At 50.2% G+C, this 525791-nt stretch overlaps 24 protein-coding genes and 1 long non-coding RNA gene across 38 annotated transcripts; 13 read left to right on the top strand and 12 right to left on the bottom strand.

Moving 5' to 3' along the window:
• Positions 1–37919: 37919 nt before the first annotated feature.
• Positions 37920–42459, bottom strand: C26H3orf18 (chromosome 26 C3orf18 homolog). Its single transcript, XM_048334618.1, has 5 exons — positions 42307–42459; positions 40754–41132; positions 39771–39796; positions 38715–38844; positions 37920–38303 (listed from the first exon to the last, which is right to left on the bottom strand). Exons 2-5 carry the CDS (start codon positions 40985–40987, stop codon positions 38223–38225), a joined length of 471 nt encoding a protein of 156 aa, XP_048190575.1. The 5' UTR covers positions 40988–41132; positions 42307–42459; the 3' UTR covers positions 37920–38222.
• Positions 42460–43454: 995 nt separating this feature from the next.
• Positions 43455–53041, top strand: Hemk1 (HemK methyltransferase family member 1). 3 transcript variants are annotated; one of them, XM_048334568.1, is made up of 12 exons: positions 43455–43560; positions 44298–44683; positions 45302–45393; positions 45690–45783; positions 48838–48972; positions 49535–49599; positions 50006–50011; positions 50062–50111; positions 51116–51224; positions 52218–52313; positions 52467–52580; positions 52703–53041. In XM_048334568.1, exons 2-12 carry the CDS (start codon positions 44453–44455, stop codon positions 52743–52745), a joined length of 1035 nt encoding a protein of 344 aa, XP_048190525.1. In that variant the 5' UTR covers positions 43455–43560; positions 44298–44452; the 3' UTR covers positions 52746–53041. The 3 variants fall into 3 exon arrangements, with proteins under 3 accessions (XP_048190525.1, XP_048190526.1, XP_048190527.1); XM_048334569.1 differs by lacking the exon at positions 50006–50011 and having other exon boundaries at positions 43482–43547; XM_048334570.1 differs by lacking the exon at positions 43455–43560 and having other exon boundaries at positions 44507–44645.
• Positions 53042–65792: 12751 nt separating this feature from the next.
• Positions 65793–72105, bottom strand: Cish (cytokine inducible SH2 containing protein). The gene is made up of 3 exons (XM_048334571.1): positions 71994–72105; positions 68151–68371; positions 65793–67470 (listed from the first exon to the last, which is right to left on the bottom strand). Exons 1-3 carry the CDS (start codon positions 72011–72013, stop codon positions 66932–66934), a joined length of 780 nt encoding a protein of 259 aa, XP_048190528.1. The 5' UTR covers positions 72014–72105; the 3' UTR covers positions 65793–66931.
• A 5725-nt stretch (positions 72106–77830) lies between these two features.
• Mapkapk3 (MAPK activated protein kinase 3) lies at positions 77831–104266 on the top strand. The gene is made up of 11 exons (XM_048334567.1): positions 77831–77957; positions 78275–78554; positions 94416–94555; positions 96210–96274; positions 96849–96928; positions 98616–98739; positions 99925–100000; positions 100547–100671; positions 101358–101443; positions 101978–102058; positions 103346–104266. Exons 2-11 carry the CDS (start codon positions 78327–78329, stop codon positions 103496–103498), a joined length of 1158 nt encoding a protein of 385 aa, XP_048190524.1. The 5' UTR covers positions 77831–77957; positions 78275–78326; the 3' UTR covers positions 103499–104266.
• Positions 104267–140254: 35988 nt separating this feature from the next.
• Dock3 (dedicator of cytokinesis 3) lies at positions 140255–276570 on the top strand. Its single transcript, XM_048334474.1, has 53 exons — positions 140255–140360; positions 149436–149476; positions 156184–156239; positions 158360–158456; positions 172111–172259; positions 179495–179579; positions 182812–182853; positions 183641–183795; positions 188954–189035; positions 196250–196310; positions 197666–197813; positions 206489–206577; positions 209051–209176; positions 217431–217555; positions 218881–219043; positions 219528–219634; positions 220137–220308; positions 220656–220753; positions 223372–223455; positions 224514–224614; positions 226508–226589; positions 227350–227520; positions 228609–228801; positions 232228–232355; positions 235307–235411; positions 237204–237302; positions 239451–239545; positions 241279–241354; positions 241747–241847; positions 242100–242158; positions 244523–244671; positions 246920–247005; positions 249378–249404; positions 249525–249620; positions 251212–251272; positions 251986–252079; positions 252493–252641; positions 254646–254732; positions 255238–255342; positions 257408–257549; positions 258233–258399; positions 258536–258622; positions 259014–259193; positions 259788–259871; positions 259993–260109; positions 262664–262785; positions 264007–264145; positions 264653–264800; positions 268226–268344; positions 269400–269487; positions 272881–273003; positions 273538–273620; positions 274369–276570. Exons 1-53 carry the CDS (start codon positions 140255–140257, stop codon positions 274876–274878), a joined length of 6159 nt encoding a protein of 2052 aa, XP_048190431.1. The 3' UTR covers positions 274879–276570.
• Positions 276571–278247: 1677 nt separating this feature from the next.
• Positions 278248–281436, top strand: Manf (mesencephalic astrocyte derived neurotrophic factor). Its single transcript, XM_048334919.1, has 4 exons — positions 278248–278390; positions 279031–279158; positions 280108–280249; positions 281008–281436. Exons 1-4 carry the CDS (start codon positions 278306–278308, stop codon positions 281190–281192), a joined length of 540 nt encoding a protein of 179 aa, XP_048190876.1. The 5' UTR covers positions 278248–278305; the 3' UTR covers positions 281193–281436.
• A 1361-nt stretch (positions 281437–282797) lies between these two features.
• Positions 282798–286257, top strand: Rbm15b (RNA binding motif protein 15B). Its single transcript, XM_048334918.1, has one exon. The coding sequence runs from the start codon at positions 283013–283015 to the stop codon at positions 285827–285829; it is 2817 nt and encodes a 938-aa protein (XP_048190875.1). The 5' UTR covers positions 282798–283012; the 3' UTR covers positions 285830–286257.
• Positions 286258–286387: 130 nt separating this feature from the next.
• Positions 286388–327028, bottom strand: Dcaf1 (DDB1 and CUL4 associated factor 1). Of its 3 annotated transcripts, none has more exons than XM_048334917.1 (24): positions 326956–327028; positions 321367–321484; positions 317788–317864; positions 316063–316136; positions 315462–315575; positions 314252–314389; positions 311658–312170; positions 311265–311366; positions 309352–309510; positions 308777–308956; positions 307775–307984; positions 306278–306447; positions 304502–304626; positions 302227–303490; positions 301504–301702; positions 300493–300575; positions 299231–299315; positions 295504–295737; positions 293993–294086; positions 293449–293553; positions 293162–293235; positions 292422–292523; positions 288034–288286; positions 286388–287267 (listed from the first exon to the last, which is right to left on the bottom strand). In XM_048334917.1, exons 2-24 carry the CDS (start codon positions 321474–321476, stop codon positions 287209–287211), a joined length of 4524 nt encoding a protein of 1507 aa, XP_048190874.1. In that variant the 5' UTR covers positions 321477–321484; positions 326956–327028; the 3' UTR covers positions 286388–287208. The 3 variants fall into 3 exon arrangements, with proteins under 3 accessions (XP_048190874.1, XP_048190873.1, XP_048190872.1); XM_048334916.1 differs by lacking the exon at positions 326956–327028 and adding an exon at positions 326856–326952; XM_048334915.1 differs by lacking the exon at positions 326956–327028 and adding an exon at positions 326788–326907.
• Positions 327029–338122: 11094 nt separating this feature from the next.
• Rad54l2 (RAD54 like 2) lies at positions 338123–384516 on the top strand. Of its 2 annotated transcripts, none has more exons than XM_048334501.1 (22): positions 338123–338322; positions 351953–352201; positions 365983–366184; positions 367777–367916; positions 368647–368763; positions 369193–369419; positions 370086–370268; positions 370403–370536; positions 371140–371336; positions 372322–372664; positions 373422–373599; positions 374082–374333; positions 374506–374624; positions 376074–376192; positions 376831–376930; positions 377945–378150; positions 378514–378686; positions 379422–379618; positions 379963–380162; positions 380722–380811; positions 381781–381873; positions 383078–384516. In XM_048334501.1, the coding sequence occupies exons 2-22, from the start codon at positions 352063–352065 to the stop codon at positions 384070–384072; spliced, it is 4404 nt and encodes a 1467-aa protein (XP_048190458.1). In that variant the 5' UTR covers positions 338123–338322; positions 351953–352062; the 3' UTR covers positions 384073–384516. The 2 variants fall into 2 exon arrangements, with proteins under 2 accessions (XP_048190458.1, XP_048190459.1); XM_048334502.1 differs by lacking the exon at positions 338123–338322 and adding an exon at positions 351324–351612 and having other exon boundaries at positions 351823–352201.
• LOC125342390 lies at positions 338752–347451 on the bottom strand. Its single transcript, XR_007209217.1, has 3 exons — positions 347441–347451; positions 345359–345373; positions 338752–338912 (listed from the first exon to the last, which is right to left on the bottom strand). It is a non-coding gene; the product is annotated as an uncharacterized LOC125342390 (long non-coding RNA).
• A 5929-nt stretch (positions 384517–390445) lies between the features above and the next one.
• Tex264 (testis expressed 264, ER-phagy receptor) lies at positions 390446–433883 on the top strand. Of its 2 annotated transcripts, none has more exons than XM_048334504.1 (8): positions 390446–390560; positions 391405–391494; positions 394342–394638; positions 398461–398682; positions 409345–409513; positions 412617–412961; positions 418105–418108; positions 433871–433883. In XM_048334504.1, the coding sequence occupies exons 3-6, from the start codon at positions 394381–394383 to the stop codon at positions 412898–412900; spliced, it is 933 nt and encodes a 310-aa protein (XP_048190461.1). In that variant the 5' UTR covers positions 390446–390560; positions 391405–391494; positions 394342–394380; the 3' UTR covers positions 412901–412961; positions 418105–418108; positions 433871–433883. The 2 variants fall into 2 exon arrangements, with proteins under 2 accessions (XP_048190461.1, XP_048190462.1); XM_048334505.1 differs by having other exon boundaries at positions 390452–390560; positions 391405–391491; positions 394339–394638.
• Grm2 (glutamate metabotropic receptor 2) lies at positions 417602–426356 on the top strand. The gene is made up of 5 exons (XM_048334503.1): positions 417602–418051; positions 419483–420320; positions 422906–423981; positions 425902–426082; positions 426283–426356. Exons 1-5 carry the CDS (start codon positions 417602–417604, stop codon positions 426354–426356), a joined length of 2619 nt encoding a protein of 872 aa, XP_048190460.1.
• Iqcf6 (IQ motif containing F6) lies at positions 431107–431927 on the bottom strand. Its single transcript, XM_048334473.1, is given in 3 exon segments — positions 431107–431436; positions 431438–431479; positions 431856–431927. Coding segments are annotated over 3 exon segments (444 nt in total).
• Positions 433884–437633: 3750 nt separating the features above from the next.
• Iqcf3 (IQ motif containing F3) lies at positions 437634–439409 on the top strand. The gene is made up of 3 exons (XM_048334472.1): positions 437634–437651; positions 438125–438169; positions 439017–439409. The coding sequence occupies exons 1-3, from the start codon at positions 437634–437636 to the stop codon at positions 439407–439409; spliced, it is 456 nt and encodes a 151-aa protein (XP_048190429.1).
• A 733-nt stretch (positions 439410–440142) lies between these two features.
• Iqcf2 (IQ motif containing F2) lies at positions 440143–442548 on the top strand. The gene is given in 3 exon segments (XM_048334471.1): positions 440143–440232; positions 442172–442294; positions 442297–442548. Coding segments are annotated over 3 exon segments (465 nt in total).
• Positions 442549–443290: 742 nt separating this feature from the next.
• LOC125342348 (IQ domain-containing protein F5-like) lies at positions 443291–445216 on the bottom strand. Its single transcript, XM_048334470.1, has 2 exons — positions 445213–445216; positions 443291–443739 (listed from the first exon to the last, which is right to left on the bottom strand). Exons 1-2 carry the CDS (start codon positions 445214–445216, stop codon positions 443291–443293), a joined length of 453 nt encoding a protein of 150 aa, XP_048190427.1.
• A 1839-nt stretch (positions 445217–447055) lies between these two features.
• On the bottom strand, positions 447056–449111 carry LOC125342347 (IQ domain-containing protein F1-like). The gene is made up of 3 exons (XM_048334469.1): positions 449091–449111; positions 447845–447955; positions 447056–447490 (listed from the first exon to the last, which is right to left on the bottom strand). Exons 1-3 carry the CDS (start codon positions 449109–449111, stop codon positions 447056–447058), a joined length of 567 nt encoding a protein of 188 aa, XP_048190426.1.
• Positions 449112–451706: 2595 nt separating this feature from the next.
• Rrp9 (ribosomal RNA processing 9, U3 small nucleolar RNA binding protein) lies at positions 451707–456509 on the bottom strand. Its single transcript, XM_048335022.1, has 15 exons — positions 456388–456509; positions 456075–456166; positions 455480–455592; positions 454985–455052; positions 454851–454892; positions 454351–454477; positions 453945–454069; positions 453771–453863; positions 453208–453308; positions 452974–453108; positions 452753–452815; positions 452462–452607; positions 452275–452354; positions 452056–452129; positions 451707–451877 (listed from the first exon to the last, which is right to left on the bottom strand). Exons 1-15 carry the CDS (start codon positions 456478–456480, stop codon positions 451775–451777), a joined length of 1455 nt encoding a protein of 484 aa, XP_048190979.1. The 5' UTR covers positions 456481–456509; the 3' UTR covers positions 451707–451774.
• Positions 456510–457118: 609 nt separating this feature from the next.
• On the top strand, positions 457119–462713 carry Parp3 (poly(ADP-ribose) polymerase family member 3). Of its 6 annotated transcripts, none has more exons than XM_048335016.1 (11): positions 457119–457365; positions 457989–458171; positions 458706–458831; positions 459279–459467; positions 459641–459770; positions 459882–460108; positions 460509–460658; positions 460725–460811; positions 460964–461141; positions 461771–461926; positions 462362–462713. In XM_048335016.1, the coding sequence occupies exons 2-11, from the start codon at positions 458004–458006 to the stop codon at positions 462529–462531; spliced, it is 1581 nt and encodes a 526-aa protein (XP_048190973.1). In that variant the 5' UTR covers positions 457119–457365; positions 457989–458003; the 3' UTR covers positions 462532–462713. The 6 variants fall into 6 exon arrangements, with proteins under 6 accessions (XP_048190973.1, XP_048190978.1, XP_048190977.1 ...); XM_048335021.1 differs by having other exon boundaries at positions 457119–457372; positions 457996–458171; positions 460725–460793; XM_048335020.1 differs by having other exon boundaries at positions 457119–457372; positions 457996–458171; positions 460967–461141.
• A 3479-nt stretch (positions 462714–466192) lies between these two features.
• Positions 466193–476992, bottom strand: Pcbp4 (poly(rC) binding protein 4). Of its 3 annotated transcripts, none has more exons than XM_048335026.1 (13): positions 476860–476992; positions 470720–470882; positions 470116–470139; positions 469972–470004; positions 469670–469786; positions 469270–469401; positions 468787–468915; positions 468490–468564; positions 468346–468390; positions 468201–468264; positions 467844–467896; positions 467563–467732; positions 466193–466637 (listed from the first exon to the last, which is right to left on the bottom strand). In XM_048335026.1, the coding sequence occupies exons 2-13, from the start codon at positions 470798–470800 to the stop codon at positions 466358–466360; spliced, it is 1203 nt and encodes a 400-aa protein (XP_048190983.1). In that variant the 5' UTR covers positions 470801–470882; positions 476860–476992; the 3' UTR covers positions 466193–466357. The 3 variants fall into 3 exon arrangements, with proteins under 3 accessions (XP_048190983.1, XP_048190982.1, XP_048190984.1); XM_048335025.1 differs by having other exon boundaries at positions 466494–466834; XM_048335027.1 differs by lacking the exons at positions 470720–470882; positions 476860–476992 and adding an exon at positions 470494–470528 and having other exon boundaries at positions 466494–466834.
• A 2033-nt stretch (positions 476993–479025) lies between these two features.
• Positions 479026–481728, bottom strand: Abhd14b (abhydrolase domain containing 14B). Its single transcript, XM_048335031.1, is given in 4 exon segments — positions 479026–479401; positions 479630–479871; positions 481443–481563; positions 481565–481728. Coding segments are annotated over 4 exon segments (633 nt in total). The 5' UTR covers positions 481655–481728; the 3' UTR covers positions 479026–479221.
• Positions 481729–482877: 1149 nt separating this feature from the next.
• On the top strand, positions 482878–486229 carry Abhd14a (abhydrolase domain containing 14A). Its single transcript, XM_048335028.1, has 5 exons — positions 482878–483016; positions 483862–484061; positions 484453–484568; positions 485265–485500; positions 485940–486229. The coding sequence occupies exons 2-5, from the start codon at positions 483868–483870 to the stop codon at positions 486120–486122; spliced, it is 729 nt and encodes a 242-aa protein (XP_048190985.1). The 5' UTR covers positions 482878–483016; positions 483862–483867; the 3' UTR covers positions 486123–486229.
• Positions 486230–488257: 2028 nt separating this feature from the next.
• Acy1 (aminoacylase 1) lies at positions 488258–493712 on the top strand. Its single transcript, XM_048335024.1, has 14 exons — positions 488258–488435; positions 489253–489317; positions 489402–489506; positions 489716–489810; positions 490201–490277; positions 490370–490459; positions 490558–490614; positions 491055–491128; positions 491236–491285; positions 491426–491570; positions 491699–491767; positions 492469–492548; positions 492672–492732; positions 493404–493712. Exons 1-14 carry the CDS (start codon positions 488348–488350, stop codon positions 493566–493568), a joined length of 1221 nt encoding a protein of 406 aa, XP_048190981.1. The 5' UTR covers positions 488258–488347; the 3' UTR covers positions 493569–493712.
• A 933-nt stretch (positions 493713–494645) lies between these two features.
• Positions 494646–497640, bottom strand: Rpl29 (ribosomal protein L29). The gene is given in 6 exon segments (XM_048335029.1): positions 494646–495072; positions 495075–495146; positions 495148–495354; positions 496501–496565; positions 497095–497139; positions 497507–497640. Coding segments are annotated over 5 exon segments (681 nt in total). The 5' UTR covers positions 497132–497139; positions 497507–497640; the 3' UTR covers positions 494646–494772.
• A 16503-nt stretch (positions 497641–514143) lies between these two features.
• On the bottom strand, positions 514144–519654 carry Dusp7 (dual specificity phosphatase 7). Its single transcript, XM_048335023.1, has 3 exons — positions 519085–519654; positions 517198–517632; positions 514144–515109 (listed from the first exon to the last, which is right to left on the bottom strand). The coding sequence occupies exons 1-3, from the start codon at positions 519635–519637 to the stop codon at positions 514802–514804; spliced, it is 1296 nt and encodes a 431-aa protein (XP_048190980.1). The 5' UTR covers positions 519638–519654; the 3' UTR covers positions 514144–514801.
• Positions 519655–525791: the final 6137 nt, after the last annotated feature.

Below are 525791 nucleotides of genomic sequence, written 5' to 3'. Positions count from 1 at the left end.
TGTTCAGGCCCTGAGTGGAAGCCCTAGGATTGGCAAAAAACAAAACAAGCAAATAATAATAATAATAGAATAATAATAAAGAAAGAAAGAAAAAGGAAAGTGGGAAATGGAGCTGTGGCTCAAGTGATAGAGCACTAGCCTTGAGCAAAACAAACAACAGCTCAGGGATAGCACCCAATACCCCAGTTCAAACCCCAGGACCGACACACACACACACACACACACACACACACACACACACACACACACACACACACCCTATCCTCATCAACAGCTTCTATCTCAGCAGCAACCCACATTCCTACCAGTTCCTATTCTGGACAGGTGGGGGTTTTCCACAGCAAAGTCTGGAGCCACCTGCTTTGTTTTACAGATGAGGAAACTGAGACCCAACCAAAGACAGAGTTTGGCCCAAGGTCAGAGCACTAAGGGAGACTCCAATGCTAGACTAAGATCTGTTTTCTGTACCCCTTTCCCAGCTATTAGGGTGTTTAGAGTCCTTAAAAGGACCCTTCCCTAAATGTCTGCCTGGTATGGGGTGTGGGGGGGTGGGAAGATCCATTGGTACCACCTCTATGTCCCACTTCCGTGGTACCTGGCACAAAGGCCCCAATGCCAGGCTTGTGCCCTCCCTCCAGCCCTTTATCCCACTCTGGGAAGAGAAAATGAGAACAAATAAAAGAGAGAAATTCTCCCTTAGAAAAGCATTAGGTGTCTGAACAGCTTTCAAATAAATAAAAGCTCCCTCCAGCCCCCCGGGCCAGCGATGACAGCGGCTCTAACTCTCCCCAAGACATGTTTTTCTGCCTCTAGGTGGAAGTGAAGGGTGTTAGCAGAGGGCTAAGTCAGGCTCTGACGGAGACAGCCTTCCATCACTGCCTAACGCCCAATCAGCGTCTCCGCGGGATGGCTCTAGCAAATTGCCTCCTCTGGTAGCCACCCCTCGGAGGGAGCCAGACAGCCGAGGGTGAGGGGCAGGCACTGGGCTCTATCACAAAGAACTTCCCAGACAGGTCCCGGCCCTGCCTGCTCTGCCATCCAGGTATGAATTCTCAACATGACTTGTCAAATGCAAATGTGAAAACCGAGGCAGAGAGAACCTTGGCAAATTAGTTAATGAAATCAGCCAACGGGGGTGGGGAGGGTTGGGGAGGGGGGAAATCTCCTGAATGAGCCAACTCTGCCCAGTGTGTCAGGATTGAAGGTCTGTTTCCTGAGATGAGGTTCTCCAAGGGCAGGACCGCAGTTTATGCCATGTTCTCCCTGGCAACAGGAAAAGGTATTTGATGGTACCGATGGACAGAAAATGGCAGGAAAGCTGGGTGCCAGTGGCTCATGCCTGTCACCCTAGCTACTCAGGAGGCTGAGATCTGAGGATTGTGGGGTGAAGCTAGACCAGGCAGGAAAGTTTGTGAGACTCTTATCTCCAACTAACTAGCAAAAAGAGCCCGAAGTGGAACTGTGGCTCAAGTCATAGAGTGTTAGCTTTGACGGCAAATACTTGAGAACAGGACCCAGGCCCTGAGTTCAAGCTCAAGGACTGCCACAAAACAAATAAAAAAGGCAGGAAGACCAGGGCTAGATTCAAGGAACTAAGTTATCCATTCTTGAGTGGGGGGGAGTGGGCAGGGAAACTCTAATAAAAGTCCTCACAACTTCTGAGCATGGTACTGTGGCTCACATCTGTAAGCCTAGCTACTTGGGAGGCTATTGGGAGGATTGCTATCCAAGACTAACTTAGGCAAAAAGTTCCTGAGACTCCATCTCAGCCAGTGAAAGCTGGGTATGTTCGAGCTACCTCATCTGTCATTTCAGCTACACAGGAATTGGATGATAGTCCAGACTGGCCAGAACATAAACATAAAACATCACCAAAAACAACAACAACAAAGCAAGCCAGGTCCCCATGGCTTGGTCCTCCTGTAATTGTAGCTACTCAGAAGGTTGAAACCTAGAGGGTCGTGGTTCAAAGCCAGCCTAGGCAAAATAGTCTATGAGACTCAATCTCCAATGAACCAGCAAAAAGGCAGGCTGGAGGCTGGATATCAATGGCTCACGCCTGTCATCCTAGCTACTCAGGAGGCTGAGATCAGAGGATAATGGCACAAAAACCAGCCCGGGCAGAAAAGTCTGTGAAACTCTTACCTCTAATCACCACAAAACCAGAAATGGTGCTGTGGCTCAAGTGGTAGAGCACTAGCCTGAAACAAAATGCTAGGACAGCACCCCAGGCCCTGAGTGAGCTTAAACCCCACCACTGGAACGAAAAAGGCAGGTTGGCGCCATGGCTCAAGTGTCAGAGTACCAGTTGTGAGCAGGCAAGCGGAGGGAATAGGAGAGCCCATGAGTTCAAGCCCTGATACCAGAAACTGAATCAACAAATCACCAAGGCCCCAAATTCGGCGGGGGGGGGGGGGCAGAGTCATGTGATAATATGCATGCCTCTCAAGCTCAAAGCTCTGAGTTCGAACCCCGACGCCGTCAAAACAAACCAAAAACCCTGCATCTCTTGGCTTCTCTTAGTGTCTTAGCCTCTGCCAGGCAGTTGAGGGGAGGGCAGGACCTGGCTCGATCATCATTTAGTTTAACTGATGGCTGCTGTTCCTTTGAGGGGAAGTTAGCTCTTCATCTGTGGGGCCTGGGGGATGGATGAGGCTGGGGGAGGGGCTCTAGTTTGACTACTGAGAGGCGATGGAGGCTGTGGGAGGTGGTAAGAACAGTGTGTTGTAAGAATCTGGAACCTTCCAAAGAGCCAGCCCCTGTCTCATTTCATGAGGCCCCTGCCTGGGGGGGGGGGGGGGGCGGGGATGGGCGTGGCCCCGAGGATTCTCCCTCTGAGTTCCTGGACACTGAGCAAAGAGCCAGCCCCTGTCTCATTTCATGAGGCCCCTGCCTGGGGGGGGGGGGGGGGCGGGGATGGGCGTGGCCCCGAGGATTCTCCCTCTGAGTTCCTGGACACTGAGCAAGAGAGAAGAAGAGATACGCTTAGCCAATAACCACTCCAGCTTTCCTACTGCTTTAGATTGCTCCACTTCTGGGATCATGGCCTCCACTGGCAGCCCCGCTCTGCTCTCTTGCTCTCTCTCTCTCTCTCTCTTTCGCTCTCTCTCTCTGGGGGTGGGGTGGGGGGATGGCTGGGTTTCTGCCTATTTCCAGGCTGAGGCAAGGTAGGGTAGAGAACAAGGAGAAAGGAAACACGAGGCTCCTTCCTAGATGGTTAGAAAAGCCTAAAGACATAGTTCCCCAAGTGGAAGATGCAGACTGAGAGGTGTGGCAGGAAATAAGGGATGAATTGGAGTTGGGGAGTTTAGTCAGGGTAAAGCCTAGCCCGCGGCCATTGTCCCTGTGTGAGGGGCAGGGGCCTAGCTGGTAGAAGGATATCACTGAACAGAAAAAAAGAAGACTGTCTAGAGTATGAGTTCACTTATGGCCATGATTTGCAAAGAGTCTTGGTTCCATCCCAATCTGGTCAGGCTGTAGGCTGAAATATACCCCCAAAATAGAGCCAGAACTTCTCCCCTGCAGATTATGGTTTTCAGGTATACTTCTGGGGTTCAGGCAAGAGGAAGAGATGTTTGGAAGGCTGTATGGTAGGAAGATGAACATTGGAGGATGAGGAAGGGCTTGCCTATCCATGTTCCCACTAGCTAGAAGGACTCCCTCCCCCCATACCTCATGGTCTCCCTTAGCCCTGTCTAGTAGCATCATCTTACTGAGGTCTTGATTTGTAAATAAGCAAGGAGGAGCTTTAGGGAAGCAGAGACAGAGGAAGAGACTTGCTAAGAGACAGAAACTTCAAAGGGCTATAGACTATAGACTCAGCAGTCTGCAACCAAGTCACTGACATCGTGTGTGTGTGTGTTTTGTTGGTACTAGGGCTTGAACTCAGGGCTTGAATGCTGTCCCTTAGCTTTTTCACTCAAGGCTGGTGCTCTACCACCTAAGCCACAGCTGCAGTTCGAGCTTTTTGGTGGTAATTGAAGATAAGAGTGTCACAGGGCTGGGTGCTGGTAGCTCATGCCTGTAATCTTAGCTACTTAGGAGGCTGAGATCTGGGGATGATGGTTCAAAGTCAGGCTGGGAGGGAAAGTCCATGAGACTCTTATCTCCTATGAACCACCAAAAACTGGAAGTGGTGCTGTGGCTCAAAGTGGTAGAGCACTAGACTTGAGTGAGAAAGTTCAAGGACAGTGCTTAAACCCTGAGTTCAAGACCCACGACCAAAAAAGAAGAGTCTCACAGTTTCCTGACAGAGCTGAGTTTGAACTTCAAGCCTCAGATCTCAGCCTCCTCAGTGGCTAGAATTATAGGTGTGAGCCACCAGTGCCTAGTTTGACCTGAAACACTTTAATTCTCTTGGCTCAGCCTCCTGAGAGCTGGAATTACAGATGTGTACTCTTATACTTGGCATACAAGCAAGACTTCTTGGTGTTTCTTCCTGGAAGTAAATAATACATATCACTACCCACAAAACAGCCTTCCAGGGGCTGGGGATATGGCCTAGTGGTAGAGTGCTTGCCTTGTATGCATTGAGGCCCTGGGTTCAATTCCCCAGCACCACATATATAGAAAATGGCCAGAAGTGGCGCTGTGGCTCAAGTGGCAGAGTGCTAGCCTTGACCAAAAAAAGAAGCCAGGAACAGTGCTCAGGCCCTGAGTCCAAGGCCCAGGACTGGCCAAAAAACAACAACAACAAAAAAAAAAAACAGCCTTCCAAGAGCTCCAGCATTAACCTCATTGAGCAGATGAGTAAACTGAGACTCTTCTAGTCTTAAGTGATTTGTTTAAGGCTGGCTTAGAAATAGCAGAGATGGGCTTTCTGACTCCTAATCCAGCTCCTCCTGGTTTTGATGCAAAAGGAGCACATTACGATATTTTTTTAAAAAAAAGCTCATCTTATCTCAATATGCAAAACTATGCATGTGGCATGCAAATGAGCATTTTCCTGCCCGCTTCTTGGATGGCAGTGCAGCCTTTGGGTTTTTACAAATGATCCGACAATCAATGTCTCTCTTGCTTCTCCTAAGCCTCTCTGCTCTACCAAGTTCCTCCGGGCAGAGCTTTGTAGGAGGGAATTGGGGATTTGTTTCTCTGGGGTCGGTAGGCAGGGTTTGGACCCAGAGATGTAGCAACATGGCCCTTGATGGAACCCAGCACCGTGGAGTTGAAACATCTGCCTGATGGAAAACACAGGGACAGAATGTTTTCTGTGTCTGGAATAGGGGAAGGTGAAAGCCTTCTAGAGGTGGAGGAGAAAAGGAGGAGAAAAGAAGGGAATCTTGGAGAACTAGTAAAAGGTGTCAAGGTAGGGAAAGCCAGTGAAGCCTTTAAAGTCTGCTCTGTTGGGAGGAGAGAGGGTTTTCTTTCCATGATGAAGGAGCCCATTGCTTGGGGAGGCTGGAAGGCAGGTGTCAGGGCTACATCCAAGCTGCGGTTGCAAATCATGGGAGAGCTGTCCCATGAGCTCCGGGTGGAAAGGACAGTCATCCTAGCTAGGACTATGGTCTGATTCACTGGCTAGGAAAGCACAGCAGACACAGTCCCAATAGAGGTGACCTTGAGCTTATTGCCTAACATCACTGCACCTTAGTTCCCTTGGAGGTAAAATGGGTTTGATCAGCCTCATCTCAGAGTGTTGGAGGGAGGGCAAGGGACACTAGACACTTGACCCATTACTGAATCATAAAGTGCTCGTGGCCCACCAAAGGAGGTGAGCACACAGGCCTCCCAAGATGATAAACCAGGCCTGGCATATCCAGACGGTATGAAGCCAAGCCCCAGGCCAGGAGCAGAACCAGGAGTGCAGAATGGCTGGCGAGCAGGGGTGAAGCCATAGGCAGAGGCCCAGGGACACAGAGACAGTGGGATGGCCGCGTCCCAGAGAGAAATGTGTGAGACACAGCGACAGGAGGTAGGGCCCAGGTCAGGGTGGTTCTGAGGGCCCTAGGAGTGTCTCAGGGTCTCTGATTTGCCAGATCAGCCAGGTAGAGCAATTGCCAAGCACAATTAGGATCCATGGAAATTGAGTCTGTCTTCTCCAGAACCCTGGGTTTTAGATACGTGTGTGTGTGTGTGTGTGTGTGTGTGTGTGTGTGTGTGTGTGTGTGTGTGTGTTTGGAGATGAGTGTCTCAGAGCCCGGCACCTTTGGCTCACACCTGGAACCCTAGCTACTTAGGAGGCTGAGATCTGAGGATCGCAGTTTGAAGCCAGCCAGGACAGGAAAGTCCGTGAGACTTTTATCTCTAAGAAACCACTCAGAGAAAGCCAGAAGTGGCGCTGTGGCTCAAGTGGTAGTGGCGCTAGCCTTGAGCACAAAGAGGCTCAGGGACAGAGCCCAGGCCCTGAGTTCAAACCCCAGGACGGGCAAAAAAAAAAAAAAAACTCATGTACTTTTCTGCCCAGGCTGGCTTTGAACTGTGATCTTCAGCTCTCAACCTCCTAAATAGCTAGGATTCTTAATAATACTTGACACTAAACACATATTTAAGCCACAGAGAGTTCTTTTTAAACTACATTTCGTGTGGATTCCCCAATCCATGGTAGGTTGAAATGAGGCTGTTCTGATGGACTGTGGTAAAGCCGGGGGGGAGGGGGGAGGCCCCCAAACTCCCAGAACAAAGTCAGGATGCCTACCCTATCCCAAAAGTCACACACAGGACAGAAGGAGTCTGAACGATCACTTGCATTCACCCTTCCCGGGTGACCTTGAAATAAACCCGAGGGCTTCACAATGCTCTCTGCAGAATGGGGAGCTCCTGGCACGCTAGTTGGGCTTGCCACTCCACTGCTAGGACAGATAATAGGGCAAGAGACCCCTGTCTCCCAGGCTACCCCCATTATGTAGGGGGGGGGCTATTCATTCTGGTAAGGCTCATCTACTTCCTGGCTCTGCTAATTGGAATCCCACCCACCCCTCCTTCTCCTCTGCCTCTCAGTAAATTATGCGAATTCCCCCAGTCAGAGGCCTGGGTGATGGACAGCCCTGTCACAGCAGACTAAGTGTTTAGAGAGCAATTGTTCTGCGGAAGGCTGCCATTCCTCAAGCTTGGGCTATGCAAGGGACCATGGGGAGAGAGGGCCAGAACCCCAGTGCTTACCCCATCCCCTGCCCCCTGCTCCCCCCTGCTCCAACCCAGCCCCGACTCCCAGAGCTTGCTCCGCCCAGCCCGCCAAGCACGGGGGCTTCCGGTATGTTATCCTTGTCATAACAATCAGAGCAGCCGAGAGGTATTGCTCTTAAACCCTCAACACACATTTTTATAACCTTTCTGTTTAATAAGAAAGAGACAGCTCCAATTAGCCAGGAATATTCTGCAGAAAATGGGATTATTTTAAAAGCTCTGGCAATATTATAAAATAGCTTCAGCAAGTGAACAGCTGTTGCGGGCCCCGCCCGCCCTGTGTGATGCGTCACCCGCACCCTCCCACCCGGGGTGGAGGCCCCCCTCATTCCTCCCCACCCCCCAGCACCCCAGCACCCCTGAGAACTGTGCTGGCCAGGTGTGAGGACCATCTCAGAGAGGAGGAAGGAAGTCATAAGGTGTGGGAGAAGAGAGTCCCCTCGTCCCACACTGATGGGGGGTGGGGGCGGAGGCTTACAAGGTTGAACCTCAGCCTTGCTAGAGTCTTGTCTTCCCCCTCCCCACCACCAAAAAAAGCCCATGGAGGAATCAGAACATTACCTCTAAAGGGTCTCCAGCGCACTTTATTGCCCCTGTGACGTGCACATATTCCTCTCGGTTGACAGAACTCCTAGCTGATGCCCAGGCCTTCCTGGTAGCAGAACAAGGCCAGACTACCTGTCAAGCCCAGTTCCAACAACCTAGCATTTTTTATTTTTTCCTCACTGGTCCTGGGCATTGAACTCAAGGCCTGGGCACTGTCCCTGAACTTCTTTTGCTCAAGGCTGCCACTGTACCATTTGAGCCACAGCGCCACTTCTGGCAAACCCGGGGCTTCATGCATGCGAGGCAAGCACTCTATCACTAAGCCACCTTCCCAGCCCCAACCTAGCATTCTTAGAGCTTACTCTGCCCGGACCTCCTCCTGCTGGGGACAAGTGCCATTCCCGTGGCCATTGCATCGCTGTTCTCCAGAGAGGGAGTTGTGTCTGGGGCCTTGCCCACAGCGGCTGGGAGATTTAGCAGTAGCTGTGTCCAAGCTCCAAGAGCTGAGGGGCAGGGGACCTAATCGTCCTGGCCTTGCCTACTTTCTATATAGATAGGGGGCCTCCGTTCCCACCTCCAAAAGCCCTTCGAAAGCCCATGAGGCTCTTATCCCCAATGAAACAGCCAAAAGCTGGAAGTGAAGCTGTGGCTCAAGTGGTAGAGTGCTAGCCTTGAGCAAAAGAGAGGCTCAGGGACAGCACCCAAGCTGTAGGAGTGGCAAATACACACACACACACACACACACACACACACGCACACACACCTAGATTAAATCGTATCCACAGATTCAGCATCAGCTGCTAGCCTCACCTGGACCACTTCGGGCAATAGCTTCTTCCTGAAGCTGCACAGAGCCATTGTGGGAAGGAGATAGGGGTAGGAGCTTCAGAGAAGCCCCGGGTCTTCTTTGGCCTGCCGGGCAAAGGGACAGAGGGCTCCTCTTTCCTGTACCCCCCCCCCCCGCACTGTCTACCTGTCCCTTGTCCTGTAGTCATGATTTCTCATCATACTGAGTCTTTCTCAGGGTTCAGGCTAAAGAGTTGATGGTGGAAGTATTGCCGGGGATGGATACAGATGGAAAGCATATCAGAGTCTTCCTATTGCTAGATAGTGGGGAAAACTTAAGACCAAATGGGGAGAAGCTCCAAGGTTATTTTATAAGACAGAAAAGAAGCCCAGGACCTAAGCTCTCAGCCGCAATCCAGGCACTCCACCTTTCTGGCTCCCATTATAGGGGATGATGAGACTTGAACTCCTAGCCCCAGGGTGGTAAGACTTAATGAGCTCTACCTCAGTGGCTTAGAGGACCACAGGCAAGCACCGGTCTCAGCAGGCTCAGATCTTAGGTTCCCCCTGCCTGGGGAACCATTTCGGAACATCCTTGGGAGGAGACCGCAGCCCAGGAACTGCAGCATGATGCAAATGCACCATGTGCTAAATGGGGAAAAATGAATTTTACACCCAGACAAAGTGACTTTTATCATGTTAACGACCATGGTTTAGCTCATCGTGTCTGGCGCAGTGAAATGGGGCCTGTGGATGTTTTTCTTTTTAGTTCTGCTTTTAAATGGAGGCACCCGCCCCCCCACCTCCCTTCTCCAGAACAGACAAGCCAAGCCCCTTAGATTGAGATGACAGAAGTGCCAAGTCAGCAAAAATAAAATGAAAGATATTTTTTTCTCTCTCTCTCTCTCTCTTAGTTTTCATCTGTGCCTTCCAACAAAAATAGAGTTGAAAAGCCCTGGCTGGAAGGCAGGAATGTAGTTCTGGCCCCGATCTCTCTTGTGTCACCTGTGGCCTGTCCCACTCATTCCTGATCTCAGTTTACCCATGAGGCAAGGAGTACTGGAGATGACTATCTGTGTGTGTGTGTGTGTGTGTGTGTGTGTGTGTGTGTGTGAGTGTGTGTGTGTGTGTTTGTACTAGGGCTTGAACTCAGGGCTGGGGTACTATCTTTGCTCAAGGCTGGCACCCTACCATTCGAGCCACGCTTCCAGCTTTTTAGGGGTTAACTGGAGATAAGAGTCTCAAGGCCTTTCCTGCCCAGGCTGGCTTTGAACTTACCATCCTCAGATCTCTCAGCCTCCTGAATAGCTAGGATGACGGGTGTGAGCTACTAGAGCCCGGCAAGGGATGGAGGTTCTTGTAGACAGAGCGTTGTTCTGCTTTGGCTCTCACCCAAATACCTGTGACAAACAGATCAAACCTGGGTGTCTTGGTCTACAACTGTTTCTGCTCTTAGACTGGCATTCCCAGAGGGCAAGCCAGGGCAGCCATTGCTGTATCTATGGTGCCCCCAGTGGCCAGTTCCTGGTTCTGCACAGAAGGGACAAGAGATGTTTGTATGTTTGCTAATCGAGCCACAACTGCTTCCTTGACCTCTATAGAGTGTGTTCAAGGGTAGGCTCTTGCTTTTTTGGGTTGCTTCGGGTTTTTTGTTGTTGTTGTTGTTGTTTGTTTGTTTTGCCAGTCATGGGGCTTGAACTCAAGGCCTGAGCACTGTCTCTGTGCTTTTTCATTCAAAGCCAGTGCAGTGCCACTTCCGGTTTTCTGGCGGTTCATTTGAGACAAGTGTCTCATGGACTTTCCTGCCCGGGCTGGCTTCAAACCACAGTCCTCAGTCCTAGCCTCCTGAGTAGTTAGGATGACGGGCATGAGCCACCAGCACCGGGCTTAGGCTCTGTTTTTTTTTTTTCCAAATCCTGACCACCCTCCTCCCCCTCCTCAACCAGCCTACACCACTGGCACAATCGGCAACTCCATACTGTACACATCGAGTTTCAGGAAAACACCATCTGATGCCTTGTACAGATGCCCAGTAGAGCACCCAGCTTCCATTTCCCCAAGAGCAGCCTGAGCTAGACCCAGCGTGTGTGTGTGTGTGTGTGTGTGTGTGTGTGTGTGTGTGTGTGTGTGTGTAGGAGGGGGGTCACTTAAAGCAAATGAAGAGGCCTTGGGGCTGGCATATCTGGGAACCCCTGCCCTGACACCGTGCAATCCTGCTCCGGAAGGCTCGCCCCAGTCAGACAAGCAGGGCATTTGAGGAGCAGAGATCAGTAGACAATTAGCCAGCCTCCGCGGACATAATTAATCAATGTTCCAAGACTTCCATCCAGGGCTGTAGTGATCACTGCCGAGCCTCTGCCCTAGTGCAAGTCAAGGCCTGGGCCAGGCTGACGGGAATAGACTCAATCGCTGTCAGTATCCTCATTGCAAGCACCACACACTGTCACTAACAGCGTCTGGTCCGACTGACTGTTAAGGTCACCACAATTGCCACTGTTGTCACCTCACAACGGCACCAACACCCTGTCATCCTACTCTGCTCACTCTTCCCTGGCTTCAAGACTTTCCCACTGTCCTCTTGCTTCTTCTCACAGTCCTCAAAGACACACAAGCAGCTCAAGGGAAGGGAGACCAAGGCCCAGAGAAGGGAAAGATGGGGTGACCATTGCAGAACCTGCTATATCTACCATCTCTTTCCTCCTCTGCCCAACTCTGTACTCAGTCAAGGACCTACCCACCTTTCTCAGTCACGCTGTAATAACAACCACCTAAATCACAGTGACTTCAGATAATGAAGGTTTACCTTTCCCTGCTGCACGCTAACCTTCATGGGTCTGCTCAGTGTCATTCTCATGGTGAACCAGGGCTAACCAAAGCCCCCCCTCCCCCCACCAAATTGATCATTGTGTGTCAGAGAGAGAAAAAGACCAGAAAGGTCTTACACCAGTGACTGGATGCCCTGGCCTGCCAGGAAGTACTGTTTTGGTTTCACCCTCTTTGGCCAGAACCAGACGTGCATCCCTACCTGGCCACTGGGAGAAGAAGCAAAGGTGATAGGGCTATTATGGCAAGTGACATCAGAGGTCTTCCAGTTCCCTTTCCTACCCTCCTTCCTCTGCTTCTAGGCTCCCTAGTCTGGTGGGATTGGGAGTGTTAAGATAGATCACCAGATTCCTAGGATCACAGCTCATGTCTCTCCTGCTCCCAGGCCTTTTGCCTGCCACCAAAGGGCATGTCCTCAAGGAAACAGAGAGGAGAACACACCCTGAGCTAAGCCAACCATGCTTGACCTGTTCCTAGGGAGCTTTGTAGGATAGGAGCAAAGACATGAGCTCACGTCAGCCCCCAAATATGGTGGGGGGGTACAATGGAAGGAAGAAGCTGGGGCAGAGAACAACTCGAGGAGTCTAGAGAGTTCCAGAAGAGAGAAGACGGGCCATCCAAGGACAAGAGCCTCAGAGGGGAGGCCAAGAGAGAAGAGGAAAAGGAATGAAGCAGCCATTGAGTGATCCGCTGGGGGTTGTAGGCCTCTCAGTCTGTGCTTGTACGGGGGCTTGAACTCAAGGCCCGGGTACTGTCCTTTAGCTATTTCACTCAAGGATAGTGCTCTACCACTTGAGCCACCCCTCCACTTCCAGCTTTTTGGTAGTCAATAAGAGATAAGAATCTTACAGATGTTCCCCACCCCCACCCCCACCTCCACCCTGAGTTGGCTTCAATGTGGATGGGAGTTCCCTACCACCTGATTTTCCAGAGATTGAGCTGTAGGAGTCAGATCTGGTGGGGGGAGGGGCGCGGGTGGAGATTAGAGGGAGGGAGAGAAGAACTTTGGAACCCTGGAGGGTTCCATGTTCATGTTTCTCCATCACCATCCATAGGGCCAGGAGAAGAGCAACAAGGTATAGGGGCTGCGTTTGCTAGAGAGGGTATAGCTCTTCCCACATCATCCATCACTGAGCCCACAGAGGGCTGGCCGTGATCAATACAACAAACAATTATCCTGTCATTACTGATTTCAGGCCTGTGGCCAGCCAGCAGTGCAGGGGGTTTGGGGGGAAGCAGCCAGGGTGAGAGAGAATCTCTGACGAGAGGAGTCCACATCTGAGATGTTGGCTCAGGCTTGGAGCGCCAGGGATGAAGATTGTAGAGGCTTCCTGGTAGGGCTGTCCCAGAGCCGTCGGAGAAAGACTGGGGCAAACCACCCCCACTGGTGCCAGGAAATAGGGGACATACCAGTCCCCGTCTACCTCAGGAGGAGTTGACCCTTCGTGGACTGTGCCTTTCCCCTCGCTACTCCCTTCTATTCCTTCTCCCCTCGACATCCTTGACTAGAGGAGGGGGCACGTACAGTTAGAAAGTGTGAGCAATCCCGGGGACAAAGTAAAAACCTCTGCACCCGCTGAGCACAAGAAGGGGAGGCCTGCAGTTCAAGCCTCAGGACTGGCACACAAAACAACATCAGAAAAGAACCCTCCTTGCTGGGCATCATGCCTGTTATCCTAGCTATGCAAGGGGGCTAAGATCTGAGGATAGTGGCTCCAAGCCAACCTGGGCATGAAAGCTGATAACTCCAATTAACTACCAGAAAATAAGTCCTAAGCGGAAGTGTGCCTCAACTGGTAGAGGGCTAGCCTTGAGAGAAAAAAAAAGGCTCAGGGACGTCGCCCAGGCCCTGAGTTCAAGCCCCAGGACCAGCACACACACACACACACACACACACACACACACACACACACACACACATACGGGAGCCCTCCTCTGCCCACCTATTACACCTCCCTCATCTACGGATTCCCTATACATATACACTCGGCCCAAATAATAATTTGTCCCTATCGTTCCTTGAAAGCACTTCATCTGGCCTGCTCAGTTAGGGCAGGTGCTAAAGGCAATGGGAGTGGGTCTGGACAGTAAAGGAGATAGGAGTAACCGCTACCCTGCCCCAGCTCCTGGAAGGTGCTGAGGGGGTCTGGCCTAGAAAAGGCAGGCCCCAAGGTCAGTTGAGTCAACTGAGGGGGACCCAAGGCCACCCAGCCATGACCACTCCACTCTCCCCACTTCCACTCCCTGTCCTGTTCCCAACAGAAGGGAAATCTCTCTCTATCAGAGGGAAGGGACGAAAGGAGAAGTGATTTATTATTCCATTCCATTATGCCTGTTTCCAGAGAAACTAATTATGGTGCATTGTTGTATTAGATACTTTCAGAAAGATTACATTTTCTTACTTTGGCCGATAAAAAAATTAAATCCATCAGTTTTCCTAAACACATTACAGTAAAGACAGACTTGCTCCTTGTAATTATTAATCAGTCGGATTTGGGGACGCAAAGCATTTGACTTAAGCTCAATACGGTCGCGAACAATGTCCCGGGATCGCATTTGGTATTGAAACAATTTTTCAATTTATTAAAAAGTCATTAAGGGCCTTGCAGTGGGAGTGGGGAGGGGAGCGGCTCTAAGACACGGAGTCCGTGTTGTACACGGGGGCAGGAGAAAGAGCCGGGGAAGCAGGAGGAAACCCCAGATCTATCTCATCCCTAAGCCTGGCTCTGCGCCAGCTGCCTGTCCAAGTTGAAATGAGATGTCCGCCCTGCCCCCACCCAGCTGCCCCACCTGGGGTCTCTATTTGTTCCAGGTATGCCCTTCTAGGCTCCTTGGACAGCCTGCTGGTAGAAACAGGCAAATGGTAGGGAGAAATTTCTTTCACTGAGCCTCGAGCCAATGGTCTTGTACAAAGGGCTAAACAAGCCAGTCTCCCAGACTGTCAGGGGGCGGGGGGACAGAGTCCTCCTGCTAGCTCAGGCCCTTGGAGCCCCCCCAAGTGGGGACATGTGGATATTTAGAAGGACACCTGGTGTGGCCGGGTGCCTCGTTCCAGTCATTGGCTTTGCTCACTCAATCATTTAATTACTCCTCTGACACTTCCCACTCTCAGGAGGGATTTGCAGAGGTTTAGAAGGCTGGCAAGCTACAAGCCCCGTCCTGGCTTAGCCTGAGTTCTGGCTCCAGCCAGAGCTGAGAGGTAGCAAGAGAATCTGGGTGTAAGGCATAGATTAGCTACTTGCACACAGTGAACCCGGTATGAGTTGGTTATCCTTACTGGGCCTCAGTTTCTACTCGTGGAAGGAGGGGGTACTTCTGCTTGTGTCTTCACACGGGCTAAGGGAGATCATGAGGCCCGCACCTGCTTCTCCTGAGCTGGAGTTCTGTCATGTCCACCTCCCACCCCCACCACCCCCAAAAAACATCAGGGTCAAAATCTAGCTCCTCCTTCAGGGGCTTCTCTATCTGTGCTGTTCCCTCTGACAGAAACACCCAGCCCCTGCTATAGGTCCTCCTTCTGGAGAATTCCACTCGTATTTCCTTCAGGCCTCTGCTTTAATGATCTCCCCCCCCCCAAAAAAAATCTGTTAGGAGCCCCTATTTATCCATCTCTGAGAGAGTGTCCGTAACAATTGAACTGCCCACCTTTGCCCCTATGCCCAGCCCAGGGTTTTTTTCTCTGAATTGTTGCCAGGGAGGAAAAAAAAAAACAAACAGGAAGGGAAGCCATCCCTACTCTCAAGGTGCCCTTGGTAACATTAGTGAGTTGAGCTCCAATGTGCCTTAGTTTCCCCATATGTTGAGTGCACCCCCCATTCCCACTTTGAATCCACCAGCTGAACAAGACAGACAGAGCTGGGGTCACCTATCTGCATGGAAGGAGGAAGACTCTAGAAGAAGAAGGGGGACACGGTTGAGCCTCACTGTAATTGAAGGGTGACCGGTGGGGTTGGTTGGGGTTGGGTCTGAACACAGCCGAGTTCCGGGCCTGTTCTGCTCCTTGCGATGGAGGACCACAGCTGCAGAGCTGTACCGTTGGGTGCCCAGCTCTCTGCCCCCTCCCCGTGCCTCTTCACCTGCGGGCAGGTGGAATTGAGCGAGCTCCAGACACTCTATTTCTCTGGAATTTATGGAGGGTTTTATCTTCCCTCCTTGATCACTGGTGAGGGAAAGGAGAGGGCAAGCTTGGGCCCCCTCCTCTCCTGAGGGGCAAGGGAAACAAAAAGCACCCTCAAGCTTGGAAAATGATGTCAAAACCCCACCTCAGCACACACACACACACACACACACACACACACACACACACACACACACACACCCATGGGGCCTCGGCGGGGATGGGGAGGGGATGGCAGCCATTTAAGCTGTCACCAGCTCCATCAGACGATTTAAATCACTGACACGGTAACAGCGGCTGTAGATTACAGCTCGGGAGCCACGCGGGGAACAGCACGGCAGAGGCAGAGGAGAGGTGGGAGAGGAGAAAAGAGGTCCCTGGTTGAGGCATCATCCTGGAACCACAGTGGGGTATCTCTTTGCAGCTGAAGCTACTCCAGCAGGGAGTCCTGAGCACCCCCCCTCCCTCCATCCCTTCACCCACAAAAACCCCTACCTTTATGAGATGCTTCCCGGCTGGGGACCAATTCTTTGTGTTCTCCAGATAAGTTGCTGAGATGTTGCTTTCCGTGCTCCCCTTGCCTGCCCGTGGATCTTGCACCCAGAGGCCTCAGTGCCATGGGTACCCCTGAGAGGAGGGCGGGGGGCACCGGCAGGGAGCCCGCCTGTCTCCTGCTCACAGGCACCCAAGCCATTGTCTCTGATTGCATGGTATTAGCCGTAAATTACAGCCTTTGGGAGGCCGCATGTAAAAATAAAATAAAATAAGTGTCAAAAGACAGAGAAAATATTGATTCTTCAGGGAGAAGAAAGGATGGCTTGGTTAAATTAAAACTTTGAAAGGAAGTGAGAGTGCAGGAAGATGGTCTCTAGCACTCAAGTGCGTTCTAGAGCGGGTTGTGAAGTTGCCTGGGGCCTTCTCATGGGTCAACAAACACCTTGGCCGTGAGATTCTGCCCTGTCTAGGAAGCCCAGGTAAAGTGGGGCCCTACCTATCTGAGAGACAGCATGACCCTGGCCAAGAAGGGCCCACATTAACCCAGAGCCAGGATGACCCCTTGGGGTGTGATCCAGCCAGCCCTTTAAGGGAGTGGGCGCTCTCCATGGTGCTGAAAGCCATCTTGCCCACTACCTCCAATCTCTCTATCTCTGTCTCTGTCTCCCTCCTTCCGTCCCTCCCCCTCCCTGTGTCCGGGACCCAAAGGGAGGCTCAAATTAGAATCCAGCTTGCCTCACCCACCGAGACACCCCTCCACAACCACTCCTCTTCTGGATCTTTCTTCACCTTTGTCTCCTCTCCCTCTAAAAGAGGGAGGGATCTGCTCAGGCAATTCAGAGGTTGCAGCTGTTTTTCCAGAACTTCCTGGACATCAGATGAGGACCCTTATTTGTTTATTCAATGGGGAAAAATATACTCAAAGTACACCAGATATCTTGGTGCTGGTGACTCATGCCTGTAATCCTAACTACTCAGTAGGAAGCTGAAATATGAGGATTGAAGTTTGAAGCCAGCCCTGGGCAGGAAAGTCCCTGAGACTCTTACATCCAATCAATCATCTCCAAACAGGAGGTAAATCGGTGGCTCAAATTGGTAGAGCGCTAGCCTTGAGCACAAAGTTCAGGGACAGCACCCCCCAAGCCCTGAGTTCAAGCCCTATGTCCACCACCAACAACAACAACAAAAAATATGTGCATACACCACATTGCTTTCAGCAAGAGACACTGGATCCTTCACTCACCCATCACAGCTATAGGGAAAAGTCAAGACCAGCCCTGCCGGCGTTCCCTCCTGTTCGGATGGGGATGGCCAGGGGCATCTGCAAAGTGCTTGCCATGGAGAACAGAAGAACTGGGCACTGCAGCGTCTGGGTAGCTGGAGAAAGATTGAGCCCTCATCAAAGCCCAAGGTCACCAACCTCAAACTCTCCCCTCTTCCCAGCCCATAGCTCCTGGCCCCAGTCCTGCCTTTGCTCTCCTCTCTCAAGCCCTCTGTCCAGTCCTGCTAGACCTTCAGCCATGGCAGCATGGAGAACCTAGAAGGCTGGTTGGATGGACTCTGGTGTGGCCCACACTCTACCACCTGTTCCCCTTTAGCAAGTGGCCCCAGGTATGCTGTGGCATCTCCTAGTGAGGAAGCACATATGGCACCAGGTTTCTGGGCTGAAAGATCCTTGTCTTCTTGTGTAGAGAGCGAAGCAGTCTCTCGGGTGAAGGGTGCTCTACCCACAATCCTCTGCAGCAGCCCCGAGGATGTTTAATTCTTTACAATCCAACGCCTCTCCCTTGGCCTCCTCTCAACACTTGGGATTTTCTGAGTGGCCTATGTGCCACTGATTCCAGGACTCAGAAGTTTCCAGGAGTCACCCCCACTATTCCCTACCCTTTGCCCAGCCCTGGAGCCACCTGGCCAGGTTTCCTGTGGTTCCTACATTTCACCTCTCCATCAAAGCATAGAATTCCAGAAAATCACAGCCCAAGAGAAACCTACAAATCCATCACTACACCCCCAGACTTCAGCTCCACGGAGAAGCAGAGGACCAGAGGGGTGAGAAGTGGGCCGCAAAGCTCCAGAGGAAGTAGAGAATTGCAGCTTTGAAGGGCACACTCTTGCTCCAGTCTCCTTTTCTGCTCAAGGCAAATGAGATCTCAGCACTGGGACTTGAGGGGCCCCAGATCTCCAGGTCCACCAGCTCCAGGCTTCCACCCTTTACCTCCCTGCTCACCCCTCAGCTCACTCGCTCTCTCAGGGGATTTCCCGCTAGGAAAATCATTTCAGATTCCAGGCATGCCCTAAAGGCCCAGCTCCAATCTTCTGCCGTGTGACCTAAGACAGATCACCTAACTTCTCCGAGTCACCGTTTTCTCAATAAACAGGATAATAACAAAGCTGACTCCGCAGGCTGCTGTGAGCCTAAAGGTCTCACCTGGAAGGAAATTAGTTCAGGGAACAAAGTCTTGTGCCAATATAATAATAACAACAACTATAATAAAGCTATAGTTCTCTCCTCAGTTCCCCATCCCTAAGGACCTTTACTTGTCGCAAGAGCTACCTTCATCCTGCCATTTTCTCTTTCTTTTTCTTTCTTCTTTCCTTCCTTCCCTCTCTCTCCCTCCCTTTCTTCCTCTTCCTTTCTTTCTGCCAGTCCTAGGGCTTGAGCTCAGGGCCCTGTCCTTTAGCTTTTTCACTCGATCACTTGAGCCACAGCTCCACTTCTACCTTTGTGTGTGTGTGTGTGTGTGTGCGCGCGCGCACGCTTAACTGAAAATAAAAGAGTCTTATAGACTCCTTTCCAGGCTGGCTTTGAACCATGATCCTCAGATCTCAGCCTCCTGAATAGCTAGGATGACAGGCGTGAGCCACCAGTGCCCGGTACTGCTGCTTCCTAAGCTCATCTTCCCTCCTGAAATAGACCACAAACACAAACCCCACTTAGCATGTACACACACACACGTGCGCGTGCACGCATGCACACACAAATGGTAAACAGAATATAATTCATTTGTAAAGGAGACTCTAGTCATACCATCCATCTTCAACTAAAATTCAATACTTCCCAGGACGGCCCACTGGGCCTTGATGAATGGAGAGAAAAAAAAGAAAAAGGCTCTGTCCCAAGCGCTTGATGCCAATCCCACTCTCTGGAACACGGGGACACCAGCCATGGGGAAGCAGAGAGGCTGAGACCCACCCTCCTAGGACATGCCCACCATCCTGGGTGAAGAGGATCCTATAAGATTCTCTCTGGCTTTGGTCCTTCCATTTGCAAGCAGCCTCCCAGAGGTTCAGATAGCCGTTCTCTAACGTTGCTTCCCTATACTGAGATTTGAACTCAGGACCCCCGTGGTGGCCAGTTAGATGCTCTACCATTTGAGCCATGAACCAACCCCTTTTTCTGCTTTAGTTTTTTTTTTTTTTTTTCCTGGTCCTGGAGCTTGAACTCATGGCCTGAGAGCTACCCCCCAGCTTCTTTTGCTCAAGGCTAGCACTCTACCACTTGAGCCACAGCCACATGTTGAGCGTTTTCGTGCTTCATCGACGACAAGTGTCTCACTTTCCTGTCCCGGCTGGCTTCAAACCCTGATCCTCAGATCTCAGCCTCCTGAGTAGCTAGGATGACAGGTACCCGGCCAGGGTATGTCCTTTTAAAGCCACACCTCCCTACCACCATGAACCCTGCTGCCGGCCCCTTGCTTCCCTAACCTTGGTTTACCATTACTCCAGTTGTGGAGAATCCCCTGCTGGGCCTTTGAAGGAGGGGAAGAAACAGGGGGTGGAGAAAGAGAACTGGAATGAGACTGGGGTGAGGTCTTAATGGCCTCAAAGGGCCGAGAAGAACAAAACTGGCAACAGAGGCCAGGTCTGGGGGGGTGGGGAGGGAGGGAGGGAGGAAGGGAGGGAGGGAGGGAGCACTCAGGGACAACTCCCAGGCCCCGAGTTCGAGCCCCAGGGCTGGCACAAAGGACAAGAGGAGGCCTGTCCGGTGCCCGGTGCCCGGTGCGCGCGCGGGACACCCCGCACCCCGGCCGCCTCCCCGGCTCTCCGGGACTCTGGGGGGGGCGGGGGGGAGGCGGTGTCTCCCCCGCCCCGGTTCTCCTTCCGCAATGGCCTGTGCTGTTTACCAACCCCTCTCGGCGGCTTGGAAATAGACTGTCTCTCCCGAACGATTTCCTCTTTTTCCCATTTACTGAACATTGATTTCCCCCCTCCTGCGCCTCTAATAGAGCAGAAACCAATACGTCTTTGTTTGCTTTTCACGCGCGGCCCGGGGCGCGCGGGCGGGCGGCGGCGGCACTGCGCACGCGCAGCCGTCCAGCGGGCCTGGCCCTCCCCGGCCGCGGGCGGCACTGCGCACGCGCGGCCGTCCAGCGGGCCTTTCCCCCGGCACTGCGCACGCGCGGCCGTCCAGCGGGCGGCGGCGGCGGCCCGCTCGGTAGCAGGAGCGGCAGGGAGGCGGTCGCTTTCCAACTCTTGGCCTGCATTGCTCTCCGGGCAGGTGCTTGTGGATGGGGTGGGAGCCGTCCGTGAGCAATGGGGGAGACATTCGGTGGCAGCCGAGCCGGGCCGGGGACAGCCACACACTCTCCTTCCTCCCTCTCCTCCCCCTCCTCCTCTTCCTCCTCCTCCTCCCCCTCCTCCTCCTCCCCCTCCCCCCTCCTCCCCTCCCACTCCTCCTTCCTTCCCCCTCCTCCTCTTCCTCTTCCTCCCCTCCTCCTCCCCCTTCCCTCCTCCCAACCCCCTCCCCCTCTTCCTCCCCCTCCTCCTCTTCCTCCTCCTCCCCCTCTTCCCCCTCCTCCCCTCCCCCCTCCTCTTCCTCCCTCTCCTCTTCCTCCCCCCTCCTCCTCCTCCCTTCCCCCTCCTCTTCCTACACCTCCCCTCCTCCCCCTCCTCTTCCTCCCCCTCCTCCTCCTCCCTTCCCCCTCCTCCCCTCCTCTTCCTCCTCCTCCCCTTCCTTTTCCTCCCTCTCCTCCTCCCCCCTTTTCCTCCCTCTCCTTCTCCCCCTCCTCCTCCCCTCCCCTCCTCCTCCTCCCCCCTCCTCCCCCTCCCCTTCCTCCTCCTCCCCCTCCTCCTCTTCTTCCCCCTCCTCCTCCCCTTCCTCTTCTTCCTCCTCTTCCTTCTTCTTCTCCTTCTCCTCCTTTCACTTGAACTCAAGGCCTGGTTCTGTCCCTGACCTTTTTTATTTTTATTTTTTCCTAAGGCTAGCGCTCTACCCCTTTGGCCACAGTTCCACTTCCAGCTTCTTTGCTCCTTTATTGGAGATCCGAGTCTCACAGACTTCCCTGCCCAGGCTGGCTTTGAACAGCAAGCCTCAGATCTCAGCCTCCTGGGTAGCTAGGATGACAGGCGTGAACCACCAACTCCTGCCACTTCTGTGGTGTTACTTATTCAGTCACCATGTTTGTCAGACCACCTGCTCCAAGCTGTCAGACCCTGCCGCAGAGGCTCTAAAGGACAAGAAGGGGTTTGGGGTGGGGCTTATTCTCAGGCTGGAACATCTAGTTCCGGTAGGGGTAGGATCTCAGCTGGTCCTAAGCCCCCAGTTGTTCATTTGCAAAGCAGACCCTCTGATAAATGGAGTGAGTTCAGGTATTGCATGTGGCCTAGCCCAGCCCTGTGCCTGTTGCAGCTCGGGTGCCCATTAAAAGCTGCTTTCCAATGAACGCTGCTGGTGGCTCACACCTGTCATTCTAGCTAGCGAGTCAAGAGGCTGAGATCTGAGGATCTCAGTTCAAAGCCAGCCTAGGCAGGAAAGTCTGGGAGAGTTTTATTTCCAACTAGCCACCAAAAAGCCCGAAGTAGAGCTGTGGCTCAAAAAGTAGAGCAGAAAAAGCCCCAGTACTTGAATGCATGCACACACACACACACACACACACACACACACTTTCTTTTCATTCTGACCCAAAGGACACTGGTGTGAAAGAAGACCTCGGCCACCTATGACCACAGCCTGATTTCCCCCATTACCCAGATGGCCAGCCGTGACTCCTCCTCTAGCAGGATGGGGCGCCCATTTCCCCAACCACCCAGCAAGCCCCACAAAGGAGGCCCCATCCGGCACATGGCCCCAGTGCCCAGGTGAACCAACACTGCTGACCAAAGCCCTTCCCAACACCTCAACTTACCATCACCCAATCAGCTGACCCACCCCAGCAAAAGCCACCATGGCCCTGGGTTCAAACTCAACTCTGTCCTTCTTAGCAATCATCATATATATGTGTGTGTGTGTGTGTGTGTGTATGTATATATATACATACATATATACACATATGTATACATATATACGTATATACATGTATATATACATACATATACATATATATATATATATATATCCTTTCCCTTTCTGGGGCTGAACAGAGAGGACCAGCGTCCCTCTGTGAACAGAGGCTCCAAGTGAGGTGGACACCGATTTCTGTGTTAGAGGCGGTGGGGAGATGGTAGAGGCCCCGTGACAGTAAATCTCAGAGGGGCATTACTGTGTCCCACCCCTTAACAGTGTTTCACCACTCACATTGCCCCAAGAATCATCTCACCCTGTGCGCAGAGACACACATGGGTGACATACAGGGTGTTTGGGGGACACAGATAGGGGACAGGGGGTAGGGAAGCCTCAGGGGACTGGCCACAAATCCAGGACCTAGGAGCCTCGCTCAGGTCCCGCCTGAGCCGATTAGGAAGGAAGGGGAGGTGGTAGCCGGTCGCCTTAATTAAAAATTAAAAGCCAACAAGTCGGCAGCTTCACAACGGCAACAGGAAACGTGGAAGGAGCGAGTGAAAACGATTAGCAGAGACGAGACGACAGGGTAGATGCAGATACAAATGAAGGCGATCACAAAGCATTAATGACATGAGGAAAACCTCATTGTTACAGTGTCAGGCGTGTGTGATTGAAGTACTAGTCTGGCTTCGCTGAACCAGTCACCGCGTGCCCATCTGAGAGCAGGGAGACTATTTCTCTCAGGGGGGTGTGAAAGGAGAGGTCAAGGGGCAGGGGGTGGAGTCTGCTGGAAAAGTCTAGGTAGGCCCAGGGAGGGGCAGAGAACTGGCAGGTTGGGAAACTGAGCCAGGGGCCACGGGGGTAGAGGACGCCATTCCCCCCCCCAACCCCCGCCGCCACTCCACAGTGTCCCCCTCATCCAGGCAGCCTGGTGGTGTGAGCTCACACTCAGGCACACTCATCCAGTCACGGGCACCCGGTTGCCGCAGAGACGGGCGGCCCTCCCGACAGAGGGGAGGCTGAGTCAGTTTGAGTAATGGCGGAGAATGCCGTCGCTGATGGGGAAAAATACATCTTCATAACAGGGTGAACCTTTTGGAAAATGGAATAAGTAAAATAATTGAGAGAAAGAAAATTGAGTTTTTATTGCTTTTTAAGTGTTTAAGTGGAGGTTTCATTTAGGGAAATTATCGTGGCTTTTATTTTCAGCCAGCCGGTGGGGTAGGGAAGGGCTGGGAGAAGCATTGATTTAGGGTGGGGCGCCCGTTGACCGCCCCACCTTCTGGGAGCCCACCTCGGGGCTCCCCCATTTCCCAGAGAGGAGAAGGGGGCCCGGGCTTCAGGGAGGAATCGGAAACAGAGGCCGCAGGGAGGCCTCCTGGCACCTCTTGTGTCCTGCATCAGACCCAACGTCACTTCTCTCAGGCCCATAGAAAGTCTCGTTCTGACTGAACCCCAGTGCTTTTGCACGCGCGCGCGCACACACACACACACACACCAGCTCTTGTGACTGCACACAGAGCCTCGCTGCCTGTCTGGGATGCACCCGATCCCTTCAACTCCCATACTCCTCTGTGCCACCCCACCCCACCCCCGTCCTGACTGGCCCTGTGTTTCCAGCCCCCCAGTCACTCGTGCAAGTGGAGGGAGGCTCAGGAAAGCCCTGGTTGGCTGATCTCCCCCATGACGTCAGAGGGAGCGCCTTGGACAGTTCATGGATCGGGTAAGTTTGCTGAGCATGCTGTGCACATGCACACACGTGTGTGTGTGTGTGTGTGTGTGTGTGCATGTCAGTCCTGGACTTGAACACAGCTCAAGGCTGGTGCTGTACCACAGCTCCACTTCCAGCTTTCTGGTGGTTTGTGGGAGCTCAGAGTCTCACTGACTTTCCTGCCTGGGCTGGCTTTGAACCTCGGTCCTCAGATCTCAGCCTCCTGAGGAGCTAGGATGATAGGCGTGAGCCAGTGGCACAAGGTCGAGATTCACTCATCTTTCCTGCCTCACTTCTGAGATACACCTCCGGTCTCTCCAGGATCTCCCAGACTCCCCGGAGCCCCGGAAAGGGTCCTGCACTAGCTCGTTCTCTGCACTCTCCATGGTGCCATGTTACTCCTCCTTCTGCCCACCCACCAGATGACCCTGAATGTTGGGACACAGTAGGTCATGACCCAGCAGCTCGGAGCCTGTTTCTAGACATGCATTTGTGGCGACAGACATAGACAGACAGACAGACAGACACACACACACACACACACACACACACATTGTGTTTCCAAATGCATAGCACACTAATGTAGTCAGGTCCTACATCCTACATAACCAGCCATGCATGTACACCACACACACACACACACACACACACACACACACACACACGCTCGGTCTCCCACACATAAGCTCCACCCACATCCACGCAGGCTGATGTGCTTTCAGCTGCAGCCAACAGATAAGCAAGCACCCCGGCTTCTGGGCCCGACATTCAGGGCCTCCAAGACCAAATCTGTAGCTGTAGGACTGACCAGAGGTGGGGGGGGGCTCTCATCTCGTGTGTGTATGTGTGTGTGTGTGTGTGTGTGTGTGTGCATGTGCAGAAGTGCCAACTCTCCCGTAAAGTCCCTTCTCTCTGAGCGTGAGAGGGAGTCGGGGGCTGAGCAGGTCGTCTGCTGGCTCACATACCGTCTCTCCTCTGTCGCCCTGTTCGAGGCAGACACCAAGACTCTGGAGTTGCACTGGGGAGGGGTGGGGCACAGAAAGGGGTGTCCCGGAACAGGCAGGACTCAGAGGAAAACGAGCTCTCCCTGAGCACCTACTGTGTGTGGAAGCCCCCACTGTTATACTTGGTCCTTATCCCAAGATCGCTCTCTCTTAATTTCCTTCCTTCCTTCTTGTTTGGCCAGTCCTGGGGCTTGGACTCAGGGCCTGAGCACTGTCCCTGGCTTCTTTTCACTCAAGGCCAGAGCCACAACAGCATTTCTGGCCTTTTCTATGTATGTGGTACTGGCTGGGAATATGGCCTAGTGGCAAGAGTGCTTGCCTCGTACGTATGTGGTACTGAGGAATCGAACCCAGGGCACCATGCATGTCAGGCAAGCACCCTACCACCAAGCCACCTTCCCAGCTCCCAGGATTTTTCATCACATTGTTCCTATCCTTACATCTCCCATTTCCTTACTTTCAGAGACAAGGAGGGAGCCCTTCAAAAGGTGTCAACCTACCACGTGACTGATGGACCCCCTATTTTCTTTGGCTTTTTATTTTTATTTATTTATTTATTTATTGCCAGTCCTGGGGCTTGAACTCAGGGCCTGAGCACTGTCCCTGGCTTCTCTTTGCTCAAGGCTAGCACTCTGCCACCTGAGCCACAGCGCCACTTCTGGCCGTTTTCTACATATGTGGTGCTGGGGAATCGAACCCAGGGCTTCATGTATACGAGGCAAGCGCTCTTGCCACTAGGCCATATTCCCAGCCCTCTTTGGATTTAAAAAAAAAAAAACAAAAAAATTTTTTTTGGCAAGGTCATGGGCAAATCTGAGCTTACCTCCATTTGGGGGTGGGTAAGTAGGATGTTACTGTCCCTTTTGCTCACCACTAACATAGGGTCGTGAGGTCACATGCAGCCATGATGCCCTTGGGTCCTGATTCCTATGGGGACACTCGCGTGGCCTGTGGCAGAGGCATGGCCCTGTTACCTTGTGGTTGAGCGTTGTCCAGGCTCACGCCTGTAATCTTCCCTACTCAGGAAGCTGAGATTTGAGGACTGTGGTTCTCAGCCAGCCCAGTCAGGAGAGTCTGTGAGAGTCTTATCTCCAGTGAATCACCAAAAGGCCAGACTTGGAGCCGTGGCTCAAGTGGTAGAGTGCTAGCCCAGAGCACAAAAGGCCCTGAGTTCAAGACCCCTGACGAGCAAATAAGAAGTCCTCTCTGTGACCTTCTTCCCTCAAGAAACTCATGTGACAGACATGTTCCTTTTAATTGGAGGGGGGTGGGGAATGTCACACAGAAACACAGGAAAGAAATTGGGATGCTGCCCCCCCCAAATTGATTACCAGATCGCACCTATTTCTGTCCAGTCACATTTCTCCATAACTCTGCACGTCTTTTTATCAGACTGTGCATTAAAAAAAAAAAAGTAGTATTTTGCTGGGTCTTTGAGCCTTTCCCAAGGCTCCCATGTCATGTAAAACTTTGGTTAAATAAATTCCTTATGTGATGTTCTCTTGTTAATCCATCTTTTGTTGTAGGGCTACCTTGCACAATCCTTGCAATAGGTGAAGGAAAAAGATAGCACGTTTTCTCCCTTCGGTATTCTTTCTGGAAACGTAGGACAAAGCCTCCCACAAGAAGATTTCCTGAAGATTGCACTGGATTGCAGGCGGCTGGAGGAGGGAGGGGGTTGGAGGGGGGGAAAGGCAAACTCTTCCAGGCCAGCTCACAATTTGCATCGTGTAAATGTGCGCACACACACACACACACACACACACACAGCGCCATCCTCTTATCGCTACAATAAAACAGCCCTGCAGCCCTCTCTTTTGTCGGCTGACATTAGCTGTTCCTCTCACTTGACCAGATTAGATGGGAGCTTGTAAGGAAATGGCCCAGGGGTCTTTGTCCAGTGGTTGCTCTGAGGCTGACCTTGGACGGACTGAAGGCAATGGATGCTGCCCACAGTCTCCCCCCACCCTCCCACCCAACCCCACACCTCAAATTCTCTCTCTCCCCAAGGGAGGGGGTGGAAGAAGGAGGGAAAGGGAGAAAAGAAAAGGAGAAAAAGGAGGCTGATGGAGGGAGGGCTGCAGAAGAGAAAGGAAGGTGAAGAGAGAAGGAGAAAAGGAAGGAAGGGGGGGGGAGGCTCCACCAGCCTGACCTGTGGGAGCTGGAGGGAGGGGGAGCCTAGGCCGCAGGGGAAGTCATTCATGGCTGCAAGCAGCAGATAAGGTTGGGGAGAAAGCAGCGAGCAGCTGATGAGAGCGTGGGGGATTAGGGGGCTCCAAGGGCCTGTGAGTGGAAACCCAGGAAGAAAGGAGGCTGGAGGAAAGAAGAGCAAGCTTCAACTTCAGGAGACTCCCGGCCCCCCACCACCTAAACAGATCGTCAATCATCGTCCAGGCCACCGGACCAGGACAGGGCCTGGAGGACCCAGGCCGCATAGAAGATCCCAGAGCACTGATCTGTCCTCTGACCAAAGACAAGTCTTGGTCCCTGGAAGCAACAAGAGCTCATCCCCCTCCCCTCCGCCATGGATATGTGTATCTGCTATGGATAGTGTGGGCGACATTGCCAGTTCCCTTACTGTAGGCCAGCAGTGGCTAGGAAAGGAATTAGGACCCAGATCTCTTATTATTCTTCTAGGACGGGGGGCGGGGGGGGGGCGGCTGGGGAGACTCAACTCTCTTTCCTTTTGGAAGCACTGGAGTTTGAACTCAGGATCTTTTTTTGGACCTCACTACTGACACCTGGTGGCCCCAAGTGGCAACTCACACAAAGCACTTGCTGCTCAATCCCGTGTGTGTGTGTGTGTGTGTGTGTGTGTGTGTGTGTGTGTGACACCCCTTAGGGACCAGGAACAAAGCAACTGAAAAAAACTCTCACTCCCCTTTCCACGATAGCCCCCAGGCCTAGACCCTGGGAACTTCATTTTGCTCAGCTCAGAGATACCCCAAGTTCTGACCGTTGTGTGCCTATCCGAAGCTCCCAAAGCCGAAGTAGCTCGGAGATGGCTCGTCTGGCCTTTATTAAGGTGTAGTGATACAAAGGGCTACACCTAATGGGTCTTAATGGCAGGGAAGAGGAGGAGGAGGAGTAGAAACAGGGAGAGAGGCAGGAAGAAGATGGTACTGGGGATTAAGTGCTGGCCTAGCTGGGCCCTGTTGTCTGACATCACTCAACAATGCCACACTGGTTCTTTCTTTACAGAACCTGAAGTGAGTCCCCCAGGGCTCTCCTCAACATCTTCTGTCATTTGTTTATGTCATAACCACACTGTCCCCTAGCTTTAGAGTTGGGGGGGGTATGAGGAGAGGTCAGGGAAAGAGAAGAAACTTAGGGGGACCCTTGGGTCTTGACCAACTGGCACTCACAGAAAGTCTTCAGGAAAGCATGTATTTCCCTTCCTGCCTATGCTTCCGTTCCACACGGCCTATATCAAGGTTATGTCAAGGTCAACTAAACCAAAGGAATTGTGGAGTGGCAGGCAAAATCTGGGTGCTCAAGCAAGCACCAAAATTGAATGTGGCTGGGAGGGAGAAAGAGAGAGAGAGTAAAGGAAGAAGTGACATTGTCCAAAAGAAGAAATGTACTCATTGCCTGATTTATGTACAACACCTTAATAATAATAAAATTAGTGGTGGTGGTGTTTTTTAAAAAACATGGCTGTTCCTGAAGTCTAAAGAAAAATGTCAGACACAATCTTTCATGAGATCTTTTCCTCCCTTTTCTCCACTCGAGACATCGCTCAGCCTTCCCTAATATTACTAGGGCTGGTGTGTTTATGGAGCAAGTTGCAATCCTCAGCTCTCAGCCTTCTGAGTCGCTAGGACTACAGGTGTGAGCCATCAATCAGTGTTCAGCCTGGTCTTCCCTAAGTATACCAGAACCTACACTGCCACAGCTACATAAAGATCAACTATTTCCTCCATGGGAAAATAAATCAAAACCTAGAGATGAACGATGAGTTGAGGAAACAGCTGTGAGTTTCATAATACAAAGAGGGATCCAGTGAATGGATAAGAGAAATACTCACAATCCCATTGAAAAATGGATAAAGGTTATGCACATACAGTTCATCACAAAGAGTCACTAGCTGCGTACACAACCACGATCGAAGAGAAACACAAGGTAAATAAGCAAAGCTGGGAAAGATTAGCTATTAAGTGGTGACCATGAAGGAAACCAGAACTTACAGTTACTTGTTGCAAAGTAAATCGAATGACTTTGTTGAAAGCTATGTGGCAGAATCTATCAACATTTAAAATGTACAGGCCCGCTCTCCTACCGCTGCCCATCTCCAAGAATTTGACCAACAGATAAACTCACACAAGTGTGAAATTATGCCCAAAGATGTTCACCTGATGATGTTTCTAAGTGTAATTGATTGGAAACCCCAAGGAGCCCGGCTGGGTAAATGGAGAGAGTTCTCTTCATTTATAAACTCAGTAGCTGTTAGAAGGGATAAAGGCCAGGCAATGCTACATGCAAGAATAGAAGAAAAAGAATTTTTCGAAAACAGAGATCGGGTCACATTTCTCCCTGCTCAGGACACTTTGTGAGATGAATGCAGTGGTTCAGGTCTATTGGGGTTCAGCTTTGGCCTTGAGGGGGAAGGGCATTGGAGAGCACTCCCGAGACGCCGCCCTTCCCCCAGCCCTGGGGGAATGTGGAAGCAGGCCACAATTCTCTGGGTCCGGAACCAGAAGAACTGGCTTTGCCACCAGCCCCCCAACTTTCTCGCCAGCCCATGTGCTCCCCATTCTCGGGGGCTTTGCCCCTGGGGTGGTGCTATCCAGGTGACGTTAGCTCATGAGGGAGTCTTATGACAAGCTCGCCAGCCTATTGCCAGCTCTTGGTCAATCACCCCTTTTCTCGACACCCCTACTATATCAACTGTTAGCCACTCCCTTATTAAATCAGATTTGCTCATGAAGCGTCTCCGAGATCCGTGTACGCCTGGCTTTCTTCAAGGGTAAGGAGGGAGGATAAGTGATCTCATACGGCCGCGTGCACCTGAGGTCTTTCCTGAGCCCCCCACTCCACTCTGGCCTTACCTGCGGGTCGGGTGACCAGGGGAGAGGGTGAGAAAGGGAGCGATTAGAGTACAGTAGAGCCTGAACCCCCGCGCCAGGGGAGGCGACCCGAGCCCGGCACAGGTCTATCATCCTAGCTACTCAGGAGGCTGAGATCTGAGGATGGAAGTTCAAAGCCAGCTAGGGCAGGAAAGTCCATAAGAGTCTTATCTCTGATTAACCACCAAAAAGCTGGAAGTGGAGCTGTGGTTCAAGTGGTAGAGCGCTAGCCTTGAGCATAAAAGCTCAGTGGGACAGTGCTCAGGCTCTGAGTTCAACACACAAACACACAAAGTAATCAGAAGGAAGAGTCTTTGGCTGACGCAGGATATTGCATATATATATGCAACCGGCAAGAAGCCATTTTTAAAAACATAACTCTACTGTCAGGGGTGGTGAAACAATATAATAAATATGAGAAATAAATCTTGTTACCATGTAATGAGCCGCCTTATTAATGTGTTAAACTTGTAAGAAATACTTAAGTGTTTAATTGGCACCTAATGAGGGTGCCAATTAGGGATCATTATACATTTCTTTTAAAAACCCTAATTGGCCAGGAAGGGCATTTCAATCAATGCCATGGGACTGGCTCCCCAGGGACCCCATCCTGGCACCACATTTGGGGGTGGTGGTGCTGTGAGCCGCACGTTGGGGGGGGGCTAGCCCTCATGGGCTCACAAGGACCACCTGGGATGGACCGGACCCCAAACTCTACGAGGCATCAGGACTCGGTGTCTCATTTGCCACCAGATCCTGCTATAGATCAAAGAAAGGTTGCTTCAGTGATGCCCCTGTCTCATAGATGGGAGTCCTGGGGCCTGGGCTTTGCTAAGGTTGTCCGCCTGTGTCTGCTTCTCCCAGGGTCTTGAAGAGGAGTCTTCAGGAGGCCGAGTGAAGGCTGGACAGGGGTATCAGACTGTGGTGGGGGGGTAAGAAGTTCCTGCCGTTGGACACAGGCTGAGGAACAGTATTAACATACATCTTGCACCCAGTGTCAGAAGCTCACGCTTGTCATTCTAGCTACTGAACAGGATGAGATCTGAGGATCATGGTTTGAAGCCAGCCTGGGCAGGAAAGTCTGTAAGACTCTTACCTCCAATTAACTAGCAAAAAGCTACAAGTGGAGCGGTGGCTCAAGTGGTAGAGCACTAGCTTTGAGTGAATAAAAAAAGCTAAGGGGGGGCTGGGGATATAGCCTAGTGGCAAGAGTGCCTGCCTCATATACATGAGACCCTGGGTTCGATTCCCCAGCACCACATAAACATAAAATGGCCAGAAGTGGCGCTGTGGCTCAAGTGGCAGAGTGCTAGCCTTGAGCAAAAAGAAGCCAGGGACAGTGCTTAGGCCCTGAGTCCAAGCCCCAGGACTGGCCAAAAAAAAAAAAAAAAAAGCTAAGGGATAGCACCCAGGTCCTGAGTTCAAAAAAAGAAAAATACTGGGGCTGGGAATATGACCTAGTGGTAGAGTGCTTGCCTAGCATGCATGAAACCCTGGGTTCGATTCCTCAGCAGCACATATATAGAAAAAGCCAGAAGTGGCGCTGTGGCTCAAGTGGTAGAGTGCTAGCCTTGAGCAAAAGAAGCCAGGGACAGTGCCCAGGCCCTGAGTTCAAGCCCTAAGATTGGCAAGAGAAATTTAAAAAAAAAATACATTTTGGGATATTCTTGAGGCCTTACAGTCCCGAAGTGGAATCTGTGGGTCTCTCTTTCAGCTCAAGAGGATCCTCCCCACCTTTACAGCAACCCCTGTGTGCCTAGAAGTGCCCCCCCAGTGGGTGGGGGGGGGTGGCATGGCCACACAGTGAGATTCAGAACAAACTCGGTCCTTCCTGTCTCCAGAGCTCCGCCTCCCTTCCCAGAGAAAGCAGAGCCAAGCAGATCTATATTCCAGACCAGGCTAAGCAAGAGAGGAGCCTTGTGAGCAGTCAGAGCATGATATATTATCAAATTAATTGCCAAATTAATCACCTGGGTAATTGCCAGAGAGCTGGGCGGGGGGCAGGAGAGGAATTGCTGTCCAGCAGGAGCCGGTCTCCGTGAGGGGCAGGGTAGGGAGCAGCCAAGGCCCAGGCAGGGGCTTGAGAGGGGAGAGGCTGGGTCTGGGCACAATGGAAGGCAGCCCCTAGTCAGCCTCAGAGGTCAGACTGGAGCTTTCCTGTGTTCAGTGGTAGGGCATGGCCTTGGGCTTGTGGTCTGAGGCTGCTGCTCTGACCCGTGGGCTTGAGCTCTCGGGCCTTCCGGAGGCTGGCTGGCAGGCAGATCCCGTGCCCTGAATGTACCTGCGGAGACACCGTGTCAAGTTAGGCCCGGGGCACATGGTTCTTCCCTGCTGGGTGTAAAGGATTTGGTGGGCCCGTAGGCTCTGCTGAGCAGGGGCCAGGATGGAACCCAGGGCCTGGTGTTTGTTTATGCTAGAGAAGCGCTTTTCCGCTGAGCCACATCTTCAGTCCTTTGTTAAGACGGGTTGTCCCTAGGTGGTTCAGGAACTCCATCAGTGGCCCCAACTGACCTCAAACTCAGAGCCTCCTACCTCAGACTCCAGGATTCTGGGGTTCTAAGTGTGTGCCCCCCCCCCCCCCGCCTCAGCTTGATGGATGAGGGAGAGTTAGGTCAGAGGCTGAGTCAGAATGTACAACCTGGAACAAGTTAGACACCAAAAGATACCAGGTCCCTGAATAATACAACAACTGTACCTACGTATTGAAGGCGTTCAGCATGCTGTGACTATAATCAGTCCTTTAAGTCCCATGTCGAAGGATCGACTCGATCCTCCCTTTCATCAATAGCCTTAAACACCTCCTATGCACGAGGCTCCATTCGGGACGCTTAAGGCCACCTGGAAAGACTCCATTTGTCCCAGCACTGCCCCCTTGCCAATTAATTGGGCCTGACCCGCCACCTAGGGGTCCCAATGGGAATTGCTCCCAGCAGTGTCACCTATGGGCTTGGGGAGATCCCTCCCCTCTTAGGGGTGATCTCAGACCTCCTGGGCCTCCTGGAAGGGAGTAGATAAAAGTGTATGCTCTTTCACTTGATGATTCTCACAGATCCATGTCCAACAGACACCCCACTAGCGCCCAAGGCAAAGGGAATTGGTAAAGGAAGAAGAATGGGTTTGGGCGGAAATGCTTTACATCAGAGAAGCAATGGGGTCCCCCTCTAAATGCTTGTGTCACCTGACCTGTGACCTGTGCCGTGCCTTCTTGTTGTCGATGACAGCTTCCCTGTCCTGACGCCACCAGGTGACAAGCGCATCCTTTCCTCCTTTGGGAATCTTAGCAGCGAGCGCTGGAGTGAACCCCTCTGAGGTCAAATCCAGGCCCTGCTGGGTGGTAAGCAGTGCTACTGTTCTGTGACTCAGTTTCCCCATTGGGGAACTCCCTCTGGGTGAGTCCGTTACTCGATGGGCTCCACTTCTGCCTCTGGGTGCCCCTGCCCTCAAGAGATGCACACACTCTGACTCAGCCCAATCTATCCATCCTCGGGGATTTGCTCTCCTTCACCTAGCGCCATTTTATTGACCTAGTATCGAGCCGTAGATAAATCCCTTAAATCTCTCCTAATCTGATGTGCGCAGCTCCCTCTGGGTAAAGAGTCTTTTCAGGGAGCTCTGGCAAGATTGGGCTCACACTCCCATTACTTGGGCCTCTGGGACCTCCAACCTAGGGAGTGAGGGGCTCCTGTCCTGGCCCCACCAGGAGAACCTCAGGTCAAGCCGAGGTCTGAGAGTTCGACTCCAGGCCAACTGGGACAGAGGCTCTGGGTGGGGAGGTAAGAGCAGGAGGATGGGACCAGAGAACGGCTAGGAGGGAGAGTGACAATGCCTAGCACTGCCAGCAGATGGCAGCACAGGACAGCATCAGAGGCTAGAAGGCCAACTGGGGAAACTGAGGAGGCTTTATTTGCTGGGTACCCATCAGGCCCCCCTGCCTCCCCGGGTCCCCTATCTTTGAAGCTTGCCTGAGACCCCTGTCTGAGAGTGCGTAGAAGAGACTCCAGCTCAGCTCTGAGCCGGATGACCTCCTTTTTCTAGGTGCTGGATCAACTTCTGCCGTTACCCTTCAAAAGGAACCAGAGTCAAGTTGGGATCGTGTGGGATGGTTCCAACCAAAGGTGGCTCTTACCAGAACCAGATTCAGGCCCTCGAGGGCCAGCTCCCAGCCCATTTCTAAGGCCCCTGTGGTAGGTTTCCAGCTGCCATCGCCTCTAGGGTCGGGCAGACTGTATCCGTGATATCCGTCAGAAAACATGAACTCAACCAATCACACACCTCACCATTATGCCTATTAACAGTATCATTGTTATTACCCAGCCTCCCCCAGGATGGAGCTGACCCCTCCCACCCCTAAGGACTAGATAAATGTCCAGGAAGCGCCATTGTGGACACATCTATCACCTCCTCTTTGACCCAGTGGCCTGGGACATCGGCGGTCCTTTCTGATGAAATGACTGTGAGACAGCCCATCTCCCTGTAGTTACCAAAGGCATCGGAGACAACGGATGCTGAACCCTGACATGGAGTTTGGCTCTGGGGTCTCACCACACATAGAGGCCCATCGTGTGAGACTCCTGTGTGAGGGACTTAGGAAGGACTGGGGACTCCAAGAAGGAGCTCCAAGATAGGGCCAAGCTGCTAGCCACACCCTAGTGTCTGACCTGGAAGTAGTCATTGACACAGCCACAGGCTTCCTCCCGCCCCTCTCTGCGCCTATGTACCTGATGCTCACCTACTTCTTGGTCATTTCCCAGCATCCCTGTCTTTCTAAGAGTGTTCTCTGAGGCTGGAAGCATGGCTCAGTGGTAGAACACCTGTTCAGCAAATGTGAGTCCCCGTGTTCAAACCCCAGTACACGGTGGGGCGGGGGGAATCACGAGTGTTCTTTGGTCAGGAGGTTGAGGTCTGATGATGGGAAGTCCGAAGCTAGCCCCAGGGCAGGAAAGTCAGTGAGACTATAATCTCCAATGAACTACCCCCAAACACCAGAGGTGGAACAGTGCCTCAAGTGATAAAGCACTGGCCTTGAGCAAACACACACACACACACACACACCACCTCAGGAACAGTACCCAGGCCCAGAGTGGAAGCCCCAGGGCCAGCATTAAAAATAATAATAATGTGGGGCTGGGAATATGGCCTAGTGGCAAGAGTGCTTGCCTCGTATACATGAAGCCCTGGGTTCAATTCCCCAGCACCACATATACAGAAAATGGCCAGAAGTGGCGCTGTGGCTCAAGTGGCAGAGTGCTAGCCTTGAGCAAAAAGAAGCCAGGGACAGTGCTCAGGCCCTGAGTCCAAGCCCCAGGACTGGCAAAACAAATAATAATATTAATAATAATAATAATAATAATAATAATAATAATGTGTTCTTTGGGTGATTATAGAAGTTCCCTTCCCCTGTCCGGGCTCTCAGAGGCCAAAATGGATAAGGATTGGAGAGCAACCAAGACCCGTCACCAAGAGCTAGTAAGGGATATGGCTGCTGGGGGGGGGGGGGTAACTTCCCCAGCTCTAAACATCCGATATTCCCTCACCCCACTCCTGTCTCCGTTTTCATACAGCTGTAGTTACAACGCAGCAACCCCACACTGCACCCCCACAACTCTTTTCTTCCTTACCATCTTTCTCTCCCCTTCTAGAAGGGACTGAGTGTGGGGGTTGCTGGCAGAACTGTCTCTGGAAGTTGTCTGCAAGGTCACCTTGCAGCTAGAGTTTCTGGGCTCTTTTCCCCACAGGAATTTTCCTCTTACCATTCATTCTGCAGGCGTTCCTGCTGCCGGCCTGCATCCAGACGACGGGATTACAGGATTCACTCGGGCCCCAAGGGGACACTTGACTATATTCAACAAGAAGGTGGCTCCCTGGGGCTGGGAATATGGCCTAGTGGCAAGAGTGCTTACCTCGTATACATGAAGCCCTCGGTTCGATTCCCCAGCACCACATATACAGAAAATGGCCAGAAGTGGCGCTGCGGCTCAAGTGGCAGAGTGCTAGCCTTGAGCAAAAAGAAGCCAGGGACAGTGCTCAGGCCCTGAGTCCAAGCCCAGGACTGGCAAAAAAAAAAAAAAGAAGGTGGCTCCCTTTGAAGGCGTCCACCCACGTCTACCCTGGTACCATTTGCCACAGCTGCCTCTCATCTGCTTGCTCCTCCTGAGACATGTCACTCGTGGAAGTGTGGCAGGGTGAGGGGTCAGGCCAGAGGACATTTCCCAGCTCGGGACCTGGGTGTTTTCCCTTAGCCACAGCTTCACTTTGGGCTTTTTGGGGGGGAGGTTCATTGGAGAGAAGACTTTGAGGCCTGGGTTGGCTTTGAATCACTCTCCTCAGACCTCTGCCTCCTGGGTGGCTAGGACTCCAAGTGTGGGCCACTAGTGCCCGGCTTTGCTTGGCTCATTGATTGTTTGCTTGGCACTTGAGCCATACATCCAGTTTGGGTTTTTTGCTATTTCATTGGACATACGAAGGTTAAGAGTCTCTGGGATTTATCTGCCTGGGCTGGCTTTGAACCTTGATCCTCATCTCTCAGCCTCCCGAGTAGAATGAGGGTTACAGATGGGAACCACCAGCACCCTACACCCCATTTGTGTTTTGGATCTGAGAGGCTACTCATCTGCCTGCCTTTGTGGCTCAAGCCTTCTCCATCCCCTTAGCTCATGAAGTCCCGTCCACTTGGCCCCTCCACCCCCGGAGGTAGCAGCCGTTGTGACCCCATTCGTAGTCAAGACCCAAGAGCTCAGAGAAGCCCGACGGGGGGGGGGGGGGCGCTGCAGTTCCTCCTACAGATCAAGGGAAACTGACAGGGCTGCCCCCTCACAGCTGGGAGTTGGGCAGCTAACTCCAGGCCTCCCTTATCCCTTCGCCCATCCTTATTTTTTTTTCCCCTCCTGAGGTTTTTTTTTTTTTTGCACCCCAAGTATCACAGTCTCCATTCTCTTCATGTAAACATCTTAATTACATCTTTAATGCACTCACACATAGAGATGCTGCGAGTTAAATTACAGCTTTGTGCATCCTAAATTACCCACAACCCTCCAGTTGCTCAAGTGCTAACGTATTTATAGCAGCTAGAGGAGGGAATAAATCCAGAGCCTTCCCCATAGGGACTTCCTAGGCCCTTACCTCCTGACGTGTGGCATTTGCGGATGGAAGATCCGTCTGGACACGACATCCTTGCATCCCCCCAACACCAGGCTGAGGGTGTGTCTGTGCCCAGCCCGTGCCCCCCCCAGCCTTGCCCAGATGCCAAAGGCTTGAGCCCCACCCCCCACCCCCGGCCTTCCCATAGACGGGGGGCGGGGGTTAAAAAACGGACCCGATTTCTTAAACCTTTTCCTCGTGGGCATCTCTTCAGAAGTCTACACCACCGTCCTCAGACCGACGGCTACTCTCCACAGCCCTGATCCCCAATACAGAGAGAGCGCTGGCTTTCAGAGTCCGCAGGAGAAATGCACTGAGCAGTGGAATGGGGCCTGGAATATTCCCTGTGATCCCTGAACAATGGAGGCAGAGGCGGTGGTGCCATCCACGCGCTTCCTACGTACCCGCAAGTGAGACGGTGGGCTTGGAAGGGAAAGCCAGGGCTGAGGGTCTGCAGGTGCACACGGGGGGGGGGGGATGAGGCCTTCTAGGTCTAGGAGAAGTTGCCTTCCTCCACCCCCCCCACCCCCCGCTCCTTCTCCCTCCACATCGGCTCCTTTGGGCCCAGCAAATGGCGGGCGTCCAGGGCTGTGTGGCCTAAGAGGCCCCAGAGGACCCCCCCCCACCCTCACCCCCACCCCATAGCATCCTGTCTATCTTGAGGCCTTGCAGCAGAGCTGTCGCCCAATTCTGTGGTCCAGGTAAATTTTCTCCACCACCTCCATGTCCTCCCCGCCGCCGGTCTCAGGGGGAGCTCCAGATTGAAAACCAAACCCAACAGGTCTCTTTCAGACGGAAGGGAACCTCTCTCTCCTTGCTTTCCTCTTCCCACCCCCCCACCCCAAGCCAAGGCTCCTTCCCGCCGCCCCCCCCCCCCCGCCACCATTTCCTCTACATTAGAGAAGCAGACCTTAGCCATGAATACAGCCAGGAGACCAGGAAGCCATTTGTGGTGCTCTCTCTCTCTCTCTCTCTCCCCCCACCTTCCTGCATGAGGGATACCCTCGATCCGAGGCCAGGACTGTCAGGTCAGGAGAGGCCAAGGGCCAGCCGGCTGGCTGGGCTAGGGCACGGCTCCTCCAGTATGGAGAGAGTCAGCAGGTGGCAGCATAGGTCCTGAGAAGAGATCTTGACAGTCAAGACGCGGGCAGCTCCGCGGGCACAGGGGGCGGGTGGTTCTCTGTCCTCGGGCCGCTCATGCCTGGATGGCGTTGGCTACGTCGGTAAATACCAGCCGACTGGGCCTCTGCACAGGGCCCTGAGAGGGGAGGGTGGTCTGCAGAGAAATGGGGGGGGGGATATGCATCAGAGACCTTGACCAAGGCCGTGCGCGCTCACTCCACTTCCACCCTCACTTCCTGGCACGTGGTACTACTACCAAGTACCTGGGATTTGGCGCTGGCAATCCTGCCAGGCCCAGACGACTCCACCCCCACGCCACCTCCAAGCCATCCCTAACTTCCTCCGGACCCCTGGCAGTACTAACTGCGGGCTCCAGGGCTGAACTGCCCAGCCCCCAATGGCGGCCGGCGGAAGGATGGGTGGACCCCAGTTCTGGGCGTGGCTTTCTGAGCCTCCCAAGGATGCACTGCACCCACAGAAGCCAGGCAGTGGGCTCCCAGGGGGTGGGCGGGGGAGGGAGGCCTGCCCACGCGGCCCCATGGGGTGGGGAGCCCTCGGCACCCACCTTGCCCTGTGCGGCCTGTAGGGAGGCGGCGTCTCGCCCGTGTTCCAGCAGCTCCTGCTCCAGCTCATCTTGCTCTTCCGTGGGGTCGAAGTTGTACATGGGCATGAGCTGGTGGCGCAGTTTCTCCAGCCTGGGGGTGAGGCAGAGGCTACTGTAGGCCCGGAAGGCCTTGCCCACAGCTAGCCCTCCTGGCACTTCCTGCTAGACCGGAGAGTGGGAAGGGGGGGGGGGCACAGTCCACAGCTCACAACCATGTTGGGGGGCTGAGCTTTCCCCTGGGATCCAATGACAGAGCGAGATGGTTCTTTCTCAACCCCTCAGCTAGGTGGAGCAGTCAGCCACTCCCAGATGGAGCCTGGGACGTCAGTCACTGTCATCTATGGGGCCAGCATCCTGTGACAATCTACTGACTCTGGGGGCTCAGGGAAAGAAGGGGAGCAAGCGTCAGTCAGCTGAGGGTAGCAGGTGAGGGTGGCTAAGCTGTTGGGTGGAGCTGATCCCCATCTTTTTTTTTCCATCCCACACCTCTAATACTAGGGCTATCCCTGGTTATTCAGAATCCTCCCACCCGCTGGCCTATGTGTAAAGATCTCAAACATTCCTTTTCTGGTGCCAGTCCCGGGGCTGCTTGAACTCAGGGTGCAGGCACTGTCCCTGAGGTTTCTGGCTCAAGGACAGTGTTTTACCACCTGAATCACACAGCTCCACGTTTCGCTTGTGTGTGTGTGTGTGTGTGTGTGTGTGTGTGTGTGTGTGTGATTAATTGGAGATAAAGAGTCTCACAGACTTTCCTGCCTAGGCTGGCTTTGAACTATGATCCTCAGATCTCCTGAGTAGCTAGGATGATAGGTGTGAGCCACAGACAGCCGGCTCTCTCAAATCTTCCTGAGGGGAAGTGACTCAAGAGTGGTCAGAAGAGGCTCTGACTCTGATCAGGAAGGAAAGGGCCCCGATGGGGGAGAGGGGGACTTTGTCTCCATTCCCACTCATGTCCCCTGGACTCCGGCTCCGTTTTTGCCTAAGAACTCTTGTTTCAGATGGTGGCCGAGGTTTTACCTCTTCTTCTTCCTGATGTACAAAACCTGCAAGAGAAGGAGCAGCGTCAGGTGGTGAGGAAGGACTCCCTGGCAGCCAGCAGGGCCTCAAGAAGGGGGACACGAAGCCAGGCGCCGGTGGCTCACACCTGCTATCCTAGCTCCTCAGGAGGCTGAGGTCTGAGGATCCCGGTGAGAGGCCAGCCTGAGCAGAAGAGTCTCCATGAGACTCTCATCGCCAATAAACTACGACATGGTGGATTCTAGGCCATTGTGTCGGTTGAGCCACTCTGTGGGCACAGCTAGAGGACACTCGTGTCTGCCTCACTCCTGCCTCTGGCTGCGCTCAGGCCTGGCTTTGCTCCATATCCCAGCTAGCGCTGACTCCCCAGCGGTGACCTGGGGCCTGCAGGGCCGATAGGACGACTGTGGTTTAACAGCACCCCCACCCAGGCCCTGGCTCGTTAACTGGAGGACTGAGCCCAGGAACTACCGGCGATCCTCAGATCTCAGCCTCCTGGATAGCTAGGATTACAGGCATGAGCCACTGGTGCCCGGCAAAACATTAAAAAAATAATAATATGCCAGTCCTGGGGCTTGAACTCAGGGTCTGGGCGCCGTCCCTGAGCTTTTCTGCTCAAGGCTAGTGCTCTACCACTTTGAGCCATGGCACTGCTTCCAGTTTTCTGGTGGTTCATTGGTGATAAAAGTCTCACACACTTCCTTGTCCAGGCTGGCTTTGAACCACAATCCTCTAGATCTCAGCCTCCTGAGTAGCTAAGATGACAGGCTTGAGCCACCAGTGCCTGGATCCTGGTCCTTCTCATCAGAATTGCCTTTCTGGTCTCTTGCCCCAGTGGAGAAATCTCAGCAGGGCTGAGGAGGGGAGGGGGAACTATGTCATCATTAATGGCCAGTTGAATCTCTATGGATCTAGATACTGGCACCCCACCTCCACCCCAATGGAGGGCCTTGCTGGCCAGTCCTGTTTGCCCCGGCACTCACCATGGCTACAGCCAAGCCAATCACGGTGATGATCCCAAATGAGAGAAGCACGGTGCCCACGCCGGATGTGCCCCCAGGCACGTCATGGATTCTGGTGTCATTGAAGCTGGTGGCTTCCGGGCTGAGGGTGCCGGTCTTGGAAGTGGGTGCATTGGTGGCAGGCTCCAAGTCAGACTCAGTAGTGGGTGGCTGGCTGTTGAGCCAGTCACGAGCAGTTGGCATCCTGGAGTTCATGCCAACACTGGGAGAGACTGCCTGTGGTCAGTCAACCTGTCCACTGCCTTCTGACATCAGTACTGGCCCTGCAGGTGGCGCTCACCATCTGTGGCCACTTGCACGGCCACCTCCTTGATCAAGAGAGTCCTCCCCTGACTGGATTCTAGAAAAGAAAGAATAAAAATATGGGGTTAGGGCTGGGAAGGTGGCTTAGTGGTAGAGTGCTTGCCTAGCATGCATGAAGCCCTGGGTTCCATTCCTCAGCACCACATACACAGAAAAAGCCAGAAGTGGAGCTGTGGCTCAAGTGGTAGAGTGCTAGCCTTCAGCAAAAGGAGCTAAGGGCAGTCAGTGCTCAGGGCCTGAGTTCAAACCCCATGATGACAAAAAAAAAAAAGAGCAAGAAGGACTGGAGGTGTGGCCCAAGTGGTAGAGTGTCTGCCTTGCAAGCACAATGCTGAGTTCAAACTCCAGTAATGCAAATTAATTAGTTAATTTAATTAAAATGTCCTGCAGTGTAGGCAAGCTACTGAAATGTCAGAATAAATAGGTCCCTAGAACAGATAAGTAGCTCTTTCCACAGCACCAAGTAAATGCCCTCTCTCCCCACCACCCGCCCCCTGGCCAATCTAGTCAGAAGGTGAGAGGATGGGGCACAGGAGCCCCTGAACCTAGTCTTCTGTGAGATTCAGACTGTGCTTGGAGTGGAGGTAGGGGCTGAGGGGGCGAGGGGAGACAGGAGGAAAAGGCTAAGCCGAATTATTTTGTAGGGGTTCTCTATCCTTCTGGGACATAGGGTGAGAGATTTGCTCATGACCGAGAACTCTGGGCAAAGCAGGATGGGAAAGTCGGGGGGGGGGGAGCCCCCAGCCACACTGCAGACTGGCAGGGCTAGGGAGAGGGGCTGGGTCCCTGGGTGTACCAGGAGGGTGTACCTCATGCGTGCGGGGGGGGGGGGGTTTGCACATACTCCCAGTGGCTTTTAGGAAAGGCAGGGCTGGCAGTGAGACAGGCTTAGGGTGGATGCATATCTCCCTGCCCTCGGTCCTCCAGCTAGGCTAGGCAAGGAGCCTCGGGTTCTGCACCACCAACCCCAGACATGACCTTGGGGGCACACCACTGACCCCAGACATGACCTTGGGGGCACACCTTTCACTTGCTCCGGGGCTCTGCTTACTCCTTGGAGGGCTGATGGCTTTCTGGGGCCTGGGTCGGGGGCTGGGGGAGATCAGCAGCACCGCAGCCTCCCGGGGCTCGGCCCCCACGCTCGCCATCCCCCCCCCCGACCTTCACCCCCACCCCTGCCCTTCCCTCCCCTGGCTCTCCACAGCACTCACTTAATCCTCTCCCGGGGCGCCGAGGCCAGCCGCAGCGGCGGCCGGGGTGATGGTGGCCGGGTGGGAGGACCCGGGCGAGGGGACACCATCCCCGGCCTGGCGGCTCCTCCGGAGCGGGAGCGGGAGCCGGGCGCGCAGCTAGCTGTCCGCCGGAGTCCGGGTGGGCTGGGCGAGCGCCGCGGCGGGGGTGGGGCCGGGCGCAGCGGTCGCCAGGGAGACCGGCGCCGAAGTCCCGCCCCCGGGTCCTGATTGGTTCCCTGCCCCAGCGCCCCGCTCGGCATTGGCCCGCTGGTCTGCCGCTCGGGCGCGGCTCCGCCCCCCAGCGGGAACCGGGCGCGCGGAGCTGGGGGGGAGGGGGAGTGGATCGGCTTCTCGAGGCCGCTCCTTGACCCCCACGGCCCATCGGGCAGGGGGCGGGGGCCGCCACGCGGTTCCCGCGCCCGAGCATGGGGGCTCCCGGGCAGCTCCACCATTCCACGACGAGCTCGCGCCCCCAAGGCGTTGTTGTTGTTGTTGTTGTTTTTGGGGGGGGAAGCACTGGTCCCTGGGTATCCGCTCCGTTGCACTCCGACGGGAGCCCCGACGGGAGGGGCCGTGAGCCACAGGCGCCACAAATAGGTGTAAAAATGGGGTGCGGAGGAGTTGGGAGCCGGATGGGATGCCCCGGGCGGGATCATCGCGGGGTCTCGGGGTGACCCGGCGTCCGGGGAGCCGCCCCCTCCTGAGCTTAACCGTCTAGATCGAGCAATCAGTGCTGCCGTGCGCATCTCCCCGCCGTGACCCCGGGAAAGGCCCGCCGGAAGCCGGGCGCTGTGGCCCACGCCCGGCAGCCTAGCGACTCGGGAGGCTGCGATCCGAGGACCGCGGTTCGAAGCCAGGGAAAAGGAAAAAGGAAGGACCAGCTAGTTGGGGCCCTAGGAGCACCCCTACATATTTCCCTCCCTTTCCGGCTTGCAGAGCTGCAGATGTGAGGGACGTTGGCGTTCACAGCCTCCCCCTCCTCCCACGGGGTCTCCCGGGGGCTGCGGGTAAGCGAAGGGGGGGGGGGCGGGGGGCACTGCGCGGCACCGGAACGCTAATGCTGAGTCACGGGATCCGCCCGGGCCCTTTTTCCTGGATGCACCGAACCGGAAGTGCAGCATCGGGAGTGTGTTATCGGTGACACACATCCGGGAATGGCTCCTAGGGCTGGTTTCCCTGACCTGTGTGTGGATGGAAGCGTGGAAGGCAGCCTCTACAAGGTGTGCACTGGAGGTGGGGATAGGGTCTCTGGGTCGGTGCGTGGGGTGAGGGCAGTTCCTCCTGGGCACCCCCTGAACTGCCACACTCTGAAGACCAGACCTAGCCGGCCTCACTACAGGGGGACCAAGGGGGAGCGGGGAATCTCACCCACATCATTGACTGTGTCCCTGAGGATCTGGAGGGGAGGCTCCTGGTCCCCACTTGTGGCGTTGATCCCTCCCAGGGCATAGGTGGACAGCCCTCCTTGGAGTCTAGCAGACTCAAACTTGTGCCCTGCCTGGGGCAGCTTCTAGATGGGCTGTGGTTAGACAAGTCACTTGGTTAGACAAGTCACTTCCCCGTCCGGGACCCTGCTTGTTCTCAGGATGTGGCTGTTAGCTAGGGCTCACTGGATGCCAGTTTGTAACTTCATTTATACCGTTTTTTAAAACCAGTTAAGTTTATTTAATGCCACATTTTCAGGTGTGTTTTTTTTTTAAGCTGGCAATTTATGCTAACACCTGGGATTATGGCTTAAATGAGAGGGAACATTTCAGCCGCCAAACAATGATCGTACATGCAAAACGGCACGAGCAAAGTTCCCAAGCCAGGTCGTCTCCTGCCCTTAATTTTGTGCCTTGGCTGTTTTGGAGCAGGGCCAAAACAAGAATCAAAGAGATGGGGTAGGGCCTACAGGGAGCCAAAGAAATGACACAGTAAGAACATGGCCTTCCTCAGGCAGCTTCTGATTCTCCCTTGGCTCTCTCTAGGGTAACAACCACAGTTGAGGACATTGTGGGGAGCAGAGATTGTGATCTCTCTGTCTCTAGCCTGCCAGTTGCCACCAGGAAACATTATCAGCACCTGCCTAGGAATCTGGAAGATTCAGAAACCTGGGATCCTCCATTGATCCTTTCTCTGAAACATGAAACTTTGGGGCCGAATGTTGTGGACCCTCCTGTCTAGCCCCAGGGGGAGGAGAGGAGGCACCTGGAGCTGGGCCTTCAGCTCATGGCAACCTCCTTCACCACTGGCTGGGGAACTGAGTGCCACAGCGCTGGTCAGCCACTGGACAAAGATCTTTGAGAAGAGAGGTATCCCAGAGGCCCAGGAATCCAGTGAGTACATCGTGGCTCATGTCCTTGGAGCCAAAACAGTTAAGTGCAGCGTTAACCAGGAGTGTGGGAAGAGGGAGAAGGGAGAACTGTGGGAAAGCTACATCAGGCTTTTTTTCTTTTTCTTTTGCCTCACCGAGGATACTGAGCTGAATTGGATGGGACTTTTCCGAAGTATTGTCTTAGACAGATACTTATTTATTTATCCAACAGACTGTTATACAGTGTGTGCCAGGCTCTGGGGGGTTCATAGTGCTTAAAGGTTCCAGTGCTGGAACCTTTTAAGAAACCTTTAAGGAACATTAAGAAACCTTGGTTTGAGCCAGTAGTTCATGCCTGTAATCCTAGCTACTTAGCAGGCTGAGATCTGAGGATTGAATCTTAAGGCCTGGGCGGGAAAGCCTGTAAGACTCTTATCTCCAATTAACTACCAAAAATAAAAAAGCCAGAAGTGGCGCTGTGGCTCAAGTGGTAGAGCACTAGCCCTGAGCAAAAAAAGCTCAGGGACAGTGCCTAGGCTCTGAGTTCAAGGCCCAGGCCTGGCACAAAGAAAGGAAAGAAAGAGAGAGGGAAGGAGGGAGGGAGGAAGGAGCAAGCCAGCTTTGGTTTGAAGTCCCTGGACCAAGGGAACCAACCGTTCACAATCTATATGGGGACAGTTTCAGAGCCTAAAGCCAGTGTTTTGGAACAAGCCTCTGACTCCTCAGCAAGTTCACTGCATCCAGGAGCTGTGTAGCCGCCGACTGCAGAGGTGAGCAGCCACAGGTAGACCCAAGGGTTCTGTGTAGATCACAATGTTTCAGTCTCCCCCAACCCCACCAAGCTTAGGGTCAGATAAGAAGAAAATGTCCCAAGGGGCTAGGGAGGTATTGGGGTGAGGGAGTGTCAAGAGGAGAGCCAAGGGAGTAAGCAGGAAGATTAGAGGGAGGACGAGCCCAAGTTAGGTGCCATGACCGCCCCCGACAGTCTAGACCACCAGGCAGGCTGCCACGACAAGTCCTGGCCCCAGGGGTTCACCGAGGACCGCCCGGCTGTCACCCGCTGCAGGATGCCTGTGCAGTACATCCTTGGGGAGTGGGACTTTCGGGGGCTTAATCTGAAGATGACACCCCCCGTGTTCATTCCTCGCCCAGAGACGGAGGTAAGGGAGCCACTGGCACAGGTGCGCGTGGAAGTGAGGGCGGGATTCAGGGTACCCGTCATGCCCCCGGACTTCCTCTAGGGGGTGCTAGGGCCCCGTGACTGCCATTCACAAACCTCTCTGCGGGATTCCGAGAGGGCGGGCAGGGCTGGGTAGAGGCTGGCGGGAAAGTTGGAGGGTACTAGGCTCTGGGCAGGGTTGGAAAGATACTCAAAACACACGGACATTTCTGGGATGGGTCAACCCTTTTCACCTTCCCGAGAGAGAGAGGGGCCTAGAGCCCTCCTTCACTCTTCCAGTCTCTGTCTCTTGGCCAAGAAATTCAGAGCAGGATATGGTCTGTTCTGGGATTCTGAGTATTACGTATGAGCTTTGGGCTCCTGTGTACCCGCATACTTCCCTTTCTTGGGTAGATCTATGCTAGAAAAGCTTCCTTCCTTCCTTCCTTCCTTCCTTTCCTCTCTCCCTCCCTCCCTCCCTCCCTCCCTCTCTTCCTCTCTCTCTCTTTCTTTTGTACTGGAGCTTGAACGTAGGGCCTGGGTGCTGTCCCTTATCTTTTATGCTCAAAACTAGCACTCTTCCCATTTGAGCCACAACTCCACTTCCAGCTTTTTGGCTATTTAATTGGAGATAAGAGTCTCATGGACTTTCCTGCCAGGGGCTGGCATCAAACTGCACTCCTCAGATCTCAGCCTCCTTGAGAAGCTAGGATAACAGGCCTAGCACTGCATCTTTGTCTGCAGGAGAGGGTTAAGGGGTGGGGATTGCTGTGGCGGGGAGACCGGGTCTTTGCCTCACTGTGCAGACATTTCTAAGAACTCACCAGGTTTGCCCCAGTGTGAAGCCATGCCGGGGCGGGTGGTGCCTTACCAAGAACTCAAGAGGACGTGGCCTGTGGCAGTTAGCGAGTGGGCGAATGGGTGCAGGGGTGGGATTGCTGTTCTGTATTCTCTCCACCCGTTGAAGGCTCTTTTTTTTTTTTTTTTTGATGGTGGGTGCGAAAATCTTAAGTGAGGGTTTGCAGGTGGTCTGTGGCCCGACGAGTCAGGTTTTCCCCGAGTATAAAAAGGTGGCTGAGTCTTCTGCATTCGCAGTATGTACGGTAGGAAATGCCATGCTGAGCTGTGAGTCATTCCAGATGTGTGAGAGGCTCGGTGTTTTGTCTGCAGTTTGTCTGAGGACGGTAGTGCCACCTTCTTGGGGGTGGGATGTGATCCGAATGCAGGGTGTTCGAAGTGCTCAGGTACTGCTGAGACTTTGGGCTATCCTTGTGTGTGTATGTTTGGGGGAAAGGACTGGCCTTGAACTCAGGGCTTGGACGCTGCCTCTGAGCTTTTCTGTTCAAGGCTGGTGCTCTTAATACTTGAGCCACAGCTTCACCTCTGGCTTTTTGGTGGCTCATTGGAGAGAAGAGTCTCACAGACTTTTCTGCTTGGGCCAGCTTCGAACCCTGATCCTCAGATCTCATCCTGCTGAGTAGCTAGGATGACAAGCATGAGCCACCGGGGGTCCTTATTTAGGCAGTTGCTCCAAGGTGAGTCAACTATTGCCTACTCCCTGCCTCCTTCCTGCGTGCTCCTGGCCCGCCATCCACATTCACATCGAGGAGATGCCCCAGGCCTGTGAACAACTCGGCCGTGAGCACCCCTAAAGAGCCCAGGTTATCGCGCACACAAGTCGGTGTGAGTCTGAGGTCAGGGTCATCTCCACAAGGTGTCTAGGCTACGACAGTGGCTGGGTGAAGGGGTCACTTTCTAGCCAGAGCGGGCTGTTTGTGGCCAGGAAACCCACAGACTCCCACTCCCGGTAGGTTTCTATCAGTCTGCCTTCCCCACAGGCTCTCAGCCATGGCCCTAGACTGCAGCTCTCCCCCCACCCCCCCACACACACACCTGGGGCCCCCTGGCTTGCTTTCCCTGGGCCCATTGGTAACTTCTGCCTGCTGTCTTTGGGGGAGCAACTTCGCCGCTGAAGCTTGGGGGCCAGGAAGGGCGAGACATTTGGAGGGACTCAGTCAGTGGGTCTGAGTGGCTTGGAGCCGTCCACTCCGTTGGGCCTGGCTTGATGGCATTGGGAGATTGGGAGGGCCTGGGGGAGGGCCAGGAGGGTGTCGCCCTCAAGAGAGTACCTTCCCAGGGGTTCAGAGAGAGCTAGGCCAGCACTTAGAATGCACAGGAGCCCTGCTCATGTGGGACATAGGAAGACAGGTCAGACTCCAGTTCCTCTCATCATGAAGTCTGATGGGTGGGGCAAACCCTACTTTAAGTCTTGAACTCTGATCCTCAGATCTCAGCCTCCCGAGTCGCTAGGATTATAGCCTCTGGCACCGGCCTCTGGTTCTTTCTTGAGGGGGGGAGGAGGCATATTAGGGTTTGAACTCATAGCCTTATGCTTGCTAGTCAGGTATTCTACCATGTTTCTTGGTTCTTTTTGAGATAGGGACTCAATGTATGCTCCGATTGGTCTGAACCACGGTGCTTCTGTTTGTGACAGGTACATGCCACCACGCCCAGCCGTGGGCTTCCCCCTGTAGTTGGTGGATTCTCACCAACTTTCATTCCACCGCATCTGATTCTTGACCGCGGGCCAGGCTCCTGGTAGGGCCTTGACCATTGGACCTCAGTCTCTTCATGGGTTAGTTGTGGGGGAACAGCAGATGAATACAGAGAAACCTCTGGAGTAGGGCCAGGCACAGCTGGAGTGGCCATCAGATATGGTTCTCAGCAGCTGTGTGAGCATATAACAGGAAGATGCCTGGAAAGGGATGGGGTGTGCTATTTACTTACCACGCGGCAGGTATGGGATTATGAAACAAGGCTCTCTTTCATCCTTATCTCCATGAGCAAGGGGATCCTTAATCGCATTCAGCCTTGCAGCTGGGGAAACTGAGGCACGGAGAAGCCGACAGGACGCTCGGCCTGGCTTCATCCATCCCTGTCTCCATTCTCACAGGGACTAACACTGCTTAGACATCTTTGCCAGACTTCCTAGGACACAGGGGTGCCATTGAGTCCAATGAAGACTCTTTCTCTCCCCCCCACCCCCCTTTCTCAGGAGCTGGTGGAATGGGTGCTGGAGGAGGTGGCCCAGAGGCCCCCGGTGGCTGGAACCCAAGGCCGCCCCCTCATTCTGGAGGTGGGCTGTGGGTCAGGAGCTATCTCGCTCAGCCTGTTGAACCAGCTCCCCGAGGTAAGCCTCTCCCCCCACCCCCAGGTAAGCCTCTCCTCCCCCCCTCCCTGAGGTAAACCTCTCCTCCCCCCTCCCTGAGGTAAGCCTCTCCCCCCTCCCTGAGGTAAGCCTCCCCTCCCCCCTCCCTGAGGTAAGCCTCTCCCCCCTCCCTGAGGTAAGCCTCCCCTCCCCCCTCCCTGAGGTAAGCCTCTCCCCCCTCCCTGAGGTAAGCCTCCCCTCCCCCCACCCCTGAAGTAAGCCTCTCCCCCACCCTGGCTAGACTATGACTGTCGTTCATTGTCCCTACCATAAGCCCTTCCCCGCATCCTTCTGCTAGACACTTGAAGGAAAGAGGATCAGGAAGGATTGTGTTGCCGCCGCACTCCCCCCCCCCCCCCCCCCAGTCTGATCACAGGCCTCTAATCTGGCTAGACCCTGATTATTTAAAAAAAAAAAAAAAAAAAAAACTCTCGTGTCTCCTTCTCTTTGCTGGCATGTGTGGTTGGGGGAGGAGGGCTCCCCCCCCCCCCCCGCAAACCTGACTCCTCCAGGACTCTGCTCCCTCTGTTTGTCCTTGGGACAGAGCCAAGTCATTGCTGTGGATAAGGAGGAAGCCGCCATCCATCTGACCCGTGACAACGCTCAAAGGTGAGGAGGCTGTTCAAGTATCAAACCCACCCATGTCTGCTTTCCACCCCCAACAAAGGGGGATGCAACGAGGAGGGTCTGGTCCTACAGGATTATGAATGGATAGTGGGGTCAGGCGCCGGTGGCTCACTCCCGTCATCCTAGCTACTCAGGAGGTTGAGATCTGAGGATCGTCGTGATTCAAAGCCAGCCGGGGCAGGAAAGTCTGTGAGACTCTTATCTCCATTAAACTAATCCCCAAAAAGCTAGAAGTAGAGCTGTGACACTCAATTGGTAGAGCTCTGGCCTTCAGCAAAAAGAAGCTCAGGGACTGGCCAAAGAAAAAAACTAAAAATAAATGGATGGTGGGCACGAGGTAGCTTACTACCAAGAAGGATGGGTGCACTGTTCTTTCTGGCACTTGTAGCCAAAGGTAAGGGGCTTCCGTTGATGTTCCCCTCCACCTCTCCATCATCTCTCCAGGCTTCAGTTGCAGGACAGAATCCGGATCATCTCCCTCGACGTGACCTCAGGTACCTTCCCCCCTCCTGTCTTGCGGGGGAGGGGGGGAATCCTGGATACACTCACTGCTGGGAGGATGAGGTACTGCAGAGATGGGGGGAGGGTTCCCCATCTCTCTCACACACACCACGAGCCTCTTCTGAGGACACTTTGTCTCCTTGGCTTACCTGCCCTATGAGAGGGTCTGGATCCCCTGGAACTAATGAATTTAACGAGGGCTTGCTTGTTGACAAGAGATAAACAGAAGCTCAAAAGAAAGTCTTTAGTGCCAGTCACCCATGGCTCACGCCTGTCATCCTAGCTACTCAGGAGGCGGAGATCTGAGGATCATGGTTCGAAGCCAGCCCAGACAGGGAAGTCCATGGAGACTCCTTATCTCCAATGAGTCACCAAAAAGCCAGAAGTGGAGCTGTGGCTCAAAGTGGTAGAGTGCCAGCCTTGAGCACAAAAGCTCAGAGACAGCTCCCAGATCCTGAGTTCAAGCACACACACAAAAATGTCTTTAGTATTATATACATATACACACACACACACACACATATATATATATACACACACACACACATATATATAGCACTGGCAATACAGCACTGGCTTAGGGCAGAACCAAGAATCAGAGTCATCAGGAGCCAGATGATTAAGGCCTTCCCCTCCGCGAACGTTTAGCACCCATGGCACGACAAGGCCAGCAGGACTGCAGAAGTGAGAGGCTCTTGCCTTGCCCAGGCAAGCGCAGCAGGCTTCTCCGAGGCAGCACTTGAAAAGGAGCCCTGCTAGCCAAGGAGGATTTGACAGGAAGGAGAGGGCAGCATGTTGTAGATAAAGGGCTGCCTGTCGGAGCACGCGCGCACCCAGCCAAGCCAGGCCGCTGGTGAGAAACTCTGGGTACGAATCCGCAAGCCTGAAGCCCGAGGTGTCGCTTCACAACAGCTACCCGAGGGACCTGGGGAGAGGTGGGGAGCTAGGCCCCGTGGCTCTTAGTGGATCCATCCGTGCTTTGTGTCTTCCTTGACAGAGGGGAGCTGGACACACCTTCTGCCCTGGGCCCCCCTAGACCTGGTTATTAGCAACCCTCCCTACGTCTTCCACCAGGACATGGAGCAGCTGGCCCCAGAGATCTTCAGGTGCTGGGGCGGAGGGGGGCGGGGATACAGGGCAGGCTCCAGGAGGAGGGTGTGCTCTGCCCTGGAGGCGGCAGGGGCGAGCTTAGAGAGGGGTAGTGATGTTGAGAGGGGCACTTTTAACACCCATGGCCCTAAGCTGGATTCTGATCCTCACCTTGCTGTCCCTGAGGGAGGTGGAGGAGTGTTGTCTCCTGGGCCCTAAGGAGGACGAAATGGAAATTCTGAAGAATTAGACACCATAAGCCGGGCACCAGTGGCTCAGGCCTGTCATCCTACCTACTCAGGAGGCTGAGATCTGAGGATCGCGGTTCAAAGCCAGCCTGGGCAGGAAAGTCTGTGAGACTCCATCTCCAATCTCCAACCGGAAATGGAGCTATGGCTCGGGTGGTAGAGCAGGAAAGAGGTCAGGACAATGCCCAGGCTCTGTGCTCAAGCCCCACAACCGCCAACAAAAGAACTAGACACAGGGGCTGGGGATATGGCCTAGTGGCAAGAGTGCCTGCCTCATATACATGAGGCCCTGGGTTCGATTCCCCAGCACCACATATACAGAAAATGGCCAGAGGGGGCGCTGTGGCTCAAGTGGCAGAGTGCTAGCCTTGAGCAAAATAAGAAGCCAGGGACAGTGCTCAGGCCCTGAGTCCAAGCCCCAGGACTGGCCAAAAAAACAAAACAAAACAAAAAAACAAAACAAAACAAAAAGAACTAGACACAGTGAAGTCTTCCGAGAAAATGCGTGGTGGGGAGCTGCGACATTGTACACAAGTCTGAGGCCCGGGAGGGAAGGCGCCTTGTCTGAGGTTCCAGAAGGACTTAGCTGGGCTATGCCCACAGGAGGAGACAGGTCAGCAGGCGGTGTCACCGTTCTGACCTCTTCAGTTCCGGGGGGCCCCTTTGTGGAGGCCCTGGCCATTCCCCCCCCCCCTCACGCCCCCCGCCTTTCAGGTCCCGTTCTTTCCACGGATCCTCACTGCCCACTGTTGTCCCATTCAGCTATGAAGACCCAGGGGCTCTGGATGGCGGGGAAGAAGGCATGGACGTCATCACCAGCATCCTCACCCTGGCACCCCGGCTCCTGAAGGACTCTGGGTATGGGTAGAACGGCCTCCTCCCCTCCCCGTGGGCACAGGGCACACACCCTTGGCAGCCTTTCTGCCCCCACCTTTCCCAGCCCAGGCAAGCCAGAAGTTCAAGCCCTGCCTCTGCCCACTGGCGCTGACCTACTTCTCCTCCTCCGTGCAGAAGCATCTTCTTGGAAGTGGATCCAAGACATCCAGCACTAGTCAGCAACTGGCTCCAGAGCCGGCCTGACCTGAGCCTCCACCTGGTCACTGTGCGCAGGGACTTGTGTGGGAGGTAAGGTCTGCCTCGGCCTCCATTCCCGCCGCCGCCCTGGGGTGACTCTCCGGCTGTTTCTGCCCCCCTGCACAGCCCCCTGGAGCCCAGACGCTAGCCAGCCTTCATTCCTGTTTCTCCAGGCCCCGCTTCCTGCACGTCCAGAAGTCCAGGCCCCAGGTGTAGCTGCCCCGCGCGCACGGCTGCCAGCCAGGGCCTCCCCGGCCCAGGTGCCTGACCGACCCTTCTTGGAATGCAGCTCACAGTGGTGGCATGGTGCTTTCCAGAACTCCAGGCGCTCCCAGCCGTCTCATTTCACGTTCTGTCGCTCCTCGTGTTCCACATTTCTAGGAGCGCCCTTCTGGGGAAAGCTGGGTCTTCTCGTCCAGCTCCGTCACATGGAGCTGGCCGAAAGCAGAGCTCAGGGCTCCTGCTGTGTGAACGTCCTGGGAAATACCAGTAAAGCAGTGGAGAGTGACAAATGTGAACCAGCGTGGGTGCTAGGATTTGTAGGTCTTGGACGCCCTACCCCTGCGTGTGGGTGGCGGGGATTGGAGCTTCTCCTGCCCGGCATGGCTGGTGTCAGCGCCCACTGGTGGGCGTGAACGCAGCGTGAAGAAGGCTCACGGGCGCTCCCACCAGCCCTGGAGATCGTCAGGGTTCTGCAGAGAGCAGCTCACACTCCTCGGGTCACTTAGCTCTCCTCCAACGCTTACAACACACTTCCCTGACCGGGCCTAGACCCTGAACTTTGGTTCTGGGATGTGTTTGGTTCCTTGCTTCCTGGAAAGGTTGAGGTGAGGGTCATTGACCAACAATTCTGGGTTTGTACATTGCATTCATTTAAGGAAGACTTGAGCCAGCGAAGGCGGGGGGGCAAGGCTTTTGTTTACAATAAGTCTCCCCCGTCTGCAGACTTATTACATGGTTTTGATCCAGTTCAGTCCAAAAAAAAAGAAATGACAGTAAAATGTTTGTAAGTCAAAAGGAATGTCAAAAAACGACCATCCTAAATTCCCATGCATGCACGACACGGATCAGTTCATGCGAGGAAGCTCTCGGTAATTCTGGGGTATGCTTAAGACTTTGTGTGATCTTGTTTTCCTCCCCTTAATTATTTTTATTTTTGTGCCAGTCCTGGGGCTTAAACTCTGGGCCTGGCCCTGGCCCTGAGCTTTTTTTAATTTTTTTTGCTCAACACTAGCATTCTGCTCCTTGAGCCACACCTCCCTTAATGCCTTTTGGTGGTTCATTGGCAATAAAGAGTCTCATGGACTTTCTCTGTTAGCTTTGAACCTCCAGCCTCAGGTCTCAGCCAGGATTATAAACCATGAGCCACCCGTGCTTGGCTCCTCCCCTTAATTCTGTGAAAATCTGCCTCCTTAAAAGCAAACAGTGCTGAAAGGAAGAAAGCAAGGTAAAAGCGAAAGTGCTTAAGGAAGTGATAACATTGACCTTCTTGGGTCTGTTGGAAGGCGGGGTGTCTTTAGCAGAAACGGGGAGGTGTGATGGGAAGCAGCCAGTCTGGCGGCAGCAGTACAGCACCCGCTGAGCTCTGCGCCCTGGGCAAGCGTGGCTTTTCCTCAGTGGCCATCTCCTCGGAACTCTAGATCCACCGAGAGCCAGGAGTCCACTGTACTTGATTTCCCGGAGGCTTTCCGTTAAATGTCCCGCCTTCCACGTTCACCTTGGGATTCCAAATGGTCATCTTCTTGCTACCCCAGCTCTGATTGGTGCAGATTCATAGCCATCAGGAGGCCCAGATACTGAGCCCTCCCCCTCACTAGTGAGTGCTGCTATCAGGCTGTATGGGGGGGAGATCCTGAGAAACCTGGGAGAGCAGGCCAGGCCCCCAGCCCACCAGGTTCCCTCCCCCTCCCCCAGGGCCTGTGGAACACGGCCAGCTCCAGAGCCCCCCTGTCAGTGCTCAGCTGTGTGGACTCGATGCTGCGTCTGGCTGGACTTTCCCAATGGCTTCAGATGGAACCTGAGGAGGGTGCGGCCACTTCCTGAACCCCCACAGGCTCTTAGACCGATTGCCTACCAGACCCCTGGTGAAGATTGCCTTTCTCTCTCTCTGCCTGCCTGTGCCCTGCGGCGCTTGCTGTCCTCAGTGGGCTCTCAGGGCAGCTCACCCCGACCCCGTTGTCCTAACAGCCTGAGCTCTATTCCTCAGCCTCGTCCCTGACCACCTCACCCTCCTGGCCTCGGGCCCACCACTGAGGAAAGGCCTTGGCAAGCCTGTGGCTATGGCACCTAAGGGCGTGCAGTGATGGAGGGTGACAGGGTAGGGGGCAGCCAGGGTCATTGGAGCAGCAGCCACCCTTGGGAACAGCTTCTTTTCCCAGAAAAAAATGTGAGGCAGATGAGGACCCAAGCCAAGGGGACCGGCCAGGCAGGGCCTCCGTGGGGCCTCCGCGCCGCCCGCTCCAGCTGCCTTGCTGGGGCTCCACACAGGAAGCGGCCATCAGCAATACTTGAGCTGCCCTGGGGCCGCCTCGGCCTGAAGGCTGCCCCTCACTCCGCGTCTAAACCCTGAGACATGGGGTGCTAGTGCTTCCTGTGTAGAATGATTGTGAGGACGGCTGGGATTGTAGCTTAGGGGTGCAGTGCTCACCTAGCACGCATGAAGCCCTGGGTTCGATTTCTCAGCACCACAGACATGGAACAAGCCGGAAGTGGCGCCGTGGCTCAAGGGGTAGAGCCCTAGCCCAGGGACAGTGTGCTCAGGCCCCGAGTTCAAACCCCAGGCCTGGCAGAGAGGGTGGCAACCTGCTGGCTCATGTCATCCCTCAGCGCCTTCTCACTGGGATCTGAACACCCCAGAGCCCAGGCCAGGCCATCTGGGGAGTCCTGCTTAGAGAAAGCCGAGTCCACCTGCACCACCCCCTCCTTTACTCCTGAAGCCACAGCCAGAAACCCAGGGAGCTCTTGGTGACTGAGCAGGACAAGGACATGGGGACAATAGTGCAGGCCAGGCTCTGAAGGCCTCCGGACCATCATGCAGGAAGGCCTTGACGAGCCATATGTCAACACCCCATTCCCCGCCACCTCCTTTATCTAGGGTCTAGAACCTGGGCAGGGAGGGCGTCCCTGTTGCGGGTACTCCAGGAGATTCGCTCCCCTAGCAGATGGGTAAACTGTGGCCTTAACATGACTGAATACTTTCCCCAGTTGTTATGGGTGTCTCTGGGGGAGCTTATTCAACTGCTTATTAAAATGTGCCCCCAAACCTGAAACGGCACACATGCCAGTCCTAGTGGAACTCAGGGCTAGCGCTCTACCACTTGGAGCCACAGCACCACTTCCGGTTTTTTGGTGGTTCGTTGGAGATAAGAGTCTCACAGACTTAACTGTCCAGGCTGGCATTGAACTACAATCCTCAGATCTCAGCCTCCTCAGTAACTAGGATGACAAGCGTGAGCCACCGGCACCGGGTAAAATAGAACTTTTTGTGCCTTTTCACTGCCATGTGGATTCTAAGCCGGTCCTTGCCCTAAATCCTGTCCCCCCTCCAACTCCTGCCCTACAGCCTTGGCCAGCTCCCTGTGACATAAGTGTGATCTGTGTCCTGAAGAGGGGGTAGCCAGTCCTGTAGACACTCCCTGGCTCTACTGGGGCTCTGGACTTGGCTACCATCAGAACCAAGGGTTCCACCGCTGATCTTTGAGAGCCACTGGCTTTGGGGGAACCTTTTCCCCTCAGCATGTCGGCATGTCTTATCCCAACTACCTTCAGATTGTTTTCTCTGCTTCCCTGCGTGGCAGCCATTCCAAAGTGAATACACCCTTCCCCACTCACTCACACTCACACACACACACACACACACACACACCTCAGCCCTGTGCCCTGCTCACCTCCAAGCTCCAACACAAAACGCTGCTTCCTTTGGGACACCTGCCCCAACTTCTGCCCTCCCCTGACCTTCCCCGTGGCTGTACCTCTGCCAGTATCCATGGCATCCCGTCCCATGCATTTGGAAATCCTGTCTCGCTCATCTCCCCATGAATCCGATACACTCGCTCACCAATCAGGTGAAACCTTGTGAACGTTTTCTAGAATAAGGATGGAAATTCCCACACGGCCCATCTCCAACCCTGACGGCAAGCCTTGCCTATTCCCCTCAGCCAGAGAACGGAAGCTCTGAGTCGCTGGCAGCTGTTCAAATTGAGCTGCTTCAAGAGCACCTGATCTCTCCACCACAGGCACGCCAGGAGAACAGGCCGTTCCTGGCGGCCACAGGGCCGGGTGCCAGGTTTCCTGGAGTTCACACCCAAGCAGCCCCCAGCCAGAGTGGTGGCTATGACCCCTCTGTCTTACACAAGACCCTCAGGCTGGCCTTGGGACTGGCAAAGCAACTCTTCCTCAAGAGTCCCCAAGCCCATGACAATTACAGATGTGATTAGAGGGCCTGGATTACTCGGATACGCTTCATAAGCAGGAGGCAGGTGTGTCAGAGTGAGAAAAGAGACAATGGAAACAGAGGTCAAAGTATTGCAATTCAGGGTGGGAGGAAGAAGTTGTGGGCCAAAGAATGCAAAACCCAGAGACCCGGGAAAGAGTGCTGCCCCAGTGAGACTGAGCTTACATGTGTGGCCTCTGAGAACTGTAAAGGGACAACTTTGTTTTAAGTCACTAGACTTCCGGTCGTTGGTTCCAACAGCCATCAGGAACTACAAAGGACGGTGGCCAAAGTTGAGTGCTTGTGTTTAATGTCGCTTGACTTTGTGGTGACACAAACAACTCAGAAGGAGGAAAAGATTTATTTTGGCTCATAGGTTCAGAGACCTTAGTTCATGACTGAGTGGTTCCATTGTTCTCCGAGCTGTGCTAAGTCAGAAACATCTAGGAAGGAGAAAGGAGAGGGTCCATCGACATGGTAATACCTTCAGAGGCTCACCTGTCCCCCACTTCTTCCAACTACACTCTTATCTCCTCAAGTTCTCATCACCTCCCAAAAGTGCCACCAGCCAGAGACCAAGATATCAGCAAATGAGCCGAGCCTTCCAAAGACAATGGAGATCCTAGCTCGTAACAGTGCTGTAACCAATACGTAAGGGTTATAAGTGGCTTTGGAACTGGAATGCAGAAATAGGCAGAGGCAGGAACCGTTGTGAACCGCTGGACACGTGTGTGTGTGTGTGAGTGTGTGTGTGTGTGTGTGTGTGTGTGTGTGTGTCCTGGGGCTTCAACTCAAGGCCCAGGCCCTGTCCCTGAGCTTTTGTGTTCAAAGCACAGCTCCACTTCTGGCTTTTGAGTGGATAATTAGAGATAAGCCCAGGCTAGCTTTGAACTGAAATCCTCAGATCTCAAGTCTCCTGAGTAGCTAGGGTTACAGGCGTGAGCCTACCCCCACCCCTGGTGCCCGGCTAAGCATTTGTTTGAGTTAGGGATGTGTGGGGAGGGGAAATATGAACCCTCCTTTATTTTTAGTTAAAAGTATGAAAGAACAAGAAAAGAGGGAAAGAAAAAGAAGAGGAGGAAGGAGAGAGAGGGAGAGATCAGGAAAGGGGAAGAGAGGATAGAAAGGAAAAGAGGAAGGATTCAGGTGCCGATGGCTCAGGCCTGTCATCCTAACTACTCAGGAGGCTGAAGTCTAAGGATATCAGTTCAAAGCCAGCCCAGGCAGGAAAATCCCTGAGACTCCTATCTCCAAGGAACCACCAGAAAACCGGAAGTGGTGCTGTGGCTCAAAGTGGTAGAGCGCTAGCCTTGAGCAAAAAGAGCTCAGGGGCAGCAGTGTCCGGGCCCTGAGTTCAAACCCCACAACCAACACAGGGCGGGAGGGAGAGAAGAAACGGAAGGAAGAGGAGGAAGAAGGAGGAAGAGGAAGAAGACAATGACAGATGGCTATAGGAAGGATCACTGTTATACCCACGTGACCACTTCCTCCCGAAAGCCTGCCCTGACGGCTCCTATGTCCTGACGGCTGGAGGCACGTCCTCCTCTCATCTAGCATATGTCACAGCACGTGAATCTGGGCCACGTGCTCCTGAAAATCCTGGGGAGTCCTCAGCACTCACATGATGCATGCACTGAGGCCTTGAGCGGCAGGCAGACTCGGGGCGGGGCGAGGGGCTTCCCTGGGGCGGGGCCCTGCATGGCAACTCCCAAGCTGGGTTGCCTCTGTGGTGGGGGGTGGGGGTCGGGGTGGGGGGGAGGGCAGGGTGGAGATCTGGTACCCTGTGAAACTCAAGAGGTTCTCTAGTTCTGGGTGCCTTCATTGCTGGGAAGTGGATGTGCTTTGGTAAGAGAAAAATGAGAAGCAAAACCCCATAATACACACACACACACACACACACACACACACACACACACACCTACCTTTCCTGTCTGCCTTCCGCTGAGTCACAGCTAAGAGCCTCCCTTGGGGCCACCTCAGTGGGGCAGAATTCAAGGTCAGGTGAGGACACAGCATCAGAGACAAGTCCTTCTTTCCTGCCAGCATCCTTTGGTCCTTTATGAGATGTCCTGGGGTTACAAAGGGCTGAGATCACCACGAGTCAGGCTTCGGGAAGCGAGGTGGAGGGGGCCATCACAAAGCCCTGATTATCTCCTTTCATCCTCAAGCCTGTAGTTGATCCACCATGGTTTATTAAGTGCTGACTGTATGTAAGCCAGACTCAGGGAATTCATAGACTAAAGAGTGAATTTTTTTTTTCTTTACTAGTCCAGGGACCATGAACTCAGGGCCTGAGCTTTTTTGTTGTTGTTCTTGTTCAAGGATAGCACTGTACCAGTTGAGCCACAGATCCACTTCCAGCTTTTTGTTGGTTAATTGAAGACTCATAGATTGTCCTGCCTAGGCTGGCTTCGAACCACCACCCCCACATCTTAGCCTCCTGAGCAGCTAGGATTACCAGGTGTGAGCCACTAGCGCCTAGCTATGATTGATTCTTTAGGATTATTCTGATCAGCAATGGGAAGGCAGGGGCAGCATTCAGCCCGAGGAGGTCAGGCCACATTTACACATTATAGAGACCTATATACCAGCATAGCTACACACACAAGTGTGTGCGTAGTTGTGGGACCTGAACACGTGGCTTGTTTCATGACCACTGTGGCCATAAAACACAGAGCCTCCAAATGGGAGCTCTAGGTTCTAGAAAACCAGGTCAGAGCTGGGAGGCAGGGAGATAGTGTATCACCCCCTTCTTAGAGGCCTAACCACTACCTCTGAGTCATGTCATGAGAGTCCACACAGGCCATACCCCTATATCATAGAAAAAGAGACAGAAGCTGGGCACCAAAGGCTCACGCCTGTCATCCTAGCTCATTTTCCTCTTAAACCCATTCATTGTGTGACTTTGAGCAAGTCCCGGGGCCCCTCTCTAGGTTTCATTTGATGTGTGTGTGTGTGTGTGTGTGTGTGTGTGTGTGTGTGTGTGTGTGCCTGGCCTGGGGCTTGAACTCAGAGCCTGGGCACTATCCCTTAGCATTTTTGCTCAAGGCTGGATGGAGCTCTGCCTCTTTTTTTTTTTTTTTTTTTTTTTTTGGCCAGTCCTGGGGCTTGGACTCAGGGCCTGAGCACTGTCCCTGGCTTCTTTTTGCTCAAGGCTAGCACTCTGCCACTTGAGCCACAGCGCCACTTCTGGCCGTTTTCTGTATATGTGGTGCTGGGGAATTGAACCCAGGGCTTCATTTGTATGAGTCAAGCACTCTTGCCACTAGGCCATATTCCCAGCCCCGGAGCTCTCTGCCTCTTGAGCCAGAGCTCCACTTACAGCTTTTTGTGGTTCATTGGAGAGGAGAGTCTCCAGGACTTTCCTGCCTGGGCTGGTTTTGAACCGCAATCTGATCTCGGCCCCCCTCAGTAGCTAAGATTAGAGGTGTGAGCCACCAGCGTGCCTGGCAAGGACTTGTGCTGATAGTGCTAGCCCCGATGGCCACCCAGCCCAGTCCACCAGGGAGCGTCTCTCCTCCTCTCCAGGTGGGAAAGCCACAGCTCTGCAAAGGCAGGTGCCCAGGTTCAAGGGCAGTTAGCTGGGTGAGGGCCAGGAGTTCTCTGGGAGGCCTGATACAGAAGCTGGGCCTCTGCGGTGGGCTCTGCCGTCTCCCACTTTGCCTTGACTCCCCTTTGGCTGCTCATCGACACGGGGGGGCAGGGCACACAGAGGAGCAGATCTCATCGTCTTACCTGCGGACACTGGGTACCGCCAAGGTCAGGCCGGACCTGGGCCTTTCTTTCCTGGAAGAGCTCTTAGGGTAGCCTCTGCAGTGGGGCAGAAAAGTCTGCGCAACTCTCACCCTCCCACGAACTCCCCAAAACTGTCAACCGTGGACGTTGTGATTCAAGTGGCAGGGTGCTAGCCTTGAACCTGGAAAGCTCAGGGCACAGTACCTGGGACCTGAGTTCAAACCAACGCTGGGAGGGACACCTGCGATTGGTGTGGGGGAGGGGGCGTTCCTGGAGGTGGGAACCAGCAACAGGGCGGGGCTTCAGTCCTGGATCCCCCTCCCCGCCCCCCCCCTTTCAGGTCACTGACTGTCCTCAGAGCCTCTCTCACTGGAATGGACAAACAGATTCCAGGAAGTGCCCCCTCACCCTGCAGTGCTAATTCCAAGAACTGCAGCTCCTGGCAGCGTTGGCTTTGGGATTCTTTCCTAGAACCTAGGACGTACGCACCCTGCCAGGGTGCCGCGGTCTCCCCTAGGGCAGCCGGAGGGGCCTCTGGAGGGAGGGTACCAGAGATCTGGGGACAGACACGAGCTTACAGAAAGGAAGCTCGCTGCCTGAGCACAGAATTTCCAGCAGCCAGCATTCCACACCCCACCTCCTCACCCCATTAAGCCTGGGGTCCCCACACCCATATCATATAGAGTATTGTCCCCCGGCTTTGAGTAACAGGCCAAGGGGAACAATTGAGTCTGATTAGAGAAGAGGGATGAGTCAGTTGTAGGGGCTTGAAAGGGCCTGATTCCCCGCCCCCCCCGCCCTCCCCCCCCCCTCGCCTGCTGTCAATCCTGTTACCAAGTCACCTCGGCAAGGTGCTTATGGCTCACACCTGTCATCCTAGCTACTCAGGGGACTGAGATCTAAGAATCAATCGCAGTTCAAAGCCAGGCTGGGCAGGTGGGTCTTTGAGACTCTTATCTCCAATAAACTACTGAGAAAAAGCCAGAAGTGGCGCTGTGGCTCCAGTGGTAGAGCGCTAGCCTTGAGCAAAAAGAAGCTCAGGGACAGTGCTCAGGCCCTGAGTTCAAGCCCCAGGACCAGCACCAAAAAGTCACGTTGCCGGCTTAGAACTGCACACACACACACACACACACACACACACACACACACACACACCCCTCCCTCTCACCTAGCCAGTGCAACTGGGCTTCATGGGGTCAGGGAGAGAGAAAGAGAGAGGTACTAGTGAGTGAGGAGTGGGCAAGGAAGGTCCCCCCCCCAAATCCCTTCAAGGTCATTGGGCTTCTCCTCTGGGTGTGGCTTCCACCCCCACTGCCTCTGACTCTGAGCTGGCACCAGGCCTGCCCACTTGCCTGCGACCTGCCAGGGCGCGTTGAGCAACCAGTTCCTGAGAAGCGTGGAAAGCTGTTTGGTTTAAAATTAACTCCCCTCCACCTCCCTCCCCCCTCCCGCCACCCTCCTCCGAGTTCTTGGAAGAGGAGCTTGACTCTTCCTGGGAAGAGGCCTTTAGCAGCAGCTGCTGTGATTCTGACAAAAACACCTCACCCAAGGGGGGGGTGGGGGGAGCCCCACATCAAGCCCTCTCGCCCTGACCTTCAGGTTGACTCGCAGAGATCCAGAAAGGAGATGATGATTGTCGATTGTCAAGTTGCTGGGGGGGGGGCGGGGGGGGGTCCTGAATCCTGCCTCCCCCCATCCTCAAGTCAGAACTTGAGGACTCTGGGTAGAAAGGGATAGACCTACAGGAAGCCGTTGGGCACTCCAGGCCGGGACAGGGAGAAAATGGCTGTATATACCACATAGAACAAGATTCCAGGGTACACCTCACAGGCACCAACCAGCATGCCAGGGTTAACAGTGTATTCTTCTGAGGAAGCGCCTCCTGGTCACCCCAACCCCTCCCTCTCTCCCATTCCCCCCAGGAAACCCATCTCCTCAGGATAAGCCGCCATTCTCCTGTATCTCCTTGAGCTCTCACTTCCATGTATGAGAACTTTTTTTTTTTTTTTGCTGGTCCTGGGGCTTGAACTCAGGGCCTGGCCAGTGTCCCTGGTTGTACTCAAGGCTAGCGTTCTACCACTGTAGACACAGCACCACTTGGGGCTTTTTTGAGTAGTTTCTTGGAGATAAGAATCCCCCCGGGGACTTTTCTGCCATCCTCAGATCTCTGCTTCCTGAGTAGCTAGGATGACAGGCGTGAGCCGCAGGCTCCCAGCTTGAGAATGGCTTTTCCCCAGAATTTTTCTGTCTGTGTAACTCCTCCTTGCACACACACAGTCATCTATTGGAAAGAGCTGAGAAAAACAAAGGAATTTTGGCCAAGTGCAAAGGTCAACACACACACACACACACACACACACACACACACACACACACAGAGGCTCAGAGTTGGGGTGGTTTAGGGGGGCAGGGAGGATGAAGTTCTTCCTGGGAGGAGGCTAAGAAGGCATTTTTAAAAACACAGCCGGGGCCCAACCCAGATGGGAGTGAAACCCATACTTGTGGGCGGAGCCATTTTGGTCTGGTTTATTGGTGCTAGATACAGGGAGAGTCCCTGGAGCCAGGTTCTGCCTGTGGAAAGCATTTTCAACCACGTTATCAGGGCATCTTTGGGGCCAGTGAATTTGCTGGCAACTGGGACCAGCAGGGTGGAGTCATGGTAATCTCAAGTTTCCTCAGCCGTCAGTGGGTTACCTCCTACACTGTGGGCCCTGCCTGCTTCAACTAAGCCTTGGATCGTGGAAACACTGTCTTTCCACTGAGCAAACAGTTTTGGCTTCCTGCTACCCCGGGTGCTTTCTGTATCTCTCTACTCAGAGATAAATATAGTTCCCATTTACCAGAGAGTTCCTCCAGTATTTTCTACCCACTGTCTGACCTGCAGTCTGGCCAGAATCAAGCCACCAGGGACCTCCCCCCACCCCTTCCATCTTGTCTCAAACATGAGAGCCCTAGCCTGATGCCCAGAGTGACATTGAGGCCACCAGTGATTGGCCAGCCGTACGGGCCCCATTGAGCCATTCTGGCTTCTGTGTGCTCACTTCCTGCTTGCTGTAGATTAAAACTGGTCTGACAGGTTGCGGTGAGAGGGCTGCCCAGGTTCCACTTCTCCTGAAAGAAGGGGGGCCCTGGTGCCTTCTTCAGGGCAGCTGCCCCACATCCTCTGCCTTCTTGAGTCTGCCTCTTCAGCTGTGTGTGATCCTGTATGGGCCGCTACCTTCTCCGTGTCTTCTCTCTTCAGCTGTCTCTGCTGGTGCGTTGGACTCCAGGGAGAACACTCCCATCCCCTCCCCATCTTGATCAATATGCACCTCGAACCCCAGCTTCATGGGGGGGCACAAGACAGGTGAATCACAGTCTAAGGTTGGTCCAAGGCAAGAATACAAGACCCTCCCTAGGAAAGAAGTCAAATTGGCTACTCCTTCTGCCCTTGTCACCCAGCCAGATTTGCTTCGTCCCCTCAGCCGCTGCAGGGTCTACAGGATCAGCTCCTGCTCTTTGCTCAGATCTTCAGACTCACCACCACTCTGTTTAGGGTTTTCCCTGGGCCCTCTCAACAGCAGTAATATGCCCACACCCAAAGCCTCTCTCTGCCATACACCCTTGCTTCCCTTCTTTCCCTGTCCTTTCTTCCTTCCTTCCCTCCAGGGACAATGCCTTTCCCTGTTAGGCCCCCTGGGCCTCAATGGAGTCTGGCCCAGTTGGTGCCCAGGGAGCATGCGTGCTGGTGAGGGACTTAATCGGTAAAGGGTTACCCTCAGTTACTATGAGTTTGCTGTAACCCTGCCAGATGGCTCGCCCTCCCTCTCCAGCTAGTGCCAGCTGAGGCGCCCCTTTTACTAGCCCAGATGTCCCCAGGGGTGGTAACACTGGCCAGAAGGTATTCAGCATCTTCTAGGTTGGGTGTCTGACTTGGGTCCAGAGCCCAGTGTCATGGCCTCCCTCTCCCAAAGCAGGCACCTCTCACTCCCTGTGGGAGCCAGAGAAATGATGAGCTCCAAGACACGGGCAGTCCCGTCCCGAGGCAAGAGCTGGACTTGGGCATAAACTGAGGCAGGGATGAAAGAGACAGGGTCCCTATTGGCCAGGTTAGTGGTTCCAAAGCTCCTAGCAGGCAGACAAGGATAGAAAACAGGATTCGAGAGCGACTTGTCACCACCCATCCTTCCAGGGGTAATCAGAGGGAGCTTTAACTCAGGGTCCTGTCATTGAGATGACGTCAGCACTCCCCCCCCCCCAATCTTAAGGTGTCTGTGCCTTTGTGGTGTGCAAGATCCTAGGTGAGGGGAAGAGGGTCCCCTAGCTTCCAACCAGCCTGGGTTAGAAAGCTGCCATCTCTATCCCTCACCAGCCCATCTCCAACTCATCTTTTCCAAAAGGAGTCCTTCCTGGCCTCTCCATTAGGGATCTGAGCTGAGCTTCCTAGTTATACCTCAGTACTTGCATTTGCTGGACCTCTCTCCTGCAAGGATGGGTCCAAGTTCTACCCGTTCCTCCCTCCTCTCAAAGTTGCTACCCTGGGAAACGGGCTACAGCAACCACCCTTCTCCACTTGGGTGTTTCCAATAGGCATTTTCTGGCTGGGCATCAGCGGCTCACGCCTGTCATCCCAGCTCCTCAGGAGGCTGAGATCCGAGGACTGCAGTTCAAAGCCAGCTCAGGCAGAAGACTCTTGAGATTCTTAACTCCAATTAACAAGCAAAAAAAAAGAAGAAGAAGAAGAAGAAGAAGAAAGCAGAAGTGGAACTGTGGCTCAAGTGGCAGGGCACCAGCCTTGAGTGAAAAAGGTCAGGGGACAGCATCCAGGCCCCGAGTTCAAGCCCTAGGACCTTCCCACAAAAAGACATTTCCTGTTTACACACGATGCTGCCCTGGTACGTTCCTGCCACCTCCCCGCCTCCAGTCACTTAAACAGTCACCCTACAGGCTGGCCCATGCGTCCTTCCCTTCAGACTCCCATTTCCCAAAGAGAACAAGGGATCACGTGTCCTTCAATGGATTTAAGGGACTGCTGCTCAGCCATAGGTCTCTGAGCTTCAGCTCGCCCAGAGAGTAGCCAAGGAAATGACACTTACTCCAGAAGCAAAGGCGCCAAACTGTGCACAGAATTCTAACGAGGCCCCACTGAAGGGGCTTCATCAGTGGAAGGCATCATTTTATTGCCATTACAGAAAAAAAAAAAAAATCCATGGAAGAAAAGACTATCAAGCTGACTTTGGGATCGTAATTGGTTTATAAAGTCTTATCAGATATGTATTTCTCCCGCTGTCCCAATGCCAGGAGCAGAGTGGCAGCGATGGTGGCTCTGGAACCCGCCAGCCCCTTCCTGGCGTGGTACATGTACACACTCACACTCACACACACTCTGTGGGCCTGGTCCACGTGGAGGCCGGCTCTGTGTAGCTAGGGCACTGCCCTGGCCACAGGCTCTGCTTGGGGACTGAGGCTCTGGCTCCCTTCTTTCGCCTGTTCACCCACCATCTCAAACCAGGGCTGGGGACAGAAGAAACCGGATTCATCGTTCACAGCAGACAGGCAGGGCTGGGACAATGACAACTGCCTTAGATCCAAGAGTATGTCTGGGGGGGGGGGGGGGAGGGACACTCTCCACAGGAAAGGACCGGAGCTGGGCTCAAGGCAGAGAGGTGGGTGGCTCCCCCTGAGACCAACCCCCGAGGAGAATAAATAAATAAATACTATATAACTGTGCAGTCCCTGTCCCTTCCATCTTGGCCTGTCTCTCTTGTCCCCACCCCTGGCTCCCCCAAGGAGCCTCGTCAAGGTGAACCTCAGTTCCTCTGGTGTCTATCCTCCAGAAACAGAGGCCGGCTGGAGGTAGGGGGGCCTGCCCCCACCCGCAGCTTAAGAAATCAGGCCTGGGAAAGTCTTCATCGTCTACAAGTGGCTGGGGTGGGCAAGCTGAGCAGAGAGGCCTGGGCCCAGCCTGCGAGGTGAGACCAGGTCCTGCCTCGTCTCTCTCCCTCTCCTCTGATCCCAACGAAGCTCACCCCAAGGGAGCCACACGGAACCTGGGTGGGGGTGGGCCCTGACTTCCAACTTGTGTGCACCCCTATCTCCGTCTACTCCAACCTTCCTGCTTGGCTCTGGCTGGCCAATGGCCAGTGGCCACGTGCGTGCAGACACGTGGATGGCGGAAGGAAGGAAGGACGGACGGACAGGGGCCCAAGGCCAGCTGGGGTCCTTGTCCATCCCGTCCAGCGTGTGGCTCCGTGAGTCAGAGCTGGAAGGGGTACTGCCGGAGGTAGTCCGTCATGCGCCGGGGCAGCGGCAGGCTGTCCACATTGGTCACCAGACGGTTAATGACCAGGCGGCACAGGTGCTGGAGGCTGCGGGCACTGCTCCTGCGCATGAACGGCTGCACCAGTCTGAGGTGGACAGCGGTGGCCGCGGGGGTGGGCGGGGCCGGGTCACCGAGGGGCAACTCCTGCTTCGGGGTCGGCAGAGCTGGGGTGGGAGCCGGGTCTAGGGTGTCGCTTCGGGTGGTGTCGGCTGCACAGGAAGCCACGTAGTGCTGCACCAGGCTGACCACATCTGGGAAGGCCAGGATGCGAGGCCGGGACAAGCAGTTGGAGTCCAGGCGGAAGCTCGAGTCGGTGTACTCAATGCGTACGTTAGTGGGGCCGCGGGTGGTTTTGACCGACAGCGTGAATAGGTAGCTGGGGTGAGTACTGTCTCGAACGAGGAATGTACCTTCTGGCATCTTCTGTAGGTGCTGCCGAGCCTCGCTGGCGGTAATGGAACCCCAGTACCAGCCTAGAGAAGTAAAGAGGGGGCAAGAGAATGGTCACAATGGACACTGGCAGAGGGCACCAACCTAGGGCAGGCGGATACTGAGCTTTCCCTCTATACTTCCCCGGAGAAGGCCATCAGACTCTCCCATCAGACTTTGGGGCAGGGTCATACCCCGAAGGAGCCAGGCACCAATGGCTCACGCCTATAATCCTAGCTCCTCAGGAGGCTGAAATGTGAGCATTGAAGTCTGAAGCCAACCTGGTCAGGGCAGTCTTGAGATTTTTTTTATTGATTAACTAGCAAAAAGCCAGAAGTGGAGCTGTGGCTCAAGTCGTAGCCTTGAGCAACAGAACACAACAACAACAAAACACTCAGGGACAGTACCTAGGTCAAGGATCAGCGCGCGCGCGCACACACACACACACACACACACACACACACACACACACACACAAACAAAAGAATCATCTGTCATCCTAGCTACTCAGGAAGCTGAGATCTGGGGATTGTGGTTCAAAGTCAGTCTGGGCAGGAAAGTCTGTGAGACTCTCCCTCCAACGAAAGCCAGAAGTCGAGCTGTGGCTCAAAGTGGTAGAGCACTAGCCTTGAGCGAAAGAGCTTAGGGGCACAGGCCCTGAGTTCTACCAAGCAAACAAAGAACCAACCTCCCCCCATCAAACTTCCCAAGGCAGGGCACTCACCAGATTCCCGGAGGTAGGAGAAGGTCTTGGCTATGCACAGCAGATCCTCTTCAGGATCTAGCACCTTTGGCTCACTCTCTGGCTTGATGGAGGTCTCTTCTGCCACTTCCTCTGGGAAGGCCCCAGCTGGCAAGGGCTGCATGGCTGGCTCAGGCAGTTCCACGGACTGGGCCCCCAGGGCCCGCTGCCCAATCTGCTCCACAGCCAGTAGAGGACAAGATCTAGAAGAGGGAAGGTGGACAGTGGGGAGACGTTTCATACTTCCCTCATTCCTAGAGAAGACCCCCAGCCCTGCTTTAGAAAGATTCTTTTCTGACCAGGCTCCAGTGGATCATGCCTGTCTTCCCAGATGTTCAGGAGACATAAGTAGGAAGATCAAGATTTAGACTAGGGCTGGGAAGGTAGCTCCGTGGTACAGTGCTTGCCTAGCTTGTATGAAGCCCTGGGTTCGATTCCTCAGCACCACATACACAGAAAAGCTGGAAGTGGTGTTGTGGCTCGCATGGTAGAGTGCCAGCCTTGAGCAAAAGAAGCTCAGGGACAGTGCCCAGGTCAAACCCTCGGACTGGCAAAAAAAAAAAAAAAGATTATTTTCCAATTGTCTGCCTTTATTAAATTTGAATTCGTCTACTTTGTAGCTACCCCTAAACAAAGATCATTCTCTTCAAGCATCTGCAGTGTCCTTATTTACTACAAGCACAGGGGCAGTCGGTGACAAGTGTCCTGACGTTTGTGCCCAGATGAGACGGGCTGATTAGGTGGCACTGATCCTGCTTGCACCCCACGATGGGTGTGTAGGAGGTCCTCCAGGGAGACCCCACGATTACAGGGGGAAGTCTGACCTCACATGCTCAGAGGCACGTTTGCCAGCGGGGATCCAGGAACACCCGTGGGCTAGGACTTCAGGTTCCAACAACACCCGGCTAGTACAGGCCAGACTCCCATCCTAGTCTCTGTCCCTCCCAGCTGAGGGACTGAGGGAGACAATAACCTCTATGGCCATCATAAATAGGAGCTCCAGACCACCCCTCCCCCCACAAGCCAACATTGCCAGGCTGCATGATCTTGTACACAGCTTCCTCCTCTTCGTTCCACCCCCCCCCCCACCACACACACACACAAGAGGTTTGGGTGGGAGTAGGGGAACTGAGCTGGCCCAAATCGGAGCATTAACTTCCTTCTAGAGGAAGCCCACCTTGAGCCTCCTCCTTGGGAGGAGGGCAGGGGAGGGCTGTCCTCGCTTCCTGAGGAAGAGGGTCCTGATCTTCTCTCATTCACAAACTATGTCCCAGGTTCAGTTCTCTGGCCCTGGCAGGGGCCCTGGAGTGCTAAGTTAATGAAACCACAGGCCCTGCCCACTGTTGGTTGGGAAAGGCAGTACTCAAGAGTAATTACAGGGCTGGGATGTAGCTCAGCGGCAAAGCACTTGCCTAGCAAGTGCAATGTCCTGGGTTCCATCCCCAGTACCAAACAACAACAACAACAAAAAGAGTAATTACAATCATAAGGCAAAGAAATCAGGGTGCCGTGGAGGAGTCAGGGTCAGACTGTTCCTGAGCAGAGTCTGCCAGGCCAAAGGAAGAAATGACAACACAAACACTAGTGCCAGGTATTGCCTGTGAGGCAATAAGAGGCAATAAGAGGAGCTGGTGGCAGGGGCAGGCAGAGAAGCCAGTTCGGAGAGCATAGGTGACGTCCAGGTCACCGCCTATCAATACTTCTGAGAAAAAAGAGCCACGCAATACTAGCAATAGTGTCGCTTGCCAAGTACGTTTCCACACCTACCCTGGCGACACTGGTGGAGCTGTGGGATCTCAAGTGGAATCTTGAAGTGATCTGCCTGGCTAGGGCCCCCAGCGTGACCCCAGACACCTTTAGGGAGTATGGTGTGAGTGGCCAGCCAGTCAAGCCAGCGATTCTGGGGCGGCCATAACCGCATGGCGCATGGGACGTCTGCACAGGTCCCATGTGTGGGCATGGGTCCCCCGGGGGGGCTGATGTGGTGTCTGGGCGTGAAATGGCTGGGTTGATCTTCACAGGTGGAGTGACTGTGTATCTGGGTAGGGCTGTGCCATTAGGTGAGGGAATCTGTACGCGCCCAGCCGCTGGGTCCTGCCTGGGCCGCAAGCCAGTGCAGTCAGCTCAGGCTGTGGGAGAGGGCACGGGACCCCCTCAGCAAAGCTACCATAGGGAATCACTGCTCTCTACTCTGGGAGGGCACCAGCTATTCTGTGGCTATGTGGGTGGGGTGTGGAGGTCTGTGAAAGACCTTGCTCCCAGGCGGCACAGCTACTTCACAAAGCGGGTGACAGAAGATGGACATGGTCAAAGCAGATGCTTCACAGGTATGAAAATACAACTATGAAATGCGCTGCAATGGTTTTAGGAAAAGGGGAAGGAGGTAAGAGGGTGGTAGAAGGGGTGAAACTGACAGGAATACATCATAGGCGTGGGTGGAAATGTCATAACGAACCCCTCCCTGTATAACTATGTATGCTAATTTAAAACATCTTCAGCCAGGCACCCGTGGCTTATATCTTTAATATGAGCTCCTCAGGAGGCTGAGATCTGAGGATCACAGTTCAAAGCCAGCCTGGGCAGGAAAGTGTGTGAAACTCTTATCTCCAACTAACTACCAAAAAGCCAGAAGTGGAGGTGTAAGCTCGTTTTATAGCACTGACCTTGAGCGGGCAAAGCTCAACAGGCCCTGAATTCAAGCCATCATATGGCACGTGTGCCACACACACACACACACCCCTGAAAAAGCTTTGCTTCCCAATACCAAACACTGAGTGTGAGGTTACAAGGGTCCTTCAGTTAAGGCAAAGTGGAAGAGGCTTTGGGAAACAGAATGGCAGGTGGAAGAACTCTTAAAGAAGACAGCAGCGTCGAGTATATTCAGACGCCCCAAAGTTCAGTAGAGGAAAGAACATGCAGAGACAATCAGAGAGAAGAGGTCTTCTCAGCACCTCCACATCCTTTTCCCCCGGACTAAAAAAGGACTGCTCGGGATCAGATCAAGGAGTACTTGAACCTGGTCCTACCTTCAACTCTCCCTCAGTTGGCCTCCTGCCCTGAACAATTCTGATAACCACTACCACTGGGCCACCCGGCTCTTCTTGGGTTGAGAATAACCACTTACACCCCTCTCCCATCTCTCTGGAGTCTTCTGAACTCCTAGCTGATCAGTGGAGAGCACAGGGTGAACAAGTGAACCAGAACGTCAGCCGAGGCCAAGACTTTGTCTTCACAGTACACGACTCCCACCACTGTCCCCCATTCCAAGCTATTGGGAAACTTGGAGAAAGGAGGCAGGGGCCAAGGTCCTGAATCACACTAGGACCCCAGATAGGGGAGAATCCCCTGGGTGGAAGTGAGGCCAGTGCTAAGGGGTACTGCTCCAAGAACCGCTGAGTACCAGGTGCCAGCCAGCCTGGGGGAAAGAGTCAAACGATTTCAAGCTGGCTTCTGAAGGAGAGCCGGGGCTGGAGGAGCGGACACGTGGAGGGACCGAGAGAGAGGGCAAGGGGGCAGCCCCAAGGTCAGGCCTATAGGGTAGGGGCGCGCTCTGGAAGTCTGTTGCCCGCGGGGCCCCAGCTCTGATGCGCTCTAGGGGTGGGGATGGAGAGGGGGCCCACCTGCCAGCCCTCAGTTTCCCTCGCCACAGTTAACGTTGGCAGGGAGCCGGGAGAGGGGTGGACGGAGCCCACCAAGTCCCTGCCAAAGAGCCCGGCAAGCTCAGCCCCAGTCCCAGGCCTGTGTTCTTTTGCAGGGGGACGGGTGGGGGGCGGGTGGGGATCGGGGATCGGAAGTTGGATCAGGGGGCGCAGAGGGCGCACTCACCCCGGTACGCAGAGAACCATGTCCTGAGCGGCAGCTCCGGAGCCTGGGCTTGGCTGAGCGGGGCCGGTGGGGCCGGGGCCGGCGGAGGAGCCGCGGGGTTGGCGGAGCGCGGGGCCGGTGGGGCCGGGGCCGGCGGAGGAGCCGCGGGGCGGAGGAGCGCGGGGCCGGGGCCGGGGTCGGCGGAGCGCGGGGCCGGCGGAGCAAGCCGGGGCTGGCGGAGCGCGCGGTGGCGGAGCCGGACTGCGGCCCGGGCGGGCGGGCGCGGAGGCCCCGGGCGGCCCGGGAGGAGGCGCGGCCCGGCGGAGGGCGGGGCCAGCACCGCCTAATCTTGTGGGTCCGCCGCGTCCCAGCCCTTCCCGGAAGCGGCGTCTTCCTAGAACCGAGAGAGGAGGGGAGGGCGGGGGCCACGCACCGGGCCCCGCACAGGGGAAGGAGGGCGGACCCCGCCGGGGCGCCGCCGCCGAGCGCCGGGAGCTCCGCGCTCGCGGAGGAAACCACGTTGACCGAGTTCCAAGAACTTTCCAGGAAAAGTGGGAGGGGCGCCGCCAACTGACCAATAGCGACACAGGGGGCGGGGCCTGGACGGCCCAGGCGAGCCAATGGCAGCGCGCGGGCTCGGGACTGACGTACTCCGCCCCCCCCTCCCCGTGAGGGGGTGGGCCTAAGGGACCGACTGGGAAGACCAGATTTGGGGGGGAAGTCGAGGCTGGCTCTACCTCTCTATCTCTTCCCTCCTCCTCCCTCCCCCTCTCTCTCTCCCCCCCTCCCCTCTCCCCCTCTCCCTCCAAACACTTTACCACTGAACTACAGCCCAGCCCAATTTTTGCTCCAACTTCAGCAACTTCAGCAGACAAGAGGATAGGCTCGCCAGAGTCCTCTGGCCCACACCTGTAACCCTATCCAGGAGTTTGAGATCTGAGGATCATGGTTCAAACCTAGCTGAGACAGAAAAGTCCAGGAGACTTTTTTGTTTTGTTTTGCCAGTCCTGGGGCTTGAACTCGGGGCCTGAGCACTGCCCCTGGCTTCTTTTTCCTCAAGGCTAGCACTCTACCACTTGAGCCACAGCGCCACTTCTGACTTTTTCTATGTATGTGGTGCTGAGGAATGGAACCCAGGGCTTCGTGCATGTTAGGCAAGCGCTGTATGGCTAAGCCATATCCCCAGCCCTTCCATGAGACTCTTATCGCCAATGAACTAGCAAAAAGCCAGAAATGGAGGTACAGCTCAAGCCTTGAGTTCAAAAGCTAAGGAACAGTGCCTAGACCTTGAGTACAAGCCCCAGTACTGGCACAGAGGAGGAGGAAAGACCCCAGGGAATGAATTAACTTGGTAGGAAATGAGCTTAATCCTAGCCCTGAATTAGGAGTGTACATTCCAACCCTAACCCCGTCTACCTTCCTCTAACTCACTAGTCTCACCAGGGTGTATTTTTGAAGGACTGTAGGACTAATGGGAGCCTCCTCCAAACTTGTGGGCTGGAAGAACAGAAGAAGATGACATCTAGAGTCATCAGAGTCCCTCCCTTCCCTACCTCCATACCCACCCATGGTATGTTCCCAGGTTTAACAAACAAACAAACGCAGATTGCAAAATCTAGAACAAGGATGACAAACCCCTGGGAATGTCCAGAGGCCTGAACAATGTAGTGTCTGGGGTTTTCCTAGGGCAGACAAAGCTCAGCATGCCCGACCCCAGCATGGAGCAGAAGACTAAGGAGACCTGAAAGGAAAACCCCATGAAACAGGAAAGAAAAAAAAATTGGGGGTTAAGATGAGAAATTCTTTCAGGGGAAGATTGACTTCTCTGGAACTGCCCTGAAGGGAAGCCAGGCTTCAGGGTTGGGCCTGCCAGCTGCTTCTGAGTAAGGCAGAGGCTAGGTACTTGCTTTGAGGCCTCGGGTACCTGCAGAGTCTTGCATGGGACCGACATTTTGGGGTGCTAGTTCAGCAGTAGCAATGGCCTGTGCCCTATTACTACAAAGACACAGGAACTACACAGTTTCCCATGGCAGAGCTACAATTTTGAGGGGTTTTATGGCATCAAATCCCAGGATGTCAACCCCAATATTATACCACTTCCTGCTCACCATGACTCCTCTACTAAACACATACTATGGGGTAGACGCTCTCAGCAATTTCTAGCTTGCACGTTACTTTTTAGGCTTGAAATTCAGGGTCTGGGCCCTGTCCCTAAGCTTTTTCGCTACCGCTCTACCACTTTGAGCCTCATAGCCACTTCTGGTTTTCTGGTGGTTTCATTGGAGGTAAGAGTCACACACACTTTCCTACCCAGCTGTCTTTGAACCATAATCCTCAGATCTCAGCCTCCCGGGTAGCTAAGATGACAGGCGTGAGCCACCGGTGCCCAGAGCCACCAGCGACCACCTCCAGCTTTATCTTATAATTATAAATACAACTTATTAACACCCTGTCTTTCAGATAAGTAAACTGAGACGTTACAATGTACCCTAGTCCTCACTGCTGAGTAAGTAATGGTTTGGAATCAAGGCCCTATCTATATACCCTTTCCCCACTTCCTCTCTAGGTGTGGGTGACCTGCCAACTTGTTAGCAACCTTCAGCCTTTAGGTGCTCCATCATGGTTTTCTACCCCCATGCCGGTCCATATTAGAGCATTGTTTGTGACCTCTTAAAGCATTCCCTACAGGGTTCAGTGACTAGGGAGTTCTGTGTTAAACCAAAACGTCCCATCCAAAGATCCAACCATCTTTTGTGAGTCTGATAAGTTTGTATTTCTCGCTTGCATGCTGCAAACACTGGTGTATGCTCCTGTTTCCCCTGCTTCAGACCCTGTGGGTCCCTCTAGTCCTATCTCCTTATTCTGTCTCCTGCCTGGTCAGCTCCTGCTCGCTCTTCAATGTCCTCTTCAGTCGGCTGCGTTCATACTGCCACCCAGTGGTGCTCCTTCTCATGACCTTGCTAGCCCAAATAAATTGTCCCTTCTAGGAGATGACTTCCTTTGAACACCATAATTTCAGGTGTTTCAAGATTTCTTCTGCCATTCCCCACTCAGAAACACCAAAAGATGGCTCACAAGAATGTGCATTAGAGGCCTGTCATCCTAGCTACTTAGGAGGCTGAGAGCCCCAGCAGAGAAGTCCATGAGACTCTTATCTCCAATAAATTAGAGAAAAAGTTGAAGGTGCATTATGACTCTCAAGTGGTAGAATGCTAGCCTTGAGCAAAAGGAGCTCAGGAACAGTGCCCAGGCCCTGAGTTCAAGCCACAGGACTGACAAAAAAGAAAAAGAAAAGAAAGAGGACAACTGCACAGATCATGAGATGCCAGCCCCAGCTGCCTAGCTCCCTGCTCCTTTGAGATCCCACTCATTCAGGATGAGGCCTTGCTGAGCCTTGAGTGTACCAGGCTCAGTCCAGCTGATGCCAGAGCCCAGCTTCTTTCCCACTCTCCATCCAAATTCTAAGATCTTGGATCTGATTCTCAGATGAGACTAAGAAACATTGGTCCATCTGGGTATAAATGTGTGCAATGTGTGCATGTGTACATGCTTGCATGTGCTGTGTGCAGGTCTTTCTATGCAAATGTATGCCCATGTATGTGGGTATATATGTGTGTGCTCATGTAGATGCATGTAGGGTAAAGGAAGGAACACAAGAAGAGGCCATATTTTAAAGGTAAAAGCCCAGCCAGGAGATGGTGGGATGGAATACAGGCTCTATGTGGATAGTTGCTGACTTTAAGCAAGTCACAGAGCCTCTCTGAGCTTGTCACCCCTGTGTGTCTAAAGTATGCTTTCTCTCCCCTGGTCTTGGTGACATCATGAGTATCCTGGTCTGGGCTGTGTGTGGAACTGTTTGGTATGGGTCAGCTGAAGCTACTCTCTGAGGAGCTCTGCTCCAGTGAATGTCACTAGCTTAAAGGTTGCCTGGAAGGAAACGAGGGTAGATTTCCCCAAATCCCTCTCTTCACTTAACACCCGATACAAAGGGTACCCGCCAGTAATTGTAGCATCGTTTTACTCACTCCTCACAAGGGTAGTCTGTCTGAAGTTGCATGATCAAGCGGGTACCAATTTCCCACCGTCCAGAAAAGACTGGACCTGCAGTCCCAAGTATCCAGGTTGTGGCTTGAGGTTGTAGAGAAAGCCTAAACCAGGTAAGTAAGGCTTAGAGAGCCTTTGGGTGTGACTATAAAGTCGAGGTGCCTGCAGCTCCCAGGAATGATCTGTAGATGGCAGAAGAGCCCTGCACAGAATTCCTGCCACAAGTTTCACCCTTTTTTCTTGTTGTGTTTTGGTTGGCCATGGAGTTTGAACTCGGCCTGAGCACTGTTCCTGAGCTCTTTTGCTCAAAGCTAGCACTCAACCACTTTGAGCCACAGTGCCACTTCCGGTAAATTGGAGATGAGCGTCTCACGGGGGTTTCCTGCTCAGGCTGGCTTTGAATCGACGTCTTCAGATCTCAGCCTCTTGAGTAGGTAGCATTACAGGTGTGAGACACTAGCACCTTTTATCTCAAAAGAGAGTCACTCACTGGTGTGGGTTCCTCTGCTTTTGGGTAGGAGATGAAGATAGGGAAGATGTGCTGGAGGAGTCAGCCACAGCCACACTGCTATATAGCCTTACACAAACTTCCTCTCTGATTGCCTCAGTTTCCTCTTTAAAATAAGTGGTGGGCAGTTGGGGAAACTGGCTCAAAAAATATATAAAGTAAGCTAAGTGTGTTCAGAATGAAGTAAATGTCAAACACGAAAAAGAAAACTACAGAACTATTAGAGAAAATGCCACTGAGTCATGGGACGTAAATTATTATTATTATTATTTTTAAAGAGAGATCTCACTGTATAGAGGATGTTCTGGAACTGGCCATGTGTCTGCCTCAACAGTGCTGAGATTTCAGACTTGCATCACCACAACCGTTGGAGACTTTAAAAACACAACATTGAGTCCTGTGGCTCACACCTGTCATTCTAGCTACTCTGGAGACAGATTTGAGAATAATGGTTAGAAGCGAGCCCCCTACAGGGAAGTCCATACAATTCTTATTTCCAATTAAACACCACAAAGCGGAGCGGTGGCCTGGGGAAGGGGGTGGGAGAGGGAGAGAAAAAGAAAGCCCAAGGATGGAATCCAGGCCCTGAATTCAAGCCCCAGGACTCGTACAACAAAACAAACAAAAAACCCACAACCTCATATGCCCAAACTATAGGAGAAAAGCCGTCTGTTATGACCAAGGAGGGAATATATATATATATCCTGACTCATGAACACCAAACAAATAAAAGATCACAGAAGAAGAGACACAGCCAGAACGTTGGGACTAGCGAGGGAGGCTCAAATTAAGCAACACCGATATGCCATTTCCTTTTGCATGCTTGCAAAATCTAAGGACTGGTTTTGTTTTTTGGGGGGGTGGTGGAGAAGGGAGGTGTTGGGTGGGGTGGTTGGTTAGCCACCAACCAGGCCAGTCGGAAGTTTACCGAGCCATACGAGAGGGCTAGTCTGGTAGCAGGCGGAGACGACAGACAGTCGACTAAAGTGGAAGGTTCAAGAGAAACAAGATCAGGGGAAGGTCAGGGGAAAGATTCTCCCCGGGTAGACGGAGCAGGTGCAGGGAGTGTCTAGGGCTGGAGTCCCAAGGCGCCAGGGAGGTTACCGCCCCCTTCGAGACGCCACGCCCCCGAGACGCCACGCCCTCCGGGAAAGCCACGCCCCCACGCCCTCCTAGCCCAGGGGCGGGGCCTGAGCCGGGCTGGCGCCCTGTGTGAACGCCGTCCCTGCCCTGCCTGGCCCTTTAAGGCTGACCCAGCCGGGCCTCAAGTTGGGGGGGGATGACGTGCGGGCGGGGGTGGGGGGAGGAGGGGTCACGTGGGCCGGGGCCCGGCGCTACTCTCGGGGCCCCGGTGCGCCCCTTGGCTGCCGGCTTGGGTGCTGGGTCGCGACCCCGGTCACCCGGTCGTGGCGCGCCCGGTGCGCTCTGGCCAGGTAACGCCTTTCCCGGGGTGGGGTATGTGTGTGTGGAGGGGGGCAGCTTTCGGGGTCTGGCGGCCACTTGGGGGTGACCGGGTCCCCGCTGCTCTCCACACGTGCCCGGGGTGGGGTGGGACTCGCTTTGGCCCAGGCTATGCGAGCCCCCCCCTCCTCCCCCGTCCCCTGCCTCGGGTCCCCAGCGCGTCCCCGAGCTTCATGGTTAGTCTGGGGGTTCCGAGTTTGGGGGGTGGGGTGCGGCTATGTTGGAAAAGTCTGAATGGGTTCTTTTTTCTTTCCTCCCCTCCCCTCCCCACCCCCATCCCGGCTCCCAGGTTCCCCCGGACGCGCCAGGCTGGGGCCGCCCCTGAGCGCCCCGTGGGGGCCATGGATGGTCAGACCGAGCAGGGGCAGGGGACCCCTGGACCCCCACCGCCAGGTGCCCTCGGGGGACCCGGCTTGGGCCACGGGCCGGCCCTCGGAGGGCGGCGAGAGCCCAAGAAGTACGCGGTGACCGATGACTATCAGTTGTCCAAGCAGGTGCTGGGCCTGGGTGTGAACGGCAAAGTGCTGGAGTGTTTCCACCGGCGCACTGGGCAGAAGTGTGCCCTGAAGGTTAGTGGCACCCCCCCACCACCCCCTTTCTCTCTGAGGCCTGGGGGTGACCTGGAGGGGTTCAACAGTACATAGATAACCAGTGTCCCCAGGGCCCCTGCTCAGCTTCGTCTTGTCTCATCTTCATGCTCTCCTGTAAGGTCAGACTCGTGATCTTCCCTGCTTCACACATGGGGAAACTGAGGCTTAGCCTACCTACCTCAGCCACCTCGGATCCCAGGGAGCCAGGGGTGGAGTCAGAATGGGTTGAGCTGTTGTACCCGGAAGGAGGGAGTGGCTGCACCTTCTGGTTCTGGCTGGGCCTGCAAGAGGAACTCACACAGCTTGGCTGCTTCCCATAGGAAGCTCCTGTAATTGAGAGGGGTCTGAATTCCTTTCTGCCTGAGACTGAGCCCTCTCCACCAGAACTTTCCGTGGGCCTGGCTTCTTCCCTGTGGCCCCATACCCTGGCTCACTAAATCTAGATTGGGTGACCCAGAATCCTTTGAATCTCTAGTCACCAGAGAACTTGATTCATTTTTTAGTTCCTGCCAGTGATACCTGCATGGGTGTAGCCACAGGTCTTCCTGTTCTACAAGTTGCGATTGTGAATTGTGGGCCTGGGTACAGAGTCCCAAAGATGTGACTCTAATCTCTGCCCTGAGTTTGCCACCTATCTTGGACTCTTGAAACAAAGTTCTTGCCTTTGTTTAGGGAGAGAGAACAAAGGTTGATGTGAACTTGAAATGAGGCAACACTATGGGGCTGGGAGAGGTGTGAAGAACTTACGGGACTTAATATTATGATGATGAGTAAGGACAGGTATGAAGATGCGCTAGCTCAGCCTAGGTCAAGGCTCTGTGCCTTTCTACCTTCCCCGAACCAGACACCGAAGATTACCAGGCAGGCCTGTGTTCATCGTATAGCCTGAACTATCAGACTATTTTTACCCCTCTTTTCTCTGTGTTCATCCTCTGGCCCCATTGCCCAGAATGGGAGATAGTGCTTAGCAGGAAGCCTGGAATGCATGAAACACATGAAACAGGAAGAATGTGGTCGCTGTCTCTATAGTTATTGCTATTCAGTGTTGCCCTAAAGGAGCTAGCTAGGCCTCTTCCCCTTTCCCTCAGCCCCTAACCACCTGCTTGCTTTGCCCACAGCCAAGTGTCCTTGATCAAGTCAACATTCACTGCTTTGTTGCAGCCTTTCTGCTCTTCCTGCTATCCTAAGCATTCATGACTGTCCTGTTAGCAGGACTGGAAGGGCTGGCCATCACCTCCAGGGAACACATGATGGGGCAGGCTGTCCCCCTGCTCCTCTTCTCTCTGATCTTTTGCTTGTGTCTCTTTCCAGGCCTCATGGTTAACTGGCACCCTTTAGTTTTTGCCCCTAACTAGCCCAAAGCCTGCAGATTTATCACCCACCAATCCCCTGACCAGCCCTTGAAAACATATTGCAATCTAGGATAAGTGGTCCAAAGTCACATGGTTTGATAGGGAGAGAGAAGTGAAGTGAGCCAGGCTACTTTGCATACTGTATGTGGGATTAAAGCAGTTCGCGGAAGCACAATGTCAGAGATAGCACCAAATTTCCCTGACAGGTGGGAAAGGAAGGTCTCACCTGAGACCACTCAGAGATGGGGAGAGTACGCACACTTTGAACCTCTAAATATGGCATTCAAGGCTTGTGCGGTCCAATCTAGCCCTCTTGCCTTGCCTTCCCTAGGTGAAATCTCTTCCATCCCCATGTAGTAGAGAATCCCATCCCATCTGTCAAGATTCCCTGCCAGCTTTTCTCAGGAAGCTTTCTAGAGTCCAGAGTGCCAGTGGGGGCAATGGAATCTTCTTTGGCCCCTAAAGCCATAATACTCATCTTTGACTCAAAACTCCCATGTAGCACCTGGGAATCACACCTGTATTTGTATCAGAATTGCAGTAGAGGCTCATAAATGCTTATTAAAATAGCTAGACTAAGCAGAGTGCCGGTGGATCACACCTGTCAGGAGGCTGATATCTGAGGATCACAGTTCAAAACAAGCCTTGGCAGGAAAGTCCACAAGACTTACCTTCCAATGAACTACCAAAACAAAACAAAACAAAAAGCTGTAAGTAGAGCTGTGATTTGAGTGTTAGAACACTAACCTTGAGCACAAAAGCTCAAGGACAGCACCCAGACCCTGAGTTCAAGCCCCAGGACTAGCACCAAAAATGAAAATAAAATTTAAAAACAAACAGACCAGACTTGGTCCCCCTTGAAAGAACACGTGTGTGTGTGTGTGTGTGTGTGTGTGTGTGTGTGTGTGATATTCCTCAGTCATGATCCACCAACTTTAGGCTTTTTGTTGGGATCACAATTGCTTGCCACTGTATCCAGCTGGGATCACAATTGCTTGCCACTGTATCCAGCTTTCCTTGTGGCCTGGAATGGCAGTCCTCCCATCCTCAGCCTCCATGGGGCTTAGGATGGCAGACATACACCACTGGGCCCAGCTCCTGGTTGAGAAAGGGTCTCTTCAACTTCTCTGCCTAAGTTGTCCTTGACCTGTGGGTCCTTAACAAGTAGCTAGGATTACAGATGTAAGCCCTTGGTTGACCGTGGAGAAGTATTTCCCTGCCTAAGGCTGGAGACTTTACAAAGGAATCCGACTGCTTTGCTGCCCCCCCTCCCCCCCTACAGAGCCCTTGGGGAAGGCCTGAGGAGAGAGGACATTCTCTGCCTGGAAGTCAGCAGCTGGGCCTCTTCCAACCCGGAATGCCAGGAGAAAGGCCGAAAGGGAATCCAGGTGGAGGGCGAGCCACCATGGACTCTGGGTGCCCCACCCAGGGAGGACCTGTGCATTGCGCTATGGGTGAGGCTGGCCTGTTGGGGCTGGTGCTGCCGAGCTGGATTTGAGGCCTAGGTGTGGCTACCCAGCAGGCCAGGCCCTTTCTCACTTGGTAGCTACCACCCACCCCCTCCCTCACCAGTCTCCAGACTGGTCAGATCAGCTTGTGGAGTGGAGCTGCTTGGTACTAAGTCAACAAGTCAGGTGCTTGTGTCAGGCACTGGTGTCCCTGCGGATGGAATCATTTCACTTCACCCGAGGTTCTCCCAGACTTGAGGGAAAGAGCTGAGAGCTTGAGCTGGTAGCTTTCTGAACTGCGGGGAGTAGGCAGATTGCTTAATGAGCTTTGATGAGAGTATAGAACATCTTACCAAATGAGATTGTTTAAGATTTTTTTTTTGTTTTCCTTTTTGGCAGCATTGGGGATTGAATCTAGGACGTTGCACATACTAGGCAAGGGCTACCACTTGTGCCACTCCTGCAGCTTTTGCTCATGGGCTGGTGCTCTATCACCTGAGCCATGCCTCCAACCCCCCAGAATTTAGGCTTTTTTTGTTGTTGTTTTGGTTGGTCTTGGGGCTTGAACTCAGGACCTAGGCACTGTCCCTTAACTTTTTCCTGCTCAAGGCTGACAGCTTCACTTGTGGCTTCTTTTCCTTGGTTATTTGGAAAGAAAGAGTTTCACAGACTTTCCTGCCTAGGCTGGCTTTGAACCGCGGCCCTCAGATCCCAGCTAGCTTCCTGAGTGGCTAGGATTACAGGCGTGAGCCACTGGTGCCTGGTTTAGGATTCAGACTTGATGGCAGTTACCTTGTATTCATGCTGGCAGACAGACAGACCCTTATGGAAGAGAGCTGTAGTTCCTGGGGTTCCCTCCCCCCCCCTTTTGTCCCTTTGGAACTAAGTGGATTAGGCCCTGTGCCACTGTGATCGAAACCCTGCTGTGTGGGAACCTCGGAGGCTTTGCCTTGAGCAGCAGTGAAGGCATCTATTTTGGGGAACCATGAGCCACCAGAAAAGCCTGTTGAACCCTATATCAACAGACATGTTGAGAATATTGATTTTTTTTCTAATGTGGGTTGGTATTCTAGTTGCCTTTGTTTTTTCTTTAGACCGGAGCTTTGTCCTTGCTTTCTGTACATGGCACTGTCTTCCTGTCAGTTTCTGCTTCCCTGTCTCCCTCATTTCTCCTTCCCTGCCTGTTTCTCCTGCTGTGGCTCAGTTTCTACTTTCTCAGGACTGGACACAGCCTGTCTCAAGTGTTTCAGTCTGGGCTAGACTTCTTCCTTGCAACCCACAGGCAGAGGACGGGGCAAGGGCAGGACAGGCACTGCGGGCTCCTTCCGGGCAGCTTGCAACTCCCTCCCCTCGCTAGGGGGGAGGGCAGGGGTGGGACAGGAACAAGAAACACTGCTCTGCCCATGCCACTCGCAGTGCCTCTTCTTGCTGTCAGCCCTGACCAGGTGCAGGTAGACTTGGCAGTCAAGAGAGTGAATTCAGATGCGCTTGGGTAGAGTTGTAACCCGAGGTGTCCCCTGCGGAGTGTGAGAAGGTAACTTTAGCTGCCGTCTCTGCTCTTGGCTCTCCTTTTATGGTCCAGTGGGCTATGGCGTGGGACAACAGTGTGTGATTAGATACATTATGACCCCTAAGGCTCCCTGGCCACTGTGGGGAAAGGAAGGGCCTGGATTGATCTAATCCAGAGCCTCAGAGCCAGCAGAGGAGGTAGAAGGAATGGGACTCAAGATGTGTTCTTCCAGCCATGAGCCAGTGGCTCATGACTATACTCACAGCTCCTCAGGAGGCTGAGAACGGATGATCACAGTTCAAAGTCAACCCAGGCAGGAAAATCTCCCATTAACTACCAAACAAACCAGAAGTGAAGCTATAGCTCAAGTGGTAAAGTGTTAGCTTTGAGCAAAAAAGCTCAGGGACATTGCCCAGGTCCTGAGTTCAAGCCCCAGGACTGGCACACACACACACACACACACACACACACACACACACACACACGTGTGCTTTTATTTTCCAGAGGGTAGAATGGAGTGTGAGCTTCTCCCTTCACTATCTGGGATGAGCTCCAAGGCTCTAGATGACCCCTGACCCCTGTACCTAGCCAAGGTCAGGATATAAATGGCCCGGGCCTTGACTTGCTGCGTCCATTGCTGCAGCATTCACAAGGGATCCAAGCTTGTTTCACAAATGCTCCCCTGATATGAACAACCCCCTTTTTTAGGACCTAGCAGGTGTTCTCCCCACCCTCTGGCAGGGCTGGGGGGCTGGAGACCAGAGTCCCATTTGCTAACTATTCCCTAAATGCAAGCAGCAGAATCCAAGAATGAGTTACTTCTTCCTGTGAGGGATGCAGAGACCCAGGTTCAGAAAGGCTGAGTAACTCACCCCGGGTCACATAGCAGGGATGTGTCCAGGCTGGGCTGGAACCCAGGCCTGGCTAGCAGCCAGTCCTGGCCCTCAGCCATTCATCCCTCTCTCGTTTGCCAGCTCAGCTGGGACTGGGAGTCACAAGCCTGCCCATTTGTCAAATGAAGGGCTGGGGTGCTTTGCTCAGCAAGGGCTCCCTTCTGGCTTGGAAGACACTCTGGGTGAGCAGTGACCACAAGTCGTATCAGGGAAGTGGATGGGGGGTGAGGGTGGGAGATTCCTTGTCCGCTTCCAGGGCTGTTCTTACAGTCTGGAGACTGGCCAGAGGCTACTTGGCCACTCCGTGAATGGTGTTGCCATGGAAACAGTCAGCCGAGGTGATAAACTCTACCAGCGGTAGGGTTTGTGGTCAGCTAGGGACACAAACTCTGGGGCTATGACTCAGATTTGAGGACCCATCTCTCTCTCTCTCTCTCTCTCTCTCTCTCTCTCTCTCTCTCTCTCTCTCTCTCTCTCATGGCCTCACTAGACACCATGTTGCTACTGAACTGTATAACTTGTGGGTGGGGGTGGGAGGGAAAAACTGGGAGAAAGCAAGCAAGGGAAGGGGTGACATTGTCCAAAAAGAAATGTACTCTTTACCTGACTTATGGAACTGTAACCCTTCTTTACATCACCTTTATAATAACAATTTAAAATTAAAAAGTAAAAAGAATAGAGGGAGAGAGGAGCCAGACACCCTGATAAGCTGGAAGTCTGGATAAGTCACCTGTGCTTGCACTGGCCTGTGTGTGGAGCTGCAGGGACGTGGATAAAATGGAGGGAAAAGGGAGACATAAGCAGAGCTGATGCAGGCTTTAAGAATAGCAGGACCAGCCGGGTACCTGGGGCTCAGGCCTGTAATTATTGTAGCTTAGGAGACTGAGATCTGAGGATCACAGTTCAAAGCCAGCCCAGGCAAGAAAGGCCAATTAATTACACACACACACACACACACACACACACACACACACACACACACACACTAGGTTCCAGGCAGCCTGTCAGTTACCTCCATCAGGATGGATGTTCTAGCCAGTGGCTAGAAGGAGAGCAGTTGTTGGGGAGCCCTCTGTGTTGCTGGGTTCTCTCAGAAGGGGCTGGCCTTCTCTCATCTTGTCTTCTCTGCAAAGCTGTAGCTGTGAAAAGAAGGCAGAAAGGAAGAGAAGGAGCCAGGACCAGTTTCCCTGAGCCAACATCTTCATGAAGCATCCCAGTTGGCAGGAACTTATCCACAGATCCCCAAGTTCTTGAGAACAGGGAGTGCTTGTAGGCAGTAGTCCCAGCCCCAGCTTTACAACCTGGCCTCAGGCAGAGCCAATAAGTGTCTGCAGCATCCATAAATGGACAGGTGAGGGACAGGGAGCTCAGGATTCAGTGCTGGTTCTCAGGGAAACTCCCAAACTCAGCAAGTGGCCATAGGCAAACCATGTACTTGGGGAAGCCAGTTGCAGGGGCTTCAGCTACACGTGGAGATTGATGATGTCACTGTGGAAGGACAGGAGCTAATAGGTAGAATGTGCATGGTACAAGGCATCTACCACTGCTACCTTAGCCACCCAGTAGCGGAGCTTGATTTCCACCTAGGGAGTGAGGCTCTGCTTCAGGGAAGAGGTGGCTAGGCCATTTTAGTATCGTTGTTGTGTGTGTGCTAGTCCAGGGGTTTGGATTCAAGCTCAGGGCCCTGCCCTTAAGCTTTTGTTGTTGTTATTGTTCAAGGCTAGTACTTTTTTTTTTTTTTTAAGTAGTTTATTGGAGATGAGAGTCTCACTGACTTTCTTGCCTGGTATGGCTTTGAACCACAATCCTCAGATCTCAACCTCTTGAATAGCTAGGATTACAGGTGTGAGCTATCAGCACTCAGCTTATTGTGTGTGTGTGTGTGTGTGTATACACATATACATATTTAAAATAAAGATGATAGAAAAATGTAAGACAAGAGCAATATGATAGAAAAAGAAAGCACATGGAAGAGACACACCCCGGGGAAGGTGGCAGTCTGTCTCTACCATCCTGAGCTGTCTGTCTCTCAATGCTTTCTTCGTTATTGGTCTTGGGTAAAACAGTGAGGCTTGGATGGCTTTCTGGTCCGTAGGTCTCCTGTCTGTTTCCTGTAAGGCTATGATGCCAAAGATGTATCCTGTTCCATCCTTATTTCTCATTTTTTCCTCCTTCCTCCTTCCTCATTCATTTCGTGGTCAGGTGGGTTTGGGGTTATCAGCTTCTTCTTGGGCCTTCCTGTTTTGTTTTCTCCAGGCTGGTATTAGGACTCTTGGGTCCCTCTAACCCTCACAGGGACGGGGGTGGGGGTGATGCAACCAGGTGCATCATTTCCACTTTCTAGAAGCCTATAGCAGATCTGGGTTCAGGCCCTGACTTCCGACATTGCTGTGTGACTTTGGGCAAGTCAGCTAACCTCTCAGAGTGGATTTCTCCATGGGGAAAAGGGTGAAGTTGGTTCTTTTCTAGATATGGTGAGTTCTGTATGAGACCCTCGGAACAGGTGCTAGCTGAACACCAAGGAGGGTGTGGTTGCTGTAATGGGGGCTCTCACACTGACCCACAGGGAACTTGGCATTTGGGGGTCATCGGTACCTTGTGAGCCGACCCTCCTAGAACTTGGCATCTGAGGGGGAAGGTGGATAGACAGGGTAGAATGGAGGACAGGCTGTGGTCAGAGCTTAATGAAGCCTGGTTTGACCTGGCCCGAGGCCAACTAATCCGTGGCTGCAAATTGGTTCCATTAGCTCTCTTAATGAGCTACAAAAGCTGGGGAAATGAATGTGCGCAAGAATAATGGCACATGTCAGAGGCCCTCATTTGAAACAGTGGCTAAAAAGTTAGATTTGACATGACTGCCAGCTTACCAACTGGTGCGGGTACTCTTGCAGGTGGGGGGTGGGGGGGTGGAGGGCTAGGTCCATGCTGAAGCCTTGAGAAATCCCTGATCTGAACCCCGAACTTGAGGCTAGTCATTCCATTCCTGATATCTATCCCCAGAGCAGAGTTTAAAGGCTATGGCCCATCCTCTCAGTGGGCAAAGCTGCCAGTAAGGCCAAGGGTATTATTAACCCTCTAGGCTCTCACAGGCCAAGAAAAGGGGTGGTCTTAAGACCTGGCTGAAAAATACATTCCACTATTCCAACTGTCTTTTACAAGTCCTTGTGGGAAAAGGATTCTAAATGTAGAATTAGGAGACCGAAGAGCTATTCAGAGAAGGTTAAGTTAAAAAATCTTGTCAGGAAGGGAGCTTGTCCTATCCATACCTCCGTGGACGTACAATATAAGCAGCATGAATTATAAAAAACATATTTTTCCCCCTGGCTCCAGTGGCTCATACCTGTAATCCTATCTATTCAGGAGGCTGAGATACTGAAGATTGAGGTTCAAAGCCAAGCCAATTAGAAAAGTCTCTGAGACTTTTTTTTTTGGCCAGTCCTGGGCCTTGGACTCAGGGCCTGAGCACTGTCCCTGGCTTCTTTTTGCTCAAGGCTAGCACTCTACCACTTGAGCCACAGCGCCACCTCTGGCCATTTTCTGTATATGTGGTGCTGGGGAATTGAACCCAGGGCCTCTTGTATACGAGGCAAGCACTCTTGCCACTAGGCCATATCTCCAGCCCTCTCTGAGACTCTTATTCTTTATTTAACCAGAAAGAGCCAGAAGTGGAGGTGTGGTTCAAGTGGTAGAGTTCCAGCCTTGCGTGAAAAAGAGAGGCCCTGAGTTCGAGCATCGGTATAATGGGTTCTCTCTCTCTCTCTCATTCATTCGTAGATAGAGAGTTAGACAGACATAAAGGCATCTCTAGGAATAGGTTTCTTATTTTTCACGAGCAGTTCTGCTGTTTGAGTGTTTGGAGTTAAGCATGCGCAGTGGGTTTTAATCAACAGCTGAGAATGCAGCATTTCTGGCCTGCCCAGTCCTTAGGTAAAGATCAGACCCCGGATGGGAGAGAAAGTGTTGGAGAGACAAACCAGTCCTGGCCACTTTTCTCCTCTCTCTGTCCTCTGGCGGAGAACAGAGTTGGGATCCTATGAAAGTAAAAGGCTTGGCCACGTTATTCTGTTACTCGTGGCTAGTGCTACATGCTCACTGGGGCTTTAAGGGGGAATCAATATTAGCTATTTTCCTTTGGAGATCCAAGATCTCCCCTGTATCTTTTACAAAATGGCTCTTGAAGATATCGTGAGAATGTTAGATTTTTCTCTTTCATTTATGGCTTGGTACTAAATCCTTTTTAGAATTTGATCTGTGTAATAAAAGCATCAGCTTTTATGGGGGAAAAGCTTATCTGCTTTCCCCTTTTGCCAAGGATTCCAGAAAGCTCAGAATTAAAAATTCATCTTTGAAGCTGGATATAGTGGCTCACTTTTTTTTTCTTTATTTTTTTTAATTGAACATAAATTTTTTTACAAGGTGTTGTGCAAAAAGGGTGCAGTTACATAGTAGGGCAGTGTGTACATTTCTTGTGATATCTTACGTCCTGTTTTTCTATCCCTTGTCTAGGTCAGGTAGACATATATACAATATACTATGTGTCAAGAACATATACAGTATTCACAGACTTGGTCTCTACTGTCTCTCCGTCTCCCTTTGTTAACAGTCATATATCAGGGAGATCATGCCCCTTTGTTTTCTGTGTTCTAGGCTTGTCTCACTCAACATTATTTGTTCGAGTTCTGACCATTTCCCTGCGAATAACAATATTTCATCATTCCTAATCGCTATGTAGTATTCCATTGTGTATAGGTACCATATTTTTTGGATCCATTCGTCTGTGGAGGGGCATCTGGGTTGTTTCCATATTTTGGCTAATGTGAATTGTGTATAGTGGCTCACTCTTATAGTTCCAGTATTTGCTAGGCGGGGGGCAGGAGGAGACTAGGCCTAGGCTATGTAGTGGTGAAACCCTGTCTTGGAAAAAAAAAAAAAGTCTTTGTTTTTAGTTAAGAACTTAAATGGGTTTCTGGTAGTTTTATATTTGCATGTTGAAGAGGCTCAAAATGTTTTTGTTTTATTTGGTTTCGCTCTTGCTTTGGAATTACAAAATGCCTGAAATCCTGGTTCTAGGAAGCAAGGCATAATGGGACTCAAAATGCCTTAAGAGGGCAGAGAGAAGAAGTAGAACATTAGAGATTTCCTTTGCTGTAGAACTGGAGTCCTTGGGGTTGTGAGCTGGTATACCATCTAGAGCTTTATCTTCTTAATTTGTTTGCCTCACCGATGGGAGAGATTACATGATTACACGTCAGTTCTCTACCCCTGGAAAGAGTGGGTGTTCCGGCCCCAGCCACAGAGCAGACGGGCTGGGGTGGCAGGTAGACTAGCCTGGGGTGTAGGGGTTGGAGTTTTGGCTGTAGGGGTAGCAGAGGAGGCTGCTTGTCCAGGCTGGCAGTGTCTACACCTCCTGTGGGTGAGACCTGGGGAAGACGCTGTGGATGAACACTTTTGATTGAGAAGAGTCCAGCCTGCACATGAATGAATGGGGGTACCAGCTTGTAGGGATGGCTGTGTGGAACCTGGGTGGGTGATCTTTCCTGGGCTGGGAGGAGGCTGGAGTTCATGAGATACCAATAAGTTACAAAAAAAAAAAAGCCAGAAGTGGAGCCGTGGCTCAACGGGTAGAGCACTAGGTTTGAGCCAAAGAGTTCAAGCTCTTTCTTGTCCAAAACTGGCAAGAAAAAAAATTTACCAGGGCTGGGGATATAGCCTAGTGGCAAGAATGCTTGCCTCTTATCCATGAAGCCCTGGGTTCAATTCCCCAGCACCACATATACAGAAAATAGCCAGAAGTGGCGCTGTGGCTCAAGTGGCAGAGTGCTAGCCTTGAGTAAAAAAAAGCCAGGGACAGTGCCCAGGCCCTGAGTTCAAGCCCCAGGACTGGCAAAACAAAGAAAGCAAGAAACAAACAAAAATCACCAGTCTTTTTTTTTTTTTTTTTGCCAGTCCTGGGGCTTGAACTGAGAGCCCGGGCACTATCCTTGAGCTTTCTATACTCAAGGCTAGCGCTCTACCACGTGAGCCACAGCTCCATTGCTGGCTTTTTAGTGGTTCATTGCAGATGAGCGTTTCATGGACTTTCCTGCCTAGGCTGGCTTTGAACTGTGATCTTCAGATCTCAACCACCTGAGTAGCTAGGGTGACAGGCGTGAGCCACCAGCACCCCGCCCACCAGTCTTTCTTGAGCACCTCCTTGTGGCCAGCTACCTGCCGTATACTGCAGAGGAATAGAAAATATTGGGAGAACAAATGGATAGATGGGTAAACTCCTATTCTCTCGGAGTTTATAAAGTCCACCTCACAGAGGCCAGAGACATGACCAAGAACCACCCTCTACCCTCCCCAGTACTTCCTACCCACCATGCGTGCACCTCTGTGCATGGACAGAGGTGTTACACCTACTCCCATGTTTTTGTGCTCACACACGGACCCCCCTTCCATCCCATCTCCTATCTATTCATATGTCTATTCACACACTGGTTCAAGAACAAGTTTCACAAGTCTTGTGCAAGCTGTGGTGTGGCCCAGCGTCGCCCCTTCCTCCTCTCCTCCCTCAGGGAGGGGTTGTCTCTGAAAAGTCCTGTCCGCCCTCTTGCCAGCCTCCCCACACAGTGGCCGGGGATCTGCAGGGAGATGACTTCATCTTCCCCGGGCCTCCGTTTCCTCAATCTGCAAACTGGGGACTAATGGTTCCCCACCCAGCTTGCCTCACTGGGCGGCACCCAACATTCCCAGGAGATAAAAGGACTACAGAGTGTTTTGTAAACTGCAAATTGTTTTCCAAATAGGTAAATGCTGCCAGTTGTGATTCCCAACGTTGGGTCTTAAGGATTCCATCGTAAGCCACTCCCTCCATCTTTGTTTTTCTTCCCTCTCAGCTTTTACTGGACACCAAGGCACTATTTCCCCTTCTAAGTAAGTAACCCCCAGTGGGTTTAGGTGTGTGGCTATCGGGGTTCCCATGGGGGCAGAGATATGGAAATGGAAGATATATACAGTGGATCCATCACAAGGAGACCCTGCCCCCAGGTCTCTTTAGTTGCCTTGCTGCTTCTCCGCCATCTACTGCAAGCCCCGAAGCTTCTCACTGGAGAAACAGAGGCCCAGAGACGGAAAGAGACTGGCGCAAGGGCATCCTGAGAATAGGAGCAGAGTCTGGTGTCCCTTCGATCTTGTGCATGCTCCATGGGCATTTTGCCATGTGAGAACTTACTCCCCCAGCTGGTGAAAGAGCGTGTGGGTGGAGTCACGGATCTGTGTGAATGGGACCCGTGGAGCAGTCCTGATGGGCTTCCTGGAAGAGGGGTTCAAGCCTGCTTCATGGGGAGTGGGGAATGAGACGGCCTGAGGCCACAGGGCCTGAGGTTGCCCGGGGTGTGGTGTGTCCATTTACTGAGCTGGTTGTGGAGTCTTCTGGATTTAATCGTATTCTGAGGATGCACTGAGGGAGTTTTTTTCCCCCTCTACCTTATAGGTATGTTCATAAAATCTACAAATATTATCTGAGTCAGTGCTGGTGTCAGGCCCTGTGCTCAGGAGGTGAACCCAGACGGCCAGACAGAATAGCCATGCTTTATGGGAGATGGCAGAGTGCTAGCTTGGGGGAGGGGAGAAACCCTGTGAATAAGGACCAGTTAATTATTATTTTTTCCTCTTTCTGTGCCCCAATGTCTCCTCCAAAATAATGATAATAAGTCTTCTAATATTTATATAAGTGTATAGATAAATAAATAATATACATATATTTGTTGGTTGTGGGGCTTGAACACGGGGCCTGGACACTGTCCCTCAGCCCCTTTGTGCTCAACACTAGTGATCTACCACTTGCTATAGCTCCACTTCCTTCTCCTAGTATTTATCACATACCCTGAACAGAGCCTGGGACATTGAAAGTACAATTGTGTGTGTGTGTGTGTGTGTGTGTGTGTGTGTGTGTGTATGTTTAAAGAGTTATCAAGGGAACAAGCTAATTGTAGGTTGTGAGCAAGTGCTGCATGCGAGGTAAAAAAAGGGCAATGACGTGGGAGCCTTCTGCGGAGCCGATAATGTTTCCCGTCTTTATGGGGGTGTGGGTCCCCAGAGAGTTCGCATTTGTCACAGCTCACTCAGCCAGACCCATGAGACCTGTGCATTTGGCTGGATGTAAATTATACTTCAGTTTATGCAAATAAATAAAATAGAGAGAGAGCCAGGAAAACAAACAATGGAGGGAGAGAGTGAGGGGCCCTCCGTGTCCTTTTCAGTTAGTGGTCAAGAAGGGCTTCACGGGTGGAGATGATGGGAAGAGTCCTGGAGAAGAAAGCGGCTCTGGCTATAGAAAAGCAAGATAAGGAAGCGCTGAGAAATGTGAGGCTATGTTCTGGATCAACTGGGGGAGGGGGAGGGGTTAGGAGTGAAAGTGGGGGGGGGTTTCTTGAAGGGCTACTCTCCTCATCGTCCTCCCCTCCTTCTCACACACTCTGACCCTCTCCAGTCCCCTGCCCATCCTCCCAGCTTTTGTTTGCCCAGGAACCCACTGTTTCCACTCAGCTTCAGCCACCCCCCCCCCATGCCACGCCCCAGCCTGGCATAAAGAACCAAGGCAAAAACCATAGAGGACTTTCCAGAGGCAGAGATGACTCCTCAAAAACAGGGTGTGTCCTCCCGGCTACTCAGGAGGCTGAGATCTGAGGATCGCTGTTCAAAGCCAGCCTAGGCAGGAAAGTCCATGAGACTCTTATCTCCAATGAGCCACCAGAAAATCAGAAGTGGCGCTGTGGCTTAAAGTGGTAGAGCGCCAGCCTAAAGAGACAGAATTCCAGCTATAGACTTTATTTACTTAACGCAGGGCCTCCAGGGCCCTGCAGAAAGGGGTCCACTTGTTGTACAGAGGAGAAAACTGAGGTTGGCGTGGCCCATGGTCCTAGGCGTGCTGAGCGGAGACAGGGCTGATCTGAGCTCTGATTCTCTGCCATCTGCACTTACGACATCAAATATGACCTGGATGGCTAGTCCCTGCTGTTCCCCCCCCCAACCCCCCGCTGACTTCTCCCCTTAGAGTTCCTCCAGGGCTATTCAAGGGACTTCTCTCCTTTCTAGTCATCAGCCCCAGCCCTGGGCTGAGCTCACCTGAGCCTGGATCCTGACACCCACCCGCCCACCCCATGCCTGCCTCGCTGTGAAGATGACTCTGTTATGACTCCTGCTTTACAGGGTTGTGGGCTGTGGTTTAGAGCTGTGCGTGCTTGCCTGAGGTCACACTGAAGCATGGTGGGGGGGAGGGGGCGGGGAACCAATCCCAAACCCATTCTTCCTCTACCCGGGCTGTCATCTCCTTTCGCTAGGACCCCTGTCTGCCTCAGCTTCTACCTCTGGGTTCTCCAGGCACGAGATGAGGGCGGAGCAAAGGCCGGGGTCACGCCCTTTAGGTGGTTCCCCTGGTTAAGTATGCATTTCCCAGCCTGCCCTGCCCAGAGCAGCTAGGGAAAGCTGTAGAGTTACCTCAGAAGCAGGAGACTGGGAGGGGCAGGCTCAAGCAACTCATTTTAGAAGCACTTTCTTTTTCTTTTGGTAGTGACAGTTTTCCTCCTGCACCCACTCGTGGGGAATGTCAAATCTTCATTAGCTCCACTCTTGTGGGATTGTGGCCTTGTCTCCTTCCCCTTAGGGTGGGTTTTAGATAGATGGATGGCCCTGGGCCTCCTCAGTCCCTCCTCAGGAAGCCTTCCTGGGGTTCCGGCAGCCTCTTGGACTGGGGGCAGAGTTGTTTCTCTGTATCCCGTTCCCCCTAACCTTCCTTCAGCACCTCTACTTTCACACACAGGGGAGCTGGGGGTGGAGTAGAAGGATTGTGTGGGGGGGAGGGGGGGAAAGGGGGTGGAGGTGGTGGTGGTGGTAAGGTGTACCAGGTACCATTCTATCCACTCTGCACACATTTCCCAGTCCTGGCTTGGGAAATGGGGCAATTTTGTTTCTCTCTCTGTGTTGGTCCTAAGCTTGAACTCAGGGCCTAGGTGCTGTCCCTGAGCATTTTTTTGGGGGGTGGGGTGGGTGGGTTAAGGATAGCATTCAATCACTTTGAGCCACAGCTCCACTTCTGGCTTTTTTTGGTGGTTCACTGGAGATCAGAGTCTCATGGACTTCCCTGCCCAGGCTGGCTCCACACTGTGATCCTCAGATCTCAGCCTCCTGAGCAGCTAGCAGCACAGGTGTGAGGCACAAGAGGCCTGGCATGCTTTGGCCTAGGCTATGGCGGTGGCCGAGGTGATTGAATTACAAAACCCACGCATTTTCCATTTGATTTATCGCCCCTGAGAAGGGAAAGAGGGACTCCATGGCCTCCCAGTCCCTCCCCGCAGCTTGGCAGCTACCTTCCAAGACCCTGTAGAAGTAACGGCAAGCCCACTTGTACCTAGGGCTGACTTTCAAGAACACAAAGGGAAACCTGGAATTTCCATCCTTATTTTGTCCCCCTCAAAAGCTGTGCAGGCTCAGGGGCTGGGAATGTGGCTTAGTGGTTAGACTGTTTGCCTCGCACGCATGAGGCCCTGGGTTCAATTCCTTAGTCCCACATTAAAAAAAAAAAAAAGGTAATAAAATAAGTGCAACTTTGGCAAGAAGGCTGTGAGCCTGACCTTCTTGGTGCCCACTGCCTACAGCTCCTGTATGACAGCCCCAAAGCCCGGCAGGAAGTAGAACACCACTGGCAGGCCTCAGGCGGTCCACACATCGTGCCCATCCTGGACGTGTATGAGAACATGCATCACAGCAAGCGTTGTCTCCTCATCGTCATGGAATGGTATATACAGCATGCCCTGCATGCAGGTGTCCCCCCGTTCCCCGCCCCCCCCCCCCAGCTCCCTGACACCCTCCCTGGGGCTCTTTCTCTCCTTCACAGAGCAGCTGTCCTCATAACCCCTGAGGGGTGGTGGACGGGGCAGTCACAGGTCCGGCTCATGGAGCTGTGCCACTCTGAGGCTCTGTGACAGACGGGAAAGGGCTGGTGTGGTTTCCTTGTGTGGGATATCCACTCTGGGAGAAGTTGTCAGGGAAGGCTGCCCAGCCCTGTCTGGGTATGGAAATCGAGAGAAAAGTGGGACACACACAGTCTCTTCAGCTTTCTCCTTCCAGTGGGGTTTGATGGTTGTATGATGGGGTCTGGGGCCCTGGGCATCTGCTGTTCATACTGTTGTGGCCTCAGCCCACTTCAGACCCTGGGCCTCAGTTTCTCCTGTCTGCCTTTGAAGTCCCTCCTCCCTCGAGAGGTTAACCAGCTCTTCAGATCCTGGCTCTGCCACCCACTAGCTTTGGAACTGAGCTTCTCACCTAGCTTTTCTGGGTCTCTGCAACTCCTCTGTCTAACATGGAGGAAAACCCCTCTGTACATCACTTTGACAATAAACAATTATTATTAAAAAAAGGAACATAGAGGAAGATCTTCATGTACTGCCTACCTTGAGATTGACTCTGTTTGAAGTGTGCCATATGCATTACATAGTCGATCCTTAATGACTCTTGTGAGATCGGTGCTATTCTTTTACAAAACAGATAGCTGGGTGCTGGTGGTTTCTTTTTTTCTTTTTTTTTTGGCCAGTCCTGGGGCTTGGACTCAGGGCCTGAGAACTGTCCCTGGCTTCTTCTTGCTCAAGGCTAGCACTCTGCCACTTGAGCCACAGCGCCACTTCTGGCCATTTTCTGTATATGTGGTGCTGGGGAATCGAACCCAGGGCCTCATGTATACAAGGCAAGCACTCTTGCCACTAGGCCATATCCCCAGCCCTGTGCTGGGTGCTGGTGGCTCACGGCTGTCATCCTAGCTACTCAGGAGGCTGAGATCTGAGGACTGTAGTTTGAAGCCAGCCTAGTCAGGAAAGTCTGTGAGACTCTGATCTCCAATGAACCACTCGAAAACCAGAAGTGGAGCTGTGGTTCAAAGTGACAGAGCACTATCCTTGAGCAAAAAAGCTCAGGGACAGTTCCCAGACCCTGAGTTCAAGCCCCAAGACTGAAAAAATAAAAAAAAGGGGGGGGGGGATAAAACCACTCATCTGAGACACAGAGAGGTGAAGGGGCCAGCCCAAGGTCACAGAGCAATGCACATAAAAAGTAGAGCCCAGAGCTCAGCACACAGTAGGCCCTCTCGACACAGGGTCACGAAGATGATGACTGACCTCTACCTCATTTTGCACTTGGAGAAACTGAGGCTTGGATGGGTTTGGGACTGCCTGAGCTGTCACAGTCCACTAGGAGTAGCACCACTGGGAACATAGGCAGTTCCTGGCAAGGATCTCAGTCTGTTAACCTCTCTGAGTGCTGACACTTTAGAGCAACCCACCACGTACCACAGCTGACAGTGGCTGTTCCCTGGGGGAAGAGCTTGAACCTCCGATCGGGGTAGGGAAGGGTCATGTCTGATTCACCCCCTCTTCAGTTACAGTCATCTTCTCTTGCAGCATGGAAGGTGGTGAGTTGTTCAGCAGGATCCAAGAGCGTGGAGACCAGGCTTTCACCGAGAGAGGTATATGCACAGAGCTGGACCTGCGGGGCAGTCTGGGCAGGAGGGTTGCAGTGTGCAGTTGAACAAGGACTCCTCTCTGGGCCTCAGTCTTTCCATCAGAATAAGAGAGGGTGGGTTGGGTGCTGGTGGCTCATGCCTAGCTACTCAGGAGACTGAGATCTGAGGATCAAGGTTCAAAGCCAGCCTGTGCAGGAGAACTCCATGAGACACTGATCTCCAATGAACCACCAAAAAAAGCTGGCAGTAGAGTTGTGGGCCCAGGTGGTAAAGCAATAAAACAAAGGGACAGTGCCCAGGCTCTGAGTTCAAGCCCTAGTACACACACACACACACACACACACACACACACACACACGAGTAAGAGAGAGTAGACTCTCTATAGTTCTGGCCTGGAGGTCCTTGGAAAGAGGCAGTCTAGGCCCAAGGAACGAAGCTCAGATGTGTTGGGAGCATCCTTAGGGGGAAAAAATGGGTTACTTGGGATAGGGGGCCATAGGTCATAGGACTACGTTACCATCTTGTGCTGGCCTGCTCCATCTGGCATTCATGACACCCTCCTCTGCTGTGTCTACAGAGGCTGCGGAGATAATGCGGGATATTGGCACTGCCATCCAGTTTCTACATGGCCAGAATATTGCTCACCGAGATGTCAAAGTGAGTCGCCAGGACCTAGTCTCGGAGACAGAGAAGGGGGTCCATCCCATTCCAGAGCCTTTGAGGGCACCCACCCACCCAGACTGCTCTTTCTCAGCCTTTCCTCCCATGCTTCAGCATGCTAATTCTGGTTTTGTCAGATGACCTTGTTTCCTTCAAACATGGTGTAATGCCAATAGTAACAAGAGTAACTAACTGCCAACTCTAGCCACTCCTACTAACAAGCATCTCATTTAATCCTCACCAGCCCTAGAAGATAGAGGCTATGGCCACCATTTTACAGACAAGCAAAGCGAGGCTAAGACAGGCACATTAAGTGGCTTGCCTAAGTGTGCATTTTACTGCACTGACATTCACTGGATTTGCTCACTTGCTCGGCGGGAGATTCTGTGACCATACAATGTGCCAAACCTCAGGTTGGGTCCCCTGATGCTGTTAGATTTTTCTACAAAGGCATAGCTATAATTTCAACAGAGCGGGCCTTCAAATGCCAGCATTTCAACAGAAAGCAGCTGTTTCCTTGGGCCTACGTAGTCCCAGGGCTGGCTTGAGAGATATTCTAGAAGCATAGTGCTCCAAAATTCTTCTCTGGGGGAGCACTGGGTCTTTCAGGCAGCCCTCCAGGGACACACCCATGGGCACGTGCATCAGATTAGAATCTGTCCCTCTTTGGCCCTCTGCCCCAAATCTAGAATATTCTCCCCTTGGCTTACACCCTCTTAAGTCTGGGCGGAGGAAGACTGAGGGGCTAGCTTCTGTATCAGGTCCTGCGGGCATTGCCAGCCCATGGTTCCCCATTGAGTCAGGATGCATGTAGAGCCACTACAGAGCCACCTGCTAAGTCCTTGTTATGATTTGGCCCTGGCTTCTCTCTCTCTCTCTCTTTTCTTTTCCTAAGGGGAGAAATGCCTTCTGCAGACCAGATGCCTTTGTGTACTCTGAAGCTGCTTCTCTGTTTTTTATCTCAATCCAAGGTCAGATTATCTCCAAGAGAACTGGAGAAATGGTTCCCACTGGCTCCAAATGCCCAACTCCATCCAGTACCCTGCCTTTCTTCCTAAGCTGTGCTTGGGGAGGCCTTCTGCTTTCTCGCCATGGGCCTGGGCCCTACACATTCATTCAGAGCCCGCTTCAGGGATGCAGCTTCCACAGAGCCCTCCCCGCCGCCCCTGCTAGCTCTGCCTGTGCTTTGTACCCGGGAAGGATGAACCTCTGTGCAGCTCCTGAGGTCTGAGCTTTCGGGAGTGGGGGGCCGCCTTCTCCCCTGAGTAATCCCAGGTGGGCCTGGCCTTGGCAGGTTTCCTTCCCGGCTGGGGGTGGGACATATGCCTGGTAACAATGACTCATGAGCATCCTAATGATTTTACAGCAATCTTACCAACCTAGGATTAAAAAATCAATCAATCAATCATATCCTGCCCCTTAGGCTTTCTATGAATGTGAAATGACCATGTACAACCTTGGCTGAATGCCTGCCTCGTTTTCCCCCTGAGAATGAAGGTTACCTTGGCTTCTGTTTCGTCCGTGCGTGTGATAGATGGTCCAGGCTCAGGGCTGTGGATGAGCTGAATATGGCTCTTCTTGCACTGGCGTGGAGGAGAGGAACCTGGCTCTCAAGGGCACTAGGAGGCCCTGCTCCCCCATCTGATATCGAACTCCACACCCATGCTTTTTCTTCCTGCCTCAGCCTGAAAACCTGCTCTACACCTCCAAGGAGAAAGACGCCGTGCTTAAGCTCACTGACTTTGGCTTTGCCAAGGAGACCACTCAAAATGCCCTTCAGACACCCTGCTACACTCCCTATTATGTGGGTGAGTCTTTAGGATGTGGGGCAGGGTGTGGGGGGGAAGCTGGAAAGCTGTGGAAAGCAAAGAGTTAAAGCCCAGAGAGCAAGGGAGGGGGCAGAACGCTCTGCATGGAGGCGGGTGATGTGAGGTGGGGAGGGTGAGGGCCCCCCCCCCCCCCACTCCCCGGAGGCTGCAAAAATATTCTCCCAAACTTCAGCTTCTGCTTTTGAAAATAGATCCAGGAAAATTCTGGCGGTGGCCTGTGAGCTAAATGACATCACAGTAGCTCTAAATATATACGTGATAAAAGGCTGCCATCGGGCTCGGGATGGAGCCCAACGGGGGTTGTTTTTCTCTTCCTGGGTGGGATTCATATTCAGAAAGTGGGCAGGCCTTTTCCTTTACATTAGGAGGACACACAGGGGACTAGCCACCTGCCTGGGCCGAGAAGGGTCTTTTGAGTCAGGATTCCTCGGTGGAGACTGGGCCTGTGTCCATATTCCTGCTTCTTGAAAAAGCTACAAGCAGCCCCCAGATCAGGAAAGGCCCCGATCGCAACTACCCTTTACCAGAGAATGGGGCAACAACAGGCTTCTTCTCTCCCAGAGGGTGCTCAGGGGGTAGGAAGTCCCTAGAGATAGCTGAAATGGAACCTTGTTTACTAGGACGTGTGGTCCACAGTGTTTTGACTTAGAAATCTTCTGTCCTGCTGACCTCATTGCATAGATGAAAAGGCAGAGGCCTGTGGGTGGTAGCTGAGCTGACAGTGGAATATAGCATACACACACACACACACACACACACACACACACACACACACACACACTTACCTGTGACCTAAGCTGTACATTCAGCTTAGGGAAGAGGGCTACCAGGCAGCTAGTTGGCGGAGGCCCCTCTTGGCAGGAACTCACCCAACTCTAGAGACTGGCCATTTTCCTTTCCCTACCCTCACCAAGTTGAGACTGGCAGAAGGGCCTATAGGGAGCCAGAGGGCTGTCTGAAAGCAGTTTATTTTTTCTCCCTCTGGGAGCTGTCGCTCCTCTTCCAATTTCACATACATACTGCCTTCTCAGAAGGTGCCAGACACCCGTCTATTCTGCCCTACCTCCCTGCCTGCTCCTCACCTTGTCCCAGCTTTCAGGCATTCCGCCTGGGTTCCCAAGAAGCTTGGGGCTCAGAACCTGCCTGTGTCCTCTGTCCTGACAGCTCCTGAAGTCTTGGGTCCAGAGAAGTATGACAAGTCATGTGACATGTGGTCTTTGGGTGTCATCATGTACATCCTGTAAGTACCATGCCTACTCTTGCCTTTGACCTCTCGGCCCAATCCCACCATATGCTTTTTTTTTGGGGGGGGGGGGTTGGTTGTGGGGCTTGAACTCAAGGCCTGGGCATGCTGTCCCTGGGCTCGTTCACTCAAGGCTAGTGTTCTACCACTTTGAGCCACAGTGCCACTTCCAGTTTTCTGGTTGGTTCACTGGAGATGAGAGTTCTCATGGACTTTCCTGCCCAGAACCAGAATCCTCCGATCTCAGCCTTCCAAGTAGCTAGGATGACAGGGGGTGAGCCACCAGTGCCCTGCTTCCCATCATCAACTTTTAGATCTATTTCTGCTTCTACCTCTGTGTCCTCAGTAAAGGGCTTGTGTCATGGGGTCACCGTCCCTCTAGGTTGCTTGAGGGTCTCCCCATGCTGAGGGCTGATGAGGTCCCAGATGGCCAAGAGAGCTGGTGTTACAGCTGTAGTACCTTCTGATCTCCTCGGCTTAGGGTATGCCCCAGCACTGACCCCCAACCCTTGTGCCAAAATGACTTCCTCCTTCCTCCCCCAGCCTGTGTGGCTTCCCACCCTTCTATTCCAACACGGGCCAGGCCATCTCCCCAGGGATGAAGAGGAGGATCCGCCTGGGCCAGTATGGCTTCCCCAATCCCGAGTGGTCAGAGGTATCGGAGGACGGTGAGTCAATCTCTCTAGCTGGTCCCCTTGCCTGTTAGTTACTCTGAGACATCCCTTTGGTGTCAAATGGACCTGCCATCAAATCCTGGCTCCCCAGCTGCCCAACTGTATGACTCTTAGGCAAATCATCTAAACCTTGGGGTATTTTTCGTTGAGCCTCAGTTTTACATCTGCCAAATGGGCTCAAAACTTACCTCCTTAAAAATCCCCTTTAGAGCTGGGAAGGTGGCTTAGCAGTAGAGTGCTTGCCTAGCATGCATGGAGCCCTGGGTTCGATTCCTCAGCACCACATATATAGAAAAAGCCGGAAGTGGCGCTGTGGCTCAAGTGGTAGAGTGCTAGCCTTGAGCAAAAAAGAAGCCAGGGACAGTGCTCAGGCCTTGAGTTCAAGCCCCAGGACTGGCAAAAAAAAAAAAAAAATCCCCTTTAATTTTTTTTTAATTCCTCATTGATATTTATTTTTCTCTCCTCTGGAGATGACGGGCAATTCTATCCTGTGTGTTAGCTAACAAAGTGATCCTAAAGGCTCAGTACCTTGGAACAAGAAAGCAGCTGTGTTAGCTCATTATTCCTGTGCCTTGGGATTGTGGGAGTATCTGCAGCCTGGGCCTCATGGAGCTTGTAGTCTCTGGGGAGAAGAGGGGGACTATAACCTCACTACTCTCCTCTTCCCTGGGATCCTCTAGCCAAACAGCTGATCCGCCTGCTGCTCAAGACGGACCCTACAGAGCGGCTGACCATCGCACAGTTCATGAACCACCCTTGGATCAATGTAAGTGCCTTTTCCCCTACAGCATGGAGGTATCATTCTGGAGTGTAGATGTAGGGTAGGAAGGTAGTGGCTGTGGAGGTCTAGGTGCTGAGCTAGAATGGGCTCTTGTGCAGCAATGGACAGTAGCACCCCTCCTTAAGCCTGGCTTTTCTCTGCTCAGGCTCTCTTACCTCTCTGAGCTTTGGTTTTCTCATCTAAGTCTGGGAGAAGGGCTGGGCGCTGGTGGCTCACGCCTGTCATCCTAGTTACTCAGGGGCTGAGATCTGAGGATCACAATTCAAAGCCAGCCTGGGTCTGTGAGACTCTTATCTCCAATGAACCACCGGAAAACTGGAAGTGGCGCTGTGGCTCAAGTGGCAGAGCGCTAGCCTTGAGTGAAAGAGCTTAGGGACAGCGCCCAGGCCCTCAGTTCAAGCCCCATAACTGACCAAAAAAAAAAAAAAAAATCTGGGGAGAAGAGGGTAAGTTAGAGAGTAGCCACTACTGTTCGACATGGCCCCAGGCGCTAACTCATGGGCTTGGGTTTCCTTCTAGCAATCCATGGTGGTCCCTCAGACCCCGCTCCACACTGCCCGAGTGCTACAAGAAGACAAAGACCACTGGGATGAAGTAAAGGTGGGTAGACCCTACCTCTGTCTTCCTGCTGCTTCCACATCCTGGGTATTTGATTCCTTCCCCATACCTGGAGGACAGAGTATCAGTGACTGCCACAGTGGTCCAACTGAGGCACTCTGAGCATTCGGCTCCCCTCCCCGATTCTATGTGGTGCTCTTGGCTCACTCAGTGTAGGAGGGGCTTTGGGACAGGAAATCTGTAGAAATGTCTTGGGCTCAAGTATTGGCTGTCTCAGAGAAGTCATGTGCTTTTATTTTTGGACAGGTCCTGTGGCTTGAACTCGGGGCCTGGGCACTGTCCTTAAGCTTCAGCTAGTGCTCTACCACTTGAGCCATAGCTCCACTTCCAACTTTTGTGGTTGACTGAAGATAAAAGTCTCATGGACTTTCCTGCCCAGGCTGGCTTTGAACCTTGATCTTCAGATCTCAGCCTCCTGAGTAGCTCGGATGACAGGCCTGAGCCACTGGTGCCCAGTGTCACCAGTTTTCTTACGGTGCTGGAGATCAAACCCAGGTTCTTGGAATTCTAGAGAAGTACTCTACCGCTGAACTATATCCCCAACCCTGGCTATAATCTCACTTATGACCAATAACTTTTAGGAGAACGGTCAGCCTTGCTTTAGACTCAGAAGAGACCAAGTCTGACTGTATGGGACATCAGCACAAAGCTTTCGGGCAACCCCAGTCTCCTATATCCCCAATGAGATGGCATTTTCTACAGACTTTATAGTTCTGATCAAGTGACACTGGTTCATTTCTCTGTCCCCCTTATGCTTTCTGAGGTCCCAGGCAGTCAATACTTGCCCATGCCCTGGCATATAAGTTCAGCGTCTACCATAAACCACTGTAGCGAAGGCTGCGCTCCAGTGGCCCATACCTAGCCACACAGGAGGCTGCAACCTGAGGATCGTGGGTGGAAGCCAGCCGGGACAGCAAAGTGCATAAAACTCTTACATCCAATTAACCATCCAAAAGCCAGAAGCGGCTCAAGTGGTAGAGTGATAGCCCTGAGCAAAAACAGCTCAGGGACAGCAGTACCCCCCAGGCCCTGAGTTCAAGCCCCAGGACCAGTGAACACACAGAGAAAAAAAGAACTGTAACAAGGACTATGTGACCTAAAAGGTTTGGTCCAGTCCTGGGCACAAAAATGAATGCTAGGACAGCACAATCTGTCACTGTCTTATTAAAGACTGGCATGATTAAAGGGGCTGTCCAGGCGGGAGGGTAGTGGCTTATAAAAGTCAGTACGAGTCTGACCTCTCCATCTCCCCATGCTGTTTGTCCTTAGGAGGAAATGACCAGTGCCTTAGCCACCATGCGGGTAGACTACGACCAGGTGAAGATCAAAGACCTGAAGACTTCTAACAATCGGCTCCTCAACAAGCGGAGAAAAAAACAGGCAGGCAGCTCCTCAGCCTCCCAGGGCTGCAACAATCAGTAGCTTGTGGGGCCCCTGGAGGAGCGCTGATGGCTCAGCCTGATGACCGATGACAGACAGGGTGCTGAGGCACTGACCAGGATGGCCACAGGTCATTCTTTTAGCAAATGGATTTAAAAAAAAATGTTTTAATTTGTCACTTGGAACTTCAGGATGAAGACTGCTTTGACCCAGAAACCTCCTTCAGAGTCCCAGCCCAGGCACAGGTCCCGGAGAGAGGCTTGCTCCCTCTGGGCCTAGGGAAGGGCGGATGCAGAGAATAAATACACCCTGGGCCAAGCAGGGCCCGAGTGAGGCCCTGCCCTGCCCTGGTGCCTCGTCTTCAGCCTTCTTGGCCGCTGGCCTGGTGGTTGGGGCTCTCCTCTTCAATGGAGACCTCCCCCCACTCCGGTGTGGGCAGATGGGCCTGGCCTTGGGAAAGGCATCCCATCCGGCCACTGGTCGCCATGGTGACCAGGGACCCGTGGTGGCTGTCTGTGAATGCTGAGTGAGTGAACAAGAGAAGGAGCTGCCACCAAGAGTGTACCTCTCCCTTCTTGGGGAGGCTGATTTCTCTCACACTGGCTTCCCCTCTGAGTGTGACTCACCCTTCTTTGGGCTCCATGAGGTTGTGGGGTGCAGCCCCGTCTCCTGAGTGGTCCAGCCCCCAGGCCAGATGATACTCAGTACTGTATTCCCCTCAGGGAGTCCTAACCAATCCTTTTACCTCCCAGTCCTCAAAGGGTAGTAGTTTTTGCATCTCAACCAAAGGTAGGGGAATATCTTTTTTTTTTTTTTAATTAACTCTCTTCCACTTTGGAAAAATGTCACTGTGACAAAAAACAGAAACAAACAAACAACCCCCACCCCCCAAGCCCCTGCCCCGACATGCTCACCAGAAGTTTGTGGATAGCAAGGGCTGCCTGGTGGTGCGGTTTTTGTGAGAGGGGATGATTGGCTCTGGAGCAAGGGCTTTTCTTTTCGATACTCTGGGTCAGATCTGTGGTGGTGGAGACCCGCTGAGCGATGCTCAGGTCTGGTCCTGGCTTTGGCCTGAGTGCAAGCAGAGAGGGACCTGCCTGGCTAATCCAGGCTTTCCCAGCCCCACCCAGGGCAGCCTCAGGGTGCCACGGGTTTGGTTACAGGGCCTGACAAGTGCCTGACACCCAGCCTAGTTCCCAGTTCCTGGCCTTTCTCTCTCTCTTTCTGGCTGGGAAACTGACCGTGCGTGTCAGCTAGGACAATGCTGCTGGCTTTTCTATACAGATATTAATAAACACATTTTTAACATGTTCACCCCTCACCCCTATTCCTGGGCTTCTCTTTGTCTTCATTGGTGGACAAAAGGGGCAGCTGCTCCTCCCCACTCGTGAGTGATTTCACCCCGGGGAAAGAGGGTCCCCCTGGCCTGGTGAATGTGTCAGAACCCTTGTGGCCTTACTTGACACAAAGCAAGGTCGGAGGAGCTGAGGGATGGTCGCTGCCACATGCCCCCCCTCCCCCACCCCCGGCTCTGTGCTGCCCCTGTGTACTGTGTGTGTGTGTGTGTGACACCCACCCCGGCTCCGCGTGCGCCAGTGTCTGCCCACAGTGGCCACCCCCAGCTGCGTGCCAGCCTGCTGAAGGGCGGGCAGAGTGCCTACTGCAGCGCTGAGCTATTTTCAGAAGCTGCCAGATTTCATTTGGCAGCAAGAAAACCGGGGAGGGGAGGGGTAGGGAGGGGGGCAGGATGCTGGAAGACTGTCTTTTCACTACTCCAGCAAGAGCACCCCTCACCCCTTGGGGGCCCTTGCGGGCAGCCTCAAGGGGACCCTCAGTCTGGCTTCTCTCCCCACCCCACCCTCTTCTTCCTGCCCCAAATTTCAATCTTGAAAACCTCCTCAGTTTTCCAAGAGCTCATCTGGCAGCAGGCAGGCAACTCTACTCCTCCGCCCCTCTTCCTTCAGGTCGCAGGGGAGGGTGCAGAGATGGGAGAAGGGAGGGCATTTGCAAGCAGGCTCCACGCTGCTGCTTCCCATCCCTGTGACCTTGGGCAAGTCCCTCGGCTTCCCCAATCTCAGTTTCCTCAGCTGTATACTGGGCACTAGAGTGGCGTCATCTTGGACCTTCAAGCAGATGACATGTAAGAAGTGGTTTTTAGGGTGTGGGGGTGCACAGCCCCCATTATACTCCAGTATCTGTGTGCGTGTGTGTCCTGGGGCTTGAACTCAGGGCCTCGGTGCTGTCCCTGAGCTTTTATGCTCAAGGCTAGCGCTCTACCACTTGTCAGCTTTTTGGTGATTAGTTAGAGATGAGAATCACAAGGGACTTTCTTGCTCAGGCTGGCTTCAAACCTGGATCCCCAGATCTCAAGTCTTCTGAATAGCTAGGATTATAGGCATGAGCCACCAGTGCCAGCTAAACTCCAGTGTCTATATGGCTGAAAGGAAAGAAGGATCTTGAGTTGTATGAGGGGAAAAAAAAAAAAACCTCTGGAACTTTCCATCCAGAAAATTCATGTCTTCTGCACCATGGGGTTTCTTTTACTTGCTCAAGGGCTTTTTGTTTTGTTTGTTTAGCCAGTCGTGGGCCTTGGACTCAGGGCCTGAGCACTGTCCCTGGCCTCTTTTTGCTCAAGGCTAGCACTCTGCCACTTGAGCCACAGCGCCACTTCTGGCCATTTTCTGTATATGTGGTGCTGGGGAATTGAACCCAGGGCCTCATGTATACGAGGCAAGCACTCTTGCCACTAGGCCATATTCCCAGCCCTCAAGGGCTTGTTTTCCAAGACAGCAACCCAGAGGCCTTCTAAGGCCTCCATTCCAGTCCTGGGCTTTGCCTGAGGGAGGCCAGATGAATGTAAGGGTCCTTGTGGAGCCTCACGGTTGGTCCTAGCATGCTCTGGCTAGATGTGCTGGTGTATAGACAGAAAGCATATGGATGGAGTGGCAACGCTTTCATGGGCACAAATGGACTCCTTCATTTGGAGTCCACAGTGAAGCCTTCAGACCTCTCGAGGAGTTTACATTCACGAGGGAGGAAGACAGAACACCATCCCAATGCGCGCCGCACCATGGCCTTGATGGGGGTCGAGGAAGGAAGGAAGAATGAGGCTCTAGGAGGAAAAGGTATCACAGGGCAGTTTAAGCCCAGGAGAGCTGGCCCACACCAGAATCCAAGAAGAGTGCTACAGAGTTGGAGGTAGAACAACTGGGGCCAGGGCTCCAGGGAGACTGCTATAAGCCTCTGACTGTCCCTCAGTTAGGCCAGTGTGTATTCTTCCCTAGGATGACTTTGAGGTTTCCATCTTCTCCACAAGGCAAGATCATAGCTGCAGGTTGGGTGCTGGTAGCTCAAGCCTGTAATCCTACCTACTTCAGAGGCTGATATCCAGATCACACAGTTCAAAGAAAGCCTGAGCAGAGAAAAAAAATCTGCTAGGCTCCATCTCTAAAATAATCAGCAAACTATGAACATGAGGGTAAGGGTGGGATGGGGGAAGATAAGGTGGAACGATGGAAGGGGTGACATTAATCAAGATGAAAGTATTGCCCCTTTACCTCCTGTGTTTTCTTGATCTCCTTCAAGAAGTTCTGAAGAGTCTAGTTCGGTAAGAAGTCTAGCCCAGGTCCAGGCCCTCTGATCTGGCCCTAGGTAAAATTCTGAAGCCAGAACTGGACGTTAAGCTCCTCATTGGGCCTCAGAGTGACTTGCTCTGCAATGGGAGCAAATCCTAGACAGCCCAATGGTACCAGGTGAGCTAAGAAGCCAAGTGGCCACATATTTACATCAGGAATGCAGATGTTCAGGTTTTTTGTTTTTGTTTTTTCCCAGTCCTGCAGCTTGAACTCAGGGCCCTGAACACTCTTCCTGGCTTCTTTTGGCTCAAGGCTAGCTAGCACTCTACGACTTGAGGCACAGCACCACTTCTGGCTTTTTCTATATATGTGGTGCTGAGGAATCGAACCCAAGGCTTCATGTATATGAGACAGCACTCTACCACTAGGCCATATTCCCAGCCCAGATGTTCAGGAATTTACACGGGCTCTGTCCTAGTTTCCTTGGGAGCTTTCAATAGGGAGTTCAACGAAGGGTGTAAACATGATATGTGTATGTCTTTGTGTGTGTGTGTGTGTGTGTGTGAGAGAGAGAGACAGAGAGACAGAGACAGATGTAGCTCCCAACTCTGCCTCAGAACCTGAGGCTGGCTGGCTTCCAGCAGTCCGGCTCATTGCTATTCTATCCCAGCCCCTCTCCACCCTCACCCTCCACTGCAGCAGCAGAATTGAGCCTCCAAATGCAGCCTGCTGCAGCCTCTGCGGCCTGCTTGAAACTCTCTCCCAGCAGGCAAGTCAGGAAGAAGGGGAGCAGATCCCGGGGCTGGCTCCAGGCCCGGCTGCCTTGGGCTGAGCCCCTGCAGCCCTCAGGGGGTCCACCTGCCTTTAAACCCAGCAGCATCAATCTCTTCTTTCATTATCCTGAGAAAACCTGCCTATTTGCCACTTGGGATGGAAAGTCCGCATGCTGGAAGTCCACTCCCCACCCTGTGCATGGGCGGGGGCGGGGGGGGTATGGGATCACTTAGACTGAGAAGACCTGAACTTCTCGGTTTATCACAACCTTGGTCAAGAGTGCTCTGATTTTGTTTTTCTTCTGCTAGAGATTGAACCCAGGGCCTCACATATGCTAGGCGATCATTTCACCCGCCGAGCCATGCCTCCAGTCTTTGTGTGTGTGTGTGTTTTGTTCTTTTGAGATAGGGTCTCACTTTTCCTAGGTTGACCTCATACTGCTGATTCTCCTACCTCTGCCTCCTGAGTGGCTAGGATCACAGGCACGCACCACCAGGCCCAGCCTAGAGAATCTCATTTTTGAGGTTTCCATCTGTCAAATAAGAGAAATTATCCCAGCACCTTTGTTATTATCAGGTGATCCGGACTGTATTGAATGCTTTGTGGTCTGTAGCAGATCAGATACTTTGTTACGCCTTAGTGGTTGTTTTTGTTGGTTTTTTTTTTTTTTTTTGGCCAGTCCTGGGCCTTGGACTCAGGGCCTGAGCACTGTCCCTGGCTTCTTCCCGCTCAAGGCTAGCACTCTGCCACTTGAGCCACAGCGCCGCTTCTGGCCGTTTTCTGTATATGTGGTGCTGGGGAATCAAACCTAGGGCCTCGTGTATCCGAGGCAGGCACTCTTGCCACTAGGCCATATCCCCAGCCCTTTGTTGGTTTTTTTTAACCTCTTAAATAGAAGTATGGCTAAGCCCAAAGCTTGATCACTAGTACCTTCTAGGTAATGCCAACTACCGAGCACATTGCCAGTTCTCTCTCTCTCTCTCTCTCTCTCTCTCTTTTCCTGCCTAGAAGAATGTGCCTGGTGACTCAAGGGAATATTTCTTGGGACTCAAGAGTAGTTGACAAGCTGGGTGCTGGTAGCTCACGCTTGTAAGCCTAGCTACTCAGGAGGCTGAGATCTGAGGATCACAGTTCAAAGCCAGCCCATGCAGAAAAAAAGTCCCTATGAGACTCTTATCTCCAATTAACTACTCAAAAAAACAAAACAAAACAAAAACAGAAGTGGGAGCTCAAAGTAGCAGAATGCTAGCCTTGAGCAAAAGAGCTCAGGGACAGCTCCCGCACTGAGTCCAAGCCCTATGATCAACCAAAATAAGAAGAAAAAAAAGAATAGTTGGCAAGACAGGTTAATTGGGGTGTGGGGCCACCTGCTGGTCACCAGGATTAGCAGTCGATGGACACCTACTGTGTGTCAGAACTGAACTGTGGGGTGGGGGAGAGTTCACCACCGGATAACGCATAGCTCCTGTATACTGATTGCCTACTGTGTGCCAGGACTGTGCTGGTCCGTCCCTCTTAGTCTTTACATTCCCAGTTTTACAGACAAGGAAACCAAGCCCCCATCTGTTAGTCACTGCCCTGTGTGCTATAGGAGAAGGAAATGCTACTACTGACAGCTGGGGCTAACTAATCACAGAAGGCTTCCCAGAGGTAGTGACCACAGGAACTCAAAGGGCCAGCCAGATTTGGATAGATAAGATTTAGGGAAAGGGCAAGGCAGCTGGCAGGTGGGAAGGCATTCTTCTTTTGGTTGTTATGCTGAGACTAGGGCTTGAACTCAGGGCCTTGTGCTCTCACCTTTACCCCCCACCCCCCCACCCCCCAGATTGGCACTCTACTACTTGAGTCAACCTCTACTTTTGGCTTTTATTGCAGGTTAATGGAGTCCTGTAGACTTTTCTGCCTAGGCTGGCTTTGAATCATGAGCTTCAGCTCTCAGCCTCCTGAGTAGCTAGGATGGCAGGCTTGATTCTTCTTCTGTGTGAAGAACAGCGAGTAAGTCTGATGAGCAAATATGAGGCATCTACAACAAGAGGTCTCTCATCCCCCATCCATCTGTCCACGGGAAATAGAGTGCTGTGCTCAGGGTGACAAAGTGACTGCCTAGACGCAGCCACTTCCTCGTAGAGCCCCCAAATGTGTGTGGCATATTCGCTACTCCTAGCCTCACTCCCCAACTCCTGCCATTTGCCTCTACCTTTGATGCCAGTTTGTCAAACAATCGCATCCACCTCCTCTTGCTACTACGGTATTTCCAGATAGCTCCAGAGCTGGCTGTCAGAGGCTGGGGCTTCTTTCTCTTTCTTTCTTTCTTTCTTTCTTTCTTTCTTTCTTTCTTTCTTTCTTTCTTTCTTTCTTCCTTTTGATTCTACAGTCTCCACCATTTGGTGGAAGAATTCTAATCTCTACCCCACCCCCCATCCCCCAGTCTGCTTCAACAAAGCTATTTTACGTATTGGAATTTTTCCTGAGATTTCACTTGAGCAAGAATTTATGTGCTTAAAAAAGTTTATGGATCACCAAAATAGACGTTAGCAAAAAATCCCTATCTCAAATTGTGTGTGAGGCAGGCATTATGACTCCCCAGTTTATAGCTGGGAAACCAAGGCACATTATTTATCGATCCTGAAAAAATTGACTTCACAGAAAGCAGTTTGCTTGTGGGGCACAATGACAATCAGGGAAATGTTGAATCAATGGCCTAAAGCCCTCCGAAAAGAGGCTGACTTCCTGGGAGAAGCCTGGGTTAGGGCTCTGATCTGACAGAGCTATCCACCTCACTTCTGTCTGTGAAGGTCCTCACGAAGCCTGGACATGGACTGTGTAATGGGGCTGCTGAGATGCAAGGTAAGGCACAGGAAGTTAGGCAATGGTAGCTAGGCAGGTCCAGAGAACCCTACCTCACAGGTCCTGAAGGGAGCCAGAGGCTGAGGGGCACGGGGCTGGACACTGCATAAGGCAGATGAGTGGAGGGACTGGGCCCAGAAGGCCCACGGTGGGCACTTTCTGCTGTTGGCTAGACAAAGCCAAGACCATGTTGGAGCTCACAGCCAAAGTGTGTGGGTGGGGGGGTGGTGGTGACAGAAGGATCAGGAAAGTCTCTGAGTAAGGGGCACCCAAATGAGGTCAAATAACAAGACGTTGCCAAAAGGAACAGCAAGTGCAAAAGTCCTGTAGCTTAAAAGATCTTTGAGTATCTGGGGAGCAAAACCAAGCACACTGATCCTGAGAGTGTTGGTCTCTACCACCCTCTCAGAAACAGCAATGAATGTCTTGGCAGCCTTCTGGGAGTCCGGGAAACTGACCTTTTTGGACGTGCCATTCTCTAGGCTCTGCCCTGACCACCAGAACAGACTCTGGCCCAGGACTCAGGATAGCTTGGCCAGATGTGAATCAGCCCTTACCCGGCCTTTAATTCTACACAGGGACCATCAGCTCCTCAATGGCTTTAATATCTTAGGGTTGGCAATAAATTGAGCCCACTAAACTATATACAAAGCTCACTGGGGCTGTTAATATTAACAAAGCCAACGACCGTGTCTGTTTCCACAGTATGAGGCAATAAGACATAACTCTCCTCTGGAGATAGATTCTACAGAGATAGGGCATGCCCTCTGGGCTAGGTAATTCCTCTCAGTGAGCTCCTAAAAGTAAAATTCAATCTCCCAGGTGTTACAGAAAGGTTCGGGGGAGCAGATTCTCAGCAGCAATATGCATGCACAGGAATCTCAGCAGCAAGAGTCCATGGGCTGTTCTCTACCTGCCATTCTGCATGCACCAAAGATGTCACCTCAGAACTAGGGTCCTGGGAGGAAAATGGCAGCTTTCCATGGCCTGAGGACTAAAAGATGGATTGGATGGAAGATGTGACTTTGGGAAAGTGAGAGCAAAGAGGGTACAGCTGAGCTTTGGCAAGAAAGTGTCTTGCTACATCAGGGAGTGGTGGGGTCAGAGAAGAGTGCAGGGGCAGAGGGCAGGAACGCTCTTAAGTTTTAAGTGTCCAGCCTAGAATGGAAAGAACATATACATATATATAAGATTGAGTATGGATATGGCTCTGGAAGTGACAGGAAGTCATGAGAGACCCATGCCCTGAAATGAAGTGGTGAATTAAGACAGTGATTTGAGGCAACTTCACCTGGGGTTGGCAGTGATGAGTTAGGAGACTTGGAACTCATGGAACAATCTTTTCCAACCTCAGGACATGTGTCCCCCAGAAGTGACTAGCTAGGACTTTGGGACAGCCCAGGGCAATTCTCATGTAAGTCAACTCTAAACCCTGGCTTAAGGGCTACCTTTGGTTAAGAGTCTTCCCAGTTGAGCCCTCCCTAGAACATTCTTAAACTAGGGGTAGGTGTGTTTTTAGGGCAGCTGGGCTAGTCTCAAGCTGGTCTGAAACCTCCTGTCGAGGAGGAGGGAGGAAACTTCACATTATTGATAGATGGATGCTAAACTTTTTAGCTCAGATAACCTGGGCAGCAATCTTAGGGGTAGATGCTGCCTTTTTTTTTTTTAAACCCACTTCACACCTTATACCCCTTGATGGACCTGGTCTGCTCAGGATCCTCAATCCCTGCTGGTCCCGTGACCTTGTCAGAACCTTCCTGGGGCCTCTACTTTGGGGGAGGTGCCTGCATTGACTACAGGCTTCCTGTGTGATGCTGCTTCTGTGTGAGCTGGGCTTAGGGACCTTGGGCCCAGGTGCCATCCCTGGGTCTCTTTCTGGCTATTGGCTGCCAGTGCTATGAGCCATATTAAACTTTGCCCACTGATGAAGATGGCCTTGGGGGCTTGACCTGGTGGCTCCCATTTTAGTTTTGGAAGTCAATCCTCGGGCCTTAGCAGGACAGAATACACAGACAGGAAAAGAGGTTGGGATGGCTTAGCTCGCAGCCAGTGTTAATCACTTCCTTTGGGCCTTTGTTGGATTGATTCATCAATGATCAATCATCCAAGACATAGAGGGTTAAAGGTTTTGGTCTGGACAGAGGAATTCAGGGGCAGAGATGGTTTCTAAACTCCACTATTTGGCTTAACTGCTGCTTTCTAGAGGAATCTGAGCCCTCCAACGGGTAATGCCCAGATTCCAGAACTGTGGGCGCGCGCGCACACATCATTGCACCATGTAGAGTTAGAAAAAGATCTCTCTAAAAATAACCACCGAGGAATATTTAATTTGATAGCAAGACTGTGACTAATCCATGAAACAGAGAGTCTGTGTGACAAGACACAGTACAATAATGGGGAGAAATTCATGTTTGACCTTTAAGCAAGTGCAGAATGAAACAGATCTATGCTTCAGCGGCTGAGGACCTGGTGGCTTGAGAGAGAGAGTCTAGGAACAGGAGAGTTGATGGTCCTGGAGGAGAACGGATGGGATGTGTAGTTCCCTAGGGTGTTGTAGCATGGAAATAGCATGGAAATCAATACTTTTTGGTGCTAAATGGAGAGAAGAGGCTGTTGCTGAGCCAAGCGCTGATGGGTGAGAGGCGGATGTGGTCAGCTCAGCTCTCTCAGGCAAGCTTGGAGAAGAAACAGGCCCACAAGGGCCACAAGGAAACCCAACATTTGGGAAACGGTGTGAGGTGGTTGGGGGAAGAGCAAGGTTCCAATGTTTAATGAACATTTACCCTGTGCTAGGTTTTCTGTTGAAACTTTTACAGGTTCCCCTGCCTTTAAAGGCATCTTTGATCTAGACGCTACTATGGTTTGTACTTGATAGAGGAAGACACTGGGTTCATGGAAGTTAAGATTATTTACCTGGTGTCATCCAGGTGCTTAGAGCTGGATGTGAGTCAGTTCTGATTCTAGAGCCCTTCAACTCGATTTCTTTTTTTTTTTTTTTGCCAGTCCTGGGCCTTGGACTCAGGGCCTGAGCACTGTCCCTGGCTTCTTCCCGCTCAAGGCTAGCACTCTGCCACTTGAGCCACAGCGCCGCTTCTGGCCGTTTTCTGTATATGTGGTGCTGGGGAATCGAACCTAGGGCCTCGTGTATCCGAGGCAGGCACCCTTGCCACTAGGCTATATCCCCAGCCCACTCGATTTCTTTTTGCTACTTGAAGCGTTAAGAAGCCCAATGCTGGCAGTGACAGAATGGGGGTGGGGGTGGGGTCAAGGGTGGGAGGCTGAGTGTAGGTGTGGTTTTAGCAGGGGCTGGAAGGTGATGAGTTCTTGTAAACAAAACTGCCAAGGCTCCTGGCACAGCAGATTTCTACATCAGAATTATTACTTCTCTGAGTGTTTCATAATTCCTGACTGTACATAATACATTCTGATCCGTCACCCTCAGTGCTAATTGGAGAATAATTTTCATTTCTTCGACTCATTCTTTCTCAGTGGTGACAGGGTGAATACCGTTTTTGCTGCTCTCTGGGTCAGGACCTGTATGTTCTAAAATGTGCTCTTGGGAGAGAGGTTTTTATTTTATTTTATTTCCTTTCATACTCTCAATTAAATATTCCTCAAGGAAGAGATCCTAGATTAGATTCAGGGTGAGTTACGTTGTGGCATTCTTGGCAAGTATTTTCCCTACACCTTTATCATGCACAAGATTGTTGTAACTGACAAGCAAGTGTTGAACATGCAGCTAAAGCAGTGGGACCCAGAACTCTTCCCAGATCCTGGAGCACAGGCCTGTGCAGAGAGCTGAGCCTCTCTTCCCCCTCTGAGCCTGTGCCCAGGTGTGCCATCTTTTTCTCTTTTGTACTAGACTTGGGGCTTGAACTCAGGACCTGGGCACTGTCATGGGCTGTTTTGCTCGAGGCTAGTATTCTACCACTTGAACCATAGCTCCACTTCCAGCCACTCATGCTGGCTTCGAGCGTGAGAAATAAAGAACTGGAGAATAAAGGACAGACTCATTCAATGAGGAGAGAGACACTTGAGTGGTCCAAGTTAGCAGTGGTTCTGGATGCTTTTACAGTCTTTGTTGGGCACTCAGAGAATTGAGAAATAATTACTGGTACCTCTAAGTGCAGTAGCCAAGATGACAGAAGAACTGTTTCTAGGCTCTTCTCTTAAAGGAGATATCCTTGAGGGACCTGGACTTAGGGCCTGATTTTACTCATGTCTCTTTTCTCTGCTTCTTAGGACCTGGCAATGATTAGTTCCTGGGGTCATTGATCTACCTAGGCTCCAAGACTTGGCCCTGGCTCCCATTCTAGAAGTACCTCTCCCCATTCTTCACCTGACTCACTCACTTGTATATCCCATCCCGATCACAAAGGCCTTTCCATTTCTTAGAAACACAAAACTCCTTCTTCCTCCTAAAATGCCACTTTCTCCGTCTAGAACACTTTATTTTCCTCTTTTTGTGCTAGTACTGGGGCTTGAACTCAGAGCCTGGGTGCTATCCCTTATCTTTTCCTCTCAAGGCTGATGCTTTACCACTTGAAGTATAACTCTACTTCTGGCTTTTTTTTGGTGGTTTATTGGAGATAAGAATCTCATAGACAGGGCTGGGAACAAGGCCTAGTGGTAGAGTGCTTGCCTTACATGCATGAAGCCCTGGGTTTGATTCCTCAGCACCACATATATGGAAAAAGCCAGAAGTGGTGCTGTGGCTCAAGTGGTAGAGTGCCAGTCTTGAGCAAAAAGAAGCCAGGGACAGTGCTCAGGCCTTGAGTTCAAGCCCCAGGACTGGCAAAATAAAACCAAAAACCAAAAAACAAAACACCCAAAACTCACAGACTTTTGCCTAGTTGGCTTCAAACCATGACCCTCAGATCTCAGCTTCCTGGGTAGCTAGGATTACAGGCATGAGCCACAGGTGCCTGGATATCCTACTAAAGAAGAATAACAACAATAACAACAACAACAATAATAATAGATAAGATCGTCCTCTTCTTAAGGAGCCTGATTTGTCTGCATTATCAGGTCCCAGTTTAAATGTCATTTCCTCCAGGAAGCCTTCCCTGACTTGCAAACTAGGTCAGGCCTTCTGGCTGACACTGCCTTTGTACACTGTTCTTGTGTCTCTAATTAGTTTCATTTGTAGTATAATTAGCTCAGTTTCTCTTCCCCCGTAAATAGATGGTAAACTCTATGATGGAAAAGACCATGAATGTCTATTCTGTACTTCATATATTTTTTGGTGAAAAAAATGATTCAAAATTATCATACTTCAAGATGAAAACTATTAAAAAAAACAAAACTGGAAACGAAACAATACAAAACTTTCCATTTCCTTCCCAGCCCTAGTCCCATACCAATTCAGTCACAGGGTAGGTAGGTGGTGCTGTACCAAATAGGCTTTGTTTTGCACTTAATTCCAGTGAATTGGTGAAGGCATTGCAATTGGTTGCTTTTTATGTGTAGAGAAATTAGCTCTGTCCTGATTTGCAATATCTATGCTATTTTGGGCTGTTTTTCTCTTTTGAGCCTATTTGTATTGGAGCAATAATTTCACCATTTGGCTATGTAGAGACTCAATTAATATTACAAATATGGTCCCATAAAATTTACTTCTTGACATTAGAACGTTTTGTTGCTAATTACTCTCCAAGGTTTTTAATTTCAATCCCTCCTTGGTGACTTAGTGCAGAAATTCAAGGGCACAATTATGCCCCCCAAAGGGAAAGGAGAACTAAGTAATGCCAAGTTTTTATTACTTACCCTTCTTTGGAGGATGGCATATCTCTTGTTCTCTCTTTTAAATCCTATTTTCTCCTTTTTTAACCTGGCCAGAAAACAATAAGCAGATGAAAACTTTATTGAAACAAAGATATAGATGTCTGAGGATAAAAGCCCTCTTTTAGTAACGTATTGATTCAAATACTGTTTATTTGAATACCTGCTTTGTGTCACATCCTGTGTGTGAGACATTGAGTATTTGAGAGAGAGAGAGAGAGAGAGAGAGAGGATGGAAACTGGTGGCTCAAGTGTGTAATTCTAGCTACTCAAGAGGCTGACATCTAAGGATCGTGGTTCTAAGCCAGCCTAGGCAGGAAAGTCTGCATAACTCTTATCTCCAGTTGACTAAGTAAGGGACAGCACCTAAGCTCTGAGTTCAAACCCTAGATAGCTCAGTTTTAGGTGGGCAAAAAGTACTAAGGACTCTCAGATCTGGGGAGGTCCTTCTCATGGTATGTGGGGTTGATAGCTATAGCTCAGAAGTATCATATTGCTCCTCAGAGATTGAAATCAGAAAACTTTGGTCATTTCTCATTTGAAGACATTGGCTAACTGCATGAAATCTGCATTTTAATAATATTTTGAATGGGTTGATTAAATAGGAACAGATGGCTAAAGTTTGTCATTTTAGGGAAAAAATAATGAAATATTGCACTGCTTAATCTGTTTCTCTTTCACACTCTTCCCGATTCCCTCCCCACGGCATAAATCCTCAGATGCAATAAAATTTAAAGCCAGATACTAATAATATCATTTAGTCATTTTGGGCCTCTTCACCTAAAAAGACCCTAAGTTTGTCAGCCCCCTCAGGGGGTCTGAGTTAACTCTTTATTCCAATGTGGCCTTACAAGGTGTTGGTTGGGATGAAGGGAGGGAATATAAAAGGTAGGTAGGGAAATGAGAGTAATTTGGGTGTTTCCCTGCCATGAGACAAAAAAAGAGTAGTTTCTGCAAATGTTAAACAGATGCAACCCACTTCTTGGGTATTTTGTGCTATTCAACTGCCCCAGGGCAGCTATGGTAACTAGCTCTTCTAGCATATGAGAAGGCAGAGAGGGTGTGTGTGTGTGTGTGTGTGTGGCCAATACTAGGGTTTGAACTCAGTACCTGTCCCTTAGCTTTTATGTGTACATGGCACTCTACCACTTGAGTCACACCTCCACTTCTGGCTTTTTTGGTGATTAATTGGAGATAATTTCATGGACTTTACTTCCTCAGGCTAGCTTTGAACCATGATTCTCAGATCTCTGCCTTCTCTCTCTTTTTTTTTTTTTTGCTTGTTATGTTTTTTGCCAGTCCTGGGGCTTGGACTCAGGGCCTGAGCACTATCCCTGGCTTCTTTTTGCTCAAGGCTAGCACTCTACCACTTAAGCCATGGCGCCACTTCCAGCTTTTTCTGTATATGTGGTGCCGAGGAATCAAACCCAAGGCTTTGTATATATGAGGTGAGCACTCTACCACTAGGCCATATTCCCAGCCCCTCAGATCTCTGCCTTCTAAGTAGGTTGTGACACCAGCGCCAGCGGAGGCTGAGTATTAAATGCTACCAGTACCTATACTATTATTCGTCTCTCTATCAAATACATTTTTCTGAGGTTTTCTTACCCTTCTGCTTGGACTGAGCATCATGTTGGATCAATTGCTAGGGAAGGGAAGTGAGTGCCATTTTAACGTTGCTCCCTGGGAGAATGAGCATTGCATGCTACTAACCCACTGCTTGCCGACTTCAGTAGCAAGAGCCTCCAGAATGCTCCATGGATAAACATCATCTTTGTGGCCACACATTGTCTTATGAGCTGAGTCATCAGCCAAGCTGGCTCCTTAAATGCTGCTATCTGATTCTCCAGCCTTTAGAAAACAAGGAGAAGGGATGAAGAAAGGAAACTCATCAAGTTTTGTAGAGGACCAATCTCACTTGCCAAAGGTGATGAAGGAGTTTGTTCATGACAAAAGAGCTATTAAGCCACTGAATTTTTATTTTACATGGAAAGATGATGCTGTCTGTATTTCTAATACATTATTTACAAAATCTGTTTGGCTTTCAATGACTTTTTTTTGTTGATGGTGTGGCTTGAAATCTGGGGCTGGCCACTGTCCCTGAGCTCTTCAGCTCAAGGCTAGTGCTCTACCACTAGAGCCACGGTGCTACTTTTGGTTTTCTGGTTAACTGGAGATAAGAGTCTCGCAGACCTTCTGCCTGGGTTGGCTTTTAACTATGGCCTCAGCCCTCAGCCATCTGAGTAAGTTAGCAGTACCTGACTTCAAGAAAATTTTAATTAAAACCAATGTATTCATATCAAGAAAATTTGTCCTCATCACTGAAGTCTCTGAACTTGGATATTTGTGATTTGCTGTAGTATATATCACAATTTTGCATTCTAGCCTGTTTTATTATGGTTTAGTACACATATAAATGGATCATTCACCAGAGTATATGTTAAATTCTTGTCAAATGGAAGGTCTTTTTTTTTTTTTGTGGGTCATGGAGTTTGAACTCAAGGCCTGGGCACTGTCCCAGAGCTCCTTTGCTCAGTGTCACTTCTGGTTTTCTGGTGGTTAATTGAAGAGTTTCAGAAACTTTCCTACCTGGCCTGGCTTTGAGTCACGATTGTCATATCTCAGCCTCCTGGGTAGCTAGGTTTATAGGTATGAGCCACCAGCTCCTGGCTTTAATGGCAGGTATTTTTATTAGCCTCTGTGTGGGATAAAACAAGACAATCTTGCTACTAAAGAAGGAAATAAATATTCATTAGTGCATATGGCAGACACACACACTTGATCTCCCAGAGGAAGGTAGAGAAAGTGAGGGCTATAAGGAAAAGCCTTGATGAGAGAGAAAAATCCCCTCTAACTGATGTTAGCTGGGGTGAGAGGCTCTGAAGAAACTGTTGGATGGTGAAGATGATCTGTAAATTTCAAGGGAGGAGAGGTTGTGGACTGAGAGATATTGTTCACACAGAGTCCTGAGAGCCAGGAAATGGATGCTTGTGTCTGGAGTTGAGAAGACCCCGGAGAATTCTGGGAGAGCAGTTTTTAGGAGGTGACAAGTTCAGAAATGAATTGCACTGACATAAAAAGACCCAGAGAGGCCAGGTGCCAGTGGCTCATGCCTGAAATGAGAAGGACCCTATTAAACAGGCCAGGTCAGAGCAATCATGTTGCTATGGCTTCCTGGGGATCTGAGAAGGATCTGGGTTGTGACATGAAAAAAAAAAGTGGATGTCCAGATAACTTGAAGGGACAGGGGAGGTTGGCAGAGATGGAGGAAAAATAATGGAAAGGCTGACATTGATCAAGATACATTGTCCTCACAAACTGGTATGCTGTTGCCAGGTGCAAGCTGAAGTCAGCTTACGGCTGGGAGGGATGTGTGTAGTGTCAAATGAACTGAGAGCCTGAGAAAGGAAAGGCTCAGACCAGATGTTAAGAGGACAGAAGAGCAGGTGCATGGTCTTGCTGAAAGCCAGTTTGCCACAATGTATGCTTGCCCTTTTGCTTCACTCTAACAACTAAATTTAGTACAAACAGCAAGAGTCTAGGAGACTAGGATGTAACTGCCCTTGTGTCTCACCTTGGCCCCCTTTCTTTTCCTTTCACCAGTTGGATTAAATGCCTTCTCACCTCAGAGTTTAGGTGTGTAGTTTTAAGTAGGACTTTCTTTGCCTGGGAAGCTATCACTTAGGATGGTTTCAGCCTGGACACAAGAGAGTTAAACTTTGGGAAATCTGGTCCTTAGGCTCTACAATTATCTTTAGGTACATCAGACAAAGGTCTAGCACACTAGAGGATGAAAAAAAGAGTTTCATGATTTTTCAAAAGGTCTATGTTGCCCCCTGGCTGGTCAGGACTCCCTGGAGAGAGCTGCATCCTTTCAGGAAACTTGTCAGTCCTGGGCCTTGAACTCAGGGCCTGAGCACTGTCCCTGGCTTCATTCTTCTCAAAACTAGCACTCTGTCACTTAAGCCACAGCAGATTATTTCTGGTTTATTTCTATTATTTATTCTGGCTTATTTCTATATATGTGGTGCTGAGGAATCGAACCCAGGGCTTCACGTATGCGATGCAAGCACTTTACCACCAGGCCATATTCCCAGCACCCCCTATCAGGAAACTTTTTTTTTTTAAGTGAGACAGGGTGTCTCTGTGTAGCCGAGGCTTGAACTCACTGCTAAGATGGTGTGTGCGCCCAGGCGGCCCTCACAAGCTACTCTCTAGTACTTGTCCTCCTTCAACAGTCACACACACCAGATGCTGGGGGTGGCCGGATGCCGAGAAGCCAGGAAGCTCACGTTAGCCTCAAGTTTGCCTAGAAGCTAATAAGCTGCCGGTCCGACAGGGAAAGAAAGCACAAAGGAGCACAGTTGGACCCCTAGGCAACTCAGGAGGGAAGGGGTTCAAGTGTGCTGAGTGCGTGCAGGCTCCGGGCCGATCGTCTTGGAAGCGAGGTGCTGCGCTGGGCTTTGCAGAACGGGGTGTGTGTGTGCAAGCACGATGGCAGCATCGGTGATGCGGGCCTCTGGGGGGGGGGCCTCACGTGCCACTTCCCGCCCTCCTTCCCTGGGTGTCCCACCTCCGAGCGGCGGTTCTGTGTGGCAGGAGGCAGCTGCAGGTGGGAAGCCGCGGTCCCGGTGGTGGTGGTGGTGGTGGTGGCGGCTGGGGAGGATGTCCCCATCTAGTCCCTCCTTCGCCATCAGATGGGAGTTAACCTGTCCTCTTTGCTTCAGTCCAATCGTCTGTCGCAGATTTCCCTCCGCTCCGAGCGGGCGCGTGTGCGCGCGCATGCGCAGCGCGCGCGCGCGAGGGGGCTGCAGCGCGTGGCCGGGCGCGCGCCGGATGGCGAGCCCGGGCAGCGCGAGCTCCCCGCTGCTCCTCTCCAACCAGCGCCCCCCCCCCACCCCCACCCCCGCCCCATCCCCACCATCACCATCACCACCGCCACTGCCGCCGCCGTCGCCGCCGCGCGCCGGAGAGCGGCGCATGCGCGGGCGTCCTGCGAGCCCGCTGTGGCGAGCCGCGCGCCAGAGAGCGGCGCATGCGCGGGCGTCCTTCGCGAGCCCGCTGAGGCGAGCCGAGGCGCGGCGGCGGCGGCGGCGGCGGCGGCGGCGGCGGCGGGCGGCGGCGGCGGCGGCGGCGGCGGCGGCGCGGGGGAAACCCAGCGAGCCCGCAGCGGTGAGGAACGCAACCGCGGCGCCGGTGGAGCGGTGGCGACGGACAAGTGGCGAACCGTCGTCCAGCGTCACCTACCCCCCTCCCCCCCAAAACCAACCCATACCGACACTCCCCCCCCCCACCACCCCGAAGGTGGCGGGGCCGTTATCTGCGGGGCGCCGCTGGGTCCGGACGTGACCGTGGCCTCCCGGACGGCCTGCGAGGGATGCGCCGCCCGCGGCCCCGCGCCGCCTGAGCGCCCCCGCCTCGCCTCGCGGGGCGCCCCCGCCGGGCCCGCGGCCGCCCCCGCCGCGCTGTCGCCGGGCCGCCGCGCCCGCGGGGCCGTGCCCGGCCCGGCCATGTGGACCCCCACCGAGGAGGAGAAATACGGCGTCGGTAGGTGAGGGGACGCGGGGCTCGGGGCGTGTGCTTAGGGGGCGCGGGGTGGGGGGGGGGCCGCCCACCACGGAGGCCCCGCCCTGCGCGGGGCTGTGCGGTCCCTGTCCCCTGCCCGCAGGCGGGGCGGGTGCGGGGTGCCGGTGCGGGTTGCGGGTGAGGGCGGGTGGGCGGCGGGTCCCTCGGTACTGGGAAGGCGGCAGGGGGCGCTGGCGGCGCGGCCTCGGCAGGTGCAGGGCCCTGCGGGAGGGGGGAGTAGGGGGAAGGGGGAGGGGGAGGGCAGGTAAGGCCTTCCTTCCCCCCCACCTCCACCCCAAGTAGTTGCTGGAGAGAGATCTCTGATGCGGGGTGATGATGCGATGCTGGGGAAGAGGGGGGGAGGGGAAGGGGGAGGGGAAATAAACAGTCTATTTCCCCCCCCATGCTAAATCTTGATAATTTGCATTTCTCTAGCATCTAATCTTCCATTTGATAAAGAAAACAACAACAACAAGAGTTTCTGCACCTGAGCTGGTGGATCCCAATAGTTAGCTGTTTTATTTGTCTACTGGAATCTTACCAGAAAAACAAAAACAAAAAAAAAAACCACGTTGACATTATTTATTCCCCCCCCCCAGTTCAAAATTTTGCAGACAGCAGAATGCAGACGTTTGGATCAGTTTTGATTTTGTTTTGCCTTCCCATATTTGAAATGATTATCTTAGAATGGGAAGGAAGCCTTGCTGGATGGGGGTGGGGGGGGTGGGTTGGTCAGTGGTTTGGTGTATCCTGTAGACATGGTTTGGTTTTTGCTGGAAACAAAACAACCTTGTTTTGGTATGAGAACCTTATTCCTCTTGGAATCTTCTATTGGTGGTGAATGTGGAAACTCCAGAAGCCAAATCATTCTTTTAATAATGCTGTTTCTCTAAAAAGAATATTCAGCAATTTCAAGGGAGTGTTTTACAATATTAGCATCATGTGGCAATTACATGATAGGAGAATTTGGCTGGGCTGCATTATTGTAAATTGCCTATCATGTTCAATTAGAAACATTTAAAATGTTGAGCCTATAGGTTTTCTTTCTAAGCTTGTAATGGAAAATTTTAGGTAGAAATTCTGTCTAAACATAGATTTTTGTTGCCATTTTTACTACAGTTGAGTCAAGATTTAGTTCACAGTTCATGAAAGAACTTTTTTTTACTGCAGTGCTAACAATTGTTTTGGAAGTTATGCAAATTATCTGGTAAAATTTGAATTTATTGAAATTAAAGGACACAGAGAGGTCTTTTATGCTAGGAGAAAAACCTTGTTTTGAAAGGTAACTTTTTGAAGTTTAAAATTAGCCATTCTAAAATGCCTAGTGATAAATGGAGAGTCTTTAAGAATCTCTCAAAAGGAATTCAGAAATGATGTAAACAGCTGAGATTCACCTCTAGGGACCTTTTTTTTTTTTTTTTTTAAAGAGCGTTCCTTGAATACTAAATTGATAATATGAAATGAGGAATTGATGAGTTATGTTCTCCCTAACTTGCTGTCAACTAGAATAATGGATGTGATGTCAGCTGTCCAGTGGTACCTAATTGATTTCTTTCCTTAGGGCTGGGGAGCAACGACTGTAGGTGAGTAGAGTTCAGAGTTACAGCTTTTCTTTACTGGTGCTGTGGGCAAGTTACTTAGCATCATTTTCTTAATGTGTAAGTAGGGGATGATGCTTTTCTATCTTACACAGTTGTAACAATCAAACGAGAGCACAGCAAGTACTTAATAAATGTTAATTTCTTCTTTCCCTCCTAGTACTTAGAGTACTAAGAACAAATTAGGTGTGTTAATTCTGAGATGGAGGTAAGGCAAAGCAATCAATGTAGGTATATGTGAGTCCCAAAGCCCTAGGACTTGGTGTGTGATTCACTAAGGCACAATGGAAGTATTCCTAGGGCTGTGTGCTTAGCTTCAGAAAAGTTTCCCGTTGAGGGGCACAGTATTGGGCACAGGATAGGACTTAAAGCTTTTTAAATGAATTCTGAGAATTATTTTTTAAAGAGTTTACTTCATTGTTATTATAGAGGTGATACACAAGAGGACATTACATGCGTCAGGCAATGAGTACTTTTCCTTTCTTACAGTGTCATCTGTTCCCTCCTTGAGAATTATTCTTATTGCAGTTGTGGTTTGGAATAATTTAGGTACTTTTTCTGTTAAGGCAACTCTCTCACAGCTTCTGTTGACTGTTACTTCCCCAGTTATGCTTTAAAAGTTTTTGTGTGAATCTCAGGACATAGTCTTTTCTTTTTCTTCTTTTTTGTTCCCATAGGCTTTTTTCTCAAAATTCAGATCGATCTATAAAGTTGCTTCCATATTGTACTTAGAATGAGAAAAAATAGCAGTTGAGAATGGTATTTAGTTGCATTGTTTAATTGCTGTGAGGGCTAGCTTGAAAATTTAACTGTTATCATTGCTCCTGTGAGAAAATGTTTTGAGATCGGTTTTATTTTTATGACTAATTTGGAGCACAGATTTTTTTGGTGAAGATTTTTTATTAGCATATATTAGTTGTACAAGGGGTGGAGCACAGATAATCTTTTTGTGCTTGCCAACCTACAATCCCACAGTAAGGAGGGAAAACATACTTTCTAGCAATTTGGAGAAATGTGGGACCTTCCTTTTGCTCTGATGTTGGTGAGGGAAGGAGTCCCTGTTGTAGCATTGCAAGGGTCTCTTTTTCTTCCACTGCAGTTACTCAACTAACTGTATTTGATATTGGTAAGGCTTTGAATATAATGATATCTTGCTGCCTTTTATTTTATTTTTTGGTTTGAGTCTAGGACTGGAAATTGCTGATACTTGTTTTCACTCATTAGCTGACACTCTAAACACCTGAGCCATGCTTCCAACTTGGAATTTTGTTTTTGTCAGTTGTGGTGTTTGAACTCAGGGCCTGGTACTGTCTTTGAGCTCTTTTTTTTTTTTTTTTTTTTTTTTTTGGCCTCTAACACTTTGAGCTACAGTGCCACTTCCAGTTTGCAAGTGGTTAATTGGAGATAAGTCTCACAGGGACTTTTCTGCCTGAGCTGGCTTCAAACCACGATCCTCAGATCTCAGCCTTCTGAGCAGCTAGGATTACAAGTGTGAGCCACCAACACCCAGCTCCAACCTGTAATTAAAAAATAATGTAGGGGTTCTGTACAGTTAACGTTTCTAAATTATTTACTTTAGATGATCTGGAGCTTTCCTCCTCTTCATTGTAATATTCTGTGATTAACTTTAGGAGGTGGGGAGAGCCATTGATTTTTTTTTTCCCCCCCTCAGGATCAGTGATGGGCCAGTAAGTTGGAGCCTCTCACTTTTGTTACCCTCTGTAGAGTCCCAGTGTAGTCCTAATGTTATTTCTGTGATACAGATGAAGAAATCAGATCTCAAGAGGTTGCTGATTCTTTTTTTTTTGTCATTCAAGAATTATATATTCCTCCTAATGTTTTTTCTTGGCATTGGGCTGTATTTTGTGTTATGCTGAACTGTCTTGTTCTTTTTCTCTTAACACTGTATGGAGCAGTTCTTTTTTTTTTTTTTTGGCCAGTCGTGGGCCTTGGACTCAGGGCCTGAGCACTGTCCCTGGCTTCTTCCCGCTCAAGGCTAGCACTCTGCCACTTGAGCCACAGCGCCGCTTCTGGCCGTTTTCTGTATATGTGGTGCTGGGGAATCGAACCTAGGGCCTCGTGTATCCGAGGCAGGCACTCTTGCCACTAGGCTATATCCCCAGCCCCGAGTATGGAGCAGTTCTTGACTGACCCCATTAGTTCAGGTTTATGCTCATGTATCTTCCCCTGTTAGGGAATCTCTGTTGCCACGATTGCTTGGAAAGTTCTGCATTCTATTTTTTTTCAAACTTTCCAAGTTTTTCTTTACACTGATTGTTCCAGAACTACCACAGAAACTCAAAACCAAAAAGATAAACTCTCTAACATCAATAGCAGAAACTAGCCACAACAAATAAAACCATTAAATTCCTAGAAGAGATAAGCAGCCAAAATTTGTGTGTATGCTTTTCTTTAATGTGGAAACTGCCTCAGAAGACCATCTTGTTTTTTTCCACTGTTGTCATGATGCAAATATTTTAATGGTTCAGTACACTTATTATTAGGATTTGCTCTCATAGCCTTGGACTTGCTAGGCAAACACTGTACTGCTTGAGCCACACCCCAAGCCTTTTATTGTTTTAGTTACTTTTCAGTTGGGTCTTATCCGAGGCCTACCTTCCTGCATATTCCTTGTTGAGTTGCATCTTGCATACTTTTTGCCCAGGCTGGTCTTGAACTGTAATCCTCCTAATTTCTACCTCCCAAATTACTGGGATTATAGCCATGGACTGCCATGCTCCATCAGTTACTCTTCCTTTTTGCTGGTACTAGAATTTAAACTCAGTGTCTAGCCTGACTTATTTGCTGATTAATTGGAGACAGACTCTCCAATTTTTTGCTCAGGCTTGCTTTGAACTTGTATCCTACAGCTCTTGGCCTCCTGAGTAGCTTGAATTATGGACATGAGCCACTTTTTTTTTTTTTTTTTTTTTGTTAGTCATGGGGCTTAAACTCAAGGCCTGGCTGCTATCCCTATCCTTTTGGCTAAGGCTAGTATTCTACCATGTTGAGCACTGGGCCACTTCTGGTTTTCTGGTGGTTAATTGGAGATGAGTCTCACTTTCTTTCCCCGGCTGACTTTGAACCACCATCTTCAGATCTTAGCCTCCTGAGTAGCTAGGATTACAGGCATGAGCCACTGGTACCTAGCTAGTGAACTACTATTTCTTATAATTCTTGTTCTTGTTCTTTCCTAATCTCAAATTAGCAGGCAAGGAAAAAAGTTACCTATTTTCTTTTCAGAATACCTTACATTTTAGTTTTATAATGTTATATTAATTTTTTTCCAATTTAAATAGCAAGGTATAGTTTTTTCTTTACTTTCACTTATTTTCCTTTTGTTTGGTTTTCCCCAAATTGGCAGTGTGTAAACATTAAAAAAAAAAAAACACCTAGAATGTTATAAAGATCTTGCAGTGCAGAAGAGTCTAAAGGTGGGGAGGAAATAGGTTCATAGAACCAGATGTGAAAGAACTAGTGTTCACAAAATTTGAATAAGACCTTTGGTAAACAGACTATAACTTACTGTTAGAACCTTAGGTCAGTGGGCAGTCTCTTTGAGGTTAAGACATTCACTTGTAGTAGAAAAGATACGATAGGTAGAGGACTTTATTTTGTTCTGAAAACCAAGGATATACTAAATATTTTATGATCATGGGTTTAGTATTTACAGGGATTGAGCACATTCATAATTCTACTTGAATATTACACCAGAAATGAAGTTGAATGATCTAAGGTACCTAGTAACTGCTGAGTTGAAATTTGAGTAGGATTTAGAAGTTTAGAATAGGATTCTAAAGCATTGATTGTGTTATGACGCTCTGTCACCTCTGAATGGAATTTATCAGTATTGTATGTCTGGCTTGAAAATTGATGCCTACTGTCCAGATTTTCAGTTTTAGCCAGCTAGGCATATTTAAGGAATTTTATTTCTATATTGGACTTTTACTAAGATGGCTGGGTATTTCCACTTCTAAATGTTATTATTTACATAGATAATGAGTAGGATATGACAAATTGAGAAGGTAGGTTTTTTTTTTTTTTTTGCCAGTCCTGGGCCTTGGACTCAGGGCCTGAGCACTGTCCCTGGCTTCTTTTTGCTCAAGGCTAGCACTCTACCACTTGAGCCGCAGCGCCACTTCTGGCCATTTTCTGTATATGTGGTGCTGGGGAATCGAACCGAGGGCTTCATGTATACGAGGCAAGCGCTCTTGCCACTAGGCCATATCCCCAGCCCCAGAGAAGGTAGATTTTTTATAATGCTCTGAGGGGTATGTTGGGTGCTATTGCCTTTTTAAAAAATAGTCATTGTTTAATTGAGGAAAGAAGTTGAATTTAGCAAACATTGTTTTCTCAAACTAAATGGATTTGTCTTGATAACTCTTGCTATATAAAGCAAACAGAAAATAATCAGGAAATTGTCAACTTTTTTTTTTTTTAAATGGGGTCTGTCTGTGTTACTCAGGCTAGTCTTGAACTCCTGGGCTTAAGCAATAATCCTGACCTAGCCTCTTGAGTAGCTGGGACTGCAAGAATGTGTCAGCTACCATATCTAGTTTCACATTTTAATTGAAAATTTATTTGGTAGCAATATTTAAGGGGCAAGTTTGACATAAGCCTGTAATGGCAGTTATATTGGAAGAGTAGGTAGCAGGAGGATCATGGTCTAGTGCAAGCAAAACATGAGATCCTATCTGAAAAAATAACTGATTCTGAAAGGCCTGAGGAAATGGCTCACATGTAGAATATTTGCCTAGCAAGTGCAAAGCCCTGAGTTCAAATCCCAATATTGCCAAAAAAGTCAAAGCAATACAGTAAACCTGCCTTATTCATCTAGCATATTCTTTTGACTAAGTTCAATGACACAATTAAAAAAAACTAAAATTACAAGGACAAAACCCTACAAATTCTCATGCACACATTTCCCAGAGCAGTTGATAAACACAAGCTCACAGTTCCATTTATTATTGGTTTAAAAATCACTATGTGAGGGGCTGGGGATATGGCCTAGTGGCAAGAGAGCTTGCCTCCCATACATGAAGTCCTAGGTTTGATTCCCCAGCACCATGTATACAGAAAACGACAAGAAGGGCTCTGTGGCTCAAGTGGCAGAGTGCTAGCCTTGAGCAAAAAGAAGCGAGGGACAGTGCTCAGGCCCTGAGTCCAAGGCCCAGGACTGGCAAAAAGAAAAAAAATACAAAAACAAAAAACACTGTGATCTTCGTAGTGTTTTTTCTGCCCCTAATTTTTAAAAGTATGCCTCACCAAAAGCATGCTAAGCATGCATATGTTTAATTTAATAGTAAAATGAAAAAAAATAGGTTTATTACAAGGTTTATTACTTGTTTTTAGTGGAAGTTGGGTAGTGTCATGGGAAAAATGAATCAAGCATCCACAATTTAATACTTGAGCTATATGCATCTTTAGCATTTGCAGGTCTTTCTTTCCCTCCCTCCCTCCCTCCCTCCCTCCCTTCCTCCCTCCCTCCCTCCCTTCCTTCCTTCCTCCCTTCTTTCTGCCAGTCCTGGGTCTTGAACACAAGGCCTTGGCACTATCCTTGAGCGTTTATTTGCAGTTTTTACTCAGTAGTAGTCTCTTTGGGACCATGTACTTGAATACAGTAAATAGACTTTAGATTAAGTAGACTTTAGATTGACAGACCACTTTGCCATTCAGTGTAAGAGTATGTTTTAGAGTCATTACAGTAAATTGTAAACATCATACAATTTTCTGTTGAGCATGTTTAGACACATTCAAAAGCACAGTGGTTTGAAAAGGGTGGTCATTGAAGTTGCATATACCTTATATTCATACCTTGTTCTTACGTTGGTGCCAAATGTAATTTAATTTTTTACAGTGCTGGGGATCAAACCCTAGGCCTTATGTGTACTAGACCAGCACTCTACTACATCTCAGCCCTGAATTTTAGTTTCTCATAGTTTGCAATTTGGATCTTTCTATTGAATTTTTGTGTCTTAATACTTGATTATAAAAATGATCTGAAATTATTCTCCATGTGTGAGCATCAGTGAGTATGTTATGTTATGGTTTAACTTTTATGCTTTCATTTAATGAGCAAACCTGTTTGATTATGATTGTGCTCTCAAGTGTTTTGTATACCCCCTCTTGACAAATTTTGTATGTATGAGTAAAATTTTTTAAACATTTTGCACATAGAGTAGGATCTGGAAGCCTTTTTACTTATTTATTTTGCTCAAGGCTAGCACTCTACCACTTGAGCCACAGTGCCACTTCTGGCCGTTTTCTGTAGATGTGGTGCTAAGGAATTGAACCTAGGGCCTCAGGTATATGAGGCAAGCACTCTTGCCACTAGGCCATATTCCCAGCCCCACATTTTTAATTTTTAAAATTCACATGCACCACCACATTATTTTACCTGTGGCCCAGGTACTTGCCTTTGATTTGTTGATGTCACACATTAGGATGCTTTAGTAAAAATAATGACTGTTGGGAAATGTCATTCAGAAGCTTCCTGTTTTTCTGTTTATCTAGAGTGGGATAAATTCTCAACCTCCTGGTTCCATCTGTTTCTCCCTATTCCTTCAAAACACAATCATGAGTTCTCACTGGTGAGTGGGAACCAATATTGAAGGAAAAATTAAATCATGGTAAATACAGAACTTTAAAGATTTAGTAGCATACTTCCAATAAATACAAATTTGATCTTTTTCCAGACATATCTAGGGATAGTACTCTCACCACTTTTTGAGGTAGCCCACTTGCTTGTTAGATAAATGAATTAGGACATTATTCTTTTTATTAATGAATAGAATTAGTCTCCTTGTACATTCTTATAAGTTATATTCTTTGTTTACATGCAAAAAACTTGGATCTTAGCCCTTCACTAATTCATGAAATTTCAGAGCTGTAAGGGCTCTTAGAGATAATGTAGTTTAATACTCCAGAGTTCTGACTAGTTGGAATGGCTAGCATTCATCATTCCTTTTTGTTAGACCTCTATACCACACACAAGAGAAGGAACATGAAGTGTTTCCCTTTTTCAGTCTGGCTTTTTTTACTTAACGTGATGATTTCTAGTTTATTTTTATGCAAACATCATAATTTCATTCTTTCTGTGGCTGAAAAATAGTTCATTGTATATTTGCCACATTTTGTTTATCCAGTCATCTGTTGATTCAGTCGTAGGTTGATTCTATAGTTTAGCTATTATAAAAAGTGTTGCCATAAACATGAATGTATCTATTGTATGCTGACTTGTGTTCCTTTAGATATATGCCCAGAAATGATATATAGTAGGATCATATGGTGTTTCTACTTTCATTGTAAGTTGTTTCAGGTCTTACACTTAGATCTTTTATCTTTTTGAGTTGTTTGTACTGGGTGAGAGATCAGGGTCCAGTTTCAGTCTTCTATATGTGGATATTAGTTTCCCCAGTACCACTTGTTGAAGATAATTTTTTCCAATATATGTTTTTGGCACCTTTGTCAAAAATCAGATGGCTATAGCTTTGTAGATTTAGTTCTGCATCTGATATTGTATTCCATTGATTTTTGTGACTGTTTTTGTGCTAAGATTTCTTTGGCTATTAAGAGTATTTTGTGCTTTCATGTTCAATTTAGGATTGATTTTTCTATATCTGTGAAAAATGACATTGAAATTTTTGTGAGGATTGTATTAAGTCTAGCTTGCTTTCACTAGTATAGCCATTTTTACAATATGAATTCTCCTGATCCATAAACATGGGAGATTCATGTCTGCAATCCCAGCTACCAAGGAGGCAGAGATCAGGAGGATTGCAGTTTGACCCCAACCTGGACATAAAGTTAGTTGAGGCCTCATCTCAATTTATAAGTAGAGCATGGTGATGTATGCCTACTGTCCCAGCTATGAAGGAGGCACAGGCAGCGAGATCCTGGTCTGAGGCTAGCCCCAAGTAAAAATGCAAGACCTTGTCTTAAAAGTAACGAAAACAATAAATGCTAGGAAACATGGCTCCATTGGTTGAACATTTGCCTAGCTAGTGTGAGGCCCTGAGTTCCATTTTAAAAAAAGAAAACGCCAAACTGCTTTTGCTTTGTACCATATGTTTTCGTGTATTGAATTTCCAATTTTGTTTATCCTGAGTGTTTGTGAAGAATGTTTCCTTGCTTTTCGGATGGTTTGTGTGTGTCTGTTCAGTCAATTCGGTCTATAGTATTGTTCCTGTCCTATGTTTTTCTCTTGATTTTGTCTTTATGGACTATGCATTATTATAAGTGGTGCATTGAGGCCCTGTATTGTTATTGTATTACCATCTGTTTCTCCCTTTAGATCATTAATATTTTCTCTTAAGTATCAAGGTGCTCTGATGTTGGATCTAAGCATTTGCTCTGTTACAATCTTGATGAATTCACCCCCTTTTCAGTATGCATTTTTCTCTTCTGTGACAGTTTTTGACTGAAGTCTATTTTGTCTGATATAAATTTAACTACCCCTGCTCTCTTTCCATTCCCATTTCAATGGAATATCTTTAACCATCTGTTCACATACCAAGTTATGTGTATCTTTCAAATCTAAACTGAGTCTCTTGTAGGCAGTGTGTAGTTGGCTTTTGACTTTTGTTTATTTTTTGTGTATTTCATGCAGCTTTTTTCTATGTTTATATCATTTATTCAAAACATCTTATAGCTGGGTGCCAGTGGCTCATGCCTGTAATTCTAACAATTCAGGAAACTAAGATCTCAGGATTGTGGTTCAAAGCTATCTAGGCAGGAAGTCCAGTTAACCACAAAAAGCTAGAAGTGGAGTTGTGTCTCAAGTGATAGAGTGATAACCTTGAGCAGAAAAAGCTAAGGGACAGCACCCAGATCCTGAGTTCAAACCTCAGGACTGGCGCGCAGAAACAAAAACCGGCACAAAAAACAACAAAAACCGGCACAATAAACAACAAAAACCAGACTAGCTATAATCTGTTGGCTGTTTCATGTTGGTCATTTCACTCCTTTCCTCTATAAGGAAGATTTCTTTTTTCTTTACATGGATTTGGAAGACAAATGATGTTAGTGATGTGAAACTCTCCTTCTATACTCTTTGGTTTGCCTTGTCATATTCTGCATTGCATGTAGGTACTATAACCTCTTGTCTGGTTATTCTGTTGCTCCTGTGAAGATATTTTTGTGATCCGGGAGTTGTTCAACTTGATGTTTTTGAGGAGGGGAACCCTAGAAACTCCTGTGCCACCATCTTTCTGACATACTCCTCCTCCTATCTGTGGTTTTGGTTAGGCTTTTAGGAGGGAGTAAATTACATGCTTGTTTTCAGTTAGATGTGTCTGGAATTTAAGTTTGTAAACTTTATGGCCCAACTATATGTTGGAGCAGAATGAGTGTGACTTGAACACTCTCAACCTCACAAACCTAGTAATTCATCATGAATTTCCATTGTGAGTTCTAGAAGGCTTCTTTCTAATTTTAGTAGATTGTAAGATCTGAATAGGTTTTCTCTGTAAAGGACCACGGAGCCCTGTTTTTTTGAGTGCTTTACCCAGGAATTTAAGACTGTTTTGAAATTGTTGTTCGTTTTTCATGGACTTGAAGAATTCATCTACTTGTTTCTTAAAAATGGCCTCATTGTTCATCAAATTCTAAGGCAGGTCTCTGTGCTAGAAGTATGAAGTTAGGCTATTAAGGGAAAAGGCTACTGATTTAGAGGCCTTATGCTTTTTCCTTAATAAGTGGAGATTAAATTCCCATTTTGGCATCTAGCATTTTGAATGTTGATGTTTTATAGTCAGTTACAGTAAGTGACTTTGCAAATCACAACAGAAAATTGCAGGGTTTTTTTTTTCTGCCTTAAATAAAGTATCACTTTATTTTTATTACTTGCTTTCAGCTTATCTGTTGGGCCTCATGAGCCCAGATCATGTTACTTTTCCAGGTTTATGACTTAACATCCATAATCCTAAACTGTCAAATTTCAGATCTCAGTGTGTGATTGCTACTGTTTTTTGGGTCATAGTTTTTGTATTTCTAAGCAGAAAGAATTCTCTATGCTATTGCATGATGGCAATTTTCTAACTAAGTAAACAGCAGGTTAATACTGTGTGCCATGATTATCATACCAACCTTTTGAGTTGTCTTTTTGCACTTGAATTTTTTTGGGGGGGCCGTACGGGAGGTCTGCAGCCTCAGATTGTAACTCAAGACGGCTGCCAGGTTTATTCTTTTTTTAAAAAATTTATTTATTAATTGAACACAAATTTTTTTTGACAAGGTGTTGTGCAAAAAGGGTACAGTTACATAGTAGGGCAGTGTGTACATTTCTTGTGATATCTTACGCCCTGTTTTTCTTTCCCTTCTCTAGGTCAGGTAGACATGTATACAATATACAATGTATCAAGAACATACACAGTAGCCACGTGGCCAAGCCCAAGAAAATTCGCCTAGGGCTTTAAATGTAATGTCGATATTAGACAATATGTTGACAGTAGTCTTATATGAACGTACATACATAGCTTTTGAGCTATTGTATTCCACTGAGAGGTCGACTTTTGACCTTTATATATTGAGTAGTTGTTTGGTTTTAGTTACGTACTGTTGGGTTGCTGCCCCAATCCTGTGGGAAATACCATTTGACAAGCAGTTTTTGGTTTCACAGACCTTGTCTCTACTGTCTCTCCGTCTCCCTTTCTTTTTTTCTTTTTTTTTTTGCCAGTCCTGGGCTTTGGACTCAGGGCCTGAGTGCTGTCCCTGGCTTCCTTTTGTTCAGGGCTAGCACTCTGCCACTTGAGCCACAGCGCCACTTCTGGTCGTTTTCTATATATGTGGTGCTGAGGAATCGAACCCAGGGCTTCATGTATACGAGGCAAGCACTCTTGCCACTAGGCCATATTCCCAGCCCTCTGTCTCCCTTTCTTAACAGTCATATATCAGGGAGATCATGCCCCTTTGTTTTCTGTGTTCTAGGCTTGTCTCGCTCAACATTATTTGTTCGAGTTCTGACCATTTCCCTGCGAATAACAATATTTCGCCTTTCCTAATCGCTATGTAGTATTCCATTGTGTATAGGTACCATATTTTTTGGATCCATTCATCTGTGGAGGAGCATCTGGGTTGTTTCCATATTTTGGCTATTGTGAATTGTGCCGCGATAAACATGGAAGTACAAATGTCTTTTTGATATCTTGCGACTTGCTGTTTAGGATAGATGCCTAGGAGTGGTATGGCTGGGTCATAGGGTAGGTCTATATTGAGCTTTTTGAGAAACCTCCATACTGTTCTCCAAAGTGGTTGTACTAATTTGCACTCCCACCAACAATGGAGAAGGGTTCCTCTTTCCCCACACCCCCTCCAGCATTTGTTATTGCCTGAGTTCAGAGTATAGGCCATTCTAACTGGGGTGAGGTGGTATCTCAGGGTTGTTTTTATTTGCATTTCCTTTACTACCAGGGATGTTGAACATTTCCTCATCTGTTTCTTTGCCATTTTTATTTCTTCTCGTGAAGTCTCTCTTTAGCTCCTTTGCCCATTTCCTAATTGGTTTATTGGGCTTGGAGGGGCTCAGTTTTTTAAGTTCTCTGTAGATGACAGATATTAGGCCTTTGTTTGTTGCTGTGCTGGTAAAGATCCTTTCCCATATGGTTGGCTGTCTTTCTGTTTTGGTGGCTATGTCCTTAGCTGTGCAGAAACTTTTAATTTGTAGTAGTCCCATTTGTCGAGTCTCTCCCCTATTTGTTGTGCCCCTGGGACTATATTCAGGAAGTTCCTTCCTGTGCCTATAAGTTTTAGCATCTTTCCTACTCTGTCCTTCAGTAGTTTCAAGGATTCAGGTCTGATATTGAGGTCCTTGATCCATTTTGTGTTGATCTTGTGCACTTGAATTTTTTGAGGGTATTGTTTACATTTTGGCATAATTGTATTTTTTGTTCTTAATATAAACATTTTCTCTAAATTATATCTTATATTTTTTTCACCATCTTGTGTTAATGTCCTATTGGTGTTTTATGGGGACTTTATGCTGCATAGATATATGCCCCAGAATTGCACTGAATTATTATATTTTGAGTGAACAGTGCAGCAGTAAACATGGGTGTAACATGTATCTCTGTTATATACTGACCTTGATTTCTCTTGGAATGCACTCAGGAATCATAGCAGGATTATATGGTAGTTCTATTTTCAGTTCGCTGAGGAATTTCTATATTTATTTACATAGTGGTGTAATTAATTTACAGTCTTGACTGTGTAAAGGTTCCCTTTCCTCTAGATCTACACTAGCATTTTTTTTTCTCTTGATGATAGCTATTCTTAAGATGGACTTAAGATGCAATCTTAGTGTAGTTTGGATTTGCCTTTCCTTGATCGTTAAGGGTGTCAAACATTTTTCTTTGAACTACATCTGTAACACCCTATGTGTGAATGTCTCTATGCTGAACACAGGGAGACACTTTCCTACAAGTCTATGGGAAAAGTCCCCCTGGGTAAATTCTCTTAACATACTTATACATCCATTCATTCACTTTAAATTAACTATTTTTAAGCCTTCTTGAGGTGAGTTTTCACTACTGTGAGTCAGCCCAGGCTGATTTTGAACTTCCTGTGTAGCTCAGGAATAGACTATAGCTCAGCTATAGTCCTGATAGAAATTAATGAAACAGTACAGAATACTTTTACAAAAGTAAAAGACAAAAAAATAGTGGAAGGGGCTGGGGATATGGCCTAGTGGCGAGACAGCTTGCCTCATATACATGAGTCCCTGGGTTCGATTCCCCAGCACCACATATATAGAAAACGGCCAGAAGTGGCGCTGTGGCTCAAGTGGCAGAGTGCTAGCCTTGAGCAAAAAGGAAGCCAGGGACAGTGCTCAGGCCCTGAGTCCAAGGCCCAGGACTGGCAAAAAAAAAAAAAAAAAAATAGTGGAAGAAAAGAGAAAAGTGAATAAAATAAAGGAAGATTTAAAAAGTAGTGGGAAATTAGAAGAAGCCAGTCTTTTGCAAAATAAGATCTAATTAGAGGGAAAAATAGGGCATGGTGGCACATGCCTGTGATCTTAGTACTTGGGAGAAGGAGGTAAGAGGATTGTGAGGTCAAGGACAGCTTGGGCTACTTTAGTAAGTTCCAGGTGAGCCTGAGACACATAGACCCTATCTCACACACAAAAATGGGGGCTGGGGAAAATGGGAAAAAATTAAAAGTGTCTTCGAGGTATGGAAAAGTAAAGAGAAATGAAAAAGAGAGATAGAGTAGATAGATAAAATTAGAATCATTGGAAGAAAAGAGAATGGAAAAACATCCAATAAAAACAGAGCAACAAAAACTGGTTAAAAATTTCTTCAAGCTTGGGAATTCAGATAGGAGAATGTTACATTAAAGCTTACCTGTTCTCTGTTGGGAAATGTACAGCCGGTGGTCTGTTTTGAATGTCTCTGATGAAAATCTAGGAGTCAGAACTGGTTAGGGCCATATACAGGTTTCACCACAGTTTCTCATTGGGTCAGTTAAGAGAATGAATGGTGGTCAGGTTCTTGTTTTCTTGGGGAATGCTTTTGGATGTACACTTGGGGGTGAGGTGAATGACTATGCTGTCATTCTGAGCTCTTTTTGCCTGTCTCATTTGGGTGATGTTTGGACTGTACTGGGCGGGTATTTACTGTCTACTGAAGCTCTTGGTCTGTTTGGCCAGCTGTGCAGTGAAAATATGTAGTACAGCAATTCCTTTTTTTCTGATGGTGTTTTGGGGCTGTGTGGGCAGCATTGTTTGGGCATAATTTTGAGCAGGATGAGTCTAGACTGAACATATCTTTGAGAAGCTCAGAGAGTGGGGGGGCTTTTCAACCACTGAGTTCTACTGGGAGAACCTGCTATGAGGACCATGTAATCTGTCAGTGTCCAACCTGGCACACTCATATATGGCTATTTCTTGATGTTACATTGGTTCCTATTTACAGAGAGCTGGACTACCCACCACTACACTTTGTACTCTATTTCTGTCATAGTCTCTGCTCTCTACAGCCCACATATCTTGGTGAGTTTGGGTCAGATCATCCTTTCAGCCAAGTAGTCCTCTCTTACCTAGTCAACTCAGCACAATTTCTGTAGGGATGCTGAATTGAGATCATTTGATGCCTTCTGGTCTTTAGAGGGGTTTAGTCTTTAATAATAGGATTCATCTGGAGAAGGCTATAGTTTTCTGAGCAGTGTAATGGATTTTATTTTAATTATTTTTAAACCTTATGTAAATTTTATTATCATTAAAGTGTTATACAGTGGGAGGGATTACAATCCTGTAAGTTAGGTAATGAGTACAATTCTTGGACAAGGTCACCTAGATTTTGTTTTTTAATCTCTAGTGTTAGCTTGTGTAGATGAGTCATTGTCAAACCAAATCCTTTAGACGGAACCTAAAACGGTTATGAAACATCATGGTAGGACTGCTGGTCAGTGCCAATATAGAGGGTGGATTGTTCTCTTGGGGTACCAAAAAGTACATAAGATATATCTTTTGCTAAGCTCCTTGGCCCCAACTGGGGTAGCTTATATTGAAGTTACCAAATGCTCTACATCTTTCTCTGCTTTGTCTTTCTAATTCTCCATGTGGTTTAGGCTTGTAGTCACTTCTGAATTAATTACTAGAATTCTCCCTTCATTGGTGGGCCATTTTTGTTTGATTTTGATGGTACTTTTTTTTTCTTCTGTGCTAGTACTGGGTCTTCAACTCAGGGCCTAGGCACTGTCCCTGAACTTCTTTGGTCAAGGCTGGCACTCTACCACTTAGAGCAATAACTCTACTTCCAGCTTTTTGATAGTTAATTAAAGGGAAGAATCCCATGGGCTTTCTTGCCCAGGCTTTGACCCTCGATCCTATGATCTCAGGCTCCTGGGTTTACAGGTGTGAGCCATTGCCACCCAGCTTGGTACTAGGGATTGAACTCAGGGCCTTATGATTGCCTAGGAGGTATTCTACCACTTGAGACACACCCCCAGCTCTTTTTTGCCTAACTTATTTTTTCATACTATAATCTTCCTACCTATGACCTCCTGTGTAGTTGGGATCCTACCATGCACCAGTACACCTGTCAGCGGAAATAGGGTCTCAATAATTTTTTTTTACTGAGTGTGCCTTTAAACCAGTCTCTGCTCCCAAGTAGCAAAGATTGCTGTCAGAAACACTAGACCCCAACAGATTTGACTTTTTTTCAGTTTCAAAGTTTAACAAAGGCTACTGTGTTAGTCAGCTCTTATTGCTATGACAGATACCTGAAAGAAACAATTTAAAAGGACAAAGGATTTATTTTGGCGTTTCAGTCAAGGTCAGCTGGGTCTATTCTTTTGGGCCTGAAGTGAGGCAGAATATTATGGCAGTAGAAGCATGTGGCATAGGAGGCTGCTTTATACCATGACTGCCAGGAAGTAGAAAGTGAGATTGAGAGGAAGGGGTGTAAAAAAGATACATTCTTTTTTTTTTTTCTTTTTTTTTTTTTGGCCAGTCCTGGGGCTTGGACTCAGGGCCTGAGCACTGTCCCTGGCTTCTTTTTGCTCAAGGCTAGCACTCTGCCACTTGAGCCACAGCGCCACTTCTGGCCATTTTCTGTATTATGTGGTGCTGGGGAATTGAGCCCAGGGCCTCATGTATAGGAGGCAAGCACTCTTGCCACTAGGCCATATCCCCAGCCAAAAAGATATATTCTTAAAAAAGGATGTGCTTTCTCCAACCAAGCCCCACTTCCTAATGTTTCCATCACCTTCCAAAATGTCCAATTACAAATCCATCCATTAATCCATTGATGAAGTCAGAATCTTGAAGATTTAGTCAGCTTTCTAAAAAAGCATTGGGAACCAAACCTTTAATACATGAGCCTTTTGGGATGTGGAATGCTTTATAGTTAAACCAAAGGAACTTTCTAGTCCACCATTTTAGCTCCTCACTCAAATGTCTGATTTTGAATGTCTATAGAAGGCAAGATGCGCTCCCATTCTAATATCTATCTATCTATCTATCTATCTATCTATCTATCTATCTATCTATCTATCTATCTATCTATATTTTTCCAGTCCTTGGGCTTGGACTCAGGGCCTGAGCACTGTCCCTGGCTTCTTTTTGCTCAAGGCTAGCACTCTACCCCTTGAGCCACAGTGCCACTTCTGGCCGTTTTCTATATATGTGGTGCTGAGGAATTGAACCTAGGGCTTCATGTATATGAGGCAAGCACTCTTGCCACTAGGCCACCATATTCCCAGCCTCCACTCTAATATTTGTAAAGTAATAGATATATACATACTTGACAATATATTAACTATTTTGAAAGAGACTGATATATCACAAAGGAAGATAAGGAGATACTGGGTTCTGGTAACTCATGTTTGTAATACTAGTTAGCTGCTCAAGAGTCTGAGATCTGAGGACTTTGATTCCAAGCCAGACCAGATAGAATTATTCATGAGACTCTCATCTCCAGTTAACTGCTAAAAAGCTGGAAATGGAGGTGTGGTTCAAGTGGTAGAGCATCAGCCTTCAGTGTAAAAGCTAAGGGAAAGAGCCCTGAGTTCATGTTCTAGTACTAGCACAAAAAAAAAATAGTCCTAGTACCAGCACTCCCAAAAATTAATTAAAACGATAAACAAGGAAAGGATAACGTGTATTGAAAATTTAGTGTTTAATTGACTCTGAGCCTGAATATTTATTTAACAATGCTAATTGTATGTCTATCCTTACTTTTCTAGTGATATGCAGCTTTCGAGGATCTGTCCCTCAAGGATTGGTTTTAGAAATAGGAGAAACAGTCCAGATTCTTGAAAAATGTGAAGGTAAGTGTGGATCTACTCAACACATAAATTGTGATCAATTCCGAAAGTACTATGTGTTCATTTGTGCTCATAGATACCCTTTTTTTTTTTTTTTTGCCAGTCCTGGGCCTTGGACTCAGGGCCTGAGCACCATCCCTGGCTTCTTCCCGCTCAAGGCTAGCACTCTGCTACCTGAACCACAGCGTCCCTTCTGGCCATTTTCCATATATGTGGTGCTGGGGAATCGAACCGAGAGCTTCATGTGTAGGAGGCAAGCACTCTTGCCACTAGGCCATATTCCCAGCCCCGCATAGATACAATTTTGAAGCCATCCATAATGACATTATTAAATACTGTTATAAAATCCTTCTTGATTATGTTGAGCATTGAAGATATGAGGTTGTCAAACGATTATTTTTTTTTTATTTCCTGCAAATAGATGATGCTTATTTACATTCAAATGAATTATAACCAATTCATTTTTGTTTTTCTGTCAGATTGGCAAGATATCTGTAGCTATAATTTTAAGGCAAAAATTATGCTCCAGTGATATTTGGCTGGACTATCCTCTTCTGCAACATATATGAACATTTTTCACTCTTTTTTTTTTTTTTTTTTGCCAGTCCTGGGCCTTGGACTCAGGGCCTGAGCACTGTCCCTGGCTTCTTCCCGCTCAAGGCTAGCACTCTGCCGCTTGAGCCACAGCACCGCTTCTGGCGGTTTTCTGTATATGTGGTGCTGGGGAATCGAACCTAGGGCCTCGTGTATCCGAGGCAGGCACTCTTGCCACTAGGCCATATCCCCAGCCCACATTTTTCACTCTTAACATTTATGCTTTCTTGAAAAATAGTATGATGTTCAAAATTATGTAGTAAGACTTATGGTAAAATAAAGTTAGAAATTATATGGAATTAGGGCTGGGAATATGGCCTAGTGGCAAGAGTGTTTGCCTCATATACATGAAGCCCTAGGTTCGATTCCTCAGCAGCACATGTATAGAAAAGTCCAGAAGTGGCGCTGTGGCTCAAGTGGCAGAGTGCTAGCCTTGAGCAAAAAGAAGCCAGGGACAGTGCCCAGGCCCTGAGTCCAAGCCCCAGGACTGGCAAAAAACAAACAAACAACAACCATAAAACAAAACAATATGGAATTAGAGCTTTCAAAGGATTGGTACTATGGGATATAACTTTAGTAGCCTAGTCTGGTAGTTCAGCATGACTAGATGCCACCTCATATTATGTAATAGAGAAAAACTGTTGTAATGTGGGTGTGGAGATGATGTATGTGGAAGTGGAGCTCTAATACATTTGGACTATTGTTAAAATAATGTGACAGAGGGGCTGCGGATATAGCCTAGTGGCAAGAGTGCCTGCCTCGGATACACGAGGCCCTAGGTTCGATTCCCCAGCACCACATATACAGAAAATGGCCAGAAGCGGCGCTGTGGCTCAAGTGGCAGAGTGCTAGCCTTGAGCGGGAAGAAGCCAGGGACAGTGCTCAGGCCCTGAGTCCAAGGCCCAGGACTGGCCAAAAAAAAAAAAATGTGACAGAAAGTACTTGAAAAGTACATGATCCATGATACCATGATCCAAGATGTTTGTGATTGTACTTTTCTGGAAAGGGTTCTCTGATACAGTGCCTTTTCTTAAAACAGTAGTGTAAATCAACATTCCTTCATGATAAAAACTCTTATGAAAATAAGAGTAGAGCCTGACTCCAGGAATTGAAACCTCTTTGTACAACTACTTAATTAAAAATAAGGGGCTGGGGATATAGCCTAGTGGCAAGAGTGCTTGCCTCATATACATGAAGCCCTGGGTTCGATTCCCCAGCACCACATATACAGAAAATGGCCAGAAGTGGTGCTGTGACTCAAGTGGCAGAGTGCTAGCCTTAAGCAAAAAGAAGCCAGGGACAGTGCTTAGGCCCTGAGTCCAAGGCCCAGGACTGGCAAAAAAAAAAAAAAAAAAAAAAAAGTAAAAGAAGGTGTTTTTTATCTTTTTCAGACTTTATTTTGTATTATAATTTTTAACTCAATGATTATACTCATGAATGGGTTTCTCCGTGACATTTTTATACATACATGTATCATGTTTTGTTTAAATCAATCCTTTTTTTTAAAAAAACCATTTATGGAGCTTGATCTTGGCCTGAGTGCTGTCCCTGAGTTTTTTTGCTTTGAGCAACAGCTGTATTTCTGGTTTTCTGGTGATGAATTGGAGACTTTTAGCCAGGTTAGCTTTGAACCATGTTCCTCAGATCTCAGCCTCCTGAGTAGCTAGGATTACAGGTATGAGCCACCAGCGCCTGCCTGCCTTTTCTGGTTTTGAGAATTATGTCATTTGTATTTTGATAATGATTGCAATGAATATGCTTATCATAAAACTATTAATTTTCCTTTTGCATCTTCTAATATCATTTTCAGCTCTTTGTTTTAGTTTTCATTGTAGAAGTCTTTCATCTTTATGGTTAGGTAAATATTTTTATTGTATGAAAATGCAGAGGGTTACTAAGCAAGAGAAATGCAGTGAATATAATCAGTGCTAGTGGATCAGGCCAGGTTTGGTGGTGTGTGCTATTATTCCTAGCACTTGTGAAACTGAGGCAAAATTGTGAGCACCAGATGCCTAGGATGCACGATGAGTTAATGAGTTCAAGGTTAATCTGGGCTATTAGGTGAGACCTTGTGTCAACCAAAGGAAAAATCAAAGCAAAAGAAGAAAAAGCTGGATTTATGCTACTAGATATCAAGGTTTATTGTATATAAGACATCATGATTTGGAGGCAAAGAGATAATTTAGACAATCCAATTAAAAACTGATAAAAGGTTTTAATAGACTCCTTACAAAGCAGGTTTATTAGTGGTTCATAAATATGGATAGATGCTTTTTTTTCATACTGGGATTTGAACTCAAGGCTTGCTAGGAAATTGCTAGATAGCTGAACCATGTCTTTGGCCATTTATTCCCCGTTGGTTATTTGAAGTTGTTTGTTTGTTGTTGTTTTTCTTTTTCCCTCAGCTTGTACCTGGACTAGGATTTGCCTATTTTAGGCTTCCTGTTGTAGCTGGGATGACAGATTTATACTACCATACCTAGTTTCTTTCTTTTTTTTTTTTGCCAGTCCTGGGGCTTGGACTCAGGGCCTGAGCACTGTCCCTGGCTTCTTCCCGCTCAAGGCTAGCACTCTGCCACTTGAGCCACAGTGCCACTTCTGGCCATTTTCTGTATATGTGGTGCTGGGGAATCGAACTCAGGGCCTATGTGTATACGAGGCAAGCACTCTTGCCACGAGGCCATATCCCCAGCCCACCTAGTTTCTTTCTTGAGATGGAGTTTTGTAAACTTCTTTTGCTTGGACTTGCCTGTAACTATGGTCCTTTCAATCTCAACTAGCCATGTAGCTGGAATTTCAGGTGGGCACCACTATGCCCAGCTGTTGGTTGAGAAAGATTTGTTTGCCTGCCCACGCTGGCCTCAGACCATGATCCTCTTGATCTCAGCTTTTCAAGTAGCCAAGATTACAGGTATGAGCTATCAGCATCTGGCTTACTTTTTCTTTTGTAAGTAGTGTTACAATCTAATTATTTCAAGAGCCAATTTACATTGGCCCTATTTTCATTACATCACCTCAAATCCAGGAATGTACTTATGCAGTTCCAGGCCTCATGCTTCTAAATGGAAGTATATAAGAAATTCTCTGGCTTCAATAATGAAATACTGTTTTCTATAGCATATGCTTTGTGCCAGAAGATTTGTGTCAATTATATAAATTGCATCATTTTGTTGATTTGTCATCTGTACAGCTCTGTAGCCATCTTTTATTTTAATGTCCTGCCTTACTCTAGTTTCATAATTCATTGAGTACTTTCACTTTGTGCCTCTCATGAACTTCTGCTATAGATTTTTCACTTGATTCTAGTTTCTGCAGCCTTGTGTATTTCTACCTCTGTTCCTTTTCTTTAGGAACATATCCACTGTCATAAGCCCAGAGTAAAATCTTTTTTTTTCTGGGTTATAGTGTAGATAAGGATTTACATGTATTTAGTAGGACTATCTTTTAAAGTGATGTTGAACAAATGATTCTTTAAATTAGTCAAAGTTTAAAACATTAGCTCAGAGTTAAAATCCTAGTTATGTAAAAAAATGTATTTGGAGTTCTCTCAGTCATCCCTCAAACCGTGAAAGTGGTAAAGATATGCTACCAGGTGAAAAGAATGTTTGGAAGCTCTTGGGTTACAATGGAGTACTGAATATCTACATCTAATTGGCTCCCTTCTAAGGCATTGAAAAGTGGAAATGCAGGAATTGAAAATACAGTTTACACACCAGGTAGGCAAAGTTGGTAAAGAAATTGTGGAAACTATTAATTAGGAGACTCCAGATAGCTCAATAACAAGGTGCTGATGTGGATAGCTGAGAACTAACATTGTTTATGCAGTATATCCTTAATACTCATAGCCAACGATAACCCTCAAAACCTTTTGACACTGTAGGTGTTTTCATTTACTTTATTCATATTGTGGCTGTCTTTACATCTTGATAAGAGTTTTTAGGTTTTATTTTGTTTTCTATTTTGTATTATCTTAAATTAGGGGATTTCATTTATTGTATTTCCTCACATGTTTACAATGTATTTCAGTCATTCTTATCCCCTGTATCACTCTGCCCATGCCTTTCCTCTTTTCCAAAACAACTTCAACAAGTTTTATTGCTACATTTTCATAGTTGCACATTTTGACAATACTCAACTTCTTTCATCCTCCTTGTGAGGTTTTTTTTTTTTTTTTTAATTTTTTTGGTTGGTTTTGTTTTTGTTGCCAGTCCTGGGGATTGAACTCAGGGCCTAAGCACTGTCCCTGGCTTCTTTCTGCTCAAGGCTAGCACTCTGCCACTTGAGCCACAGCACCACTCCCAGCTTTTTCTATATATATGTGGTGCTGAGGAATTGAACCAGGGCTTCATGTATACAAGGCGAGCACTTTACCACTAGGCCATATTCCCAGCCCCGGTTTGTTATTTTTTTAATAGAGATTAAAAAGAGCATCTATAGAGTGGGAGATTTCATGCATACTTGAGGAAATGGATTCCATATCAAAAACTGGATTAAGGGCTGGGGATATGGCCTAGTGGCAAGAGTGCTTGCCTTGTATATATGAAGCCCTGGGTTCGATTCCCCAGCACCACATATGTAGAAAACGGCCAGAAGTGGCGCTGTGGCTCAAGTGGCAGAGTGCTAGCCTTGAGCAAAAAGAAGCCAGGGACAGTGCTCAGGCCCTGAGTCCAAGGCCCGGGACTGGCAAAAAACAAAAACAAAAAAAACTGGATTAATAATCATGTTATGCCTACTGAATATTTAATATGGAAATTTCTAGTCTTCATTCTTCACTTGGCTCTTGAAATTCTGGCAGCCTGATCATAACCTTTTAAATAGGAGTAGCCTGACCAGATCAAAACAGTCTTAATGATGCTGTGCCAGCTTTTGATATTTTGCCTCTAAGGTCCAAACTTACTCATTTTCTTATGTTTCTGGAGCTAGTGTCTGCAAAGCATATTTCTTCTTTGTCAGTTGGATCTTTGTTAGGCTCTGCCAATAGGTGTACTAGGTGTACTAGGCCACTGGAAGAGGAAGGGATATGTTTCTTCTTGTTTTATCCTAGAGGCAGACTCTTAAGAGTTGGTGTTTGTGGAGTTATCCATGGCAGGCAGTCATAATTTTGGTGAGCGGCATCCAGCAGTATTCTTTCTAACTGAGAAGTTACTAGACAGCATGTTTTTATAGTAATCATTTCCTCACAGATTTGTAGCTTAGTGTTTTGTTACTACTTAATCTAATTGCTAACTTGTTTACTTTTTCCTTAAGAGTGGCAATTGTTATCTGCTGTTTTTTTTTATTGTCAAACTGATATACAGAGAGGTTACAGTTTCATACTTTAGGCATTGGATACATTTCTTGTACTGTTTGTTACCTCTTCCCTCATTCCCCCCTTCCCACTCCCCCTATTCCTTTCCCCCCATGAGTTGTTCAGTAGATTTACACTAAACAATTTTGCAAGTATTGCTTTTGTAATCATTTGTCTTTTTTACCCTGTGTCTCTCGATTTTGGTATTCCCGTACAGTTTCCTAGTTTTAATACCTGTATACATGGTTTCCAATGTACTCAAATAAGATACAGAGATAGTGAAGGTATGACCACTCTGGAAAGCGGTGTGGAGATTCCTCAGAAGGCTAAACATAGAGCTCCCCTATGACTCAGCAGCCCCACTTTTGGGCATCTACCCAAAAGACCACAAACAAGAACACACTAAAGCCACCAGCACTACAATGTTCATTGCAGCACAATTTGTTATAGCTAGAATTTGGAACCAACCCAGATGCCCTTCCTGTTTGTTTTTTGCCAGTCTTGAGGCTTGAACTCAGGACCTGAGTGCTGTCCCTGCCTTCTTTTTGCTCAAGGCTAGCATTCTGCCATTTGAGCCACAGCACCACTTCCAGCTTTTTCTACATATGTGGTGCTCAGGAATCAAACCCAGGAATTGCATGCTAGGCAAGCACTCTACCACTAAGCCACATTCCCAGCCCCTTGTACAGTTTTTTTTGTTAAAATAATTTTAAAAGGTGAGATAGTGATGGTAACACACTGATATTGGTAGTGTCTGTGAGGAATAAACTGGCAATATTTAGAGAGCACCTCTCTTCTGAGGTGGAGGACTATGGAAAGGCTATGAAGTTTCAGTAGCAGACAGTACCATACCAAAACCAAAATACAAACCCAAACAGCAACAACATCAAAAAGAATATTTGGAAAGCAGAACAGAAGGAGAGAAAGTCTACTCCAGCTGGCAGTGTGCCCACTGTGGTGTGTGAAGCTGCAGGGGACAGGAACTAGGGTAAAAGAGCAAAAGCCTCAGAAAACATACACTGTGGCACAGAATTAAAATAACCGAGATATTTGGAGGCATGGAGTAGGAGGTAGGGAGAGGGAGAGACAGAGACCCAGACCTTGAGAGTACCCATGAATTGCTTCCGTAAGTGGACTAGGCAGAAAGAGTGTGATACAGGGTGGTGGTGTGGCAAGAATGAAAGAATGAGAAACTCATACTTAACACTGGATTTAAGGCCAGAGGCTTAGAGTCTACATCGCACATAGGCATGGGGAAAGTTCTCTCTTTTTCCTGGCATTTGGTTGTGGCATAGTAGTGGTAAGTCATTTGGAAAGGATCCTTGTGAATCTGTGGTTTTAGGAATCTGAAGTGAGGCCCAGATACTTAATCCACCATTGGGCCTTGGGAGTTGGTCTAGCTACAGGAAATATGAGTCAGAACCATGGAGAGCTCCTAGCATAGCAAACTGGCCAGAGTCCCATGGGACTCTCCTTTTCATCCTAGCCAGCCATCAAGCTAGCTACTAAGAGCTTCAGGGATGAGGAAGGATCTGGGACACTTTATTATGAGAAGGGATTGGTTTGGAAAGTTGGAGATGTGGAGGGCAGAGCACATGGGGCAGAGTTCTGCCAGCATGCACTAAAGAAAGTAGGAACAGAAAGATCATATTTGAACATAAGGTAATTCTAGCTACTCAGGAGACTGAGATCGAAGGAGCAAGATTTGAAGCCAGCCTGGACAGAAAAATTTGTGAGACTCTTATCTCCAATTAACCAGCAAAAAGCCAGATGTGGAGGTGTGACTCAAGCAGTAGAGTGCTGGCCTTGAGAGAAAAAGCCAATAAGAGAGCAAGAGGACTTGAGTTCAAGTCCCAGTACTGGCATACACACACACAAAAAAATTGCAAAATAAATTTACAGAAATTTCCTAGAAAACTTTTAAGTCATATTATAGTGTAGAAGAGAAATTGTGCTCTGTCTTGACCTCTGCCTTTTAAAATTGTGTTTGCCTACTACCTGTCTACTCTCTCTGCTGCTATTAGGTGAGGTTGAGGGTCAATAAGTCTGCATTTTTTTTCTTTTTGTGAACGAGAAATACATATACACTATTGAAATAAAAACCTTGAAACTTCTTGTCAAAGCGCACTTTTTGTTGAACTGCATTTGATACTTCTGATCTTGAATGCTTTGCATCTGGAATCTTTGTAAAGGGTTACTGATGGTTGATTGTTGTGTGGCCTGGTATACACAGAGGCTTCATTCTTTGGGTTAATACTGCTTACGTTGTTCTTTAGTCTCTGTTAGTACAATTGTAGTACTTTGATTCTTTGAGCTAGTATAATTTCACTTGCTTTGGTTCATAATCAAAAGGATGATGCATATTTACTGAAGTGATATTTAGCAGTGATTGAAATTACAGGTTTGGTATCATCTAGCACAGAACGTGGTAAAAGGGTAGGTCATTACCATTTACAAATTTTGTGGTTTGAGGATTGAACCCAGGGCTTCAAGCATGTGAGGCACTCCATCACTTGAGCCATGGTCTCAGCCTTGTTTTTTGTTTTTTTAAATTAGCTTTGCCAGCACTGTCTCTAAACTCTTGATCCTCTGGGCTACACCTCCCAGGTAGCTGGATTACAAGAAATGTTAGCCAGAGATATTAGGTCAGAGAAAGAAATAAAAAACACATACAAATACGAAGGTATGAATCAAAGCATTCTTGTTTACAAAAAGTATAATCTATACTTAAAAAGTTCTAAAGAGTCCACATAATGACATTATATATCTGGTTTTTAAAATTCAGTCAGGTATCAGGATACTAAATCAACTGTTCCTTTTGGAACAGTTGGCCTAATAAGGCCACGGTTTGTATGTTAAGGAAAGGTTCATATTCACTTACTTATTTTTTTATTTTTAATACTCCTGTTAAGCTGAGTACTGGTGGCTCATGCCTGTATTCCTAGCTACTCAGGATGTGGAGACCTGAAGTATGGCAGTTCACAGAAGAGTCTATGAGACTCTTTCCAATTAACCAGCAACATGTTGGACTGGATGTATGGCTCAAGTAATAGAGCACCAGCTGTGAGAAAAAAAAAAGCTAAGATTGCAGGATCCTGAGTACAAACCCTGGTGTTGGCATCTAAAAAAAGCACTATTGTCATTTGTAGAAAATGACAACAACTTGATTTAAATACTCTTTCTATGCTTTGTTTTAGGTTGGTACAGAGGAGTTTCAACAAAAAAGCCAAATGTAAAGGTAAGGAAATGTTAATCATGACTTTTTTATTTAATGTAGGAACTGTCTAGTTTGTTGGATGTAATAGCAGTTGTTACTGGCCCATATTTTAATATTTTATATTACTATAGTTTTTTTTCTTCAAAACTGAATCAGATTCTTCTGTGTCTCATAATGGTTTCTCTAGAAGGACAAAGTGCAAATGCACATTTTCTTTTTTTTTTTTTTTTTATTTTTATTTTTTTTTTTATTATCAATTGAACATAATTTTTTTTTTTTACAAGGTGCTGTGCAAAGAGGGTGCAGTTACATAGTAGGGCATTGTGTACATTTCTTGTGATATCTTACAACCTGTTTTCCCATCCCTTGTCTAGGTCAGGTAGACCCATATGCAGTATACAATGTATCAAGCACATATACAGTGTTCACAGACTTGGTCTCTACTGTCTCTCCATCTCCCTTTGTTAACAGTCATATATCAGGGAGATCATGCCCCTTTGTTTTCTGTGTTCTAGGCTTGTCTCACTCAACATTATTTGTTCGAGTTCTGACCATTTCCCTGCAAATAACAATATTTCACCATTCCTAATCGCTATGTAGTATTCCATTGTGTATAAGTACCATATTTTTTGGATCCATTCATCTGTGGAGGGGCATCTGGGTTGTTTCCAAATTTTGGCTATTGTGAATTGTGCTGCGATAAACATGGAAGTACAAATGTCCTTTTGATATCTTGGGTTTTGCTGTTTAGGATAGATGCCTAGGAGTGGTATGGCTGGGTCATAGGGTAGGTCTATATTGAGCTTTTTGAGAAACCTCCATACTGTTCTCCAAAGTGGCTGTACTAATTTGCACTCCCACCAACAATGGAGAAGGGTTCCTCTTTCCCCACAGCCCCTCCAGCATTTGTTGTTTCCTGAGTTCAGAGTATAGGCCATTCTAACTGGGGTGAGGTGGTATCTCAGGGTTGTTTTTATTTGCATTTCCTTTACTAGCAGGGATGTTGAGCATTTCCTCATGTGTTTCTTTGCCATTTTTATATCTTCTCTTGTGAAGTCTCTCTTTAGCTCTTTTGCCCATTTCCTAATAGGTTTATTGGGCTTGGAGGGGCTTAGTTTTTTGAGTTCTCTGTAGATGACAGATATCAGGCCTTTGTCTGTTGCTGTGCTGGTAAATATCCTTTCCCATATCGTTGGCTGTCTTTCTATTTTGGTGGCTATGACCTTAGCTGTGCAGAAACTTTTTAATTTGTAGTAGTCCCATTTGTTGAGTCTTTCCCCTATTTGTTGTGCGCCTGGGACTCTATTCAGGAAGTTCCTTCCTGTGCCTATAAGTTCTAGTGTCTTTCCTACTCTGTCCTTCAGTAGTTTCAAGGATTCAGGTCTGATGTTGAGGTCCTTGATCCATTTTGAGTTGATCTTGGTGCATGGTGATAGGCTTGGGTCTACTTTGAGTTTTCTGCATATGGCTGCCCAGTTCTCCCAGCACCAGTAGTTGAAGAGGCTATGTTTATTCCATTGTATGTCTTTAGCTCCTTTGTCGAATATCAGTTGGCTGTAAGAGTGCGGTTTTATTTCTGGGTCTTCAATTCTAATCCACTGGTCTTCCGATCTGTTTTTATACCAATACCATGCTGTTTTTGTTATGATGGCCTTGTAGTAGAGCTTGAAGTCTGGTATGGTGATACCTCCTGCACTATGTTTTTTGCCTAGAATTGCTTTGGCTATTCTAGGTTTTTTGCTGTTCCATATGAACTTATGGATTGGTTTCTCTATTTCAGTGAAGAATGTGGCTGGGATTTTGATAGGTATTGCATTGAATTTGTATAACAATTTGGGCAGTATGGCCATTTTCACTATATTGATTCTGCCTACCCATGAGCATGGGAGGTCTTTCCATCTCCTTGTGTCTTCTTTGATTTCCCTTATTAGATTTTTGTAGTTTTCATTGAATAGGTCCGTCACGTCCTTGGTTAAGTTGATCCCTAGGTACTTTATTCTTTTTTTGGCTACTGTAAATGGAATCGTTTCCATAATTTCCTTTTCTGTTTGTCTATTGCTGGTGTACAGAAAAGCTGCTGACTTTTGTGGATTGATTTTGTATCCTGCTACTTTGCCAAATTGGTTTATTAGATGTAGGAGTTTGGGTACTGAGTTTTTTGGGTCCTTGAGATATAAGATCATGTCGTCTGCGAATAGGGATAACTTGATTTCTTCCTTGCCGATGTGGATCCCTTTGATGTCCTCCTCTTGCCTTATTGCTATGGCTAGGGATTCCAGTACTATGTTGAACAGAAGTGGGGAGAGTGGGCATCCTTGTCTTGTTCCTGTGTTTAGGGGGAATGATTTAAGTTTCTCTCCATTTAATATGATATTAGCAGTTGGTCTGTTGTATATGGCTTTTATTGTTTTGAGGAATGTTCCATCTATTCCTGTTCTCTCCAAAGCTTTTAATAGGTATGGATGTTGTATTTTGTCAAAGGCTTTTTGGGCATCGACTGAGATAACAATGTGATTCTTGATTTTAGTTCTGTTTATGTGGTGAATTACATTGATTGATTTACGGATGTTGAACCATCCTTGTGACTGAGGGATGAAGCCTACTTGGTCATGATGTATGATATTCTTGATCACTTTCTGGATCCTGTTAGCTAATATTTTATTGAGGAGCTTTGCATCTGTGTTCATTAGTGATATTGGTCTGTAGTTCTCTTTTTTTGTTGGATCTTTGCCTGGTTTGGGGATGAGTATGATATTAGCTTCGTAGAATGAGTTCGGGATTTTTCCCTCCGTTTCTATTTCGCGGAAGAGTTTGAGGAGTATTGGAATTAGCTCCTCACTAAAGGTTTTGTAGAATTCATTGGTGAATCCATCTGGGCCTGGGCTTTTCTTAGTAGGGAGGTTCTTGATTACCTCCTGTATCTCACCGTAAGTTATTGGTTTATTTAGTTGATTTATTTCTTCTTGGTTCAGTTTGGGCAGTTTGTACTTCTCTAAGAATTGATCCATTTCTGTAAAATTATTGTTTTTTGTTGAGTAGAGGTTTTGGAAATAGCTCCTTATGATTGTTTGAATATCGTGTGTATTTGTTGTAATTTTTCCTGTGGAGTCCCTGATTTTACGTATATGAGTCTCTTCTCTTCTTTTTTTTGTGAGTCTTGCAAGGGGTCTGTCAATTTTGTTTATTTTCTCAAAGAACCAGCTTTTAGTCTTATTTATTTGTTGAATGGTCTTTCTATTTTCAATCAGATTTATCTCTTCTTTAATCTTTGTAATCTCTCCCCTCCTAGTTGTTTTAGATTCTGTCATTTCTTGTTTCTCCAGTTGTTTTAGTTTCATCGTGAGGGTATTCACCTGCTCTGCTTCCATTCTTTTAATGTGGGTACTGAGTGCAATGATCTTGCCCCTCAGTACTGCCTTAGCTGTGTCCCATAGGTTTCTTTGTGATGTGTTTTCTTTGTCATTGTGGCTTATGAATTCGTTGATTTCATAAAGGTAAGGAAAGGTAAAGGTAAAGGTAAAGGTAAGGAAATGTTAATCATGACTTTTTTATTTAATGTAGGAACTGTCTAGTTTGTTGGATGTAATAGCAGTTGTTACTGGCCCATATTTTAATATTTTATATTACTATAGTTTTTTTTCTTCAAAACTGAATCAGATTCTTCTGTGTCTCATAATGGTTTCTCTAGAAGGACAAAGTGCAAATGTACATTTTCTGAAAGGACAAAATTTATCTTGCAGTAGCTTATTCAAGCTTTAAAAAAACTTTATTGTTTTTACAAAGGATGATGCACAGAGGGATTACAGTTTTATAAATCAGGTACTGAGTATGTTTCTTTTTGGAATGTATTTCTTTCAAGTGTTTTATAGAAAGTAATTTGACTCATTCTTAAGCTGAATTCTGTGGAATTACATGAATAGATTACTTTGTTTTTAAAATACAAAAATGGAAAAAAATCTAATGTTCACTTGAATATTTCTTGGTTTTTTTTTCTCTATGTGCTGATACCGACGCTTCTTTTTACTGAGCCACACCTCCCCTTCTAACCTTTTATTAATTAATTGGAAATAATAGTCTCTCTTGGATTTGTCTGTCTGACCTGGCATGAACTATGATCCTCAGACCTCAGCTTTCTGAGTGGGTAGGATTCAAAACATGAGCCATCAGTGTATGGCTCTGTTGATCTTAACATTCTTTTTTAAAAAAATTTACTTTATTATTATTATAGAAGTGATATACAGTGGGATTTCATTTACATGTATCAGGTAATAACATTTCCTTTCACATAGTGTCATATGTTCCCTCTTTCTCTCCCATTTCCTCCCTCCCATCTCCACCCATGTGTTGCATAGTTCATTTTCATAAATGTCCAGTGCACTCCACTGCTGTACTTTTTCAGGTGTTAATCAGTAGTGTGTTATCCAGCCTGCATGTGTTTGAGTGATTTCTCTAGTGTGTTTGGTTGTTGAGAACTAGTTTGATGCCATTGTGGTCAGCTAGGATGCATGGAATTATGTCAGTTGTCTTGCACTTGCTTTTTGTGTACTGTGATAAGATGTTTTGGAGAATGTTCCATGGGCTGCTGAGAAGAATGTGAATTGTATCGTTGGGTGGAATACTCTGTAGCTGTCTGTCTGTTAAGTCCATTTCAGTTATGGTGTCATTTTGTTCAGAAACTCCTTTGTTTAGTCTTTGTTTGCTTGACCTGTCCTTTAGTGAGAGGGAGTATTAAAATCTCCCATTTTATTGTGTTTGGGTCTCCTGTGTAACATATTTAGGTGCTCCATTATTTGATGTATAGATATTGGCCACTGTGAGTTCCTCTTCATGGATCATTTCCTTTATTACTATGTAATGACCTCCCTTGTCTATTTGTACTGACTTTAATGAAAAATATATTTTATCAGATATCAATATTCCTAGTCCTGCCTTCTTGCAGTGTGCATTTACATGAAAGATCTTTTCCCATTTCTTCACTCAAGAGTTTGTTTTTATCTTTGACCATAAGATGGGTCGCTTGGAGACAACAAATGGGTAGATCTTGTTTCTGATCCAGTGTGCTGTTCTTTTTTTTTTTTTTTTTGATTGTTGAATTAAATCCTTTAATGTTCAAAGTTATTATAGGGAGAAGTGTCATGTTTCCTGTCATTTTTTTCTTTCCTATATTTTGCTTCTTTATTCTTCCTGTGTGTACTGAATTGATCTTCTAGTGATTTTTATCTAACGTTTTTCCTTGATTTTGATTATTTTTTTCAGATTGTATACTTCCCTTTAGTACTCTTTGTAATGACGGTTTAGTGTTCATGAATTCTTGTTATTCATGTAAGGTTTTAGTTTCTCCATCAAATGTAAATAAATGATAGCTTTGCTGGGTATACCAGTTTGGGTTGGCAGTTGCTCATCTTCAGGGCTTGGGTTATACCATTCCAGGCTCTCCTTGTGATGACAGTTTGTGTGGAGAGATAAGTAGTGATTCTGATTTTCTTTCCGTCTTTGATTTTGCAGCATTTAAAATCAATTCCTTGCTTTTCAAGTCTACTGTTTTTACCAAGATGTGTCTATCAGTTTTGCCAGTGAAACATTCATTTAATTAGTTTTTAAAGTAGTAATTATTACTTTAAGGAAATAATGTCTTCACATTTTCAGTTAAACATTCTCATTGACAGGCTTTTTTTGTTCTTGACATGATTGACATTATGAGCTAGACAATTTTTTGGTAGTAGGAGCAGTTAGCAGCATATATAGGGTCTCTACTGGTAACTAGCTATCCCATCCCATGTTGTTACAAAGAACAAAGACTCTGGGTATTGCCAGATATGTTATGGGGACAAAACTGTCCCTAGCTGAAAACTTTTACCCATTGATTATTTTCCTTTTGTTTTCTAATTTTGAAACATGCTTCAGGTGTTGCTTTTCTCTCAAACTGCTTTTATGGAAATAGTTTCTCTTTGCATTTTATTTTTAAAATCCTTATTCACTTTCTAGAAAGATAGAGCTTAAATAAAATATGTCCTATAAATGAGTTGAAAGCTCTATTTTGGGGTATTATACATTATTTATCTTAGCAGTATTTGTGATCTGTGCCACCTCTACGGTGCTCCCAATACTAGTATTTGAGTATCACTATGAGACTGAGAATGATAATTATTTAAAAATTTTTAAACACAGTTGTTTTAATTTTATATTGCCAAATATCAAACTACCCCAACATATAATGGATTAACCTAAACTAACAAATCACAGGCATAGCATTCATATGAATCAAAGATTGGTTTGTACCACAGGCTGTCTGCTGGCTAGGCCACCCCTGCCTACTGAGTAGGCCATTACTCCCCTAGTGGCCTGGGCATAAATGGCTGACAGGCCATACAGAGTTTCCTGAGGCCTGTTTTACCTAAGAGTACTGAAGCCAGTTCAGGCTATCTGCTGTGGTTATAACTGAAGCATATCTTCAGCTGTGGTATACTTCTCCTCTGTAGCTACTGGAAAGTCCTCAGAGTGATTGTAAACTCTCCCAAAGATCTGAGTTCTACCATGAGAGCTGTTGAGCTAGTTGTATATAAAGGAACTGCCTGATTGACAGTTCCTTGCTAAAGCCTGTCAGACATAAGGGGAAGGGCCTGTCAAATACTCTGTGATATTTACTATGATTCCACTGATCTTTTGTTATCTATGAGATATTTATCACAATTTACCTTTTCTAACTGGAAATCTTTTCTCTTTTACAGGGGATATTTCCTGCAAATTATATTCACTTGAAAAAGGCTATTGTCAGTAATAGGGGGTAAGTAATTGGCCTTACTAAAATTTATTTATAATTATTATAGGTTGCAGAAGAATTCTATGTGTGTCTTTTTGGCTCATGGTATGAAACATACCATTGACAAGCTTTTATATAGAAAATATCTTTATCATAATCTTGAGGTCATAATTAAAAAATACAGTATCTGGTGAAGTTAACCCCTAGTTGGGACTTTTAAGTTATATGTACAGTATACTAAAATATGTATATGTATACTATTTTGAGACTAGTCATTGATAGAATAGCAACCTAGAGATGATTTTGTAATATTTCTATATATCATAGTGAAGGAAACTTAAGGTCTTCTGCTTGCAAGCAGAAATTGGCTGATTTAGAAAACAATTATGAGTATGGGGATTGAGCCCAAAGCTTTGGGCATGCTAGACAAGCAGTCTACTGATGAGTTATATCCAAGCTTTATTTTGTGTTTTTGATTCCAAAATTTGTCTTTCTTATTGAATATCTATTACCAAAGTATTTTAACTACCACTGTTTTCAATATTTTTATCTTTTAATTTTTTTTCAAATTTTTATTATCAAACTGATGTACAGAGAGGTTACCATTTCATACGTTAGGCATTGGATACATTTCTTGTACTGTTTGTTACCTCGTCCCTCATATCTTTTAATTTTTTATATTAGTGTTATGCTTTATACACCATCAGTATAGTGTTATAGATTTTTCTGAATTAGTGTAAGTTTGAACATTAATATTTTCACATCTTTTTTTGTTACTAATTAGCATTCTTTCAGTTTGACTTAAAGTACCTTCTTTCTGTAAGGCAGATTTACTAATAATGAAGTTGCTTCATTTTTGCTTGCCTGAGAAAGTTGTCATTTTATACTTTCATGTTTATGTCCTTATATTTTTAGCTTTAAGAATTTACTATAGCTTTTTTATTTTTATTTATTTATTTATTTATTTTTGCCATTCTTGGGGGTTGAACTCAGGGCCTGGGCACTGTCCCTAAGATTCTTTTGCTCGGGCTGGGGATATGGCCTAGTGGCAAGAGTGCTTGCCTCGTATACATGAGGCCCTGGGTTCAATTCCCCAGCACCACATATACAGAAAATGGCCAGAAGTGGCACTGTGGCTCAAGTGGCAGAGTGCTAGCCTTGAGCAAAAAGAAGCCAGGGACAGTGCTCAGGCCCTGAGTCCAAGCCCCAGGACTGGCCAAAAAAAAAAAAAGAACACAAGGGCTGGGGATATGGCCTAGTGGCAAGAGCACTTGCCTTGTATACATGAGGCCCTGGGTTCAATTCCCCAGCACCACATATACAGAAAATGGCCAGAAGTGTCACTGTGGCTCAAGTGGCAGAGTGCTAGCCTTGAGCAAAAAGAAGCCAGGGACTGTGCTCAGACCCTGAGTCCAAGCCCCAGGACTGGCCAAAAAAAAAAAAAAGATTCTTTTGCTCAAGGCTAGCAATCTACCACTTGAGCCACAGTGTCACTGCGGCTTTTTCTGTGTATGTGGTACTGAGGAATCGAACCCAGGGCTTCATGCGTGCTAGGTAAGCACGCTACTACTGAGCTACATTCCTAGCCCTATAGCTCTTTTTTTTTTCTTTCAAATTTTTATTATCAAACTGATGTACAGAGAGGTTACAGTTTCATATGTTAGGCATTGGATACATTTCTTGTACTGTTTTGTTACCTTGTCCCTCAAACCCCCTCTCTCCTCCCCCTCTATAGCTCATTTTATCATGCAGAACTTTTGGTTTTCTAAGAAAGACTTTATCTCACTTTGGTGAAAGACAACTTTCTTGGGCTGGGAATATGGCCTAGTGGCAAGAGTGCTTGCCTCGTATACGTGAGGCCCTGGGTTCGATTCCTCAGCACCACATATACAGAAAATGGCCAGAAGTGGCGCTGTGGCTCAAGTGGCAGAGTGCTAGCCTTGAGCAAAAAAGAAGCCAGGGACAGTGCTCAGGCCCTGAGTTCACGGCCTAGGACTGGCCCCCCCCCCAAAAAAAAAAAAAAAAAAGAAAGACAACTTTCTTCTGCAACATTTTCTTACTTTAAAATTTCAATTAAACACTGAAAAGTGAAATGTTAGGTTTTATCAAAGATAATTTGGCTATTTGTGTGGCTCTGGTTCTAGGCAATATGAAACTGTGGTTCCACTTGAAGATTCTATTGTGACCGAGGTTACAGCAACTTTACAAGAATGGGCCAGTCTGTGGAAACAATTATATGTTGTAAGTAATTGATCATAGCTTAATAGATCAGCAAAGTTGTGCCAAGTTAAGAAAGTTATTTATGCTGTGTCTGTTTTATAGTTGGAAATTTATGAATATTTTTAGTTTTCCAAATGCATGTCCTTAGTATTAGCTGAAATGTAATAGACTGAATTCCACAGTACTACAAAGAAGCAAAAGAAAAGAATGATTAATACTTGCAGCTACTTGCATTTTTATCTCAAGGGTATCATGCATGCTGCATAGCAGTTCAATTTCATAGAGTTGCATATATGATTTTGTTTATATAACATTCTCAAATGACAAAATTTATAGTGTTAGGGTCTGTGTTTACCTCATACATTATACTTTTTGCTGAGAAGCAATCCTGAGATTGCTTTCCAATCTTTGGTGCTACCATATTAATTTTAATTCTAGTATTTTTCTTCTACCAAAGTCATACTAACAAAACATTGACATAAAAGCAAACATATAAATCAGTAGAATAGAAGATCCAGAAATTGGCCCACACAGCTACAGTCATCTAATATTTCTTGGTAGTACTGAGGTTTAAACTCAGCACCTTGTACTTGTGAAGCAGGCACTCTACCACTTAAGCTTTGCCTTCCCAACCCTTTTTTTTTTTTTTTTGGCCAGTCTTGGGACTTGAACTCTGGGCCTGAGCACTGTCCTTGACCTCCTTTTGCTCAAGGCTAGCACTCTGCACTTGAGCCACAGCACCACTTCTGGCCATTTTCTACATATGTGATGCTGGGGAATCGAACCCAGGGCTTCATGTATATGAGGCAAGCACTCTTGCCACTAGGCCATATTCCCAGCCCCATTCCCAACCCTTTTTGTTTTAATTATTTTCCAGGTAGGACTGCACATTTTTTGGCCCAAGCCAGCCTGGACTGCAGTCTTTCCTACTTACATTTCCTATGTTGATAGAATTACAGTCGTGTTCCACTGCATCTAGCTTATTGACTGACGTGAGGTTTTCCCAGTCTTTAGCCAAACTGCTTTGAATTGTGATCCTTCTGACTGATAATTCCCAAGTAGCTGGGATTACAAACATGAGCCATAGTGCCTGGCTAGTTATTTGAGTTTTAACAAAAGCACCAAAAACGTTTATTGGAAAAAAGGCAGCCTCTTCAACTAGTAGTACTGGGAAAAATTGTTATCCATTTATGGAAGACTGAATTCATACTGAATGGGGAAAAGCTGAAAATTATTTTCTCTAAGAATATTATAACCAGGCACCCGTGGCTCAGGCCTGTAATCCTAGCTATTCAGGTGGCTGAGATCTGAGGATCATGGTTATAAGCCAGCTCAGACAGGAAACTCTCTGAGACTCTTAGCTCCAATTAAGCACCACCCCCTCCCCCCCCAAAAAAAAGGCAGAAAGGGAAGCCGTCCATCCTGGGCAGAAAAATCCATGTGAGACTCTTATCTCTAGTTAACCACTGAAAAATAAGAAGTGGATCTGTGGCTCCAAGTGGTGGAGCATAATCCTTGAGCAAAAGAGCTCAGAGACAACACCCAGGCCCTGAGTTCCAGCACCATGCACAATCAGAAAAAAAATAGTATATTATTCTTTTTGTTCAATATACTACTGAAAGTTAGAGCCAGGTTAGGGAAAAGAAACAAATGAAAGGCATTCAAATAGACAAGAGAAAAGATAAACTATCCCTTATTACAGATGATAAAATTCTATATTTAGGAAAAGCTAGACATGATATCAAAGATTATTAGAATTGATACATGAATAAGTGTGCAAGATAGAAAATCAGTAGCAGTTCTTACACCAATGAGATTGCTGAAGTAAAAACAATAGAAGTAACTTCACAATAGCTATGGAATAACATGAAAAACAAGAAAATACCCAGGAACAGTTTTATTCAAGGAAAAACTTGAATAATAAAAATTGTGAAACACTGAAGAGAGAAATACACGTAAAAGAGGAAACGTTTTCATGGGTTAGAAAAATCAATACAGCTAAAATTTTCTTACTTCCCAATGTGATTGACAGATGCAGTGTGTTCCTAATCAAATACCAAATTGCATTCTTCATAGAATTAGGACAAAACTTTCCTTAAACCCAGTGAAAGTAAAAGGACCCCCAAAAGGCAGAGCTGTTCTTTCTTAAGCAGAAAGAACAAAGCTAGATGCATTATAATACCTGATTTCAAGATATATTATGGAGGGCTGGGGATGTAGCCTAGTGGCAAGAGTGCCTGCCTCGGATACACGAGGCCCTAGGTTCGATTCCCCAGCACCACATATACAGAAAAAATGGCCAGAAGCGGGCGCTGTGGCTCAAGTGGCAGAGTGCTAGCCTTGAGCGGGAAGAAGCCAGGGACAGTGCTCAGGCCCTGAGTCCAAGGCCCAGGACTGGCCCCCCAAAAAAAAAAAAAAAAAAAAAAAGATATATTATGGAGACAGCATAATAGTGCTTTACAAAAAACAGATGCATAGAATAGTGAGTTACAATAGAGATCCTACAATTAAATCCATTTACTTCTAACCAATTGATTCTTAATAAAGATGCCAAAAGTGTACATTCACCAAGAGACTAAACTGGTGCCTTAAGTAACTATATTATCTTTGTTCTCAGAAAAGAGTAGTTCCAAGAAAGCAGATGTCTGCTTTTCTTAAAATTCTAAGACGTGTCCAATTTTTGTTTTTAGAAACTACATATGTTTTCTTTCTTAATAAGTCTGTACTTACTAATTTATTCTACATGAAAAATTTGATAGTGCTTCTCATATTCTAATTCCTACCCAGGCGAATCAGCCCCACTTGCTTTCATTTTAGATAGATACAGTAGTTGGGAGGATTGGAAATACTTGGACTTTAACATTATACAACTGGGCTTGAATTTCACATGCCTACATTTATATCTTTGTGGTTTAGTACAAAATAGTTAAACACTTTCCCTGAAAGTTTTCTCAACTGTAAAATGGAAACAAGAGCCAGGATATTGGGTTATTATGAAGATAAGTAACAAGAAAAAAAATAGTACCTAAAGCCCTTTTTAGATTACTCATTATATGGAAGTGCTGAAGGTTAATTAAACTTAAATGATATTCTTAAGATTGAGTCAGATGCTTATGTGAAACTTTTCTCAGTAGATGTGACAGTTCTTAAAGCTATCCTCTGACTTAGCTGAAATTCTGTTTTGTCAGATTGATGCATTGCCCTTGAAAGTTAATCTTTTCTTCACCAATCTTAAGAAAAACAATCATTTGAAATTAAGCAGAATCAATTATTGGATAAAGAAAGATTCCACTTTTAAAAGACTGAATTTACAAATTCAGTCTTTGTTTTTTTTTCCCCGGCCAGTCCTGGGCCTTGGACTCAGGGCCTGAGCACTGTCCCTGGCTTCTTTTTGCTCAAGGCTAGCACTCTGCCAGTTGAGCCACAGCACCACTTCTGGCCATTTTCTGTATATGTGGTGCTGGGGAATTGAACCCAGGGCCTCATGTATACGAGGCAAGCACTCTTGCCACTAGGCCATATCCCCAGCCCCAAGCAGAATCAATTATTGGATAAAGAAATATTCCACTTTTAAAAGACTGAATTTACAAATTCAGTCTTTCTTTCTTTTTTTTTTTTTTCGGCCAGTCCTGGAGCTTGAACTCAGGGCCTGAGTACTGTCCCTGGCTTCTTTTTTCTCAAGGCTAGCACTCTGCCACTTGAGCCATAGTGCCACTTCTGGCCATTTACTATATATGTGGTGCTGAGGAATCGAACCTAGGGCTTCATGTATAAGAGGCAAGCACTCTAGCCACTAGGCCATATTCCCAGCCCCTCAGTCTTTCTTTTTTAATTTAGAAATTGGCATTTGATTTCCAGGAAAATAAATGTTTGATAGATGTAGCAAATTTCCAATAACATTGCAAGTGGAGAAAATAAAGTTTCAATATGACTCATGCCTGATTTCTGAGAGAACCATAGGAAGCTATTATGAATGGGTCTGTTACCACTGTCTATATCTACTTATGAAGCCTAATACATTATGACATTGGCCTGCCAAATGGAGAGCTCCTTTCATAGGAGCAGAAAGTAACCATTTGCAGAATGACTAGAAACTTCCTCTTCTTGAAGGAATTAAAAATCTTGACAAATTCAGAACATAATATAAAATTCATTTGGATGATTCTCAACCTAAGAATTTCCTAAACATAGTAAAGATCATTGTAAATTTATAGATGTCAATATACACACACACGGACACACACACGTAGTTAGGTTCTTCCTAAAACCTTTTTGGTGGGATAAAAGAGATTATGTGTTAAAATTAATTTGACGACCATGTTATGTGTTAGTTCTCAGCTTAAATTCCATCTACCTTATATTAATTTCTGCAGAGTAAGCAGAAAAAAAGGGAGAATTTGGATTTTGGAGACAATAAATTGGTAAATGGGGTAGTTCAAGCCTTTGATAACATTTTGCTGTACTGAATCTTTTTTAAAGTATTTTGTGGTAAAAATATATATAACATAAAATTTACCATTTAAATGTGTACTTTTGTGCATTTTTCATTAACATTCATCTCCAAAGTTTCTTTCATATTATCAAACTCATACACATTAAACATTAACTCCCCATTTCTCACTAGAAACCATCATTTTACTCTGTTTCTATGAATTTAACTTAGCACTTCATAGTAGAACCTTACAGTCCTTTTGTGACTGGCTTATTTCAACTTAGGATAATGTGGAAGGCATAAGTAGAATGATTGAAGACTGAGCCTGCCCTGGAGCAAAAATGGAGTTATTATCCTAAAGATAACTAAATCAAAAAAGGGATAAGGATGTGACTGAATTGATAGAGTGCTGCCTAGTAAGTACAAGGCCCTGAGTTCAAACCCCAGTACTTCCAAAAAGAGCCACAAAATAACAAGACAAAAAATTTGGTTCATAATTTTAAAACAAATAGCTATTATTTAAAAGTAGAAATAAAACCTTTCATATTGACATTGAAGGTAACTTAAAAAAAAAAAAAAGCAAACTACTTCACTGTTAAGCCAGGCGCTGGTGGCTCATGCCTGAACCCTAGTTACTCAGGAGGCAGAGGTGTAAGGATCAAGGTTCAAAGCCAGATTGGGCAGGAAAAGCCTTGATACTCTTTATCTCCAATTAACTACCAAAAAAGCCAGAAGTGGTACTGTCATTCTAGCCTTGAGCCAAAACAAAACAAAACACCACAATCAAGGACAGTGCACAGGCCCTGAGCTCAAGCCCCAAGATCGGCATCAAAACAACAAAATCCTGACAGTGAACATTAGGTTTTATTTCTGATTACTGTCTTAGTTTCCACAGTCTAGAATTACATAGTTGGTGGCCTAAATCTTGAATGTTCTTGGGCTTGCCTTATTCTGATAATTATTCTACTACTAGAAACTATCAAAATCACACATGGAGAAACTTTTCTACTGGTATTATTACCATTAAACAAACTTCCAGCTCCTATTTTGTATTTGTGTTCTGTAATTTACATAGCAATACATTGCTAAAGTAAAAGCAAACATTTCAGGGAGGGATTCTTTTTAGACAAATAGTATTTGTTTACTAAATTATAACACTCAGGTAAGTATTTTAAGAAATGCTTTCCCCGTTGAATACCAGCCAAAATACCCAGACACCTTCTGGTATGTGGCAGATTGTTTGTATTATTCTTTAACAAGTATTAGAATAATCCCAAGTCTCTTCATTTGTTCATTGACTTCACTTGTTTGTTTAGGGTGGGTTGTTAAATTGTTTATATTACCTAACACTAAAATTTGCCACTTTATCATTTCCCATTTTATCATTTTTTTTACCTATTTGAAGGCCTTTTACAATTTAATATTTTTTTTATTTTTGTTGGCCTCCAAGTTGATTTTTCTTCCAGAGATTCCTTTTTCTTTTTTTTTTTTTAAATTAAATTTTATTGACGAGGTGTTGTACAAATGGGGTACAGTTACATAGTACATAGTACATAGTACATAGTTACATAGTTACATAGTAAGGCAGTGAATACATTTCTTGTGATATCTTACACCCCAGATACTCCTTTTTCATTCCTACCTTGTTGGTAATAAATTTTTCCACTTAAGTTTTCCAGCTTCTCTACTCTGTATTTCTTGAAACTCATCCCCTCTGATAGGATTTAAGTTGTTTCTTACACAAAATTGTTAATTTCACAGTTTTTTATGTTATTGCTCTGCCAATAAAGCCATCTTTGACTTGATTGTCTTCTTGGAGAATAACTTTACCTTCTTTTTTTTTTTTTTACATCATCTATGTTCACTCACTCTGTGGTTTCACAAAAATGGTAATTCCCAAAGTCTAGTGAGCCATATCACTTGACTTAAAGCAGCATGCTCCTATATCTAAAAGCTTATTGTCTTGTTAGTCCTATCTGCCACAAATAGCTTAGTTGACTCAACTAGCATCTGTGCTGTCATGTGCCAGGCTTTGATAAGAATTGATGACAATAATACTGCAAACATAATTCTTTAAATTTTTTTTTTTGGTCCTGGGGCTTGGACTCAGGGCCTGAGTACTGTCCCTGGCTTCTTCTTGCTCAAGGCTAGCACTTTGCCACTTGAGCCACAGCACCACTTCTGGCCGTTTTCTACATATGTGGTGCTGGGGAATCGAACCCAGGGCTTCGTGTATTTGAGGCAAGCACTCTTGCCATTAGGCCATATTCCCAGCCACTGCAAACATAATTCTTGAATAATCATTACTTGGATACACTTGTAGAGGGTATGTAATTAGTGATAGATGGGGCTGACCATAGCATATATGAAGTTTGTATTTTCATCAGAGGAAAATGACAGATCCTCACTCGTACAATAGATATTGATTCCTTGCAGTATTCATTCAGTATATTACAGCATGCCCCACATTGTTTCTGGGAATATAGCAGTAAATAACAAAGGTAAAATCTATGCCTTGGAGTTGACTTTCTAATGCATGACAATTGATAATAAATGCATTTAATATATTTTTGAGACATATAGTGTTTCATATTTAGGATTTGTATCCAACATTGGGAGGGGTGTGTGTGTGTGTGTGTGTGTGTGTGTGTGTGTGTGTGTGTGTGTGTTGGTCAGTCAGCCCTAGGGCTTGAACTCACTGTCTTTGAGATTTTGCGCTCAAGGCTAGTGCTCTACCACTTGACCCATAGCTCCACATCCGGCTTTTTGCTGTTTAATTGGAGACAAGAGAGAGACTCAGGTGAACTTTCCTACCAAATCTAGCTTCAAGCTGTGATCCTTAGACCTTAACCTGGTGAGTAGCTAGGATTATGCACATGAATCATCCAGGCCTGGAGGAAGAAGCTTCTCTTTAAAAACAATTTTATAATTAACACAGTTTGTTTATTGAGATTTGAGGATTCTTACAATATTTTGTGTATTGTGTAAGGCCCAACCCCGGGAAGGCTCCACGCAGGTGCCACCCACCTGTTTAAGTCTGTGCCCAGTACCTGTGTTAGCTAGGTAACTGGCACACCTGGAGGCAGTTACCTCCTTCTTCTCTGAAGTCACATCCAATCCACCTGGCCGTATCTTCCACCTTTTCCTATATAATCTGGCTCAACACAGTCTCCACTCTCTTTCCTTTTCTCTTTTACTCTCTCTTGCTCTTTTTCCCTTCTTCCTTCCCCTCTGTCTCCCCACACTTCCATCTTGTGTGGGCTGGCAGCTTGCTTTCCCCTAATAAACTCCTTTCTGCCTGAACCATGTGGTGGGTTTTCTTTCTGACAAGACTTACATATTGTAAAAGAAAAACTAACTTTAAAAAATTCAGAATAGTCTATTCTTTAAAGGTAAAGATTCAATTCATCAAGAATATAGAAAATTTCTTCATATAAAGTTATTTGAAGACAGATAAACCTAAGCCATATTATTTAAGGAATACATCCATACATACATACATAATAGCTAAACTATAAGGAGGGAATAGTAGGGTATGAATGAAATATTGTTCATTTGACAGATTTGCTTATGGTAAGAAATAAGAACAGAGAACAAAGACGTAATGTCCTAGTGAGATTCTTGGCAGTCATTGTTTGAGGAATATCTAGAAGACTAGGTGATGTTTTAGAACCAAGTCCAGAGCAGAGTATTACCTGCTGGAGGGAGGGCAACGATAGTGGTATGGTAATAGCCACAGTTATGATCCTTACCAGATGAAGTTAACCAGTATAATAGTCCTAGATTCATTCTTATTATCCCCATACACACTCCCATTTTCTTTCTCTTTTTTCTTTCCTCTAGTTCTCCTTCCTTCTTTCTCTTCCTACCCTCCAGCCACTAAGGTAGATTATCTGCACATTAAAGAATTATGAGATATCAGAGCAAGGATCAGTAGGAGAAAGGCAGGAATGTTTTCACATTTTTTTGATAGCGATAAACCTGAGGTGCACTTGGAAGGTGAAGGGGGTGAGTTGTTTGCCCTTTTACTTAAAAATTCCCCAGCTCTTCCCCCCAGTAGGTGAACAGAGAAGTAAAGTAAACTAAGCCAGATGTAGGGTTTAATAAGATGCCCTTGGAATTATGGCCCTGTGTGAAAGGACCGCTTCCCGCTGTGTTTCCAGACAACCTGCACATCAGTGTGTACTTTCTGTCTGTCTGCTTTGCTTTGCTGCAGCAGGATGACTCACATCCTGAAGGAGCTTGGTTGGCAGGGTAGCTGCTGTCACTGCCTCCTTGTATGTATTGTCACCAGTGTGTGAAAGCTATCAATGGACAGATGCTATGCTGTAGTCAAGAGAAAAAGCCTTCTCCAGGGCTGCCTTTTACTGTGGAATGTTTCATTTCCCATCCGCTCTAAAATGAGACTTATAAATGGCCTGGCTTTTGTGTTGATTCTGACAGGGGATCATTATACTCAAGCAGGGTTTACTAGCCCCATTTATTAATATTTAAATTAGTAAACAGCAGTGAAGGCTGCATTCAGATTCTTCTTACCTTTGTGACTTGTAACAACCCCATTTGTGGGATGGGTGGAGGAAAGCCTTTCACAGTAGTGATCACTGAAATTGAACTTTTGAAAAAATCAAAAGATACATGTAGGGCTGGGAATGTGGCTTAGTTGTAGAGTGCTTGCCTAGCATGCATGAAGCCCTGGGTTCCATTCCTCAGTACCACATATACAGAAAAAGCCAGAAGTGGCGCTGTGGCTCAAGAGGTAGAGTGCTAGCCTTGAGCAAAAAGAAGCCAGGACAGTGCTCAGGCCTGAGGACTGGCAAAAAAATTTAAATTAAATTAAATTAAAAAGTGTGTGTATGTATAAACCTATTTTTTGTTTTTAATTTTTAAAATTATCTTTATAAGTAGTCATTTAGAGGTTTCAACCACCATGTTAGTGTATGATTACCAAGTTAGTTATGATTATCCTGATCAATGTCACCCCTTCCATTGTTTTCCCCTAAATTAAATAGACTAGACTATTGGGCATTTAATGAAAAATATCAGGTCCAATCCCCATCTTCCATATTTCCTTATTCCCAATCTACACTCATTTTTATAGTTCTGTTAGCTGGTTCTTTAATATTCCTAAATGATACTTTCTTAATGGATTTTTTTTTTCTAGTTTTGGTCATGCTTAATTATCATGTTTTAGAAGACAAGCATTGAACTCTGAATGTATATCCATGTACACTCTTCTCCTTCCATGCTTCCAAAATACTTGCATCAACATTTTTAAAAAATGCATGCCTGCATAACTACTGTCACATGTAGTTGCATTTCCTTTAAAGTATAAGTTTTCTCATAATGATTATTTCTCTTTTTAAATTTACCTTGTTTTACCCATTCTCTATGTTCCAACTCTGTGGCAAAAACAAAAACCTTTGAATGTGTTCAAACATTCTAAAGTATTTTATCAGTTTAAGTTTCCAGTTATACCTCTATGGAGCCCTGTCACCTTCTTTGTTAAGATGCCTGAGAATAATTGTTTTTTGCTTCTCTGATAGGTCCCATCCTCTCTCTTGGTTTGATCATTGTCACCTTAATTTTGATTCATTTCCTATTCTTTCCCTGTTTCTTCTTGCAGAAAATGTGTGATAAAAATATTGTTAAAGATTTTGCATGCTTTAAATGCATTTAGTTTACCTTTACCTTTGATTGGTAGTTTGATTGGATATAAAATTATTTGTTATAAGTAAGATACAGAATTTGGCTAAGTATGTTGATACACTCAGGAGGCTGGAGCAAAAGGATTGAGGGTTTGAGCCCAGCGTGGGCTACAGTAGCAAATTTTAGGTCATCCTGACACTTCCACAAATTCACCAACCAACACACCTACCCACCCCAGAATTTTGAAAGTATTGCTTCATAATTTCCCAGCTTCTGCTGTTGTTAAGATATTTCTGTCATATTCCTAGAACGTCATTCTGTTGTGACTTATGTATAATTTATTTTCCATGAAAAATTTTAGGATCACCTCTTTGTTGTCAATATTCTAAATTTTTGCAAAGATGTGCCTTTACTGTTTTTTCCCCCCATTGGCTAGCACACTTAGGACCAATTAACAGAGTGCCTTTATGTGGCTTCAACATGTTGTTTGGGCTTTTTGACAGCATGTTTGTTGGTTCTAAGAGACAAACTCCATTCCTTCATGTGTCCCAAGAGGCACCAAGCAGAAATAGCCTGACTAGTTAAGGGCTGAGAAGTGACCTTGCTCAATGCTGTCACGTTATTTTGGGCAGAGGCATCTCAAGGTTTGCCCATATTTGAAGTACATGGATAAATAGACTATTTCATGCTAAAGGACTATCAGTGTCATATTATTGGGAAATTGGTATAGGAGATATTGTAGTTACCTTTGGAAAGCAGAATTTGAATTTCTAATTTTAAAAACGTTTATAAGCTGGGTGCCAGTGGCTGACACCTATAATCCTAGCTACTTCGAGTGAATTTTGAAGATCATACTTTGAAGCTAGCCCAGGCAGGAAAGTCTTTGAGACTCCTGTATGTGTTGCTTCAGTATCAGTACACTTGGCTATCAGTATACTTAGAAAAAGCCAACAACCTTTCCTTTAATTAGTGTTCACAAATCTCAAAAGCTATCTAGCAATTAAACTACTGTTCCCCTGTCAATTTAAGTTACTATTATCAGAGGGCGGAACCATATTACATATTTTCCTCAAGTCTCAAACCTCAGAACACCCTTTCCCATTCTGCTCACTTGGCATTGTTGATCTTGTTTTTTAATTCTCTGAGAATGAAGCAGAGGAAAACATTTAGTCCTTTCATCAAGTCTTAGAACTTTCTATGTCACTGCTCATATCCTGTGACTTTCCCATCCTGTGATAGTACAGTTGACCCTTTGTTTCCATGAATACAAGCAACTTAAATATTCTAAAGATTTATAAAGTAAGTAGGAGGATATAGGTAGGTATATATGCAAATGTGATACGTTTTTACATCAATTCTAGAGCATGCTAGGATTTTGATATCTGTGAGGATCCTGGAGCAAGTCCTCGGCAAATAACAAAGAAAAACTGTATATCTAAGCCAAATCTTTTCCTTTTGTCCTAGGGGCCATTTCTTCTACTCAAGTTCTACTCAAGAACTTAACACTTGAATTATCAAATTTTACCTCTTATTTGATCATTTACTTCATTGGACAAATAGTTTGAGTTTAGTCTCATTAAAAAAATCCTCCTTGGATCTTCTTTTTTTTTTGGCCAGTCCTGGGGCTTGGACTCAGGGCCTGAGCACTGTCCCTGGCTTCTTCTTGCTCAAGGCTAGCACTCTGCCACTTGAGCTACAGCACCACTTCTGGCCGTTTTCTATATATGTGGTGCTCGGGAATCGAACCCAGGGCCTCATGTATACGAGGCAAGCACTCTTGCCACTAGGCCATATCCCCAGCCCCACCTTGGATCTTCTTTCTCTGCTTCCTTCTCTCACATTCTCTCCCAAACTCCAACTATTTTATGAGAAGTATTTTTGTAGAGTCATTGATGGCTATTACAATACCAAATTTCCTGGTCAGTTTTCATTCTCTATTTAACCTACATTTGACAAAGTCCTTCTTAAATTCTAGTTTTCATTTGACTTTCATGATATATTTCTCTACTGCTTTCTTTCCCCCCACACCTCACTGCTTACTCTTCATTAGTTTCCTCTATTTAGATACCCTTAGTTTTCCTGACCTCTAAATGTTGGAATGAACCTAAGTCAGACTTAGCATGTCCAAAGTTGAACGTATTTTTCCTTTTATATACATGTTTCCCAGGCCATAAAACAAAAGTGATCCTTGAGTCTATTCCTGTCCTACATCTAATCCATGAGTAGATTCTGGTACCCCTATGTATAGAACATAGTAAAACTCCAAGCCCTTCTAAACTGAATGTGGTGGTATATATCTGTCATTCAACCATTCAGGAGGCTGAGTGAGAAAGATTTCAAGTTTGAGGGTAGCATCAGTTACATGAGAACCCATTTTACTTAAAAAAGAAAAAAAAAACATCAATTAACACCATCATTAGGACATTTTAGTTACTCCTGCATAGATGTTTTGCTTACACTGTAGTGCATGGGTTTGGGGGCTGTTTTTTTTGTTTGTTTGTTTTGTTTTTTGCCAGTCCTGGGCCTTGAACTCAGGGCCTGGATACTGTCCCTAAGCTTCTTTTGCTCAAGGCTAGTACTCTACCACTTGAGCCACAGAGCCACTTGCTGCTTTTTCTGTGTATGTGGTACTGAGGAATAGAACCCCAGACTTTATGCATGCAAGGCAAGCAACTCTACACTAAGCCAGATTCCTAGCCTGTAGTGCATGTTTTATCTGTCCTCAAAAAAATCTTATAGGTTGGTTACTGACCAAGATTTTTTTCCAAGAATACTAATTATACAAAATTATACTTATAAGAGAAACAAAATCCTAAATATTCAAAAGTCAAAATTTTGCTTATGAGAAAATAGACTTTGGTTTATAAATCTTTATTCTTACATGTACATTTTTTTCTGAGGCCTTTGCTCTTAGGGCACTATAATGTCTGTAATTATGTTCAGTATGAGGTTTCTACTTAACTCTTCTAAAGGTGACACTTTTTATTAAACTGAGAAGACTAGAAATCTCTGGCTCTAGGGATACAGACTGTTTAGAAAGGCTAATTAAAAAGCTAAGATGAGGCCTAGAAACCAAGAAATTAGTCTTACTCCAGAGACTGGCTTTATTTTGAAAACTCAGTTACTTCAAAATAGGGCAGATGATTCTCCCTCTCCCTCTTTCAACTTGCTTGCTGTGTGGTTGAAGTCTTAGCTCTTGAGTGCATTATAGCTTCTACCAGAGAAAACACTTTTTGTCTCCTGTGTAAGTTATTCTGATTAAGCTTAGTAACTTTGATTTACTGTGAAATGAGTGGTAGTGATCATACTTTTGCATGATTCAGATCCATTCTGTTAATTTGTTAGATGTCATGGTGTACAAAGTTTAGATAGTAGGAACTGAGGAGTTTTAAGACTTTCTGTAGCTATAGATATTACAGATTTATTCTTGTGCTTAATTTCCTATAGACTAAGATTTTTAAATTAGCTCCTCTTTACATTGCCTTTATGGTTCGGAGAAATGAACACTTTTCATAGTTTAACTATTTTTCTTTCTCTTTTCATTCTCTTTCCATATCCCTTATTATATTTCACTCAACAACAAAAATGCCCTTTCAGAAACACAAAGTAGATCTTTTCTACAAGCTACGTCATGTGATGAATGAACTTATTGACCTGCGAAGGCAGCTACTGTCTGGTCATTTGACTCAGGATCAGGTGCGGGAGGTTAAACGGCATATCACAGTGCGCCTGGACTGGGGTAATGAGTAAGTATAAATATTGCTTGGGCATCTCTCAGTTTTACTTACGATAATTCAGATTTCAGGGAATTTAAACTTGATCAATGCTCTGCTTTAATGATTAAAAGATAATGTTAGATTCTCCACTGAGGGTTTTATATTTTTTCAGTTTGCTCTAGGTATAGTGGTTGGTTCACTCACTGTTTCTAGCCATAAACTATCTCAGCTTCTGTTTTCACTTCTAGAACAAAGAATGTATTGGGGCTGGTGCCAAAGAGTCACACCTGTAATCCTAGTTATTCAGGACACTGAGATCTTAAGGACTCAGATTCGAAGCCATTTGGGGCAGAAAGCTTTGCAAGAAACTGTCTCCGGTTAACTAGCAAACAAGCTGGACTGAAAGCATGGCTTAAGTGGTAGTATGCCAGCTTTGAGCAGAAAAAGCCAAGGTGCAAGGCTTAGAGGAAATGACCTATCCCCAGAGAATAGAAATTTGTAAAGAACTTTAAAAAATTAAACAGAATCCTCAAATATCCACAAAGAAAATCCAGAAGGTCCACTTTGAGAATAAGATTCTAAGAAAAAGAAATAAAGTATGTCACTTTCAAAATACAACATTCAGAACGTGAAGATAAATTTTATGTAATTACTGAAAATAAAACAAGTGAGCAGTAATTGAGGAAGTTTAATATAAAGATTGACAAAGCAAGGTTCTGTACCAAATATTGTAATTTCTATTATTAAAAACAAAGGCAATAAAGAGAAAAAATGTCTCTCACTCCCTCTGTTCCTGGGGCTTGAATTCTACCTGGGTTCTGTCCCTGAGCTTCTTTTGCTCAAAGTAAGCACTCTTGAGCCACAGCACCACTTCTGGCTTTTTCTGAGTAGTTTATTGGAGATAAGAATCTCATGGACTTTCTTGCCTAGGTTGGCTTTGAATCATGAGCTTTAGATCTCAGCCTCCTTGAATAGCTAGGATTACCGGCCTGGCTAAAGAGAAAATTATATATATATATATATATATATATATATATATATATATATATATATATATGAATGAGGAGAATTTACTAGAACCAGAAAATACAGGATTAAAAGACCCTAATACACATTTACTTTAATGAATGGAGGAGGAAACAAACCAAGACTTCTATAGAGAGGCACATGAAGATATTTTAGTATTCTGGGGATGAAAGGATGTCTCCTTTCTATAGAAGGAACTTGAGGGTGTGCTCTTGAATAGTGGAGGACTGTATCAGGAAAAAGGAAAGAAATTAAAAGTGGATATTTGCTTCTTTTTGTTCAAGGCTAGCACTCTGCCACTTGGAGTCACAGCACCACTTCTGGCCTTTTTGTATATATGTGGTGCTGAGGAATCGAACCCAGGGCTTCAAGTATATGAGGCAAGCGCTCTCGCCACTAGGGCATATTCCCAGCCCAATTTGTAAACTTTTTGACTGGAAGCTTCTAATCCTTGTTACTTTTGTTTAATTATATCCTTTCTAGATTCCGAACAGAGTTGCTTGGTACAGTCTACAGAGTGACTTAGCACCCTTCAGTTATTCCAATAATTCAAGAATAAATATTTATTAGAGCCTACAACATGTACTAGGATCATTCTGAGCTTAGAAAAATAGCAGTGACTAAAGAGTGACTCAAAATTCTTTCTGATTCAGGCTTTGAATTCAGGCTCTAAGGCTTTGAATTTCTTTGTGAAATTCTTTGAGTTTTACACTTCTTTATAAGGTTCTGTATTTTATTCTGTTTTTTTGTGTTACCTTTTTCTTATAGGGTTTCTTGTCTGAATCACAGGTATAGTGATTACAGAAAATAGTTTTAAATTAGCTAATAACAAAAGAAATAATCTATTAATTAAATATATTCATATATTGGCTACCAAGGAAAGGTATTGTGCTAAGTCCAAGGTATAGTGATCATATAAAATAATTTTAAGTTAGTTAATTGCACACAATGTGTGCTTTAGGGCATTAGCCTTTAGTTCTCTCCCAGAACTGGTTCAGAAATGATGGAATATTAAGATGTCTTCCGGACAATGCCTTTTTCTAATGCCTATAGTAAAGAGAATATATAGATAATAACCATATGAATGATATATCAGCATATTTATAAAACAGAATAGAAATATATAACTAATAATAGCTACATTTTCCTGAAAATTTACTTAGGCTGTATGTATCACCTCTAAGCAGTATGAGAAGTAAAATTAAACCTGTTTTATAATTTTTTTGTTATTTTGCTAGTCCTGGGCCTTGGACTCAGGGCCTGAGCACTGTCCCTGGCTTCTTTTTTTGCTTAAGGCTAGCACTCTGCCACTTGAGCCACTTGAGCCACAGCGCCACTTCTGGCCGTTTCTGTATATGTGGTGCTGAGGAATTGAACCCAGGGCTTCATGTATATGAGGCAAGCACTCTTGCCACTAGGCCATATTCCAAGCCCCCTGTTTTATAATTGAAGGGACTGAACCTCAGAGAGATTAATCAAGTGCAGTTGAGAGAGCAAAGCCGAGCTTTTCTCAAGCCAAGTCTGAACCTCAGGTATTTCAGTTATACCCGCTGACTTCTAGTAATAACTATAAAAATTAAGCATTATAGCTACAAGTGATTTCAATTAATTGAGTCATAATAGTCTGAGAGATGAGTATGCATATCAGTACATCAATCCAGAAGAAAATAAATAGCAACTGAATATAAGTGTCCACCATGCATGACAAAAGAACTAATTTATTAATTAAATATATTCACATAGTGGCTACCAAGAAAAGATATTGTGCTAAAAGGTATAGTGATCATAGACAAGAAAAGAGAGGGAAAGTGGGTAGAGAAAAGAAAAGAGAGAGAGAGATGGAGGGTGGGAGAAGAAGGATGAGGGAGGGAGACAGAGGGTGGTGGTGGGGAACAACGAAACTTGAAGGATTTGGGCCACATGCACCTAGACTTCTTGAATGAGCAAGGACTGGTGAGTACAATATCAGATATTGAGAAAACTCAGATAAATCACTGGAAATTTATGCAAATTTCAAATACCCTGAAAGGGAAAATGTTGAATCAGAAGCCTTTCTGGCACTACCTAAACATCTATTTGGAGAAAACTTGTTGAGAAATATTTTCTGCAGATTACAAACCAAAGTTCTATTGCTTAGTTCAGCAACAGTTACCTTAATGAGGGATGTAATTGAAAAGAAAGAGGTAGTATGGATGAGTTGTTAGAAGAAAAGGAAGAAGGAGAAAAATTATAGAGGAAAGTAGGGAAAGGAAGAACAAAATGCAAGGCATGATGGTGCATAACTTACAGCCTCAGCAGTTCAGAGGCTGAAGCAGAAAGCATCAGCACTTTGAAGCAAGCTTGGACCACATAGTGGATTCAGACTTTAAGCTCTATTTTAGCTAATGATATAATACATAGTAGTAATGATTGTAATTGCAGCAGCAGTCACACTTCCAGACAAGATACTAAGTGCTTCACATGGATTAATCCTGAGAATAGCCTGTGATAGTGGATCAAACAATGAGACTTGGTGGAAGAGCCAACAAAAGCAATCTGACATAAGAGCCATGCTCCTGATTACTCTTCTGCACTGCCTTCCTTTATTGTGATAAAAGAGGAGACCATGTTGACCATTCGCTGCGTGTACCAGTTTCTGTTCTTGAAGTTACCCATGGGAAGAAACAGATAGGAACCATTTTTTTCAGGGTGATATTTGTAGCGAATATTATATTGCCTCCTCCCAATAAGAATAGTCACCAGTTTAACTTTCACTAACTATTCTTCATTGAAGATAGTCTGATTGAAGATAGTAGATGTAATTTAGTTTTAGTTTTTGCCATCTCATCCATTATCATTATCTTATTTCCCAAGGTAACAAAAGGTACTGTGTTCAAGCTATTTATAGGAACAGGAAAGTACTCTGTTATTAGGAGAGAAATCATGATGAGTAAGAGCGCTTGCTTGACTAAACCTTATCCCCTGTATCCAACACTGTTGGTTTGGTACATTCCAAGACCTTAGAGAGTATCTGTGGGATGTGTGGGTTGGCATTTGACTGGACAAGCAAGTTAAGGGTGCCACAATGCTAAGGTGAGAATTTGCATAGATTCCAGATGTCACTGTGTGTGTTAACAGCACATACACTCACTTGTAGCCCTACCAACTTAGATGCCATATGAAGCTTTCTTAAGTTGTTTTATCTAAAACAGCTATTTTGATTGGGTTATTTGTTCAATCCTCTTTTTGTATGGGTCCTAATAATAAGTTATACAGTTGACCTGTGTTTGCAAGTTCTGTATCTGTGGTTTCTGCATGAAGGGATTCAACCAACTATGATTGTAAAGCTTTTTTTTAAGTTGCCACTGTTTCCCCCTCCCCCAAACCGTGCAGTATAACATCTGTTTACATAGCATTGTATTAGGTATTACAAATAATATACAGATAATGTAAAGTATCAGAAAGATGATGTAGATTACATACAAATACTATGCAATATTATGTAAGGGACTTGAGCTTCTTTGGACTTAAAGAGTTTATTGTGTGTGTGTGTGTGTGTGTGTGTGTGTGTGTATGTATGTGCGCGCGTGTATAGCAGGTGGATCCTAGAACTAATCCCTCAGTTGTCAGAGGGTCAACTATATATTTTTGGACCTCTAATAATTAAAGAATATGAGTGAAATGCTGTCTTATTATTTCCCTTCTCTTCTCTCCCCTGTTCCTTCTTCCCTCTTTGCTGTTCCTTCTCCCCTCTCCCCTTACACCTCTCATTACTTTTTGCATGGGCTCACTGTCTAGCCCAGGGTAGCCTTGAATTTGCTAAGTAGTTCAGCTTGGACTCAAACTAATAATACTTTTGCCTGTTTGGGATTACAGTTTCTTTGTTCCTGTTTTTGAAAAGTTAAAATGATAATGATATAGAGGAGGTTCAGGATATATATATATATATATATATTTTTTTTTTTGGCCAGTCCTGGGCCTTGGACTCAGGGCCTGAGTACTGTCCCTGGCTTCTTCTCGCTCAAGGCTAGCACTCTGCCACTTGAGCCACAGCGCCGCTTCTGGCCGTTTTCTGTATATGTGGTGCTGGGGAATCGAACCTAGGGCCTCATGAATCCGAGGCAGGCACTCTTGCCACTAGGCTATATCCCCAGCCCCCAGGATATATTTTAAAAGGCTAAATTTATAATTCTAGTTTCTAATACAAAAATGAATAGTTTTTTTATATTTCTGCTGTTTTCTACATGCATGTGATATATTTTATATACTTGAGACCATACCTGCAATTTTTTGGGCTTTTTAATGTAATTTTTTTTTTATAAGAAGAGGGATAAAAGTGATGCGGTTTCACTTTTTTTTGCTCTCTGCGGACTACTGAGGCATGTCTGTGTTAGAAGCTAGAGGTCTGAAATTGAGAGAAATTAAGACTAATAAAAGGTAATGGAATTGAGTCTTTTTCATATAAGAAGGCAGAATACCAGTAGAGCAAAATAAAATCTCTTATAAATTGAAATATGGTAGCTTCAGTTGTCATTCATTAGCATAGTTTTTTTTTTTTTGGCCAGTCCTGGGCCTTGGACTCAGGGTCTGAGCACTGTCCCTGGCTTCTTCCCGCTCAAGGCTAGCACTCTGCCACTTGAGCCACAGCGCCGCTTCTGGCTGTTTTCTGTATATGTGGTGCTGGGGAATCGAACCTAGGGCCTCGTGTATCCGAGGCAGGCACTCTTGCCACTAGGCTATATCCCCAGCCCCTCATTAGCATAGTTTTAACTTAAACCAGAAACTGAAAAGGTTAAGGCAAATATTTATACCACTTATCTCCTTAGATCGTGAACTTAAAAAAATTATTTAGTATCAAAATGTTTTTCTCTTTAAAAACTCAAGTTTTTTAAAGGATAATGCAGATTATAATATAGATATGATAGGTTTGTTCACAAAGAATAATGTGAGTTATCTTTTAATAGAAAAATATGCTTAGTCTCTAAATAGAAAAACGTTTTTTCTTTTTTCTTGCATGTTTAAAAATATACATACAGTTTTAAATTCTTAATTACAGTCATTTTAGTATAGGCTAATATATTTTACCACTATGTTGTTCATACATAGATTTTCTATTCTTATTTTGCCATCTTGTTGCACTATGTTTAACCTCAGATATTTTTCTGTATAAACAGTTTGTAGGTTACAAGTAAAATAAATCTGTATTTTGGATGTGCATCAGACTTTGTTTGAAATGAATGGGAATTTTATGTATAGGGTTATTTTTTCTAACAAGTCACAAAACTAGTTTATAATCTAGTTGCAAGGGAAAATATTTTCCTTCTGAAGTCCCATGTAATACTTTTGCCAGACACAATAAAACCCTTGTTTTGGAGTTAAGTATCTCAAGATGATAAAGAAGTATAGATCTTCTCAGATAAAAATTGAGAAACAAACACAGACATACACACATCTAGTGCCATATTGCAGTTGTACAGATCTACAATCCTGTAGCTCCACTGAGATCCAAGTTTTGAGTTATTAGAGTTTGAACGTTATTGAATATAAATTATGTATGGTTTTTAAACTCAAAAGTTCTGGCTATATCCAGAGTTATTTTCATTGATTAGTACTACCACCTAATCAACCACTAATTACAAGTACTTTTTTTCATGTTCAAAATTATGCTACATCTTCTAAATACTACTGTATTTAAGTAGTGATATTATTTGATTAAAGTTCTACTCTAATGTTCCTTAAGATAGTAGGGCTAACATCTAGTTAAACATTTACCAATATCAGTAATAATTGATTTGAAAGTAAGATAAAACTCAACCAAAGTAGACATGTCTTCAAGTTTAGTAGCGTCAAGGAGTGATTTTTTATGTTGACTGAATTGAGACCTAAGTAATTTTTTATCTTAATTAAAAAGTAAGTAATGCATAACTGAACTTTGGATACACTAATAGGTTAGGGAGAAATAGAAAAACAAGCATGACTTATTAGTAATCTGAAGAAACACATCCTTAGTGAAATCAAGTACGATATTATAAATGTGATACTGAATGAAACCCTTTTATTGCTGATAACTGGAGTTATGTCGGTCTTTAAATCTAGCCTCATTTATTCGAAAGAGAACACAATTAGATGTTGCTGAATAAAGGCATATCCCTGCAGGGGCATTGTCTGAACCTCTGTCCACATCATTATTACATGTACAAAAAGAGAGAAATGAGTAATCTGAGGAAATGCATGCTGATTGTAGTCTTTGTCTTTACTAGACATTTAGGTCTGGACCTGGTTCCCCGGAAGGACTTTGAAGTAGTGGATTCAGACCAGATTAGTGTCTCCGACCTCTATAAGATGGTAAGAAATCAAATGTGGAGTGGCTTGTTCCTGTATACTTCCTTTTTTCCTTGATAATGTTATAGCTTAGGATTATATGATTATGTTTTAGAAACTATTTTTAAAGTGGATCATTTGCCTCTGTCTCAGTAGATTTTTCCCTATTCTGATGGTACATTTCTGCTTGCTTTCTAGCTAGAAATACAATGTAGAGATGTTGGGCTTACTATACTGTCTAGGGGACAAATCTATTTTACTCTGTTGGTTTTCCTTCAGCCTACAGTTACTAACATCATTTCTCTTTCCACCCACCTATTATGAAGCTACAAAGAGCCAGCTGTTAATGTGGTCATTGAACCTGGAAGTAATGTACCAGATTTTCTAAAGACATACCATTTTTACAAGACATCCTCCATATGATGCTCAAAAGGGGTCTATATGCACCATTGTAACAAAGCTCTCAAGAGCGATTTGGAAACAAAGGAAAGCAGAATACTCCTAACATTAAGAACAGGAAAAAACATTGTGGATGACAAAACTTTTAAGTATCTGATAATAGATGTCCATTGGTTATTATAAAGATATGTTGGATTGACTGATGACTAAGATTACATTTTGCAGGCTGGTTAAAAAGTAAACAGAAGGGGCTGGGGATATAGCCTAGTGGCAAGAGTTCCTGCCTCGGATACACGAGGCCCTAGGTTCGATTCCCCAGCACCACATATACAGAAAACGGCCAGAAGCGGCGCTGTGGCTCAAGTGGCAGAGTGCTAGCCTTGAGCGGGAAGAAGCCAGGGACAGTGCTCAGGCCCTGAGTCCAAGGCCCAGGACTGGCCCCCCCCCCCCCAAAAAAAAAAAAAAAAGTAAACAGAAGAAATGTACACGATTTTAAAGTAAAGCAAATAGAATATGGAAACCTAAGAGAGTTAAGCTTCAACTAAGGGACTAGATATGCTTTGCTTTGGAGAAGCATATATTCAGTGAATATGTACTGAATTGCAAGTTTTAGAAGGTATTTTTTTAAAATTTATTTTATTGTCAAGGTGATGTACAGAGGGGTTACAGTTACATATATAAGGTAGTGAGTACATTTCTTGTCAAACTCAGAATGTCTTTAAGCAAATTGTGACAGACCATGCTTAGAAGGCTGAGGAAGGAAGATTGTAGTTCAAGGCCAGCCTGAGCCACATAGTGAGATCCTGTCTTAAGACAAAAATACATCTTAAAAAAAATTGAATGCTTTTAGGTGCCACACAGGATACCAAGTATGCTACCTGGTTGAGGACCTAAGGAAATTTTCCTAAATAATATACAGACACTGTCTGTTTCTGTGTATTTCCTTGTTTATATTTACTGATGTGCACAGCATTTGCTTTACCCATGATCTGTGAAGTTTTAGGTGTGTGAGATACAGAGGTTAAAGATGAGGAAAACCTCTCCCTCAAATATGTAACCATCTAGAAAGCTGAGTTCTAACCCTTCCTGAGTCATAGAGGGTCAGTTGAAAGTTCTTCCCCTAACAATGCAAGTATGAATTGCATACAAAATTTTTACAGTTTTAGGGAAATTATAGTATTCCTAGTGCTTGTTTCTGTTCATGGATCCCATGTTAGAAACTGTGCTTTATGGACTGGAGGCATGGCTCAACGGGTAGAGGGTCAGCTGGGAGTGAAAAAGCCAAGCCAGTGGAACTGAGTTCAAGCCCAGTAATGACACATACATAAAAAATACAGCTTTGAAAACCAATTTTATATAAGAAGTTTTCTTTTATGTGTATACATTCTATGCAACAGTATGCCCAGATGTTGGGGACTTTTATTTTATATTTAGTGTGTCTTTTAGGTACATATAGTTCCATGAATGAACATTAACACTCAATAATTATTGTTAATAATACACACGTATGATTACTAATATTGCTAATAGTAAACATAGGTATTTAGTACTAAACATAGCTAGTAAGACACATTTCAATTAATATTTTTCATTTTATTTAGGATTAAATGTTGTGTGAACTTGGAAATGAAATGAAACCATTCTACTGCAGCAGTCATTCTTTTCACCCAGGTGATGTGAAGCAATTCACCAAATGAGTTGTTCTACATCTCTAGGGTCCAAAAGAACACAGGGTAGAAATGGTGACTGTTGAGTTTGCCAGCACTAGGCACTCAATATTTGTGAACCTACCAGCCTTCATGGCCACGATTTACTCCCAAATAGGAATGACTTTTCTATAATAACTAATTATGAAAAAGGATATCAATTGTAGTGGTATTAAGAATACTAGTCATATAGAACAGCTTATAACATGATAGATGAGGTTAAATTAGGCACAACATTTTATGCTTTAAAGAGGAAAAATTCTCAGCTAGTAAATGTGAGTCAGAATTCAAAACCAGGTAAGTCTCTAATTAAGTTCCTAACTATTGTATCACACTAATTCCCACTATATAATTTGAATTCACAATGACCTCCTGGAAAAGACAAACAGGCTCTTACCTCAGTTTCACCATTGAGGAAAAAATCTCTTGGCGAGGTTCAATGACTTGTCTAAAGTCTCATAGCCTATGAGTGATATAGCTGGAATTGGAATCTACTTCTAATGTTAGTCAGCAGTAAAGAAATATCATGGAGAAATGTTTGAGAGGGAACCCTTTCTTTAAGAAAACTTGAAGAAGCTGTATCACAGCTCAGAAAATGGTACAGTGTGAGAAGACATTGCCAAATCAATATGCAGTAACAAATACCCACCTATGACTTGGCTAATATCCAGAAATACAGAGCAGGATTTTGAATTCAAACTTCATCTCCTCCTTATTGTGTGACCTTCAATAGATCGCTCCTTTACTCTCAGCTTTAGTTGTCTCCATCAAGTACGAATAAAGTTGTGTAACAAAATTATCAGAATTAGGGCTGGGAATGTGGCCTAGTGGTAAAGTGCTTACCTCATATACATGAAGCCTTGGGTTTGATTCCTCAGCACCACATATATAGAAAAAAGCCGGAAGTGGCACTGTGGCTCAAGAGGTAGAGTGCTAGCCTTGAGCAAAAAGAAGCCAGGGACAGTGCTCAGGCCCTGAGTCCACACCTCAGGACTGGCAACAAAAACAAAACAAATAAACAAAATTATCAGAATTAAATGAGCTCCTAAATATAAAAGCCATAGTAAGCTGCCTAGCATAAAGGTTTTCAAATAAATGTTAGTTTTCTTCCCAATGGAGTGAGTCTTTTCTTTCTTTTTTTCTTTTCATAGCATTTGTCTAGCCGGCAGAGTGTACAACAAAGCACATCCCAGGTAAGCAGCTGACCCAGGCCTCCAAGTCATTTCCCTTCTTTCTTCTAAAAGATCATAATATATTAAAGCACCAAGAAACAATACATACCACTGACTTCTTGGCTGTGTGTTGCTTTTCTTCTAAGCAGAAGAAGTTTTTGAGTCTCCATTCCTCTGTGTAAATTTACATAAACACAGTTAAAAGGAAGTTGACTGACCGACTGAAATAAATCTACTTGGGAAAAATTAAAATGTTACGAATGGTAATAACCTCCTAACAGTGTAAATCAAGTGTGCCACATCTTGAAGAAATGGCTTTGAGCCAGGAATGGTGACCCATGCGTATAAGCCAAGCTACCTGAGAGATGGAGAGGGGAAGGATTAGAGTTTGAGTTAGCAATTCAGCCAGTAAGCTGGGCATAGTGACACCTATTGTCCCAGCTATGCAAGGGTAAATAAGGGAGGGATAAGTAAGAGCATTGAGGCTAGCCTGGGCAAGAACATGAGACCCTGTTTTTTAAATAACTAGAGCAAAAAGTGATCCCTGGAGAATTGAGATTTGTGACCTGGTAGAGATTTGTTCACTTGCAAGTTGAAATTTCAGTTCCCAGATTTCCTTAACTGTATTGTCTCCTCCCAGCCACTTGCTTGCCTACCTCACTTTAGGTCTATTGACCGAAAAGTGGCAGAGATTGAATACTTTAGTCTCTTTTACATAATGCCCTTTTTCTTAACTGTATATGAGACTTAGTTACTATTTTTTTTAATTTTAATAGAATGAATCGCTGCTTTTTACTTAACTCCTTAGGTGGATACAATGCGCCCACGCCATGGTGAAACCTGTCGGATGCCAGTGCCACATCACTTCTTCCTCAGCCTGAAGAGTTTTACCTATAACACCATTGGGGAAGATACTGATGTTTTCTTTTCTCTATATGACATGAGAGAAGGCAAGCAGATCAGGTAAGAATCAGTAGTAAGTTTCAATGAGGTTGAGTGTGTATATAAGAATGACATCTGTAGCTTTCAGAGAAGATGGGTGCACAGAGTGATAAACTAACTTTATCTTATTAGCTGAGAGTTTGGCTTCAGTTCCTAGTGTATCCAAAGTCGTCTAAACCATCCTCTGTTGTGTTAGCTTTCCATCTCTGTGATAGAATACTTGAGCAACTTATAAAGAAGACAGCTCACTTTGACTCATCCTTTCATTCCATAGTCAGAGTATTTGTTGCTTTAATATCTGTGGAAAGATAAAACACATGACCTGGAGCATGTGATGGGGCAAAGCTACTCACTTGATGGTAGCCAGGAAACAGAGAGAGAGAGACAAACAAGGGGCCGGGATCCCAATATACCCTTCAATAGTATGACCCAGTAACCTACTTCCTCCAACTAGACCTCACTTCCCAAAGGCACCAGTAACTGAGGACCATGACTTCAACACATAAGCCTCTGAGAGAAATTCCAGATCCAAATTATAGTACACACACACTCAGAGAGAGAGAGAGAGAGAGAGAGAGAGAGAGAGAGAGAGAGAGAGAGAGAGAGAGTCCCCCCTTTAAAATATTGGCCTATTTCTACAAGGAAGTTCAAAATTATGCCCCAGGGAGAGAAAAATATCTTTTGTTCAGAACCAGAGAAAAAGCAGAAGAGAAACAGAGACAAACAAATTTATCAGAGACACATAGACCCCAAAATACAGAAAACTTTGGGCCCTGACTAGATGTTATGAGTGAGAGCATCCAGAGAGAAAAGGGCTTTAGTTTTCAATCTGAAGACAGCCACAGCTTTCAGTGCTATTCCATCCCTGTGATGAGGAGAGACTCTTCTTGGCAGAAGAGAAGAAAGATCTACTGTCTTTCCTTTTGGCCATCAAAGTATGGGTGATTGCATACCTGTAATTCCAGCTATACAGGAGGACAAAGGAAGGAGGATCATGATCTGAGGCCAGGCCTAGGCAAAAACAGAAGACCCTATCTGAAAAATTACAAGGGAGGTCTGGAGATACGGTTCAAGTTAGGAGTCTGCCTGCCTAGCAAATACAAAGCCTTGAGTTCAACTCCAGTACCAGAGAAGGGAAGTAATATAGGCCCCACATAGAGAAAATATTTTAAAATCATATATGAATGTATGTATACACATATATATGATAAGTATCTATTACACATAAAGAACTCTCACTACTCAATAAGACAATTAAAAATGGAGAAGGAAAACGGGATGTGGAGGCTCAAACTTAGAAATCCTAGCTACTTGGGAGGCAGAGATCTAGAGATTTCAATTCAAGGCCAGCCTGGGCATAAGAGTTTTAAAAGTTTATTTTGCAAGTACTGTTTTCTAAGGAGCTGGGACAGTATGTGACCTACCAAATAAAGGGAATAAGTAAAGGAAGAGGATAACTTAGGACCTAAGGAAAGAGGACATAGAACACACAAGAAAGTTTCTGCTATGCCCCTGATTCTGTTAGGTTTCGTTTTTTTTTTTTTTTTTTTAAGATTGGATACTGAGCCTTTGCCTTGGTTGTTCTTTGACCAGCCTTCCTGTCTGTCTCCCAAGTAGCTAGGACTATAGGCATGCACCTTAGTGTGCAGCTTACTCTTTGCAATAATATCTGTTTTGCTTAGACTGTCCTCCAACTCCAGTCTTTTCCTCAGCCTTCTAAGTAGCTAATATTTTTAGGTGTAAGCTACCACTCGATCCTGGCCCCTGTGTTTTCTGTTGTATGAATTTCCTTATTCACAGAAGTGTCATTGTTTAACTTACTTTCTGTATACCACTGGGAGGCAGTATTAATATGCCTGAGTCTCTCACTGGACCTCTGCAAAGTTAGCAGTCTTCTAAAGCCTCAGAGTGTCAAGTGTTTTATGTTATCACTCACCTGACTTTCCCTATACAGTCTCTTTGAGTTATGCATTTCTCCTAGGCTTGCCTTCAAAAACTTTCTTTTTTTTTTTTGGCCAGTCTGGGGCTTGGACTCAGGGTCTGAGCACTGTCCCTGGCTTCTTTTTGCTCAAGGCTAGCACTCTGCCACTTGAGCCACAGCGCCACTTCTGGCCATTTTCTGTATATGTGGTGCTGGGGAATCGAACCCAGGGTCTCATGTATATGAGGCAGGTAATCTTGCCACTAGGCCATATCCCCAGCCCAGAAACTTTCTTCTTTTGATTATAACATATATGCATAAACACTTGACTAGCCTCTCTTGTGTGGATGCTATGCAAAGCAAGCTACAAAGTCCTTATATTCTCCTCCTGGAATTTACTCAGCATTCAGAATACCCTTGTGTAGAGTAAACTTTTTCTTGAAAATCAGCTGCTTCTATAATTGAAATAGAGTACCCTGCTTGATAGTTAAGCATTCTACCTAAATGAGATAATTTGACTCTGAAGATCTCAGGAGCCTCTGGGGAGAAATTTTCATTTAAAATGATCAGTGAGCACTCTGTTTATTAAAGTTAACAGTTTTGTTTCCCTCTGCAAATGAGGTCATATCTTGTAATGCAACTAGAGCTTACCTGCAGGAACTCAGGCTGTGAATTACAGACCTGCAGTTAAGTATTGGTATAGTCTGACCTGTTTTAATTTGATCTGAGATGTAGACTCTTGCAGACTACTCCACATCCCCCCAAGGATTTCTTGTAAGGCTTAACTGAAATAGAGACAAACTGGTACCCTGCTGACTGTCACCATCACTTTTTTTTTCTCTGCCCTGATCTCTGGTATGACAATGTCAATATGTGCATCTTTCTTAAAAATTACAAGGGTTTAGAGAAACTAATATTTCTCTCTTTCCTTCCCTTTCTTCGTCTCTCTTTTTCTCCTTCCCCACTTCTCTATATAGAGGCACACCATAAAGTAGAGATTTGTGCCTTGTCTATAAGGAAGCCAACGAATAGATATTTATATGAAATTATTTATAATGCTATCGTCTTGATAAGTTTAATTTCTAACATAACTCAAAGTTTAGAGAGAATGAATGCAAATTAAGGTTTAAAGCTAATGTATCTTGGAGCTGGGAATATGGCCTAGTGGTAAAGTGCTTGCCTCGTATACATGAAGCCCTGGGTTTGATTCCTCAGCACCACATATATAGAAATAGAAAAAGCCAGAAGTGGTGCTGTGGCTCAAGTGGCAGAGTGCTTAGCCTTGAGCAAAAAGAAGTCAGGGACAGTGCTCAGGTCCTGAGTTCAAGCCCCAGGACTGGCAATGAAGGAAGAAAGGAAGGAAGGAAGGAAGGGGAAGGGGAAGGGGAAGGGGAAAAGAAGGAAAGCAAGCAAGCTAATGTATCTCAAACCAGTGGCTATGCTACCCAAATGTGCTTCTGCTTATATATCCAAGTAGATCAACTCTCTCTCAGAAGCATTAAAATGAAAGTCTTCCAAGAAACAGGCAGAGTCTCGAACTTTTGCTTTCACTTTGGCTTTGGTTAAAGCAGTATCTTACTTCATCTGAGAATAAGGTCAGAAATTACTATCCTGTGTTTCCCTCTGTGTTTTGAGTCTTAGCTGTCAGGTTGGAGGAAAACAATATGCCATCGTACAGAATCTGGATGAAAACTATTATAAAAATTGAGTTCTGAAAAAGCTTTGTATTCTTCTTTGTTTATAATATTTTTTACTTTTATGCCCACAAATATAAAAAAGTTTAAAAAATCCTCTTCTAGGAGAGGATTACCAATATGTAATGGAGATCAGAGAGAGAGAGAGAGAGTCATTTATGGTAGCCATTTATTTATTAGTCAAATGTTTTTCTTTATTGCTACCATATGTTTGCACTGTTACAGGTTCAAGTACTATGTCAGTGGAAAAAAAGTAAACACCTAAGTTCCTGCCCTCATGAAGCTTATATGCTAGTAGAAAAAAGCAGTCAAATTTATACTTACTGAATACTTAACTAGGTATATAGTAACTAAGTTATTGCTCTACCACTTGAGCCACAGTGCCACTTCTAGCTTTTTCTGAGCAGTTTGTTGGAGTTGAGAGTCTCATTGTACATTCCTGCCCAGGCTGGCTTTGAACTGCGATCCTCAGGTCTCAGCCTCCTGAATAGCTAGGATGGATGACAGGCATGAGCCACCAGTGCCCAGATGATTCATGCTAGTTAGTGTTCATATTCTTTCTCATCCTTTTCTCATTTTTACCTTTGCAAGTGGGCAGTCACATCCCTTATTTCTAGTGTCAACTTGACAAAAATCTCAAAGTTACAAATAATACCTATTCCAGAGTAGTGAATGAAGAAAAGTACCAGGAGACCAAGAAAAATTCAGAATAAAAATTTTCAAAAAGGTTTTGTTATTTAAAGTATGTTTTGCTAGGAGAATAATACAGCCTTGGGACCCTGGCAAATTATCGAAAGAGAAATGCTAAGTAGTTGATGTCATCTTCGGGAAAGACCAAATGAGAAGCAGAAAACTAAATAGAAAGAGTTGGAGGAATTCTTCTAATTTTGAGAAAATGGTTTTTATTTCCAAAACACTGATGTTACAAAAGACTGTCTTTGAGGAAGAGACTTTGCATCTTCCAGTGCATGTCAGACACCAAACATACTCAAAGGTCACACAAATTGCCCTCAGTGAACTATGTAGAAATATACAATACAGGGATTATAATGCTTATAAAAGCAAGTGATCTTAGAATTGGGCTTTTCACAAATTCAAATTGTGGGGAGGAAGTTGGGGTAAAGAGAAGGTGGGAGAAAAATGAAGGAGGAGGTAACAAAATTGACAAGAAATGTACTCACTGCTTTATGTATGTAACTGTCACCCCTCTGTACATCACCTTGACGATTAAAAAAAAAACAAATTCAAATTATGGAATTAATTTTTAAGTCTCTGCTTACTGTATGTCCATAGTTCATCATTATAAAGACAACTAAATGCAGAGTACTTGTCTTATAACTTATTAAAGAGGAATGCCTGTCAATCATCTTTCTCTTTAGAGAAGATCAAACAGTTCATTAGACACAGTTTCTCCTCAAATGACTTAAGAGAAAGAATGGATTGTTGCTCTCATGAAGAGATGTATTATTATAGGCTGTTTTGTAAGTGTTTAGGGTTTTTCTGCTTGTGCCCTTTTTAGTTTGAACGTGCAGTTCCTTACATTTCTCTCTTTCCTACATTTCAGTGAGCGGTTTCTGGTGAGACTGAACAAGAATGGTGGACCACGGAACCCAGAGAAGATAGAACGAATGTGTGCCCTTTTTACAGTATGTGCAAATTCTCTTTCCCTTTTATGTTATTGACTGTAACCAGGGGCCTGTTTTGTGGATATTGTCACCTTGGCAATGAGCATTTATTCTTATTTTCCAAACATTGATGTGAATGGGACTTGATTTATGTTTCTGTCAGGTTTTAGTGAACTATTTATAGACAAATTAGCTATGATTTTTAGCTGAGTTTTTGTTAAATGTGATCAAATGACTTTTACTGAAATAGATTTCTTATCAACTATTTTACAGAGAGCCTCCGATATATATAACTGCTTTTAAAGGCATTCACCCCAATCTGCAGCTTAGTCTGTAAGTTCATATGAGAAAGACAAACTAAATAGTTTTTTTCCCAAATACAAGAGGGTCTTTTTCTGCTCTGATCTTAATAGCCATACAGTTGTCTGTGGTCTCTGTAATCATGAAGCTATCAACTCAGAACAGGCTTGGTAGTCCGCTTATTGAAAACTACTAAACCTTACACATTGCCTTTTGTATTGTGTACTCCAGATTAATTGAGCTTTATTAGCTTTTTCACCTAACTGAGATACTTAATTTTTTTACTCTAATAATCAATATATTTGCTAACGAAGGAAATAAAACTTAGTCACAATTAGAAACCATTTTTAAATTTTGTGTTTTTTTTTAAACAACAACTTTGAGACAGTTTTATTTATTTTTATTTTTCTGCCAGTCTTGAACTCAGGGCCTGAGCACTGTCCCTGGCTTCTTTTTGCTCAAGGCTTGCACTCTGCCTCTTGAGCCACAGTGCCACCTTCTGACTTTTTCTGTGTATGTGGAGCTGAGGACTCGAACCCAGGGCTTCGTGCATGCTAGGCAAGCACTCTACCGCTAAGCCACATTTCCAGCCCTGTATTGTTATTATAAAGGTCATGTATAGAGAGGTTACAGTTACATTAGTCAGGTAAAGAGTACTTTTCTTTTTGGACAGTGTCACCCCATTTGGATTGTGGATTCTTTGATCTCTTTCATTGATAACAGAGATACATCAAATTAATTGGTCAGATGTGGAATGTCCTGTTCAAGGCCAACCAGAGCAACTTAACCAGATCTTATGTCAACAAACTATTTCAAGCAAAACTAACAGAAACCATACTGAGTTTAGGAATATATGACAGTCTCACATTATCATTGATCCATCTGTGGATCTGATATGTGACTTTCTTTGAAAGCTAAAAATGGATGTGTTTACTTGACTTTATTTACAACTGCACTTCTCAAAATGTTGTTACTGTACTGTCAGAAACCACTTTTGTAAGTATAAGTTTCATTGAAAATACTCCAGGTATCCATGAAGCTTAATAAGTCTGGATGAGCTAAATATTTTGTTCGACTTTGAACTTAGCATGCAAGTCTTAGGAAAAAAAAAAAGTCAAGGAAAAAAAAAAGAACAAGAAAAGTGAACTCCACGCAGGAAAAACAGAAGATGGTAAAGGGAGTTAAGGTGGTTTAGTTTGGGAATATCAGTGCTCTCTCTTCTCTTCCATAGAAAAAACAAAGGAAAGAATCTAGCCTAGAGTTAAGTGATTTAGGTTAAACTACTGGCTGAGAGCTCTGGATTGAGCGCATCTGACTGCTAAAGGTCTCAGACCTCCTTTCTGAGAAAGATCTAGAAAGAGATGAGACTTACCTAGAATGAGTAACCTTAGGAATTTTTTAAAGATCCTGATCCCCTAGTATTATCTAGTGAACGAGCAAGAATAATTGTTTATGTCTTGTTTGGATTTTGTGGGGACAGAGTTTTTGTGTGTGTTATATGTCTGTGTGTATGTGTGTTAGCCTTGAATTCTTAAATATGATGAGTTTAGTCCTTGTCTCTTGAAAAATGAACTTAATTATGATGATATTTGAATGTAATTACAGTGAGTCAAGATTTTCATTTCACATTTTAATTATCTACACGGGCCCAGGAGCCAAGACTAACTGTAAAGATGCACATAACATTCATGATGTGCACCTATTCTTCCACAATAGAAAGGCACAAGGCTGCTAAATATATCCCTTTGTAGTACAGCCCTGACTTTTTGTTTTAAAGTCTAAAACTGGGCTGGGCATGGTGGTGAATGTCTAAAATTGCAGCCACACAGGAGGCAGACACAGGAGGACTGGTGGTCACACCTGATTTGGGTAGAAGCTAACAAGACCCTGTCTCAAAACCGTGCTGGGCATGGGCAACAAATCCCAGTTTGGAGGGAGGCAGTGGTAGGAAGGTTGTATTCTAAAACTGGCCCTGTACATAAAAGAGACATTACCTGAAAAATAAACTAAAGCCAAAGGGACTGGAGGACCTTTTTGGCTCAAGTGGTAGAATACTCACTTAGTGGGGACAAGGTCCTAAGTTCAGACTCCAGTACCACCAAAAAATATTTTAAAAGTTAAAACTTTTAACGTCCCAAACATAAGTTGAGGAATTTTTACAAAGCGCATGAGATTTCTGAGCAAAATTATCTTAACCAGTACTTCCATGCTTTCTTTCAGCTATATGAAATAATTTGGGTGGGAACTGTTTTTTCATCACCTAAGACTTGAGTTACTCCTGTGAACTAAAGGAGTTTTTTAGTCTCCAAGGAAATGCAGCCACAGCTGTGGTTGATGCTTGCTACCTTGTTGACTTACCTTAGGGTCAGGAAAGGGGAACCCATACAGAACCAAGCTGTTTACAGGCTTACTCTGTAGACTTGGGACTCATAATTGCTGTCACATCCACGACATAACCTGTTTTCTCTGAAGCCTTTTTTTTTATGACCTTGTTAAATTTTAGAGTTTCCTTTGAAGGAAAAATTTTAACAAGGAGGTATTTCATGAGACATGATATCCACCACAAAGAGCATTTTGCTGACTTTCATGATAAACAGTGGCTGTGTGAGGATAAGTCTACGTGTGCTTATTTATTACTGGATATCCAGAACTCACATATAGTATTTATAAATTCTAAGGTCTTAGTAATGATTTATTGCCTACCTACATAAATATATACCTGCTTGCTATTATGGTTAAGTGAGTAATTCAGAGAATGAACTTGTGCTATTTTCCATGTCTTAATTGGCATTATTTTGTGTACATACATCTATTTATATTTTTCCACATTATAACATAGAATTTTAAGAAGTAATTTCTTCTGGGCACTGGTGGCTTATTCCTCTAATTCTAGCCACTTAAAGAGGATTATAATTTGAAGCCAGACAGCAAAAAGCTAAGTTTGAAGTGTGGCTCCGTGGTATTTTACCATCTCTGAGTTTAAACTTCCAAATAACAACAGCATAAAAGTGATTTCTTGGGGCTCAGAGCTTATTTCTGTAATAACTACATATAAAATATTTCTCCTTTTCTATGGTTTAAGTATAATAAATTAGTTTTATTTTATTTGTAATTCCTATTATCAGTATAGAAAAGGATTAGCCCAGGCACAGGGAAGTAAGTTAACTTCTGTCTTTCAAACTCACTGCCATCTCTGGTCTCTCTACTTATGTAGGATTGGAAGGTACAGTTCAGTGACCAAATCAGTTTGTGCTTTCTAGATTGCTGAGTATTTCACCGCTCTTCCCATTTTGATTTTACAGGTCTTGTATGTTAACATGAATAGCCATCCTTGGTATTCAGAGAGTATATGTTAAAAAACCTGATGGTAAATGGGTTTAACCATGCATTTACATTTAATAAGATGTCTTTCATATTGAAATATGTGTAACTCACAAATAATAGCTTTACTTAAAATATATTCTTACAATAATTACTTTCTTATTTTTTTAAATTGATTTCAAATGAATACTACTGAGAGTTCTGGGTACCATATATGAAGATAGAAAGAGCCCCTATGAAACCACAGGGAAATAAACATGAACTATACTACAGGCTTCTCTCTTTCGTTCATTCACCTAGAGTCAAGGAAGAAGTCCAGTGTTCTCTGTTAATGTTGGCTAATCCTTGGGAGCGCCTATAGTTAATGTAGGTCTATTGGAGTTGATATAATGCTGGTGCTTTCAAAGTTTGGTTTAACACAATCTAGAGGGAACCATTTCATTTTAAATGTGTATAGTCTTTCTACACTATTAATGGACATTTTAATCCTAGAAAGTACATAAAAATCTTTTTAAAAAATTTCTGTTTATAATTTAGTATCTGAATAAGTGTCAAAGTATAGTGCTGTCTTGAAAATACCATTTTAAGTTCCATTTTTAATTAAAAGTTAGAGCCTGAAACATCTTTTTCATATTAAGAAACCACTTTCAAAAAAAAAAAAAGAAACCACTTTCACATAAAAATAAATATGGTTTCAGAGATGCTAGTTAAATCATTTGCAGCCTACTTCAATGTAAACATTTTATTACTTTAAGAAGTTGCTAAGGGCTGGGAATGTGGTTTAGTGCTAGAGTGCTTGCCTTTGCATTCATGAAGCCCTGGGTTTGATTCCTCAGCACCATATAAACAGAAAAAGCCAAAGTGGCTCTGTGGCTCAAGTGGTAGAGTGCTAGCCTTGAGCAAAAAGAAGCCAGGGACAGTGCTCAGGCCCTGAGTTCAAGCCCCAGGACTGGCAAGGAAAAGAAAGTTGCTATACTGGATGTATAGTCTCATGCCTGTAATTCTAGCTACTCAGAGTATAAAAAGGCTTACCCAAATAAAAAACTAGTAAGACTGCATCTCAACAAACAAGCCAGGCAGTAAAGGTCCATTTTTATAATCACACATGTGCAAGAAGTATTAGAAAGGAGGATCATAGTCCCAGCCAGCTCAGAGAGAAAGCAAAACCCCCATATGAAAAAAAAAATAACCTAGCCAGGTGCTGGTGGTTCATGCCTATACTCCTAGCTACTCAACAGGCTGAGACATGAGGATCGTCGTTCAGAGCCAGCCTGGGGAGGAAAATCTGTGAGACTCCTAACTCCAGATAACCACCAGAAAACCAGAAGTGCCCTGTGGCTCAAACGGTAAAGCGTTAGCCTTTAGGGAAAGAGCTCAGGGACAGTGTCCAGGCCCAGAGTTCAAGCCCCATGACCACCACCAACAAAAATATAACCTAAAAAAAGAAGGGTTGGATGCATGCATGGTTCAAATAGTAGAGCAAATGCCTAGCAATATTTGCAGTTTTGAGTTCAAAATCAGTACACTCTCCCCCCCCAAATACCCTTGGCAAAGACTATAACCATCCAGAATCAAAAAGCTTCAGTTTCACCACAGTACTTTACTTTTTAATGTCTCCTTTTTTTTTTCATTTGTTCCGAGTCATTCAACAGGGCAGGGATGGGATGAGGGAAGGCAAGCAAATACCAGATGCCAAAAGTGAGTGGGTCTTTAAGTTTTGTATGTTAGACGCCTTTCTTGCCTCAGCTTAATATTAATCCTGTGTCAGGGTAGAAACACCAAGGCTCTGGATCTCTTAAGTTTACTTCTAATCATGACATCTCCTGTTTCCTGGTTTATTGACAAACAAACAAACATGTGGGACCAATTAAAAGATGGAAAGGAAATGGAACTAAAGAATCTCTCCTGAAAGCAAAAGGGCAATGGGAACCTGCCTTTTGAGGCTCTATCAGTCATCACCACAGTCATAGTTGTGATTTAGCTTCAAGAAGATTACTTGGTGAAACACATCTGAAATAGGATTATTATAATACACTAATTAAAACATAAGTAAACATTGTATTTTAAAATGTGTTCTGAACTTAAATACTTAATATATAAGCCTGAGTTAGGTAGATCTTTGCTTTGAAAATGCCTCTGAAGCTGGATCAGATGTCTGTAAAGGAAGTCCTTAGTTGGATGCAGTGGCTCATACCTGTAACCTTAGATACACAGTAGGCTGCAATTCAGAGGGCCACAGTTTGAAGTTAGCCCTGCAGAAAAATCCAGTAGACTCCATCTCCAAAATTAAACCAGTGTGGAGTTGTGACTCAAATGGTAGAGTACCAGCTGAACAAGCTTTATTGCCACCCTGAGCCCAAACCCTCAGTACTGTAAAAAAATGAAATAAAAATAGAACTCTGAATTTTCCAATAGAGCGCTGGGATGTAGCTCAGTGGCAAAGTGCTTGCCTAGCAAGTGCAACATCCTGGGTTCGATCCCCAGTACTAAAAAAGAAAAGACAAAAAAATAAATAAGTTTTCCAATAGAATTATTTTCAACTTTATAATTGAGTTTGAGTAATAAATATCCTAATTTAGAACTATAGATCAAATTATTGGGACTCTACAAAGACCAACCTAATCTCCTTTAAAGGGAACATAGTGGGCTGGGAATGTGGCCTACTGGTAGAGTGCTCGCCTCCTACATGAAGCCCTGGGTTCGATTCCTCAGCAGCACATATACAGACAAAGCCGGAAGTGGCACTGTGGCTCAAGTGGTAGAGCACTAGCCTTGAGTAAAAAGAAGCCAGGGACAGTGCTCAGGCCCTGAGTTCAAGCCCCAGGACTGACCAAAAAAACCCAAAACACCAAAACAAAAAACAAAGAAAGGGAACATAGCCAGTGTATAATATCATTTGTGGATAGTAGAATAAAAGTAAAACTACATACAAACACACAGATAAAGCACTTTAGTGGAATAAAAGCATTTTAGTCATTAATGAGCTTTTGATGTTTTGTAATATTCTGCATTTAACATTGATTCCTTTTGTTAAAAATGTTTTTGCATAATAGTAGAGTAAGTTAATGGGTTAATGAGAAAAATTCTTGTAGGGACTTGATTCATTAGGTGCTATAAATTAGGACTGGAGAAATACTGCCAATAAAATATTCTTCCATCTTGGCACCTAGCTAGTAAAGCCTCTAGGACTCCATTTCCAACTAACCAGAAAAATGCTGGGCTGGAGTGCACCAGCCACGAGCAAGCAAGAGGAGCAAGAGTGAGAGGCCTTGAATACCCCCTACCCTCACACATACAAGAATAATAATAAATTAAAAAAACAGTGGAGACAGGGTATATTGACTGCCTAGCAAGCTTGAGGCCTTGAGTTCAAACGCCAGTGTTACAAAATGCACATACTCATACACACACACACACACACACACACACACACAGATATTAAATATCTGAACTCTTACTGCATAAATCTTAGAACACTAAGTAAATCATTGTGTAATGCAGTCTCTATTCTCCTACATATAAAATATATTAAAAGCAAGCTACTTTGAGATTCAAAATTAAACTTTGTGATTCTGTATATTCCTTTCCTGAATGTACTTTTTTTCTTGTCTTAGGATCTGAGCAGCAAAGACATGAAGAGAGACTTATATATTGTTGCCCATGTGATCCGAATAGGTACTGTTCACCTAATCTATTCACATATTTAAGATTAGCCCAACTTTTTGGGATAAGTATGTCCTATGCATGAGCTTTGTTTTCTCCCCTGCTCTTTTAAAACTTAGAATCCAGCTCTTTCTTTCTTTCTTTTTTTTTTTTTTACTCTCCCTTAAGATCAGCTGCTGCAATAGTTGGATTTGATATAAATGAATGAATTTTTCTCATTTTTATTTTAAATGGTCTGATTTTTTTTTTAACTTCTCTAAGCCACAATGCCTTTCCTCTCAGAGATCCTAAAGAAGGTATGGATGGGAATGTGGCTTAGCAGTAGAGTGCTCACTTAGCGTGCATAAAGCCCTGAGTTCGATTCCTCAGCACCGCATATATAGAAAAGGCCAGAAGTGGTGCTGTGGCTGAAGAGGTAGAGTGCTAGCTTTGAGCAAAAGAAGCCAGGGACAGTGCTCAGGCTCTGAGTCCCATGCCCCAGGACTGGCAAAAAAAAAAAAAAAAAGAAAAGAAAGAAAAAGAAAGTTACCAGATTGCTGATATACTAGATGGTAATGCCCCTTGCTGTAGTTTGTGTCCAAAATTATGCATCTGTGCCTTTTTCACTAAATTGGAGCTGTTGTCATCATTCCAGAAAACAGGTAGCATCTCGTTTCTACACAAATGGAAATAGAAAAAGTAACTTTCACTATTTATTATTGGCTAGCTCATCTTTATTTCAAATTTCAGACATAACTTTTGGGTATATGCCTAATCCACATTTTCCTTTATAGGTGGGGTTTGTGCCTATTGTGTACATTTTTATCAAAAATACTTTTAATCCTTTGCCAATGAAACAACTATTTTGCTGTACCTGATAAAGCATTTATTGGGGTCCTAACATTTGCAAGACCTCTTGCCATTGTTGGCACAGCCTTGGTAAACAGGAAAAGTAAGCAAACATCCACCTTTCAGTGTACCCTCACTCCCACAGTGGTCTGGAGCACCTTTGGCAGTAGGTTTTGGAACCTAATGCTGAACCTATTCCTAATATGCCTGTCAGGTTTAAATCTGTTAATGATTTTCCTAAAAAATGTAGAAAGCCACTCTTTTTTTTATTATTCTCGTTTGACTAATAAATGGACTATTTCTGTTGAGTTAGAGATAGATGGTAAGACTGATCGGCTGAATGTAATATAGAAGAGGCTTGGCTAGAGGCCTGTTTGATGTTCCTCCACATAAATATCATTGGATGACTCACTTTAGCTCTATACTTCCAACTTAAAGGATCTCTTAGGTACCTGTCACTCTGGCATCTTTGCATGATAATCAGGAGATACTGTGACTATGGAGTTCTCTGCTGACTAGTGTTTTCTGTTTTGCTCAAGGCCGGATGCTCCTGAATGACTCCAAGAAGGGCCCTGCCCACCTGCACTACAGGCGACCATATGGCTGTGCAGTGCTTAGCATCTTGGATGTCCTACAGTCACTCACAGAATTAAAAGAAGAAAAGGATTTTGTTCTCAAGGTTTACACGTGAGTAATGAGCATCAGTTATCGTAATAATTTGCAGCATCAGACATTCCAGCACTGCCCTGACAGCAGCAGTTCTGAAGTCTTGTGATTACTGAGTCATCAGATGTACAATAGAGAGTTTTTTGAAAAGGTATAAAATTTGATCTAAGATTTAGGGTGGGGCTCAGGCATCCTTATTTTTAATAAGCTTTGCAGATGATTCTGAAACATCTGAATTTAGAACCTTCTCTACTAGGGGCTGGGGATCTGGCTCAGTGGAAGAGCGCCTGCCTGGCGAGCGCAAGGCCCCGGGTTTGGTCCCCAGCTCCGGAAAAAACCCCCACAAAACTACAAAAAAACAAAAAAACAACAAAACAAGGCAATAGAACCTTCTCTACTAAAGTGGAAGTCTACTTATATGTCTTTCTTGTTTTCTCCAAAATACTCATTTCTTCTCCAAAATGAGCTGACCTTATATATTTTCAGAAATGCTAACAATATAGTTTCTCACATGTCTTGGACATAAAAGTCTTCTGTGCCTAATACTTACCCAATAATTATTACAACTGATGTAGCTACTAACGCAGATTGCTTCAAAAAAATGACTGGTAGTAATGTTTTCCTGTCTTTGAAGAAAACCAGTTTTTCTGAGATCATCTTACTCTTTACTTCTGCTGTCATAGCTCCCTAAGTCATACCCAAACAGGCAGGACATTATTTTTAGTGTTATTCAGTCAAGAGATTTGGCATATAGAAGCAATCCCATCTCATCATGACTCTTATTAAGCAATAGAGAAACATAGTTAAGAAAGGAAAAAAATTGGGCATATAATCTGTCTTGGCTTATAGACATTTAGAAACAAATAGCAATACTAAAATTATCAATGATGAGGTAGGTATTTTTTTAATTTAGGATTTTTGTATTAGCATATATTAGTTGGAAAAGGGGGAGGTACCTTGTGACATTTCCATACATGCATATGTGCAGTATACCCCAGTAAAACTCATCTCTATCTTATCAACCTTCTGTAACAATTTTAATAGGATTTATTATTGTTTTCTTATATGTAAATAAAGTACTTTGACTATATTCATCTTGATTCACACTCTCTATTTGCCCTCCCATCTCTGGCTAATAACCATCTCTCCATAGGCTGAAGTATATTTCAAAGATTAAAAAAAAAGAATTTCGATGAAAGCTATTGGATAAAAGAGGTAGAATTAAAAAAAAAAACCTCCTTTATGACTCTTAAAACAAGAGGACAATTTCATCTGTCTGCAGTCAACAATTTTATTTTTGTCATAATAAATAATTTTCCAGTAAAAAACAAAACAAAACAAGAGGACAGGGCTGGGAATGTGGCGTCATGGTAGCATGCTTTCTTAGCATGCTTGAAGCCCTGGCTTCGATTCCTCAGTACCACATACACAGAAAAAGCTAGATGTGGCACTGTGGCTCAAGGGGTGGAGTGCTAGCCTTGAGCAAAAAGAAGCCAGGGACAATACCTAAGCCCTGAGTTGAAGCTCCAGGACTGGCAACAAAAACAAAACCCAAAGGGACAACACAGTATTTTTCAGAATTGTATATAGTGCATATGCACACTTAAAAAAGCAAGTGTAGCATGTATTTGCATAATTTTTAGTTACAAAAAGCATTCTTCAAAAGTCTTAAGATTAAAAAAAGAAAGGTAGAGGGAGTAGGGAAAATGAGACTATGCAAAGAGGTCAGCCTGATTAAAGTATGTGCAAAATGCCAGGGTGAGCAATTAACGTGCATTAAAAAATGAATGTCAGGAGCCAGGTGCTGGTGGCTCACACCTGTAATCCTAGCTAATCAGGAAGCTGAGACCTAAGGGTTGAGTTTCAACAGCAGGATGTCTGTGAGATTCTTACCTCCCATTAATCACCACAAAACAAGAAATGGTGCTAGCCTTGAGTTTTTTGAAAAAGCTCCGGGACAGCACCTGGGCCCTGAGTTCAAACCCCATGACTGACAAAAAAAAATTTTTTTTAAAGAACAACAGAAATATAAACAAGTTCTATCCGTGGAGGGAGGTGAGTACTTTTGTCCATGTGTGCAGGGGATAAAACAAATGAAGTGAATAAGGATGAATGTGGTCAAAACAATAGTTTATGTTGGATGGGTGCGAATGGAATAATGAAACTTGTTGAGATTGATTTGGGAAGGAGGAGAGGCTGAAAGGGGACCATGGTACATTGTAGGTAGACATGGCTATGTCAAGCTGAAACCCTCTTGTAAAATTACTTGGTAATAGTAAAAATGTGGGAAAAAAGAAATTATAATGTTTCATATGATGGGAAAGATAGTCCTTTTTTAACCCCTCCCTCCCTCCCTCCCTCCCTCCCTCCCTCCCTCCCTCCCTCCCTCCCTCCCTCCCTCTCTCCCTCTTTTCTTTCCTTCCTTTTTTGCTGTTCCTGGAGCTTGAACTCAGCCTGAGCTCTGTTCCTGAGCTTTTGTAATCAAGGATAGTACTCTACCACTTGATCTGCAGCTCCATTTTGGCTTTCTGTAGTTAAGTGGAGAGAAGAGTCTTATGAACTTTTCTGCCCAGGCTGGCTTCAAAGCAGGTCCTCAGATCTCAGCCTCCTAAATAGCTAGGATTATAGGCATGAACCACCAGCACCTAGCCCAATAACATTTTTTTTACAATGTAAGTTAAATACTCTTAATTGCTTTGTTAATTTATTGTTACCATATTATATGGACATTTTCCTGCATTAAGTATTGTCCTATCCATTTTTCTCAGACATGAACTTAATTTACAATTACACTTATTTTGGGGTTCTTACAGTCCAGTCACATTTGATTAATTTCTAATAAAAGCCCATCTATTTTATTACATGATTTATATTAAGCATGTTCTGTTAAAAGTTATATGTTTCATGAGGTGAAGATCTTGCTTTAAAGCAGTAACTAAAGTAGTAACTTGCAAAGAAAACTTGGCCAGTTTTCTCTTCCTTCAGGGCCTCATTTACAGATTTTTCTCCCTATATCGAGTTTCTTTTTTGATGGCTGGTAGAATCTGCTTTTTCATATGTTTTCTTCCCTTTGAAAAGGACCAAATGGAAATCCAAAATCATCTTTATTATCCTCACCTCACTCCATTGTATCCTTTTTCAAGAGACTTAGGACAATACTCTGAAATTCTATCTCTTTGCATGTATCAGCTACCTTGTTCAGTGCAAATTATTATTGCAGTTAGAGACTTGCACAGCATCCCTTCTAAAATCATGCTGTCAGGCTTAATTTGCCTAATTGCCTCTAAAACAACAGCTTTTAGTACCAGTGTGCCACTTTGCAAGAAGTGGGATTCATGTATGGTATTTTCTTAGCTCCTTCCTACAGTCTTTGCCAATTCTAAAAAGCCAAAGATATGCTTATAGAAAAGATAGCTTTTGATTTTTTTCTTTTGAAATACTAATAGAGTTAAAACGTAGGACAATTTTTGTACTTAAAATTTTAGCAGACCTTCAAAACAGATGTACAGATACAATACATAAAGCCCTGATTTTGACACTAGTACCACGAAAAAAGGTAAGAATAGTAGGAAAGCAACTGATATAATGGGCTGTCATACATGAAAATAGTACTTGAACTGTGTTGAACAGATCCTGCATTCAGCCTTCAGAAAGCTGTGGCAGGAGGATCTGGAGTTCCAACTGCTCTGATGCCTCTGAGTACTTAGTTTTGTTTTGTTTTTTGCCAGTCCTGGGCCTTGGACTCAGGGCCTGAGCACTGTCCCTGGCTTCTCTTTGCTTAAGGCTAGCACTCTGCCACTTGAGCCACAGCACCACCTCTGGCCGTTTTCTAGATTCCATATGGTCCACTCTTTGTGTTAAGGTTTCAATTGCGGAGTTTATGGATGTCAGAGAGCTATTTATAGTTGTCAGATCAGCTCTGATGGTGGAAATTTCTTCCTTCAAAGAGTTGTATTTTAAATCTATTTTTTCATGCATTTCAATTCTCAGGATGTTAAGATTTTCTTTAAAGCAGGCTTGCATTGTATCCATTTTTGCTTCCATTTCTTTAAAGGAGGCTTGCATTGTATCCATTTTTGCTTCCATTTCTTTCTTGGCTTCTTGGGTGTCCTTCAAGATTTCCGCTCTAAACTCCTGGAATTGTTTTCTGATTTCATTTCTGACGCTTTCCATCATTCCTGTTAACATGGCCTCATTTGCTTTTTTAATCTCCATCTCCTCTTCAGTCGTGCTGCTTTTTGGAGCTGGCGAGTTGGCTTGCTCTTTGATGAACTGTGTTATGTTTCTTTGTGATTTGCGCATCTGGAGATCTGTGGATGGCTTCTCAGGTTTGGTTTGTAGCTCTGCCCTCCCTCCTGTGTAGGCGCGTCTAGCGGAGCAGGTGCTGCCGCTGTGGCCCTGAACACCAGTGCGGGGTACGCCTACCACAGCTGGCGCTATGGGGGGGGGTCCCGCCCACCTGTGCGCTGTGTGCCTGCTACAACAGGCGCTGGTGCTGTGGCCCCATCCACTTTAGCGGGGCACGCCTCCCAGAGCGAGCCCCAGGTTGTTGGGTTGTGTTTGTGCCCTCCCGCGAGTCCGTTGTGGGGGGGCGGTATGTGTGGGGCCCAGTGGGATCAACTGTCCGGGCGTGGGTTAGCCCCCTCAGACCTTGCCTCCGCTGCGAGGGGGGGACGTGATCAGGCCCAGGTGTCCCTGCTGTGCTGGTATTGCCCACCAGCGCCTGTGATTTTAGTTGTAAGAGTCCGCGAGGTCCAGGCGCCTCAGGTGGGGCTTGCACTGCTGGCCATCCCCCGGCCCCTGTTGGGAAGGGGGCAGGGCCGATTCGGCCAGATCTGGATCCTGTGTGGCCTTGGGGCTGCTCTGCCCTTCCCCTGCTAAACTGACTTCCCAGCGCCTGATGAGAGCGCCTGATTTGGGGGTTCTTTGTTCCCTCGGGGTGGAGAGGGGGAGGGAGGGAGATCTGGCTTCTTTGTAGGGCTTGGGTCTCTGATAGCTGGTCTCCCGTTGGGTGAGGGGGTAATGGGGGACTCACTGATCCTGGATTGTGTGTGTGTCCCGCACAGGCGTTGGTCCTTCAGGGGGTGGTGAAGTGTCGTGGTGGCTTCCCCAGTTCCCTCCTTCTGCCGCGCTGGGTTCCCCAGCTGCAGTCTGTCTGAACCCGGTGTGGACCTGAACTTCTAGTCGCTGCCGTTGTATGTCTTGGTCCGCACCCTCCCTAGTGACCGTGGGGTCTCCCGCTGTCTGAATTCTGCGCTCCTGGTAGCCTGTCTGCCCATCGCCGGGTTCCCCTTTCCCAGCCTGGCCCTGTTTGGGCCAGGTCAGCTGGTGGGGGGAGGGTGCCCCGGAGATTCTCCGGCTCCGTGTAGGTTTTCAGCTCTTCTTTTTTACTTCTTTGTGTTTTTCTGCGTATCTCCACTGCTTCTGGCTGCTGGATTTGCTGGGTTCTTGATGGGGTGTTGGGTGTTGGAGTTCCCAGCTCGCTATTCAGTTGGAGTGAGTCGGGGTGCCTCCCTACTATGTCGGCGCCATCTTTCTCTCCCCGTTTTCTACATATGTGGTGCTGGGGAATCGAACCCAGGGCTTCATGTATACGAAGCAAGCACTCTTGCCACTAGGCCATATTCCCAGCCCTTAAGTACTTAGTTTTAAAATTAAAACCCAATGTCTCTCTGTTGTACTCCTTGAGTAAATCCCTGGACATATAGTGATGGAGATGCCTTCACTGCCTATGCTTTAATCTCTTCCTCCTCCATGGGGAAAGTGGGCTGCCACAGAGGTACACATATCTCATTGAAATCCCTCATGCATCTTATGACTAATGACAGACTATCAACATCGGTAATCACATTCTACATGTTAATTTGATTGGAGATAACATATTCATGACTCATTTGATTATTTAATAAATGTTCACATTTATAATTTTTTCTACAAAATATACAAGTGATTGGATAAAATATGCTGATGAAGCCACATCTGTCTAATTTCAGATTATTTGAGTAGCTTTTCTTTAGACTTGGCCTAAGCTCATTGTTTCTCAGATATTCCTACTCACATTTACAATGAGGATATTATTATCACTCTTTTTCTCTTTAGTCCTTTCTCATCCAGCTGGCCTCTGGTCTTTGAGTCTAGGCAATCATAAATACCTCCAGACATTACAGATGTCTGGGCAAGATCTCTCCAGTGAAGAATCACTACTATCAGTATGTTCAAATGGAAGTAATTTTTTTTTTTTTTTGGTGGTAGTCTTAGGGCTTAAACTCAGGGCCTGGATGCCATCCCTGGGCTTTTGCTCAAGGCTAGGCCTCTACCACTTGAGTGAGCTACAGCTACACTTTCTGCTTTTTTTTCTTTTGGATAATTAATTGGAGATAAGAATTTCACAAACTTTCCTACCTGGGCTGGCTTTGGACTATGATCTTCAGATCTTGGCCTCCTGAGTAGTTAGGATTGTAAGTGTGAGCCACCAACACCCAGCTAATCCAGTCATTTTTTATTTCATATTATGCTAAACCTATGTCTTTATTATATATATTTCTAATCACAGCAATATTTTAAGTCTGTTCTTGGTTCTTTGTCCTTTGTTTGGGTCTTCAGGTGACTTGTTACCTTCTCATCTTGAGTACAATTCATAGTCCTACCTGATACTCCTTACATCTATTCTCATATCCTGAACTTTGAAATGGCCAATATTTCTTGATGCTCTTTTCCTTCCTTTTATTTTAAAACCATATTCTTTTTCAGAACTCTGAGCCAGATGTGGTGGCACACATCTGTGATCTCAGCACTCAGGAAACTGAAGCATGAGAATCTTGGGTTCCAAGAAAGACTAGTTAGGTTCTCTCCTGAAAATAAAAGGTTAGGATGATCCACGTCGAGATAGACATGAGTCTAGGTTAATTTAGCTTAATACAGATGCAGGAGGTTGCGTTTATAAGTATAAATATGAATTCATAGATTAATACACATATATGTTCTTATTCTGTCAGTCAAAGAGAACTAGAACTAACAACACCCCAATAGCAATATCCACATACTGGTTTCTAATATTATTCTGTAATAAAAAGAACCAAGGCCTCAGTCCAGAACTGGAACCAGAAGAGTGTGTGTGTGTAAAATGTAAGGGTGGATATATGCCAAGGAAATACAGGAGGAACAAATTGAATATGCTCCTAGTGGCCAAAGTTACAACTATTAATTTGGTAACAGTAGTGCTAGGTGGCATAGTGGCCATGTACCCAGTGGCTGACTGGGTACATCTGAGGAATCAGTTAAAGATCCTGTACTCCTTTCTTTACACATAGGTCCTGTTTTCTGTAGTTGGAGTAGATCCATATCTCTTTATTCTTGAGTGTCAAATGGAATTTTAAAGAAATTACCTTATTCACATTCCCAGTGTTGCCTCAAAATGTCTGCATCAAGATAAAGAATTTCTAGGCTTTGTTTTAAGCTCTGTTCCAATTGACTAGCTGGTTAGACTTCTCTTTGAGTTCTTCTCTACAGAGTAAGATACTGAAACATCAAAACATAACAGAATTGTTTTTCCTGTAGGGCCAGTGCAATGCCAATTAGATGACAACATAAAGCCAATATCATGGCAGTTTCTTTTCTTTTCTTCTTCTTTTTTTTTTTTTTTTGCCAGTCCTGGGCCTTGGACTCAGGGCCTGAGTACTGTCCCTGGCTTCTCTTTGCTCAAGGCTAGCACTCTGCCACTTGAGCCACAGCGCCACTTCTGGCCGTTTTCTATATATGTGGTGCTGGGGAATCGAACCCAGGGCTTCATCTATATGAGTCAAGCACTCTTGCCACTAGGCCATATTCCCAGCCTCTCATAGCAGTTTCTAAACAGTATTACTTGTTGAGAGAAATAATGGATTTTTTAAATTATGAATTTCGTGTGTGTGTGTGTGTGTGTGTGTGTGTGTGTGTGTGTGTGTGTGTAGCATTGCTAGCAAAGAACTTGTCACTTGAGCAGTGCTACTTCAGAAAGTGGATATTTTGCCACTTAAAAGGATGTGTAGCTGCTTGGTGTTGGTGGCTCACACCTGTAATCTGAGCTACTCAGGAGGCTGAGATCTGAGATTGCTGATTGAAGCCAGCCTGGGCTGAAAAGTCGCCAAGCAGCTCTTATCTCCAATTAACCACTCAAAAAACTGAAAGTGGCCTTGTGGCTTAAGTGGTAGCCTTCAGTACAAAGAGGCTCAGGGACAGCACCCAGGTCCTGAGTTCAAGCCCTACAACTGACTGAAAAAAAAGTGTAGCTGGGAATGTAGCTTGGTGGTAAAGCATGTTTTAGCATACACAAGGTCCAAGGTTTAATCCTTAGTATAACCAAAACAATCATATGTATGTGTATATGTATATGTGTATATATGTATATATTGTTGATACTCATTTTGTTTCTAGCTCACATATTATCTTTATTTGTGTACATATACTTATCTGTTATATATATGTATAAACAGTATATATATATATATATATATATATATAAAGATTTACTTTAGAATACCATTTCCCCAAACGTGAATCTTCCACACACAACCGAAAAAGAGCTTGTCTAATTTAGCAAAACATATACTCATTTGTTTAGGAAAGTACAAATCATTTTTCTTTCACATTTTTTGTCACCCATTAAGACATCAGGCCAGATGTTTTAGGGAGCCATAAAGCCTGTCCTTCTGTTGTAGGTGCAACAACGAGAGTGAGTGGGCCCAGATCCACGAGAACATCATCCGAAAGTCCAGTGCCAAGTACTCTGCCCCCAGCGCCAGCCATGGTGATGTATTTCTTGAGCTAGATTTCATGTTGCATTTGTACTTGCTGATCATGTAACACCTCAGTTGGTTGGTGTTGATTGGCTACTGTATACAAAGCTTAATTTCCTTGCATATGTCTATTCTCTTCCTAGGATCATTCTTTTTCCCAAGTATCTGGGACTACAGGCATGAATACCACTCCCAGATACTTTGTAATCATGAACAGTTAATTTTGGGTGGTTGTTCTATCTCAGAAATCATAGTGCTTTCCTTCTAGTCAAATTGTCAATTCCTTTTATAGTAATTTGAGGTCTTTCCTGACCAAAATACATTTTTGTTCTTTTTATGATAGATCCCATAAATTTTCTTTTTTGATGTCGGTCCTGAAGCTTGAATTCATGTCCCTGAGCTTCTTTTGCTCAAGACTAGCATTCTACCACTGGAGCCACAGCTTCATTTCCAGCTTTTTTGGTAGGTTAGTGAAGATAAGAATCTCACAGACTTTCCTACTTGGGCTGGCTTTGAACTGTGATCCTCAGATCTCAGCTTCCTGAGTAACTAGGATTACAGGCATGTGCCACTTGGATGAGCGTCCATAACTTTTATGGGAGATTCCCTAACTTCAATTCCAGTTTAAGTTCAGTAAGCAAATGTTCAGGGTTTGTCACACTGTGAAGTCTGTATTGTTCAAACAGAAATCACACACCCAGACAAAACCAAAAATGCAAAAGACAAGTATTAATGTAAATTGTCTTTCTATTACTGTTCAGTGTTAATATCATCACAAGAACTTCACATTATTGCTAATCAATGATTAGTCTGCCAAAATGAATCATTCTGAAACTAGAATACAAAATATTTATTTCAAAGAAGCTTTTCTTATTTCCTCTTTAAATAATTTCTATTTAAATCTCTGTCATTCTACATATCTGATACATTTTCTAAGTTAGACATTGATTAAACTAGAAGCACCATTTAAATGCCTAGGCATTTTTATTTATCCTTATAAATAGCGCTATAATATACATAGAAATATGTTTGTCCTGATTTTTAATATTATTTCATAACCACTTTGATATAACTTTTTTAACTTTCACAGACCTTGTTGAATATTAAATATGAACCTTAAATGACAATATGAAGCCACTGAAAGGCATGGAAGCTCTTGATGATGAGAGCTTTTATTTCTCTATCAGCACCAATTATTCATGATTCTCACTCTACAGTCAGTCTTGTTACTGTAAGACAGTAATGTGGGACACTCTGACCCAGGTTCTTATTGGTCACACTTGTTTCTAGTCTATGGATTTTTGTGAGTTTGTGAATGTACAATTTAGATAGTCCAACCTTCTCATCCAGTATTCTCTAGGGGCAAGAGAGGGGGCCTGGTGCTGGAGAACAGAGGGAGGCAACCCTGTCTCTAAGATATCTCTATCCCACACTAATTCTGTGGGATATTGATGTCACCTTGACTTAAATTCCTTCTTCAAAATGACTCATACTTTGTGTACCAAAATTTTTTCTTGGGGCTGGGAATGTGGCTTAGTGGTGGTAGAGTGCTTGCCTAGCAGGCATGAAGCCCTGGGTTTGATTCTTCAGTACCACATAAACAAATAGCTGGAAATGGTGCTGTGACTCAAGTGATAGAGTGCTAACCTTGAGCAAAAAGAAGCTCAGGGACAGTGCCCAGATGCTGAGTTGAAGCCTCAAGACTCTTGCTATGTGTTGGTAGCTTTTACCTGTAATCCTAGCTACATAGGAGACTGAACCCAGGAAGATCACAGTTTAAGGCAAGAACATACATATGAAACCCCTTCTTAATAGCTGTGCACAATGGCATGTACCTGTCATCTAGCTATATGTGAGGCTGAGGTCAAGAGAATCATGGTTGCAGGCCAACTCAGGCAGAAAAGTCCACAAAACTATCTCAGTAGAAAAAAGCTGGTTGTGGTCATGCATCTCAGCTATGATAAGAAACATATAATAGGCTGATTGTGGTCCAGACACAGACCTGCGACACTAACTCAAGATAACTACTACATTAAAGGGCTGGAAGTGTGTTTCTGTGGTCAATTGCTTGCCTAGGATGCCCAGGGAGTTTAAACCTCAGTATCATCAAAAAATTTTTTTTTCCTCAAGAAAAAATAGTAATGAGGAAGAGGGGGAGAATGCAGTCATAATATTCAATGCATAGTCTGTGAAACTAGGAAAATTGAGAGGAAGGGTTGGGTTAGGAGGGATGGGAGAAAATAATGAATGAAGTGACATTATTCAAGGTGCATTGTATTTATAAGGTGAATTGTTGAGTGGTAATTCCTTTGTACAACTAAAGTTAGTAAAAGAAAAGAAAAATAGTGGATTACAGATCAATGGTAGATCACTTCCCTAGCATGTTTATGACACTGGAAAAAAAAAAAGGAAAAAAATACAAAACTTGCTATCTTTTCTAGTCTTATATAACAATGATTCTGAATAAGAAAATTTTTTTTGTAGGTCTTATTATCTCTTTGCAGCTTCTTCGTGGAGACATGGAACAGATTCGGAGAGAAAATCCCATGATATTTAATAGGGGATTGGCTTTTACAAGAAAATTGGGATTTCCTGATGTCATAATGCCAGGTATGCAGAACTTCTTGGGGACAGGAAGGAGATGGGTTTGAATCTAGTGCACCTCTCCTGAGCAGGTTGTGAGCTGTGGTGTAGAAGAGCCCTGCAACCATGGTTAGGCAGGAAAGTCCATAAGACTCTTAGCTCCAATGAACCAGCAAAAAGCTGGGAGTAGAGGTGTGGCTCAAGTGGTAGAGTCCTAGCATTGAGTAAAATATCTCAGAGGCAGTGCCCAGTCCCTAAGTTTAAGCCCCAGACACACAAAAAGATGTTTATTTGCTTTTGTTTTAAAAAGCCAGGCCAATATAGACTGAAGGGATTATGATCATTTTAGGTATCACCTATTAGGTAGTACTCCACTAAATCCTCTTGTTGGAAACAATTCCATTACATCCCCAAAGAGGAACATGGCTTGTGTATAGAGAACCTCATGCAGTATGTTCCAAATGCTTTCCAGCTACTCTGAGTGTGCCCAGATTTATTTCCCATCACTCTCATTTTCTCTCCATGGACACTGAATGCAGAGCAAGCTGCTGCACACTGCTTTCATTTCCTACTCATAAACACAGGAGAGTCTTTTAAGCGGGAAATTCAGGCCACTAGATCAATTATGTTTATTTCTAAATGCCAAGGAGAATTCATGCTTATGAAAGACCCCATCTGGCTGTTGTAGAGGTGAGTGTTCCATTTCTTTCATGCTGTCCTAAAACCACCCTTCAGCTCTCTTTGGACTTGGTAAATAAAAAAGAGAGGAGCCCAAGCAGTCCCTCCTTTCTTGTCAACATTGCTTTGATAAAAATAATAGTTAACAAAATTGATTTAGTTATCTTTTCTGAATAAGATATACAAGCTCACATAATGGAATGATACATTCTAAGACACAGCCAGGCACTATTGGCTCAGGACTATATTCCTAGGTACGCAGGACTGTAAGAGCTGGAGGATTGCAGTTTGAAACCAGCTGGGGAATATTCTACAATATTCCATTTTCAATTAACCAGCAAAATGTTGAGGACATGGCTCAAGTGGTAGAGCACCAGCCATGAGCAAGAAAAGCTGAGAGAGCGAACACAAGTACTATGCTACACTATATGGAGGGCCCCAAACCCACACACATACACACACTTTCTCAGACATACTTTAAGTCCCTCTTTCCTTTTAAGAATTTATTTATCATTACTTGGATATTACTTTCCTAATAGCTCACTAGGTTAAAACCTATTAAAAATTAAAAAGAGGGCTGGGGATATAGCCTAGTGGCAAGAGTGCCTGCCTCGGATACACGAGGCCCTAGGTTCGATTCCCCAGCACCACATATACAGAAAACGGCCAGAAGCGGCGCTGTGGCTCAAGTGGCAGAGTGCTAACCTTGAGCCGGAAGAAGCCAGGGACGGTGCTCGGGCCCTGAGTCCAAGGCCCAGGACTGGCCAAAAAAAAATTAAAAAGAAGCAAATTTTACTCAAAAATGTACTCAGTATAACTAATAACTAATATATAAGCTAAATAATAACCCCCGATTTTAAAAATTAGATAAAAATATATATAAATATATTTGATTCCAAGATACATGGAAAACGATCTTATTTATAGAAAATACTCCTTTCATGGAGTACTCTATCTTTTTGTATCTTTGGCATCAGACTTACAAAAGATTTCTGCCTGTGCTGAACGTACTGTAAATAAGATTACCAAGGGGCTGGGAATATGGCCTAGTGGCAAAGAGTGCTTGCCTTGTATACATGAAGCCCTGGGTTCGATTCCCCAACACCACATTTATAGAAAATGGCCAGAAGTGGCGCTGTGGCTCACTGTGGGTCACAGAGTGCTAGCCTTGAGCAAAAAGAAGCCAAGGACAGTGCTCAGGCTCCCTGAGTCCAAAGCCCCAGGACTGGCAAAAAAAAAAAAAAAAAAAAAAAAAGATTACGAAGCATTGGTGAGCCAAGCTGTAGTTAAGGGAATTTCCCCTATTGTGTCCAGGCGCTGGTGGCTCATGCCTGTAATCCTAGCTGCTCAACTAGTCCATGAGACTCTTATCTCCAAATAACCATCAGAAAACCAGAAGTGGAATTAAGGTTCAAAGTGGTAGAGCAGAAAAGCTCATGGACAGCACTCAGCTCTATGATCAACCAAAAGAAAAAAAAATCATGTGATTTATCCTACAAGGAAGAGAAGATGAGCAGTTCTGGGGCGTCTCAACCAGGGAAAGGAGGACTTATTAAATATACTACGTCCTGCATTTGACTTTTAAGTATTGAGTATTTACTATAGCTGAAAGTTAACAGTTATTTTTACATACTTGTCCCCTTCTCTAACCTTTTTCCCTGCTTAAGAAAGAGCTGTTTAGGGCTGGGAATATGGTCTAGTGGTAAAGTGCTCACCTCATACATGAAGCCCTGGGTTCAGTTCCTCAGCACCACATATATAGAAAAAGCTGGAAGTGGTGTTGTGGCTCAAGTGGCAGAGTGCTAGCCTTGAGCAAGAGAAGCCAGGGACAGTGCTCAGGCCCTGAGTTCAAGCCTCAGGACTGGCAAAAACAAACAACAACAACAAAAAAACAAAAACAAAGAGCTGTTTGCCTAGAAGGCACTCTGGGGCTTAGGGGCTGTTGACCACTGCTCTTAATGTGTCCCCCTCCCCCCCCCCCCCAGTATATTGTTAGAACAAGTTTGCCATCTTTGGGCAAGGTGGTGGGGCTTCACTTGCTGGACCTTTTAGGGCAACGGAATGTGTGTTTTATACTGTGATAAGCTTGTGTTAGGAAGCAATGACCGTAGCAAGTGAATTCCAAACCCGGGCCATCCCCTGATCCTGCAGAAGATTGTGTCTAGGCTGTAAAAGTCCCTCAGTTTCACAGTGCTGGTTTGGCCAAGTTACAAAAACTTACAACTTCATCTTCTCAATACATGGACACATGGAGGACAAGAAAAGAAACCATGTCAGTAACTGTGAGCATTTCAACATTTAAATCTAAGAAATTATAGTAAATGAAAAATTAGAATTACTTATAAACTGTGATCTTCATTTCAAAACTACCCAGCATTTGGCAGAAATTCCCAAAAACTCATATGGAAAGGTCTTTTTTTGTCAGACTGGCCCAGATCTGTCCTTATCAAAATATACTGACAGAACTATATAGCTACCCTAGTATCTAGCATACCATTTACACAAAGATCTTTCTGGCATTCCAGTATTGCTGTCCATTGGAGTGTACACACATACCAGGTAGACGCTGTGAGGAGATGATATTTTTCCCCTATCCCATAACTGAATTCTTGACAGTCCAGCCATCCAACTCTGCTTTTGGCTCATAGTAACAGGGAAGAGGCAATAGTGATTTTCGGAGCCATCACCCTCATCAAAAAAAGGCATGCTAACCCAGAAATTTATCATCTTAAAGGATTATAAAAGAAAAAAAGAAATACTGAAATTTAACCTTTTGTTGGTTGATCACTGTATTTTCTAGATACTTCCTTTTCATCCAGACTCATTTTAGTCCAATACAAAGTAACTCTACAGAACACTTTCAGTCCTTTCTTAGATTTTTTAAATCATGATTAGAGAAACTGAAATAGTAACATACCTGTGACTCACATGACAGAGTTAGCCATAATACTTCAAAAACAGTCCTGTCCATCCCCACTTTCGCAGCTCAGTGCACTTTATCCGAAAATACTGTAGCTGGACTGCAATACAGCCAAAATACCTAACATCTAAAAAGAATGATCTGAAATCTCTTGTTCAAGAAGCAACTGTCCTGTTTTCCAGACCATGTCTTAAGTCAGCAGAGATGTGCCAACATCTTCTGCATCCTTCTGTTACTTCTTATCTTGAAAATTCTGTGCCATGGCATTGGAATTACAGAGCTTTATAATGGCTCCTAGGAGATAAATTTCTAGTCTTAAATTTCTAAGGTTATTAATTGACTGTTGTGATTTGGTCAAGTTTCACGTTAAATAGTCTTCTGTTTTGTCATAAGCAGTCCACCTCTAATTTAGTGTGTTGGTCTAAAGACTAAGTTTGCCCCAGACCAGTGGTTCTTTAACTTTAGTGGGAAAACCCCATATTTCTGAGCTCATCTCAAGAGTTTCTGATTTTGTAGCATTGAGCAGGGCCCAACACAAGTTCCCAAGTAAGGGTAATGCTGCTGGTCCGGGAGGCCATTTGAGAGCTGTATCCTAAAAAGGACTCTGCTTGTGGGATGTTTTGCCTCTCTGGAGCCAGATCTGGGGCAAATACTGCTCCTTTCTAGATGGCCCTAGACTTGCCCATTAGAAAGCAGCAGTGCAGATACGGCATCCCTCAAGAGCACCCTTTGATTTAGCTCAGAAATACACTTTTTCTTTGATATCTGTTTTTAAAAGTGCATGCTTCATCACTGACCTGCAAGTGATGTTTCTTTCTTTCCCTGTTTGTCTTAAATTGTTCTTGTTTCTCTCTGTGCTGTCCGCTCATTCTCGCCCCTTTATTTCTGATGCAGAGATGAAGATAGTTGGGTGTAAGTTCCTGGTTTTTTGTGTCCTGTCTGCTTATGGCCTGCTTTGTTCCCATCTCCATTTGTTTCATGGAATGTTACAATATGGGGGGGGGGATCATGTGCATTATTATTAATCCTTCATCAGCCTCACCTTCCTGGGTAACTGACAAGACCTTAAAAAAACAACCCATCTTCAAACACTTTTCATTGGAATATATTTAGTAAGCCATAACAATCTGTGGTGTATAGATAGTTTCTGTGAGATAGATGAGTTACTCTAGTTGAAAAGAAAATGAGTATTGTTTGTCCCAAGCTACAAAGTATCATAAAGGTGCAAAAGTTTCTCTTTTCAGCTGATAGGACATGCTTGATAAGAAGGGCAAACACAGACATATCCTTTGGAAGAAAGCTCTTATGAAATTATTTGCTACAACTGGGTGGATGGGACTGTGGTTAGTCTGAAACTTTGGTTGCTTCAGACTTTGGACTGCTGATTTCATGCCATTTTTCTTTTTAATGAGGCTTTGGCATTATTGCTAAGAGATAGTTTGGGAATGATCACTACTAGTCTCACAAGAAGTTGGAATGTCATCACATTCCTGACCCCCCCCCAAAAAAAAGATTAACTATATACAGCGATGTCACCCTTTGCCTCTCCTGTCATCCTTGAGGGTTGGAGCAGAGGGTATCACTAGCTTTGCAGTGATAGAATCCAGCAACTGGACACATTGTGAGAGAAATAGAGCCCATCTTTTCTGAGTACTTTAATGTCCCCCCAAGAACCCCCGCCCCAAAGAGCTACTGCAAAGCAGTTCCTCAAGAAAGCAATATCTACTACAAAATAAAGCACATCTGAAATTCCATGTATGGTGGCAGCTACTATCCCCATATCTGAGGTACTGAGACCTCTAAATGGACTGCTCTCAGAATAAACATACAAAATATCTCATGAGCTTTGGTTCTCTGGAGTCATACTAGGATAGCATGCATACCTTTGGAAGGCCAGCCCTATCTTCTGGAGGTCAACAACGATCCAGTGCCTAAGATTTCTTCTTAGACCTTTTTCTCCATAAGGGCCTCTAGAGCATTTCAGGCCAATCACTGATGTGATGAGGTGGCTTCAGACTAATTTTTTTGGTCCCCAGCAGCTGTTGGTGTAGGAGCACAGAAATATGGATTTTTTTATGTATAGTTGAAGTATACTGTAGCTATTTTATATACAAATGTTTCAAGCAAGGAATTGGCAAATGATTCCTAGTCAACAGTCTGCTTTTGTGCTGCTTACCTCTGTGTGTGTGTGTGTGTGTTTGTATATGTGCGCACGCATGTGTGCGTTATAACTCATGCTACTTATGATTATTATCCTGCTAGTTAAAGTTCCAGAACATTTTATGCAAAGAGGTGTATTTATGTAGCATGGTCAGTCTATATCCAGAGACATAGAAATAAATAGTGCCTTATAAGTTAGAAGAATAGTGATAATAGCCAGCAGATAATTGCTTTTTTTTTTTTTTTTGGCCAGTCCTGGGCCTTGGACTTAGGGCCTGAGCACTGTCCCTGGCTTCTTCTTGCTCAAGGCTAGCACTCTGCCACTTGAGCCACAGCGCCACTTCTGGCCATTTTCTGTATATGTGGTGCTGGGGAATCGAACCCAGGGCCTCATGTATACGAGGCAAGCACTCTTGCCACTAGGCCATATCCCCAGCCCGATAATTGCTTTTTAAAGCAACAGGTGGCTCACACCTGTAATCCTAGCTACTTAGAAGGCTGATACCTGAAAATCAGGGTTTAAAGGCAGTTTGAGCAGAAAAGTCCTTGAAACTCTTATCTCCAGTTAACAACTAAAAAAATCCAGAAGTAGAACTGTGGCTTATGGGGCTGGGAATATGGCCTAGTGGCAAGAGCGCTTGCCTCCTACACATGAAGCTCTCGGTTCGATTCCCCAGCACCACATATATGGAAAACGGCCAGAAGGGGCACTGTGGCTCAGGTGGCAGAGTGCTAGCCTTGAGCGGGAAGAAGCCAGGGACAGTGCTCAGGCCCTGAGTCCAAGGCCCAGGACTGGCCAAAAAAAAAAAAAAAAGAACTGTGGCTTAAATGGTAGTGCCTTGAGCAAGAAAAGCTCAGAGACAGCACACAGGCCTTAGTTCAAGCTCAGGACTCACATAAAGCCACAGCTATTATCTTTAGAATAAAGGTTCTCCTGGAAGTGATAACCACGGTAATATTTAGACCAAGCATCTAGTCTCTAGACCTTAAAATCTCTAGGTCATTTTTCTAGATTGAATAGTTAATTTCCATAGGGAAGCTAATGTACAACTAGTAGACTTTTTTTTAAATCAGAAGATGGCTGTGTTAAAGTTAAAATTTTCAGGTGTATAGCTTGGAGGCATGGCTCAAATGGTAGAGCACCTGCCTAGCAAGTGGGAGGCCTGAGTTCAAACCCCAGAATCATCTAAAAAATACAGATGTACCAACTCTAATTCATCTCATTATAAAAGCCCATGCATGATGAGGTTTCCAGTTAATTTTGAATTTTGGACTTTGAGGATTTTCAGTACTTTTAGAACTGTTTTTGTTCAGCCTATATTCTCACAATAACAAACATAAATTTGTGTTTTTCTCCTCTTTCTACCTGCTTTTCCACCCATATATACACCTGAGTGTTGCTAATGGTACACTAGAAGGAGTCCAAGAAAGGATGGCCTAAGAAAGCTCATTAATGTTTCAAATGTTTCATCAACATTCCAAATATAGGCTCTACCCAACCTAGGAAGAAACTCTAAACAGACTATAAGGATGGACAACCTCAGTGCTGCCCTACATATACAGCAGTTGAATTTTCAGAACTCATCCCCCTCTTCCCTTCATGGTAGCCTTGGGAGTATTTGTTTGGAAAGCAGGATGGTGTTCACAGATTAGAGAAATTTCCTAGGGCTCTCACAGAATAATTGTCTTGGACTACTCTTCTCCACTTGAGCCCAAGTATTTTGAAAACCTTGATTATGTGTCCATTTAACTGTGATAAGATTACCCTCCAAGAATAGAGAGGTGACCTGAAGGATGAAAGGGCTAATCATAAAGACTCCAAAAGAAAGCCAGTTTTCTGTCAGGCCTGTTCTGTTCTTGTTTCATGCATGGGAGACATTCATTTGCTTCCACAGTTAAGACATCGGTACAGAAAAAGGCATTATCATCTTCCTCTGAACAAACCAGGAAACTCACTTGCCAACCAAAACCAAAGCTTGCTTCTCTCATTGTGATTCTAGATAGTGAACGTATTTCAGTCTGCCAGTTTTTCTTAGAACTGAAGTAGAAAGAATATCTGGCTTCTGAATTGGCTTGCTTTGTAACTGAATTATGTGGTCACTTTTCAGTTGGTTTCTTTAGGCTCTTTGGTTTTACCTTTTTTCTTTGCCATTTTCTATCTTTGCACATTTCCCCCCACAGCTTCTACTATTTTTTTTGAAAGTCAAAAACATCCATTGTAAAAACATCCATCGATAAGGGACTTAGATATTTACAGCCTTTGTTTTAGAGAGGAAAGAGACTGAGAAGTCTGAATAACCTACTGTTTAAGAGAAGACTAACTACCCTGGATAAGCTGTGGTGAACTCTAACACTTAGACACATGACTAACCTTCCAAGTACTGCTACACTGAGATTGATAGAATGTCCATTGTTATTAACCAAGCTTGGAATGATCACCCACCTGAGCCCATGAAGATCCAGATGCTAATGGGGCAGTGTGAATTCTGTGGTCATAAGAACATGGCATTTCTTTCCTCACAGGTGATATCCGCAATGACCTGTACCTCACCCTAGAGAAGGGCGATTTTGAGAGAGGGGGAAAGAGTGTACAAAAGAATATTGAAGTGACCATGTATGTGCTTTATGCGGATGGAGAAATCTTGAAGGTAAGGCTTACAAGTCATTTGTAATGGAGGATAATGTAGCAATTCTAATGTTTTTGTGGACTTTGTCCAGAGACTCAGTCCCTTCAATCAGGACTGAATCCATCTTAATTTTTTTTTCCTGCCTATTCCTTTCTTCAAGGAAACCTTACAATGTGTTTTAATAAAGATTTTCAATATCGGATAACCTTTGCAGAAATTCTTACTAATGTCTGACCTGAATGCCTTCTGCTCCAGTTTAGACCTATTCCCTCTAGTTCTGTCCTACATGTTACCTTCTGCCATTCTACCTAAGGTAGAGCTGCCTACTTTTGGTAATGAGTATGAGATCTCACTTCATCTTTTTATTCTTTGAGCTAACTAAGAAAATTACATCCATATTTTGATCAAGGTGGGACTTAGACACATACTTGATGGTACCAATTTATGGGACAAAGAACATCAGACTTAGTTCTGGAACATTATTTCAAGCCATTGTAATACAATGACCCTCTGCCACTCTTCACTGAAAATGGAGACTTGAAAGTGCTCTTTTTCTGTTGTCACTGTGTTCGTTTTTCCCTCTAGTGTGTCATGGTGATGAACCGGGGAATAATAAGTCAATACTTGCAGAAAGCAAACCTCACCTCTTTGTACTGGCAGCAGCCAATTATCCCCAAAGCAAGACAGGAATGACGAGAATGTTGCAATAGCAATAGAAACAGTGATTGCTTTTAATACTTTAAAAGCCCAACTCAGAGTCATAGACATCCCCAGTGTTAAGACTAGCAGCACGGTCAGACATTTATGTCACCCATGTTTGGACACTAAATGCTCCTGATTGTCCAAAGCTTTCTGTCCTCCAAGGAAGGATCACTCACCCAAGGCTGCATCTTTGTGGCAACATTCAGGAGCTGGGTTAAATCTGGCTTGTTTTGGTTATCTCCAATGAAAATTAGTAAAGAGTGAACTAAAATGCCACTCCCACATTGCACTGAAGAAAATGAGAAGACAGGGTCTCCTCTCTTTAGAATTTAGTACCTCTTGATCTACTGAAAGATTACTAGAATTTAGTATTTCTTTCTGATATAGTAAAATGTTATGTACAATTGACTCTGTCATAAACCTTATTATTTCATTTTTCAATGATGATGAAGAGCCTACCTTAGTTAATAATCTATACAACTGCTTTCCAAAGTATCAACTTTAAGTCAAATGCCTTCTCATCTCAGATTTGGCCTGGTGCAAAATAAGATATTCACATTGGAGAAAGTGAAGTGTTGGCAACACAGAGAAATTGAGGTGTTCCTTTTAAGAAGATAACATGATATTTTGCTTCTCTCTTCCAGGATTGCATCAGCTTGGGTTCAGGAGAGCCAAATAGGAGTTCTTATCACTCTTTTGTCCTCTACCACAGTAATAGTCCTCGTTGGGGAGAAATTATCAAATTGCCTATCCCCATTGACAGATTCCGGGGCTCCCACCTGCGCTTCGAGTTCAGACATTGTTCCAGTGAGTGAAACTTCCTTTCACATTCCCTTGAGGACATGAATGCAACACTCCCCTCTGGAATGAAATTTAAAGGATTCTTATCAGAAAAAGAGTTGAGAATAAATGGATCCTCAGAGATAAGATGTCATCAGATGTTGTGCTGTGGACCATAAAAGCAATGTTTCAAAGCCATAAGATATAGTATTGACTCCCTTACTGTCTGAAATAGCCAGCAGCATTCTCCTTTGAGTGTTACCTTTGTACCTATTAAACTGCTTCTTAAAAGAACCTTTCTTCAAGGGCAGTTTTGTTTGGATTCTGGTAGTCTGTTTACCTTATTAGAGTATAAATAGTAGCTCATTCCAGCATACTTTTCATTATTCCTGCAGTTAGCTTGTTATCTAGCTAATGAAAGAAATGAGAGACAAAAGAATGTGACAGGTGCAAGGGGAATTTCTATTAAGATTGGAGAGCAAAAGCAGATAACACTTGTCTCTGATTGCAGCAAAGGACAAAGGAGAAAAGAAACTCTTTGGCTTTGCATTCTCACCCTTGATGCGTGATGATGGCACCACCCTCTCCGATGATATTCATGAGCTTTATGTATACAAGGTATGGGATTTGGCTGTCTTCATCCCCACCTTTTCTCTCTGTGGCCACTCTTGTAGGTGATTGTCAGGTGGTTTTCATCGGATAGAATTCTAGGTAGTGTGTTGGTGGTGGCAACAGGACAGCTGTGAACAGGCTTTTGTTTTCTAAGTGCATTGGGCTTCCTCCATAACTAATACCAATAGACCCTTTGTGTCCCACCTCCCACTTACCAGGATGGAAAGCCACTACTAACTCCTCTATTCTTTTATGGTCTTAGCTGGTACCTGATGAGCCCTGCTATATGAAGTTATGCTACTGTCAGCTGTCTCCCAAGGTTTTGTGCACACCAGCTGGAGACCACGTCTTCTATTTAAAAGACACATCAATTATGCTGGAAAGTGTCTAAACAGAAAGCACTCATCCAAGAGGACCTGAGGCCCAGGGTCCAGCAAACAGTAGCTCAGATAATCCCTCGAACATGGTTTTTGTGCTTTCTCAGTTCTCTACTTTTTATTCTCTACAGTGTGATGAGAATAGCACATTTAACAACCATGCTCTGTACCTGGGCCTGCCCTGCTGCAAAGAGGATTACAACGGCTGCCCTAATATCCCCTCCAGCCTCATCTTCCAGCGCAGCACAAAAGAGTCTTTCTTCATTTCTACTCAACTCTCTTCTACCAAACTCACCCAGAATGGTAGGTAATGGTGCCTGAAGGTAGTGTCCTCCACTGACTCCATCCATTGGTTCCCTGTTGCTAGTGCATGTTAAGGGAAACAAATTCTTACTTCAGGCCTGAGTAAGGGTCTTCTTTCCATTTCAAGTTGAAGGAATGCTCAATAATAGCAACCTACAAAGTTTCCCATGGTTTTAGTAGACCACCATGCACATTTAAGGTATACAGATGTGCCTTTCTTTGACCTTGATCTCAGCACTAAAGAGTCTGTTGTGATGCTCACAGCTAGTTCTGTTCATTTAGATCCTTTGTGTCCTTGTCTAAGAGAACCTGGGCCTGGTTCACCATCTTTTGGGCTTGCTTTCTAGTGGACCTACTTGCTCTACTGAAATGGAAGGCCTTTCCAGATCGGATCATGGACATCCTAGGGCGGCTGCGGCATGTCAGTGGGGAGGAAATTGTTAAGGTACGTCTTTCATAGTTTCAAACATTTCCTGAGAGAGTATCTTGGCAGAAGACTTGGCTTCCTTATGATTTCTCCCAGTAAGCCCCTTAAGACCATTTCTCCAGATACATAATAGTAAACAGGAGGTTTCTCTTGGTAGTTGTTTTGTTAGCTCCTTTATTTAAAATTATGTATATATTTTTTCTGTTAGGCTTATTATATTGTAAAAACTATATTTAAAGTTCTGATGGTTCACAGGTATAATACCAGCTCTTGTGATGCAGAAACAGGAGGATCCCAAGTTCAAGGTTGGGATATTTAGTGAAACCCTGTGTCAAAATAACCAAACAACAGCAAAAACCATTTTAAAGTTATAAACCCTATTTTCTTTCCAGCAAGAAAAATGATAACTAAAGGATAGTAGGAAAGTATCTTCAAGAACTAACCCCAGCGTTCTGGGCTACATGCATTCATTCCTTTGATTCTCCTTTCTCTTCTTTAGGTCTCTTCCTTATTTTCCTTATTTTGTAATCATTTTGCCACAAACCTAGCATAATGTCTTTCTGGCTCTGTTTTCCTAATTATAATAACTCTGAATGCTGTCCACTAACTTGAATCTGCTAGTTGCCCTATCTCTCCACTTTTAACACATGACAAGTAAACTTTTTTTTTTTTTTTTTTGCCAGTCCTGGGGCTTGGACTCAGGGCCTGAGCACTGTCCCTGGCTTCTTTTTGCTCAAGGCTAGCACTCTGCCACTTGAGCCACAGCGCCACTTCTGGCCGTTTTCTGTATATGTGGTGCTGGGGAATCGAACCCAGGGCCTCATGTATATGAGGCAGGCACTCTTGCCACTAGGCCATATCCCCAGCCCACAAGTAAACTTTTTTACCCCTACCTCTACAGATTCCTTTGTGATACTTTCTATCTGTTACTCTTATGTAGGCTTCCAGAAACACTTTCAGTCCTCAGTTATCTTCATAGGGTTTCTCTGGGCAGATTGCTTGCCCACTGCTTTTATCTGAAGAATACCCCAGGTACTTCTTAGTGGTAAAAGACCAACAGATAAATCCTACATGATGATCTGAACTCTACTGATGAAAGTTGAGGAGCTTTCAAATCATCAGGAAGAAAAAGTAGAATATTAGCTACAGATTAAATCTCAAGAAATCACCCTGTCCATAATGAGCATTTTTAGCTCTGCCTCACAAGTACAGATTACGTGACATGGCTGCACTGTCTCTACTGTCATTTTGTTGCTCCATTGGCTTGATAATATACAATAAAGTATCTTAAAATAAGGAACAAGTTTAAAGTATATGTATCCTTATTGAGTTACTGTATTATGTTTTAATCAAATTATAATTTTAATGATTATTTACAGATACGACAATACTAATTTTGAATTTTAAGATAAAAACCATTTGTATTTTTAGCATATTTAAAATAACAGTCTCTTCACAGACAAGGAGTCTGTAGTTTTTGTCAAAGGTACTTTGTCATATTCCTGACAGGAGAACATCTGCCAAAGTATCTAGTTTAGCATCTGTGTCGTTTAGTCAGAAGATAACATGCTAGCATTTTGTTGTTGTTGGTTTAGTAATTTCTCTGAAAGATTTTAAGTATACCTATAGTAGCAGCAATAAGGAAAAGACTACGTATATCCCTCACCTGATTTCAACAACCTTTAAACCAGTCTTGATCTATCAGTACTTTAATCTACACTTTACCTCGTGTTGTTTTGAAATAATTGTGTCATTAAATGTGATTTGACTAGTAAGATGTTAGATTTGAGTTTTCAAGACTCAGAATTAATTAGTACTTATTTGCTCCTTTTGTTTTTGCAAAAGCAGTAGTGAAAAATGCTGCCCACATATCTTACCCATGTTAACAGCCATCTTTTGTTGCATTCTCCCTTGTCCTGCAATACTAATTCCTAGGCCAAAAAAAGTTTCTCTAGGTAAATCCTAGCTGGCCATATAATTAATAAAGAGAAAAAGACCACTGAACTGGATGTGAGGGCTATCTGGCTGCAATATCTGTCACCCCATTGATTGCCAGGGTTGATTCGGCTGATCTGGCTAGCTAGGTGGTGTCCCCTTCCTCCCTCACCACTCCATGTGCATCCCTCCTGAAGCTGCGGCGCTCAGTTGAAGAGGACGACCATCCCCGATAGAGGAGGACCGGTCTTCGGTCAAGGGTATACGAGTAGCTGCGCTCCCTTGCTAGAACATCCAAACAAGCTCTCAAGACCACTGAACTCTTTGAGTTCCCAGGAAAGATAATCTTTTTCTCAAAATGATTTTGGCATCCGAATAACTGGTTCTTTTTATGTCAAAATTCATATTATGTCCTGATATCCTACTTTTTAAAAAGGTAATTGCTCTTTTCTTAGTAATTCAGCACCTCTTCCAAAAGGAAGAGCCTTTCCGTGTCTCTCTCAGGGACCCTTTGGTCATAAGAAAGCATCCCAAGTCTCTTTAGTTATCCCTTAGCTTGGTAGAAACAGAGTATTAGATGATTTTGTTATGGTTTAAGGTTCTATGAGGTCTACCACTGTGTTTACTGGGAGCTAAATTGATTGGTGAACATGTCTTCAAGGTCCTGAAACCTGAATCCTTTTCTTCTTACATTGTTTCAGTTTCTGCAGGATATCTTAGATACACTCTTTGTGATTTTGGATGACAATACAGAGAAATATGGCCTGTTGGTTTTTCAATCTCTGGTAAGTCAGTTCCTGACAATTTTTATTAAATATTCCTATAGCATGCTTCAAAAGAACTTAAGGGATGCAGTTCATTAGAATGAATCTGCAAAAGATGCAGAAAGAGACTGAAGAGTGTCACCAAAGAAGACTGCAAATCCCCTACCAGGCAGGTCTCTCTAAGATGGTTTGTGGAATTCAGCTTAGTCACATCAAGACTTAGGCTTTATTGTTCTGGATCATCAATCTCAGTGCTATTATAAAATTGCCTGGCCCCTGAAATAGTGACTTATACTAACAAGCAGTTCAGAGACTAATAGGGGAAACGAGATGGCCCATTTCTTCTATCTGACAAAGTAGGATATAGCTACTGGGAAAAGAAGAAACTCACTCAGGCTAGTCTTCAGAGACCTGTGCAGTTCCAGAAGTCTCTAGAGACTTTCTCCCTCTATGTAGTTTCAGAGCCAGAGTTTCAGAATGATTATCTTAGACTGAACATTGAATAAATGTTTAGTACATTTTGCTTTATATCCTGTCTCACAAGAGGGCTGTATTTTCAAGAAGAGTCAGATATTCCCGTCTACCTGGTAGAGAACTGAGGCCAGTGTTGGAATAGGCCTTATCCTTCTGGCTTTTCTTCTTGTTTCCTTGACTACCAACCTTGTTCATGAAGTGCACAGTCTTTCATAGCCTGGTTTATCTCAAAGAAAACCTTTTTCCATAGCTTTTCTAAGTTTCTGGAGACACGTGGGTGTTTATGCACTTATGTATGTACTTTTTTGCCTATCCTTGGTCCATATTATACCACTCAACATTATTTTGAACTAAGGGGTTCAGATTAACATGGGTATGAACCCTTGAGTTTCAGTTCTGGATTGAGAGGCTGAGGGGTGTGAGAAAGAGAAGAAGGGAACAAAAGTGCAGACACAATGAAAGTCTTATATTTACTGCCCATGGAGAACATTTAGAGGAAACACTGATAGTTTTCCTTTCCTAGAAGATGTAAAAATCTCTTTACTGCCAGGGACAGGTCTGAGGCCTCCTGTGAATCCCAGTGGCTTACTCTCCATTTCTCTCAGGTTTTTATCATCAACCTGCTTCGAGACATCAAATATTTCCATTTCCGACCTGTGATGGACACATACATCCAGAAGCACTTTGCTGGAGCCCTGGCATACAAGTAAGTTGCATTTTGTGATCATTATTTGGACTTATATTTAAGCAAAAGGACAATTTTTAAAAGTTAAGCTGCATGCAGCATTCCTTTAGCCCTCAACTGTGGCAAAATATCTGTACATAAAATTTACCCTCTGAACCATTTTCTAAGTTTATAGTTCAGTGAAATTAAGTTCATTCACTTATATTGTAAATATGCTGTTGTGCAGCCATGACCTTTAGAACTCTGTTCACATCTAGAAATATTTTCATCTTATAAAGCTTATAAATCTATAGTAATTAATAATAAAATCTCATTCTCCCTTTCTCCCAACCACTAGAAACCATGACCCTACTTTCTGTCTCTTGACTTTTGACTACTCTAGGTTACCTCATGTAAGAGGAATTGTAGAGTATTTGACCTTTTGTGAGTAGCTTATTTCACTTAGCTTTATTTCACTGAAGTTCATCCATGTCATAGCTTATGTTAGAATTGTTCTTCATTGAAAAAGTTGTGAAAAGCAACCCTTTTTAATACTGAAAAATGTTTAGCCTTCTGCATGTACATATGGCTATTCTGGTCTTCTCAAGATGTTTCCGCTTTTGAAAAGAAATACTGGCATTTTGATAGAGATCACATTGAATCTGTCTATTACTTTGGATAGTATTGCCATGTTACTATCCAATTCATGAACATAGACTGTCTTTCTATTTATTAGTATCCTTAATTTCTTTCACCAACATTGTAGTTTCCAAATAAGTTATGTCTTATTCTAAAAAAATTTATTTTATTATTTATATTTTGGTGCTGGTCCTGGAATTTGAACTCAAGACTTGAGCTCTGTCTCTGAGCTTCTTTTTGCTCAAGGCTAGCACTCTACCACTTGAGCCACAGCGCCACTTCCAGCTTTTTCTGAGTAATTTATTGGAGGTAAGATTCTCATGGACCTTCATGCCTTGGGCTGGCTTCGAATTGCGATCCTCATATCTCAGCCTCTTAAGTAACTAGGATTATAGATGTGAGCCACCAGCACCTGGTGCAAGTATTTTATTTTTGATACTATCTAAATGGAATTTTTCCTCCTAATTTTCTTTTGAGATTGTTTATTGTTAGGGTATGTAAGTATGACTGGTTTTTGTGTTAATTTTATGTCCTGCAACTTTATTGAGTTTATTAGTTTTAAGTTTTTATAAGATCTTTAGTGTGTATATACATATATACACACATATGCACACACATATACGTACACACATATGTGTATACACACACACAATCATGTCACCTGAGAGCAGAGGTAACTTAACTTCTTCCCTTTCGGGTTTGGATGCTTTTTATTTCTTTTTCCTCCCTACTTGGTCTGGATGGAACTTCTAAGATGTGTTGAAAAATGGCAGAAATGAATATTCTCTTCTTATTCCTAGTCTTAGAAGAAAAGCTTTCAGTCTTTTGCTGAATATGATATTAGCTATGGGCTTTCAGCTGAAATTTAAAACAACAGTTCATTGCATAATCGCTGTACTTTCTCCTTCCTGAGAAATGATGGTAGCCAAGCATAATGGCCTACTCGGGAGGTAGAAATGGAGAGGATTGTGATTTGGGGAAAGCTCAGGCAACAAATGCTCCACACTTCATCTCAGTCAATAAAAATATAGGTGTATCAGTTTGATAATAAAAATTTGAAAAAAATATATAGGTGTGATGGTTCTCACCTGCCATCTCAATTATTCAGATGATATGAAAATTCCACAGCTATAATGGATTTATCACTCCGTTCTAATTTATCACTCCACTCTAGCTCATCAGCAGAACATTATTTCCTATTTGATTGTTTCTGAACTTCTTACTTGACCAAACATTTTGCACTGAATGCCTTAAAAGGAGGTTTAAAGGAGGATTTCTTTAACTTCTCTTTCCCAGGGAGCTCATCCGCTGTTTGAAGTGGTATATGGACTGCTCAGCAGAACTGATTCGGCAGGACCACATTCAGGAAGCCATGCGGGTAATGTCCTAAGCTCATTGTACATATGGGGGCTGGCCACCCTTACAGTTATTTGTGAGTAATCTCAATGGTATTGTGCTCAAGACAAGTACAGATAATCCAGTATATTATCATGCTTTCAAGAATGACTACTTTGGGCTGGGAATATGGCCAGAAGTGGCGCTGTGGCTCAAGTGTCAAGAGTGCTAGCCTTGAGGGGAAAAAAAAAAGCCAGGGGTAGTGTTCAGCCCCTGTGTCTAAGGCCCAGGACTGCCCCCCACCCCACCCCACCCCTAAAAAAAAGAATGACTACCTTTAATCTTCAGTGTTCATTCATGTCTCTTCATAACAACCTATGACTGTTTAATTTCTAAACTTCAGAAAACAGTTGTAAAATTATTTTTATTATTCTCTCTCAGTAAAGACAGTGGTTCCTTAGTTGGATTTTTGAGAAAAAGGTTTTTTGGTGTTTTTTTGTTTTGTTTTGTTTTGCCAGTCCTGGCATTTGAATTTAGGGTCAGGGCTCTGTCCCTGAGACTCTGGCTCTACCACTTGAGCCACAGTGCCACTTCTGGCTTTTTCTGTATATGTGGTGCTCAGGAATCGAACCTAGGGATTCATGAATGCTAGGCAAGCACTCTACCACTAAGCCACATTCCCAGCCCCAGGAAAACGTTTTTTAAAAAATAAAACTTTCTATCCAATTGGAATTGCCTGTCACCTGATTTTTGTTCCTGTACATCATCAACACTTCTTTGTTACTTTCCTTTCACATTTTTAGGCCTTGGAGTACCTTTTCAAGTTCATTGTACAGTCTCGGATCCTGTACTCACGAGCCACATGTGGGATGGAAGAAGAGCAATTTCGGTCTAGCATTCAAGAACTTTTCCAGTCTATCCGGTTTGTGCTCAGTCTGGACAGCAGAAACTCAGAAACACTCCTTTTCACCCAGGTACACTTGAGCTGCAGAGTTTGGCTGCTGAACTCCTTGCCTGTCTTAGCAAGTGGTTTCTTTGTCCTCTGACTTGTAGAGCTAGAGAAGCCTTACTAGGATCTTATATGTTGGGTAAGAGGTAATTTACAAGGAAACATCTGATAGAACAAAATGCCACTTTTGTTTTGAAGTCAACTTTACCTCAGCTACCAGGTATGAAACAGTTGGAGAAGCAACACAAATTCGTTGTTGTGAAGCCTCTTTAGACACAAATCAGCAACCATTCTCTAGGTTGTTTTTTTTTTTTTTAAATGACTATCTTAGAGAGGATATTCCTAATTTCCTATTTATGAGAATTTGATTTCCTGGTTAACCAGTGTTAATGTTTTGTTCATTTTTATTATTTTCGTTAGTCATGGGCATTTGAACTCAGGGCCTGGGTGCAGTCCCTGAGTTTTTTCAAGGCTAGCGCTCTACCACGTTGAGCCGTAGCTCTACTCCAGTGTTAATTTTTTATAGTACTTTTCCATTCTCAATTCAGAGTGAAATAATCGAAAACTGGAAAACACTGGATAAGAATTAGGATTAGATTCTGTTAGAATATCAGTATTGAATAGGCCAGACAGCTGGAAGGTGGAGGTCAGGAGGATCAAGAAGTTACTGAGGCTGATTCCAGTTGCTCACACCTATAATCTTAGCTCCTCAGGAGGCTGAGATCTAAGAATGTTTGTTCAAAGCCAGCCAGGGAAGACAAAAACCAAGCAACTCTTACCCCCAGTTAACCATAAAAAAATGCACTTATTTTTTTCTTTATACCAATCAGAATATGGATAATAGCATAATTTGAATTCCTTCTCTAACCAGAAAATGGCTTGGCAAGTTATGAAAACTTCAAGTAACCTGAGCCTCCAATGAATTCTATTGTTTTGGTTTCCTTTCTAGTTCTTCTTGCTTCAAGCCCACGTTGAATCAAGAACTTGGAAAGAGCCTGCTCAAGGGAAGGATACTGCAGTGCCTTCTCAGCCTCTTTTCACTCGTACCATTGAGCTTGCAAGACAGATGCTGACTTTACTCTGAGCTAATAACAGCTTCACTTGCTTCTGCAGGCTGCACTCCTGAATTCTTTCCCAACTATATTTGATGAACTGTTGCAAATGTTCACTGTGCAAGAGGTGGCAGAGTTTGTGAGAGGGACTCTGGGGAGCATGCCCAGCACTGTGCACATCGGGCAGTCAATGGATGTGGTGAAGCTGCAGTCTATCGCCAGGACAGTGGACAGTCGCCTTTTTTCATTTTCAGGTAAATCAAGTTGGGCTGAGAGTCAAGTTCTCATTTCTCCCCTTCCACGGTGATAGGCAAGTGGTGCTCAAAGGATTGGTTATTATCAACCATCAAGCAGTAAACTAGTGACCCTTAAAATGTAGCTCTTTGTAAACTATGTTAAGGAAAGCATCTAAGACCCTCAAAATTTATTCTTAAGGATCCATTTTCTGGGGCATGCCCATGGGGTATTAGTCTGGTCTGACTTTAATTGTAGAATATCATAAACTAGGTAATAAGACAAAAACTTAGTTTTCACAGTTCTAGCATCTGAAAAGTTCAAGATCCAGGTGCCAGTATTTGGTATCTGGTGCACACTGTCCTGTTCTGTAGATAAGCTATCTTCTCTCTGTGCTGAAAGGAACAAAGGGGTTATCTGGAGTCTCTTTTTAAAGGGCACTAATCCCATTCATAAAGGCCCTGTCCTTATGACCTAATCACTAGCAAAGGCCTCACTTCCCAATACTACCACACAGGGGTTTAGGTTTCAGTATTTAAATTTGGAGAGGGCACAATGGATGTTCAGTGTATAGCAGGTGGGATCCTTGTCCTAATGTTGGCCACAAGTCTAGCCATTTGTGAGTAATGGAGCCTGCCTGCTATACTCCATACTTCCAAGAGGATGAGAAGACAAAGGTAGAGGAGAGAGAATAAAAGGAAAGGGTCCAACCAGGCACTGGTGCCTCACACCTGTAATCCTAGCTACTCAGGAGGCTGAGATCTGAGAATTGTGGTTCAAAGCCAGCCCAAGCAGGAAAGTCCCTGTGACTCTTATCTCCAATTAAGCACCAAAAAGCCAGAAGTGGAGCTGTGGCTTAAATGGTAGAGCACTAGCCTTGAGCAAAAAATCTCACAGACAGCTGCCAGGCCCTGAATTCAAGCTCCAGAACCTGCACCAAAAGAAAGGATGGGGAGAGGGGAAAGAGAGTCCAGTCCAAGAAATGAGTATAAGTCAAAGAAAGGGGGCCCTGAGAACTCTGTGCTTGCTTATTTTCTTGCCTTGCCAGCCAGACTCCTTTTCCTCTCTTTGGAAGAACCACTAAGGATTAGAGAAAGAAATAGACAAGGATCCTTTTGTTCTCTCTTAAGTGGTCAGGACAGCCTAATAAATCAGCAGCCCCAGCTACCTTTCAGAATGGATATTTTGGCTAATTTCTGAAACACAATGCTTGTGAACCAAGTTCAGCCTTGCAGGGGCATCAGATACTCAGTGTTCAAATGTTAAGTTCAATATGAGAATAATTCATTAAGTACTATTCTAGAATAAACTCGAGCACAGAAATAAAGTTGGAACATTAGCCAAGCAATGACTATTTAAATTTTATAATAAGAATTTTGTGGTTAATTTGTAAAGTTTGACTGTAAGACATAAGAACAATTTCTTATTTCAATGCTACATATACTTGCAATACTGAATAGATGTAGATGTTCCCTTTGATTTAGCTCTGCCAGTGTAGAGTATTGCTAATAGTAAAGCTGTCACCAAGAAAGTTGGCCCTTCTTCCACCAGTAAGTGTTTATGATAAACACTTCTCTCTGTTCCACCTCTTGGAATGAAAATTTTATCAGTGGTTTAAACACTGTCACTAAACCCACTCGAGTTTTATGCACTGCCTCAAGAAGGTGCTTACAGAATGTATAGGAAGCCCTCACTGTGATACTTCATTTCTAGTATTCTTACATGTGTTCAACAGTTGTACACAATGGCTTAAGAATTTTTTTTTCTTAAAACTGATATGGCACTGGACCATGGAATTGGATTTTATGGCAAATCACCACCAACTTTTCATTAGCATTCCACTCTCACTGAATGTCCAAGTCATAGTATCTTTCTCAAAGCAAGAGGCTCCTTACTAGTGATGTTATTTAATCAAACTGCTGTCTTCTCCAGCAGGTTCTAATAACTATCACTTCATCTAGAAGCAGCTATTGGTTGTTACAAATCCTACTCTGTTGGTATTTTGATCTGGTACAAAATAGAGTAATAACGTTTCCTTTACCTAAGCAGCCTTTTAAACAGAATGTCTTTTACTCTGTTCTGTTTGGACATATTTTTAGTGTTTGACAGTACAGTGTCAAAGCCCTCTAATTTCATGTAATTTATGTTTGGCTAAAAAAAATCTTGGCCGGGTTCCAGTGGCTCATGTTTGTAATCTAGCTACCCAGGAGGCTGATATCTGTAGACTGTGGTTTGAAGCCAGCCTAGGCAGAAAAGTCCATGAGATGCTTATCTATCTCCAATATACTACTCAGAAAAGGCTAGAATGGAGCTGTGGCTCAAGTGGTAGAGCACTAGACTTGAGCACAAAGAGGCTTTGGGATAGTGCCCAGGAACTGAATTCAAGCCCCAGGACCAGCAAAAAAAAAAGAGAAAAAAATGCTTCCTGGAATTCATGCAGAACATTTCATTATGATCAAATATAAATAATAAATTCAAATGTCATGGTTTATGTTATCAGTAATCTCACTGAAGTTTGCTGGCCAGGTATGATGGGATCTGCAGGGTTACTAGGAGTACAGCATGCTAGAAACATATTCACACTTGCATTTCATTTTGTCTTCTTAACCACCTCTGTGAAGTTCCCTAGAAAAAGCCATAATACCCCTCCTGCAGCTAACGAAAATCAAGCCGGTAGGAGAACGAAACAACCTGCCTCAGTCTTCCAAATGATTTAGTAAGGGTGTTTAAAGTGTAGAGTTCAGTCTTCCTCAGTTCAGTGTTTTAAATATAATCCTTTCCTGATGAAAATGTTATTCTGGTAACATAAGGGAGAAGAGAGAAAAATATTCAAATACCTTCAAGTATGCAGTAGGCTTAGCAATAAGCACTGTGTAGTTATCAAAGGCTATGACCTAGCAAAGGTTATATTTCTGTTGTACCCGATGCTGTGTGTACACCAAACAGCAGCCTAACAAGCCTGTGGGGAAAGGACATGGCTATAGTGGTTTGCCAAGGTAAGTGCTTCCCAGAATGCCAGATTGCTTAGCCACAGTGTGAATAGGGGCAGTTAGGAATACAAATCAAGCCTTCAAATCTAGTCATGTAGTTCATGCTTGATGAGACATTTACATTGAGTTTTCAATGTGAACTGTTCTTTTTCTTTTTTTCTTTTTTTAAACTGTGCTTTTTACTTGGAGTTTAATCATTAGATTTCATTTAAAAGTAGGCTCCAATCATTCAGCCTGTATAAAATGTCATGAATACAGAGGCTCTTAATTGAGAAGGAAGGAAAAGATGAAAGACAATGTATAATTTCCAGGCACCAAGCTTTTAGATTCTTTTTAAGGGAGAAGGGTGACCTCCAACTTTGCTCCAGTTCCAACCCCACCTGCTTTGAAACCACTAGCTTCTGGTAGTTACTAATTCTCTAAAGGGCTTCCTCATCTTTGTGTTTTCTCTCCCAGAATCCCGCCGCATCCTGCTTCCTGTGGTTCTCCATCATATTCACCTTCACCTGAGGCAACAGAAAGAGCTGCTAATCTGCTCAGGGATTCTCGGCAGCATCTTCTCCATCATCAAGACCAGCTCTCTGGTAGTAGCCCAACACCCACTCCACACTGCTCAGTTCTACCGTACTCTTGTTTTGTTTTGTTTTTTTGGCCAGTCCTGGGCCTTGGACTCAGGGCCTGAGCACTGTCCCTGGCTTCATTTTTGCTCAAGGCTAGTACTCTGCCACTTGAGCCACAGCGCCACTTCTGGCCGTTTTCTGTATATGTGGTGCTGGGGAATCGAACCCAGAGCCTCATGTATACGAGGCGAGCTCTCTCGCCACTAGGCCATATCCCCAGCCCCTACCGTACTCTTGTATTAACTGTAACCAGAAACAGACCAACAAAGGTTGCTTTGTATACTTCTCAGTCAGACATGCTGATAGAGACAGGAGGTATCTGAGTGAATGAAGGTTAGTGTGGACTCAGCAGGTTTCAGCCTTGCTATTTTAAAAATGTTTGACTATCATAAAACTACCTCTAATACAGTTATCTCTAATACTAAAAGCACATAGTTTTTGTCAAAATCTATTCTGGATTTCTAGAAGTTTTCTTAGAATGCCAAGCATGAACACAGACTAAGGGATAGCTCTCTCATTCAGACTGTTTCTTTGAACTTTCCAACAGCTTGATCTTACCCATAAGGTATTCCTATACCATGCCAGATGAGATCAGAATATGTAAGAAGTAATGTTGCCCACAAATGCTCTGAGCCCTGTTAGATGATAGAAATCAGGTTTCAACCAACAATGCTGTTGCCTATTTTCTTTTGTTTTAAAAGAAATGTTTGGTAGGAGAAGAGGGATTAAAGTAGGGAAACAGAATTAAAGGCACAGATGAGTAGAAACTTACCTTGTATTATCTATTTCATATAATTATGATAACAAAAGAAATATACACTTATAAAAAAATTGGAACGTTGGGGCTGGGGATATGGCCTAGTGGCAAGAGTGCCTGCCTCATATACATGAGGCCCTGGGTTCGATTCCCCAGCACCACATATACAGAAAATGGCCAGAAGTGACGCTGTGGCTCAAGTGGCAGAGTGCTAGCCTTGAGCAAAAAGAAGCCAGGGACAGTGCTCAGGCCCTGAGTCCAAGCCCCAGGACTGGCCAAAAAAAATTGGAACGCAAAAAGAACAGGATGGGTTTTATTATACTATTTTTAAAATTAAGGTTCCAAGAGAATAAACTTGAGAGCATTTAAAATGAAGGCCAGGGATCAGGTGGTATACAAGCATGTCAAGCTAGGTTATCAGGTGGACCAAGAAAGGTGCTAAAAGAAAGAATGTTTATATCAGATGCCACTGGCTGATGCCTGTAATCCTAGCTACTCAGCAGGCTGAGATCTGAGGATCATCGTGGTTCATAGTCAGCCTGGGCAGTAAAGTCTGTGAGACTCTTACCTCCAATTAACCATCAGAAAACCAAAAGTGGTGCTGTGGCTCAAAGTGGTAGAGCAATAGCCTTGAGCTGAAAACCTCAGGGACAGCACCCAGGCCCAGAGTTCAAGCCCAACAACAGAGAGAGAGAGAGAGAGAGAGAGAGAGAGAGAGAGAGAGAGAGAGAGAGAGAGAGAGAGAGAACGCACAAGAGACAGAAATCCAATAGGGATTTATGAGGTTTGAACTTAAAGTACTATCTATCACAAGTGCTTATTTTCTCAGAGAATGACTGGTGGTCATAGTAACCCTGTTGTTTGGTCTTGGCTACAGAAAAGACTTCTCACTAAGCTTCAGAGAAGTCAACCAAGTAGGTTTACTTGTAGCCCAAGGCTCTCTCTCTCAAGGAAGCTTATTCCTAAAAGAGGGGCATAAATTGAAGCAAAAAAAAAAGTGAGAGCAAGAGAAAATAAAAATGGAACCAATGAAAACTTGAAGGATATGGTATTTTTAGTCATATGTTAAGAGGACAAAAGAGTTAAATATAATTAATTACCAACAACAGGAAAGGTTACTACAATGATTTTGACAGGAAAAATGACTTAAGCCCCAAGCGTCATTCAAATTCCTCATGTGGAATGAGGAAGAATTTAGTTATATTGGGTGGATGGATGGATGGATAAAAGATGAAATTTAAGCTACATGAGAGCAGAAGTGTTATATCCCTTGTTCATTTCTCTATATTCAGGTTCTCCGTGACTGGCTCATGGTAAATGTGTAATGACTGGTAGTTGGATGGACATTGGGACCAGTAGTAGTATAAAAATCTTAGAGAAGAGGCAGTGGGAACTCTTTGGGAGATATTTAAAATCAAGACGAGTGTCTGATACGAATGTGAGAAGTCTATAAAAGGAGAACAGATTCTTCCAAAATTTTGGTGGCCAGGAGACAGACGGTAGTGAGAAAATATGTTCTGTTACTTCTGTGAGGCTGCCAGGAGCTGATGGATTGAGACTAGAGTCCCTCACTCAGATGGACCAGGAGCAAGAGCAAGAGAACTGAGGAGGTAGAAATGGGACCAAAGTATAACTAGACAGCAGTCAGGGCTTGCAAGATTGAGAGCAGCCAAAGAGGAAACCTCAGAAGAAAGAAGTGTTCATTATTATGTGCATTACTAACAAAGGAGCTGCTGCTACACTCTAGCCTTCACTTTATCATTTGTCATACTGTCAGTTCTCAAAGTGTTAGTCAGCAGAGTTATACTTTCTCCTGACTATACTGAGAAAATCAGAGAGAATCTTTTAAAGGGCATTCGCTTCTGTCTTATGTGTTAAATTTAATGTGTCTGTCTAAGATTCAAGAGTTTTGGCTGGTGTGGTGAGGGCAGTGCCTCACCACCAGGCCAGGGCAACAGTGGCAGGTGCGCGGTGCACCTGACCTCCTCTCAGAGCCTCTCTCCTGAGTTCCTTTCATGCGCATTGGTGAAGCTGAAAGTTCAGTATTGAAGTCCAGCCCGAAGACTTGCTCCTGACATGGCTGATTTAGTCAGTGCTGCAGGCAAAACATGAGTTTGGCTGGGTGCTTAACAGTGTACTCTCTCACTGCTCACTCCAGGAAGCAGATGTCATAGAAGAGGTAGAGATGATGGTGGAGAGCCTCCTGGACGTGCTCTTGCAGACTCTACTCACCATCATGAGTAAATCGCACGCTCAGGAGGCGGTAAGAGGGCAGCGGTGCCCGCAGTGCACAGCCGAGATCACTGTTAGTAACTAACATTCAGGTTTTCTTTTTTTTCTTTTCTAACCTGGGGCTCCTCCATATTACCCACCTCTCGCCATCCCACCACCTTTATCTCAGCCTGTCTCCTGCATGGCGGTCAGCATGCTACCCTCTTCCTGAATCTCACTCCCCTCTTTAAAAGCTCTAATTTCATGCTGCAAAATTACTTGTAGGGAAAAGTACTGTAGGGAAGATTCAGAGAATACTTCTTATCTTGTTTTTCTTCTCTGTTTCAGTTGGCTTTCGCCATTAAGCCAAACCATTTCCTATAAATTGCAATGAAGCAACGAAATAGTAATGTAAGAGGTTGAAGGTGACAAGTAGCTATTCCTTCTAGGAATCCCCTTATACAGACTCTATTAAATGATGTGAAGGCTAGAATAGTTTTCTTTCTTGTACCTACAAACTAGTTGTTTTTGCCCATAATTGTTTGCATCTGAATTTATTGTATCAGGAAAAATGTAATGAAATGGAATTGCTCAGGCATTGCAGTTGAAGCCATGATTATTGCATGAATGATGGTTTTGTATGATCTAATCAGGAAAGAAATAGGTGAAAAAGCATTTCAGAAGGGATAGAGATAACACCTTGGATCCCTGCCCTCACTCCATACCGAGAGTGGATTTTTCAACCCTGATATGGTAATGAGATAAACAGTTTGTGTGAAATCTTTCAGGTGGCAGATGAGATAGGAGAGCTCTCTTTGAAGAACACCCTCTGTGGGAAGCAGCCAAGCCATAATAGGGAGAGCAAATAGAGTGCCTTGGAGCAAGCATGTGATCTGGAGCATTGGGCTTAGAAAGAGTGCTCCTTTAAGGAGTCCCACTTGGCAGCACGCTTGCTCTACGTAAAAAACATATGTCCTGGTAACCCAGCCTAACCAACACTTAATGTAGTGCTTACTCAGTACCTGGCTTAGGTACTTGAACAATCACTAATGAATCACTTTACATATTATAATGAGGCTAAAATAATTTATTGGTTATCTTTTTTTAACTGGACTGTGTGTTACAATGCTTTGTATATATTAACCCATCTGTTAATCACAAATGAATTATGTCTTCGTAGGCCCAATTAGCAGATCTAACTGAAGTTCATATACATATAGATATTCTGCATACATATATATGTAGTGATCTAAGAAGGTTTGAGAGACTAGGAAAAAAATTGTCTAATTCTCATGAATCTGGGAGGATTTAAAAATCACCCAGATGAAGTAATTTTTCTCCCTTCCTCCTGAGGAGGCAACCTGCTAGGAGAAAGCCACACTTTGACCATTTAAAAATTACCATAACATCACCTTCCATGTACCCCAAATTAGCAGCTTGAAGAATTTTAAAGTACACAGATATCCTTAAGATTCTATTTGCCTTAAAGATCATAACTTGTTCCCCCTAAAAGGTGATCTGCTGTGGTGATCTTCTGTGTTCCATTTGTCAACTGCAGTTTCCCATGTAAACTCTGGGAGACAACCTAGGAGGTCCTTGCAGAAGGTCTAAAACTGCTTTGTTGTTGGTTAAGGCTTTTCAATAGCCCTAGGCTGCAGAAGACCTTATTAAAACTCTGAAACTCTCCAGAAAAGAAAGCTCATTTCAGGGCCAGAGTTGTCACCTTTCTTCCATGATCATTGGGGGCCATTTCAGACCCTACCTTCTCTCCTTACCCTCTGTGTACTGTGGGAACAGAACCCTTAATGACTAGCTACACTGTCTTTTTTTGGGTTGTTCCCCAGGGCGAGTATGTATCCTGCCTTCTCTCATTGCTTCGTCAGATGTGTGATACTCATTACCAACACCTTCTGGACAACTTCCAGAGCAAAGATGAACTCAAGGTAGGAACAGAGTATTAGCTTTTTCTCCGAGGAAAGGAAGTGTACAGCCATTGCCACAGGCCCTTCTCTGTCAGGGAATGAGTTCATGTGACCTTCAACTGCCAAGAATGTAAGATTCACCAGCTCCAATTTATAGCTGAATGAGTATATGGCCTCCAGAAGCTAAAAGCCAGCAGTTTCCCTACACAACCAGACCCCAGAAAATTGGCACATTTTCTCTAGGATAGATAGCAACCCTGCAACAGTATGCCTCTATTGGGGGCTACTCTAGTTTGATTAACCTCTCTTTCTTGGGAATTTGGCAGTTTCCCTTACATCTTGGCCCAGAAAACCAGGGTCTCATTATTTAAATAACTATAATAATGATTCTGACAACTTTTCATTTAATTATATTTCTGAAGCTGGGCACTGATCTCTCACACCTGTAATCCTAGCTACTCTGGAGCCTTGAGATCTGAGAATGCAGTTTGAAGCTAGCCCAAGCAAGAAAGTCCATGAGACTCTTATTTCCAATTAACTCCATAAAATGGGAAGTGTAACTGTGGCCCAAAGTGGTAGGTAGAGCATTAGCTTGAGCACAGGCCCTGGGTTCAAGCCCCAGGACTGGCACCAAAACAAAACAACAAAAATCACACCTAAATCTAAAACTATTTGGTTTGGATTACTTCAAGTTCAAATGGAACCGTTTACATAAACTTTGCTCAAATATAATTCTTTAGCATTTCCCTTTCCTTTGTGTTATGATTGTCATACAAATTACAGTTTCCTCAAAACACTTTTGTGTGTATTTTTTCTTGTGTGGATTCAAGTTATTGTTCTTTTATTACAATTTAAGGAACAATTGAAGTCTTTCTTACAGGATTTTGTTTATCTGAGAAGGTGTTAATTTCTTCTTCTTTTTGGAATAACAGTTTTAATAGATACAGCATTCTTGATTGACAGTCTTCTTTTAGCACTTTGAATATATCCGCCTTCTGGCCACCAGTATGTCTGCTGATAATGAGACAAGATAGCTAGGGAAAGATGATAAAGAAGTTAGAAAATATATCAAAAATTAAACTAGGTTCAGAAGCTGAGGTAGAAGCAAGAAATAAGGCTGAAAAATCACTAGAACCAATCGACTGTTCAAGAATGTACAGACCTGCACATTCTTTTCATTACCCTCACTTCTTTTTATAGATGTTAAATGAGAAACATCACCCCAGAGGAGTAATTAGGTCCGGGAATAGAAAAATGCCTGTTTGTTTTTTTTTAAATTTGTTTTTGTAAGTTTGTTACCTAGGAAGAATGCCTTAAAAAGGGAGGGACCATAGAGCTGGGGATGTGGATTAGTGGTAGAGTGTTTGTTCGGCTTGCATGCAGGAAGTCCTGGGTATGAATCCTCAGTACCACATAAACAGAAAAGGCCAGAAGTGGCCTTGTGGCTCAAGTGGTAGAGTGCTAGCCTTGAGCAAAAAGAAGCTCAAGGACAGTGCCCAGGCCTTGGGTTCAAGACCCTGGACTTGCAAAAAAAAAAAAAAAAAAAAAAAAGAACATAAGATCTTTTAATTATAAGACCAAGCCAAACCCTGTGTTTCTAGGCTTGAGTGATAATGTTAAAACAAAATAATTGTGTGGTTGCTAGGTAACCGTACATCCAGTTCTGAATTAGAACCCTTGCCCAATTTGGGGATGTAAATACCCTGGATGAATACCTCCCATTGAGCCTTAAGTTCCCATCTTTCAACATCCCTGCCAGCTTATTTGCCCTCTTCCCTTGAATCCTGCTTTGTCTTCTGTCTTCAGTAAATCTTTATATGGCCTGCTACTTGTATCTTCTTTCATAGATTACTTAAAAATTCATTTCATCTATATTCATAGTTTCTGGGAAAGTCAGTGGGCTTGGAAACTTCCCCTCTTCTAATAGAGCAATCTCTTTTCCAAGTATACTTTCAGTGACATTATCTGTTAATCTTATTGAAAACATTTGGTTTATTTATTTTTGACCTGGTTTGCTCTGGCAGAATTTGGGTGTGAGTTTTTTTGTTTGTTTTCATTTTTGACAGTCCTGGAGATTAAGCCCAAAGGCCTCACATAATGCTAGGCAAGCTGTCTACCATGATGAAATTTATCATGTTGATTTAAAGATCCTCTTTCCCTTGTGGTCAGGAATTCTTGCTGAAGATTTTCTGTGTGTTCCGAAACCTGATGAAGATGAGTGTTTTCCCTCGGGATTGGATGGTAATGCGGCTGCTTACAAGCAAGTGAGTAAGGAAGGGCCCTATAATGGCAGAGCTCTTCTCAGATTGAGAGAGAGAGAAAAAGAAAAAAAAAACAGATTGAGAGAGAGAGAAAGGGAGAGAGAGACCAAGAAAAGGATAAAGGCCAAACTAGAGAGAAAGAAGATCTGGCAAAAGGAAAACAGTAGAGATTGTATTAAGACTTGACCATTGGCCCATTGACTCTAAAGACAAAGGAAAAAGAAAAGTTTTTTGTTGTTTTACAAATGGAGCCTAAGTTCATGGCAGATAATTTGTGTAGTGGAAATAGAACATTTAAATGTTAACTGTACAAAATATACCCAAGGGAAGGGTTGTTAGGAAAAGGCCTCTCCAGGAGCTAGTGGCCTTTGTTCTTCTATAACTTTAGGCAGTCTACTAAGCTCTCAATTTGAGTTGTTTTATCTGCCAGACAGTGCTTGTTTCCAGTGACTAATGCTAATAATTACTCACCTGAGACCGGGCTGTAGAGATCTGGACACTGAATTCATTCTAAGTCTATCCTTAATGTATCTATACCCATTCATATTTCTAGCCTGTGCCTCCTCTTGACAAACCAGATGAGTGATGTATGTGGTAAGGAGCTGGCTTTTTTTATTTCTCACCTCAAGGCTACTTAGCCTCCACTCTTTAGATTACTGCCTGCTCCCACTGACCCTCATTTTATGTTGGAATTGTACAGATTGTAGTAAAGTGGCTTAGATTAGATATATTAGCAAACCAGCATGATTTTTCCACTTTATACATTTTGTACAGCACTTTACCCTCAAAAAACTGCAGTGTGTTTTGTCCAGAACATAGCAAAAGAATGGCTATAAAGTTGCACGGATATTTGCTCAAATACTAGGTCTTCCATCTGAATTAGCACTTTAGGCCTCACACAGTCTGTCCTTCAGGAACAGCCTCTTTCAAAGCTTTTACCTTTCAATTTTATCACCCCTCTGCTGCTGATCTAGTCTCTCTAATGCATTGTATCCCTTTTCTGCACTAAAGCTCAAGTGGCCCCTTTTTAGACTGCATAGCCAAGGACCTCTGCAGTCAAGCTCTCACTGTCCATACCACACTTTCTTTTCTACTTCAACCCATGATCTCAGTCACAGCAGAGTAGTCTTCCATCGCCTTTTTTTCTTATTAAACTTTTTTCTTTATTGTCAAAGTGTGGTACAGAGGGGTTACAGATTCATATGTAAGGCAGTAGTGAGTATATTTCTTGTTCAACTTGTTGCCTTTTATATATGTCCAGGCTAAGATTAAGAGTAACAGTCTAGACCATAGGCTAAATTCAAATGACTCATAGATAAAAATACTAGTTTTATGCCAGAGGGAAGCATAGTAATTAATAATTAGTAACTATAAGCTCCTATTAAGTAAAATAATAAAATTATGCCCCGATACCTACAAAATGATCATATATGTTTTGATGATCCAAAGACCCCAAAATACTAGAAATTAATGTTTGAGCTAGAAGAAATATTAAAGAACTATACAGTCCAAAGAGAAGTAGTATCAAGGACACACTGAAGCCCTATGCTACCTTACTATGGAGCATTTCTCCAAGACTGGTTTTCTATGGAGTGTATTCTACCTTTTCTGTTCTTTATAGTCATGTCTTGCATAGGAGCAAGCTGTCTTGGTATTTTGCTGACAGACCATAGATACTAAGCAATCAGATGCCATTATTTAGTCTTTTAATTCTGCCAATGCTTTACTTGTTTCAGTATTATAGTCACTACTGTCCAGTACCTGTCTTCTGCACTACACAAGAATTTCACAGAGACAGATTTTGACTTCAAGGTAGGAGCTCACAAAATCCATCAATACTATGATACCCCTAGCAAGTTAAAAAAATGCTCATTGCTTTTTGCTTCACTAATATATTCATAGTATCCAAGAGCCTCTGCACCTGATAGTAATGAGAATATGACCTTGGAGCCTCCATTTTTGAAGTGTTGAGAGCTAGACATTTATGAGTATGCTTTCTAGTTCAGATCCAACACTTTTGGCTTCAGAAAGAGTCCAGAAAGAAAAAAAAAAGCCCTGTTTGCAAAGATACTTAAAAGGAAAAACAAATTAGGATCTTAAGGTTATAAAACAGAATCTGTGCTACATGGATGTATTTTAATAACTCTCCTTGCAAGCTTAAGGACTTAGGCTGTCCCATGATTATTCTTTCTCTGTCTTTCTAGGTGTGGAATTCTTACTTTAGCCTGGCAGTTCTGTTCATAAATCAGCCAAGCCTTCAGCTAGAAATCATTACCCCAGCCAAGAGGAAGAAGATTCTAGATAAGTAAGTCAGATGTCTCCTGTTCATCTTCCTGCCACTTGCCCAGATGGAACTACAATTTCATGACAGGATCCTTCAGAAACTTACAAGGTTCTCATGGTTGGTAGTTTCCCAATGTGAGAAATTTATTTGAGAACCAAATAGCTTAATATTTTGAGATGCATTAGAAAAAAATTTGCTGAAGTATTGACCTCATTGGCCTGCCTTTCTGAACCTTCCTGCACTAACAGTTGACTCCTGTGTCACTATTCCTAGGTATGGGGACATGCGTGTGATGATGGCTTATGAACTCTTCAGCATGTGGCAGAATTTGGGTAAGTCTTTTCTCCCTTTTGCTTTCCCACATATTGCAGAATTTTAAAAAACAGGACTAATAACTTCCACCTAAGAAGTTAATTCAGGCCTCAAAATCCTTCTGTAACTTTGAACATAACACCTCAGATGGATGATGTAGCACATGTGCGTAAAGCTCTTGGCAGAGAGTGTCTGGCTAAGACCCCAGTACTGCATAGTAGTACAGTCTCTGTTGTGAGAACTAAAATCAAAGGGGAATAAAAGTATCTAGTACATTTTTTCCAGTTTGAGAATACAGATAAGATACTCTCTTTTATATGTCCTAGTCTAGATGCTGCAGGCTCAAAAGTGTAGATTGTGAGGGTACCTAGCATATGAACAGTGACTGCTCTGAACTTTAATAGTGGTTGGAATACTTCTTGGATCTCTAGTATTCATGCATCCACATCATGTACATGACACTAATTGCATTAAGGAACATGTAAGAGTTTGCAACCTATGGATAAGATTATTTTGGCTTTCCTCCATTCTACAACTTCTAAAATAGCCACTACTTTGGATCTAAAGTTGTCAGATTAAGCCAGGCACTAGTGGCTCATGCCTATAATACTAGCTGCTCAGGAGGCTGAGATCTGAAGTTCACAGTTTGAAGCTGGCAGGAAAGTCCATGAGGCTCATATCTCCATTTAGCTATCAAGAAGCCAGAAGTAGAGCTGTGGGCTGGGGATATAGCCTAGTGGCAAGAGTGCCTGCCTCGGATACATGAGGCCCTAGGTTCGGTTCCCCAGCACCACATATACAGAAAACGGCCAGAAGCGGCGCTGTGGCTCAAGTGGCAGAGTGCTAGCCTTGAGCGGGAAGAAGCCAGGGACAGTGCTCAGGCCCTGAGTCCAAGGCCCAGGACTGGCCAAAAAAAAAAAAAAGAAGTAGAGCTGTGGCCCAGGTGGAAGAGTACTAGCCTTCAGAACAAAAACCGAAGGACAGCACCAGCTCCAGCGTTGAAGCCCCAGGACAGAGAGAGAGAGAGAGAGAGAGAGAGAGAGAGAGAGAGAGAGACACACACACACACACACACACACACACACACACACACACACACACACACACATGTGTTGTCAGATCATTGTTTCTGGTAGAATCCTTAAGTTGCCTTGATTAACATCCTTATGTCAAACTGATTTGGGCCAGCCCGTGATACTGTTGGTATCTGAGCATTCTGTCAGGAAGCTTGAGAAGATGTTACTGCTTCATGTGAAGTATGCTATTTCTCTCTGAGGTAGGTTTTCAAAATGGAAGAAATTACTTGCCTCTGTGAAGTCATTATTGATTTACTGATTTCAGTGGAACTATCCCCTCATTCCTAAGAATTGGTTTTATTTGGCTGTAGCAATTATTGTACTGGTCCACAGTTTATCTTCTCCTTAGTCTCTAAAGTACTAAAGCAGAGCTCTAGTGATAATTCTCTCTGCTTCACTATTGCAAGAAGGAAGAATTTTGTCCAATGAATGGTCTTGGGGGCTGGCCCTGGTTTCTGGCATACTCTTGTCAGATTGTAGGCCAATCAGAGTAGAACCCACATCAGTCACTTTTCATGGGAAAGCCTCATAAAAGAAGTTAGAGGATTAACTGATAAGATCTTGGTAGATATAGTGTCACCATCAGAAATATAATCTGAAGACAGGCAGAATTAGGGAGTAGACAAAGACACACCAAGCTAGCCATCTGGGTAAAATTGTGCCATAGGTTCTTGCCGGGTCAGAAAGGAAGGCCCATGTATTTCAGACCTGGTAGCTCGAACCAGGGACTACATAGTCAGTCTTACAAATAATTTCTCTGTGCTAGAGGTAGAATCCCTAGAGAATCCCCTGTTGTGTTTAAACAGAAATATATGGATTTTCCTTGCTAAATAAATGCTGGAAATAGACCATCTGAAACTTAGCACATGCTCATCAGATATCTTCTGTATAGAATAGCAAACATTATTCCTTGACTTCAGGGATTTTTCAGTGGTTTATGTAACTTTCCAGATTACTTGGGGAAAAAAAAAACTTCATAAATGTTAAACATCTGCTTTAACTTGGCCAGACCAGTTTTACCCATGAACTCTAAAAAGTGGAGGAATACCTCAGAAAACAACAGAAGAGAGCTGACTTTACTTTTAGAAGTTTACAAATAAACTGGCAATGTTGAGGGGGCAGGGATTTTGTTCAGTGCTGAAACTCAGAGACAGTGATCAAAGTCAGAGTGGTGTTAGGCAAACACTATACCACTGAGCTGCATTCCCAGCCCCAGTATAAACCACACTGTGACCCACCTGGTAATCTTCTATGGAAGAGACAGTGCAGAAATACACTAGTATCTGTTCGTTGTTGTTTTTTGTACAGGTGAACATAAGATCCACTTTATTCCTGGAATGATTGGTCCTTTCTTGGGTGTAACACTGGTCCCACAGCCAGAAGTGCGGAATATTATGATCCCCATCTTTCATGACATGATGGACTGGGAGCAGAGGAAAAATGGCAACTTCAAACAGGTAAAATGACACCTGACTGTCTTCAGGATGTTGTTCTCTGGAATGGACCCATTCTTCTCAGGCACGTGGCTCAAATGGTCAGGTTGTGGTTCCAGTAGTAATGGGCTGTATTGCGGTCATTGAATCCTGTTCGAGGATTTTCCCTTACTTGCTGGCCATAATTGATTTGTAGATTACCTTCATCAAGTTAGAAGCAAGAAAAGAATCAGGAAAACCAGGTGGATCACACCTGTATTCCTAGCTGTACTGGGGAAGCTAAGATTGGGAGGACCGCTGTTTGAGACCAGCCTGGGCAACAAGTTAGTAAGACCACCATCTCAACCAATAAAAGCTGGGCATGGTGGCGCATCTGTCATTCCAGCTAAATGGAAAGTGTACATTGGAGGATTGATGTCCATGCCAGCCTGTACATGAACGTGAGACCCTATTCAAGAAAATAATTAACATAAAAAGGTCTGGGGCATGGCTCAAAGTGTTAGAGCACTTCCCTGGCAAGCACAGGATCCTGAGTTGAAACTCCAGGACTACCTCAAACACACACACACACACACACACACACACACACACACACACACACACTCAGAGGAAAGGGACTAACATCACACGAAAGGAACTTTTGATGAAGTAAAGAATAACTAAGACTGTACCCTCCTAGTTTCACTCAGGAGATGGCCCTGGGAGCATGTTGTCCTTCCTCCACTGTATGGTCCAGACATTTTTTTTAAAGGAAAGTAAGTTGGCAATTTATTTTTTTCTTTTTTCCTCTTTTTTTAATTAGTGTATATTAATTGTACAAAGGAGTTTCAGTGTGGTATTTCCATCCATGTATACAATGTACTTTGGTCAAATTTGCCCCTTCTGCTGTTTATGTCCCCTCCCAGCATAGTGAAGGCATTTTTAACGCTGGAGCCAGACCAAATAGAATAGCCCAGAATTTCCCAGATTCGTGGATGTAAGATAGTTCTGACTGAGTGCTTTATGCTAGCCCCTTGTGCAATACTTCTTCCACTACTAAAGTGGTGGAGATGATTCCTGCCTTTATATCTTGTAGCTCCAGGGAATAGTACTAGGATCAATACAGGCCATTGTTAGGGACATCAGTCTTAGCTTGTAAAAGAAATAATTTGCCAGTAGCACAAAGTGTCCTCTTTGATTTATTCTGCTTTGAGATGAGAATTTCTGTTTGTTGGTCTGAGCAGCTACAGCTGATTCTTGACAATGGAAACAAAAACATGCATATAGGAGGGAAAACTGGATATCCTTATATGATATTACTCTGTATAAAAATTAACTGTTAGGGCTGAGAATGTGGCTTAGTGGTAGAGTACTTGCTTAGTGTGCATGAAGCCCTGGGTTCAATTCCTTAGCACCACATTAAACAGAAAAGGCCATTGAGCCACTCAAGTGGCTCAAGTGGTAGAGTGCCAGCCTTAAGCAAAAAGAATCCAGGGCAGTGCTCAGGCTCTGAGTCCAAGCCCCAGGACTGGCAAAAAAAAAAATTAACTGTGAATGGATCAGAGACCTAACATAGAACTGAAACTTAGAAACTACTGAGGAAAACATAGGAGAAATACTTCAAGATGTAGGCATACACAAGGACTTTGTGAATAAGATTCTAGTAACCCAGGAAAGAAGAGCAATAACTGAAAGGTTCTGTCCAATTGAAAATCTTCTGTAAACTGGGTACAGTGGTTCAAGCCTATAATCCTAGCTGCTTGGGGAGAAGATCAGACAATTAAAGTGTGAGACCAACCCAGGCAAAAAGTTTGTGAGACTTCATCTCAACCAGTGGCTGAACATGTTGGCACATGCCTGTTATCCCAGCTACAGTATCAGAACACAGTGACATGTTCTTGTCATAAACCGTGACATGGGGAGGCATGAGCAGAAGAATTCAAAGCCCAGGCTGGCTTGGGCTTAAAGTGAGTCCCTACCTTGAGGGAGAAAAAATGGAAAAAGAGCCTACAGGCATGCCTCAAGTGGTAGAAGCACAGGCACTTAGTACCTTCAAGAGTACCTTAAAATTTTAAGTCCCGTGTCCTCTTTAAACCACTAGGATGGGAGGCCTTGCTAATTGGAGACAGAGGTTGTTTCTTGGTGCTGCAAAGGAGATCTTGTTTTCCCTGGAATTAGCTTGGAGCAAGAATAAAATGTGAAAAGGTTTTTCATGATCTTCACCCAGCAAAGAGACTAGAGATTTCTCATTCTCTGAGTTCAGTTTGTGTTTATGAAGTCTATTTTCTTCTAGGTGGAGGCCGAGCTGATTGACAAGCTGGACAGCATGGTGTCAGAAGGGAAAGGTGATGAGAGCTACAGGGAGCTCTTCGGCCTGCTGTAAGCTGCCTCAGTCCCAGGAACCCCAAATCTGGAGAGTGGGTGAAATGGGCCAGTGAAAGGTAGAAAGCCTGCCTGTGCTGGCTTCAGAGGTTGGGAGTGAGAAAAGACCTGGCACCTGGTCGTAGTAGTGTGTGCTTTCTGTCAACAAGAAAGCAGGCTCTTTCCGGAGATGGCCACAGTTGCCTAAAGAGCTAAGAAGAGACAATATCTCAGCTCCTAGATGACAAGAACAGGGTCGTTGTTTGTCTTTGTAATACGCAATGCATCCAGTTAGGCCAATTATTCATGGAGACTTGGGTTAGTGCTCTAAACTGACATTTCTGGAAAAGGATTGGAATTCTCCTCTAAAAGAGGGGCTCTTGTTTGCCCTGCTTTGTAAGACATTGCAATCAGCTTGGTAAACACTACAGTGGGCTCTTGAATTATTTATACTGTCTCGCCAAGCCATTTTCTAGTCTGTGAAAGGAGATAGAATTAAATGATGTCAGGGTTCCCCCAGGACCACCATTTTGTGGTTTCCTTCTTGAGTTGTTGGAAGCTAACAGCCTTGAGGCAAGTCTTCTAAGGCTTAACACTGAAAGAGGTACGTAGGGAAACTGTGGCCTCTCGTCTATAGTGATGATGCTCTTGTATCTTTCTAAAAATGAAATCTCAAGCTCTAAAAATGAAATCTTAGGTTCTAGATTTTCCCCATTTCCAGCATTGATATTTTCTCTTTGAATACCATTTTGAAGATAAATTGCTAAAGTATTTTTTCAGTAAAAATACTGAGTGTTGGCTTAGAACATGCCTGTAAGGGGAGCAGAATAAAGATTCTCATCCTTCCCACTTTAGAGGTGATGAGCCTGGGCTTAGAGAAGTGCTTGCAAGCCCTCTTCTCAGTTGCCTGGCCAGTAAAAGGCATTATGTCTCTGACAGGATGACCCAGATCTTCTAGTTTCAAGAAGGAAAATTCTTAATTTATCTTACTTTTAAATATTTATTAATGAATTGACACTTAAATAATTGCAATTTTTGAAAATGAATCCGTCCTCTAGTGTTTCTTTTAACTAAAGATGTTTCTAATTGTAGAAACAATGCACTAGTAAATAATTTCACTACAAAGAAAGAGTATAAAAACCCACAGTTACTAATTACATGAACCAGTACCACTTGCTAGAGTTTGAACCTCAGGGCTTCCCATTTGCTAGGCAGGCACTCTACCACTTGAACCATGCCTCTAGCCCTGGAAACCTTTTAAAAGTCATTCTGAGAACTGAAGACCACTGAGCAGCCTGAAGTAGCATTTTCCAGTTTACCTTGAGAAGACTTTATAGGAACATTGAAAAAAATGAATCATGGGCTAATTAGATTAGAAAAGACTGGGTTAAACAAAATTGAACAAACTTCTGTATTGAAGGACTTCTCAAAGCCCTTAACATGCAAGAGGGCATAAAAACATTGCAAAATGAGAGTGTAACCAGCATTTCCCATGCTCATCCAGGACCAAAGAGCTCTGTGAATCAGCTTAAGACATGCTAGTACAGTGGCCTTGTTTGCGTAACTTAGAGGCCAGAGTTGGTGGTCTTGCCTTCTCTCTCCAGCAAAATAGATGACATAGGAGAACCTCATTTTCCCTGAAACTTTGGCCTAGGCATATGGTCTTGTGAAAGGAAACAAGTGTTACAGAAAAAGCATTAATATTAGCCAGGCCAGATGTTTGAATCCTCAATGATGGCCTCTGGTTGGGCCAATCACTCTAGGCAACTCTCACAACTTTAGAGAGCAAGAAGCAATATGAAAGGGAATTATGAGTAGTTGGGTGGAGTGAGACCTGGACCTGAGCTCATTATTAGAGCAAGCAGAAATAGGTCACCATCCCCTCGAAGAGACCAAAGGAACTCAAAAGCCAGGCTTTATGATGAAGCCAGATGATGCCCAAGGTGATGGGGCATAAGACTGACAGATTAAAAAAGAAAAAAGAAAATGACTTGACCATTGTGCTGGTTTGTTTGGCACTATCCCTTGAAAGTGTTCGGCTGAATGTAGCTCCTGGACTTTGTCTCTGTCCCTTGTGCTGTGCAACAGAGGCTGGTGAGGATCCTTCCCTTGCTTTTACATGAAGAGCTTGGTTTGACTGTTCACTGAGGGTGCTTGCAGGCCATAGAGGCAGGTAGGCAGTTGGCAGAGCCAGATATATTCTTCCATGGTCCCTTATCTTACTCAGCTATTCATTGAAAACAGACCTCCAAGTGTATGTGTAAAGAGGTTGAGGCTTTGGGCCATACCCACCTCCACCTAGGGATATGTACAGGGAAATAGGAGATATGTTCGTTCGTTGCTTCCAGTCCAATAACCTCCTTGTCTTTGCTTTCTGCTTCATGGAGTAGAACCCAGCTGTTTGGGCCATACCCCAGGTAAGACTGCAGTGTGGCAAATCTGTCTCCAGATTGATCATACCCTCCACAGGCTCTTAGACCTTACTTTTGTGCCCAGAAATAGCTCATGAATTGTATTTGCTTCATCTGTTTCAATAGCCTACTGGAGAAGGTTGAACAGGAAACGTGGCGTGAGACAGGCATTTCCTTTGTTACCTCAGTCACCCGCCTCATGGAACGCCTTCTTGACTACAGGTATTTTTTTTCAGCCACCTGACCAGTCTCTTCACTAGTATGATACCTCTCCTGCAAGGGTATTCCATTGAACTTAAAACAGACTACATGAGACATACCTCTAATCCTAGCAGTGGGGAGGCTGAGGCAGGAGGATCTTGAGTTCAAGTCTAGCCTGAGCTACATAGTAAGATTATATGTCCTTTATATAGAGGACTGTTGTGTTCTAGATGCCATTACTAGTCATTAGAAATCTACCAATAATAAGGGACAGAGCACCTTTCCTCAAGGGCAGACCAAAGCTTCCAGAATGCACTTAGGAGGCATCCCAGGGACATCCATCAGTTCTTCCATCTGTAATAGTCGAGGCTTGGAGGAATGGGCACAGTAAGGGAGTAGAGAAAGCTATCTCTAGAGCGAGACAGGAAGCAGCTGTAATGCTTTGGGGCACACCTTTCTCAGTGCCATGTGGCAGATAAGCAGAGTCACCTATACAAAAATAAAACCAAGGAAGATTTTTGGTCACCCATTTTTTAATTATTTATTCTTGCTTAAAGTCTATTTCTGTTCCACAAAATGAACAGATGAGATGACACATAGCCCATGACTTGGGAGTCTTTCCAGCCTGGGACCTCAAGTTGCATTAGAAAAAATTTTTCATGAAAGCCTGTCTTCCCAGTTATGGCTTTTGAAGTTGTTCAAAAGTTTAACAATGAACCAACCACAGAAGCTTTCATTATTCTCAACAGCATTCAGGTGGTAGCTGAAGGTACCTTTAGAAGCCAAGAAAAAGGTCAAGAAGAGCAAATAGGAAGGACAGACTTGAAACTTAGCTCCAAGCAATAATGCTACACAATGTACAAATGCCAAAGGGTTTCAAGAAATACTAATTATTTGGTGAGCCCATCAACCATGCTATGTTTGCTATGGCTACAGGATTCTGAAGCTGGGGCCTTGAGTAGAGGGTCTTAGCTACTATTCAATAGTTTCCCACAAAATGAAATGCCCATTAAAAAGAACTTCATGCTGGGCGCCGGTGGCTCACACCTGTAATCCTAGCTACTTAGGAGGCTGAGATCTGAAAATGACAATTCAAAGACAGCCTGGGCAGGAAACTCCATGAGACTCTTATCTCCAATTAGTTACCAGAAAACCAGAAGTGGCGCTGTGTTTCAAGGGCTATAGCACTGGCTCTAGCTCAGGGACAGCACTCAGGCCAGAGTTCAAGCCCCACGACTGACCAAAAAAAAAAAAGAGAGAGAGAGAACTTCATGCATCCCTTTTTGGGGATTTATTTTTTGTTTAATTTATACTTTATTGACATATTCTCCTGCGCTAAGGATATTGTTAGGTGCAATTTAATGTCCTGATATCATATCTTGGATTTGCACTCGGCCACCAGAACAAGTAGCACATTAAGATGGAGACCTTTGAGCCCCAGGAATAAATACGGGCAAAGCCCCCAAGGTACTTAGAGTGCTTTCTATAGAGGTCTATAGAGGTACTTTCTGTTGGAGAGCATCCTATCAGAAATTTGATCAGTACTGTTCAGTGTACTGCCCCGGGAGTACCACTTCATACCACAGGCACTAATGTATGCTTTCTCTCCCAGGGACTGCATGAAAGGAGAGGAAACAGAGAACAAGAAGATTGGCTGCACTGTTAACCTAATGGTGAGAGGACATGGGCTCTTCCTCCTGTCTACCCAAGGGAATAGTTTCATCCTTCACTGATTGGCTTGACCTTTCTACATACAAGTTACATGATCTGGGGGCTGGGGATATGGCCTAGTGGCAAGAGTGCTTGCCTTGTATACATGAAGCCCTGGGTTCAATTCCCCAGCACCACATATATAGAAAACGGCCAGAAGTGGCGCTGTGGCTCAAGTGGCAGAGTGCTAGCCTTGAGCAAAAAGAAGCCAGGGACAGTGCTCAGGCCCCTAGTTCAAGCCCTAGGACTGGCAAAAACAAACAAGTTACATGATCTAAAATTTTGGTATCAACTCATTTACTGGTATCTTGGAGGCTGAGCCTTATCAGAAACATTCCCACTTGAGAAAGGAATAAAAGAGCCTTGCTTTGCTGCAGTGCTCTAGGCTCACCTCTTGGAAAGGTACTGCCAATCCTCACATACCCTGATTTATAGCCTTCCCTGATCCCTAATCTCTGGTGGATGTCCTCTTTCATATCACTTAGGACTCCCACAGACTCAGTGGTTCAACCCCAGCAAGTGTCCAATCTGAATGGTCCATTTCTGATGCCTCCAGCACCTCTCTGTCTTCCTCCTCCTGCTCAGCACATCTAAGACTTTAACTGGCTCAATGTAGAACTCAAATGTGGCCCGCACAGGTGGCGGACTTTCTCATGTGTGTTTTTCTCTCACACAGAACTTCTACAAATCTGAAATTAACAAGGAAGAAATGTATATCCGATATATCCATAAGCTTTGTGACATGCATTTACAGGCTGAAAACTATACAGGTGAGTGTCCTTGAAGATAGAATGATGGATTTGCACAGCTGGCAGAGAAAAGCTCCAAACTGGTATTTGATAGATCTCAACAGTGTTGGACCCATGTTATCCCATAACCTTGTTCCTTCTCCTCTTTGTGGTAAATGGAGAAAAAGCAAGCAGAACGCCCTCTTTCTGCTATGTCCTCCACTGTCTTGGGCAGTCTCACTCTCCTTCCGTCCTGTCCATCCCTCTGAGGACTCAAGGATAACCTACACTGTGGTGCTTCAGGTTCGGAGCATCCTCAGTTTAGTGTGTAACTGCTCATGGACAGTTTTTCTTAGGCCTTCCAAAGCCTGGCATATGCATACCTTGCCCTGGTATTCTGCTTAGCCTGGACCAGGCTACTCCTGGGCCTGCCTTCATGCTGTCTATCCTCACAGAGGCTGCCTTCACCCTGCTCCTTTACTGTGAGCTGCTGCAGTGGGAGGATCGGCCGCTGCGAGAGTTCCTCCACTACCCATCCCAGACAGAGTGGCAGCGGAAAGAGGGTCTGTGCCGGAAGATCATCCACTACTTCAACAAAGGCAAGGTAGGTGTCAGTAGGTGTCAGAGGCAGCCCTCAGCTGGTTTTGCAAATTGCTTGGTAAACCTTTTCATGAGGGACATTCTTCAAGTCTCTCAGCTCTCAGTCTGCCATACCCTGTCCTTTTCCTCTCTCCTTTTCTGGTGTAGGAGAGCTGACCCTCTGTGAAACACCAACACCTAGCCCACCTCGAAACAGCTTCCTGGGTTAAGATGCATTTAAACACACACACACACACACACACACACACACACACACAATCTTCCAGAGCCTAGTAGAAGTGATTGGATTTTATAGTTAGCATGTGTCCTGCCTAAAGAAGAGAAACCAAGAAAAAAGAAGTAGCTAAGGATATATTATACCTGTAGAACATTTTCTGCCTGTGTCCAGAGACAGCTTTCCAAGGCCCTTACATACTCTGAAGACTGGCAGAATGTCATTAAACTCTTGGTCTTGTTCTACTCTAAAGATATGGTAAGGAGGGTGGTACCTTGGATCAGCACAAATTAGGACTGAGGTACCAAGAAGACAGATGGACATTTATCCAAATTGGAGACCTGTTTTGCTGGGAACCACTGTCAGCAAGCAGAGTGATTTTATATAACCCCACCTGGAGCCCTCATTACCTAAGTGAGCAGTAACCCATGGGACAGCTCCTAACAAACTGGCCAGAATTGCTAAGCTACCCTGTAGACCTACCTTTCATCCTGTTAGAGGTCCTTGGCTGAAGCCTCCTTAAGAAGCACTTGGGAGCTGGAAAGAGGACTGATGTGATGGTGTAAGGTTTTTCTAGCTTACTGAGGCAGAGGCAATGTATTGGGCAGAGAGCCAGGCTCTATTTAAAATTCTTGTCTTATTTGTCTTTTTAATTGGGCCTTACAGTTTCAGTCCCATCTGGCATTGATTTCTTTAAAGGAAAGAAATAATATGCTCTTTTAGAAAAATACAATCTCAAAGAAAACTGGTTTCTTTCTCCTTGATGCTATTTCAGATAGTATTTTTTAATGTACAGTCCTGAAAAATATAGTCCTTATTATTTAAAGATCAGACTGCAGTATTTATTGGTAGAATTACATAATACCTAAGATTTACTTAGGAAACTATAGGGAGGAGTAAATGGATATAATATACATGATGTTTGATTTGTCTTATATTGGTCATTATTGAAGCTGGATGCTGGGTACTGATCTGATGCTTGAGTGCTGGCCTAACAGGTTTTAGGCCCTGAATTTAATCCTTAGTCTCTCCTCTCCCTTTCCCTCTCTCTCTCTGTCTGTCTGTCTGTCTCTCTCTCTCTCTCTCTCTCTCTCACACACACACACACACACACACACACACACAGAGGTGTAATGGACAATATTGCCTCTTAATGAATTCCACTGCAGCCTTCCTCAGGCACCTGTTTGGTGGGCCTATATATGCTGTAGCAGGAGACTCACAGAAACAACCTGAAATCTGACAGGGCCAAGGATCATTTCCATCTTAATTTAAACTTCAAATCTTTCCATAAAGGAAGTTGTCAAGCCAACTACCAAGTTCTTGATAGCTTCTTTCTTTTTGATTTCCTTGTTTCTGAACTTAAATGATACTAGTGATAAGGTCAGTGCTCCCTTCCTTAACTCATTAAATATGTGGCACCATTCTAGAGTCTGAAGCTAAAGTAAATGAACAGTTTCTGCTCCCATGCAGTTTATCATCTAGTTGAGACTAACACAGCCAAAAAAGTTTTTATATAAATAACAGAAAACAGATACAGAAAAGTACCTGTTCTTGAAAGGAGAAGGCCTAGAATCAGCAACATCTGAGTAGAGACCAGAAAACTATGCTTCCTCTAGAAAGCTGCAGTGCTGTGTGTCATGCTCCCTAATTTGGTTTTGAGGCCTATGTACCTTGGTATGAGTCAGAGATAGCAGAAGGCCCTTTGTTGTGTTCCCTGGTGTGTTTGATACAGGCTTAGGCCATTCTGAGGATGACTAAAGTATGGAATCACTGTTTCTATTTCTGATGCAGAGCTGGGAGTTTGGGATCCCACTATGCAGAGAGCTGGCATGTCAGTATGAGAGCCTCTACGATTACCAGAGCCTCAGCTGGATTCGGGTGAGCTTTATCCCATCCTCCACCCCAGCTGTGCCCAAAGGTGCCTGGATTTCCATAGCATCAGTTTGAGCGAGCATTCTGTGTGAAATGGGCCCCTGATTTAGTGCCTTGGACAAGGTAGGAGAAACAGAGGCCAAGATTCTTAAGTGGTAAAGCATCAGCTGAACAAGCAAGCAGAGTAAGGGTGAGGCCTACTTGTAAAAAGAAAAGAAACAAAGAGAAGAGAAAAGAAATCAGAAGTCTCTGGACAGAAAGAATCCCTGTTAAATACATACCTCTCCCTGCCTGTCCCTATCAGGTGGTGATGAAGAAGGAGGATTTTCCTCTTTCTTGATGCAGTTCCCTGGAGAGAGGCTGGTCATACCTAGGGACTTATTTTTCTTACCTAGATCAAGTTGCCTTAATCCTTTTCCAGAAGACAATGTTAGATGGGCCTGGGAGAAGTTACTTTGGACACCAGCAGCAATCAAACCAACCTAGAGGCAATTATCTTTCTTGTTCACAGAAAATGGAAGCCAGCTACTATGACAACATTATAGAGCAGCAGCGCCTGGAGCCTGAGTTCTTTAGGGTTGGCTTCTATGGCAGGAAGTTTCCTTTCTTCCTTCGGGTGAGTTCATTCAGGTGGCCACAAGAACTTTTACTCATAATTCATTTATAACTTAAACTCCTCCTTTAGTCTCGTGAATACCTCTTTACAAAGGATTGGCCCATATATATAGCTTGATTATGGAAGATGCCAACAAGAGAGATCAGTGCTGGGATAGGACCATAGCATTGGCTTGTTCTAATGTCCCAAAAGAAATGTGAATGCCTAAACAGCTTTAGACTGAATGAGATTATAGTCTGTTCTCAAGAAAGACATAAGTTTAGGAATGAAAATAAGCTAGATCATGTTGTCTATCATGGGACATGGCTCTTTTTTCCCTAGAAAATAGTTTCTTGGCAGCTTCAGTAGCTTGAAGCTGGCTTTCCAAATTGTTCTTCTTTATGCCTTTCACAATGCCATCATCAGACCAATTCATAGTGCCCTGATTGTTGAAGTTTCCCTGCAGTGAAGAAATGGCATACATCATCAGGAAGCAAACTTGTGTTGCTCCTTTTCAGTACCTGGGCATCCAAGGCATCCTCATCCCCACATTAATTTCTACTCAGTACTACCCCATTCTGTATTCTTTTCTGTATTGTTCTTGAATATAAGACAAACAGCTGGTGAAAACAATTTCAGTTGGTGCTTGCGGGTACTAGAAAAAGAGAGAACACTGCACATAGAATAGAGGTCATGATCTCATAGGAAATTGAGCTACACTTAAAATGTCCACCATGGCTCAGTCCAGAAGCAGTTTGCGATTTTATTTATTTAGCACAACCCATAAGCTCTAACAGTAGGTATCTTGAACCTATATAAGCTGTATGCCGTAATAGTTGTTTTTTTTTTCAGCTGTCCTTATGAGTGAGCCTTCTCTGCAGCTTTGGCCTAAGACTAGGGCTGGAGGGGTGTGGCTCAGTGGAAAAAGTGCTTGCCTGGCAAGCTTGAGGCCCTGAGTTCAGACTCCAGCACCATTTAACACATACACACACACACACACACACACACACACACACACACACACACGACTAGTTCTGATTGTCTGATTATCCCAATGCAAATATCTCCCTAAAGTTCAGTCTCCACAAATCTCATCAAGCAAACTGGTTCAGGAGAAGTCCATCCAGGATAACCAATTTCAGATGTAAACCAAGTTAGCTTATATTTTCCCCAGAAACAAACATTCCAGGCTAAAAGGAGGAATAACCCATGTACGATGATGATGCAACTGGGAGAACATGCCAGGGAGGGCTGCCAGTATCCTTCACCACTTGTTGAAATAGGTCTAGTAAGGCAGCTGTGGAAGCGGTCTCACCAGTGGGCTTAAGTAAGACCTCTTCCTTCTACTCGTGCATGACCAGCCATGAGTCAGGCAAAGCAACAGGGTTTAGAGTATCCTGTCCACAAGAAGACTTCAGTTCACAAAGAGAAACCTAACCAAAACCACATATATGACATAAAAAAAGTTTTCATAAATGTATAGGTAGAATGATAGTGATTTCTTCCACTTAGACATTTGCAAAGGAATTCGTTACCAAAAGGGTTTATCAATGCAATAAACAATTATTGAATACTATCTAGGTGCTAATAAATGTTTAGATCGTTTTTCCCAGCTGACAAAAGTGTCATTGAAATGCACAAAATGATCTTCCCAGTTTATTTGGCATCACCCATAGCAATCATTCCTTGGCACACAGTTGGCTCTGGTTGTTATCACCAATTGCTTCCCCCACTCTTCTCTAGCAGGCTATTACATGTGGGCCATCAAGGACTTAGAAAAAGAACTTTTGTTTTGATTTTATTTTTGTTATAAAATCCCAGGCCCTACTTTGTTCCCATTCCTACGTAAAGTATTCCTCTTTCCTCCAAGTGCCTACTGCTTGTATCTCATCCCCGGAGTGGCCACACCAGTGCAATTCTCCTTTCATCTTCCCTCTTCAACTGTTATTTTTCTTAGGACAGGGACTGAGTGTTGTGCCCTGTACCTGTCTCCAGGCCTGGTACAGAGGAGGCTCCTAGGACATGATTGTGAGATGAATGCTAACTCCCATGTACAGACAAGGCATAGAGTATGCTATTTTGGCAGAACAAAGAATATGTGTGCCGTGGCCATGACTACGAGAGGCTCGAGGCCTTCCAGCAAAGGATGCTCAGCGAGTTTCCACAGGCTGTCGCCATGCAGCACCCCAACCACCCCGATGACACCATCCTACAGTGTGATGCTCAGTGTATCCTTTGATACTTGGTGGAGGGGGGACTGCTGGGACCCTGGGAGGTGAGTCCCACCAAGGCAGCCGTTCCTCAGCCATATGGTTGGCATTCAGCCTTCTTCACACTGCCCATAGTCATAAATCTGAGGTCTGTTCTCCTCATAAGGTATGTCCTGCCTCAGAACAGGCAGTGAGCAGTATGCCTTTAGCCGTGGGTGGTCACGTGGTAGTCATCATCAGGAACGGAGCCAGCTTCTCAAGCTAGTTGCTATCAGCAGTTTAGTTTCCACCCTGCCTTATGAGGCCTGCCAAGGCGGGTTAGGAGCAATCGTTATGCAGAGTGATGGGGGTCCCATTAGGGCTTTTGCTATGGGCCCAAGTCCTTGCAGCCTTCGCTCTGCCTTCTTCTGATTTCCCTCCCCCTACTTTTTAAAGAGGAGGCTGGTAACACTTAGCTCTTATCATCTCATGTTGGTTAAGTGCTCATAAGACTACCTGCTGATCAGGGAAAGGGAGGGGGAAGATAATTTGTCCAACTCTGCTTAGGCCTCATCTGTTCCCTAAAATGGTACTGCTTCTGCCACCGCTGCCAGTAGAGAAAGAGGCCACAGGGCACCTTTTTTCCTTCCAGGAGCTAACGGGTCAATTACTCAGGTCTTCCGCTTTTGACAAGTCTGGATTTCCCTTCACTCCATGTGCAGACTTGCAGATCTATGCAGTGACACCCATTCCAGATTATGTGGATGTTCTGCAGATGGATAGAGTGCCAGATCGTGTCAAGAGCTTCTATCGAGTCAACAATGTGAGGAAGTTCCGGTACGACAGGCCTTTCCACAAGGGCCCCAAGGACAAGGAGAATGAATTCAAGGTGAACAGATACAGGAAAGCAGTCCAAGGGCTAGCCTGATTTTGTTGAGAAATCATCATTATTGCATCCCTTGGGTTCGCCAGGGTGGGGCAAAACTTGTCTAACTGCCTGCTCTTGGACTGTGCCCTGCCTGCAGAGCCTGTGGATTGAGCGTACCACCCTGACTCTGACCCACAGCCTGCCTGGCATCTCTCGGTGGTTTGAAGTGGAGAGGAGAGAACTGGTGAGATATGCTTTACAGCCACCCACCCCCTCTTGACTCTGGGGAGCTTTCTCTAAGGGGCTGAGAGAAGAAGGAACTTCTGCCACCTGCCTAGCCTCAGCTTCCCAGGTCGAACCTGTGATAGGAGCTTTGGGTAGCTTCTCTCATCAAAACCACACAGCGTACCCATGCCGTAGGTATTTTTAACCTCCCACTTTACAAATAAGAAACTGAAACCAGAATTCTCCAGGTACTTGTGAGTACCTATCAGAAGAAAAAAGTAGAAAGAGTCTAGGAAGTCCTGAATCCATGGGACAAAGGAAATGAGCATTACAGGGGTAGATTGCTGCTCTCAGGAATGTGACGTGGGATTACCTAGTTCCTGGGAATACTTTGTGCTGTGTGCCCCCAGGTGGAGGTGAGCCCTCTGGAGAATGCCATCCAGGTTGTTGAGAACAAGAACCAGGAGCTGCGAGCCCTGATCAGCCAGTATCAACACAAGCAGGTGCACGGCAACATCAACCTGCTCAGCATGTGCTTGAATGGTGTTATTGATGCCGCAGTCAATGGAGGCATTGCACGCTACCAGGAGGTAAGCCTGGACCCTAGGCCAGATCCCTGTTGGCAACATAGCTAAGAAGACAGTTCAGAGGCTTCTTTCTCAAGATCTCAGCCTTCTTGGGAAGCCTTCCCAGCTAGCCATCTTCTGATTAAGCTAGCTTGATAGAGTTGTAAGGTGAGGCTGGCTATACGCTCTTGATATGACACAGCTTTCTAGTGGAGCCTGCTCTTCATTTCTATTCCCTGAGCTCTGTCATATGGTTAACCCATCTGATTATGGGAGAAAGTTAAGTGGCCTCCCAGGGCCATCTCTTCATGAAAAATGATTTGTAGGCTGGCTAAGATGCTAGCCCCCAAACCCTGCCTGCCCTACTCAGGTCATACAGGCTCTGTGAGGCACTAGGGAAGCATCCAGATTCAGGTGGCTTGCTCACCGCCAATCTTTCTCAGGCATTAAAAAAAAAAAAAATCCCTGATTACCAGAGCTTCAAACAAGCCAAGTCAGAGGTACTAGTAAGGAGGCAGCCTAGCGCCTTGTAGGGGGCATCTTTGACCTCAAGCCTCTAGGGTCCCATCTTAGGTTGTCCTTGGAAAATACTTTCTTACCTGGCCTTTCTCTTCACAGGCCTTCTTTGATAAAGATTACATCACCAAGCACCCAGGAGATGCAGAGAAGATTGCCCAACTCAAAGAGCTAATGCAGGAGCAGGTATAGTTTGCAGGATTTTGCGGCCCACAACCAGTGGGAAAGGCCACACATTGCTAATGACTGCAGTTCTTAAGTCTGTTCCCCTGCTTAACACAGAGGCCTTGTTTGACACCTTGTATAGGTCCATGTCCTTGGAATTGGGCTAGCAGTCCATGAAAAGTTTGTACACCCAGAAATGAGGCCTCTGCATAAGAAGTTGATTGATCAGTTCCAAATGATGCGGGCCAGTCTGTACCATGTAAGTTGATTCCTGACCTGCTCCTGCTATACTGCACCCAGACCCAGGCCACGAGCTAAAGAATAACAGGAGGGAGGGTGGGAGTGAGACACTGCCCAGCCACAGAGGGACAGGAGGCAGATGTGGGTGCTGTATTCAAGGCAAGGATGCTCGGCATCCTCTCATTCGCTCACTCATTCCGAAAGGAGTCAGATTCAAGGACAAACGCAACAACTGAAACTTTTTTCAAGGTACTAGGCTAGTAAATAAAGGTTTTCATATGTAGATGAAGAGCTAAGATGTATGGCCTACATGAAGGGACCTATTTGGAGATTATTTTCTTCGCAAGAGCCTGAAAGAATTAAGGCATGCATGGCCTGTGCCAATCCTCCCTCTTCACTCCCCCCTCCTCTTTGTCTATCTTCATCTTCTCCTCTCTCTTCCTTTCTTTCTCCTCTAACTCCCATCTTTTCTCCTTCTCTCTCTCCCATCTCAACTTCTGTGATGTCTAGTGAACCAGGCTCATAACTCAGAAAGCCTTTAAGCACTCAGTACTATGACCTTGGCTAGTCTTAGAAATATCAGGCAGATTCTGTGACTAGACTAGGTCCCAGAGGCCTCCTAAACTCTGGCCTGGCCCTTCAGCCTCCACGGGAGTGTTTGGCCCATAGACTGATGCACACAGGTAGGACCTGTATTCCAGGACTCATTTTCCTTGGCAGGGTCTTCACAGGAAATTCTCTCTGGCCAAGGTTAGGGCTCAGGTAGTCCTGAGTCTCCTGTTCACATATTTTGCCCAACTTTTTAACCATAGGGCTGTTCCCATATGCATTCTAGAGAAACCTTCCTGCTAAAGAGGCTAGCTCCCAGATCTCAAAGGTTATGATCACAATTACCTGCTACTATCTGGTTCTCAATCAGGTTCTTCTTTTATTACCTATTAATATTATCTATTACTAGGTAGAACTGGAAAAGAAGCAAGGAAGTATAACTGTTAGATGCTGGGCCAGGCTGTCATAGACACTCTTTAGGAATGACCCCTGGCCACAGAGGCTGTAGTTGGACCACTCAGACTCAGAGGACCTGCCCCTTGTGGACCTGCTTTGTTCTTTGATGCTGTAAGTCATCTTAGTCTCTCCGGTCTCCCAGTGCAAGTCTTAGCCCGTTCCTGCAGAAATAAGAACAGCATGAAAAGTAAAAAGAGGAAAAGAATAGTGTCATATTTTAAATGATGGCTATACCTTTCAGAGGAAAGCCTAAAAAGTCTCCTTCTTGTTAGGATTCTTCCATGGTGTTTCCAGGTGAAATGTGCAGAAAATAAATTATCTCCCTTTAAAACTAAAGTGTATTTAGAAAAGAACTTGAGGGGGCTGGGGATATGGCAAGAGAGCTCGCCTCGTATACATGAGGCCCTGGGTTCGATTCCCCAGCACCACATATACAGAAAATGGCCAGAAGTGGCGCTGTGGTTCAAGTGGCAGAGTGCTAGCCTTGAGCAAAAGGAAGCCAGGGACAGTGCTCAGGCCCTGAGTCCAAGGCCCAGGACTGGCCAAAAAATAAAAAAGAAAAGAACTTGAGTAGTGTCACTTGTTGACAGGTATTCTATTACTTGTAACTGCACTGTGTCTCCTGCCAGCCTGGCTTGTCTGTGCTGCACGCAGACTTCCTCATCACAGCAGGTAGATCAGGCGTCTGAGAGCCTAGCCACAGGAGTCGTGCTCTACCACCAGGTCGGCCCACTTACTGTGTCAGAAAGCATAAAGTGCTTGTCCATACATATCAAGGCTTGTGGTGTGCAGACATGGAAGTGTCCTCTCAGACTGCATAAGCATATTTCAGCCTTGTGCACGACACTTGGGAAGAGAGGAAACCTGCCCCTTCTTCAGACCAAGCTCAGAAACATCTGTAGACTTAGAACCCTGTCTACTATAGATTGTGAAAGACTTGAGGAAACCTGGGAAGTTGTGCTTTGTCTTCGCAGTCACAAGCAGAGACACAGTCTAATTAAAATGTTCTCACCCAGGAGGGTTTGAGATTAGAAGTTGCTGCCACGAAGTCCACATACTTAGTAAGAATTTAATTATGCCAAAATAGAACTGTGCTGTTTTTCAATTGCATCAGGACTTTGTTTCCTGTTTCCCCACAGACCACGTCACAGGCAGCTTAACTCGGGTCATTAAGAACTGGTCCATTTAGCAGCCCAATAAAACGCAGCCTCAGTCCTTATGTAAGATGGTCTCACTAACAACTAATAAGTTCTTTCTGTCCTCCAACCTCCTCTCTAGCCTTATTTTGTATTAAGAGAAAGTCATTAACACAATCTTTTGTGTTGCTCAGACCAACCTCGGCTTAGTCTAGATATGCTTTCTATTAGTGGAGTCCACCCAGGTTTTCATGGCGTCTGGTGTAGACTCTAGTACAGTTAGGGGAGTGTTTAATCATCACCTAAAAGAATCAGTTTTTCTTAGGATGTTTCTTGTTTGTTTTTACATTTTTAACCACCAGCCAGCTCTTCCCTCTACCTTTTACAGATCTATTCTTCACTCTCTATGAGCAAACATTCATTTCTCAACAGGAGTTTCCAGGTTTGGATAAACTAAGTCCTGCATGTTCAGGCTCCAGCACTCCCCGGGGAAATGTTCTGGCATCCCATAGTCCAATGAGCCCTGAAAACATCAAGATGACCCACCGGCACAGGTACGGCCTTAGGACTGGGGAGGCTTCCTTCCAGACAGGTAAGTCTGGAGGATAAGCATCAGAGAAAGAGAGTTCTAAAGAGCGCTCGTGTATTCTTGCATTCCTTATTACCTCCCCCCTCCCCCCCCCCCCCCCCCCCGCTGCCACACAGCTCTTGTCACAGGATGCAGGCTCTGCATCCAATCAGTCATTATCCTGGATGTACACATGGTATTGTGGGAATACAGAGGAGGTAGCATCAGGTTAAATCCTGAAGGACAATTAGAAACTTGCTAGGCAGGAAGAAAGTTGAGGTTAGGAAGGCAATGTGATGAGATCCAGGCAAAATAACTGCCACATGTTCACACCCTTAAGGTGTGAACAAGCTACCTTGACCGGTACTTCATAGAGCTAAGTGGCTGGAATGAAGGAGTCTAGGGCATGGAAGCAAGGCCAGAATCCGCTCTGCATGGGCCTTCTTCGTGTGGATCTTTGAGCCTAATCCCAAGGGGAATGAGGATTACCAGTTGGCTTTATAGATGAAAATGTGGACATTCAAAGTGTGACTGCTTGAAAATCAAGAGTTCTCACCTGGCTGCACTCAACTAAGGATATTCAGTCTCTAAGATAGGAAAGCAAGGTTTGGGGAGAGATCTATCACTTAGATTCGCTTTGCAGTATGAGCAGCAACCCAAAATAAGAGTGGTCACTGGGTAACAGTGTGAGTCAGAACACACCAATGAAGGGTTTCCTGGTGTTGATAGAGGAAAACTGTTGGCAAGCCTGTGGAGACTGGTGTGGAAGGAAACCCATGATAGTTCAATGCCAGTTATTTTGATAGGGTCTCAGTACCAGGAAGGCACCTCTGACAGGAGACGCTCTCATCATGGTTGTGGGCAGGGATAGGCAACAGCTCAGGCTAACAAACCCATAGCAAGAGGGATATGAAATCCTTGGCCTGATTATCATTCCCCTGGATAAAATGCGAATGCCACCAGACTGGCCATAATGCATCAAGCTCCACATAAAGCTGTGCCAGACCATTGTAGTCCTTCCCAGATCAAGGTCTCCTGAGCAGCAGGGCGAAGCTCAGGACTGCTCCCAGCCTCAGATGGAACCCTCCCAACTAATGATGACCAAGGCTGGGGATGACCATGACACATTCCTCCACTGTCCCTACCACCCAGCATGCTTTCTCAGCCATGGCCTGATTCCTCCCTGTTTCCCCACTCTTGCTCACAGCCCCATGAACTTGATGGGCACAGGCCGCCATTCATCATCCTCTCTCTCCTCACATGCGTCTAGTGAAGCGGGAAACATGGTGATGATGGGCGACAGCTCCATGGGCGAGCCTCCTGAGGACCTGTACCACCACATGCAGGTACCAGAGCTGTCCAAGGAGAATGGGCAGGGTACCATGCCTAGAGGATTCACTTCTCTGTGGAGGATCTGGTCTGAGGGCTGGCAACACTGCCTAGTGCTCTAGTTCCTGAATTCATAAACCCCCTCTCCAGAACTAGCAAAGCTGCCTTCTTTCTACATACCATTCCCAAGTCTCAGTCCAAGAAGGAAATCCAGTTTTAGTCCTGACTGTTCTCACTGATGGGAAAGATCCTCTGCCAGCTTACTTTCCTGCTTGATGTTCCTGATGGCTAGATTCTGCGTCCTCTATGGGTACCTAGTAGAGCCAACCCAATAGTTTTCCTACATACGGGTGGTATGGGTAGTTCCTAGTGCTAGCCATCAGCCTGGCCGCCCCCAGGGCCCAGGATACAACATCAGGCACTGGGTCTAGATACTTCAGGGCATGTTGAAGAAGCCATCTCTGGGCCAGTCCTACAGCCCTGGACATTCAGAACTCTGTCCTGCTGATTTCTCTCCTTTGCAGCTCACGTATCACAACCCCAGGTACCAGGGCTCAGTCACCAACGTCTCTGTTCTGTCCTCGTCCCAGGCAAGCCCTTCTTCCTCCAGCTTGAGTTCCACTCACTCAGCACCATCCCAGATGATTACTTCTGCTCCTTCCAGTGCCCGAGGTAAGATGGCAGGGAGCTGCTTTGAAGAGTGGGCTTCACAAACTCCGCTCATCCTGTCTTCTGTGGTTGTGCCTTTGAGAGTGCTCTGTGTCTTGGAGAATGTTCATTTGTGCTTTTAGCATCAAGGATTCAAGGGTTCCTGCCTCTAGACCCCTCTCTCTACCTGGCTTACACACTGCTATGGCTACTGGCTAGCCACTGGCTAGCCAGCACTGCCCAGGAGAAAGATAAATTCTTTCCCACCGAAATGTTTGCAAGAATTCACATCCACTCAAGGCAAAAAATAAGTCTTTTGACTTGATGAAGCAAGCGTGATGACAGTATGAAAAGCAAATTTAAAGGTTAAAACCAATTCAGGAACACATTAAAGCAGTAACAACCACCAAAAAATGTTTTTTTCTGTTGGAAAAGACTTAGGCAGGAGCGATAGACTCTATTTACTTTGCTTGATTTATTACTAATTGGATATTGTTCTCTCAGAGACAGCATCTTTTTCACATTTTGATGATTATTCCTGCAGTGAAAGTTGATTCTATCCTTGTACGTAGAAATATTTGCATTGAGCCGGGCGCTGGTGGCTTACACCTGTAATCCTAGCTGTTCAGGAGTCTGAGATCTGAGGATTACAGTTTGAAGCCAGGCAGGCAGGAAAGTCTGTGAGACTCTTACCTCCAGTAAACTACTCAGAAAAAGCTGGAAATGGTGCTGTGGCTCAAGTGGTAGAGGACTAGCCTTGAGCACAAAGAGACTCAGGGACAACGCCCAGGCCCTGAGTTCAAGACTCATAACTGACAAAAAAAAAAAAAGAAAAAGAAAAAACAATATGTCTGATATAATTTAGTCAATAGAGTACTTGCTAGACTGTGGGGTTGTAGGGAGCAAGGGACGGAAGTCACTTCAAGACCACTGTATTAATATAATCCATGTTGTATGTAGACCCAAAATCTGTCAAGCCCTATGAGAGAAAAACAAAAGAGATACAGCATCATAGGATAAGACATGTCTTCAAATAAAGGTGGCAGCAGATACAGTGGTGGCAGAGGCGGTAGGAACTGCAGACATAGTCTAGGTAAAGAAGGGAGGGAACTATCTACTCTAAGGTTAACGTCCCTCGTTACTGATGAGGGGAAGGTTTTCATGGAGGAAGTCTGAAGCAAAGCCTTCACTGGAGTTACTTCATTATCAGGAGTGCTCATGAGAATGTCCTTCAATGCCATACCCATTGACTCTGTCTACCCTTTTTGCTTTGGAAACCTCAGAGATAGATGGCTTACAAGACGGTCTGCAAGTCAGCAGCTCTCTCTGGTGGTTAAACGGATGATTAGTGCTAGAGAACCAATTTTGAACACAATCTGACGAGGGCTTAGCCTTATCAGTACAACTGAAATAGTTAGAAAGCGAGGAGCTCTTGTGGCATTTTAATGTCTTCATGGAAAGTCACCATCACTTCTTTCCTGCCAAAGGATGAGCTGCCTAGGGTATAGAGGGCAGTGGAATTGGAAAAGAAGTACAACACCCTTTTTTTAAGCACCAGAAAAGCCACTGTTACATGAATCCAAACCCTCAGCTCAGCACCTGAGCTCTGCCTGGACCTGCAGACGGATGTCCTTCCATCTGCACGTGAATCAGGGTAGTGAGCGCACAGAAGCCAGCCTGGGCGCATGAGCCGCAAGAACGCGGACAGCCTGAGAGGCAGTTTCAACTACAGGCCTGGTGTGGAATGGGTATGAGGTAGGCGTTAATATGACTTAAGTTGATGTAAAAGGTGCTCTGAGGGTGTTTTCTTGTTCATTTGTTTCATGTTTGCCAAGTGGAAAGTAGCCCTGTCCGAAGATGTGAGTTTCTCACCAGGAAGGCACTAGACAGATGAGCGGGATATGGAGCTTTTTCCTTTTCTTTTCATAGCCATCTTCTCGTGGTTGCCTAAAAGCACTTTTTGGAGAAAAAAATAATCCATGCAAGTCGGTAAAAGTCAAGCCCAGTTTTCCAGTTATACTTTAATTATTATTACCTTATCAAATGAAGGGCATTTTCAAAGACTAAAGTCTTCAAGCTAGTCCTGAGGTTCTGCCATCAGCTTCCACAGACCAACAATGGAAGAAGTTGTAGAAATAACAATGTGGGGAAAGTTACATTACTAATACTATTGCCTTCTTGGACTAAAATGAACAGAATTCTCAAAGAATCCTCAGGCAAGCTGGCTGCAGGACTTTGTTTGAGCTGTGTTCTGTCATGCTGGCTCTGCTCACCCAAGGAAGACCCCAGAGACTCCAGGCACAGCCTATAGGAGCTGGTGAGCTAAGCCCACGGGCTGGTCCCAACTCTCCAGGTTCTTAGAGCACACTGCAGAGGGGCTTTCAACCACCCGAGCCGGCCAGAGGCACTGGCATCCTCCATGAATTGACTGGTGCACTTTTGGCTTCTCGTTAGATGTGCTGGTATCTAGCACAATGAGCAGTGAACACTTGGGGAGCTGTCCACATTACCATATCCCAGAAAAATCGAGCAAGTGTTTCTTACTGCTTTGTTGCAAGTTCTCTGCCTAGAGCTATAATCTGGATCTGATGCCTGGGTCACCTCACAGCAGGTGTGTTCTGGCCTTTAGAGGGTAAAACATGGCTTAGAGCAGGGTTCCATGCTTCTGAGCTCACTGAAGGGAAAGTATCAAAGCCACTCTGTGCAGGGCCAGGGGCTTCTAGCCAGCTTGGTTCCAGGGCTGTAGCTAAGAGGGGAGTAGCTAAGAGGCAAATGGTGCCAGGGAGGGGCTGGAGATATGGCCTAGTGGCAAGATTGCCTGCCTCATATACATGAGGCCCTGGGTTCGATTCCCCAGCACCACATATACAGAAAATGGCCAGAAGTGGCGCTGTGGCTCAAGTGGCAGAGTGCTAGCCTTGAGCGGGAAGAAGCCAGGGACAGTGCTCAGGCCCTGAGTCCAAGCCCCAGGACTGGCCAAAAAAAAAAAAAAAAAAAAAAATGGTGCCAGGGAGCCATCTGTCACTGGTATTGGGAGGAGGTAAGTGTGTAGAGATCTGGCATATGAAGTCAAAATGGAGTGGCTGTTATTTAAGTGTCTGTCTCTGTGTGATGGTTCCATCACAAGCTAGTCCACACCTGTGTCCGGGATTCCTAGCAGAGCCAAGTGTCCAGGCCACACCCTGCACTGAAAGCACTCCATGCAGAGAGAGACCTTCACTTCCTCTGCTCTAGTCCTCTCCCCTCTACCTGGGCACACCGTGTATGTGGGGGGAGGGGCCTACCAGCAGGGGTGCCATGGCTGGGATCCCACCACCACCTAACTGCCAGGTTTGCTTCATTCCTTTTGTGTTTGCCGAGTTCACCCCAACTGAAAGGGGACATTTGACCACTGAGCCCTCCCATCTGTGGTTTGTCATCTGTGCGTGATTGTTCTCACTTGGTTACAGGCTCTCCCTCTCTGCCAGATAAGTACCGCCATGCCCGGGAAATGATGTTGCTGCTGCCTACACACCGGGACCGCCCAAGCAGTGCCATGTATCCAGCAGCCATCCTGGAGAACGGACAGGTAGCGGACCCTGCCTGCTGACTGCCCTCCACTACCACTGTGTTGGCCTGGGTTCCCCTCATTGCATTTGATGGGCCTTCTGTGTTGTCTTGTATGCCTCCTATGTTGTGGCATAAGAAGGCTGCTGAGCCTGAGGTGGGAGGGTGAGGGGATATGCAACCTACCTGCAAACAACAACAGAAAAGAGTGCGGGTATAGATAGAGTGGCGGCAAGGTTGGAACCAGTGCTGCTTGAATCTGTCCTCTGGCTGGCTTCCTGGACTGCTCATTGCATCTGGCAGGTGAAATCAGTCCTTGGCACCCCATCCCAGAGTGGCCATGGAGATGAGTCAGGAGGATGTCCTCGCTCTATGTAGGGCATCCTCACTGGACAGGCTCTGTCTCTTAACTGTCCAGCCTCAGTGTTTGCTCTCCTCTTCATACAGTTTGCAACAGCTCTCCAAACACCCTGCCTAGAGGCCTGAACCAGGAAGCTGCAGCCAGCAATTCACTCTCTCCTGTGCAATCTGCACCTGCCCTTCTGTGTACATAAAACTCATCTTTGAGTGGGCACCACCAAGTGCCTGGAGTTTCTCAGTGGCACCTCTCTGTTCCTGATCAGCCCTCTCAGGGAGATTTGCCAAGCCTCCGCCAGAATAGCATGTGACTGCAGGCTTAGGGGTTGCCTTCCTATCCCCTGGGTACTGACGTGGAGCTCACAGGGCCTCTCTAGGCAGTGACATCTATCAGTGCTCATTGGGAAAAAAGGCTCCTTAAATCCTTTCTGTGAGGAGGTCTCCCTGGTAGACAGGTGGATGTATGCACAGGTCGAGGGTCCAAGGTGTGTCTGGGTTTTCTGCACAAGACAGCTTGGGCTGGTACTTCAAATGTCCATAGAAGTGCTCAGAACCAGATATTCCTGGAAGCCTTCCCCAGGGCTGGCAAGGGCTTCTCAGTGCATCTCGAGCATGAGCCTCCTGCTGCTTTGGTCTCATCTGATCTTGAAACATCCTGCAGCCCACCATACTGATGTAGCCGGTTGTTTTCACAGAATGATGGTTTTTTTTTCCTCCCAGCCACCAAACTTCCAGCGGGCCCTGTTCCAGCAAGTAGTTGGAGCCTGCAAGCCCTGCAGTGATCCCAATCTGTCTATGGCTGAGAAAGGTATTGTTCCCCTTCTCCAGGGCTGCCTACATGTTTGTCACCATGCTGAATGTCTGACTCTTGTCCCTACCAGATGACAAAAGACGAGCCATACCCCCAGCAAGTCTATTCATTAATGCTAACCAGTTCCTAAGCTCACCATTTTACCCACATCTGGTTTGGATCTTGTTTTGTCTCCATCTCTCCCTCTCTCCCAGTCCTGTCCTCTCAGAAGCCTCAGCTGCCCTCAGCCCAACCTCATGCAAACTCAGGCTACTGTGGGCAACCTCCCTGGAGCCCTCAGAATTCAGCAACCCTTTTGGTCCCTTTGGTTTCTCAGAAACCTCTCCTAGGAGTTCAGAACAGGCCCCCCCCCCCAAAAAAAAAAAACCCTAAGAAGAATGAAAAGGACACACCAAAATGAATTTCCCCAAGTTCAGGTTTTCCAGGAGAACGGATGGTGCTCCAGAAGAGTCCACTTGTCCTGTAGCCACACTGGTGAGCAGCTAGGTTACAAGGCTGCCAGCCATACTGCGAGACTGAGAAGTCCTCCTTAGAACTGGAGCTGTTTAGAGCACATGCATTTTACCCTGTGTTCTGCTCCTGCACACTGACAGAGGACCCTGCCTATAATGACCCTGATAACTGGCCTGAAGCCCTAGACACTTGAGTTAATTCTAACACAGAGTGGTACCTAAACGGGAGCAGTGGTGTGTTTTCTGCCACCCAGAACCTGGTCCCCTGGATTCCTCTCTCCTCCATCCGTTGGAGTTTATAACATACCTAGGGGGGCGGGGCTGTTCCCTATCTTCTCAGAACGTGTCCCTCTCAAGATTTCATCATGTCATTCTACCTGCTGTCCTCACTGTCCCTGGTCCTCGCGTGATCATCCTGGAGGACACGGACCTCTGTCCCCTATTTAAGGAGACCAAACACTTGGTTTCACACCCTCACTGCCTGTTTGCTGGGCATTGATACCAGATGATGAGCCAAAAGGGATTGCTGAAGATGCCTTCCTAGCCTCAAGGCTGGTCCACATCTTGAAAACAAGCCCCTTCTTGGGTTCCTGTACCTGTGAGCCAAAAACGGCTCCTTTTTTGGCTGAGTGCCAGAATTCAGAGTGGGTTTTCTCCAACCTGAATTACAAAGCAGTTTAAGAACTAGCCAAGAGCCCACACAATCTCAGAGTTCAAATGAGGGTTAGTGGCCAGACCAGGATGCTACGCCAACTGGACAGAGAAAAGCTTCATCCTCAGGCACAGTGTAGCAAGAAACTAGATATGCATGCCCTAGGTATTGGAGGAAAGGTGGGGTATCCCAGAACACAGGATGAGCCAAGCAAGAGCAACCATGTCCACACCACAACTTAGGCATTTGCCTAGTACCAACACATCTGCCAGAGTAACTCCTTAGTTTCTTAACTGGAAATCCCAGGAACTGTGCATTCTTGTGCAGATGGTGGCCATTCTCTTGTCAGCTAACATCCCGGGTCCCATAAGGACCCTACCTCTCCTCCACTGGGAAAGCCTGCCCTCAGCCAGAAGCTGGGCACTGGGGGCCTCAGGCCAGTGCTGGGCAGTTAATGCTGAGAAAGATAACAGGATATGTTGGGGGAGGGGTTGCTCTTCTCCTAGAAGTCATTGGCCCTTGGACATGGTTCAGGTCCTCACTGCTTGCTCACAAACAGCAGGCTAGGGGCCCAACTTGATGGCTTCTGGCTCACAGGGAGCAGCTCAGGCAGCCACCCCTTTGTACACCATTACAGCCTTGCCCGCTTCCTTCCTCCACATTCTTCTTTGGGTTTGCGTTCCATGGGGCTTTCTTGTGGATAAACTTTTGAAGCCCCACAATTCTTCCAGGGCCAAGGATACATTTGAGATCCTGGTTCATCAAGTTCCTGAGATCCATAACTTTTTATGGAGATGGTGCTATTCTTTTTGAGGAGAGATTGCTTCAGTACTTAGGATCAAGTAGCTTTTGCCATATCTTGGAGAGAACATAGACAAGAATAGTCCTGCTGTTGGGGTAGCTCAGGCCAATAAAGCCATGTCAAGAAGTTTGCTTGATGCTCATCAGACTCAGCATTCTTTCCTCCCCGCAGGAGACAGCTGGGCTGCCACAGCTCTCCTTCCTCATGTTAGACAGCAACTGATGGAACAGAACAAGTCTTGGAACGCAGGCTGTCTGGACAGTAATATCTTACCCTCTGCTGTAGTCCCTGAGCAAGAAGAAAAAGAACCGCCAGCTCCTTAGTCCTGGATCACTGTGGGCCCATCCCCTTTAGCCATTCTCCTCAAAGGCCAGCTCTAGCTCCTTCTAGAGCCTCCCAGTTCCCATCAGGCCTTGGAATTCCCCCACTCAGTGCCTGAACCAGGAAAACCTAAGCCTCTGGTGCCTGTAGTTTCCCTTTAGCTCTTGCTGCCCTCCACTGTTGCTAATAGCCCAAAAGGCTCCAGAGAAAGGGCGTGTTTCTTCTACCTGACACTAGTTCTCTAGGAAAAAAAAAAAAACTGGCTTCACATGACCTTTCCTGTACCTGCAGCGTGGATCCCCTAAGTTCCTACCATTGTTCCTCTCCCCTCCTATACCAGAGCACGCCATCTGTGGCTGAGGGGCCAGTATTGCAGCACTGGGCTCCTTCCTCAGTCAGACTGAGCCCACTCTATTTTGTATCTGTGGCCAGTGAGCCGCTCTGGAGGTGTCTCAAAACATCCACAAGCTCCACAGCTTCCCCCCTCTCAGGAAGCAATGGATCCAGTAGGCTGGGTTCTATGCTTTCCTAAAACAGTTGCATCGCATACCTCTCCCTGTCTAGACAACCTTGTGTGCTTCCCAGACCCAGCCAGTGGGCATAAGAGCAACAGGAATGGGTCAGTTTTGGTGTCACCAGAGTCCTCTGTAGGGCCAGTTTGAGAGTCAGGTTCTGTTTATTCCCTTTGTGCTTCTGGAGCCCTGGAAGGACAGTCTTATCACCCATCTTGCTCCCTGCTTTCCCCATGGGGCCTGGGTAGAAGAACCCTGATTTTTTTTCTGGTAAGGAGCTCTGTGACCTGCATTATGTATTCTCAATCTCTTGGGCCTCTTCTGTGTTCTTCTGTCCTTGGCCTTCTGCCAGATCTGAGACTGCAGATGTTCGCTTCTTCTTGCACTTCGGTTCAGCTTGCCACATCCTGAACACTCTTCAGACGTCATCTTACTCTGTTGCCATCCTCTGGTGCAGCTTCAGTTCCTTGCACTTGCCTCTGTGGGCTATTGTGCTTTGTTTGGCCAGTCTTTAGTTCCCCAGGCTGGCACACCACTCCCATGTGCACACACAGTGCACACTTGGAGAAGCCACAGCTCATAGGACAGGTTTCTTCTGGAGGGTGGCTCAAGAAGTGACCTCCATTCATGCCATCTCTTTCCGCCCTTCAGCGGTCCCAGCAGCCCCCAGCAGCTGGAGTCTGGATAGCGGAGCCCACGAGGCCCAGCCCTTCCTGTCTGCCCACATGGGGCCCATCCTGGCTCCCCCAGTGCCTCCCCGAAGCCTGCTACATGGTAAGGAGACCTCCAGTGGGTCCCTCAAATAGTCCCTGGTCGCAGACACTGCTCAAGAGCCAGATCAGCATCCACCTAGGCTGAGAAGATAAGCCATTCTCTGGGCCAGCGCAGCCAAGGAGAAAACATCAGGGAAGATCTTGCAAGGCTCTGGGGTCAGTAAGTTTCTGAGCCCAGCAGGTTAGCTCAGTAAGGTTGTAGTAGCCAGCAGCAGACCGAAGACTACAGAATCAACTCTGCCAGGTATGCCACTCGTCAGCTGTGTCACCATCCAGCCAGTAGCGTAAGGCTGCCGCCACCACAGTCATTGTCCCATAGGATCGAAGCACTCAACCTTTCATGGCCTCCTATGTGGAGTGAAAGCTGTTTTCCTCCAGAAGCCTGTGTCTTCAAGAACATCAGTGTAAACCGTTTTTAACGCAGAGAGGTCCACAAGGGACTCTTCCTACACCTGCCCAGTTGGCTCAGCAAAATGGTGCTGGTGTACAGCTTAGCAGGGTTCCCAGCTGAACTCTGGTTTTGTTCCTTTTGCAGGTCATTATTCCCTACACTTTGATGCCTTCCACCATCCTCTGGGTGACACCCCTCCAGCCCTCCCTGCTAGAACCCTGCGCAAGGTAACGTACTGAAGCGCCACTCCCATGGTTTGATCTGCTGTAGTCACCCTGAGGTCTACAAGAGGAACCTGAGCCCTTCCCTGTTCAGTTGTCCCTCAGAATCCAGAGTTAGAGCCACACTTGAGCCTCAGGTAACCGGTACATTTTGCAGTAGACTTGATGTCAGGGGGATCAGAGGATCTTGGAGACAAAAGACAGTACCAAGAGTTTGTGGACAGTGAGCCCTGAAAAACTTGGGGGCTCAACACCACAGGCTCTTGAAAGTAGCTAGGTAAACATCCCTTTGATTGGTCACACAGCCTTTTAAGCTAGTGTGCAGTGAAAGCAAGAAGCACCAGGCTTCGTAAAGTCTAACTTCCAGGTTTAAGTTAAACCTTGCTGTTAAATTTTTCTGAAATGGGAAGACTGGGTCAAAGAATTTAGTGACAGAACCATGACTCCAGATTCTCTCTGCTCTCCCCCAACGAGCCTGGCAACCCAGTCCTCCGTCAGTAACCCAAACCACAGCCAGCCTACAACTTGACCCCAGAATACACCCAGCCAGGGCAGGAACACTCATTCATTCACAGGAGCACAGAGATTCGGAGGCTTCCTGGCTTGCTCCGATGGGCTCAAGAGTTGCTGAAGAAATAAGAAACTTACGGTTGATGAGGTTAAAGCTTACTACAAAGTAGACTATCTCCACGTAGCTGGCCAGTCAGCCTGTCTAGAGAGGGATTCTAACATGCCCACCCTTTCCTTCGCACAGTCTCCACTCCATCCCATCCCAGCCTCTCCCACAAGCCCTCAATCAGGCCTGGATGGCAGCAACTCCACACTGTCTGGCAGTGCCAGCAGTGGTGTGTCCTCCTTGAGTGAGAGTAACTTTGGGCACTCCTCCGAGGCCCCGCCCCGAACCGACACCATGGACTCCATGCCAAGCCAGGCCTGGAATGGCGACGAAGACCTTGAGCCACCCTACCTCCCTGTCCACTACAGCCTCTCCGAGTCCGCTGTCCTGGACTCCATCAAGGTCCAGCCCTGTCGAAGCCACTCAGCCCCCGGGTGCGTCATCCCTCAGGACCCCACGGACCCGCCTGCGCTGCCACCCAAGCCCTATCACCCCCGCTTGCCAGCCCTGGAGCATGACGAAGGCATGCTGCTGCGTGAAGAGACAGAGAGGCCCAGAGGCCTGCATCGCAAGGCCTCCCTGCCTCCCGGGAGCATCAAGGAGGAGCAGGCCCGCATGGCCTGGGAGCATGGCCGAGGCGAGCAGTGAAGAGCAGGGCGGCAGCTGTCACTTTCTGTGAGCAGCTTGCCCCAGCACTCCAGGTCTGAAAAGCAAACCCCTCCCAGGGAGCTGGAGAGGCTTGGCACTCAGGAGAGAACCACCTCGAGTCTGTTCTACTGCCGTGAACTCATGTGTTGCCATGTTCAGAGTCCACAGCAGCATGAAGGGTTGTGGTATCTTTTTATTTCATTTTTTTTACGCTTCCATTTCTATGAATTTTCCTTTCTTTCCTTTATGCAGTAGATGCTTTCTTCCTCCTGCAGTTCCAGACCACATGGAGCTATACAGAGATATTGCACAGACAAATTGCTTTACAGCATTGCAGGGCCCAGGAGCAGGAGCCCAGGTTCTCCCTCCAGGGTTGAGATGCACAGAAGAATGGAAATTGCACTAGGGACCTCTTCCTTTGCTGTGTGGACAGGAAAGTTCATGGTTGCATTCAGGGATTGCAAGGACCACATGGGCTACATGTCACTGGTGGACACAAAGGGGCCACAAGCTGTTTTTGCACAAATGCTTGTCCGCCTGCCCACTCTTCCATCCAGGAGTGTGCAACTGAGGGCTGGTCGGGCCAACCTGCCAATTCAGGCATGTGACTAGCCTAACTGCATGCCCAGGGCACACTGCCAGGCTTCCATGGGCCAGCCTTGTCTCCTATTCCACCTTGGACTTTGCTCATCACTTGTATTTGACTGGTTGTTCCCCTCCACTCAGAACACCTCCTGAAGCCTCCCTGGTGAATGGACCGGCAGGGTTGTCTGCCCCCCGCTGAGGCTTGGCTCTCTGGAGGAGCAGAGCCAGAAGGGCTCTTGCTCCTAGAGGCTCGGCCCCTTCTCAAGTGCAAGAGAGAGATGGTGGAAGAATAAGGCTCGGGTGTGGCAGGGGCCAGAAAGCTGCTAAGCTTTCACAGGTGGCTAAACGCCTGCCATTAGCTCCTGAATCAGGGATTTTTCAGCACTACCTCTGAGCCATGGGGTTGGCTGCCCAGCCAGGCTTCCAGGCCCTGAGGACATGTGGTCAGATGCAGTAAACTCCTGGGTAAAAAGGGTGGGAAGAAACTTCTCCTTTTGGAAGTAGCCACACCGAATTTCATCTTCCAAGTAGCCAAGTACAGCACCCCGCACTAGGCCCATGGGGACCACCACTCAGGGTTCGTTTGGGGCAGGCAGGACCATAGTTTCTCCAGCCACCCCAGTCTGTTGGGCAGGGTGCAGTGTTAGTCTTTATAGGAAACTCTTTCAGGTCAGGGCACTGATTATTCCTCTTGATGTATTATTTGGGGGGACAGGGTGGGGTGGGTATAGTACTATTTTACCAGGGTGCTTCTAAGTTACTTAAAAAAAAAAAAAGCTGTCTTTGAGACAATTTTTTTTCTTTCATTTGCTAGAGTTCACATTACTGATGGTCATGATTGCCTTCTTATTGCACAGGTGTGTTGCAGCCAGTTCCGTTGGCTGGCCTGGCTGGCCTCCATGGCCAGGCCCTGGACCCTAATCCTTCATCCCTTCCCCACAATCCCTTTCCAAAAAGAAAAGGCCATGATCAAGGTGTTTTGCTCTTGTAAACAAATGCCAACTTGTTTTTACTGAAATGCCAGCAAGTAACCTATGGGAAAGTACAGAAGCGCCTGTCTGGGGGTTATGACCAGTGTGGGGCTTTTCTGATCCAGTCAGGATTCCTCCAGACCCATTGGGACGGGGGCTACTCAGGAGTGGACAGCCAAGGCAGCTCCAGGTTCGAAGGGCAGACCTGTTCCTGAGCCGACAGGGACCATCTGCGGTTCACATATGGCAGAGGGTCAGGAATTTGCTTTGCATTTGATGCTTAGGTAGGACATCTTTAGATTTTTTTCAGGCACTTCTGACCCTCAAGTCCCTGGACCAAGTAGTCATCACCTAAGACCACCTACCTTCTCCACATTGGTGGCCCAGGAGGTACAGAGAGGAGTGTAGGTTCCTTGGCCTTGTTTTCACAAGGTGAAACTTACTTGTGTTTTCCCTCCCCATTTTCCCTAACTGGATGAAATGGACACATTCTGATACTCTTTTTATTGGAAAGTCAGCCAGTTTGAGGGAAAATAGGAGGCCAGAAATAAGAATCCTTTGAAAAGATTGTGAAATAACTGATTTTCATTCTTTCAAGCTTATTTGTAAATACCTATTTGAATGCTGTGTATTTGTACAGGAATTTGAGCAAAAAATGTATAGAGTGTGATGTCCAATTGGTAATCAGGCCTATAAATGTGTTTTTAACCTCTGGCATTCTGTGCTTATTTAAAACAAGAAGACTAACCACTTCCTTTGTGTATTCATGTCTAAAGAAAAAGTGGTTTAATTTACCTGTGCCAGAAAAGTGAAGACAAAAAACTCCTTTGTACCAATGTCCCGAGAGGTATTCTGTATATATTGTGGTAGCATGTTCTATATCCAGCAAGTAATGTGAATTTTAGATGTAAATATCTGCCATTTGACTTTCTTCCTTCCCCCCACCTCCCCTGACTGCTGTGATGTGAATTAAAGATAAATACCTGATACCGGTACGCTGAATTCACTGAGTGGGAGCAGCAGGAGCAGCACCTCGCCCTCTCCGATCCCCGGCCCGCTCGGCCGACCCCGGGCCGGGGCCCTGAGGGCTCGGCCGGGAAGCGGGAGGCGGGCCGGCCCGCCCCGACGTCCTCCCCGAGCACGCGGGGACGTGCGGGGCGCCTCCGCAGCCAGGCGCCCCCGGAGCGCGCGGGCCCGGCCCGGCCCGACCCGGCCAGAACAGCGGCTCCTGACCACGTGACTTCGGACGGCCTGGGATTGGACCCCTTGGCCACGTGACTTCTGACGGCCAGGGATTTCCCTCTCCTTCCCCCCCCCCCGCCTTTGACCACGTGACTCTTCAAAACAAGGCGGCAGCTCTCTTCACGAGTTTTGCCTACCGGCCGCTCACCTCCCACGTGCCAGGAACACAGCTAGGCCCGGAATTCCTGCCCAGGCCGGGAGTCAGGGGGGTCACTGGGCGGAGCGGTCCTTCCTACATCTTGGGAGGGTGTCCGGGACCCCGGAACGGGGCACGCTGGACGCTTCGGCTTGCTGGAAGGAACTTGCCACCCCCGGAGCCGGGGCAGCCGACACCTGCCCCTACCCAAGATGGCGGCCCTACAACTTCCGCCAGTTTCTTCCGGCTGGCCGCCGGTTCAATCAGCGACCGACAGCTGTCTAGGGCCAAGACTCGGCCAGCCAATGGGGAAGGGCAGCGTGGAGCGGTGGGTCTGGGCTCGGGCGCGTGTAGGCCAATGAGGCTGCGGCATGTGGGCGGGCGCCCAGGCCTTTCGCCAATGGGAAGCTCTGGCGTGCAGCCTGGGACCCGGCGTCGGCGCGGCGCGGCGGGTGCGGTTCAGTCGGGAGTTGGGCGACGGCGGAGGAGGAGGATGTGGGCTACGCACGGGCTGGCGGTAGCGCTGGCCCTGAGCGTGCTGCCGGGGGGCCAAGCGCTGCGGCCCGGCGACTGCGAAGGTGCCGGGGGGTGGGGGGTGGGGGGTGGGGGGTGGGGGAGTGGCTGGGCCCACGCTCGGTGCCCGGCCTGGCGGCGGCCTGCGCCCCACCACAGCGCCCGGGCCGGGCCGGAGGGGTCCGCCGGGCGGGGGGGTGGGGGTGCGGGCGGGGAGAACCAAAATAAGTGGCGACCGGATCGTGCTGAAAAGCAGCTTGCCCCGAAGCCCACCGTATACCGGCGTGGCCATCCGCTCTGGTGCCCGGAGGCGGCCCCGTCCTCGGGCCGGACGGCCTGGGAGCGGGGCGGCTGGGCCCGCAACTACACTTTGGGGGGCCTCGGCGTTGTTATTGGAGACGAGCAGCGTTTTGATCGTGATCTCTCTAGACTCCGGTCCCTTTGTGAGGTCACTGTGAGTCCCCGGCTCAAGGACACGTTCTCATCTGGGCTTAAACCTGATGAAAGGAGTCGGGGGTGGGTCGTTGGGGGTGATCTCGCGCGCGCGCGCACACGCCCCGAGGCATCCTGGATCCGAATTTGGACACCCGTGGGCACCTGTGGTGATGGAAGAGCCACTCATATAGTGGCTGGTGTTCGAATTGTTGACAGTCTCTACCTGGTTGCTATTAAGCTTCTCCTTTCCCTCTTTTTTTTTTTTTCCAGTTTGTATTTCTTACCTGGGAAGATTTTACCAGGACCTTAAAGACAGAGATGTCACATTCTCACCAGCTACTATTGAAAAAGAACTTATAAAGTTTTGCCGGGAAGCAAGAGGCAAAGAGAATCGGTTGGTGAGTAGCGGGTGACCCCAGTTGACCTCTGGCACCTGTTTGCCCTCCGTGTGTCTGTGAGCTATCCTTGTCAAGTGTCTTCCTGAGGCAAGGCGCCTGGTATTCTCCCTGGCCATCCATGGTGGTGTTAACTTGCTGGGAGTTATGTGCCTGTTCTGAGCTGAGTGCCTGGAATATCCGAGGAGAAAAACGACAGGCAGCAGAGATGCAGCAGGATGGGTGCCACGAAGAAGATAGCCCCAGATCGTTCAGTGGGTAGACATTACTCAGAAGGAAGTCTCTTAAGGAAAAGTCATTGGAGTAAGGAAATCCTCACATAGCCTCCTAAGCAGAAGAGATAGACAGGCAGTGTGACTGCCCAGGTACCAGAAGGAGCTTGGCATGTGTGAGGGCCTTGGACTTACACTGACTGAATCTGCCAGTCTGCCAAGCACCAAAAAAGAAGAGAGACAGATGTTTTGACTTTGCAGGGGAGGGAAAGGGGCTTGAACTCAGAGCCTCCAGCTCTCCGCTTTTTCACTGGTAGGCACTCTGTACCACTTGAGACACGCCTCTCCTTCCAGTTTTGGGCGGGTTGATTTGTCTTGAATGTTTCTGCCCCAGCTGACTTCAGTCCTCAGAGCTCAACATTACTAGTAACTAGGATTACAGGTGTGAGCCTTGAGTGCCTGGACTGAGAGGAATGCGTGTGAGCATGCGTGCCAGTCCTGGAGTTTGAACTCAGGGTCTGGGAGCTGTTCTCAAAGCTAGCACTATACCACTTAAGCCACAGTTCCACTTCTGGCTTGTTGGTGGCTAATTGGGTATGAGTCTCATGGACTTTTCCTGAGCAGGCTGGCATTGAACCACAATCCTCAGTTCTCAGCCTCATGAGTAGCTAGGATTGTAGGCATGAGCCTGGCACCCAGCTAAGATGACTTGAAAAAGCCTTTGCCCATTCTTGCTGCAGTGCTACTACATTGGGGCCACAGATGATGCAGCCACCAAGATTATTAATGAGGTGTCCAAGCCCCTGGCCGCCCACATCCCTGTGGAGAAGGTCTGTGAGAAGCTGAAGAAAAAGGACAGCCAGATCTGCGAGCTCAAGTATGGTGAGTGTGAGACGTGTATCTCGAGAGCTTGCTTTGTAGCTGGACGAAGGTGGTAGCAGAAGGCCAGTGTGCATGTGCGTGTGTGTACGTGACAGGTGGTACTTGGTACCAGGGAAGTTGGTGGTCACGGAGGGCCGACATGCGTGTGTGGCCTGTGAAGGTGGCGTTGACATGGGCGGAGTTTAGAATAGGCCGCATCGGGAGGGGAAATGTGTCAGCACTTCACTAGTGGAAGCACATCCAGTTGACAAGCAGGTGGTCAGCCCCCAAGGGGCCTTACAGCTTGATGAGGACTTTGGGTTTGGTCTGAAGGAAGCTAGGGAGCATTAGAAGTTTTTGAGCAGAGAAGCAATATGATCAGACTTGAATTTCTCAAGCTTGTCATGGCTGTTCCTCCAAAGGCCTAAAGACCTTTAGCCCAAGTGGAACTGGGCCATGGCAGCTCTGGTGGGCCACACGTAGGCACAGTCTTCAAAGAGCCAGGCCTCTCCCATCAAATTTAAGGCTGAATGTGGCTGAAATGTCCAGGGGCCTGTGTGTCCCCACTGGTGTTGAGGATTCTTGATCTTCTCGCTGACTCCACATTCCTCTGAAGACCATGGGGGGGAGGGGTGCTCTGTGCTGCAGGCCCTGTGGCAGACACTGGCAGCCAGGGGCAGCGCCAGTTGTTTAAAGGAACGGTGTGGCTCCCAGGAATGGCATCTCAGCTCTGTGGGAAGCTGCTGCCACCACTTATTCATTTCCCACTCCCTCTGCAGACAAGCAGATTGATCTGAGCACCGTGGACCTGAAGAAGCTCCGCGTCAAAGAACTGAAGAAGATTCTGGACGACTGGGGAGAGATATGTAAAGGCTGTGCGGAAAAGTCTGACTACATCCGGAAGATAAACGAACTGATGCCTAAATATGCCCCCAAGGCAGCCAGTGCTCGGACTGATTTGTAGTCTGCCGCGTCTCTGCTGCACCTGAGGGGAAAACAGTTCAGCTGTCTCTTCCCCCCAGAAAAGCCTTTTTGTAATTTATTTTTTAAGCGGGCTCCTGACAATGCAGATGTGAAGCCTGGAGCGTTCTGAGGAGGCTGACTCCACAGTGCCCCCTGAGCCGGTCACTTCCTCTCGCTGTCACTCTAGGACTTCAAAGTGTGTCTGGGATTTTTTTTATTAAAGGGGAAAAAAGATTCTAACTGTCCTTGGAGAGTTAAAGTGAGTGCTAAAGTAGATCGCGCCAGTTGATGCTTTCCAGTCTGCAGAATTTGGGGGAATATTCCTGTTTGCCCCGTGCCCCGGCCATGGCCTGGGCTGGGAGGGGCGAGTGGGGGGGGGACAATTGACACCTGCCCGGAGTTCCTGGATGAGAGGCTGGAAGTTCACATTCCAGGTATGGGCTGTCTGGAGCATGCGCAGGCCTGTCCAGGGCCGAGTACACACAGACTGAAAGCACCGTGGAGCTTGCTCAATACTGACATTTCTAAGATACCCGCACCCCACCTTCTCATGGGGGTTCGCCTGGCTCTGGTGTTCACACCAAGACCCTGGAGCCTTTTTGGATTTGTGTAAGCTTGTTTACAGTCAGCTTCTACCTTCAAGAAGCCCTGGGTTGGCTACTTTGGCCTGTGTCTCCTAGATGAGTGGAGGCCTGGGGGGCATGTGTGCCCCGCGCTGCTTAGCTGTTCTCCCGCCTGGCTGTCTGTGTGCTCTGTGGCTCAGTGGGGGCCTCGTCCCTCCGAGCACTTCAGATGTGTGGTTCCTTGAGTTCCGTTTGCCTGTGGCGGCCATTAGGGCCTGCCGTGGAGCCCTCTGCTATCTCTTCCAAGACCTTTCCTGTGTACCTACCCACTCATGTGGAGGGGAAAGAGCTGGGCGCGCCCTCCACACCCTATTCTGCAGGTTCTCCGCCTGAAGTTGGGCCCGGGGCTGCAATGCCTTTGGCATCTTGTCTGTGACTGGAACCACCCAGTGGGCCTGGCCACCCTTGGCCTCACCCTGCCTCTTGGAAGTGGACGGGCAGGAACCGAGCAGCGAGAGGTCAGCGTGGCAAGACACGGCAGCTTTGTCGTTGGCCCTGTGGCCCTGCCGTCTGTGCCTCCCACGGGGCGGGCGGTGGGGGGCAACGAGAAGTAGGGCTCCGTGAGCGGCAGGTGTGGCTGATCCGCCTGGGCTCCCCACACCACCCACAGCTGCAGTTGAAGACTGCTGGGACTGCCGAACGGGAACTGCTGAGCCTGGATGCGGAGGACATGCAGGAAGGGGACGAGGCAAGGACACGGACGCCGCTCGAGCTAGCGGGGCAGGATATGCGGGACGGGTCAAGACCTCCGCACCCACGAGCTACGTCTCGCTGCTCCCCTTGGGCGCCCGGCCCAGGAGCCTGAAGGTCCAGCGCCCAAGTGAACGCGTTTCTTCGCCGCCCGCTCCCATGGCTACGCGCAGTGCTGCACTCCGACCACGCGGTGGCGCCGGACTCCACGCGCCGGCCAGCCGGCGCGCCGCGGCGGGTCACGTGACTCGGGGCCGCGCAGTCGGCTGAGGCGCTTGGGGAGCGACTCGCGGTTCCGCCCACCGCGGTCACGTGACGCGGCCGGCGCAGCCTGATAGCGTCACAGCCCGCCCCTCAGCGCCGCTGCCGCCCCGCCCGGCCCGGCCGCCACCGCCGCGCCGAGTCCTTTTGTCCAAGATGGCGGCGCCGGGGGCGCTGCCTCCTGGGCCGTCAACGCCGCCGCTGTGAGGGGCCCGCGGGCCGCCCGCCCGCCCGCCTCGCCGGCGCCATGAAGCGGCAGAGCGAACGAGAGTCGAGCCCGAGCGGGCGCAGCTCGTCATCGTCCGCAAAGCGGCCGCGGGAGCGCGAACGGGAGGCGGAGGCGGGCGGGCGGCGGGCGGCACACAAGGCCTCCGGCGGCGGCGCCAAGCACCCGGCTCCGGCTCGGGTCCGTGACAAGCCCCGAGGCAGCAGCGGCGGCGGCGGCGGGGGCGGCCACCGCGACGGCCGCGGCGGCGCCGGGGACGCGAACCACCGGGCGGGCAGCGGGCGCTCGTCGGGCTCGGGCTCCGGGTCGGGCGGCGGCAGTGGCGGCGGCGGGGGCCGGGCCGGCAAGGCCTCGGGGGACGCGGGCGCCTCGGGCTCCTCGCCCCGCGCTTCGCCCCTGCCGCCGCCGCCGCCCCCGCCGCCGGGCGCCGAGCCCGCGGGCCCCGGCTCGGCCTCGGCCCCGGAGTACAAGACGCTGCTCATCAGCAGCCTGAGCCCCGCGCTGCCGGCCGAGCACCTGGAGGACCGGCTCTTCCACCAGTTCAAGCGCTTCGGCGACATCAGCCTGCGCCTGTCGCACACGCCCGAGCTGGGCCGCGTGGCCTACGTGAACTTCCGGCACCCGCAGGACGCGCGCGAGGCCCGGCAGCACGCGGCCGCCCGCCAGCTGCTGCTCTACGACCGCCCGCTCAAGGTGGAGCCGGTGTACCTGCGGGGCGGCGGCGGCGGGAGCCGGCGGGGCAGCGCCGCCTCCACGCCGCCCCCGGGCCCGCCCGCGCCCGCCGACCCCCTGGCCTACCTCCCGCTGCACGGCGGCGGCGGCGGCGGCTACGCCTACAAGCAGCGCTCGCTGTCGCCCGTGGCCGCCCCGCCGCGCGCGCGCCACGCCGCCGCCGCCGCGGCCGCCGCCGCCTTCGCGCTGGACGCCGCCGCCGCGGCCGCCGCCGCCGCCGGGCTGCCCCGCGACTACTACGGGCTGTACGACGACCGGGGCCGCCCCTACGGGCACGCGGGCGGCGGCGGCGGCGGCGGCGACGAGGACCTGATGCCCGAGGACGACCAGCGCGCCACGCGCAACCTGTTCATCGGCAACCTGGACCACGGCGTGTCGGAGGCGGAGCTGCGGCGCGCCTTCGAGAAGTACGGCATCATCGAGGAGGTGGTCATCAAGCGGCCGGCGCGCGGCCAGGGCGGCGCCTACGCCTTCCTCAAGTTCCAGAACCTGGACATGGCGCACCGCGCCAAGGTGGCCATGTCCGGGCGCGTGGTGGGCCGCCACCCGATCAAGATCGGCTACGGCAAGGCCAACCCCACCACGCGCCTGTGGGTGGGCGGCCTGGGGCCCGGCACGTCGCTGGCGGCGCTGGCCCGCGAGTTCGACCGCTTCGGCAGCATCCGCACCATCGACCACGTCAAGGGCGACAGCTTCGCCTACATCCAGTACGAGAGCCTGGACGCGGCGCAGGCGGCCTGCGCCAAGATGCGGGGCTTCCCGCTGGGCGGGGCCGAGCGCCGGCTGCGCGTGGACTTCGCCAAGGCCGAGGAGGCGCGCTACCCGCCGCCGCCCTACGCGCCCCCGCCGCCGCCGCCGCCGCCGCCGCCCCCGCCGCCGCCCGCGCACTACGAGCCGCTGACGGACGGCTACGCGCGCCACCGCGGCGGCGGGGGCGGGGACGCCGACCTGCGCGCGCGCGACCGCACGCCGCCGCACCTGCTGTACGGGGAGCGCGAGCGGGAGCGCGCCTTCGCCCCGGACGCCGACTGGCCCGGCGGCGGCGGCGGCAAGGGCGGCGAGCGCCGGACCGGCGGCCCCGAGGGCTACGGGCGCTCGGCGCGCAGCCGCAGCGGGGAGCGCTGGGGCGGGGACGCGGAGCGCGGCGCGCCCAAGCCCTGGGAGGAGCCGCCGCGGCGCAAGCGCCGGAGCCCGTCGGGCGAGCGCGAGCGGGAGCGCGGCCGCACCAGCCGCTCGCCCTACGAGGAGCGCGGCAGGACCAAGGGCGGGGCGCCGCCGCCGCCCCCGCCGCCCGCCGCCGAGCGCACCCCGGAGCGCGCCCGCCGGGAGAACCACGCGCCCGAGGGCGGCGGCAAGGACGCGGGCGGCGGCGGCGGGGGCTCGGTGGGCAACAGCCGGCACGCGGGCGAGGAGCGCGGCCGCGACCACCACCACCACGACGCCGCCGCCGAGCCCCCCCACGGCAAGAAGGGCCGGGACGGCGAGCGCAACCACCGGACGTCGGAGGCCGAGGCCAAGGCGGGCGGCGAGGAGGCGCGGCCCGAGGCGCGGCGGGTGAAGACGCTGTCGGAGTACGCGCAGACGCTGCAGCTGGGCTGGCACGGGCTGCTGGTGCTGAAGAACAGCTGCTTCCCGACGCGCATGCACCTGCTGGAGGGCGACCAGGGCGTGCTGGGCGGGCTGCTGCAGGACCGCGCCTCGGGCGCCCGCCTCACGCAGCTCAAGATCGCGCAGCGCCTGCGGCTCGACCAGCCCAAGCTGGACGAGGTGACGCGGCGCATCCGCCAGGGCAGCCCGCGCGGCTACGCGGTGCTGCTGGCCACGCAGGCGGCCGCGGGGCCCGGCGCCGACGCGCTGCCCGCCGCCGAGCCGGGCCTGCAGCGCCGCCTGCTCCGCAACCTCGTCTCCTACCTGAAGCAGAAGCAGGCGGCGGGCGTCATCAGCCTGCCGGTGGGCGGCGGCGGGAAGGGCCGCGACGGCACGGGCATGCTCTACGCCTTCCCGCCCTGCGACTTCGCGCAGCAGTACCTGCGCGCCGCCCTGCGCAGCCTCGGCTCGCTCGAGGAGGAGCACATGGTGGTGGTGGTCGTGCGGGACGCGGCCTAGCCCCGGCCCCGCGCCCGCCCGCCGGCCCGCCGCGGGACCGTGCGGGAGGGACGCTGTCGGCCACGCCCCCGGCGGAGGACGAGCCTCCAAGCTGGCGGGGTCCCGCCGGGTGTGAGGGCCGGGGCCTGCGCGGCGGCCGGAGGCGGCGTCCTCACCGCGCCCTGGGGGTGGCGGGGTGGCGGGGACGGAGGGGGAGGCGGGGCCGGGAGCCCAGGCGGCTGCCCGCCGTCCCCGCCACGCGTGGGTGCGGGAACTACGGTGCTGGCGGGGCTGGGCCTGTGCGGGGGAGGGGGTCACCCCCCGGCTCTGGGGCTGCCTGCCGGGCGCGCCCCCTTCCTCCCGGAGGCTCCGGGCCGAGCCCCGGCGCGCGTGGTGCGGTCCGCCGGGAGCCCGGGGCCCACAGGCCGCCGCGCCCCCCTCGCCCCCTTCCCGGGCCCCGCCGGCAGGCGCAGGCCAGGGCACCCCGGGCCCCTCCAGCGGGGTGGGGAGGGATGGAGATGGAGGGGGCGGCCCGGCACCCCCGCCCCGCCGAGAGAGAACAGGGAACACGGCCGTAAACAAAGACAGACTTGTTGTTTATTTTGTATTTTTTTAAATAAATACACTTTACATGAAAGAAGGCCTTTGATTTGTGATTTCCACGTGGGGAGGAAGGGGAGGGACAACAGAAACGGTGCTGCTGAGAAACTGAGTCACAGGGGGGGACGGGGACTTGCACCCTAAGTTCGCTGGACCCCACGGAAGCCGCGGCCGGGACTGGCCTGGTGGGCGCCCCGCCCCCCGGCGCCCCCCACCGCCCCCACGGGGGCGACGGGCGGACGGGCGGACGCCCGGCAGCGGGCGAGGCAGCCACAGAAGGTTTGCTTTTAAAAAAAAAAAATCATATATTATATTTATAATAAAATATTCTTAATCCTCATCAATTTATGAAACCACGATTTGTTTTTCCTTTGCATTTAAATACGTTATGTAAAAATGCCTCTCGCTGCGCGGCGGACGTCGGTCCCGGGGCTCCCGGGGGTCAGGCCGGGGTCAGAGTTCATACCCTCGGTATAAATGCGGGGGGGGGGGATTTTTTTTTGTTTTTTTTTTACATTTTATAAAAAACTATTCTGCTCTTTGAAGTCGGGATCGTTATACAAAGAAAATAGACTGCGGAGGCGCCGGGGCGCGCGGCTTGGTTTCTTTCTCCGTTTGTTTTGCCCATCCCGGGGGAGGGGGGGGGGGGGGGCAGGAGCGGCGGACCCCGGCGGCGTCTGGTGTGGTTCTGGTCTCCGGGAGGACCGGAGGCCTCGGGGCGCCCCCCCCCCCCGCCCCCGGCGGCCGCGGACCCGCTGACCCCGCTCCGCTCCGCTGGGCGGCTCGGCTGGGCGGCGGCCTCACTCGTTCAGGGAGAGGATGATGTCGTCCTCCAGGTCGGAGTTATCGGAGCTGTCGGCTGCGAGGTAAGCGGAGAGGGAGAGGGGGGGAGGGGGTCACCCCGGGGTCGCGGGGGAGCGCGCTCCCCACCCCCCCACCACACCTGGCACCCCCTCCCCGCACCCGGGACCAAAACAGCAATTAACGTCAACTGCCTGGCGCTGGCGAAACACCTGCGGCTCGGGGACCTGCGGGGCCCGTGGGACCTGCGGCCCGGGGCCCCCCCGCACCCCCACACCCCCGGGCGCGCAGGCCGAGCCCCCAGCTCCCCGCATGAAGCAAGGGGCGGTGGGGGGGCCCTCCCCTCTCCCCCTACTCCAGAAGGGGGGAGAGCCAAGGCGGACCGTGACCCCCCCCACAGGGTGCGGTGGCTGGCGTGGGTGCGAGGAATGGGGCAGGGAGCAGCCCGGGGTCGGGGGTCCCTGGGGTTGGGGTGCCCTTCCCCCCCTCCACACCCTGCGGGCCAGTGCGGGGCTCCTCGGAGGCCCACGCCTGGCGTGGGGACGGGAGTTGGAAGGCGGAGGGGAGGCGTGGCTCACTGTGCGGCAGGCGAGGAGGCCCCCACTCCCCTCTCCTCCCCTCCGGCAGGGAGGGACAGAACCGGCGACTGGAGTTCCAGCCCCAGGCCTGGCACCACCCCCCCCCCAGGGTGAGGCCTCGCCCCCTCGGGGAAGGGCTGACAAACGCAGGCCTGCCACCGGTTCCGTCAATCCGTTTTATTAGAACACAGCCGTGCGCGCTGGGTTACGGGGTGGGCCGGGGGGGCCGGTGGGCGCTGTACTTACTGTCCCCCAGGATGAGCTCCACCTCCTCGTCGGCGTCCGAGTCCTCATCCTCCCCGTCCTCCCCCTCCTCCAGCAGGTTGGCCAGCTCCTCGTCGGAGGGGGAGAAGTCGTTGTCGGCGTCCTCGCCCGCGTTCCCGTTGTTGTCGTCCTCCTCCAGCTCCGCCTCCAGCAGCTGGTCCGTGTCCAGCTCGTCCAGGTCGTCCGTGTCGTCGTCGTCCTCGTCGTCGTCCTCCTCCTCCTGCTCCTCCTCCTCCTGGGGAGAGGGGAGGCCACGCGGGCCGTCAGCGCGCGCGGCCCACCCGGGGCGCCCCCACGGCCTCGCACACGCGGGGTGCCGGCCATCTCTATGCCTCGCGCTCTCTCCCCATCAACCCCAGCGCGTGGACTGAGTCCGGGGATGGCAGTGCGGCCATAGCTCAGGAGGCTGAGGTCTGAGGATCGCGGTTCAAAGCCAGCCCAGGCGGGAAAGTCCGCGAGGCTCTCCGTCTCCAAGGAGCCACCGGGAGACCCGCAGCGGTGCCGTGGCTCGCAGTGACAGCGCGCGGGCCTTGAGCGGAAGAGCTCGGGACGGCGCCCAGGCCCTGAGGTCGAGCCCCACGACAGACAGACAGAAACACGATGTTTTCCTTTTAAAGAAGAAACAGTTCACTAACGCAGGCTTACATGACAGACCCCCCCCCCCCCACTTTCCTGTGACAACCCAAAGAGCACACTCGGAAGCCACCCACCCTCCCACCCTCAAGACGACCATTGTGCGCACGTCGGGAACGCCGCCAGAAATCAAGGAGCTGTTTTTTCTCTCGGCCCCGTAGCTCAAGTGTCCGACCGCCAGCAGGTGCAGCAAGACAATTCCCCATTCTTCCTTTCCGCACAACGCCCAGCTTGGCTGAGCCGGGAGAACTGAGAAAGCGAAGTTTCCCCATCAGGGGCAGTGCTGGCGAGCCAGCCAGGCTGGGTCCACGCGCCACACCACAGACGCCGGCGCGCCACCTCGGGCCCCCGGGGCCCCCCGACGGGAAAGCCCAAGGCAGCAGCTCAGCACCGCGCCCCAGCCCCGGTTCAGGCGTGCACGCACATTGCACGCACATTGCATGCACACACCAGACGCCACGCCTTCCATGACTGACACAAGCTCTAAGGGGGCGACCAAGTGTGCGCGGCCAGTGCGGCTCATTCTGTGGCTGCTCGTTCAACACAGGGCACAGCTCACCCCTCCCGCTACGACGCCAAACTCCCCGAGTCCGCAGGGCCTGAACTGCTTTTATGGGGCGTGGGCTGCCTCTGTACAAAGCTCTTTAACAACTGTTTCACGCAGGCGCTTTATGCCGAACCATCTCAGTACAAGGGAGCTGGCCACGCATTCTCGCGTGCCTGTTTCGTTAAGGCGGAAAGGCAAATTCAAGCGTGCGGGTCACGGGTGTTTGCATCCCTAAGCCGTGACTGCCACACCTGGAGCATCTGGGGGCGCACTTTGAATGGCAAATGGCCCGCATGAAAACCCCGGGTCTCTAGTCGTAGAATCAGGTGAGGCGTATGAAGGAAAATAACTGAGAAGTTAATAAATCGGCTGGCACACAGAGAGAGGCAGTGGAGAGAGGCGCAGCAGGCAAAGCAAACAGCAAAGCGTCAGCACAAGGTGCCACAAGGTTGACAGGCCACGCGCAAGCTTTCCAGGGACTTAAACACGCCGTCCAATCCAGGACGCGTGAGGAGTCTCCTTTGACAGGAAATCCACCACATAACCAACAAAGAGCACGAATCCTGAGAAATCCCGGGGCCATGCGAACCCCCCGTGGCGCACACGCAGCGAGGCCAGCACCCACGGCCCTCAGTGCGGCCGGGCTTGCAGACTCCCACCAGCGGGGGCCCCTTCTGCCTGCGGAGCCACCAGGTCCCAGCCCTCCCCCAGCCCCTCCCTGGGCCTCCGCTCTTCCCAGTGGGAGAAGCGAGGTCCTTAGGGAAGGCTCTGGAGAGCATTCCCACTCCACGCGTGCGCACAGCGCCCCCCGCGCCCAGAGGGCCTTGGCAAATCCTAGCTTCCCCTGAACTTGACCTTCCCCTCAAGGACACGCAGCAGACCTCCCAGGACGCCAGGGCCATGCCCCGAAGGGACCTCGGCCCACCCACTGCCCTCTAAACGGCAAAGATGCGGGAGGGCGGGGGTGAGGGCGCATGCACTCGCTCCGCCTGTCGTTTCCAAGCTGCCCCCGGGGACCGCGCTGCCGGCGGTGGTGGAGAGCGCGCAGGAGCACAGGAGGGCCGGGGCTACCGCAGCCACGGGGAGCACGGGAGCCACCGGGACCCACAGGACGCCGAGCGGAGCTGGTCAGGATCTCGAGGGGACCTAGTGCCACTCACCATCTGCTACCAGGACTCGCTTCCCTCAGCTCCCCAGCCCCGGCACGCGGGAGGAGGAGGCCCTCCATGCTCCGCTCAGTCTCCTAATCCCACAGCTCCCTGACTCCTCGGCGGGGAGGCCGGGGCCCCGCTGGACGCCGCGGCCGCAGAGCACTCAGCAGAGGCCTCCTGCGCCGGCACAGCCCTGGCAGCACTTGGTGAGGCGGCGTCAACTCCGGAGCCTTCACATCCTCCGGGATAAGCGCGGTCTTGGAACAAGCCACGGCACAGCGGCTCGCGCCGGCCACCCCGTCTCCTCGGGAGGCGGAGGGCGGGAGAAACGGAAGCCAGGCGGGACACTAGCGTGAGCTCATCACAAATAAGCCCTCCACTCCCCGCTGGGTGCGAGGCCCAACGAGGACGACCAGGCAAAAGCCCCAGCCCCCCGCTCACACATAAGGGGCGCGCGCAGGGCTGGGGCGCCTCGCGCGGCCGAGCGCCTGCCCTGCCAGCAAGGACGAAGCTCGGGCTCAAACTCTCTCTTGGACGTCAGGCACAGGGCCTGGACTCGGGCCCCGGCGCCGTCTAGGAGCTCTTCCTGCTCCACAGCCGGTGCTCTACCACTGCAAGCCACAGCTCCGCTTGCGTGAGGTTTTCTGGTGGCTGATTGGAGATGGAGTCTCACGGTTTCCTGCCCTGGCTGGCTTCAAGCCACGATCGTCAGATCTCAGCCTCCTGAGTAGCTAGGATGACAGATGTGAACCACCAGCGCCTGGCTGGTTCACTCTGTTTACCTTTTTTTTCTGCCAGTCCTGGGGCTTGAACTCAGGGCCTGGGCACTGTCCCAACGTTTCTTTTGCTCAAGGCTAGAATTCTACAACTTGAGCCACAGAGCCACTTCCAGTTTTCTGTATATGTATGTGGTGCTGAGGAATGGAACCCAGGGCTTCGCGCATGCTAGGCGAGCACTCGACCGCGAAGCCACATTCCCAGCCCAACTATTTATTTGTAAAGGTAAAGTCTCCTGTAACCTTGCCCAGACTGGCCTCAAACTCACAATTTCCCTTTACTGATGGGAGTGGCTGAGACTACAGACATAGGATACCACTCCCTGCTAGAAAATTGATCCTTTTTAAAATCGCTATTATAAAGGTGGTACACAAAGCACTTACATAAGTCACGGAATGAGTGCATTTCTTTATGGACCGCGTCGCCCCTCCCCTTGCGCCCTCCAGGTTTTTCCCTCCCACCCATCCCCCCCTACCAGTTTACAGTTTGTTTTCCACAGGTTCAGTGAGGACCACAGCTACCTCTCTCTGCTCACCCTTTGCCCCTCTCCTGCCTTCCCAAAGACAAACAGCAAGACCAAGGAAAAAAAAAACCTCATCTGCATTTCCAGGAGTTCCTTTCAATAAATATTATTTTATAGGATCAGAGAAGCACATAAGCCTTGCGCCTCTGTGTCCCTGTCCTGGGAGTCTCCTCCTTGGGGAGGTCTCCCTGTGTGAATGGCGAGGGTCCTGTGTAAACTGCCATGCCCCTGTATGTCGGATCTAGCTTCCCCAGAGGAGAGCGCGCGCGCGCCAGTGGTCTCTCTGGGCTTGTTCCGGGTAGGGAGATCTAAAAGCCAGAATAGGGCACTGACAGCAAAGGATGGAATGAAGACATTCCCGACATGAAAACCAACAGATGACTAGGCTGTAAATTACAAATGGAACTCGGGATCATCAGATACTGATAAGTTAGTTCTCATTTTTATCTTTTATTTATTTTTTGAGTCAGTTCTCACACCATGTGGCCCAGGGATGACCTCAAACTTCTGAGCCTTCTGACTCAGCCTCCAGAAGGCTAAAGTTGTAGGCACAAGCCACCATCTTGGCTCCATTACAGTCTATACACAAAACGGCACTCCCTTCCACCAAACACCTGCCCAGCCTTCCGAATACGGCAGCAGACAGCAAGGGCCGAGCCACCAAAGTCAGCGGAAGGCAGAAGGACATAGCCACTAGGAGGCTGCGTGGCGCAGGAAGGACGCTCAAGGGAGCACTCACCTGGTCCTCCTCTTCGTCCTCGTCCTCGGCCAGCCGCTGTCGGCCCACTTCATACAGTCTGCACACTGTGTCCATGTTCAGGGCGTCCATGCTGCCCTGGTTCTGGAAGGAAACACGCAGCCTTGAGGAGCAGCGGCTCGCCCGGGAACCCGACCCCAGCCCATCCACGCCGCTGATGGCTCACAGTCTGGAGCTGCCTCTGAAAATGTTACACCTGGGGCACGCTGGGAGCTGGGAGGACGGGATTCCAAGGCTCAGACGGCGAGTTATAAACACAGGGGGGCCACGGTCATGACTCCAAGACACAGAACTGTGCGTTATCTTATGCTGTAACAACCTTATGATTTCTCCGTGCCCTTAGGTTCTCAATAATCTACCATCCGGAACTGTCTACCAACACATCTGATACAAAATGTATGTCAAGTAACTTGAAAACAACCCTGACTTGCCAGCTGCCAGTGGCTCACGCCTATCATCCTAGCTACTCAGAGGCTGAGTTCTGAGGATAGCGGTTCAGAGCCAGCCCGGGCAGGAAAGTCCATGCCACTCATCTCTTAATTAACCACCAGAAAACTGGAAGTGGCGCTGTGGCTCAAAGTGGTAGAGCGCTAGCCTTGAGCTGAAGAGCTCAGGGACAGCGCCCAGGCCCAGAGTTCAAGCCCCACGACCGACAAAAAACAACAACAGAAAATGACCCTGACCAAAAGGGCAGGACCTCCACCCAGAGGAGGCCCCTTTACCTCAATGACAGCGAGATAGCAGTCTTTGGTGTCTGTACACAGGTCAAAGATGTTCCGCTTCACATCAATGGTTGCTGAAACACAAAGTGACAAGTCTCAGGATTGGCCCTATTGCACTTTTTAACCTGTTTTTCTTTCAAAGGAAGTCAAGGTGTTTGATCCCAAGTATTTCCTGAACTCCACTGGTCAAAGAAAAACGACAGACCTCTTGGAATGTGGAGGGTCTTCAAGAATAAACACACACATGACAAATTAAAAAGGATCCATGGCGGCCCCCTGGTGCTTACCTATAGGCTTGTAATCGGTTGCGTTAAATGTTCGGAAGGATGACCCAAAAGGGCTTTTCATCCTCTCTTCCATTAAGTCGTCTTCGTCATCTGCCTGCAACATAGCTAGTGGGGGTGAAACACTTATTTAAAATCAGAAACATCTTGTGTGTGCTACTACAAGAAGTTTTAATTCAGTGGGTCTCCTCATGTCCCCCGATCACCGCCCCTTGCATCTCACCTACGGTGACAAACGACATGCACAATCTCGCATCTACCACCCACCATGGGACTGCTCAGTGGGTGGTGCCACACACGCGCGCGCGCGCGCACACACACACACACACAGTTTTCAAGTTCACGACCACAACCCAGTTCGTCTTTCTATACGAGATTTGTGATCTGCAGAATGTTTACCTTCCCTTTGGTCTCCACATGTACTAGTGGTTTCTTTTACGTGACATCTTCCAAACGCCCCCACGAGGGAGAGATTATCCCCCACAGTGAGTGTGAGGTGTGTCGGGGGCAGGAAGAAGGGGAGAGAACCAGGTACAAGGCTCAGTACCTCCGTACATCACTGTTCCCGTGTGGTTGAACACCACGCGACACTGATCCAGGGCAGGGACGGTGTGTAACAGGTGGAAAGTTCGAAGGTCCCACTGGGAGAGGGGTTAAGGAAAACAAGCTCACACGCCAGGCGCCTGGGGCTCACACCCACAGTCCTATCTCTTTGGGAGGTTGAGACGGAGAGGACTGAGGCCAACTTAGGCATGCGCACAAGATCAATAGTGGGGCACAGAATACGGGCCTGTCACCCTAGCCACGTGGGAGGCGGAGGCCGAGGGGCTCTCCATTCTAGGACTGGAACATTTTCAAGACTCCATCTTTAAGGAAGATGCTCTTGTCATTCCTGTTACAACAGGGGGCCTAAATAAGAGCGCAGTCTAGGCACAGGAAGGAAGGCCCTCTCTCTAAATTAACCAGTGCCCAAAAGGGGCACAAGCAGTAGAATGTCAGCCTCCCAAGTGCAAAGGCTCTGAGTTCAAGTCCCAGTACCAGCACACACACAAAAAAGGTTGTTTTTGTTTTAATTTTCCAGTTTGTTTTGCAGGACTAGGGTAAGAACCCAGGGCACTATGCATGCTAGGCAAGCACTCCCAACCACAAAGCTACCAAGGCACTCATGGAAATTCTAAAATACCACTTTTTTAAACTTCTATTAGACATCTGTCTCTTAAAAGTTAACAGATGTCCCTAAAAACAACATATGGGCCAGGCACTGGTGGTTCATGCCTGTAATCCCAGCTACTCAGGAGGGTGAGATCTGAGGATCAAGGTTCAAAACCAGCCTGGACAAGAAAGGCACTGAGACTCTCATCTCCAATTAACCACCAGGAAAACTGGAACTGGTGCTCTGGTCAAAGCACTAGCTTTAAGCAAAAAACAACTCAAGGAAAGCACCCAGGCCCTGAGTTCAAGCCCCAAAACTGACAAAGATGAAAACAAATATATTGTACGGTATTCTCCGTACATATAAAAGTTACATTTAAAAAAAGTTACGCAAGTTCATTCCCCACAAAACAAGTATTTCCTTCCCTCATACATGTCGGCAACTGATTTCTAGAGAGTAAAAGTAAAGTCCTCCCGAAAGCCGTTCTGTCTGTTCAGAGCTGGGCGCAGACGCTCATGCCTGTAATCCTAGCTACCCAAGAGCTGGCCAGCAGGATCGCAGGTCCAGGTTGGCTCAGGGAAAAAGTCCACACGACTCCATCTCTACCAATAAAAAGCAGGTAGCGCATGCCTGTCATCCCAGCTACAGAGAAAATGTCAACAGGAGACTCATCACCCAGACCAGCCTGGGCGTCCATGTCCCCCCAGATAACTAAAGCAAAACCGGCTGTGAACAGGGCTCAAGCGGTGGAGCAGACAGGTGCCTACTGAACCCAAGGCCCGAGTTAGTTCTAACTCCCGTAGTGGCGCCAACTTAAGAAACAAGGAAACAGAAAAGGGCAGCTCACGACTTAAAATGTTTTTGCCTAAGAAACCAGATGACGAGCGCACGCGTGTGAAGGATACGATCTCAGTGTTGATGATGAGTTCCAGCCCATTGGGGTGGAAAACGCCGCTGATGTTCATGTTGAACTTGTCAAACTTGTGGATGGCCTGTGCGGAGCGGACATCCCACAGGACGCCATCGTTTAACACAAGGTCGTCCGTGGGGTTAAAGGTGGCACAGTTCCTCTTGTAGTTGTTGGCAAGATCTGGGTTAAACAGAGTCAACAGCTTGTTGCCAGTCTGAATATCATAAATCTTTAGAGAAGAAGGGGCGGGAAAAGAAAATCAGACCAATCCATTCATTGACAAACTTAAAAAGAAAAACTGTGTGTAAAATACGCCTCACAAACTTTCCCTGGATTACGAACACCCTAACACTGGAAAGTAACTGGAAAGCTGGGTTTAAGTGCTTTCCAGTTTCCCATTTGAGGTTTCAAAAATCCCTTTGCTATCAGTAAGAAAGAAACAAAATTGCATTGGGAATCTTAATAAGGCAATTCCTAACCCCTCCCCATTAAATGAAACAGAAAAGAAGGACTTAGAAGCATGGCTCAGGTTGTGGAGAAACAGCCAATGAGCGAAAGCAAGCCTCAGACACCAAGTTTGAGTCCTGATCTCCAACAAAAAAGAAACAGAGAAGCTTCTAACATCAAAACTGGAAATTCTCCACATGGATCAATCAATGGTGATCCACAGAACACTCCTTACAAATCTCCCCACGTACACACACGTTAGCCCCACTCATACGAGGCGTTTTTCAAGTCTACGGGGTGTAACCCACCCAGATCTTCCGGCTTATAAGCATGCTGTAATGGGGGCCAAGCCTTTTAACAAGTTTTAAAAAAAATTAAACATCTCAATCATTTGATCTAGAAACAAATAAGACATCACAAGGAAACAAACACATTTAGGTCACAGGACAAACTAGCCTGGTCTCTTCAAGAATCAATGTCATGAAAACTGGAGAAATGGCTCTTGCCTTTAAAACATTAAGCCATAACAATCAAATGCAATGTGTGAATCTTTGGCTGGATCCTGGCTCAAAACAACAACAAATTGAAACCAAATACATCAAGAAGAAACAATTAAGAAAACCGAGTATGGACTGGATATTAAACCGAGATTACTATAATAGTTTTAAATTTGGCAAGTGTGATTATATAATAAAACATTATTAGGAGATGCTTTAAGATTTAAGAGATAAAATGTCATGTTGTCTCCAACTTACTTTCAAGTAACTCAGTGAAATACACACTGACACAGAAGATATGCAAAATATTAAATTGACAAATCTAGGGAGGGTGTATATGTACTAGTCTTTCCATTTTTCTATGTTTTAACATTTACAAGGGGAAAAGTTCTAGTTTTATCACTCCATATCCTCCCCCAAATTCTAAACTGCTGCTCTACTTTGGTTTTTCAGCAAGAACATTTCAAAAGAATATTCTAGAGGATAGAGGCAACCCTGCTGGAAAAGAAATATACCTTACTTATGTAACTAACCCCTCTGTACATCGCCTTTGCAACGAAATGTACTGATTACCTTACTTATGTAACTAATCCCTTTGTACATCACCTTTACGATAAAATTTTTTTTAAAAAACAAAAAACAGCAAAGAGTCAAAACTACTTCATAAAAAAGAGAATTGTCTCTGTGTCCCTTTTTTTAGGGTGGTCAGTCGTGGGGCTTGAACTCTGGGCCTGGGCGCCGTCCCTGAGCTCTTCAGCTCAAGGCTCTGCTCTTGTCTTTCTCACGCAATTAAGAATTTTACATCTGATCACATATCACCTTCTAAGTGTCTTCATCTTGCTTGGAGACGGGCCCAACCCTACCCCTGACCCCACTACTGGCCACATCATTTTCCAATCCTTCCTTCCACCCCTCTGCTTTCCCTCACTCTCTAGCACTGTCCATGTAATACACCGCAACTCTGCTTCTATATTTATTGTCTCTTAAGTCAGGGACTTAACTGCCTGTAAAACTTGGAAAGGAAAAAAAAAAAACCACTCCTTTTAGCCAAGTATGATGATACACGCCTGTAATTCTAAACCCTCCGGAGGTGGAAACCGCATCTAGCCCTCCCAGCCAGTCAGGTATCAGTGGCTCATGTCTGCAATCATTGAGGAGGCTGTGATCTGAGGATCTCAGCTCAGAGCCAAAAGGCAGGCAAATCTGAAAGGCTTTCATCTCCAATTAACCAGCAAAAACTACAGCGTGCAGGGCGTCAGTGGCTCACGCCTGTCATCCTAGCTACTCAGGAGGCTGAGATCAGAAGAGCTTGATTCGAAGTCAGCCCAAGAAGAAAAGTCCATGAGACTCATCTCCAATTAAACACCCACTATCTAGAAGCAGAACTGAGGCTCATATGGCACAGTGATAGCCTTGAGCACAGAAGCTCGGGGATAGCACCCAGGTCACAGTTCAAGCCCCAGAACTAGCACCAAAAAACCCACAAAACAGTGGTTGGAATGGCAGAGTGTGGGCTGAGTGATGGACAAAAAAAAGAGGCGAGCAAGCTGGGTGCCAGGGGCTCACGCCGCTCATCCCAGCTACGTGGGAGGCTGAGATCTGAGGATTTCAGTCTGAAGCCAGCCCAGGCAGGAAAATCTTATCTCCAATGAACCACCAGAAAACTAAAAGTGGTGCTGCCACTCAATGCGAGAGAGTGCTAGCCTTGAGCAAAGTAGCTCTGGGACGGCAGCCCCCAGGCCCTGAGTTCAAGGCCCATGACTGAGAAAAAATTTTTAAAAAAAATTTTTTTTAAAGAGCAAAGTGAGGGCTGGGGATATGGCCTAGTGGCAAGAGTGCTTGCCTCATATACACGAAGCCCTGGGTTCAATTCCCCAGCACCACATATACAGAAAACAGCCAGAAGTGGCTCTGTGGCTCAAGTGGTAGAGTGCTAGCCTTGAGCAAAAGAAGCCAAGGACAGTGCTCAGGCCCTGAGTTCAAGCCCCAGGTTCAAACCCTATTGGAGACATGAAAATCAGAGTCCAAAGGCCACCTTGGCTATACAATGAGACCCTGTCTCAAAACACACACACACACAAAAAAAAACCCTACTGTGCTATTACCTCTCGAATGCTCAGATGAAGCTCATCTTCAGCCCTTTCCCATGTCTCCCGTATAGTTTAGAACTACTCTATTATACGTCTAGATTCTAATTGGAAGGAAAATCTTCTGGTGTTTTCTTATGTTTGAGGTTATATTTGAATAGTCGCCAGTGTGCTAGGTGAATGCTCTATAAATGAGCTATATTATCACTAGCACTACTCACACTCCTTTTTAAATTTTATGTTAAAGTAGAATACAAGTTGCTAACACTTACCTCAAACTTGCAATCTTCCAGATCTCTAGGATCTAGGCATGAGCCACTACATTCAGTCAGCTCTTTTGCGTAATTTCTTGCTACCACTCACCCAAGAGAGAGTTTCAATAGGGTTTGAGCCCCGGTGGCCTCAAACTCAAGATCTCCCTGCCTCAGCCTCTTAAGTGCTGATTAGAGATACAGATCACCATGCTCACAACTCCCTGGGACTCGGATGGATGGATGGATGGATGGATGTGTGTGTTCTTTCTTTTAGATGAAATCCTGTGCATGCTACCCTAGCACTCTACTTCCGAGGCGTAATAGAAGGTATCCCCGATCTTCAGTAAATAGTGTCTAGTCCCCACACTCCACAGATGAGATTTCAGTATGAACACCTGAGGAGTCACCTGGAAACCATTGGACTCTTAAGTACTTACATGAGCAATGTCTCCTTTTGTGCCTATAACCCGATCCTGAGAGTGCTTACTGAATTCAACATAGTGATCTTCGGTGAAGGAATGCCTATGGAAAACAACACAAGGATTTAAGTGGCAGGTCTTCAGGATACCCTCTTTCAACCAATTAAAGAGTGATTTCCACCTTAACGCACAACCCCCCATACTTCTCACAGGAGAAATAACTGGGTAGCACTTGATTGAAAAGAAAATCCCACATGAACCCATGCAAAAAGACCACAAATAATTAACAAAATTTCTTGGTTAGAGAAATGGCTAATATTGCACGGATGCCTTTGAAAATGCACCAGCAAGTGTGTCATATGTAAATAAAAGTACGTACGCACATGGGTCTTTTGGAGGTTGTGAAGGGTCTGCTGAATAACGGAAATGTAGACACTTTATGAGAATAGGAATTGAGAAAGATAAAAACCTAACCAGAACCGGCACCATGGGCTTACACCTGTAATCCTAGCTACTCAGGAGGCTGAGATCTGAGGATAGCAGGTCAAAGACAGCTTGGGCAGAAAAGTCTGTGAGAGAAACTCTTATCTCCAACTACCAGAAAAGCCAGAAGTAGAACTGTGACTCAAGTGGTAGAGTGCTAGCCTTGAGCAAAAACACTCAGGGACAGTGCCCAATCCCTAAGACAAGCTCCAGGACTGAAACAATAACAACAAAAACCTAGCCAGGTAGGTACCAAGCAGTGATTCATACCTATAATCCTAGCTACTTGGGAGGCTGAAAACAGTAGCATCACAGTTTGTAATCCCAGGCAAAAAGTTTGCCAAGAATCTTTCCCATCCGTGGCTAGGTAACCTTGGCTAGGTCCGGTGCCTTGCCTATCAGCTGGAGCTGTCTGGATGCTGACAACAGGAGGGGCGTGGAAAATGCGCCCACAAGCCCATCAAGGAAAAGGAAACGAGCTGCCGCCCAGACACATGCCTGGGTAGGAAGCAAGGTCTGACTTTAAAAACAGCCAGCCGGCCATTTTAAAAACAGGGCTGGAGGCATGGCTCAATGACAGAGGGGCCAGCCTAGCATGTGCAAGGTCCCTGAGTTCAAACCCTAATAGTACCAAAAACAAAGACAAAAAACTTAATTCCACATGGATTGGATGACGAAGATCGATGGTGACAGCTCAAATCGTTTCTCTTTTCCCAACAGGCTTGTAGATTAACATCAGTTGAAAAGGGATACGAGTTAAGTTACAGAGAAACTGGGCTGCATAAACAAATACATACTTCATATCAAATACTGATTTCATCCCCCAGAGTGCAGACAAGGGCTGGCTCCACGTAGCAGATGTCAGCAGCAATGACCCATCCTAAAAGGAGAACTAAAGTGAGTAACTGCGTGTGTGTGCCTGTGCAGGTGGCAGTGTCTGTCGCTAACATCTGAAAACAGAGGAGTAAAATCGAGCATGGTAGGCACACGTGTAATACCAGCACTTGGAAGCTACGACAGGAAGAACATGAATTAAAGGTCAGCCTGGGCTATACAGCAACATTATCTCACAAAACCGTAAGAGCAAGGACTGCTCAGTGGTCAATCACTAGTCAAATACACACAAGGCCTAGGTCCAATCCCTGGCACCCAGAGGAAAAAAATTAGAATACAGGCTGGCATTGTGGCTTAACTGCAGAGCACTTTCCTAGCAAGCTAAGGCCCCAAGTTCATACCCTAGTACTACCAAACTCATTAATGGAAAAAAAAAAAAAAAAATATGGGGTTGCGGGGCTGGGAATGTGGCCTAGTGGTTGAGTGCTTGCCTAGCATGCATGAGGACCTGGGTTCGATTCCTCAACACCTCATATACAAAAAAGGCCAGAAGTGGCACTGTGGTAGAGTGCTAGCCTTGAACAAAAAGAAGCCAGGGACAGTGTCCAGGCCCTGAATTCAAGCCCTAGGACCTGTATACACATGCACAAACACACATGCACCACTACTGTTACCTTGTAAAGAAAGTACAAACCTTCCTGGAACAAGAAATATTCAGAAAGGACTAGGATTTAAATATATGGACCTATAGTGTTGGGGAGAATAATTAAATTTGAGAGGACACTGGACCTTCCTAAACTGGTAAAAAAGAAAAACATACCCTAACAGTCAATTATTCTCCCTCTGAAATATGGGTCACCATCAACTGGACTGTCTAGGCTGAGAGCTCTTCTCCCATAGAAAGGCCCACCAAGGGGCACCGGTCCCCCCCCCCCCCCAGGACGACTGGGGAGGTCCAGGAGAGGAGTCCTCACCCTGGAGGGCTCCAAGTGTGTGATGGCTGAGTTGTGGCAGTTGTAGCTGGCCTCCTCCTGGCCGCTGAAGACGTTGTAGAGCTTCAGCTGCCCGGTGCAGGTCCCCAGCATCAGGAACCGCTCCCGCGCTGAGAACGCGCAGCACGTGAAGCCGCTCTCGTCCTCGTTCGCTTCCCGGAATACTGAAATGGGACGAAACCTAGACGAAACAAAACAACAACAAAAAAAGTGACCATCACACACGGGATGCGTAGGATCGCTGCAAAAGCCGTTTTGCTAGAAGGAATAAAAGAACATCAACTTACGTTAGGTTTCAAAAAGTGAGCTGTGTAAAAAGAAAGTGTGTTCTGAAACGTGACAGGGCCCTTTTAAGGGTTCCTTTTAAGTGAGATAACTTACAAATGGAAACAAGACGGATGTCCCTGTGATCCCACGACCTACATCCCAGACGTGCGAAGGATCACAGCGCAAGGCGAGCCAGACCAGCACAGCAAACGTACTGGGGCATCACCTCAGTACGCTGCCGACAGTCACGCGGCGAGCCCGGGGGCCGGCAAAAGGTGGCACACTTACGTTTGCTCATGTATCACAGAAAGTGGCGGGTCTATTTCAAGCCAAAAAAAAAAAAAAATGGCTTTCTTATCGTGCTCCCAAACCTCGCCCCATCAAGTGTAGGCGGAGGAGGCATGGCAGTCTGCAGGGCGCGTGGGGCCCCTTCCTTACCTGCTGAAGATCAGATGCCTATCAAAGCAGCCACCATCCACCCCTCCGTATTTTGGAAAGGACGCCCTGCGGTTTAGCCTGGAGGTAAAGTTTATTGGCGCCTGCCGCCTCTGTTTTGGCTCGGGACATTGGTGAGGAGTAAAAAGAGAGAAAGGTGGGCAAGTGGCCACTGGGTTCTTGCAGCGAGCGTGTTGCTCTCTGAGATACTCTGTGATGATACTGTCCAGCGTAGGCGGGGAGGGAAGGTGTCTATCCAACTGCTTTTTGATGGCTGGGCTTTGGCTGTAGGCGCCATGGTCCGACTTCTGCCGCAACACACGGGTTTTCCTCCCGTTGCAAGGTGACGGTCTCTCTCTGATAAAACTGATCCTACCAATCAAAGGGGAGTTGCCTGCATAGGAGGGGCCGGGCAGGGCGAGTGAACCCTGGGGGGGCCGCGGCTGAGGATGGGCGGCGGGGGCGGAAGAGGCGGTGACACCCACAGCGGCGTGGCTGCCCAGGCGCGTGGCAATGCCGTTGGCAATGCGAGGGGTTCGGGGAAGGGAGACGGGAGACGCGGTGGTGGTTACTGGGGTGAAGGCAGAAGAGTGGGAGGCCGCCGTCATGGGCAGGTCGGCCTCTTTCGTCAGCACAGTGGCCGTCTCCCCGAGCCCTTTGGAGATCAGATGGTTTCTGATGAGCAGCAGCAGCTCCTTCTCGGGGAAGGAGATCCGCGACTGGGCGACGACGTCGGCCTTCTGCAGCCGCGCCAGCGACACGTCGGTGCCGATGAGCAGCGGCTTGCCGGACACGCGCTCGATGAGCTCGGCGGCGTACTTGCAGAACTTCACGTGGTCGCTGCGCTTGTCCTGCAACACGGGCTCCTTCATCAGCTGCTGGATCTGGCAGCTGCTGAACAAGGGCAGCTTGCTGATGATCTGCCGCACCGTGCTGCTGCGGGACAGGCCCACCAGGGCCTTGCAGGCCAGCGCCCGGATCTGGTCAGCATCGGTGATGGGCATCTTGATGGACAGGAGGGACAGAAGCACCTTGATGCCGTTGTTGGACTGGACCACGTTCCACATCTTGGCCAGGGTGTGCTCGCTGGTCTTGGGGGTCTGGGGCAGCTTCCTCCGAGGCGTTCCAGAGATAAATTTGCCAATGCTGGATATGCGGTTATCGGGGCCACACACACAGTTGATGATAATCTGAAGTGCTGACTTCTGAATTTCAGCATCATGGATAAAGAACTCACCCTCAGCCACTCCCAATATAATGCTGATACCTACGAAGGGGGAGGAGAAATTACAGCATTCCTCATCAAACTAATGGCTAACTTCAGGGGTTCTTACAGTTTCAAATTTCGGGAGTCTTATTTTTTTTTTAAACTATGCACTTTTGTTAAAGTGCAAAGAATAAATACAATTGGTTCTCCTACAATGTAGCTCTATGATGCAATCCTTCATGTACAATAACTAGGATGGAGAGAGTATTAAGGGGCAGTCGCTCCTGTGCAATGTTTCCAAGGTAAATGGAGCATAGTGAATTAATACCTTCTTCAGGAAAGCAAAAAGCTTAGCCGCCACCGTGGCAGTGGGGATCTTTTCCCTATTACATACTAAAGTAATAAATAAGAACAATGGGCTGAGAAGGCGGCTTGGTGGTACAATGCTTGCCTGGCAGGCATGAAGTCCTCGGTTCGATTCCTCAGTACCACATACACAGAAAAGGCTGGAAGTGGTGCTGTGGCTCAAGTGGTAGTGCCAGCCTTGAGCAAAAGAAGCTGAGGGACAGGGCGCAGGCCCTGAGTTCAAGCCCCAGGACTGTCAATCAATCAAGACAAGTGTCTAAGCTGTGGACTTGCACCCAGTGTGGCCCATCCAAGGTCTCCAACAGCCACCCCGTCTCCAGGCTCAGCTCAGCGGCACCCAACTGAACCTACTCAGAATAAGGTGGGTTTTCAAAAGAGGCTATCTGCCCATTACTAATTCTTTTCCCTGTTCAAGTCACAAACCTCCTTTAAGTCTTAGTGTTGGCCTCAACCTGCTAGTCCCATAAACCTTATTTTTAGTACAAGATTCCACAGTAGGACGTTCTCACAAGTACACGACTACCATTTTACCAAAATCGCCTCAGCCATTCACAATCGCTCAGTTGATTAGCATGAGTCCCTCCTATATAACTGCATGGTGTTCTGCCTCTACTACCGTCTGTTCTAATGTTCCCAGGTCAGGTAAGTCACAAAGGAACACAGGCCCACTTCCACGCCCACCAACAACGGCGAGCTCCAACTTGCCTACAGTGGAGATGGTGGAGCCAGCCTCATCCAGCACGTCCACCGGTTCTGCCAGCTGCAGCTGGGTTTTGGGCACCACCGTGAGGATGGCCAGGACGTCCAAAGCAAAGCGCACGGTGTCGTTCCTGGCAGGGAGAGGGCCAGTCAGAAGAACGCAAAATACTAACTGCTTACAAGGAAAGGGGCATGACACACCGGGCCACCTGTGCGGCTCTGGGGAGGATACTGGACAGTCTGTCTAGAAGTGATTCTTACACCATTTGTAATCAGATGTACAGACAAGGGTATCTGCACAGACTGAGCACACCTTGTCTAAAATGCTTGGGACTGACCATAAGTACTTCAGAATTCAGTGGAAGTTGTTTGGATTTTGCAAAGATGTGCATAGACTGTATCTACTATCTAACACCAAAATCCAAATATCCAAAATGGAGCTGGGAAGGTGGCTTAGTGGTAGAGGGCTTACTTAATTAACATGCATGAAGCCCTGGGTTCGATTCCTCAGCATCACATACACAGAAAAAGCCAGAAGTGGTGCTGTGGCTCAAGTGGTAGAGTGCTGGCCTTGAGCAAAAGAAGCTCAGGCCCTGAGTTCAAGCCCCAGGACTGGCAAAACAAAACAAACAGAATCCAAAATGATCCAAATTCTTATCTCCAACTAGCCAGCAAAAAACTGATACTGGGGGCTGGAAATATGGCCTAGTGGTAGTAGAGTGCTTGCCTCGCATACGTGAAGCCCTGGGTTCCATTCCTCGGCACCACAGATATTTAAAAAACAAAAACAAAAGCCAGAAGTAACGCTGTTGCTCAATTGGTAGAGTAGAAGCCAGGGACAGTGCTCAGGCCCTGAGTTCAAGCACCAGAACTGGCAAAAAAAAAAACCAAAAACTGAAACTGAAGGGGTAATTTGAGAGGTACAGCTCCAGCTATGAGAGAAACACACACACACACACACACACACACACACACACACACACACGAAGGAAGAAAATGGTCTCTGTACGATTAGAAATATTCCAGAGCTAAAAGTCTAAAAGTAGTATTTGTGGTTCAAGTGGTACAGCTCCAGCTGTAAGGAAAAAAACAAAACAAAACAAAACAAAAAAAACAAGTGACAGCTCCAAGCCCTGAATTCAAGCCCCGAGACTAGAGTACTAGCACATACAAAATATTACAAATATTCCAGAGCTAAAAGTAATGTTTTGAAAAATCCAAACTTGGTACCAATAGTACAAAAGCTGCTTTCCCTACATACTATTCATTGTTTCCCCAGAAAATTATTTCAAGAGTTTAAAAAAGCAGGCTAAAAATATCCATATTCAGTTTGTTCTAATTTCTTGTTTTGTTTTGTTTTGTTTTTGGTGCCAATCTTGGGGTTGAACTCAAGGCCAGGGAACTGTCTCTGAACTTTTTATGTGACAGTAAAATAAACATTATATATAATCTCAAGCAGAAGCAAGATATCCAAGCACAAAAGCAGGACTTCAATCAAGACAGGACTTCGTCCCCAGCTCTACAGCTAAAACAAGTAAAATACCCAACTTCTCAAAGAGTGTTGATGTTACACCTTCCTTACAGTGCAAAGTTAACAATCACTAGCACCATATATAGGAACAAATACCCTGATAAGTTAAAAACCACATTTCCATGTTTAACTAGGTTCTCAGATTCAATAAAAGGCTGTTGACTGTATACTACGTACAAACCAAACCAACATCAATTTTAACCAAAGCAAAAACTCAGTATCATATTTCATTTGAATCCCTCTGGTCCCACCTTGCATAATAGGTCTTCCAATTGCAGGCAATAGAAATAAGCTGCAACAAGAGCTGTACACAAGAAAGCTTGAGGAAGACTTCAGCGGGTTCCCAATAGAGCTGTGCGGGGCCATATTCTATCAAAAACTCCATCATTTCCACAACTTGCTCGTGAGTATATGAACAAGCCTACGTGGAGAAATAGACGTTATTGTTATACATGACTATCATCTGCCTTCGTAATCATAGCTCATTAGCCAAAATGTTTTGTGGGGTTTTTGTGGGGGTTGGAGGGAAGGAGGGTATGTGTTTGGCAGCATTGGGGTTTAAAAGACCAACAGGTTTTAAAAACAGCTTTCAAATTCTATAATTCTTGAGTCAGTGATCCATGTAACTTGTTACTAGACAAATTTAACAAAATAACAAAAGAGATCTTCTGCATACATTTCACAGCTTAAGAGGAAAAAGTAGCACAAAGAAATTGATGTCATCTTAATTTGTGGGGTTTTTATTCTTTAAAAAATATGCAGAAGGGCTGGGAATGTGGCTTAGTGGTAGAGTGCTTGCCTAGCATGCATGTAGCCCTAGGTTCGATTCCTCAGTACCACATACACAGAAAAAGCCCGAAATGGTGCTGTGGATCAAGTGGTAGAGTGCTAGCATTGGGCAAAAGAAGGTCTGGGATAGCACCAAGGCCCTAAATTCACTCCCCAGGAATGGGGGGGGGGGGGGAGAAAAAGGAAGAAAAATAGGCAGAAACTGCCAGGTGCTGGTGGCTCACGCCTGTCATCCTAGCTACTCAGGAGGCTGAGATCTGAGGACTCCAGCTCACAGCCAGCCCAGACAGGAAAGTCCATGAGACTTTTATCTCTAATATATGACTGAGATAAAAGCCAGAAGTGGTGCTGTGGCTTAACTGGTAGAGCCATTAGCCTTGAGAAAAAAAAAAATCTCAGGGACAGCACTCAACCCAGAGGTTCAAGCCCCAGGACCAGCAAAAAATAAGTAAAAAACCAGACAGATTGTGGTCCCAAAATAAATAAAACAGGCTCCAATATGGTAAAGAAGAAATGATAGATACTATAGATATACCTATCCCAAAAGAAACTCAGGATATTTTTTATGCTTTTCATAAAAGAAAGGTCTTTTAAAAATACTTCAGTTTATTATTTAGTTCTAATATCCCTGAGAAACAGTAATTTCCAAGTGGGGGCAAAACAGTCCTTGGAATTCATCAGTTGTGTCCATTTTCAATTGTTCTACTTCCATCTAGGGCAAGTAAGAAATTCAACCCAGAGTTCTGCTGAGATTCCACAGCTGTGACTTGGAGCTTCAGACTAGAAATGCTACAGTGTTGACACACTTGTCTCTTTGGTTGGGAGAGAGGAAGGAGAACAATGGAAGGGCTGGCGTTGATCAAGAGACACTGTACACATAAACGGACATGTTGAATTGAAGCCCCTTTGTACAACTACATTCAAAGAAGAAAAAACTAAAAACACCTACATCTCCTTACCTTGTATGGGGGTTGAGGGTGAACAAGAATACCACCCTCGGTCCTCTGGAGTGATTGCTTCACTTGTTCCAATTTAATGGCCAGATGAGCCTCAAAATACTTGCGCAAGGCCATGCAGGTATGTTTCCCAGTTTGGCGGCTAGCGAATATTTCATCATCACTCAGAAGTGCACCCTGATCTTCCAAATTTAGAATCTCCAAAGTACTGATCTATTAGAAAATACAAGACAGAAAAAGGGGAAAGGAAAAATGATAGGAATAAACACCCATATGCTTAAAAGACTAACAAATATTAAAGTTTCCACATCTATCAACATGTTCAGAGTCGCCACAGGAAAGCAAAATGTTACACTGTTATCAAAAAGATGACACAACTTTTTATTTCTTTGCTTATGTGGTACTGAGGAATTGAACCCAGAGCCTTCTGCATGCTAGGCAAGCACTCTACCGCTAAGCCACGTTCCCAGCTGACACAGACAGCTTTTAACAGGTTAAAGGGCATATAGGGGCCAGGTGTGATGTTCATGCTCCCACAATCCTAGCACTTTGTAGGCTGAGGCAAGAGGACCGATTAGCCTACATAGCAAGTCCCCAACCAGTCTGGGCTACCTAATGAGATCCTGTCTCAAAAGCCAAAACATACATGTAACCCATAAAGCTCTTGCGTTGGGAAAGGTAAAGATTCCCAGCAGGAATTCCTCCTGTAAGATGACTGTGTCTATAAGGGCACAGTAAGTCCAAGAATACATAAAGAGCAAAGGGATGAAGGAATGGGACTGGAGTATGGCTCAGTGGAAAGAGAGAGACAGACAGAGAGAGAGAGAGAGAGAGAGAGAGAGAGAGAGAAATTTGTGAATTAAGGAGAAAAGAGAATTTTTATGAGGAACGATAATAAAACTCCAATCACAGGCTTTCTCTCTTCCACTAGGCGATGCTAACCAACAGCCCCGACAAGCAGGGCCCCTACATCTAGCAAGAGAAGCCCAAGAAAAAAAAGCTCACCAAGTTCACCAGACGCCGAAGGCCATCATAGCGGTCAAAGAGTTCCAAGACAGCCCGGAAGGAGAAGCAAATGGAGAAGAACATGGTGGCATGGCAGCATCCCGACGCGTGAGAACATTCCATGAGCCACAGGGTATAGTTCACGACATCAGAGAGAACATTGTGGGGATGCATGCAAACCTGTACAAAAACAAAATCTTTTTAATTGAAAGGAAAAGAAAAACCAGGGGCAAAGGAGTCTGAAGCAATGACAATTTCACCAATATAGATAAGTATCTTTACAGAATACAATGATCATTATGTTACAGTTACCATTCCAATTTCAGAACAAGATCCATTTGAAAGCTGAAAACATTTAAATCCAATCCCTACTGGGTTCCAACAAAGACTATCATTCAATGCTCCGAAAGGCTCTGTTATATTGGTAGTGAATTCCCACTTAACGTAAGAGAAAGAGACTCAGAGGCTAAGTCCCTCTCACAGATGACTAAATGACTGAGCCTCTGTCGGCTCAGAGGCTCAGCATCCACTGACTGACTCATTCAAGATGCTAGTGAACTGGAGAGAAGACTTACTCTTTCCATGGCATCCTGGTTGTAGGACAGGTAATACAAACACATGGAGACACCAGTTGCGGCCATAGAAGGACGAGGAATTTCCAGTAATTTTTGCACCCCGCCATGTGCAACAAATTCCGTGGCAAATTTGTTATGGAGCAGGAGAGATGCTAGGTGCTAAAACAAGGACACGTGTTACCACAGAACAACCTAAAAACTACAAAATCTCTTCAGATACTGCTAAATGACACTGCTCAATACAAGACTCCTCTGAGAAGACAGAGAGACAGAGAGACACACACACAGAGAGATAAAAAAAACACTTCAGTAGGGGCTGGGAACGTGGTTTAGTGGTAAAGTGCTTGCCTAGCATGCATGAAGGTCTGGGTTTGATTCCTCAGTACCACATACATACACAGAAAAAGCTGTGGTGCTGTGGCTCAAGTGGTAGAGTGCTAGCCTTGAGCAAAAGAACCTGGGGTCCGTGCCTAGGCCCTGAGTTCAAGTCCCAAGACTGGCAAAAAAAAACAAAAAACTTCTATAGCCAGCTGCTGGTGGCTCAAACCTGTAATCCTCACTACTATTAGATCTGAGGATTGCAGTTCAAAGTCAGCCCAGGCAGAAAAGTCCCCATGAGACTCTTATCTTCAATTAATCAAAACCTGGAAGTGGCACTGTGGCTCAAGTGGTAAAATGCTAGCACATATAGGCTCAGGGATAGCACCCAGACCGAGTTCAAACCCTGCAACTGGACCCCCCCCTCTTCCCCCCAAAAAAATCTCTTGGATTTTACTGCCCAGGCTGGCTTCAAACCATAACCCCCTCCTATCTCAGCCTCCTGAGTAGCTCACAGACGTGAGCCACCAGTACCGGGTTCTCCTGAATACTTTTAAGGGTAAGGGGGTACATTATTAGCTGGGGCTGCTTTATGAGTCTAAACCCAGGTCAACACAGTCAGGGCCTCGGGAAAGCTAGAGCTCTCGCTCCTGTTTCCAATAACAGACTAGACAACACAGATCTGCAATTACATGATTCTATACCTTGCCAAGGTCAACAGCAAAAACAACATTCGTATACTCTCTACAAGTTCTCAACACCTGGGCTGATCCTTATTAACAAGTTAAAATCCTCTCTTCTTCATTCTAGTCATTACACAAGCTCCTACCATGCTTCCATTCAAGCTTGCCCTCAGATACTAACGCTTCTGACACACATGCATGGTTTTCTCACAATGTCTTTCCTATCTCCCATGGTAATTCATTCCTTTGCCACGAGTGGCAGGTGAGAATAAGTCAGGTTACCTTATCCTAGTGGCTTACCACCACCTTCAATCCAGCTCATCTCATTCCTACATGGAAAAGTCCTGCTTTCTGTTCCAAGTATTGTATCTATACAAGATCCAGCTCAATATCCTTTCTTAACTCATTTTGGTTCTACCACTCTCAATGTACGTTCCTTCTCCTATACTTGAATCATTCCTTTTCAACAAATGGCACACTGAGCTTCCAGTTTTATTTTTCAGTAAGAAGGATCTCATTTGAGATTGTGTCCCTGTTCATTCACATTATTTTCTTTGATCCCTATAAGATTCTGCATGTAAATAGCTGAATGATGACAAACATTATAATTTCCCACACAAAATCCTACAGATACAGCAAATGTCCCAACTCCTATCTTCCACTGAATCCTATTCAAGAAAACTGTATTTGAAAGCAAAACCTGCAGACCACTCGAGGCAATTCTGATCTCCACTATTCAAAGTATAACTATTAGTTATACTATTAGTTCACGTTTTACACATACACACACACACACACATACGCGGGCACCACAGGGCAGCTGGCCCACTGTAACCCCCATATTGAACCTCACAAATACAAAACACTTCTATTAATACAATGCTCAATAACCTAATTTTAAAAGAACATTACCTTGAGTGCCTCAAATGTAAGCAGGACATCATTAGTCTGTTTCAGATCAATATAAAACATCATTAACTCTCGTGACCCAAGCTGCATAAATATGGGCAATAACTGAAATGAGAAACAAAAACAAGTCTTCCATTTGGTTTGGTTTTTCACACATTTCTCATTACATTCCATGAAGAGATCAAAGAAATGAATCACCCCAGCCCCATGAATTGTAAACATATGAACGGACTTCGTTCCAATACACTTTATCAGAAATGACTTATTAAGTCCTTACTAGTTTGGCATGAAGATTTTTCTGGAGTAAAGAATCTATCAGTGTATGCATGCAACCATCAAATACCTCAGAAATAAACACTCTCAAAAGGTGGAGAGTATGCTTCCCAGTAAACTTACCTCCTGGTACTCTCCTAGGGGGGTCAAATATTGGAGGATGAGCCGCTGCTCAATGGCAGGAGTCATGGGGTAAAGGGTATAATTGGTGCCAATCACCCAGGGGGACATTTCTGACCAGCTGCTGTTAGACAGCTCAACAAACACGCGATCTGGTTCAGAAGATGAGAAACCCAACTTCTGCTTGGCTTTCCTAAAGTTCTCTCTGTCGCCCTGTTTTGCTGACTTGTTCTTCTTCAATGCTCCTTCCTCGGGCTTGGATGTCGAGTTCACTCTACTGCTGGTCTTGTGGCTTGAGTCAAGGTGAAAGGAGATCTCCATGTCTCCGGAAGCTTCCTCGTGCTCTCCATCCACGACGTCCACGGCCATGTCACCATAGTCCATATCCACAGCTTCCTCATCCAGAGGCAGGAGGGGTTCCGAGAAGAGCTTCCGTGGGCTTGGCCGCTTGCTTTCCTGCCGCAGAGCCACTTCCTGGAGCTGGAGCTCCCTCAGTCTTCGAAGCACTATTGCCACCTATCAACAGAGAGTGGAGTCAAAGGAATAGGTCTCTTCCGTATCTTACGCAATTCTTAATTCACATATGTCTTCGCTGGCTTGGGATTTGATGCCCCATTTGCCAACTCTTGATCCTCTGAACTCGTAATCCTCCTGTCTCCCACTGCCAAGTGCTAGGATTACAGCCGTGTATCATGCTCAGCTTATTAAGGAATTCTCATTTCTGCTTGAAAAGAACTGCATGCTCATGCAATTAGCCTAGTACCTGATACTTGCTTTAGACAAACATGCTGACCCGACTCCTGTAACTGCATAAAAATCTCCTTTCCCATAAAATTTTCAAGAGAACTCAAGCCAGATTTGCACATCAAACACATCAAATCATTCATGGCTCATCTTTTGGATCAAGGTAGGCTGAGCCATTACATCTAAAGAGGTAAAAACTAGGCAGACTAGTTAATTTTTTTAAATTCATTTTTGGTGCCAGTTCCAGAGCATGAACTCATGACATTATGCTCTTGCATGGCCTTTTTAACTTTTTTTTCCCCTGTCAGTTGAGGCCTGGGGACTGTCCCCGGGTTTTTTTTGGCTCGACCTAGCACCCTACCACTTGGAGCCATAGCTGCACTTCCAGTTTTTAGGTAGTAAACTAGAGATAAGAGGTGCGGATAGATCTCACCTGTAATCCTTCTGGCTACTCCTGAGGCTGAGATCTGAGGATCGCTGTTCAAAGTCAGCTCAGGCAGGAAGGTTTTTGATACTCTTATCTCCAATGAACCACCAGAAAGTCCAAAGTACAGCTCTGGCTCTAAGTGGTAGACTGCTAGCCTTAAGCAAAAGAGCTCAGTACAAGCCTGCCACAACTGACACAAAAAAAAAAGTCTCAGGGGCTGGGGATATGGCCTAGTGGCAAGAGTGCCTGCCTCATATACATGAGGCCCTGGGTTCGATTCCCCAGCACCACATATACAGAAAATGGCCAGAAGTTGCGCTGTGGCTCAAGTGGCAGAGTGCTAGCCTTGAGCAAAAAGAAGCCAGGGACAGTGCTCAGGCCCTGAGTCCAAGCCCCAGGACTGGCAAAAAAAAAAAGTCTCAGACTTTCCTGCCCCAGCTGGCTACAAACTGAAATCCTCAGATTACAGCTTTGCTGAGCTTTTTTGACCAAAGCTAACAGTCTAACTACTTGAGCCATGCTTCTAGTTCTGATTTTATACTGGTTAACTGGAAAAAGCAATCTCTTGGACTTGTCTGTCCTGATTGGCTTTGAACCATGATCCTTAGATCTTACCCTCCTGAGTAGCTTGGATCATAGGTGTGAGCCACTGGGGCCTTGTAGTTGACTTAGTGTTGTTTTTTTTAAGTGCCTTTGAAAATAAAGGGTGAGCCAGTTGCTGGTGGTCCCTGTGAGATTCTTCTCTCCAATGAACTGCTCAAAAACTCTAAGTGGGGGCTGGGAATATGGCCTAGTGGCAAGAGTGCTAGCCTCGTATACATGAAGCCCTGGGTTCGATTCCTCAGCACCACATATATAGAAAATAGCCAGAAGTGGCGCTGTGGCTCAAGTGGCAGTGTTAGCCTTGAGCAAGCCAGGGACAATGCTCAGGCCCTGAGTTCAAGGCCCAGGACTGGCAATAAAAAAAAAAGTCAAAAACTCTAAGTGGCACTGTGGCTCAAGTAGTAGAGTGCTAGCCTTGAGCACAAAGAGGCTCAGGGACAGCATCCAGGCCCTGAGTTCAAGCTCCACAACCAAAAAAAAGAAAAAAAGAAGCCATGATCCTTGACTACAAAAAAGTTATTTGGGGCTGGGCCTGGGATGTAGCTCAGTGGCAAAGCACTTGCCTAGCAAGTGGAATGTCCTGAGTTTGATCCCCAGTACAAGAAAAAAAAAATACAGTAAAAAAAAAAAAGTTTATTTTCCATCTTAAAAAAAGGAAAAATCAAAACTCTTAACATAATCAGTAAGGGTGAAATGCTGATATTATACCTATGCTCCAGCACAAGGTACTAAAGAAGATCTACCTATCTACATTCAGGCATCAGTGAACAGCCTATGAGTGGCTTTCTCTGTAAACAGTAACTCATTCTCCTATGGTCCTTACCAGCTGGGAGTTCTCATCCCTGTAGTTAGCAGCAATGTCTTGATTTTCCATAGCACCTCCTAACAATCCCGTCGAATATGTCCTCAAAGGCTGGTCAGCTTCTCTGGCCCATTTGAAAAGATTCTCAACAATTCCTTCCTGTAGTGAAGGAGACAGTACAATTTAGAAAGTGTCCACTTTCATAATGAAAAGTAGAAATCAAGACTTCTGCCTTAGAACAAAAGGATCTCAATGTTGTTTATAAGAATTAAAAATGTAAGCTGGGGGCCAGTGACTCATGCCTGTAATCCTAGCTACTCAGAAGGCTGAGCTCTGAGGATCAAGGTTCGAAGCCAGCTGTAGCAGAAAAATCCCCTGGCAGAAAAATCCCCGTGAGATTCTTATCTCCAATAAACCACTCAAAAATAGAAGTAGTGCTGAGGATCAAGTGGTAGAGTGCTAGCCTTGAAAACAGAGAATCAGGGACAGTGCCCAGGCCCTGATTTCAAGCCCCACAATAGGAAACAACAAGAAAAGATTTAAATTAAAATGAGCCACACAGGGCTGGGAACCTGGCTTAGTGGTAGAGTGCTTGCCTAGCACATATGAAGCCCTGGGTTCCATCCTTCAATACCAGATAAACAGAAAAAAAAACTGGAAGTGGCACTGTGTCTCAAGTGGTAGAGCACTAGCCATGAGCAAAAGGAGCTCACGCCCAGACCCACAGTTCAATCTCCAGGGGAGGGGGGTGGGGAGTACTTAATTAAAAAATAAAAACATAATGTTAAGATTTCTAAAAATACCAGGGCACTCATGTAGCAGGTATTTATCCCCGTAGCTATTTTTAAAATTGTCTATTGTTTGTCTGAGGAGGAAAACTAAATATGACAATTGTTCCATGTGGGCTAGGAATATGGCCTAGTGGTAAAGTGCTGGCCTCGTATACATGAAGCCCTGGGTTCGATTCCTCAGCACCACATATATAGAAAAAGGAGGAAATGGCGCTGTGGCTCAAGTGGCAGAGTGCTAGCCTTGAGAGAAAAGAAGCCAGGGAAAGTGCTCAGGCCCTGAGTCCAAGCCCCAGAACTGGCAAAAACAAACAAACAAATGATTGTTACATGTATTTGAAGAGGAAAAATACATATAACGATTATTTTAACAACAAAGACAAGTCTAGCAGATTACTATTCAACTAAGAAACAGAGCAATCACTTCTGTTTTTACTAAGTACCTTTTCTTGAAAGACAACAGCAGTTTCCAGCCCCGGCATGATGTCCAATAGCAGTCTGCAGGCTGCGGTGTTTAAAGGGGGCTCTCGGCTTGTCATCACATATGCGTTCACCAGCTAGAAAGCACAGGGGGCCAGGAGGGGGGAGGAGGAGGAAGGAGGAAGAGAAGAGTGTGGAAGAAAGGTGATCAATATACGACATGTGCATGTACAGAGATATCACGGTAAATCCCAGTAACTTTTATAACCAATCTGTGTTAATTACAGTTTACCTATTTAAAGAAAAAAAATTAAAGCACAGGCAGGAACCCCAAAGAATTCCCACATTTCCTAACTCAAAATCATCTCGCCCAAGAGTGTCCACAGGTATCCAATACTACACTAAACAAAAATTTCACATCCAAGAGAAAATAATTTGATCACAACCAGCTCACGATGATTACTTCCACTGAGCCAATACCAAATAACCTGAGTAGAGTCTACCTACTCTGCTCCCAAACTTTGCCAAGCTGCTCCGGTAAAGCAAACTATTCATACAAGCAGACACACAAGCCACAGCATCTGCTGATGGTAGTGGCTGCAGAAAAGTAAGAAGGAAACCTACTGCGTTCATGAAATCATCGTTCTTGAAGAGTATTCTCAGCAAGTGGCCCAGCATACACTCTGGATCTGCTCGACCTGCCAAAAGGAGAGGGGAAAGAGTAAGTCATCCCAGGCAAGCATCCCAGGCCCCTGGAATGCCACCTGAGTATTGTTACTAATAAGATATCAACAAGAATAAATGGGAGGGGCTGGGGATATGGCCTAGTGGCAAGAGCGCTTGCCTCGTATACTTGAAGCCCTGGGTTCGATTCCCCAGCACCACATATACAGAAAATGGCCAGAAGTGGCGCTGTGACTCAAGTGGCAGAGTGCTAGCCTTGAGCAAAAAGAAGCCAGGGACAGTGCTCAGGCCCTGAGTCCAAGGCCCAGGACTGGCAAAAACAAACAAACAAACAAAGAATAAATGGGACACAGACAAGATTCCTGTGAGGAATCAGATTTTTTTTTTTTAATTCACTAAAATTACAAGTGCCCCTGTAAGGACTGGAGACAGACACTTCGCTCTCACCTTTCCACTTCCCAGGATACTACCTACATAGCAATGCTGAATTAAATGATGGTAAACCAGGTCTCCATCAGCATTACTGACAGTATAGGATGTGTCTACAAAGGAATCAAAAAGAGCCTACGAGAAAGAAAACCCCTAAATTCACAACTGCAGAAAGGCAGCAAGACTAAAGTTCTTTTCACAGGTGTCCAGAGAAGTTGGGCTCCAAGTTAATCTCCCCAACTACAATGACAATGGCAAGAGCAATGCAGCCTCAAACTTATAAGGCCGTCCTAGGCGGGGATGAGGCAGGGGAATCTCACTAAGCAATCAACAATCCCAAAGATTTAGAACCCTTGAGCACCTTAACTTTCTAGCTCCTAGGGAAAAGAGACCTAGGTACCACTCAGTCTACAGTCTAAGGTAAAAACAATTACCTAATGTCTGGAAGATGGTTTAATTTTAAAACTGATAGCATCTATTTTATTTCTCTGTCTTTTAGAGCATTAGAATCATAAGACTTGGGGCTGGGAATGTGGCTTAGTGGTAGAGTGCTTGCCTAGCATGCATGAAGCCCTAGATTCGATTCCTCAGGACCATATACACAGAAAAAGCCAGAAGTGGTACTGTGGCTCAAGTGGTAGAGTGCTAGCCTTGAGTACAAAGAGGCTCAGGGACAGAGCCCAGGCCCTGAGTTCAAGCCCCAGGATCAGCAATATATATATATCCTAGACTTAGTCAAAGGATACAACAGAGAATGAAGACAAGATGTAAGCTGCTAATACAAAGATTTTACCAAACTAAGTAGTATCTCAAAGTAACTCAGAGAAAAGAAAATACATGGAATGGTATCATAATCCTAGCTGCTTGGGAAGCTAAAATTAGAGGATTGAGGTTCAAAGCCAGCCAGGGAAGGAAAGCCTCTTATCTCCAATTAACCACCAAAGAGCTAGAAGTAGAAGTGCGGTTCAAATGGTAGAGTGCTAACCTTGCGCAGAAAAGCTCAGGGACAGTGTCCAGGCCCTGAGTTCAAGGCCCAGGACCTGGGGTGGAGGGGGCGGTGGGGAATCAAGTCCGGCCTGTGCAACATAAGGCCCTGTCTCAAAAACAGAAAGAGCTAGGAGGTATGGCTCAAGTGGTAGAGTACCTGACTAAGCAAGCCTGCAGCCATGAGTTCAATCATCAGTATTATACTGTGAAGGAAAAAAAAGAAACTAAACTTAAAGAATATAATCTTACCAGGATGTCGATCATCAAATGGGTCTGGATCTCCTTTACGATATTCTTCAGTTTCTTTTTCAATCAATTCAGACATCCTACACAAAATAAAAAAGGAATCAAGGGGCTGAGAATGTGGCCTAGTGGTAGAGTGCTTGGCCTGGCATACATGAAGCCCTGGGTTCGATTTCTCAGCACCACATACAAAGGAAAAGCTGGAAGTGGCGCTGTGGCTCAAGCGGTAGAGTGCTAGCCTTGAGCAAAAAGAAGCTAGCTAGGGACAGTGTCCAGGCCTTGAATTCAAGCCCCAGGACTGGCAAAAAAAAAGAAAGTAATCAAGTAGAAACAAAACACCAATACTTACCACCCATCATTTACACAGTAAATGTTTAAAATAAAAGCAAATACTTTTAAAGACATAGTAGCAAAGCAAACAGAGAGGGGGAAAGAAAGAGAGACAGAGAAGGCGTGCAGGCATGCTACGCACCAGTAACTTACACCTGTAATCCTAGCTACTCAAAAAGTTGACATCTGAGGATTGAGGTTCAAAACCAGCCCAGGCAAGAAAGAAAGTCCCTGAGACTCTTACGTCTAATTAAGTACCAGAAAACTGGAAGTGGTGCTGTGCCTCAAAGTAGTAGAGCATCGCCCTTGCGCAAAAGAGCTCATGGACAGCATCCAGACCCTGAGTTCAAGCCCTAGGACTGGCAAAAAAAAAAGGGGGGGGGGGACTATATTTAGGGTGTAGACTAACTGGGATGGGGAAGAGGAAGTCATCTGGAAGTCGTATTCAAGTTGCATAACTTGAGCAAGGGGTTTGAGGAGAGAGGGTTGTCTCAGTTTGAGTTTTTGCTGTTGTTTGGGCTTTTCACTCATGGCTGTCACTCTACCACTTCAACTACACTTCCACTTCCAGCTTTTTGCTGGTTAATTGGTGGTTTGAGTCCAACAGATGTCTGCTGAGGCTGGCTTCGAACCACAATCCCCAGATCTCAACCTCCTGAGTTGCTAGGATTTTAGGCATACGCCACCTACACCTGGTTTAAGGGAGTTTTTTTGTTTGTTTTTGTTTTGGTGTATGTGTGCCAGTACTGGGGCACAAAAGAGTACAGCCTTGTCTTGTACTAAGCTGGTACTCTACCACTAGAGCCATGCCTCCTATTCCCACCTTTTGCTGGCTAGTTGAGGCTAAGAGTCTTATGGAATTGTCTGCCAAAACGCTTTGAACTACAATCCTCAAATTACAATCTGCTGAGCAGCTAGGATTGCAGGCCATTAGTGTCCAATGAATCCATTAAGCAAAGTACTTTATAGTATACTAATTATATCTGAAAAAAAAAAAAAAGCTGAGCCTAGTGAGATAGACCTGTAAGTCCTAAGCTCTGGCAGGTGAGGCAGTAGGATTCTGTGTTCAGGGCCAGCCTGTGCTACATGGTAAAACCATCTTTATTAAAAAAAAAAAAAGAATCCTCTACTTTAGTGTGGCCCATTTTCTCACTGATATAGAAACATTATCCCTTTATGCCTTTCTATGAAAACTTCTTAGTACTTTTCAATTACTTCTCAAATAGCTCTGCAGATGACTAACAATAAAGCTTCTCAGTAATGCCTGTGATGAAAAGTGAGGAAGACGGATTCAGAGAAAACAAATATATGAATGCATAAAGAAACTCATTCAACTTCTGTTTTCATAATCTATCATATTTAACCATACGGCCTGATTAAGCACTTCATTACATACTACTTTGTAATACTTTGCATTGTTTCTTATCTCTTAAGCTTAGTTGCTTCCCAGGTGGTTAGCTCCTTGAGAACAATGGCCCTTTATTTTGTGTTGCTAAACACTGTCGCAAAGTGAAAAAGCTGAAGATCAAATATGATCATGAAAGGACAATAACCTTGGAAATGCAAGTCAGGACTTTTAGCAAAAAGTAGAATTTAGGGGCTGGGAATATGGCCTAGTGGCAAGATTGCCTCATATACATGAAGCCCTGGGTTCGATTCCCCAGCACCACATATACAGAAAATGGCCAGAAGTGGCGCTGTGGCTCAAGTGGCAGAGTGCTAGCCTAGAGCAAAAAGAAGCCAGGGACAGTGCTCAGGCCCTGAGTTCATGGCCCAGGACTGGCCAAAAAAAAAAGAAAAGAAAAGAAAAAGTAGAATTTAGCCGGGCATCGACAGTTCACGCCTGTAATCCTAGCTACTCAGGAGGCTGTCAGCTCGAGCAGGAAAGTCCCTGAGACTTTTATGTCCAATTAACCAGAAGTGGCGCTGTGGCTCAAGTGGCAGAGCGTTAGGCTTGAGCAAAAAAGCCCAGGGACGGCGCCCAGGTGCAAAGTTCAAGCCCCAAGATGACAAAAAGAAAAAAAAAATAGTAGAATTCACAGCTAACATTACTTCCTATTAACGACTCTCCTCCCTTCAGTTATGCAAGCAACAATCCTGTTACTAAAATCAAAAAGCCAAAAACCTGTTAAGCCCTCATGAGTCACACCTGAATTCTTAGTCAAGAGGCTGAGAACTGAGGATCACAGTTCAAAGCCAGCCCAGGCAGGAAAGCCTATGAGACACTTATCTCCAATTAACCACCAAAAAAAAAAAAAAAAAAAAGAATCAGAAGTAGAGATGTGGCTCAAGTGATAATAGTGCTAGCCATGAGGAAAAAAGTTAAGGGACAGCGCCCATGCCCTGAGTTCAAGCCCCAGCACACTCTTACTCTGTCTCTGTCTCTTGTGTACACGCTCTCTCACTCTCTCTCTCTCTCTCACACACACACAGCCTATCCTTTCACAAGTTCCCCATTTATCAAGAGAAATGGGAACCAAGCATTTAATCCTGGTTGAGCGTTCCTAAGACTATATTCTTCAGATGGGCATGATGATGCACACCTATAATCCCAGAGTTAGGAAAGCTAAGGCATCAAGATTTCAAGTTCAAGGCCAACCCAGGCCTTGAACAATACGGAGAAAGAAAAAAATAAAACAGAAGAACCTATGAATATGAGCGCAAAGGGCTAGTAATAAGAATAAAATGAAAGAAAACTTTGATTCAGAATTCAGTAAAGGTTTTTTAAAAAAAGGTTATTATAATTTCCTCCACATCAATTTTTGCTATTTAAAGTGATTATGCCACAAAATCTCTACCCTACAAAAATTCAGAGAAAGGAAAGAGTAACATCTTATAAAAAAAGAAATGTACTCATTACCTGACTTGTGAAATGGTAACACCTTTGTACAACACCTTTTTTTTTTTTGGCCAGTCCTGGGGCTTGGACTCAGGCTCTGAACACTGTCCCTGGCTTCTTTTTGCTCAAGGCTAGCACTCTGCCACTTGAGCCACAGTGCCACTTCTGGCCGTTTTCTGTATAAGTGGTGCTGGGGAATTGAACCCAGAGCCTCATGTATAAGAGGCAAGCACTCTTGCCACTAGGCCATATCCCCAGTCCCTGTACAACACCTTAATGACAATAAAACTTGGTTGAAGAAGGAAGGGGGTGGGGAGGCTTCCCCTCCAATACATCAAAAATGTAGTTTTTCTATGCATATAGGAAAAGACTAGTATATGAAGCTGCAAATGGAAAGCCACCTTAATCATTCATACCTGGTAAGGATAGGAACCATGTCTTGCCCACTGCCATGTTCTTTCTCCCACTGCTCCAGCAAGGTAGTGAGCTCCGCCTTGGAATCCACATGCACCGCTACTGTAGTCATGGCTTGGCCTAAGGGAGCCAAAATGACAGTCAAGGACACAGACAAATCAACCTGGCCAACTTCAGACAAAAGGAAAAGCAAGGAGGATCAGAGAGGAAATGGGCAAACGAGGGAAATTAGAATCCCTCCATCCTTCAAGGTAGTTTTATTTGTGGTATAGAGTTGGAAACTCTGCATTACTACCATGTTTCATGACAGGTCTTCTGACTTTTCTCAGCCAGTTTCCTCAATTTTTGGCAAATGAAGGAAGGGACTGGACCAAACAAAGTGTGAGTGTGAGGCCTGTCTTTCTATGTAGCCTAGGAGAGCCTCAAACTCTCCATGTATAGTCCAGGCTGGCCTCAAACTCACAATCCTGCTTCGGCCTTCCAAGTGCTGGAATTACAGATGAGTATGATGCTCCCATCAAATGTTTCTTAACCTTTTTTTTTTCCCCCTCACTGAAAATCAGACAAGATCCATGGCCCCTTTTTTTGTATCCAGTACATATAACACCCAACACCCAACAAAACTCCTCAGGTCTAGACCTCTGAAGTCCAAAATTTGAAGTTATTTTAATGCTACATGTGACAGGCACTGCTCTACAAAAGATAGATACATTCCTGGTTCAAGGAGTAAAGTAGATATTTTTTTCCAGGAAAAAATTCAAACAATAGTCCTGCAGACTTGCTAACCTCAAACACAGCTGGATTTCCTCGAAGGAATGAGGCTGGAAAACAGGTATAAGGGTTGCTGCACTGAGTGGGAAACCCAGGAATGCAGAAGCTGGAATGGCCTTAGGAGAAACTAAATCGAATGACCACATGGGAGAAATGTATAGGGCATCCCAAGGGGAGCACTGCAAATGAGACACAAATATTAGGTGGTTTATAGCATTGTATTTTCTGCTAGGCAGTCTTTAGGATCAACATGTCAGAAGGATCAGACAAAGTCATGCAAAGTGTATTTTCACAGAAATAGCAACCATTCTATAAAAAGTTCCATATCAGAAAGGACTACTAGCTGATGTAAAATAGATGTTTGTGGGAGGGGAGAGGTGGGGAGGAGCATGTTCATGTTGAATCCAGTTCATGTTGAATCCAGCAACACAAAATTATACATCATGTGGTCTGAAGGTCTACTCCTAAATTCATATCCAAAAAAAAAAAAATTGACAAAATTCAGCTTTCTTTCATGGTAAAAACACTCAAGCTAGCCCCTCAAGTTCACGCTTGTAATCCTATCTACTGGGGAGGCTGAGATCAGATCTGAGGATCACAGCTTGAAGGCAGCCAGAGCAGAAAAGTCCCCATGAAACTCATCTCTAATAAACCACTCAAAAGTGTGAGTAGTGCTTTGGCTCAAGTGGTAAGAGCCTTGAGCACAAAGAGCTCAGGGACAGCGCCCTCGCCCTGAGTTCAAGCCCCACAACCAACAAAAATAATAATAATAAATAACACTCAATAAACTAAGATCAGAAAAGAACTTCCACAAAAAAAGTAAAAGAGAATAAGAACCCACAACTGGCCAGGCACCAATGGGTCACACTGTAATCGAGAGAATGAGATCTAAGGATCACAGTTAACAGCCAGCCAGGGCAAGAAAGTTCAAGAGACTCTTATCTCCAGTTAACCAGAAAACAACAAGAAAGTGGAGGCATGGCTAAAGTAGCAGACCACCAGCCTTGAGTGAAAAAAGCTAAGGCTTTGATATCAAGCCTCAGCACCCAGCACACACACAAAAGTAAAACTATTAAAGCTAATAAACAAATTCAACAAAGTTACAAAGTTAATCAGTTGTATAATGCTATCAGTCAACAATCAGAATTGTTGTGGTTTTGTTTTTTTTTTTTTTGTGAAAAGGTCTGGCTATGTAATCCAAACTGAACTTGAACTCATGAGGCTTCTAACCAAGCCTTCATTCATCACCAGCTGCAGTTTCATCCAAAAGAGCAACATAAAGAATACTTAGAAACAAATTAACCACAGACAGGAATGTGGCTTAGTAGTAGAGTGCTTGCCTAGCATGCATGAAGCCCTGGGTTCTAATCCTCAGTACCACATATACAGAAAAAGCTGGAAGTGGCGCTGTGGCTCAAGTGGTAGAGTGCTAGCCCTGAGCACCAGGACTGGCAAAAAAAAAAAAAAGTGGGGCTGAGGATATGGCCTAGTGGCAAGAGTGCTTGCCTTGTATTCATGAGGCCCTGGGTTCGATTCCCCAGCACCACATATACAGAAAATGGCCAGAAGTGGCGCTGTGGCTCAAGTGGCAGAGTGCTAGCCTTGAGCAAGAAGAAGCCAGGGACAGTGCTCAGGCCCTGAGTCCAAGCCCCAGGACTGGCCAAAAAAAAAAAAAAGTAAGAAAGAAAGAAAAAATAATAACCAAAAAAGGTACAAGACTTTAACACTGACAACTACATTTCTGAAATAGACAACCTAAATTAATTAAAAGGACAATTTGTGTTCACAGATTGGAAGGCTTAGTATTATGATAATACTGGTTTGGGTTCTGATGTCTAAGAATGCCTAAAAGTCTTCTAATTTAAACTCTTACATTTAGATCTTTAATCCATGTTGAGTTAAGTTTTACATATAGTACGTGACACTATAACTTCATTCTTTTACATGAGGATATCCAAATATTTCAGTGCCACGTGTTAAAAACTCTTCATTTTCACTACTGGGTCCTGTTGCCAATGGTGAATACTGACTAGCCATAAGTGTGAGGGCCTATTCCTGGACTTTCAGTTTTGTTGTATTTTTCTGTATATATTGACCTTTATACCAGAGACACACTCTTTTGATTCGTTTTGTGGTAATTTTTGAAGTCAGGAGTGTGCTTTCTCCAACTGTGCCTATTTTCTCAAGACTATTGTGGCTATCTACAGTTCCTTATAATTACATCCTAATTTTATCTTTCTCGGTGCTAAGGACTGAACCCAGGACCTTGACTATATTAGGCAAGTGCTCTACCACCGAGCTACATATCCAGCCCTAGATTCCATTTCTGGGGGAAAAGATCATTGGAAGATCCAAAGATAGCACTAGCTATGCACAAAAAAATAAAATAAAAAAAGGCAGGATTGTGAGGCCTGGAGTACAAGACCCAGAACAAGCACCAAAAAAGAAAAAGAGAAGGGGATTCTGATTTTAAGGGAAAAGAGTTCAGCCTTTTACCACTGAGGAATGAACTGGAGAGATAGTAGAGGCCCAGGGATCTACTGCCAACACCATAAAAAAAAAAAAAAAGAAAACAGGAAAAAGTTGAGAAGATTTTTGTATTGGACCAACTCTCAAAATATATTATCCAGTAAGAAAAACAAAGTGCAAAACTTGTGTATAACATGCTACCTATTGTGAATCTTAAAAGTTGCTCAGTTTGTTCATACACTCCTGTAATACCAGCACTCAGTAGCCTGGGTAATGTTAACACCCTGGAGTGGTTGTTAATGTTTTCTAAAAAGCTAGCTCCTAGCTACTCAGGAGGCTGAGGTCTGAGGATGGCCGTTGGAAGCCAGCCCAGGCAGGAAAGTCTCACATGAGACTCTTATGCCCAATTAACCACCAGAAAACCAAAAATGGCACTGTGGCTCAAAGTGGTAGAGCGCTAGCCTTGAGCGCAAAAGCTCAGGAACAGCGCCCAGGCACTGAGTTCAAGTCCCAAGACTAACCCCAAAACAATCAAACCCGAGGACAGAAAAAAATATATATTAGGAAAGTTACAATCCTTATAATCTGTAAGAACTGTTTCCTTATTTTAAAGGGGGAGGGGCATGCGAAGAGGTTTGGAATGTAGCTCAGTGGTAAAATCTATGATAGACCCCAAGCCAATCTCCATACAAGATTAAAAATGGAAATTCCAATCTTAGAGCTTCAAGTAAATGTACTCTATTACCTGAGATCATGTATAACTTTATTACTTTCCACAAAAACTCTCCTAGTACTATAAACCAACTCAAATCACAACATGCTGGTTCATTCATTCTACCACATTCCTGCTCTATTAACAAGAGTAGAAAGGAAAATTCTCTATTATCTCCTTACATCCAAAAATGCACCACAACTCGAAAATGGGTAATGAAGAACCATTACATGCAAAAAAAAAAAAACTAAATCTTGACAGCAAGCAGAAATACACTACATAAATTCCTATTCGAGTCAAAATACACGCGCTTATGTAAACCTTAGAAGTAAACCAGTAAGCTGGAAAAGGGTGGCTCTAGATGACACTATCAATTAACGCTCTTATTCCTTACACTAGTGAACGATGCGCTGGAACAGAAAGATACTGCTAAACGTAAGCCACTGACTCGTGCAGACTAATTAAAAGGCTTCGGTGTATGCGGCGTGCGTGGGTGACTGCAAAACTACTTCCTCAATAAACTAGATGACCCAGAAGAACACTACCATTGCAATAAGAGGAAGCGGACGGACATGGGGGGGGGGGGGGTGGAAAGTCGGAGTTAATACCGCAGACTACACTGCTCTCCTCCCCGCCCCCCGTCGTCGTCGTCCCCCCCCCCACCACCGATCCAACCCCGGGCTCCCGGCAAGCTTGGCGGGCAACCCGGGCTTTTGACTCCCCACGGTTTAACAAACACACACACACACACACACACACCCCTCCTCCGTCCCCAACTCCGCGGGGGTGGAGGGCGGAGTACCCAGGAGGCTCCGCCCCCCTCACCCAGTCCAAGAGCCCGGCGAATGCAGGGAGGAGGAGGTGGCACGAGGAGGGCGGGAGGGAGGGAGGGAGGGAGGGAGCGAGGGAGCGAGGGAGGGAGGGAGGGAGGGGAAAGCCCGCCCAGGTGACTCGAGCCTGGAGGCGGAGACTCGGACCGGGAAGAGGGTCCGCCGCGTCCGGGCGGGAAGATGGGAGACTCCCCGCCCCCTTCCCCCCCCCGACACCCAACGAGTACAGAACGGAGAATAGAGAGGAAAAGGATGTGTGGGGCGGGGGGGAGGAGGTTAGCGGGAGGAATGGACGGCGCCTCTCCCCTCCGAGTAGGGGTGCCCCCGACTCCGGGGCGGAAGAGTTACTCACGGTACGCTTCTTTGGCTGGGGTGGGGGTGGAGGGGGGGTGGGAACTGGAGAGAGGCTGAGGCCCCGCCCCCGGGCCCAGGTATCCGGAGGAAAAGTCCTGTCTGGAGATCCAGGCCCGGCCTCCCCGGGGCCCCAACCCGGCCCGGTCCCCGCCGGCGGCCCGAGCAGGTGCCGCCCCTCCCCCAGCCCGGCGCCCCCTCTCCCGCCCGGCCAGCCCCGCGTCCGGGCTCCGCGCCGTCCCCTCCCGCGTCCTACCCCCGAGAGCCGTCACCCTCCCTTTCCCGCTCACCTTCACGAGCGGCTCCACCGCTTCCCCCCCCCCCCGGGACCCCGCCAGCGGCCACAGTTCACACACACCCCGCTTTCAGGTCCCGCACTCTCCCTCTCTCACACACACAGCGCGACCACGGCTCCGGAGCGGCCCACATATTATGCGTCACTCGCGTGGCCTACGTACCTCCGGGGGCGCGCCCGCGTACGCGCGCGCGCGGCGCTTTGGCGCAGGGATGGCGGCCAAGAGAGCGCCAGAGCCAAGTGGAGAGGGAAGGGGGAGGGAGAAACCCCGGGGATGCCTGGGAAATGAAGTTCCGTGTGCTGATTGGCTTATAAGCTCTGCGCCCCGCGCGTTGACTTCTGGGATACGTAGTTTTGCTCTGAAAAAGGAACTTCCGTGTGCTCATTGGCTGCTTCGAAAGGCGGAAGTGAAAAGTGAGGGAGTCCATGCTCTTGGCAGTGCTTTACCGTGACTCTGTCGGCCAGGGAAGCTTCGGTGGTGTCCTGTTTGTCCCATCATCCCTAGGATATACCGGGAACAAAGGAAGTCTTTCCCACAAGCATATCAGAAACAGAATCCACTGATTGGTTTGTGTTTTTGTTTGTCTTTGCCTTTCCATTCAAGACAATCCATGAAAACCAGTCACTGGGCAGCTGTTTACACGTGAAGGCAGAGAACCAAAAGTCAAAGACTCATAGATGAACCCAGGAGTTTTTAAATCTCGTCATTTTTCTCAGAGAGTAAATGGCCTGCTGAATATCGCCAACCCATGAGCAAGAAAATCAGAAGACGGACTCACCCAAGAATCCTTTGTGGGAGCATTGAAGATTTAAATAATAGTAATAAAAACACCACAGGTGAGTGGACTGTTCCCCCACCTTACAACCTGATGTAACTTACTGTCTTGAAGCTAGCAAGTTTCTGTACATTTCTGTGGTGTGCTTCACAGCCATTATTTGCAGGAGAAGACAAGACACAATGCCTGTTACCATGATCAGATTCCACAACTCACTTCATAAGAAGCCTGGATGCTGAGTCTCTTTATTTTGTTCCCCATGGGCTTTCACGATCCTCTTTCTAGAAAGATCTTCCTCCTTAAAGTATAACTTAGAGAAGCAGCTGCACAAGGCACAGCTTCTAGAATGTGTCCAGTTTTCCATAGTCACAAAACACATAGACACAAAACACTTGTCTGGACCTTTCCTATAACAATAATGGGTTATTGCTGTTTACTTTGACTTTACATCTGATTTGGCTCTGACCCAAGTATTTTAGTCACAACCCCTCTTGTTAATCGCAACCACCACTCCCACACTGAATGGGCATGAGAAATATGAATCCTTAGAGTTGTATCGAAACATGAAGTCCAAGCCAGGTGCCTATAATGCCAGCACTCAGGAAGCTGAGTCTGAGGACTGCTGGTTCTAGGCCAGCTTGGTCTATAATAGTGAGACCTTGTCTCAAAAAGAGAGAAAGAAGTTGTAACTTTCCTGCTGTGAACAAAATGAGTAGGAACGGGGTGCTTGAGCCTTAGGTATCTTCTCTGTGTGTATAGTATAGCCATCTAGACTGGAAGTCAACCAGTGCCAACTCTCCACTGCCTAGAGCCCTGGAAGAGCCCTTAAAGGAAATCAGAGCAGGAGTCGCCACCTTAGCCTGTCACTGCTTCTCTTTGGAAGCCCAGCCTGGAGCCCCATCTAGGTGATGGGAGTAAGGGGCACCCTCTGGGAGAAATGAAGCGCCCCTCCCCCCAGGGGAGAGTCTAGGAGTCATGCTGCCTGCCCACAGCAACTCCCTTAAGAATCTCCATCTTGGGCTGGGAAGGTGGCTTAGTAGTACAGTGCTTGCCTAGCATGCAGGAAGCCCTGGGTTCCATTCCTCTGCACCACATAAGCCGAAAAGGCTGGAAGTGGCCCTGTGGCTCAAATGGTAGAGTGCTAGCCTTGAGCAAAAGGAACTCGGGGACAGTGCTCAAGCCCTGAGTCCAAGCCCCAGGACTGGCAAAAGGAAAAAAAAGTAAAACACACTAAAACAAAAGATAGGCACAGGTAATTCACTCCCACACACCCAGATTGGTTCTGGCATGTGGGTTCAGAATCATAGCAAAGAGGCCCCTTTGGTGAAATATCTCTGGAATCCGTCCTGCCCTATTCAATCTGTTCTTCCCTCCCTTGTGGTATACCTGAGAAAGAAGCACCCTCATTTAAAAAAAAAAAAAAGTGAGGTGTCATACTTACAGGGCTTTAAGGAAGCAGAAAAAGGATGGGAGGCCAAACCCTGACCCCAGAACCAAGGGGTTTGTCTTTTGCCTCAGATTTCTCTGGGAAGACACAATGGTGGAGTTAGCATTGGAGAATGTCTTCACTAGTCTTGCCTCCCAAAAGCCTCTGGGGTTTGGACACTGTCTATTTGTAGCTGATCCCATTGGGAGATTCTCTGAGGACTACTGGGAAGATCTTCGTCAAGACTCCAGTCGGATCAGGTTTCTCATTTTATCAGTTATTTCTGTTTAAAAGACCCCAGAGAAGCACAGCTTTGCCGGATAGGAAGTGGCTGGTCCTGAGTCCCTCCCTTTCCATTCAGTGATCCCGCACCACTAGCACCTGGAGTAACCACTTCCTGCCCCTCCACAAGCCTGTTTGCCCTGGGCCTGGCCCTCTGAAATAGAGTCTGGAGTAGCCACGTAGGGCCTAGAAACGAGACCTATTGAGGAGAGGCATTTCTGGGTACAGAGGGTATCCAGGGCTCTTACCGTTGAGCAGCTAGCTATTCTGCATTCCCTTAGAGGTAGGAGTGTAGCTGTGTGAAAAAAAATATCACATGATGTTCTTGAGAGAAGCCTCCTGCGCCTAGCTCCTGTTTCACCAGCTCCAGACTAGTCATAAGACAGGTTTTTGTGAAGTCACAAAGCTGGCTGCCTCCCCACCGGGCCAGAAAACCAGGACAACCATTAGGGTTGGATAGGACTTGGTGGGAACAAAGACTTCAGAAGCAGCCTTTGGGGCTCTAGAGAGCAATGTAGGACCTGAAAGGTTATTGGACCAGTTAGGCTGTAGTGAAGGTGGGGGCGTCCATCGGAGAGATGGGAGCAGTTCCTCAAGTCTCAGCGATTGCCAAGAGGTTGGAACTGCTGGGGTTTGAAGCTGTGACCCTGTCCTTTGCATCTCCCAAGAGGGACCCCTCACCCCCCCCCACAACTACTTATATATGTAAGTGTTATGATCGCTGATGTTTGGGATGCTTCGTGGAAAAGGGAGTTTTATTATGGAGATGGGAGTCTGGTGGACTTTTCTGCTATGGCTGGCTTAAAACAAAGCTCCTCTAGGTCTTAGCCTCCTGAATAACTAAAATTACAAGCATGAGCCCCTGGCACCTGGCTCATCTGTGCTCTTGCTGGTGGCCATTCTGACGAGAATGAGGTGAAGTTTCAATTTTGTGTGTGTCTGTGTGTGCCTCTGTGTATGTGGGAAGGGGGTTGGAGATTATACTATGGCTTGAACTCAGGGCCTGGTCTCTGTCCCTTAGCTTTTTCACTCAAGGCTGGTATTCTACCTGAGCCACAGCTCCACTTCTGGGTTTTTGTTTTTGTTTTTGTTTTGCTGGTTAATTGAAGCTATCTGCCTGAACTTGGAACTGTGATCCTCAGATCTCAGCCTCCTTAGGTATCTTCTCTGTGTGTATAGTGTAGCCAGCCATCTAGACTAGAAGTCAACCAGTGCCAACTCTCCACTGCCTGGAGCCCTAGGATTACAAGCGTAAGTCACTAGCACCCAGCTAACATGTTAAAAAAAAAAAAAAAGATTGATAGACTGTAAAACCAGTTTTGTGTGTGGGATTTAGGTGCTACTAGGAGAAGGGAGAGTAAACGGAGAAGAATAACAGAGAGGAGAATGAATGTGACCAAGATATACTAGATACATACGTGATATGGACATGTCAAAACTCCCAAACTAATTGATACTAATAAAGATTTTTGAAAAAGAATATCACTTTGTCACTTTGTATTACTTATTGGAACAATTGATAGCATTTTCTCTCTTTTGTGTGTGTGTGTCGGCCTGGCCTAGATCTTGAACTCAGAGACTGGGCACCGTCCCTGAGCTTTTGTGCTCAAGGCCAGCACTCTACCACTTGAGCCACAACTCCACTTTTGGCTTTCTGTTGGGTTCTTCGTTGGAGGTAAGAGTCTCTTGCACTTTCCTGGCCCATCTGACTTTGAACAGACCTCAAATCTCAGCCTCCTGAGCAGCCAGCTAGGATATTTGGGAGGTGGGTAGAGGTGAGGGGTGCCGGGCCAGGGCGGGGGTGGGGAGCACGTGCGTTCTTGGGAGCTGTATCTCATCCTGGCCTTTTCCTGCTACCACTCCATTCTGCTTTCTGATTGCCTAGCCATAATGGACCAGTACTTCCCAAGTCAAGAGCTAAAGTCAACCCTTCAGTCAAGGATTTTTGTCACCAGTGAGCAAAGTCTGACTAAACACACCTCTGATAGTACAGGTAAAAGATGATTGGGTATCTCAGTGTCAGAGGTGTGTCTACCCTGAGGCTGATGATTACAGGAGATCCCCCTCTACCCCTGAGGCTAGGAAGGAGGAAAAGAGACTCCACAACTGTGGATTTTGCCTGTCATCCTAGATTCTCTGAAGGCTAAGATCTGAGGATCACTATTTGAAGCCAGCCTAGGCAGAAAAGTCCAAGAAACTCTTATCTCCAATTCATTATCCCAAAGCCAGAAGTGGAGTTGTGGTGTTCAAGTTGGTAGAGCACTAAAGCTCTGGGAGAGAGAACCCAGGCCCAGAGTTCAAGTCCCAGGACCCAGGAACACACACACACACACACACACACACACACACACACACACACACCGGGTTGTCCATATAACATTTTTGTGTCTACTCTGAAACTTGAGTGGCTACATATGTACTGCTTTGATGCAAATAAATTGTAGCTACGCAAGTGGTATACATCTGTAATCCCAGAACTATAGAAGCTGAGGCAGGATTGTGAGTTGAAGTCCAGCCTACATGCTATAGAAAGAGAGACCTTGTTTCAAAAATAAATAAAAGTATATTGAAGAGTGAAACATTTGTCTGAAATTCATAAGAAGTTGGCTGCTTGGTGACCCCTGAAGTAGACTGTAGACTGGGTAATAGTGCTATGTGTAGATGAAGATTCATCAATTGTAACAAATGTATCAGCTGGGGAGGGGCTAGTGAAACTAATATAGAGCTTACCACAGTTTGATCCCCAGAACCAGTTACATTTAAAAAGATACTTTGTATTTTGTCAGTGGTGGGGCTTGAACTCTGGGCTGGGGCAATGTCTCTGAGCTCTTCAGCTCAGATCCTCAGATCTCCTCCACCTGAGTAGATAGGATTACAGGCATGAACCACCCACACCAGATCTCAACCTCCTGAGTACACAGGATTACAGGCATGAGCCACCCACACCGGCCAGATACTCTTTTACACTTGTCCTGTGCTTGAACTTACCTGGCAAGATACTTTGTTTTACACCTGTCCTGTGCTTGAACTTAGAGTGATGTCCCTGAGTTTTGTTGCTCAAGGCTGGGACTGTATCACTTGAGCCACATCTACACTTCCAGCTTTTTGGTGATTAACTAGAGATAAGAGTCTCACAGACACCAAGGGCTGGGGACTTGTGCCTGTAATCCTAGCTACTCAGGAGATCTGAGGATTGCGGTTTTAAACCAGCCTAGGGTAGGGAAAGTCCTTGAGACTCTTTCATCTCCTATTAACTACCAGAAAACAGGAATGGTTCTGCAGCTCAAAGTGGTGGAGTGCTAGCCTTAGGCAAAATAGCTCAGGGATAGCACCCAGACCCTGAGTTCAAGCCCATAACAGGCAAATAAAGGCTCACAGACTTTGCTACACATCTCAGCCTCCTGAGTAGCTAGAATTAAAGATGTGATCACTGGCAGCTAGCTAAAAACTATCTTTAGGATGATGCAAATTTACCACTGTAGTTCTAGACATTGATCATGGGGAAATCTTTGCATGTGTACAGGAAAGGAAGAGCATGTGAGAAGCTCTGTTCTCTAATCAATTTTCTTTTTCCTTTTAGTTGGTCCAAGGGCTCGAACTCATGGCCTTATGCTCTCCCTAGACTTCCTTGCTCACAGCTGGTGCTACACCATTGGAGCCACACCTCCTGCCCAGCATTTTGCTGGTTAATTGGAGATGGAGTCACATCAGTCCTCAGATCTCAGGATTCTAAGTAGCTAGGACGAGCCACCAGTACCCAGCTTCTAATCAGTTTTGCTGGGAACTTAAAGCAGCCATGAAAAGTAGTCTTGGATGGATGGATGGATGGATGGATGGAGACTAGATGATAGAACATATGTTGTGCCAAGTTGCAAGACCACCCCCAAGAAGACCACCGAGATTCAGACACTCCGAAATGCAAAAGCAAGGCAAGGCTTTATTTAACGAGCTGCCAACTCGGGCCTCATCCTACCCACCGACACAGCGGAGGTTAGGAGGAAGCCCCGAGCTGTGATTACACAGGGCTTATAAAGGCAAAGAACAAGGTTACAACAATCAGCTGTGCAAGCAAGATTAGAACACAGGTACAAATCTGATTGGCTCAGGGTTCGATTCTAAAATGGGGTTCACGTGGTGGGGCCTGACTTCAAAGTCTGGCACCTCATTTCCCCCTTTTTCTTTTTGGTACCTTGGGAGCCAATCATGGCTCCATTCTGTCCATTTCAATGGCTTGCAAGTCTAGGGGATGATATAGAGGTAAGGCATGGGCCAGTAGGGCCCAATGTAGTAACCAAAGGGCCTGTCACCATTTCTTACAAGAATAGTCTCTGTACCTCTGTTTTGCATGCCTCTAGTTTATCCTGCCTCATCTTCACAAAAACAACTCTGGTCCCTTGATTTTAAAGGGGGGCTGATGGGTGAAGATCATCCATCTTCTGTAACTTCTTCAGGCTGACTCAGGGGTGTAGACCTTACCTAGCCAGGAACCTATAACCTTAGTCTCAGTCTAACTTTCTTTTCTTGAGGCGAAGGCAAAGCGGCTGAGTTGGGTGCTTGGAGACCTCCCATGTTCCATCACGGTAGTTGTCATCCAGGGCAAAGGGGTCAGCTGGCCTGGGGTGGAAGCAATGAACCCAAGTGGCGATGCCGTCTAGGGTCCCTTCCACCGTGGTTAATCTGTTGATTGGGGGCATTGGCAAGCTGACAGGCCTTTAACAGATCTCAATAAGGACACAACACAATCTCAGGTCTACAAGCTTTCTTTCCTAAACAGATGTATCAGCTTAAAATTCTTACGGCCAGTCAGGGCTTTGAGTAAATGGGGGTGAGATTTTAATCTATCCTCTCATTTGACAAACTTACCCTTACTAACCACTATCACAGATGACTGGCAAATTCCTGCCCAGTAGACAGACATGGGCATTGGAAAGGCATGCTTATGAACTATTCTTCTAGGACTTCCCGGCTTTAACTTTTGAAAGGCCAACAGTAGTGACTCTAGGATCTGACACCATCTCTGCCATCCAAGCAGTGGCTTACTGCCTCTGGATGCTCCATCACTTTTGTCCCAGGAGGAGTGACTTTCGACTTGGACTCAGGGCCTGAGTGCTGTCCCTCAGCTCTCCAGCTCAAGACTAGCACCGTACCACTTTTGAGCTCCACACCACTCCGTTCCCAGCACTCTGCTGGCTGATTAGAGACAAGTCTCTCACAGGGACCTTTCTTTGCCCGGGCTGGCTTTGAACCGCAGATTCAGATCAGTGAGTCTTATAAGGGGCCACTTTACTCCAATTATAAGCAACAAGGTGGTCCACACAGAAGTAGTTTTTAAGCATGCTCTCTTACCTGGAACTTATTAAGGGTCAGTATTAGATCTTGACAAACTTGTAGGAATCACCTGTGCTTCTGTGGGCCTGCTGGAAACTGTTACAAAAAACCTACAAAGAAGAAACAACACATGACAGCGCAGCATGGTGAGGTCACTCCCTGCCACCTGTGGGTGGCTTGGGGGGCCCTACGTCCACCCTGTCGGCGGCTGCGGGTCAGGACTTGGACTTGGGGCTGATGCGTCCGTGTCCTGGGCTGTCGGCGCCGTTGGGTTGACTGGGCAGGACCCTCCGGAGCGGAGGGCACAGCTGAAACATTTTCCTCAGAGTCCTCCTCTTGTAGAGTTAACTGGGATGGGGAGTATGGAGCGGGAAACATTTCCTCCTCCGTGCTTCCTCCCTATGTCAAAGCTCCCTCAATTTCCTCAAAGGTGGACCATTCTGACTTGCACAGGGTGATCCACTTTTCCTTTTTAAGGGCCACACGTTGGTTCTGAGCTATCTCCTTAACCTCCCTCCAGTGAGCTAGGATCAAGTCTAGGGGGCTAGATGGAGGTCCTCAAGATAGAACGTTATCCAAAGCTCTGATCAGAAGTTCAGTCCAAAAGGCTACAAAAAACAAAACAATAAAAAAGGAGGAAAACACACAGGCCTGAGAACAAGAAAAGCTACGAGTTGATCTCCCAAGCTGGCCCACAACCTCCTACAAGGGTGCAGAAGGAATGGACCCGAGTTGGCCCACAACCTCCTGCAAGAAGGAGTGGACCCGAGTTGGCCCACAACCTCCTGCAAGGGTGCAGAAGGAGTGGACCCGAGTTACGAGTTGGAGATCTCCCAAGTTGGCCCACAACCTCCTGCCAGGGTACAGGAGGAGTGGACCCAAGTTGGCCCACAACCTCCTGCCAGATAAGCAGAAGGAGCAGACCCAAGTACAAGGTGGGCGGGTTGAGTCTCGTTTAGGAGGTCCTCCTGGTCAGTTCCGGCCAAAAACCAAACTGACTCACGCCCTACAAGTATAAGCAAAAGCAAAACAGACAGACAAATTACAGGACAAGACAAATGAACAGCGCTGTTTTCTTACCTTCGGAGTCTGGGATCTCGGGGTCTCTGGGGCTATCCTGGACGAAACCCCAAATGTTGTGCCAAGTTGCAAGACCACCCCCAAGAAGACCACCGAGATTCAGACACTCCGAAATGCAAAAGCAAGGCAAGGCTTTATTTAACGAGCTGCCAACTCGGGCCTCATCCTACCCACCGACACAGCGGAGGTTAGGAGGAAGCCCCGAGCTGTGATTACACAGGGCTTATAAAGGCAAAGAACAAGGTTACAACAATCAGCTGTGCAAGCAAGATTAGAACACAGGTACAAATCTGATTGGCTCAGGGTTCGATTCTAAAATGGGGTTCACGTGGTGGGGCCTGACTTCAAAGTCTGGCACCTCACATACACAGAGAAGAGTACCCTTTTACGTGGATCACGTGACATAAATAATATAAAGGGCTTAGTCTGGTCCAGGTGAGTTTGCTTTTCTTTTTTTTCTCTTTTTAAGAGACAAGATGTCTGTAATGCTAGTACTTTGGACACTTATGCAGGAGAGTAGTGAGTTTGAGGCCAGCTTGGGCTACATATAAAAAGACCCTGTCTTAACAAAGAGAATCTCATTAGCCTACCTAGTCTCACTTCAAATTGCTGAGCCCCACTGATCCTCCTGTCCGAGGCTTCCAAGTAGCTGGGACTATACACGTATCCCACTATGGCTGGCACCCCCCCCCCCATTTCTGTTCCATAGTTCCCTCAGCTGCAATCTGTGGAAGAGAGAGGGCAGAACACCTACACATGCACACTCTTTATCTCAGTGCACTGAAGCGTCAGAGGTTCTGTCACGAGGTCAGCCATCAGGGCTTAACTGGCGATACAGCATGCCAGTCCTGACAATGACTGATGCTCGTTGAAGCCAGAACTCTTCACTCAGCCCAGACCTCTGACCAGAACTGACTTTGTGCCAAATCCTATGCTCGGCCTTCAAAATGTTCTCTCCAACAAATGGGAGAAGGCAGGAAGATGATGAGTTCAAGGCCAGCTAGGCTACCTGGTGAGACAAAGCATGCTTTGAACAGTTTCAACAGTAAGATCAAGCTCAGAGAATTTAACACATCTGAGACCCCTCAACCAGAACAGCAATCCAGATTGAGCCTCTGCTCTCCCCCCTAGAAAAACAATCATCTGGAAGGGCTGGGGGCTGGTGGGGGGGCGGGGAATGGCTGAATAGTAGAGCAGCTCAACACAGGTGGCTCTTGCTTGTCATCCTAGCTATATCAGAGGCTGAGATCTGAGGATCACAGTTCAAAGCCAACCCAGGCAGAAAAGTCTAGCTATGAACCTTGGTTCTCAGATTGCAGCCTCCTGAATATCTAGGATTGCAGATGTGAGCCAACAGTGCTAGATTTTAATCCTTTTTAAATAAAGAACCCTCATTTTGTGGTTAAATGAGTCTCCCAAGGTCATATAGTATGAGAGAGGCTTTGGTCTCTCCCTGCTATCCATTCCTGAACATCCTTTCATTGTTTGGGGGGGGTGCTATAGAGCCCTCTAGACACTCTAAAGTTCCTCCCTGATCTTGGAGCCCCAGAAGACTATTCCTCTTCAGAAAAAATCTATCTACTAAAAGGTCACCTCCCTCATTAAAATCTCTGGGGGAGGGGAAACACCAGAACAGCAGTATTGAAGTCACTTACCTACTTTCTTTCTCAGTGCGTGGCCGATACTTTCCCTAAATTGGTAGATCTACTATGACGATTTATGATAATTCAACGTCTCTTAATTTTTTTCTTTTTTGGTCTTGAGCTTGAACTCAGGATCTGGGCTCTGGTCCTTTAGTTTTTTTTCACTCAAGGCTGATGCTCTACCACTTGAGCCACAACTCCACTTCTGGCTTCTTGCTGATTAATTGGAGATTGAACCTAGGACGGTTGCAACTTCCTAGGCAAACGCTCTGCCCCTGAACTACATCCCAGCCTGTGCCTCCATCTATTTATAACATTTTCCAAGATTTTTTTTTAAATCGTTTTAAAGGAGAAGACAGGTTTAGATAGCCCCTCCTACATCCAATCTTACAATTCATCATCCAGAAGTAATTGCGAAGGAAGTGTGTGTGTGTGTGTGTGTGTGTGTCTGTCTGTCTGTCTGTCTGTCTGTGTCTGCCTGCCTGCCTGTCTGTGCCTGCCCTGGGGCTTGAACTCAGGGCTTGGGCACTGTCCCTGGGCTTCTTTTGGCTCAAGGTTAGGGCTCTACCCATCCTAACCTCTCCTGCATAGCTAGGACTTGAGGCGTGGAGTCCCCAGCGCCGGTCCTCGAGGCTCTTTGTCATCTCGGGGAGGAAGAACTTCCCAGGCATCCCGTTTCTCCAACGGCGGAACTATGGTGCGCGGAGCACGCGTTTCCGCCCGGAAGTGTGGGTGCACGGGCCGGGAGGCGGGGCGGGGGGGAAGGCTTTGGAGTGCGGACCGCCAGCCCGGAGGCTGTTAGCGCCGCCGCCGGAGAAGACCGACGCTGGGCTGAGAGCGAGCCCGAGGCGCCCGGGCCTGGCTGGCTGCTTTCCCGCCTCAGCAGCTGTCCCGGCCCTCGCCGCCGCCTCCGGCAGCATCCAGGTGGGCGCGGCGGAACGCGAGCTCCCTCGGCCCTGCTGGATCCGGTGCGGCCCGGATCGGTGGGACGGAAGGTGAGAGAGCGAGCGAGCGAGCCGGTGCCGGCCCCTTGCCCCCCCCCCCCCACTCCACTCCACCACACACCCCCGTCCAGGGCCGCGGGGCCCCGCCACAATGGGGGCCGAGGGGAAACGCGGCCCGGGACTCCTCCCGGTGTGCCGCGGGCTCAGGGCAGCGGGGACGGCTCTTGGGGAACCGGGGCCTGGAGGGGCTTTGATTCCGATCTGGAAAACTCTAGTGGTTTATGCGGGTGTGTGTGTGTGTGTGTGTGTGTGTGTGTGTGTGTGTGTGTGTGTGTGTGTGTGTGTGTGTGTGTGTGTGTGTGTGTGTTGGGGGGGTCGGTCTTGGCCTCGACCTCGGCCGGTGTGGGGGTGGGGTGGGCTGGGGGGGGGGGGCTTTTATACAGATTTAATATTTGGGGACTTAGTAGCCAGGAAAGGGAATCCGAGCGGGCCTGAGAGTCTCAGTAGCTGTGCGCTCTTGGAGCCTTTAATACATAACGGGTACCCCGAAGGTTTGATCCTAAGCGGGGTGGAGAGGCGTGGGAGACTCGTGTTGAGAATTTTAGGGGGCCTCTTCAGTATGCCTGGTTCCGTGTTCCTCCCTCCCGCCCCCCCCCCCCACATACCTCGCTAGGTCCGGGGATTTGTAAAGGGGTTGGGGGGGGGGGCGGTGTGGGACTTGGTTGGGGTAAAAAGAAGCTTTAAAGAGTTCAGCTTCTTTAAAGTTTTATCTGGCGAATGGGTTTCCTGGACCGGCATCTAGCTCGTCTAGACCACAAGAGGGGCGGTCGAGCGAAGAGCTACAGGGACTCCACAGTTAAGTAGCGTTCATCGATTAGTGTTGGCTGTGTTAAGGTGAGGGCGGTGGGAGTTGTGACTTGGGGAGTGTGGAAGCGGATGGGTGGCTGGTGAGGTCAGCCAATCAGTTCCCCCGTCGGTTGTCGAAGTGACCATCTGGGACTTGAACAAGGGAACTCGGTGGAGTGGGCTTCTTAATAGAAGAGTGACCTCTTACTGCGGGGGAGTCGGTGACTCAGATCTGTTAGAATCCCTGTCGCTGGCTGGCAGATTGAGCTAACTATTTGTGCCTGGACTTTTTGAGGGAGACAAGGCTCTTGGAGGAGGGGGGGGGGGGGAGCTGCTTGTTCCTTTGTAGCAGATAAGGTGGACCTTTCATAGGCCAAATCAAAGCAGTGGCTGCCATTGACAACATTTTAAGTAAGGAATGTCTTTAGATTCAAAGCTTGCTTGCTTTTTTTTTTCTTTCCTCCTTTGTTTTTGAATTGTGACTCATAGATTCTTTTTAGCACCGTGACTACTGTTTGTATCAGTAGACAAACTTAGACACTGTAATATATATACATATATATTCTATAGGTATTCTGTCCAATTCTTACAAATCTAAAGTAATTTTAAAAGACTTCAGGAGTTTGCATGCCATTGTTTTAATAAGTGCAACTCAAAAGAATGGTATGAGAATTTTATCAGTTTTATATACCAGGCAGTGATTAAGTTGGATCTGTTCAATCTCAGTGTCTGTCATTTCTGCATCCCTGCTATCCCAAGGGACATTATGGCCACTAAAAGTGCCAAGCATCTCCGGTGAACTTGGTCTTACCAAGTGTCATCTTGTGACCCTCTGAAGCATTGAAAAGCAGTGTGCAAAGTCCCAATTCGGCGGCTTTCAGCTGTGTGTCACAGATCTGTGTATATTATTCAGGCAAAAGTTGGTGTGCTGTGTGTAGTTGTGATATTAAAGGGAAGCCCACATGAAGAAAACTGATGTCAGGATCATTGTACCTCTTGAATTTAATTCAAGTTTATTTATTTATTTATTGCCAGTCCTAGGGCTTGGACTCAGGGCCTGAGCACTGTCCCTGGCTTCTTTTTTGCTCAAGGCTAGCACTCTGCCACTTGAGCCACAGCACCACTTCTGGCCATTTTCTATATATGTGGTGCTGAGGAATTGAACCCAGGGCTTCATGTATATGAGGCAAGCACTCTTGCCACTAGGCCATGTTCCCAGCCCCTTAGAATTTATTTTTAAGTGTTTAAAGTACTACCTAGGGCTGGGGATATAGCCTAGTGGCAAGAGTGCCTGCCTCGGATACACGAGGCCCTAGGTTCGATTCCCCAGCACCACATATACAGAAAACGGCCAGAAGCGGCGCTGTGGCTCAAGTGGCAGAGTGCTAGCCTTGAGCGGGAAGAAGCCAGGGACAGTGCTCAGTCCCTAATTCCAAGGCCCAGGACTGGCCAAAAAAAAAAAAAAGAAGAAGAAGTACTGCCTAATTAGAGGCTATTAGAAATTTTCTGGTGAGATATGAGGTAATGTCTTATTTTACTTGTACTAATATTCTAGTTATTTTACGGGATTTTTTCCCTTTAAGTTTTAAACACTATTTCTCTCCACAACTTTTCTCTTTTAAAAGTTTTCTATCTTGGGGGCTGGGAATATAGCCTAGTGGCAAGAGATTGTCAGTGTGAGACACTAGTGTTTGGTGTTACTGGGATTTGAGCTGGGCTTTGTGCTTGCAAGGAAGTTGCTTTACCACTTGAGCTACACCTCCAGTCCCATTTCCTCTTTCATAAACCCGTATCTGTTGCCTTACTCCTGGTACTATTAGATCCCTTGATAATGGTGATATTTTTGACATTTTGATCCTGCATAGTTTATTTTTGCCAGTCATAAGGCTTGAACTCAGTGCCTGGGCCCTGTCCCTGAGCTTCTTTTGCTCACTCTACCACTTGAGCCACAGCACCACTTCTGGCTTTTTCTGTTTATGTGGTACTGAGGAATCGAACCCAGGGCTTCATGCATGCTAGGCAAACACTCTACCACTGAGCTACATTCCCAAGCCCTGTAGTTTTGAGGTAGCTGTATATCTGTGGAAAAAAGTGATACATGCATATCATGCTTTTAGTAATGGTATTGTGTTCGTTTTGAGGAGTGACAATTGCTTAGCTTCACATTTTCAGGTAAAGAGCTTGTTTTTGTTGGTATGGGATTGTTTTGTATTATTTTATTGAATATACCTGTTAAGTATTTAAATTCTACCTGTTTGTAGGAAACCACAGGGTAGGGGAGGGAATATTTTGTCCATGTGTGTGCTTCAATGAGCAGTGATTTGTAAATACTGTGTATGTGTTCAGGTTCTTCAATAAGCCATCAAATTCTCCTTGCTACTGTGGCTTTGAGAATATGAAAGCATTGCCTACCCCCTATGTGAGGTTCAGTGTATGTAGGCTGGCAGTGTGCTGATTGCTTGCAGTTCTGTCCCCCGTTTGAAGAAAGGGTGGGGGGAAAGCATAGGATTGGGGCTGGGACTATGGCCTAGTGGCACGAGTGCTTGCCTCGTATACATGAAGCCCTGGGTTCGATTCCCCAGCACCACATATACAGAAAACTGCCAGAAGTGGCGCTGTGGCTCAAGTGGCAGAGTGCTAGCCTTGAGCAAAAAGAAGCCAGGGACAGGGCTCAGGCCCTGAGTCCAAGCCCCAGGACTGGCCAAAAAAAAAAAAAAATCATAGGGTTGAAGTAAGAGCACCAGTGGCTCACGCCTGTAATCCCAGCTACTCAGGAGGCTGAGATCTGAAGATCACGGTTCAAAGCCAGCCCAGACAATAAAGGCCGTGAGACTCTTTATCTCCAATTAACCACCAGAGAAACCGGAAGTGGTGCTATGGCTCAAGTGGTAGAGCACTAGCCTTGAGCAGAAGAGCTCAGGAACAGTGCCAGGCCCAGAGTTCAAGCCCTACAACTGACAAAAAAAAAAAAAAGATTTAAGTGAGGCTCTCAATTTTTACTGCATAAAATAGAGTGAACCTGAGTTATTTTTTATTCTAGCTATTAACCTTCGTTGTGACCTAGTAAAACATCCTCCCTTTTCCTCTCTTCTTGCCTGTGTATTTTTTTTTTTTTTTTTTTTTTTTTTTTTTTGCCAGTCCTGGGCCTTGGACTCAGGGCCTGAGCACTGTCCCTGGCTTCTTCCCGCTCAAGGCTAGCACTCTGTCACCTGAACCACAGCGCCCCTTCTGGCCGTTTTCCATATATGTGGTGCTGGGGAATCGAACCAAGAGCTTCATGTGTAGGAGGCAAGCGCTCTTGCCACTAGGCCATATTCCCAGCCCCTGTGTATGTATCTTGACAAAAATAAAAATAAAAATAAATAAAGGAAGGGAAAAAAAGATTCATACTAGTACTAGGGCCTGAGTTCTGGACTTGATACTCTTGCCTTGAGCCCTATCTCTGCTTCCAGCTTTTTGCTGGTTAATTGGCAATAAGAGTCTTAGGAGTTTTTTGTTCTGCCCAGCTTGGGAACCTGGCTTTGAACTGAGATGGCCAGATTTCAGTCTCCTAAGTTTTTCGGATTACGGGTATGTACCACCAGCTCCCAACCAATGAAGAATTTTAAAATTAAGGCACTTTGACTATATATATATATATATATATATATATATATATGTATATATATATATATATATATGTCAGTTGTGGAGCTTGAATTCAGGGCCTTGACATTGTCCCTGCACGTCTTTGTGCTCGACTAGCGCCCTACCACTTAAGTCACAGTACCACTTCCCTTCCTTCCCCCCCACTGGCTAATTGGAAATAATAATCTCTCAGGGACTTTTCCGCCTGGGCTGCGTTCAAACCGCGGTACTCAGACCTCAGCCTCCTGAGTAGCTAGGATTACAGGTGTGAGCCACTGGTGCCTGGCTAAAATTTTTTTTGAAGTAATTATTTTTTTTTGGGGGGGGTACTGGGTTTGAGCTCAGGGCCTTGTGCTCTCACTTGCCTTTTTCTGCTCAAGGCTGGCACTCTACCACTTGAGCCACAACTCTGCTTTCATCACTTCTTTTTTTTTTATCACTTCTTTATCTGGGATATCCATTATGTTGCTTTGAAGGCAACATAGGATTACTTGAGGAAGTGATTTTGGCTGTTTTTTTTGGGGGGGGCAGGAGTGTCTGTCCTGGGGCTTGAGCTCATTCTTTTTCTCAAGGCTAGCACTCTACCACTTGAGCCACAGCACCGCCTCTAGCTTCTTCTGAATAGTTTACTGGACATGACTCACACAACAGACTTTCCTACCCAAGCTGGCTTCTCACCGAGATCCTGGATCTCAGCCTCCTGAGTAGCTAGGATGGCAGGTGTGAGCCACATCTACCTGAACGTAGTGAGAGCTGCCAAATCTGGATCTTTGTTCTCCCTCTCCACTGTCATCCCGGCCCCTCTGTTCAAACTGGAAACCTGGAGCACAGATGAGAAAGAGCTTGGATTCTGGCGTTCGAGGTCAAAGTCAGGATTAAGTTCTAAGACTCTCTAGCTGGGTATACTCAGGGAAAGCCACTGACCTCTGTAAACTTTAGATTCCTTATCTGTGTAATAAGGACATTACTTTCTAAGAAGTATGATGTTATCTTGAAGATGCTGGGAGAAAATAGAGATAAGACACTTAGCAATTTGCTCTTTAGTTATGGAGGCCTCGCTCTGTGACCGGTGAATGGCCGCGGGGTGATGGTGATGGGCAGAGTTCTTGTAGGGGCTCCGATTGGCTGTTGAAGTCTTGCTGGTTGACCTTATTAGACTGTACCATTCTTTTCTCTCCTCTCATTGCCACCATTATAGTTGAAATTCTTATTACTTTCTGTCCCCAACAGCCTCTTCTGTCTGATCTTTTTTTTTTTGGCCAGTCCTGGGCCTTGGACTCAGGGCCTGAGCACTGTCCCTGGCTTCTTCCCGCTCAAGGCTAGCACTCTGCCACTTGAGCCACAGCGCCACTTCTGGCCATTTTCTGTATATGTGGTGCTGGGGAATCGAACCCAGGGCTTCAAGTATACAAGGCAAGCACTCTTGCCACTAGGCCATATCCCCAGCCCCTGTCTGATCTTTTTAAAATTATTTTTAATCATTACTATAAAGGTGGTATATAGAGGGGTTACAGTTACATAAATCAAGTGAAGAGTATATTTCTTTTTGGGGTGATATTACCCCTTCCCTCGCTCTCAGCTTTTTTCCCTTGCCGTCCCCACGCACAAGTTGTATAGTTCATTTTCCACATAGTGTCTGTTGGGTATATCTGATCTTCTTGTCTGCCCACAGACACCAGAGTTGCTTTTTAAAATGAAAATGTAGATGATGCCACTTTTCCTGTCTGAGATTCTTCTGTGACTCCCAATGGGAGCAAAGGATCATGGGGAGACAGACATGAAGCATTTAAGAGCTCACGGCACGTCTCAGTGGTATAATTGTTATGCCTGCCAAAGGTGCAGACAGGAACGGAACGTGGTGCTAAGTGCCACCTGTTTGCCAATCCTTGCTCAGGACAAAGTTCAGATTCCTTTGCAAGTCCCCAGGATGTTGCAGGATCAAGATCTGGCCTGTCGGCTTTTCATCTCTTAACAGTCTCTTCATTGGCTCCGTTCTCCCAACCTCCAGCCCCATTGAACGGAGTGAGTTCATCCTTCACACTCAGGGATGTTGCTTCCTTTGAGAAGTCTTTATCAGTCTTTCCAGAAGTGTGTGTGTGTGTGTGTGTGTGTGTGTGTGTGTGTGTGTGTGTGTGTGTGTAAACTCAGGCCTGGTCACCGTCCCTTAGCTTTTTTTCATTCAAGAGTGGTGCTCTACCAGTTAAGCCACAGCTCCACTTTCAGCTTTTTGCTAGTTAGCTGAAGATAAGGGTTTCACAAACTTTCTTGCCTAGGCCAGCTTCAAACAGTGATTCTCAGATCTCAGGATTGCCAGCCCCTGGCTAAGGATCTTGGACAATATGGTCCTTGTGTGAACTACTTTGCATTTGGTGTAATGAAGTTCGGCCTTGTCTCTGTGGATACATTGAGGGGTGCTGGGTTATGTACGGTGAGTACACATGGTTAGGTTCAGGTCTTTCACTTATTTTCTACCTATAGAATATAGGGTTTTACCGCAAAATAGGGTTTTCCTCTTAGTTGCAAGATCTATAGCTTGGGATTTACCCAGACTACATATACTTTTCCCCAGAGAAATGATAGGAGTATTAGTTTGAAAGAAGACTTCTCTCCTCACCCCCCCCCCACTGTTCTGGCTCTAGGTCAAGTATACACTTCGCTGCCAAACTTATTTTTTGCTGATATTCAAATGTTGCTCTTGTCTCCAGTATTTATGCCCAATGTTAGCCTTACATGGCAGGTTTATATAACTGATTCAAAGTGCTTTGAATCTTAAGCTACCTTATTTCTACAATGCTGACAAGGGGTGAGGGGAGGAAAAGAAAAGACGGGGAGGAAAAGGGGGAGATACATAGCATGGTAGAGATAGTCCCCAGAGCCTAAGATCGAGCGAAACACAGGTTCGGATAGCTTTGGCCATAAAGGGACAGTGACATTTGTAATCTAAATAGATTGCATAAGTCTCCTTAGAAGATTCTCAGAACTGGGGCACATCCACACCTAGAAGGGCGAGCTGGTGAGTCCAATCCGTCGGCTTGTAGAATGCCATTTGTTTATGACCCTGATGGTGCCCAGAACCTTACAATGGCAGCCCGAGTGAGATTTTCCTAATTCCTGCTGGGCTCTGAAACAGGGAAAGACATTCCCACCCCTGAGCCAGAGACCAGCCTGTTTGCTTAATTAGCCTTCTTAACCCGAAGCCATTGAAAGGAGGAGACCTGTGTTACCACCGTGTTACTGATTAACAATAGGCAGTAGTCAGGTAGTATGTTAAAGCTGACTTTGAAGCAAGTTGTTTTTTTTTAAGACTTTGTCTGGTGGGTAGATTGACTAGATTCAGAGAAGTCTGCTCCAGATGGCTGGGAATGGTAGCTTAGTGGTAGAGAGCTTGCCTAGCATGCATGAAGCCCTGGGTTCGATTCCTCAGTACCATATGAACAGAAAAGGCTGGAAGTAGGGCTGTGGCAAGTGGTAGAGCACTCGCCTTGAGCACAGAGAGGCTCAGGGACAGTGCCCAGGCCCTGAGTTCAAGCCCCAGGACCGGGGAGGGGAGGGTGAATTTTGCCCCAGATTGTTCACAGCTATTAAGGACAAACCATTATCCTCTGTACACAGCTAGTATTTTTCTGGGTTTGATAACAACACTGAACTGGGGGCCTTACACTCTTGCCTGGCTTTTTCCACTCAAGGCTGGCACTCACATTTGAGCCACTCTTCCGCTTGTGGGTTTTTGCTGGTTAATTGGAGATGAGTCTGCCTGTGTTGCCTTCAAACTTGGTTCTCAGATCTCAGCCTCGTAAGAATCTAGGCTTCCAGACTGAGCTATTTGTGTGACAGAGCTCTTAGGAGAGGGAGAAACCTCGGAAGACTCGTACTCTTTGGGGGGGGGAAAAATGGGTAATGGGGAAGCTGAAGGATGCACTGAGCCCAAACGTAGCTTCGCTCCACGCCTCTTCCTCAAATGGTACTGCAGCAGGGGAAACAGGTGTTTTTAGGCAGGTCTACACCCAGGGCTGGTTTAGGAGCAAAGACACCTGGGGATATGGCCTAGTGGCAAGAGCGCTCGCCTCATATACATGAAGCCCTGGGTTCGATTCCCCAGCACCACATATATAGGAAACGGCCAGAAGTTGTGCTGTGGCTCAAGGGGCAGAGTGCTAGCCTTGAGCAAAAAGAAGCCAGGAACAGTGCTCAGGCCCTAGGTCCAAGCCCAGGACTTGCAAAAAAAAAAAAAAAAAAAAAAGAAACCTGATAAAGTGAGCTCTTGTGTCGGTACTTTTCTTTGTCATCTCCATTCTAGGAAGTTAGGACTGGGGCCGCGTTTCCCCAAGCGCTGTGATAGAGCTCATGCTTAGCGTGTACAAGGCTCTGGGCTGGGGGCGGGGGGGGGGGGCGGTAGATCTGTGTGCTCACAACATGAGGTAACAGGATTTCTTCCTTGCTTGCTTTCTCCCTCCCCCATAGGGTCTTATTTCGTAGGCTAGGGCTGGCCTCTAACCTCAGCCTCCCAAGGCAAGGATCATGCTTATCTAGCGTTCAGATTTCTTGACTGTTTTGTAAACATGGCTGCTGTACCCCTAACGCTTGGTGCTGACTCCCTGGGCTGAGTTCCACTCCATTGCTTTTTGGAACGAGTCGTCTACAGTGTCCCAGCCCCTTAAAGTCTTGAATGTGTTTACTTCTGCTTCCCCCCACCCACACACACACACCTCTTACACTTCAACTTGCCAAGAGTGTCATTCTATTTCCAAGTAAAATATGTTGAACTGTGTCAGTTTAGTTCTGTGGCTGCTTTGTTTGTATGTCAGGGTGTTTTTAGGTTATGACAAATACTCAAAAGCCATTTGGTCTCTGGATGTTTGAAGTACACATTCGGTGTTGTCGGAACAATGTCTTCATCTCGCACGAGAAACATTTTTAAACTTTCAGCAAGGGGCTGGGAATATGGCCTAGTGGCAAGAGTGCTTGTATACATGAAGCCCGAGGTTCGATTCCCCAGCACCACATATATAGAAAATGGCCAGAAGTGGCGCTGTGGCTCAAGTGGCAGAGTGCTAGCCTTGAGCAAAAAGAAGCCAGGGACAGTGCTCAGGCCCTGAGTTCAAGGCCCAGGACTGGCAAAAAAAAAAAAAAAAAAACTTTCAGCAATATTCAGTGACTTCCTACCAGACTGCAAGAATTACATGGATACTCATTGGCGCAGTACTGTATGTGGACTAAACTCTTTTTTTTCCTCTTGTCTTTGAATTACATAAATTCAGACTAGTAGTGTTCCTTGAAGAGGTACTGCTCAAAGCTTTGGATTGAATGTTCTCCCATTTCTAAAATCATTTTTCCTCGTAAGTTACTTTAAGTCTGGGGTTGTATTTATATTCTTCATGAAAAAAAAAAAGTCTTCTGTACTTGCTGTGGAATTGCTTTGAGGTCATTTGAGGAATTTAATACTTTTCAAGTCACCAGAATTAATAAGGTCATGCAGCTAAGGAAAAAATTTTTTTTTGTTGTTGTTTTTTTCTTTTTGAGACAGGGTGTTGCTGTAGCCCAGACTGGCTTTGAAGCTACCATCTTCAATATTGCATGCTCTGTCCCATAGTGATGAGATAGTTTGGGTGTTCCTGCAGCCTCACCGTTTCAGTGGAACTCTCCAGAATGGTCTGCGTTGTGTGTGTGTGTGTGTGTGTGTGTGTGTGTGTGTGTGTGTGTGTGTGTGTTTCCTCTATGTGCCCACCCCCATTGTCCCTAAAGGCCCCATCTGCATGACTGACCCCACTGATTCTTGGCCAGGCAGTGCTCTGGAAGCAGGTATCATTGTCTTTAAATTTAGCAGGGCAGAACGACCTTTTCCTTTACTCTCAAGATTGCTGAGAGGCTGAGCTGGGATTAGCTGTGGGTTTCTTTGTAATTATAGCCTCCTTTTTAGCAAAGCCAATATATTAAAGTAGGACTTACTAACTTGCTTAGGGGTTGAAAATTTGCTTTTCATGCTGATGGTCTTTAGAGTTCTTTTCAATAGCTAGTTCTCCAGTTTCATTAAAATAGAATTTGATTCCCAGAATTTGCCTTGTGGGACCCCAGTTCCTTGGTAAGGTAGAGCACAACCTGTAATCACTTTCTAGTTTCTCTGTGTGTTAGAAGCAGAGATTCCTCGTTGCAAATTGGAGCCAAATAAGGAGCAAATAGCGGGGAGATGAATATTTCCCTCTTTTCTCCCTATGGCTACTGAGAGTTAAGCAAAGGATGTAGTTCTAAAGAGCTGAAAAGAAAGTTTGTTGTGACATCTTTGTGAAGAAATTTAGTGACCTATGGCAGGCAGGGTAAGAGAAAAATCAGACTTGATGAATTGAAGAACTTCGTTGCTATACTCTTTTCATGAACACATAATCATTGCACCTATTTATGGGGTATGATGTGATCATTATCATGTGTAAAAAGTGCAGTGATCAAATCAGGGTAAGTTACCTATAAATATGTACCACTTTTGTATCCTGAGCTTCTGAAATCTTTTTCTTTCAATATTCTGTACCAAATTGCTCTGAACAGTAATTACCCTGCTGAACTGTAAAGCATTAGAACTTCAATGTCATGTATTCCTGTTTGCCAGCCTTCCTTTCCTTCCACCTTGCATCCTGTTTTCAGGTATCATCTGCCTTCAAAACATTTTGAGTAAGGGGCTAGAGCAACATCTCTCACATCGATGGTGTATGGGATAGTTGGATGTTTCATTGACACTTCTATCAGGAGTTTGAGGCTGAATTTGTTTTGAAGCAGTTTGTTAACTTAGAGTATCTGAGTGGTTTTTACTGTTTACCTCTAAGTGATTGTCATTCTACTATCACACAATTTCTCCTCTAGAATGACAGGCATTCAGATTACCTGAAGGTACTTGCTAACTAATTAAAAACTGTCCCCCAGAGGAGCCAAGCACTGATTATGATCAAGGAAAACACTCTTATCTTAAGTGGTCTGGGAGGAAACAGGTTATGCAGATTATGAATACTCACTCTTAAAGAGAATAGTGACTGATACTGAATTACCGTATTCTAGCCTTCAGTTGTAGTTAGCTCACCATAAATGGTGGGAAATAAATTTCACTTTTTGTTGTTGTTGTTGGTCATGGGGCTTGAACTCAGAGCCTGGGTGCTATCCCTGAGCTTTTTCACTCAAGACAACCACTTGAAGCCACAACACCACTTCCAGTTTTCTGCTGGTTAATTGGAGATAAAGAGTCTCAGACTTTCCTGCCCTGGGCTGGCTTTGACCTGTGATCCTCAGATCTCAGCCTCCTAAATAGCTAGGATGACATGCGTGAGCCACCAGCACCGGGCTTACCTAGACCCCCCCCCCCCCCCCCCCCCCCCGCCGCCAGTCCTGGGGCTTGGACTCAGGGCCTGAGCACTGTCCCTGGCTTCTTTTTGCTCAAGGCTAGCACTCTGCCACGTGAGCCACAGCGCCACTTCTGGCCATTTTCTGTATATGTGGTGCTGGGGAATTGAACCCAGGGCCTCATGTATACAAGGCAAGCACTCTTGCCACTAGGCCATATCCCCAGCCCTACCTAGACTCTTAATTTCTATTAACTCCAAGAAGTTCTAAACTAGTTTACAAAAACTCTTTGGTTTCCCTATTCTTTCTGCTTTTGTTCAGAAGATAGATTTGTTTCAAACTATGCCTGATTTTTTTTTTTTTTTGCAAGCCCAGGGTCTTGAACTCAGGGCCTGGGCACTGTCCCTGAGCTTCTTTTGCTCAAGGCTAGCACTCTGCCACTTGAGCCACAGTACCACTTCTGGCTTTTTCTGTGCATGTGGTACTGAGGAATCAAACCCAAGGCTTCATGCATGCTAATCAAGCACTCTACCACTAAGCCACATTCCTAGCCCCTATGTCTAAATTTTAATAGGAAAGCTCAGTTCTGGAATAATTTTTGTGTTAAGAGAATTATACATTGGATGACTGATTGTTGGTGTGTTTATAGCAATTTTTTGTTATTTTGTTGTTGTTCTTGTTTTTGTCAGTTATGGGGCTTGAACTCTGGGCCTGGGCACTGTCCCTGAGATCTTCAGCTCGACTAGTGGTCTACCACTTGAGCCACAGCGCCACTTCTGGTTTTCTGGTGGTTAATTGGAAATAAGGGTCTCTTGGCCTTTACTGCCTAGGCTGGCTTTGAACTGTGATCCTCAGATCTCAGCTTCCTGAGTAGCTAGGATGACAAGTGTGAGCCCCCAGTACCTGGTTAATAGTACATTTCTTTTTAGGCAATTTCACCCCTCCCTTAGCTTCTCTTAGAACCTATTTCTTATTCTCTTGCGTCCTTTCAGTCATTCCCCTTGAAGGACTCCATCCTTCTTTTTTTTTTTTTTTTTTTTTTTTTTTTTGCCAGTCCTGGGGTTTGGACTCAGGGCCTGAGCACTGTCCCTGGCTTCTTCCCGCTCAAGGCTAGCACTCTGCCACTTGAGCCACAGCGCCACTTCTGGCCATTTTCTGTATATGTGGTGCTGGGGAATCGAACCCAGGGCCTCATGTATATGAGGCAGGCACTCTTGCCACTAGGCCATATCCCCAGCCCTTGAAGGACTCCATCCTTGATAATCATTCCGATTCTGCCTAAACCACAGTCCTCTAAGAAACATAGGTAGACTTCTTCCTTTCCTTTGGCTTTTGTTCATTGATAACTTCCCTGATAACTTCTGTATAAAATAGTCACTCCCACCCTCCACACACACAAGCCTCTCACACACGTTGTATGTGTTTCTCTTCTTCCTGTTCAACCTAAAACAGTGCCTGCGACTATAAATACATATGCCTGTATGGGTAAATGTGTGCATAGATAGGGACACAGGGCGATGATGTTCAGAAGCAGGAAGAACTGAAGAAGTATTTGAGAATTTTTTTTTGGCCAGTCCTGGGGCTTGGACTCAGGGCCTGAGCACTGTCCCTGGCTTCTTTTTGCTCAAGGCTAGCACTCTGCCACTTGAGCCACAGCGCCACTTCTGGCCTTTTTCTGTATATGTGGTGCTGGGGAATTGAACCCAGGGCCTCATGTATACGAGCGCTCTTGCCACTAGGCCATATCCCCAGCCCCAGTATTTGAGAATTCTTAGGTGAATGTCTCAAGGGTGCCTATTTGTAGAAGTTGCTATTTGGCTTCAGTTAGCTTGCTTTTTGTGTTTAAAATCCCTAGGAAATTGATGGTCACTTTCTTTTCCTTGGAAAGGTGCGGGTTCCGCAGTGACACCTTGGCGATTCCGATGCCCCCTGTCCCCCACCCGGGAGCCCCGCAGTGGACCATGAGTCGGTAATGCCCACGGAGGACTCGCGGGCGCCATGTCAGACGAATCTGCCTCAGGGAGCGATCCAGACCTGGAGCCGGACGTGGAGCTGGAGGATGCGGAAGAGGAGGAGGAGGAGGAGGAGGTGGCCGAGGAGGAGCCTGACAGGGATGACGAGGACGACCTGCTGGATGGTGAGCTCCAGAGATGGCCTGACCTTTTCTTCTCACGGAATTTCAAGAGCCCGGTGCTCGTTTCTAAGGCACGGATGACCGTTGACATAAAACCTTGTTCCAGCGCCGGGAGGTTCTTTTGCGGGTAGCTCCTCCTCCCTGACCGATGTACAGGCTCAGTCTAGTGGTTTAAAAGTGGTGTTGGCTTTCCCCCGATCATGGAGGAGTCAGTACGGAGACTACGGCCTGGAGGACGGCCCTTCGGGTAGGCCATGGTCTACCCATGGTCTTATGCTTCCTAGGTACACTGCCATTGAACCAACAGCACCTCCCTGCGCAGCCTGCGTGCAGCCTTCTGTTTCTATTGTGAGACAGGATCTGGTCATGTAGCCCAGGCTGGCCTGGAACTCACTCCATAGCCCAGACTAGCCTCAAAAATCACAAATCTTCCTTCCTCGGCCTTCCAAGTACTGGGAATTCAAGGTATACATGCAAAGGTCTGATTTTTGTTCAAGGAAAAAAAAAAAGGAAAGTATAGTTATTAGGGCTGGGAATGTGGCCTAGTGGTGGAGTGCTTGCCTAGCACGCGTGAAAGCCCCGGGTTCGATTCCTCAGCACCACATAAACAGAAAAAGCCAGACGTGGCGCTGTGTCTCAAGGGGTAGAGTGCTAGCCTTGAGTGAAAAGAAGCCAGGGACAGTGCTCAGGCCCTGAGTTCAAGCCCCAGGACTGACCAAAAAATAAATAAATAAAATAGTATGGTTATTCAATTCTTAGACTGAGTAATTTTTTAATTTGAAATTATTTATTTCCAGCACGGATGAGGTTCCCAGTTCCCAGTTAAAAGAAACGTTCCACTAGGTACAGTCTCCTTTTCTTGACCAAGGCAGCCATTTTAGCTATTCTAAAATTAGGAATGGCTGTGGATAACGTAGTTTTAGCTGGTATCCTTTGATGTGGCCCTTTTGATTTTTTTTTTTTTTCCTGAGAGTAGTGTTTCTCATCCTGGGCCGATTTCTTCTGTGAGAGGACAGTTGACAATGACATTTTACAAAGACATTTTTGGGTGTCTTGACTTGTGGGGATGGGGGTTGGGATGCCATTGGTGTCTTGTGGGTGGAGGGAGACCAGGGAAGCTGCTAAATATCCTGGGTTGGGTAAGACAACCCCCCCCCACCCACCCCAACAATTATCTGGCTCAGATCTTTCCCCAAAGATTTGAGAAACCTTTTCAAAAGAGAAACAGTTACTTTAGCCATTTTTATTTGAAGTTTCATCCCCATTGGATAATAATAGCTTACTTTTATATTGGTTTTCATAGGTTATACAAACATCTAAACGATATTATTATCCCTTCTAAAGAGCTATCTTTTGGTTTGGTAATCCCCACTGCTGTCTTTGTTTCCTTTGAAATTTCTGCTTTATAATTTTTTTTCCTTTTGCTTCTAGGTTTGCTTTGGCATTCTACCAAACTTTTTTTCCCCCTCTCCTCAGTTCTGGGGATTGAACCCAAAGCCTCTTGAATGTTCGCAAGTTCTCTACCACTGAGCTGAGCTACATTCCCAACCTTTAAATGGCTTCTCCTTCTCCCTTTTCTTCTTGTTCTTCCTACTCTATTCCTTCCTTCTTCCTTCCTCCCTTCTTCTTTCTTCCTTCTCTCTTCAGTAGTTGGAGGTGTTTTGTTTTGTTTTGTTTTTGGCCAGTCCTGGGGCTTGAACTCAGGGCCTGGGTGCTGTCCCTGAGTTCCTTTTGCTCGAAGCTGGCACTCTACCACTTAAGCCACAGCGTCACTTCCAACTTTTTTCTGATTACATGGTGCTGAGGAATCGAACCCAGGGCTTCATGCATGCTAGGCAAGCACTGTACCACTGAGCCACCGTCCCAGCCCTTCAGTATTTGGGATCGAATTCAGACCCTTGCTTACATTTTTACCACTTGAGCCATAACCTGGTCCTTTTTTTTTTTTTTTTAGACAAGAGTGCTTAATACACTGTGTTGTGTAGAAACTATATTCTTCTCTGAAGGGTGTTCCTTGATTTTAGCAGAACAGTTATTGACTGATCATCTTAAACTTACGAGCTTCGGTTTTATACCTTTTTAAAATTATTTACGAAAAAGCATGAGGTGTTTATCAAGCTCAATCTGTAGAGGATGATGGGAGGCTATGATTTAAGGCTTTATTAGGGAGAGTAGAAGACTTACTCCTCTGGGACCATCTTTCTGTTGTCTCAGCTGTGTGGTGGAAGTGTTAATAAGGTGTTAATGAGATCTTTCTCCTCGGGCAGGTTGGAACCCTCCCCATTTCCCATGGCTCTGCTCTTCCCCGAGCACTGTTAAACATCTAGTTATTTCTGCTCTCAACCCTGTAACTGATATCAAGAGGACCCTTCTGTTCAGTATACTCTTCAAAACTACTTCAGAGTGTATCTGTTCTGAAGCCTGACCTTGGCCTCTTCACTCGAATGGTTCTTTGGTTGAGCTCAAGGGCTCTTTGTGCTCTACTGGGGAATGGTCCCCTCGGCAGAGTGCTAGGTAGCTGAGAGCATCTGCATTTTCAAGGCTTGCAGTCTGACACTGGGAATTGGACATTGCTTTCAAAAAGTACTTTTCTTGGGGTTGAGCTTGGTGGTACATGCCCTTAATCCTGGCATTTGGGAGGCTGTGGATCTTGAGTTACAGACCAGCCTATAGAGCAAGACCCCATCTCATAAAGCAAACAAGCAAAACTAACCCAAACCCCTACTCTCCTCATTTTGTCTCCTTTTAGCTAGTCGTGAGTCCACCAGAACTCAAAACTGAACTAACTCTAGCTCTCCTAAGATGAGATGAGGCATGGATGCCTACACTAGCACTTGGGAGGGTGAAGCAGGAGGATTTCAAGTTTGAGGCCGTCCTGGGCCATTGCCTCATTCATTATGTATAGAAAGCCCACATTGCAAAACAACACACAACTCCCTGAAAGGGCTAGTTCAGGAGGAGTGGCTCCATCTGGCCCAGAGTGAAAGTTTAAGCCCTTGGCTTCTGTCATGTGATATGGTCACTTTGTCATTTCAGTTGACATTTCCTTTTGCACCTTTTTCTTACTCCCCCCCCCTTCGCCCCTCCTCTATTTTGGATAGTGTTGAGGAGCAAACCCAGGCCCTCATTCTTGCTGGGCAAGTGCTCTACCATTGAGCGGCACCCCTGACCTGTGTTATGGGTCATTTAGAAGTATATGCATATTTAAAAGTATATAGATGTAGTTGGAGAATTCCTGTGGGTTTTTGTTGTTTTCTTTTTTTTTTTTTTTTTTTTTTTTTGTCATGGGGCTTGAACTCAGAGCCTGGGTGCTAGCATCTTTTTCTTTTTTTTTTTTTTCTTTCCAGTCCTGGGGCTTGGACTCAGGGCCTGAGCTCTGTCCCTGGCTTCTTTTGCTCAAGGCTAGCACTCTGCCACTTGAGCCACAGCACCACTTCTAGCTTTTATCTGTATATGTGGTGCTGGGGAATTGAACCCAGGCTTCATGCATGCTAGGCAAGCGCTCTACTGCTAGGCCACCTTCCCAGCCCTGCTAGTATCTTTAGAGAGAGTTTCCCTTTCCTCTTCTTGGATGGTAGAAGGAAGCTGATAAGCCTTTTCTCTGGTTGGTCAGTGCTGAAGAGAGACTGGATGGTAGATTGCATGGTGCTGCCTACTTCTGGCACACTTCCGCTTATTCTGTTCTACTAGGTTCAAAGTGCCTTGAGATTTCAGAAGTAGCTATTCTGCTTTAGGTGACTGTCTGTTTAGCTTCTTAGCCACCTAGCTCAAGCAGCTTTCAGGATACAGTAAATGATTTGAGCAGAGAATGGACTACGATTTTAATTCAGACCTGCCATTCCTCTTGGCTTCTTGCATCTCTTAATTTTTGTCCTTTTAGCTCTATGAAAGTGTCAAAAATTCTAATGATTTCTTTGATGTTTAGTAATAGTCCTTGTGCTCCGGTGGCTTCATTTTTAAGCTTCTTATCCCAGCATTTAAACTCGTCAAAACGCAGCAGATAAGCTCATGCCTGTAATCCTAGCTAGCTACTCAGGCGGCTGAGATCTGAGGATCTTGGTTCAAAGCCCATCTGGACAGAAAAGTCTGTGAGACTCTTGTCTCAAACCACCAGAAAACCAGAAGTGGTGCTGTGGCTCAAAGTGGCAGAGTGCTAGCCTTGAGCAAAAAGAGCTCTGGGACAGCACCCAGGCCCTGAGTTCAAGCCCCAGGACCCACCAAAAAAGAAAGCTGCAGGTTATGGATTCACTACGTCTTAATTTTTTTTCTCCTCTAGAATCATGTCACTTCCACTCTGGTGGTCTCATTTGTTCAATGATTTTGAAGTTAAAAAAATTTTTTAATGTGAAAATAAATTTCTAGTTGTTCTTAGTATAAGGATTGTTTCAAGCTATATTATTTTAGCTGGAAGCAGAAGCTCTGTACCAGTGTTGTGCCAGGTCACGAGACGACCACCAAGAAGGCCACCGAGACTCAGACGTTCCGAAATGCAAAAGCAAGGCAAGGCTTTATTCAAGCGAGCCGCAGCCCGGGCCTCGTCCTACCCACCGACACAGCGGAGGTTAGGAGGGAGCCCCGAACTGCGATTACACAGGGCTTATAAAGGCAAAGAACAAAGTTACAACAATCAGGTGTTCAAGCAAGATTAGGACACAGGTACAAATCTGATTGGCTCAGGGTTCGAGGCATTCTAGGGGTGGTCAGAGTTAAGCATTCCCAGCGGTTAGAGTTCTAGACCGACTGGGCCCTAATGGGCTTGTCCTGGGTCTGCTCACAGGGCCTGCTTATCTCAGGTTCACGTGGTAAAGTGGGGTTCACGTGGTAAAGTGGGACCTGACTTCAAAGTCTGGCACTTCATTTCCCCCTTTTTCTTTTTTGGTACCTTGGGAGCCAATCATGGCTCCATTCTGTCCATTTCAATGGCTTGCATGTCTAGGGGATGATATAGAGGTAAGGCATGGGCCAGTAGGGCCCAAAGTAGTATCCGAAAATAACTCTGGTCCCTCGGTTTTAAAGGGGGGGGCTGATGGGTGAAGATCATCCATCTTCTGTAACTTCTTCAGGCTGACTCAGGGGCATTGACCTTACCTAGCCAGGAACCTATAACCTTAATCTACTTTACCAAGGGACTGCAGGATTACTGCAAACTGAAAATTAACTTTCAGCTATACAGACTTACCATTTGCTGTATAGTGTTTAGTATCCAAATGTAAGCAACAAAATACATAAACTTCTCAGCTGTGCTCTTAAGGGTCGGGTGGCTATACCCGTATTCCTGAGCAAGCCCAAAACTACCTAAAATAAGGGGGTCACCTCACTTTGGAGTGAGCTGCCAAATAACATCAACACTAGCCAGGGTAGTAAGGAAAGAAGGCAAAAAGAAAATTATAACAATGTTCAGTTTAACTTTCTTTTCTTGAGGCGAAGGCAAAGCGGCTGAGTCGGGTGCTTGGGGACCTCCCATGTTCCACCACGGTAGCCGTCGTCCAGGGCAAAGGGGTCAGCTGGCCTGGCGTGGAAGCAATGAACCCAAGTGGCGATGCCGTCTAGGGTCCCTTCCACCGTGGTTCTAAGGATTTGGGGTTATGCCTTCGGACGAACACCCAGTCCCCTGGTCTGAATAAATAGGGGGTAGGGACAGAAGCGGAATCATATGCCTTAAGTAGGGGTCACATATTCTTGTGCACGAGCTGCAATCGAGTTTACACAAAAACTCAGCATCATCCAAATCAGCAAGCAATTCAGTCTGAAGGCTTAAAGCCCAGCTGATAGAATTTCTTCCTCTAAGCAGAGCAAAAGGAAGGAGTGACACCCAGTCTGTGCCAGTCTCTAAGGCCAATTTAGTTAAGGTCTCTTTTAGAGTCCGATTCATTCTCTCTACCTGTCCTGAACTCTGGGGTCTATAAGCACAATGCATTTTCCAATCCGTCCCCAGTGCAGCGGCTATTCCCTGACTTACTTTTGAGACGAAAGCCGGTCCGTTGTCCAACCCAATGGTGGATGGGAAGCCATACCTGGGTAGGCTTCCAAGATCTTCTTAGCCACTACATTCGTGGTCTCATGCTTTGTTGGATAGGCTTCAACCCATCCTGAAAAGGTGTCTACAAAAACTAGCAGATATTTGTATTCAAATTTTCCAGGTTTAAATCTACTTCCCAATACACGCCTGGCCTATCCCCACAGAGGCGAGCTCCTTTAGTAACTTGTTGATTGGGGGCATTGGTAAGCTGACAGGCCTTACAATTTTTAACAATATCTTCAATAAGTTGATCTCCTTGTCTAATTTTCACTTTGGAGTGTCGGAGCAAGTCCTGAATTCTTCGGGTTCCCATGTGAGAAACCTGGTGGATTCTCTTTAAGAATCCCCTTACCCAGCCCTTATGGCAAGATAAGTTTCCCTTCACAAGTTTTCCACCAGTCGTTGTTTCCTTCTCTGTCCGGGGGGCCATGGGAATTTTCTTTATCCACTCCAAGTCTTCTTGGGAATACTGGGGCACAGGAGGCAAAGCTCGTGGCCCTGGGTCTACTAGAGTCAATACTTCTGCTCTGGGCTGGAGGGCTGCTTCCTTAGCTGCCTGGTCGGCCAGATTATTCCCTCTAGTCACCGAATCAACTCCCTTTGATGACCCGGACAGTGCATAATGGCAATAGAGCCCGGATGAGGCTTATTGCCTCAAAGGCCCTTTGCATCTGCTCAGTCCAATGAAATTCTGGGAGGTTTTTGGTGGCTTCATATAGAGGCTTGGTCATCTCAGCGAACCCAGGTATCCTCAGCCGGCAAAAGCCTGCTGTTCCTGTTCCCAGGAACTCTGACTTGTCTGGCTGATTTAGGCACAGGGATTTTCAGCACAGTCTCTTTATGTGCATCTGACAGCCAGCGCTTGCTCTCTCTTAATATGAAGCCCAGATAGGTGACTTCAGGTTTACAAATTTGTGCCTTTTAACATTCTAGTTTGTAAAAGCTTTTTCCTGACTGGCTGGGGAACTGATCTCTGATGACCTAAAAAAATTACCTTTGCAGGCCTTTAACAGATCTCAATAAGGACACAATCTCAGGTCTACAAGCTTTCTTTCCTAAACAGATGTATCAGCTTAAAATTCTCACTGCCAGTCAGAGCTTAGAGTAGATGCGGGGGTTGGGATTTTAAACTCTCCTCTCATTTGAGAAACTTACCCTTACTACCCACTATCACAGATGACTGGCAAGTTCCTGCCCAGTAGACAGACATGGGCATTGCAAAGGCATGCTTATGAACTATTCTTCTAGGACTTCCCAGCTTTGATTAACTTTTGAAAGGCCAAACAGGAGTGACTCTAGGATCTGACACCATCTCTGCCATCCAAGCAGTGGCTTACTGCCTCTGGATGCTCCATCACTTTTGTCCCAGGAGGGAGTGACTTTCCACTGGACTTGGACTCAGGGCCTGAGTGCTGTCCCTCAGCTCTCCAGCTCAAGACTAGCACCCTACCACTTTGAGCTCCACACAACTCCGTTCCCAGCACTCTGCTGGCTGATTAGAGACAAGTCTCTCACAGGGACCTTTTTCTGCCAGGGCTGGCTTCGAACCGCAGATTTCAGATCAGTGAGTCTTACAAGAGGCCACTTTACTCCAATTAAAGCAACAAGGTGGTCCACACAGAAGTCGTTTTAAGCATGCTCTTACCTAGAACTTATTAAGGGCCAGTATTAGATCTTGACAAACTTGTAGGAATTACCTGTGCTTCTCTGTGGGCCTGCTGGAAACTGTTACAAAAAACAAAAACCTACAAAGAAGCTGGAATGGCAATTGAACATTTTGGTAGCCATAATTCTCCTTTTCTCACTTTGCAATAATTATTTAGGACAATTTTACTTCCAAATTTCTTATCTAGAAATGTATTCTTGATTTCCAAAGCCTTTTTACTAACCCTACACTTTAGCTTTTATCTGCATTGGCAAAAATGAAGCTCACAGGCATTCTGAAACCAGGTGCCGCCCTTTGCCTACGGGCTGCTTGTTTCAAAAGAGCCTCTATTTTTTTTTTTCCAGTCCCAGTTACTGCATGGCATGAAGACCTTTGAATTTTTCCTTAATGCAAGAATTACAATTACAGAATTAGAAATATTTTTCCATTCAGCTTTCCAATATATTAGTGAGAAACATTGGCCCATTTTGCCATTTCTTCCTACATACATAGAGTTAATGAGAGTTTACTTCTATCCCCATCAGTTTAATATATATCCTTTTAAATTCAAATTTTTTGACACTTAGCTCTGCTTTTTTTTTTTAACTATAGTTCCTCTTTAATGCAAGAATCCTTTAAAGCATTTGGTAATGCCCAAACTTGATGACCATTTGAATTTAAACTTAAACTCACTCAATTTTACATCATACTAACAGTCTTTTTTTTTTTTTTTTTTGCCAGTCCTGGGCCTTGGACTCAGGGCCTGAGCACTGTCTATGGCTTCTTCCCGCTCAAGGCAAGCACTCTGCCACTTGAGTCACAGCGCCACTTCTGGCCATTTTCTGTATATGTGGTGCTGGGGAATCGAACCCAGGGCTTCAAGTATACGAGGCAAGCGCTCTTGCCACTAGGCCATATCCCCAACCCCATACTAACAGTCTTGAACATGTTCACACTCACACATGCACACACACACACATACATATTCAAAAGATCTTAAAGCGCGCAGAATAAGCATCGGCCGTACATTTTAAGACAAAAACCTTTAACAAATGATTTTAGCATTCTCCAGCCTCATTTTACAGGGCTTGATAGTTTTAGTAAAACATTTTTAGTCTTAGTAAAACATTTTAGCACACCAAATAATTTTCTGTTTAAGAAGGCTGGGTGGGGGTCCCCCTAGAGTTCTTTTTTGCGGACACTCACACTGATTGTGGGCTGTCGCCTGTACATCTCATGCAGGTTTGACACAAAAGAGACTATCAGAACACAGACGACAGGTGAGGTCACTCCCCACCGCCTGCGGGTGGCTTGGGCTGGCCCCGTGTCTGCCCCTGTTGGCGGCGGCTGCGGGTCATAACTCGGGGCCGACACCTCCGTGCCCTGAGCTGCCAGCACCAGGACTGGTCGGGACCCTCCAAAGCAGAGGACACAGCTGAAACATTTTTTTTTTTTAAGAGTAAAAGTTTTACATTTTATTGCTTAGTCAAACTTGTCTGTCTTGGGCTTGTTTGCATGTTTATTTTCTTTCTTTTTCTTCTTCTTTTTTTTAATATATATATTTTTTATTATTAATTGAACATAAATTTTTTTACAAGGTGTTGTGCAAAGAGGGTGCAGTTACATAGTAGGGCAGTGTGTACATTTCTTGTGATATCTTACAACCTGTTTTTCCATCCCTTGTCTAGGTCAGGTAGACCCATATGCAATATACAATGTATCAAGCACATATACAGTGTTCACAGACTTGGTCTCTACTGTCTCTCCGTCTCCCTTTGTTAACAGTCATATATCAGGGAGATCATGCCCCTTTGTTTTCTGTGTTCTAGGCTTGTCTCACTCAACATTATTTGTTCGAGTTCTGACCATTTCCCTGCGAATAACAATATTTCACCATTCCTAATCGCTATGTAGTATTCCATTGTGTATAAGTACCATATTTTTTGGATCCATTCATCTGTGGAGGGGCATCTGGGTTGTTTCCATATTTTGGCTATTGTGAATTGTGCCGCGATAAACATGGAAGTACAAATGTCTTTTTGATATCTTGGGTTTTGCTGTTTAGGATAGATGCCTAGGAGTGGTATGGCTGGGTCATAGGGTAGGTCTATATTGAGCTTTTTGAGAAACCTCCATACTGTTCTCCAAAGTGGTTGTACTAATTTGCACTCCCACCAACAATGGAGAAGGGTTCCTCTTTCCCCACAGCCCCTCCAGCATTTGTTGTTTCCTGAGTTCAGAGTATAGGCCATTCTAACTGGGGTGAGGTGGTATCTCAGGGTTGTTTTTATTTGCATTTCCTTTACTAGCAGGGATGTTGAGCATTTCCTCATGTGTTTCTTTGCCATTTTTATTTCTTCTCTTGTGAAGTCTCTCTTTAGCTCTTTTGCCCATTTCCTAATAGGTTTATTGGGCTTGGAGGGGCTTAGTTTTTTGAGTTCTCTGTAGATGACAGATATCAGGCCTTTGTCTGTTGCTGTGCTGGTAAATATCCTTTCCCATATCGTTGGCTGTCTTTCTATTTTGGTGGCTATGACCTTAGCTGTGCAGAAACTTTTTAATTTGTAGTAGTCCCATTTGTTGAGTCTTTCCCCTATTTGTTGTGCCCCTGGGGCTCTATTCAGGAAGTTCCTTCCTGTGCCTATAAGTTCTAGTGTCTTTCCTACTCTGTCCTTCAGTAGTTTCAAGGATTCAGGTCTGATATTGAGGTCCTTGATCCATTTTGAGTTGATCTTGGTGCATGGTGATAGGCTTGGGTCTACTTTGAGTTTTCTACAGCTGAAACATTTTAAGAAAGGCCGAACCCAAGCTGGAGCGTCCCTGTCAACTAGTTCCCTCCAGGTGTCTATATAAGGAATCTGGTCTAGATAGCCTAAAAGAGGGGTGTCGATTTAAAGCTCCCCTCAGGTGGCCAATTAGCTCTCTCAAGGATGGACCATTCTGACTTGCACAGGGTAAACCTAGCAAGTCAGAGACTGAGATCTTGAGAATTGCAGTTTCTTATGGGCCACACCTTGGTTCTGAGCTATCTCCTTGACCTCCCTCCAGTGAGCTAGGGTCAAATCTAGGGGGCTAGATGGAGGTCCCCAAGATAGAACATTACCCATAGCTCTGATCAGATGTTTAGTTCAAAAGGCTACAAAAAACAAACAAACAATACAACACACAGGCCTGAGAATAAGAAAAGAGTTGGAGATCTCTTAAGTTGGCCCACAAGCCTCCTCCTCCTGCTAGGCAGCAGGAAGAGACCTAAGTTGGCCCAACCTCCCGCAAGGGTGCAGGAGGAGTGAACCCAAGTGGACTCAGTAGTGGTGGAGAATCTGGGGCGTCCCCCAGTCTCCCACGGGATTGCCAAGTAAGCGAGTCCGCTTCGACAGCCCTTTAAAGAACCCCTTTAAGAAATAAGCAAAAGCAAAACAGACAAATTACCGGACAAGACAAATACACAAATGAACAGCACTGTTTCCTTACCTTCGGAGTCTGGGGTCTCGGGGGTCTCTGGGGCGATCCCGGACGAAACCCCAAATATTATGCCAAGTCGCGAGACGACCACCAAGAAGGCCACCGAGACTCAGACATTCTGAAATGCAAAAGCAAGGCAAGGCTTTATTCAAGCGAGCTGCACCTCGGGCCTCATCCTACCCACCGACACAGCGGAGGTTAGGAGGGAGCCTCAAGCTGCGATTACACAGGGCTTATAAAGGCAAAAACAGAGTTACAACAGGTGTTCAAGCAAGCAAGATTAGGACACAGGTACAAATCTGATTGGCTCAGGGTTCGAGGCATTCTAGGGGTGGTCAGAGTTAAGCATCCCCAGCGGTTAGAGTTCTAGACCGACTGGGCCCTAATGGGCTTGTCCTGGGTCTGCTCACAGGGCCTGCTTATCTCAGGTTCACGTGGTAAAGTAGGGTTCGCGTGGTAAAGTGGGGTCTGACTTCAAAGTCTGGCACTTCACTATGTTACTGGAAGGTGAGCAGGTTTGGTTTTTGTTTTTTTTGTTGTTTTCTCTTCTTAAGAGGAGTCCACTCAGAGACATAGAAGCCAGAAGGCAATACATTTCCAAAAGAAAAGTCAACAAATTCCTGCAACAGATCAGTTTCAGACCTTTAGATCTGACCTTCAAGACCTGTCCTCTGTGTTCTGATTTTGTCCTATCTGCCTGCTTTATAGCCTTGCCTCCCAAGTATTTTCCAAATGATTGCTCAATAAATTTGCTTGTGAAATAGAACTATAACAAAACAAGACCAGGAAAATATCAAAGGTCGTTATCAGGGATTGGAGGATCTAGCTCAGTAAAAAATGAAACCAAATAAAAACAAAACCATGGGGCTGGGGATATAGCCTAGTGGCAAGAGTGCCTGCCTCGGATACACGAGGCCCTAGGTTCGATTCCCCAGCACCACATATATAGAAAATGGCCAGAAGTGGCGCTGTGACTCAAGTGGCAGAGTGCTAGCCTTGAGCAAAAAGAAGCCAGGGACAGTGCTCAGGCCCTGAGTCCAAGGCCCAGGACTGGCAAAAAAAATTTAAAAAAAAAAAAAAAAAAAAACAAGACTATTATCTTAAAATCAGGCCAGAGAAACCAGCAAAAAAAACAAAAACAAAAACACAAAACAACTTAAGTTGAAGTGTGCCAGCTCAGCCCCAAATAGAGTTGGTGAGTAGGGGAAGCTGTAGTGGTGGTGGAAATGGCCATTTAGCAGTGGCTGTTTCCTGCTGGGGTATGTGCTGTCCAAACAGCCTATTCATTTGGGAATGAATGAATGGAACTGCTATTCATCTAGGAGGAAGGATTTTGAGCTGTGAGTTAGGACGAATGTGAAAATGCATGTGTCCTGTGAGAAGAAGGAGTGCCTCGCAGAAAGAGTTCCTTTAAAGGAAAACAGACTTTGCTGGAGTGTTTCAAGTGGAAATTGAAGAGGACTATCTGAAGAGGGTAGTGATGAATTGGGGAGCGCAGCTATTCAGACTTGGAACTCGACTTTGATCTCTCTCTCTCTCTCTCTCAAAAATGATTTTTTTTTTAAACCATGCTGGGGATCTAACCCACATGCAAGGCTGCAAGGCAAGTGTTTGGACACCAGGCTGCATCCCTCAGCCTCTTTGGGTTCTTGTTGTCAGGTTGGATACATGAGGCAGTGCTACTGGCTTCTCAGCAGGTAGAGCACATCTATGAGCCTAGGCTCACACTAGTTGACCAAAAAGCCCATTAGTACTTCCTGCGACTCTGAGCTCTTCTGGGGCAGCTGTAAGCTGTCATTAAGTGGTTGACAAGTAGAATGGGTGAACACTTGGAGGACGAAAGGCAAAGGGACTTTATCTTAGAGTCACACAAGCAGGCATGATCTGTGTTTGGAACCTAATTCCTTTCTTTTGTTCTTGTTGTTGTTGTTGTCAGCCTTGAACTCAGGGCCTGCGCACTGTCTCCTGAGCCTCGTTGTGTTCAAGGCCTAGCGATCTACCACTTGAGCCGCAGCTTCACTTCCAGTTTTGTGTGGTTGGTTGGAGATTAGAGTCTCACGGGAACGTTTCTTCCCCAGGCTGGCTTTGAACCAAGATCCTCAGATCTCTGCCTCCCTGTAGCTAGGATGACAAGCATGAGCCACCGGTAGCCGGCTGGAACCCAACTTCTAAATTAGGGCTTTGTGTCTGAGTCTCCTGAGGCCAAGAAACCTCCTAATTCTCATTATAGCACTAAATGTTATTAAGAGTGGTGGGAAAGGGCTGGGGATATAGCCTAGTGGCAAGAGTGCCTGCCTCGGATACACGAGGCCCTAGGTTCGATTCCCCAGCACCACATATACAGAAAATGGCCAGAAGCGGCGCTGTGGCTCAAGTGGCAGAGTGCTAGCCTTGAGCGGGAAGAAGCCAGGGACAGTGCTCAGGCCCTGAGTCCAAGGCCCAGGACTGGCCAAAAAAAAAAAAAAAGAGTGGTGGGAAAAATGAAGACGAGCAAAGGAAAAGGTGACATGGCCCAAAAAGCATTGAATTTGAAGAATTGTAATCCCTTTGTACAACTCCTGAATTATAACAGTTTTGGTTTTTTTAGTAAAAAATAGGGGGGAAAAAATCCAATCCCCCTTGGTAAAGGCACCTCTGTCTCCTTGTCTTTCCCTCCAGACACATCCCTAGAAGGCATGTGTGACCCCGACCATGCCCAGCCGGAGGACGACGGGCAGCGGCCACCGCGGTGCACTTCAACTACCTCATCTCAGTCTGAGCCCTCAGAGCAGCTTAGGCCCCATCGAGACAAGATCCTCGCCTCCGAGGACCCCAAAAAGAAGAGAGCTCAGAAGCCCTCTCACATGAGGAGAAATATACGGTGAGCTCCGCTGGGGGGGGGGCGGGGAGAGGGGCGGGGAGAGAGACACGAGGCCTCCATCCGTAAGGCTGGCAACCACAGAAGAGAGTTCTCCGTTTCCCAACAGGGAGAAAAGTGTGTACCCTCATTAACAGGTGCGGTAAAGCAACCTGTAACCCCAGTACTCAGGAGACTTAACACGGGGGGGGGGGGGTCCAGGTCAGCTGAGCCTCCAGGTCAGCCTGGCCTACACAGTGAGACCCTGTCTCAAAACAAGAACCCCAGTAGTGAAGGTACATCGTAGGCCCAACGGGCTTGGCTACAAGAGAAAGGGTGAAGAAAGGGCTTCCCCACCAAGGAGGAGGCATCAGGCGTGGCCCAAGGGTAAAAGGATGCTAGAAATTGGTCCCTCCGGTTTGTTTTTCCTTTATTTTTCATTTGTCTCCAAGTGATCCACAAAGCTGAAAAGTAGCATCTGTTGCATCCTCCATCCTTTATATGTACTACGTAGAATTAAGCGGGGACCTCTTCCAGAAAATGAAAGCATTTTAGTCCACATCCTTTTAAAAAAAAAATCTTGTGCCTTGCATAGTTGTTTAAAGGGGACTGAACTGGCTTTTCCTCTTCCATCCTCAATTCTCTGAGCTCAAAACTGGTGATTTTCCCCTTTCTCTCCCTCATGAGCTTGCCAATACGTTGCCCAAGTGGTATTTATTTATTTATTATCGTCTAAGCTTTTTTCAGTGATTTATTTTCCCAGTGGCAAATCAATCACATATCTAGTGCATTTCCTAAGAAACAGAGGCCAAGTACAAAATGGGAAAAAAGCAAACATAAAAATGTTAGTGGTGGGCTGGGAATGTGGCCTAGTGGCAAGGGTGCTTGCCTCCTATACATGAAGCCCTGGGTTCGATTCCCCAGCACCACATATATAGAAAATGACCAGAAGTGGCACTGTGGCTCAAGTGGCAGAGTGCTAGCCTTGAGCAAAAAGATAAGTCAGGGACAGTGCTCAGGCCCTGATGAGTCCAAGTCCCAGGACTGGCAAAAAAAAAATGTGTTGGGGTTTGGAAATGTGGCTTCTTAGAGGAAGAGTGCTTGCCTAGCATCCATGAAGCCCTGGGTTTGATTCCTCAGCACCACATCAGCAGAAAAAGCCGGAAGTGGGTGGTGTGGCGTAAGTGGTAGAGTTGCTAGCCTTGAGCAAAAAGGAAGCTCAGGGACAGCGCCCAGGCCCTGAGTTCAAGCCCCAGGACTGGGAGAAATAAATAACTGAAAATGTTAGTGTTGTTTTGTTTTTTCTTTTACTTTGCCTAATAAATATGCCTAAATTTTGTTTTTAAAAAAAAAAATCTTAAGGGGCTGGGGATATAGCCTAGTGGCAAGAGTGCCTGCCTCGGATACACGAGGCCCTAGGTTCGATTCCCCAGCACCACATATACAGAAAACGGCCAGAAGCGGCGCTGTGGCTCAAGTGGCAGAGTGCTAGCCTTGAGCGGGAAGAAGCCAGGGACAGTGCTCAGACCCTGAGTCCAAGGCCCAGGACTGGCCAAAAAAAAAAAAAAAAAAAATCTTAAGTGGACCCCAATGCTCTTCTCTAAATGTTTATTTAGAAAGCTACTCCGGGAGGATCAATTGGAGCCCGTTACCAAAGCGGCACAGCAGGAAGAGCTGGAAAGGAGGAAGCGTCTGGAGCAGCAGAGGAAAGATTACGCAGCCCCCATTCCCACCGTGCCCCTGGAGTTCCTACCTGGTAAGCAGTATTTGTGGCAGGAATGGTCCCCGTCTCCAGGGAGGAGGAGACCTAAACTTACACCAAGGGTAGAGGTAGGTCTGGAATATGATTGTGGCTTCTCAGAAATCTTTTAAAGTCCTTTCACTTCTCGAGAGCACACACACACACACACACACACACACACAGTCAGAATTGTCACAATGAGTCAGTGGGTCTAGGCACCCCTCAGTGACTTAAGCCCATAATCTTAGCTACTCAGGAGACTGAACTGTGAGGATTATAGTTCGAAGCCAGCCCAGACAGAAAAGTCCATGCGATTCTTATCTCCAATGTACCACTGAAAGGCTAGAAGTAGAGCTCAGGGATAATTCCCTAGTCCAGCACCCCCCCCCCAAAAAAAAGTAAATGGAGGATGGTAGAGTGACAAGTATGAGGCCTCGAGTTCAAATCCCAGTGTTGTCCCCTCTCCAAAGAAATGGAGATGGATAAATATGTGTTCCTCAAATGGATCTCACTGAGATTCCCGCCTCCCCCCCACCCCCCGCCGCCGCCCATGTAACTTTGGAATTCAACACGCCACTGGCCCAGAGCCCTTGCTAGTCGGCAGGTGGACCACGGGAGGTAAGATTCCGTACAGAAAGTGAATTTGGAAAGAGGGCTCCGCAGCCTGGAGGAAGGGGTGGCAAGTCATTTGGGGAAATGGGCCCCAGCTCAACGCGGCTTGATGTCCTCTCCCATCTTTTCCTAGAGGAAATTGTCTTACGAGCAAGCGAGGGTCCCCAGCTGCCTCCGCGGGTACTGGCCCAGGAGGTCATCTGTCTGGACAGTAGCAGTGGCAGCGAGGATGAGAAAAGCAGTCGCGATGGTAAGAATCCTCCCTGCTCGAGATGGGCTGTACTTTGGGGGAAGGTTGGTCCTTTCCCTCCTTTGGTTAGGACCTCCCATTTGACAGATTTCCCTTAGCCGTAGAGAATGGGAGTTTTTCCTTATCTTGAAGCTGAAATTGAAAGAACATTTCCTTGTTTTGTTTTCATATTTGCAGGTCATGGATTTTAATAGTATTCCGCCTCCCTTGTCCTCCTCACCTGCTAGTCTCCACCCTCCCACCGCATCTATTTCCACCCTAGGCCCCTTACTGACCGGCAGCCTTCAGAGTTTCTCCATGCTACTACCCTCATGTATACTTGCAGGGTGTTAACAAGTTATCCCCCCCCCCCTTTCTATCTTCATCCTCCTCCCCTTTCTCCTTTGGAGCAGTCTCTTGGTTTGATTCTCGTTGTCTTCCCTGTATCAGAGGTGATTGAGCTGAGCTCCGGAGAGGAGGACACCCTGCACGTCGTGGACAGCAGCGAGTCTGTCAGCGAGGAGGATGAGGAGGAGGAGAAGGGGGGCACCCACGTGAACGACGCCTTAAACCAGCACGACGCCCTCGGGCGGGTCCTCGTCAACCTGAACCACCCTCCGGAGGAGGAGAACGTCTTCCTGGCCCCGCAGTTGGCACGGGCTGTGAAACCTCATCAGGTACAGCAGAGCTTTACCCGCGTATCCCTGCCTTGCTAGGGGCAGTGCCCGCCGGTGGCCATGCACGCCACAGCCTGGGAAGTACCACTTTAAAAAGACTCACCTCCCAGCAGTTGATGCGTGTCCAGATTCTTCTGGCTTTGGAGGAGTGGGAAAGGGAAGCGACAAGCCTTGGATTTGACCTCTTTTGTAGAAGACATGGGAGCTTAACAGCCAGTCTTTTGTGTGTGTGTGTGTGTGTGTGTGTGTGTGTGTGTGTGTGTGTGTGTGTGTGTGTGTGTGTGTTTTCCTTCTGTGGTTATTAATCAGCAAGGAAACGCAAAGAGACTTTCCTGGGAGAGCAAGGCTTTGAATAGGAAGGTGAAATCCAAAAGAGACATTCTGAAAGAAGCAGAATAGTTTGTATTGCCAGGGCCGGGAACCAGGACTCATTAAGGAGTAGAAGTTTGATGAAGCCAGAGATTTACACAGCATAAGAACTTCTAAGACCGTCAGCAACAAATAGACTAGTCTCAGGATACAGGGAAAGTTCTCTGGCTCCCCTAGCTAGCTGTGAGACTGGCTTCTCGGCTTGCTTAATTCTGATGCAATTTCAAAGTGAATAGAACTGGAGGCCTGGTCTTTGCTGACGTCCTCTGACATTTATCTTGTTTTTGTTCTTGTCAGATTGGCGGGATCCGGTTCTTGTATGATAACCTAGTCGAGTCCCTGGAAAGGTTTAAGACCAGCAGTGGCTTTGGCTGTATCCTAGCCCACAGCATGGGCTTAGGGAAAACTCTGCAAGTGATCTCCTTCGTTGATGTCCTCTTCCGCCACACGCCAGCCAAGACCGTCCTTGCCATTGTGCCGGTAAGCGTTTGGGGGGAGGCTTCACCTAGTGACCCTGCCGAGCAGAATTCTGGGTTACTGAGCCCTGAAAAGCTCCATGAGGTCAGCTATGAGCTTACTCCTTAAATCTCTTTTTGAACTTGGCTTTCTGACAGGTTAATACTCTTCAGAATTGGCTGGCAGAGTTCAACATGTGGCTTCCAGCTCCTGAAACCCTTCCAGCTGACAACAAGCCTGAAGAACTCCAGCCTCGGTTCTTTAAGGTTCACATCTTGAATGACGAGCACAAGTAGGTCGTCTGTTCGCTCCTCCATGTCCCTTCATTCCTTTTAGATTTCTCCCTAGGATCTGGATGTCCAAACAGCATGTTTTAAGTATGTGTTATGTCTTCCCAGATTCTTTTTCTTTCTTTCTTTCTTTTTTTTTTTTTGCCAATCCTGGGGCTTAAACTCAGGGCCTGGATGCTGTCCCTGAGCTGCTTTTGCTCAAGGCTAGTGCTCTACCACTTGAGTCACAGCGCCACAGTAGCTTTTTCTATATATGTGGTGCTGAGGAATCCAAGCCAGGGCTTCATGCATGCTAGGCAAGCACTCTACCACTAAGCCATTGAGTTGTCGTTTGTTGCTGTTTAACTACCATCCATCCGTGATCCAGTACAGCAAGGACCTGTGGGGTGCTAGGAGGTTGTTGGGCGCCTGGCCAGTTCTGTGTTTGCCATAGGAAATCTTTGGCAATCAGAGTCTCCGCGAACATCAACACAGCTTTGATTGTAAGGAATTCTTCCTGAGTGGTACCAAAAACAATACCTTCTCCCTGCCTCACCTCTTAAAAACGAAACCCAACTTTGCAGAGATATAACTCATGGCTCACATGATTCTGTTTTCTCTTGTAGGACAATGGCCTCTCGTGCCAAAGTGATGGCTGCCTGGGTGTCCGAAGGTGGAGTGATGCTGATGGGGTATGAAATGTACAGACTCCTCACATTGAAGAAATCCTTTGCCACGGGTCGACCAAAGAAAACCAAGAAACGATCTCATCCAGTCATCATTGATCTGGATGAAGAAGACCGACAGCAGGAGTTTAGGAAAGGTGGGCAGCCCGTGTTGGACGGACGTACTCCGGAGGTGTTCCAGGAAGGAAGACTTCATGTCTGTCACAGCACCTAGATGAGCTATTAAAGGAATCCTTGAAATGGATTATTGTTAAGACATCTGGGATTGGTTGGGCATCCTCCCGTGGCTTGCAAAAAGGTGCTGCTTTCTGTACCAAGCACACCCTGGACCAAGGGAAATACTCCTGTTCATACTTCTCCCACAGAGCTGTGGAGAGAGTTTTAACTGCTTTTACCACCACCACACCCCACACACACACCCATCTAGAGATTTTCTGAGAAAGCGTTAAAATATCTACAGAGTGTCTACATTACTTACCAAAAATCAGAAGAGTAATGCCTGTGAATTTATAAAGATGAGTTGATCTCAGTTGCTTTTCATGAAAACTGTTTTCAGAGTGGCAGCCATTTCCTCTCCTTCAAGGGCCTTTGCTCATTTGAGGAAGCAAGTTTCTAAGGATTCCGAGAGCATTCGTTTTGAGGGGCTTAGTGTTCTAGATTTGCTTCTGTGGTAGAGCTGGGGTGAACATTGCCATTTAACAGCGATTGGTGAATAACGTCCGAAAACTATCCTTTAGCTAGCCCCTCCCAGCCAGCCCTCAGAAGGAGTCAAGACACTGGCAATGGTGAGATATGAGCCCTCTGATAGATATATCTAGATTGTTCCCATTTTCCATTTTCACTGGATAACGCGTTTAGTCCTAGGCTGGTACTTTAGTGACGTGATTTAAGCAAATCAGTTTTACTCTTAGCCATCCCTCGAGTCACTGGCCAGGTTAGCATCATACCCAACACACAAGCGCTTGGACGGCAGGCTCCCTTTACCCGATGGGAGCTGACACTTGCTTTCCCGCTTCCTCCATCTCTTCTCTGTCTCCTCCAGGGTGCTCCCCTGCGTCTCGTGTAATTGCGTAAGGGCAGGCCCTCTCCACCCTCTGACCCCGGATCCTCTTCCCTCCCTAGAGTTTGAGAAGGCCTTATGCCGCCCGGGCCCTGATGTGGTCATCTGTGACGAAGGGCACCGCATCAAGAACTGCCAGGCCAGCACCTCCCAGGCTCTGAAGAACATCCGTTCTCGTCGCCGGGTGGTGCTGACCGGGTACCCCCTGCAGAACAACCTGATCGAGTACTGGTGCATGGTGGACTTTGTACGCCCAGATTTCCTCGGCACTCGGCAGGAGTTCAGCAACATGTTTGAGCGCCCTATCCTGAACGGGCAGTGTATCGACAGCACACCGCAGGACGTCCGCCTCATGCGGTACCGGAGCCATGTTCTGCACAGCCTCCTGGAGGGCTTCGTGCAGAGGTAAGCCGGGGTCGGGGCCCCTCAGAGGAGACGGTTACCCCGGAGGAGGGCCCTCCCCAGGAGTATAACTCCTTTGTATAAGTAGGTAGCAGATGATGGGTGTCTATAGTTTCGATTCTCCCCAAGTTTGACCTCCACTCATAAGTTAACTTTAAAGTGACTGAAGACACCGGCCTTAACCAGCATTCTGCTGCCTTGGGGTAGACGTATAGAGGTGGTTCTGCAGAATGACCTTAGCAATTTTAGCATCCCAGTGGGTATAGCTTAGGCTACTCTAAGGGAATCTGTCACTTTCCCATTAAGATGGCACATGTAGAAAAAGCTCAGAGAGGCAGCCTAAATTGCTACAAGAACCTGGAGTTCATACCTCTGCCTTATTGCTTCAGATGATTTTTTTTTTTTTTTTTTTGGCCAGTACAGGGACTTGAACTTAGGGCTTGGGCACTGTCCCTGAGCTTCTTTTTGCTCAAGGCTAGCACTCTACCACTTGAGCCACAGCGCCACTTCCGGCTCTTTCTGTGTATGTGGTGCTGGGGAATCGAACCCTGGGCTTCATGCATGCTAGGCAAGCACTCTACCACTGAGCCACCTTCCCAGCCCCCAGATGACTGTCTTCATGGTGCTCTTGCATTGTGTTTGTTGTGGTCCTCAAGAGGGAGTTATAGCCAAAGTGCTAGGTGTCCTGGTTTTATCCTGTACTGTACCTTTCCTGGCTACCCCACGTGGCTGGCCACTGGTAATCTCTCTGCCACTGCAGGAGAGGCCACACTGTGCTAAAGATCCATCTCCCTGCCAAGGAAGAGAATGTGATTCTGGTGCGGCTGTCTAAGATCCAGAGAGATCTGTACACACAGTTCATGGACCGCTTCCGGGACTGCGGTAACAGTGGCTGGCTGGGGCTGAACCCCCTAAAGGCTTTCTGTGTGTGCTGCAAGGTGAGTTGGGGCCTTCAGGAAGATGGTTGGAGACTAAGGGTGCGCATCATCCTGAAGGAGCTACTCCCGCTGGGGGTCCTTGAAGGGAGAAAAAAGTGGGAGAGGCCACCTCTGTTCATGCACTGACCCAGTGCTCCTAGAGAGAGAGATGCACTGATCGTGTAACACAACTCCTAGGAGTGCCATGTACACTATCACTTGGTCCACAGTTCCACTCTGGCTGTGTGTGTGTGTGTTTAATTGGTGATAAGAGTCTCTCAGACTTTCCTGCCTGGGCTGGCTTTGGTTTGCGATCCTCAGATCTCAGTCTTCCTGAGTAGGTCGCTAGGATTCTCGCCATGAGCCACTCAACTTGATGCAGCCTTTTGGATTAAAGAATTCTTGGTATGACAGTGTGTGCCCTTGAGCAGTCTCCAGACTCTTTGGGACACCCTTGGAGTATTCTCTGTCCTCTACCTCTCCCCGCTTTGCTTGAACCTCAGATCTGGAACCACCCCGATGTGCTGTATGAAGCCCTTCAGAAGGAAAACCTGGCCAATGAGCAGGACCTCGATGTGGAGGAGCTTGGCTCAGCAGGAACCAGTGCCCGCTGCCCACCCCAGGGGATAAAATGCAAGGGGGAGGATAGCACCCTGGCTTCGTCGATGGGAGAGACAGCCAATAGCAAGTTCTTACAGGGCGTCGGCTTCAACCCTTTCCAGGAACGAGGCAACAACATCGTCACCTATGAATGGGTGAGTCAGGCAGATCCTTCAGCAGCCATACCTAGCCTGCCTGGGAGGGCGCCGGGGTGTACAGTGGATCACACCGCCAAGGTCTACAGGGAACTAGGAAGGTGACTGGTGGGCTGCTGCCTCCAAGAGGGAATTTCATGGTGTTCTAGACCATCTCATTTCTCTCTTACAGGCCAAAGACCTTCTGACCAACTACCAGACCGGAGTCTTGGAAAACTCGCCTAAGATGGTATTGCTTTTCCACCTGATTGAGGAAAGCGTGAAGCTTGGGGACAAGATCCTTGTGTTCAGGTAGGAAGCGACAATCCCAGTTGGGACTGTGCGTCTGTAGGAAGGATGAACACAGTGCCGACAGAGTAAAAGCACCTTGGCTCAAAACCAGCCCCTCTGTTCTCCTGAAACCAAGCGCTTAGTGTGAGGACCGTTGTACATTCTTCCCCCCCACTTCTTCCTTTCCTCCACCCTCTACCCCTCAGGTTTTTGGAGTTTTGATTTTTCTTTCTTCCTTTGTTCTCCACAGAGAACAATTAGAACTTTAGGCTAATAATGATTAGAGATCGCAGTCTAATCTGTAAACTGTGGCTACAGTTTTATGAATAGAAAGTATGTATGGTCTTGGGGCTGGGAATGTGGCTTAGCGGTAGAGTGCTTGCCTAGCATGCACGAAGCTAAGGGTTCGATTCCTCAGCACCACATACACAGAAAAGGCCGGAAGTGGCGCTGTGGCTCAAGTGGTAGAGTGCTAGCCTTGAGCAAAAGAAGCCAGGGACAGAGCTCAGACTCTTGAGTCCAAGCCCCAGGACTGGCAAAATTAAATAAACAAATAAATAAATGGACTTTACTGCTTGGCTTGACTTCATGATTCTCAGATCTCAGCCTCCTGAGTAGCTAGGATTATATACGTAAGCAAACTGGTGCCTGGCTCTAGTCTGTGTCTACCCCTCCCCAATCTTTTGTAGGTTTGTGGGAATGGGGTGATAGTGATGGTGGAACTCTGGTCCTCCTGCTCGCTGCCCTACTGAGCCACACCACTAGCCATCCCAGCCTTCTGTATATAAGGCCAAATAAATGATGAGATTTGTACCAGAGTCACATTCTCCACAAGCCTCCTGTTCCCCCCTGACTTGAAGGATTACTTTGAAGAGACTGGCTATCTGCACTTTTTTGTTGTTGTTGTTGTTGTTTTTTGTTTTGTTGTGTTGTGTTTTATTTTTCCAGTCCTGGGGCTTGAACTTGGGACCTCAGCACTGCCCCTAAGCTTCTTTTTGCTCAAGGTTGGCACTCTACCACTTGAGCCACCATGCCACTTCTGGCTTTTTCTGTGTATGGGGTGCTGAGGAATCGAACCCAGGGCTTCCTGCATGCTAGGCAAGCACTCAACCACTGAGCCACTTTCCCAGCCCTATCTGCACTTCTTGAAAGCAGCTGAGGGCTACCTGTGGTCCTCAGCCAGATCCAGTGTTTAGCCATTGGGTACTGGTTTGTAATGCTGAATCCTAGTTGAGCATCAAGCCTGGCCCTAGGTTTTTTTTCCAAGGGTGGAAGTAGGGGCTGGACAATCTTGGTAATAAGAATGTGGATATCTCTGCTCCCATCCAGACTTAGGAGTAATCTTTGGGAGGGGATTACGGCTTGTGGAGAGGAGGCTGTGGGAGTGAGTTCCTTCTCACTACTCGAGTGTTACACATTAGTACCTGCCTTCGGGTTTGGGAGCCATCCGAGTCACCTTTTCCCTTCCAGCCAGAGCCTTTCCACCTTGGCTCTGATCGAGGAGTTCCTGGGAAAGCGAGAGGTGCCCAGTCTGCCTGGTGCGGAGGGGCAAGGAGCGCAGAAGTGGGTTCGAAACGTCAGCTACTTCCGTGAGTGCTACTGCTTTTTGCTCCTGAAGCTTGGCGAGATCCACTCACGCGGCCCCTCCTTTGTCCTCCTCTTGTCTTACCTCACTCCCCAAGTGCAAAATAGCTGCGGCTTGCCAAGGAGCCAGATGTGTGCGAGTCACTTGTACTGAGGGCTGGGAGAGCGTAGAGAAGTAGAACGCAAAGGCCTTACCGTCATTCGAGAGAGAGGGCAGGGTAAATGCTTAGCAGAACCAATCGAGTGCCCAAAGTGAGCTCCAGTGGCTTGCCCGAGTGCCCGAGTGTTAGATGCTTCCTGCAATCCTTGCCGCGATGTCCCGGATGCTTGTCGGTGCACGGTTATGGACAGATTCACTGGCAAGGTTCTGGACAAGGTCATTCCAGGCAGAAGAAGCAAAGTAAGCATAGGTCTAGAGCATGCCTTTTCCCCAAGGGGGGATAGAATGTGTGTGTGTGTGTGTGTGTGTGTGTGTGTGTGTGTGTGTGCAAAACATTTTAAGAAATACCTAAGCTCTGGTTCCAGGGTCTATCCTAGCTAGGGAAGGATGTTTGGCAGCATCCCTTGCTGCTGCTTGCGCGATGTCAGTAATGCTTCCACTGCCCTCATTTGTCCACTACGTGTGATTTTCCTTCTTTCCTAGGGCTAGACGGTAGCACCCCTGCCTTTGAGAGAGAGAGGCTCATTAATCAGTTCAATGATCCCAGCAACCTCACCACCTGGCTGTTCCTTCTCTCTACAAGGTGAGTGGAGCCTGAGAAGGGGAGGTGGAAGGATTGCATCCAAGCGATTGACCACCTGGGGTTGGGGCCCCAAAGGCCTCCTCCAAGTCTGTCAGAAGAGATCTACTCAGGTTTATAACTTGATGTTCGAGGTCACAGAAGGGATCCCCCAAAGGGAAGTTGTATTAGAAAGAGAGTTGTCACTGTAAGATTTTTTTTAAAAATTCTTTCATTAACAATTGACATAACTAAGCTTTTCTCCAAGGAGTGTCCTGATACTTAAAACAATGTGGTGAGTGTGAAAATGCTTTAAAAACGGAAAAGCTGGCGAGTTGGTGCTGCACACTTGCAGTGCCAGCACCTGGGGAGTGGAGGCAGGAGGTTTATGAGTCTGAAGCCAGTCTGGGCTACACAAGTTGAGACCTTGCATCAAAAATAACAACGAAGCGAAAGGTGCAGTATAACTGTAAAAAGCTAATGGAATTATATGTCTCATACCCAGCATCTCAAAGGCCATGCTACCTTGCGCCATCAGAATATGATTGGCAAGGTATGAGCCTCCAATTCCCCTCTGCCACTAGAATAAAAAGATTGGAAATGGGCTGGGAAGGTGGCTCAGTGGTAGAGTGTTTGCCTACTATGCATGAAGCCCTGGGTTCGATTCCTCAGCACCACAGGGACAGTGCTCCGGCCCCGAGTTCAAGCCCCAGGACTGGACAAGAAACAAACAAACGTTGGAAACATCTACATATATAGAAGTTTCCTCCCACCAAGGGATATCATTCTGGGGCCAAAGTATAGGGACCTTCCTTTGGTGCAGAGGGGTGGAGAGCTATTGGCTCTGTCCTACTGGATTTCAGATCGTGCTTTTCAGTGCTTGGGGTTCTTAGGTGTTATAATCAGAAGAGAGCAGATTCCTTTCTACGGTGCTTAAGACAAAGAGAATGATATTGTGGTAAAGATCACAGGGAAAAGTTGTCCTGAAAACCATCTTTAAGACTGAGGACTTTGTAATTATTGGCTTACGTTTTAAAGGGCCGGATGCTTGGGCGTGAATCTGATTGGTGCCAACCGCGTGGTGGTGTTTGATGCTTCCTGGAACCCTTGCCACGATGCCCAGGCAGTGTGTCGGGTGTACCGTTATGGCCAGAAAAAGCCCTGTCACATCTACCGCCTGGTGGCTGATTACACCCTTGAGAAGAAGATCTATGACCGGCAGATTTCCAAGCAGGGCATGTCAGGTGATTCAAGTCATTGCTTAAAATTGAATGGAGCTGGGAATATGGCTTAGCGGTCGAGTGCTTGCCTAGCATGCATGAAGCCCTGGGTTCGATTCCTCAGCACCACATACACAGAATAAGCCAGAAATGGCACTGTGGCTCAAGTGGTAGAGTGTGAGCGTTGAGCAAAAGGAAGCAAAAAGAGTTAATTAGAGATTAGAGTCTCACAGACTTTCCTGCCCAGGCTGGTTTTGAACCACCATCCTCGGATCTCAGCTTCCTGCGTAGCTATAGTTATAGGCACGAGTCACCAGCACCCAGCTTGTATGTAAATTCTGAGCCTTCTTTGCCCTGTGCTCACTTTTCTGTCTTTTCCCCTTCCAGATCGGGTAGTAGATGATCTAAACCCAATGCTGAACTTCACCCGGAAGGAAGTGGAAAACCTACTGCACTTTGTTGAGAAGGAGCCGGCTCCCCAGACATCCCTGAATATAAAGGGCATCAAGGAGTCAGTCCTGCAACTTGCCTGCCTGAAATTCCCTCACCTCATCACCAAGGTACAGACCGGGGACACGTAGAGGCCCCAGTGAGGCAAACTCCGTCACGGAAGGTTTGTCTGGCCCCCTTGCTTCCAAAGATGAATTGGCATTCCATGCAGACAGCTTGGGCTTCACACGAGCCCCCTTCTCATCTGCACCCACCTGCCTCCACCTCTGAGCCTAGAAACGCTCAGCTCAGCCATGGGACATAATTGGGAGTATTGTGTTCCACAGTGGAAAAAGACGGCAGAGTTCTGGAAAATGTCGATTTTTAATCCCTGAACGCCCCCCCCCATCCTTTTTAGTGTATTAGGAGTCTTATGGATTGGGCTGGGAATGTGGCTTAGTGGTAGAGTGCTCGCCTAGCAAGCACGAAGCCCTGGGTTCGATTCCTCAGCACCACATGAACAGACAAAGCCGGAAGTAGGGCTGTGAGCTCAAGTGGTACAGTGCTAGCCTTGAGCATAAAGGAGCCAGGGACAGTGCCCAGGCCCTGAATTCAAGCCCCAGGAGTGGCAAAAAAAAATAAAAGTCTTGCAGACTTTCCTGCCTGGGCTGGTTTTGAACCACGATCCTTAGATCTCAGCCTCCTGAGTAGCTAGGATGACAGGCGCGAGCCATCAGTGCCCAGCTTGAAGTACATTCTCGAAGGACGCTGAGCAGTCCCTTCCCTCGTACTGGAGACAGACAGCCCCTTCCTAATTCCAAAGCAAGGCCCAACGTAACTCAGCGTAACATCCCTCGTGTCTCCAGGAGCCTTTTGAGCACGAGTCACTGCTCCTCAACCGAAAGGATCATAAGCTGACCAAGGCTGAGAAGAAGGCAGCAAAGAAAAGCTATGAGGAGGACAAACGCACGTCAGTGCCCTACACCCGGCCGTCGTACGCGCAGTATTACCCTGCCAGCGACCAGAGCCTGACCAGCATTCCCGCCTTCAGCCAGAGAAACTGGTAAGTGGCCAAAAGGAAGGCCTTGCGGGTGTTAGTTAGGCCCGACCCAAACACCTTCCAGCTAATCTCCCGCCCATCCCTGGGCTGCTGGGAACTGGTAAGCTATGCCCTAGGGTCAGGTGCCAAAGCAGTCCCGCAGTCCTGGTGTCTTAGGTGACTCTGCTTTTTGACTACACATAGTACGTACCCTCCATCTCCAGAAAGGTGTTACTCTATTGGCACCTGCCTGCTTGCCCTGTGAGAGCCTTTCTCTGCCACTCTGTCTCAGTTCCTGCCTGGGGTCTATCAGAAGGGGGCAGTCTCAGTGCCGCGGGACTCTGAGCGTGCTTGTCTTTCTCTCACAGGCAGCCCACACTGAAGGGCGACGAGAAGCCCGTGGCCAGCGTTCGTCCCGTCCAGTCCACGCCCATCCCCATGATGCCCCGGCACGTCCCCCTGGGGGGCGCCGCAAGCTCCGCCTCTAGCACACACCCCTCCGTGAACTTCCCCATCAACTACCTGCAGCGGGCAGGAGTCCTCGTGCAGAAGGTGGTCACCACAACAGGTCGGGAGCTCCGGGGTTCTGGGCTGGGGGCCCGGTTCACTCGAGAAGCGTTTCATTTCACCCCTTTTGTGTCCATCTTCCGACACTTGGCACTCTGGGTAAAGGTCGATTACAGAACAGTCCCTGGTCTCGAGGAAGTTGCATTCTGACAAAGCACTTGAAGAAGAATAACGTAGGACTAGGTTTCTGTGATAGGGCGGTGGGATCCTTTATAGAGATTGCAGAATGTTACCAAAGCACGGAACTGATCTCTGAAGCTCTTGGGGCTTCAAACGTAGTGAGCCCTGAGCCCCGCTCAGCTAGGTGTAAAGAAAGCTGTCATCCTCCCTACACACCAGCAAAGCCTGAATGTCAGGAAGAGGGTGGGGTTTCTCTAGAGACTTACTGTAGATGCTGAGAAGCTTCCTTCACCATCCTCCGTTCTGACTCTGCTCCACAGGGAGGCTTGCAGGACACACCACCGAGAACCCGGGACGGGTGTGAGGCATTGCCTCTTCTTTGCCCTCCTTCAGTCACACTCCGTGCGATCTAATTGTGAGCTCTTTTTCTCTCTCACTAGATATAGTTATTCCTGGGCTCAACAGCTCCACAGATGTTCAGGCGAGAATTAATGCTGGTGAGAGCATCCATATCATTCGGGGGACAAAAGGTAAGTGTCCAGTCATGAGCTCCCTTCAGCCGAGGCTGGGAAGCAGAATAAATATACCTATGGTTTAACTCGAGGGATGGAGGCGGTGGGGGGGGGGGGGCGGTAAATGTCACTGTTGTGGGAAGCATAAGTACAGGGCATTTCTTAGGAGCTTAGCAAAGCTGGGTTGAACTCAGAGGCCCCCAGTCATTGGCTTAAAAGAAGGAGACTGAGGAACCAGGGGACGTGGTTCAAGTAGGAGAATGCCTGTCTACCAAGTATAAGGCCCTGAGTTCAAATCCTAGTAGTGTCCTCCCCATAAAAGGGGGGACTTAGGGGCTGGGAAGGTGACTTCATGGTAGAGTGCTCGCCTAGCATGCAGGAAGCCCTAGGTTTGGTTCCTCAGCACCACATACACAGAAAAAGCCAGAAGTGATGCTGTGGCTCAAGTGGTAGAGCACTAGCCTTGAGCCAAAGAAGCTCAGGGACAGTGCTCAGGCCCTGAGTTCAAGACCCATGATTGGCAAAAAAAAAAAGGGGGGGGCGTGAGATAATGAATTAGTGTTCCTGTGTTTAATATTTGTCACTCTTGGGTGGGGAATCTGGGCATAAAGATGAATGTAGATAAAGAGAGCGGACTTGGAGGGAGAGCGGTATTACGTCACTTGTACGCACTTGCTTAGAGCACCGTGGGAGTCTCAGACTAGGAAATGCATCGTGTGAATGAATTAGTACACATGGGCCGCATGCTACCGTTTCTGAGTGTAGTAATTTTCAAAGTCCACACATCCGTTTCTGGCCTCCCTATCGAGAGAGGTGAAATTGCTAGAATAAAGAACATTGTCTAAACAAGGGCCCATTTCAGGAGCCTTGAGAGGAGGTTTGAGACCCAGTTTCATTGCTGATTCTCAGCCCACGGTGCCTGCGCCCAGCGTTTCTTGGTTCTGTTGCATGTCCGCATGTCTAACGGCCCGCCTCCTGTCTTGCCAGGGACATACATCCGAACCAGTGACGGGCGGATCTTTGCTGTCCGGGCAACCGGCAAACCAAAGGTCCCTGAAGACGGTCGGATGGCTGCCTCAGGTCTGGTGGCTTTTATTTTGCTCTCACCTACTCAAATAGTGATTTGGTTTGTAGTCCATTTTTTCCCTCGTGCAGATTATGTGCATAGTTCACAGTTCTAAAGATACCAAAGGGGTAAAGTGAGAAGTAAGGTTTCGCTCTTCCATACCCTTAGCCATTAGCCATTTCTCTTCCTTAAAGGTGCTGTTCTCATCTTTAAATTTTTTAGTGTTACTATAAAGATGACATACGGAAGTATTACATTTACATACGTTAGGTAAAGAGTACATTTCGGGGGGGGGGTGCGGTGATGGGGCTTGAACTCAGGGCCTAGACTTTGTCCCTGAGCATTTTGCTCAAGGCTAGCACTCTTACTGCTTTTGAGTCTCACAGATTTTCCTGCCCAAGCTGGCCTTGAACCATGATCCTCAGATCTCAGCCTCCTGAGTAGCTAGGATTCTATGAAGAAGCCACCAGTGCTCAGCTTTCTCATTTACTTACTTGTTGTTGCTTGTGAGACTTCATCTTGGGGCCTGGGTCACATTTGTTTTTAATCAGAGATACTTGATATATGTTATAGAAGTGTGTGGGGTCGTGATTGTATATGTAACATGTACGTTTGGGGGCTGGGAATGTGACTTAGTGGTAGAGTGCTTGCCTAGCATGTACAAAGCCCTGGGTTCTATTCATCTATAATAGTAGTTCGTTCTTCATCACTTCTAATATGGCCCACAATTGGGTACTTAGTATCTAGTCCATATTTAGATTTCCTAGATGTCCTGATTGTCTTTCATAGCTGTGAACATTGTTTTGTTTTCGACCCAGGATTGGCCACTTTTTCAGTTTACTTTTCTCTCCCAGACAAAAAAAATGTCTAGATCTAAGAATGAGCTCCTAATGTTTCTTTCTCGTGGGACTGACTTTGGTAGACTTTTAGACGTAGGGGAAGCTAAAGGGCAGAAAAGTGACTTGCCCTCTAGTGAATAGACTTGTGTTTACCATCAAAGGATTTCTTCCCTGTTGAGGAGGCTGAGATCTGAGGCTCGAGGTTTCAAATCCACCCGTGCAGGAAAGTGCATGAGACTCCGAGCTCCAATTAGCCAGCCAGAAACCTGGAACGGAAGTGTGGTTCCAGTGATGGAGCCCCGACCTTGATTGACAAAGCAACCCTTTTCCTGCTTTCCTCTGCTCTTCTGGTCTCAGTCCCTTGTATTTCTGTCCTCAGGTTCCCAGGGGCCTTCTCTCGCCTCCACGAGCAACGGCAGACACAGTGCCTCTTCACCCAAAGCCCCGGACCCGGAGGGGCTGGCCAGGCCCGTCTCTCCGGACAGCCCGGAGATCATCAGCGAGCTCCAGCAGTACGCCGACGTGGCCGCGGCCCGGGAATCCCGCCAGGGCTCCCCCGGCATCAGCGCCACCCTGCCCGGCCCCCCGGCCCCCCTGGTGGACAACAGTACCGTGTCTGGGGCAGCTCTGGGAACCGAGCCACGCCTTGGGGGCCATTGCCTCAACAGCTCCCTCCTGGTGACGGGCCAGCCCTGTGGCAGCAGGCACCCAGTGCTGGACCTGAGGGGCCACAAGCGCAAGATGGCCGCGCCCTCCGCCCCCCCGGAGTCCGCCCGCCGGCGGTCCAGGAAGGGCCACCTGCCAGCGCCCGTGCAACCGTACGAACACGGGTATCCTGTCTCTGGCGGGTTTGCCATGCCACCCGTCTCCTTAAACCACAACCTCACCCCTCCCTTCACCTCCCAGGCTGGGGAGAACTCCCTGTTTATGGGCAGTGCCCCATCCTACTACCAGCTGTCCAATTTGCTGGCAGATGCCCGCCTGGTGTTCCCAGTGACCTCTGACCCTCTGGTGCCGGCGGGCCCCGTCAGCTCCTCCTCCACGGCTACCTCAGTCACTGCCAGCAGCCCCTCCTTCCTGCTCAACCCCTCCGTGCCGGGGATCCTGCCCAGCTACTCACTCCCGTTCTCGCAGCCACTCCTCTCCGAGCCAAGGATGTTTGCGCCTTTCCCTTCCCCGGTCTTGCCCAGCAACCTCTCGCGGGGCGTGTCTGTCTACCCCGGCTATGTGTCCCCCCACGCAGGCTACCCCGCGGGGGGCCGCCTCCGGTCCCAGGTGCCTCCGTTTGACTCCCACGAGGTGGCCGAGGTGGGGTTCAGTTCCAATGAGGATGAAGATAAGGATGATGATGTGATAGAGGTCACCGGGAAATAGCTGGGGAGGAACCCTCCCCCCCCCCGCCACACACGCGCGCACACACACACACACACACACACACCCCTCTCTGTTGGGGCCCCCTGGCAGGTTGCCCACCGAGGTGGAAGGCAGCACTTGGAGCTTTCTGAGAAGATAGGGTACTCGTCTATCCAGGGGGAAAGGTCAACGATAAACCCCGTTAGCCATTGCGGCAGGGCTGTGTGGCTATTTCACAGGAGAGGCAAAAACAAGAAAGGCAACCCAGCAGCAATAGCAGGAAACCAGGGACGTGCAAACGGGGGGGCGGACAGAGGAGCGGGGAAGCCCGCGCCCCCCCCCCCCCCGCTCCTGCTGTCTGCCAGCCCGTCCAGCTGAGTGTAAAAGCTCACCTCCCATTTGGGGAACACTCCCCAGAGAGAACTGCCTTACGAGTGACTTAACCTTGGCTTAGGGAGGGGAGGAAGGGAGGGAGGGAGGGAGGGAGGGAAGGAGGGAAGGAGGGAGAACGAGAGCCAGAGGAGGGTGGGTCAGGGGCAGAGCTGGAGATCCCACGTGAAGGAGGGGACGGGGAAGGCATCAGACCAGGTTGTGTGTGTGTGTGTGTGTATGTACACCTGTGTAGCAGAGCAGGGATGAAGGGGGGAGGGCGGGAGGGAGCTAAGGAGGAAACTTTGAAAAACAAATGAAATTTATCTTTTTTAGGTTGGAAACTCAAGAGTGTGCTGGTTCATGGGAATGGTTAGTTAAACCATCAGGGTGCGCTCAGGAGAAGAGCCATGGGAGAAATAACAAGTTTCCTTGGGTAAAGAGAAGGCCCCTGGTTTTCAGAGCTCCGTTCTGTCTTAGACTATGTGGGGATTCGTGAGAGGAAAATGGGCATTAGCGATCTCTTGTCTCTTTCCCCAGAAGTCCTCTGGGAGCAGGTCTCTCTCTCTCTCTCTCTCTCTCTCTCTCTCTCTCTCTCTCTCTCTCTCTCTCTCTCTCTCTCTCTCTCTCTCTCTCTCTCTGGATAGAAGAAGAGCTGGGGGGGTCATGGAGTTGTGGCTGGAAAAGACACCACCAGCTGCCTGATGATCTTGGTGGCCTTCCCTCTTCCGTTCCCTCCCTGTTTGAGAGCTCCATGTTAATTTATTTCCTATGGACAATTATTTATTGTTTGGATTTTTCATGTGTCCTATTTGAGGGGGGTGGGGGTGGGAGAGGCTTGGGGGGGAGGGATAAGGTGAATAAGAGATAGAAAGGGAAATTTTCACATAGCCCAGGCTCCGTAGGTGGCTGGTGAGAAAAGTGCTGGGTGGATGATAAACTGACCAGGGGAAAAGACAGGTTTGACTCTGTCGAAATCGCTAAAGGACTAAACTGAAATTACTGTTGTAGGAAGATGAGGGAATCCTGAGACTAGGTGGTTCATCCCACAGAGATCAAAACTTGGGATCATGGAACGGGTTTATTGGGAAGGAAGTGACCTGCACAGTGGGAGCTGTGTCCTGTGTTCGGGTACCAGTTCTCTATTGCATGGTGAAGCTCTGGATAGGCACCTGCCGGGTTGAGCTAAGGGGCTCTTGGTCTCCTATGAGGAAATGTCCTACAATCCCCATGGGCCTCGTTTCCAGTTTCTCCATCTTCTTGGAAGGCGGCGCGTGGAGAAGCCCTTCCTCTCTGTAGGAGCCTTAAGACTGGCTGTGTCTTAAAAGAACAAGAACACACTATGTCCTTCATTCTAGTCATTCTCCCTTTCCTTGTATCCACTAAATAACCAGGGAGGAAGCTTCTCATCCTTAAGCATGAACACTGGCTGCCTTCTGTGATGGCCATGTCTTGTCTTCTTGACTCTCTTCTCCCCCCCAAGTGTTGCTAGGTGGTTGGTTCTTCATGAACAAATCTTGTGTGGCTAGAAAGCCTTGCCATCTCCTCCCCAGGCCTCCACCTCCTGCCTGACCCACCGTTCCTAGCCGAGGGGAGTGGTGGAACCCGTGACCATTCTGGCCAGCCCATTCCCATTGGTGGGGGGCGGGGGGCCTTAGAAGACTGGGGAATTGTTCCCAGAAAAGAGCTGAGGAGATGACTGGGAGGATGTGTGCTTGGTGTGTGTGTGTGTATGTGTGTGTGTGCGTGTGTGCATATGTTTGTGCACTGTTAACACCGAAAGTGGAACTTAACGGCGCTTTCTTTCTCTGTTTTTCATAAGAACTTTGTTGGACACTGAACTCTCCTACTCTTTAGAAGCCTTAGATGTACAATTTAGCTATGCAAATTATTTTCATAATTTTCAAATCGCAGCTCCAACAACCAGTGCTTTCTCTTGTGAGACGCAGGAGTGGACAGTGAAAATAGTGAGGTTAGCAGGGGTCCCTGAGCGGAGGCGGATGCAGTAGGAGCCAGCTAGTCTTGATCTCCAGTTACAGAATCTACTCTGGATTTTTTCTACTGGGATTCCAGAGACTGTGTGATGTGTGTATGTGGGTGTGCGTGGGTGTGCGTGAAGGGGAAGAGAGATGGAGGAAAAGGGGGTATTTCTGTGCTCACTCACAGAAAATCACTACAGCGGTCCTGAGAAGCCAGAGCTCGTAACAGTAGGGAACTGAGATCAGTTGCTGAAGGAGATGGGTGGCCAGACATTACATGGGTCTTGAGAGGCAGCAACTTAGGCGCTCTATCCAATGTCTCCGGGGCCTGAGTCTCTCCGCTCAGTAGAGACCATCATCCTACAAGGCTGACTTTGTTTTCTCTCATGCTCAGCGCCCCCATTGTGTAGGGGAGTTAGGGAAGCGATCATGGGAAATTTGAATGCAACCAGTTCTATGGTTTTGATTTTTTTTTTTAAGTGAACTTGAAAACACTTTCCGATTTTTTTTTTTTTGTCTGTGTGTGCTCCTAGGCAAAAGTGTATGTGCACCAAACATGAGCACGTGTATAAGGGAAGCAGGAAGTCTTGGAGCTTATGAACTATGTTATCGTTTCTTGGATCAGAAGTAACTTGGGAAGCTGAGAGGATCTTGCAGCCCAAGCTTAGTAGCTAAGAAGACCTTGTCTCCAAAGCACCCCTCCACCAAAGAACAAACAGTTGGTGGTGGCTTCTACCTAGCATCCTGGCCTGGATGGCCCTAGCCAGGCACTCTCCCCCCAATATTGTCTTCCAGGGTTAAAGTCTCTTGAGTCCTGAAATGCGTATCCTAGACAGTACTGATTCCAGATTGCCTTTTTGTAGTACTGCTTTCTTAATCTCTTCATGGCTAAAGACTGCTGGCAGGGACGGAAGTAGCAGTTTGAAAAAGGAAGTGAGCAGTGTATGGGGTCAGCTCTCCCCCCCCCCTTTTTTATTGCCTCTAAAGATCTCACCCCATTGAGTTGTGCTGCTTAAGTATCTGTCACCTCCTGGCTTACAGATAGCTGTCAGGTCCAAATTTGGGTGTCGATGATCCATTTGTGGTTTTAATGGGAAATGAAATTTCCCACTCCAGGAGCGTGAAGCAGAGCATTGGGGTTCCGTTTTTTTTTTTGTTTTGTTTTGTTTTTGCCGATCGGTTGAAACACAAGCAAATATCAACCCTATGGTTGGGACTGTGGCTAGCAGGTTGTCGGAGCAAGCCTCTCGGCGGGTCGGTAAGGTTAAGCCTAGCTTTCATTACTCTGAGACTAAGTCGTCTGCCCATCGGGCTTTTGGAGGCCTCACCTTCCTGGTTTCTGGGGTTCTGGTAGGGCTTCCCACTTTGCATTACGCAGATGACTTGAGCCATGTTTTCTCTGTGAGCTCCCAAACTCCTGAGAGATGTTGAACTAACACCCCCCCACCCCCGCAAAAAGAGCTGCAGGAGACTTTGTGGCCCTTGGCTGGCCTTGCAAGGAAACAAGCACCTCACAGCCTCTGTGAGAATGCTGCACTATGTCCATTGCTTGCACCCAGACTCGGCTCCCCTCCTGCATAACTGGGTGGCACCGCCCCCCCCCCCCCCCCCGTCTCGTGTGCCACACCCCAGTGTGTTCTCTGCGCCACCAGCTTGGCCCTAGGCTTTTCATGAATACCTGAGTCTTACAACGATGAACTTCCCTAGCAGGCGAGCGTCTACCTTCTTTGCTTTTCAGGGACCCGAGCCTGCGCCTTTTCTCTCCCCCCCCCCCCCAGGTCTGTCTGATGGTCATCTCATGTGGTGGGGGAGAGATTGCCCGGCCAGCCAGCTGCAGAGTCTGCCACACAGACGGCTGGGAAGGCGGGGGGGGGGGGGGACGACGACTCTCTACTACCACCACTGGGATGATTATCAGACAAGAGAGGACCTCATTACTGTGACCCGTCCCAGGAACAACCCCCCTCCCCCCCCCCAAGAGAGCTCCAGCTCAGCCCAGCTGTGACTGCGTGCGTGTGTGCGTGTGCGTGTGTGTGTGTGTGACCGTGCACATGTATGCTCGTGTGCACCTTGGTGTAAAGTGACTGTTAACTGGTTAATGTTAACTCAGGGTGGGCTGGGGGGGGGGGGGGGCGGCTCACTAGAAGAGTTCCCTCGAGTCTGCCCAAGACAGGTTTTTTTGTGTTGTTTTGTTTTTTTCTTTGTATCCTCCTCAGAGAGAGCAGAGGGTCCAGAGGGAGGGGGTTGCAGTGGATAACCACTAAGGCCGCTACGCGCTGCCACAGGGGGAGGGGAGGGGCGGGTGGCCCCAGGCCTGGGCATCTGGCTTCGGTTGTCCGTCTTTTCCTCAGGATGCCCCTGAGGCCCCGGGACCTGCGTCTTAGTTTAGAGGAACATGTGTGACTGGCTGACCACAGGCTTCCCTCCCCTCGGCCAGGCAGGCACTTCTGTCCCACAGATTGGGCGACTGGCTGTTTCTATGACGTATTTATTTTTACTTGTGTTTCATGTCACTTTTTTTAAGGAAAAAAAAAAGCAAACAGAACAATTGTAAGTCAGTATAACTGCCTATCAGGTTTTTTTTTCTTTATTTCTCTTTTTGTAAAATAAAACTTAAACAAGAAGGAAGTGTTATTTTTTTACTTAAGCTATTGTCTGGACCGCTGTTGAGCTGAGCGCTGGTGAGAACGTAATGCAGAGAGTGGTAGGCATTTGGGGGTGAGTCACCTTTGAAGACTCAGCTACACTGCATTTCTAGGCTCTCGAGAGCTAGCTCCCCAAGTTGTGTTATTCCCCCCCCCCCTTTTTTTTAACAAGTCATGGAGCTTGGCCTCCATGGTCTGTGCGCCATTCCTGGCTGTCTTGCTCAAGGCTAGCACTCTACTACTCTGCTTCCAGTTTTCTGGTGCTTCATTGGAGGTGAGAGTCAACGAACTTGCCTCCCCAGGCTGGAACTGCAATCCTCCTATCTCAGCCTCCTGAATAGCTAGGAACCAGGGAGAGAGATTCCCTGGAAATTTACCAAGGGGGAATTAAAGAGCCCTCAGAAGTCATTGCATTTAGGAAGGCAAGAAGAGACCCACGCCGAGTCTGAGCTCACCACAGGGATATGGGGGTGTGAGAGATGAAGACGGGAAGCGAGGGGCAAATAGATTGGAGGGCAAAGGCGAGCAAACCCAAGCCAGACCCGTTGCAAAGCGCTCGAACAAAGTGTGCCTCGCAAAGGAGGCTACTGCCCCCGCATGGCCGGATCAGGCCTTGCCGGAACCCTGCCTAGGGTAGATGAGAATCTGCCCCTGTAGGAAGCTAGCTGCGGGGGTTGGCGGCCTTCATTCAGCCCAGCCACTTCCGCCACGATAGGGAGCCCCCAAACCATCCCCTGCACCCTGAAAACGGGGCTCTTAGCAGAGCGCCCAACCCGGCTGGAGGAAGTGAGCAGCAAGGGGAGGACCATGAGGACCGAGGAGCGGCAGACGACGATTTCCTGGGAGAAGCAGAAGTGACTGCAAACCCTACAGGAAGAGGCTGTCTGTGACCCAGTGTGCGCACACACACACACACCCTCTCCCTGTGGCACAGGGAATGTGTGCAGGGGTACAACCCATCTGCCTGCAGCACCCACATCCCTGTAGTTGTTCACCTTCAAAGGGGCCCCAGGGCATTGGAATAGACTTGTCTCCCACCCCGGCGAGAGGAAGGGGCTGGAATGGGGCGGCTGACGCCATAGGCACACCGCCCTAACCCGCGCAGATCGCGCCTTTCCTCCCCCCCCGCCCCCGGGGATGTGCGGCTGGGTCACCTTCAGGCCAGGTAAGTCCGTGAGAGGCCCGGGTGGAGGGGGCGGTGGGGAGAGAGCAAGCTCCGCCCCCCTGTCAGGTCGCGGGGCGGGGATTGGCTAGCGCGCGTTGCCGTGGAGACGCGGCGGCGTGGGCGTGGCCAGCCTCCGCCCTCAGGGTCTCGCCGCCGTCGGCCGCGCACCACCACCACCACCACCCCCCCCTCCGCCTCCCCTTCCGCGCACGCGCGTTCCCGTGTACACGCGCGCGCGCGCGCCCACGGCCACGTCCCGCCGCGAGAGGGGGCGGAGCCAGCGTGAGCGTCGGGCGCGCGCCGGCTCGGCCACCGCGGGTCGGCGTCCGCGGGGGCCCCGGCTGCTCGGAGGTGAGGGCCGGCCGGGCGGAGGCGCGGCGGCGGCGGCGGCGGCGGGCTCGGTCGGCGGAGGGGCGGGGAGCGGATGGAGTGGGGGGGGGAGGGGGGTTCCTCGCGGTCTGCCCCCCCCACCACCACCACCTCCTCTCCGCCGTGCCCGCCTGAGGGCCTCGAATGTTCCGGGTCGCGGGCGCCTTGAGGGAGTGGGAAGAGGGGGAAACTGAGGCAGCTCTGCCCCGCTCCCCTCCTCGAGGCCCCCCCCCCACCGGCGGGCTGCAAACTTTGGGCGTCCCCCCCCTCCTAAGTTGTGGTGGTTGTGGGGGGGGGAGTCCAGAGAGGCCGCGCCCTCCTCCCGGGCATCCTCACGGGCCTCAGTTTCCCCGCGTGTCCCCCCCCCCACACATACACACAACACCCCTCACACCCCGGGAAGCCTCGTTTCTCCCCTTGCTCCCCGGCTAACACCGCCCAAGTTTCCCCCCCCCACCCCGCCCCGCGCGGGGCCCTTTAAGAGCCGGGCCTTCCTTTGAGGCCAGGCGCGCACGTGAGCCGGGCCCGCCCGCCCCACCCACCCACCCACCACTCCTCCCTCTCCCCCCTCCTCCCTCCCCCCCCTCCCCGGCGTGGAGCCTGGGCCCGCCTGGGATCAGAGGGGAAACTGAGGCCCGAGAGGAGGGCCGAGTGGCTCTTCAGGAAGAGCGGCTCTGAGCAGGGCCCTGGTCCTGTGGGGTTGGCTTGGGGATCTGAAGATAGGTGGGGGTGGGGGCGAGTGGGGTTACTTGTAGAGTACCCCGTCGTGGGGCTTTCCGGGTAGGTGGGGGGGGGGGTCTAGCTCACGTGACTGTTCCATCCACAGCACTCAAAAGATCCGATCCGGCCCCAACCGCCCCTGCTGTGTGTTGTTGCCTTGTGCCATGAGTTGCTAAACCTGAGCCTGGTTTTTTAGGTGAGCACCCCCCTTCCCTCCCCCCCCCACACGCCCCTTTCTTTTCATCTTTGAGTTAGGAGGGAAATTTGTATTATCTTGCGCTCCCTCCTTCCCTCCCTCCCTCCCTCTCCCCAACTTTTCTGGAACTAACTTCCCTTGCCACCACAGGAAGCGTGCTGCTGGGAGGAGAGGCATGAGCAAGGGTTTGTCACTCCCGGGGCAAGAAGTGAGGTGGTAGTTTAGTTGCTGAGTTTCCAGCCTGAGGGGCCCATGAGATCCCCAACATGGATTAAAATACTTGGGCCTTTCTGGAAACGAATCAAGCCAGGTAGAAAGTGGAAATGGGCTGGAGCCAGACAGAGCTTGGATTTCACTCACCTGTTGGTTTGCTTGCTTGCTTATGGTTTGAACTCAGGGGCCTGGATCCTGTCCCTTAGCTTTTTCTCTCGAGCTTTTTTTTTTTCTCCTCTGCCACTTGGGCCATAGCCCCACTTCTGGCTTCTTTTGTTTGGTTGGTTTTTGGTGTTTTTTTTTTTTTTGTGGTGGTTTAATTGGAGATAAGAGTCTCACAGACTTACTTGCTTGGGCTGGCCTCGAACCAAGATCCCCCCATCTCAGTCTCCTGAGGGATTACAGGCTTAAGCCACCAACCCAGCTACTTGCCTGTATTTTGGTCCAGGTGGCTGACATGTCTTAACCTCCGACCTGCTGTATGCATACCTATCTTGTTGGCTTGTTTGGGGGATTAATGAAGTAGCCATGTATTAACACTTGTTGATAGTTCCTGGCATATAAGCTAACTACTCCATGAAGATTTTATTATGATCAGAGAAAAGAGGAATGAAAGTAACTGGAGCACAGAATAGGAAAGGACAATGAAACCGACAGACAAGAACACAGGTGGGTCAGAAGACCAGAGGGAGGCACTTCAATGTCATGTCACCAGAATTTAGAAATTTCCTTTGCCTCTTTGTGAGGCAACACTGTGTGCTCATTGATTCCAACTTGGCCTGAACTCATAGGTAACAGTTCCCTAAAAGATTTTCGTAGGGCTCAAGCACTACCTTTTCAGACTTAAAGTCTGTTAACTTTTAGCCTGGTGCTGGCTAAAAGCCTCATGCCTGTAATCCTAGCTACTTAGGAAGCGGAGATCTGAGGATCACAGTTCAAGGCCAGCACATGTAGAAAAGCCCACAAAACTCCCATTGCCAGTTAACCAGCAAAATATCAGAAGTGGCTGGGCACTGGTGGCTCACACCTATAATCCTCACAACTCGGTAGGCTGAGATCTGAGAGGCACAGTTCAAAGCCAGCCCGGGCCAGAAAGGCTGTGAGACTCTTGACCTCCAGTGAACCACCAGAAAACCCGATGTAGAGCTGTGGCTTAAAGTGGTAGAGTGCTAGTCCCAAGCAAAAGAGCTCAGGGACAGTGCCCAGACCCTGAAGGGGAGGTATGATTTAAGTGGTAGAATGCCAGCCTTGAGTGAAAAAGCCAAGCAAGAGTGTGAGGCCCAGCCAGGCACTAGTTCAAAGCCAGCCTGGTAAGGAAAGTCCATGAGACTTACCTCCAATTGACTACCAGAAAACCGGAAGTGGCCCTGTGGCTCAAAGTGGTAGAGCACTAACCTTAAGTTGAAGTGCTCAGGGACAATGCGTAGGCCCAGAGTTCAAGCCCCACGACCACACACACACACTAAAAAAAGTCTCATGGACTTTCCTGTCTGGGCTGGCTTTGAACCTTGATCCTCAGCCCTCAGCTTCCTGAGAAGCTAGGATGACAGGTGTGAACCACCAGCACAGCTGGGATAACAGGCCACTGTGCCTAGTCTCCCTGTTACTTAACTATTTCTTACCATTTTTTTTTTCTGTGCAAGTACTGGGGCTTGAACTTAGGGCTTGGGACTGTCCTTTAATTTTTTTGCTCAAGGCTAGCACTCTACAATTTGAACCGCCACAGCGCCCAACCCCCATCCTCCATCCCCCCACCCCCGTGGTTTTGCTTGTTAATTGGAGAAAAAGATCTGGGATTTGTCTTCCTGGGTTGGCTTTGAACCACAATCTTTAGGTCTCAGCCTCCTGAGTAGCTAGGATTAGAAGCGTAAGCCACAACAAGCCACTGAGCTGGTTTCTTACCTCCTTTGAATTGGGAAAGCAGAATGAAGCTTGTTAGCATTGGTAGCTCCTGTCTGAGAAACTCAGGCTGGACTTTGTTCTGACTGCTCAGGCTGTATCACTCTATTCTCTCTTTCGTTTCCGGATGAGTGAACTGCAGGAAACCAAGGTCTCTTGCAGGCCAACTGTACCCAAAAAAGGAGAGTGTCTGATTAAAAAGCCTTTCCCTGTTGCATCGTTTCTCTCTGAGGTTTCGTTTCTCATGGCTTTCCTACTTGTTAATAAGTGTGTGGACCTGATGGCTTGTCTGTCTCCCACTGGCAATAGAGCATGAGGTTGGGAAGGCTGGGCTGGCAGTTTGACTCAGCAGTGGGAAAGAAGAGGCAATATAAGGACAAGGCAGGGTGTTGGTAGCTCTTGGGGGAGACTCCACAGGGCCAGATGTTCCTAGCTGACTCATTGCCCCTCTATGACTCAGTTTCCCCAGGTGTGACCAGAGCTGCCAGCTGCCTCTCGGGGGTGCTCCGAGAGCTTCAACGACTGTGATTAAGAAATAAAAGAGGCTTGTGGCTTCAGTCATCCTCTGTAGCTAGCTCTCTTCTGGGTCACTCTGTGTGTAAACACTTTTGGCCCCTCCCCCTTGTGGGTTGGAGCACCCAAGGAAGGTTCAGGTTGGACCACAACTGGCTGGCAGGAAGGCGGGGACCATTGGAGCAGGCTCCCAGCCTCCTCTCTCTTCTGTCTCCTTTGCAGCTGCCTTGGGGTGCCGTGGGCAGGGGGGTCCCCAGAGCCATGTCGGACCTACTACTGCTGAGCCTGATTGGGGGCCTGACTCTACTACTTCTGATGACGCTGCTGGCCTTCGTCGGGTACTCAGGGCTGCTGGCCGAGGTGTCAGTGAGCGCCGGCTCACCCCCCATCCGCAACATCACCATGGCCTACAAGTTCCATGTGGGGCCCTACAGCGACACGGGGCAGCTTTTCACGGAGAGCTGCAGCATCTCCCCCAAGCTCCGCTCCATCGCGGTCTACTATGACAACCCCCACACGGTAAGGAGCCTCCTTGGGTGGAGGCTGGGTCTGGGCTCGAACGTGGAGGAAGGGAACGTCCATTCTGGTTCTAGAGGCCGCCGCCTCTCTGAGCTTTTAAAGCCGCTTTGAGCCTTACCTTGAATCACGAGCTCGATGGCTGCTGTCGGCTCCCATTTCCTTCGCTTCCTGCTTGCCCCCACATCTGGTTACCCCTTGCTCATGTGCACCTATGGGTGTTTGAGTGTCATGGGCCAGGGCACAGTGAGTCATTTCTGCCTGGATTCTGCTCCCCTGCAGTCTCCCCTTGGAACCCCTGTCTCTTCCATTCCCATTTGGGGCCATGCTCAAAGGCCAGGCCGGTCAGATTCTGCCCAATCTAGGGTTACCTCTTTCTTTTTTTTTTTTTTTTTCTTCTTTGCCAGTCCTGGGGCTTGAACTCAGGACCTGGGCTGTGTCCCTGAGCTTCTATTTGCTCAAGACTAGCACTCTACCACTTGAGCCACAGCGCCACTTCCAGCTTTCTCTGAGCAGTTTATTGGAGGTAAGAGTCTCGTGGACTTTCCTGCCTGGGCTGGCTTCAGAACTAGATCCTCAGATCTCAGCCTCCCCAGTAGCTAGGATGCCAGGCGTGGACCCCAGGCGCCCTGACTAGGGTGACATCTTGCTGCTCCTCTTCCCTTTCCTTGGCTCCCAAGGCTGAGAAAGCAGCTCCCCCGGCTTGGGGCTTGGATTCCCACCTGTGGAGCTATTCTGGAACCACCTTCCCCAATGGCAGGAGATTTCCTTAAATGTGGAGCTGCCTGGTTGGGACAGAGCCAAGTGGAGCTGAATGAGCTGCTTAGAATGTCCGGGATGCTAAGGTCAAAGACTAACAATCCAGCAGCACTGGCCCCCCCCCCCGTGGGTGTGGGGCTGTACTCTAGCCTCGAGTGAGTCAGGGCTTGCCAATGTGGCCTCCCGCCATGCCATGGGGTGGTGCTGCCCACGGCTGCATAGGCTGGCAGCTCTGCCAGGGACCTTCCGGCCTTCGTTCCCGAGTGTTACCAGCCACACATTTGGAGTTCCCAGCCCTGATTTCCTTGCCTGGAAAACTCAAGTGGATGAGGCCTGTAAACACCCCCCCCCCCACACACACATACACACATACACACAAACACCACCACCACCATCTGCCAACCAGAGCACTCAGCGCCCCTCGCTAGAGCACACCCAGTTTCAAGCGAATGCTGACTCCCTCTCCACTCTAGATCCTGCTCTAGACCTGTACCCCAGCCCTGCCCTCAGAAAAAACTATGGGGTTGGCACGTAAGCCTCGCACACACGATCTTCTAACAAAACACCAGGCCCCCCTATCTCCAGGAGTTGGAGCTGAGAAAGAGTGCCTTGGGTCTGCTAGGAGGCTTACAGAAGTGGTAGATTTCGGCTGAGTCTTCCCACTTGAGTAGAATTTGGCTAGAAAGGCTGGAAGAACAAGGGCCTGGGGATATGGGATGAAGGGCTTGGTGGGTAAAGAGGCAGGTAGGTTCTCTGAGCCAGGCACAGGAGAGTGACAACAGGGTACCAGGATAGATGTGGTGGCAACTTCATTTTAGGAAGCTGACTGGAGGGCAGATGGAGGAGAGAAGATGAGGCCAGGAGGCCACTGGAAATACTGGGCGGGGCCCAGGTGAGAGACAGGTGACTCGGGTTGTTGTGGGTGGGTTGAGGGCTGAGTGGACGTTGGAGGTTTTTCTGGTCACACGGTTGGGAGATGACATTGAGTGAAGTCAGAAGCACCAGGGCTCCACACATTGTCTCTGATTCCAGGATGGGAGGGGCCAGGGAAACAGGCACCCCGGGGAAAATGAGGTAAGGCCACCCACCATGCACACCTGGGGATTAGGTGGGTCTTGAGTATCCAAGGCTGACTCGGATGCTGCTCTAGGGGTCACATGGCCTTCGAGCCGGCAGTCCCCTCATGATTAGCCTCAGTAGGTGGTTAACAACACAGAAAAGGGCAGAACCTAACACTAGCTATGCTGAAAGGTCAGGCTGAGCACTGCCACCTGGGCCCAGACCCGGAAGATGCCTGTGTGCCCTTCAGAGCTGGCTCTCACACTGGCACTCGAGATGGCTCAGGGGCACAGGAGTTCCTGCCCACTCCATTCTCTGCCGCGTGGAGACTGCAAAAAGTCTGGCAAATCTGTTACATAGGTTCTCAGAAATGTCCGAAACAGAGAAGGAGAGGAGCAGGCAGATGGGACCGCCAGTCCTTTATCTTACAAATTAGGATGTTGCATTGGACCAAGATGGACAGACACTCCTGCACAGGGACACACATAACATACCCACTGGCCCCTTCACAACCTAGTGGGTCATTCTCCTGGGGGTTGTCCTGGACTTTCCTTTGAGAGCAGGAAAAGTTTCCCTAGCTACAGGATCAGTCTTTTCACTCCTTGTATTTTCTTTTTTTTTTCTTTTCTTTTTTTTCCTCACTGGTGGGGCTTGCCCTCAGGGCCTGGGCCCTGTCCCTGAGCTCCTTTTTCTCAAGGCTAGTGCTCTACCATGTTGAGCCACAGCACCATGATCCTTAGATCTCAGCCTCCTGAGTAGCTAGGATGACAGGCGTGAGCCACCAGCACCTGGCTCAATCATATTTCAGGATCCTGGATGCCCTTTGTCTTCTTAGCTACTTCTGGCCACTGGTTGGAGCCCTTCCTTTTCTCCAGTTGGAAGGAGAGGATGTTTGAATTTGGTACAGGGCGTGCGTGCGTGTGTGTGCGTGTGCGTGCGCGTGCACGCGTGCATGTACACATAAACCATCGCTAAGTGTGCCTGAAGAACTTTTTGTGGGGGGAAGATCCTGAACCTTTTTTGCCTTGAGGTTTGAGGGAGGGAGGGAGGGAAGGATGGGGGGGAGGTCTCCATGTAGTGCCACACAGGAACTGCTTCCTGGGGGACACTTGGGGTTGGAGAGGAGGGGCATCTTAGTGGGGGGGCAATACAAGGCTTTGAGGAGGGAGAGTTGAGCTGAATCTTACCAAGTGGACAGGAACTTCCCAGGCACCAGGGACTCCAGAATAGGCCGCAAAAGGGATATTTCAGGCAGAGGAAGTAGCCTTATGCAAAGCCTGGCAGCTTGGTGGGGAAGGACGTGGCATGTGTGGCTGCAAATAGTTCCATGTGGGTGTGTTCCAGGGGTGTGGTGGCCAGAGCCCGGATCTGTCACGGAAACACTCACTGGGTGCCTGCTCCTCGGGGCTTCTGCCCAGTGTGAGGTGGGCGTGGACAGATTCGGGCAGTATCAAGTAGACTGTGTCTTACATGCCGGACTCAGGAGCTAAACTGGGAGCTGTTGACAAGATCGTGTGTTCTAGTGCCTCGGGGGCTGGAGTGCTTGCCTAGCATACCTGAAGCTCTGGGTTCGATTCCTCAGCACCACATACACAGAAAAAGCCAGAAGTGGCGCTGTGGCTCAAGTGGTAGAGCACTAGCCTTGAGTGGAAAGAAGCTCAGGAATAATGCCCAGGCCCTGAGTTTAAGCCCCAGGACTGCCCCCCCCCCAAAAAAAAAATACATACTTTTTTTTTTTCTTTTTTGTCCAGCCTAGGTTGCCAGGGTCAGAGACAGGCAGATGGGCTTTGTGACTGGCTCTATCCCTTGGCTTGTCAGCAGGGGCCTGGAGGAATCTCCTGCCCGGCCGGCCGGTCTTAGGTTGTGAGTAGTGCAAAGGCACCATCTAGAGACAAAATGCAGTACTGCAGTAACCTCCTGTGCCATGTCTGGGTGGAGTGGGCAGGCCCCACCGAGGGGCTCCGCTGGCTCCTCCACCCAACTCGGACTCCCACCCTGACCCCGCAGGTTCCCCCCGGGAAGTGCCGCTGTGCAGTGGGCAGCATCCTGAGCGAGGGGGAGGAGTCGCCCTCTCCCGAGCTCATCCAGCACTACCAGAAGTTTGGCTTCAAGATCATCTCCTTCCCAGCACCCAGCCACGTGGTGACAGCCACCTTCCCTTACACCACCACACTGTCCATCTGGCTGGCTGCCCGCCGGGTCCACCCTGCCTTGGACGCCTACATTAAGGTAAGGCACACGTGGATACGCGAGTGGGAGGGCAGTGCCCAGGGGCCCTTGTGACACAGGTGCCAAGGGAACTAGAAAGAGTGGCACAGGCTGGTGAACCACCACCACCACCACCACCACCCCGCCCTCCATTCAGGGCCTCACACGCTTGCTTAGCTTTTCCTGCTCAGATGGGTGCTCTGCTACTGGAGTCACACCATCGCTTCTGGCTTTTTGCCGATGAATCAGTGATCAGTGTCTCTTGGATTGTCTGCCTGGGATGTCTTCGAACCCCGGTCCTCAGATCGCAGCTTCTTGGGTAGATAGAAATGCTGGAGTGAGGGCTGGGGATATGGCCTAGTGGCAAGAGTGCCTGCCTCATATACATGAGGCCCTGGGTTCGATTCCCCAGCACCACATATACAGAAAACGGCCAGAAGCGGCGCTGTGGCTCAAGTGGCAGAGTGCTAGCCTTGAGCGGGAAGAAGCCAGGGACAGTGCTCAGGCCCTGAGTCCAAGGCCCAGGACTGGCCAAAAAAAAAAAAAAGAAATGCTGGAGTGAGCCGCCAACATGCATTTCTGTTGGCATCTCTTTTATTATTTTATTATCTATCTATGTACCTACCTACCTATTTTGTGCCAGTACTAGGGCTTGAACTCAGAGCCTGGATGCCATCCATTAGCTTTTTCACTCAAGACTAGCACTCTACCACTTGAGCCACACCTCCACTTCCGGCTTTGGGGATGTTAATTGAGGGTAAGAATCTCACAGACTTTCCTGCCCATGCTGGCTTCAAACCGTGATCCTCAAATCTCAGCCTCCTGAGTAGCTAGGATGACAGGTGTGAGCCACCGGCGCCCAGCTGGCATCTCTTTCCGATGCCCGGGACCTTGTTGAAGCCAGAGCCCCTCCAAGGACTTGTCCAGAACCCTGCCCGGGTCGTTTGGGCTCCGGCTTTGGTGAGCGAGATCTCTGGTGTTCATCCTGTACCCTAGGCTCCGGGCTCTAGGACAGCCCCACCCTGTCCCCCTTCCAATGGAGGCCTGTTCTGCAAGGCCCCAAAGCTTCCAGTGGTCGAGCCCTGCCTCTGACGGGTTTATGGGGCATCACAGAGGCTCTGCTCAGTGGTGCTCTTCACCGATTTGTGAGCTGAGAAGGACCCGGCTTGGGGGGCGGGGGGGCAGAAACAGACTCTGTGGACTGTGTCACCGGGTGGCATCGGAACGGGGGTTCAGAGGCAGCCGATGACAGTGCCATGTGTGACATAGAGCTCAGAGAGGCCTGGGATGAAGGATATTTGCGTGTGTATGTTGGGGGGGGCGGGGGGGGGGGTGTGGCGGCGATCAGCCTGTTGATAACATCCGGCCTGAGGAGCCGCTTTTGCCTGGTGGGCAACCCGTGGCGGGAAAGGACGTGCAGAGGGTGGCGGCTGGCGTGCCTGGGGCGGAGGGCTGGGACGAGCCAGCCAGCAGGAGTGGGACATGGCAGGTACCGAGGAGAAGCCCAGAGGGGTGAGGTTGGGCTGGAGATGGGGTGCTTCAGGCTCAGCAGCGAAGGTGGGGCACAGGGAGCCGGGGAGACACGGGCGGCGCCCACTCAGCCCGCCACCTCAGGGGGTCCCCGCCCGTCTCGCTGAGCACGGCGGCCGGCGGGCAGTGCCTGCCGCCTCTGCCCATGCCACCTCCAGGGCCACCGCGAAGAGACTGCCTGCCTGCGCTCCGGAGCTCAGAACCCCGCGCGCGGCGTGCGGCGTGGTGGCAAGCAGCTCAGCCACCAAAGCCTTTTCCTGGCTCCGGGGCTTTATTTTTAGACACCTTTGTCCAAATTTCCCCGGCCCCTGACAGCTTCACAAGTTGCCTGGTTTTGACGTCACCTCTTAGATGAAAGCCCTTCCTCCTTCCTCCCCCTCTCGTGGGAGTCTGTCAGCTGGGCTCTGGGCTCCATTCTCCCTCCCCCCCCCCCCCCGCCCCGGGTGGGGCTGGGACAGGAAGCCAGGGCGATAGGGTAGAGCGAGGGTCTTCTAGAGATGTCTGGGAGGCACGCTTGCGTGAGTGTGACCGTGAGGGAGAGCCCACGCTGCCCCCAGAGGAGGCCCCGCCTGAAGCCCTCCGCTCATTCCCATAGCAGGGTGGGGGTCCCTCTTCCCCCCGTATGTCCCCTGACCCTATGTACTGGGGAGCTAAGATGAAGGCGATATGGGGAAGAAGCTGGTCACAAAGTCTACGGTGGGTGGGTGGGCCTGTGCCTCTTGGCCCAGAAGACAAAACAGTATCAATCCGAAGCTGCCTCCCGCCCCTGCCTTCTCCACTGCCCTCTGGTCAGAGAAAGGAGGCTCCTAATGAGACACGGGGTGCTTCTGACTCTCCCAGCCCTCCTGACAGCACCGTCTGCCTTTGAGAGGCGGGGGTGGAGGGAGAGATAGTTTACCTTGCTGGGAGGAGAGCCAGGCATGCCTGTCTGTCTCTCTCTCTCTCTCTCACACACACAACACACGCTTTTTCATTTTTCTCTGTGGATCTGGGCCTGCTGTGAAGGTTCCTCAAATGGAATGACAAGCAGCCATCAGCATTCTGTTCCAGGAGGAAGGAAGGAGGAGAGGACACGGAGCTTGGCGAGGCTCACCTGCCTCCCGGGGGGGGCCGGGGTGAGAGGGAGGGCGGGGTGACCAGGTCTCACCGAGAGCGCTGTGGACTGGGAGGTGAGCAGCAGCTGCGGTCCTGCCTGCCTGCAGATGGGCTGCAGCTTGCGGCGGGATTGGTCTCATGGGACAGAAAGGGACCCTGGGGGTCACTGCGAGGAGCTCAGAAAAATGCATTTGTCAGGTCCCTCGGGACTCTGGGAAGGAATGGCAAGAGCCCCGCTTTGTGATCAGAGTGACGGCCGCCGGCTCCGTGGCCACGCTTTCCTCGCCGTGGAAGCCTGGCAAACCCAGCTGCTTTTTTCTTCTCTTTTCCCACATTAACAACCAGCGGCGCCCAGGCTGAGAACTCTGGGGCAGTGTGTGTGATCGTTTCTGTAGATGAAGAGACCCCAGCGTGGTCAGGCCCACCCCATTCCAGGGCAGGAGACTGCCTCCCAGCTCCCCAGAATGAGTGGGGTGTGTTCTTGCAGCCATAGGAGGGAACTTCCTTGAGCTTGTACGCTGCCTGCAGAAGAGGGGCCCAGGTGTGAACCCAGAGAAATGGGCAAAGACCCCCTAAACGCACTTGAATGCCAAACCAGCCTCAGACATTGTCCAAGGAAGGCGTGAAGCACGTGGAGCGACCAGGGCTGCCTGATGGGACGAGGGGTCCCTTGTGTGGGGTCGTGTGTGAAAGCCATGGGGCTCGGCTCAAGGCTGTCCATGGCAATTGATGGTGGCCACTGAACGTTGGACTGGCCAGCCAGGCCTCCCTCTACCTGACTCCACTTCCCGATGAGGGCCAGAGCCTCCCCCATAAGCCCCCTTCTCCAGGATCTCTTCATTTCCGGGACAGCCCTGAGGGAGGTCCTTCCTCAAATTCTTGAGCATCTTCTCCCAAGCATAGGGAGGGAGGGCATCGCTGTATTGGGGGCTGGGGGCTGGCAGTCCTTGATGGTCAGGCTGGGCCCGTTCTCCATAGAATTGGAAGGAGTCATCAAAGGGATGGGATGGGATGTGCCGTTCCGTGAGCCTTGGTGGCCAGCACTGAGACAGTTAGATTGAATGGAATTGCCCTGCTAGGTGGGGCCTAAAGGGGAAGGGGTCTCAGGTCCCTGGGTCTCGGGTCGCCCTGAGGGAGCCTGGGGGCTGTGCTGAGGTGTTCTGGGCTGGCCACCTGCAGTGGGAGCCCCGTTTGAGTGAGCCCTCCCCCGTTCCTGCTGGACTCGCTCTGTCCGAGGTTCTCCCGTCCAGATGATGTCTTGGACTTTCATTTGGAAGAGATTATCTGAGGCTCAGCTAACTCGACAAACCTCTGTACTTGTTGATACGTAGCCCTGGGCAGACACCCCGCGGCCCCCGTGGGAGCTGGGAGGCGGTGGCAGCTGTAGTGTGAGTGGAGCTGGGGGATGGGGGGGTGGCAGCACCGTGCCCGTCCGCTTGCAGGTCAGGTGGGCCTTCGGGGAGAGACGGGTGCTGGGGACTGTCACTCCGATCGGAAGCAGGACCTGAAGTGGAGAGCCGCGTGCTGGGGAGCACTTTGGGGAGGCAACCGAGCTCTCAAGTGGTGGGTGACAACCCGGCCGTGCCCGGGACAGCCATCTGGGAAGGCAGGAGCCCCAGCAGGACGCCTGTGAGTCAGCTGTGACTGAGCCGAGCTGCGGGCTGGGAGGAAACTTACAGCAGCCCGGTCAGAGCCGGGGATCTGTCCCCTAGGCTCAGAATCCTCTTAACCTTGCTTTGAGGAAGTCCTTGGGGCCGGGGTACCCCAGCGTATGCCAGGACCAGAGCCCTGGTGAAGAATCCAGGGGGAGGATTGGAGTCGGAGGATGGGAACTTGAAATGTGCGATCCTCTCCCTCTCCCTGTCTACAGCCGTGGCCCGGCAAACAAGGGAGGGTCCCAGGCTTTCCCAGCTCGTCTGGGGCGGTGTTCAGTGGTAGAACGTGTGCAAGACTGGTTCCCCCAGCACCCCCAAAGAAAAGAAAAAGGGAGTTGGGGAAGGCACTCTTGGCCCCACAGCTCAGTCCCTTGTTCAGGACTTCTTTACCGAGTCCTTCATTGTGTGTTACTGTTCTGGGCATGAGGATCCCAATGAAAGCCAGCGTCCTCAGAGGGGGAGACAGAGGCCTAAAGAGAGGGGGTCACCAAAGGACAGAGAAGCCGTGGCTGAACCCACACCGGGACCCCGAGGCCTGGGAGCATCTGTCGGTGCTGTCGTGCCTTTTGCCACTCTGCCTAAGATGAGCCGGGACCAAGGAGCGAGGGACGCGTCATGATTTGGGGGAGGCGGCAGTTGGGACGGTGCTAGGGTAGGCCTGCCACGACAGTCACGTGCACGCCCTCAGCTGTGTCAACCGTGTCTCGGTTCTCACAGTCAAGACTTGGAGACTGAGCCTCTGCCCAAGAGGAACTCATTAAGGGCAGCCGTGCAGCTGCTCCGGGCGCTTGGTGGAGCTGCCTGTCCTCCAGGCCGCTGCGTTCCCACGCACCTCACCTGCCCCAAACTGCCCGCCGCTAATTGGCCTGCTCCCGCAGAGAAGAGCAGCCCAGGACGGAGGGGTGCGGGGCAACCCCTTCCCCAGCCAGCCCTGTTCTGCCTCCTAGCCGGGAGCTTAGCCATGCAGAGGGCGGAGGAAGGGGAGCGTGGGGAGGGACGGAGTCACTGGCCAAAGCCTCAAGTTACCTGTCAGTAGCCATTTCCCTTCACGCCCAGATACCCCCAAGCCAAGACCTTACCCTGCCCCCATGCGTGCAAGGGCTTGGCTCCCCGGATCCTTCAGCAGAGCTGCTGGGGGGGGGGGGGCAAAGTAGGAGAGGGGCTGCAGGGACCACCATCATTCCCCTCCCCCGCGGCCCCAGTCATGGGAACGTGCTCTTCAGGCTCTCTTGCTTCACCCCTTTCTCCTCCCCTCCCCCAGGGCTGAAAGCACAAAGCCAGCCTTTGCCGGGGTGGCGTGGGAGCCACCACTCTCAAAATACCAGCTCAGAGCCGGGAGCTTGGCAGCCCTGCAGGACCCGGGGGCCTCAAACTTGTCTGGGTAGGGCAGCCCTGGGGGAGCCGCCTTCCCCGGGGCAGAGGCAGAGGGAGCAGCGTACCCAGGGAAGATGGCTGCCGTCAGGTGTGGGGCCGGGGAGGGGAGGATGGCTCTGCTCCGAGCTGGCCTTCCCTCTCTCTTGGCTGCCTTGTGTCCCCTTGTGCCCCCCACCCCCAGCATTCCCCAGCTTCTCTGGCTCCCAGGTGCTTGGTTCGGGACTCCATCTGCCCTAGCAGCCTTCCTGCTGCTGGATAATCAGTCAGCTAGGATTTCACCAACTCGTGAGCAGAGCAGAGCCCAAGGCCCTCAACGATGCTCCACACACCGCCCGGGACCGCTGGTTCCTGGGAAAGGGGGTGATGGCAGGGCCCCGGGTGGGGGGGGACACTGGCTGCTTAGAGGGCAGCATCCTTCCCCTGCTCCTCAGGGCCCTGGCCCACCCTAACACCCGCCTGCCACCGAGGCCCCCTCGGCGCACTGCCCAGGAAGCCAGGGCCTGCGCGGCACCAGGGAGATGAGCAGAGGTGCAAATTGTGTGGCAAGCTGCCGGCTCCGAGGTGAAAATGAAAAAGTCTTCAGGCGGTGGCAGCGGCAGGCACAGCAGGCTGGGGGTGCCAGGCACCGCGCCTCCACACCCCACCTGGCTCCCTCACACACACACACACACACCCCGGCTGCTGGCTCCGCCCGGCCCTGCCCGCCTGGCTTTCCCACTCTCCCCCGCCATCCAGGGGGGCGCCTCCAAAAAGACCTCGATTGTCGATGTCCATCGGATGGTAGCCCCATTGTGGGTTCTTTTAGGGAATTTCTAAGGTACACATTTAGTGGTAAAAGTGCTCGCCTCGTATACATGAAGCACGAAGCCCTGGGTTCAATTCCCCAGCACCACGCGTATAGAAAAAGCTGGAAGTGGCTCAGGTGGCAGAGTGCTAGCCTTGAGCAAAAGGAAGCCAGGGGCAGTGCTCAGGCCCTGAGTCCAAGGCCCACGACTGGCAAAACCAAACACACCAAGGTACACATTTAGCTCACTTTTTTTTTTTTTTAGTTCCTCCCTCTTGAGATCTGTTCTCAACCCTTTAATTCATAGTTTGGGAAACTGAGGTTTAGAGGGAAGCTACCCGTTTGTCAGCAGCTCCACTAAGGGCCGGCTCTCTCTGCCACTCCCTGCCCCTCTCTCCCCCTCTCTCCCCTCCGTCACAGTCCGTCTCCTTTGCATTACATCCTCAGAGCTCTGGGCTTCCCTGCTACTACGGGGAAGGGAAGGGGAGAGGCGTGCTCACCAGTCATTCCCTGGACTTTGCTGTCTGGCATTGGAGGTACCCCAGATCACCCCCACAGACAAGGTTCAGGTTCTGACCAGAGGCCGGGTTGGGGGGGGGGGGGGTGAGAGGGAGCCAGGGAGAGAGGGGGAAGTTGACTGGAAGTTCCTGAGCAGAATAATCACAGCCCGCAGCCTCCCTGCAGACCAGACCGGCTGCCTAAGGGGCCCGGGAGGTCTGAGCCCCCGCCCGCCCGCTCGCTCGCAGGGGCTGCTGTGCGCAGGCGGGTGCGCTCGTCGGTGTCCGTGTAATTAAAAATGAGCATGCACCACTTCCCCCAGTGAGGAGATGCCGCCCCCCCCCCCCCGGGGTGGGAAGCAACAGCTGCCCGCCGCCTGGCCGTCGAGTGCGGCGTGAAGGGATGACTGGGCAGCAAAGGGTGACCCGGGGGGCCCCGGGCCCGGGGTGAAAGGCCACGGCAGCGCGAGGACGCCTCAGGCACGCCGCGTCCATCTCTGCGCCTGCAGCTCCCCGGGCTGAGCCTGACCTCAGCCTCCCCTTCCCCCCACCCCCCCCCCTCGCTGGAGCCACTAGGCACACCGGTGTTCTGTCTCCTCCCTTCCTCTCCCTCCGTTCAGAAAGGCCCGCCAGGGAGGCCTCGCAGCTCCTGAGGCAAAGCCCTGGCCCAGCAGACCCGCCCAGCAGAGTGGGAGCCCAAGCAGGCGGGTCGAGGCGGGTCCCTGCCCAGAGGACAAGCTCAGCCTGGGGTCGGGAGAGAAGCCACCCTGAGCCAGGGGCACCAGCAGCGGCCTTTCCGGAGGGGACAGCTGCTCCTTCTCACCTTTTGGTGTCAGTGTTGGTGCAGGGTGTGCTGATGACTGAGGTACTTCTCTTCTGCTGCTGGAAGGCCTAGGGGTGTGTGTCTGTGTCTGGCTGTGTATGTACACGCGTGCATGCGTGCTTGTGCAGCTGGAAGCCCTGAGTCTAGTTCCTAGCAGTTCCTGATGCGAACTGATTCGCCTGAATCCTTGCCATTGGGCAGAGAGGGCTACGGAGGGTTGCATGTCGCCCTCCCCCGGCGAGGGCCTGTGTGAGGGTCTCCGAGTGCGTGCTCTGGTTTGGGGCCTGCGAGCTGGCCCGTGGTGTCACGGCTGGGAAGGATCCTCCGTGCTAGCGGCGCTCCCACCTGTTAGACTCAGGAGGACTTGGGGCCCACACGCGCTCCTCCACCCAGCCCCACGTGGCACTGAGTGGTGCCCTTGGCCGTCGACAGCCTGCCCTCCCTCTCCCGGGGCTCCCTGGGGCTTGCCGAGGAAGAGGCAGCTGGCCCTGCCTTCCTCCAATGCTTTTCCAATATTTACTGGCTGGTGGACACGTTACCTGGGCCGCAGCGAGGGAAAGGGTTTGCCCTTCCCGCCTCTTCTCTCGAGGACGAAGCATAGGCTGCCTCTCTCTCCATCCTCAACTCCCACTAGACTCCCCCTTGCTCAGTGGGCAGTGCACAGGGCTCACCCCGGAAGGACTGCAGACACCGGGCTTAAGCCCCTTCTCAGCCTCCAGGCTGAGCGCTTCACCCCTTTCCTTCCTTCCTACCTCCTCATTTGCACACACACACCCCAAGCCTGACTGTTGACAGGATCTTGCATGTGTTTTAATGACTTGGGGTTGAGCAGTCAATGAGATTTTAATTAGCTCCATCACCCCCCGCCCCCCCCCTGCAGTGGGGAGGACCGGGAGCGTCCAGGTGGCAGGGGGTGGGTCCGGGCTGGCCTTGCGGTCCCAGGCAGGCTTGGGCAGCTGCGGAGCCGAGCCGCCTGTGTAGGAGGATGTAAGGAGAGAGGAGCAGAAAAGAGTTGTGTCGCCAGGCCACAGTTTTGTCTCCATCCTCTGTCTCCCCCCCATCTCTCTGTTCTCCCCCATGGCTCTGAGATGAAGGCAATGGCAAGGATGGAGGATGCAGTTTCCATGGCAACGGGCCTGTCCACAGCTAGGCAACTTCAGAGCTGGGCTCTCTCTGGAGGAGGCAGATGCACAGAGAAGCCACCGAGCCGCCTCCCGCCTGCCAACGAGGGGGCTGGCAGAGCAGGTGGCACAGGGTGGCTGCCCGGTGCTGCCCACCCCGATGCCCCGTCTGGAGGAGCCGGGTGGAAAGAGCACAACTCCCCTGTCCCCCGTTACTGCCACAGTTCCTTCAGAAGGACAGCAGGGAGGTGACCAGAGAGTTGCTGGGAGGCCGGTGGGGGGGGGCGCTTTGGAGGGGTGGGGTTCTCCCTGTTCCTAGAATCTCCGGGCGGACATGGGATGTAATTTCTGGGAACACCCCCACTCCCCTCCCAGCTTTATTTAGCTCTTCTCCCCCCCCCCCCCCAGCCCCGGCCACCCCCATCTTTGGTGGCCCAGACAGCAACTAGATTGGCACAAAAGATTAGACTCAAATCTAAAAACGACTTCATCTCACTGACCTCAGAAGCTAAGGGGTCGCCCTCTGCACTGGGGCGGAAGCTCGGGATCGAAGGCTTTGCCCCGGGTCCCCTGTGGAGGGGGACAGTTGACCCGGCCCAGGCCCGCTCGCCCAGGTGTCCATGTCCCCCCCCCTCCCAGCTGGGGCTAGGGGCTGGCTGGATCTGTCTTTCCTGTGGGTTTACTCTTCCTCCCCCCCCCCCCCGCCATGGGTTCATTTTACATCTCCCCCCCCTCCCATTTTGCTGTCGTTAATTGGAGGAGGTTCCTCAAGCCTCGGGTTGGTCAGGCAAGCAGACGAGTGGAGCCGCGGAGTGGCTTCTCCCGCCGGGCGCTAAGTCTCTCATTACTGCTAAGTGGAAGGCTCATTGCGGAGTTGGTGGTGAGAGCCAGCGGGTGCTATAAATAGCCACGTTTGTGAAGGTTGGCGGGTGAGCGGTGACAGGGCAGGGGCCTCGCCGTTGCCCTGGTGGGCGATGGTGCTCTATGCCAGCAAAGGGGAGAGAGGACGGACAGGAGAGACATTTGACACCCCCCCCCCCCCCGCCTCTGATTGTCCCTGTTTTCCTCACAGCAGCTCTGGAATGTGTCACATACTCAGGGGCGGGGGGGGGGGCATACATGGTATGTCTGTCACAGCTTAAGGCCCTACACTACACGTTGATCGGTTAGCCCTTTGGGTAATAGTCGGTGCTAGACTCGCGTGTCCCGCCCGCTCCCTGCGCGCAGGCTCTGCCTCCTCCTCGTCAGCTGAAGGAGAGAGTGACGAAGCCACACTCGATGGTCTCAGACAGAGGTGGACATAAAAACCGAGCGTGGGCAGAGGAGCAGGGGCTGGACGCCCCAGGGTCAGGGGCACTGGCTTCCCCTAACACCACTGCGCAGGTCAGCACCGCCCGGGACAAAGAGGGCATCGGGGCCAGGGAGTTGTGGAATGGGACATTGGCTTGGCCACATGAAGCCGTAATTCTTGGGGTCCACGCTCTGGATGGTCTTGAGTGTCCTGGGCTTCACGGTTCTGTGCGACCCGTGTTCGGGTCCCAAATACTCACGGGTGAGAATTATCAGGGCCAGGCCGCAGGTGTGTGGTCCTCGGGACTCCTGAGTCTTCTACTCGCCTCAGCTTGATTATTGGGGGGCCCTGCTCTGAGGGACTCTTCGTGTCTGTCTCCCTAGAGGTCTGAAACTCGGGAGAGGACGGGGTGAGCCAGCGGGTGGGAGGGGAGCGGTTCAGTTCCCGGAGCCGGGGCACAAGCTGCTCGGGAACCCTTTGGGGCTCACTCCACCTTTCGCGCCTCTGCCTCAGGAGCGGAAACTGTGTGCCCATCCTCGGCTGGAGATTTACCAGCGAGACCAGATCCATTTCATGTGCCCCCTGGCCCGGCAGGGCGATTTCTATGTGCCTGAAGTGAAGGAGACGGAGCGGAAGTGCCGCGGGCTGGTGGACGGCAGTGACCCCCAGATGGATGGCACAGGTACCGAAAGATGGGGGAGCAAGGATGGGGTCCCGCCTGGCGCCGCTCTCCCGGACATCCAGAGGCACTGAGGAGGCCACTCTGTGCGGAGAGCCCCTGTGGGTGGCAGGCTGGCAGCTCGTGGGAGGAGGCTGAGGAGGCCCGGCCGAGGCGGAGAGGATGAGGCTCATCCGCGCGGAGGTAAGGAGAGCAGCGGATGTGTCCCGGTCCACGCACCTGCCAGCAGCCAGAACCACCCCCCCCCACCCGCACCCACCCCAGGCCGGACCGGCAAGCCGCTCGCTCAACTCCAAGGCCAGCCCCCGCGATCCCAAGGATCGGGGAGGGGGGGGTTCCGCTGTTAAATCCCCCCAGGGGACCCCATCCTGGACTGTTTTGTGGGAGAGCCCCGTGTGACACTGAGCTCCCTAACTTCCACTGCAGGGCTGTAAGGAGAGGATCGGGTCCCTCTCCTCCTCGAGCACACCGCCCACTCGGGACTTCCGTAGCCAAGGTCACCCTTGAGAGACAGGAGTGGTGGGGGGCTGATGGGAGCAGCCTACTGGGAGGCAGTCTCCATTCCCCAGGGGCCTGTGTCCAACACAGTTAACTTCATCTGCCACTTAATTACCTCCACGGGGTACTGCTCCGCTCCCCCGTGCAGAGAGTCTGCATGCCCCTCCCGTGGGCACCGGCCATGGCACAAGGTCAGCAAGCCCAGGCGGTCCCCATGGCCGGAAGGAGGGGCGCCGCGACCTTCCGGTGACCTCCCCCGGCACGGCCTCCCGCCTTCCTCGGTGGCCAGCCTTCCCCGGCTTCCTTGGCTCTCAAACACCGCCTGCCAGTGTTGTTAAAGGACTGCTCGGCACCGCACCGGCTCCAGCTGGCTGCAGCCGCAGCTTCCCCACTCCCCGCTCCCCCCCCACCCCACCCCCCGGCCTGTCCTCCCTCCTGCCTACTCCCCGGCGTGGGGGCTGAGGGTCTGCCCACCTCTGACAGGCCCCGTCCTGACACCCAGGGCGGACTCGGCACCCATCTGCCAGGTGCCTGCCACTGGCACAGCGGGGCCTGGTGGGTGCCCGGCCACCCGAGGCCCGGCTTGTCCCTGCCCGCCTCCCCGCCGGGGCCCCGGCTCGGGCTGAGAGGTGAAAGGGGGTGATTAGCCGCCTCCTGCCTGTTATTACATTGATCTATTATTTAGCTCCAGAGAGGCGATGAATATTTGATCCCGCATTGGCTGTGGGCAGAAGGGGAGTGAGGGAGGCGGAAGCTTCCTGCACATCCACTGCCCGGTGGCAGCCCCCGTTTTGCCTCGCCCCTCCCCCCCCCAGGAGAGCTGGGGAGGACAGTAGGGGCATCGTCCCCAGGGGGCCGTCTCCATCCCAGCACAACAAGGTCTGGGCTGCACCCCTGGGCTCACTCTTCCCAGCAGCCCCAGCCTGGGGTGGGCAAAGAGGAGCCGGGTGGTTAGGAAGGAGGCAGGTTCCTGCGTGCTAGGGTCTCCAGAGAGCCATTGGATGGATGGGAAGACCAAACCCCAAAGTAATGGGAAGGTCGGCCCTCTGTGGAAGAACTAACCCCCCCACTGGGGGTTTTGCTCTGCAGCCCTCGAAGGCACTGGTCACCATTTTCAGAGTAAGGAACTGGGGGCCGGGAGTGAGGCTCAGTGGTAGAGAGCTCGCCACGCAAGCACGAAGCCCTGGGTTCGATTCCTCAGCACCATATACACAGAAAAGGCTGGAAGGGGCGCTGGGGCTCAAGTGGTAGAGTGCTAGCCTTGAGCCAAAGCAGCTCAGGGACAGCGCCCAGGCCCTGAGTTCAAGCCCCAGGACTAGCAAACGAAAAAAAAAAGAGTCAGGAACTGGAGCTCTGTTCCACTGTCAGCAGGAAGCATCCACAAAGCTCACCCTGCGCCCCCCAGTCCAGGACCCCAGTGACGTGCTGCCCTCCGGGAGCCCTGCCAGGGACGCACCCCACCTCTGCCAGGCAGGGCCTCCGTGGGCGTCTTCTGGGGCATAGCGGATTCAGGGAGAAGACCCCAACTCCTTCTACACCCATCACCCCAGGTGCCAGCTGAGGCTCAGGGACAGCCCCAGGCAGCTCCCCGCCGCCCCTGGCTGCTCCAGGTCCTGTCACCATGGCGACGGAAGCTGGGGAAGGAGGCCCACCCCTCACCTTCCCTTAAACCAGGAAGGCGACATGTCCACCCGCCTCCTCCCGCTCCGGACCCTGCACTGGGGGTGGGGGTGGGGGCTGCAGGGCTCTTGCTTGGAGGGCGTTGGGGGGAGTGGGCGTGGTGGGGTTGGGAGTGGCCTGGGCCGGCTCCCCCTGCTCCCCAGTCCTCAGCAGCGTCCCCACAGTCTATGGTAGAGAAAACCCCCGTGGCTAGGGCTAGGCCAGGGCGCCGAAGTTTCCCTCGGGGTTGACCCAGGCATAGAGGGGGAGACGTTTCCAAAAAGGCTTCACCTGGGCACTTGCCCGGGGCGCATGTGTCTCTCCCTGAGCCTCGGCCCCTTCCCCAAACAGGAGCTCGAGTGGCCAAGGACGAGGACAGGGCCAGCTGACTTCCTGGCTCCCGCTGTTCCCCAGGGAGGCCCGTCTGGGGGGTGGGGGTGGCAGTGGGGGGGGGAGCTGGAGAGGCAGCCTCCCAGCCCATCCTTCATTCCTCAGGCCTCACGGGCAATGTGCTGTCGTTTGGACAAACCTCTCTCCAAGCCTGCGATGAAGGGGGGCGGGGGGGGGGGGGACGGGACACCACTTGGATTTCTTTGTTTTCCACCCTTAGCTCTTCACCCTGGGGCTTAGTGGCCCTTAATGGATGTGGGGGGGGGGGGGCAAGCTTTGTGCTAGTGCAGGGAGCTGAGGCTAATTCAGGGTGGGGAGAGGAGCACAGAGCCAGCTGCTCCCTCTCCCGCTCTCCCTGCCTCCCGCCTTGCCCTCTCAGCCCTGCTGGGGCAGAGGGCAGAGGGCAGAGGTGGGAGGGCAGAGGGCAGGCAGGATGGGCCTCCGGAGCCCCAGCTGTATTATTCACGAGCCCTGGCTTCTCCCCGAGGGGGAGGGGCACACTGCCCGGGAGCAGGGAGTGGTGGTCACGCTAACCCGCGCCCCCTTGTCCCGCCCACAGAAGCCGACATGCTGAGTGACTCGAGTTCCCCGAGCCTGGAGGCCAGCGCCGGCAGCCGGGAGACCTCGGCCACCACCCTGTCCCCCGGCCTGGGCAGCCGGGGCTGGGAAGACGGCGATAACCGGAGCGAGCACAGTTACAGCGAGTCAGGCGCCAGCGGCTCGTCCTTCGAAGAGCTGGACCTGGAGGGCGAGGGGCCCTCGGGGGAGCCCCGGCCGAGCCCCGACGTCAAGCCTCCCGGGGTCCCTCGCGAGCCCAGCACCCCCGAGAAGGGCGAGGAATAACGGGGCAGGTGCTCAGGAGCCGCGCGGACTCGGCGCCCTCCTCCTCCCTCCTCCCCTCCCCGCTCCTGGCGGGGGGGCCCCCGGGGCCCGGCCGCCCCCCACCCCGGGCCTCTGTCGGGCCCCCCCACTGCCCGGTGCTCCCACGGCCACCGGAGCCCGAGACTGTTAGCCTCACCAGCCCCCGGGCGCCACCCGTAGTGTCTTCTTCTCAGACTCACATCGGAGCTTCCAGAACCCAGAATAAAGCAAATGATTTTCTTGTTTCACCTTGGATCTCACCCGTGCTTTGGTTTCTTCTCCCGCGGGGAAACCCTGTGGGAATAAGCTGGGAATGGGCGAGACCCCCCCTCCCCCGTCCCACGCCCTGGTGTGGGGGAGGAGAACCGGGGGGGGGGGAGGCCCCTCACTCTCGATGCTGTGACCCCAGCAGACAGACGTCCCAGGCTGCCGGGGGCGGGGGGGGGGGGGGAGACAGCCCGCCACTGTCTACTTCCTGGGGTGCCCCTGTGTCTGGGGCTCCAGGGTGCCTGGCTCACACTGGGGCCTCCCCAGCAGGAAAAGGTGCACCTGCTGGGCCTGCCTCTGTGTGTGTGTGTGTGTGTGTGTGTGTGCACGCATGTGCCTGGGTGTGCGCATGCGCACCGTGCGTGGCGCCGGTGGTGGTGGTGGCGGCGGCGAGCGTGCTTGCGGCTGGGCGGGGCTGTGTGCGTGCCTGCGTGGCCGGGTGCCTGCGTTGGCGTGGTTTGTGTGACTCGGTGGCATTGCGGGGGTGCACCAGGCTGGCTTGGTCCACGTGGAAGCCTCTTCACAGACAGTGACCCACGCGTGGAGAGGCGCCCGCCCAGCCGCGTGTGGTGGTGTGAGCGTGCCCAGAGCCGTGGATCTGTGCAGAGCCGTCGTGTGTGTGAGAAAGCGTGTCTGCACAGCTATTGACGAGTGGTCGTGCCCGCACGTACGTGTCACTACGGTTGTGTTGCCCCGTCTCGTGTGGAAAGCTGTCTGTGTGGTCCCTGTAAACCACTACCTAGCAGGGCTCCGTCTGCGCGTGCGTGCGTGCGACTGTGTCCCTTTGTCCGTGTGCCCGTGTGCGTGTCGGTGGTCCCTCGCTGCGGGCCACGTGACGGGCTCCTCCCGCTGCCACGGTGCGTGGCAGGATCTGCGTGGCGAGGCCCGTGCCTGGTGAGTGGGCTGCGAGTGTGGCTGGCGTCGCTGTTGAGCGCCGCGTACCTCAGCCCCCTCCTGCTGTCAAACCCTCTGCTCAGGAGCCCGGCCCATTGCTCACCGACCCCAGGGGAGCAGGTACTCGAGCCAGCCCGGGGTGTGAGAGCAGCCGGCGGAGCGGGGAGATGGCGTGTGTCTGTCTCCTCGGCCTCGTCTGACAGCTCCCAGCCTTTCCTCCTCATGCCGCCTTGTCCCCCCGCTAGTGATCGCATCCGTGTGTTTGGGGTTCGTGTGTCTGCTGCGTTTCAAAGCTCTGTTCTTTCCACAGCGGTAGGACGTCAGGGTTCGGGGGCCAGCCAGACCTGCCCTTGCAATTCCCCCATTGCACACGCGCACACACACACACACACACACACACACACGCGCGCGCGCACACATGGGGGTGGGGGCTGGGTCCCAGGGGCCTGGGCTTTGTCTTTTCATCAGCACTTGTGTGTGGAAGGATGCGCTGTCCCGGTGCCCCTGCGGGGTGGGGGGTGGGTGAAGGAGGGGGGCAGGTCACACAGCCTGCAGGGGTTAGATCTGGGCCTAGGTTCTTCTCTCCAGATGGGGGAGGCACAGCCTAGTCCTGGCTTACCCCCCCACCCACCCAGGGGCGTCCCTCCCTCCCAGTCCTGCTGTGGGAGGGAAGAGCCAAGAGCCTCTCCTCCCAGGGAGCGGTCCTCCCTTCTGTTTGGGCTCCAGCTCTTGCTCCCTCCTCCCTCGGTAGTCAGCTCCAGGAGCCTCTCCTCCCCCCTCCCCCTTCACACCTCTCCTCCCCCCCCCCACATTGGCCGAGAGGCCTTGTGCTACACCCCAGTTCCTGGCCCCCACCGCCAATATCAGGATATCAGGTCAATATCCCTGCCATAAAAAGGTCATGCCTTAAAGGTCATTTTCAGGGAGGAAGGAGGGGGGCCCCTACTCCAAACCCCCCCCCCCCCCGACTTCTCCCAATCTTCTCCACCGAGTGACTCAGGCGCTGCAGGGCGGATGGGAAGACAGACCTGTGTGTCAACAGGTCGAGATCTGTTACCCACCCCACCCCGCCCCACCCCCATGGGGTCCTTCCCCCCCCCCACTCCCCCTTTGACCTGCCACCCCATGTCAGCTCACAACCCCAAGGCCCCCTCCTGCCTCCACCCCGCCACATGGGGAGAGCTGATGGCAGGGTGCCCCGCTCCCCACTCCCCACTCCCCACTATCCAGCCCTGTCTACCCTGCCCGGGGGAGGGGGGGAGTGGGGGAGTGGGGGAGAGGATGAGGGGCGCGCGGCCCGATTCAGCACCCCGCGGCCGGCGGACAGCTCCGGAGAGGGGCGGTTTGGAGATGCGCGCCGGGGGAGAGGCGGGCCCGGAGGTGGGGCTGGGGGGCGGGCCGGGCTAGGGATGGGTTGGGGGGGTGGGGGGGTGGAGGGGGTGGGGGAGCGGGGCGGGCCGCGATTGAAAGCAGCCGGGCCGGCGGGCGGAGCGCGCAGAACGCTGCGAGCCGCCGCCGGAGAAGCGGGAGCCCCGGCGCCGCAGCCCCGCGCGCCCCCCGCACCCGAGCCACCGCCGGGCGCGCCAGGTAGGGGGACAGCTGCCCACCTGCCCCCCCCTCCCCAGATACGCACACACATCCCGGGGGTACCTGAGAGCCGGGGAAGGCGCTCCCCCCCACCCCACCCCTCCACCCCCACGCCCCGCGTTTCCCGCGTCCCCCTCCTCCTCCTCCTCCCCCTCCTCCTACCTCTCCCCCACCTCCTCCTCCTCCTGCCCCGGGCACCTGTCTGGGTCTCAGGCCCCCCCCCCCACCAGCTCGCTTGCCCACCTGCCCAGATCTTTTTAAATTGAAATCCCTTAGCCACCCCCCCCTTCCCCATCTCTGCGCTTTCCTCCAGGCCCTCACCTGGGGGTCCCCCCCCACCCCCAAAACCCCCTTCCCCATCTGCTTCTCTCTCTCTCTCTCTCCTGTTTCCCCGGGGCTGTTCCCTTCAACCTCCCTACAGGGGTTCTGTCCCTCTGTCTCCCCCCCCCACCCCCATCCGATCACCACCACCACCACCACTCAGGGTCTCCCCTCTTCAGGGGCCAAGACCTAGGGTAGGAAGCGGGGAGAGGGGAGGAGCCCTTCAACTAGTTGCTTTCCTCCTCAGCCTCAGTTTCCTTTGCTGCCCTGAGGAAATGTATATGTATCTCCCTCTTCGCAACCTTCTTAAGCCTGCATGCACCCCACCAGGGCCTGGGCGGGGCGGGGGTCATAGATAATAGTTGAAGAAGGGAGGAAGAGGGTCTCCTAAGGGGACACCTGGGGGGGGGTACGGATGACAGAGTGCAGCGTGGGAGAGGAAGGGGGGAGGTCTCTAAGGGTCAGGGGTAGGGGGTTGGGGAGGGAGGGTTCAGGGGTCTGGAGCCTGAGGTGGAAGAGGCTTGGAAAGGATGACTTTTCTCTGCTGGGGTTTGGGGGGGAAGAAAAACGGAGGTGCAAAGTGAGGTAGGGGTCCCAGAATTCACCTCAGCACTGTTGGGCCATTCTGGCCAAACCAAATACCGCCCCCCCCACACACACACACCATGGTATACATATACATTCTACCACCACCATCCCCCCTTTTTTTCTTGCCAGTTCTGGGGCTTGAACTCAGGGCCTGGGCACTGTCCCTGAGCTTCTTTTGCTCAAGGCTAGCACTTTACCACTAGCACTTGCAGCCTTTTCTATTTATGTGGCACTGAGGAATCGAACCCAGGGCTTCGTGCATGCTAGGCAAGCACTCTACCACTGAGCCACCTTCCCAGCCCTTAGGGGCCCCCTTTTCTGGAGCCTTTCGAGCTCTTAGAATCTCCATTCCTTTCTCAGTCAGGAAACTCCGGTTCTTTGCAGGACCAGCGTTCACCTGGGCTCCCATCTTCCTAGCGTTAGACGGACAAGCCCTCAGAAACTTCCTTCCTCTCCCCTAATGGGTCGTCCATCAAACCTCAGAGCCCCGCCCCCACCCCACCCCCTGGGAACCTGGGTGTGTGTGTGTGTGTGTATCCTGAAGTGTGTAACTCGGATGTCTGACCTTAGGCTTCCTGGAAGTTTGTGGAAGAATCTCAAGCACACGTGGCTATCCACAGGGCTTGACATCCTTTGTGATTTCCCTCCTGGTCCTTCCCACTTTTCTTCCCGGGGAAGTTCTCAATCCAGCTCCTGAGCCCCCGAGGAAGAAGGGGGGGTGGGGGTGGGGGGAGGGGCAGGGTCGCAAAGGGAAGGGAAACAAACAAACCGGGGGGGGGGGGTGACAGCCACTCTCTCAGGTGCCACTTCTCTACCTGCCTACCTGCCTGTCTCTCTCTCTCTCTCTCTCTCTCTCTCTCTCTCCCTCTTTCTGCAGGAGCCGAGTCTTTTCCTCCTCCCTCTCTTCCTGTCTGTCCTTTGCCTGGCCCCCATTTCCTCCTCTCTTGGCCTTTGTTGCTTCTGCTCCCCCCCACCCCGTCCCCCCCCACCCCCCCGGAGACCCTGATCTCCTTTGGTGGGGGGGCCATGGGGTCCCTGCTGGGGCTCCTGGCACTGCTGCTGCTCTGGGGTACCGTGGCTGAGGCCCCGGGCAAGAAGGTGCTGACCCTGGAAGGGGACCTGGTCCTGGGGGGGCTGTTCCCGGTGCACCAGAAGGGCGGCCCCGCCGAGGAGTGTGGCCCTGTCAACGAGCACCGGGGCATCCAGCGTCTGGAAGCCATGCTGTTCGCGCTGGATCGCATCAACCGGGACCCCCACCTGCTCCCCGGGGTACGTCTGGGGGCGCACATCCTCGACAGCTGCTCCAAAGACACGCACGCGCTGGAGCAGGCGCTGGACTTCGTGCGGGCCTCCCTCAGTCGCGGGGCCGAGGGCTCCCGCCACGTCTGCCCCGACGGCTCCTACGCCACCCACGGGGACGCCCCCACGGCCATCACGGGAGTCATCGGGGGCTCCTACAGCGACGTCTCCATCCAGGTATGGTGGACAGGGAGGAGGCTGGAGGGGACCCCGAATCCTCGCTGAGCTAGGGGAGTCCCTCCCGGCTCTGCACGGGAAGAGAGGGGGATCCGGAGTTTAAGAATAGAAGAAAAAGAAAGTTCCCTTGTGAGCCGGGTACCAGGGGCTCACGCCTGTCACCCCGGCTCCTCAGGAAACTGAGATCTGAGGGTTGGCCTGTTCAAAGCCAGCCCGGGAAGGAAATCCCATGAGGCTTTTTGGCTCCAAGGAAGCACCCCAAAAGCCAGAAGCAGAGCTGGGGCTCAAGGGGGTAGAGTGCTAGCCATGAGCAGCGCACAGGCGCCCCGAGTTCAAGCTCCTGGACTGGGGTGCTTTCCAGCACCACCCCCCCCACATTCACAGTTCCGTTCAGGAAACCAATTACCTCCTTCCTGTCTTAGAACCCATCCCTCAACAGCAGGCCAGGTTCCTTGTCTGGATCAAGGCGAGGCTCAGCCCTTTCTTCTTCGACTATGCCCGCCCGTTAACGATTTCTCTTCCTTCCTGTCCCTTTCTCTTTCCCATAAAGGCTTTTCATAAATGAGCTAGCCACTATGATTGCTCCCATGTGTTATCATTTTCCAGTCTGCTTGTAAGACGAAGATGAGAAACGAAGTCTCAGGGAGATTTGGGGGGTACAAGGGTAGGAAGCAGAGGAAGGTGATCTTGTGTCTGTGGGACTTGAGCCATCGCCTGCTTTGACCTAGCCCACCATTTACCAAACCCAACTCGCCTAGACTCTACACGTGCAGCCCAGGGACCTGAGAGCAGGACACAGGACGGCAGGCGGGCAGGCAGGCAGGCAAAGAGCATGGAGCTGTGTTTATTTCAGGTTCAAACATCCAGCAGAAAACTCAGCCTTGTGTTCTCAGGGCCATGGGTAACTTGAATGTCGGCTTTTCTTCCTTGGCTTATCATCCCATCCCACTGAGCACTGAGGGAGACTTACCTGCCCCTAAACAAGAAGAGAGGGCTTGAGCGCCTGGGTCATCCCAGGTCTCTCTGTCTGTCTGTCTGTCTCTCCTCCCTCCCTGAGGAACAGAAACTCCCTTCTGCTGGTGGGTAGAAGCAAGTTCAGACACGTGTGTGTGTGTGTGTGTGTCAGTCCTGGGACTTGAACTCGGGACCTGAGCACTGTCCCTGGCTTCTTTGTGCTCAAGGCTAGCACTCTGCCCCTTGAGCCACAGCGCCCCTTCCGGTTTTATCTGTCGATGTGGTACCGAGGACTCGAACCCGGGGCTTCGTGTATACGAGGCGAGCACTGTACCACTGAGCTCCCTTCCCAGACTCCTGAAAGAAGGAACCCTCAGAGCTGTCCTGGTCGGGGGGACGGGGGGGAGGGGTTCCACAGATGAGTGTGGGGTGCCGTCTCCATCCGTGGTCTCTGATCCTCGCCCTCTCTGACCCCAGGTGGCCAACCTCCTGCGGCTGTTTCAGATCCCGCAGATCAGCTACGCCTCCACCAGCGCCAAGCTGAGCGACAAGTCCCGCTACGACTACTTCGCCCGCACGGTCCCCCCAGATTTCTTCCAGGCCAAAGCCATGGCGGAGATCCTGCGCTTCTTCAACTGGACCTACGTGTCCACCGTGGCTTCCGAGGGGGATTACGGGGAGACGGGCATCGAGGCCTTCGAACTGGAAGCCCGGGCCCGCAACATCTGCGTGGCCACCTCGGAGAAAGTGGGGCGGGCCATGAACAGAGCCGCCTTTGAGGGCGTCGTCCGGGCCCTGCTGCAGAAGCCCAGCGCCCGCGTGGCCGTCCTGTTCACCCGCTCCGAGGACGCCCGGGAGCTCCTGGCCGCCGCCCAGCGCCTCAACGCCAGCTTCATCTGGGTGGCCAGCGACGGCTGGGGGGCCTTGGAGAGCGTGGTGGCCGGCAGCGAGGGGGCCGCCGAAGGCGCCATCACCATCGAGCTGGCCTCCTACCCCATCGGGGACTTCGCCTCCTACTTCCGAAGCCTGGACCCCTGGAACAACACTCGGAACCCCTGGTTCCGGGAGTTCTGGGAGCAGAGGTTCCGCTGTAGTTTCCGGCAACCAGACTGTGCCACCCATTCCCTGCGGGCCGTGCCCTTTGAGCAAGAGTCCAAGATCATGTTCGTGGTCAACGCCGTGTACGCCATGGCCCACGCGCTACACAACATGCACCGGGCTCTGTGCCCCAACGCCACCGGCCTCTGCGAGGCCATGCGCCCCGTCAACGGGCGCCGCCTCTACAAGGACTTCGTGCTCAATGTCAAGTTCGATGGTAATGGCGCTAGGCCCCCGGGTGTTGCTGTCGGCCGGCTAGTCTCACGCGGGTGGGCCTTTGGGTGCCATGACTTGGCTGAGAAAATAGGATATAATCCAAGGAAAAGATGGGCTGGGAAGGTGGCTCCGTGGTAGAGCGCTCGCCTAGCATGCATGAAGCCCTGGGTTCGATTCCCCAGCACCACCTCCACGGGACAAGCCACAAGTGGGCGCTGTGTGGCTCAAGGGGTAGAGCAAAATGAAGCTCAGGGACGGTGCTCAGGCCTTGAGTTCAAGCCCCAGGACTGGCTGGAAAAGAAAAAGACTCAGCCAGGGATGTTAGAGCAAGGACACACACACACACACATACAACACACACACACACACACCAAAGGTGCTGAGGTTCTGCTTTCTCTGTGTGTGAGTGTATATGTGTGTGTGTGTGTGTTGTGTATTGTGTCAGTACTGGGGTTTACACTCAGGGCCTCATTGGGAATAAGAGTCTCATGAACTTTCCTGCCCCAACTGGCTTCAAACCAAAATCTTCAGATCCCAGCCTCCCGAGTAGCTAGGATGACAGGTGTGAGCCACCAACTCCCACCTTTAAGGTCCTACTTAGAGGGCTGGGGATATGGCCTAGTGGCAAGAGTGCCTGCTTCATATACATGAGGCCCTGGGTTCGATTCCCCAGCACCACATATACAGAAAATGGCAAGAAGTGGCGCTGTGGCTCAAGTGGCAGAGTGCTAGCCTTGAGCAAAAAGAAGCCAGGGACAGTGCTCAGGCCCTGAGTTCAAGGCCCACGACTGGCCAAAAAAAAAAAGTCCTACTTAGAGCCTCCGCTGACACTTGAAGGTCTCCAGTTCCTTCTTGGGAGTCTCTCTCTCTCTCTCTCTCTCTCTCTCTCTCTCTCTCTCTCTCTCCCCCTAGCTCTTTATGGTGTCAGGGGTATAAACCAATGGAGCCTCCCCATGTAGCCTTCTCAGTGGGTTTGAGCATGAGAACATCAGGATGGTGTTCTATTCAGGGGGAAAACTTCTTTTCCTAATTTTGATTTTTCTCCCCAAAGTATCCTCAAATCTTACATTGAAGTGCCTGATTTAAGGAGAAGGAACGTTTCAGAATCGTCACTGGGCTTCCGTGAGAAGCTGTGGTGGGAGCAACAGGGAGAGTGTTATTATATATTATATGTTATATATCTGCTGTATATTATATATTATGATACTGTATCATTAGTCATAGCAACAAAAGTCGTATATATCTCTAGCTCTACCTCTCTATATTAGTATATATCTATATATACTTGTATATATCTCATATATAAAAACATATCTATGATATATTCACATATATCTATCGCTAACTCTACCTCTATATAAATATAGCTCTACATATATAGAGGGATATAAATATAGATCAATCTATCTCTATGTTGATATATAGATCCATCTATTTATACATATATAGTTATATATTTATATATACACATATATTTCTGTATATAGACACATTAGCTATAGAGATAGATACACACACACACACATATATATATAATGAGTATTTTATGTATGTAGTGCAGAAGTAGATGTGAACTCAGGTGCTCTGCCATCTAAATCAAGCCCCCGGCCCTGTTTTGTTGTCATTATTTTTCAAGTAGGCGCTTGCATTTTGTTTGTTTTTTTTTATATTTTTGCCCGAGAGGCACCAACCTCAGACCACAGTCCTCCTGGGTGGTTGGGATCACGTGTCATCAAACGTGCTCTACTATACTTGGCTTATTGAATGAAATGGGGGGGGTCTCTCATTTTTCTTTTGCCTTGGGCTGACTTCCAACTGTAATCTGGCTGAGTAGCTGAGATGATAGGAGTTTTCTTTAAAGGCTGTTTGCTTTCTTTAAAGCATATTGGGTTCAGCAACTGCTGATCTACACTTGGAGCTACCCCAGAATCAGAGTAGGGGTGAGGGTTGGTCTGGCGTGTGGGGGATGTGGCAAACCTGCTGAGACTGAGGTTTTGGTACAGGCATAAGGTCCAGAAAACTCTGGGCTTTTCGGCTGGTTTGACACACAGGCTTTGAGTCTGGCGAAAGCTCAGGTTTGATGTTGGGTTCGGGTTTGATCGTTTGTGGTGACCGCTTTCACAGGAAAACAGCTGGCGTTTCCAGGGGCGCTGGGTGGCTCACCCCTGTCATCCTAGCTACTCAGGAGGCTGAGCTCTGAGGATGGTGGTTCAAAGCCAACCCAGGCAGGAAAGTCTGTGAGACTCATGGCTCCAAATCAACCATCCAAACGCCCGAAGGGGAGTTGGGGATCGAGTGATAGAGTACCACCAGCCTTGAGCAAAACCAAAAAACAAAAAAAAAAAAGCTCAAGGACAAGAGTGCCTAGACCCTGAAGTCAAGCCTCCAAACCAGCACGCGCGTGTGCACACACACACACACACGCACACACAAATCACTAGAGTCTAAATGTGGCGTGAGCAGCTAGCGATGGCCTTAGTTCTAGATGGGGGGGGGGGCTGGAGGGGGGATCCACAGGGAGAATTAAGACCACATGGTGCCAACCCCACCCATCCACCCCTTTCCTTCCTTCCCCTCTCCCTTCAGCCCCCTTCCGCCCGGCTGACACCCACAGCGAGGTCCGCTTTGACCGCTTCGGGGATGGCATTGGCCGCTACAACATCTTCACCTACCTGCGGGCCGGCGGTGGGCGCTACCGTTACCAGAAGGTGGGTTATTGGGCAGAAGGCCTGACGCTTGACACGGGGCTCATCCCCTGGGCCTCCGCCTCCTCCGGGCCCCTGCCCGCCTCCCGTTGCAGCGAGCCCTGCCTCCCCAACGAGGTGAAAAGCGTTCAGCCAGGCGAGGTGTGCTGTTGGCTCTGTATCCCCTGCCAAGCGTACGAGTACCGCCTGGATGAGTTCACCTGTGCCGACTGCGGCCTGGGCTACTGGCCCAATGCCACTCTAACGGGGTGCTTTGAGCTCCCCCAGGAATACATCCACTGGGGGGACGTCTGGGCTGTAGGACCCGTCACCATCGCCTGCATGGGGGCCCTGGCGACTCTGTTCGTGCTGGGCGTGTTCGTGAGACACAACGCCACCCCCGTGGTGAAGGCGTCGGGCCGGGAACTGTGTTACATCCTCCTGGGTGGCGTCTTCCTCTGCTACTGCATGACGTTCGTCTTCATCGCCAAGCCCTCCACGGCCGTGTGCACCTTACGCCGTCTCGGCCTGGGCACCGCCTTCTCCGTCTGCTACTCGGCCCTGCTCACCAAGACCAATCGCATCGCTCGTATATTTGGGGGAGCCCGGGAGGGGACCCAGAGACCGAGATTCATCAGCCCGGCATCCCAGGTGGCCATCTGCCTTGGGTTGATCTCGGGGCAGCTGCTCATCGTGACGGCCTGGTTGATCGTGGAGGCGCCCGGTACGGGCAAGGAGACGGCCCCCGAGCGGCGGGAGGTGGTCACCCTCAAATGCAACCATCGTGATGCCAGCATGCTGGGCTCGCTGGCCTACAACGTGCTGCTCATCGCCCTCTGCACCCTGTACGCCTTCAAGACGCGCAAGTGCCCCGAGAACTTCAACGAGGCCAAGTTCATCGGCTTCACCATGTACACCACCTGCATCATCTGGTTGGCATTCCTGCCCATCTTCTACGTCACGTCCAGCGACTACCGGGTGAGCCCCCCACTACCCCCTGTCTCCCACTAGGATAAGGCCTGGGTAAAAAAAGACCCTAAAGATGGGAAAGTAAAGTTAGAGAGAAGATGGTAGGAAGCGTCCTGGGCTGGAGATATGGCCTAGTGGCAAGAGTGCTTGCCTCATATACATGAGGCCCTGAGTTCAATTCCCCAGCACCACATATACAGAAAATGGCCAGAAGTGGCGCTGTGGCTCAAGTGGCAGAGTGCTAGCCTTGAGCAAAAAGAAGCCAGGGACAGTGCTCAGGCCCTGAGTCCAAGCCCCAGGACTGGCAAACAAACAAACAAACAAACAGAAATGAGTCCTGGTGGACAGGGATTCTGCCTTGTGTCACTGAAGGATTGGGATGGGGAGGGGGGTCAAGAGACGAGGAAGAGCCGGGCTCATCATCCTTGTTACTCAGGAGGCTGAGATCTGAGGATCAAAGTCCAATGGCAGCCTGTGCAGGAAAGTCTGTATGCCACACTTATTTCCAAGGAACCAGAAGAAAGCCAGGTGCCAGTGGCTCACACCCATAATCCTTAGCTACTCAGCAGGCTGAGATCTGAAGATCGTGGTTGGAAGCCAGCCTGGGCAGGAAAGTCTGTGAGATTCCTATCGCCAATGAACCACCCCCAAACCAGAAGTGGAGCTGTGGCTCCAAGTGGTAGATCACTACTAGCCTTGAGCATAAAAGCTCAGAGACAATAATACCCAAGCCCTAAGTTCAAGCCCCACAACTGACAAAAAAAAAAAATCCAGAAGTGGAATTGTGGCTCAAATTTTTTTTCCCTTTTTTGGTTGTGGGGCTTGAACTCTGGGCCTAGGTGCTGTCCCTAAGCTCTTCAGTGCAAGGCTAATGCTCTACCACTTGAGCCACAGCACCACTTCTGGCTTTTTCTGTGTATGTGGTGCTGAGGAATCGAACCCAGGGCTTCATGCACGCTAGGCAAGCACTCTACCGCTAAGCCACATTCCCAACCCTGGAACTGTGGCTCAAGTGGTAGAGCACCAGCCTTGTGCAAAAACAACCAAATAGCCCAAGGCCATCCAGCCTAGAGTGCAGAACAGGAATACACAGAACAGCCTGAATCGTTAAAAGAGCAAAAAGGTTGTGGCACAAACCCTGGCAAAGTGGTTGGGGGGGGGCAGGGACTGCCGGGCTTGCGCCTGCTTGGGGCACCTGCTTGGGGCACCTGCTAGGGTCGGGGAAGGGATCTGCTCTGCCTCCGCCTGCATTTGCATATGCTTTGCATTTGCGTGTCAATCATGGGCGGCTAAGGACTCACTGGAGACAGACTCCAACACAGTAGGCACTTGTGCATACCTACACACACCCGAGCACAAACGCATACACCTGTGTACATGGAAACACACACACACACACACACACACACACACACACACAGGCCTATCTCTGAGCGTTCACCTCACAGCTGGTATCCTAGGAAAATGGTCCACTGGGCCTAAGTACTTGATAAACTGTGTTCAACCTTTCTAGAAACTGCTTGGACTTTGTCATATATAGACCACCACCCAAAGGATGCGTCCTAGCCGGGCGCCAGTAGCTCACACCTGTAATACCAGCTACTCAGGACGCTGAGATCTGAGGATCGACGTTCGAAGCCAGCCAGGGCAGGAACGCCCATGTGACTCTTATCGCCCATGAACCACCAAAAGGCTTGGAAGTGGGGCTGTGGTTCAAGTGGTAGAGCGCTAGCGTTCAGCACAAAAGTTCAGGGACAATGCCCAGGCTCTGAGTTCAAGTCCCAGGAGGACCTGCGTAAACAACCACCACCACGAAGGGTGATTCCGATCTCGCTGGCTGCCTCCCCCATGGCCTGGGAAGGCTGTGGGGGGGGGGTGTTCAGGATACACATCGCTCTTCCTCCCCCCCCCCCCCCCCCACCACCGCAGGTACAGACCACAACCATGTGCGTGTCCGTCAGCCTCAGTGGCTCGGTGGTACTCGGCTGCCTGTTCGCCCCCAAGCTGCACATCATCCTCTTCCAGCCGCAGAAGAACGTGGTGAGCCATCGGACCCCCACCAGCCGCTTTAGCAGCGCCCCCGCGCGGGGGAGCACCAGCCACGGCCCGGGTCAGCACCCCATGCCATCGACCCCACCCACGTCCTCAGGTACCGTGGCCTTCCCCCCCCCCCCAGGTGATCCTGGGCACAGAGGGAGAAATGGGGGGGGGGGGTTGGAGGGCTCAGATCTCTATGCCCCTTGCTGCCTGATGGCCACAAAAGACCCCAGAAACACACACACCCCAAAATCTCTACCTTCCTTTGCCCAGGCTCTGGCTCCCAGTTCGTCCCGACTGTTTGCAACGGCCGTGAGGTGGTGGATTCAACCACGTCGTCACTTTGAACACCCCCCCCCCCCCCCCGCTCCCCGGCTCCCGCCCTGACACGGCTGCGCCCCCCCAAAAAAACCCAGTGCAGACCCCATCATATCATCCACAGCCGGGAGGAAGCGGGGGCTGGAACTCTGCAATAATGCCCCTTTCCCCTCGTCATTACCCACCCATCTCTTTACCCCCCCACCCCGCCCCCCTCCACACACACACACACACACACCCCTGCCCAACCCTTGAGAGTCAGACGCCTGGGTCCAAAATTAGGGCGCATCTAGCTACCATGGTCGTCAACTGCCTTTGTAGCTGGGTCCCCCCCTGCTTTCCAGGCCCAGGGCTCAGAGGGAGGAACAGCCAGGGTCCCCCCCTTCCCCCCCCCACACCCTGGAACAAAGGTGAGTTGAGGTTCTCAATGTGCACAGGTGCTTCCAAGCCCGGCCCCGCCCCCGCCCCTCCCCCACCCCCAGGCCCCCCCAGCCCCCCCGCCCCCCGTTAGGGCCTTTTTAATTTTTTTATATCAGTTACTCTGGGATGGAGAGAATGGTTCTGATCGCAGCCAATTCCCTCCTCTCTCTCTCTCTCTCTCTCTCTCTCTCTCTCTCCCAGGCAGAGTAGTTTGGTCCTGTGGTTTATTTTGTATTATCTGTAAATAAAGTGTCTTTGTTTAAAAAAGAAAGAAACCAAACCACTCTTTGTTCTTGAGCATAGAACGTCATAACCTCTAAACCAAGTGTTTTGCTTATATTTTTTTATTGTGATTATAAAGGGGACATACGGGGTTTCAGAAGGCAGGTGAAGAGCGGAATGGGGGGGCGAGGAGAATGTCACCCCTTCCCTCCCTCACTCTCGCCCAGTTTTCCCCTCCCGTCCTCACCCACAAGTTTATAGAGTTCATTTCCCACAAAATAGTTCGTGAGGGGCTGGGGATATGGCCTAGTGGCAAGAGTGCTTGCCTCGTATACATGAAGCCCTGGGTTCGATTCCCCAGCACCACATAAACAGAAAATGGCCAGGCCAAAAAACAAAACAAAACAAAAAAATAGTTCATGAGGACCACTGCTACATTTGTTCACCCTTGGTTCCTCCATTCCTGCACCTGCCTTACCCTCCTCCCAAAGAGATAAACAAATAAGACAAAAAGAAAAGCAAAAACAACAACAACACAGCAACAAAGAAGAAAACCTCTTGCTTTGATTTCCCAGACCAAAGCTCATGTGTATGGGCTCTGTGCTGGGCCTTTTATTTCTTTTCTTTGGTCAGTCGTGGGGCTTGAACTCTGGGCCTACGCGTTATCCCTGAGATCTTTTTCTCAAGGCTCGAACTTGAAAACGTTGAGCCATAGCTCCACTTTGGGGGGGTTACTGGTGGTTGATTGGAGATAAGAGTCTGATGGAATTTCCTGTCTGCCCGGGCTGGCTTTGAACCGTGATCCTCAGATCTCAGCCTCCTGAGTAGCGAGGATGACAGGCAGGAGCCCCCCGTGCCTGGTGACATTTGTTATTTTTGAGTTGAGTTCATTTGCATGCACAGGCTGGGAAGGCTATGGAAATTTGGGTTGACAATTTTAAAAAATGGAAACAGACAAAAAGAAATGGAAACAGGGAAATGACAAAAATGGTCTCTCCCTCCCTCAACCAACATGTTGGAATGAAAATTAAAACCTTGAATGCTTAGTTAACCATGAAAGTCATAACCCATGAATATCTTTCCTTTAATATAGACGTAGGTGTGTATCCCACACAATATTTGGGACCTACTTGTAGCAGAACCTTTTGTGTAGTTGACAATCTATTTTTATTTTATTTATTGTCAGTCCTGAAGCTTGAACTCAGGGCCTGGGCACTTTCAGCTCAAGGCTAGCGCTCTACCACTTGAGCCACAGCGCCACTTCTGATTCAAGGGAGATAAGAGTCTCACGGACTTTCCTGCCCCGGCTGGCTTTGAACCGTGATCCTCAGATCTCAACCTCCTAACTAGTGAAGATTATAAGCATGAGGCACCAGTTCACAGATCTTTGTTTGTTTGTTTGTTTGTTTGTTTTTTTGGCCAGTCCTGGGCCTTGGACTCAGGGCCTGAGCACTGTCCCTGGCTTCTTTTTGCTCAAGGCTAGCACTCTGCCACTTGAGCCACAGCGCCGCTTCTGGCCGTTTTCTGTATATGTGGTGCTGGGGAATCGAACCTAGGACCTCGTGTATCCGAGGCAGGCACTCTTGCCACTAGGCTATATCCCCAGCCCCTGTTTGTTTGTTTTTAAAGAAAAGTTATTCTTTTTTTTTTTGAATAATAAAATAGTATACACTCCCTATAAAACAGTTGAGGCTTATCAGAAAAGCACAAAGAAAATCCAAGTATTACTTCAAGTTTCATGATGCAAATATAACCGTCATTAACATTTCTGGTACAGCAATGCTAGACATATTTCTATGCATTTTTTTACAGATAGAAAGATAGAAATATACCATATGTCTATATTTTTAAGTGAAGGTTTTAATTTTGCTTGAGTCTAATTGAAGAAAATGTATCTGAAGTAAAAACGGAAGTTCTAGAACTTCACATAAATATATCCTCACCACAAAAAAAACCATATATATATATATATATATATATCCCTCTTGGAAGGTCCTTCTAAGCTTAGGAAAAGAGGTAGGGTGACATTTAAAAGTAAATAGCCCTCAGTCTCAGGAAATGTGAGGAGAGTTTGCAAGCTATTGTGTTTGTTTTTATTTATTTTTTTTTTTTGGCCAGTCCTGGGCCTTGAACTCAGGACCTGAGCACTGTCCCTGGCTTCTTCCCACTCAAGGCTAGCACTCTGCCACTTCTGGCCGTTTTCTGTATATGTGGTGCTGGGGAATCGAACCCAGGGCCTCATGTATACATGGCAACCACTCTTGCCACTAGGCCATATCCCCAGCCCCTGTTTGTTTTTATTTTTTTGGGGGGGGGTGCTGGTTTACTGGGGCTTGAATTCAGGTCCTGGCTGACACTCTACCACTTGAACCACAGCTCCACTTCCAGCTTTTTGCTGGTTTAATTGGAGCCCAGAGTCTCGTGGACTTCTCTGTCCTAGCTGGCTTAGAACTGTGAGCCTCACATTTCAGCCTCTTACAGGTGTGACCCACCAGCGCTGTACTTTCCCAAAATATATCACTTTCTTCCCCCACCAAGGAAGAGAAAAGACACCCTACAATATTCCTCCTCCTCTTCCTCTCCTCCTCTCTCCCTCCTCCTCTCCTCCTCCTCCTCCTCCCCATCCTTCTCCTCCCCTCCTCCTCCTCCCCTCCCTCCTCCCCTCCCTTCTCCCCTCCCTCCTCCCCTCCTTCTTCCCTCCTCCTCTCCTCCTCCTCCTCCCCTGCCCTTCTCCTCCCCTCCTCCTCCTCCCCCTCATCCTCTCCTCCTCCCCTCCTCCTCCTCCTCTCCTCCTCCCCCTCCTCTCCTCCTCTCCTCCCTCCTCCTCCTCTCCTCCTCCTCTCCTCCTCCTCCTCTACTCCTCCTCCCCTTCTCTTCCCTCCTCCTCCTCTCCTCCTCCTGTCCTCCTTCTCCTCCCTCCTCTTCTATGAGGCAGTGCACCTGTTCTGTTGCTCAGCTGAGGCAGCCTGGACTTGCAAAATCTATGAGACTCTAATCTCCAATTAGCCATCAAAAAGCTGGAAGTAAGGCTGTGTGACTCAAGCAGTAGAGGGCCAGCCTGAGCGGTAGAGAGCCACCCTGAGCGGTAGAGGGCCAGCCTGAGCAGTAGAGTGTTAGCCTGAGCGGTAGAGTGTTAGCCTGAGCAGTAGAGTGTTAGCCTGAGCAGCAGAGGGCTAGCCTGGGCAGAAGAGGGCCAGCCTGAGCGGTAGAGTGTTAGCCTGAGCGGTAGAGTGTTAGCCTGAGCGGTAGAGGGCCAGCCTGAGCGGTAGAGTGTTAGCCTGAGCGGTAGAGGGCCAGCCTGAGTGGTAGAGTGTTAGCCTGAGCGGTAGAGTGTTAGCCTGAGCGGTAGAGTGTTAGCCTGAGCGGTAGAGGGCCAGCCTGAGCGGTAGAGGGCCAGCCTGAGCGGTAGAGTGTTAGCCTGAGCGGTAGAGTGTTAGCCTGAGCGGTAGAGTGTTAGCCTGAGCGGTAGAGGGCCAGCCTGAGCGGTAGAGTGTTAGCCTGAGCGGTAGAGTGTTAGCCTGAGCGGTAGAGTGTTAGCCTGAGCGGTAGAGTGTTAGCCTGAGCGGTAGAGGGCCAGCCTGAGCGGTAGAGTGTTAGCCTGAGCGGTAGAGGGCCAGCCTGAGCGGTAGAGTGTTAGCCTGAGCGGTAGAGGGCCAGCCTGAGTGGTAGAGTGTTAGCCTGAGCGGTAGAGTGTTAGCCTGAGCGGTAGAGTGTTAGCCTGAGCGGTAGAGTGTTAGCCTGAGCAGTAGAGTGTTAGCCTGAGCGGTAGAGGGCTAGCCTGAGCGGTAGAGTGTTAGCCTGAGTGGAAGAGGGGCTAGCCTGAGCGGTAGAGGGCCAGCCTGAGTGGTAGAGTGTTAGCCTAGAGCACAAAAGCTCAGGGACAGTGTCCGGGCCTTGTGATCAAGCCCCAGGACCAACACCACCCTGCCAAAGAAAAAAAGGGTGGGGCGATTGACTAATTATGACATGAGGAGCCAGGACTTAGGTTGGCTCCCTGGGTCCAGGGTCTCGTGACTCCACTGTAGGAGACTTTCTGGTAGGAGATAGCAAAGCGAGGGCCTGCCCTCGGGTCTGAGGTCCGTAAGTGCTTTATTGGGAGAGAGAGAGAGCCAGTCTCCTGGGCTGTGCCAGCGCCCCCTAGGCCATCAGGATTTCAATGTCCAGCTCCAGCCTGCTAGCCTTGACTGCGTAGTGGCCCTGGATGAGGCCTCGGGTCTGGCGGGTATACCATCGCCAGTGACACTGGATGGTGCAGGCGGCCCAGCGGGCCTGCAGGAACCAGCGGCGGGCCCGCCACATGCGCACCTGCGCCTGCATCTTCACCACCGCCCACTCCTGGCACGAGTAGAGCCTCAAAGCCAGGCGGCGCCTCTGCTCCATGGTCTTGGCCTGCAGGGACCTCCACCAGCATTGGATCACCCAGGCCCGGAGGGCCGCGTGCAGCAGCGTGCGGCGGACCACGGTACCCCCGCCACCATGACTGGATCTTGATGACAGCTGTCTTCTCCAACTGAGGGGCAGCGGGAGGGAGAGAACATGGAGTCGCTCAGCAGGGGCGGCCTTCTTCTTCTTTTCTTTTCCAAGCAAGCGCCTCTACATGAATACTTACCTAACTATCTATTTATTGCCCGTGCTGGGGCTTGAACTCAGGGCCTGGCCACTGTCCCCGAGCTTCTTTTTGCTCAAGGCTAGCACTCTACCACGTGAGCCACAGCGCCACTTCTGGCTTTTTAGTGGTTCATCAGAGGCAAGAGTTTTCCACCCTTGCCTGCCCTGATGGGATTTGAACTAGGACCCTCCAGATCTCAGCCAGCTGAGGAGCTCGGAGGATAGAGGTGTGCCAACCGGCCCTCAGAGGCTCCATCTAGTTCCACGCCACCACTCACCTTTAAATACTGCTCATCTTCTGGTAGGTGGGGCTCTCCTGCAATGGCTCTACTCACAATTTTCGTGGCCATGGCCCTGGTCTTTCGAGTCCACACATTTATCAGGTAGGCCAGCTTAGTCTTCAGCCCCGCCCTCCACTGTTAGGCACCCCCCCCATCCGAGAGCTCCGCCCACCGGCCCACAAGCCCCACCTTAGCAGGCCCCCATGTCCTCCTCCTGTCCTTTCGCTGTGTCTCCTTAGCGAGTCCCAGCTGCTGACCACTAAATCCCCATAGTTCCCTATAGTTGTTGTTGTTGTTTTGTTTGGCCGGTCCTGGGGCTTGAACTCAGGGCCTGAGCGCTGTCCCTGAGCTTTTATGCTCAAGGCTAGCACTCTACCCCTTGAGCCACAGCTCCATTTCTGCCTTTTTGGTGGTTCATTGGAGAGAAGAGTCTTCTGGACTCAGCTGCCCAAGCTGGCTTTGAACTCAATTCGTCCTCAGATCTCAGCCTCCTGAGTAGCTAGGATGACAGGCCTGAGCCACTGGCGCCTGGCATTCTCTGTCTGTCTGTCTGTCTCTCTCTCTCTCTCTCTCTCTATATATATATATATATATACATATATATGTATCTTAATTTGTTAATCCTGCCAGTTGCAGTTTTTTAATCTCCTTGTCATTTTCATCTCTCAGAAGTTCAACATGGGTCCTTTCTAAATAGCTTCCCTGCCTCTATATTTAACTTTTGGACCATATGGATTTCAGTTACAGTAACGGTTCCAATGTCCTTGTCTTCTGAATCTTGATATGTGGGTCAGTTTTGATTGACTGCTTTCCACCCACCCACACGCATTGCAGTCGGCATCTTCCTATCTCTTGGTAGGGTTGGGAATTGGTGACTGGATACCAGACACGGAATTTTACTTTGTCGGACGCTAGATATTTTGGCAGCCCTATAAATAGTCCTGTCCCATCTCCTCGCCCCCCCCCCACCATACACCCGCACCCAGAAGACTATGAAAACAGTTGGACCAGCGGGGCGCTGATGGCTCATGCCTGTCATCCCAGCTACTCAGGAGGCTGAGGTCTGAGGATCGCAGTTCAAAGCCAGCCTGGGCAGGAAAGTCTGTGAGACTCTAATCTCCAATGAAACCACCAGGAAACCAGAAGTGGTGTCGTGGCTCAAAGGGTAGAGCACCAGCCTTGAGTGCAAAAGCTAAGGGGCAGCTCCCCGGCCCTGGATTTAACCCCTAGGACCTGCGTGCATGTGTGCATGCATACACAAACACACACACACACACAAATACACACCGTAGACACAGCATTTTTTGGTTGTTTTGGTATTGTAGAAAGTCAAATCGAGGCCAGCCTAGATTTACAATCTTCCCTTTCACACTTCCTGCTTTTTTGTCTGGGGTTACAAGCGTGAGCCACTACCCCCAGCCTTCCTTCTTTATATATTTGGCAGAGTCTCACTGTGTTTTCTAGGCTGGCTTTGAACTCCATATCCTCCTCCCCTCCCCAAATAGCTAGGATTATAGGCATGTAAAACCATGCCAGGCTGCGAATAATTCCGTAGGGGGGAAAAAAAAGAAACCTACAGAATTACTAAAGCAAAGGGGCTGTACATTTTCAGCTTTGATGGATATTGCCAAATTACTATCCAAGAAATTTTTGCTGATTTACATTCTATTAGCATATAGTATTGTCTATTTCTCTCCTGCCTTGCCAGAATAAACGACCTGTCACTTACATTGCTCCCTTATTCTTTCATGGATGAGTTCAGACACCTTTGCATACGTTCAGAATATTTTTCTCCAACTGTTTCTTCTTCCTTTCTTCTTTCTTCTGTCGGTCCTGGGGCTTGAACTCAGGGCCTGGGCACTGACGTTCTACCACTTTGAGCCACAGCTCCACATCTGGTTTTCTGGTGGTTCAATGGAGATTAGAGTCTCACGGACTTTCCCGCCTGGGCTGGCTTTGAACCGCAATCCTCCGATCTCAGCCTCCTGAGCAGCTAGGATGACAGGCGGGAGCCACCGGCCCCTGGAACTCTTTACGTCTTTTTCATACGTGGATTCTTTTGCAAGGATGAAGGGATGATATTTCCAGCGTGTTAAGCCTTCAGCTGTGGGAATGTTTTTTTTTTTAATGAGTGAACCACATTCCTTTTAGTAACAAAATTACATAAAGGAAAGGTTTCCAAACAGCTGTTTCCCCAAAGCCTTTTCCTAAGCAAGCTGTGTGAACTCGGCTGACCGCGCGCGCCCTCTAGTGGACGGAAAATGCTGGTGCTTTCTTGCTGGGTTAAGTTGGTGGGTGGGTGGGGTCTGTGGGGATCTTTTAGTCCATTGGACTAACGTGGGTTGGGGTTGCCATTGTTAGACCTGGGTGATGAACTCCGAAGAGTTAGGCCATGGCGATCACAAATGGCCCATCTTCCGCACTGCATGACAGAGGTAGGCAATCTTCAAGCTGACAGAACTGTCTCATTCTTCTTTGTCTCTCTTTTTTCTTTTTTTGGCCAGTCCTGGGGCTTGAACTCAAGGCCTGGGCACTGTCCCTGAGCTTCTTGGTGCTCAAGGCTAGCGCCCTCCCACTTGAGCCACAGCGCCACTTCTGGCTTTTTCGGTGGATGCGGTGCTGGGGAATCGAACCCAGGGCTTCATGCGTGCCGGGCAAGCGCTCTACCACGGAGCCACATGCCCAGCCCTAGCACTGTCTTATTCTTGGCTTTCACAAATGCCTGCCACAGTACTTCCATCGACTGGGGTTTTACCCTAGTTGTGTGTGTGTGTGTGTGTGTGTGTGTGTGTGCCAGTGCTAGAGCTTGAACTCAGGGCCTGCCCTCTGTGTCTGGGCTTTGGTGCTACGATCCTCCCATCCTAGGATCCCCCACACTGTGTGTGTGTGTGTGGCCAGCAGCAGTCTGCTTGGCATATGTTGCTTTGGTGCCAACCTCTGCCAAGCACGGTGGGGCTTGGGCCAGGCCCATGTGGGTACCGTCTCTTCCAGACGGTTAGTCTTTTCCAGGAGCACTAGGAAACCATCTCCAACTAGAGGCTGGGTTCCACATTGAAATCCTGGTGAGAAGAAACCCAGTGTGGGGGGGGGGGCGGAGGGGAACCCTGGCTCTTTCCCCAGAAAGATCTGGACTGTGTGTGTGTGTGTGTGTGTGTGTGTGTGTCAAACATTCCAGCCTTCCCTTCTGCACATCACCTTTAGAATATCAACAATAAAGAAAGAATCAATACGCTGGGCAGCCGGTGGCTCCCGCCTGTCATCCTCGCTACTCAGGAGGCTGAGATCTGAGGATCACGGTTCAAAGCCAGCCCGGGTAGGAAAGTCCCTGAGACTCCAGATCTCCAATGAACCACCAGAAAGCCGGAAGTGGCTCAAAGTGGTAGAGCACCAGCCTTCAGCTGAAGGCAGCTCAGGGATGGCGCCCAGGCCCCGAGTTCAAGCCCTAGAATGGACAGACAACAAAAAGACGTAGAGCCCTCCTCCAGCCCTGGCTTCATGTTCTCAGCAGAACCCCAGAACCAGCTGGGAAGGCCCCCACAGCCCCTGAGGGTCAACACAGTACATGGCAGGGGGCGAGGGGCTCAGGGAACCTCAGCTGAGCAACAGAACAGGCGCACTGCCTCATGGGAAGGGGAAGGAGGAGGGGGAAGGGGAAACAGCCCAGCCAGAGGCCCCTCCCCCTCTGCTGGCCACTTCCTGTCACAGACTCCCCGCCCCCCCCCAACCTTCCTCCACTGCTGGGCCTGCCTCAGTGGTGCTGATGGGCCTCTGGCTGGCTCCCTGAGTCCAGGGCCCAGGTCTGAGGCTCGGGGAGCAGGCTGCGTCCTCCCGCAGGGGTTCAGGGGCCTCCCGGCCTCCCAGCCTGGGTGAGGATGGAGGTTTCCCAAGCTGATGGCGGCTGGCTGGCAAGACGTCACCAACCCCAATGTCTCTCGATGGCTTCTGTGAGAGCTGGTGAGGATAAAGGCTGCCACCATCCCTTCCTCCGCTTCCTCCTTTGACTCCTCCTGTTTCCTTTCCCTCTTCCTCCTCCTCTTCCTCCTCCTCTTCCTCCTCCTTCTCTTCCCAAAGCAGACAGTAAAGCACCCTCTGTCACAACCTTTTTTTTTTTTTTTTTTAATTTTGTGTCAGGCCTGGGGCTTGAACTCAAGGCCTGGGCACTGTCCCTGAACTTCATTTACTCAAGGCCAGCACTCTACCACGAGCCACAGCGCCACTTCCAGCTTTTTCTATATATGTGGTGCTGAGGACTCGAACCCAGGGCTTCGCCCATGCTAGGCGAGCGCTCTACCGCTGAGCCACAGTCCCAGGCCTGGAAGGTCGTTTCGCCGGGACTTCTTCAAGCTCTAGGAGTGGAAGACGCTGACCAGGCGCTGGCAGGTCTGGGCTCTGAGGGGTTAAGGGAAGCACGGGGAGATGATCTCCAGGGAGTCATTCTTTCTGCTCTATAAATGATCCAGATACGCATTGGAAATGAAATTAGACTCGGAAGGGGGCGGGGCCGTGGGAACATCTGCCAGCCTCGGGGTCTGGAGCCCCCGCCCCCCGTGGGGACAAAGTTGCCCCGCCCAGGTAGATGGCACCTGCTGTCCGTCAGTCAGCCACACAGCAGGTGGCAGGAAGAGGCAGGAAACCACCACCCACACCTTCACCACCCCCTAGCACCTGTCCTTCTGCCATCCTCAGGGCCTGTGCCTGCCACGGGGCAGGTGGAGGGGGTCAGAAGTCAGCTGGACACAGATCTGCACACCCTGGTCCCCTCAACGACCTCAGCCCCTCTGTCCCTGTGGGCTCGGGATGCTTTCGCTGGGCACAGGATACACCCAGAGTTCTTCTAGCTGGGTGCCGGTGGCTCACGCCTGTCAGCCCGGCTACTCAGGAGGCTGAGATCTGGGGATCGTGGTTCAAAGCCAGCCCAGGCAGAAAAAAAAAAAATCCATGAGACTCTTACCTCCCAAATGAAAGACCAGAAATGGCACTGTGGGGTTCAAAGCGGTAGAGTGCTAGCCTTGAGCAAAAAAAAAAGCTCAGGGACAGCACCCAGGTCTTGAGTTCAAGCCCCACGACTGACCAAAAAAGGAGTTAGTCTAGCATGGCGCTGACCCCTGCAGCTTTGTAGCTGGTAACACCCAGGCCCTGGCTGAGGCTAATTTCCTAGGTACGACCTGATCTAATGTAAAAATGTGCTCAGTGTGAGATTCAGCTCTGTGTGTGTGTGTGTGTGTGTGAACAAGTGTAAGGCGTAGAAAGCCAATGTACTAAATAAAGACCCCCAAACTGGGTGGAAGAGGGCAACTTTAATATTAGGATGGAGGAATGCCATCTTCACTAAGCGCGACCTCACTTTTTCTAGTTTTCTGCCATGGTGACCTTCTTCCTTCAGCAGGGTAATTCTGTGTTGCTTGTTTCTTTGTGTCACTAATAGGGCTTGGATTCAAGGCTTGGTGTTTCTTCTTCTTTGGCTCGAGGCACACGCTACCACAGGCCCATTTCCGCCTGGTTCACTGGAGGCTAAGCGTCTTAGGGATTTTCCTGCTCAGGCTGGCTTTGAACTACGATCCTCAGAGGAGCTCAGCTTCCCGAGTCGCTAGGACGACAGGTGTGAGCTTCATCTCTCAGCTTTGAGCTTAGAACACATCCCCTGGTCCCGGAATTCATAAGCAGCCTTGTGACATCATAGCCATGGCCTTGGTCACCACTGGGGCCATCGCTGACCGAGGTCAAGGAGCAGGACCTCGAGGCCGATGACCCCTGAGCCTCTCTGCCCAGCCCACCATGGGCAAAATCTATTGTGTAAGACTCTCAACTCCTCCTCTGGGGTGGCAAGCTGTCCCACGTCCACGGAAGCTGAGGAGACTCCGACGCAGCGGGGGGGGGGGGGTGGGGAGGGGGAACTTTACCCAGAAATCACTCTTCACGTCTTTTTCATTTTAAAACATGTTTTGTCAGTCGTGGGGCTTGAACTCAGGGCCTGGGCGCTGCCCCTGAGCTCTTCAGCTCAAGGCTAGCGCTCTACCGCTTGAGCCACAGCGCCACTTCTGGCTTTTTCCATATATGTGGTACTGAGGAATCGAACCCAGGGCTTCATGTATAGGAGGCGAGCGCTCTACCCCTAGGCCATGTGCCCGGCCCCTGTCTTCTCTTGTTTTGGTACTGGGGATGGGACCCAGGACATTGCCCTTGCTAGGCCCGGGCTTTGCCACTGAGCCCCATCTGGGTTTGTCCTCCCTTCTGACCTGTCCCTCCTCACCCCATTGTGCTTGCAGAAGCCTAAGCCAAAGGACGCACCCAAGAAAACCATGATAGTAAAGGTAGGTGAGACATTGAGACCGTTTGTGTCTATCACCACAAGTCCTTGCCAATGGAGCAATCGTCTTTGATTCCCCCCCGCCCCCAAAATGAGCTCTGCATTGCACTTCTTTTTTCTTTTGGTCAGTCGTGGGGCTTGAACTCAAGGCCTGACCGCCGCTCTTGAGCTTTGGTGCTCAAAGCTAGCTCTCGGTCTTCAAGCCACAGCTCTACTTCCAGATTTCTGGTGGTTCCTTGGAGTCTTATGGCCTTTCCTGCCCAGGCTGGCTTTGAACCGAGATCCTCCGATCTCAGCCTCCTGAGTAGTTAGGATAACAGGCTTGGCTTAGCATTGGACTCTTGGAATTCTGCTTTTCTGGATCTCGGGAGGTCCAGGTGTGTGTGTGGCGGGGGGGGGGGGGGGGGGGTAGAAAGCTAAGATGAGCACTGTACAGAAGCGAGACCTAGCTTGACCTAGCTTGAGAAACAGCGGAAGGTGGGCGAGCCGGGGGCTGGTGGCTCCCGCCTGTCCCCCTAGGCCCCTCAGGAGGCTGAGATCTGAGGATCGCGGTTCAAAGCCAGCCAGCACAGGCAGGAAACATCCATGAGACGCTCACCTCCCATGAACCACCAGGAACACCGGAAGTGGCTCAAAGTGGTAGAGCGCTAGCTTTGAGTGGAAAACGCTCAGAGAGAGCACCCAGGGCCTGAGTTCAAACCCCATGATTGACTCTTCCCCCCCCCCATCCCCCCACCCCAGCCAGCCAAAGTCCCCAGTTGGCCTCCAACTGTGATCCTCAACTCTCAGCCTTCTGGGATCTGAGGCGGGCTGACCCATGTCCTGGCTGCCCTTGGCTTTTTCTCGGTCAGCCACCCGCAAGAACAACCCTGTGTAAGATCCTGGCAGCTAGGAAGATCCAAGCCTGGTGGCGTGGGGTACTGGTCCGTCGGGTGCTCCTGGTGGCAGCTCTAAGAGCGTGGATGATCCAATCCTGGTGGAGAGCGGCCATGTTCCGACGGGCGAGCAGCCAGCGGCAAGCCCTGCTGAGGGTGTACGCCGTCGAGGAAGGGGCGGCCGTGAAGCTCCAGGCCTGCGTCCGCATGTGGCTCTGCCGCCAGTACTTCTGCCGACTGGGCCACGCGCTGTACATGTTGCAGTCCGCCAACGAGGGGCTCTTCTTCCGGAAGGAGGACCCGTGGTCCGTCCCGGACGACGTGGCAGCTAGAGAGCCCGAGTTTCACATCGAGATCGTGTGCGTGTAACACACACACACACCCCCCCCAAGGCCTGCCGCCAGCGCGGGGGGGCCCGGGAACTCAATAAAGATGTCACACCCGGATGGATGGATGGATGGATGGATGGTGGGAGTCTCCATGATTGTCACAGAAATGCCCCTGGCCTGGGGTGGGGGGAGGGGGGGGACGACTGGGGAGGTGGCTTAGTGGGAGAGCGCTTGGCAAGCATGCATGAGGCTCTGGGTTCGATTCCCCAGCACCACATATACAGAAAACGGCCAGAAGTGGCGCTGTGGCTCAAGTGGCAGAGTGCTAGCCTTGAGCAAAAAAGAAGCCAGGGACACTGCCCAGGCCCTGAGTTCAATCCCCCAGGACTGACTAAATTAAAAAGAAATGTCAGTCCTGTCTGTCCTCTTCTATGAGGGGCAGAAGTGTGTGTTAGGCCCGTCCTGGAAAACGGCCCCTTTTCTCCTCGCGAAGCTCCAGGTAGACCCCCTTCTGTGTCCCCCCCCCCCCCCCCCCCCCGTTAGTCCAACACCTGCGGGATCCAGGTGAGCAGCACACCTGGGGACACATCTGGAACCTCCCTGACCCCGCCTCCTTCAGGCCGTGGGGGAGTCCCAGACGCTGAGGTCACTCCCCCTATATACCCCCCTCCCCCCACACCACACACACCGCCACTACTTACCACCCCACCACCACCAACAACCACCACTCTCTCGGCACCTCAGCCTTGCTTGGCCTGACCGCAGTCCAAAGCATGAAACTGCGTTCCCAGGCGTCCTACATTATAGACACAGACAAGCACGCCATGGCCCAGTCCCGAGAGCAGGCCTCTTACTTTGGGGGTGTCTGTTTCAGTCCTGGAGCTTGAACTCAGGGCCTGGGCTCTCTCTGTCCCTGAGTTTTTCTGCTCAAGGCAAGCGCTCTACCACTTGAGCCACAGCGCCACTAATGGGTTTGTTTGTTTTTTTCCTGGTGGTTCATTGGAGATAAGCGTCTCGTGGACTTTCTTGCCCAGGCTGGCTTTGAACCGCCATCCTCAGCTCTCAGGTGTGAGTCACCAGAGCCTGGCTCTAATCTCTGATTTTGTGTGGGGCCTTGTCTTCTAAGAGAAAGATCAGAAAATATTGACTTACCTGCAGCTGCTTTGCTGGCAGTATCTGGCTCGTGGATGGGACATTTACACACACACACACACACACCGTAAATTACCCTTTCTGCCAAGCTCCACGCCTGTCATCCTAGCTACTCAGGAGGCTGAGATCTGAGGATCCTGGTTTGAAACCAGCCAGGACAGGAAAGACTATAAGACTCTTATCTCCAATTAATGAGCAAAATTCCAGAAGTAGAGCTGTGGCTCAAGTGATAGAATGCTAGGCCCAGGCCCTGAGTTCAAATCCCAGGACTGGCACACATACACACATACACACCCCACCAAAAAAAAAAAAAAAACCCTAATCCCCCATGTCACAATGATATTATGAATTCATAGTTTTCCCTTCACTTATACTAGTCTCATGCAAGGTTTGGGGAAGCAAAGAAAGCAGGAGTAATGAACCATCTAGAAACAGGCCATGAGTGTTCTATTTTGCGTAAGAGATACCTGGATGGACCAGGCGATCTGGGGGGGGGTGGGAAGAGGGGGGCTGGGTGGCACCCCTGAACTTCACCATCGGTCTGGGGTGGGGGGAGGCGGCAAGGCAAAAGCATGACGTGCCTTTGTACAGAACCATACACAGAACGGACCGTCCCCCCTCATCCACGCCCTTCCTGTTTCATTGCAACGACAGACCAAGAACGCTTGCATTTTAATTATACACCATGGTGATAGAAAAGGAGACCCAGCACCGCAGCCCGTACAGAAGATGAAGGAATCAAAGGTGAGCGCAGTTCCACGCGGGTAATACACAGCACACACAGGTGCTCAGCACGGGCACCGGTGGCTCACGCCTGTCATCCTAGCTACTCAGGAGGCTGAGATCTGAGGATCACGGTTCAAAGCCAGCCCGGGCAGACAAACCTGAGCCTGATCTCTGGTTAACCAGTCCAATGGCAGAATGGGGCCAAGAACTGGGGTTTCAGGGGTTTCAGTTCAACGTGCCAGTGTGGGATTACAGTAGTGTGTGTGTGTGTGTGTGTGTGTGTGTTTGGACTTGAACTCGGGATCTACAAGGTGCCCCTTGGATTTCCTTCCTCCCCCATTTGCCCTGTGTGTGTGTGTGCACGTGTGTAACTGGACTTGAACTCGGGATCTACGAGGTGCCCCTTGGATTTCCTTCCTCCCCCATTTGCCCTGTGTGTGTGTGCACGTGTGTAACTGGACTTGAACTTGGGATCTACAAGGTGCCCCTTGGATTTCCTTCCTCCCCCATTTGCCCTGTGTGTGTGTGTGCACGTGTGTAACTGGACTTGAACTTGGGATCTACACCCCCATTTGCCCTGTGTGTGTGTGCGCGCGTGTGTAACTGGACTTGAACTCGGGATCTACACCCCCATTTGCCCTGTGTGTGTGTGCATGTGTGTGTAACTGGACTTGAACTCGGGATCTACACCCCCATTTGCCCTGTGTGTGTGTGTGCGCGTGCGCACGTGTGTAACTGGATTTGAACTCGGGATCTACACCCCCATTTGCCCTGTGTGTGTGCACGCGTGTGTAACTGGATTTGAACTCGGGATCTGAGGTGCCCCCTGGGTTTCCTCCCCCGCCCCCCCCCGCCCCCGCCCCCCCCCCCCCCCCCGCCCCCCCCCGCCCCCGCCCGCGCCCACGGGAAGCTTCTCCGTTGCAGACGGCCCGGCGGCGGGCGGCCACGCGGATCCAGGCGTGGTGGCGGGGCACGCTGGTGCGGCGGGCGCTGCTGCACGCGGCGCTGCGCGCGTGGGTGGTGCAGCGCTGGTGGCGGCGGGCGCGGCTGCGCGCGCGCGCGAGCGGCGGCGGCGGGAGGCGCTGGTGCGCTACGCACGCCGGGAGCGCGCCGTGGTGACGCTGCAGTCGCTGGTGCGCATGTGGCGCGTGCACTGGCGCTACCGCCAGGTGCTCGACGCCATCGGCGTCATCCGCGGCCACTGGCGCTGCCACAACTGCCGCGCCTGCGCCTCCCTGCGCGCCCACTGCGTCATCACCGCCACGCACCTGCAGTTCCACATCGAGATCGTCAACCACTGAAGGCGGCCGCGCGAGGGGGGGGCCCCCGCTGTGTCCCCCCAGTAAAGGTCCATGCTGGTCTCGTGTGTGTGTGTGCGTGTGTGTGTGTGTGCGCCAGGCCCGGGGCTCGAACTCAAAGCCCGGAGCCCCCGCTGTCCCCGGGTATCAAGGCCGATGCTCTACCACCAGAGCCCCCACTTCTAGCACTTTCCAGGGGGGGCCCCATGGCAGGTGAGGGTCTCAGCCGGGCGCCCGTGGCCCACGCCCGTCCTCCTAGCTACTCAGGAGGCTGAGATCTGAGGATCGCAGTTCAAAGCCAGCCCGGGCAGGAAAGTCTATGAGACTCTATTTGTTTGGTTTTTGTTGCCAGTCCTGGGGCTTGAACTCCGGGCCTGAGCGCTGTCCCCGAGCGTCTTTTTGCTCAAGGCTAGCGCTCTGCCACTTGAGCCACAGCGCCGCTTCTGGCTTTTATCTGTGTATGTGGTGCTGAGGAATCGAACCCAGGGCTTCATGCACACGAGGCGAGCGCTCTCCCACTAGGCCATATTCCCAGGCCCTCTATGAGACTCTTATTTCCAGTGAACCACCAGAAAACTGGAAGCAGCGCTGTGGCTCAAGTGGTAGAGCGCCAGCCTTGAGCTGAAGAGCTCAGAGACCCGAGTTCAAGCGCTCCAGCCAGACACAGAGAGAGAGAGAGAGAGAGAGAGAGAGAGAGAGAGAGAGAGAGAGAGAGAGAGAGAGAGGGCTAGGTAGCAGACCTGGATTATTCTTTTATTGGAAGGGCTATGCATTGCTGAACTTTGCAAGCCTGGGCACCCAGAGAGATCTGCAATTGAATACTCAAGCGGTTGCCTTTGATTTCATAGTTGCCTTGAATAAAGCCCCGGCTGTGGCAATTATGCCAGCGCCAGTACACCTGAATGATGCGGACGGCGTTCCGCAGCCGGCAGTACCGCTGGCGCACCCGCCACATCCGCACCAAGGACTGCAGCTTCACGGTCGCCCATTCCCTCCGCGTGTAGACCTCCAGCTCCGTCCTCCGCCTCCTGGCCAGCGTCTTGGCCAGGATCAGCCGCCACCAGGACTGGATGACCCACGCTCTGAGGGCTGCGTGCAGCAAGGCGCGCCGGACCAAGGTGCCCCGCCACCAGGCCTGAAGCAGCACGGCCGCCGAGTCTTGCGTCAGGGTGTTCTTCTCCGGGGGGGCTCCGGCTTGTGGGAGAAAGACATTGGGATGCTGAGGACACGGGAAATTCGGGGTGGGGTCTGCCCCAATCCTTGATCTCCCCTTTCTTGTTTTTTTGTTTTGTTTTGGTTGCCAGTGCCGGGCCTTGAACTCAGGGCCTGAGCACCGTCCCTGGCTTCTTTCTGCTCAAGGCTAGCACTCTGCCACTTGAGCCACAGCGCCACTTCTGGCTTTTAGCTGTATATGTGGTGCTGGGGAATCGAACCCAGGGCTTCATGTATACGAGGTGAGCGCTCTACCACTAGGCCATATTCCCAACCCCCAGGTAGGAAAGTCCCTGAGACTCCCATTGTCCAAACGAACCACCCCAAAGTGGGGATGGAGCTGTGGATGAAGTGGTAGAGCGCCGGTCTTGAGCAAAGGAAAACGAAGGGACAGCGCCCAGGCTCTGAGTTCAAGCCCCCAGTAGTGGCACAAAAACCACACCACAGTTCTCCAGGAAACACATACATTGATGCAAACACACGAAGACATGTTTTAGAACCAGCCTTCATTACTTCAGTGTGTGTGTGTGTGTCTTGAACTAAGGACTTTACTCTCTCGCTTTTTTCGCACAAGGCCGGTGCTCTACCACTTGAGCCACAACTCCACTTTTTGTTTTTGCTCGTTAATTGGAGAAAAGATCCTCACAGTTTCATCTGTCTGTGGGGTGAACGGTGACCCTCAGATCTCAGCCTCCTGAGGAGCTGGGACACCTGGTTTGAGCCACCTAGACTCTAGGATGGTTGAGTTCTACCCGTTCTTCAGCACTTCAAGTTCAGGGAGGGAAAAAGAAAATCACAGGAGGGGATAAGAGTACTCAGCCTAGCACTAGCTACGAGGTAGCATGAGACACCTTTCTGGCCTCTTCTAGAATGGGGGGGGGGGCTTCTCTCCCCCAGCTACTAGGGGAAACTTTACCTTCTCAGAGATTTGTTTTTTTGGTCAGTTGTGGGGCCTGAACTTGGGACCTGGGCGCTGTCCCTGAGCTTTTTTTTTGCCCAAGGCTCTATGACTTTGAGCCAGAGCGCCATTTTTTGTTTCCTGGTGGCTCACTGGAGATAGTCTCACAGTGGGCTTAGTGGTAGAGTGCTTGCCTAGCACGCACGAAGCCCTGGGATCGATTCCTCAGCGCCACATACACAGAAAAAGCCAGAAGTGGCGCTGTGACTCAAGTGGTAGAGCGCTAGCCTTGAGCAAAAGAAGCTCAGGGACAGCGCCTAGGCCCTGAGTTCAAGCCCAAAGACCTGGCAAAAAAAGATTTTTTAAAAAATCTCACAGATTTTCCTACCCAGGCTGGCTTTGAACCTCCATCCTCAGATCTCAGCCTCCTCAGTAGCTAGGATAACAGGCGTGAGCCAATGGCGCCCGGCTTCTCAGACAATTTTATAAAGCACTGGACACTCAGGACTTGGGGATGGGTAGCCAAGCCCTCGTAGGTTAGTATGGAACCAAATTACCCATAGTTAGAGCCTAGATGGTCACATCACCCTCCGGTCTGTGCTCTTCCGGCCGCCACTTCCATGGGAAGAGTGGGCAGGGCAGAGAGTGGTGACATCACAAAAACACTTATGATGTAGGAACCAGGCTGGCCTGGGACTCAAGGCACTCTAGCCTTTGAGCCACGCCTCCAATTCTGGCTTTTAGGTGGTTCCTGAGTCTCCTCCTGATTCCTGTCCCAGGCTGGCTTTGAACCGTGATCCTCAGATCTCAGCCTCCTGAGTAGCTAGGATGACAGGCGGGAGCCCAGCCCGACACAGCTTCCGAGTGTGACGGGATGGGATTACAGGTAGGCATTGGGACACCTGGCTCAGACTTTGATGGGATGTAAAATGGCCTAGTGGCAAGAGTGCCTGCCTCCTCTACACGAAGCCCTGGGTTCGATTCCCCAGCACCACATATACAGAAAATGGCCAGAAGTGGGGCTGTGGCTCAAGTGGCAGAGTGCTAGCCTTGAGCAAAAAGAAGCCAGGGACAGCGCCCAGGCCCTGAGTTCAAGGCCCAGGACTGCGGCAAAAAAAAAAAAAGACACAAAATCTTTAGCCAAATTTCCTTTTCTCTGCCCATTGCTTCCAGTAGCTTTCTATGTTGATGTCATCAGAGATAGGATGTAGATTTTTATGGAAATTTCCTATTTTTATAGGGAAAAAAAAACCTTGGTTATAACAATAAATTTCAGAGAAATCTGTATTCATTAGTGCTTGTTATTCTCTTTGATTTGTGGGGGGCTTTGGGGGGGTTTGTGATTATGTAAATGATACCCACCATATCATAGCAACACGGGAATGTTTCTTTTCCATTTTTGTACAGATTTTTATATTTTTATTTATTTGTGCTGGTGGTAGATCTTGCACTCGGGGCCTGGGTGCTGTTGCTTAGTTTTTTCCGCTCAAGGCTAGGGATCTACCACTTGGATTCACAGCCCCACTTCCGGTTTTCTGGTGGTTCATTGGAGATAAGAGTTTTGTGGACTTTCCTGCCTGCCTGGGCTGGCTTTGAACCATAACCCTCTGATCTCAGCCTCCTGAGTAGCTAGGATTACAGGCGTGAGCCACTAGAGCCCAGCTTAATGTACTCTTTGAGTGTCCTGTCTGCTATTCACTCCATTTGTAGTGTGTGTGTGTGTGTGTGTGTGTGTGAGTCCTGGGGCTTGAACTCAGGGCCTGTGCACTGTCTCTGAGCTTCCTTTGCTCAAGGCTAGCGCTCTACCACTTTGAGCCAGCAGTGCAGTGCCATTTCTGTCTTTTTGATGGTTAATTAGAAACAAGTGTATCATAGACTTTCCTGCTCAGGCTGGTTTCGAACTGAGATCCTCAGATCTCAGCCTCACTCCTAGCTTGTATGGCATCTCTTGAAAGTCACACAAGGACGTTTATACCGGAAGCCAGGCACTGGTGGCTCACACCTGTCATCCTAGCTGCTCAAAAGGCTTGAGATCTGAGGACCCTGGTTCAAAGCCAGCCCAGGCAGGAAAGTCCATGAGACCACCAGACAATGAAACCACCAGAAAACCAGAAAGTGGCGCTGTGGCTCAAAGTGGTAGAGCGCTAGCCTTGAGCAAAAAGAGGCTCAGGGACAGCGCCCAGGCCCTGAGTTCAAGCCCCAGGACTGAGAAAAAAAAAGAAGAGGAGGAAGAGGGAAGGGAAGTGAGGAGGAAGAAAGGAACCGGAAGAGGGGCAGCAGAGGAGGATTTCTCCCCCAATAGGGAAGGAGACAGGATGGCAGCCTTGCCTTGTCCTCAGAGCTAGTACCCGGCCCCTCGTGAAGCTTGTCAAACACCAGTCTGCAAAGGCCCCCCTTTCACTACTTTATGGGGAGGGGAATACACTCCGACACAACACAAGGCCCCGAGCCCAGCAGGATCTCCAGCTCCAGTTGCAGCTGGCTGGCGGAGATGCGGTAGTGACCCCTGATGACACCGCGAGCCGCGCAGGCGTGGTGGCACCGCCAGTAGGCCTGGATGACACGGACGGCCTGCAGCAGCTGGCAATAGCGCCGGCGGACGTGGCACATGCGGGCCCAGGACTGCAGCTTGACCGCGGCCCACTCCTCCCGGGAGAACGTCCTCAGGATCGCCCGCCGCCTCTTCCCCATCAGTTTCTGCAGCACCGTCCGCCACCAGCTCTGGATAATCCAAGCCCTGAGGGCCGCGTGGAGCAGCGTCCGGCGCACCAGGGCTCCCCGCCACCAAGCCTGGATCTTTACCACCGGTGCCTTTTCTTCCTGCTTGTCTGGATACTTGCAAGAGACCAAAAAAAGGCATTCAAGTCACACATTGGTGGCTCACGCCTGTCATCCTAGCTACTCAGGAGGCGGAGATCGGAGGGGATGGAGAAAGTCCACCTGACTCTTATCTCCAATGGACCGGCAAAAAAGTTGGAAATGAAGCTGTGGCTCACGCGGTAGAGTTCTATCCTTGAACACAAAAAGCGCAGGGACAGTGCCCAGGCTCTGAGTTCGAGCCCCCAGGACTGCCACCAAATAGAAACAAAAAAAGAAGCATAATGGAGTTTATTTCTGCTGTTAAGCTCAGGACCATGCAAGAGATTCCCAGACACAAACCCCAGGGCCCCAAGTGATGGTTCCTCCTACCTTCAGCTCCTCCTCTGAGGCTTCCGGTATGGGAGGTAGACCAGTTGACTCCTCCGTCTGAGGAGGCTCCTTTGTATCTTCATCTTCAGTGGGTTTATTAACATCTTCAAGCTGATCCTCCCCCTAGAATCAGTAGGGAGAGGGGAAGTAAGGGTGAGGCCGTTGTCCATCTTCATCACATTCCCCAGCTCCCATGGCTTCCCGAATGCTTCAGATGTCAGAAGCTCCCCTTGCTCTGTCTCCAGAAAGCTGCCAGGTCTGCCTCTCTCTTACCATTGGTCACACGTGGAATGGGTGTAGATGGTTCAAATCCCCTCAGGTCTCTGTTCCTGCAGTCATGGCAAAGGGCAGAAAGAGCAGAGCAAGGAGACCCGTGACGTCATAAGAACAACTATGACATAGACAACAAGACGGCTCCCAACAGTGAAGCCCCTTCCAAGGGGAGGAAAAAATAAGGACGATCACCCATTCTTTTCTACCACAAATGGGCCAAGATCTATCTTGAAAGCCAAGGCTCCTCAAGTCTCAGCCCAAAGACAGCCAGGCACTGGGAATAGCTTTTGATGGAAAAAGGGGAATTGATTTGGTGATTTTCAGTGCCTGTATACCTTAAACAATTACATAATTACACAAATTACTATTAAAGGAAATCATTAGTCTATATTACTGATGAGAAAGTATATCCTTTTTTTTCCCCACCCTAACATTGATGGTATTTGAACTCAAGGCCTCATGATTGGTAGGTGGTCCTTTACTGCTAAACCATGCCTGCAGGCTTTTTGCACGGGTGATTAGTAGTAGTAGTAATAGCACTGGGGCTTGACCTCAAGGACTGGACATTGTCCCTTCGTTTTTTTTGTTGCTGTTGTCAGTTGTGGGGCTTGAACTCTGGGCACTGTCCCTGAGCTCTTCAGAGGTTAGCACTCTACCACTTGAGCCACAGCGCCACTTCTGAGCTGACTTTGAACTACGATCCTCAGATCTCAGCCTCCTGTGTAGTTAGGATTACAGGCGTGAGCCACGGACGCCCAGCTTGTCCCTTAGTTGTTTCTTGTTTGTTTTTGCAGTCCTTGGCTTGAACTCAGGGCCTGGGCACTGTCCCTGAGTTTCCTTTGCTCAAGGTTAGCACTCTACCACTTGAGCCAGAGCTGCTTCTGGCTTTTTCTGTCTATGTGGTGCTGAGGAATCAAACCCAGGGTTTCCTGCATGCTAGGCGAGCACTCTGCGACTAAACCATGGTCTCAGCTTTTTGCTTTGTTTTGTCCATTATGGGGCTAGAACTCAGGGCCTGGGCGCTGTCCCTGAGCTCCTTTTGCTCAAGGCTACTGCTGTACTACTTTGAGCCACAGCACCATTTCTGGCTTTTTCTGTGATTAATTGGAGAGAAGAGTCTCATGGACTTTTCTACCCTGACTCTGAACTGCAATTCTCAGGTCTCAGCCGCCTGAACAGCTAGGATTGGAGGCATGAGCCACTAGTGCCCAGCTTATCCCTTAAACTGTTTTGCTCATGGTTGGCACTTTCCCACTTGAGCCAAACCTCCAGATCTAATTTTCCTCATTTCTGTCCCTAGATGTTAAATGCTACACACAGCCAATACTCTAAGAAATGCTCAGTGATGCTAGGTTCACGCCTGTCACCCTAGCTACTGAGGAGGCTGAGATCTGAGGATGGTGGTTCAAAGCCAGCCTGGGCAGGAAAGTCCATGAGACTCTTATCTCCAATTATCCACCAGAAAACAGAAAGTGATGATGTGATTCAAGTGATAGAGCACTAGCCTTGAGCTGAAGGGCTCAGGGACAGCACCCAGGCCCAGAGTTTGAGTCCCACCACCAGCAAAGAAAATGAAATGCTCACTGAATGGATGGATGGATTTGATCATGTAATATTGAGCCAGATTGCTTCCCTGGAGACTTGCTTCCCCCACCCCCACCCCCACCCCAGTCCTGGAGCTTGAACTCAGGGCCTGGGCACTGTCTCTGGCTTCTTTTTGCTCAAGGCCAGCACTCTGCCACTTGAGCCACAGCGTCACTTCTGGCTTGAACCCAGGGCCTCATGTATATGAGGCGAGCACTTTACCACTAGGCCATATTTTCAGCCCCACTTCACTAGAGATTTCTAAAGACCCTTCCCCCATTCCTTGGGGGGGAGGGGGGGCTGTCTTGACTCTTGTGCCCCTGGTCCCGGCAGGGGGTGGAGGTTAGCAAGAAGCAACTGGGCTCTGTAGAGATGGAGTTCAGCACTAAGAACTGGACAGCGACCACATGGGCAGACAATGGACAAGGTAGGGGTGGGGAATGAAGAGAGGAGCTTAAAACACATGAGAACTGGGACTGAGCTGTGAGTGGTGGATCAGAGAGGAAGAGGCGGGGCCAAGGCACAAGCTGTCGGAGAGGAGTCAGCAGCTGTCTGAACTGTCCACACATCCAGTGGGAGGTGATGAGGAGGGTTCCCGGCCCCCTGGCAGTTCAAAGCCAGCCTGGGCAGGAAAGCCCATTGAGATTCAGGTCTCCAGTTAACCGCCAGAAAGCCGCACGTGAAATGGCTGTTTCTTAAAGTATCCATTCGCTCCTTCCTGGAACTGCCCCATCTGGGGAGACTGAGGCAGGGCAGGGAGTCCCAATCTGCCCCAAATGGGGGAGAGATCCATTTCAGTGACCCGCCAGCATTATCTCCAGGTCTCTAAGCTGTGATGAACAGACGGTAACTTCTAGAATCTCTTCGTGTGCTCCAAAGTGCACACAGGACACCGAATACATGCGTGTGTATGTGTGTATACACACACCACGGTAGCCAAATGGATGTTTGGCAGGTTCTCCCTCATCTTCACACGAGTAATTCCAACTCTAAACTCAATTGGCTGAACCGGCAATATCAGCTGGGCACGATAGCTCGCACCTGTCCTCCTAGCTGACTCAGGAGGCCGAGAGCTGAGGATTGCAGTTCGAATCCAGCCCAGGCAGGTAAGTCTGTGAGGCTCAAGTGGTAACGCAACAGCGTTGAAAACAGCACCTGATCTTAAAGTTCAAGCCCCAGCCCTGGTACCACAAATCCTCGGATGGGAGGAAAGAGCTGATGGAAAGGGTGAACGATGGTGATTGCTGTCTGTGTCAGTGCGTAGAAACAGGAGGAACTACGTCAATTAAAGAGTGCCAGAGGAGAAGGTTGATCTGGGTACACTGAACGTACGTGTGGGAATGTGACACGCAGAGCAAGGGGTCCACCCGTCCCGAGAGGCTCAGATGTTAGGCCCAATGGGCTAAGAGATTTCCCTTAAAAAAAAACGAGCCCGACTGGCACCTGTGGCTCCCGCCCATAATCCTATTCAGGAGTTTAAGATCTGAGGATTACGGTTCCAATCCAGCCTGGGCAGGAAAGTCTGTGAGCCTCTTCTCTCCAATTAACCAGCAAAAAAAAAAAACCCAAAACAGGAAGGGGTGCTGTGGCTCAAGTGGTAGAGCGCCAGCCTTAGTACACACACACACACCCATGCGCGCGCGCTCATCATTCCACCATGAGGCAAGGGCCTCGGTCCACCGCCCCCCCCCGCCTGCACCCCCCCCTCTGTGGGGGCTCCACCCACGTCAGGAGTGCCGGCCGAGCCGGTGGTCAGCTCCCGGGGTGGGGAACAGGGGGAGCTCAGCTGTGGTCAGTCTCATCTCCACACCCAGGGCCGTGGCTCCCGTGGGACAGGAAGCCGGGCGGAGCCAGCTGAGGGGGTCACCCCAAGTTTCTTCTGGAGGAGACCGAGGGCCAGCGGAGGGCTGAAAATCTAGAGGAGTGGGCTGCCCTTCCCTGGCCCCTGGCAACTCGAGGTACAGGCCACTTCCTCCCTTCCAGAAGCTTCACGAGAGACAAGGCCTCAAAATGGGAGGCTTTTAATACAAACGGTGGGGCGGGGCCTGGGCTGAACTAAGGGGGCGCAGGGCGTCAGGAGCCGGCGGCGGGGGGCGCGGGGGGGGCGGGGGCCCTACGCAGAGGGATGATGCACACTGAGTTCCGGGCTTCTTTGATTCGCCACCATCGGCCGAGCCTGCAGGAGACGAACGAACGGGGCGGCTGAGGCGGCAGCTGGTGGCTCCCGCCGGTCACCCCGGCTCCTCGGGAGGCTGCGATCTGAGGATCACGGTTCAAAGCCAGCCCGGGGCGGAAAAGACCCCCGTGAGACTCTCATCTCCAATGAAAACACCAGAAAACCAGGAGTCCCAAACCTGTGCTCCTGGCCCACTCCAGCCACTAAGAAGTCCCCGGAGCTGGAGAACTTGAGGCTGTTGATAAAGCCGACCTGGGGGGGGGGGGGGGGATGTAGAAGGGATGGGGTGAGATACCCCACAGCACCCCAATCCCCAGCATCATCAACCCGCCATCCAAGGGCTTTGGGGGTTCCAGGGCTTCTGGGGTGGGGGGGGGCTCCACCAAGCCCCGCTCACCAGCGGGATGTCACACACGAGGTCGAGCCGCCGGAAGCCTTCAGCGCACTGCCAGAGCCGCACACGGGAGTCGTGGGAGCCTGGGGGGGCGGGGGGGCCCCCCCGCAGGAAGACGGGTGAGCAAGATCCCGCCCCCCAGGACGGTTCCCCTCCCCCCCGGCCCCCCCTCCCCCGCGGGGCAGCCCACCTGTGGCCACCAGGTCCGTGTTGAGGAGCGCAGTCACTGAAGACACCCAGAAGGGCTGCTCCAGGCCGGGCTCCCCACGCAGCCCGTGGGCCTCCCGCTGCAGGGCGAGCGGCCGCTTCTTGGAGAGGCCCCACAGTGCCACAGAGCTGGGGGGGGGGGGCGGGGAGGGAGGGGGGGGGCGATCGATCAGCGACCATCGGCCCACCGCAAGCTCCCCACTTGGGGGGGGGGGGATGACACACTCGTCGGCGAGTTCAAGACCCAGAAGCCCCCAAAGCCGGCCCCTCTCACCCGTCATCCGCGCCCGACACCATGTGCTCCTCGTTGATCAGATGCACGCAGTCGATGGAGCCCCTGGGGGAGGGGAGGCCGTGAGGGGGGAGGGGTGGCCCTGCGCGCACGCACACACACCCCACCCCAGGACCTCCCTGCCCCCATCACGATCGGGCCCCCCCTCCCCATCACGATCGGCCCCCCCTCCCCCTCCCCCACGGGGGGGGGGCCCTCCTTACTGGTGGCCGTAGAAGACGAGCTGCGACTCCTCGGGGATCTTCCACACGCGCACCGTGCCGTCCCGGCCGCCGGCCGTCACGCAGCAATCCCGGCTCAGGGCGTCCAGCGCGGCCACGGCGTCCTGGTGCCCGAAGCTGGATGGCGGGGAGGACGGGGAGAGGGGAGATCACGATGCCCAGCCCCACCCCTCCTGCCCGCCCGTCCACCCCCACCACCCCGGCCCCCCCACGCACAGCGTCTCCACGTAGGAGTTCTCGGCCACGTTCCACACCTTCACCGAGCGGTCGTGGGACGTGCTGTAGAGCTGGTGGGTGCCCCTGCGGAAGGCCAGCCCCTGCGGGAGCGGGAAGACGGGTGGGGGGGGGGCCGGGGACGCGGGAGGGGTGACACAAGAGGTCAGGCCGGCTGTCCCTCCATCCGTCCGTCCTTATTTCTAGTATCTTTCAATAGTCACAAAAAGGACTTTCAGTGCCTGTCATCCTAGCTACTCAGGAGGCTGAGATCTGAGGATCAAGGTTCGAAGCCAGCCTGGGTCGGGGGGCTGGGGCGGGGGGGGGTGGGGGGGAGTCCGTGAGGCTCTGATCTCCAATGAACACACCAGGAAAAACCAGAAGTGGCGGCGTGGATCAAAGTGACAGAGCGCTACCTTTTAAAAAGGCTCAGGGACAACAGCGCCCAGGCCTCGAGTTCAAGCCCCGTCACCACCACCACCACCACCACCACCACCACCCATCACTCACAAAAACCCCTCACTACCCCGGAGAATGGGGGACCCCCGCCTGGCCCAGCTGCTTACGGACACGGCGTCCCGGTGCCCCGTGAACGTGTACAGGTGGCGACAGCTCTGCGCCTCCCAAATGAGGATGAGTTTGCTGCGGTCCCCGGATGCCTGTGGGGGTGAAGACCGAATGGCCACAGGCCCCACACCCCCCGGGGGCCCCCCCCCCAACCAGGGCCAACGCGGCCTTACCAGGTACTTGCCATCGGAGGAGATGGCCAAGCACAGGACGTGGCTTTTGTGCCCGGGAGGCTGCCCCTCTGCGCCCTTCTGGGCTCGAGGGATCACGTGCAGCTTCCGTCCACTCTCCACGCTCCCTGTCACCCAGAGGAGAGAGAGCGAGAGATGTTCTGGGGGTTCACTGGAGATCAGAGCCTCACGGGGACTTTCCCGCCCGGGCTGGCTTCGAACCGTGATCCTCCAATCTCAGCCTCCTGAGTGGCTAGGATGACAGGCGTGAGCCACCACGGCTCTTTGGGTAGCAGATCTGCCTCTACATGCTCCCCTCCTCACAGTTCAGTCCCCTCTGCTCAGAAACAACCCTCTCCAGGCAGCCCCCCCCCCCGCCACGCACCCCCCCCACCAAACTCTCACGCACACTTAATGATGGTGCAGTCTTTGGCAGCAGAGAAAATGGCGGAGTCGTCGGGGGTGATGACCAAGCAGGTAATGGGGAGCTGGTGGCCTCGTAACACGCGAATGCTGGCAGGATCTGGGGGCTCGATCTGGACAGGGCAAGGATAGGTCACTGCTGCTGGGGAGCAACGAAGGCACCCCCCCCCCTTCCCAGCACCCTCCTTCCCTACCCACGCCGGCCACAACAAGGAAAGCAGGACGCTGGAAGGATAGGACCCTTAGGCCCTGCTAGGAGCCGGTCGGTGGTCCATGTCTGTCATCCCGGCTACAGGTCCTGAGTTCAAGTCCTCGTACCAGGCCGCGAGACAGACAGACAAAACTCAACCCGATCTGCTCATGTGTTTCCTGTGTTCCAGGGCAAAGACCCCACCGCCCGTGCCCTTGCTGGCCGGTCTGCCCACCCACAGAGGCGGGAACCACCATCTCCCTCTAACCCCACACAAAGGGCTCTTCCCCCCTTACCTCCCGCGCCACGCACTTCTGCAGCCTTCCCCTCTGCTCAAGCTGCATGGAGAGAGGAGAAGTGAGGTTCGGGGGAGCAGGACCAGCCCCCCACAACCTCCCCCAACACACCCCACCCTTCCCTCCACACTCACCACGTCCTCCTTCAGACGCCCTGCCACCTGGTCCTCCTCAAACTCCCGGGCCTCGGCCTTCTCCTCCTCTGTGCAGGACACCCCAAGTCTATGTCAGCCAGGGCCGAGGGGCTCCCCGTCCCTCCCCACCCCACCTACACCGCTTGAGCCATCGCTCCACTCCGGCTTTTTGCTGGTTAGCTGCAAACAAGAGTCTTTGGGGGTTTGGGCTGGTGTCAAAACAGGATCCTCAGAACTCAGCCTCCTGAGAAGCACGAGCTACGGGCACCTGACCCCCCCACACCCCGTCTTATCAGATTGAGCCCGGTGCAGATCTGGCCTGTCACATTATAACACCCCAGGGTACCTGCCACGAGCAGCCAGGAACAGTAGCCCCGGAAGCCACCGGAGGGAAACATGTGGGTCACCTGTCAGGTGGTTGGGGACTACGGCAGGGGCAGCAAGCGGGCCCCCAGCCCCCCCACCCCCCCCACCCCGTGACTGGCCGGGACTCACCCTGCTGCTTGAGCTGTTCAAGGTAGAGTTTGGCCAAGCGCAGCTTCTTCTCCTGCGGGGTCTCTTCCAACTCCTCCTCCTCTTCCTCCTCCGGGGTCCTCTTGGGAGCCAAGCTATAGGCCAGGAGGAAGGAAGGGAGTGAAAGGGGTTCACCGGGCACCTCTCGCCACTGGGATCACAGGTGTGCAACACATCTCCTCTCAACATGCCTGTCCACCTCTGCTCCCAGTAGTAGAGCAAAGCCAGAGCCCAGCGTGTGAGCGGGCGGAGGGAGGACTCGGGGGGACAACGGCACGTCCCCCCACGCGTCCAGCTGTCTTAGGGACCTGACGTGGGGCAGGTCACTTCTCTCCAGGTCTCCCCGGGCCGCTCAGGATAACACAGCAGAGGCCGTGTCTCAAACAACAACCCAAGGACGTGGTGGTGGCGGCTTACCATCCCGGCATTGGGGAAGTTGAGGCAGGGAGCCCGGGAATGCAAAGCCAGCCCCGGCTGCAGAATTAAGGAGAAGAAAAAAAAAGGGGGGGGGGAGGCCTGGCCCGGGCTCGCCCGAGCCTCCCTCGCACCCCGGGCCTCGGTTTCCCCGTGCGCTCACCTGTCGGTCTCCGAGTCGCTGGAGATCTCTTCGTTCATGCGGCCGCCGCCCTTGGCCTTGCGCCGGTCCCTCGCCACCCCCGCGGGGTCAGCCTGGGGGCGACACGGGGATTCCCTTTCCACGGCCACCCCGGAACCGACTCCCTCCCCCGCCCGACCCAGGCACCCCCCCCCCCGCCGAGGGCTGTGATCGTCCGGATTCCCCGAGTCCGGGATCGGACCCGCCGGGAAGGGGCCGGGAAGCGGCGGCCTCCCGGCTAGCGAGGCCCGGCGCGCCCAGGCCCGGCTGCGGTCCCCGGCCGCCCCACGCTCACCTTCCTCCGCCGCTTGCCGGCCCCGGCCCCGGGTCCAGACCCGGCCCCGGAGCCCGGCTTCCCCCGCTTGCGAGCGGCCACAGCAGCAGACATGATTGATGCCCGGAGCCGCAGCGCGCCGCCGCCGCCGCCGCTGCACGAGAGAACTCACGCGGCAGCTACACCTCCGGCCGCATGGCAAGACCCCGCGCCCTGATTGGCTCCCACCATCCAGCCGGGCCCGCCTCCCTCCTCTCCATTGGGTCCTCCGGCCGGTTCCGCCACGCCCTCGAGCGCTCATAGGGCAGACGCGGGAGGCCACGCCCACCGGAGTTCCTATAGGCTCCCTTGGCAGGCTGGAGTAGCCTTCTCCCCGGGCGCTTCCGGTTGAAGGGGAAGGCTGAGGCGCATGCGCTGTGCGTCTGGCCTGGCTTGGCGGAGTGGAGAGAGTTTGGAGCCAGGACTCTTCCCTGAGCTTGCGCCCTGTGGCCGCTGGGAGGCGGCAGAGATGCGGGGTTTGCAAGTTTCAAAGGGCGGAGAGCAGGGTGAAGCAGCCTAGCTGTAGGAACAGAGTGGGGTGGGGGGGAACCCAGGCAGAACCCCTCACTGGGGGGACAAGGTCACTGGGCACATGATAGCTGCACGGGTGGGCTGACAGGCGGCATGAAGAGCAGGCCAGCTCCCCACCCCCCACCCCCGCCCCGGGGTCTGGGGGATGTCCATCCACTTCCTGTCCATTTGTGGACACCAAGGCCACCAAGTTGGGCCTGCCTGCCTTGGTTTCTGACTCACCCCACGAGCGGCCAAATAGCTGGGATACCCCAGCATCAAGTGCCCAGGCCCTGCGTTCACCCCTCTCTCCTCCTCCTCCTCCTCTTCCTCATTCTTGGGAACTCCCTCCTTGAGACCCAGTCTACATCAAGTTCAGACACTTGGGGAGGTGCCCACAGCAAGCTCCTGGCCGCCATCTCTCCCCACGGGTCCTGCTTTCTCTTCCCCCCCCCCGCCCCCGACCCCGGGTAAGTTGCCCTGTGAGATGACCCACAGATCTGTGCCAGCCGGGGCCCTTTGGCAGGGCAGGGCCAACACACACTGGAACTTTGCCCGGCACCCTAGATCCCTTAAGTAGGTTAGGAAAAGGCGATCTGACCCAGAAGTAGGGGGCCCCCCGGGAGCCCGCCGCTGCCCTCCCCCTGTGGCTGGCGTGACTCAGCCCGGGAAGCTTTGCCAGGTTCCCCGGCCAGCTGACAAAGGAGGGAGTGTCTGGAACCAGCCTGTGGGAGGGATAGAGAGTCTCCTTTCACTTTTCCTCCCACTCCGGGGCACCCTGAAAATCTCTTTTCTGGATCAGAATGGGCCCCACCCGATCCACCCTGACCTAAGGCTTCTTGACTTGGAGAAAGGAGTGGATCTGGGGCACCCAGCGGAGCCGGTTTGAGTTCCCAGGCTGGAAAAGGGGGACCATCTAGGTAGCAGGAAATACAGGGAGCACTCCCTTCCCCCCCCCCAAAAAAAAGGGCAAGCCTGGAGAGAGAGGGGGGGTGTCAGGTTGGTGCTAGCCTCATGCAGAGGCCGTGAAAACCTGATCCCCTGAACACCATCCCCCCCAAAAACCCTCTGCATGCTCCAGGGACGCCATGGCTCCAAAACGGAAGTGTCCGGTGCAGCCCGAGGACCTCAGGAAGAGAAAGAAGAAGGGGCAGCAGGGCGGTGGAGGGGAGGAAGACAACTTCGGCTCCCCCGCAGAGGAGCGCACATGCCGCGTGGACCCCCTCTGCCCACTGAGCCAAAACCCTGACACCCAGGTGAGCTGTAGCCCCGTTTATGCCCAAGCCTCTCCCCCCCCCACCTGCCTAGGAGCCCAGCTCTAATCGGGGTATGTCAGGGTCTCCAAGTAAGCCCCCCAGACATGGCAGCAGAGGTCAGGTCTAGCCAGGCGTCCACGCCTGTCATCCCAGCTACTCAAGAGGCTGAGATCTGAGGATGGGGGTTCAGAGTCAGCCTGGGCAGTTCTGTGAGACTCCTTATCTCCCGTGAACCGGCAAAAGGAAAAAGGAGAACTGTGGCTCAGGAGGAGAGCACCAAGCACTGAGCAGAAAAGGAATCAAGTGCCCAGGCCCTGAGTTCAAGACCCAGTACCAGCACCAAAAATGAAAAACAAAAATTCGATCTCATCAGATCCAAATGGGTTTTGCCTGGCCCAGAAGAGGCCTGCCCTACCACACTGGAGGGAGGGCCCTGACTCCCTGCTACCCCGTTCCCCCCCACCTCCAAGGGCCCCCCAACCCCCCCCCCCAACACCTCAGGCCTTCTTCCTGCCTCTCCTCACTTCCTCTCAGGTACACGAGGACTATGATTGCACCTTGAACCAAACCAGCATCGGGTGCAATCATAACAAGTTCTATATCATCCAGTTGTTGACCAAGGGCAGTGGTTTCGTGTGCTGGAACCGCTGGGGCCGGGTGGTAAGTGCCCTGTCCCTTCCCCGCCCCCCTCCCTGGCTGAGTTTATGGTCCCCAAATAGACACTGTAGCTGCTGAGGGCTCCCCTCTACCTCCAGCTACGCAGGGCCTGGCAATCCAGGAGCCGGCCAAACACGGGGGGCCGGCAAATATGTTGGGTGAAGCTAGGCACTTGTGGCTCCCGCCTATCACCCTAGCTACTCAGGAGGCTGAGATCTGAGGATTGCGGTTCAAAGCCAGCCTGGAATGGAAAGGCTGTGAACTCTTATCTCCAGTGAACCACCAGAAAGCCGGAAGTGGCGCTGTGGCTCAAGTGGTAGAGCGCTAGCCTTGAGCTGAAGAGCTCAGGGACAGCACCCAGGCCCTGAGTTCAAGCCCCACGACTGACCACAACAACAACAACAAAAAAGATGGCCACATTCCCTCCATCCTGAAGGCTGTCACTTTCAGGGAGAGGTGGGCCAATCCAAGATCTCCCCCTTCGCCTGCCTGGAAGATGCAAAGAAGGATTTCGAGAGGAAATTTCGGGAAAAGACCAAAAACAACTGGGCACAGCGAGACCGGTTTGTGGCCCGCCCTGGCAAGTACACACTTATCGAAGTACAGGCAGACCGAGAGTCCCAGGAAGCGGTCGTGAAGGTAAAGTTGGGGTCACCCCTCTCCAGCTGAGGGGTGGGGGGGGGCCCTGGGTAAGATCCAGCACTAGTCGATTCCACTGCCATGGTTCAAGCCCACAGGCTCAAATGCCAGCCTCCCTGTGGAAATGACCTTGCCCGGTGACCTTGCCCAGCGGGGCTCTCTCTCCCCCTCAGGTGGACGGAGGCCCAGGGAAGAGCCTGGTGGTGTCCAAGCCCTGCTCCCTGGACCCCGCCACCCAGAAACTCATCCTCAACATCTTTAGCAAGGATATGTTCAAGAACGCCATGACGCAGATGCATCTGGGTAAGTGTGAGAAGACAGATCTGGGGGTAGCACACACACACACCCCCGTCCCCACACACCAGGGTAGTGGGGGGGTCCTAGATCTAACGCCCCGTGCCTCCCTCCGCCTAGACGTGAAGAAGATGCCCCTGGGGAAACTGAGCAAGCAGCAGATTGCCAAGGGCTTCGAGGCCTTGGAGGCCCTAGAAGTGGCTTTGAAAGCCCCCCCTGCCCGCAGCCCCGGCCTGGAAGAGCTGTCCTCCCATTTCTACACCATCATCCCCCACAACTTTGGCCGCCGCAGGCCTCCGTCCATCGACTCCCTGGAGATGGTGCAGGCCAAGAAGGACATGTTGCTGGTAAGGGTGCTGCCCAGACCCCCCCCCCCGTGCTCCCCCTCCCCCCGGGGCCCCAAGACGGTGGCTCACGCCCGGCATCCCAGCTCCTCAGGAGGCTGAGATCGGAGGATCACGGTTCAAAGCCAGCCTGGGCGGGAGAGTCTGTGAGACTCTCATCTCCCATGAACCACCAGGAAACCGGAAGTGGCGCTGTGTCCCCGCGTGGTAGAGCTCTGGCCTTGAGCTGAAGAGCTCAGGGACAGCGCCCAGGCCCTGAGTTCAAGCCCCAGGACCGACCAAAATTAATTATAATAAAAAAAATCCCCAGAAAGAGAGACTTTGATGATGAGGAAGGCCAGATAGACAGACGGGGTGGGGACGGACTGGTGGACAGACACATTTCCAGTGTGCCTGGTCTTAGGTGCTGGCAGACATCGAGCTGGCCCAGGCCCTCCAGGCGGCCCCTGGGAAGGAGGAAGTGGGGGAGACACCGCCGCACCCCTTGGATCAGAACTACCAGCTCCTCCGATGCCAGCTGCAGCTGCTGGAGCCTGAGGAGCCCGAGTACAAGGTAAGGCCGGCCGGGAGCCATCTCGCTCTCCTTCTTCCAGTCCTTAGGGTTCCGCTCTGCTTGCAGGTGATACGGACCTACTTAGAACAGACCGGAAGCAGCCCCAGGTGCCCCGCTCTGAAGCATGTCTGGAGGGTGGACCGAGAAGGGGAGGTGAGGGAGAGTCCCCTCCCCGCATCCCCAGGCTGGCTTCGAACCCCGATCATCAGATCTCAACCTCCCCGGGTGGCTGGGATGATGATGGGCGGGGGGTGGGGGGGGCGTGTGCTCCGTGGGGCTGACTTTCCCATCGTTCCCTGGCTCAGAAGTGCAGGTTCCAGGCCCACGCCGCGCTGGGGAACCGGAGGCTGCTCTGGCACGGGACCCAGGTGGCGGTGGTGGCTGCGGTCCTCACCCAGGGGCTGCGCATCATGCCCCACTCGGGCGGCCGCGTGGGCCGGGGCATCTACTTCGCCTCGGAGAACAGCAAGTCAGCCTCGTATGGTGAGGGGGTGGGGGGCGGGCATGGCACAAATCCAGGGCCCACAGCCGTGTCTGGGGCAGACGCTGGGGGCAGATCCCCAGTGGACGTGGAAAATAGCCCAGTCCTCCTGGGGCTTGAACTCAGGGCCCGGGCACACTATCCTCCAGGCCAGTGCTCTAGCCGCTTCTGGCTTTTTGCTTTGGTGACTCACGCCTGTCATCCTAGCTTCTCGGGAGGCTGAGGTCTGAGGATCGAGGTTCGAAGCCAGCCCGGGCAGGAAAGTCTCTGTGAGACTCTTATCCCCAGTGAACCACTCGGAAGCTGGAAGTGGCTCAAGCGGTAGAGCGCTCGCCTTGGGCACAAAGAGGCTCAGGGACAGCGCCCAGGCCCTGAGTTCAAGCCCCAGGACTGGCAAAAATCAAAACAAAACCAAAAAAAGAGTCTCGCGGACTTTCCTTCCCAGACCGACTTTGAACCGTGATCCTGTTGAGTCGCTAGGATGACAGGCCGTGAGCCCCCAGGGTACCAGCTAGGAGCACGAACAGGTGCTCGGCCCAAGCAAGTGGGGGTGTCTTTTTGGGGGGGGCAGGAAGAGTCAGCAGGGGGCTGAGTTAGCACCCCATAGCCAAACTCCCTGGCTGCTCCCCAGTTTCTCCAGTGCGCTGTGGCACCCACCAAGTGGGTTACATGTTTCTGGGCGAGGTGGCCCTAGGCAAAGAATACCACATCACCACGGATGAGCCCGGCTTGAGACGCCCCCCGCCCGGCTTCGACAGTGTCATTGCCAGAGGCCACACGGAACCTGGTGAGCTGCTCAGGATGGAAGGGCGACAGGTAGAAAGGAAGTGTGTGTGTGTGTGTGTGTGTGTGTGTGTGTGTGTGTCAGTACTCGGACTCGAACACAGGCATTACGTTCCTTCGTCTGGCGGGTGCTCTACCGCTTGAACCACGCCCCCAAGCCCTGCTTTTTGCTGGTTCATTGGAGGTAGGGGTCTTGTGGGGTATTTGGGAGGCTGCGATCTGAGGGCTGAGGTTGGAAGCTAGGCTGGGCGGGAAAGTCTGTCGGCCTCCTACCTCCAGCGGGCCACCAGAAAGCCAGAAGTGGAGCCATGAGCTGTGCGGTAGAGCAGCCAGCCTGGAGCACAACCCCCAGTTGTGAGCACGAGGCCCTGGGTTCAAGCCCCGCTGCGGTGTATAGTGGGTTCCCTGGACCAATCGTGAGCCGTTCTGTGCCTTGCAGATCCAGCCCTGGACATCGAGCTGCAGCTGGATGGGCAGAAAGTGTCTGTGCCCCAGGGCCGGCCCCGGCCTTGCCCGGAGTTCAGCAGCTCCAGCTTCTCCCAGAGCGAGTACCTCATCTACCGGGAGAGCCAGTGCTGCCTACGCTACCTGCTGGAAGTTCACCTCTGAACCGCCTGCCTGCCTTGCTGGGGACTGGAGTGACCGCGAAGAATATAACACGCGACAGGCCCATTGTCATCCACCTGTCATCCCAGCTAGTCAGGGCACTGAGCGAGAGAATCGCGTGAGCCCAGGAGTTCAAAGCCCCACAAAGACCCATCTCAATCAGTCAATCAATCAATCAACCAATCAAACGGGGCGCTGGTGGCTCGTGCCTTTCGTCCTAGCTACTTGGAAGGTTGAGATCTGAAGACTGTAGTTTGAACGAAGCCAGCCCCGGGCAAGGAAATCAATCGGTGAGACTCTTTATCTCCAGTGAACCACCCAAAGCCAGAAGTGGAGCTGTGGCTCAAGATGGTAGGGAGCGATCCTTGAGCAAAAGAGCTTAGAGCGAGAGACACCAGGCCCTGAGTTCAAGCCCCAGGACTGGAATAAAATTAAATAATAATAGTATCAATCCAAGTGCCGGTGGCTCACGCCTGTCATCCCTAGCTCCTCAGGAGGCTGAGATCTGAGGATCGCGGTTCAAAGCCAGCCCGGGGTAGGAAAAGTCTGTGAGACTCTGGTCTCCAGGGAACCACCAAAAAAGCTGGAAGTGGAGCTGTGTCTCTAGTGATAGAGCGCTAGCCTTGAGTGGAAAATGCTCAGAGGCCAGTGCTCAGGCCCTGAGTTCAAACCCTAACACACACACACACACACACAGAGCCCAGGGCAGATGCAAGGGAAGGGTATCCAGGCCGAGGGAACAGAGCGTGCGCACAGATCGCGGGACATGGTTTCACAGGTGAGAGCAACCGCAAGCCGTGGCTGGAAGCCCAGTGGACTTGGAAGAAGATGGACACTCCAAGAGGGGCAGAGAAGGCCAATAAGAAGGGGTGTGGTGGGGAGTCCCGCCCCCCCCCACCGCAATGGATTAGAATATGTGCGGGGTTCATGTGTCGGTCTATAGCCAGCCACACATAGATTGCGGGGTGGGGGGAGGGGGCAGATCAGACAAGAAGAAATGAACACAGGGAAAGATGTTGAGAAGATGGAGCAGGCAGGAAGTGACCTCTGCCCCCAGGACACAGTTATTCTGATGCCTATCAACGAGGGTCACCTGGTGCCCGGTCCCGGCCCGCGCCTGCGCAAAGCCAGGCTGAGCCTCCAATCTCCCAGCTGGCGGCTGGCGTAGGCCTCGAAGGGGGAGGGGGAGGGAGGGCTGGCAGCAGGCCATGCCCCCCCCCTCCCTCCCTCCCTCCCTCCCCCCCTTCCCCACGCTCTGTGTTTCCAAAGGCCACCATCAGAGTGACAGCCAGTACCATCTCCACCAAGGCTGAGCCGCTCCCGCTGGGCTGGGACCAGAAGACAGACTGAGCAGATTGAGCCTTGTGTTTTCCAATGGGGGGGCCAACCACAGACACCCCTTTCCTCCCACCCACCCCCCAAAACAAGATGACAGCCGGGGGGGGGGAATACAGAAGCTGCTTCTTGGAGAACCGATGAGGTGAGGAGGAGCTAGGAGGCACGAAGACACCAGGTGATGGAAACTCTTTTTTTTTTAATTTCTTTTCCTTCATGCCAGCCTTGGGACTTGAACTCAGAACCTGGACACCGTCCCTGAGTCGGTTGCTCTACCGCTCGAACCCCGGCTCCCCTTCTGGCTGGTGTGTGTGTGTGTTTGGTGGGTGGGGTGGGTTTGGTTTGGTGGCTCATTGGAGATAAGACTTGTGGATCTCTCTGTGCCCGCCCCCCCCCCCGGGGGATGGGGCTTCGAACCTGTGGCTCCTCAGATCTCAGTCTTCCGGAGCAGCTAGGACTCCAGACGTGAGCGTGCGTGTGCACACACGCGTGTGCACTCTCCGCAGCCTCGCCCGGGGACCCCGCGATGGCGGCCAACCGCACGGTGCTGCTGCTGCAGATGACACCGAGCGAGAGCGAGGGCCCGGTGGGGTTCATGCTGGGGGTCCTGGTGGAGGTGGGGGCCCTGCTGGGGAACGGGGCGCTGCTGATCGTGGTGGTGCGCACCCCGGGCCTGCGGGACGCCCTCTACCTGGCGCACCTGTGCGTGGTGGACCTGCTGGCCGCCGCCTCCCTCGTGCCCCTGGGCCTGCTGGCCGCCGGGCCCCCGGGGCTGGGCCGCCGGCCGCTGGGCCCCGCCGGGTGCCGCGCCGCGCGCTTCCTGTCGGCCGCGCTGCCGCCCGCCTGCACGCTGGGCCTGGCCGCCCTGGCCCTGGCGCGCTACCGGCTGGTGGCGCGGCCCCTGCACCCGGGCGCGCGGCCCCGGCCGGGGCTGGTGCTGGCGGCCGTGTGGGCCTCGGCGGGGATCTTGGGGGTGCTGTCGCTGCTGGGCCCTCCCCCCGCGCCCCCTCCGGGCCCGGCCCGGTGCTCGGTGCTGGCGGGGGGGCTGGGGCCCTTCCGGCCGCTCTGGGCGCTGCTGGCCTTCGTGCTGCCGGCCCTGCTGCTGCTGGGCGCCTACGGCGGCCTCTTCGCGGTGGCGCGGAGGGCGGCCGCGCCCCCGCCCCCGGCGCCCGCCCTCCTCCGCCGAGCCCGCCTGCCCGGGGGCAAAGCGGCCATGGCTCCCGGCCTGGCCCTCGGGCAGTTCGCGGCCTGCTGGCTGCCCTACGGCCTCGCCTGCCTGGCCCCCGCCGCCCGGGCCGCCCAGGCCGAGACGGCCGTCACCTGGGTGGCCTACTCGGCCTTCGCCGCCCAGCCCCTGCTCTACGGCCTCCTGCAGCGGCCGGTGCGCCGGGCCCTGCGCCGCCTCGCCCGCCGGGCCCTGCCCCGGGGCTCCCCCGCCTGCCCCCGGCCCGCCTGGCCCCCCCTCCGGCGCCTCCGGAGACCCCCCGGGGCCCCCGATCGGGAGGACAGAGCCCCGGCCTGCCAGGGACCACCCGAGATCCAGGGCGTTCCAAGCTCCTTTGTTCCTGAGCCCCTTGGGGCCAGGGCTTCTAGAAACTTCTAGAGGGTTCCTAGCCCAAGGAGAAGGAGGGGCAGGATACCTAAGAGGACCCTAAGGGATCATCACCAGGCCTCGGTGACAGCCACCACCACCGCAGGAAGAACCGGAGGAGAGACAGTCAGAAGGACTTCCCTGACACCCGCCCCAGAGACGAGCTCTGGAAACTTCCACCTGCTTCCAAGAACACATCCACTGGATCCGTGTGACGCTAGAAGCAAGAGACCGCCCTCACCCCCCCCACCCCACCCCCGAAACTGGCATAGGGAAAGGGGTTCAAGCCCCCACAGAGAGCTGGAGGACTCCTTTTCTGCAGAGTTGTGTTGCTGTTTGCTGTTGTTTCCACCACCCCAACATCAGTACATCTCACGCTCGTCTGGTCGCTGAGAATATTTATTCAAAAACAGGGACTGAAAAAAACTGTACAGAGTGTCTGCTGCTGCCCCCACCCCACCCCACCCTGCCCAGACCACTCCCCAACCCCCGGCTACAGGCAGAGCCCCCCTCTTTCTTTGGGTTGTCCCCGACAAGCCCAGCTAGTCCATTCCAGTCAAAAAAAGGGTTATCAGTGAAAGCAGCAGGAAAATGCAGGGGTGGGGAGGATGGGAGTAGGGGGTGGGGGGTGGGGTGGAGAAGTTGGGCCCCAGCCGCCCCTCAGCCCCCCCCTCCTCCTCCTCCTCCTCGATCCCCCACCAGGGCAGCAGAACCAGGACACCACCCACCCCCCCCCAGCTTATGCGGCAGCTCCCTTGGAGGGAAGCGGGGAGCCCCTCTGGCTGTTCCCTGTAATCCAAGCACAGAGCGGAGAGGGGGTGTGTGTGTGGGGGTGTGGGCGACACCCCCCCTTGCCCCGGGTGGTGTGGGGGGGGGGCTGCCCCAGTTCCCAGAACACCCAGGTCAGAAACCAAACCCCCTTTTTTCTCTGAGAGGACCCAGGGCCTGGAGGGAAAAGGATGCAGCCATGCTTCTTCTGGCATGAGGGGGTGCGCTTGGGACCCCCCCCCCTTTGACCCCTCTAGGGGAAGGCAGGATACATGGGCAGCCCCTGCCCCCCTCCTCCTCCCCCACCGGGGCCTCCGTGGGCCTCAGTAGGGGGAGAATTTCTGCCGCTCGGCTTTCTTGCTTCCGTTGGCGGCTGCCATCTTGGCCGTGTAGGTCGCCAAGCCCGGTGGTGGCCCTGGGGACGCGGGTGGTAGAGCCAGGAAGGGCACAGGTTTGAGGCCGATGAAGTTGGAGAGGGAGATGGTATAGGGCGTGCCCAGCAGGCCCGGGGGTGCCGTGGGCAGGGCCGTCAGGGGCGGTGAGAAGGGGGTGGGCAGGTCTGCGGGGGCTGAGCCGGGTGTCCCCCCAGAGGTAGACTTGGCCGTCTCTAGACTGCAGAGAGGGGAGAGGAGGGGGGGGAAAGGTGGGGGTGAGACGGGGCGGCCACCCAAGGACAAGGAGGTACAGTGGTGTGGGGGGGAGGGGAGAGGGAGGGGTGGAAGGGTGGGGGGGGAGGAACAAGCCGATCCAGCAGTGGGGGCGGGGGGGGGGGGGAGAAAACCTAGGAAATAGAGCCAGCTGCGGGCCTGGCGCCGGTGGCTGGCGCCCGTCATCCTAGCCACTCAGGAGGCTGAGATCTGAGGATCGGGGTTCAAAGCCAACCCCGGGGAAGGAAAGTCCGTGAGACTCTCAGCTCCACGAGGCAAACCGGAAGTGGCGCTGTGGCTCTAAGTGGTAGAGCGCCAGCTTCGAGCAAAAAAGAAGCCAGGGACGGCAGCGCTCAGGCCCCGAGTTCAAGCCCAGGACTGGCAAATAAAACAAAAACAAAAAAAAATGAAACAAAACAAAAGCTAAGGGACAGTGTCCAGGGCTTGAGTTCAAACCTCAGTGCTGGCAGTGGCAATGCAGACACACACACGCACACACGCACACACACGCACACACGCACGCACACACAGAGGCAGCAAGGGCAAGCAGGCTGGGTAGTGGGAGGGGCATGGGTAGGATGCCACAGGAGAAGGCGGGCCTTAGGGGACGCAGAGGACCAATCCCAGGAGGAAGGGGGTGGGCGGGCCCCTCCCCGCCCCGCCCCGCCCCTGGGGCAGCCACCCTGGGCTCACCAGGCAGTGATGAGGTACTGAGCCAGGGCGATGGAGACCGGGGTGCCGGTGATGGTCACGTGCCTCTCCCCAGCGCCCTCCGCCTGGTTCCCGATCTTGATGTGCGCCCCCGACATCTGCCGGATCTCGCTGATCTTGCTACCCTGGCGCCCGATCACGCAGCCGATCAGCTAGAGGCGAGGGCAGAACGGCACCACGAAAGCGGGGTGTAAGGCCCCAGTGTGTCCCCCCCACCACCCCCCCCCCGGCTTCCCCACCCCACCCCTACCCCATGCACTCACATCGTTGGGAACCAGGAACTCCTGGGAGCTGGTCTGTGTGCCAGGATCCAGTCCTGGGGTGAAGGGGGGGGGGGCCGGGGGGAAGAAGAGAGACATGAGTTGGGGGGCCTAGGTCTAGGTCTGTTCAAGAAGTGGAGGGGGGGGGGCTGCTCAGAGCCAGGCTCCCTCGCTACCCAGGACACTGAGAGCTAAGCAGGGAGGGTGGTTCAAAGCCAGCCTGGGGAAGATTCTTTTCTCTCCAATGAACACCCCCGCCACCCCCCCCCCAAAAAAAAAGGCCATTAGTGCTGGAGCCCCAGGACGACTGGAAAGAAGAAGGAAGGCTGCCCGACCTTCTTCTGGGGGGCGTCAACGAACCTGGCACCACAGTGGGCGGGGCGAAGGGGACGGCGTGGCCTGAGAGCTGCTGGAGCTTGGTGACCTGGGGGTCAGAGGTCAGAGGTCAGAGGTCATCAGGTAGTCGAAGAAGGGAAGCCTTGGGCTGGGGGCCCCATTCACTCACCTCAGCAGGGGTCACGGCTCCATATTGACCCTGGACAGAGAAGCCCTGTAGGTGACAAAGTGGGGGGGGGTCACTATGACACCATCAGGACCCCTATCCTCACGCCCCACCCCCGTTCTTCCTGCCAGCCCCCTCTCATCTCACCTGGTTGGCTGAGAGGAGGACAGAACCTAAGGAGAGGCTGGGGTGATAGGGGATGGTGGCTCCTTTGGGTGGGGACTGCAAGACACAAAGCGCCCCCCCCATTCAGTTCCTATGACCCCCCCCATCCCCCAGCAAGAGCCCAGTGGCCTCAAAGCCTTCCCCACGCCTCTCCTTCCCCCCCTCCCGCCATAAATGCCCTGGAGTTCAGAATTCCCCATGTCACCGACATCCACAGAGCACGGGGCTCCCCCTCTTTCCCCTTCCCCGCCCCTCCCCTCCCCTTCCCCAGGACGGCACCTCCAGAATAACAGCACAGATCTGGCGCACACACAGAATGATGGCGTCCGGGACCCCAGACACGGTGACCGCACGCTCCGTGGAGTTGGGCAGCAGGTCCCCTGCCACCTGCACCTGGGCTCCCGTGGTCTACGAGGAGGAAAAGCAACAGCTGCAGCCAAGCATGGGCGTGCACGCCTGTAATCCCAGCGGCACCGGGGAGGAGGCTAAGACTGGGGAAAGACTGAGAGCGTCAGGCCCCGGCTAGGGCTGTCAGAGGGGCTGGAAGAGAGAGAAGAAAGAGGAGAGAGAAGGAGGGAAGGGAGAGAGAGAGAGAGAGAGAGAGAGAGAGGAGCAAGGCCAAAGCAAATGACGACTTCTGGCAATTCGAAGTCTAAAAGCAGCAAGCCTGCCAGGCTCAGAGCTCCCCCCCCCCCCCCCCCCCGGCCCCAAGGTTCAAAGCCACAAGCCCGGCTTCCCCTCTCAGCGTCCCTTTCTCCTCACCTCCCGGATCTCTTTGATCTTAGTGCCAGCCTTCCCGATCAGCGAGCCACACTGGCTGGCGGGGATAACAAGGCGCAGGGTCACAGGAGGCCTAGAGACATTGCCACCATTTGTAGGAGCAGCGCAAAGGTCCTGTGGCAGGAAGATGGGGAGGGGGGTGGCGAGGGAGGGTTTGACTACGCCTGCTTCTTCCTTCCTTCCGCTCCTATCCCTAGTCAAGCGCCACCAAGCCGGGCACTGGGGGGTTCACGCCTGTCATCCTGGTAACTCGGGAGGCTGAGATCTGAGGGTCACAGGTCCAAGCCAGCCCGGGAATCAGCCATCGCCTGTAGCCCCAGTCAAGTTCTTCCCCGTCAACCCCACCCCGCTCAGCCCTCCCGGGGCCCCTGCCCGCACCGACCTCGTCCAGCTTGAAGGCGATCATGGAGACGGCGTGGAAGACGGCGGCTGTGGAGCCGGTGATGGTGGTGATGCGCTCCGGGCAGGAGCCCTCAGAGATGGTGATCCGAGCACTGCTCTGTGGAACACAGGACGAGACACCCCGATGCCAGCCGTCCACCTGCCTTCCCCACTGGGCCAAGGAAGGAGACGGGGAGGGGGGGCGGGGGGGAGGCAGGGAGCCCCCTCCCCACCCCATCAGCTCCCACCCCCCCCACTGGGCACCATCCCCCCGGCCCAGCCTCTCTGCAAACCCCTCCTCACCTGTTCCCGGATCCGTTTGACTGTCTCTCCCTTCTGTGGGAGACAAAACAAGCAACAACTGGCTCTTAGCCTCAAGGGTTCACCACCTCTGACCCTGGGCTGACCCCCCCACCCTCCCCTGCCGCCCGCCCCAAGGCACCTTACCTTCCCAATGATGCTGCCCACTTCCTGCAAACAAGACCAAGGGTGGGGTCAGTGAGGGCCCAGGCCCAGGCCCAGCCTGCCCTTCACTGGGGCAGACAGAGGCTTCCAGGAAGCCTAGTTCTTGACCTGACGCGGAGGCCACGCCCACTCCATCAGGGCCACACCCACTCTCCTGGCCAGACCACGCCCACCCCCTTACCAGACCACACCTTCTCGCCTAGCCCTCTCATCTTGCCAGGCCGTGCAGGCGCCCCTTGCTTGGCCACACCCACTCCCCCTCACTAAGCCCCGCCCACTCGTGCCTCAGTGTGAGCGTGATGCTGAGCTCCGGCTCCTCCTCCAGCCCCGCCCACTCTCCCCCAGGCCCCGCCCACTCGCCTTGCCGAGCATCAGCATCCTCAGCGTGAGCGTGATGCTGAACTCTGGCTCCTCAGACAGCCACGCCCGCTCCCCAAACCCGCCCACTCAGCTCCGCCCACTCCCCACGCCCCGCCCACTCGCCTTGCCATGCATCAGCATCCTCAGCGTGAGCTCCGGCTCCTCCTCCAGCCCCGCCCACTCTCCTCCAGCCCCGCCCACTCTCCCCCAGGCCCCGCCCACTCGCCTTGCCGTGCATCAGCATCCTCAGCGTGAGGGTGATGCTGAGCTCTGGCTCCTCCTCCAGCCCCGCGTCTGAGCCGCTCATGGTGCCGGTGCCGGTGCCGGGCGGGGCTGGGGCCGCAGCGGCCTGGGCCTGGGTGTGCGTCCACGCTGCGACCGGCTCCACGCTGGCAGGGACCGGGAGAAGAACGCGGTCAGAGCCCGGCCCACTCCAAGCCCGGGAGGGAGGGAGGGGCCGTCCCTCCCCCCCCACACACAAGGGCCAGCCTCCGCATCCGTGCACTTTCCGCACTGGTCTCCCTAGCTTGGGTCAGCCCAGAGGGGTCAGTGAACCCATGCGGGCCCAGGTAACCCCCATCTGTAAAAGGGAGGCCAAATCCTACCCACCCCCCCACCCCCCCAAAAAAAGTTATGCCACACGTGAAAACCAGACGCCGGGGGGCTCAGGCCCGTCCACCTAGCTGCTCGGGAGGCTGAGAGGGGAGGATGGAGGTTCAAAGCCAGCCCCAGGTAGGAAAGCCCCTGAGGCTGTTCTCTCCAAGTGACCATCCAAGTGGAGCTCAAGTGGCCCAGCACCAGCTGTGAGTGGAAAGAGCTCAAGGACAGTGCCTAGGCCCCGAGTTCAGGCCCCCGGTACCAGCCTGCGTGCCTGGCACGCTTCTGTCACCCGAGCTACTCAGGAGTCTGAGATCTGAGGATCGCCCGATCAAAGCCAGCCCCACCAAAAACAGAGCTGGAACAGCCCTGGATTAGAAGAGGGGCGCCCTTGGCCCAGCCTTCCTGCTGCCTGACAGAAGCTTGGGAAGCAGGAGCCCCCCACCCTTCACCCCCAGCTCCAGGTTCAACATGGGGTAAGGTCAAGAATCCACCCAGGGCTGGTTCCAGAACCTTCCCTGCCACCCCCCCCCCCCCCCCACCAACCATGACCCCTAGGCACAGGAAAGAGGTCAAAAACTTCCAAGGCTAGCCACATTCTGGGCCTGGAATATTCTACCAAATACCAGAAACAAAGTCACTTGGGCCTGGCCTCAGTTCCTCCCGCCACTCCCCCCCCCCACCCCCGGGTGAGGGGTAAGAGAAGGATTTGGTGGGCTGCTGTTAGCACTGTCAAGGCCGGGAATGCTGAAGAGCCTGAGATTAGCTTCTAGGATTAGCCTGCTACCAACCCTCCCCACCCAACCCTTTTATACACCCCTTAATCCCGAACCTTAATCCACCTCAGAAATCCTCCACCAAGGAGAGCTGGCTGCAGCACCACAGTTCAAGGAGGACAGTGTGTAGGACTTACTTGGGACCCACTGCGGGCCTAGACTAAGTCCCAACCCTACAGATTGCTCCCGCTAGAGGCGGGCCAGAGACCAGCACTCTACCTCTTGAGCTACACCTCTTCCTTCTGGCTTTTTCAATGGCTCATTGGAGATGAGTCTCACGGACTTTTCTTCCCTCTCCCTGGGCCAGCCTCGAACCCCGATCCTCAGATCTCAGCCTCCTAAGTAGCTGGGGGGGGGGTGGTTACAGGCGTGAATCACCCGGTGCCCGGCTTGCCTGGCGTTTTTATAGAAGTCTGAGTAAGCCGGGTATGTGGCACGCAATCGCCATTCCTCTTCGATGTCATGGAGGTGACAACCCTTTCACCCCCTCCCCCCCTCCCCCCCCCAGCACCCTGCCCCTGCTTTGAGTTCTGCCATGGGCTTGCCAGAGGGTAAGAAACCAGCGCTAGATGTCAGGACGCGGCCTGTGGCTCTGGGTGTCCTGGCCAACCTCACGCTGGCTGCCCTTGTTAGACATTCCTCTGGCTGCCGGCACTTCCCCCCATCAAAGGATGACGTGCTCGCTGCTGTCCCTGGGGGACAGGAGCCCCAGAGCACCTTTGAGGCAGCCACTGCCTGTGAGGCCCTGTCACTCTCTCCTTGTGTCTCTCGGTTCACAGCCAGGCCACAGAACGACGCTCAGACATAGACGGGAAATCTCCACGTGTCCACGCCATCTATCAAGGTCACAGACAGCAGGGGCTCGGAGGGCCCCACAGGGCCCTGCTTGCCAGTTGCAAGCCTGCTGTAAAACCCCATCCATCTGCAGCTCCTTTGATTTCTTTTTCGGGGGGGTGGGGGCAGAGGAGGAGGAGGAGACTGGTCCTAGGATTTGAACTCAGGGCCTGGGCACTGTCCCCCTCAAGGCGAGTGCTCTACCGCTGGAGCCACAATGCCACGTTCTGACTCTGGGAACGGCTCCTTGGAGATGCGTCTCCCGGACGTTTCCTGCCTAGGCTGGCTTCGAACCGTGACCCTCGCGATCTCGGCCTCTGGAGTAGCTAGGCTGGCAGGTGTGAGCCCACGGTGGCCCGGCTGTTCATCCCCTTCGGACACGCTTCTGTGTGGATTTATTTGTCTGTCTGGGAGACCCTCGGCCTGGCTAACGGATGGAATGACAGCTTATCCAGATCTATACCCTTTCAAGCTCACAGATGTTTCTGGGGGTACAGGGACACCTATAAGGCAAAAGTCATCCGCAGGGAAACCAGATCCTTGCCCGCCCCCCCCCCCCGCAACTCCCCATGCCATCTCATTCTTCCGGGGTTCCAGGAGAAACGGGGAGTCGGATCGGGACTGGAGTTCTTGCCACGGGAAACAAGACCCATTGCGCCCTAAATTCCAACAGGCCCCGAGCCTCTGTCCACCTGTGCCGTCTGCGGGGTGAGTGGCGGATGGGCCCCAAGGCTCTGCCAGGCCATCTATCCACACTGTGCCACGCTGACCTCCAGCTCACCTCTGAGGGGTGTCCAGCACCCCCGCTCCCGTCAGCAGGGCCTCCCTGGCAGGACATAACAAGCTCAAACCAAGGTTCCTGACCTGGGGGGGGGGAGGGGGGCCCTTCCCTCTTGTTCTCCAAGACCCCCAACCCCAGACACTCCTGTGCTTCTTCTGTGCCTGGCTTCCTGCCACTGCGGGTTGGGGAGGGGGGGGAGAGGGAGGGGGGGAGGAAAGGGGGAGGAGTGACAGCTGTGTAAGCAATAGAGGCAATGGAGTCAATCCTCTTCCTGCCCCTCCCCCCCAGCTGTCTCTCTCTCTCTCTCTCTCTCTCTCTCTCTCTCTCTCTCTCTCTCTCTCTCTCCTGACAGCTGCCCAATCAAAGGGCTGGGGGGCTTAGCCAGCTTCCCCCCCCACCCCCCTAACACATATACAGGGATCAAGTGTCCACGGCTTTGTTCTGAAGCAAGAACAATCCTGGGGGGGGGGGGAGGGCTCTTGGGAACAGGCAACTCAAGTAGACTGGCCCTCCCCGCCCCTTGGGGGATGCCCAGGGCTCTCCCAGACCCTCCAGCAGATCCACCTGAGCTCAGAAGAGAGGGCAGACCCCAGCTCCTCCAACCTCACCCCTACCTGACATTCCCCCCCCCCCACCTGACCCGCTAACCACACCCGGGGAGGCTGGGGGTAACAGGGCCAGGCAGGGTGTGGCTAGGGTAGGTGCTAGGCCTCCACTCCATGGGGATCCTGCTACAGAATAAAACAGCCCAGCAGGCTCAGGCCCACAGGCCGGGCCTCGGCCCCTCCGCCTTCCCGAATGACCAGCCTTACCTAGTTTGGGAGGGAGGGGGGTAGGGAAAAGCCTGAGGTCCCTCTCCTCTAGCTTCCGGCTTCTCGATGTGAACGCTACCTCAGAGTGTCACGGGAGCAGTCATCCCGCCCCCCCCCCCCAAAGAGTCTTCATGGCCAAGGGAAATCAAGGCAGGCCCAAGGCCTAAACTCCATTCTAGGAGGACGACCCCAGCCCCACTCCCTGAGAGCCACTCCATTTGGGAAAACCTCTAGCTTCCATCCCCCATGCTAGAGACTTCTTGGGGTTCCCCCCGCCCAGTGCCCCCAAGAATCAAAACGTAAAAGCCTGATCTGGGCAGGCGATCAAGGTCTTCCCAGCTTCTCCCCCCCACCCCCCCCCATATGTTCCTGCCTAGTCTGCCCTCTTCCCCTTCGGTCAAAAATCCTTCTCAAAAGCCATCTCCTCTTGCCAAGCTCTCCGGAACCTTCCAGAGTCAGATGGAAGCCCTCTCAGGCCTCTCTGGTCTTCCTACACACACACACACCCCAAAAAAGATGACTGCTCAAGTCACAAGAGTCCCCATTGGGCACTTTGGAGCCGGTCTTGCTGCTACCCAGAGAGGAAATTCGAGACAGGCCCAGGCTCCACGCACAGGGAGAAGTTAGGGTACCTAGTAGTCGGGGGGGGGGGTATGAAAGACCCTTTAGGCGCAGAACCCTGGGGCTGAGGGCCCAGCCACCTTGCAGAAGCAGGCAAGGCCTTTCTAGATCCTTCCTCAAGTTCCCAGCCCGTGCACATTCTTTCTCCCAAGTGTAAAGGGGGGGGCATTCTTGCTCACGTGAGAGATGTGTGTTTCTAGGGGACCACCCCGGTGTGTGCCGAAAGCTTTCAGGAGTTGGGGGGGTGGGGGTTAGCCCATCCCAACTTGCCAAGCTCTCACCGGATCCAGAGGGAAACCGGAAGAGGAGGAGGAGGAGGAGGAGGCCAGAGATGGAGACCCCTTGAGAGAAGGATTGGGGCGCAGAGGCCTGAGGCAAGCTGGAGAAATCCATGGGTCTCTCTCCTCCCGCAAAGAGCTGAGCCCCGGCTCAGTTCTGCTGATGGAGATTGGGGGGGGGGGGGGGGGGAGGCGGTCCTGGGAGGAGGGAAAGTGGACAGAGGCCTGTGTGGGGATTCAGGGTGGGGCCAGGCCTCTCTGCAGCCTCTGGGGCCTGCCAGGGTGTGTGTGGGCCGTCTGCTCCCAGCCCCCCACCCCCCCGAGTGTGCGGATAGAACAATCCCCTTGTGTTTGGCCCGCCTGGGCCTGAATGCTGATGAAGGGCTAGGGAGGTGGGAGAAAGGGGGGGGGGGGTAAATGTGTAAAAGGCTGGGGATGGGGGCGGCTTGGAAGTTGATGGTGGAGGGGAGGAGGGGGGGAATGTTCCAGGATGTTCCAGGACTTGGAGAGGTCATAGGGAGACAATAGGGCCGCAAGCTGGGATCTGAAGCCAGAACTCAGTTTGGGGGGGGGGGGTCTCACACAGCTTCGTGAGGGGAAGGGCCTTGGGCTTGGAGGGGAAGTGTTGTAGGGGGGGGAACCCCTGTATTCTGTGGGCCCAGCATGCAGGGGATCACCCAGGAGCTTGGTGGGTCTCAGTGCGCCCACCCCTCGGGGTGACCATTGGGGTGCCGGGGTGGGGCGGGGCCTTGGGTGCCACAGGTCTCAAGATGGCGGGGCCTGGGATAGGGGAGTGAGGAAGGGGGGCGCGCCTCCCTCCCTCCTCTGCACGAGGTCCAGGCAGGGTTCCCCCCCCCCTTTTCTCCCACTCCCCACTAAGCCTCCCCTCCCGGCTCCGGCTCCGAGGCCCGGGAAGCTGGCGGCTGCCTTTCCCTTGCCGGCCCCGGAGGCTTGGGGCTGGGTCTTGGCTCTTTGGAGGGACTGCAGGGAAGGGGGTGGGATGGAGGGGGGAAAAGGGGGATGCGAGAGAGAGAGAGAGAGAGAGAGAGAGAGAGAGAGAGAGAGAGAGAGAGAGAGAGAGAGAGCACCAAGAGATGCAGGGGAGCAGTAGGAGCCAGACCCCGATTGTGTGCGTGTGTGTCTATGGAGGTGTGGGGGTTCAAATCCGCTACCTAAAGATCCAGGACACCCCTCCTTGGTGCCAGGGCTTCCTCTAGCAGAACGAGTGCCCCCCACCCCCAACCCCCAGGGCTCCCACACTTGTGCAGGCCCCGGGGACCCCGGGACCCCTCCGCCGCAGGCCCCGGCACCCCGGAAACCCCAGGACCCTGGCACCCCGGACCCCTCCGCCGCAAGCCCCGCACCCTGGAACCGCCCCCCCCCCGCGGTCCCCAGCGCCGCAGGCCCCGCACCCCGGGACCCCGCACCCCAGGATCCCGGGACCCCCCACCCCCGCGGTCCCCAGCGCCGCAGGCCCCGCACCCCGGGATCCCAGGACCCCCCCGCGGTCCCCAGGGCCGCAGGCCCCGCACCCCGGGACCCCGCACCCCGGGATCCCGGGACCCCCCCACCCCCGCGGTCCCCAGCGCCGCAGGCCCCGCGCGCGGACGCGGGCTCCCCGCACCCCCAGCGCCCCGGGCGCCCCCCGCCCCCCGCCCCGCGCCTACCTCTCCGGGGCTGTGCGGCGGCGGCGGCGGCGGCGGGGCGGCGGGGCCGCTCAGAGCCACATTGTCCCCGGGAGAGGCGGCCGCTCGCCGCGGCCGGTGACATCAGCTGCGAACAATGAGGGGTTTGACAGGCGCGCGCCGAGCCCGGCCGGCCCGGAGCCCGGCTCCGCGCCCCCCCACCCCGCCCCACCCCGCCCCGCCCGCCCTCCCCGGATCCGATTACAGCGCCGCCGCCGCCGCCGGGCCCGCCCCGCCCCGCACCGACGGACGGACGGACGGACGGACGCACGCACGCGGGGACGGACGCCCCAGTGCCGCAGCCGCGCGCCCCGCCCCGCCCCGGCCCCCCGCGCCCGCCGCTTCCGGGAGGGGAGGGGGAGCGGGAGGGAGGAAGGGAGGGGGGGCGGGGGTGACCCCCCCGCCCCCCGCACAGCTGCCAAGCTGCATCTATCTACATCCCGGGCCTCGCGGAGCCCCTGCGCCCCTCATCCCGGCCCCCCACCCCGGGCCTGCGCCCCTCATTCCGGCCCTGTGCCCCTGACCCCGGCCCTGCGCCCCTGACCCCGGCCCTGTGCCCCTGACCCCGGCCCTGCGCCCCTCATCCCGGCCCCAAGCCCAGCCCCAGCCCCTGACCCCGGCCCCCGAGCCTCAGCTGAGCCCCCTGCGCCCCTCATCCCAGCCCCAGCCCTTGACCCCGGCCCCCGGGCCTCACCTGAGCCCCAAGCCCAGCGCCAGCCCCTGACTCCGGCCCCCCTTTGATGCGCCCCCCCCCCCGCCTTTGATGTGCCCTGTGCCCCTCACCCCGGCCCCTGGGCCTTTGCTGAGCCTGTGCCCCGGGTCCCAGCGCCAGCCCCTGACCCTTCCCCCCCACCCCAGCTCGGCCCCTCGACTGCACCCCAGCACCCCGGCTCCGCTGACGTCCTTCGGCACCTCCCTCCTGCCCCTGCACCCAAGCCTGAGCCAGGGCCTGCTCTGCAGGGTGGGACAGGCTCTCCCACCCGGGCTGGAGGAGGGGCGGGGGGGGGGGCTGGGGGGCCATGGGGCCCTTACTGCAACCACACACACCCCCTGAGTGATTCCATACACCGCCCACCCCCAAAAAAAATCTACCTCCAGACTTCCTTCTGGGAGTTCTAGGGATGGGGCACGGCCTTCCAATCCTTTACTAGGGAAGAGATGGGGGGGGGGTGCTGAGCTGTTTCCAAGTCCTCCCCCCTCCCCCCCTTTCCTCTGTAATCGGCTCAGCCCGGTCCCACTGACCTCCCCTTCCCCCTCCCCCCCCTGCCCTCCCCCCCCCTCCGGCGGAGTCTCTTGGCACCTGAGCCTGTGTGGGTGGGAGGGGAACCCAGTCTCCCTTTTCCCTCCATCTGTCCCGGTGGACAAAGGGCAGGGGCAGGGGGTGGGGGGGAGTGGGGGGAACCATCTGGTCCTGCCAGAGTGGGGGAGGGGCCTCCGTGGCAGGCAGTGGGGGGGAGGGGAGAGGAGAGGGGGAGGAGGAGGGGAGGCGCTCAGGAGATCACAGCCAGAGCTTGTTGGGGGGGGGGGGGTTCACTGTATGGCTTTATTTCCACTGACTTCTATAATCTGCATGTACACACACATGCACACGCACACACACACATGCACACACATGCACACACACCAGGAAGAGAAAAAGCAGCAAGAGAGCTGAGAGGCAGAGGTGTGTGTCGGGGGTGGGAGTTGATGGGACCTGTGGTAAACCTATGGGTGGCCACCCCTCCACCCCGAATTCTGCCCCGGTAAGTAGAGGGGTCTTCTCTTAACAGAATCTGGTTCTGGGGTATCCCCCACCTCCCTGGCTGTTGGCTTATGCGAATGAGGCAAGCCCTTGTGTATACATGCATAGGATAGACCTGTGTGCTTGTTCCCAGAGCAAGGCAGGGGGCAGGGGGGGCTCCCCCAGATACAGACAGGCTTGTATCTATCGATGGTCTAAGTCCTATAGGTAGGGCAGTGGGCAGGGAATAACCAGGAACTGCAGGGCGTCTGAAGGAACTGGAAAGGAAGGCCGGGCAGAGAAGGAGAAAGCCAAGCAAGGGAGCGAGTAGGACGAGCAATCAACGGATGAAATACCCTCCACCCGGTGACTTCCTGAGAATTGGTTCTGTTTAGTTTTTCCTCTTGATTCTTTTTTTTGTTTTAAACCTCCTTTTTAGTCTCTGCAAGAGAAAGAAGCAGAAGAGGTAAACACCAAAGATTAAGAACCCAGAGAGCCAGAGATGGATGCACCTGCTGCATTGACATGACTGGGCAGAGAGAGAGAGAGAGAGAGAGAGAGAGGAGAGAGAGAGAGGGATCGATCCCAAGGCAGGCTGACAACCCCCATCCACAGAGCTGGGGCTCAAGCGAGGCCCTGCAGGAAATCCAGCAGCCCTCGGTGCCAGTCCTCAGGTTTGTCCAGGTAACAGGGGTGCCCTGCTCCCTCCATAACCAACACCCTGTGGTTGGGCAGCTGCTTCAGGTGTTCAAAGCTGGTGGGCCCCATGGGATCCTGATCACCGTATACAATCAGAGTCGGAGTCTACGAGAAAGGAAAAAGAAGGCGGAGTCAGCAGGGACGCGGGCCTACCCTAAAAGCGGAGACACAGCTGGGCTTGAGGCACAATCATTTGCCAAGGGAACCACAGGGCAGGGCTGGGAGATTTGGCCCCAAGTCACCCCGGGTGTGGGCGAAGATGGAAGGCACAGAGATCGAACCTTCCTTGCCCTCCGGCGGGGAACAGCTCGGCTTCCCACACTAGGTAGGTACCTTCACGCCGGCGTAGTCGGCCGCGTTGATCTTGTCCGTGCAGATGGGGGCCACCGGCACGTAGCCCCGGAGCTGGGAGCCAGGCATGGTGAGGAAAGGCAGGGAGTACATGCCGCTTAAGGACGGGCTGATAACCACGGGCAGGCCCAGATCCAAGGCGTTCACCACAGCCGTCAGAAAGCTGCCAGGCGCCAGCTCCCCAATCGGGGCCGGAGCCGCTGCTTCCTTAGAGCGCCCCAGACCTGCAAGAAGACGGACGGGTGTGGGAGAGACGAGACAAAGGGTGATGAGTGGGAGGACGGAGGGCTTTCCTCCCGGAAGTCCTCTTAGACCAGCGCTCAGGTTTCTTCCGTCCGTGGGACTTGAACTCAAGGCCTGGGCGCTGTCTTTGAGCTTTTTTTCCCTCCTCAAGGCTAACTAACTGCGCTCTACCACTTTGAGTCACAAGTTCGCTTCTTTGCTTTCTGGTGGTTCATTGAAGGCACGAGTCTCATAGACTTTCCTGCCCCAGCTGGCTTTGAACCACCCATCCTCCCGATCGTGGCCTCCTGAGTAGCTAGGATGACGGGCGTGAGCACCGGCTCCCAGCCTTTCCCTTTTCCTTCTGTGGTTTGGTTTTGTGCTGGGTACCGGGAGCTAGAACCTACGCATGGCCTTGCTTGGCTTTTATGGTCAAGGGTGGCAACCCTACTACTTGAGTCACAGCTCCACTTCTGGAGTTTTTGCTGGTTCATTGAAAAGAAGAGTCTCATGGACTTTCCTGCCCAGGCTGGCTTCAAACCACTGGCCATGTCAGACGCCAGCCTCCTGCGTAGCTGTATCACTGGCTTGAGCCACCATTCATTGTTTTTCTGATCTTTGGGCTTCTCCTTCTATTAAAAAGGTTGACAAAGTTGTTAGAGGCATGGCTCCGGTGTCCTCAGACTCAACCAATAAAAAAAAATAAGAATGTGGGGCTGGGAATGAGGCTTAGCGGTCGAATGCTCGCCTCGTATACATGAAGCCCTGGGTTTCGATTCCCCAGCACCACATATATAGAAAATGGCCAGAAGTGGCACTGTGGCTCACGTGGCAGAGTGCTAGCCTTGAGCAAAAGAAGCCAGGGACAGTGCTCAGGCCCTGAGTCCAAGGCCCAGGACTGGCAAAGTAAATAAATAAATAATAAAATAAATAAATAAAAGGTAATAAAACAAAATACCTGCCCCTTTAGGGTTGTTGTAAAAATGAAGTGGGTTGCTTACAAAGGTTCTTGGCTGTGGGTGTTGATGTGAAGGACTGTGGCCAGGCCTGGAGGGGAAGGGGGGGGGGTGTGCCTGGCAATCCAATCTCCCTCCCCACTTTAGACAACAACCTTAGCTCCCCAACCTTTGCTCTCAAGGGCCCAGCCCAACCCACTGTGGGAACCAATCAGGTCAGGATGAGAGGCCTGCCCAGGAGGCCTGAAATCATACCAAGCCCCGGCCTGGCCCAGAGGAGAGGCTTAGAGCCTCAGTCGGTTACTAAGGGCTTTGGGCCTGGGAGGTCTGGATTCTAGACCAGCATTCAGGGGCCTATGCCTGTGCTAGTATGTCTTGTCCTGGTAGAGCACCAGCTTTGAGGGCGGAAAAGCTACAGGGACAGTACCCAGGCCTCAGTAGCAACACAAATGATAAGCATAGTAATAATAATAAGCAGAACAGGAAATCAGAGGAACTCAAAGTCTCGTAGGTACCCAACTCTGGAGCTTGAGGGCCTAGCCTGGCTTGGTCCTCCCCCCACCCCCCAGCCCCAGGCCTTGGATCCCCAACCTTGCCCAGGTCCTCGATGCACCTACCCGGCAGGTCAATCGCCACAGCCCGGTAGCCAGCCTCGGCCAGCTTGTGGAGGGTGCCCAGGTTCTGCCAAGTCTCGGAGGAGAAACGAATACCGTGCAACAGCAACACAGACAAGAGCAGCAGCCTGCCCACCGCCCGGCCGGGCCTCGCGGTAAAACAGCCTTTGCTCCTGGACCTCGATGGTACCGTCTCGCTGCTCCACGGGGGCCATGGTGGCTGTCCGCCTACGACTGGATGAGGAACCTGTGGTTCGAAGCCAGGCTGAGGAGGGAAGGGCCAAGGCTGAATATATATTTGCCAGCCGGGGAGGGCCAGCACGGTGCAGGTGCTCTGCCCGCCTCTGCCACCCGATTGGGTGCTCTCCAGCCTCACCTCAATGGCACGGGGAACAATCAGGGAGGAATAGAATGAGTTGGAGGGGGGGAAAAAAAAATAAAGTGAACTCCATCTGTGAGGCTCCGGTGACAGCGGATCCTTTTCCATAAAGGAGGTAACTCAATCATGTTCAATTCTGAGGCACCAGAGAGGATTAAACAGGGGGCCACCACCACCGCCCTGGTTCAAAGAGACACGGAGCGCGTGGGACACAGTGCTTAGGACACAGTGTCCGTGGACTGTCATCTCTCTCCTCTCTATTCTGCTTTATGGACCTCATGGAGCTCAAGCGGGGGGGGGGGGGGGTCGGGAAGAAGCCCAAGTGGAGGGGGTTCAAAGGCGGAGATCTAAGCAAGCAGCAGTCCAAGGCAGGAACTTTGGGGGGGGTAGGGGGGTGTGGGGGGGGGTCCAAGCTCCAAGGGAAGGAAGCCCAGGAGCCCAGGGGACTGGAAGAGGAAGGAAGAGACGATCCGGGGGAGGGTGCAAGGGGTGGGGGGGGGTACCTGCGGGGGTGCAGCAGCGAAGCAGGGGCAGGCTGGCCTGGCTGGGGCAGGAAGGGCAGGCCAGGAAGGGGTGGGCCCCGTGGGTGGGTGGGGTGGGGCGGAGAGTGAGACGCGGGCCACGCTCCCCAGCGCCACCTGGTGGCGTCGCGCCGCTACTGCACGCCTCCTCCTCCCCCTCCAGACGTCTTCCAGCGGCCTCAGTTTCCCCAAGCCACTCAGCCTCACGTGAACCACCAAGAGCAGGAAGTCCCCAGGGACCTGCTGCCTCGGGCCCCAGGGTCTGTACCCACCACACCTGGAGGAGCATGGCCGGCCAGGTGAAGTCAGGGTGCAAGGCCCAGGGTCTCACACCTGTCATCCTAGCTAATCAGGAGGGTAACAACTGTGGGGTGCAGCAGTGCTTTGGGGCGGGGGGGCTCCCCCTGGGTTGTTTGGTCCCCCCCACCCCCCCCCCAGCTAGCCAGCCAGCCAGCTAGCCAGCCAGCCAGGCAGGCAGGCAGGCAGATGCAGAGGACTGCGCAGGCGCACATTGGGGGCTCCGCCCCCCCCCGCTTTCCCCGCCCACTTCCCCAGCAGCCAATCGGAGCCCGGTGCTGGGTTGATGGACACAGGGACCTCCCCCCTCCGCTGGGCGGGGGCCCAGGCCTGCCCTGTCGTAGTCAGCCTGACACCAGCGTGATCACCCCCCTCCGCCGGTGAGTACCCCCAGAAGGAGGGCCTGCGGGTGGTCTGGGGGGGGTCGGGGGGGGGCAGGCCGTGCTTACCCGGGCTGGCCAGGCGCAGAGGCAGAGCGCTGGAAGCTGCAAGCGTCTTCCTTGTGTATTTCTGTGTGTGTGTGTGCATTTCTGAAGGGTTGTGTGTGTTCCTCTTCTGTATGTGTCTGGTGTGAGTATGTACTTTGTGTGTGTGTGCCTAGTAGTTACTAGGGCTTGATCTCCGGGGCCTTGCACACTTGCGCTCACCCTGAGCTACGCCTGCACTTTGGGCTTTCTGCAGATAGGAGTGTCTTCGGCTTTTCTGCCCCAGCCTGGCCTGGTTACCCACCCCTCCTCAGGTCTCAGCCTCGGGAGGAGCTAGAATGCCAGGCATGAGCCCCGGCTCCCCACTCTTCTTCTTTTGGGGTCCCTGAGTCCTGGATGTGTGTGTGTTGGGGGGACAACCACAGCTGAGCCTGCTGTCATAAAGCCTGATGAGCAAAAGCACCCTGGTTTAGGTGGTCTAGCCAGGATGGCAAAGACGAATCTTTGCCCAGAATCTCGGTGGCTCACGCCTGTCATCCCAGCTACTCAGGAGGCTGAGATGTGAGGATTGCGGTTCAAAGCCAGCCCAGGCAGAAAAGCCTGGGATGCTCTTATCTCCAATAAACAACCCAAATGCTGGAAGTGGAGCTGTTGCTAGCTCCCAAAAAGCTCAGAGACAGCACCCAGGTCCTGAGTTCAAGCCCTAGGATTGGCACGCATGCACACACACACACACACATCTTTGCCCAAAGCACCGGTCACCCAGCTTCTTCCTCTCTCTCCTCCTGACTGTGCTGTAGGCTTCCATGAGCCGGTACCAGGCAGCCGTGCTGGGCCTTGGCCTGATGTTCTTGCTGCTACTGTATGTGGGATTGTTGAGACCCCCCGAAGAGAAGTCCCGGCTCTGGAGAGACCCCAATGTCACAATCCTGGCTGGTGTCACCCCGGGCAAGTCTCCTATCTTTTACCGAGAAGTGCTTCCTCTCCACCAGGCGCGCAGGTGGGTGCTGATACTAACAAGGTCTCGTGAAGGAACTCCAGGCTGATTTGGGGTGTCCCAGCTTGGGGGGGAGGGCCTTGGAAGAAAGAAAAGAGAAGGCAGGCACTGGTGGTTCACGCCTGTCATCCTCGCTACTCAGGAGGTTGAGATCTGAGGATGGAGGTTCAAAGCCAGCCCGGGCAGGAAAGTCTGGGAGACTCTCATCACCAGTACACCACCGGGGAAACCGGAAGTGGCACCGTGGCTCAACCTGCTAGAGCGCCAGCCTTGAGCCAAAGAGCTCAGGGACAGCACCCAGGGCCCCGAGTTCAAGCCCCGTGACCTACAAAACTAAAAGAAAGGAAAGGCAGCTGTTGCGGCCTCACCCCCCGCGTCTCCTTCACGCGCACAGGGTAGAGGTGGTTCTGCTCCACGGCAAGGCCTTCAGCTCGCACACGTGGGAGCGTCTGGGAACGCTGCAGCTCCTGTCCCAGAGGGGCTACCGGGCCATCGCCCTCGACCTGCCAGGTGAGCACCCCAACCCCTGTGGCTAGGGGAGCAGGCTGCTTCCCGTGCTCAAGAACTTTCCAGAAGGAAGAGGAGGGAAGCCCTAAGGTGTGATGGGGGGGGGGGGGAGGGGATGTGTATTGGTGTTTCACGACACCAAATTGTACCTTGAGAAAATCTGTCGTGTGTGTGTGTGTGTGTGTGTGTGTGTGTGTGTGTGAGCTGGTCCTGGGCCTTGAACTCAGGGCCTGAGCACTGTCCCTGAGCTTCTTTTTGCTCAAGGCTAGCACTCTGCCACTTGAGCCACAGCGCCACTTCTGGCCGTTTTCTGTATATGTGGTGCTGGGGAATTGAACCCAGGGCCTCATGTATACGAGGCAAGCGCTCTTGCCACTAGGCCATATCCCCAGCCCCCCACTTCCGGTTTTGTCTGTTGATGTGATACTGAGGACTCGAACCCAGGGCTTCATGCATGCTAGGCAAGTGCTGTACCGCTAAGCCACCTTCCCACCCCTGTCTTCCATCTTGTTAACTCTGGTGTCATCCTTTCGTTTAACATTCATTTTGTTTTAGTGTCTGTAGCACATGCATTATATTACCACAACGGAAGTGTCTCTGGGAAATTGGGGGGTCGCCCATGCCCCGCCCCCCGCAGTGGAGGGCAGGAAGCTCGGGGCAGCCCCTGACCCCTCAGCCGGCCCCTGCCCTTCCTGCCAGGCTTTGGGAACTCGGCAGCGTCGCGGGAGGCCAGCACCCAGGCCGGGCGTGCGCAGCTGCTGGAGCGGGTGCTACAGGACCTGGGGGTGCACAACGCGGTGCTGGTGAGCCCCTCGCTGAGCGGCCTCTACGCCCTGCCCTTCCTGATGCAAGGCCACCGGCAGCTCCAAGGATTTGTGCCCATCGCGCCCACCTCTACCCAGAACTACACCCAGGAGCAATTCTGGGCTGTGAAGGTACTGGAACCTTCACCGTGGTGTGTGCCGTGGGGGGTGGGGCGTGGGGGGGTGGATCGGAGTCTTCCTTCGAGGGACCCTTGAATGGAAGAGAGGGGGGTTGAGTCGGGAGCTGGTGGCTCACGCCTGTAGGTCCCACCCACTCAGGAGGCTGAGATCTGAGGATCCTGGTTCAAGGCCAGGCCAGGCAGGAAAGTCCACGAGACTCTCATCTCCAATGAACCACTAGAAAACTGGAAGTGGCGCTGGGGCCCAAAGCGGTAGAGCACCAGCCTTGAGTGGACAAAGCTCAGAGACAGTGCCCGGGCCCCGAGTTCAAGCCCCATGACCAACAATAACACAATAAAGAGACAGGGTATTTGAGAAAGGCTCCCTATAGATGATCATCAGACACCCCCCCCCAAAAAATAAAATTATGACCTCTTATGTTGCCCTACAGACCCCTACCCTCATCCTGTTTGGGGAGCTAGACCACATTCTGGCCCCAGAATCTCTGCGGCAGCTCCGCCACCTGCCCAACCACTCCGTGGTGAAGCTGACCAACGCGGGCCATGCCTGCTACCTGCACCAGCCTCGAGACTTCCATCTGGTTCTCCTTGACTTCCTGGACCATCTGCCTTGAGCCGACCCACGGATCCCAGGACGGAGAGCTGAGGATCGGGCTCAGCCCGGACTTGCTTCCGTCCTTTCTTGGGGCCCAATAAAGGAAACGTGATTTTTGTCTTGCCTGGAGTTGGTGGCTCGCGCCTGTCATCCGAGCTACTCAGGAGGCTGAGATCTGAGGATCGCGGTGCAGAGCCAGCCAGGGTAGGAAAGTCTGTGAGACTCTTACCTCCAATTAACCAGAAAAAAAAAAGAAGAAGAAGAAGAAAGAAAGAAGGCAGAAGCTCAAGGGGGTAGAGTACCACCAGGTTTGAGTGCATAAGCTAAGCAAGAACATAAGGCCCTGAGTTCAAGTTCAGTGTTGGAACAAAAGTATAAGGTCCGATTTGTACTTCTGGCGAGTTCTGGTCTCTGCTCCAAGGGCTGAGCCAGCTTGGGGAGGGGCAGGGGCTCACAGACTTCAACCCCTGGACCAAGGGGGCAAGTCAGGAGTGTGGAGGAGAGAGGCCTGTGGGCTCCCCCCCCCCCCCCCCCCCGCCACAACCTTCCTGGGGTTGAAGTCTCTCGCTGATCACCCAGGCCTAATCAGACAGCAAAGCAGCAGACTGTTTCAACAACAATGCTGTCTTCATTCTCAACCCAGTTTCCCCACCATCCCGTGTGTGTGTGTGTGTGTGTGTGTGTGTGTGTGCTGGCAGCTTGAACTCAGAGCTTCCCACTCTCTCTTGGTCTTATCAGACTACCCAGGAGGCTGAAATCTGAGGATCACAGTTCAAAGCCTGCCCTGACAGGAAAAGTCTTTGAGACTCTTTTCTCCTATTAGAGCATCAAAAAGCTGGATGGGGGTCTGGGAAGGTGGCTCAGTGGTAGAGTGCTCGCCTGGCAGGCATGAAGCCCTGGGTTCGATGCCTCAGCACCACATACACAGAAAAAGCCAGAATTGGCGCTGTGGGCTCACGTGGCAGAGTGCTCGCCTTGAGCAAAAAAGCAGCTCAGGGACAGCGCCCCAGAACCGGAAAGAAGACTAGTAATAATAAAATAATAATGAAATAAAATCCAAAGCAACTGTAGCAACTTTTAACCACGGGACACGCCCCCTTCCCCTCTCGCCCAATCAGGAAGCTGGAAGGGAACGGTGGAGCCGTCTGGGGGCGGGACTATCCTGAGCTCAGGGTTCACCACCTCGGACCGGAGCTCGGGGGCGTGGCCTGCGGGAGGCCCTGTGGGCGTGGCCTGCGGGGCTCGCTGAGTGGCCCGTGGGTGCGCAGGGGGCGTGGCCTGCGGGAGGCCCTGTGGGCGTGGCCTGCGGGGCTCGCTGAGTGGCCCGTGGGTGCGCAGGGGGCGTGGCCTGCGGGAGGCCCTGTGGGCGTGGCCTGCGGGGCTCGCTGAGTGGCCCGTGGGTGCGCAGGGGGCGTGGCCTGCGGGAGGCCCGGTGGGCGTGGCCTGCTGGCGGCTCTCTAGGAGAGGCCCGCGGGTGGGTCGGTGGGCGGGGTCCCGGATCCAGCGGAGGCCCCGCGCGCTCCGGGGCCGCCGGGCCGGGCCGGGCGGGGCCGTGTGCGCTGCCGACGGCCCTCCTCCGTCTCCGCCCAGCGGCTGGAGCCACGTGGTGGCGCCGATCGCCGCCGCGGAGCTGAGCTTCAGACCTCGGCGGACCCGGAGTCCAGGCCACGGTCCGGGACAGGCGCGGGTCAGCACCGGGAGAGGTCCGGGGCTCTGCGGGGAGGGCCGGGAGGGGGATCGGGGGTGCGGGCTGGGAGGGGTGGGTGGGTGGGTGGTGGTGAGGGTCCTGGGGAGGACGGGGTGGGGACCCCGGGGTGGGGGGCCTTAACACGAAAGCCAGGCGGGGGGGGGGAGAGGGGGAGGGGAATATTTTGCACAGGTCAAGAGGGAATCCGTGTTGGGGTTCCAGCCAGGCTCACCCCAGATCTTGAGGTTCAGCTTGCCTCTCTCTGACATGGGCAGCAGGACCTTCCCCGCCCTGCCGTGGGGCCCGGGGGTGGGGGTGGGGGTGGGCCCCCGCCTGGAATCCCAGCCATGCTGGGGGAGGCTGAGCCCCGGGGGGCTGGGAACCCGGGAGCAGATCTGAGGCCCGAGGGTGGACTGCCAGCCTTGAGCCAGGAAAACAGCAACCACAGGGGTCTCGTGTCTCAGCAGGGAAGGCCTGTGCAGAGGCGGCGGGGGTCCTCCTGGTGGTGCCCCCCCCATCACTCCGGACTTCGCCCCCAGCTCATCACCCCCTGCGCCATGGCCAGCCCCGAGGGCGAGCACCCATCCGTGACCCTCTTCCGCCAGTACCTGCGCATCTGCACCGTCCAGCCCAAGCCGGACTATGGTGAGAACCCCAGGCTTCAGAGACCCGGATGGGACCTGTGGCATCGGCTGCCACCCATCTTTGCTTCTCCCTCCCCCCCCCCCCCCCGCCCCCATGGCTCAGCCATGTCTGTAGCCACTCACTGAGTCAAAGACAGGGATAGCTCCGGGGGCGGGGAGGGGCTGTGGGTGAACCTTTAAGGGTCTCTGATGGGGCAAAGGATTACACCCCCCACAACTAAAGATCACAACTAGTTATCCTCACCCCTCAGGGCGTGGGAGTGGCGTGAAGATACCGCAGTAGATTCCGAAACATTCCACACACACCCATGAGCGCCCAGAGGCCATAGTCCTTTAGGAGATCTAGATTAATGACTATTATGTACACGCCCCAAATCACTGCTGTGAGATTCAGCCATTCCTCCACACCTTTGGGCTATCTCATTTCTCCCCAACTTTAGGAAGGTAGGAATGATGGCTAGCTAGGCACCAGTAGCTCATACCTGTCATCCTAGCTACTCAGGAGGCTGAAGGATGGTGGTTCCAAGTCATCCCGGGGCAGAAAAGTCCAAGAGACTCCATCTCTAATTATGTAGCAAAAAGCAAAGCACCAGACTAGAGGCATGGTTCAAGTAGGCAAGCACCAACCGCCATCTTCACTCTCCAGAGGGTTACTGATGCCAGCCTAACTTGTTCCTTGGGGACAGCCATGCAGATGTCCCTGAAGGAATGTCACATCCTATTGGGGTGGGGTGGGGAGGTAGCACCCCATCTCTCTGGGCTGTAGGAGTCATGGGTAGACAGAAGCAGTCCCCCCCCAAAGCCCTCTGTGCTCCCAGGGGCTGCCGTGGCCTTCCTTGAGGACAGAGCCCGCCAGCTGGGACTGAGCTGTCAGAAAGTGGAGGTGAGCCTTGCTACCCCACGTGGAGAAAGGGACTCGTTCTTACCCAGCCCTGACCAGCAGCACCCCTTCCCACCCTCTCTCCAGGTGGCACCGGGCTATGTGATCACCGTGCTCACTTGGGAAGGTACCAACCCTGCCCTGCCTTCCATCTTGCTTAACTCCCACACCGACGTGGTCCCTGTCTTCAAGGTAGGTACAGAGTGGAGGGTGGGGTGTGTGTGTGTGTGTGTGCAGACCTGGGGGGGGACACAGCTTATAGATGACAGGATGGATTTCCCTTCCCGAGGAGGGGTGTGGGGATCAGCTGGCTTCTCCGCCCCACTTGGGTCCCTTCTCACCATCCCACCCGTCACCCCAACTCTGCAGTGCCCCCTCCCCCTTTGCATCCCTACCTCCAGGAACATTGGAGCCATGACCCCTTCGAAGCCTTCAAGGACTCTCAGGGCTACATCTATGCCAGGGGCTCCCAGGACATGAAGTGTGTCAGCATCCAGTGAGTTGCCTCTGCCCACGGACTCCTGTGGGATCTAGGAACACGGCTGGAGAGCCTGAAGGCCAAGGGAGAGCTTGATTACTTTTATTATTATTGTGCTGGTACTGGGGTTTGAACTTAGGACCTATGCTCTTGCTTGTCTTTTTTTCGTTTCTTTTTGGTGTTGGTCCTGGGACTGGAACTCCAGACCTGGGCTTTCTTTTTGCTGAAAGCTAGTATTCTACCACTTGAGGCACGGCTCTCGTGGAAGCTTTTTTGGTAGTTCATTGAGAAGGAAGAGTCTCACAGACTTTTTCCTTCCTGGGCTTGGCTTCCAACCACAAGACTGAGACCCAGAGAGAGGAGCGGGGACTTTTCTAGAATTACCCAGAATGCTTCTGTCCCCTGCAGGTACCTGGAAGCTGTGAGGAGACTGAAGGCCGAGGGCCGCCAGTTCCCTAGAACCATCCACATGACCTTTGTGCCTGGTAGGGGGTGCAGCAGGCATGGGGCATGTATGGGGGGGCGGTGCGGGGAGACAGTTCGGATCGCTCATCTCCCCTCCCTGCCTCTTTCACAGACGAGGAGGTCGGAGGTCACAAAGGCATGGAGCTGTTTGTGCATCGGCCTGAGTTCCGGGCACTGAGGGCGGGTTTTGCCCTGGATGAGGGTGAGCGGGTTGGCAAGCCTCCCAGCTCCCGGGACGGGGTTGAGGGAGGTCGCTAGCGGCAGCTGGCTCGCTCCACCCTGTAAACCTCTCTCCATCAGGCCTGGCCAACCCCACCGACGCCTTCACTGTCTTTTACAGTGAGCGGAGCCCTTGGTGTGAGTATAGGAGCTTGGAGGGTGGGGTCACGACGGATAGACTAGGCCAGGGAGGGCAGGGGCCTCGCCAAGGTCACACGCAGCAAGCCCGAGCTTTGAACCCAGAGCTCTACCTCCCTTTCCTATGTGAACGTGTGTGTGTGTGTGTGTGTGTGTGTGTGTGTCCTCGAACGCAGGGCCTGAGTGTTGCACTGGAGCTATATAGCACTACTTCCCTGAGTATATTGGAGGTTAAGAGTCTCACAGACTTTCCTGTCCAGGCTGGCTTCGAACCGTGATCCTCAGCCCCCAGCCTCCTGAGTAGCTAGGGTGACAGGCGTGAGCCGCCCTGAGCGGGGACTTCCAGAGCTTGGGATGGAAGGGGGGAATCGGGGTGCCCCGCCCCCAGTTGCTTGTCTGTGCAGCCGTCCTCCTCACATCACCCCACCAATCTCCCCCAGGGGTGAGGGTCACCAGCACGGGGAGACCTGGCCACGGGTCGCGCTTCATGGAGGACACGGCGGCGGAGAAGCTGGTGGGTGGGGAACGTAGGGGCGCCCCCTGGTAGGGTGCGGGGGGTGGTGGTGTTCGGGAGGCTCTGCTCTGGGCCACGCTTACGTCTTTCCCCTGACGCCCCTCTAGCATAAGGTTGTGAGTTCTATCCTGGCATTCCGGGAGAAGGAAAGGCAGAGGTAAGAAAGACAGCCTGGGAAGGGAATCGGGTGGGAGGCGGGATTGGGGGGTGGGGGGGGGGTGGTGGGGGAGTCAGGGGCACTGTGTCCTCTCAAAGGGAAGCTGAACCCCCTTTGATCTGCTGCTCCCCCCACTGCAGGCTCCAGTCAAACCCTCACCTGAAAGAGGGGGCAGTGACCTGCATGAACCTGACTCAGCTGGAGGGGGGCGTGGCCTACAACGTGGTCCCGGCGTCCATGAGCGCCTGCTTCGACATCCGAGTAGCGCCAGATGTGGATCTGCAGGTGCTACTTCCAGCTGGGTTGGCAGGGGGGGGGGGGGGGCTTCCTGCCCGGGCTGGCTTTGAACCGCGATCCTCAGATCTCTCAGCCTCTTCTCGGGGAGCTGGGATGACAGGCGTCTTTTCTCTTAGGCTTTTGAGAAGCAGCTGCAGAGCTGGTGCGAAGAGGCTGGCGAGGGGGTCACTTTTGAGTTTGCCCAGGTAGGGACTCGAACCTCTGACAGCCAAGGCCGGGATGGGTGCGAGTGTGGTGTGTCTGCAGCCATCTGGGTTTTCTTTCGCTTTGATAGACATGGGATGCAACCAATCAACAGTCAGTAGCTGTAGAGACGAGGAGGATGCTGGGAAATGCAGGAAGGAGTCTCCAACGTAGGCTCAGGACTGCATGGACCATAGACAATGAAAAGGGAGAGGCGGATATTACATATCGAGATATTTGGTCCTTTTTTGTCCATTTCTTTTTAAATCCTTTGTTATTATCAAGGTGACCTAAGTCAGGTAAAGAGTCCATTTCCCCTTGGACACATGGGGTTTGATTTTTGAGCATATAATGGGAGTCTAGGCTGGCTCCCCAATACCCAGAGGCTGGAATTACAGGAGGGAACCACCCTCCCCGGCTTATGTGATATTACTTAGATATGAGTTATGCCCACAAAGAATGGGTCTTTGTGTAATGTGAGGATGCGTAATCAGGTAATCCCACTTCTAATCTCAGAGGGAGGCCTGGGGAGCCATCTTAAGCAAGGCCCCTGACCTAGGGGTTGGGAAGGGGGCCTGGAGCTACCCTGGCTACATGGCTGATTGAGTAGGTGGAGGCGGGGTGTGTGTGTGTGGGGGGGGTGCATGAGACAAGACAAGATAGCCCTGTGTGTGCTGAGCCTGCCATCCTTTGTCTCCCCCAGAAATGGACACAGCCCCGGGAGACACCCACGGATGACGGAGACCCCTGGTGGGCAGCCTTCAGTGGGGTTTTCAAGGACCTGTGAGCACTGGCCAGCCCTTGCCCCCACCCCAGCCCAGCTCCTGCCTCTTCTCCCAGCCAGTCCCCCCTCCCCCGTGCTCCTCCCCTCCTTGCTGACTGCCCCATTGCCCCCCACACACACAGGAATCTCACTCTGGAGCCAGAGATCTTTCCTGCTGCCACCGACAGCCGCTACATCCGGGTGGTGAGTTGGGGGCGGGGCAGGGGGCGGGCTCTTCTAAGCTGTCCCTCAGTGACACCTTGTTTGGATGTGTGTTGGTGCTGGGACTTGAACTCTGGGCCTGAGCACTGTCCCTGGGGGTTTTTGTTTGTAGAGCCACAGCTTTTTGTTGCTGGTTAATTGGACATAAGAGTCTCTTGGGGGTGGGGGGATGCCTGGGAATATGGCCTAGTGGTAAAGTGCTCGTCTTGTAGACATGAAGCCCTGGGTTCGATTCCCCAGCACCACATATATAGGCTCAAGTAGCTGAGTGCTAGCCTTGAGCAAAAAGCAGCCAAGGACAGTGCTCAGGCCCTGAGTTCAAGCCCCGGGACTGGCAACAAAAACAAAGAGTCTCTTGGGAAGGTGGCTCAGTGGTAGAGCGCTCGCCTAGCATGCGTGAAGCCCTGGATTCGATTCCTCAGTACCTCATACACAGAAATAGACAGAAATGGTAGAATGCTAGCCTTGAGCAAAATAAGCTCAGGGACAGTGCCCAGACCCCAAGTTCAAGCCCCAGGACCAACACACACACACACACACACACACACACTCTTGGATTTGTCTGCCCGGGCTGGCTTTGAACTGTAGTCCTTGGCTCTCAGCCTCCTTCAGTGAAGGGTGACAGGCTTGACGGCAGCTTTTCTCCCTTGCAGGTGGGGATTCCGGCTCTGGGCTTCTCACCCATGAACCGCACCCCCGTGCTGCTGCACGACCACGACGAGCGGCTGCACGAAGCCGTGTTTCTCCGAGGGATTGACATCTACACGCGCCTGCTGCCCGCCCTGGCCAGCGTGCCCGCCCCGCCCCACGGCAGCTGAAGCCCGGGCTCCCTCCCGGAGGGGCCCAGCCCCTGGAGCTGCTCGAGCTCGCCTCTTCCCTCTGCCCACCAATAAAGCCTGTGAGGTTAGGGGTACTTCATTGTTCCCATTAAATATGACACCGCCCAGGGCCGGGGCAAGCTCCCGGCCCTGTATTCAGTATTTCAAGTTAAAAAACAGAAAAAAAAGCGGGGCTGGGGATATGGCCTAGTGGCAAGAGCGCTTGCCTCGTATACATGAAGCCCTGAGTTCGATTCCCCAGCACCACATATACAGAGAATGGCCAGAAGTGGCGCTGTGGCTTAGTGGTAGAGCGCTTGCCTAGCATGCATGCATCCCTGGGTTCGAGTCCTCAGCACCACATACACAGAAAAAGCCAGAAGTGGCGCTGTGGCTCAAGTGGCAGAGTGCTAGCCTTGAGGAAAGAGAAGCCAGGGACAGTGCTCAGGCCCCAAGACCAGCCACCAAAAAGGGATGCAGCCACTGCTTTGTCACAGCCAAGAGCTGATACTGAACAGACCCAAGGGTTTGGGCTGAAGCGTCAGCACTGCTAGAGACCCAGCCTGATGTGGTAATTCTACAACCATCCTAGTTTCAGCCATTTTGCCCAACAAGTGGGTCACCACGCACTCCCGCCCGTCACCCCAACTACTCAGCAAGCTGAGACAGGAGGATGGTGGAGACTCATCTCCAAATAACCACCAGAAAACAAGTGGCAGAGCCCTGCCTACAGCAAAAATAAAGCAAAACCAGGACTTTGGCCTGTTGGCACCCTTAACCTGTTGGCACCCTTAACTTCTTTTCCAAGGCCCAAGGTTGTGCCCAGGCTCCTGGTGCAAGTTGAAGTGTAATCTGGACAAGTTGTAACGTGTTCCACAGCAAGCCCCTTGCCTGGAGCGACATCAGGACAGCAGACCCTGGGGGGAGGGGGGGCGGCGCAGGTGCTAGCAGTGCCTAGGGGTCCCCCCTTTCCCCTATCAGCCCCCATGAAGCTCCACTCACTTGCTTAGGGCCAACCCCCCAACTCCGGAGCTCCCCGTTTCCAGGTTCTGGCTCACGTATACACACACCCAGGCATGGCACGACAGACACGGGGGACCTCAGATCCCACCTCAGGTTTATTGGGAGAACCCACTGGCCCCCCCGCCGGCAGCAGCCAGGGAACCACAGCAGTCCACCATCTCGCGTGGGCAGATGCGGGTCTTCACTGGGGGCCCTTCGCAGGACCCTGGGCTCCCTTAGGGGCTGGAGCTTGGGATCCCTTAGGGGCAGCAGCCTGGGCTCCTTTAGGGGCGCCCTTAGGAGCTGAGGCCTGGGCACCCTTAGGGGCGGGAGCCTGAGCACCCTTAGTGGCAGCGGCCTGGGCTCCCTTGGGGGCTCCCTTAGGGGCTGGGGCCTGGGCTCCCTTAGGGGCTGCGGCCTGGGCCTGGGCCTGGGCCTGAGCTGGAGTGCTAGCCAGCGCTGCGGCTGCGGCCTGGGCCTTGGCTTGAGCTTGGCCCTGGCCTGGGCGCGGGCCTTGGGCGTGGCGAGCCTGCGGCCCTTGGCCATGTAGGCGCGGATGCGCTTCCCGAGCTTGGGGGTGGGCGATGAAGGCGAGGCGCTGCAGCTTGCGGGTGGGCTGCTCGGGCAGTTTGCGTTTGTTGTTCACGACCTTGGGCTTCGCCAGCGTCTTGATGGCCTCGGCCCGCGCGCTCAGGGCCTTGGCGTTGTTCGCCTGCATCTTCTTAAAGCCCTTCTTGTTGTGCTTCTTGGCAAAACGCATGTTCCGCAGGAACTTGGGGTCCACCTGAAGAGCAGAAAGGGATTGAGTGGCACAGCAAAAACGCCTCCGAGTCATCAATTCCCGAAAGACACCGGCATCCTACAAAACAGCATAGACTCGGGCGCCGGTGCCTCTCGCCTGTCATCCTAGCTACTCAGGTTCAAAGCCAGCCCAGGCAGTTAAGTCTGGAAGACTCTTATCGCCAACGAACCACCAGAAAGCCAGAAGTGGAGCTGTGGCTCAAGGGGTAGAGCCCTAGCCTTGAGCAAAAAAAAGCAGAGGAAGAGTGGGAAGCCCAGAGTTCAAGCCCTAGGACCTGCACAAACAAAAACAGCACAGTCGAACCTCACGCGTAGCATCGTCCAGCCCTTGGAAACTATTTACAGAGACACTCCAGCGCGTTCCCCACTAAGCCAACACTCCGCCTGGCTAAATGGGGTAGAGACCACTTTCAGAGCCCAAGAGAGCTGATGACCAACGTATGAACAAGGGTTCGAGCACTGGCGGGGTGGAATGTACACGTCGTAAAGAAGCTCAGGTGAATATGTAACATCTGAGGATTGTAGTTTGAAGCCAGCCCAGGCAGGAAAGTCTGCGAGACTCTTAGCTCCAATGAACCACCCAAAAGCTAGAAGTGGAAGGGTGGCCTAATGGTAGAACTCTAGCACTGAGCTCCAGGACAGCGCCCGGGCTCTGAGTTCAAGACCCAGGACTGGCAAAAAAAAAAAAAAAAACCCAAAACCAAAACAACTTTCCCTCCAGGGCTCTGGCTAAGCAAGGATGGTGGTTATTCTGCTCTGCGGAATCTGGTTATGCCAAGGAAAACTCCTAGCAAGTTTAGCAGCATAGAAAACGAACAGCATGGTCTTTGGAAGTCGTGAAGTCGTTAACAGCATTCAGGCAAGACTGTGAACCTGGGGAAGGAGGGCGAGGGGAGATGATATAGAAGATTCTGGATAGGAAGAAGTGACATTCATCAAGATGCATTAACATACACCACCTAACACGCTGAACTGAAACTGCTTTGTACCACTTAAAAAAAAAAAAAAAGATGCTCAGACAGTGCCCAAGCCCCAAGTTCAAGCCCCAGGATTGCCAGAAAAATAAATAAGAATTAGACAGACCTTGGATCAAGGTGGATCATTTTTATGGTTTAGTCAGCACACTTACCCCCTTTAAAGATTCGTATCTTTGTGATCTGGGTTTCTTGATGCCATTTCTGTGCCATTTCCGGGCTGTGGAAAGGGAAAAGGAACTAAGACCCAAAACAACAACAACAACAAAAACCCACAAATGACTTATTTCCTCTAATAAACCCCTAACACACAAGTGGTGGCAAGCCCAGGTCAATACACCATTCACTTCCCAGTGTGGCTGCCTGAGAGCGGAGAATACCACAGCTTCAAGACACGGGCCAAGCCGGGCTGCCCAGGGCTCGCGCCTGTCAGCCTAGCTTCTCCGGAGGCCGAGATCTGAGGATCAGATGTTCCAAGCCAACCCACGATAGAAAAGTCTACGGCAACTCTCATCTCCAATCAGCCAGCAAAAAGCGGCTAATGGAGCTATACCTCTAAGGGGAGAAGACTAGCCTTGAGCCTCAACTCGGGGACAGTGTTCAGGCCCTGAGTTCAAGCCCCAGGACTGGCATCAAAAGGAAAAGCAATAGGGAGAAATACACCTACGGTGCCGGTACCCACCCCAACACCTCCCTAATTCAATCCCAGCCAGGGAATGGGGTGCAAGCTGGGGCCCTTTATAACTTACACTGGTTGTGCGTGGTGTGGTTCTTGGACTTGGCCATGTCTGAACCTGCAAGGCAAGAGAGAAGACGAGGGATGAGGGGAGCTGGCCAGGCCGCCCCCCTCCCCCCAACAAGCTCCCCGACCCGGAGGGGGGCGGCGGGGAGGGCTAACAGGCCACAAGGCCACAAGACACAGACTTTAGATCCGCCACCCGCAGCGGCCTCCGCTCTCCAGGTGAGGACTGAAGCCCTGAAACGGAGGCCGCCTCCCCCACCCCACCATCCCCATCACTGGGGATCCGCAGCCCCCCCAAGCTCCCCACAACCCCCCAGCAGACTCCTCGGTCGTCCCCGTGGCCGCTGTGCCACGCTTCGCGCCCCGCCACAGCCCACGGGTGGCGGATGGCAGCGGATACCACGCGACCCAACACTCACCGCCAGCCCGCGGGAGCCGCTGCGCCTGGGACCGGAAGGGGAAGAGAAAGGCTGCGGGGCAGCACGGGAAATACGGTGGCTGACGCCGGAAGGTACGGCTGGGAACATCTTCCTTCCGTGCCCGGTAAAGAAAGGTTCCGCCTGCTGGGCGGAGGGGCGGGGCCTTGAGTCCTGGCTCCTCCCCTTCCCTCTTGCTTTCCTTTTGCTTTTTTGTCTGGTACTGGGACTTGAACTCAGGGCCTGTAGGGCTCTGTCCCTAAGCTATTTTTTTTGTTTATTTGGGTTTTATTTATTTTATTTCATTTTTGCTCAAGGCTAGTTAGTGCTCTACCACTTTGAGCCACAGCTCCGCTTTTGGTAATTCTTTTGTGGTTCATTGGAGATGAGAGTCTCCTGGACTTTCCTAATCTGGGCAGGCTTTGAACCTTGAGCTTCAGATCTCAGCCTATTGAGTAGCTAGGAGGACAGACGAAAGCCACCAGCGGCCGGCTTCTGGTTTTTTACACTTTTTTCCCCCCTCTCTTTTCTATTGGTGGGTTGTAGGGCTTGAACTTGGGGCTTGGGTGCTGCCCCTGAGCTCTTTTTTTTTTTTGTTCAAGGCCATGAGTTCAAGCCCCAGGACTAGGTAGGGCTTTACCACTTTGAATCATGGCTCTACTTCCAGTTTTCTGGTGTTCGTTGGAGATAAAAGTCTCATGGACTTTCCTGCCTGGGCTGGCTTTGAACTGCGATCCTCAGATCGCAGCCCCCTGAGTAGCTAGGATGACAGGAGTGAGCCACAAATGCCCAGCTATTTTTTTTTTTTTGCCAGTCCAGGGGCTTGAACTCAGGGGCTGAACCCAGTGCCAATTCTGGCTTTTTCTGTGTGTGTAGTGCTGAGGAATTGAACCCAGGACTTCCTGTGTGCTAGGCAAGCACGCTACCACTAAGCCACATTCCCCAGCCACATTTTTGTTGATTTTTTTAAGACAGGGTTTTATGTATCCCAAGCAGGCCTGCAACTGGATATCCTACCAACCTCAGCCTCCCCAAGAGAGGGATTACAGGGCTATGCCACTGTACTGGTTTGCCGTCTCCTCCCTCTGTCTTCTATTCCCATGATATCTGGCTCACTGAGCTCTGTGTCATTAAACCAAGATCTCTTCCCCATCTTGCCTCCAGGCAACAGTAAAGCAGGGTTTTGATCCTAGCTAATCAGGAGACTGAGGTCTGAGACACTACATCTACAGTGAACCAGCAGAAAAAGCCAGAAGGGGGCGGGGGAGGCTAAGGCTCAAGTGGATGAGCAAAAAGTTCAAGTTAGACTGCAATGCCCTGGGTTTAAGCCCTAGTCAGCACTCAGAAAGAGAGAGAGAGAACAAAAAAGGAAGGGAGGGAGGGAGGGAGGGAGGGAGGGAGGGAGGGAGGGAGGGAGAAGAGAGAGAATAAAGAAAGGAGAATTCCTTCCATGAGCCCACTGAGTTAGTGAGCTCTTATACCTGGGATTTATGAGTTATACTTACGTCTGAGTTTGGGGTTGCAATAGTGACTGGGGGGGCTGGAAATCTATAAATTATTATTTTATTTTTGGCAGGTACTAGAAGTGGAGCCCAAGGCCTTGCACATACGAGGCAAGCATTGTACCACTGAACTACACCACCCTTCTCCCTTCCTGACAGGGTCTCTCGAAGTTGCCCAGGCAGGCCTTGAACTTGCAGTCTTCCTGTCTCGGCAGCCTCCCTCTTGAATGAATTCCCTTCCAAGAGAATCAAAGCTTCTGGGAGAACAAGTGTTGTCTGGGGCGGTGGGCATGGCCAAAAAGGGGCTCAAGATCTGTGGGTTCCAACAGAGGGGCACCCCAAAGCTCCATCAGAGAGCACCCATGTCTCCCTCTACCCGGGGGGGGGGGGGGGGTATGAGCGAAGGCAGGAGCTGCTGCGTCCACTAGGGGTCAGCACAGGACCACAGATGGAGCCCCCTCCCCTGCACTCTCCCTGACTCCTCCCTCCTGGGTCAGCCTGGCTGCCAAGCCCCTGGTGGTGCTGTGGAAGAGGGCTGCTTCCAGGGCTGGGAAGGTGGCTCAGTGGTAGAGCGCTCACCTAGCATGCACGAGGCCCTGGGTTCGAGTCCTCAGCACCACATACACAGGAAAGAGCCGGAAGTGGCGCTGTGGCTCATGTGGTAGAGTGCTAGCCTTGAGCACAAAGAAGCCAGGGACCGTGCTAGGGTCCTATGCCTAATGCTTATCATCCCAGCTACTCAGATCTGAGGATCAGGGTTCGAAGCCAGGGGAGAGGGGGGAAGACAAACCTAGCCGAGCAGAGAGTCCAAAGCCCCTGAGTTCAAGGCTGAGGCAAAAACCTCCCTCCGCCTTCCCTGGTCTCAGTCACAGGGAAACGGAAGAGCCAGGAGCCCCTGGCCTCACGTCACGCCACGTCATCACGTCAGTGCCCTGTGACCAGACCAGCGGTGAGGCCCACACACCCGCTCGCCGCCCCCCCCCCCCCCAGCAGCTTCCTCTGGCCCTGGCTTGCTGTTGCCTTGGCAACCCCAATCCCCTCTCTGCTTCCCCCCCCCTTCTCTTTTAACCCTTTCCTGCCTGGCTCCCCTTGAGCCTGCTTGGGGCAGGGAGGGGGACCCCCCCCCCCTTTCTGGAGATCATCTTCCAGGCCCCAGTGTTTCCTAGGAGACAGGCTGTGATTTCCCCCCCCCCCCTTTACCCCCACTTTCCTCCCCCCAGAGCCCTGGAACAAGGACTTGAAAGTCAAGAAGGGAAACTGAGGTGAAGCTCAAGGATTCCCTTGCGGGTCCTGGGGGAGCTCTTTCTTGCCCTGTCTGGTTTTTGTTTCGTTTTGCCGGTCCTGGGACTTGAACTCAGGGCATGGGTGCTCTGTCTGGAGCCACAGCTCCACTTCTAGCTTCCGGTGGTTCCGTGGCCGTCAGAGTCTCACGGACTTCCCTGCCCCAGGCTGGCTTTGAACTGTGATCCTTCAGCTCTCAGCCTCCTGACGGCTCTGGTTCGTTCCCTGACCGGCCTCCTGCCGCTGGGTCCAGCTCAGTCTGAACCAACCAGGCAGAAATGAGGGGCGTCCCCCACCAGCGCCCACTTCCTCTGCCCATCTTGATTCTGGGGGGGGGGGTGCGGAGGCCCCCATAACCCTGACGACAGCAGCAGGGCCCCACAGGGCTGGGGCGATGTTGAAGGAGCAGGGAGGGTGATCTAGGGACTCATCCCTCCCCTCAGCACCCCAAGACCAACCAGCCAGCCCGGGGTGGAGGAGGGGAGCGGCTCCCCCCTTCTCCTCCCACGCGGCCCACTAGCAGCCTGGCACGGTGCCCTGCCCGTCGTGGGGTGTTCATCGATTGCTTTCCACCAGCAGCTCCTGGAGGTGCGGGTGGCGGGGGGGGGCCCCCGCTTCCCCTTCCCTGAATCTCCTGGAGGACGGAGCTGGGCTAAAAATAACTGGAATGACTGAGCTCCCGCCCGCCCTGGTGGGGGGGGGGAGGCCAGGAAGGGAGGGGGGGCCGTGGGGGCACCCCAGGGAAAGTGGCGTCAGCCGGGGAGAGGGGGTTCCCTGGAGGAAAGGGGGGAAGTGGGGGCCGGCAGGTGGGGAGGGAACGTCGTGAGTGGGAAGGAGTTTGGTCCTTTTTCTTCCTCCTATTTATTTTTAGATTTCTAGGGCATTCTAGATGCTTCTAGAGCAGGGCTGGGGGGGCGTAGGGGGGCTAGATCTCTGCTCTTCCATCACTAATGGGGGACCTGTCCCATCCCACCCTGGGTCCTTTGAATAACGAGGCCTTGGCCGGTCTTGAGGCTTTGTTTCTTTCCTTTTTCTTTTTCTTGCCAGTCCTGGGGCTTGAACTCGGGGCCTGAGCGCTGTCCCTGGCTTCTTTTTGCTCAAGGCTAGCACTCTGCCACTTGAGCCACAGCGCCACCTCTGGCTTCTTCTGTGTCTGTGGTGCTGAGGACTCGAACCCAGGGCTTCGTGCATGCTGGGTGAACACTCTAGCACTAAGCCACATTTCCAGCCCCTAGGCTTCCAGCCCCCACCGAACCCCACTGACACATCTGAAAACTGGGTGCCAGGAGAGACAGTCAAGCTCCCCCCCTCCTTGCTCTGTCTGCCACCTGCTGAGAGCCCCCCCCCCCCCCCAGTGACTGAATTCTACAGACCAAGTAATGGCCGTCCTGCAAAGACTTAAGCCAAGCAGGACGCAAAACCTTGGGACAAGAATAGGGACTGGGGCTGGGGATATGGCCTAGTGGCAAGAGAACTTGCCTCGTATACATGAGGCCCTGGGTTCGATTCCCCAGCACCACATATACAGAAAACGGCCAGAAGTGGCACTGTGGCTCAAGTGGGTAGAGCGCCCACCTTGAACAAAAGAAGCTCAGGGGCAGCACCCAGGCCGTGAGTTCAAGCTCCAGGACTGGCAAAAATAAAAATAAAAATGTGGCCTTGACATGCCAGGCGGGGGAGCTCATTCCGAATCGGATCTCGGGGCAGCCATAGTCCAGGTATAGCCCTGGTCCCCATGAGCGCTGAGCTCACGTTACAGTCTTTCAGGAACAGCCTGTACCTTGATGTCGCTACCAGCCAAGAGCCACGGGGGCGCGGGCCACGCTGGCCCTGTGTCCTCCCAGAGCCAGGCCTGGAAGAGTCCCCCAAGCTTCGGGGTGGGGAATGGACGAGGAACAGCTAAAGAGGGGGCTCCGGGCTGGATTTCAGAGCTAACCCAGGGCCCCCGTGGCACACACAATATATACACACACAGGTGTACACGCGCATGCGTACACCCTACCTGGACCGTCCGGCTGCCTTTGCACCCAACTGTGCATGCGTGTGTATACCAGTGTGTGTGTACATTGTGTGCGCGTGTGTCACAGAGGTCTCACACTTCTAGGGAAGAGTTGGCAAAAGCCCAGAGGCTCTGCTCATTCCTGTAGTAATGGCCACGTGGTAAAATAACGCGTGAGGCCGGAAATACCTGGGATCTGAGCCACGAGGGAGCACGGGACAATTAACCCCAGTGATTGTCAGCCGGCCTAGCTCAGCGGAGGGGACAGAGGGACGGGGGGGGGGGGGCGGAGGGGGAGGGCTCATGGCTGTGCTTTGCCCAGGCTCCCAGGACCTTTTTATATTCTTCCAAAGATCCATTTTGGATATGCATAGCCTCATTCGTGGGCTCCACAGAGGGATCCATGCAAAGCCAGGTGCCCGTGGCTCACGCCTGTCATCCGAGCTACTCAGGAGGCTGAGATGTGAGGATCGTGGTTCAAAGCCAGCCAGGGCAGAAAAATCGGTGAGACTCTTATCTCCAGTTACCTAGCAAAAAAAAAAAAAGCCAGAAGTGGGCGTGTGGCTTGACTGGTAGAGTGCTAGCCTTGAGCAAAATAATCGAGAGGACAGTGCCCAGGTCCTGAGTTCAAGTCCTGGTACTGGCACATGCATACATAGCCACACACACACACACACATACACACACACTCACACACACACACACACACTCATAGATACAGGCAACTAGTCACAGTCTCATAGACTTTGTCCCCCTAGTTGGTTTTGAACTCTGCTTGATCCTCAGATCTCAGCCTCCCCAGTAGCTATCATGACAGGCATAAGCCACCAGCACCTACTTTTTTTTTGGCCAGTCCTGGGCCTTGAACTCAGGGCCTGAGCACTGTCCCTGGCTTCCTTTTTGCTCAAGGCTAGCACTCTGCCACTTGAGCCACAGCGCCACTTCTGGCCATTTTCTGTATATGTGGTGCTGGGGAATTGAACCCAGGGCCTCATGTATACGAAGCAAGCACTCTTGCCACTAGGCCATATCCCCAGCCCCCTGAACTTCCTTTTGCTCAAGGCTAGCACTCTACCACTTGAGCCACAGCGCCATTTCTGGCTTTTTCTATATATGTGGTGCTGAGGAATCGAACCTAGGGCTTCATGCGTGCTAGGCAAGCGCTCTACCACTAGCTTTTGTTCGGGGTCTTTATCAGCACCTGCCCACCTCCAAAGCAGCCTTTAGGGGAAGAAGTGTGTGTGTGTGTGTGTGTGTGTGTATACAGGCCTCGGGCCTAAAAAGGGGGCTAGAGGTTGAGGGGAGACTCTACCCCAAGTCTCTGTCTCGCGGGTTGTGCCAAGGCAGAGCTGGAGGGTTGGGGAGATGGCTGGGGGGGGGGGGGCTGGTCCTCTCCCCAAATCCAGGTCATTCCCAGACTGCACGGCAGCCGCTCGCTCGGTAATTAGGGGACAGCAGCGTGTGGGCAGGCGGGTGGCAGGAGACCTAATTGTCTGATTTTTCAGGTAATTAACGGGTGGCTGTCTGGCTTGCCCCATGGGGGCCCAACATCCTACCACCCCATCCCCTGGGCCGTCCTGGCTGCCCGCGTAATGAGGCCAATTACCGAATGGCTTAGCCACCCGGGGAAGGTCGTGAGCTGTGGAGGAGGAGACGGATGGGGGTACAGAATGTGGGGGTGCCAGGCTTGTCTGTTGCTCCCTTGAGACACAGGCCCTCTGGAGGCAAGTCACTAGGATGAGCCAACCAGCCCCCCCACTTTCCCGATCTGTTTCCATGCTGAGCCCAGCGTGGCAGGGGGGGGTGGGGGGTGGAGGGAGGGCGAGCCAAGGTCAAGGTCCCAGCCCCAGTGGAGCGGCTGGGCTGCGGGCAGGCAGGCAGGCATGAGAGGTCAAGGCCACGGTGGGCAGGGCCTTGATCACAGGGCGCCTGTGTTCTTGTCTCCCACAGTGCTGGCTGGGTCACACACACCAGCCTGGGGGGGCCAGGGGGGGACCCACCCACCAGACCCAGCTCTCAAGACTCCCCAGAAGGGATCGCAGCACGAGAGAGACAACCCAACAGGGGCAGGGGGTGGTGGGGTGGGATGGAGGTTGGGGGGGGGCTCAGCCAAGATGGGGTTCCCTATCCACTAAGAGAATCAGGGACAAGAAGGCCGCCCTCACCCCACCCAGCCTGCCCCGGGGCCTCTGGAGTTTGGCTGTGAAAATCCTCTCGCCACCTCCTCCAGCGGAGCTATTAATACCACCCAGACCCACGCACCCTTCCTGGGAGGACACCGAGTTCCCGGGGTGGTGGTGGTGTTGTGGGGGGGGGGGAGGGGAAGGGAAAGAAAGGGGGCTAAAAATGGGCCTGGAAAAGGGGGGTGGTGGCCAGCTTTCCTCCTGCTTCTCTTGTCAGAGTTGCTGGGGGCCCCCAAGCCTGGCCTGCCTGGAAGGGGCCCAAGGGTGCAAGAGAAGCCAAAGATGGCGGAGGGTGACATGGAGGATGGAATTCAGTGATTTGCAGGTGCCCCCCTGTCCCCCCTGTACCCACCCCCCCAAAAAAAAAGTCCCAGGACTGGCATTAAAAAAAAAAAAAAGATGGACTGGGCATGTGGCTCAGTGGTAGAGTGCTCGCCTAGCATGCATGAAGCCCTGGGTTCGATTCCACAGCAGACACAGAAGAAGCCGGCAGTGGCTCAAGTGGTAGAGCGCTAGCAAAAGAAACTCAGGGACAGTGAGTTCAAGCCCTAGGATGGGCACACGTGCGTGCACACACACACACACGCACACACACACACACACACACGCTCCACAAGGAAATGCCCGGATGTGTTTGGCAGACCTAAAACCAGTGTTTCCACCAAAACGTCCTGGTCACTACCAGACCCTGCTGGCCTACTGGACCACTGAGTCACAGGTAGGCCTGGGCCACCTCCAGACACCAATCCCGTGGCTCGTGGGCGTGGCCACACCGAGCCACCTGCTCCCCTTCTTTCATACCAGACACAGACCCCAGAAGAGCAGAGACTTGGCCAGGAGATTCCAGACGAGAAAAGTGGCTGAGAAGCCAGCTCTTCCCCTCCCCCCCCACCATCTCCCCCCCCCCCCCAACCTTCCTAGCCCCTGCACCGGAAATCCCAACAGCTGTCTGTCTGGCTCACAGGCACTGGGCACCGAGCCCTGACCCAGGGCAGGGCGGCAGAACCCCCGTGTCAGGTGTCTGGAGAACTTGGGGGGAGCCAAGGGCAGTCTGCCTGTGGTTAGCAAGCTGTCAACACTTCCCATGCTGCCCCCGGGGGGTGGGGGGAGGGAGCTGTGGGGTGGGGGTGGGGTGAGTGTGTGTGTACCAGGCCTGGGATTTGAACTCAGTACCAGGTCTGGGATTTGAACTCAGGGCCTGGGTGCTGTCTTTGAGCTCAGGTAACTCTACCACTTGGAGCCACCGCTCCACTTGTGGTTTTTTCTTTTCTTTCTTTTTGCTGGTTCATTAGAGATGAAGAGTCTCCTGGGCGGCTTTTCCTTTCCCAGGCTGGCTTTGAACTGCGATCCTCAGCCCCTCAGCCTCCTGAGTCTCTGGGATGACCTTTCCAGGTGATTGTGGTATCCTTGCTCACAAGACTTGGGGGGGGGGGCGGGGGGAGGTCATCTCAGCGTTGTCGGGGTGATTGCCAGGATCACACTGAGAGCCGGGTCCTGGCTGACCCCCCAAGCCTCCATTTCCCCAGAGAGAGAGAGAGATGACGATCAGATGGCTGTCCATACCCCTGGCAGACATTGGCTGGGGGACCCAGGTGGGGGCGGGGCTCAGTGTCCCCACGGCACCCCACAAATTGCCCCTTCTTCTCTGGGCTCTGCCCCTCCTCAAAGCCCATTTGGATGGCACACAGGACACTCCCCAAATTAATTAACAACGGCTTCGAAACATATATATATATAATTTTTTAAGAAGAGATTTTTTCCCTCCTCAAGGGGAAAGGAGCTATAATTAGCTGGGAAGAGGGAAGCGGAGCCGAGCTCGTGAATCACCCCCGACAGACAGATGGATAAAGCAAAGCAGAAGCTTCTGACGTCTCTGGCATATGGGAGGTTGTTGGGGGGCGGGGGGGGTGGTGCTGGGGGGGTCCCCAGCCCCTAGGCAGAGAATGTGGACACTTTCTGGTGTGGTCTTCTTTTGCGCTGTGGACGCTGCCATGGGTTTTGTTGTTGTTGTTGTGTGTAATGCGTATGTACCGGTCCTGGGGCTTGAACTCAGGGCCTGCAGGGCGCTGAGCTCCTTTGATTCAAGGCTAGCGCTCTACCACTTGAGCCACAGGGAGACTTCTGGTTTTCATTGGTGATAAGAGCCTCAAGAACTTTCCTGAGGGGGGGGAGGGGGGGTGGCTGTTATCCTCAGATCTCAGCACCTTGAGTAGATTGGGGGGGGGTCCCTGTAAGCAGGAAGGCGGATGACAGTGGGCAGGCAGTCTTCCTAGACCCCGAACCCCTGTTCCTCCCCTCCCCTCCCCTCCCCCCCCCAGACACACTTGGGTCCAAGGCCTGGGGTCTGGGCTTCGCAGAGCTATTCCTGTCGGGACCTCCAGCTCCCAAGGACACATGGGCGACAGTTCCCGGCAGGACACCGGGCTGTTAAGATAAGAGGTGGCCGGCGGGGGAGGGGACCCGTCTGGAGGAGATAATGTGGGATCACTCAGGGGGCACCCACAGGGGTAGCACTTGAGTCACAGCGCCACTTCCGGCTTCTTCCGTGGATGTGGGGCTGAGGACTCGAACCCAGGGCTTCCTGCATGCTAGGCGAGCGCTCTACCACTGAGCCACCTTCCCAGCCCATCCCCGGAGTCTTCTAAAGGGACTTTAGAGGGGCTAACTCTGGAGCAATAGCCTCCTCCTCCGCCCGGCCCCGCTTCCCGACGGCTCTTGCTGGTTTAATTAATTCTGGTGACCCTCTGGGGTTTGGACGATCACTAATCCCGGCTGTACACGGAGGCCCGCAGGGGCTAAATCCCTCGCCAGCCTCTCCAAGCACCGGTAATCCCGGGGGGGGGGGGGGCCTTGAGCGCACCCCAGGCTGCTTCCCCGCCCCCCGTCCCCCCCCCCCCCCCCACCGTGGGCCTCTGGCCAGCGGTTTTGTGCCGGAAGCATCCTGGGTGGTGGGTTCCTGGCTAACCTGGAACTGTCCACCGAAGGGGGCTTTGCAGCAGGATCCCCCACAGGCCTTTGCACAACCCCCTTGGGGGAGACGCCATGACAGCCCCGTGTTGTCTTTGCGTGTTCGTATTGCGAGGCGCAAGCCCCGTTGCTGGTGGCTCACGCCCGTCATCCTAGCGACCCAGGAGGCTGAGGATGGAGGTTCAAAGCCAGCCCAGGTAGGAAAGTCCGTGAGACTCTTTATCGCCAATGAATCACCAAAAAAGCGGGAGTGGAGGGGCGGCTCAAGTGGTAGAGGACCAGGGGGGCTGTACCCCAGGATCCACGGCTCCATCTCGGGTGATTGCGGCCTTGCTCCACGCTCTCTCTGACTGTTCACGCGTCCCTCGGGTCCAGGGAAGGGCTGGGCTGGGCCGGCCCTTGGCTGGAGACCCCTAGATGGGAGTTGGGGTTCGCTCTGTGTCCAGGTTAAATCACAGAGGCCACTGGAGGGCGGGGCAGGAAGTCCATTCGCTGCCTTCTCTCCTAGCTCACGCGGGTCATCCTAGCTCCTCAAGAGGCTGGGATCTGAGGATCCTGGTTCAAAGCCAGCCCGGGCAGGAAAGTCTGTGAGACTCTCATCGCCAGTGAAACCAGAAGTGGCGCTGCGTGGCTCACAGTGGTAGAGCCAAAGCAGCTCAGGCCCTGAGTTCAAGCCCCAGGACCGACAAAAGAAAAACACAGTGATCAATCAAGGCCTTCATCCACACCTGCCCCCCCCCTTTCCAGGCCCCCCCACCCCCACCCCTACTCCACCCAGTGGGAGGGGGGCTGTGAAGCTGGGTGAGGGAGGGGAGGGGAAGGGGCGGAAGGGAGGGAGGGAGGGAGGGAGGGAGGGAGGGAGGGGAGGGGCCGGTGCTGGCAGGCGCTGGGCGGCCGTGTTGGAATTCCAGGCACATCCGAAGGCTGCGGCAGAGGCAGGCGATGGGGAGACACCAGCCAGGACCTGCGTGGCCGGCTGGGAGTCGGGGAGGGGGGGGTGCGGGGGGAGGGCTGACACCCCAACTCCCATGAGCTCAGCAGGCCAGCTCCCCGCCCCCAGGGCCCTCAAGAGCCCCCCCCCCCCCCCGCTTTCCCATGGGATCTCAGCCTCAGCGAGGTTCATGTTTGGGGGGGGGGGAGTGCCTAGCCTCCCACACATTGATGACAACCAAGGAGCCCAGCACTGGTGGCCACCCCATCTCAGGAGGCTGAGATCGGAGGATCGCGGTTCAAAGCCAGCCCGGGCAGGAAAGTCCCAGAGACTCCAATGAAGCCACCACCCAAAAAAGCCGGAAGGGGAGCCGTGGTTCACGTGGTCGAGCGCCAGCTCTGCGTGAATCACCTAAGGGCTAGGGGTGCTCAGGCCTGGAGTTCAAGCCCCAGACCGGCACCGAAATCAGATACAGGGGAGCCCCACCTTTTCCCTCAACTTCTTAATCGAGCCCCCCACATCCCAAGCCCAGCCCCACCCCCTCCTTGCCTGGCACCCCAGAGACTCAACACCCCAGGACCGACCACCTCACCCAGACAGAGGCTCAGGAATGGAGGCTGGAACTCCAGGCCTGCGAAGGGAGGGAAGAAAGGAAGAGCCGGTGGCTCACGCCTTGTCACCTTCGCTACCCCAGGAGGCTGAGATGTGAGGATCAGGGTTCAAAGCCAGCCAGCTGAGCAGGCTGAGCCTCCCACCGTGGGGGTGGGCAGGCCGGGTGGGGCCCGGACAAAGATGAAGCCTGGCCATTGTCCCACGGAAGAGGCTTGCAGTGAAAGGGCCATTCTTCCCACTGGGAGCTGGAGGGGCCCAGGGCCAAGGTTCTGCCCGGGGTGTTCTGGGTTCTGCGACAGTACTTCTCAGAGAGCTGGGTATGGCTGAGGACAGGGGTTCCTCTCTGAACCCCCAACACACACACACACACACACACACACACACACACGCATGCACACACACCCTGGCCCCTTGGGCTCCTCCAGGCTGGGATCACCACACTGTGGGATCCTGAATGAGGGCCCTGGGCCCCAGTGTTGGGGGGCTGAGCTCGGCAGGACGCCTGTGAATACCGCTGAAAAACTTGGGGGGTGAACCTGAGCTACCTGTGACCTGGGGATTTTGGGGTGTCTGTGCTCCGGAAACGGCGGGGTCCAGGCATAAGCCCCTTCTCCCTGCCCAAGTAGCCACAATGGCTCTCGAACCCAGAACGCCTCTCATCCTGGGTTCTCATCTGCCCCCCCCCCCCCAGAAGCCAGTATCAGGCTCGGCGTGATCAGGGGGGTACCGAAACTCTCCTCTTAGCCTAGAGGAGGTTTTTGGCTCAGTGCTAGATTCCCCCCCCCCCCCCCCCCGTCTCTCTTTCTTCTCCACCCCTCTGGAGGGTGGCAGCTAATTAACCGAAAGGGTTTAATTAATCAATTAGCGTGGCCTCCAGACCCCTCCACTTAGCGGCGGCCGTTCCTTCTAAAGGGGATCGGCCAGAGCCATCTCTCTCCGGCTGGAACGTGGCCGAGTGTGGACTAGCAATCGGGGTGGGCAGAGGCCCCGAGGGGCACACAGGATTCGGGGGGGGGGGGTGTGTGTGCCCCAAAGCCACCCCTGAGGAGGCAGCACTGAGGAGACAGAGCGAAGGAAGCCTCCCCAGAGGAGGGAGGAGCAGACAGAGGTGGCTACTTTTTTTTTCTTCTCGGTGCCACTATTGAGGCTTGAACTCAGGACCTCATACTCTCCATTGGCTTTTGAGCTCCAGGCTGGTGCTCTACCATTTGAGCCACACTTCCACTTTGGGCTTTTTTTTTTGCTAGACGTCTCAGGGACTTTCCTGCCCGGCTGGGCTGGGAAGTGAGATCCTCAGATCTTCTCCCTGCTGAGTGTAAGCTAGGATGACCACTGGGTGTGGACCACCCAGTGCCCAGCGGGGGGAACCGGCGCTGGATGACATTTGTTCCAGAAAAGGGAAGCACTGAACACAAAGGCTGCATGCTTGTGGGGGTTGAGAGAGGTTCGTTGTTAGCCCTTCCACCCAAGTTCAGCGAGATCGAGGGCCAGGTCAGGGAGATCGAGGCTCAGGTGAGGGAGATCGAGGCCCAGGTCAGGGAGATCGAGGCTCAGGTCAGGGAGATCGAGGCTCAGGTCAGGGAGATCGAGGCTCAGGTGAGGCAGATCGAGGCCCAGGTCAGGGAGATCGAGGCTCAGGTCAGGGAGATCAAGGCTCAGGTGAGTGAGATCGAGGCCCAGGTCAGGGAGATTGAGGCTCAGGTGAGTGAGATCAAGGCTCAGGTGAGTGAGATCGAGGCCCAGGTCAGGGAGATCGAGGCCCAGGTGAGTGAGATCAAGGCTCAGGTGAGTGAGATCAAGGCCCAGGTCAGGGAGATCGAGGCTCAGGTCAGGGAGATCGAGGCTCAGGTGAGTGAGATCGAGGGCCAGGTCAGGGAGATCGAGGCTCAGGTCAGGGAGATCGAGGCTCAGGTGAGTGAGATCGAGGCCCAGGTCAGGGAGATTGAGGCTCAGGTGAGTGAGATCAAGGCTCAGGTGAGTGAGATCGAGGGCCAGGTCAGGGAGATCGAGGCCCAGGTGAGTGAGATCGAGGCTCAGGTGAGTGAGATCGAGGCCCAGGTGAGTGATATGGAGGCTCAGGTCAGGGAGATCAAGGCTCAGGTGAGTGAGATCGAGGCCCAGGTCAGGGAGATCGAGGCTCAGGTCAGAGAGATCGAGGCCCAGGTGAGGGAGATCGAGGCCCAGGTGAGTGAGATCGAGGCTCAGGTCAGGGAGATCGAGGCTCAGGTGAGTGAGATCGAGGCTCAGGTCAGGGAGATCGAGGCTCAGGTCAGGGAGATCGAGGCTCAGGTGTGAGATCGAGGCCCAGGTCAGGGAGATCGAGGCTCAGGTGTGAGATCGAGGCCCAGGTCAGAGAGATCGAGGCTCAGGTCAGGGAGATCGAGGCTCAGGTCAGGGAGATCGAGGCCCAGGTGAGATCCAGGCTCAGGTGAGTGATATGGAGGCTCAGGTCAGGGAGATCGAGGCTCAGGTCAGGGAAATCGAGGCCCAGGTCAGGGAAATCGAGGCCCAGGTGAGATCGAGGCTCAGGTGAGTGATATGGAGGCTCAGGTCAGGGAGATCGAGGCCCAGGTCAGGGAGATCGAGGCCCAGGTAGTGAGATCGAGGCTCAGGTCAGGGAGATCGAGCCCCAGGTGAGTGAGATCGGGGTCCAGGTCAGCCAGCAGGACCCCCTCCCCTTCCTGACCATAGCCTTCTCTGCCCGGCCTCCGCTCTGGATCATCTCCCGTAGAGATAGCTGTGAGATGAACTGAGTTTATCCTGCAGAGGCTGGCTAGGAGCAAGGGCCGTATTACTACTACTACTACTATTATTATTATTATTATTCTCATTATTTGTGTTGGATCAGAGGCACAGGCTCCCAGGCCAGACCCTCCCCCCCCCCCCCAACATTGCTGGACTCTATCTAGTAGGTAGCCAGGCACAGACAACACTCAGTGAGAGGCCGGCACTCCTCAGCCCCCCTGCGCCCCCCTGGGGCCCGGTTTGGCTGAGAAGCAAGCTGGGGGGGGGGGGACGGGGTGATCTCCAGTGTGCTCCCAGCCCGATGGGAGAGGCCAGGCTTGGGGGAACTGGACACACCGACCCCCTCACCCAGCGGCCATCCCCGCCTCTGACTGGGCGACTTGTGACAGCCAAGTCCTTCTTGGTGTCTAGCCTTAGTCAGTCCTGCTGTTGCACGTCGGGTGAGTCACTTGTCAGAGGATGGGTGAAGGGCCCCCCCCCACACCCCATTATCCTGCCACCCAAGCTGACATCACTGAGCTTTGCCCCTCGGGGCATCTTCACATCACATAGGAGGCATCGTGGGTAATGCTGGCTCCTCCCCCACCCCCACCCCCGGGGGGGGGGGCTGCTCTTGGGCCGGCTGGCACTGCCAGGCACTTACCCGGCCTATCCAGGGCCCAGCACTCGTAGGTTTCCCCAGCATGAACGAAGGGCAGGGGAGGAAACAAAGACTCAGTCTCTGCCTGCCGGGGCGGGGGGGTGGGGGGAGGGAGGCTGGGCACCAAAGTCAGGACCCCCCTCTTTTGCCAATGCTGTAAGAGCCCTGTTCACCCCCCCCCCGCCCACCGACTCTACACACACCCCCTTTCCACGCAAAGCGCCACTCCTAAAGCCAAGAACCGGGCAGCGCCCTTTGAACCCACTTCCCTGGGGGGGGGGAGCCCCAGCCTCCATTCCTGTGATGGGGGGGGCCCAGTTCTGAGAGACAGAAGAGGGGAAACCGAGTCAACCTACACTGCTCTAGATCGCTATCATCTGTCCACTCGATAGGGGTCTCTGGGCCCTGGAGTGGGGGCCACCGGCCTTCTCCTCTCTTTCCACAGCCCCCCCCCCCGTCCCCCTCCTCTGCCCACCCGGCACCTGCCAGAGGCCCACACATGGCTGCCCCCCCCCAACTCAGGCCCTGACCTAGAAACGAGGGAATTCACCCTGCCAACAGCAAAGCACTGTTGTCTCAGTGACTTGGTCCCCACTTGGCAGAGATGGGGACGGAGGCTTCACCCAGAAGCCCTGGTTGGTACCCCACTTCTCAACGGTACCCCACTTCTCAACGGGCACCCCTGCACCCAGGACTTGTCGGTTGAGAGGTCCAGGCCCTAAGGTGGCCCAGTCGTCTAAATAAGTTCAAGTTCTGGGAGACCCTAGGTGGGACTGGCCTATGCCTCACAGAAGCAGGTTCTGGGGTGCTAGACCACAGTACCCCCCTCCCCAACCTTCCCTCCTCAGGCCCCAAGCCCTGACGGAATACCGAGACGCAGTGTAAAGAAAAAATAATATTTATTTGCAATATAAACAAAGTCCCACCGCTGGTTCGGGTTATATAGAGATAGAGATGTGTACATGTGTGTGCACGCGCGTGTGTTTATAGACGTAAGGTCACAAATGTTCCTTCATTCAGGTCACAAAGCAAGACTGGCCGCCCTTTAGCAAAACCCTCGTGTGTACGATTCCGACGCATCTGGCTGGGATTTTCAGTTTAAAAATGAGAGAGAGAGAGAGAGAGAGAGAGAGAGAGAGAGAGAGAGAGAGAGAGAGAACCATATACAGCATGGAACTGTGGCAAGATTTGAACCTGCGGCCCTGAAGGATCCCTGACAACCCCCCCCCCCCCCGTGAGGTATGATGTGGTAAGGGGCGGGGTTTCCGTGGCCTCCGCTCCGTAGGCTGAGTCCTGGGTTCCCTCAGAGACCCTAGCCCAGCCCCCTCCCCCCGACGTCCCCCTCCCCAACCCCAGCCCCAACCCCCCCCCCAGGCCCCCACGGCCTCTGGTGAGGCTGGAGAAGGAAGCAACCTGGAGGGGTGTAAACGGAATCCGTGGCTTTGTGTGGCGGGGGGCGGGGGGGAGGGCTGGGGGGGTCACGTCCATGAGGAAGCCTTTCCTTACCCCACCCGCCCTGCCCCTCGGGCTGCAATGGGTGCAAGGTAGAAGTGGGGGGGGCAGGCTCAGCCAAGTCCCCAGGCCCCTGCCCCCCACCCCCCCCCCCCGAACTCTGGAGATGGTTTGGAAGAGGATGCGGGGTAGAAGGGCTGATGCTACCAGTTTTGGCAAAGTCCTGTGGGCTCAGAACGTGGCCGGGGGTGGGGTGGGGTGGGGGGGTGGGGGATCCTCTCTCCCCAGGCCCAGTGTGTGTATGGGGGGGGGGGCGGCGAGTGTAGGATCTGCGGGGGGGGGGGGCAGAAATGGGAGGCTTTTTCACACATGTGCAAAAATACATTTGGTCAAGATCAACGCGGGAGTTGGTCTTTTCCACGAGGAACAACACCAACGAAACAACAAAACGAAACATCCCTCGCTTTTTGTTTTTCCTTCTCCCCCCCCCAAAAAAAAGGGAAGGAAAAAAAATCGAAACAGAAGAATATTCGTTCTCTCTTTTTCTCTCTCTCTCTCCAGTCAAGAAAGGGATGAAATAACGAAGCCCGGAAAAATAACACTTTTCGTGTGTTGGTAAAAATAAAAGAGAGAATGAAGAAAAACAAAAAAAAACAAATCAAGAGGAGTTCGGAGACTCCCTGCTGAAGATTTAAAAAGTAAACTCGCGTCCGTCCGTAGATATGTCTTTAAAAAAAAAAAAAAAAAAAAAAAAGCCAGATCGGACCGGGCTATGAGCAGAATGCAGAGTCCCAGGTCAAGAAATGGGGGCCCCTCCCGGAACCCCCCCTCCCAAAGCCACGTGTCACCTGAGGAGCGCGGCGTCTCTCCACGTCGCCCCGATGGGCATCTGCGGGTCCCACGTGCTGACCCCCAGCGAGCTCATCACTTAGGCCGGCGGGGGGCCCTGGGGGGGGAGGGAGCCCCCTCCTCCGCCCCCGCGGCGCTCACGTGGATTCGAGCGTGTTGAGCGGGAACAGGTTGCGGTTGGTGGGCGTGGAGAAGTAGAGCTGCTCGCTGGGCGCGTGGTTGTCGCACGGGCTGCTCAGCCCCAGCGTCCGCTCGAAGTCCAGCAGCTGCCCCATGAAGTTGAAGTTGGGCGAGATGTTGGATTTTTTCCGCTTGACGAAGTCGTAGGCGTCGTTGAGGGACAGGTTCATCTTCTGCATCAGGTAGGCCACCGTGACCGTCACCGAGCGGCTGATGCCCGCCAGGCAGTGCACCAGCACCCCGCACTTCTTGGACCGAGCTTCGTCTGAAACACACGGTGGGGGGGGAGGGGGGCTCAGGGGCTGCGCATGCGTGGGCCCGGCTGTCCCTGAGCTCTCTGTGCTCAAGGCTGGTGCTCTACCACTGCAGCCACTGCTCCAAGCAGAGTCTCACGGGGACTTTCCTGCCCCAGGCTGGCTTCGAACTGCGGTCCTCAGACCTCAGCCCCACCCCCCTGGCCCGGGTATCCTGAGCTTATTCACGCACCCTGCTCTCATGGGGTAGTAGGAGCTGTGGTCGTGACCACAACACTGCTGGTGTCACCCACATCCTCTGGGGTCATCGGGCCCTGTGTCCGGGAAGCCCAGAGACCAAGTGACAACGTCTCTCAAGGCCACAGGGACCCATCTCAACTGGGCACCACAGCCTGATGGCCGTGACCCCGGGGGATGGGGGTGGGGTGGGTTCCCCCCCCCCACCACTTGTCTTCTTGGTGTGGCTCCCAAGGGATTTTCCCAGAGTCCCCTGGGAAGCAGGCCGCGGGGGGGGGGGGGGAGGGGGAACCCTGCTGGGAAGGCCAGGCAAGCATGCGCTCTGCTCTGCCGGCTCCCCAAAGTCTCAACACCAAGGGAGGAGGAGGGTGGCCAGGCCTGAAGCGTCCCAGTGGGTTTCTTTAAACCCCACCCCTGATGAGATTACCCCCCCACCACCATGGTCCCCCCAGGGCTGCCCGGGGACACAGAAGCCCAGGGACTGGATGACGGTTCCTTAGCTTTTGTACTCAAGGATGGTGCTCCACCACTTGAACCACATCTCCAATCTGGTTTTGGGGTTTTTTTTTGGGGGGGGGGATTAAAAAGTTTTCCAGACTTTTGAGGCCAGGGCTCAGGAAGGAGGGCTCTTTGCCTCCCCCCCCACCATCCTAGGACTAAACACACAGGAGGTGCTCAAGCAGGGGAGGAGACAGACTGACCCCCTAGGTGGAGATCTGGGGCAGGAGCAGGGGAGTTTGTGGGGAGAGAGGTTGACACAAGGAAGTGGGGGCGGGCCAACTCCTGACCCCCAACCCTAGCGGGCCTTTGCCAGGGTGCGTGGCTTGATTCCGTTCCCTTCTACCTCCGCACCTCATTTCAGCTGGCTCCTCTGCCCCTCCCCCCCCACAGGAGAAGCCGTCAAGAACTATATAAAAGCATCTCCAAGCCTGGGGGTTCACTGGTCCTCCCCCTCATTTCTAGGGGAGCCCTTTTGCTGTCCTCTAAGGCAGGGCTGGAAGCTCCAGTGGCGTCCCCTCCCCCAGACCCCAGCTTCCCCCCCCCCACTGCAAGCCAGGCACCTCATTTTGGTTCCCAGTAAGCGGATGAAGAGGGAAGCCTCCCACTTCCTGTTATTAAAGCTAGCCCGGCCTGGCTGACACCACACCACAGCCCTCTACCAGCCAGCCACGGGGCGGGGGGGGGGGGGCGTCATCAGGAAGAGGCTCGCTCAGGTCACCCCAAGCCCAGGTCACCCCAAGACGGCTCTCAGCCTTTCCCCTCCTTCTCCATCTACCAATCTACCCGCCCTGGCTCTAAGCAAAGCCACCACAAGCTGCCAAGCCCGGCTGGCTGGCAATCCTCTCATGGTGGAGAGAGAGAGAGAGAGAGAGAGAGAGAGAGAGAGAGAGAGAGAGAGAGAGAGAGAGAGAGAGAGATTGGGGGAGGCGTGAGGCACCCCGCAGGCAAGCTGACACCCGTGGGAATCGGGGAGCTGGGATGGCTCGGCATGTGAGGTTCCCCCCCCCACACACCCCCAAACAATCACAAAGCCAGAAAGAGAGAAGCTGGACCACTGGACACTATGAGCCATCCCCCCTCTCCCCGCCCCCCTCCACACAGCTGGGGGAGGGGGGGAGGCACCTGCTCAGGCCCTGACAGGTAGAGAGGCCTCAGGGCCCGTGAGTCACACCAGTGCACACCCACCCGCACACCCACCCACCCACCCACCCAGGGCGCGCATGCCAGCACAGGCCGGGCGCCACACAGGTCTCGACAGGCCCACGGGGGCCCAGCGAGGCAGGGGACGACACCCAGAGTCTCCAGGCACCCACCCACCCCACCGACCCACCCACCCGCCCACCCGCCCGGCCCCGGCTCACCAATGAAGCTGATGGCCTCGGGAAAGAACTGGGAGAGATTCTGGCTCCAGTGGTCAGAGATGGGGATCTGCTTGTAGGTGAACTCGCCGCCGTGCTCGAAGGCGTTGGGGAGGTTGGGGGTGACGTTGAGGATGTACTTGATGCCGTATTTGCCCAGCACGTCCAGGTTGGTGGAGTCCTTGGCACAGCCGAGGTAGAGGTAGGGCAGGATCTGGACCGGGAAGGCCGGCTGGCTGGCCGGCACGGGGCTGCCGTCCGACTCGGTGGCGCTGCTGGGCAGCTCGCGGTCGGACTCGCCGTCGGAGCAGTCCGAGCTGATCCGCAGGCCCCCCAGCCCCAGCACCGAGGTGGGCGGCGAGCCGCTGGGCGAGGACGAGCTGTCCACGTTGGTCTCGCAGTGCTCCGAGTACTCGTTCTGGAACTTGTTGAAACCACCTGTGGCCGGGGGGGAGGGGGGGAAGGAGTCCCCCGGGGAAGAAGAAGAGGCGGGTCAGAGTCTAGGAGGGCGGGTGGCATGAGGAGGTCACCCGTGGCCAGCAATCTCTGGCCCCAACCCCACCCCGGCCTCCCTGGCCAACGCGGGCCTTCCCTCCCGTGTGCTCTGTCCATCAAGACCTTGACTACTTTCCAGATGAGGAAACCTAGCTCCCATCACCGCAAGCACCCAAGGGGCACTTGAGGACACGGACACACACACACACACACACTCACACGCACGCACACACGCATGCATGCAGCACCCACGAGCTCTCAGTCATAGCTAAGGGGCCAAGGCAGGCAGACAACCCCACCAGCAGGCCAACCAACACCTGCCCCCCCCCACCGCCCCCCTGCAGAGCCCTCCCTCCAGCCCAGACACATCTGGATTCATCAAGAGCGGGCTGGGCCCCTTCCCAAAGCACACCCCGGAGAAGAGAGGGGCTCCCCAACCCCAGCAGCACAGCAGCAGCAGGTTCCTGACACCAATGCCAACTCCAGTTTCTACACACACACACACACACACACACACACACACACCGCACCCCAGCATTTGATCTCCAGCCACCAGGGGCTATCCAAGGACAGAAAAGACGGGGTGAGGGGGCACCCATGCAGGCATGAGCCCTGCGCCTCAGGGTGCTGGGAGGCTTCCCCCCCTTCCCTCCCGCCGGCCCTGCTCGGCGGCGGCTGCTGCCAGCGAGAGGCCATTTTGGAATGTTAATTGGAAACACCGGCTGCAGCCACTGCCCCCCCTCCTTTCCTGGTCTGTGGCCTCTCTCCCCTCCACCCCCCCCCCTTCTTCCACAAGCTGGGAGGGGGGGAGAGAAGCTGACTGGGAACCTGGAGGCCTAAGGAAACCTGGGCCGAGGCGATGGGCAGCAGTTGCCCAGGTCCTGCTCAGGTGGTTGTAAAGAAGTGGGGCTGTGTGTGTGTGGGGAGGGGGCCACGGGCACTAGGGGGGTGCGGGGGGAGGGTGGAAAGGGGGGGAAGGTCAGCTAGGGCAGGGAAAGGTTGCCCTTTGGGGGACACCACGGCCAGATTAGACTTTGGAAAGAGGAGGGGTCCTGATTTCTTGTTTGGGGGGGGGAGAAGGGAGGATGGCAAGAAGGGGGGCCGTGCCCTTGCAGTCCAACGGGGGGGGGGGAAGAGAGAGAGAGGGAGAGGGAAGGGGTGTGTGTGAAAGTTTGTTTCACCTACTTACTCCCATGGTGGCTGAGAGAAGGGTGGGGGGGATACAGAAAGTGGGAGCCCCCAACCCTACCCCCCATACACACCTTGGGGAGGGGAGGGAGAGAGAGAGAGGGCGGGGGAGGGCAGATGCCCAGCCAGGAGCGACGACGTGGCGGGGCCTGGGCCTGGCGGGGGTGAGGGGGGGTAGGGAGGGTAGGGGGCGGGGGGGGGGCGCACCTTGGAGGTAGTAGGCCTGACAGCCGTCGTCCCGCAGCTTCTGCAGCAGCAGGCCGAGGACGGAGGCGGGCGCGCCGGGCTCGGGCTGCCACTCGGCGGTGGCCTCGTCGTAGAGCAGCACGGTGGCGGCCTTGCAGCGGGTGGCGAAGCGCTCCTTGTCGGCGTGGTTGGGGATGATGGAGCGGATGGGCAGGTTGCCCTTGCGCAGGCGGCGCAGCATGAGGCCCGGGATGGCCAGGTTGATGGCCGTCTCGATGTGCGACGACTCGAAGAGCTCGTGCGGCCGGCAGTCGAGCAGCAGCAGCGAGGCCCCGCCGCGCGCCTCCAGCTCCTCCTGCAGCCACTCGGCGCTCTTGCTCGGCATGGCGGCGCCCGGGGGGCCCGCGCCCGGGGGGCCCGCGCCCGGGGAGCCCGCGCCGCCGCCGGGGATGCCCAGCGCCGGCCCCGCCCCGGGCTCCGCGCCGCCCGCCCGCCCGTCCCCGACCCCGGCCGCCGTCCCCGAAGCCGACATGGGCGCCGCCCTCCGCGGGGGGACGCGGAGCTGGTTTTTCATGGAGGGGTGGGGAGGTGCGGTGGAGGGGGGGGTGGTGGGGGGGAGTGGGGGGGTGGTGGGGGGGGGAGGGAAGTGACGGCGGCGGCGGCGGCCCCGGGGCCCCGGTGGGGAAGCTTCGGGGGGGACCCGGGGGTGGGGGTGAAACGCCCGGCCTCCCCCCCCCCACCACCACCACCGCCACCACCGATCCCCCACCCCACCCCACCCCACCGCACCGCACCCCCGGTTAAGCGAGCGCGGGGCGGGGGGAGGGGGGGGAGACCGGGGAGGGGGGGGGATGGAGGGGATGAGGGAGGGGGGGGTGCCCGGGGACGCGCGGCGGACGACTCCCCCACCCCACCCCACCCTACCCCACCGCCCCGCCGCGCGAGCCCTCCGCCGACCGGTCCCCGCCGCGCGTCCCCGGGCACCCCCGCCGCCGCCGCCGCCGCCGCCGCCCGCCCCGCCCCGGCCCGGCCGCCCTCCGCGCGCGCCCCGCGGCCTGACAGCCCCAGTGAGACCGCGGCTGCGGCGGCCGCGCGCCCCGGCGTCCTCCGGGGGGCGGGGCGGGGGCGGGGCCGGCGCGGAGGGGCGGGGCCTGGCCGGGAGGGGCGGGGCCTCGGGCCGGCGCTCGGCCTTAAAGGCGCCGCGCCGCGCGTCCCGCTCCGTCCCCTCCCACCCTCTCCCCACACACACCCCAGGCCCGGTCTTCCTCCCCCGAAGGTCTCCGACCGTGCCCGGGGGGAGGATCCCGCCCCCACGCCCGTGCTCCGCAGCCGGCGGGGACAGCTGTCGTAGGTAGTCCCCCCTCCACCCCTCCCGCCCCCACCCCGCGCTGGGAGGTCACACGGCGCGGGTTCTCCACTCCACCCGCCGGGCACCCTCCCTCCCTCCCTCCATTCATTCTTTTCTAGCCAGTTCATTCAGAAACACGGGGAACTGCGCGCCTACTACGCGCCGGGCCCTGTGGAGAGGTGGCCCGCCGGCGTTCCCGGGGTGATCCCAGGAGCCGGCTCTGAGACACCCGCCCGCCCCCCGCCGCCAGGCGGGACGTAGCGGGGCCTGGCGGCGGGGGAGAGGGGGGTCTCAGGGGTGACCGAGGGGTCGGACGGCCCTCAGGGGCCGCGCCCTCCTGCAGAAGCCGGGGCGGGGAGGGGAGCGGCGGGAGGACCGGAACGCGAGCCCTTTAAGAAGGATCCACCGGCGAGCTCGGGAGGGAGCGCCACGTGACTTTCCCACAGCACCGGGGCGCGTGTGCGTGTGTGTGTGTGTGTTCGCGTGTGCCGGGAGGGTGGGGCTGGAAACGTTCCTGAGAATCAGCTTTCCATCGCCGAGCTTCCCTCTCGGCGGGCCAATCAGCTTCCTCGGTGGGCGGGCCCGCTCTGAGCAACCGGCCAATCACGGTGGGGAGGCGACGGCGAGGGGGCGTGGCCTCGTGGGGGCGTGGTCTCCTCCAGCACGCCGGACGGATTTCTCGGGCGGGGCGGGGCCCAGGAGGTGAATGGATCCCGCAGGTAGGTAGGTCGGTAGGCCGGGAAACAAAGCGCCACTCGGGCTGTGCGCGTGCGCCAGGCCTAGCCCTGCACCCCCTTGTTACCCCCCCTTCCCCGCCTCCCTCCCTACTTTCCAGGGTGGTCCTGCCTTGGGAGGGAATCATCATCATATACCTGGTTCTCTTGCCACGTGCTTGGCCAGTGGCTGGTCAGCTGGGGGGGGGTGGGGGCGCCTGGCTCCCTCTCCCAGCTGGGATGGTAGTTAGTGGATGGTGGGGGGTGGGGGGGGAGCCTGAAGATGGCCAGGGTCTCTCCTCATCCCAGGGGATTTTCAGCTGACCTCTGAACTCAGGGACACACGATAAAGTGTGGGCCCCCCTACCCCCCTTCCCCAAGCCTTCCTTCCAGTGGAAGGATGGACGATGACTTGACTCCCATTCATCGATGTCTGGTGGCTCACACGCCTGTCACCCTAGCTACTCAGGAGGCTGAGGTCTGAGGATCGCAGTTCGAAGCCAGCCTGGCCAGGCAAGTTAGTGACTTTGGTGTTTTTGGATCCGTTATGGGGCTCTTTTTGCTCAAGGCTACTTAGTGCCCTACCACTTGGAGCCACAGCTCCACTTTCGTTTTCCTGGTAGTTCCTTGGAGATAAGAGTCTCACGGACTTTCCTGCCCCATCTGGCTTTGAACTGCCATCCTCAGATCTCAGCCTCCTGAGTAGATAGGATGACAGGCGTGAGCCACCAGCACGGGGCTTTTTTGGGGTTTTGTTTGGATTAGAGAATAGGCAGAGGGAAGCTTGTGTCTTCACCTCCTTCTCACAAGGTCACCTGGTCCCTCTAGGGCCCAGCCAGGCCTCCCTTGTGGCTCTCCCCTGCCCGCCCGCCATACCATATTCTCCGAAGGCATCCCTAAGAGTGACGGGGGCTACTGGGCTTCCCATCCTCAGCCCTGCCTTCGCCCCTCGTTCCCCAGTCGGGCGGGCAGAGCGGGGCTCCTTCGCCTGACCGTTGTACGGGAGGGAAAGCTGAGGCCCGGGAAGGGCCAGCCTCGGAGCCCAGGCGTTACTGGATCAGCCTCCAAGTCTGGAGTGAGTCACTGGGTCACTGTGGTCCAAGTGCTGGAAAGGCAACTCCCAAACACCGAAGGAGGGGAGGAGGATCTAGAGGTGGAAGTTCGCCTGGAGCTCCAGCCAGAAGTCCCCCCACGTCCCCCCCACCCCCCATCAGGTGCTTCTTCCTCTTTTCTTCTTCCTCCTTCTCCTCTTCCTCCTTTCTGCTTCTTTGTTGTGCCAGTCTTGGGGCTTGAACTCGGGACCTGGGCACTGTCCCTGAGCTGCTTTTTGCTCAAGGCTAGCACTCTACCACTTGAGCCGCAGCTCCACTTCTGGCTTTCTCTGTGTATGTGGTGCTGAGGAATCGAACCCAGGGCTACATGCATGCTAGGCAAGCACTCTACCGCTAAGCCACACTCCCAACTGTCCCGTCACTTTTTGCACTCAAGACTGGCATTCTACCACTTGAGCCATAGCTTCACTTCTGGCTTTTTCTTTGTTGGTTCATAGGAAAGAGTCTCACACGATTTTCCTGCTTTTGGTTGGTGTTGAACCATGACCCTCCAATCTCAGCCTTCCCAGTAGCTAGGATTACAGCTGTGGGACACAGGCACCCAGCCTACTAGAACCTTCTTAGCTTTGTAACTCCACTTGTACCAGGAAGGGTCTAGAAGTCCATAGGGGGGCTGAAGGTATTCCCCTCCCCAGCCCCCCAACATGCATATAGTAAAGAATGCATTGGAGCTGGAGGTAGGGAAGCAGAGACACCCTAGTTCTATCTTTGCTAAACTTTACTGCTCTTGGCTTTAGGATTCAGAGAGATTAAAAGGAAATAAAAAAAGGGGGGGGAGGAAGTCTCCATCATGAAATCTGTGCAGGCTTTGAGGCTGGGTGAGTGGGGGCGGCCGGAATTCCCAGGACACGTGGCGGGCGGATGTTGCCCGCAGCCCGGGCTAGGCCTGCCTGCCTCCGGTGGGCAGGTTTCTGGGTAAACTGCTAGGGGCCTAATTGCCTCATTAATATCCTGCCGCCGCCTGGGCCTGTCTGGGCCCCTCCCTGCCAGCCTACGTGGCCCAGTTTTTCAGGAATCCCTCCTATGCGGAGCTGGGGTGTCCCCTGTTCTTGCTACATGGCACCCCAAGGCATTTCCTCCCTGGGAGAAGACTGAGGCTCCGTGGGACCCCTTGGGCGCTGTCCCTGAGCTTTTGTGCTGAAGGTTAGCGCTCTGCCGCTCGAGCCACGTCCAGTTGTCTGGTGGTTCACTGGAGATATAAAGAGTCCCACGGACTTTTCTCCCCATCCCGAGGCTGGCTTTGAACTGTGATCCTCAGTTCTCAGCCTCCGGAGGAGCTAGGACGTCATCAGGCTTGTGCAAGGCTGAGCAGCAGGTTTCACAAAAGAGCTTCTGAGCCTCCAGTGGGCGTGTGCCCCCTCTCCGGGCTGTGATGGGTGGCACCACGGGAACTCCCAACTCCTGGGCCTGCTCGTGCAGGCCCCATTGCGTGGGGAAGGCCTGGGGCCTCTGCCACTGCCAGCTCAGCCCCCCTGCCTGCCTGGCCATGAAGGAAGGAGGGGAGGGAACCCCCTGCTATCTGGATATCCTTCCATCCTGGCTGTCCCCCCGAGATCAGAGCTGCCTGGCATTGGATCGTCAGCTGTCTGTCTTTCCAGCCAGCAGCAAGCACCGATCGGCTGTTGGCCATCACCAGCATGGGGCCAGACCGGGGCGGGGGGGGGGGGTGGCGGGGAGGCAGCCACGTCCCGGCCTGGGGGCTGCAGACGGGGGGGGGGGGCCCTTCCTCAAGCCCAGGCCAGAGTTAGGTTACGGGGCCCTAAGGGTCCCCCCGTTAATGACTTCCACATGTTCAGCCGCTGCCGCCTCTGAGAGGAAATGGGAAGGGGCCGGGGCGGGGAGAGGGGATTGGAAACATGTGCAGGGAAGAGGGGAGGAGGGAGAGAGGCGAGCCAAAGTGAGAGGCTTTCTCCCCAGAACCTCTGGGCCAACCTCCCAGAATGGCAGCCAGGCTCCAGGCCCCTGCGGGAGGCCCCAGGCCACTGGCCAGCTTGGGAGGGAAGCGGGGCTGGACAGGAAAAGAGGCCCCTTCCAGGCCGTTGCTTTCCTTCAGATAGGAAAACGACAGCACCCCCCAAATCATGGCTCAAGAATGGGGCAGGCAGGCCGGGAAAGTCGGGGGGCTGTACGTGTGCGCTGCTCCCGGCTCGGCCTCTACCTGGGGCTGGAAGTCTCACTGAGAAAAGGTCGAGCAAAGCCGGGGCTGCCGGTGGCCTCAAGCTCGTCATCCTACAGCTACTCAGGGGGCTGAGACCTGAGGATCGTGGGTTCGAAGCCAGCCTACGCGGGAAAGTCCGTGAGGCTCTTCACTCCGGCGAAACACCAAAAAGTCATTAGTGGAGGTGTGGTTCGAGTGGTAAAGAGCCTTGAGTGGAGAAAGCTAAGGGATAGTGCCTAGGTCTTGAGTTCAAGTCCCAGCACTGGCCAAAAATTAAAAAAAAAAGGGGGGGGGAGGGTTTGCAGGAATGGAGGGGTCTACTGAGAGAAGAGACACATGGAAGTTGGGGAGCAGAGTCTGAGGGTCTCGCAGGCACAACGGACCCCACTCGCAAGACACGGGGAGTGCCTATTTCCTAAGATCACAGCCCCAGGGTGACAGCAGTCTAGGAGCGAGGTGAGCATTGTCTCAGATCTTCCCGCAGCCCCCAGGCTCCCAAGTGATGTCCTGTATTCCCTGCAGCGCAAACAGCAGGTGCAAAGGCCCGGGGCTACAAGCGTAAGGAGCTACCTGACAAGCTCTCCTTCCGTGGCTTATCTCCTGAACATCAAAAGCTTGTACAAGGGGGGTATCATGACTTATCACGTATAGATACTTCTCTTGCTTATTATTTTTAGGCTTTTGATCTTTTTGTCAGTCGTGGGGCTTGAACTCAGTGCCCGGGCGCTGTCCCTGAGCTGACTTTTACTCTACCGCTTGAACCGCAGCTGCCACTTCCTGTTTTCTATTTTTATTATTATTATTATTTTTGCCAGTCCTGGGCCTTGGACTCAGGGCCTGAGCACTGTCCCTGGCTTCTTTTTGCTCAAGACTAGCACTCTGCCACTTGAGCCACAGCGCCACTTCTGGCCGTTTTCTATATATGTGGTGCTGGGGAATCGAACCCTGGGCTTCATGTATACGAGGCGAGCGCTCTTGCCACTAGGCCAGATTCCCAGCCCCCCACTTCCTGTTTTCTAGAGGTTCACCGGAGATAAAGGCTCATCATGGACTTTGCAGCCTGGGCTGGCTTTGAACTGCAATCCTCACATCTCAGCCTCCGGAGTACCTAGGATGACGGAACCACCAGAAAAAAGGGACGTGGAGCTGTGGCTCACAGTGGTAGAGCGCAAGCCTTGAGTAAAAAGAGGGCAGCGTCCAGGCCCTGAGTTCAAGCCCCACCACCGACAAAAGAAGAGGGTCAATACATGCCTCGGTCTGAAAGAAGAGGCTGAGAACAGGAAGTAGCAGGAAACACCACTTCCTTCCTGCCGAGGTTCCTGGCCCTAGCAGACTTCCCAGGGGTGGCCCGGGAGAGCAGGTAGGGGGCAGAGGGGTCAGGGTGGCCTCCTGGGCTT

This window comes from Perognathus longimembris, chromosome 26 (genome assembly GCF_023159225.1).
Source record: "Perognathus longimembris pacificus isolate PPM17 chromosome 26, ASM2315922v1, whole genome shotgun sequence".
Classification (NCBI taxonomy): Eukaryota; Metazoa; Chordata; class Mammalia; order Rodentia; family Heteromyidae; genus Perognathus; species Perognathus longimembris.
Note: the sequence above shows the minus strand (reverse complement) of the source record. Positions and strands in the feature narration are given on the sequence as shown.

Coding starts and splice junctions, on each gene's coding strand:
- C26H3orf18 (XM_048334618.1), bottom strand. CDS start 40,987: ATGAACTCCAGGATGCCAACTGCTCGTGACTGGCTCAACAGCCAGCCA. Junction 39,797..40,753: donor TTGGCTTGGCTGTAGCCATG/GTGAGTGCCGGG, acceptor CTTCTCTTGCAG/GTTTTGTACATCAGGAAGAA. Junction 38,845..39,770: donor TACATCAGGAAGAAGAAGAG/GTAAAACCTCGG, acceptor CCTCACCCCCAG/GCTGGAGAAACTGCGCCACC.
- Hemk1 (XM_048334568.1), top strand. CDS start 44,453: ATGAAACTTTGGGGCCGAATGTTGTGGACCCTCCTGTCTAGCCCCAGG. Junction 44,684..45,301: donor ATGTCCTTGGAGCCAAAACA/GTTAAGTGCAGC, acceptor ATATGGGGACAG/TTTCAGAGCCTAAAGCCAGT. Junction 51,225..52,217: donor CTGGCCCCAGAGATCTTCAG/GTGCTGGGGCGG, acceptor TGTCCCATTCAG/CTATGAAGACCCAGGGGCTC.
- Cish (XM_048334571.1), bottom strand. CDS start 72,013: ATGGTTCTCTGCGTACCGGG. Junction 68,372..71,993: donor ATGGTTCTCTGCGTACCGGG/GTGAGTGCGCCC, acceptor TCCCTCTTCTAG/ATCTTGTCCTCTACTGGCTG. Junction 67,471..68,150: donor CTCCTACCTCCGGGAATCTG/GTGAGTGCCCTG, acceptor TTACTTCTCTAG/GCTGGTACTGGGGTTCCATT.
- Mapkapk3 (XM_048334567.1), top strand. CDS start 78,327: ATGGATGGTCAGACCGAGCAGGGGCAGGGGACCCCTGGACCCCCACCG. Junction 96,929..98,615: donor TTGCTCACCGAGATGTCAAA/GTGAGTCGCCAG, acceptor TTCCTGCCTCAG/CCTGAAAACCTGCTCTACAC. Junction 101,444..101,977: donor TGAACCACCCTTGGATCAAT/GTAAGTGCCTTT, acceptor GTTTCCTTCTAG/CAATCCATGGTGGTCCCTCA.
- Dock3 (XM_048334474.1), top strand. CDS start 140,255: ATGTCTATCCTTACTTTTCTAGTGATATGCAGCTTTCGAGGATCTGTC. Junction 179,580..182,811: donor TCTCCGACCTCTATAAGATG/GTAAGAAATCAA, acceptor TTCTTTTCATAG/CATTTGTCTAGCCGGCAGAG. Junction 241,848..242,099: donor AGGAAGAAGATTCTAGATAA/GTAAGTCAGATG, acceptor CACTATTCCTAG/GTATGGGGACATGCGTGTGA.
- Manf (XM_048334919.1), top strand. CDS start 278,306: ATGTGGGCTACGCACGGGCTGGCGGTAGCGCTGGCCCTGAGCGTGCTG. Junction 278,391..279,030: donor GCGGCCCGGCGACTGCGAAG/GTGCCGGGGGGT, acceptor TTTTTTTTCCAG/TTTGTATTTCTTACCTGGGA. Junction 279,159..280,107: donor GAGGCAAAGAGAATCGGTTG/GTGAGTAGCGGG, acceptor TTCTTGCTGCAG/TGCTACTACATTGGGGCCAC.
- Rbm15b (XM_048334918.1), top strand. CDS start 283,013: ATGAAGCGGCAGAGCGAACGAGAGTCGAGCCCGAGCGGGCGCAGCTCG.
- Dcaf1 (XM_048334917.1), bottom strand. CDS start 321,476: ATGACTACAGTAGCGGTGCATGTGGATTCCAAGGCGGAGCTCACTACC. Junction 303,491..304,501: donor CTCCACCATCTCCACTGTAG/GCAAGTTGGAGC, acceptor CCCCCTTCGTAG/GTATCAGCATTATATTGGGA. Junction 301,703..302,226: donor AGGCATCTGATCTTCAGCAG/GTAAGGAAGGGG, acceptor TGTTTCGTCTAG/GTTTCGTCCCATTTCAGTAT.
- Rad54l2 (XM_048334501.1), top strand. CDS start 352,063: ATGTCAGACGAATCTGCCTCAGGGAGCGATCCAGACCTGGAGCCGGAC. Junction 366,185..367,776: donor CACATGAGGAGAAATATACG/GTGAGCTCCGCT, acceptor ATGTTTATTTAG/AAAGCTACTCCGGGAGGATC. Junction 372,665..373,421: donor CTGGAGGGCTTCGTGCAGAG/GTAAGCCGGGGT, acceptor CTGCCACTGCAG/GAGAGGCCACACTGTGCTAA.
- Tex264 (XM_048334504.1), top strand. CDS start 394,381: ATGTCGGACCTACTACTGCTGAGCCTGATTGGGGGCCTGACTCTACTA. Junction 398,683..409,344: donor CCTTGGACGCCTACATTAAG/GTAAGGCACACG, acceptor CCTCTGCCTCAG/GAGCGGAAACTGTGTGCCCA. Junction 409,514..412,616: donor CCCCCAGATGGATGGCACAG/GTACCGAAAGAT, acceptor TCCCGCCCACAG/AAGCCGACATGCTGAGTGAC.
- Grm2 (XM_048334503.1), top strand. CDS start 417,602: ATGGGGTCCCTGCTGGGGCTCCTGGCACTGCTGCTGCTCTGGGGTACC. Junction 420,321..422,905: donor GCTCAATGTCAAGTTCGATG/GTAATGGCGCTA, acceptor CTCTCCCTTCAG/CCCCCTTCCGCCCGGCTGAC. Junction 423,982..425,901: donor TCACGTCCAGCGACTACCGG/GTGAGCCCCCCA, acceptor CCACCACCGCAG/GTACAGACCACAACCATGTG.
- Iqcf3 (XM_048334472.1), top strand. Junction 438,170..439,016: donor AGAAAACCATGATAGTAAAG/GTAGGTGAGACA, acceptor TTTCTCGGTCAG/CCACCCGCAAGAACAACCCT.
- LOC125342347 (XM_048334469.1), bottom strand. CDS start 449,111: ATGGACAAAACAAAGCAAAAA. Junction 447,956..449,090: donor TGGACAAAACAAAGCAAAAA/GCTGAGACCATG, acceptor GGGGAGGATCAG/CTTGAAGATGTTAATAAACC. Junction 447,491..447,844: donor CCTCAGAGGAGGAGCTGAAG/GTAGGAGGAACC, acceptor GTCTCTTGCAAG/TATCCAGACAAGCAGGAAGA.
- Rrp9 (XM_048335022.1), bottom strand. CDS start 456,480: ATGTCTGCTGCTGTGGCCGCTCGCAAGCGGGGGAAGCCGGGCTCCGGG. Junction 456,167..456,387: donor CCGGCAAGCGGCGGAGGAAG/GTGAGCGTGGGG, acceptor TGTCGCCCCCAG/GCTGACCCCGCGGGGGTGGC. Junction 452,816..452,973: donor CTCGTCTTCTACGGCCACCA/GTAAGGAGGGCC, acceptor CCCCTCCCCCAG/GGGCTCCATCGACTGCGTGC.
- Parp3 (XM_048335016.1), top strand. CDS start 458,004: ATGGCTCCAAAACGGAAGTGTCCGGTGCAGCCCGAGGACCTCAGGAAG. Junction 459,771..459,881: donor CATGACGCAGATGCATCTGG/GTAAGTGTGAGA, acceptor CCCTCCGCCTAG/ACGTGAAGAAGATGCCCCTG. Junction 460,109..460,508: donor CCAAGAAGGACATGTTGCTG/GTAAGGGTGCTG, acceptor GCCTGGTCTTAG/GTGCTGGCAGACATCGAGCT.
- Pcbp4 (XM_048335025.1), bottom strand. CDS start 470,800: ATGAGCGGCTCAGACGCGGGGCTGGAGGAGGAGCCAGAGCTCAGCATC. Junction 469,402..469,669: donor TCGCCTTCAAGCTGGACGAG/GTCGGTGCGGGC, acceptor TTCCTGCCACAG/GACCTTTGCGCTGCTCCTAC. Junction 467,733..467,843: donor AGTTCCTGGTTCCCAACGAT/GTGAGTGCATGG, acceptor CCTCGCCTCTAG/CTGATCGGCTGCGTGATCGG.
- Abhd14a (XM_048335028.1), top strand. CDS start 483,868: ATGAGCCGGTACCAGGCAGCCGTGCTGGGCCTTGGCCTGATGTTCTTG. Junction 484,062..484,452: donor CCTCTCCACCAGGCGCGCAG/GTGGGTGCTGAT, acceptor TCACGCGCACAG/GGTAGAGGTGGTTCTGCTCC. Junction 485,501..485,939: donor AGCAATTCTGGGCTGTGAAG/GTACTGGAACCT, acceptor GTTGCCCTACAG/ACCCCTACCCTCATCCTGTT.
- Acy1 (XM_048335024.1), top strand. CDS start 488,348: ATGGCCAGCCCCGAGGGCGAGCACCCATCCGTGACCCTCTTCCGCCAG. Junction 489,318..489,401: donor TGAGCTGTCAGAAAGTGGAG/GTGAGCCTTGCT, acceptor CCCTCTCTCCAG/GTGGCACCGGGCTATGTGAT. Junction 490,460..490,557: donor GGGTTTTGCCCTGGATGAGG/GTGAGCGGGTTG, acceptor TCTCTCCATCAG/GCCTGGCCAACCCCACCGAC.
- Dusp7 (XM_048335023.1), bottom strand. CDS start 519,637: ATGAAAAACCAGCTCCGCGTCCCCCCGCGGAGGGCGGCGCCCATGTCG. Junction 517,633..519,084: donor TCAGGCCTACTACCTCCAAG/GTGCGCCCCCCC, acceptor CCCCGGCCACAG/GTGGTTTCAACAAGTTCCAG. Junction 515,110..517,197: donor CGAGGCCATCAGCTTCATTG/GTGAGCCGGGGC, acceptor CGTGTGTTTCAG/ACGAAGCTCGGTCCAAGAAG.